The sequence below is a fragment of the Ammospiza nelsoni genome, chromosome 4, assembly GCF_027579445.1.
Source record: "Ammospiza nelsoni isolate bAmmNel1 chromosome 4, bAmmNel1.pri, whole genome shotgun sequence".
NCBI lineage: Eukaryota > Metazoa > Chordata > Aves > Passeriformes > Passerellidae > Ammospiza > Ammospiza nelsoni.
The window spans coordinates 72,974,332-73,551,047 of NC_080636.1; the positions used below are offsets into that span (position 1 = coordinate 72,974,332).

Below are 576,716 nucleotides of genomic sequence, written 5' to 3' on the forward strand. Positions count from 1 at the left end.
GACAAGGGCCATGCTTGGGGGGCTTCCCTGCCCCCGCTTTGTGGAGGGGGAACAAAGGTCGGGGGGGCATTTCCTGCCCCTGCCATTGGTGTCTGCATGTGGGACCAATATGGGCAATGCAAAGTTTAAACAGTTGCAAATGGGGGAGGGAACATCGGCGCTTGTTTTACATATGTTTTTTTCCTGGCCGGGCTGAATTTAAAGTGGAGCGGCCGCATTGTTCGAGAGGCTCCTCGCCCCTACGCATTGACAGGAGCTGCTGTTTACACGGGCTTTTCATTCCTGCGCTGTTTGCTTATGGAAAATAAGGGGGAGTGACAGCAAAAGGGAGAAGGGAAGGGAGGGAGGCCCGGAGCGCAGCGCAGCCCGGGAGCCTCGGTGGGGCCTGATCATTAACCCGCCAGGGCTGGGCCTGTCCCCGGCCTGTCACGGGCATGTGAGCGCTGCCGGCCCCTCACGGCCCCGCGGGCATTTCCTCGCCAGCGCTCACACTCACACACACTCACACACACTCACACACACACACATACACACACCTCCGCCGTGACTGCAGACATGAGGCTCCAGCTGCTGCTTTGGATCGTGGCGGTGCTCCTGGCGAGCCTCCTCCCAGCCAGCGGACAGCGGCCAGGTAGGCGATGCCTCAGCGTGATGCTTGTGCCGGGCAGGGCGCCGGGGCTTCGTGCCTGCCGCGGGCGCCTCCGGCGTGTCCGTCCGGCCGCGTCCCACATGCGGTTTGTGACCTCCGGGACGGGTTTGGACCTGGCGCATCCATCTGTGCGCTTCATCCCTACTTCTAGCGGCAGCGGGAGAGGATGCTTCGCCCATCCCAGGAGTCTGGCAACTTTGAGGGAGGCGGGGAGGTGCGGGGGAGGAACAGGGATAAGTAGGGACCCAAGGTGGCAACTGCTGCAGACTTGCTAGCGGGAACACCGGCGGCACGGGAGGGCACGGCCACGGGTACCGGGGAGCTCCGGGGAGCTCCGAGGAGCGCGGGGGCCGGCCCGTCCCGTCCCGGGGAGCGGCACTGCCGGCGGCCCCTCTCACGCCTCGCTTCCCTCCCTCCCTCTCTCTCTGTGTCCGCAGCCAGCCTGGCGCTGCGCAGGAAGCTGCACCGGCACGGCTGCTCGCACCGGCGCTGCGTGCCGCTCCACTCCAGGGTGCCCTTCCCCTGAGCGCCGCCAGGTAAGCCCGCGCGGGGAGGGAGCGCCTCTGGGAATGCGCTCCTGCCTTGGAGCAGCGTGCGAGGCGTGCCTGCACACGGGCTCCCCTCGCTTGCTTTGCGAACGGGGCTTTGGAGCTGCCCGGGTCGCTGTGCCGGGGCTGGGGCGCGCGTCCCGCCGGCCGCTGCCGCCTTGTCCCCCTCCCAGGCCATTCCCCCTGCCAAATGCCTTCTTCAGGCAGTGAAAAACATCTGATCCCGCTAATCGGGCCGAACGCTGCCCTCCGAGGCTGTTGGCAAAGCTGCGGGGCAGGATGTCACTGGTGCAAAGGCTGGGCAAAGCGGCTCTAGCAGAGGATGCTCCGGGCTGCGAGCGCTGACACTTCCCCCGTGCTGCATGCAGGGCAAAGCCACCTCACTCTGCCCGTCAGTAACATGAAGGTAGGAGCACTCAACCCACTTCAAAGGGAACTGTAATTCTTAATCATTGTCAGCAAAAGACTTTCAGCTCCTTGGATGAAAGGCTATACAAGTGCAAAACATTAATGCTTTATAGCTGATGAGGGCAGATACATTCAAATACTAAGTGACTGCAGAAGCACACAGGTAGCATATGCTAATAGGGTAGGCATCAAAAGGAAACCGGGCCCTCTTTACAATTTAAGAATGAATAAAACATGCAGCCAGTAGTTTTGCATCTTTGAAACTCATTATATATTAAAATAATGTTGTAGCCCCAGGCATGTCAGCATCCTAAACAAACGGTGGCAGAATCTGCACTCTGGAGCCAAGATGTTTCGATTTACTAAGTGGTTAACAGTGAAAAGGAGACTAAAGCAAAACTTAACATCTTGTCAATGCATAAACTGCCTTGGTGAAAAGAACCTACACCACTCCCAAAACAGCCATGCAAAAGGGTACCATTCCACTCTATAGGGCTGGCCCATAAACACATGGAATGTGCATATGGGATGCCAAACTGGCAAGTTTGTAAGGTTGAAAAAAAAGATTGCTGTATCTTAAAGTGAATCTCAGATGGGCTGCATACTGAGTGGCAGAATTAAGATGCGAGTAGAAAGGACATGCCAGAAGGATGCTTTACTACTGAATGCCATGTCTCCTCACAGCTACATTTAAACAAGAGACAGATTAAATGATACTCCATCATCAGTTTAAGCTTGAACCTAAAAAGATAAGCAATTGGATCAATTCACTCAGCAGGTAGAGACTGAATGGACAGAGGGACAGAGGAATATAGGCCCAGTTGCTTCAAGAATCAATTCAGAATGATTTGCTTCTGTTCCTAAGAAGAGTACATTTTCTCACATCCAACATCCATGTCTGGAAATTGTGTAGAAAGCACCTACACTTTCTGTAATGTGCTCTGAAGCCTCATATAATGAATGCATTTTGCTTTAGACTGCAGTAGCTGCATACACCCCTATATTCTGGGGAATTCCTTTCCTCACAGAATATGAAGATAAACGGTATTTTCAATGTTATCTTCTTTTCTTTGGGGAGCTGATTTCTTGTAACAAAAGTCAATGACCAAACAATACAGTGTACTTACTAATTCTCAATAAATTTTGTAGACATGTAGCTGAAGATCCTTCCACTTTATAAAGATGTTTAGAACTCAGTAAACCTCTGCCAGGGAGTAAAGGGAGACAGGCACCTGAACTAACTCTCTTTACTTCAGTCATTGTGGGTGCTATCCTTTATCTTAAGTAGGATTTACCACCTAAGTTTACATTCCCTTCCAGTTTTAGCCCAAATTCAGCAAATATTTACATGCCTAGGTTGCTTGACTCACATGAGTAATCCTATTGATCTCAGTGGAGTTGTACATATGGATAGAGCCATTTGCAGATGCAAACAGGATGCAGCCTTAAGCCTGAATTTCAACTAGTGGTTGGAAACTAAATGAGCATAGCAGCCTCTTGCAGCATTTGAAATTAGTAGATTGAATTTGATTTTTCATCAGTTCCATACACAAAGCACAGGACAAAAAAAGGAAGAAAATTTTATATTAGCAGCCTTCTTGCTTTTGTCTTTTTTTTTCTTCAACTTTGTACCTGAAATTTCCAAATTAAGAAATATTATTCCACATTTCATCCATGTGTTTCACAAATAATGTATTCTGCTTTGCATGAAACTTATTTAGACTACTAAATCTCTCATTAATATTTATTTCCTTTTTTCCCCCAGCAACTTCATATTGGACTTTCCAGTGTTTTAAAGGAGCAACAGTTAAACCAATAAGAGAAGTTTGCCAAAAGTGCAGATCAACAACAGCTGACCTGACAGCCACCACAGTGCCATCTTCAGCAGTCCTGTCTGTCACATTCCACTGGACCTGGACTAAAGGCCCCTGCTCACACCCTAAAAAGTGATGGAGGGGGGAAAAGTGTGGTGATGGGGGACGTACATGAACTTACCTGGTGGAATCATTCCCTGCAAATTATTTGGCTTTCACAATCACTAGTGAAAGTTAAAGATCAAATCAAATATTGGGTAGATTTTGATCTGAGCTAGATTTCCAGAGGCAGTAAGAAGGAAGGATCTGTCCAAGGCCACTCTTGGTGATACATATTATTCAGACTGAGTGAAATTGAAAGTGCAACATGTTGACTACTCAGTTCGGGCTGTGTTTAGGATGAAATAGTCTCAGACTCCAGTATGGAATTCTGAAAGTCCATTTTTTGTTTATACTTTTATATATTAATAATATATACATTTGTGTTTTAACATCTAACATTACATTTTTATGGAATTACCTTTATAATAACATAGAATGCATTACTGTAATAGCACCAAAGCCAGCACCACACCAGTGGTCCCACTGGCTTCATGTATAGAAAGCATAGTAAGAGTTTACAATATAAGAAAGCAAAGAGAGTGTTATCCCTTTCTATAGATAGAGAATTGAAGCACACAGAGATAAGAGATTAGCCAAGGGTCATGCAAAACTGATAACTCAGATCTCTCAAGCCAGGCCTTAAGGTCAAGCCCATCCTCCTGTCTAATGAGCTGTTACTACAAAGCCTATCATTTGTTTTCTTAAAGTGGGCTGCCAAACCAGACAGTTTAAACATGCTTGAAAATTCAGTACTACAGAGCTATTTGCTTAATAGTAGTTTTCCTAAAATACCAGCTACAGTATTATAAATAGAGCATAAAAATAGACCATTGAAAAGAATCCTTTGTTTGGCCAGCCCTAGTGTTGCATAGAACTCTATTCCTGTAATTTAAATGAATGGGATATTTGAACATAGCACTACAATAAATGAAGACTTCAAACAGAAAACAGGCTGTTCTTTTCAGCACTGGAGGTCAAGAATACATTGAGCTTTTAGTCTGAGTTTTGGTCTTAAAAATACATGCTTCACATACGCCTTCTGTATCAGCAGAAGGATATAAAGGATAACATGGTAGTCCTTTCATTAGCATAACTGAAAATACCCAGATTTTTAAGTCATTGCACTAGACTTGAAATGCCAACATTTTTTACAAAATATATAAAGATCATCAAAGATCAGAAGTGCTGTGGTTTAAATCTGGTATTACTATTTTTTTCTTACAACACATAGTTTCTAATAATTGAAAGAACAGCAATCAAAAAAACTGGATAGCTGAACCTTTCTAATCAGTGTGCATATGTAACCCCTTATCTCTAAGAACTTGAAACTCTACTTGAATTAATACTGGCAGAGTTTAACAGCAGTTACAAATTTCTCTCCATGAAAAAAAAAAAAATGTAACTTCAGACCCAGTTCTGGAGTTGTGTAAAACCATCATAACAAAGGTGGTCAAACTGCAGGTAAACCTTTGAAGTCTTGAAAAAAAAAAAAAAAAAAAAAAAACCACAGTTTCCCAAATAGGTATTCTACCACATATATAATTTTTAAATTATTTATTTACATTGGCTTTGATATGTATCCTTGGCTAACTCTGTTTAGAACTACCGGTAAAGAGTGTGGGAAAGCAAGTAAGGTGCAGAGCAGCTATTTCACAGTTATGTCTTATGAATGAGTATATGGATCTATTGTGGCACTGGATCTTTTCTATAACCACAATTATTCAATTAACTTTGATAAAATGGTAAAAAATAAATCATGTATCTATCAAAAAGCAATAAATGCATGATCCTTCACAGAAGTAAAAACAAAACAGCACCCAAGGATGCCTGCTGTCAGTCTACAAAATTATTCTATGTATCTGTTTTTTAAAGGCATTCTGATACCATCAAATCTGTTTTGAAAAATGCATTAATTGTGAGTTTCAGTAGATATATGTTTATCAACTAGCTGGTTGATTGTATATTTTGTAAAAAGATAGTATGCATTTCAAATAATATTTCAAATAAATTTTGTACACTCCTCAAAGTCTGTATTCTTCAGCTATCAAAAGGCAGTTCATCTAAAGAAAATTGAGAACTTGCCTATTTCCCCTGTGGATTCGTATAAGAATCAGTGTTTGACATTTTTTTACTCAATTTCTGACACAAATAAGTGATAGCTAATAATGGAAGAGTTTTTCTGACATCTTCTGTCTTTCTAAAAATGCAAAATTCTGATTCAAGTCAGATTTGCATTTGACTTTGTTGAGACTATCTGTTTTCATTTGATGTGCAAAACATGAGTCTTGTGGTAAGAATGGCTTTGCATGATAACAGTGGGATCACATCTATAAATTTGAATAATTTGGACACAGTCCAAATTATTTGCAACAGCCAAACTGACTGAGCTCTCCCTGTGCATGTACCAGTGTATGTTTGAAGGCAGCTTGCACAAGTACAAATTGCTGTCTACTCAAAGTCAGAACTGATGCTTGCATGGATGTAATCTAGCAAGACTTGACCCCAAGATAGATTAAGACCTCATATTCTGGAATGCAAAATGTGAGTTTCTAAAACATTGAATTAATTCCTTGTCTTGTAGATAGTTGTAATATGGGAAAAATGAAAACTTAATTTGAAAGTACATTTCATTAAGTCCTGTAACAGCAGGTCAGAGGAAACGGAGGTAAAGCAAGGCTTTGGTGAGAAACAACAGTTTAGCATGTTCCCAAAGGATAATAAACAATTCACCTCTTCCCTTTCCAGTATGGAAAAAAGGAAATTATAGGAGAATAAAGACTGGAAATATTTCCCTTACACCACATACACATGCTATAAATAACTCAGTGTCTACACAAAGCCAAATTTTGCTAAGGGTCACAAAATATTTAAATTGACATCTATCAGGAGAAATATTAATATGGCAAACAAGTTTCAAGTGTTGACTATCAGTACAATTAGCCCACTGATCTCTCACTACTTGCTCTTCTACTGGCCTTACTCTTCCTTGCTAGTGATCAGCTGCAAAATATTTGTGCAAAGCAGGAAACGCTCCAACAGCACAAACAGGGCAACACGGCTTTTAGAAAGAAAGCCTAGCTCATTCCAAGGGTGAAGCTGCTTTTCCATGTCTCGAGTTACCTGTTCAGACTGTTGTCTGCCCAAGTCTGCTCCTTGCTGCAACCTTGTTTTTTAGATTAAGGACTTCCCGTAGAGCAAGCCTGCATAACTCCATGTTAGTTACGCACACATTAGTGTAGAACCTTATAGCAGGAAAACCCCGTGAAGATCTTTAACAATCAGTGATTTCCTTCAAGGAGTGAAATACTGAAGTGCTTATATAGAATATCCACTATGAGCAATTCAGAAAGACAAACCAGAAATACCAACTGAGAGTCTGCCCTCATGTAAGATGTGCATTCACAAGAGACCATCATATCTTTTCTGTCATGTGTTCAGGATATTTAGCACAGTTCAGCGTTTCATCTAAAAATTGTTAAAACCCCACAATGTGAACATTTTTCAGGCAACCCAATATATTCCTTAGGTGGACAAAATACTTATTTTCTCAGACCTAAAAACCATATATATTGGTTTTCTACAGAAATAAAAAGTTACTGGGGTAGCACTGAGTAATAAAAAAGATTATAAAATAATGATACATTATTTTAATTCTCATTTTAGGGTACAGTTTTAGCATATATTAGGAAACATTCCTTTACTTTTGTTATCTTCCTACTGCCCTAGTTGCAATCAGGTAGCTCTTCCCAAAACCTGCAACCACCGATGGATTTCAGCAGCTGTAGTGACGTAAAGAGTATAATTTCAGCTGTTCAGAGTCACAGCTTTGTGGCTTTGCCACACCTCATCAGAGCAGGGCTGTGATGGTGGTTAGCAAAGCACTGCTTTGCAGCAGAGCACGTGCAAACCCCTGTGCTCACAGGGCAGCACATTTTGCCCCTCTGAAGCTTGGACCCAATGCTCCAGTGCTTGCTGCAGGCACAGCATACCGTGGATTTCACTTCAGACAGTACAATCCAGGCCAGGAGCAGGTGCTGGCACTGCAGGGACAGGCACCCAGGCTGCCACACTGGGCACGGACAGCACTGGCCACCCCAGCACCCAGCCTTGCAGCAGCAGAGAGGTGTCTGATAAACAGGACACAGCAGAACCAGCACAATTAGGAGTCATTGTTCAATTTAGCACTGTGGCACGTCAGACACAGCAAGGACACAGCTGAGCTTCATCTGCCTGGCCCAGCAGCAGCCATTCACCCCTTCCATGTGGCCTGTCAAGCAGCTGATGGCACACAGGCCCCCTGAGCACCTTCTGCAGAGCAGTGAGCTCGGCCAGGGGCAGGGTGGTGGCCAGGAGGAGGCAGGTGCCCACAGAACCAGAACACAGGTTTGGTGCCCAGGCCCACAGAACCCAGCCACAGCACGCCATGCACTGGGGCAGGCAGCACAGGGGAACCTGAGGGCTGGGGAATACTTCTGCCTCCAAACAAGGCTGGCCTTGGCCCATTGCTGCAGACAAGGGGCTTGGGGCTGCCACACACAGCAGCAGCTCCTACTTGACAATTCACTGTAGCTCTGCCAGGGCCAGAGGTTCAAGTGTTCAGGGTAAGTAGTAAAAATTACCAGATTCTGGCTGGAGCCCATACAAATGTGAAAAGCCTCCACCCTGCCCAAAGAAAAAGTTTAAAGATACTAAGAAAACAACATAGAGTTGGGAGTATGATAAATATATAAACTGGGGCAAGGGGTGGGTGGTTATCATTTGTTATCACTTGTGTACTTAGGAAAGATAACATTTAAAGGGCAGAAGATGTACACGTGTGTGCACAGCAAGCCATATTTGCCTTTTTTTCCAGCTACCATATTCCACAGAAAGCAACACTACCGGTTAATCCAAGGTTTACCTTGAGCAGTCAGAGAGAAGAGGATGGTTTGAATAATGACCTCAAAACAAAGGAAAGCTGTTCTGCCTCACTATGCAGCATCTTTCTCAATGTTGGAAAGAAACACAAGTGGCAGAGGAAGTCTGAAGCATGATAGAAAGAAACATTACTCAGAAAAGGGAATAAAACTAAACTTAAAGCTTCAAAACAAGTGTACAGCTTTCCTTGTTCGGCTAGTTTTAACTGCCCATACCACTGTGAGAACTTCAGCATAACAGAAAAATCTGCACAGATTGCCTGTTGGAACCAGATGTATAAGAGCTTGGAAATAACAGAATTCACACTCTTCCTTGGTTGCATTTATTGTGCATGAATTTCACAGTCACATTTTACTGCCTTTCATAGAAATGATATATATTGACATACAGAGTCACATCAAAACCTGAGTTCTAAAAACAAATAACTTTATTCCATATATGTATACTATAAAACTCTGGCTGCATTTTCAAGAAACAACAGCTAAGGAGAACAGTCTAGTGTTGGATAGCAGCAAAGCCTCCAATATTTGTTTTCCTTTGAATGAGACAACCCCCATATTTGTTGCACACTAAACTGTCCAGGTTCTTTTAAAGTTGTGCCCTAACACCAAAGTAGGATGAATTAATTTTCCTTTCTTATATTCGACTACAAGACCATTCCTCTTAAGAGTCTTCTTCCCAGTTTTGATTAGTGATTACCATATCCCCAGAGAGGCATTGGCTTCTAAAATAGTTCTTTGTCTTCACTGGTAGACAAAATAGTACCCTGAAAAAAATGTTTCTTTCACCAGCCTTAATTCACCATAATTTAAAACCAAGATTTCTTGTTTCTTCAACTTCTAAAAGACCTTTCTGTCTTCTGCTGCTTTCCACTTCCCTACATACACCACTTCAACTTTTGAATCGAGATGCTGACTTTCTTGAAGGGCCAAAGTGTAGAGCAAGTATGTAACAAGCATTTTTGACAGTATCTTTAAAAGCATTCAACACAAGTTAGTTACCAGATCAATGGAAAAGCTCGTGCTCAAATATTTTTGCTTTGTTAGTTCAGTTGGCAGAGTAGGAGTCGTGTTACTAACACAAACTCATGGTAATGGGGTAGTCACCAGCCCTGAGGATCCCTCTTAAGAGCTTTAAAGCCAGAATTCTGAACAATTTCTTATCACAGCATAGGTGTTGTACCAAAATCTTGTGAGATTTACAGTTTTAGGACACCCACCACTTTTTTATAATCCCAAGTGAGATGCCAAATTTCTCCACTTACCTGACAAAGGAGAAAAGGAGACATCTAGAAAACAAGTACCTGCATTGGATCACTGAAGTAATCCACCCCTATCCCTGGAAGTAAAGAGAATCAGTGACAGAACACACCTAGTCTCAGCTTCAGCAATAGAAACTGCATATACATCCCTTGGAAAGTCAGATTTTTCTAGAGAACAAATTTGTATTCCAGAAATATAAAATACTTTGGTAGCCTGAAGCTTAATGGTTACATAGCAGTACAAAATAATAGCAACAACTGGGCAAAGTTAAACCATTAACTCAGGTCCAACTTTAACTTATGAGGAATTAAAAATCCTTGAAGCTGCAGAACTTTTTTCCAGAACTGATGATTTGCAGAGAGCCAGAGTGTCCAGTTCTAATAGGTTTATAAGTATGCAGAGCTTATCCTTCCAGCTTAACTTGTACTTCAAAATGTGAAAGATTTTTGAAGAGCCACATCTGTACAACCCAGTCTGGATATTACATTAATTTTACATTCCCCTCCAGAGCTCCAGCAGGAATTTCCCAAATGCTGTTAAGTTTTGATTTGCTGCGATGTTAACGCCAACAGTCTCTTGCTGAGCAGTGCATTGTGTCGCTGAAGATACTCTATTACATCTCCTTGCTTCTCAACTATCTCTTCTAAACTGGAATTCTCCCTTGAAGTAACAAAAGTAAATATGGGTTTCAGTAAATGACAGCAGCCTTCTAATATATGAAATATCAGAGCTAATTAACACATACTTAACAAGTTGTTTCCTTTAGTTTCATTTTTGCTGGGATCAATTAATTTTTGCAGGAAGAGGCAATTTACAACACCTATATGTCTAACTCTATTTTGCATGAGAAGGTAGGAAGACAAAGTCTGGCTAAACTTCATGCCATTTATACACAACTGAGTTACATATTTCCTGCTAGACAGTTACAGAGTAAGGATCTTACTGTTTAAGGAACCAAGACAGACAATATGCTAGAATTGTAGTAAGGAATGTGGAACCTTTCCCACACACATTAGGAAGCTTGTTTTGACCAGGCATAATGTTGTAGCTCAGCTGTGGGAGATCAAAAGCTGTTTAAGATAGAAATTGATTAACCTGAAGTAGCATACATTTTATGCTACTATATACAGCAATATCTGTCACATACCATGACAGCATCAGTACCAAAAAAATTGTGCTACTTCAGATCCACAACCTCGTGTACAACTACCCTTCTCCCTTAAGATATATCCAGTTTTCAGATATCTCTCAATTTAACTCCAATAGAAACACAAACATTTAAATAAAGCTCACTTAATTGAGGGGGGAAAGTAGAGAATTTTGTCAAATCTAATTAGGAATTTTTAAGATACAGCAAGATAAAATACCAATGCCTGAGTGCAGCCTCCTCTTTCCGTACATATTATTTCTTCTCAGCTGACTTGGGAATCTGCCCTCCTAGTACACTTGTGAGCATCTTAGTGCTGAGTAAGTTGTTCCCCAGCCTTACAGCATTTTGTAGAGGAACACTGCCCATTTCATAGTTCTTAGAAAGTGTTGAGAAGGATATTGAGTGGAAAAAAGCTTAGATCCAATTAAAAGGCTACTGTAGATAAACTGGGCAAAGTAAAGAACACAAGTTTTGTAAACAAAAAACTTGCAACATTAACCAGTAACATGCACTGCCAACTGAAGGCTCCTGATCAGAAGCTTAGGTTGCAGAGGTCATGATATTCAAAAAACATTCTTATAACAAGGTCAACTGAAGGGCTGACAGGATTCACTTTTCAATAGATGTTAACCCCCAAGGGAAAGAGAGTCAGAGTTGTATAGAGCTAAATTAAAATAACGGTTTTGCAATCAGTTCTCACAGGAAGTTTGCACTCTTTAATCAAAAATGAGCACAGTCTTTTCCTCAGCTGGTCATTGTTGCAGACACATTCCCTGGGCATTTGAGAATTTCTCAGGGGAGAAGATGAATAAGAAAGAAATGAGGCCCACCATGCAATCACCATGGTTTTTATATCAAAATGGAAGTCAGACATGGTATCAAAATTCAAGACAATTCTAAATCCTTCCTGTATCCTGGACACCTACTTCCAACTTCCATAAAAGCATGTGCATGCTGCATTTGTGATACCAGGGAAAGTCCCAAAGTATTAGTCATCTCTCATTACTCAACCTTTCAGGAAGGCAGCACATATAGAAGCAAGTCATAGTATATTAGAAAATCTCCAATTCTTATACAGAAATCCATAATCTTTTCAATTACTAGTTTTTATTAAGTCATACCAGACTGATTTCAGCAACTGGAAAATGACTGAGCAGGTGGCAGGTACACAAAGAACAAATGAAAAATAAGTCTCAGTGCCTGGGACAGTCTCAGTTACTATTGGACAGCTTCTACTCTCACTGAGACCTTCTTTACTTCTTAAGTGCCTTCCACACCTTAAAAGTTCCTTCTGATACTCAAAATACATTCCAAATCCATTGCTAAAATCTCATGTCCAACTGCTGGCACAGAACAGAGCTGCTCAGTTTTCTTCTTTGTCTATCAACTGCCCACAATGTATCTCCTTCCTTAAAAAAAACTAGCTGAAGCAGCTAGGCTTCTGTAGGCCTGCTTTAAGTAACAGTGTAAGACAAGAGTATCTTTCCTTAAACCCCATATAAAATTAACTAAACTAGATTAAGCACAGCTATTTATAGTAAAGATTAATGTAACCAACCATAAATGGTCAAATCACCTCTATCCTTATGTTTGAGGATTTCTGTACCATAGTAAATTGTCATTTACTATGGAGGAAGTACAAGACTGCTGCATCTCATCTGTGCATCTTAAACGGGAGGCTTATGCATAGTTCCTTCAGAACTGTTATTCCCACCTCTGGTTTAACTGACAAGTTTAAGATTGCACGGAAGTCTGGAGGAAATTGTGCAATTCCATTCATGTTACCTATACACCACGGCTGAACACAGCACAACATGAATACAGAATTCTTACCTGAATCCAACTTCTGAGGTAATTTGACTAGGGTAGGCATACATCTTTTCTTCTTCAATTATGTCAGGTCTTGGCTTGGCACGATTGAAGTTGCTTATTTTCACTGCAAGAAAGCTTTATAAATTAGTTGGAAAGTGGGAAAAAAAAAAAAAAAAGAAGCTTTAACACCAGAGTCCAAGTTATAAAAATCTCTAACAGATGATCCTAAGATTACCTTAGGATAGGAGATGGAAAGACAATAATGGAATTTGAGAAATGGGAAAGCAAAAGCAGCCCTGAATGGGGAAGCTTGAGCATACTGCTTAACACCTGCAAAGTTTAATCTGCCACCTAAGAGAGGGTGAAACCTTAGTTGCCTTTTACAGGGTACCAAGATTCAGTCTCCAAGTTCAGGCAAAACTAGGTAACATGCCATAAAAAAATTGTAAGAAGTTTTGTACTGGTAGCTGATTCAGAACTTCCAGCTTAAGCTCTTCAATACATACTACTTTAACTAGACTAGCTGCAGTGAAGCAGCAGCTTGTTTGCCTGCTCAGACAAGGGCAGACTTGCTACAGAAAGCCATTGTGAACCAAGCAGCCTTGGCTATCAAACCCACAAGTCATTCCTGGGCACCTGTGAATAAAGTTTAAGGCTAAATTTAACAGATGTATGGGTGGGACAGGTGGGAAAAGTTATAGGCACCCTCTGCATTATTTCAAAAAGGAAGCTGAAAATATTTAAAGCCATTCAGTGTCAGATCCTGATTCAGAGAAAATATCAAAATATCCAGAGTATGCATTTGGGACTCTGCAGTTAGGGTTGCTTGTGAAACAATGCATCTAAAGCCACAAAAAAACATTACAGTGCAGCTCTGTGAGAAATCCACACTACTGTAACAGAGCAGTGTCCTTACAAGTCAGTACTAAGGTTTATTACAGGCCACCCTGCTAAAACAATGCTGAGACCCTCCAGAGGTTAACTACGAGTTAGGCTCAAAGGTTAGTTATTTCTATGACGGTATTTCTCTACAAATAAAACCACAAAGGAATGGACATGGAATTCTCAACATGTGTTGTTTGTGGGAATGTTGGTCTTGTATTCAAGTGATATTAGAAGTATGTGAGAAAGTAATTAAATACATATATTTAGTAAGTCATTTAAAGCTTTACTCCCTATCCTAGCAGTAAAAAACTTAGAATAGTAAGCTGACATTTAGAGCTGTCTGTATCGTACTTCATTCCATGCACTTTTACCTCACTTGAACGATTTATATATGTCAAGTCCATTATAGGTCAGTCACAGCAATTCCTTGTAGATTTCTGAATCTCTGCATCCTACAGCTATATATACACACACTGCTGCATGGAGATAATTTTAAGGAAGGCAGTAGTCGTTCACAGGACATTGTCTATCATATAATTCATAAACAGATCCGACAAGTAAGAGAAGTACCTAGAATTACAGTCATGTATTCCTGACTTGTGAGACAGAATTATTTAACAGAAAATAAGTCAGGTACATGAACCTTCTACAGATAAGCATTTATGTCTCATTCTTATAGCTAAATAATTACCTCACTGTGATGAAACAATATGTAAAATGGTTCTGCCTTCTCTCCAAAATTATACAAAACTAATACAAAAAAGGGTGGGCCAGTAGTTTTTAGTGTAAATTTACCTTAGTCTCCCCATTGTTGCTCAGCTGATACTATCTTAGCGGTATCTGCTAAGTGCTTGCCTTGAAGAGGGGAATTCTAAACCTCGGTGGAGCCTGCCCTTAAAACTATCCCATTAAAGAAGCATGGTGCTTCCACCCAGTCACATATTCTGCTCTAAGAGAAAAAACCCACCTGAATATCATTATTACTACAGATTCTCAGGGTATTTCCAAAATTGTCCAAATACATTTGTTTTGCCTCAGTACAGCCTTAACTTGATATTAAAATGTTGAAATTTTAAAAGTTGAAATTTTAAAAGTTGTTTAAATATTACCTTAAAACCCACCAGTACAGATAAGACAGACATGCAAGCACTCTCTCACCTTACCTCAACAAGCATTGGGATGGAAAACACAAAAACAAATTACACTGCTCTCTGGAAAAACAACTTAGGGTGACTGGAAGTCATCCTCATCTTGCAGCAGGTTAAAGTCACATAAAAATTAACCCTAGCTTTGTACAGCAAGCTTTAGAGAATGAATTTTACATTGACTTGGGGCTGCTCAAGAGATAAGGCAGCTGTTGGTAGAACACACTGCCTTACTCCTTCCCAGCAACTTAACTCTACCCCTTAGTATCAGGATTCACTGGACCCTTCTCCAAGCCTCTTTGAGCTGCAAAGCACAACACTGCACCCCTTCCTTACAACTTCCTTGTATCTACATTTATTTATTAACATGTTAGATAGTTTTGCAAAGTTTAAAGGCAAGTGTTTTATCAAATCGTTGTAAGTTACACCAAACCTAAAGCCGACAACCTTACAAACCAACAGTGATAGCACAAACATGGTTAATGAATTTGAAGGTCACAGGGACTGGCATAAGTACAAGTCAGGAAACAATACCCTTTTGGTGACAAAAAAGCAGAAAAATAGTTTGAGAGTTTTTACAGAAGCACAAGCTCAGACTTTACTACTATGCAGGTAATCTTTCTTGCACTTATCCTTTTTGGTCAAGGTGAGAGTCACACAATGCAGTTCCTTGAGCTCCAGGAGGCCTCAGGGCTAGGAATAGCATTTCTCTGGAATTCCTGACATCCTATTAAAGTTTTACAATTTATCTCTTATTTCCCGAGTTTCCCAGGAAAGTAAGTGTGCGTATGCAAAGAAGGGATGATCTCCAGCATTCTTGGAATAGTTTTACAGCACTGCCATGATTGCTTTCCCTCATCACTGCCTTTACTCTTCCAGAGGACAGTCAGTCTACTGGAGCCACACTGGGCCATTGAGGGGAAAGCCTGACAAGTCTGCAGCATTCAGGCTTCTGCACACTTGTAAGACAGATATATTTTAGTGCTGGGACCTGATTTCTTGGCACATTTTTGATGCTGTTGCAGGAGAGTCAGAATAGGTTTTATTTCCTAGATGAACAAGCTACTTGGCAGTATTTCTCTCTGTGCCATTGCATTACTATGAACACACCAAAGTTTTCTTTTAAGCATTTACTTATCAGCATTTTCGATAGCTTTGCAAAGTTTAAAGGCAAGCGTTGTATCAAGTCTTCATACGTTATACCAAACCTAAAGCAGACAATCTTACAAACCAACAGTGACAGCACAAAACAAAGCCTCAAAGTTTTATAAAGCACTACAGTGTTTTGATATGATCACAGCTTCCAAAACCCATGCATCTTTTATATATTCATTAGAAGGAATCTTCAATTTTAGTGTCAAAGAGAAACTGAAGCCTTTGGGGTGGGACCAGGGAAAGAGGAAGAGGCTGAAAAAGGCACAATCACACAATCAGCTATGAAAACCCCACATGTAAATCTCAGACACGGTTCTGACTAAGCCAGATAGCTCTTACTGCTTCACAGCTTGTGGTGCATGCATTTGAGAAACACTGATAAACAGACAAACCTGCTCACAGGACACTTTGAATCAATTAGGCATTTATTGCCACTTCACTGGATTAACAGCTTTGAGATAACATGGAGCTTTCATTTAGCAGCCCTTGGAACCAAATCAAGCCTGACAACCTTTCCCAATTTGTTTTGGATTTGCCTTAGTTCTCCTTCTACAAGCACAGAATCGTTTTGTATTTATAATGATAGTTAAATGCCTCGGGGTACCACAAGTGAACTACTGTGAGGGCAAACAAACAGCTGAGTACCAGCTCTAATGAATGTCACAAAGAAGGCTAAGCTTGCCTCTCTCACCTGTGTAAATCACTAAGCATGTCAGGGAACTAATCATCTCCAGGCTCAGGACTCCCAGGATAAGATACAGGTACACTTTGCTGTGATCAGGAAAGGAATGCTGCACTGACAGAATCAAGAGCAGGGCTGTATTACCTAGAAAACAAATGTTATATTTTAAAGATTTACTAATTTTATTAGCTATTGAAAATTAATTCATGCTTTCTCATGCCCAGTATCTGCATTAGGCTGCAACACTTCAGTAATGCTTTTCCATTTCACACCATGCCAGCCCCTTCAGCTAATTTCCTTAACGTGCAAGCTTATACCTGCTGGCAGCAAAATGAGGTCTCATTTCAGCACATGCTTGTCATGGTAGACAATTAGGAGTTTTCTTACAGATTCTTCTGACTTAAAAAACAAGAGTGGAAGAAACACACTAGAAATACCTAAAATAGGTACATGGGCTTAAAGTGTTTCTGACTTTGATGCTATTCATCTTACTCATTCTTTCAATTCTTAAGAGATCATGCAAGTCAGCTGAAAATGAGGGAGTATTTTCCTTCAAGTAGTGGATTTAAAATACATTTAAATTAGGCTAATAGAGCAAAAAAACCCAAAAACCTTAACACCTTCCTTTCAAAGCCAACTTACATATGCTTCCACTTGCTATTATCCTGATACTTTAACATAACTGAAAGTTTAATTGAAATTACTACAATTAGTCAAGGAGAAAAAATTATGAGTTACAGGTCTAAAAATCTTTTCTGATACTGAGTGTGAAGTGTTTTCTTCCTTCCTGTAAAAATGTGTCAGACCAGTGTCTGGATAAAGAACTAAATTTAAAAAGACCATTAATGTAACTGGGGAACTGTGCAGTTCTCTTTCCTGCTGTGTCAGTCAAGTGAAGGAAGTGGTATGAGCAGTCATTACCATGGCAGGAAGCTTGCAATAATGGAAGAACTACCTTCTGAACAACACATGATCAAAATTCTACAGCACACACCTGATTGCATCTGAACGTTCACAAATACCCGGAGTTTGTCTAGTAGGGAGAAGTGGGCTCCATCTAAGACTGAAAGCAGGGCAAAGCATTGCCAATTACTCTGCAACAGGCAGAAATAATCCTTTTACATCATTAAGCCTCCTGTAGCCTGCTTTTGTCACTGCACTCCAAACACTTCTACATCTTCAGAGCTCTATCTAGTGGCCAGAGCCTGAAGTGTTGCACATTTATCAAGATGACTAGCTCTTTTAGAGAGTGTGAGGAAAGAAAGCTAGATACCTATACAGAACAGGACCATTCACTTATTAATTCTGGTGAAAAAAAGATCTACTCCAGGGGGGAGGTGGGATTATAAGAGGCAAAAATACTGTAGAAGGCATTGTTCTGCCCTTTTTCCACTGCTATTTGTAGGGAAAAATCCCCTTAAGATAGATCTGAAAGTGATTTGTACAAAAGCTTCACCACTTCGGTGCACCAACACTTTACAGCTAAACTTGCCAGAGATGTAACTTAAAAATATAGTTAAATCTTCTACACACCACCTCTTGTCCATAGAAAGGAGAGAAAGGTAGTCAGATACGAAGCTGAATGTTACACATCCTCTGTGAAGGTCAGAATATGGGTTATTGCACTGAATTCAGAGAGCTGTTGGGCAACAAGCAATTCATCTGTTTCTATGTGGATTGCTGAGCTTGAAAAGAGAAGAGCAGCACACTTCCTGGAAGGACAAGCAGGCTTACCACATATCCAACCAGACAAATGGATATGCAAATCAAATCACTGAACTGAACACTCCCTGGCTGAAGACAAATGCTAATGGCTAAATGTTTTACTCAACCTCACAATGTGAGCGTTTTTGCACTACTAACAGTTCCTTACAACCTGCATCTGGCAGACCAGAAAGATCAGTACATGAGTTCATCTGACTAAAGGATAATTTTTAAGAGCTCATAGGCAGGTTCTTAAAAGTTCATAATACAGAATACACAATTATATATAACCTGCTCAGTCTTTTATTGTGCCAACAGTTTAAAGCTTTAGATAGAAAAAACCCCAAGTTCACTTCACCTGTGGCATGTATCAGCAGTGGAAGCCTTTTCAGATGCCTTGTTGATCGGTATATGGAGAAGTAACCTCTTCTTCTGACTCTGCTGTGGTGGTGCTGCACGAATCGTTCAAAACAGACATGCAGAACCCACAGAACCACTTTTGCAATTATTATGACAGTCTGCACTTTAAGTGGGTGAGTGTAGTTTCCAGGGCACTTATCTTGGTTTGGATTGGGGTAAGAACAAAACATAGCTGCTAAAAATGCTAGAACAACAAAAGCAACCTGGAAGAGAAAGGAAGAGAGAAAAATCTTTAAAGTCAACTTTAAAGAAAAATCTTTAAAATCAATTTAGCTATATACATGAAAAAAACCCTGAAACACAAAGCCAGGATTATGTAGTTAATTCATTATGCATTACTTTCTGAATTGATTTTATTAGAGTTGAGGTAACATATAAAACATTAGACACTTGCTACAACCACTTCATGTCACTCTGGGAATATACAGATGACTGAAATTGCTAAGCAGTAAGACTGAATTCCAACAGGGCAAGCAGTCTCCAGCAGAACAGAGCTGGTAATTGTCACCCTTCCAAGAATTTCAACTAAATCAATTTCACTCTTCCTTGAGTCTTCATAGTGAATTTATTTCATTTCTAGACCCTCCTTACTATGCCTTTTTACTTTAAAGAAAACTTGATTTATGCTCCTAGAAAAGAGAAATCACATCTTTTTAAGACCCATTCAATTACACTGAAGAGCCTGTCCCACAGAGCAGTATTATCTTATCAGTACACTCTATTTCCTGAAACTGACATCTCCTGAAATTGACATTTCCTAAGTGAAAATCAACACTTTCCCACAGCCACTGAAGATCATCTCCAGGTTGACTTTAGAAAAGTAAATCATCAGAATAACTTAAAGTGAATTATTAGCACTGGGTAGGCATCTTTGCCAACTCGTAATCATTCCTTAGTATAGTTACCATCATATTTTTCCATTTTACCTTTTTACTTATGTCAGAAAAACCAGACAGATTGTCAAGAGTGCATATATAGCCAGACTGTGTATATACTTATCCTTTCAGACTACTGCCATTATGCCATAACTTTTCCTGTCTTCTAGACTCCTCTCCAAATTTTCAGCATCAGCAGTGAACATTAGCAATGTTTTGGCCAATTAGAAAGCAAAGCTGAGGATGCATATTACCTGTAGTGTATGTATACACACAGGGCTTTCTTAATATTTATAGAGTTTTGTCACAGAAAATGTTTTCTCTACTGTGATCATTCAATGAACAAGAACAACATTATACTTTCTCATCCTGGTTCATTCTATAGAACAGGAATACTTTTAAAACAGAACTGTAAAGAAAAACAACTCCCACCAATACAGAAATAAATGGGGAGCTACTAATATACAAAACACAAAGAAATCAATTTATCTAAGGTCTATAAATGATTTCTAATACTCTTAGCTTAAAAAAAAGTGTCAGATGTTCTGCATGTCAAAACTGACAGAAGCAGCACATCAGAACTGAAAACAGATGAAAACACCCAATTTGTCTCCCTACTTAGTTCTATGAGTATTTAAGATCCCACTACTCCCTTTTCACCCTCTTGAACTTACAATTCCTATTTTTGTACTTTCCTCAAGCAACACTCTTCACAGAAATTAACTTTTCAGAACCATTTAATTACTCTTGAGACAAGCTGCCCTTAGCCTGCTCAGGTTGTGAGCAATTGGGAAGGGAGCAAGAAAGGGGAATAATTTTCACACAATTGTCAATACCTAAAAAAGACTTGACACAGGACAGATAGAATAGAAGGTGGAAGAAAAGAAACTCAAATCAAAATAGGAGTGTACCCTCCATTATCCCTAAGACCATTACTTCAAATACAAATTAAATACCATATTATCTTGAGATAGGCTAAGTCGCTAGATTAAGAAGTTAAATAAGAGGCAGGTTTATAATTTGTTTAATCTATTATTTTACCACCTTCTTCTCTTACAAAGTTAAGAATAATTCAGCTATTTTATTTGATCTGTTTGCTGTTTGGTTTGCCATTTTACAGTAGTGATACAATTAGTTCTACTTCTTCCAGGTGTTAGGAATACATTTCAGTAAAGAAAAAGGCTATATTAAACTGATGCAAGCAAGAATGACCTAGCATTGCATCTCTACTAAACTACTACAGCAGTGTATACAAGAGGAAACAGGAAGCTGGCATTTAGAGTGGTATTTATTAAATATGTTTTGCTTGCATTGTCAGGCAGTTTAATAATAGGTGTTTCACCCCACACATATTTTTACATAAAAAGTTATTCTTATAAAGAGTAGTATTTAAATTCCATTTTGTGTATGTGCACAGACAGAATAAAAGAAAGAAAAGATTAATATAAGGAAATTATTTCTAGCCAGTACACTTCACATTGCTCTCCAGCCTCCTGATGGGAAGCTTTCAGAAAAGCAAGGCTTGGCAAAAGGAAAGGCACTCAAAAACCCAGTCCTACCACAGCCCAGCACATCCTACCCACTTCCAGAACTGTATGTAACTAGGCAGCTGCATCACAGCAGCTATTTTGCTACCTAACTCCACTTCTTGGCACAGGAAAGTGGAGAAGAAATACTCCAAGTTACACACAAATTGCTTTAGAGATGTATTACAGCTCTCCCACATAATACCATGATGACTTAACTTCTCCAGGACTTTTACCCCTTTGGCAGGCTGTGCATCAGAAGCTACCCTGGCCACTCTCCACATTCCACAAGATTAATGCACAGGGGAAGGATATCCAATTGTTTTGCCCACACATCTTTGCAGTGAGAGAGCCAGTGCCACTCAAGGTAACAATTATAATGCTGTTTTGCCGACAGAAAAGGATACTTCTCCATTTTGCTCCAAAAACCAACTGGTCACTGAAGCAGGTTCAGCAACAAGACTTAACCTATGAAATGACATGTTGACAGATGCCACAGAAGTTTTCCCATTTCACCTAACCACCATTTGCAGGAGAGAGGAAAAAGTGGGAGGATAATAGGCAGCAGTTTCCTAGGATCTGGGTGACTGACATTTGGCTGCATTACTTATGGTAGTAGGAGGAACATTTCTTGATACTACTACAAGGCCCACAAAACAGCTACTCCTAAAATTAGAAGGCTAAAGCACATTGAACAACTGCCCAAAGAGAGACCTTAGAGGCTGGTATGTGCTTTTCAAGTCCTGGCAGAGACCATGTTTTCAAGAGCACTGGGCACTGCATTTTGTGTTTGAGATCTAATGAAGCCCTAAAACAGCTCGCATCCCTGGTACTACAGAATCACAGAATTTAGGTTGGAAAAGACCCTTAAGATCACCAAGTCCACCCTTTACTTAAAACTACCACATCCACCACTAATCCATGTCCCTAAAACACATGAAAGTGACATTTCAGCCGGATCTTAGGCTCTGAGCTCCTCAGCCTTCCTTCTTCATATCTGGTTGCCACACACTCACAAGCAACAACAAGCCTCTTCAGCTTATCAAGGAAAAACTCATTACTAGGCAGGACTCTGCTTCTGTCTACCAGCCTGCATAAATGCCTAGATACTGTTTAGTATTTATGCTTTTTGCTCTCAACCTCCAGAAGTGAGAGCAGGAAGTCATATTTGGATTACTTTCTTTCTCCATCCACTACTATGCAACACCCCTCAAGCAAGTCCAGCTTTAATTGTTTAGCTACCTTCTCTCTGAAATTAGGTTTGCTCTCAGAAGGCACAGCATGAAAATTATCTCAGCCCTCTATAACTAGCATAGCACTTCAATATATTATTTTTAAATAATATTATTTTTAAATCACAATAATGCTGTAATTTAATGCTATTTTTAAATTACAAAAGGCAATAACATAATTCTTAAATTACACTTCCAACAGCACAGAAGAGCTACTATTTAAAATGCTCTTCCTCCTAACAAGATGCATCACAGCACCAACAACAAGAAGGCAGAAAGTATTTGATAGCATACACACTATCAAAATTGATTGGCAAAGTGGACCTCACTGGTTTGGAAGAACAGCCAGTGTATGCAATTCACTGTCATATCATCCCAATTCTGTCACATGAACAGTGGATTCTGAAAGATTCAGAAGAGAGATAGCAAGTGTCTTAAGGAAATCATGCTTCTTAAACTTACATGTATTAGCAACAAGAAATTGCCAAGGAGAACTGCTGGGATAGCATGAAATCTTGGCCTCAGCTGGGAATGCAATGTATGAGATGAAATGAGTGGTCCATCCAGTAGAGGATCATCTTCCAAACTCTGGGTTATTTCCAAGGAGCCCTGGAACAGAAGGGGAAGGCAAACAATAGCAACAGGTAAGCTCTAAAAGTAAAGTACAAAGGTTCAGGAATTTCCTCTTAGCAAATCAAGCCTTGAGGGGGAAAACCCCCACTAGGTCAATATCTTGAAAAAGCTCTTAAACTCCAGGTAAACGCTCATCCCATCTTTATGTGAGAACTCACATCCCTGAGAAATCCAACACTAATCTACTTCCTAGAATCACACTGAGCCTTCAGGAACTTCAGTTTTTAAAGTGTAATACAAGTATCTGAGCTTCAACCCTGAGACGTCAGAAGCATCAGTATACTTATGGGGAAAAGTGATAAAGTCTTTCTCACATGCTTTATACAGGTACTGCAAAACTCTTTGTTGTTCTTACTTTTGTCTGACTACAGTTGGAGGCAACAACAAAGTTGCAGTGTAACAGTAACAATTTTGAGTATTCAGCCTCTGATACTACTGACATGTCAAAACACCTGCAGCAGTAACTAAAGCAGAACTCGGGCAGGAAAGAAGCACCAGCTCACAGAGGGAAGAAGGTGCTACCAAGTGGTGAGCAAGACATTCTTTGCCTAGACTACAGAGAATGCAGCCTGTCTGTGTCACGTTGGAGCCAAGCATTAGTTCTTGGACTTCACAATCAGCTCAAATATAGTTTTACCTTCTACTTAGTAAAGGACACTAAGTATGGGTGGAGGGAAAAGCTTTGGACAAGGAACTTGCCCCATACCTATGCATCCCTTCTCCTTTCAGGCCAGGACAAGGTCATTAAATACATAGTAAGTGGAACATACACGAGGTACTACAATGGCCAAAACTGCTAGAGTTTCTCCCTTAGCATCCTGTTACATCCCTTGCCTCAGAAGATGAAACAGCTCAAGATTTCCACTCAAGTTTTGACTGCTGATCTTCATGATACCAACCACAGCCCAGAACAAGAAGACAAGGGCAGACCCTATCCCACTCCAGACTTCTGATATGTCAGGTTTCACCAGGCCATTTGCTGATTTATAAACTCAGGACCCTCTGCCATGAGAAAAAGCAGCATAAGCCTCAAGACAAATGAAACATGCCATCCTTCTAGACACTAGCATGGGAAGAGAGGGATTACACCTAGGTTTATACCTCATGTCAATGAGGACAATGTGATTGTCTCCCCAGAGTTATTTCACCTGCAGACAGCTGCCTACAGTGAAGGAAATCGTCATCAAGAGTTATTTCAGTCAACAAGCAGTTATATTTTAGAACTGTGAACACTACATCTGCCCTGCCACACAGGAGTGTGAACAGAGCAGCCTCAGCTATTTGACAGCTTTTAATTAGCCCAGTCTTTGACTGAAAATGACCCCTACTGAAATACCTGCCTGGTAAAATTACCGTTTACTGCACACCTTAATGTCTACAAATGGCACTCCTCTTTTGGCACTGATATAAAATCTAGAAGCATGAGAGCAAAGATGCCTTCTAGCCCTCCTTTGCCCATTTTCACAGGCCAGGTGTAATTTTAAGCTCTGAGAGCAAGGACCAACACTCCATCAGCCAAGGCATCTCAACTAATTCTTTAGATTTCACATCAGTAAAAAAACAATTACTATGAAGCTGGAGAGACACTGGAACAGTTGCCTGGTGAAGCTACAGATGCCCCATACCTGGGAGTGTTCAAGGCCAAGTTGGGGCTTTGAACAAGCTAGCCTAGTGGAAAGTGTTCCTGCCCATGGCAGGGGGGGTTGGAAATAGATCTTTAAAGAACCTTCAACCATTTTATGATCACAGAATCAATAGTGGGGTTAACAGCTCACATCTCCCACAAACCCAGCAATTCTTCTTAGGACAATAACCTTTGTCTCATGGGAACAAACAATTCCCCATTTCTGCATTTCACCACTCCCTCATTTCCATGACGGATCAGGGCACTCCTTCACAGACGAAGCTTTATCAGAGCTTTGACCATGCTACTTTCTCACAAGACTGGCTACAGTCCATCTTTGTCTCCTAAAATACAGCTAGTATTAGGAAGCACTAGATTACATAATCTATTCAAAGAGATTTTATTACAGACAACATGGAGAGGAGGGGAATTAAACCATGGGACATGATGATCCCATGCAGTCAATCTGACATAAAGAAAACCCAGTAAGCGTCCTTCCTTACTGGAGCAAACACTGGTTTCATTTAACTAAGATGAGCCACAGCCACAGTTGGCAAAAGCCAAAAGGCCTTAAATCCAGACCTGCTTGGCACTGCTGCTGAGCACAGGTTAAAGCTTTGGCCTCCTGGCTCCCTGATCCAGCATGTGACCGCTGCCACAGCAGCCCAGCGCCTGCAGGAGGAGGAGGGCAGGCAGGAACAAGCCACAGCCAGCAAGCCTCGCCCACGCAGCCTTCCAGCTGGGGCGGGGAGACACATTCAAACAAACACAGAAACGCCGCGCTCATGCCAGCCAACAGCACGTAATCCAGAGATGGCAGAGACGGGATCCGCTTGTGGAAAAATAACCCAGAAAGCCTGAAGGAGCCACACGAGCAGCCCCGATTAGAGGTTAATAACCTCGACTAAAAACAAGCCCAGGCCCAAATGCCTCGGGGATATTTCAAGCCCGGCTGGGGAGGGGCAGCGCGGGGAGCGAGGGGCCGCGCCGGCCTCCGCCCTTCGCACAGGGCCACTGGGGACAAGCCTGGGCCGTCGGGCGCCCCCGGAAGAAGCAGATACAGCCTCGGGCTCCCGGACGGAACACAGCCAGGAGGGGGCGGAAGGAAAAGACGGCACGGAACACGAGGCGCTCGCCCGGCGGCGCCCACCCTCAGCGGCAGCCCGGCCGCTCACCCGGGCGGGGTCCCCGCGGCCGCGGCCCCGCTCCCGCCCGCCGCGCTCACGTTGTCCAGGTCCTGCCGCCGCCTCCCCGCCGTCAGCGCCATCGCCGCCTCCCACCACAGCCGCCCCGGCGGTGTTTAATGGGCGACCCCGGTGCGGCCCTGCCGCCACGGGCAGCGCCGCCGCCCCGCCCCGCCAGCAGCGCCCCCGGCCGCCATTGGGCCCGCGCCGCGCCAGCGCCGCCCCGGGGCGCGGCCCGGCCGGCGGAGGGGCCGGGGCGGGGACCGATTCTCGGTATCGGGCCGAGCTCCGGTCCCGCCGCCCCGGCACAGGTCCGTGCCCCCAGCCCGCCCTGGGGTGCCGCGCTGCCCCGTGGCCGTGCTCGGTGCAGTTGTCTCTCAGCCCGCGCCTGAATTCCAAACGGAGAGCGCTTAGAGCAGGCTCCGGACTGGCGTCCCTGCGGGGCCGCGGCTCGGGGGGCAGTGCTGGGAGGGGAAAGCGCCCCGGTAGCAGGTGGTTGGCCAAGGTGTGGGGTAAAGGCAGCGTGGTGCTGGTGCCAGCTTGCAGTGAAGAGTGTTTCCTCACCTCCGATTGGTCTTGCGGAAAGCATGGAGTCTATGCAGCTAGTTACTGTTTCCAGTGGATCTGGTAACCCCTTCAGATCAGAAAAAGTTTTAGCATTCATGAGGCACTTTATACATTTTCTAAGTTATTTTTGGCCCCTTTGTATATTTTGGGAAGAAACACGTTTTCTTTGAAACGTGTCCTTGGTAATTTCATTTTCTAACCCTTTGTGATCACACTGAGACAGACTGTGGCCACTGACAGTGTCCAGACTACTCCCTTATGGGTCTCTGTCTTATTGGCATTGACAGCCTTGTGTATTCTGCATACTCCTCAACCACTTAGTTGTGCTTAGTTATTATTTGGTAATTTTTGTTAGCCTCTCTGACATTTTTCAGCTATAACCTCTCTGAAATGAGAAGGATCAGAATGACACACTGTTCAAGCATGTGCAAAGTATGAATTTCCAAAGCATCATATTTGTTATCTGTTATGTACTCTCTTCCTCTGCTAATGTTTCTTAACCTTCTGTTTGTTCTTTATGAACGTCCCTTAAGCTTCAGTTAATGCTAGTGAGGCCTCTGAACAGGATCAAAGCTGTTAGAGGGGTCTGAAAGCCAAGTAAGATTGTATCCTCTCCAGGTTGTAATTGTTCTATGTGTACTATTCAAGAGAAGCCAGGACTGTCACCCTGAACAGCTGCAGTGGCTCTGTCTCTCTTGAAAGCATGTTGAAGTGCCAAGAGGTGAAAATGCTTTTGAGGTATGAGCTTCTTCAGAGAAGAAGTTCCAAGTTTTTTATCTCAGTTTCTGTGGCTTTTCCTGGCTATCTTTTACTAGAAAAATATTCTCAACTGAAACCTCCCACCCAGAGCATTTACATTCATCCCTTGCACTCATTTGTTCTTGTTTAATACAGATACACACATTTAATGAACAGGACAACTATCTTAAATTAAAAAGAAGCTTTAAACTTGCTGGTTTGACTCAGATAAAGTCCAGCTCCTGTGATAAGAGCATGCTCTGTTGCAGTTTATCAGCGTAAATGTTCCTTTTTCCTCCTCCTTATTGTGCTTCCTCTTTATTTTTTCATTCCTGACAAGAACACAGATCCTAGTGCTCAGCAAACAAAAGTTTTCAGTGACAGTGAAGTGAGGCCACAATTTGCACACATATATGTAGTGTGTGTAAGACATGTCATTAGACAAGTGTTTAAGATAAAATCAAAAGAACTAATTCTTCTAACTATTCTTCTAGCTGTAATTTTAAAATCCTAATGTCCCAATAAGTTTACATTTATTATCATTCATTTGAATAGCTATAACTTTATATATAATTGTAAACCTTGTTTTTTACTGAATGGGAAATGAAGAGTTCTCAAGAGACTATTGAAGAGCCAGTTAGGGAAAAAATTGCAAGTTTAAATATTTGAAGTGCATAAATACTTACTGCATATAACATCAGTTAACATATTCAGAAGTATGTGATTGCCAGTTTCAACTGGTTAATGTAAAACATGTATGTAATCTCTATAGTAGTAGTCTGCTCTTGTTCTTACTAGATCACTCAATCTTTGCTTTGGTTTTGATCTATCATTTTAATTACTAGATTCACAGTATTTTTTATAGTGAGAGGTTTCAGTGATGAAAATAGGTTCTAATAAAGTAACATTCTCTTCTACTCCATTCCATCTGTTCCATCTTCCTTCAGATTTTGCAGACATTGCAATTTAAGTGTATCCAAACTTGCAAGTCTGGCTCCTGAAGCATGATCTAATGCTGGGCGGTCTAAAACAGACAATGATATGGCCTGGTCCTAAATGATTTCCACTGCAATTCCCTCAGTAATGATGAAAGTATCTGCTAAGGGTAAGATAAAAAGATGTAGTATGGCCCAACAATGCTATGCTGCCCTTAGAGAAAGCTCTACTTAGGCATTAGATGCACAGGAGTAAATGCTCTACTTAGGCATTACCTTTGCCATATCAGTAATAATTACAATATTTGGGGACTAGCTGTCACAATTGTATCCTCACAAAGAGACGTAATATCTACTTTTCTTCTTCTCAGTTTCACATAAAATTTGGCATGAATGGAAACAGGATTGAGCTCACAAACTTCTTCACATTCAGCTATAAGATATAATTATCATTACTGTTTCTTTTTTCATACTACAAGTACAATTAGTACTTAAACTGCATTCAGTTCTATGTAAAGAACACAGTCTCTGCTTGGAGAATATGGGGTTGTGACAGATCCCAACATTACTTAAAATACAAATGGGAAGTGAAAAGGTAAAAATAATAGTAGAAAATTTTATTTGCATGAATTGGCTGTAATAATCCTGAAAGCCATACTGTAGTAAGTGCAGTCTATGTTCCAGCCTCATACTGCAGACACTTCAGAAGTACTCATTTTATTTCAATCTCCTGTAAATTTTTTAGATCCCCTGGAGGTTAAAAAAACAGTTCACTGCTGAATATGTTTAATACAAAGGAACCTTTCGCTCCTTGTACACTTTCAGATTTTCACATCATGTAAGTGATGTGAAAATCTGAAATCAACTTTTTGTGTTGAGCAGCACGGGGCTATTTGTGCATGGTAATCATGTAATCAAAAACTGCCATTTGCTATGCAGATTTTGCTTCCTGAGTAAAATGCCCATTAAAAAATCTGTGCCCTTTAAATGCAAGCTATTGAAAAGAGAAGAACGTTACACTGGTAGAAAGACTCTTTCAGTCTTTCACTGATTAATATACAAATTTGAATGCTGGAGGGTTAGTGTGCCCAGGGGTTACTTCAGCTAATCTGTTAGTACAAATGATTTTGTAAAATGATTCTGCAAAATGTCCATAATGAATTCCAGAGTTAGGACTGATGAAAAAGGGTAGATAATATGGCTGTAGAGAGAATTTGGACTGCTTTATGCAGATGAGACAGAGAGTGAAATAATAGCAAAGAGAAAAATTGTGAAAAACAGAATGGGCACTCTTGATTACTTAAAAAAAATTTACTGATTTCTTAGATATATTAAAAAGCAAATAAATTGGTGTTAAAGAAAGGATACAACTTTTCAATTTCATATCTACTTTTAAAATTACACACCAGAAGTATAAAAGTTCAGAATTAACTATCACAATGTATCTCACTTTGTGCTGAAGATCAGTTTGAGTTTTAAATTAGCACTTAAGCAAATGCCTAATTTGCAGGGTGAAAAGTACTCCCTCTGCAGAATTATTTTTTTTTCTTTTTTTTCTGATTTTTCAAAATCACATTTCTGTTTACATTCTGTTATAAAGCTATCACAATATGACAAGCATTTATTTGAACTATATAAAGGGAAACACAGAGCTTTTTCTAAAAATATTTCAGTTTAGATTATATGCTTTCTAGGGTGATTTTCTTAAAAATGAGGTATGTTTAGGATAATTACCTTGGGGAAACTACTGACAAAATTGAAATAAAGAAAGATGAAATTTCAAGGAAAAATCAGTTGATGTTTTTCCCCACAGTTTTTTTTCTCAGTTTTCTCTACAGTTTTTCTGAAAATCTTAAAATTAACTTGTCAAGAACTAGTTTGTGTAAACTAACTTTTTAGGCTGTATGGTTAAATATTAGCATTGCAACAAATATTCTTTTGAATATTTTAAGTTCTGAAGTTACCTAATTTTTTACCTCAGTATATTAATCCAGATCCCAATCTTCTTTTGCATAGAAATACTGGCAAGGGACTGTCCTTGATACCAGTGAAAATTCTACTCCAGAAACACCATAATAAGCTACTTATTCTGTGAGTACCTCCTTATACCAGAATTATTGGACTAAACATTTCCATATCTTTATCTTTGACTTAAATTTCCCCTTATTTTTTTTTCCAGTTTACTAGGAGTCCAATTTTAATAGACATTCTGTATAGCTACAAGTACTGATCCTGAGCTATTTTATTAAACAATGAGTATATGCTTATAAATTCTAGAAGTATAAATACTTCTAGTCTTTCTTACACAGAAAAGGTTACTCCAAATGAAGATAAACTAAATTTCTGGAACAGCAGCGTGATATGCTTTTCACTTTCTATGAACATCCTCTCTGAAAAATTATGTGCAGTAACTAGACCTATGTGATTGTAATTGGTATACCTCCTTGAATATAACATTTTAGTATTTTAATGGTTTTGTTTTCATTGCCTCTTTGTACAACAAAGAATCTGTACAATTTGTGAGATATATCCCACTTGCTTTTTCCCAGTCTACAGCATTTTTCATTTTCACTGAATGTCCCCTCAAGTGATGCACTCTGCAAATACTGCTCCTCCTGTCTTGTTTATATGCATATGAAAAAGTAAATAATCAGTTTGACTACTTTAGCATACTGTGCTGCTTTTCACAGTGTAAATTGCTCCCAATTACTGCTCTTAGGTAAGCTCACAATGAGCACGATTGGAGGAAATTGATGATTTTACTATTGGTTTGCAGTAGGCCAATCCTGGATACCCAGGAGAGTCCATCTCTCTGTCTCGTTGTGCATTCAGGAAGCACTAGATGGCAGTACATCAGTTGTTTAAATGTGATTTTAATTTATGAGCTGTAACTGTTTTCTTCTGAGAAAGGGGCGTGTTGGTTGATTGACCTGGTTAGCGCTATCTCACAACATTGCTGTTCGAGTGGGAACATGATGGAGGAGAAGTACACAGACTTTGATGGGCTTGCATGTAATAGGTACCTTACAGTTATTATCTGTGAAGAAAATGACTTTTGCTTCATTTTCAAGTAAACAACGTTTTGACGAGTTAAACAAGATGACAGAACACAACAATAAACAGAAATCTTTTCTACACTCGCATAAAGTAAAATCATCAGGGAAAAACTCCAATGACTGCTTATGATGCATTGTTCACTAAAAACTAAGTGTTGCAAATATTTTTTTTTCCTGGTGTAGGCTGTACTCAAAAATGGTGCATAACTTATTTCAGTAATGTATAATTCTGTGTTAAGGGTGAAACTCCTCATCAGCTTTGGTCCAACTTTTTCCAAAACATCCTTGCTGCAGGTTTCTGCTGCTACCTTTGCATCATGTCTAACTAGTAATGTGGCTACAAGGTGAAATCTGGTAATTATTGATGGGATTTCTTCTGATTTGGTGAATGGAACCCACTCAGTATAGAGACCTGACTGCATTATTCAGTATACAGGAAACAACATGAGTCTGCAGGTACAAGAACAGGAATTGCTCCATCTCTTTCACAGTTATCTCAGGAATACACTCATATGTGAAATATATATAACTTTGTAGCATTGGGCTTTAGATCCACTCAACAAGATATCTACTTGGAATCTTTGTAGTTTGCAGTACAAATATGAATCATGGCTATGACCTACATTTGCTTCCATTTGTAACTCTTATTTCAGCTAGGACTTTCTTTTGGAAGCTGTAATCTAGAAGGAACACAGCACTGACCAGAGGGACTTGGCTTCTCCATCAAGTAGAATTCAAAAGTGTCATATCATTTGCTTTTTTTGTGGCCTTATTTTCCAGAAATAGGATTAGATCTGTTTACTAGACTGTGTGTCATATCAAGTCCTTTTAGAAATTACACTGTATCTGGTCTTGAACACTGAAAAAACCAGTTCATAGTTACTCATTTTCATCATCATCATTATAAGGTCCATGAATTTTACAGAAAAAATCTTATTCCTTCACCTATTTTCATTAAGTATGTGTTATTCTTAGTGCTTCAGTAATTGTTCACATAGGAAAATAAATGCTAGAAAAGACAAAATATTTTAATCCATGCTTAATTGTATTTCACTGATTTTGGTCACAGTACAATTTCTCTTCGATAGCAGCTGCTTTGCTATTCCTTATTTCACAATCCCAATTTACATGTTTTATTTTTTCTCTCTCTGCCTACTCTCCAGTACATATTCTCTGCAATCTGGTCCCTTTCTCAGTCTGCTGCATGCACTTTCTTGCATTTCCTTTTCACATTACTTTTCAGTGTAATTCTTCTCAGCTGCATTGATGTCCTTAGCTCAATGGTTCTCTGAAACTTTAAATATTCCATGCTTCTGAAGCAAGAAAAAGGAATCTCTTCCACTAGAGTGAGGCCTTTTAAGATTAGGCAATGCTGGATTAATGCTGATATTAGTGCTGGTGTCTTAGACAAAAGAATGTAGTAGTAGCTGGTGTCTGTGTTGAACTCAAGTCCTGCTATGAATTCCACAAAAGTCCTTGTGGATTTGTTTAGATACAGGTGCCCAGATTGCATAAAGGTCAGCTGCTGGATGGTTGAGTTATTGAGGGTGAAATGCATGGGAAAAAAATGCATGTGTGCCCCCATGTATTTTGGATAAATGCATACTTATCTTTATATAGATTTTTGTACATAATTTACTCTCAACTCAATTCAGTAGGATACAAATATAATGGATAATCTAAAAGCTAACAAAATGAAGAAGCACATTATTTTTCTGTTTGAAGCAATAGGAGTACTGAGAGGTACTTAAGTATTCAATTGCAGAGCCCTTCCTTTCCTCTCCCTTGTTCATGAAAAGAATCCCAACCTCAGCAGCATGTCCTCATAAGCATTCTACCCAAATCTTTCAGGAATGATGACTTCTAACATCTTAAACAAGAGCAAATGTTCTTACGACCTTATATTCTGTCCTTTCTTGGAGATGTCTTCCTAGCCTATATTTGTCATTTAAAAATAAGTAAGAACTTATATCAGAGTCCTCTATGGCTAAACCTAAACCAGATTTCTTCTAAGGTGACCATGTCAGCATAGAGCATGATCTCTTAAACATGCTAATAAACCACCATGTATGTATGCAGTCACATTGACTTTTACCAGCATTAGTTATTCTGTTTGTAGGGCTGTGTAACTTGTGGGACTATCTTGTTAGCAAGCAGAGCTCTGCTAGCATAACTGCATTTTCACTGGATGCAATTCATTGATGGATAGTATTGGGGTTTCTGTACGAGTAAAGTATTTCTAGTGTCAATAGATCTGAAGAACCGTGTGATCCTAAGTAAGCATTGGCCACATTCTTTGTAACTCACTAAAACAAGTGGGAAAGTGCTAAGAATTATTACAGGAACAGCCTGAAACATGACAGGGAATTTTCTCAGTAAATGCAGTAATTTGAATTGCTGCAGCATATTACAGCGGCCTGAGTGGGTCGCTGCTGGTGAGAGAGAGACGGTGAATCTTGTATCTAGATCAGAAGGCTGAATTTATTAATATATGATATATAATACATTATTACTATACTAATAGAATATAGAGAGAGGTTTGCAGAGCTGCTAGCTAAGCTAAGAATAGATAGAAAAGAATCCACAACAAAGTTGTGTCCAGGGACTCAGTCCCCTGGCTTGCACTGATGATTGGCCCTTAATTATAAACATAGAAAATGAGCCAATCAAGGTGAATCCTATTGCATTCCACAGCAGCTGATAATAATTGTTTACCTTCTCTTCGGGGGCCTCTGGCTCCCGAAGACACAGAAATATGAAAGAAAAGGATTTCTGTGGAGAAATGTCTGCGACACTGCAGCATAAACAAAAATGACAGCTGTTTCATCATAGATAAGATACATAGCCCATTTCCTTTCAAATCTACATACATACACCCACAGACATATATAAATAAATTTTTTCTCTGAAAGTTCTTTTCTAAGAAGAGGTATTGGATCAAGCAAAATCCCATAAAAATCTAGGCATTGTATTTAAAGGATATGTTTTCTCATGGTTAGAGATACAGGTTGTTTTGCCATAACCACATAATGTATTTTGGATGAAGTAATTTTTGCTTCTATTCCTCTTGAAATTACCGAACTATAAAGATATAATTTTCAGGAAAAAAAATTGAACCTTGCCCTATTTGTTTCTTTCTCATGCTCTGCATCACAGAAATTAACTGAACTAATGTTGAACATTTGGCTCTGAAGCCAAAACAACACTGCAAGAAAATGAGAGAAGTCACAGGTTGGAAATGTTTGATGTTAAGAATAAATGTACTGGTTTTGGCTGGGGTAGAGTTAATTTTCTTCACAGTGACTGGCGTGGGTCTGTGTTTTAGATTTGTGCTGAACAGAGTTGATAACAGAGATGTTCTTGCTATCGCTGAGCAGGGATTGCTCAGAGCCAAGGCCATTTCTGCTGTCTATGGCCAGGCTGGTGGGGAATTTGAGCGTGCATGGGAGACTGGGAGGAGACAGAGCCAGGACAGGTGACCCCAGCTGACCACAGGGGACATCCCACACCATGTGACATCATGCTCAGCATATAAAGTGGGGAGAAGAAGGAGGAAGGGGAGGATATTTGGAGTGATGATGTTTGTTTGCCCAAGTAACCCTTACATGTGATGGGGCCCTGCTCTCCTGGATGGCCAAACTCCTGCCTGCCCATGGGAAGCAGTGAATTCATTCCTTGATTTGCTTTGCTTGTGTATGCAGCTTCTGCTTTCCCTGTTAAACTGCCTTAATCTCAACCCACAAGTTCTCTACCTTTTAGCCTTCTGATTTTGTTCCCAATCCTACTGTTGGGGGAGTGAGTGAGTGAGTGGCTGCCTGGGGTGTGGCTGCTGGCTGGGGTTAAACCACAACAGCAACATCACTGAACAGTTCTGCCGTGTTAGCATGGAGCAGGATCTGCAGCTGCCTACCTACTTGCAGGATCTATATGCAAAGAGTGTACAAAGCCCTTCAGCTTCCAGACCAGCTGACAAGTTCACAGTGGTCTCATGTGGACCCTTAAACACAACACAGTAGAGTTCACTTAGGTCTTACAGATCAGTAGAAGCTGGGATCCTTGTCTTACAAAGTGATGTGTCCAGGAGTTTAAATTATAGAAACCTGGAAGTGTGATGCGACAGACATCATCCACTCTCGGATCTACCCAGGCCATACCTGCTTATGAACTCAGACCTCGGACATGCTTTGTTATGTGGAGCCAGCTGAATTTTAAACCTCCATTTCAGACAGCATTATTTCTGGCTGGCTCCTTTGGAGCAGACTTCCCAGCAAGCAAGTTTTGGTATGTATTTAAATCTTTAGCAAGTACCTTGTCTTCTTCAACACAACCCAGAGGCAAATCTAGTTGTCTTTTGAGAAGAGACAAATTCTGTAGTTACAAAGCACAGACTTCATAAAAACAGGCACTGCCAATTGTGATTATTTAATTTAGAAAAACCTCCAGTGGTAACCCATTGAAAAAATTTTGAAGTGTTCCCAAATCAAACATCACTGTAGTGAAAGAGGATTGGTAAACTGAGAAAACTAAAATGACATTTTCCTAGGGAGGAGTATTACTGGAGATTGGCAAAAATGAAAATAACAGATTAAAATACATTTAGTTTTAATAGCCAGTGATTTTATTAGAAACACTGGTGAAGGCTTTCAGTATCCGTCTATAATAAGACTTCACCCAAAACACTCCTGCCATTTTGTTTTGTGTCTTACTTGAAATATGCTGCTCTCAAACTCTTCTCGCTCTTAGAAAAATAGTGTTGGTCAGTTATTAGTAGATTTATTTGTTTAGAGATACTACTACTATTTAAAATCTTTACTCCAGTGAAAAAGCATTTTAATTTTACAGACACAATCAGATTTAAATATCTGAATTGTGTCCAGCGTGCTAAATCCATTTTCCACTACACCATCTTCAAAATTTGGAAATAACTTACAGAGGTTTAAGTACAGTAAATTATTCCCTAGTGCCCCAAGTCAAAAGTTGCTAAATGTAGATTCTTGATTAGTGTTGTTTACAAAGACACATTTGAAATAGATGTCGGTTCGTTTTCCTTTTTGCCATTTTGTATCACAGAGGCTACTTCAGCAAACATTGAGCCACAATTCAAGTACTTAATGATCAACGTCAGCAATGTTTGCAAAACACAGGCCAGCTCTTTTGGGCGGCAGTGCTCCTGCTGGACTGATCAAATAAAAGTCGATGACACCCAGCAGGTCACAGGGAATTAGACCCTGTTCAACTCCTCCGTGCCGACGCCACTTCTGCTCTTCCCTTCGCCCCTGCTCGAGCAGAAACCACCTGCATGAGCTGGTGGTGCCGGGCCAGCTCCTTGGCTGGCCTGCCAAGAAGTTGCGATGTCCCTCACGGTGTGCACCTGCTGCTGGATTTTCTCACTGGCAGTCTCACTGAGGAGACCTGGAACCGCTTTCATTTTTAATTATTTTTTCCCCCGTGGGACAGAGCACCTGTGTGTCCCACGCGAGCACCCCAAGCCACCCTCGCTGGCGCTGAGGACACGCTGGCCCGGGCGCTCCGCGGGACGTGTGGCTGCGCAGGGCAGCTCCGGGTGTCGCTCTCCGGCCCGCCCCGAGCCGCCGCTTTCCTGGGAAACGGGAGACGCGCACTTGGGCGCTAGACCCCGGCTCATCCCGCTCGGAGGCCAGGCTTCTTTCAGCAAGGGCAGCGGCGCCTCAGCCTCCTCTTCCTAAAGCCCCTGGCCGAGGCTGTCCCACCTCCAGGGCGGAAGACTCCGGCGAGGCGCCCCTGTCCCACCGCGGGTACCGGAGCCCCGGCCACCACCGCAGGAGGCGCCGCACAGGCCGGGCCGGGTCCCGCCGCCGCCGCGCCTGCGCAGAGCGGCCCGTCCCCGCCGCGCCCTCCCGCGGGCGGGCACCCGGAAGCCGCAGCGCCGGCGGCTCCCGGCGGCGGCGGGGCTCGGCCGGGCGGGCGCAGCCGCTCCCCGCACCAGCGGCGGGGCAGCGCAGCTGGCATGGTGCTGGCGGCAGCTCGCCGCGCCCGCGTTGTACGGAGGAAGCCCGAGCGGAGCCGCGATGGAGATGCTGCTGCCGCCCGTGTGAGTGCGGCGGCGGCGGCGGCGGGGCGGGCGGGGAGGCAGCCGGGCGCCCGGAGCGCGCCGGATCGGCGGCGCGGAGCGGAGCGCTGAGCGGTCCGTGGGCTGGGGCGGCGGGGCGGGCCCGGCCGCGCTGCAGCGAGCGGAGGTGCCGCGGCTCTCCGCACCCGGCCCGCCCCGCCGGGCCCCTCGGCACCGGGGGAGCGGTGCCTGCGGACGGGGCACGCTCGGAAGCGGCCGCGGGGCAGCGCCGGCGGGAGGGTCGTGTCGGAGACCTGGTGGCGGAACGGGTGCCCGCCCGGCCGGCTCTCCTGCGGGCAGCGCGGCGCTCGGAGATGCCCGGTCGTGCCGCTGCGGGCACCGTGCGGCGGGGGCAGCGGGCGCGGGGCTCCCGCGGGCGGGCAGCGCTGCCGGCACCCCCGCCCCGCCGCCTTCCCGTGTGCCTTCCAGCCTGTGCGGACAGGCGGGCTTTTTCTCCCTCCTCCCCCTCACTCCTTCTGCTTTCTCCATATGTGGTCCCAAATTACTCCTTGTTTGACTCAGCAGTCGTGCTTATCTCACTCCCGGTTTTCTGGTTATTTAGTTAAGCATCTTTTTTAGTGGCAGTGCCCAGGCGATGCATTCCAGGCAACCATGTCCAGCTGCACCTCAGCTGGCCTCCTCAGTCCTTTCACGGGCTCCGGTTCCGTGCTACTTCATCCTATGCCTTCGGTAGGTAGATTTCAGGCGTGATGTGCGTGAGGTTCTTGAGAACAAACTGAAAGAAACCAGTTGCAGACAGCTCTGGCCCTGTGGGTGAAATGGTAAGAGAGACCTCAGTACTTCAGGCAGAGTGGCGCTTACCAAAACAGAAGGCGTATGACTGATGGTTTTGTAGGGTTCATTACCTTAAAACAAAGTCCCCCTTTGTGACAAACAAATGAAACTTCAGCAAATTAATTTCTGCTTCAAGTGAACTCCTCCATCTAATCCAGGTTGCTTGGCAGCTCTTTACGGACAACTCGATCACTTTTGTTTTCGTTGCATAGCTGTATTTGGTGTGTACACAGCCTGTATATATATGCAGATAAATAGATATCAGTATCTGATGCATTGCTTTGGGATGTTGCAATGAAAGTGTTCTATCTTGAACTTGATAGGTCAGTGGTATAATTAAAAGCTGGGTCTCTTGGTTATAGGTCTTTGGTGTTTTGAATGTTTTCTGCAGTCATTGATTTCTGTCTATAATTTTTTGGAATTCTGATCACAACATATGTCACGTAATGTAGAAAAGTAACCTTCAGTCTAAAGGAGTTTGCTAGATAGAAAGTATTTTTCTTTTACCTCTATGAACTAGCATATTTATGTGCTGAATAGCATGTAACTTGTTTGGGGTTTTTTTTGATTGATGCAGAATTTCTGTCATTTGTCCTTTTTCAGTAATGAATTGTATAATTTTCAAAATTGAACATGAAACTTTTAATTCGTATCAGTTTTGTGGTACACTGTAGTAAGTTGGTTGTAGTCAGAGTTCTGTGGATGGACGTTACTTGGTTAATTTTATGGAAACTTTTTACATTCCTTTGTTGCTTGATGCAATTTTGTACTGCTTTGCTCCAGAATTTTGTAGCCAGTGTTGGGATAATGAAAAACAGAGCCAGTTACTTGGCTTTGCACAATTGTAGTGCATAGAACTTAGAGTTCTAGGTTAAAATCTTAAATTATTGTTGGCTTTTTCTTTTAAATTCATTAGACATGCCCAATTAAAAAGTTTCAGGTATAGTAGAGGAGAGGTTGCAATTATGTGAGTCACTGAATATTCTCAGTTTGACTGTGCTTACCTAACGCTGGTAAGGCTGAATTTTCACTTGCAGTCAGATTGTTGATATTCCAGGGTTTGTGGCCCACCAAATGACTTCTCAGTGCCTTTGCTTATTTCCAGTTTAGAGGTTGAGGAATACAGTTGCAGTACTGTAGAATAAGGCATCACTGATGCTAAGCATTTTCTAAGTGCTACAGCAACACGGTTTGCTTTGTAAGAACAACGTTGTGACTGTAAACAGGAAACTCATTGATTTGGTTTGGCATGAGAAGTCTGCTTGCTGTTTGGACACTCCAAGTGACTGAGGAGTGTAGATCATGATTTTTCTACAGGAGTTAGTGTCTGTAGAACTTGGGTATGTCTTACAGAAAGAATTAATTTTAGCTAGAGGTCATGATTTTTCACACTGCCTAGTTCTTCTCTTGTTATTTGGAATGGGGTTTTGAGAGTAAAAATTAAAAGGCTGGTCACTTATGTGCATTATGGTTTTCAAAACATTGAGTGAATCTACAAAAGTACACAATTTTTCTGTCGCCCACTTCTTGTGCTGTGGCTGGGGAAAGCATGGATACTTGCAGTAAGAGGAGAACCAGGAGCTGTGTGAAACAGTAACTGAGGTCCTGGTAGAAGGGCAGAGAGGAGCTCTTACCTGACAGGCAGTGAAGGCAGTAAGAGACTGGGGTGATGGTTGCTGCATTCTGCCATTGATCTGTAGGGCACTAGGTGAAAAGTGCCCAAAACTCTGATTCTGCCCTCACTTCACAGCTTATTGGAAGTATTCTAGACTATTTCTCCACTAAATAAAATAATATTCACAAAACCAGAAAACATCCTTATGTTTTCTTTAATATATAGTTAGCCTCTGACAATGTCACTACTATTAGTCACCAACTTACTGCTTCCACTTCCATGGGAATTCTACCTACTCCCCTACACCCTTGGTAATAGGGAAACTAAAATTGCTTGGAGTAAAGGAGAAATTTCAAGTGCAAATCTTCTTCTCCCCGAGACGAAGGTGGCCGAAGTAAGAAGCAACAGCACTGGAGATTAGACAGAAGTATTAAGTTTATTTTTTTCCTCTTTCTTTCCAGATGTACCAAACTTTGCCATCAGAAGCCCTTGGATCTGAAAGATGATAACACTGAAATTCACTGTCCTATTACAGTAAATCCATGGCACATGAAGAAAGCTTTTAAAGTTATGAATGAATTAAGAAGGTATGACTTCACTGTATACACCTGCCTGGAGTCCAAAGTTCATTTTTGCTTTCATTTGCATTCGTTAAGTTAATAATAATAGTTTGTTTATTAAGAACATGGAATTTCAGAAGTGTAGCTGAGGAGAAGGATTAAATATACAATGAAGTGATAACTGAATGATAGCCATGTGATGATAACTGTAACATATGCAGTATGTTTGTGCACTTCATAAGTTGGTCAAAACTAGTTTTGTGAGACTTGAAAAATACTTACAGATTGTACTTAAGGAGTTACAGCTACTCATCTTCTCTTGTATGTATTTCATCTGTGACAAAAAGTGACTCTGGTTGAGCCTTTGGCTCTCTGTGTGCCCGTTGTTGATTTTTGTGGTAGGCTGTGAACCAGAAAAATATTAAAATTTTCTAGTCTGGAGACATAGGTCACCGTATAAACCACCTGACTGCACATTTTCTTAGTTATCTTTTGCTTGTGCCCTGGGAGAAATTGATGAACTCCCAAATCAAATATTGAAAGTAACTTTTCTCAATAAAGTTTTGTAAGACTTTGAGGGATAATACCATCAGTTTCAGTGAAACTGGGAGGCTGATGCTGATGATGTTCTTAGCATCCATATTGATTTATGTTTTACATATGAGTAGGTGAAGTGGTGTTGAAAACTGTGACAGCTGGTAATTAGAGCTCACAACTGAGCTCTGGAAATCAGGACTCACATCTATCAGTGATAGTAATTTAGTGCTACAACTTACAGCAACAATGGAGAAATTAAATAAATAAAAATACTTCTCTAGCAGAGACAGTAATGGAGGCTGTGAAAATCCTGTAGTTCTTTGTTATTTCCTATATAAAATTAAAAATTGGAGAGGCTTCACCAGAAAGAAACACAGCAACTGATACCCTTTAAAAGTATGCCTCTGCCTTTGGCTTTTGCTGTTCCGTATAGATAAATCTTTAAAAGTGTGTGCTGGATAGACTGGCACTTGTTGCTTCACCTAATTATGCCCTTGGCTTTTTCAAGTGTCCCAGTAACCAGATGCAGTGTCTCAAGGAGTGTAACAGAGCCTGGCTAGAGCCAGTAGCAATGACTTCCTAAGGATGAGCAAGAGTTTACATGGAGGAAGTTCCCCAGAATTAATCTTAACAATAGTTTTGGAAGTTAGAAACCTTACCTGCATTTTGCTTTGTTTTAAGTAAAAGATTCACAGTCTTCCAGCAGAGTGCATTTTTGAAGCCCATGGATTATTTTCAGAATATACTTTAGTTTCCATGGTTACCTAAATTCAAATTGCTGTAGAAGCAATTTGAGCAATTTTGCCTTGCATGTATAAATACTTAAAGTTTGAACAGGAGCTCTGCCATATAACCTCAACCAGTTGCCATTTAATAAGGTATACCAACAATATTTACAATTTAAGCTGAATACAGCTTTTAAGATGGTAAGTGGTAATTAAATAAAATTATAAACGTTTCTAGTTGCATTCATTTGTTTGAAATAATAAACAGAAAATCTTAAAAATGTTTCAGGCTTCATTGCTCTAAGCAAAGATCTAATATTAATCCAGTAAATTTTTTTTTATTTAGATTCAACTTTAAAAATATAGTGAATCTTAGTGCTTTTCATTAATGTAGCACAATACCCGAGTATACCTCGGGTATTTGCCCAAGGTATACTCTCCAGGAAGTGAATAGCTACTGAAAAAATAATTTGCTTAAGCATCTAAATACATTTGGTTTTGAATGCTTAAGTCTCTGTGCTTATGTTAAATTTTTGGCTGCTGTCAGGTTGTCTGGCTCTAGTAGCTTGTTAATGAGTTTTTATGTGCCTTCAAATTTTGACAAATTTTAGCAATTTTGTCCTTTGTATTTTTTGTCATTTCATTGCTCAGCATCACCTCAACACTGAATAGAAAGCTCATTAGGAAAACTAATTAGTTCTTGACATGTGACAAAATTACACTCTGATGCCTATCTTTTCACTTTATTATAATTTGCTTTTATCACAAAGGAATTTGATGTTACCTATATTTATCAAAATTCTCGTTCTTACAAACAAGACTTTACCAAAACCTTTTGAAGATGGGGGTAATGAAAACTTTCTCTGTATGAACCAGTGAAGAATAGCCCGCAAGCTGGTAAACAGTTGCTCAGTTATTCTTAAATGCATACTTGCTTAACCCCCTTTTTATCATTTTCCATACCCTGATGGTTTATCTCCCACAATTCTGTTCATTCAGTCACTCTATATAAGCAAATTGGTACAATACCACTTCAGAACACAGCCTTTTCTAAAATAAATTGATGGGCCCTCATGAAATGAAGGTGCTGAGTTGCTGTGGAAGCCACAAGATGCTTGCAGCAGAGTCCATGATTAAGTTTTTAAGCTCCTTTCTGCAGTAGTTTCTCTAGCTTGTCAGCTCTGTAGTAGCTCAGAGCATATTCATTCACCTGGTGCAGTTCCAGACTAGAGCTGTTACTCTGTCTGTGTATGTGCAATGTAATTAGTAACCCTAGTTGTGCATTGATGTAATCTGTTGCTTCTGGCTTCATTGTTACCTTTAGTATTTCTGTGCAACTAAGTATAAAACTTTTTGTTCCTGTTGTCAGGTTACGTGCAGGTGTCTGATAAAGCTGGGTATCTGATGCCCTTTTATGTGTAGCTTTCTGTTTCCATTTTTTTATAATAAATGTAATGGTTGTTTCAAGATCCTCTGAATTGTGTGTTTTGTCTGGTACAGTCATTACATTGTACATATTGTTTGATGATAACTATATTGCAAGCTAAATTTATGAGATTTACATAGTTGCTGTAGGTATTAGGAGTTGAAAGCAGAAAGATAATTGCCAGGATTGCAATATGGCCCCAAAGTTTACTTGTGGCCACCAAAAGTTTTGGTGAGTGACCTCTGCAAAGCCACCTTACTAGAGTCTGGGCTCATAAATTTGGATAATTGCAGAACTGAGAGATGACAGAGTTTTCTTTTGGACTGAGGTGAATATCTGAGCAGTTTGGCTGAGAGCTCTAGTTCTGCCCAAGCAAAATGCAGCTGCTCACCTGACTTTGCTACAACTCAGTGTGGTAGTTGCAAACTATCTAAAAATCTTCATTATGTATTCGGGAAGGGTAAAAAATTATCTTTTTGATGGGACTGAGAATAGAAATCACTAGATTGGTGTACAGCTCTAGGAATCCCTAAGGAATTCCACCCCTAAGGAATATGTTCTGTTAAGTCGTGCTTTTCCCTCTTCCCTCTGTTGCTATGGGTCTGAGTTTTGTGGATTCCATACTACCTTCACAGGGACAGTGCTAGCATGAACAGGAAAGAAGAGGTGACTGTAACCCTTAGTTAGAAGCTGTGAAGTGCAGCCTTTGTGTTGTGGTGTGTTTTTCTTTTTTTTTCCCCTCTCCTTTTTCAGTCTAGAAAATTGGATTATAAGGGTTTAAGTGGAAGAGGTATAGCCAATAGCTGTAAACTGTGTTAGAAACACCTGTGTTTCTAATGGTTATAAATGAGATGTTACTTTATTGCAACTGAACAGGGAGGAAATATGTTACAGTCACAAAGGACAAGAATACAAATGCATATATGAAGATACAAAGTCAAGATACGAAGTTAACCATAATAAATTCTAAATTGTTCAGACTGGAAAAAATAATTGCTATTGTGTGCATGGGCTGAATATGAAAAATGCTTGGAAAACAGTGAATATAGAGAAGATTGAGTAGTGGATTTGTACAATTAAGTAGGCATAAGTTTCCAATGTAATGTAATACAGGCACCTCAGTTGAAATTTGGATTCTTTGTTGTCTGCAAAGCCTTGTTTCTTATGTAATTTTTTTTTAGTGCTTGTATATATTAAATTCTGTTTTTTCTATCATAGTTGTTCAAAGGGGCCCAGACTTCCAGAGAGAATGTTTATAAATTGGGCTGATACAAATTATGGTTATTCAATGCAGAAAACTTCTGTGCAATGAATCACAATTCAGTTGTGTAACACATTTAAAAACAATGCTTCATCAACATTGTCTGCCTGCCTCTTTTGATGGCATGGGAAAAGAAATTGTGTATGATATAATATATACTTTTCTGTTGTAGTTCACTTATGTGAAATTGCCTTCTCTGATATTTCTAAATAGTCAAAACTTGCTGTGTGATGTGACGATAGTAGCTGAAGACATGGAAATTGCAGCGCATAGAGTTGTGTTAGCCGCCTGCAGCCCCTACTTCCATGCCATGTTTACAGGTACCAAATGTTTCAATACTTACTATGTTGCAATCCAGTCTAACTGTATAAAGAATAAATTTTCATGACTTTTGCTTTTTAGGATCTAATCTGATTTTTAGATAAGCCAATAGGAACATTTGGGATTCTTAATGATTTTTTTTTTGCGGTCTAAGGACATACTGTCAACTTAGCCTTTGTTAGCATGATGAATGCTTTAAAAAGTCTCCTTAATTAAAAAACAAATTAGATGTTAAGTTAGCCAGTGATAGTCAAGTTGTTATACCCTTTAAGCCTCTAGTAATCTCACTTGTCCAAAAGAAGGTTAAAATAACTTTCATGTGAATTTTGGAGTAAATTATGTCCTTTAAAAACTAGTGCTTCTACATTCTTCAGCCCATGAGCGCTCTAGGCTCTTAGTAGATATGAAATTTCTGTGGCTTTGGCAGCCTGTAGCTGGAGTGCATGTTTCAGTATTTTTAGGGTAATTCTCCATGACATATGTACTCTGCATCATTGCCACTACTTTTCTGTACAGGCTTGATTCGACTTCTGCTCACTCCATGCTGGCCAAGTTACTGCTTTACTGCTAGAGCGGGAATGCTGAAGGCTTGCAAGGCTAAGATAGGTTCAGGTTCATAGGAGCCTCCAGCTGAAATTCCTGTGCTGTGGGCTTAATTCCATCATGGTTACAAATCACATTGAAATAATGTGAAATTCCATGCCAAAGTAAGAGTGCTACTAAATGCATGTTAAAATTAACTTCTGAGGTTTTGTCTGTTCATCCTGAAATCTTGTGCCAGCTTTGTAGTTAATGTCAACTGTCTGAAATGAAAAGACTTCTCTGTAATCCATTGCTTCTGACCACCAGCTCAGATGGAGGTAGAAATGTGACTCTTGGCCTGCCCATATGCAAACAGATTGGTGTTTTAATAATTTTAATTGTTTGCAACAAGATGGATGAAATTTGAAATTCTCTTGTGTTCTAGTGAAGCAGCTGAGCATTCTTGATTTTATAGGCAAATATTTTGACATATTCAAGGCCAGAAGTGGAGTAACTTCTACAAGAATGCTTTAAAATTGCTTGTAAAATTAAATATCTCTTCCTCAAGCAGTTCTTTAAGTTTGCATTTGTGGTTGAGGCAAACATTGTGGGTGACTGATAAATTCTTTCTTCATTTTTACTGCTGTCTATAAAATTAGAATAAAAAAGGCTGCTTCTACAGTTCCTTTTTATCACCTTAGTAGCAGAGAAATGCAAGCCTCTTATGTTAGTTCTGTATTAAAGACTAGCTGTTGTTGACTATCACATTGCAAATACTCTTTGCTCAGCATATAGCTTTTTATTATATCTTCTGTGATTAAGACGTTTCTGCTTGCCCTGACTGCCCTTTCTGTGAAGAAGTTTATTACCCATTCAGAGTGCCAGTGCAGCAGTGTCTGTGGCTGCTCTCCAGATGGAATTACTAAAATCTTCCCTTTTAAGATTTTTAACTTGTTTTATGTTTTTAAATGTAGGCTTTCTTTAGCCCCAGTGGTGCAGGAGGTGGGAGCACTCACTTGAGTAATGGGTGTGAAGTGTTTAACTAATATATCTGTGGTGAGGTTTGTGTAGTTGGTGAACCAAATAGGTGGGAGCTTAAATAGAATTCAGCTGTGGCTTTAAGAGTTATCAGCAGATTTTTTACTAGGCTTATATGTTGCTTACAGCATGGCCCAGCTGTGGTGTTGGTGCATTTCAGCCATTCCCCACACAAAAATTCTTGAATTTCATTGTGATTGTTCTCTCCATGAAGCCTGGAATCCACACTTCCTAGGTGGATTTTTATTCTCATTCAGTAATCTGCAAGTTCAAATAAGCAAATTTGATCCCTTAACCAGCCACAACCAAAGGGAGAAGTATCTTCTATCCAGAATAAAACACTGACTGAAAAGACAGTGGTAAAAATTGCACTCTTATCTTTAGGGTTACTTCTTGAATAGAAATTAGAAGCTTATATTTAAACATGTGTTTGCAGGTTGATTCCATCATTCTCTGAGTCATTAAATATTACTGCAGTGCAGGCTGGGATATGGCATTAACTGGGTTCAAACTCTCTGCCTGTTAGTTTTTTTTTTTTCCTTTTCCTCATTTGTACCTGTAATGGTAGCCCTAATAATTATCAGGAAAGAAAAATTTACTGTCTTTTAAAGTTACAAAATGTAGTAAGTTAGTAACAATTATCCCATGAGGAGATGGGGAAGAGAGTCCCTGCTATTTAATCTGTGTTAATAGGAATACTTCTTTTGTCTTATACAGTGGAATTATTTAGAAATATAATTTAAATCTACTTAAATGTTTAGAGGAATTGAATATAAAGCATCAGAGAAGGGACTCTTCAGTGGCTATAGGGGCTGACTTCAGATAAGGGTGGCGATGGCAGTTATCCTTAGGGATTTACCTGCTCTCTTCACTTCCATTCTCCGTTTCTAAAATTCTTGGGTAAAAAAAAATAAAAAAGAAGAAAAAGGCCTTCTTTGCATTACTTTGTGAGGAACCATGTAAGCTTTTTAGATAGCCCCTTTGTATCTTTGTAGCCCCTTAGTATCTTCAACTCAGCTGTTGCTTTGCTGCTGCTGCTTGGGAGGTTGGATCAGCTCAGTGCTTTCTTTCAGTTCATGATATTCTTTCCTGTCACTAAGAACTCTGTGGAGTCATGGTGGTGCTGCTTCCCAGTCATAAACTGAGTTCTTCAGCAGGTTGAATTCTAGACTGAGCCTGCCTGCTGAGTGCATCTCTGGTTTCCTCTATATGATCTAGCAAACAGGTATGGGTTGATCTAGAATTGTAGTAGGATTGCACATGTGGTTCACATGAAAGTTGGAAGCAAGTATTTTTGGGATTATTTTGGTTGGATGTTTTTTTGTTGTTGTTGATTGGATGTGGGGGGTTTTGGTTTGGTTTGGTTTTCTTTTTCTTGTTCAGGGTTTTTTATTTTTATATTCTGGGCCTGGTTTTTAAATAGAGAAGGTGCCTATCCATGACTCTAAAAGCCTTGACACAAAATCTGAAAACAAATCTAATGTGCTTGCAGAATATCAAAATCTGCTCTCCCACACACACAATTTTCCCAGAGGACCACCTCCACAGCAGCTTGCATAATAAATAAGTTGCAGCTTACATGCTCTGAAGATCAATAGGTTTAATCTGTGTCAAACTAGAAGCAGGAACTTGGAATACAGGGCCCTGCAGGGTTCTGCAGTCATCCTTCAGATATGTAGGGGAATGTTTCAGAAGTGCAGGTGAAAGGAGATAGTTCTGTGGGAGCTGGATTTTGCTGGTTTTTATGTCTTTTGAACTTCCTGCCACTTAAAGTGTTGATTTGCAATGCCATTCTTTACTCTTCAGCTCAAAAAAAGGTATGGTACCATGAATAGTGGTGACAGATTTGTCAGTGATGAGCTCTTTGCTGAAAGCACTGGGTAAAATGCATTGTTTGACACTAACCCTGGAGACCAGAAGGTAACAAGCAATGAAAATGTGTATGACTTCATAAAAAAAAATCAGCCATGGTTAGCATGTTTTTGTTCACTTCTCCATCCTATCTGCTTTTCTTGTTGAATACATTAAATTTATTATATCACCAATACCCTTATCTCTAGATGTCTATGCCCAAGGGAAAGAAATTATATCCTATATAGAAGAATAAGAAACTCATATATTCAGAGATTGGGATATACTCTTCCAAAGTGAAATTTTATATATCTTCCAACATCACTTTTGTAGTTCATGTTTTGTTTCTCAGTGAAAGTCAGTGCAAGAAGGTTTAAAGATCTGAGATTACCTGATCTGGAAGTCATATAGAAGATTATAGTCATTACTTCAAAATATATATTTGGATCATTATTTCAGCCATAAAGAAAATATTGCACTTTGAGAAACATCATATTTTAGAAGGTGGAAGATATTTTGCAGGCCTTTCTATGAAGATGGGTTGTGGCATATGGCCAACATGTCAGCCTCCACAAAATGAGATCCAACAAGTTTTCCCTTGCTTACCATTTTATCTTAGCTTGAGCTGTTAAATTGGAGCTGCAAAAGAGGTGAAATCACCAAGGGAATAATAAGTAGGCAAGGAAAGAAATATGTATGTTAATTCTTCTGTGGGGATATAACTTTTCTTATTTAAATAAATTTACTCTGGACTGTGTTTGGTATGCTCCTTCAGTTAAGAAGTTAATAAAGCTAGAGTATTTTAATATCTTGCTTTCCCAGCAAAATGTTTTTGTATGCATTTGAAGTGTCATATTTAGGTCTGATAACAATATTTTCCTGATACTTTACACTGGAAAAAATAGGTCAACTGCCCTAAAAGTATTAACCCAGGTAGCATTTGCATGATGACAACAAAACCTTCCTTCCTCATTGGAGGAAGGAAGGAAAGGAAGAAATTAAATGATTAGTGTTGAAGTTTTTCTACTATCACAACTGTTCATACACAAAATTTCTGTTGCTGTTAAAACTTCTACATTCATGCTGTATTTCTATCTTATTTACTTGATTAATAAACTGTGTTTGTAGGTGAGATGAGTGAAAGCCGAGCAAAAAAAGTTCGAATAAAGGAAGTTGATGGCTGGACTCTAAGGATGCTTATTGATTATATTTACACTGCTGAAATTCAAGTTACAGAAGAAAATGTGCAGGTAAGAGCGAGAATATTTTCTGCAACAAATGAGATGCAACGTGCAGAGTCATTTATTTTGTCATTGTAGTTCAACTCCAACATGGGAAATCTCATCTGTAAACTGGAATATTTTCAGACCTAGTGCTTACATAGTAAGTAGTCATGCTGTTTAAATTCTGGCTCAAATTCAAAGACAATTCAAGTAAATTAAGAATTAGTTGACTTTAGTGGTCTTTGCAACCAAACTTTATGTAATGCAATAAAATAGATGGTCTACTCTGCCTAAAATTAATGCTGTCAGCCACCTCTGTACCACCTCTTCTCTAATATTTAAGTGAAATTTACATAAGCAAAGTAGATTTATTCCTTAATGTGAAACCGTGTTTTCCAATTAAGCTGTCCTGTTTATTTTTTTCACTGTTAGCCTGCACAATAAAGTACTTTTCCCTGTTCAATCTCTGTAACTTGCTAGTGACCAGCTGTGCAGAAATGTTTAGCTACTGATTTTTTTTTAAATTAAATCAGCTTATATCTATCATGAAGGTTTTGTCCATCCCACACAGAGGTAATAAGTTTTTCCAATTGGCTGTACCTGAAGAAATTAGAAAAAAACAAATACTAGCTTAGAAAACATAGCCTCCTGCATTTAATATTTTCTAAATGGAGGTGGACTTAAGATGGACAGAGTAGATTTTCCTTCCAGTATCTTTTGAGATTTTTTCTAGACATTTAATAAGTTTAAAACTAGTTGCATAAGGGATGATATATTTAATTCTCATGTTTTCCTTGTACTGCTATGCTCTTCTTTCTATTCTTGCCCAATGCCAAATAACTGGTTATTAGCAGTTATTTTGCTGCTTTAGCAGAGTGAAAAACCATGTTTCTGTGTTTGTCATTGAAAACTTCTGTTGCAATTATGTATTCTGAAATTAATTGCTTTTACTGGACATTAGGCTGAAATTAATAGCAATTATATTGGCTGCTGAATCCAATGGGGACACTGCTTGTTTTAGCCATGCTTGACTGAATACTTCCTGAAATGAGAAATGCTGCCAACAAAATATCTTGCTACTAAGACTTCCATATCTTAGGTCATAAGTCGTTTAATTCTGCAAGACTAATTTCTTGTCTTTCTTAATGACTTGTTTCTTAAGAATCTTCTTTTTTAAGGAATTGTTCTGGCCTGATGATGAATGTACACAGTGAAAAAAAAGGGCTGAAATTCTGTTGTATTTTACCAATCTGGTGGTTGCCCAAATCTCTGCTGTGGAAGACCTTGAGCAAATCCAGAGCTGTCAGAGATTCCCTAACAAACCTTTTGCTGCTTGATCATTCTGGCCTTTCATCCTTAAAGCAGAATATTCTGTCTTGCTGACAGAGCTTGATGGCCCTAATCTTGTACATTTGATTCATAATATTGGAGGAGACAACAGGTGTGCTACTGTATTTTTGCTGTAGGTGCTGTCTAGGAGGAGGCATTATCACCTGTCCTTGGCAATGCTTGACTCTTCCATGTTAATAGAAGGAAGGAAAAGCATTACATTTCTTCCTCATACAGAAGTCTTTGTAGGCCAGAAATCCATGGGTTTAACGCTTATGAGTGTGATCGGGCTTTAATTTTCATGGCTTCATGTTATCTGTCTAAAGATAGATATCTGATGATGCTGGGGATGTTAGTATAAATAATATGGCTTGGTGAGTGATATTACAAGTTTGTGGTTGCTTGAGTACTGAGAAGAAAGTCAGACTTCTAAGTGGGGTTTTGATTTTTTTCCAATATAGTTACACTTTATTGTTGATGGTGAATACACTTGTAATATGACTGTATTGTATGTAAACTTACTCTGTCACTTTCATCCTTTTTACATTATTATTACTAGATATGTAGAGTTTATTTGCATTACAGCAGAAATAAACGCTGTGGATAAAAATAAACATGCTGATGCAAATTCTTTTCCTTATGCTTGAAAGCCAAGATGGGGAAATTGTTGCTGTGACTTTCTGAAAACCTAGAAACCTAGTGCAGATTGTCAGGCCTTAGTTAAAAATGTGTTCTCTCCATAAGCGTGTTGCATGCTATTGAGATTAATTCTAGCTCTCAATTTCTTGTCTATATGACCTAGAATACATTGTGAAATTTTGGTAGTTAGGAATCTATTTTGTAGGAATACAGAAGTGTGAAAACCTAAGATGCAATTTTATGTTTGGATTAATGTGTTGAACTGGAGCATCAGCTTCTAGTTAGCTCCTTATGATTCTTATTCTGATACCCTTGATGGGATTTCAAGTGTATTATTCCATCTCTCCAGGTTATACATAGTAAAAATAGGTATTGAATTAATTTCTAATACGTGATACAATGTTTGAAGAGGGTGTGCAAGCTTCATGTTTAAGTAATGTAGAATTGCTAAGTAGCTCTTGGTACTAAAATAGCTGCATTGTATATTTATGAAAACTAATTATGAAGGAATACATAATCATAGCCCAGCTCATTGGCCTTTCTCAAGGGGCAGGTTAACTCTGAGCTTCTTTCCTTAGAATCTTACTTGATCTAGATGTGGACAGGAGAGTGCTTCCTGACTGTGCCTTTGCAGCTTGTCGGTGAGAGCTGTTCATTTTTCCTCCCCGCTGTCCTGTTCTAACTTATGTATGTTTTTGAGCAGGTGTGGAGTAGACAAATAAGGTGTAAGTCTGTGATTGAGGAGAAAACCGCATTCACTTACCCGTAAACTGTCAGCACGGGAGGCCCTCATCACTGGCTGTTATCGCTACATTAGTTAAACACAAAAGAACATTTGTTCTTTTCTTCAGTTCTTGGTTCAATAGGTTCCCCCCAGCCTGCAACAATGAGACAGCTGGTATATGAATGTGTACATTCTTTTAGTGTTTGTCCTTCATTTGGAACAAGTTATTTTATAATTCATCTCTAGTGGCACTAACTTTGCATAATGCCATACCAGTGTTTCTGCTGTATTTACATATCAAGTCATATTTTTCTGCATTCTTAACTCTTTGCTTTTCCCTTTTTTTTTTTTTTAAGGAATGAAATTAAATGTCAGACTTAGTGCAATATCTCATTCTTCATATTTTAAGAAGAGAATATCCGAGTTAATGTTTTCAGAAGGCAAATCAACTTTTTTCCATATCAATTTTTTTTGATATCCATATAGGTATTAACTACATGCAGTGCACAATGTGGGAGAGTTGGTTACTATAAGGAGCTCATGCATGAGTAACTCTCCCACACTATGTGAATGCACTGCATCCCCCTTTTAGTCAGCTGTGCACCTCGGGCCTCTCCTGAGCACAAATATATTGGAGGAGAAATTCCTGCAGTTGTTGGTGGGCTGTGGATTTGTTATGGGCTTTAGAGGCCAGCCTGATACAGGCTGAGTAGGATGTGATTTGAATAAACACAAGTTAGGTGATTTGGTTCCTTTCGATTCCCTGCTACAGGTCTCTGTTCCTTTAATTGTGCTTATACAACTATTTGCTGGACTGTTTTATAAAGCAGATCACTGAACTCAAAAAAACATGTGACAGCATAACACTCTGTGTCTCCACTTCCACCCCACATGGGTTTTTGGGGGACTTTTGGGTTATCCTTAACGTGGATCACAGCCCTGTCAGTTGTTTTCACCCAATTGGTGAAAGCAAGAATCCCAAATGGGATTACTGTATTAAAGTGTAGGAACAGACACCAGTGTTGGAAGTAGATGTTTCTCTGCAGCCTGGGTCAAGCATTACAGGTAGTTTCACTTTGCTGCTACTGCTGTCTTGCTTTTGGACAAGGTGAGTGCATGAGAGATAGAAGACAAAATCACAATAGAATTGTATTTTTACAATTGTATAACTCTATCCTGGTGTATTTTTTCCTTTTAAAATTTTTGTTAGGTACAACAAACATGAAGTCCAGAATCTTTAATGGGGTCATACAAGAAGTATAATTTTTTCTTCTGATTTTTTGAAATTATTCAAGGACAATGTTTGCATAGTAATAAGCATGTTATGAACACTAATATGTATGCATTTTTTCTTTGTAACTCTTACTGTTCACGCAGATTGCCATAAAAAGTACAACAGAGATGCTTCTATTTGTATGGTGTCATTGGGTGTGGGCATAAGAGTTGACAGCAGATTTGATTTAAGATGCTGTCAAAACAAGGTCCAAAAAAGCAGCTGATTTCCCCAAGAAATCCTCAAAAAAGAAGATCCTAATGTTGTCCCAGCTATTTACTAAGGTAGACATTCTACACTACCATGTTTGGTAATATGGGCTTTGACTATTCTTGCTACATATAATCACCTCTAGCTGATCAGTGTTGCAGGGTTGTTGAAACCCTGAAAAATTCTTAAGGTTGAAAATGAGCCTGTGCCTCCCACCAAAACCTAGAGAAGTTTAAGAAAACAGATGTGTTCTTTTTAAGATGGTCAGCTTCTGAATTATATTTGTGGCATGACCCACAAGCATTGGGTCATGCCATAAGTTGGACTGAGGGCATGTTAAAGGAGCACAAAGAAGGAATGTGATGTTACAGGGAATAGCATAAAAGGTAATTGCTGCTGAGCTCTGTGAAGTGAAACAGTGACTGAATGTATCGAGACTTGGCAGAACATATTCAATCTAACAATGGAAACTGGATAATAATCCTTAGGTGGTTTATTCCAGTTGATTTAATAGTTTTCCTAGTTCAAAAGGTAGGTAGTACCTGACTTAAATGTTCCTGGTCTGTATTAGATTAATAGTACTTCTTTCTGTCATCTTGTAAAGCAGCTTGTTGCTGTTTTGCTGCAGTAATCTCATGTACTGAATGACTGTTCTTATTCCTATACTTTAATTTTTTTCTTTAGACTAAACATCATAGACTGTTCTTTGGAGACAGTAGTTTCTAAATCTTTTACCATTCTTCTTGCTCTTTCTATTTTACCTATATCTACATATTTAACATGCATTGGGAAAATTGGTCCATTAAGGCCTTGTTACTACAGACGAGAGTGAAACTGTTATCTTATGAATAAAAATACAGTGTTTGATTCTTTATGTCATTGATTTTCTGATAACAAGACATTGATTCTAGTAGTCATTATATATTTGTGATGGTAGAGAGAGTAAGAATGAGAACATCAAAGTAGTCATACAGTGGGAGAAAGAAATTCTGGCCATTTTGAGGGATTTGTTGTTTTAAACATTTATGTTTATTAGCATAATATTTCTAATGAACCAAAACTGCAACCAGTGGAAGTCATTATCTGATTTAATAGTAGTAGCGTAAGTTCTTTCGGTAAGTTTAGTGGGCAAGACTTCAGGTTCACACCAGGAATTTCCTGTTAGGAAGAGATGCCAATTTGCAAGTCTGTTTCCAGAGTATAATCAAATGTTAAAATTGCTTTTAATACAAAAAAAGTAAAGAAATTAACTATTTTCATTTTGGTAAATGTTTAATTATATTTTAAAATTCACCAATAATAGAAAAAAATATGACTGAAAATCTTGTAAAATTATATCTGGTTTTGGGGTGGAAGGGCAGGAGAGAAGCAAGATGTGTACAAGTCATTTTAAAACTGAAAGAAAAATGTAGAAGAGAGCATTGCACAAAATAGAATGCAAAATAATGAACAGTACAGACTGGTATTTGTTGAGGAGGACAAAAGCCCCCAACAAATCAGCAAGGAGTAGATATTAATTTATATCTATCTATTATTATATATCTATTATTATTATTAATAAAAATGTAGTAGAACTATGTATGATCAATAAGATGAAGTTCATGCATAAGATCTGCGTTTACTGTGCCTAATGTTCACTGGATCCTAATTTAAAGACAAAAATAAAATTCTGTGCAGCATGAAACATTCCTTATTTGCTCTTCTGCTAAGCATTAGAATAAAATCAGATAAAAATATTCAGAATAAACTGTTGTATTGTACTTTGAATTGGTGTGCTTATGATGAACTTCATGCAGTTTTATGGGGGTAGGATGTGAAATAATCTGTTTGGGGCTACAAGTTTGTTCTGAAACTTGTATTACCAGAATGTCAGATTTAGTAATGGAGTTGTTCTTTTTCCCCACATCTGTGTCTCGTGATTGTCTCAGATTCTTTCCTTCAGTACCCTTTCTATTAAGAGTCAGGTACACCAGTTCACAGGAGTTTAATTAAAAAGAGAGTTCACATCAACTGAACAAACAGCAGCTAGTTGTGTGTGCTTTTAGAGGAAAATGCAGAATGGCTTAATAAAAGCCAGTTTATAAGACTGATCTCTTTACTTAATATTTGCCACAGTCTTTGAGCACATACATGATCAAATTAATAGAGTTTATATTCTGGTAATCTTAAGAGCCATACTAACTTAGTATCTCAGCTGAGAGTCAAAATGCTCCCAGTAACATTGTGGTACTTTTCAAGCTTTATCCTTGAAAAAAAGGTGTTTTGTGTATATGAACAGGTGACTAAACTGTCTTTATATGAGTTAACTCATATACTGTGATGTGTGAAGAGCATAAAGCATGTGTTTTGGAACTAGTTTCACTTTTCACTTTAGATATCTAACTTGGAATGTTTTTCAGGAGTTTGTGAGCCTGCCAATAAAGTATACCTTCAAACACTACAGAACTCCTCTTTTCCCTTATTGGATCAAAAGATGTCCCTCCCTTTCAAAGGGATCTATCCAAAGGGATATATTTTCTTTATGAATATTGGAAGTTTTCTGTGTTAATTGGGGTAGATTTTTCCTTTTTAGAATCCAAGGCTGACTTTGCAAAGGTTCTTTACAAATGTGTGATTAGGCATTGTAAGAGGAGGGAGTTGAATTCAGTGCTTGAACAGAGACATGCATTCTGTGTCCTGGAAGTGTTCCTGCTGCTGTGGAAGTGGGTGGAAGAGATAAAAGAAATATTTATTCAACTGAACTGAATCCTGTGAAGCTTTCACTGAATCTTATAATGCAGTAGGTTCTGTTTCAAATGTAAAATACATATTTTATGTAAGAAACTGGTTTGAGAGAAGGTAATGCTGAAATTGCTTCTATGGGAATTGGCTATTTTCCTTCAGAGAAGCTAAGAAATAGATGTGTGGAAAAAAATGCCACACTTAGAAACCTAAAAGGGGCAGGAAGGGAATGTCTGATCTTGATGCATTGACAGATGTGCCTCTAGCCACCTCTTCCTTAAAAAGCTTTTGATAATCAGGGAAAGTGAAACAGGTTAAACAGAAGTATATCTTGAGAAGAGTAGGTGCTGGCAGGCTGTATCTAGGCAATTACATCCCTACTGGTCATGATTAACACCTTGCATGTCACCAAGAGACCACTATTAAGTACAGGTCCTGTACATCTCCAGTTGTGCACTCTACTGAAATGCAGGGCTCCTAAAGAAGAGTTTTTTCTAAATTAGCAGCAATTTCAAATAGAGATGATGTTATAGACAGTGCAGTTTGGTGATGACAGCATGGGTCATGATGGCAGTTTTTCTAGCTAGAAGCAGACACAGCATTCTCACAGATGCAAGTAACTTACGAAAACTGTTGCTGCTGTACCACAGGCTAATGAGGTTGGCATCTCTGAAGTTTGCTGTCTGATTTCATAAAGGCCTTATATTTGCTTGCATTTGCCTCTATTTACTAACCACACTTTCCCGATAAAGCATTAAAAAAATCATCCCTATAGTATTTATTAATTGAATAGAATTTTGAGGCATGTTTTAAGCTAGTTGGTTGTCATTGTGGCTGTCCCTGTCCTGTCCCCACTGGACAAATCTGTTCTTTGTACAGATTTCCTCTTGCATCTCCACAGTCCCTAGACAGTCACTCCATCTTGGTTTAGCTTCCAAAGTCTTTCCTGCAGTACATGGCTGCTTACATCTTAGGGGCTGGACACAGGGTATTGGACCATGGGAGTGTTCTTCTGAGCTGATTTATTGCTAAAGTCTGCATGCTTCTAAAGAAGAATGCAGTTAGGTCAGATAATGCCAATCCTGTTGAAGTTAACAGCGATATTTTGTTGTGGTGGTTTTTTTTTTTTTTTTTCTTTCTAGAGATAATTTTTTGAAGTAAATGAGTGTAAGTTGTTTCTTTTACTGCTCCTAAAAAAGTGTATGGTGTCATTGGAAATCTTTGCACTGATTTCCCTGTCAATAGCCACGGTAGATTCTTTCAAAAAATGAAAATAGCTTTGACTTTACAATAAAGTTTGTTGATAGCATCTTTAAAGGTGAAATCTGTGAATTTGTTTCCTGTGACTTAAATTTAACTTGCCAGCAACTCTCAGCAAAATATCCTAGTGCAGCACATGTTCTTTTAGACAGACTGGTAGGCCAAATCTTCATTAAAACTGTACAGCTGTCTTTTAAGCTGTTCATATAGTTTTATTTTTCTGAGCTGATACTGAATTCTGATTCCCAAATAATCTCCTATAAAATTTTGGACAGATTTGGCTTCCTGCCTTCAATATATCATGAGTAAGGTGCTAATTATTGAGCCCTGAAGTGACAGGTTACAATCCTGCTTGTTTCTGAGATAATGAAAGTATTTGTCATGGGCTTTGGTTCTCTTTTCTTCCATACCCTGGCTTTTTCCAGACTCAGATTAATCTTGAAAACACCATATTTCCACCATCATATTTCATTTTACCATCACTTTTTGCTTTGCCTTCATGAAAACCGAAATTGTTCTGTCCATAAACTCGCTTCTTTCTTTCTTAAGAGGTTTCGAGCAACTGCACAAGTTCTTGAAAATATTTTCTTTTTCAAAGTATGTTTTATGTAATCGAGCTATTAGAGTGTCAAGAACTATTTGATGGTTGTTGGTCATATTTCCCTGACACAGATATTATTAAAGCTTTAGGAGGAGATAGAGTTCTTTATTGGATCATCTTATAGAGCCTTAAAAATAAACAAGCCTTTGGCCTTTCTGCTCATCTCCACTTTGGCTGCTGTGGCATAGATACTAAATTATGAAATCTTTGGCAAAGTCTGAAGTTGTATTCAGAGTTATTCAGGTTAAAATACTTTATGAAACTGGCTCATCCTAATGAGTTTATGATTAAAACAGGATTAGCTGATGTTTTTAAATTCTGATGTGTGTTGAAACTACGTGGTAATCCAAACCTTCACTTTTATTCTTTTATGACAGTACAGTTCTAATAATATTAGGGGCTTGCTGACACTACAGAGAGGTTCTTAAATCCAAGCTGACATGAGTTTCATTGCAAACCCTATTCATAGAAACATGTTTAGGTCTTACTGGGCAAGAACTTAATGCTGGACTAAACAGCCTTATAGTGTGCTCTTTGGTTGCGTGCTGAAAGACTACCACTGAGTTTTGCTATTGTATGTATTTTATACTTAAGGCTTCAAGCAACCGTCTGGTTGCCTCCTTTTGACCTGTTTTTGTATTTATGACAACAGCTTTGAGGATTTTAATAATATGAGGGCACAACTAATATGTGGCATAGCTGGAGGAGAGACAGTGGCACACTCCTTGAATTTATATGCATTGTAAGACACGTCAGGCAACAGTAAATTATCTCATTTTTTCCAGTGAAATAATCCTAGTTGGCATCCTTCATTTGCTTATATGTGCCTGCTTGTCAGGAGAATGAGTGTAGGAGGGAAGGCAAAAGAGGAGCGTGATCTCTTTACAAGCCTATTTTATTACAAATATAAGCTTCATTAATTTGCACTTTAAATGAATAAGCTTCACCTAAGAGCTGCTGACCAAAATACCAAGTAAACAGCTTTGCTGGAAAATTTAATATTTTGTTCTCTGACAATTTTTAAATGCATTTAAATTGTGTTTTTCTCTATTTTTTTCATAGCATATCTTTTGTGATTTTAGCTATTATATATGTGCAAAGTAGAACTGCCTGGTTTTGGGGGCACATTATTATTCTGTGCACTGCAGAATCACTGCAGTTGCTATATTGTCACTCCCCCATGTTTGTTTTTAACTGAGGAACTGGGTTTTTGATGTGGCTGAAGTTGTGTTCCAAAGCCTCACGCTTATTTGATAGATGTTTGATGCTCTCTTAAAGGATTTCCGTTTCTGATCTGGCTTGCTTGGTGGTATGTGACAGGAGGAAATCACACTGTGTGCTCAGTGTGAGGAAAGCATTAAGGGTTGCTGAAGCTGGCAGCCTGATAACAACTAGGTGGCTGCAGCTCTGTATCTGCAAGCTCCAGGCTGGCAGTGAGGCTGAGCATGCCTTTGCAGTAGGTGCGTGCTCAATCCCATGTGTACAGTGCACACTGCCAACCCCACAGGTCTGTGCAGGCAGAAACACTCACCTGCTGCCTCTGTTCTCTCTCGAGCTGGGCTGTCTTCCTAAAGAGTCTCTTGCACTTGTCTCTTCAATATCTTTTGTATTGTCAAGACAAACTGAATAAATACAATTCATACTTCATTTAGGGATAAATTCTTTCGCATGTCCTCCCCTGGGTTATAGAAGTTAGTGAAGATAATGAGGTAAGTAGCAAAAGGGGTCTGCAGAGAAAGCAATTGCTGTGTCTATACAGCCGTAGCTGTGGTCAAGGCAGAGGGAAAAATGGTGGCAGGACCACCAGAACCAGGAGAAGCAGATGTTGCACAGATATGGCAAATACTCTCTCCTGAGGTATTCACATTTTTATGTTCCTGCCTTTTTTTTCTTTCCCTTCTGCAGATATCTTACTGCTATTTCTCTCTGTCCTCCAAATGATGCTTTTTAATTTTTTTTTTTTTGCCATCTGAATGGGGATCCAAGAACTTTTTTCATAAAGCAAATTGAGTAGGCAGAAGGGTATGAGCCTTGTAAGAATGAAAAGATGAACCTGAATGGACATTTGAGCTGTTGTACACTGGCTTTGGTTGCCAGAGAGAAGTACATAAGGGAGAAACAGAACTAGGAATGAGCACCAGAAAGAAAATTAATCTAAAATGTGGATCAAAAGGTATGAGGAGTGAATTGAAATTGTCCCAAGACTGTAAAAGACTGTCTTGGACTATCAAGTGCCAGTGTGTGTAGGAGGCAGAGAGTCATGCTTTTTCCAGAGAGAGATTGTTGTCTTGCGGACTGAATCACAGATTTCCCCTGTCTCAAAATCTCTGTACCTTCAGAAGATGTTTGGGTGTTCTGTTTTTTTGTTTTGTTTTTTCGGTTTTTTTTTTTTTTTTTTTTTTTTTTTTTTTTTTTTTTTTTTTTTTGTGGGAGGGAGAATGTGGGTTGAGGTTTATGAAACCACTTGTTTCTGCTTATTTGGAAGAGACTTGTGGGCAAAGGCGGTGAAGAGGCTTGTAGCTTGGCTATGTCAGCATGGTCTAAGCAGGAGCCAAGGAATGAATCAGAAACTCTTGGAGGAGGTGATGGGGTGAGAGAGAAGTGGGGTTGAGGCAGGAGTGTGTTACAGAAGAGATACTGATCTGTAATCCTGCACTTCAGAAGCATGTGATTCTGATTACTGTGGGAGGTGAATGGGAAGTCACCGAGGGATTTAAACAGGCATGTTTAATTTAAATGATAAAAAGAATAAAACACTTTTACTCAGCACTTCAGCTCTAAATATAACATCTATTCATTTCCTGCATATTGTTTCTTAAATGAGTGATTTAGGAGAGCGTGTGGGCTGCCAGAGCCATGCACGAGAAAGGTGCCAAAAACTAATTAAGGTAGAAAGTCCCAGTTACGCCAACAGACTGTGCAAGGTGTGTCCTCTTACACATCAAGGATAGGCTTAGAGAGAGGGTCAAATGATGAAGTGCAAAACCAAATGAATAAAAACATCCAATCACTAGAGCAAATAGGATTTTATAGACATATTTGTAAAAATAATCCCTGCATACCCACAGAAAAGAAACTTTTGAAGAGAGGTGGCTGAGACTGTATGAAAATGTTATGGTCTGTAACTGGCTATTCCTTGGAATTTCAGCTCATGTTTTAGTAAATCACAATGTCATTAGTGATCCTGAGCCTTATAGAGATTATCAAGGATATGTTTTTTGTTAGTGGCAGGTGAGATAAGGAAAGTTCAAACTTCTCATATGTTTCAGAATTCTATTCATGAGTTGTGCATAGCTACTAAAAACCTTCTGTAATTCTTAGAGTGGTCCAGAAATAACCATATCAAAGGCTTTTGAGAGCCAAGTTAGTTATAGTCCCTCCTAAATTGTCACATGATGAGCAATAAATAGATCAAAAATTCCTAGGGAGGAAAGGAACAAATAGGAATAAATAGTCGGGTTTTGCTGTATCAAAGTGATTGTAATGTGTCACAGGCTTCCAAAAGACCTATTTCCTTTAGTCTTGGAAAGCAGGTAACAAAATCTGTAGGTAATGAACTGGTTTAAGTATTTTTTCAAGATCAGACAAAAATAGAAAATCTCACTGCTTTCTAGCTAAGCTAGATGTCAGGCTATCATGATCACAGACCAAAATTAATGTTGGAAAGTGTAAAGTAATGCATGGAGAGAAAAAAATTGAATTACTCCTACATATTGCTATGTTTTACATTAACATTAACAGCTTTTCCTAGTATAGAATAACATACTGAAGTCACCTTAGAAAAACTTCTGCTATTGTAAAATAGTGTCTTTAAATCTGAGCATAAAAAATGGCACATCTGTATGTCACTGTAGAAATCTGCATTATCACCTGGAACACTGTTGGATGGTCTAAAATATGACAGGAATAGCATGCTTTGGGGAAAGGCTTAAAGCCATTAAAGGCATGGAAAAGCTGTCATTTGAGAGAGGAAGGGAATTCGGGCCTTTTCTAGGTTGACTGTGAGTTGACTAAAATAGGACTCTTATTTTTCTTCCGATGTCTATTTGTTTCAAAGACTCTACGTACACTTGTAAAGGGTAAAAGGGTGAGTTACTAATTTATGCTGAAAGATAACAAGCTTTTCTTTAGAGTAACTAAAGAGAAGTGCACAAAAACATATATGTACATCCATGGAGTTGTTGGTATGTTTGAGGTGAGTGAGTGTCTAAATGAATAGAACATTGCTGCAATTGCATGAGTGCATTAGGGTACCAAGGTGAGCAGTGCTGCTTTCTATCTGTGCTGGTTGGTGTGAAAATAATTACCTGTGAAGCCTGGAAATGATACCTGTGTTACCATTAGATAGAAGGTGTTTCAAAGCATTATCAAAGCAAAGATTAGATAGTGTTTCAAAGCAGGTATTTTCACCTCTTAAGGTTTACCTCCCTAGTTAGGTGAGACTATATGAGGTCCAGATCTGGGTTGAGTTGACCTGTTCTAATCATCTCCATCCTAGGTTTCCTTTTCCTCAGAAGAGGGGAAGACAGGGGAAGGGATGGTGCTGGTGGAAGCAGAGCAGTGCTGTGAAGCTTCATTTCAGTAAATACCGGGTTTAACCACATACTGGGGAAGGATGGAGGACATAACAAATTCTGTCTCAAACCAGATGCAAAAATTGCTTCCAGTGTGACCCAGAGATGAGGAGATCCTTAGCTGGTTGTAGCAGAGCTAGACAAAGGCAAAAATGTTGCCATTTCCTTCTGTAGAAGGAAACTGAGATTTCTCTTTTCTCTCGTGCAGTTGATTAGGGAGAAGTGTTTTTTCTTTTTAGAAGGTCTGGATTTTACTTGTTATATAAATATTCTTCTGGAAAACTGTGAAGTTCTACACTAGCCTGGAAGATATTTTTAACTCCTTGTTTTATGGTCCACTTGGGATTGGGATTCCATTGAGCAGAATTACAGCAACAAGCTCTAAGTATGGTATGGCCTAAAAGAGTTTACAGACTTGAATAGACTCTTTGTCCAGAGAATTTTTGGCTGCCCCATCCCTGGAAGTGTTTAAGGCCGGGTTGGATGGGGCTCTGTGCAACTGGGTCTAATAGAAGGTGTCCCTGCCTGTAGCAGGGGTGTTGGAACTGGGTGATCTTAAAGGTCCCTCTCAACCCAGGCCATTCTATAATTTTTAAAAAAAGAAAAAAAAAAGGAAAAAAAAAAAGAGTATCAGATATGATGACCATTGGGTAAATCAGAAGTAATCAGTATTGACATCACAAGTTTTGTGATCCCAAAACCTGATGCCTTCATCTTTCCTTGCTAGGATGTGGTTGCCCTTTAGCTAAACATTAATAATGGAGGTGTATAAACTGCCTTCTCAGACTGACAGTTTGTACGACTTTTCTGTGTCTTGAAAATCATCCCACTGCTAGGCAATGCTAGAGGTGCTTCTAGTCAAGTTGGATGAAAGCAGCTACTTTTGTCTCAGCTACAACTTTTGCTGTAGGCATCAATGTCTCTATTTCTTTGTATGGCCATAAAGCTACCTGTGGCAAAACCTGAAAAGTAGCCTACGCCAACTTAAAGTGCAGAGGTCATTTGCTCAAATGAATGCATGTGTGCTTGTCCACCTCCTTGTAAAATTCAAGGTGCTTATTATGAGTAAATGAAGTCACTTAAAGAGACTGCACAGTTGACCGCTCTTACCTGCAGGTAGGTTCAGGACATGCTGCAACATGTAAGATGGAAGATGCATAAAGGCTTCCTTGAAAATGTTTCTGTTTTCTTGATATTGGTTGTGCTTCAAATGGTGAAATGTACATACTAAATGTGCATCTGCAAAGAAAAATCAAATGGGAAGCTGTAGATGCTATTTACTTTGGGAATTTTGGCTCTACATACCTGAATTTTTAAAGCACAACATCTAGATTAAAGCATTTATGAAATTTGTCACTAAGCCTAATGCTTTTTTTCCGAGGAAATCCTCTGTGACATTTCTAGAATGCAATTACGGTCTGTTGTTGGAAACTGAGTGATAAGTAAAAGATTATCTTAATAAACTACAAAAACATAATTATGGTAAAAGCTTGAAGTAATCAAATGTGTTTTGAGTCCATTTACTGCATATTAGATGTTAATCTTGACGTAATTTTTGTATTGAAGATAAGCACCATGCACAGAAATAATTTCTACTTCATGCTATTTCTGTTGTCCTTAGTTCTTGGTTTTGTATTACTTTAAGACTTGGTAGTATATATCTTCTGTACCAGAGAATGAAATAATAGAGCAAGCAAATATTCGCAATCTACTATCCCAGTTATGCTGCTGTTTGCTTCCTGCCCAGGTTTAGGATTTTGCAAATGGCTTTTCAAGCCCTCTCTTTTAAATTGTCAGAAAATGCTCAGTTATACTAGGGGAACAAATCTTGTTTGTCACAAGTCATTCTGTAACATACAAAAACCCCCAGCAAACCAACAATTCCTTCCTTCCCCTCTCCCACCTCATCAAATGTTTTTTGTATACTTCAGGAAACAGCAAATGAACAGTTTTAGTTTCTTGTCAACCCTTCGCATCTCCAGTTTCAGGCAATCCTTTGAAGACGTTTCTATCGTAGCAATATTTGGTACACCCCAAGTGTCAGTGGGGTGTGGGCTGAGGCTGGTGTGGTGCTGGAGGCTGAGCTGCTGCAGCTCAGTGCCGTGGCAGAAGCTCCCTGAAAGCTCCGAGCACCAGCTGATGCAGCGATTCTTTATGTGGGTCAGCCTTTACAGGAAGAAAGCAAACCATGCAGTGTGAGTTATGTTATCCTGCCTACTTAATCTTTTCAGCTTCTTCTAATCCTTCTGCAGGGTAGCTATGTATATGATTTGACTGCATAGCACTTCTGGTGCTGTAATTAAAGAACAAATTGTCCAGTTCCTGAATGACACAATATCAGAAGTAGCTTTGTTCAGACTTGACTTAGTCTAGTTTAAATTATGCTGTCCCTAAGAAAATACGATGGTGTTTTTATGCAGCTGTGTAATCTTCTAAACACTGAATTAATTAAAGTATGATGAAGGATTCTGAGCTTTCATTTTAGATTACTTACTATACACATATTTAAATTCAGTGGCCAAACTTCAAATCAAGAACTTTGTTCCTATAAAATCAAAATGTCTGCAATTTTTTTCACTGAAAGCAAAATGTAAAACTTTAAAATTTTTTTAGGTTCATTATGTTTTACTCCAAGTGAGAGAATGTTTCATTTCTATTACCAGTACACATACTGGTAATATGTGAGAAGAGAAGAAAAGGATATGAAAGGTGGAGCTTCTGCCTATTAACAAAAATAACCATCAGACTAGGAAATCAATCTGTCTCTTTTGTGTGAAAGCTTATGCCAAAATGTGCTTTCGTGTGGTGGTTAAAGCACTGTTCTGGAAGAGAAGATGTAGGAGAACCCTGAAGCCAAGCAAGACTGCATGATTCTCCCTTGTAGACTAGATGGATATCCCTCAGTATAGTGTATTACTTAAATAAGTGGCTCTTCTGTAATTTCTTTTGCTTCATAAATCTTGTTTCTGCACTTCAGCAACCACTAACTGGATCCTAAATCCCTCCCAAAACTTCCACAACTACCCCTTTCAAAAAAAACCCCAAGAAAACAACAGAAAATCCACCTCTGTGCTAATGTTTTTATTAATAACTAGTAGTTCATTCAGACTCATCTTTTAAGGTGCTGTCTCTTCAAAAGCTGCTTTTTGAGCAAATTACTTCCTATCAATTGCATGTCATTAACTGAAGTGGACTCTTAAGTACAGATTATGATGCAAGTTAAAAAGCAGATATGTAAAACACTTAGTTCTTCCTTATCCTTCATTTGAATCTGTCACAATGATTTCCAAGCTGGGAGCTGCTTAGTATTTTTTAGATCATGTCAATAATTTAAAATACTGTACTTTCATGATTATTCAATCATTTTCTACTGAAGTGGTGCTCTACCAATTTGTATCTAGTACAAGGGGAATGTGAGGGAATGGGACTGTTTTGGGATCTGATTCCCTCCTGTGATACTATGAAACTGCCACCTGCACCTGATTTTTATTTGCATAGGGCTCATTAAGCTAAAGGAAAAATTAATACATCCATGTCTTCATTGTGCAATAGCCTTGAGGATGTTAAGGTATCCAGAAGGTATACTTCATAGGCTTCATGATATCATGTTCTAAACTTGCAGCTCATGCATGTCTTTAATTCCAGTGCAACCTCTTATTTTAGTATTTTAACACTGGAACACTGTGCTTAACATGCACATGTTGTTCAGACAGAAATTCAAGCAGGGCTGAATTTTCCAAAATTGAAACTTCCACATTTTATCCCACAGATGCCTTAAAATATTTGTGTCTATTTTAGTGTTTTTGTATGCATACTCCCAAATAGCATAATTTCAATGCTGTGCTGAATGATTTCACTAGAATTTAGATTACACTTCAGTTACAAACCACAGTTTTAATTACAGCACAGATGCATGTAGATGAGAATAAAAAAATAAGATCATTTGGGTTATATTTAACCACTATGTTAATTTCCTTCTTCCCCGTGCTATGATAATGTAAACAGCAAATGAAGGAGCTTAGTATGCTGAAATGGTTATTTAAAACTTAAAAATAAATGTTAAACCTTAATCTGTTTCCTCAAGATTTCTTTATTACAGGCAATAACATAACTGCTGTTCTCTGAAATTTATTTAATTTTAATATTGTAACTGAAAATATTCAATATCTGTGATTAGCAGGGAGGTAACTTGCTCTTCTGTGAGCTTCTATGTTGTATTGTAGTGTGTTTGGATTCTCATGCATCTGCTTTCCTCGATTAGTGTCTTTCCTAATGTCTCAGATCTGTTTTCTTTCCTCTCCATGCAATAAAGTATGGAATTTTTCTATTTTAGACACCACATTATTCAATTCTCTTGGCATACACTGCTCTGATTTTTATTGGCTTATTTGCCTGAAAAGTGCTTCAGTGTTCTGAGAAATTTTAGGTTTGTTTATATTGTGGGATCTTGTTTTCAAAACCTGCAATGTGATCTGTCACTATTTTCCTATTGACATTATACTTATCTTAAACTGGTTTTGAATTTGAGCTAATATTCCTGGCAGAAATGTTAAGATGATTACAAGAAATTTGAAAGCAGTAAAGAAAATATTGTCTTAAGCATCTTCATGTCAGGTGTCACAACATGGTCTGTCTAGGAGAACCCCATGGTACAAAAAGGAATGCAGACAGGACAGCTTGGATTGATATAAAATTACTGGATCAAATTGATTTAAATTAAACGGCAGAAAGCTTTAATCAATTTAAATTTTACTTTTTATTGAGCTTTGTAAAAGCATGTTGAGAGGCCTGTTCCCTGAATTTTTAATATCTCCCGGGAAGGGAGATTCTGCAGCTGTTTGGTACAACCTGTTCTGGGGCTTAATCTGCCTCACTTTAGGAATACCCAGCAAAATGCAACACAAAACAGAAAAAGCAACCTAACTCCTTTTTTTTCCAGTCAGATTTTCCTATGTTCATACTTTTCCTTGTTTCCTTCTGTGGCTATGCATCTTCAAGAACACTCTGGCTCAATCTTCTATACCCTCACAATAAGTAGCTGTGGACTGTGATAAGGTCTCCCTTTTTTTCTTTTATGGCTGCACAAACTCAGTTTTCTTAGCTTTTCCTTGTAATACTACATGCTCCAGCCCTCTGATCATCCTGGTGGCTCCTTCCACTGGACTTGTTCCCCCATTCTCAACCAGCAGGGCAGCCACTGAAACCTTGTGTGTTGAAGGAGTGGTACCAGTCAAGGGGCCGTGCCTGTCAGGTCGTCTAGCAGCCCTCAGGTGGGATGAGCAGCCTTGTCTGGTATGGAGGCACTCCAGGGCAGCTGCTCTGACCAGCTTCTCCTGGATCGTCCTTGAGGGATATTTAATGATTGCCATGAAATTTGCTGTTTTGAAGATACTTGGTACTACATAGCGTTATGTTTTGATTTAGTAGAGACATCCTGCAATATGCTGAAATCACAACACAAGCATGACACAGCACTTGAAATATACATTTGGATCACTATGCAAAAGCGATTCCCATTTCTGATCTACATATGCCCACTGTCAGGATGAAGGGCGTCTCCAGTTCACCAGGAAGAAATATGTGGGCTAAAGCCTTCTCAAGCCTATGGCTCTCTTGAGAGCTCCTTCTGTTGCTTTTTAGATTTTACACTTTTCATGGGACTGAGCTGTGTCACATACGTACTTCTCCCCCTGCTGGCCTGGCTCTGCTGGGGGAGACCTTACCTGTAATTATTTTAGAAAAGGCTGTTTGCATAACCTCATTACTTACTGGTACAGCCATATACCTAAAGGAGAAGTCATCCTGCAGTCCCCTTTATGTGGAAATAAATTTGACTTTATGCCACTAGATGCTCATTCTTGTATTTCTTCCTTGAGTTCATCACCCGTGCCCATCTCCTCTGAGCCTTCTTTCCTTGTGGAGGTTTGCTCATCACTCAGGCAGTCTGTATCTCTTTGGGACTGTTGTAAATGTGTTCCTGGTGAGCTGGTGGGCCTGTGAGCACCTGGAGAGGTGCCTGCCTGTTCCAGCTGCTCCACACCTCCAAGCTCAACACAGGTTTCAGTCACGTGAGGTGAATGTGTCCAGCTGCACAAAGATGAACAGAGTTGTAATGCTGTCAGGAAAAAACTGGAGAGAGAAAAGCTGCAGGCATCATTAGTACCCTCAGCCCCTGACATACCCCTTGCAGGTATCTGAAGGACCACAAGAAAGGGCAGCAGCCTCATTTACAGCTTGTGATTTAATTGAGTTGTGAAGGGCTTGAATTTACTGCAGTGAAAACATGGACCCATGTTCCAGGCTTAAGTAGATCCCTCTTGACCCTGCAGGTGACATTGCAGGAGGATTTTAAAACAAATACTTGCACCTGGTCACAGTCCTTTTTTTCTCAGTGGGGTTGGAAAGATGTATTTGGCATGATGGGTGCTCAGAGCTTTGGGAATAGACATGTCGCTGCAGGAAGGAGAACCAAAAGGAAATAACCAGGCAAGAGTCTTCACAGGCTCGTAAGGGTTAAATCATTTGCTCTAGGAAATCTAGCAGTCATTCTGAGATTCATCACCACAATTTTGACACAAAGAAAGAGAATACCTAATTTCTAATTTGCCATTAGTAGTAATAATCTGTTCAGTTTTCTTTGATTATAAAAAAATTAGCCACATTGAGAATATATTTTCATAGAACATATTTTCAAGAAACCGGAGATTTTTTTTTCCCACCCCTGCATTTCTTGCAGTACAAAGCAGTATGCGCATTACAGTATTTTTGATCTTTAAAGGAAAGTTATGATACCCTCTGCTGGCTATTTTTGGAACAGATCTGAGCTATAACTGACCAGTTTAGAGTCAGCAGCAATTAAACTTAATCTGTACTGCAGTTTTAATGTAGTATTTTTTATTTTCTTTTTTTTTCTGATGGATTTGTGAGGAGTTTGGGCTGCTTTGGTATTTCTTCCCTCTTTAGTTCTGTCCCTGGCTTCAGCAGAGTAAATCTGACTGTGATGGAACTGTATTTTTGAATGCAGGTTGTTATGGCTTTCAGACCAACACTTCTATAGGTACAAATGAAAATAGCTAGATGTTATCACAGCTCTTGTTGCCTAGTAACCAAAGCCCAATGTGTAATTCAACGAGATAAATTTGATGCACTTTTCTTCTCTTTTCCTTTTTAGCAGCAGAATGTAAAATACATTTAGCCTTGAATGTTTTGTTTTGTGATAATTAAAATGTATTGAAATCTCTAAGTTTGCAAGCTCAGTTACAGTAATCTCAGAACTGAAGTAAATTTCCCATAATGAAGAATAATCTGGTTCTTGTAACATTCCTTTACTGTTCATATAGGTATGCCAGGGTAACTGTGAATACAAATATTAAATTATTTTCTCCATGCCATTCTCAAACTTTACATTTCCATTTTGTATTCTTATTTGATGATGGTTTTACAGAATTTTCTACTGGATCCATTTATGCAGTCAAGGAATGTTCTCAGAATTATTTTCTCAACTATACTGATAATGTGCCTAAAATTATCTAAGACTGTCCTTGAATTAGTTACTGAATTTGTGATCAGGTATGAAATGTTTGCTTCATTGGGGCAAACTGTGTAAATAAATACTTGTAGTAGATTTCTGGCATTGATTTTTTCTATGTAAGTTAATGATTATATCTTATCATAGAATTAACAGCAAATGAATTTATCTACTCACTGTTATAACTAATCATACTGTGTTCTGATAATATAAATTGTATTAGTGATATTATCTTAGCATTTATATAAACATATGCCAGAATAAAACTATTTCACTGTACTCTTTCAACCTTGTAATGAATAACCTTTAAGCTTACTAGAGTTGTTTGGAATTGTGTAACACTGACTTTTATCATTATTACATCTTTTCCACTTACTTTGTTAGACTTACTAAATATTTTCAAGAATTATCTAAGATTTAAACTAATTTTTAAGTATTTTGCTTAGTAATAGTCTATCTGAGTGCAATCACATTTGTGCCTTTTCTTAATTTCTCCTTCATTAACAGTTGATATTCAAACCAAACTCTTGTTAAATGTGTGATCCTTTATTTTTCCTGTCTATATTGATTGCCAGACAATCTTGAATTATTATTCTTCTAAGATGGTCAGAGACTTCTGGGGAAGTCTGAATTCTGTCCTTACTGGAATCTCTTGCATAAAGATGCTTATATTTGATGGTGACAAAAAAAAAAATTGTAGTGTCCACTGCTTGCATGCAAATAAGATTTACATATTCTGTCATGGTCTAGAAAACTTTCTTTTAAAAATATCCAACACTGAAGGCTTGGACTAGAAAACTTTCTTTTAAAAATACCCAACTGAATGCTTGGAAATGAGATGTAATTATGAAATGCTGGGAAATGCAGGAAGGGAACTTGTGAATGAATATTGGGAAGAGTTTAAATAAAGTGTGAGTTACAGTTTGTGGAACGAGTTCCCCAGTGAACACAGTGGTAGAGATGTTGCTTGTTATTCTAAATGGTATCTGTAGGGAGGTAAATCATGCTCCTGCTGAGTTTTAACTTCCTCAGTTGCAGAATGCTGAAATCTTCCTCTTTATTTTGGTCTTGGTTTTTTAATATTCACAATACTCTTGTATAACATCAGAATTGAATTGGGACATTAACCAGCTCTTGCTTCTCCTTTCAGGTACTGCTCCCAGCAGCTGGTCTCTTGCAACTGCAGGATGTGAAGAGGACTTGCTGTGAATTTTTGGAATCTCAGCTTCATCCTATCAACTGCCTGGGGATTCGTGCTTTTGCTGACATGCATGCATGCACAGATCTCCTGAGCAAGGCCAACACATATGCAGGCAAGTTCTCAATGCTGGAGCACACATTGATGTGTGTCAGTGTGGGTGGGCTCCAGAGGAACCTGAGTTTTATCCAGGGCATTGCAGACATGTATCTCCTGATGAAAACTGCATTTGATCTGAATGCCTTCAAGAGAAAGAAAGTGTGCTGGCTGGCCCACAGTTGTATTTAAGTTGAATGGGGCAGCATTTTCTCAGACTATTCTGACTCTGCAGGGTCCAAGCCATTTCTAATCCAGAAAGAATCTAGCTTCCTGTTTAAAATCCTGCAACGTCACTGAGGGGAGGAAATCGGGAAAGAAGAATTAAAATTCTGACAACTACCATAAGTCAAAGTATGTAGGAAGCACATGGGGGAAGAAATAAGAAAAAGGCATTGGGAAGAGGGGTAGCCCCTGCACTGCACTAGAGAAGAAGCAAGAAATGTAATGTTGGGTATTATGCAATCAACTTATCTTCTGAAAATCCTACTCATCTAGCCAAAGACCTGAAATTTCTTTCTCTAAAGGGTACCTATAGTCTCATCCACTTGAATCTTGTATTTCATCTGTCTCTCCAGCTCTCCTATTTTCATGCTTGGTACTAACCTTATCTTTCCTCTGTAACCAAACCACCTTCCAATTCTGTCAAATTCCCCCCAAAAGCTTTCCTTATTGTCATCATATTCTTGGAGTACTGCTGGCCTGTATGACAGGCTGCCAGCTCAACTCCTACTGTGTATTTGCTGTGTCTGTGGGGTGGATTTTAAAGCAATGCACAGTCTGTTCTTACTCTTGAGATAAATATGCTGTGTATAGTCAGAATGCATAGTCAGGTCCATTCTTTGCTCTGGTTTCTTCCTAGCACTGTCGGGCTTAGATCAAAAGCAATAGAAAAAAAAGAATTAAAAATTAAATGTCCTGATAAGGCTGTAGAAAAAAATACGTATGACTGCATTGCTTTTCATAACTTTCCTTAAATGCACAGTGACCAATTAGCATAATTAAAAATTAGTACAGAGTTAAAATTGAATATTTCCCTGAAATAGAGCACTAAGTGCTTCAACTCAGGTTGCAATAATAGGCTTTTTATTGCCTTGAATAAATTTAGAGCTCAGAAAGGCAAGGACTTTGATGAATGCTTTCAGTTGTCTTCATTCCTAGAAATGCTGATTTGTGGTATAGATTTTTTTAACTCACAGGAGATTATAGTATTTCTATCAAGAATGATTGATATATCAATTAAAAAAATTCAAAAGCTTTTCAGGTTGTTTTTGAAAGTACGAGCTTTTGTAATGCCTGCCTTACTTGTGAAGTTGTGGTGTGCACATGACTGAATGACTTTGTGGTTTTTCTATTTAGACATCTATGCAAAAGGTTTTAATTAAATCCTTTTGTCTTTGAGTAATACACTATTAAATCCAAAAAGCTATTACATGTTTTTGAAATAGGAAGCAAGACATGCATTTATTAACTAGAGTTAACGTTCAGATATTCAATATTTTAGGGAACACATTTTGATACAGCTGTTACTTAAGTTTGAGTTTTAAATTATTTTTTCTAGCTTCTGTTCTGACTGGCCCTTAGTTACTTCTAAACTAAACCTCTAAGCTACTTAAGTTACTTCTGAACAATCTTTGTTCTGTTTAGTAGTTGAAGCTAATATTTGTATAGATTACTTTCTAGAAATAAAGATTCTAAGACCCTGGCAAGACCTTGAGTGCAGTATTGGTTAAACGTGTTTTGAGAGCACAGGAATTGTGTCCACCTGTTAACTCTTCTTCCCTGGGTCACTTTGTTCAGGCATCCTTTGCTGTGCACAGAGACTGTCTGCAAGCAGAGCACAGACAAGTGAAAAGAGGAGGGAAGTTGGGACATGCAGGATACTAGACTGAGCACCAGAATGCTCAGTACTCCTGATAAAATAATCCAGGGAAGAAGCGTTGGCCTTCATTTCTCCTTGGAACTGGCTCATCATCAGTCTTGCTGAATTTCTGTCTGCTGGCTCCCTGATTTCATTTCATACAGTTCTACACCTTTTCAGGTCAATGTTTTTGCTCTTGAATTTTCAGGCTACTTACTGCCTTTATCTCAACCATCATAGCTTCTTTTTTCCCCTGTTCTTATCTCAAATGGCTCTTTGTACTTTGTCACAGCTTTCTTACATATGAAAAAAAAATTCTCAAAAGTCTGAGCCAAAAATACATGGCTGTGCCATTTCAGAGTTAAGCTTTGTATCACAGGCAGCTTAACTCCCAGAGCACGCATTTTGGGATTAAGACTCCAGAAATTAGAATGAGTACAGAAAAGGATTATTAGATTGAAAAAAGTAGTGAAAATATTTTTGTGCTAGTGAAAATGAAAAGTATTTTGTTTTGTAACTTCTCCCAGTCTTTATTTTGTTACACCTGCTATTTTAGATTTAGAAAAAGAGACAGTGAGATAGTTCTGCTAATAGACAATGATAATATAAAACCAAATGGATGCCAATGGATCAGAAGTTATTAGATAAGTGAAACTCTAGAACTTCCAGTTTTAACTTCCATTAAATTTGGAACTTTGTATTCCTGTGGTGGGTTGGTTCTTTGCAGCAGAGAGCAAGATCTCTAGGATAGTCATTTATATGCACCTGTGATCTGAAAATAGTGGACAATTGATACAGGTTACTTGGAATGAGCTTCTGTTGCAATTTAACTTGGAGATGGCACATGTCCTCATGATGTCCCAGCAAGCAGTTCTGCTCTGGGTCTTGTTACACTTGCACAGTCACAGACTGTATACAGCTGAGGCCTCTCCTCCTTTTTTGTGAGGATTCCTAGGAAGAGTATGTGGCATCAGCACTGCTAGTCTGTCCTCAGTTTGGGTCTGGGATATGTCTTATGTGGTGTTAAAGGATATTCACCAATTTACAATTTTTCCTGAGAAGGAGGTGCGTTATATAGGTGTTGTAATGTTATGTTTCAACCTGAAGATAAATCGGTAAAACCTTCTAATGCGAAGGGGCGCGCCGTCTTGGGCTAGAGAAACCACAGCTCAGTGCTTGTGTCCTGACACATTTGTTAGTTTGAACCAAAGAATAGCAATGTATTTCACCCACTGCATAGGGCAGCACAGGCATTGGGAGACCTGTGGCAGTGATGCCTTGGAGGCGTGGCACAGTGAACTTTTTGGCTTTTAACACTGAGATGTTTTGGCTTTTAGTGCTGAGATGTTAAAGATTTTTTTGTTAGGGAATCCTAGCGTGTTTTGTCATGCAGGGATTGCTGCATTGTATTTGGGATAACAGCATTCTTGATTCTGGTGCTCTTAGTCTGAAACTTGAGCCCTGGCAAGCCTTGGAAGCGTGCACGTCTTCTGTGGAGTGTTCTTGTGTACATCCGTATGCCTGGCATGCAAAGGATGGAGTTGTCAGAATCAGTCCTATGATTCTATTCTGAGTAGCAACGTCTGTTGCTATGCTGCTGTTGCCTTGGCTGTTGTGAATTTCATGATGTTCTAAAAAACAGTTATTTAAGTATAAAATTTGCAGATAAATCAGTTTCTTTGGAAAAAAATGTGATTCTGCAGTTTTAGCTTCTGCTGGTTCTCCAATTGGCAGAACTTGTGTCTATACCTCTGCAGCAAAGCTGGGGTTCCTGTTTGACCAGTACCTTAAAATAGGCCAATAGCAAAGGCCTTTTGTCCCAAGCCAAAAAATCTCAATGTGACATTGTGAATTAATGCATAAATGTTTAAAGTATAAAATGTCCTGTGCAGGTTTCAGATGTAGCTTTCCTTGCTATGTAGTTGAAAAATATAAAGTAAATGTCACTATCTGTATAGCCAGACTTGTGTGCCTTTTGGATAGGAGAGGTGTCAAGTGCTTTTTGCTGAATGTGCATGTATAGCTCCAGACCCAGAACAACAAATACCAAAAAGTAGTACATTTACAGCTCCTATTTTCTTTCTATGCTTTCCAGGCTGGCATTGTTTATTGTGCTTCCAGACATTTTTGTTACTAGCCCTTTTCCTGTTGTTAAAGACTTCTTTTTGTTTGTCCCACCCTACTGGCACAGGGCAGACAAGGACAGATCTTTAGCTATTCAGATAGAAACTGACTCAGTTGCAAAAATGTGAAAATCTGTTTTTCATATGCAATTGAAACAGATATTTTAGAAATGTCCTAAAATTGATTTTATTTATTTTTTTAAGTCAGAGATTAGTCTTGATAATAAAGAAGTAGGACTCTACTTTCTCAAGAAGTGGGAATTTAGAAGCCAAGCCTCTGCAGGTCCTAAGCCAGCTTGTTTTCAGGCTGCCAGACTCTAGAGCCAGCTGGCTTCAATTTCTGGGTAAAGAGGCAAGAAATGGGGCAGGATTCCAGTACAAATTTGTCAAAGTTGCATACTGTGTGGAAAATTCTGATTTGGGAACAAAATTATTTTGTTCTCTCATGGAAACTTCCATATGGGTAGTTCTCTTTTTGCTTCTCTAAGAGATGTTCATAAAGAAAGAAGTATGTTCTGTAATGCAATAAATAAAAACCATGATAATATGAGATTTTACAGGGAACAGTTACATGAAATATTTAATCATTTAAGCATAACTTTCATCATGTTTGATGTTAATGTCTTCAGATTATCAAAGCTCTCAGGATGGGAGCTGTAATATGAGATAATAAAAATCCTAACCCAGAAGGCAAAAAAAAACCCCACTCCTCCAGTACTATTTCTCATCGTTATTGGGAAAAGAAGATCCAAGTGTGATTTCTTGAAAATTTAGTACTGAGTCATGTTATTTCGAAGATGCTAATATCCTTCTTGCTAAAAGGATGCAAAAAGTTTGAATTTCATAAGTGTGATTTTTATATATATTGAAGCCTTCTGTCTTCAACGCTTGAACCAGCATAACATAAATTGTTACTGGTGGATTTAATTGATTTTTACATTTCCTTATTATTTTTCAGTTTTTAATTATATTAAATAATTCATGTAGCTGTAATTGCAACTGGCTTCTGCCAGATGTTATCTATCAATCAGTTATGATGGTCTGCTAGACAACAAGGGATCTGATTCTTACAAGACAAGTTATTTCACCTTACCTCTTTTTTCAATGACTAGAATTTATGTGGAAATCCCCTCTATTTCTCTTTTGTCCATAATTCATTCACCTGAGGATCTGTAGCTGTTGATTGAGTAGTTTGGTTTAGTATTTCTCCTTTTTTCACTCCTTCCCTTGACCATGTGCCATGCTTTATGCTTTAAGAGGCTGACATCCAGTAAAACAGTTTTTGTTCAAGCACTGGGGTTTTTTTTCTCTTCTGTCGTTCTTATGTCTAGCATGAAAACTGGAGACAGCCTCACATTCATTGTATTACTTGGAAAGTTCTCAACTTTCACCTCTCCTGGTTTAGAGGGTGGATCTCTTCCTACTTAATGCATGACATAAATCTAAATAAACTTTAAAAAAGCAAGGCTTTTGTATGTGAGTCTATGAAATCAACCAGGTATTTCTGATTTATGAAATATATCCTGTTGGATGTGTTCTACTGTTGCATTGTATTTCTCAAGAAAAGATGAACAGTGCTTCAGAACCTCAGATTTGTTTGAGATTTGGATGCATGTTGCTTTCCCTTTCTCTCTCCAAACTCAGCTTCTCAGTACAGTCAGGCATACTGGTTTGTGACACTGTCACCTAAAATTTGGAGTTTATTGTAAAAATAATCTATACAAATTTTCTTTCTCAATTTCTATTTGCAAACAATAAAACCCATCAGATACTTAGCTTGAGAAACTGCGTACTTTTCTGAAAAGCAAACAGATACAATTTGTAGAGTGGAAAAGTAATGGGGATGTTATAAAAATCAATAGTGTTTCTTTTCATCCTTTCTTTCCCATTGTCTGAAGTATTGCAGAAAATACTACCTGTCCATCACGAGAGAATGTTGCAGAATTAGAGGGGCTTGTACTAATGATCATTGGATTTAAAACAGCTGTTTTCTTGTACCCTGCAAAGTTGAACTGAAAAATTAGACTTCTTGACCTTAAGCATTCAGCATTCTTTAACTTTTTTAACATCTTAGACAACTTTCTCAAGTATGGAGCCTTAGTTACAGTAGTACTAATACAGTGATTGAAAAGGCTATAAAATGTTCTTTGGTTTGAGTATGTTTGCCGGCCTCTTTTTATTTATTCTAATTTTGAGAGAATTCTTAAGTTCTTAGTAACAGTTGTCCCTTCTGACTTCTGTTAATAGCAGAAGAAGGAGAAAAATAATTTAACTGAATGGAATGACTTTTTAAGCAAAATAATGCCATGAAAAGCAATTTTAAGGAAGGGAGGGGACAACTGAATAACTGAATGACAACATGGAAACTTGAATTTTTTCCAGTTTTATTTAAGGTGAGGTTTAAAAAAAGTTAGGAAAAACTACATACCTTCTGCACATTGTAGAGATTGCAATATGCAATATTTTATGACCTTGGAAAAGCTTTGAGAGATGCAACAGGACTTGTTGTATGACATTGTTGGTTGGTTCTAAAGAATCAACCATTGTTCATGTCAAACTACCAATTTAAAATATGCTTGTCAACAGCATACAGAGTATAAAGACTCTGGAGTCTTTTTTCTGTATTTTTGTATACAAATTTAGTCAAATGAGACTTAGGTAATTCTCAAGGACAAGTACTGAGATGAAGCAAGCATCTGAAAATTACTACAATACTTTTAGTATAATGTGCTTTAATATTTCAGTTAAAGAATGTTTAAATATAAAAGCTATTTGTGAGACCAAGCTTTAACCTATAGAAGAAGTTTTAAATCAATATATTGCTTCTAGACAAAGTAGAATAGCTTGCATATTGAATCATTTTCCTCTGTTTTCCCCTGCTGTGTTGATGCTTGTTAAACATGTGGAGACCTGTTGCTGTATGTTAGTTTATTTCTTTTCCCCCAAACAGAACAGCACTTTTCTGATGTTGTGCTTAGTGAAGAATACCTCAATCTTGGTGTAGAGCAGGTGTGCAGTCTGATATCCAGTGACAAACTCACAATTGCCTCAGAGGAGAAGGTAAGACAATCTGTATCCCATTATTTTTTTTATCCTTTCATGTGAAAGAGTGATCTTGTGCCCTTTTTCAGATGTGTTCTGTGTGTCCATGGCAAAATTAGGCAGGTATTGTGCTCAAGTTTAAAGGATGTTTCCCAAAAGTGTTGACAGTCTGATGCTGACAACTAGTCTCAACTCTTAAAAATCCTACAACTATGTTAAATCACATCACCTTATTTGGGAAAAAAACCCAATAACCAAAACTTCATTAAATAGAAATTCCTTCTCATCTTCAAGCAGAACAACCAGAACACATGCTGAGTCATATCCACAGGAGCTTGGTTTACCAAGGAATAAATAATTTCAAGTTTGAAGAGCTATTATATGTCATTTAGTAACTTTAACATCAGCAGTCCCACAAAGGTATTAAAGCTCTGTGTGTATAAGTGAGCACATGTGGTTTGCACAGGAGATGACATGGCAGCTTGGTATTACCAAACCAGAGTTTAATATGTGTTAGCTCACCTTTAGCCTAGATCTCAATCTTTTAAAGCCATTTTTGAAACAGTGCTCTTCAGTGAGCCCAGGGTGTCCCTGTAATCCTCTAATGATTTTCAGGATGTGGAAGTATTAATTTTGAGATTTTTAAATTCAGTTATGATCTATTTGAAATATGTTGGTTTTCTTTTTCCAAGAAGTTTATAGTTGTACTCAAATGAGGCTAAATTGTGTACAAAAGCATGTTTGAATACTCATTTATACAGTTAGGCAGTGTTTCATGTTTGAAACTTTGAATCTAAGAACTATCTCCTTAAACAGGAACTAGCAAAGCTATGTTGTTGTTCCTGTAATACCCTGAAGGTCTGGATCTATCACCTAAATACACGTGATGCTGCTTTCGTAGAGTATAACTAAGGTTTTAATGCTCTAGTGAATGATGAGCTACTGTGCAATGCAGGCAAAATCAGGCTTGGGATCACTTGTCCTGCTAAGACTCAGTGATGATAGGTCATTTGAACGGGGATGTGACAGGTCAGTTCTCCAAGAAAGGAAGAAAAATATGAGGACTGTAATATTCCTGCTGTTGTGTTGTTTGTTTGCCTAGTTTTCAGTTTCAGTGAAGCCACTGTGTGCATTTTGTCAATGTAGCACAGCTATCTTTGAAACCACAGTAGAGGATTAGATATAAAAAGAGACCAGATAATGCACCATCATAATTTTAGAGTTGATAAATATGGAAATAACAGGAGCTGTAACCACTGTCATCTGTTCTTAGGTTAGGAATTTTAGTATAAGCAAAACTATTTTTGGAGGCACACTAATGTTTTCATGCTTATGAACTTGTTAGTCAAAGAACTAAATTTGTTTGTTTTCTGGAAGGTATTTGAAGCAGTGATAGCCTGGGTAAACCATGACAAAGATGTAAGGCAGGAGCTAATGGCACGTCTGATGGAGCATGTTCGGCTGCCTTTGCTTTCCCGGGAGTATTTAGTTCAGGTAAGCAAAAAGGAAAACTAATTATTCTGCATGTGAATATTTCTGTTTGTTATTTGAATGCCAGGTAGATAACTTTAAATTTCAACAACAGTGCCATTAGGATGTTAGTGATAGAAAAAGTAAACAAACAGCCACTACCACATAGTCATGTGCACATCCAACCACTGAGGTGAGAGATTGCCACAAAGAGGATGATTTATGTAAGTAATTTATCTGTTTGGCTGAGGGCATGTCATACTACACCAGGAATCTGAACAATGTAATTTGCTGAGATCAGGTTAGGTTTCATTTGTAACGCCATCTTTTGATAAAGGTTTTTTTCTCATGAGTGAATTTTCCACTTCAGAATTATATCTGTTGTTTAAGCTGATTAGGAATTAATGACAAAGGAATCATTCTTTTACCTGGTTCAGATAAAATAAATTTTTTCAAATTTTATAAGCTCATTTGGATATTTTGGTGTCAAGTCAAATATTTAAGATTGACAATATGAGTTCAGTATTAACATTGGTTAGTAGGTATAAGTAGGTTGATAGGTGTTTATTTTTAAAATTCTGGTTTTGTGATACAAATCTCCAGTTTGTGTGGGTTGTTTTGGGTGGGATTTGGAGTTTTTTTGTTGTTGTGTTCTGTTGTGGTTTTTATTTTTTAGGGTGGCTTACTAGTTTGTTAAATCATTCTCCTCTATTCCCGTCTTAAAATATTCTGTACTGTCTGTATTTAAAAAATTTTAAAATGTGCCCAATTGTACGAAAAGTGATTTACCTTGCTTATCACTGTTTCTTCCACTTGCTAATTAACAATCAGCATATTTTGATTTATTTTTAGTGACTGCACATTTACAACACAAATTTGTGTCCTACTGGTAAAATTCCAATCTTAACAAGTATATTAATCTGCATTTGTGTGATAGATCATAGGCTTTAATACACTTTGTACTGTGATTTCTACTTTACTTCCTTAAAATGCTCAGACCTTGTTAAACTTCTATTAATAAACAGAGAGTTGAAGAGGAAATACTGGTTAAGAACAGCAGTGCTTGCAAAGATTACCTCATTGAAGCTATGAAGTATCACTTGCTACCAACTGAGCAACGGGCATTGATGAAAAGCACACGGACAAAACTGAGAACACCTGCCAGCCTCCCAAAGGTAAGGCCCTTGTTTTTCCAGTGTATATATTATTTCAAACTGCATTTTAAAAACTTTCATGAGAGCATGACTGTGTCTGCAGGTATTCCTGTAAAAAAATTGTACCAGAAATATTTATATTTATAAATAAATATTATAAATAAATATCATAAAGTGATTACCTTTACACTCCATGATATTTATGATGTTTTAGCCTCCCACCTACACAGAGAATCATCACTAACTGTCCTCCCAGAAAACATTTTTTAGTAAGTGCTTCAGCTATTTTGAGAAATATACAACTATGGAGAAGTAAGCTTGTTAAAAAAAAAAAAAAACAAACAAAAAACCATAACAAACAAACAAAAAAACCAAACCAAAAAACCCCAAACCAAAACAAAGAATGACTGAAGCTTCTGTATTGAGATTTTTTTATTCAATCTTTAATTTATTTTATCAAAAAACAAACATTAGATACTTTCTTCTTTACAATGAAGTAAAGAAGTTTTCTTGTGATACTGTTGTGAAAATGGTAATAATGGAATAGGAGATTCAATTCAGCAGATTTAACACATTTTTCTTAGAAGAACAAGGTAAGGCTGTTACATGAACGTCACAGATGGTGAATTCTCATACCTGAGATCACAGTAGGATGTGAAGATAAAGCAAGGTCTCCCTCTTTTGTGGGAGCTTTACAAAGATTCTGATTGCTTGCTGTTTTTCTACGCTTGGTATTTCCTCCGGACAAAATAACTACAAATTACATTTGTTTAAAAAAAACCACCTAGCAATTAATTTGGCTTGGTTCAAAAGACTCAAATTTCTATAGGAGAGCCATCCTTTAATTATTTCTTGTAGAGAAGCTTGCTTTATTTTTAAACACTTTTTTTATCTTTCAGGTGCTCTCATTTATGCAGATAACTAACAGTTATTATTACTATTATCTCCCTGTTAGTTGATGATGGTAGTTGGGGGACAGGCTCCAAAGGCAATTCGCAGTGTTGAATGCTATGATTTTAAAGAAGAGCGCTGGCATCAGGTGGCTGAATTGCCTTCCAGAAGATGTAGAGCAGGTAAGGAAGCCTAATTTTTTATTGTGGTTGGTAATGCTTCAGAATTTAGGCATTGTATGTTCTCTGGAACAGTACTTGAGATATTTATCTAAGAAGGCTAAACGTTGACTTCACTCATCATTGAATTACTTGCTAATCTGGAACAATACAACTTTGATCAATTGTGCTTAATTTGAGCTTCAGTTTGCAATCTGTGGGATAAACTTTATTACCTCCCACAGAAACAAGGGATAAATAAATCAAAATATTAATGCATTGTAATAATGACTAATTTTGCTATTAAAATGCCCTAATCTTATTAAATGTTATAAAGAATGTGAAGGCAGTGATAATCCACTACTGAAAACACGAACATGTGATCTTAAAGCAGCTGAGCAATTTCAGCAAGATGGTATTCAGGAACATGCATTGTTAGCAAAAAACGTTAGAAATTCTAGGGCCTAATCTGAATGAAGTGTGGTTCTAGGGGATTGTCAAAAGCACGACAAGTGTAGTGAATAATGTAGTTTGTGTCAAGTATCTGCATACTTAGGACGGTGCAGAACACAGTTACAGAATACAGTTAACTGGCAGAGAGACTGAAACACTCATCTTTCCTCCCATGTCCCTGCTCTAGGAATGGTGTACATGGGAGGCATGGTTTATGCTGTTGGTGGTTTCAATGGCTCTTTGAGAGTTCGTACAGTAGATTCCTATGACCCAGTGAAGGACCAGTGGACAAGTGTTGCTAACATGCAAGACAGGAGAAGCACGCTGGGAGCAGCTGTGTTAAACGGCCTTCTTTACGCTGTGGGAGGATTTGATGGGAGTACAGGTATGTGCCTGAGACACTTCTGAACAGCTTTGACTACTCTTAACATAATTGTTGCAAATTTGAATGGCTCTTTTTGCTGGTACTTGTGGTGAAACCAAGCATGAGGGTAGCCCAGCATCTTGTGGTGTGGAGTGTCCTTAAGTGGTCACATCCCCTTACCTAAAAAGTGGACTGTTTGCTCCTAAGTGTTCAGGCTTAAAGACTAGTGAACTTCTGGCAAGTTCCTTTCCAGTATTCCTTCTTTAGTCAGAGTCCTTAACTTGTGGAAGATATGAGACAAAAATTATCTAGTCTGTTTAAGTCCTCTTTGCATAGGAAATTGATTTCTGCATTTTCATGTAGTGTAAATAAGATTATAAACAGCTTTTTCTGACCTGTAAGAAAGCTTTAGACAAACACTGTTCATTCTCTACTTAGATGCATTAAACAACTAGTGCAGAAGTGATCTTTTTGCTGAATACCTATTATAGAAGCATATGTAGAAGAAAGCATGTAACTTAATTAAAAAGAAAGGAAATAATCCAGGGAGGAAGCTTTCACAGCTACACAAAAATGTTCAGTAATTTGCCCATTTTCAGACGTAAAGTTCGGTTGACTGTAATTACCTTCTAAAGGACAAAAGGTTGTGCTTTTTGTTCAGTATTTAACAATCCTTAAAATGCAATAATTTGAGTTTTCAGATATGAAGAATTTCCTGAAAGCTGGACAGTATGTTGCACCTAGGTTTATAGAGAAAATGTTATATTGTCTTCATAGGTTTGTCATCAGTCGAAGTTTACAACTTAAAGACTAACGAGTGGTTTCATGTAGCTCCAATGAACACAAGAAGAAGTAGTGTTGGTGTAGGTGTTGTTGGAGGTAAGTTAACAAATTATATTAAAAAAAACAGAGGGAAATGCAATCATTTACCCTACTAGTTTTTCTTGTTTCTGAAAACATACTTCAGATTTATGTTTTTGCTCAACCTTGTGATTGAAACAGTATGAACATTATGTAATCATTCTGCTTGGGTTTGACCAGTAGTAGTTTTAATTTTTTTTTTCAGAGCTTCAGCTGTGGCTGAGGCCAGCTGAGGGAAACCTTGCTAAGCTCTGTGTTATGTATGCCAACAAAGTCAGCTGACGTGATGACCTTATCATTTGGTCTTTAGTGATGCAGCACTGCTGTACTGTCAGCTCTGTTATCTGTGGCTGACCTTGCTGGCTGCACGCTGGGGACAATCCCAAGGGCAGTGTTGGGAAAACTGCTGACTTTTCAGTCAGCTTGGTGGTGAATAGTCTGGATGTCACTTGCACAATGGAGGCCTGGCCTGGCTCTTGGATCTTAAAACAGTTTTAGGGGTGGGTGTGTGCTTTAACTGCATAGGAACCACTGCTGTTTCTAATCTGAAAATGCAGACTGTGCAAGTGATTTTCAACTAAATTTCCAATATTCCGAGGAAGCCTATTTGTGAGCTTCTAGTATCAAACATACTTGAAATAGCTTGCTTTTGAGCAATGACTGATTAATGACTTACCTTTGTATTTCAGCTAGGCAATTTAAAATCTTTTGACTTGTATTGTTGTTGTTAAATACTGGGTGCCTTTTACATCCTAAAAGCGACAAGATCTGTGGCATGCTAACCTCAAGTGTTTACAGTATAGAATCTCAGTCAGTGATTGACAGGTGCTGATTAGTGGCTAATTGGAGAGCAATGCCTTCCTCTTTGTGGTGTGGCAGTCTCTGCATGTGCATTAGCAGCTGGCAGGCTCCTTTGGTCCCCCCAGGGAAGCTGTATGCTGTTGGTGGCTATGATGGAGCGTCACGGCAGTGCCTTAGTTCAGTGGAATGCTACGATGCCAATTCCAACGAGTGGAGCTACGTCGCAGAAATGAGCACGAGGCGGAGCGGAGCAGGTGAGTGGACAAGCATCAGCTGTCCTTGCAAAGATGAAAATTCGTGGGTTTAAAATGTATCTAAAACCATGAAAGGTAAGCTAAAGTCTGAATCTAATGGAATGTGCTAGTTCTAGATGCACAGCACAAGTGTTCCACTGAGTAAGATTCAGTCTGTTAAGAGTAAATATCCCTCTTTGTTTTTTCATACTTTCATATTCCTCCTCTTCTCACAACTTCTAAAGGTTTTTAACATACAGACTAATATTCGTGGATTGTAATAATCACTGTCACCTCAATTCTTAAGTATCAAAATCTATACAGCAAGAATGAAAAAATGTCTTTTCTACAGGGATCTCTTTGCCAGTTAGGGCTGATTATTCTAACAGCGTTTCCAGGTTGACTTTACGTGTGAACTGTGACTAGGTTTCCACCTCTTTGGAGGACTTGTTCTGCATTCTGATTCACTGCAGGAAATTTTGTCCTTGTTCATTCCTAAGTTTGTATTAATGGTTTCATCCTATTACTTCCACTTATGTACCCTTTATTTCACCTTCAGTAATTCTTCTCATCACCTGGTGTTTGCATCCCCTGTACATGTACAGCCTACTACATGTTATCCTTCCTTATTATTTAGCCAAGGTATATCCATTTATTTCTGTATAATCTTAAAAATCCCTTCTCTTTTTTTTTTTTTGTGGATTTCCTTTTTCCTTCTTGCAATTCTGAGTGTGTATATTTCTCTTTAAAGACATCTTTAAAAGTGCCTATGGTATTCCACTTTTGTTTAATGAAATGGTGCTTCCACAGCTCCAAATTGACTTTAGCATTTTCATTATCTATTAATATTATGGACTTGAATCTCATTTACTGTTCACTGTCCTCTATTTGTCTTTTGGTATTTCAGGTTTTTTCAACTCGCAGAAGTTGTTTTATTTCTCTAGATGCGTTCCCATGGACTTTTTCAAGTCAAATTCCATGATATTATTTTCTATATTTATTTTTCAGTAGTTAAGTCACTTTTTTTGCCAAGTACTTAACGGTGGTTTTTAGCAACACCCTTCAAATATCTACTGGTGATTGCAATAATGTGCTTCATAATGGGAAGAGATACTGCTACAAATAAATCTGAATGGACTTCTAGTATGCTCAGTATATGATTAGTAATTACCCCAACTTCTCATCTTACCTTCCATTATTCTTTGTTAACTCTGAACAGTTTTTACCTATGTAATAAATTAAGTTCAAATAATTTCAAATTAAATCTATCAAAGTACTAAATTTGTTATTAAATTAACATAGTCTGTGATACTTCCATCATATCCTTACGAGATCAGCAAGCTGATAACTCTTATTACTAGAAGTCACATTTCAATTTTATTTCTAAACTAAAACTTTGATGATAATGAAGGAAACATGATACAATATACCTCAAGAAAACAGAGTTCCCTTGTGAAACTTCTAGTAACTCAGTCTGTGCTTCTTGGAAGTAAATTCTGGATTAAAAACTGGACAGAGTTGCAGTAAGGGTACTGGAAAATGTTCCTTTCTAATATTGGCAAGTTTTGAGGAATATATTCATATAAATGGGCAACTTACAAGAATAATTTTAAAGACAAATAGTGTTGGTGGGTTGTGACAAAGTTTCATTTTGCAGTCTGCCTGCGCACACATTTTGTTTCAGCATTTGGGGTTTATTTTTTGATAAATCTGTTTTTGCAAACTGTTGTTGTGCATGTAGCCTATTTATATAGCAGATGTTTTCAGATTTTTTTTTAATGTTTAATTTCTTCTACAACTCCTTAAATATACTAACTACTGGGACCTTCCTGCCCCTCTCCTCTCTTCCCTTGTCCCTGTGTTTGCTTATTCAACTCTCTTCTGCCTTTTGCCTGGTCCACTGATAAAAAAAAAATGGAGAGGAAAACGAAATGTAGACAGTTATTCCAGTTTCATATAATTGAGTAAAATAATCAACAGCCACTGTTAAATACATGGAAAAATTATATTTTTGCATGGCAGAGGAGTGGGTGGTAATGTGAAAATCGTGACTGTTGATTGAGCTTGGCTGTAGAAGCCAAATAGCCAAACCCACCAGAACTGTTTCAACTGGAAATCAGTCCTGATGGTGTTATGGGGGCTAACTAAAGAAAATTTTGTTCCTGTATTCAACTTTTGGATGTCTGGTCATCTCAAAGAACTTAAGCTCATCTCTTCTGTTCCTACTGCTTCAGCTTCACTCAAAAGCAACTTTTCAGAGGTTAACCCTCAGTTACTCTTCTTTAGTACCCACTGCTTCTCAGTTGATCAATACGGGGACAGATCTGTTTCCAGCAACATATTGGGAGGAGGAACTTCAGATCCAGATATAGGCCATTTGGGAGGGCTGAGAGATATAAGACAGGGTCCTGAAAAATGGGCAGGAAAGAAAAATAACAAAGAAAGGAGAACTCAGAAGACGGCAACAAGAGGATACAGACGGAAGGAGCAAGAAATAAGGTAGGACCTGGAAACTGGGTGTGGGATTAAGGGAAAATGAAGCACCATGGAGGAAGGGAGGACATTATTAAAAATAAGGAGCTATGAAAGAAAAAAGTGGCAATGTGGCAGAGGGAAAGCTCTACACACTGAATAGGAAGGCCAGTAACTCCACTGAAGGCATGGGTGGGGGGATTTATGTCACATCCCATATTTAAACTGAAAATATTAGCCCTCCTTCTGTAATGTTTAATTCTACAAAAGATGAATGTTGTACTTTCCTTTCTAATAAAGTGTGATCAGAGTGGGAGAAAGAAAAGTTGTCATACTATACTGTGGCATGATAGCTAGAAATAATAGTAATAAAAGAGGAATTAAATTAACTGGGAAGGATATGGGGAAATGCTTGTAGTGAATATCACTGGTAAAGCCCTAAATAGCATGATTTAAAAGAGTGTCCTATCAAGAAGCTATTTTTCAGATTTACAGTACCAATTAGCTTCCATGTTTCTTTCCTCTCTTTTAGTTCTTAAAATTAGTCTCTTTAATAAGAAAATTTAGTCATTTCAGCAGGAGTCATTTCTCTTCACATTTAGAAATGGCTCTTAAATACAAAATTAGTGATATGTTTTTAAAGATATTTCAGCTCGTTATTAAGGTCTTGGGGTTCTCTTCTTTTTTTCTACTTTTCTACTTCCAATTTTTTTTTTCTTTGAGGGACTTACCTGATTTTTTGCATTCATATTTGTTGTTTCCCTTTAAAAAGATTTTAAATGGTTCCATGGAATACTTTATGAGCTATATTTGCAAATCTGTATCTCTGCTTTGAGTTTCATAGTCTTAAATGTGGCATTTATGAGATTTCCCGGTATACTTTCATAGAAGTGCTTTTTTAGTTGTCTTTATGGTCCATCACTCAGAAGTTTTAATGCAAAAAAACCCCCTACATTTCTGAAATTTATTGTTTTGGCTCTAATAATGCATTATAAAGGGAGTAATAAATAAACAGGCCTTTCTTTCTGCTTCCCCCATTTCCATCTTTTCAATATGTGCAACCCAAATAGCAAGTAGATAGATCTAGCTTTATTCACGCCTTCATTCTAAGCTCACAGATTGATAAACTTTTGTTGTAAAGTAAAGGAGACCTTAGGATTAAAGGACACCCTTTAATATCCTTTTGGATATTTTGATAACTGAAGCTTGGTTCAGAGAAGCTTGGTGTTCTTCAAATCCCAGAGAAGGTACTCACTGCTAACTGTTTAATTATGTTCCATCTGTTTACAAGGTATTCCAACACTTCAGTGGAAACATCCCTATTGTATAATGTCTATCCATTCAGCTTTTATCCTCTGTACTGCACAGCTTTTACTTTCTAAAAGTTCACTTACACTTTATCATCCTGTCAGATTTCTGTTATGCTGGCTGAGCACATTGTCTCATTTACTGTCACTTCTAATTAGTCCTAAATTTCAACAAGCCTCATTTTCCTGCACGTCATTTTTTGTCCAAAATTTTCTAAATCTTCTGTTGCAGAACAGCTCTGGTCTTTGTATGCTGCAATATGGTAGATGGGCATGCAAGGCATTTTATCAGTGTCTTGCTGTAGTTACTGTCTCTCTGCTTTAATGCATCCTGACCCAAATGTTTTCTGAAATAGTTTCCAACATTGACTTAACGGAGGATTTATGTTAGCTGACATATTTGTTGTTTCTCCTTTGTATCGTTCAAATAATTCTCTGGTTAATTCTGCATATTTTCATATGTTTGCAGGTGTTGGTGTGTTAAACAATTTATTGTATGCAGTAGGTGGTCATGATGGTCCTTTGGTAAGAAAAAGTGTGGAAGTGTTTGACCCCATTGCCAGTACCTGGAAGCAGGTTGCAGACATGAACATGTGCAGAAGGAATGCAGGTATGTGCAACAATGACTAAAATTGTGCCAGTGTCAATTATGGATGGCATGTACCTGGATTTCTGCTGCTTTCATAAAAAAACATGCTTTTGGGGGGGTGTGGAAGTCAATTACTAATTTTCATTCTGGTTTCCTGCCCCTTTTCAGGTGTTTGTGCTGTAAATGGTCTCTTGTATGTGGTTGGAGGAGATGACGGTTCCTGTAATTTATCAACAGTGGAGTATTATAATCCAACAACTGATAAATGGACAGTTGTGTCATCTTGTATGAGTACAGGGAGGAGCTATGCAGGTAAGCCATATAGATATTGTTAATACACTTTTTAAAGTATAACATTTGACAAAGCATCCAAACAGAGTCTTGTCTAAGGTAGAATCTAAGATAATAAAATGGGTAGGAAGAATCTGATGGTATATTTTGAATGATGACTTCAAATAATTACTCACTACAAGGAAAAAAAAGGGATTAAAGTGTAATCAAGAATGATTTAGCACATACACGGTGAGTCAGAAAGATGATTCTGGTATGACCAGTTTTTTTAACAAGAAATATGTGTCTCAATCTAAGGGACATAATTGGGAATCCAAATTCCAAAGTTCTTTGGGATTTGATATTTAGAAAATGAGCTGTTTCAGAAATCTTTTCCTTCAAAAACTCCAGTTTTTCAAATGAGTTATTTAAGTGAATGTTAAGGATGTATATCACTGATAGCAAAATTAAATTTGATTAGTCACAGAAACTTTCATAACTTGGCACTGATTCAGACAGCTTTGTGTCAAAGAGAAATTAGGGAAAAATATGTGCATTGTTGCTGGTGCACAGTTAAATGCTATTTGCAATGTATCATATTAATTTTTTTCTTGATTTCAAAAACAATACTGCCTAAATACTTATCCCTTTTTCTCTCCCTCCCTCTAGGTGTTACAGTTATTGACAAACCATTATGATCAGTAAAAGGATTTTCAACTTGATTATGCACTAGAAGCAGTCTTCAACAAGTGTATTTGAAGTGACTGAGTATCTAAGCACTTCTCTACTTGTAGCTGCACCTTGAGTCACAGTGGAAGATGTGACTGTCTACAATTACAGATGACAGATGATGAAGATTACTCTAGGTAGAAGCAATTTGTAGGATTATTCTGCAGTTGAGCAGAAGCTGATTGAACTTTTGAAGTCTGGTAGACCAATTTTTGTATTGCAAGGTCTTCAGAAAAAACCCAACACTCTTCTAAGGACCGGCTTCTGTCAGTCATGACTGAGAAATGGATTGTGAGTGAAGAATGGTGTGTATTCTGGTGAAAGTAAATTTTTGTCTTATTTTTTCCAGAGACTAATAAATATATTTAAGGAAATGAACTGTCAGTCTTCATTGTAGGTACTGAATCCCACCTCAGTAATTCAAACTGGCATGGGGTACATTTGCTTCCTTTTATAAAACTTTTGTTACGTAACTATACTACGTGCATATGTTTGTGTGAGCATAAGTTGCTCTCTATTGAAACTCTTCAAAACCTGATTTTACTATTTATAATTTGGCACAGTACTTTGAATATGTCAGTACTATGTTGTAAAACAGAGATGTATTTTTTGATATGTAACAATGCTTAAGACTAATTCCCGCTGAAGGAGATCAGAGATACGGTTTGACACTTCTTGAGCAGGTGTAATTTCAGTATCTTTTTAATAAAAATGTTGTCTGTACTTACAAGGTTTTTTTTTTCCTGTTCAATTTTGGTCACGTTTAGATGTTACTTCTTTTTTACCTTTTTATCCAAAAGGTGATTTGGCATGAAAATAACTGAAAATTTATAGTGAATGTATGCAATTGCATTGAACTTGCATGGTACAAAGGCCTATTTATGCGTGTAATCTCAGCTTCTATTAGCCAATATCTGAATACACTGTATATGGCCATGCTTATACAGCAGCACATTTTTATTTGTTCTTGGATGGCCTCCTTTTAACATGACCAAAGCTACTGTCATATTTGAGACATTTTCTTCAAATAAAAGTTTGTACATTGTTTCCTAATGCCAACAGGTCGCTTAAAACTTGTGTTTCTCAATGCAAGTCTCAAACCAAATAATCAGTGAAATAAACTGGGGGACTGGGGCAGGGGAGAAGGAGCGGGGAGACGCTGGAGCCTCAAAGGTCTGAATGCCACCTAACTGGGAGTCATTAAGGTTTAGGAGCCAGTCATGTGAACATCGCTGTATGCCGCAGGTCAGTTTCTGGAAGCTGTGGTTGTCCATGAGTGCAGGAATGGCCATCACTGGCTTCCCTGAGAGCGTCCGAGCTGTGGCACTGCAGGCGGCAGGGCTGGGAGTCACGGAGTGCCCCAATTCCGTGCGCGGTGCGGCGAGGCGGGGGCTGTGAACGGGCACCTTGTATGGAATTGTACACGTTCACACAGGGCACCTTGTATGGAATTGTACACGTTCACACAGGGCACCTTGTATGGAATTGTACACGTTCACACAGGGAACCTTGTATCGGAATTGTACACTTTCACCCAGGGAACCCTGTATCGGAATTGTACACCTTCACTCGCATGACACATCCCGGGAATGTTGTATCCGAATTGCACGCTCTCACCCGCATGACACAACCCGGGAACGCGGCGGGGGCCGCTGCTGCCATGACAACACCGCCGCCTGTGCACTTCCATCTTTTCATTAACGCGGAACGGAGAGCGGGCGCAGGCCCCCGCAGGGGTGACACCGCGTCCGTCCGCAGCCGCGGTGCTCCTGCAGGAGAGCGCGGCGGGAGGCGGTGGGTCCCGGTCCCGGTCCCGGTCATGGTCCCGGCCGCTGCACGGAGCCGCTCCCGCGGCCGCTCCCACAGCCGCTGCCGCGCCCGGACGAGCCCCGCCCTATGGCGTCGTGCGCGTCACCTGCTGTCCTCCCTCCCCATTGGCCACGCGCCGGAGTCTCACTATCCTCACTCCACCCCTCCAGCCAATGGCCGCGCGGGAGCCGCAGCCGCGGCCCCGCCCCCCGCCCGCCTGACCCTGCGCCGCTGCCGCCCGCCGGCCAATGGGGTAGCGGGGGCGGGGCCGCAGCGGCGGCCAATAGGCGGCGCGCGGTGGCGCGGGCGGCCCGGCGGGTGTTGTTGCGCACTCGGAGCCGCCGCCGCTGCCGCCGACAGGTGAGGGGCCGGGGCGGGCGGGGTCCGGCTTGGGGTGCGGGGCTGCGGGCTCCCCGCGGGATCCCGTCTCTCCTCGGCGCGCCCCGTGTGGGTGGTGTGTGCCGGTACGTGTCCGGACGGAGGAGTCCCGGTGCAGCCCGGCCGGTGGCGTGCTCGGGGGTGGCGGCCGTGGTTAAGTTGCTTTACGCGTCCGTCCGCCCGGGAGCTCGGGCTGTGCGCTGCCTGCTGCGATGCTTTTGCTGTCAGTAAGAAGTGGCAGCATCGCGGTGCTGTTGCTAAGGAAGGAAAACGATAACTGATGTTGTTGGATAGTGGCCTGGTATGCTGGTTGATGCGTGCGAGTTAATGACACGCTGGAATGGGCTGCCCAGGGAGGTGAGGGAGTCACCCTCCCCAGAGGTGCTAAAGGAAAGGCTGGATGGGGCACTTGGTGCCGTGCTCTGCTTGCTAGGGGGGCGATGGGTCAGGGGTTACAGGTGGGCCCTGGTTATGGGATCTCAGAGCTGTTTTTCAACCTGCAGCTATCTGATTTGTGTCGGATTGAGAAACGTGTTGAGGAACGACTGAGGAAGCTGAGGGTGTTTAGCCTGGAGAAAAGGAGACTCAGAGGCGACCTTATCACTCTCCACAACTTCCTGAAGGTGGAGTCAGCATCCCTGGGTGTGTTTAAAAAAAGACTGGATGTGGCACTGGGTGCCATGGTTTAGTTGAGGTGTTGGGGAGTGGGTTGGACTTGATGATCTTGAAGGTCTCTTCCAACCTTGTGATTCTGTGGATTTAGCCTAAGAGTACCAGATGGGGATGGAGCAGTGTCTTCTGGCCTGTGAGTTGCCAACCTGTGTGAGAGTGGAAGATGGAGTGTAAAGGGGTCCAGAGGAGGGCACTGGAAGTGGTCAGAGGGCACATCATCAGTGGGGAGAGGCTGCAAGAGTTGGGGTTGTGCAGCCTGGAGAAGAGAAGGTTCAAGGGACACCATCCTGTGGTACATAAAGGGGGCTTTCTGCTAAGGCTTGCAGTGACAAAGTACAGGGCAGTGTTGTTAAACTAAAAATGGCTAGGTTTAGATTTGGCGTAAGAATTATACTTTTTACAATGAGAGTGCTGAGACACTGGAACAGGTTGAGCAGAAAAGTTCTGTATGCCCTATACCTGGAAGTGTTTGAAGGCTGGGTGGGATGGTGCTTTGAGCCATTTGATGTCTTGAAAAATGTCCCTGCCCATCCCAGGAGGGTTGGACTGTAAATGATGTTTAAAGGTCCCTTCCAAGCCAAACCAGAAAGGAGCCTACTCTGTGGAAATGGCATGAGGTCAGGGCACCTGCAGAAATGCAGCTTCTGTGGTTTTGGGAGCTGTGAGGAAAAGTCCATTACTGAGGGAAAGGTGGGTTGCCTCAAGCCAGCTGGAGTGTTGATGTAATTTGCAGGAATTTTGGTTCACAGCCATGAGAAAAACAGGACTAGATAATCAAGAGATCACAACTAATTAAAAATTAAAACTAAATATTTTTTGAACCTTCCCGTTGCTCTTTTAGTACAGAATACAATTATCCTGCAAAAGCCTTGAAATAAAAATTTGGCTAGTAATTAATATTTCCTTATCCTTTTGCTCCCTTGACATAATCTCAAAACCTAGGAGCTGATTGCCTTTCAAATTGGCTTGCCTCTCAATCCAATCTAAAGGTTTGTTCTTTCAGGCTGTTCTGTATGAAGAGAATCTGTCTTTCCTGTCCTTTCTCAGCTTTTACTTTAAGACTAGGTAATGACTGTCATGTAATGTTTTTTGTTGTTTTTTTTTTTTTTTCTCTGAAGATTAACTTCTGTTTATTGTTTTTTTCTCATAATTTGCAGGTTACTTACAGACAACTACAGAAGAGCTTAATTGTGATGCTTTAAGATTGAACCATGGCCATGAATGACAGTGTTAATATCTTGAACTCTGCTTATCTGGCAGTGGAATATATAGACTCCTTCTTACCTGACAATCCCCTGCAGCAACCATTTAAAAATGCCTGGAATTACATGCTGGATAACTACACAAAGTTCCAGATTGCAACCTGGGGATCACTTCTAGTTCATGAAGTTTCATACTTTTTGCTCTGTGTACCTGGATTTATCTTTCAGTTTATACCATACATGCAAAAGTACAAAATTCAACAGGTAAGACAAAGTTGTGAAGCATACACTGACTTGTCTTTGAACCTGTCAGGCAGAGCATGCAATCACACTGTGTATCATCACAGTATCATCAATGTATATGGCTCCATTTCATCTGCCACTTGGACATCCTGAAAACAACAAAGTAAATTTACTCTGTGTATGAGGAGAGAAAGAGAAGTGGATTTTAGGGAAGAAAAGGAGTTGTTTTTTCTCCTGAGGAAGGGTTATGCTTTCCCCCATGGTGTTATAGAGAGGAAAGGGTATGTCAGTCTTACTGTTACTAAAATTTCATATACATAGTTCTTACATCACCAAGGGAAGGTGAATAGAATTCTGGCATCTGGTGTTATAGGTGTGTCTTAGTAGCATGAAATAATTACATGGTGTGCTTTTTTTAATGGCGGTGCTCTCCTTCAAAGTACCTCCATGCACATGCTCTTGAAAGGATTTTGAAATATTTTGACAATGAAGAAAGCCTGGGATGGATTGCATGCTCCTAATTGGAGGCAAAGGCATATCCAGTATATAAAGATAATTGGTTTCCCCATGTTCATTAGAATTTGAATTAGAAATTAATAACACCAGCTTCTGAAGTTATTGCATTAATTGATTGAATGTCTCCCTGCAAAACCTGAATGTTTTCAAGACAATTATTTCTTCAGAAGCTTGTCTCTTCAGCCGCTCTTTGTATTATTTTAGCAATGGAAATGGATTCTGTGGTGTGAAGAAGGAAAGAAAACTTGGATTGTGTTAAACTGTTGAGTATGAAATGTTCCTGCTAACTATAAGCACTGAAAAAACAAAAATAGTTAGTTTGGAGGTGTCTGACAAGACAGCTTATCTTAAAACACTAGCCTAGAAAAATGAGATTTTGATAAAACTGAATGTAATCCCGTGTTATTTGTGTTGCCTGAGTTAATCTGTATTACTGGAAGGCATCTGTTTTACAAGATGAAATTAAACTGACTCCAAATGAATTTTTGGAGCACTTCACTTGTGTACAACAGAAACACGTAATAAAATCAATTCTTTTTGCTTCATTTTAGGATAAACCAGAAACATGGGAAAAACAATGGAAGTGTTTCAAAACCCTCCTCTTCAATCACTTCTTCATTCAGCTGCCCCTGATTTGTGGTACCTATTACTTCACAGAGTATTTTAACATCCCATATGGGTGGGAAGAGATGCCGAGATGGTATGTAGATTTTTCTGGTGTGGTGATGCTGAGTTGCCTACAGCTGGGGGCAGAATATTTAACAATTAGTGTTGTCAACTCTAATAGGAAATAATTTTTTGGCAATGTAGGCTGTGCTTGTTAATCATCCTTTATTTGCTGCTTAGCTGCTGTAAGAGCTAATTAGAATTTTCCAAGTTTTTTTAAATGGCCGCAAGCTGTTCTAATCTTTGGGAGAGAAGGGGGATTAGGAGTGAGTTTATGGAAGCAAAGCAAGATTCCTGGCAGGGTGGGTTAAATGTTCGACTGTCTGGGGGTTTTATTTATCTAAAATTTTTTTGTTCCTCCTAAGTATCTCTGCCTTCCACCCTGTTTTGTATCATAGCAGAAGAGTGTTCCTCAAAGGAGAACGTACCACCTTCACAGTGTTCTTTTCTTGCACTGAGCTGATGGACTTTTGAACAAAACTGGATTAGCTATAAGTGCCCCCTTCTCCCCCACCCCAGCAACAGTAGTTTTTCATCACAGAAGGTCATCTTTCTTGGAGAGCTGTTTGCTCTCTGGTGTAGATGGCTGATGCAGCTCCAAGTTTTTTATCAAGGCCTCGCACACTCTGTGGTTGTTCTCTGTAGACTGCATTTGTAATATTGAAATGACAGCTTGTTACACTAACTGTGAGTTAACACTGGCTGAAGTGAGTTACCTTGTGCTAACTCACTTCAGCATATCAGCTGATGAGCTGATAAGCACCACAGCCTTTTTACCAAGTATTTAGTATTTTTTATGTTAAAAAAGTAGTGCACTGCTATTCAGTCAGTAATAGGTATAAACATTCCTGACCACTATTAGCATATAAACTGTATTCTCTTTAAGAAACAGATGTCTGCTAGTATTTTCTATAACTAATAGATCTTCTGCTTTTTAAAGGTATGTTCTGGTTGGCCAGTGTTTTGGATGTGCAGTGATTGAGGATGCCTGGCACTATTTTCTGCATAGATTGCTGCATCACAAGAGAATATACAAGTATATCCATAAGGTTCACCATGAGTTTGTTGTACGTATTACTTGATTTTTTTCTTTAAAAATAGCTTTTAGTATATGTTTCATAGAAGTTACTTAAGCATCTTATTTGAAAGACCTGAGAATTTTGCATTCCTTTGACAGTGTGGTTAGATGCCTTTTCTTGGGCACTCTGTCAAGAGCAGTCATCCATTTTGTTTCTGAAAACACCTCCTGTAATTTGATTTCATTTCAGAGAAATAAAAGATCGCACTCTTGCTAAGTTTGAAGGTGAAATGGACTTTTAAAAATGCACATATAGATCTCATTGCTAGGGGAAGGGAAACAGTAGATGTCTGGATTTGGTTGTTCATCAGTTCCCCACCACACGGGCCGTTGCCCAGAGCATATGAATGCCCAGAATGTGATCAGACAGGCAGCTCTTGCACAACCCCAGTGTGTGCATCGTGTACTTGGTTCAAGGAAAGGATTACAGCTCTGGATGAGGGCCTCTGGAATTAGCATAGCCCATTGTGCCATTCAAATACACAGATATATCAAGAGCATGCATTTTGGGTGGTTCTGTATTTAGTGGTGTTGGAGCTGGCACTGAGTGCCAGGCAATGAACCACACTTGGCTGGAGCCAGGTGGGATGCAGCAGTGCTTGCGCTCTGTAGATGGTGCTGCTGTGTTTAGGAGGCACTGCCTGTGGAGCCCAGGAGTCAGTGCTGTGTGTTTCTGTGCTGCTGTGTATAACCTAGGCTGTGCCAAAAGGAATCTGCAAGCTGCTGGGTCATGGGTGCCTTATGCATGCTGCCAGCAATAGAGGAGCCTGGTATGGATTGATGCATGCATATGTACAGGCATCTGCAGCAGCAGCTGCTCTCTTCCTCTTGCACTTGGCAGCCCCTCAGGTCTCTAGCTGGAGCAGCTTTTGGCCATTGTTCTTGAGAGTGGTTAGCAGTTCTCACAGAAGTGATCTGTAGCCTGTAATGGCTGTTTCACTAAAAACTTTTCCTGACAGTAAAAAGAGATTTTTTTTAAAGTATCCCTTAAGATAAAGTGGACTTATTTTTTTTCTGATGATCTTATTTATAACTTTCTGCCTTAGGTTAAAATTTTCTAAACTGTTCTCTGTGTATGGTGTTCTGTGATTGAAAACTCTTTAGAATGTCTTTTTTTGCTAAACCAAATGTAGGAATGACTGGGGTGTGTGTGTATATATATGTTCTATATCAATCTTAAAATCACTTTTGAGGGGTACAGATTTATTTTAAAAAGTGGTCAAAGATGAGGAATTTTTCATTTTTATTTTGATAAGAAATTTCTGAGTGAGTCTTGCTTCTGAGAATATTTTGGCTTCCTTCTTTCTTCTGCTTCCAAGCCTGGATGTATAGCAAAGCTGATAGGAGTTTGCCAAATATTTTAATACTCCTGAAATAATGCTTTGACCTGGGGTGATGGTAAGCCTAAACAAAAGTTTTCAATTTTTCAACTAGTAGTGTAGTGTTTGGAATCATTAATAGAGTGATAATCCTTATGACCTTGGGATACTGCTTTTCCAAAGAGGAGCTAAATATGTGTATTATGGCCCTTGCTCAGTCGTGCCATTCCCTTGGTCCACAGCATTGTTCCATTTGTCCTGCTGTAGTCTTGTGGGGTAATGGGAAAGGGAGAGCCTTGCAAAATGGTGCCTCTGGTTTGGGAGTACATGAAACTGAAAATGGTGACTGTTCCCTGTCTGTTATCTCTTTCTAGTCTCCATTTGGAATGCAAGCAGAATATGCACATCCTTTGGAAACACTCATCCTTGGAGCTGGCTTTTTTATTGGAATTGTTGTTTTCTGTAACCACGTGGTTCTTCTGTGGGCGTGGGTGATCTGTCGCTTGATGGAAACCATTGATGTACACAGGTGAGATGCTCATTGCTTCTTAAGAATTGTTTTTTCTCTTGTCCCTAAATCAACCTCACCTGTCTCTGTCACTGAGATGTACATTTTATTTTGCACTAAAATATGTTTCTGTGTCGTACAAAGAATGAGCCTACCTGGGGAGTTACCACACTTTTCTGTTCTGAGGCAGTGTTAGCAGCAGATCTTGCTGATTAGAGAAGTGTAGACAATCAGCTAGAGCATCTCAGAGGGTTAGAGAAGCTAGGCACCTGATTATGATGTCTGGCTATTGCTGTTTGGTGTGCAAGTGATCTTATGCATATTGGAATAGCAAAAATCAATTACCAAAGGTGATATTCCAGCCAAGAGTTCTTTCTGTTTAATATTTTGTCAGGCTGTTTTCTTGCTCAAGAGAAACTTCATGCTCTGTGACCAGTGACTCTCTTTAAAACAAATGCATACATTTCTTTTGTTTATTTAAAACAAATGCCTAGATTTCTTTTGTTTTTTTTTTTTTTATTTATTGTAAATAAAAAGGACAAGTCTTCTTGTCACTGTAGTAGAACTGACAAATTTGGCTCCAAAATCTTAGGGCAAATCCCAGTAGGCTTAGTTTAGTTCATCTATACTTGAATGAGATTTTCTTTCCTGTGTTCAAGAGGCAGGGGACCTTAATAGTTTATTTTTGAAATGATAGTATTAACACTTGACCTTGTATTTGTAAATATATTATGAAGCACATAGTGTCTTATTGCAAGTTGAGTATCAGGTGTTTCAATGGAACATAAGCTGCCAGTAAATTCATGGTATAAAGCATTCCAGGTTTAGTTGTGTTTTGCTTGTAGTTCTCAAAGTATATGTTGTGATATACCATAAATTAATTTAGAAAAAACATGAATTTCCTATTATAATTATCATTTCAGCTTGTTCTCCACATGAGGGGTTTATAATGAATTGCCTTGCACTCTCCCCACTAGGTGGTGGTAAGAGGCTTTCCAGCCCTATCAAGCAAAGGAGTTGAAATCCCTGTAGAGCACACTGTTCTGCTTTTAATCTTACTTTAATCAAATATTTGGATTTCAAATATTTGAAGAACTTGCAGTAAGGTGAAGATAAGAGTAGGCATACAGTGATTGTTTATTTGAGATGCTCTCTGATGAGCTGCTGTGCTGATGGCCATAGCTTGCACTTAATGTTACTTGTTGTTCCTCCTTCCAAAAGTCACTCTAAGTGAAAACTGCTAAGCCAGCAGGAGAGCAGCCACTGTGATTTTTTAAAGTTACCTGCTTAATTTTTTTTGTATTGCTTAGTAAACTGAGCTGAAAAACAAGTGCCAAAGCCATTGTGGGATAATTTACAGTCATTTTTGCTAGCAGTGGAGGGAACCCGTTTTCATGTTTAGCCAGTATCACAGTGATTACCTTAGGACCCAAGAATACTATAAAATATATTTCTTTCATAAAAATGACAGGTTAATGTCAGAATTTTGTCGTTTATGTTTCAGAAAAATTCTTACCCTTGTTGCTGTTCCTTTTTCCCTGCCCTGCAGTGGCTACGACGTGCCGCTGAACCCTCTCCATCTGGTGCCTTTCTACGCCGGGGCCCGGTTCCATGATTTCCACCACATGAACTTCATTGGCAACTACGCCTCGACCTTCACGTGGTGGGACAGACTCTTTGGCACAGATTCTCAGTTCATTGCCTATCAAGAAAAGGAGAAGAAGAAACAAAGCTTAACAAAGAAGAAGGCTAACTAAATTTCCAGTGTAAAAGTCATCTTTTGCTTTTCTGTAAAGCAAAATAGTGATTGGGTGTTTAGCATAAATCTTGTTCCCTGGCTACTAAGAGGTAGGGGAAAACAGCTAATTGAACTGCAGGATCTTTCTAATGGGAATGTTTTCTATTTTGTACATAAGTACTGCATATATTTTAACTACAGATTTAAAGATGATGGAAAAAACCAGAGATGACTTGTGTCTATCTTTTTTTTTTGACAAGAAAAAAATCAGTTTTATCTATAATGTTGCCCATTTTTGGATCTGGGTAGAATTATGTATGTACACTGAAGTTGGTCTTAGTTTTTTTAAATATATATTCTTGAATTTATAATATCAAATAGCAGAAGTTATTAACTAGCATCAGCACTGAATTATTTAAATATTGGGAAAAAATTGCTTAAAACCAAAACGTCTGTTACTAGGAAGCTTGGACAGGTCTTTTGCACACTGGATAATGTGAACTGCTAATAACAGAATACCTGGCTAAACATGAATTGTCAGAGACATTCCTGATCTAGATTTATTATGTTAATTTAGATTACAAAAGAGTAAGAAGAGTAGAAATTTTTATTTGAAGACACTGTTTTTTGCTGCTCTCTTGAAGTCGGTCTGTCAGTGTACTTAGCATTTACATTACATTCTTCTCTGTGTTGTAATTTGCTGATCTGACTTGTTGCTATATTTGCACTTGTGACTGATGAAATAAACGTGGTTTGGTTTGATGCATGTATTATACTTTTCATATGCTTTTAAACACAAGTTGAGATAAAAGCACGTAGGATACAGAGTCTTACACTTCATCTCTTTAATGAAGAAGCATTATTTGTTAGGATGGTTTGCGGCAATGCCATCTGCTAAACTACTCACAGAGGCAGCAGTGCAAAATGGAAACAGAACATGTAAATTCTGCTGGTTTTTGTTTTGAAGGGCTTGGATACATATCTGATCAATGTATCAGCATCTTTTGGGATGAGTGAATTCTCAGGCTGCAGCTTGATCACAAGCTAGAATCTCAAAATCTGCTGCTTGAGTTGCACTAATCACACAGGCAGTAGTCTAGTATTTTGGAATCTACTCTTAAGTGTTTATCTGTTGCACAGGAAATAACAGTGAAGTATTTCAGAAGGGCTTAAACCCTTAAAAGATCTACTTTGTACTGTCATATCAGCTGCTCTTCAGACTTCTAATACCACTTCATCTACTCAACATGTTGCTTACACGACTTTTCAGTATTTTGTTTACTCAAGAACACACCTGAATTTTAGTACTGCTTCACATGCAATCTGGTATAACTGTCTAAACAGACAATCCAGTGGAAGTGCAGATGAGATCAGGCTTCTAACAAAAAGTGGGGTGTTAATGACATGCAGAATGACTCAAATATTACTTGGGATGTGGAAGTAGTTCAGATTCCTTTTCTGTATGTATTTTTTAGGAGCTTTTACGTCTTTATGTGTATCCTTGTTGAAATTCAATATTCTTTCTCTTCCCTCTAAAAAGAAGTAAAACAAATATATTTGACTACAGGAGGTGAACAGAACTGAAATCCCTGCACTGTTCAGTTTTTAGCAGGAACTGGTACTTGGGCCTTGCTGAATCCATCTGCACTGCCTGCCTGAACTCTCCATGGTGGAAGCAGCCTCTTTAATCAGATTTCAAAGATGGCCATTATCCTCTGCTTTGTCAACTTCCACTCCCATCCTGCAGCTGCAGCTATACTTTGCTTTATTTGACTGAAGCATTAGCCTAAAAACAGAAGGAGCTTTCAGAGCTTTTCTCTGTGAACATCATTCCACTCATTTGTTCTCAGCCTGCTGGCTTATGCCTCCGCTCACACTGCCGCAAATTATGCACAACTGGGAGCGGCTTGATTAAATATTCCAGTAAAGGTATTTGTAAATGCTTGGTGTCTCCTCAGCTATTGGAAAGCTGAAGCAAAGTGCTAAAAACATGAGGGGATTGACTTACAAAGTTATAATGTATATTCCATTCTTCAAGAGGTTTAAAAATAAAGAATGCAGTTTAAACACGCATCTAGGGAAGTGTGCATGGGGCTTTTTTGGACCTTTTAAGATTAGTTGAACCCGTGTTTTTCTGACACCCACTGCCATTTTAGTTTTTTGAGTTATTTTATGTACATCCTTAGTGTACAGTGTGATCACATCATTGCTTCTGATCTTTCTTTAACAAATCCCTAGAGAATTATGCAAGCTGTGCTTTATAAATTTATTTTTTGTGGAACAAAAATGTGCCTGCTGGACCCCTCAACACAGGAACTTGCATTTGAAAACCACAGGCTTGTTTTCTTCAGGACTCAGATGGACCTGCATTTTACCTCCACCCCACTGCTTTTTCAAATGTAGGACCCTGTATTTATTGCTGAATGTGATGCTAGTGAGTAAATGGCCTACCTCATTACTTTGTGTCTTTTATGCAAATGAAGAATTGTGTGAGGAAATTACATTTTTTAGATTTTAGGCCCTTATTAAATCAGACTTTACTGATTTCCCCCCCATATTTTGTGAGAGAGTCTATAGAGTATGTGCAGATCTGAAAATAAAGAGGTTTTTGTGCAATAGTAAAAAATTATAAACATATGGAATAACAGTTTTGGGTCTTCACAATGCATAACAAAACCTTACACAATCAGTTGTCCTTTATCTTCTTCAACAAGGAGACAGATTTAAATAAGGTAGGACAGGGGAATTGGTGGGGGAGGAACATTTTCCACTACTTTATCTTTTCCTGAAAGTCTGGTTTAGTTTAATTAAAGCTCATCTGTGGGAAAATTAACAGTTTGTGCTCTGCCTTAGGATATGACAATAATTAAGTCCTATGTAAACCATGAATTAATTTCTTGGAGTTAATGTCAAAAAAACCCATGGAAACTGTAAAAGTATTATAAACTATAATGATTAGGATTGCAAAATAATCAACTGCTTTTGGCAGCTGATGTGAAATACAAAGTAAGGTGCTTTATTTTACACTACAGCACAGTATGCCAGAAAATTTTAATATTGATTTATATTATGATTATAAGATTATATTACTTCATTTATTTTCCTCACAGTGTTATATTGCATGTTTTATGATAATTTTTTTAAACTGTGATATGTTTCTATATTTTTAATGTTCATTTTTGTTGAAAAATTACCTTATTGAAACTTTCACTATGGCTACTGCTAGTTATTGTTAACCACAGTGTCTGGTTAATTGCCTCCAAATTTCTGCCCCAATTATGGCTGCCTCTCTTGCTCTGGCAGCTGCACCCCTCTGGCACATCTTGTTCATTGAATCCTGTAACTGGCAGGTCCAGGGACAAGGCAACTTTGTGCCATTAGTTCTTGCTATAATTTTCTGTCTGTGGAGTAGTAAACACAGTAGTCAAGTCACTTTTCAATTTATTTTTCACCATCTCACCGTGGATGATGGTATCATCCTCCAGGGTAAGGTATTCCCTCTGTTTCTCAAATCACTGCTGTGGCTTGTCTCTGAATTCTCAGTCTTGTTTCAGCTGTGGATATCAGAACTGTGTGTCCATGTTGTTCTCTCTAAGACCACCTTGTGATATAATCACTTACTCCCACTTAACCATTATCTTTCTGTCTAAGCATTGCACTGGAAAATACAGTCATCACCCAGCTTTAGTGATCTCTCAATGCTTCAGGCAATGCTGCTTGCCAGACTGTCATCTGTGTTTTTCATTTCTTGCTCTTAAGTGTAATTCACAATTTGCTGCTCTGAGATATTTAAATGTGATTGACTTACCAACTAAATCACATTCCAGAGCCGCTATATTCTTATTAATCACCATTCTCTGTCATCCACACATTTTAATCAGTTATGATTCACATTTATGTAATCACTGAATAAATTAACCCTTGGACTTGAAATACCAGTCCCTGGGGAAGACCAGAAGAATGCTCCTCTAAAATCATGATTCACACTTTTAAAAAGCCCTATCAGCCAGTTTTTCAAACCCTCACACTGATCCTGCATGGCAGTTTCTCTGTGTGAATACTTGGCACCATAGCCAGGCTGTAGCATCTCTCAGAAGCAGCATTCCAGTCCAATTTCCAGGACCTACCATCATCCCAGGAGCAGTTACTGCTCCTGCAAACTTGAACAAGAGGCAGCAATAAGTCGCTGCTATTTGTATAGGTGCAAATGTTAAATACATTTTGTATGAAATTGAAGTTGAAGCTTATGGAGTATCGATGCAGAATTGTTACATGTACAGGATGGTCACCACCCACCAAGGGAGCAGTTCTAAATACCTGATAGGGTTGGGTTTCAGTAACATGTGTGAGTAATCTAACAGCTGGAGGCAATAAAAGATTTGGTCTTGCAGTAAAAAATTTGGAAGACGAGTGGGTTTTTTCCCTCTGCTTTTCTGTAACCCCCTGCATAAGTGATTTATCTGTATTTTTATTAATAATTTTTTGTTTGTGGTGGTATTTCTTTTGCCCTACCTTACATTGATCACCTTCTCAAGGTACTGGAAAAGCCTCAGCTTCCTATATCTCAACCCTGTTTTGCAAGTCTATCCAAGAAATAGAGCCACTGAGTTATGAAAGACATTTTGAAGGTTGGAAATAGAAGATTCTGTCTTGAAGACACAGCTTCAAGTGACCGCAGCTGTCACAGGTGTCATAGGTGTAGTATATGGGAATATAATCAGCACTCTGGTAAGTTTTGTAAAATCATCTTACACTCACAGTTATCTCTATTTCCTTGCCTGGTTTGTTAAGGCTGAGATCAACTGTTCTCTCTTTTAAATTGATGGAGTAATTTTATTCCTAGCAGTAAAACTTCTTTCCAAATACAAACCAGAGAAGTTCAGTGTTTCCATGGTGTGCATATTAGCAGTAGTTTATTATTAATAATCTAAATATCTGCTCTCAATCATAGAGTGCTTTTAGGATTTGCTTTTTAGGATTTAGTTGTTTGTAATGGACATAGATTTAGGGTTATCTTTCTGAATAATAAAAGAAAATACTCACCTTAACCTTTTTGTCCTGTCACACAAATAAAATAAAAAAAAAATGTGCGAAGGCTTGTAAGTCTTGTAGGCAAAACTCTGTGAGTGAGTTTATTTTGGAAAATACATGCTTCCTGGTGAATAATAATTTGCTGAAAAAGACGGATTCAGGCAAGTCAAAAGTATTGGAAAATTTGATTCAGCAAATTCTATTTGGCCGAAGGAATGAAGTAATCTGTAAATTGTTCTATGTATGTGTGTTATATGTATGCTTTGTGTACATGTAGATTTGTCTATAAATAAGTACTTTTGTAAATGCTAATAAATTTCTTTTTGTAATTACCAAGTTATTTAGGCTGTGTCTGTTGGCACAATATAACTTATTATTTGCTGCACTGTATTCAGATGTAAGAGATGGGTAAAGCAGATTTTAAATTTGTTCATCAGTAGGTTTCCTGGAGTACTTGTGCTCTACTCACTTCTCTTGTTACTATCAGCTTACAAGGCCATGCTCAGGTGCCTGGTTATGCTTACAGGCTGGGAATGCCCTTGGGGTTGGAGCATTCCTCTGAGACTGAGGTAAGTGCCAAAACTTTTTACATATTACAAAGAAATTTGGCCTTTGAAGATAATCATCCCTGAACTAAGGAAAATAGGAGGAAGGATTAGATACAAAGGAAGACATCAATTTATTCCTCCTACTCAGTTCTGCTTATGTTCCTATGCTGTTTGAGAATTTAAACATTGCTTTTTAATCCCTTATTAAAAATAAATTAGTATGTGTGAGCTCAAATATTTGATAGTATATAAACCACCCTGCTTTACATAAGATACGTGTGTGTTTTTATACATACACATTGTCTTAAGTTTTTTAAGAGTGGGGGTGAATAAGTATGAAAACAGAAGTAAATCCATTCAGATCTAGGTGTGAGACTACTTTTATGTAGTGGAATAATAATTCACTGCTTGAGGAGATGAAAATAAATAGATGATTTCCCAGCCTACTTGCATATTTTAGTGATGTACTTTGGTCAATCAAACTAGAAGAGAAGCCAATGACAGTTGCTGCAAAGAACAAATGGGAGGCTTTTTGAATTAGAAAGTTCTCCCAGAAAATGATAATGTAACCAGCATCAGCAGATTTATTTGTATAAATAAATATTTGTATATTGAGAGCAAGGAAAAGTGATGAAGAAAACAAGGAATATTTAGCCTGTGATGAGTGTAGCTAATACTGCTAAAGAAGGTGAATCTTTTGAATGTTAGGTCAGCTACCATTACTTGCAGCTCCTGTTTGGAGCACTGAGAAGGCTGCACATGTTGTTGCACATTGTTCTAAAGCAGTGTGATGATATAAACAAAATTTTTTAATGTAGTCCAATTGATGCTGTTAGGAAGGGGAGAAGTCAGAGAGAGAGCCCTTTTGTCATCTTAAATTCAGTGACCTTGGTCAGAGAAAACACCATATCAAGGAGTCTCTCTACGTCCAAGTCTTGCAAAAGAGTGCAAATGAGTGTTGTGATAACCTCAGAGCTAGTGGGACATGCTATGACAGGCATCTCCAAAAGTTTTCTAGCAGTAAGAATGAAGAGTTGAAGGCTACAAAGAGTGCTCTTAAGGTGCCTTTGCATGTGGAATTAAACTGGGCAGGGCAGCTTCTGAACCCAGTTGGCTTTGAAAGATGGTGAGAAGCGGAAGGGCTGAACTTTGGTTCTTGCTATGAAGAAACGCATCAAATAATTCAGGACTGGCATTCAGGGCCCTGGAAGGTAACAAGTATAGATAATGAGTATAGCTAAATAGAGACAGATATTCAAGTATTTATGTTGTACATTCAAGCCTGTGTTTCTGATGTGGGATCACTTTCTGAGCTGGTACATCGCCAGAGGTCAGTGCAAACAATCTCTTAGAAGAGATTGTGTCCATTATCACCTTATTTGGAGTAGACACCCACAATTTAGGAAAATATCCATAATATCACCAAAGATTATTTAAAAAAATCTTCCTGAAAATTGATTCAGTATTAATTGGTGATAGAATGAGATGTTATACAGGCTCACCGTTATAAATTAGGAGATCAGAATAAACATACGTTATATTATTGTGGACAAAATTCGTTTTGTAGAAGGATGAATTAGATGTGCACTTTTCAAAATTTTGAACTTCAAAATATTCCAGCAAGTCCTTGTGTCCTTAAAAAAAAAGAAAAATAATCAATCAAGCAAAAAAAACCCCCAAAGCCCAAATCAACAACCCGATATGGAAGTTGCTCTTTAGCATTCAGCCTTTTGCTTTCAGAACTCGTCCTTTGCAGGCTGTTTCAACATAATATAAACAGATGTGCCTATGAAGAAAAGAACAAGGCTTCAGAAGTCCTGTAGTATCTGTGAGCTAGAAGAAACGGATTTATTAATATATGGTGAATGGTTCTTCACTTGAGCATTTGCTTTGAACAGACTGGAGCGTGCTCTCTAAGTACGGTCAGTATCAGAAAATAAGTCTTGCTTTATCCTCTCCTTTCTGTAATGCAGCCAAGACACCTTATAAATGGGGAGCAAAGCGACCCTGCGGATGGCGGTTTATAGTTTTCCCTGTCAATCAAATGCATTTGTGCTGCCCTGCGATAGCACTGAATCCTTCATGGAGCACTCTGTTACTTTGCGTGTGCGGCAGCGCGTTAACCCGCTGGGACCGCACAGACTGATGAGGCGGCGCGGAAAACACGCGCCCGGATTCTCGCAGCGTTTTTACCGCAGCAGCTGCATGACAGCAGCTGCATGACAGCAGCTCCATGACAGCAGCTCCATGACAGCAGCTCCATGACAGCAGCTCCATGACAGCAGCTTGAGCGGCTGTCGCCGCACCGCGCGGCCGCGGCGCCCGCCCGCCCTCCGCGGGAGCGCTCGGGCCGCGGATCGGGGCGGAGCTCCCGGTCCCGTCCCGTCCCGCCCCGCCCCGCTCGCCGCCCCCCGGCTCCCTCCCGCTCCCTCCCGCTCCCCGCTTCCCTCCCTCGCTCGCTGGGTGCCGCCGGCGCTGGCGGAGCAGCAGGCGGGCGGGATGGCGGCGCGGGTGCTGCTGCTGCTGGCGCTGTGCTGTGCGGTGCTCGCTGCCCGCGGGGCCGCGGCGGAGCCGGCGGCGGGGGCCGCCAGCCGGCGGCGGCGGCTGAGCGCCGAGGAGGGCATCTCCTTCGAGTACCACCGCTACGCCGAGCTGCGGGAGGCGCTGGTGGCCGTGTGGCTGCAGTGCCCCGCCATCAGCAGGATCTACACGGTGGGGCGCAGCGCCGAGGGCCGGGAGCTCCTGGTCATCGAGATCTCGGACCGCCCCGGCGAGCACGAGCCCGGTAAGGGGGGCGCGGCCGGTGCCGCCCGCACCTGTGCGCCCGTAACGGCGGCGGGCGCTGTCCCCGGAGCGCTCGCTGCGGCACCGGCACCGCTGTGAGCCGCAGCCGGCGCGGAGCGGCTTCGTGCCGCTGCCTTTAGCGCCCGTTGCGGCGAGAAACGCCCGGATTTCCCCAAATGCCCGGCGCGGGCTGGCCGGCAGGGCAGCGCTAGCCGCCCTTCCCCGCACGAACCGCAGCGCCCGGGGAGCGGCGGTGGCGGCCAGGCTGTCCCCGGGGATGGGTCACCCACCGCCGCACGCTGCGGGAGCCGGCACGCGTGCCTCGGCATTCGTGGGTGCGCGGACTTAGAGTCTGGGACGCCTCGATCAAAGGGAATGGGACCGATGCCGTGCGCTTGTGTTCCACCTACGACTGTGTCAATTTCATTGTTTCCGCTTTTAGAATCGATTGTGTCCTAATGTCAGTCTGTGACAGGGCTTATCCGTGAGGGCTGCTCGGTACCTTTGGCCCAGCCATCAGCCCTCTGCAGTCATGTCCTCACATTTCCCTCTCTGGGTTACAGCAGAGGTCTGGAAGTCCGTGACTTTTAGGCGGAGGTGTGGCTTCTGTGGCTCTCCAGGGATTTGGCCAATACAATTAGTGCTTAATATTCTGCTTTAATGCCTGAATATAACCTTGCTTTGTGTCCTCAAGAGACTTAATGTTAGAGCTATAGTTAGAGGTTATAGGATATTGGACATAAGCGGGTTGTAGGAGGAAGGCAGTGTAGGAAAGCATTGTCTTGGAATGAAAAATGTAGGGAATGCAGTGAAATTTGAAAAATTTCTTTGTGGTGCGTTGCCATCTTGATAAGAGGGTGTGAGGATCCCAAAGCTGAGAATGAATCTATTGCTGCTGTGTAATTTGTACACTAGAGTGATAACAATAATTCTGGGATTTTGCATTGCTGCCGGGGAACAGCAGCTATAGCTCATTTATGTGGCCGTTGTGTCAAGCCAGCTGAAAGGGACAAAAAGAGCAGCACACGGTGCAGCTGAGATGGGGCTGTGCCTCTTCCTGGAGACACACTTCTCTTGGTGTCAGTGATGTGAGAAAGGGCTTGTCATTGAGCCCAAGCTAAAGGGAATCCAGCAGTATATCTAGAACATACTGCAAAAATGAAAAATTCCTATGGACTGCATCCACATACAAGCTGTAGACAGTGTCAAACATTTCCTGGAACATGCTGGGCGCCTTACTAAAGGAGCCCTATAGACAAAAATGCCACATGTTGCAATGTCCAAATCACATGTCAGGGAATGTGATGAGGCCTGGCAGTCTTTAGTGGTGGATGCTGAAAATGCTGGTTTTTGAAGGGGATTAACTAGGGTTTGAACGACAGCAAATTCATTGTTTTATTTCCATCCTCACTTTCATTCTGTGAGGTTCTGAACATTTCTCAAAAAGTGGAGCACTACTTCTCTCTGCAATGCTGCTTGGGAGAAACTTGGGATCTTTTTGGGAAGGGCAGCAAGACAGACCTCATGCATAGTTACCCTTGCACTCCTTAGAAAGAATTGTAAAAGCATTGATACCATCCCTGCTGCTTTATTACAGAACCTAAGCACCTATATGTTGTGCCAATGGTTGCATTAGAGGTGTTTTCTTCTTAAAAATGTGCCCTTTCTTCTACTATGTGGTAAAAGGCAGCACTGTTTATTTTTCTATGGGAGCTTTTTTAAGCTGTGCAGTAAAAGAAGTGGAGCCTTGTACCAGCCTTGGCAGGAAATGTGAGACTGATTCTGCTCATACCTGAACGGGGGACCCTGCTCACTCTCAGCATCCATGCTTGATTCTCAGGGCAACAACCAGAGTAAGGATGTTTTGTGTGGCAAAGCTTGCAGGATCAGAATCTGATTTATTGTCATCTATTATTATTAAAAAATGACGGAATCAAAGACACACATATACATACCGATAGTTACTTTTCATTTTTCCCAGACAGCCAAAAAGTTCTGAACATAATCTATTCCTGCAGGGCATCCTGAGTGTCACAGGATTTATTTTTTAAATGTAGGGAAGTATGAACAAAATATATGCTGTGGTTCATAGGTTTATATTCTATAGAGAGCTCATGGTTCTGGAAGGCTGATGTGTTCACAGGGATGATACCTGAATCACCTAGTGAACAGCTGTGAAACAAAAAAAATGTTTGTGTTCACTTAGTGAGCAAGCTGATGACAAAATAGATCAGGAAAGTGTCAGCAGAGCATCAGTAAAGACTCTTTGTACTGAGTAAAGAGGCTTTGTACTGAGTAAATCAAATACTGCATATACATGCAACCATTGCATAATCACATGTATTGCATGGCTGTGTAGCCTTGTGTGAATGCATTTGATCATGTGCAAGCATATAAATCAACTTCCATTTTTGAGTATCAGCTATTTTTGAAAATTAATTTGTAATATATGTGCAATGTTTGAAAAAAATTGCTGGAGAGAAATAGGAAAACTTCAGAAATGTGCTTTAGACCTCCAAGGCAACTGGAAAAAATCCTCAGTGAATGAAGAAACTGGAACAAATCATAAAGGCCTCATTTTTTCCTGGGGTAAATATTCATTAGGAGGGTTTTTTTTAAAGTCCTGATACTGCATTGGAAGTCAGAATGACTTCATGTGAGCCAGTCTGGTTTCTTGCACAGTCATACCACTTGTCTTTGCAAATCTTGGGAACCTGAATTAGTCACTTGCAGACCGTGAGCTGAGCCTTTACTGAGCTCCTCCCAGGGACGCGATAAATGCCAGGAGCGTGAGGCTGCCTGAAGGTTCTGATGCTGCATTAAACACTGAGAGATTTAATGTGCTGCCTTTCTGCAAACTTGAGCACCACACCACCTGTGCTTCAACTGTGCTTCGTGCCAAACAGTGTTTGGACTAATATTTGTAATTTTGTGCATTTTGTGGGTTTTTTTTGTTGTTCGGTTTTTTATAAAATGTTTGTTTGGGCGTTTATTGTGGCAACGATTTCTTTAGGGTGATACTGCATTTGTATGGGAGATTAGAACCTGCAGTCAACTGATGGAAAAGAAGCCCTTGAAAAAGGAAAAGCACAACCCAGAGATGGAGGTGTTTGAACTTGATCAAGTTTTATACCAAGGCAGAAAACATCACTTTAAGTCACTGAGGTCAAGGCATGAAGGCAGAGAAGACTTTAATGAGTCTATGTCAGTGGTTATGTGTAGAAGGTGTTGCATGAACGTAGACTGGAAGGAATCAAAATATTTTGGAGTAGCTTTGATTGCATGAGAAAACACAGTTTCATCCCTGTGCCCACCAAAAATTGGCAAAGTTGACAGAAGCCTGTGGACAGCAAGGTCAGATAAAATGAGGAGAAAGAAATTGTGAGAAGTTGATGGTGGACCAGGGGAAAACAGGACATTTGATGGTAAAGCACAGATTTATTTTTGTTTTTTCTGGGACAATACTTTGCCTCAGTTCACATGCAGGAGAATACTCCTGAGAGAGGAAATAGGCTCTTGCTGTGGATGTCTGATGTTCTGTTGAACAGAATGTTAATGATTTTATTGTTCATCCTTTTCCCCACAAGCATCTTTAAAAATACTTCAAATGGAAGGAAATCACTACTAATTTGTAGTAGAGTGAGGCAACTGGTTTTCTAGAAAATGACATAGTTTGCAGTTTCAAGCAAGGCATCCTGAAGTGGTGAGGCAGGAGCACACGGTGTGTGAATTGAGCAGTGCAGCTGTGACTTGGAACGTTCACAGGGCCCTGTGGGTGTGACTTCAGTCAATTTTATGAGGTGCAACTCAGCTACAATAATTCTTGGACCCATCACTTTATCAAAGACTCCACTTGGCAGGGTGAGGAAATGAGCTGGGTTGGTCACTGCTGGCACTGAGCCTAAATAAGCTTCTAGACTTCCCAAATTGCAGCTCCTGTACTAGCCCCTCCAGATCCCCCAGATGTGAGGCTCTCAGTTTTCTCACACCCCAGCCATGCAGTGCTAGAACCATTTCCTCCTGCAAAAAAATAATTAGAGGGTGACTAAGAGAGAAGTGAAAATCATGGCTATATATTGATGAATAGAGAAATCCAAGATCTGTCTGCTAATACAAACAGGTTTTCATTCTGTCACTACAGTGCTCCTGTAGTCAGCTGTGGCACCAGCCATGCAATCTGGGGCTTTCAGTGGTAAGAAGTTACAAATTAAAGCTGATGAATTTACAGGGAGAAAAATTGTTTCTCATAATGCCTTTGTCACTGTTGCACAAAACCCATTTTACAGCCGTTGAAGAGAACCATGAGCAAGTGCTGCTCTTTTTCAAAAGAGAGAGCAGGGAGAAGAAGGAGCACACGTGTAGGAGGCTGTTGAGGTTTCAGGCCAGCATGGGCAGGAATCAGCTGTGCCATTGTAGGTGGCACCCGGAGTGGGGAGACCACGGGATGTCACCTGTGGGTATTATGGGCTGTCCTGCTTCAGAGTGGGTGCAATGCTGGGGTTGGTGGCAGGGTGTTGCATCCCTGGTGATGTCAGAAAGCACACGGCCTGTCTCTTGGTTATGGAGGTGTCATCAGACACAGCTGTCCTAACCTCATTAGCTACACTTAATTGCACTTGATTTTCTAAAGGTCTTTCTTTTCCTTGCGCCCCAAATCTGCACATAAAAATCTTATGAGGTCTTTGATTGGACCTGTTGATCTTTCCCATATTTGAAAAGCATTAATACAAATTGCACATGGCAAGAGCTTACTATTAAATCTCGATATGAGAGAGCCAGCCCAATTTGTGTGCTCGAGGTTTAAGCAAACACCAGTTTTTATCAAGGACCACTCTTGTAGTGTTTCCTTTTTGAAGGAAGATGTTACAGGGCTTGTTGCTGGTAAATGTGTGTGCACTATGCTCACACTCACCCGGCTGCACTGCAGAAAGGCAGGGGCTGTAAATAGGTCGGTGTCAGCAGAGCACTTTGTATCAGGAACACGGGAGATGCTGTGCTGACCGTGTTGTGCTTTCACCCTTTCTGTCAGCTGTGGTTGAGCTGCTCTCCTGGCTTAGGTTTGCAATCCTCTTTAGAAGTGAGCTGCTGCCTGGACACCTGCAGCCCCAAACGAGCGACAGCAGGGCAGCTGCTGGTGTCTGTAGGGATGGATAGAAAATGCAGAGTAAAACATGGTTGAACTTATTTCTCGTGTAGCTTTCTGCATTTGGAAAATTTCTTTCCTTTGAGCCTCAGGGAACAGATTTTCTTTCAGAGCTTGTGAGGATGTTCTGGCTTTCTCATCAAAAACTGTCAGGGATTTGCTACTGCCTCGCCTGCTGGGAGTGCGGATCTGGGGCGGGCTGTACCTCCTGCATTCTACAGAGGGCTGGGAAGCTGTAATTACCTTTCCAGCAAAATCTCTTGTGGGTTTTTGTGCCGGTTAGGGTATCCCTCTGAAGTCACCCAGCCAGGGTTTGGCCTGGGGTAGTTTCTGGCAGGACGATTTTAGTGCTGCCCGCACTCAGAGCGGGATGCTCCGTGTCCTTCACAGACTGTGCAGGTTGGGCAGGTCTCGGGAGGGCTGTGGAGCAGCACGAAGATGGCTGCATGTGCGTGCTGAGTGAATTCTTTAGACTTTTAGGTTCTTCTTCCTTAATTTTATCTTTCTTAAATAATATTTCCGATTTCATCCTGTCTCAGTCCTCGTGTTCAGCCAAAAATAGAGGTGTAGAATACAAAGCGAGAAAGGTCTCACAGAACTGGTGCAAATCAAGGCGAGGCAGACACATTTACAGCTCTCATTCGCAGCTCGTTGTTAATGCCATTCACGTTCCCATTGAATCAATGGAAATTCCCAGTGAGTGTGGCTAGGCAGCTGTGCTAGGCAGCCTGCAGTGTTCCCGACACATACAATGCTCTCACTCCAAATCGCTTCACTGACAGGTATTTAAAGGCTTCCCTTTTGTGTTAGAACATTTAAGAAAGGGTTAATAGCAGCTGTGTGCTACCTGCGGAAACACAGTGCATCCCAGCTACTGCGTCCCAGCAGTTATCTTGTATTTACGGGAATAACACAAATGGCAAACAAGCCGGGGTAAAAAGGTCTGTAATCATTAAGAATAAACATGGCTCTACAGAAGGCAGTTGTTCTACTTTTCAGACTTGAAATGAGTCTGAGTATGCAGACTATTCAAGGTTTGTTGGTCTGACCTCGACTGCTTTTGACAGTCCCACTCCTTTTGAAAGAGTTGATTACTTTAATTTCTTTCAAAGAGAGGAGTTGTCATCGCCTCCCACACCTTCAGATTGCCTTATCAGTTCCCAAAGAAAGCAGAAGGGGGCCTGTTTTGTTATTGTCTCGGCTTAAAGTGATGTTTTATTAGGGTGGCAATAATGTAAACTCCAGAAAATTCGTGAGAAGTCTATAAAGCATGGGTATTTCCCAAGATTTTGTGACGTGTATTGTCAAAGCCAGTAAGTTGGAGTTGTGTGATTTATCTAAAGTGTTCTCGTTATTAAAATATGTTAAAATTTTTTTTCAGGCAAAACTGTTTATTACTCTGTAATTTAGTAATCAATATCTCAAGACTTTAAATAACTTGGAGGGTGAAAAACAGAAGACAGGTGTTCTGATTTCAGAATAAACACAAATTTTTGGTTGTAACAGTGGAGTTACAAGACTCCATGATAATTATTATCAGCTAGACTCAGCTGATAATTTAGTATTCAAACTTGTTTGGAATGAGTTCTGTGCTCCTTACATCTAATTTCTGTTTTCAAAGATGGCATGTGATTTAGAAGCCTACATCCTGGGCATGCATATGCAGGCTGTAATTTCCCTTTTCCTGGTCGGCAGGAACACCTCTTGGCCAGGCTGCAGCCCCTCTGAAAGCATCTGTTTTCTCTACTGACTGTGAGAGGAGCTAACATTGGGTAGGATTCTGGCTTAGGAATGTGTGCAAGAGCTTATGGTTAAGTTCTGGTGAGTCCCAGCCTTCATGTATCATCTAATGTGCCTTGTTGTGCTTCATGTGCTATTTTTGCAAAACATACAGTGTATGAACCCTGTCTGAGCTTTTTTTCAGCAGATTTTTTTTAAAGTCCTCATATCTATTTTAATTCATGTTCCTCTTAAGGAAAAAAAAAAAAAAAAAAAACAAAAAAAACCAAAACATCACGTCACATAATTTTTTGATCTACACTTACTCTTTAAACAAAAGTCTCATGCATGTATTAGTATTACCATGGAGCCTTCCTGTTTTGGTTTCTTGGGGTTTTTTTCCCCCTCCAATTGGATAGGGAATTAAACTGTGAGGACTAGTAACTCAATTATCTTAAAATTTTGTGGAACTAAAAAAAGTGAAAACCACAGTATGTACTTCAAGGCTTCTGGGCAAGGTAATTGAAATGATTGCTGGGGTTACAAGGAGCAGAGTAAAGGATGTAAACATCATTTTGGAGTGAGGTGCACATCAAAAGCCAGCATTCAGTGAATTCAGTGCGAATGGGGTGTTATGTATTATTATTTTCTAGTGTGTTGGGGCTAAATGAAGACATCAAGGGTCTATTTAGTAAAAACGTTGGGAAAAAAATCCTTATCAGTAAAACAGAGTAGGCAGGTTTGATCTGCTGTGGGACAGGAAATGGAGCTCTTTAGTCTGCCATACGTCAGCTTGTATCATCTCAGGATAAGGGTGAAAGCTGGTGGTGTTCTGGGAGCTCTGCAGAACAACGGTGCTGGAACTGAGCTAGTCCCAGCTTCACATGCTGGGGTTTTGGGTTTGGGAACAGAAGTTCTGCCGCATTGTGAAGAAATGACAAGTGAAGTATGTGCCAAAGTGCAGTAGCTGCCCCTGGCATTAAAGTTTTTGGCTTTCTTGCTGCTTTCAGGGGCACTGCTGGGGGAAAGGACGCTGGACTAAAAGTGAGGTGTTGGTCCATGGTGCCCTTCCCTTTGAAATGGAGGTTTCCTGCAGGGTGCCAGCTCTCTGCTAGCTGAATTGGCACTGGTCACATCTTCCTGTCACAGCAGCAGGTATTGTCAAAGAGCTGTGAGGTTTGGGTCAATATGAAGCCATATGTTAGAGATGTGTCTATGCACTCTGTACAATGGCCAGGTAAGGGAGGATCTTGAGTCATAAACCTGTGGCTGGCAGTTCAAAGGCAGTAAACATTTGTTTTTAATTAATGTCCAAAGAGAGACATTTATAACTGCATAAGCTGGTAGCTGCTTCCTGGTAGCTGTTCACACTGAATTGTGAGGAGAACCTCACATCCTTGTTTGCTTGCAAGTGAAGTCCCATGGAGACAGGTGTTCTTTGCGTGGAGCTGCACGTGGCCTTGGAGTGTGAGCTGCCTGATTTATGATCAAAGATACTGTTCTGGCTGCAGAGCCTGCCCGAAGCAAGAACAACCTGGTATAAAATTTCTATAGCCGAACTGAATTTCATTTTTATATCTTTTATTTTAAAGCAAGCAAGCAGTGCTGGGTGGCTGGGGAGTCACTGCTCCACTCATGGCACACACCACTACAAGTTCACCAGAGCATATTTACTGTTTCTAAGCCTACAAAGCATTTTCCAGTGTGCTTGTGTTAGCCTGAATCAGCAAATATCAACAAGCTGGGATCAGCAATTTCATAATCTTTCCAGGTGGTCGTTGGCTTCCTGTCCCTCTTGTGGTCATCTGGAGGGAGGCCTTCCACAGGTGTCTGCTGTACCTTGAACAAGTTCATCAAGCTTTTTTATTACACATAGGCATTTTATTACACATTAGTTGCTTTGTTGCAATATCCCTTAGCTTTACCTCAACTTCCTCTATTTTATTCTAAGCATCAGTTGGTTTTGTCATCTCATCTCTTTTACTTTACTATACTTCTGCTTTTTTTATTCAAATCTTTATTTGGCAATTTGGTCAAAAAGTTTCAGAACTGTTATTTGTAGTTATCCCAGGGAACATATCCACTTTCAACACCGCAGATAGAAGCATTTGCTGGTGCCATTGCTGATTGACACGAATCACAAAAGCATTTTTCACACAACCTGAATGCCATTTTGAGTATTTATGCTTGGGGATGCACTTGCCTTAAAGCCAAATGAACAGAGTTGTTTGATCAGGGGAGACTGTCGGACTGGCCAAAGTTTATTGAACTGTTCTCTTGGCATCCTTGCTAGGCTAATGATCTGCTAGGTGTCTAGAAAGTATGGCATAGACATTTGCCATATTAGCTCTCCAAACAAAAGAGAAGACATATAGTACATTGCTATGAGAAATGCAGCTAAGGGTTCAAAGATACAAAGAAAGTGGAAGGAGAATGAGACATTTCAAAGGTTAAAACTTTCTGCATAGTTGTGTATCCTGTACCATCACATTAGAGATATCTGGATAATACATGTGTGAATTACCACATGCTCGCCTCCTGACATTTTTGGCTGCAAAACATTAATCTGAATTTTATTTTTGGGTCCCTCAAACTCAGCATCACTGTCCTTCAGTTGCACATTTTTGTCCTTCAGTATTATGAGTGGTGCATTCCTTGCACATTGATCATTCAAAATGAAACTTTTTTCCTGTGCTAAACCAAATACTTTGCTGTTTTGGCAGCATTTTGGCTTATTGCACAGAAACACAGTTCTAGAACTATAAGCAAAATTGGGGTGAGTCTAAGACATAAATAGACACTTTTTACCCACCTGAAAAATGGTGCTTCAAAGGAAGCCTTGTGACTATGGTAAGCTGACTCTCCATGTCAGATCTGCCCCCCATGCTTAAATTTTTCCTCCTACCCAGCTGCTGACCATCCATAAATCAAACTGAAGTCGGTGGGAGCTATTCATCTGAATTTAAGCAGGAGGCTTATAAATCCTGATAACAGTGAATCCTAAATGTTTAAGCCAACTTGCATGTGTATTCTAAAAAAAGAAAGCTAAATGTGACTCTAATTCTGTAATAGGCTGCACTTACGGAATGAGTGGTCCAAGTTTATGCTGCTCTTGATGAAATGTCTTCCTTCTCTTTGGTGACATCAGTACATAGAGGGATGGAGAGGAAAAAAAGCTGTGTGGTTGGGAGCTGGGCTTTCACATGCTTAAATTTTAAACATTGTAAGACGTTGTTTCACGGAGAGGAAAATCTGTTTTGTGGTAAAGGATGGCTGGCTGCTTTCCTGGCTCTGCTGGGAATTTTTTGTGGTTTTGGGTAAGAGCACCCTCTCCCTGTGACTCAGGTTCTCCTCTCCATGCCTGTGTTCTCAGCCTCCATGCTGGGTTTACGTGTGGCTGTGCAGTGTACCAGGTGTAGAGGTACTTGAGAGATAGCATGTGGCTCAGCGTTTGATCTGCCTTTAACAGGCAGTTCCTACCTGCTTCCTGTCAGACTTTTCCTAGTAGCAAGGAGCCCCAATATTTGTGTTGACTTAGCTATGCTAATGGACATATGGTGAGGAGTCTCTCCAAGAGCTTCTCTCCCTGTTTGCCCGCTGTAGATACACAGTTTTTTGTTTTGTTTAAAAATCTGCCTTCATATTAGATAAATATAAAGAAGGGAACAAATCCTTTTCTTCTGGTGCTGATAGGGAGAGTCACAACAGAGACATCAATATTTGCAGGGTTTCCACGTGTTGCAGATATGGGAAAAAATCCATAGTCAAAATAAATACTGCTAACCTTCAGTGGAAATCTTTCAGTACAAATCTGTAGTGGAAAAGCCTATAAATAAACAGAAACAGAGGAACATCTGTTCCTGATACTCCATGAAGCAGCTGATAAAAATAAAATCTGTATTATAACAGTAGCCAATACAAGATGAAAAAGTACCTGACAATGGCATACCTCCTGAATAGAGAAGTTTAGGAGCCAAGAAGCTCATCTGACTTGAAAATTGAAGAATTGTCTGAAATAGATGTTGCCATGGAGACAGATAGGATTAGCAGCCTGAGACTGATTTCATTGGTCTGCTGCTAGCACAAGTTGCTTGTTTGAGTAGCATTAATATGTTGTCTCATGCTGCTTTATATGCTGAGACCATCTGGCATTAGTGGTATTTAAAGGTGCAGTCCTGTTACGGAAGGAGTTGGCCAACACAGTTTGATTTATGTCTGTAAGACAAGCTAAAAGAGTTACAGGGACTTTGAAAAGCTGTCTTGTGCACAGAAATATTCTGAAAAATCACAGCTTGTGCAGAGATGAAGGGGGGCTTTGGGAAGCAGCACGAGGAATTTCAGAAGTCTGCTTTATACTCAGTCAGCACATATTTGAAATATTCTCTGCACAAATACACACTTCTGCATGTTTCTTCAGGTGTGAATGTGAAGGCAGCCACATGTTTTCAAAAATAAGCCTTTTCACTGCAAAGCTGCTCAGGAACTACAGCTCCACCACCTTGAACCAACACAAGATCATATTGTGTATTGAGGAAAAGTATGTTGTAATGTTGCAGTGTTAAATGAAGAAATTAAGGTCTAACCAAACAAGAGTTCCTTTAGCTTACTTCAGAGTCCATGATTTCAAGAAAAGCATATCTTCTTTTAGTTTGACTGTATACCTTAAAAACGTATTTTTTAGCAAAGGATTTGATAAGAAAGGCAGTTTGTAGAGACTAAGATAAACCTTATCTTTGATCTATTTATATCAATGAGTCTTCATCTGCTTTCCTTAATACCACTCTGGAGTGGGAGTTATCTTCCAAAGGAGCTTATATGTCACTGCTGACATTCCTCAGATGCTTATAAATTTTCACAATTTTTCTTTTATAATTATTATCTTGGTACTTAACTATTCTCAGGACTTTTCCCCCAGACAGAGATGAATGGTTAGAATGACCAAATAAGAGCCAGAAGATATTGCTGCCTGAGTTTCAAGTTCCAGTGTGGAGGTTTTTCTGGAGGCTGGGCATGGTAAGGAAAGTGGCTAGAAGGAAAACTAGCTGGAGGCTTTGTTCTCCTGGATCCCGACTTAAAACTGGATGGAATTTGAAGTCAAGTCTCAATAATTATCCCTAAGCTTGATAGGTGTTTTTACATTTACATTACGTTTTTAGAGCTTACTGATGTTCTGAAAGTACTGATGGGGAAGGCATTTATAGCAGTGCTCTGCAGCAGTGTAACATTTGTCCTAAGGTATTGATGTGATTGATATTTCTTGGATATTAATGTGAAGTGTGTAGTACAGTAATAAAATGAAACAAGGACATGGGGTCTGTTACACAAATCTTTAGGTTTTAAGCTTTTATTCTGGAGCTCTGACTTTGGTGCCAAAACAAATTCTTTATATAGTTTTGCTTCGAGTGCAGGACCCAAGAAATACATAGCTGTGAATGTCCTCACTCCTTCAAATAGCTTTAGAATGATTATGTTTGGTGCTTAATGTTTTTACAGCTTAGTTCTGTTTTAACAAAATGAATATAGGGCACAGGAAGAAAGCCAAATAACTTGTATTCCCAGCCTGCTCCCAACCCCCAATTCCTAGTTTTCAAATCAGTTTGCTCCCTGTTTTGTTTGCTTGTTTTTAATGCTGCCATTCAGTTCTGTGTGAAACAAAGCGCTTGGGTGCAGTTTTGGGTGTCAGTGCCCCCCAAGACCCCTCTCATGGTGATACAGATGTTGCTGCCACAGAGCTGTTTGCTGCTGTTACCCCTGAGCAGCCTTCCAGCATTACCTTGTCATGTCTTGTAGCCTCCCATGCATCTTCCTGTTCTCACGACACATCACACTTCCACGGTGTGCAAAAGAATTGAAGTCACCCTGAGAGGCTGGGATGCTACCCCTGCATGGTTGTGGGCCCTTTGGTTTAGATAAACCCACAAGTTAGTATTTCCTAAAGGCCCTGTGGGGCCAGGAGTACCCTCCTCCATCTGTGGGGGAGGATCAGGAGGGATCCTGGCCTGAGGAGCTGGGGTGTAACCGCCTACACTGCTTGGTCTTCTGGGTGCTTGTTGGTTTTCAGTTTTATTACTCGTACTTAAACACGTAATTTCTGAAGCTGCTGGTTTTGGCCAGATGCTACTTCATTCCTTCACATTATTTCATTTGTTTCAGTTCTCCAGATACTGACATTTGACATACCAGTATTTATAGTCTAGGAATGAACTTTTGTTTTTTCTCCATTCCATTCATTTTCAGGGATAGAATGCTGCGTCAGTTCTTGCTGCATTTCCATAGCATTTAAATGAGCTGACTGCAGCTGATCAAGCTATTTCAGTGTGAGAAAAGGTGATAGAATTGAGAAACAATAGCATCTGAAATAGCACCAGTTGTGCTACATAACATTCTGCTGAGTTGCAAAGTCTGGTGACTTGACTGTCTGAAATTGAAATAGTTGCAGTCAGGCTTTCTTGTCTGGAGTGTCCAACACAATTCTTTACGTTTACTATTAATGTGAAGTGGAATGAATACAGATTAATGTTTTTGTAAAGTCTGTGATATATTTTGCCAGTAGCCCTGAAAGCAAATGATATGGCAATGTCCTTTTGAAACAACCAGCCATAGATGGCTAATGACAATTGTTCTCAAAATACCACTGCAATAGCACTGTAGATACAGTAGATTTATTTTAACAATAGATTTTCTATATTCAGTGGATTACTAAAATATGATTCCATATGATGGGGGCAGTTTCAGAAACTTGTAGTTAAAAGCAGCTGAATCATCAGAACATGGAATGTGTCCTGTATGAAGAATCAACAAAAGGCTCCAAAAATGCTTTGTTTAAATATAAACAGAGCTGTTATTAGATTTATGCTTCTTAAGATTTGTCCCAGGAAAATTGCTCCTTTGGATATCATTCCAGGGCTGCTCCTGTAATCCCAGTGAAATCACAATATGAGGTCAGTCTGGAGTGCTCAGTTATTTGATGTGAAGGCCAGAAGAAGATTTGGTGCCCATGAATACCTCTGACTTCTCCTCAGAGCTGCAGAGTATTTATTGTGCCTGTGCTGCAGCTCACCCTCTGGGACCCTGCACAGCTTGAGGCAGCCTGTGGTAGGGAATCATTTGGTGTCTGAGATGGCCAGACACCACAGAAACTGGAGATACTGTCTGGTGCAGTCCAGTCCATTCTCCATTTTCTCTTTCCTAGGAGCTGAAAGGATTAGGATGAGCTAAACAAGAAAAAAGGGGTTCTTTAGTGTCCTCTCTAATGACTTAGGGGCATTTTCTGCTTAATACTCATCCACTCTGTACAGACTTGCTAGCACTGAATATAGTGTGTCTAGGAGTTCCTTATTCACTTGGTATCAACATTTAGTTTGTGTAGCTTTAAATATAAATTACAGATCTCATGTTGGTTTTATTATTTTTTTCTCCAGCATAAAACTCATTGATGTGAGGCAGGACATTGAGCATCATGCTACTAACTACAGTCAGGAAGAGTGCTGCATGTTGCAAGGGAAAAATGATCATCCACAGCTGAACAAATTAAAATTTACTTATTGTTAGTGCCTGCATCTAGGACCACTTCCCAGATTATTGGTATTAAATACATGAACATTGAGCTAGAGAGATTGTACCCTATTGCTGGTATAAAACATGTAGGTCAAAACCTCTGCAAGCTTCCAGTTGTGGTTCAGATTCATTGCACCCTAGAAAGTGGGGAATGGTATTATTTTTCTATACAAACATTAATTTAAAATGTTTTTCTTCCTTTCTCTTTGCTGATATTTCTATCCTTTTTACCCAGCTTTTTTTTAGTCACTGCAGTTGCCTTTTAAAAGCAGGCTCTCAAAAAACAGCAAGGGTGAAATAGAGGTGAGGAAACAGAGAAGACTAAAAAAATGTGGCTTTGCTGCAGATTATGTAGACTTTCTGTTTTCTCCAGCCTTAAAGGCTTCATTATAGGGTGTATCAAGATTGTACTGTCTAGAAGGAAGCTGTAGTTGTAATGTACAATAAGAGCATGGCACATTAGTCAGCAATCTGTTTATAGCATTGTGGTTTAGAGCAGAAACCCTTTCTGTAGGAGATTCTCCAGCAGAATCTCAGGAAAATTGAAGCAGCTGCAGCTGTAAAAGGAAATGTACATTAAAAAGGCCAGGGAGAAACCACAGATAGAGATCCTCCTCTGTTATTTATAGCTGTTTCATTAAATGCCCCTTTCAAAGCTTTGAACAGAGATAGAAATCACATTTACATTTAGATACATAAAAGGAATACACAAATGATGACATCAGTGGCTCAGCAGATGGCGAGATGATTGCTGCAGTCCCTTATGAACTGGGATCTGTCATTGCAGTTGTTGCCAAATGCAAACCTCTGAGCAAAAGAGCATGGGGTTACAAGAGATAGTAACTGTACAGGGTCTAATCTAGTGTCTAGGAATAGAAGCAAGCAAAAAGAATATTTTAATAATTTCACCATTCAAAAAACAGGACTGTGGATCAAACTCTTCCCTGTGATTGCTTTAGGCTAGAAATAAGTCCAATTCATTTCAGACATCCTGCTTTTCTCTTATTTTCCCTTTGGTTACCCTTATTACTCTTTGTTGTTTAAAAATACATTGAAATTAATGCAGAATAATTTCTCATTTTGTTTACTTGGCAGGTTGGGTAGCCTTTGTTTAATTTTTGAAGCAGTTTTACAAGACATGCATAAGCGCATTTCAAGAAATGTATGTCAGGAGTCGCTTCTTCCAGCTTTCCCATTAACTGCTTCACACTGTATCTTCCAGGGTAGCAGTCAAAATGATAAAGTGTGAAAATCTATGTGGGATTCAGTTCTGTATGCAGTGAAGTCAGTTGAAGCTTTGCCAGTGACATTATGGGATCCAGAGTTCGATATATTGCTTAAACTATTAAGTACTATAAAAGCAAGACTCAAGGGTGAGCTATATGTGTCTTCATAAGCCATTATTAATAATATGAAATAATATGAAATAACATACCATAAATTAGAATAATGTGATTGTGTGTACATGTTCATGTGTATGTGCACATTTTGTATCAGAAATCTTCTGGAAGGTCCTCATAGAATGGGAAAATCCAATCCCTCAACTATTGGCTGTAGAGAACCTGGTTTTTGGGCTCCGTAACAGAAATTTATCAATCTGGATGTGAAGATGCACCAATCTGTGGGGTAATTGCTCAGCTGATCTTTAAAGCTGCTTGAATACTCAGTAAGAAAACGTAAAATTTAAAGACTGGAAATACTTAACTCTAGTCCTTGTCTTAGATAGGAGGCTACATTAAACCAGATACCTGGTAAGCTTTCCAGCCCTTCATATTCATGCTGCAAATACCTTTTCATAAAGCAGTGATATGAAAATCTGAAAAGAAGCACAACACCAATGGCTGTGAGATTTTGTCAATTCTTCTGTTTGATAAGCAAATGAATCCCAGATCATCTGAATATTATATGGAGATAAAAATTAGCACATCATTATACCTGATGTGTTGGAAGCTGCTTGGTATTAAGTGAGCACAGTGAAAGCTTTAATGGCAGATACAGTATGTGAAGCCCATGCTTTTCCATTTCTAGTCATCCACAGGAAATTGTGACCATTGTAACATACACAATAAATTGGGACATTTTGCTTTTACTGGTGTTATTAGCAAAACTTTCATGATCTTCAGCGTGTGCGAAATCCATCTTTTGGTTGTTTTTCTTTCCTATTTGCTTGGCTATCACTAGCAGCAATTAAAATTTCAGACTACTTCAAAGACCAGGCTTTTTTGCTAAGCTCTTGGGGAAATCAAAAAAACCCCAACAACTGAAAACCAAACGCCAAAATCAAATGAGAAACTCTTTCGAAACTGCTTTTGATTTTTAATGCTTTGAAAAGCAGAAATATATTTTAAAAATTTATTTGGATATTGTTCTGTGTAAAATTACCAAAAGAGAAAAGATGAAAAATATCCATCTGAAAAACATTACAGTCTTGGTGGTTAAAAAAAAAAATTGACTTTTGAATTGTCGAAAATCAAAAGTCTGTTTGGATTCCTTGTTTTCCTGGTTCAGTCAAGATGCTGTGGAGTGGTCTTTCCCGCAATGGTCAGAATTCTCCAGTGGCAATATTTTACTTGAACAAAGATTTTTTTTTTTTCCCCTAATACAATTTGATTAAATAAGTTTTAATAAAAATGAATGAACTCATAAAATTACCCAATTATGAATCAGTTTGAAACGTGAAGGTATAGTTGAAAGTCAAGTTTCAGTTTGCCATTCTTACATGGTGCATTGAAATTCACCAATATTTTACTAAACCTTTTTTAGGTGATTTCCTGGCATAAATTGACCCATTTTTCAAAACATGAAGCATTATTACATGTTATAAAAAAAGATCTTTTGAAATTTTTATCAACTGTAAGAAATTTACAGTGCACTCAGGGAAGGTTTCTCAGGCCAGCCTGTTTGCTTGACTTGCCAGAGTGAGGTCAGTATCTGTAACACTGTGGACACAGTGATCCCGTCTCACCAGAGGATCAAGGCAAACCAGAATACCATTGGTAGGGGGCCAAATGAAAGATACCCCAGAAAACAGTGTTTCAAATGTTCACATTAGGCTCAAAAGCTTCAAAGGTCTGCTACGCTTAAACTGTGTTCAAGTCAAGAGCTTGCTTTGTCTGCAATTCAGTAATTTCAAAGGGGAAAAACATAAATAACTTTAAAAAGGAAGTGGTCTTAAAGAATGGGAACAAAAATACCAAAGGTAAACTTTCTAAAACTTTCTCATGTATTGAAGGGGTAAGAGCAGATAGGTTAGAAGGGATATGGTGCATCTTGAATAACTGTTTCATTTAGTTCTCTGCAAATAGAGAAAAGACATGAAAGAATCTAGCTAATGTTAAAGTCTGTGAAAGTTCTTTAGATAAAAAGAAACAGAATTCTCCCAAGAGTGCTGATGTGTTGCTATGTGAACAATTATAGTGTGGTAGCAGAAAATGTTTACTGAGTGCCCACTATTCTAGGAAGGATTTTCTGTAGGCTATATCAAAAGAGAAAGAAGTGTTTTGATGCCAGTTAAAAAGATCTGTCTGTTTTGAGATCTTTTCAGTTGTATTTACTCTGAAGAATCATGGCAAGCCTATTTACCAAGACTCAAACGGACTCTGAAATTGCACGAGAGTTAACAAGATGTTCAAGGAAAGTTTCGTTCTTTTAAGTTACTGATATGTGGGTTATTGTATCGGTGGAGGACAAAGTTATTCAGAAGAGAGAGGCACAAGCCCATCCCTTCATAGGATATCCACTAAATAACTAAAACTGCAGTTGTACCAGAAAGTAGAAATGAAAATATGTTACCAGAGGTCTGCCTCTCTGTTAAAAGAGCCTGAGGGTGTTGTAGCTGGAATTTTGTGGTGTTTATTTGTAGTGCTAGCCTGTGCTTAAACCTGCATCTTCATCACTGCTGTCACCCACTTAAGTAGTTGTACCCACTTGTCCATGCTGCTTTCACACTTCCATCAACAAGATTTTCTTGTGTAGTGGGACTCTTCAAATCAAAAGTTAAAGGAAGGTCCAGGATAAACAACCCACTCATTAAAGGAAACATCACAGAACTTTTAATGAAGATAGATACGAATTATATTTCCTAATAATCTGGAGGTTGGCACCCTCAGGAAGAAATGATTTTCAGCAGTGTGAGACATTAATTCCCAATGGGATTGGAGGTATTGTAATATCAGGTATTCTGTGAAAAGAGGCAAGGAAAGAAATTTATGTTGAGATGATTATGACATTATTATTAGGTTTTCCTTGGTATTTTTGTGAATAGTGTCTCTAGCTGATATCACAAAGATGAAGTTGATTGTTCTCATTCTTTTTGATACCACTGTGTTAATAAACTTCTAAAAATGGATTCTTTTTCTTCACATTTCCATAGCAAAATAAATATAATTTTTAAAAGTAGTCAAATTGAATAAAGTTATTACGATTTCTTTAAAAAAATTCTCTTTGAGGAACACTTTGGAAATTAGTTATAAAATTTAATTATGATTTTAAAATTCTTTCTCTGTTCTTTACTTCTTTACATTGTTTTTATGTTGTTTTGTTTTGTTTTGTTTTGTTTTAATCACAACTCTGGAGGGAAATTCCTGACCTTTTTGATTTTTCTCATGGAAATGCTGAATTGTGTTTGACAGGTCAACTCATAAAGTTGACATAATGTCATAATTATGGTTTCAGACCTGTGTCTCTGTGAAATTTCCTCAGGAACCATGAATCATAAGTAATGTTTGTAGAAAGACTCTGGAATTACATTTCACTGATAAGTGGAATGCAAACAATGAATTAAGAAGCATCCCTGGTTAATTATCAAGTGTTAACCATTTTTAGAATGATCAGAAGAGAAAGAACTGGGCAAAACTCTTCATAATTCTAGTAAGAGTAAAACCACAGTATATATAATTTTTGTATTAATTTGACTTTTGAGAATAATCTGTAGTTGAAATGTAATTTTGGTCCGTATCATGGACCAAAACATCACTGTTAAGGATACTTCTTACTTAAATTAAAGTTTATTTCACTTGCAAGAAAGATGAATGTTTTCTTCCTGGACAGCAAAGTCAGCACAGCAGTGGAAGCAATGAGCTGGCTTTTCTATGAGCAGTTACGCAGTGCACTGCTTTTCACTGATCTAAGTGAGGGTAGAAATTGGTCGCAAGATGTTTTCCAGAGGTAAGAATACTGTGACGATGGATATAATGGAAAAAAGTAAGAGAGGAAGGCTGAAAAATAGCTCAGAGAGAGCACCAAGTTTTGAAGCACTGAGCCTGTAGAGGCAGCAGCTAAAGTAATGTCACCTTTTGACACAAAAACTGGGACAGTGCATGTCCCAGCACTGTTCCAATGCGTGTGATGCTCCATCAGTTCCAGGCACTTGAATAAACAACCCCACTGTTATGGTGGGGGCTCTTGGAGGCCAAGCACTGGTTTTACTTGAGTGCTTGTCAAGGCCATCAAGAATATAAAAGCAAATACATTAATTTGGCAGTAGCCCAGGACACATAGGTGATGGTGCTGCTGCTTTGGGTGTCAAACAGGTCTCCAGTGAATTGATGCTGTTACTGTGCCAAATGGAATATTTTTCAGGATGGATGGACAGAAAGCAAAGGTTAAGGATTAAGCAGTGGTGAGGTCGCATATGGAAACACTATTCAGTGTGGAATACTTGATCAGAGATGTTATAAATGAACAAATCGATAGCCAAATTTATGAAAAATTTAACAACGATTTATTGGGTCAATTACAAAAAATAGAATTTTGAGCAACCACCACAGCCAAGACAGCGTCTGTCCCGGGAACAGGTGCTGGGTGAAACCAGAGGTTCATCTGACAGAGTGACGGCTTCCCCTCAAAGGTTCACCCTGAGTGTGTCCAGCGTCCAGCTTATATACAGTTTATTCTGCCTGAGGCAGAAGTGACTGCATAGTTCTTTTGTGTCCCTTTGCATGCAAAGTTGGATCCATACATGTGTAGAAACAGACAAAGAACTGTCCACAGCCTAGACGAATGTCTGATTGCTCAGGAAGAGGAGTCTTTTCAAATGTAGTAGATGATACCATCTTCTGAATGTCCAAGACTTGATTAGTCCAGGTGCAGGATCTCATGAGCTGCCTGGTGATGTCCCGGTGATCATCACTCAGGCAATTCCTGATGGTATCTTCAGGGGCTGGTGCCAGGAGAAACCCTCTCTGATGGCTCCAGCCTGTCTTCTTCATATGGTAACAGGTCTTGGTATTGTCCCAGAGTTGCTCCATTCACATGGAGAAAAGGTCTGGTTTTATCTCAACGCTGCCCGAAATTAGTTACAATTTGAATAGAATTCTGCTCCTGGCTGGGGAGGTTAAAACATAACTTCTACAATATTTTATACCTACACATATATCTACTTATACAGCATGAATTAACTCTATTGCATATCACAAGAGAGAAAGTAATTAATTGTTTAAACTTAGTAGTGAGGAGATGGTTTAAAAGAAAAAGGCAAATGAAGACATGAAGTAAGAAAACTGTCATATTAAAAAAAGAAAAAACAAAACCCACAGGAAAAAAAATCTAGTAGGATTGAAGCAAGAAAGTTAAATTAGGAAAAAAGTATGAGCAGTGTTCATTCTCTGCTTGTTCTTAGTCCAGTGCTAGGTGGTGTTGTCAGTGGCATGAGAAGTCAATGAAAATGTCCCACCTCCTCCCCTTTTTGTCCTTCTCTGCCAGTGTGGCAGCTCTTTGCAATTTTCAATGGTGTGAAAACAGCAGGATGCTGTGGCTGACTGGTCTGGGCTCTTGGTCTCGCAGGAGGCATGATGATGAAAAGCTGGTTGTTACCTTTGGCAAGGCCGTGGAAACATGAAGGTGGTGTCCCAGTGCTGCCTGTCTCTGTGTGGGTGTGAGCCCAGCACCTGGGGAGCTGGTCTGTGTTCCATCTCCAGGAGCACACAGCACTGAGCCACTGCCGGGCTGGGGGCTCCACATCTGGCACCTCTGTTTCTCAGGCTTCAGGGAATAGCACTGTTTGAGCTCAGGCTGCCAGTTTGCACCTTTTTCCTGTTGCCCTCTTTCTTTCTGGTCCCTTGTAATGAAAATTTCTTCTCCCTCACCCTTTACTTTAGAGGACCTTCAATTTCTTCAAAGTATTTCTCTGCTGTTCTCAAAAACATTACCTTGAATCATGGACTGTCCTTCTGGGCAAGTGACTTAATTTCCAAGTGCTGTTTCCCAGTCACTGCAATGCTGTGAGGCTGCTGCCTTAGTTCACTTACAAGCCTTGCAGCAGAACTGAGCTTGTTCCTTTCAGAGCCTGACATGGTGTGTTATTTCATATTTCATCTTATTGTCTGCTTAGAGTAGCTTACACTGGTCTTGTATTTTTCTCTATAATTGCCCTTATTGTTTGACCTCTTATGGCAGCTTAGCTCTTAACTCACCCTAAAATCCACAATGACTTTGGAAATATTTTGATTTGGTGGAAAACTCAAGAGTGATTATCTTCTGTATTGAATTTTAACCTCAGGAAATCCTGGCCTCCTGTTCCCCAGAATGAAAGATGTGTAAGTGCTACAGGAGCACAGCATCATTTGTATTTCCACGGTGATTTGCAGAGGAAATCTTAGCACATACTAAGTATTTTCTTCAATTTTTTTTAAAAAAAACTTCTCTTTAAGTAGTTTTAATAAACCTCTGTGTCTCCCATTTTTAACATTCTGTAAATGGTAAGGTAATTTAAAAATACACAAGTGTTTTGAAATGAAGATAAGTTCTAGGAAAAAGACACTTTGTCTTAATGCTATATTTTGTGTATAGGATATAGGTTTATGAAAATAATTACAATTCCATAACCTTAAAATTTTTAAAGGAGATAAAGTGTAGTTTTTTATCCCCTCTTCAAGCCTGTATGAAGAGAAATGAAGCTTTTGTGCACTGTGATGTAAAGTAGGATTTATAACTTTGCTATGTAGACATTGATTGGATGCTTTTGGCTTGCTTCATTGCTTTTTTGGATGATTTTTTAAATGTGCAGAAATCAAAATTCAAATCTCTAGTGGAGAGATTTGAACTTAGAAAGAAGTGGGGTTTAACTTGGTCTGCTACCCAGGATTGTGCTTCCAGAATAATTCTTTGAAATTACCTACATCAGAGTTTCTGTGAGAAAAAAGTAACACTAGGAATTTGTGCCAGCAAAATGTGTCAGGTTCAGTACCCAGTATCTCCAGGCAGAGAGTATTGATGCCAAAGTAAAATCTCAATTTCCTATATTTGGCAGAAAAAATACATCTAACAGAAAATGTGCTCTGGGGGGGATCTTTCATGTCTTTTCAGACCTCTGCAATGCACAGTGTCACTGAAAGCAGTGCATCTTCAGAGTGCATTATTCATGGAATGCACGTGTGTTTTACCTGGTGCTCATTAGAGCAGGTAGTGGGGCTGCTTCTGGGGTTTGCTGCCACCTAAACTTGGCTGTGCCCATCTCTTTACATCTGTTATTCCTTTAGAACTAATCACAGTCAAATCTAGGAGAGATAGAGCAATCCCATTCCACAGAACTGAATGAGGAAACCCACCAAACTAAACAGTAAGTCCAACACAGAATAATTTTAAAGACTAAAACTCTTTTTCTGTATGAAACAATATATATAGCTAGGATCATGTGTAATGGAAAATAAGAAACAATAAAAAACAGAAAATGTTACTTATCCAAATCTTAACACTTGTTTCTTTGAGATGTCCTTATGCTTTTGAAGTGTGGAGATTTTGCACTTTCAAACATCTGGGTTTTAACCTTTTATTAAAATGTGGTTACTGAAGTTAAAATAAATGGACAAATAAATAAATAAATCATGTTATGGATGGGTATGGTGATCTTTATGCCAGCTCTTCAAACTTACTTCAGGCTACTTTTCTGCTCATCAGTGACTTAAGTGCAGTATTGTAGTCTGATCACTTCAGACATTAATCCTTCTTCAACTGGTAGGCAATTTGGCACAGGATTTGGAGCAACGTGGTTTGACATTGTTTTGTCAAATCTCAGAAGGGCTACAATATTTCTGTATTCTGTAGAGCTTTGGATTTTTATGAATGAATATTTCCAGCCCTTCAAAAAAGCCAGCAGTGCTTTTTGAGTTTGCATGCTCACAGAGGAACCATAACACTCTGAGCTCTGTATCAATAAAGGTGAGAATCTGAACTGTCACAATACGTTTGAATATCTTTATTCCCTTACTGATGAATTTAACAGCCAGATTCACTTTAAAAATAAAATTATTGTGTCATGGGACCATTTCCTTTGACAGGTGCTTGGATGCTGGCTCTCCAGGATGCTTGCAGTTTCTTATATCATTCATTTGTGGGGAAAAAAAATAAAAATTGTCTAGTTCTGCTTCAGAGCAAAATCTTCTGGCAGAAGGAGGAGACAAAATTTCCATACAGACATTGTCAGCTTCTTTGTCTTTCTCACTTAACTGGTTAAAAAATAGCTGTCTTTCACTCTTGTAAATTGATTTAGAACATTCATGGGATTTAAATGGGCCTACACAGGAAGGGCACAATAAAAATGCTTCTCTAGTTTTGTGTAATTTACCTGAAAAACGTTATGTTCACCAGTTTTGACATCATTTTCACAAACCTTGTGTTCTTCTTTGTAGATGTATTTGTGTGACTGTAATCCCAATTCAGCAAGCCTAAAATAAAGCCATAAAATAGGACATTTCCTTCCTTCATGTAAATAGAATCATGCAGCTGTAAAGCCAAATGATAAGCAAATAGCAGCTGAACATCACATGTCATCCTGCTTTCCCTTGTGTGCCTCGATGTGATACCACAATTGCATCTGTTAGGATATTTCTGTAGCGAAAATCCATGAAGAAAAAGCTCTGCTGTACTGCTGCCTAGACTTTCAAAAATATCATAAGACTCTTATTTTGTTATTTTTTTTTAGTGGAACCATATTAACAATATACTCCAGAAAAATTTCAGTGTAGTGAGAAGCGAGTGCTGTGTATTTTTTTTCTCTGCCATTATTCATTTGCTTTTATACTAACTGTTCAGTGAAGTGATTTCATTTTGCTCACTCTTGCTTTTCTTACACCATCCTGTCTGCTTCTTCATTTTGTGCTGTTCCTATAAAAAAATTGCACTCATATTCAGTTGTCTGTTTGAGCTAATATTGCTTCTTCTGCCCGTTTTGGGAATTTCTCTGAGTCCAAAGGCTTGGAGTATAATTTAGGATTGGTACTTGATTTTGTTGCTATTGAAACATTGACAAAGTATTGATAGATGTTAAAACCTCAGTGTAAGGTAATACAATTAGTAGATGTTAAAACCTCAGTGTTAAAATATTAATTTGTACTTCTCATCTGTTAATGATCGCTTCTGTTGTCCACTGAGCAAATTTTCAAACCACCTTTCTTGCGTTCACTCTTGTGACAGGTAGCAAACAAATTCCCCCCAGCAGGGTCTGAGGCCATGCTTGATATTTCTCCTCAGATCTCTCCTCAGTGCTTACTTTTGTCACGGCAGTTCTTAAAGGTAAGGGAGGAAAAGGGGTTAATGAGGTCTGTGGTAAGATCACAGCCTGCCCTGTGCTGGCCATTTGGTTCTATTCTCTCTTTTTTGGTCTTTTTTTTGGCTCCATAGCAGATGCTCCCAGAGCCGGTACATTCATTGTTCAGTGGTGGCACAGTGGTGCCTGTCCTTCCTGGGAGTGGTACAGGCTTTGTGACAATGACATTAATCCTTGTTTGGCAAGTCTTGCTCTGCTGGAGTGGCAGCTTGGAGTGAACCATGGTTAAAATCCCAGAATGGCTTTCTGCACTATGACCACCCCTTATAATTATGCTTGTGTGCATAGGAGGCACTATCAGCTCTCACTGATATGTTGGTTGTTTTGGTGTGTGGTTTTGGGAAGGTTTTTTTTTTTTTTTTTTTAATGTCTATTGTTTAGTGATCAGCACAGTAAAGTGATTTTTTTGTATTTCTTTATCAGACTCAAGCCACTTTCCATTAACAAGCAATCTTAAATAGGAACCTTTCTTTTTCTGGGGAAAAACATAATTTTTGCCTATTTGAAAAAGCTGTAAGCTAAAGCATGAGATTCCCATAGAAGGTGTGTGCAATGCATAGGTCAGAAACCCTGATAAAGCCTGGCTTGCTATGTTACAGTGTTATCTTTTAGCTTGGTAGTTTGTAAGTTATGAAGCCGTGAAAAAACAACATTTCCTAGTCAGGAAACTCACAGTTCCTGAAATTATCTCTTGGACTCCTTTTTTTTTCCTTAGGTTTGCCCTCATATCCTGCTTCCTTTGACATGTTGAGTTGATTATTTGGATGTAATGGGGCCTTCTGAGTAGTGTAAGATGTGAAAGCAGCATTGTTCCCAGTGTGAAATCTTTTATGAGCAGACCTTGGTTTTGAGTTTGTCATTTTCATGGGGTTGCAGTACTGGCCTTCCAGGTCCATTGGGGGACAAAAAGCTTATCCTGGGATCCTGGAATGTATTTGGTCCCAGCATAGCCTGCTATGTGCTGCTTTGGTTTCCCTCTGTGAAAATAAGTGTAATTCTCTAACAGGGGAGAGTTTGAAGTAGTAGTCTTAGCATAGCAGTAGTGGAACATGGATGTGATTTTACCTTCTGTCTTCCTTTTTAAGCAAAATCAGGCAATTAGACATTGACACTCCAGTACACCTGTGTGCCCTTCTGTGCACTTTTTCTAGTAGCTTTTCAAATAGTGTCAAGATTCTAAATCTCATCTTCAACATGGTGTTGGTCAAGCTTTGTATAATCTTTTGGTTTCATACCTGGTTTGAAGAGAAGGTTTCGGTGAAAACAAGCCACCTGGAGAATTCTAGTGTAAAAAATTAATTTTTCTAGGTACATAACTGGAAAGAAAATGTCTTTGAAAACAAAAGAGTTGTTGAATTCGGCCTATATTTTTATACCCTCAGAGGACTTATAAATAGGTGAAAAGCTTTTGCTTAAAAAATTGTTAAATGTGGATAGAAAAATTGCATCTGGAGAGGAACTTTTCAGAAATAAAAACTTGATTGAGAATTCACAGGAGTCTGGAAAATCTTTTCTCAAAGTTGCTTTTGCTTGAGTCTAATACCTTGTTCTGTCAAACTCCTGAGTATATGCTTGACGTGACATTCCAGATGAACTCCTCCAGTGCTAATATGCTGAAGGTATGTGTATGCTTAATGGTTCAAGTCCTACATAAAGGGAAAAAAGACAAAACTGAGCTCTCAGTGCAATTTCAGTGGTAGCTTTGGCTACAGGTAAAAGGGAAAATGTCCTTGTTGGATACATAGAAGAACAATGTTTCTGTGGTTAGAATCAGGTCAAATATCACTTCGTTGTTTGGGGAGAAAAGCATAGTTCCTTCATGTAGGGTTAGTAGTTGTCTTAGTAAGTTATGGGTTGGCTGCTCTTTGCCAAATTTGTTGCCTTTTATTAGGTTCAGTTTTTAGTGGTCAGTGTGGTAATATTCAGTCCCTTTGCCTTCCTGTGTTCCTGAAATCTGAACACATTTTTTTAGATTACTTACATTTTGTAACTATTTCTTTTTTCTTTATGGTTTAGCAGACTGCTGGAAAAAAATATCCCGAAGCATGCTTTTGGCGGTCATCACACTGTGATCATGAAAGTGAAGACCAGGTTGAAAGAAAAATGACATACATATAAAAAAATAGTAGAAAATGTGTCAAATACTGGAAAGCTAATATTTTATGAAACAATCCAAACAACTTTTTCTTTTAGCACAAAAAAATAATCATTTCATTAAAAATATTTTCTTTCAGATTGTTTAGTTAAATAAGAATGATCTACTGAATCGTAAGGTGTAACAGGGTTAATAAAAACAGGGAATACTAGGTCGCTTCCCAAAAGGTTTTTTCCCTGTCTTGTAATCATGTGGTTTTGATTTTGTTTGTGAACTGTGCCAAATCTGTCTTTTCATATGATTTTGAGTACCTGCAAATGCAATTTCTTTAGTTAAAATTAGAAATGTGCTTTAGATCAAAGACAACGTTAGCGAAAAGAAACACGAAAATAATTTTCATGACCTGGGGATGACCTCCTTGTTGCTGGAGTCTCTCAGTGAGGGATGTTCCTGCTTTTTTGTGAGATGCATGTGTCCACAGATGAACACAAAGGTAGAGAAGTGCTTGTATAGCTAGAAAAGATTTTGCAGCCACACTACTCAGTACTGTTCCTCTGTTTGTTGTATCACTGTTCTTGAATTAAGAGCTTGATAGATGTGTTTTGGATCAGGCATCACATCATCTTCCTATTTGACTGGCATTATTATTTCCTAGGTTTTTTCTTCATTTAGAGAAGTCTTCCTTCTCAAAGTGCCCCAAATGCCTCAAGTGAGAATATTGCTCTAGGGCTTCTCAGGAAATGCTTTTTGGCTGTGTTATGCTCTCTTCCATGGGCTGGCTAACCATATTTCAGATATTATTCATGGCTAACTTGATGCCATGAATAATGGCAGTATGTGTGAGAAAAGTAGTTTCACAAATCTCAGATTATTCTGAATAAATGTACAAAATGTATGAATCCAGCTTTTAAACATGCCAGATTTAATTATGCCTCTCTGCTGTACTTTGCCAGCTTTCTACACCTGCATAAAATGGAAATAAAATGCAATAAATCTGAAAGGTAGGTCGTTATTTTCCTCTTGGTTTCAGTGCTTTAATATTGTTCTGAATCCCAGAAGCGTGGCAAAATCTCAGCTCCCAGTATTTTATTACACTTACTAAAAAATGTAAGCGACAACAGAGGAATTGTGGTGAAAGTGCTCAGACTGATGTCAGATACCACTGACAGAAGTAACAAAAGCCCTTGGACTTTTACTAGTGAACAAAATTGTCCTTGGATAAGATGTACTTTTTCACTAACATGATGTTTCCTCTGCATTGTCAAAAAAGAGCTTGTCTGATCTACTGCTAGTAACATGAAAGAGAAAGGAAGTTTCAAGTGAGATGAAAGGGACCACAAAAGATGGATTTTCTGTAGCTGCTTTGTATTGCTCAGAGGAAACAGTAATTGGACAGTGCTAGGAATTACTCCTTGGTCACTGACCTGCTGGTCATTGCCCTTTAGTGTCCTTGGCATATTGGGCATAATGGTAGAACATGGCTATTCTTTGCCCTTTTGAGAGGAACGTGCCTTGTTACTTTGAAGTAGCCCTTCTATGTGTAATTAGAATAAACCCTAAACCCTTCATTTTTTACCAAATCTCTCAGAGCTCCATTGCCATACATAGTGTTCATTATGAAGTAGGTGGGTGCTCAGCTGCTGAGTGACTTTCTGCACTTACAGAGTGCTCTTCAAGGTCAGGATTGCAATTTCTGTTGTTCTTGACTGAGACCATGTGCACAATGCATGTTGTAAATGTAAATGCAGAAATGTCTTACTGCTCTTTGGAGGGAAAACCCAGTGGAAGCTCTGACAAAAACTGAGAAAATAGAAAGCATTACATTTGTTCCCTATATGAGGAAAAACACCTGCTTTTAGGACACTGCAGTGTGTGCTCTGAGCAGACCTAAAAGCCATTACAGATTTTTTTTGTTAACCATTTCCACCTCAGGAGGACTATTCTGTGTCTCAGTTATACAGCTGTACTGTGCTTTGCAGTGTCAGGGTCAATGTCCATATGTGATTTTTTTTTGTCTGGAGCTCCCTTATTTAAAGGCAAAACATCTCCTGAAAGCCTTCTGGATCCACTCACATCTACTGTGGAGACATAGGATTTGTCTGGTTCAGTTATCTCCATCATTACTATTGAGTCATGAATCTGTTGTATGATTCACTTCTTCCTCTTACGCAGGAAGGTTGATTTTATTAGTCTCTGCACCGGTTTAGCTTCCTCTCCTTAAACTATTACACTGTCTTGCTAGGAGGAATAATAGCTTGTTTGCTTTGCTTTTTATTGTGTAAGATGATGTGAGGGGCATTTTTTAAAGAGTATCCATATTTCAAACATATGTGAGTGTGAACAGACAGACCTTCTCCAAGCATACAGGTCTGCATTTCTACCGACTGACTGTAAATAAATTATTAAAGTAAAGTACAATACCAATTTTTTCTTTAAAATTTTCACATAACATTGAAAATTTCTGGAGCCAGTATTGCAGTGTTTGGATATGTAGTGTTACTCTACCAGTGTTGATCACTCTCTACCCATTTAACCTTCATTTTCTTCTGCTTTATACTAACATGATTTAACCACTCCTGTCTGAAGCACAAGTACAATTGTGATTTACTGCTGGTTATCATACAGGCTTCTTACCTTAAATGCAGAAACTTGAGAGAGCATTAGCTGCTAAAATCAGACACTTTCCTAGCAGGGTTTCACAGAGTTTGCCAGGTTTTTAAGGTTACAATGCAGATGTATTTTTTCTGGAATCCACTCCCCCCCCCCCCCCCCCCCCCCTTCCCAGCATTTGAAACGACAGAACTCTGTTAGAAATTATTTATATCAAAAGCATGATAATAAAATCATTTTTAAGGCTAAAAGAAGCTACCTGGGTATCTATTGGTTTGTGAGAATATTGATATAAATCAGGTTGGCTGTGTTCTGGTGTAAATGATGTCCCTGTTAGTCAAAGACTTCTCACAAGTCAATTTTTCATTTTTTTCCCCCACAAAGGAGCAAATTAACAGCATAATTAAGTTCTGCACTTTGCCTCTGTCCTTCTGTCATTTTTATAAAAGGTCACTTTATAACACTTTCTGTAACTTCCATGGCCAATAATCAAAGAAGGTAAGATCAGTAAATATTCAGGCTCATCTGAACAAGGGAAGCTGAATAAATATGCCAGTGCAAAAGGAACTGTTATTTTGTAACGTGGTGTCTACACAAGAGACTTGTTGGAGGGGTACATTTTTGGGAAAATTTTATCCCTTTCCCTCTGTTAGCAATGACCAATGCACTTCAGCATCATCAGCCTGAATAACAGCTCTGCAGCCCACGGGTTTTTTCACACAGTGTCAGATTGTGACAAAATAGCAGTGAAACAAAAGAATGTTCCAGTTACCAATCAAGAAGGAACGTCCAGTACCAGGAGCCTTGGTGGAGTAACAAGTGCCACTGTGATGCCTCAGGAAGGCTCCTGGAAATCCAGGAAACAAGTCTGGAGGCTTGCCACTAGTTATTTCTTACTCCTCTCAAGCCGAGAAAATATATTTCCCAAGGACTCAGAACATCCTTGTGACAGAAATTGTGGTACTTTTCAGTCAGAAATAGCTCTCCTCTATGGAGAGAGCAATGCAGGGAGTTTTGCTGGGTGAAGATGAGCTCTGTGCTTCCCTCTCACATGCTGGTGCAGCCCAGGGCCCAAGGCAGTGCAGCCCTGAATGCTGCCCAAGCTTGCTTTCCTCCTGGAAAATGGCCTTGCAGTGAGTTCTGGGGAATGATGCTGCAGAGGAGGAGCCCTGGCCTGACTTTACTCCCTCAGCTCTTTTCAGATTTGCTGTATGCTCTGGGCACTGCTGGGAAAATCACAATGTTCTTCATTTCCAGCTTGGAAGTTGCTGCTGCACAAGCTCTTGGCTGCACTTCGGTGTTTTTGCCCACCTCTGTGGCAGGGGAATCACAGGATGGTTTAGGTTTCAAGGAGCCTTAAAGATCATCTAGTTCCAGCTCCCCTGATGTGGGCATGGATCCTTACACTGGACAGGTTGCTCACAGCTCCATCCAACCTGGCCTTGAGCACTTCCAGGGATTGGGCATCCCCAGCTTCTCTGGGCAACCTGTGCCAGTGCCTCACCATCCTCACAGAAAATAATTTCTTCTAATCTAAACCTACATAACAATGTTTAATTTGGCCTGTATAATTTACTGAAAAAGAATTATTGACATGTTTTCATTGACTTTTCCCCTGTTTGTTTCCATTAATAAGGGAGACCTTATTTTCATTATTTTGATTATTTGTCCAGCATTCGCGCCCAGCTCTTTAACTTGAGAGTCTGGAATCTAGATATAAATGTTGTGGGTTTTTTCTGATTTTTATTTCTTCTCTTTATTTCTCATGAAATGAGGATGAGGAAAAGCAGAGCCCAAATGTATCTCCTGCTGGAAGCAGGCATTTGAACTAGCTTAGCTTTGAAATTCCCCACATAGTTGTTACATGCAAAAGGAATGAGATAGTTGAGCTTGGTCCTTTTGAAGTGCTGTAATAACTGGCAAAGTACCTTTGTAGCTGAAGTGAAAAAGCTGATTCTAGAGTTTGCTGAAGAGAGAGAGCTTGTTAAAGTGAACTTGATGAGGAACCATCATGAATACATGTCTAAATTATGTGTCAACTTGCTCATAACTGGGTTTATTTCAATGATAAAATGATAGACTGAAAATAACAAAAATCTTTGCTCTGTCTGCCAACTAAAACTTGAGGGATATAGTGAGTGCTTTTGAAATGAAAATTCACTTGTTATAAATGGAAAATCCTCCTCTCCTACTGAGCACAATGGAAGAGATGAATCTGTTACATCCCAGAGGCAGCACCACTGCGGACAGTTACTCATGGCATCTTTGTAGTGCCAGTGTCCTTTACAAAGAATGCCAGGGTCTGTTTTGGTCTGTGTTTTTTCCTAGCAGTGAGAGCAGAAACTGGTAGGCAAAAACCCCTGTTTTGTGCTCTGCCACAGACTGGTAAGGATGGTTCACAGACTGGTAGGGGTGAAAACCAATTTCATGTTTGGTTTTTTAGGAGCTTTGTCTTCAGTGCTGAGCTAACAATACTTGCTGCTGTAACACTAAGGAATTCTGTAAATGCAAACTCTTATTTAGTTTTCTTAGGGCAGAAGAAATGCAATCTGTTATAAAACCAACTTGGTTAATCCAGATGTAGAAGGTTATTTATTGCTTCTAAAGTTCTGATGATTTTTAAAATCTGCTTTGAACTTGAGAGGCCTTTTTAACACATTTACATAAAATGAGGGGGTTTTGTATCTCACATTTCAGTGTTTCTTGCTAAGTTAAAAGTGTTTGATTAAATAAATAAACTTGTTTTCCTTTACAAGCTGTTTGTTATGATTTAAAGAATCATCCCCACCTGTATTGGATGGAACCATCAGTTTGTGAGCAGTAACACCAACCTAGTTGGCAAAAATTGTTGTATTCTGTGGTAAAGCAGGTGGGCTTTCCCCACAAGGCTGGATGCAGTGCTGCATTGTGCAACACTTGAGTGCAAGTGCAGCATATTGTGGAAAGATCACAGGGATGTGCCAGCAAAGAGCTGTAGGTGGGGACTGCAGGAGCTGAGCAGATGCTTTGCCCACTTTTTGTGGGAGGCTGTGCCAAGTCCTGTAGCTGCCAGGGTGAGAGTGGGATGTTGGAAACCTGGGGAAAGCACTGAGTCATCCAGAACTTTTGTGGTGGAAATAGCTGTCTTGGGCATGAGGTAATCTGTCTGGAGAATTTCATTTCCAATGCAAGGGCACGTAAGATCCTAGTTTGAAGCCCAGCTCACAAGCTTTGTACTCAGTAGAATGGAGATTGCATCTTAATTTTTATGTCAAGGCCAGCAGAAACAGCTGCAGCTTGTGAGCTTTCACTCAAAGTTTAATCTGTTGTACAGATTTTATTGTTAACTTTGATTTTAAGCAATAGTGTTCAAGTAATTATGAAAATTTCCAGAAAGAGCTTGAAACTGATTTTAAATCATAGCTGTTAAAAGTACATGTGTTTTTTTTAAAACAAGAGGTTGCCAAAAGATCCTTCTTTTCATCTTATTTTCTTCCAGTGTGTTTTCCAGCAGCTAGTGGCAAGACAGGGAAATATTATTTTTTTCGTAAAACTTTGGTGTTGACTGTTGACCTGTTTCTGCTTTCATGTAGTCCATCTGTGAAACTTCCAGTAGTTTCTTGTTCAGCAAGGTTAGGCTGATGCTACCATCTTAATAAATGTTGTCCTAAGTTTACATAAGGCCTATCCAGTGATTAGGAAACTAATACCGCATTGTGGCTCTGTCTTTCAATGCCATTTTCTCCACAAACTGGGGAGATCAACATTTACATTGAAATGCTGTTAGGAGGCAGATTGAAGACATTTATTTTACAGGGTATTCGAAATCTAAATTTTCTAATTTGTTCACTTTTCTATCTTGCATCTTCATTTATTTTACTCACTTTTTTCATATTTGAAGGAGAAACTCATTTTATAATCTTTGGTTTTCCATGTAGTTGATCTCCAGATAATTTCTTTCTCTTTAAAATGCTAATAAAAATTTGGAGTGTAAAAAAGTCTTCAATAACATTTAATGAATAAATTTCTTGCCAATGAGGTTCTGAGATTTCTTCTGCCAGTTATCTACAAGAGAAGTTTGCTGGTTGCCATATTAAAAATGACAAGCAACTGTAAGTAATCAGAAACACTAAATTTGTTATGTTAGGAATGTTTTTGGCTTTTCTGTAATAAATACAGGACAGCAGAAGGACTCAAATTTTTAAGGATATCTGAGGCTGGTTTGCAAAAGAGTTCCTTAAGCACTTAAACTTCCTGGGACTTAATTGTTTTTCTCCCATATGGCTTGCAGTTCCACAAGTGAAATACTGTACATTTTCAGGCTAACCGCTTGACATTAGACTGTGGCTGGTAGCATGACGTTGCCTTGACTCGTAGGGTATATAATTAGTAGGTGGCAAACTTTTTGTCCCTCTGTTTTAGAAAATTACTGTCTTTACTGTACAAATACAGCCTGACCTGAAAATGGCAGTGGTTAGTCACTGTTAATTGGATGACCTGTCTGGCATTAACGATGTACAAGCTGTTCCTAGGAAACTGTGGAAGACCTTTGCTGACAGTCACTGCAGAGGGGAATGGTGACATTCCCAATGTTTGCCAGGCACCAGAAAAGCATGACATTTTAAAATACTTTTTTCCTCAATTGTTCATTGGTTGTAATGAGTATACCACATATAGTCTAAGAAGGATGTAAAAGCCTTCTAAGAGCCATAATGGTGTGGTGCCTTAGGTTTCACCAGAATGACTAAGATATTTACAAACCTGATTGCTGCATTTCATTTCTTATGTTAGAATTCAGTCATTATCACAAATCTCTGTATCTGAAATTAGCTCTGAGCTGAAATGAGGTGTAAGCATTTATAAATGCCATACATTGTTTGCAAGACATACTTTTTCTGCTGGGAATGACAGGCTATCATTTGTCAAGATATATCGTCAGAAAATTAATAAAATTCATTAAAGAAGAATTTTAAATATTCGGACAATGTAAATGTTCCTTTGTGTTTATTTTATCTTAGACCCTGGGAATCCATGAAAACAATCTCTTTTCTGTGGGGGTCAAAGAAATGAGAAAAGGCAGCTATTATTTCTTCAAGCATCTTCTTTAAAGCCACTTCCAGTTCTGCAGTGGCAGAGAAGTTTTTCTACTGGTTGAAGACACCATTTAAAAGTTCTTCGTCAAATTGACACTTACAGAATCTTTTAATTTAAAAAAAAATCTTTGAGGCAATTGCAGTTATGGAACCTTACAAAGGGTGATTAAGGTCTGCATTAAATGGCTCATGAAGGATTAATGGCAAGAGCAGCTCTTCCTCTGGCTAAGCAGCGTGCTGGCAACAGGTGACCCAGAGGCTGTTTCCTTCATGGCCTGGGCTGTTCTCCAGAGAAGGCTGAACCTTGTGAAGTGGTGTGGCAGGACATATTCTATGACTGGACCAGGGAAACCATGAAGTGCTAAGGTTCAATGAGCTGATTGCTGGCACCCTTGGCTTTTGAGGGGTCTGTAAGCACATGCAGTGGAGGAGCAGCAGCAGCAGCTGGTTCTTTCTGGTGCAGTAGTGGGTGTGGAATGCTGGCTGCATTGCACTGATCAAATGAATGAGTTTTCCTAAGATTTTTGGATACAGTATGACATTCAGTACTTATATTGAGAAGAAACACAGTGTTTATTTGCTTGCTGTGCCTAGAATTAAGAAAGTGTTTGGGCTGGGGGCTAACCAAGGTGTGGACAGGTGTGGACCAGGCATCCTTGTCTTCTGCAGCCAGAGGATGGATGGGAGATGGGTTTCTTGGCTTCAAAGACTGGGATAAGAAAATGCCCAAGGGAGATAAAATATAAATACGGAATTTACATTTTGAAGCAGGGCTTCAAATGTTATTCAGTTTTCTGTTATCTTTTCCTTTTCATTCTTTTTACATTTGCTTTTCGATACTTTAATCTTTAACTCTTGATTTGCCAGCAAAACTTATGAATTGTGCTGACACCTCATTGCTAAGAGGATTCTTTGAATACTGGTTTCACATTTTGTGTTCTGAGTTGTGTAATTTTTCTTTATCACCCCAGAAGCTGTCATTGCTTCCTTTCACTGAAAATCAGTCCCCTGTTTGTGGTGTTGGGAAGTACTGTTCTCCTGACCAAGCCCTCTGTGACATGATGATTGGTATGTTTGACCTAAGGAAAATGGGGCTGATCTCTTCAATCACTTCTCATAGGAAACACTTTCTATATTTCCAGTGACTCAGTACATCTTCCTGGCTTATTTGGGATGGGTCATTACTACTGAAGATCCAAAGCTGTACTCTTGGCTCACTGTGGACCCCGTGTGACTGTTTCCATGAGCCCTTACAAACACTGTTGATGATTGCTTTGGGGGAAGGCCCAGTAATACCCTATGGGAAACATATGTTTCTCTACTCATTTGAACCAGGCCTGTAAAATTCAAGTGGGTGGGAAAGTGGGAGATTAATGCACAGGTCTGGGAATCAGAAGAAAAAGTTTCTCCTTCAGGCTTCCTTAGGTATGTCTTGGGGAAAAGCACAGGTGCAAAATGCAGCTGTGGTGGTATTTAGGGGAGTAACAATTTTGCCTGTTAACTTGTGAAGCATTTTCCCCATAAGTAACATGCCAGTGTACATGTGTGTGAGTATTCTGAGTTTGTGTGATGTGCAGTGTTGCATATTTCATTATACAGATCCATCTGTTTTATGGGATCAGGTTGATTGCATGGTCTGATTACTCTTGTTGATTAAAGCTCTTGCATTCCCTGGTATTAGCAGATAGAAAGAAACAGTAAATAGGATCTCAATGCAAAAAGAGGAAATGAAGGGGTTTAGTCACAGTAATGGTGTTCTGTCTGTCAGATAAAGTGAAACTGCTTCACACAAATTAGGAAACTTTTAAACCTGTCTAGCAAAACATTTCAGAGATGAATCCATATTTATAAAACCAATTTAGCTGGAAGGAAAGCTGTGGTATTAATAGCACTGTATGTGCTAGCATCTTATCACTGGATTAAGGTTAATGAACACAGACTGAAGGGTTGTAAGTAGATATGGCTGCATGCTTGATTAGCAATTACTTAGGTGTTGTTTGTGTAACATTTTTCCTGCCTTGAATTTGCCCCTTTAATAGTGCTAAAGGCTATCACAAAGTGTGGTTGAAGACTTTCCAGAGTCTACAGTTAACTGAATGTTTGATTAAAGCAGTTACAACAGAACTACATTTCCAAATGAAAAGTATAAGAGAAAAGGAGCTTCGACCTAGAAAACAGCATATTCCTCATTTTAGTTCCTCTTGATCTTGTTTATATGTACACATTTATATGTACACTAAAACCTCTCTGGAATGAGAGCCCAAAATGTAGTCTTTGAATAGGCAAGTTCTTCACTGCTCCAAAAGACATATGTTGTGTGGTTTTCATGTCCGTGGTCATAAGAATGATAATGTTTAGCAATTGGGAATATTGGATTTTTTTTTAATACAGAGAATATCTATTTGTTACACATTCTATATGTTCTACAACATATATATATATATATATATTACACATTTAATATGCGTATTGCATGGTTATGTAATATGTACAAAATTTACATTAAATATACACATAAGCATTAAATATAGGTTATTTGTATGGAATATTTAAGCATGGTATTTAATTCTGTTTATTAGAATGTTAAATGGAAATTGTTGATTTTATGAGTTAGGTTTTGCACTTGGCCCGTGAAGTCTGAGTGAATATTTAAAACACCTGCTGAGTAACATTTTTCAATCACTGCGATCAACAGCTGGTTGTGGCCTTGCTTTCATGAAAGAATTGCAGTTTAATGCATGTGTAGTAGAATAAGCTTTACCTAATCTTGGAGGGAACAGTTAAGGTAAGGAGCCCTGCTAGTGCCAGTTTATATATTTTAAAACTTAGTAATCAAGACACGCTTTTGTAGTATTGATGCATCAACTGCATTAGATCTCCACAGTAGCAGTGCTAATGTTGGTGCTTAGCATTTATTTTGGCACACTGTGTTGTCCTCTGTTGCTCTCACTCTGCCTTTGGCAAAGAGCTGAATATTAATTAGCATTTGTTAAGCCATGGTTTAGAAGGAGTTTTGAAGCTTCCTGGGGATGCCATGCCCAGCTGTAGTAATAGTCATACCCATATCTCAGGGGCGCTGCGTGATCCGGTCCGTGGGTGATTTTTATATGTTGCTCTAAGACATGTTCTTCTTTTTCTTGCAGGAGAGCCAGAATTTAAATATGTTGGGAATATGCATGGGAATGAAGCTGTTGGAAGGGAGTTGCTCATCTTCTTGGCGCAGTACCTGTGTAATGAATACCAGAAAGGAAACGATACTATTATCAACTTGATCCATAGCACACGTATCCATATCATGCCATCTTTGAACCCAGATGGCTTTGAGAAGGCAGCATCCCAGGTTTGTAAGGCTCTGTGTGTAAGAATACCTATCAGTGTCTGCCAGCTTTACCATAATGGCTCTTGGACTAACAGTTTTACAGATACATGGACTCCTGGTGGCAATTGTTGGATGGAACGACAAAACCAAAGTATTTCCGAATAGTACTGTAGGCTTGTTATGTTTAACAAGGAGGATTTATGCTTGACTTTTCAACAAGTAGCCTTCTCTCCTGTGATTTAAAAATATAATTATGCTTATGTTTCATGCATATTCTGTCACTAAGTTCACTGATTGAACTACTTCTAAAGACTTAACTTCCTAAATAATAAATAAATGATTCCTAGTAATAAATGATGTTTCAAAAGTTCTAGAAAAGTGCAAGTTTGTTTTCTTTTAGGAAACTCCCATGCAAATGCACCTAAAAAAATTATTCATGTTCACGAGCTTAGTCCCCAAACAACAAGCATTATGAGCCATCTTAATAACATTAATTACTTTTGATTCCTAATTTCATGCATGAAATACTTTAATTAAGGTATTAGTCAAGAAAATTTAGAATACATTTTAGGGCGATGACTCAGTCAAGAAACATATAATGTATTAATGCATAATTAGCAAATGAAAGTCAAATACTAACCCTGTTATACAGATTCTGGTCAAAATACAGATTCTGTATTTTGTTATAAACAAAAATAAGAATTTCCTTGCTTACAAGGTATATTTATTTTTTTAATTAATATTGAAATGTTGAAAGTTCTCAAGTTCTCTGTTTATGATTAAATAAGTCAAACCTTATTAAGATCTTTATTAAACTGATCCTCATGAAGTCTTTAAAAATATGCACAGACTCTTTATATTCGGTCGTACATCTCCCTCTCGTGGCAGTGAAGCAGAAGCTGTCTTCAGATTGATGTGGCATTTTACTACTTTGAAATCTCTCTCTCTCTAGAGGCTCATAATATTTTTTGAAACTTTTTCTCCTTAGCCAAAGTACACCTGCTTTTATATGGTTGCCTTAAAATTTAAACGATTAAAATTTAAATATTATAAGACTATATTTAGTACTGCTGTTCTAATTTAGAATATCTTGATCCTGTACACAGAGTATGACAGTATATTCAGTATACCCCAAATTAAAATCAGTAACCAAACTTAACCTACATTAAAGAGTACTGACAGCTTACAGAGAGAAGCTAGGAAAAACTATGCATTCTGAAAGCATTTCCTTAATGAAATCCAAAACTTGTTTTAGAGAATCAGTTTAAAGAAATAATTTTGCAAAAATTCTAATGGCTACCATTTCAGTGAACAAGGCTGCCAGACACAATAAAAGATTCAAGTAAAGCTTAAGATCCTTCTTTACTCTGGAAGTTATTTAGAGGAGCTTGAAACAAATGCAAACGTTCCTTTGGCTTCCAGATAAGCCTACAGGTGTTGTGACTCTCGCTACAATGAGATCTGTAATTCACAGTCAGGGCATGAGGCAATGGGGAAAAGCCAAATCTTGTGGGGAGACACCCCTGGCACTGAAAAATCTGATACTGCTGGTAATTTTACTCATCCTTAGTCCAAGTGTGCCATTCTCCTGTATCTACTCATCTCCCTTCTCTTTGTGTTACCTTTCCTCATTCAGCCTGGTGAGCTGAAAGACTGGTTTGTTGGTCGAAGCAATGCCCAGGGGATAGATCTGAACCGAAATTTCCCCGATCTTGATAGAATAGTTTACATTAACGAGAAAGAAGGTGGCCCTAACAACCATCTTCTGAAGAACATGAAAAAAGCTGTGGACCAGAATCCCAAGGTAAGTAGGGGCTGAATGTTGGGTCACTGACATGCCCATCTCTTCCTTTTATGTAAGCAAACAGTAGTGACCCCTAAGAGCTCTTTATTGTTCATGTTGTTCTGAATATTTTCTTCATTTTGTTAAATTTATCCATCTGATGCTTCTTGATTTGTTTCCTCAAAACGGATTGCTGTAGTATACTCTTTTGATCCGTCTTAATCCTTAGACAATTCCTCAGTCAAAAGGTATCTTATAATTTTTTTTGTATCGCCTTCTCTCTTGATTTTAAGCTGATTTTCCAAATATTCTGCATTTTTACTATTGCTAGAAATTCACTTGTGTATTGTGCTTAATTATATTGCTAGCCAGATAGCTATTCCCGCATATAACACATGCATTTTTGTTAAGTTTAGGCCTTGAATATGCAGCTGTATATCTGGAGGGAGTTTTATCTTCTTGTGTTTACCCCCAGAGGAAGTTCTAGAAAACTGACTGTTGTGACTGCAGAACCATAGGACTGTGGCCTTAATAGCTGTGTTCTGGCTTCAAATTCAAAATATTAATAAAGTAATTTTACCTTCCATGCAGAGAAAAAACTGCACCAACATTAAAAAAAAAATATTTTATATTCCTTTGTTTAAAATTGAGTAGGCTTTTTTATCCATAATAGGAAGAAGTAAAAGATTGAGATTGCTTTTTTTGTAGTCTCATTCTGAGATAGCTGACACCAGTTTTGGACTTATATTAATCCAATTAATATAATTATAAATCTAATGTAAGGACTGACTTATTTTTCTCTGGAGCCAGAATAAAATTGCTGTTCACCTAACTGTCTTGCAGAGTTTATGTGGTAATAATTAAGCCCACTGTATTTAATTGAATGTTTCTACATTGGATTATTGATTTGTAACTGCTGGTAATGCTATTCTGTTGTAGCTTGCTCCTGAAACAAAGGGTGTCATTCACTGGATTATGGATATTCCCTTTGTGCTCTCTGCCAATCTTCATGGAGGAGACCTTGTTGCAAACTATCCTTATGACGAGACTCGGAGTGGTATGTAAATAGAAGTTAGCAGGAAATAGTAGGAGATAGAAACTTCATTCTGTACTTATTTCACTTTATAAACCGTGCAAGAGAAACCATAAAACACTGCAAAACCATATAAAAATTGGAAAAAAAAAAAGTTATTTGTAGTCATTGCATTATGATGACTTATTTTATCATGCTAATCACGTGATTAAAGCTAGTCACTGTATGACCATATTTTCTAGTTTTGAAGATGATTGTTTCAGTACAAAAGTGATGTAACGCCTGAGGGAATAATAGTCCCTCAGATATACTAATCAAGGCAGCTTAGCTCTTAAATTAGCTGGGGTTGTTTGTACCCTGTTTAAAGGAAGTGAGAAAGATGTATCTAGGTTAAGGTTTCTTGCACCTGTAAAAAATGAATTTCTGAAAGCAGTAGTGTGCTGACAGAAACAGCTATCACTGTTTTCAGTATTGGTCCCTTATAAAAAGGATCACATTGTGGCATAGATGTAATCATAAAGTATACAGCAATATTAGTTTGGTTTTTTATGCTACTATGGGATGAACGCATGACCAAAGTTTCATGAAATTATATTGTTTGTGATTCTCTTCTTTCAGTTGACTTTATTGCGTTTTAATTGCAAATTCTTCTAATATCCAACTATAAAACTCTTTAGGGAGAAATCTGTGTTTTTGAACTATGTGTTCTTCTAAAAATATCTAAAGCCTAGAATAGCTTAGGTTTTGCAGTGCACTTTTAAAGTAGTATTTTCATAAATATTGAGACTCTTGTGATGAGCCACTTTAACAATAGGGCAATAATTGCTGAAGTAATGAGGAAATGTTAACATTAAAAAGATAATGCCATGTTTACTTGTGATGCTGTGGGACATTTCCCTGTGTACACAGAATTTTCAGGCACAGTTCTGCTGTGCAGTGCTGATGATCTAAATTGTGAGCCTAGTCACTATGACTGCCCTTTTAATAGTTCTTGTTCCTGGGATTTTTCTCCTCCCTAGGCAGTGCTCATGAGTACAGCTCCTGCCCTGATGATGCTATTTTTCAAAGCCTGGCTCGCAGTTATTCTTCCTTTAACCCTGCCATGTCTGACCCGAACCGACCACTGTGCCGTAAAAATGATGATGACAGCAGCTTTGTGGATGGGACAACTAATGGTGGTGCATGGTACAGCGTCCCAGGAGGTGAGCCCACCTACAGCAGTCCGTGTCACTGCTCATTCTGGCCTTGAGTTATGTTATCCACAACTTTTGGTCTGGTTGAGGCTAAATCAAAGGCTGATCACTCACCACATCTATAAAGTCTGATAAAGCTCTCAGTGATAACTATTAAAATACTCCTTTTTATGGCTTTTTCTACAGTGTTTCTTCAGGCTCCAGGTCATTGCAAATTTAATAGTTCTACAGTGGGCAAGTGATAGCTCTGCTGTCATGAAATATTAGGAGAGTTTTTTTTGGCGGGGAGGGGTTAAGAAGAAAAGAGTGAAAAATCCCCTGACAAATCCTCAATAGAGCAGGCTATTGGCTCATTTGAACCTCAACAATGATGGCATCCAAGCTGAAGGAAGCAGGGGAGCCTGGTTGCCTGATTTTGGAATGTCATAGGAAATGGGAGTTTGGCCGTGGATTTTAATGGCAACAAAACCAGCCATGAAGATGCTTGCATTTGCATCTCCATGCTTTGTGGGTTGGTTAGTGTCTGATTCCTGCCCAGGTGCTGTTTTCCAAGGCTTTGGTAGAGCCTTCTGTGCTCAGAGGAGCAGCAGGGCTACTGCAGGGATGTCCAGACTAATTTTCCAGAAGTCCAGAAGAGGAGCATGAAATGAGACATTTAATTCAAATGAAACATTTTATTCCTTTCTATTAAGAATTTTGATATATTTGTAAACTGAGCCAAATAGGTCTTGGGATATCTAAATCTTGGAGTGTTCTTCCTCTGCTCAACTTGGAATGAAAACTGAGCTGAAGATTTCTGAGCCAGCTTGTGTTGGAGTGATTTGCCTGTTATTTGGCTTTGTTGATTTATGCTGGATAACCTTGAACACACGTAACTGTTTAATTCTTTGCTTTTCTCTTGATATTCAATTACAGTCTCTGAATGAATTTTAAATTTTTACCTGAAGTGAATAGGAATCTCTCAAAGCATTAGACAGCCTAAGTGGTAGCCTAACTCTGCTTCTCTTACAGTAAGGTGGTACTAAAAGAAGAAAATATTTAAGCTCCTGTGAAGAAATTAGAAACAGAACAACTGCTAATGCTCACACAGCCAGTGATCATCAGGGGCTGAGTATGAAGTAAAATACTGACATTTCCGAATGCAACTAAAACCTCAAAATATCTCTTTGTGTGAGGCTTTTCAGACTTTGAATTGGAACCATTGAAATTCTTGAAAAAGTTCTTGGAACCATTAAAACTTGAAAACTGAAGTTTGCAAAAGCTGAAAAAATATTAATATAAACAGTTAAAATATAAAATATAAAAATAGTTAAAATTTGTTTAAATCAGTTTAAATTTAGCTTAATGAAATATTAAATATTATATATATAAATGTAGATATATTTAACTTCAGTGATTTTTCCTTAAGAAAATGCTATGAAAAGCAGTTTTTCCATTGTTTTGATGAAATACTTTGATTCTGATTAAACGGCATATGGCAAAGACACATTTTTCCATTGGAGAAAGTCTTTGGAAATTTCATTTCCTCTTTTTGGAACTTATTTTAAGCTAGATTGCTAATTTCCCAAGTGAGGCCTTTCTTTTTCTCATATTTGTTAATAGGCAGGAATGCTAGTGCTAAGCAGGATCTCTCATCCTAATACGATGCAACTAATAAAAAATAGAGAGACAACAACATACTTCGGACCATACAGATTGAATCTGTTATTGGTTTGGGTTTTTTTTTTCAAGTGCAGAAATCATCTGGCAAGCTGCGACTTTTGAACAAAACCTCTGTGGTGGTGTTTGCTGACTTAAAAAAACAAATATAATTCAGTGAGAACAGTTCTGCTCTTTCTATGGCTAGTGCTAAGGAAAATGACTAAACACTGCTCAGTTCAAGTGAAAATTTTCTGGGAAGTTTTAATACTAAAAGTTCCATCTAAAACACAAAATGTGGCAATTCAGTTATGGATGGTCTCCGTGCTCTTTTGCTGTCCATATGGCAATGAACTCAAAGTTAGCAGCAGCATAAACTGTTGAAAAGCCATTTATGTTGTTTTAGGGGAAGTATTCCACTGCACATCCTTACCAGAGTTAGGAATATATCAAAAGAAACTGTGAAGGCCTTGTCTCCATTGCATCGGCTCCTGTTGGAGCTAAGCTGGTGCTTCTCTACCTTTGCACCCTTGGGCTCCTTTGGGCTTTTGTACCCCACTTTCCCCTTTTCCCTTCCTTTCTCACTCTTCTACTGAAGATTCCTTTCTGCACCAAACACAGCTCCAGTATCCACTCCTGCCCATTTTCTGGCCCATCCCTGGCCATCTCCTAGGTTCTGCCTTTGACAGTAGGAAAGGATGATTTTTCATTTGAATTAATTACTATAGATGCTGTTGCCCTACAGAGCTCATTATGATGCCCCAGTTGTGCAACATCAATTCTTTGCCATATAATTGACCCTCATGGCCTTGTACCTTCTGTAAAAGACAGGTGGGCCAGCAGCCATCTCCACTGGTTCTTCAGTCTGCAGGGGTGGTGTGTGGATGGCTCTCATGTCACTGTGGCTTGCTTTTCATGGCTTTCTGAATACCTGCATTCTTTCAGTAGGAAGGCTGAACATCTGTGGCAGAGACATCTGGTGATAGTCCTTTGCTCTAACTGGAAGTAAGGAGGAGCCCTCCATTGCATTCATGCTCTGCCCTTCCCTTTTGTCTGACCTCAGGATTTCCTCACCAACCTCATGCAAGGTGGCAATTCCCCTTTCTGGCTTTTTGGGTGGAGAGGGTGGATGACGTAGAGGAATATTTGACTTTTTCTTCTCTCTCTTAATTACACTTTTTGTTAGGTTTTTCTCAACATTACTGTTTGGCAGTTACTTCTGTCTGCAGAGCAGGGGTACAGAGAAAATTTTCTCCCAAGAGCACCTTTGTGCCAGGGCTGAGGCCATGGTGCTGTTACACTTGTAGTAGTTGTCATCTGTAATCAGCTGATCCATGGAGGTTTTTCAGAGACAGCAAGCCAAGGCAAAGAGGTCATCTTCTGTGCTCAGGAATGGCTCTTTTAGCCATCAGACTCTGGGGAGAAAGAAGTTTGTACACAAAAACCACTATGTTTTTAATGGAGGCCTTCTCTGTATCAGCATGTAATTAATGATTTCACTCATGTGCAGGAAAGCCAAACTAAATTTACAGAAACAGCTTTAATTTTTGGCATTTTCTTAGCTGCTGACTGTATAACTTTTCAACATCCTTAATGACTTTTTAACGTATCCTTTGGGTAGACTACCTATCTGGAAGCAAAAATGAGAAGAACAAATAGTAATCAATTACTACCTAGCCACATGCCTGCTCTGCTTTTTCTGTCATTACAGAGTCACCTGAGTCTAATCAGATTCATGTCATTGCAAAAATAACTTTTCAAAGCAGCTTACTTTGCTGTACCATTAGGCTATTGTTTTAGTGTCTTTTTTTAATTTTCAGGTACTCTCAAATCACCCTTGGCACTCAACTAATTCCTAACTTGGATTACCAGTTTTGCCAGCAGTGTTAGGGATTTTTAGGATTTTGCTAAGCACTAATGTAGGAAGCATTCGTGTTCTCCCCACTCAAGTACATCCTGTCCTGCTAAAGGTCTTTTCTATGTGAAGAAGCTGATCTAACTTAGTGCTGTAGCTTGCAGCTCAAAGCCTTAAGTAATTTTGATGCCTGGATACCAGGGGCACACCCTGCATTCCACTTCATTTATGAAGCTTGGTGTTCCTTTATTAAAACCTGAAGAAATTAGGTTTTTTTCCTGTATTCTAAGCTTACTTTTGTAAGCAGTAACATAAAGACACTATAGTCTCTCAGCCACTGGAGCAGTGCAACAGAGAACTTTTTGTGTTCTCAGTTTCAAAGTCCTACTCATGGTCAGCAATAAAGGGCATTCATTGTTGAATCTCAGTTATATCTGATGTATCTAAGCCTCTCTGATCTTCAGAGGGCAGTTCCTGTTAAAGTGTGAGAAAGTCAGTGCTGCACTTGGTCACAGTGGGAGGCTTTGGGAGCGTGATGATGTACATGCATGTGATACATGCCATGGATAGGGCACTTCAGGGACTTGACCAGGGGCAGCAAAGCTGCTGCAATATTCGATAAATCTTTAGAAATGTTTTGGTTTCTTGTGTATTGCACCTAATCACCATTGTGAATAGGGAGGTAAAGAGTGCACAGCCCAATGCACTCCAGATTGCACATGTGATAGGCTGTAGTTGGGATCTTGGCCAGCTTCATCCCATTCTCTGTCTCAGAGATGCAAAGGATGAATTTTTTCAGGAGCAGCACATAAACCTTGGGCAAGGCCAGGCCCTGGGAAATAAACTATAGGATATGGACATTGTGTGCAAAACTGAAAAATATATTGCTTCTTTTTTCTGTTCTTGAGAAACTAGGGCATCCCTGAGTAATACTTTGGGAGGAAAGAGAAATTTTCTGAGAATTGGAACAGTAATGGTCCAGAATTACTGTCACTACAGTAAAATTACATTGTGCCCTTCGGCTCCCTGTTCTCCTCTTCATGCATTCTTTCTGTCTTTTAGAAGAAGTACAAAAATCAGCAAAAGCAGCATTATCTAGTGTCCAGAACAGATATATGATAGTCAGCCCTGCTGTCAGGATTTTACTCATGACTCCACTGCTCTCTTGCTGTGTATTGCTGAATGGACCATCTAAGAGTTCTGCCTGCTGGAACATCAGAGCCATCCCTCCATCCCTCCCAGAAGCCTTTGCCTTCAGTGTCCTCATTCTTCTAAAAAAAAAAAAAAAAAAGGGTTAGAAAGAAAAAGATTCTTTTAGCAGTCAGAAAAATCCCTGTGCCTGTCAGTAGTTGGGAGTCTTGTTGCCTGGTTGGCAGAAAAGAGTCTCTTCGCCTTAGTGTGCTGGCTAAATCCCGCCTGACTCAGTGTTTGCCATCCTTGGGGTTCTCTTTGGGATGTGACACCAGCTCTGGGCAGTTGTGGACCCATGAGCAGCTCTGGTGCTCAGTAAAGTGCCTCAGGTCTCATATGCAGCTTGCATGGGGGAACACAGAGCTGCATGAACAAGCTGTGCTAGGAACACTCCTGAATCCCTCAATGACCTCCATGGGGCTGCTCAAAAAGCTTGGTGGCTGCTTTCTTTTCAGGCCTCCATTTGAGAATCCACTGACATTACCGCGCCTGAGTGGGTCGCTGCTGGTGAGAGAGAGACGGTGAATCTTGTTTCTTGAATCAGAAGGCTGAATTTATTTATATATCATATAATACATTATAACTATACTAAATAGAATAAAGAAGAGAAGGTTTGCAGAGCTGCTAGGCTAGGCTCAGAACAGATAGAAAGAATTCCACAACAAAGTTGTGCCCAAGGACTGAGGCCCTGGCTTACACTTTGTGATTGGCCCTTAATTATTAACAAGAAGCATGAGCCAATCAAGGTGCATCCTATTACATTCCACAGCAGCTGATAATAATTGTTTACCTTCCCTTCTGAGGCCTCTGGCCTCCAGAAGACGCAGAAATCCGAAAGAAAGGATTTCTGTGAAGAAATGTCTGCGACAGACTGACGCTGTTAGCTAGACAGACTGGGGAGGGGAGGGATGGTCCTTCATCAGCTTCTGCAAAACATATATTTATCACCCTCCTGGGGATGGCCACTGTCCCTCTCCAGCTGGTTGATCCAGCTACAAAAACCTGGAAACCTCCTTCTGTTTTGGTTGACCAATTTAAGCAAAACTATTATTTAAAACTACTTATGTTTTAAAATTTCAATTATTAAAGTTGCATTTATAGTGATGCTTCTCCTCTCTTTCAAAAGCTAGCTAATATTGATTTTGCAGAGGCATTTAGTTGGAGAAACCCTATCCATAGAAAAATTTTAGTATAAATACATTTTATAGGAAGTTTTATTTTGTATTTTTTTGGTGGAGAATATTTGAAATCTATGCAGATGATTGAATCTATGCAGCAAATCTTGACAAGGAAATGTTTTCCATGTAAAATGTTATAATTTCAGAAAAAACTCAACACATTTTTGACCCATCTTTATAAATCTTTTTTTCAATGTCACTTTATTATGTTTAGTTTGCTTTATAATTAATTGTCATTCTTCTTGGCTTACAAGGTGAGCATCTTTTTTGGTTGTTTTTTTAATATGGAAATATTTTAGCCATAGTCTAAAATAATTTTCTTTCCCAAAGAGAAGAAATGTAATTTATATGTCGGCTATCCAAAAATGTGTGAGTTAATAGTATACTGGTCACGTACAGCATCAAGTAGAAGTATACAGCCTATTTATCAAGGCCTTTTTAAACTTTCCCTGGCAAGAAAATGTATTCTGGAATTATTTGTCCTATTGGTTTCTCTGATTTAAAGCTTCTGAATTCAAAATTAAACAGATGGATTGGAGCTGCATCAATTGTATTAATAACTGTTCTTTTCTTAGTAGTCCCAGCATTTCATGTGTCCCCCCTTACTTACTTCAGAGTAACACAAAATGCATCACTGCCTCTCTTTTCTGGCATTGCAGGAATGCAGGATTTCAATTACCTCAGCAGCAACTGCTTTGAAATCACAGTGGAGCTGAGCTGTGAAAAATTCCCACCTGAAGAAACTCTGAAGGGCTACTGGGAGGACAACAAGAACTCTCTTATAAATTACATTGAGCAGGTAACAGAGAAGAGGATGGCAAAACCAGCTATTGTGCATAAAGCTTCTAAACTTTGTGCTTTGTGAATATCTAATTCAAAATACCATATTAATCCAGATGTTGCTTTAATTCTTATTTGTCTCTGTGGTAATAAATCCTGTGTGATATTTCTATATAAGTGGAAGAAGAGTGGAAAAGATAGATGCATTTACAGTATGGAATCCTTCTCACCCTACTTAAACTGTTGCAGACATTTGACTTAAATTATTTGTGTTGGGTTCCTCAATGCAAAAAAAATACAAATCTCCATCATCTATGACTGACTGCCCCAGTGCTGGTGTGTGTGCTCAGAGAGATGGATTGCCCTCTGCAGATATTCCAGTGTGTTTGCTGATGTGGGAAGGATCATTCTGTGCATGTACAGGAACCTGGGCAGCTGGATTAGACCATAGAGAATTTCTGAAGTCTGAATATTGTAGTTAAAAATTACAAATAAATCTGATATCATTAGTGGTTGCACACCTGCGATTGTGAAATGAGGAACACACTTTATTAGCACAGCCCATCAATTAATACATTCATTTCTTTAAGGATTTAATTCAGAAATGCTTCAGTTAGCCAGAAACCTGAAATATTTGAATATTTTAAGTGTTATACTGTTCTGTTAAAACATTATCTGTAGGCTAAGGGAAAAGCTGTACTTGTCCTGCAGGTTTTTACCCATTCTTTATGGAATCCATCTAAACTTGTTCAGCTCCCCTGCCTAGGGGTTGATTTTCTCTGACTCATGGAAAGCTGTGTTATCACTGCATTTTCAAAATTGCTCATGTATAAGATACTATTTTGCCAACTTCCTTTGCTCCTGCAGAGCTACCAGCTTTATCCTTGAAGTTCAGATGATCTCTTTGGCATTGGTTTTTATCTTCTTGCAGGATAAGATGACCAGGTCTATGCTCCAGCTCCCCTGGGAGTGCTGGGGACAGTGCAAATATGTAATTTCTGCTTTTCTGAGGCTTCTCCCAGAGTGTGTTACAGGAATCTGAACTGAATCTGTCAGCTGAATTATGGTGCAGCTGAATGCACCATATAGGTTCATAAAGGGCAACATCAGTATCTCAAAATAAAACTTGGGATCTACAAGCCTTTTCAAAGGACATGGAATCAGAGAGAAGCCTGAACTTCACAGCACTTTGCTGCTTTGTTTCCAGGCTCACAGTGAGGTGCATCTCCACAGAGGTTCCCAACATCCCCTCATCCCCAGCACTGAGTTCCCTGTTTCTGGAGAAGAAAAGGCAGTTGATCCTCAGTCTCTTGCTTCTGAGGAGTTTGCTTTCAGGCTGTGCTTGAGATACACTGGTCCCTCTGCACACTGAGGTCATATTTTAATTTCATAAATAGTGGGAGCAGACGGATTAGCTGCTGCTGGGGCTGTTACCTGGAGCACGAAGGAGAAGGACATGACCCACCAGTGCCCTTCTCCCACAGCCCAGGAGGGAATGTTTGACTCTCTGTGGTCCCAGCTCACAGAACTGCATGTTTGGGGTGTGCAATAGAAAGCTCAAGCACCTCACAGAGGGATTGCCCGCTGAAGTGCAAGTGACTTCAAAGTGCATTTACTTTGCTAATGTTTCACCTTTAAGAAATAATGTCATTAGCTCTGCATTCTTACAGTTGATGAAACTTTAAAAAAAATGTTTCTGTAGGCTGCTCTTTCAAAGCTTTTCTGTGCATTCATTAATTCCCAATATGACAAAGATTTGCAAGTCAATGTTTACATGTATTATTACTTGCTGTGTATTTCTGAGAATTACTTGCATTGAATAGATATATTATTATAACTACTTGCTGAATTATTTTCCTCTTCATTCCCTTTTCCATTATGATATTTAGTATTTATCATTGATAGTGGTCAGCCTGTAGATTGTGGGATTCATACCATGCTTTGTTAGATATATCAATAGATATAATCCATTGCCAGAAAACACCATCTTTTCTTAAGAATTTTTTATTTACCATTTGTTGGTGACCTTATTTATTTTAGATTCATCGAGGAGTGAAGGGGTTTGTTAAAGATCTTCAGGGCAATCCAATTGCAAATGCTACAATTTCTGTGGAGGGGATAAGCCATGATATTACATCAGGTGAGTGTGGTACCTCAGCAGTGCTTCTCTTTGGCTTAGCAACCTGGAGCCATTTCACATCTTTTTAACTGCAGCTTTAAGGGAGCAAAAGTTTGAAACCAGGACGGTACGTTGTACCTCAAGAAGTGTGTTGCCCAGAAGATTTTACGAATCTTTCACTTGTATTTTGCTCTCAGAGTAGCTGAGACTGTTTTTTTTTTACTTCATGGGTCTCTAGTGTAAATTGGTTTGGGTGGCTCTTGGTCATTAATGCTCTAATCTGTCTTCTAATTTGTGAAGCAAATACTGTTTCACAGCTCTGATGGGATTTAAAGCTCTGTCAACAGTGCTGCCTTCAGTTTGAAGGCTAAATTTAAGTCCAAAAGTGTTATATTTTTCACAATGCAGTCATACCTTTTGGTATGTAAATTCTTGACAGATTTCCAATTTACATAACCTCCTTCAGCAAAGATAAATTCTCTCTGCTGTTTACAATTACGTGATGTTTTTTCAGAAGGGTGATTCTAAAAGATGAAAGCATTGTGTTGGTTGGTGTTGACAGAAAATGATGTGTCACCTCTTCAGTGATGATGTGCTTTGTTCTAGGAGTGAGTTCAGAAATAGCTTCTCAGTGTGCCAACTTTCAGCCTTCCCTTTACACCTGTGCTCTCCTATCCTGAGATTTGCAAAAGATACCAATTAGAGAAACAATAAGTAAATGTCACTGCTTTATGCATGAGCTTATTTTATGTTCATTTTCTCAATGATATGTCTCACTGTACTGTCACAGAAATGCAGAATATTATGGAACAGGATTGGTAGGATATTTAGTCACCTCTGATTTGTGTTGGTACATCACCTGCAAAGAGACCAGCAGCTCTTCTGCCCAGCAGGAGAACAGTCTGTGAAAACATGAGTTATCTTCTGTCACTGTAAACAAGGAGGCAAAATGTATAGAGACTGGAAATAAATTGTCAGGCATAATAAAAAGGGGATAAACTGTGCAAAGAGGTATTTGAGAGAGAGGAGCTCATGCTTCTATGACACAAAAATTGCATCTAATTATAAATCTTTTCACATCATTGTGTGTGTATAAGACTTAAAGTCATGTATGGTCAAAACAGGGATGAAAACAAGTACTTGAGTATTAGCACAGTCGAAATGAGGGAGAAATATTCTTTGGCTTTTCTCCTGCTCTTTATTCATGAGTTGAAATTCTGCTTTGTTGCAGTGACAGAAATTATAATAGATCATTGCTGTAGTTCTACAGCAATTTTTTTTCCATTCTGTTTTATGAAGAGAAAAATCTGGGAACAACTGGACTGCCTACTGACATTTTTTTTTGACCATGCAAATAGCAGATATTTAAGTAATTTTTTCCTTTGTACACTGTGTAGCTGCAGATGTGGTGAAAAAGCATTTAAAGTACAAAGAGCATGGCCAAATCTTCTAAATGGCACTGCTCTAAAGCTGAACTTTAGAATAGCTCTGCAATCTTTTCCGGAGGTCAAGAAATTCAAATTATTAGCCTGTGACAAATTAGATAATTGCCTACTGCTGGTGCAGGGAAGATCTGAGTCTGTGAAAATGCAATAGGGTCATTTCTAGAGAAGATGATGATGAGTTTTGATTCTGTGACTGGAAAACATAAACTGTAGCAACAGTGTGGGAGGAGCCTTTCTTTGACCTGAGTGGATCAAGCTTCCATTTCTTTGTTTCTCTGAGCCAAAGAAAAAACCCTTGACAATGCCTGGAAGCATGTAGATAGTGATGCTTCAAGGGTGATACACATATTCTAGGAAATTATGATTTGTAGCTTTTTCTGAAAGATGAGAAAGGTAGTCCCACTTATTTAAATTTGACGGGAATGAAATTTATTTACGCTTGGATTATCAGAATACCGAGGAACATTAAAAATCCCTATCACATGGCAAACAGAATCTCAGACATTTAGCAGGGACTTTACATTGGCTGGGCAGTGCTTCTGAAGTGGAGTAATGTCCCATAATGTCCTTTTCTTCAGTGTGATGGAGAGCCTTCAGCCTCAGCGGGCATAATATTTCATGGGGTCTCCAGCACAACTTCAAAATTAAAATGTTTTTGATTACCTGAAAGGAAGCAAATATGATACATACACACACACACACACACACATATATATATATATATATATATATGTACAGCCTTTCAGGCAGTCAAAAAGAAAGCACTGACAGGAATATAAAAGATTGACATATGAGCCTTGCTTCTTAGCTGTGTAATTAGTCTTATACATATTTATTTGGGTTCTTTTCTTCTTCTTTACAGCCAAGGATGGTGATTACTGGAGATTGCTTGTGCCTGGAAATTACAAAGTTACAGCCTCAGCACCAGGCTATCTAGCAATAACTAAAAAAGTGGCTGTGCCCTTCAGCCCTGCTGTTGTGGTAAGTGTTCACATGTGTTCATTTATCCTCTATTATACATTTAAAAGGTCCCTTTTTCCTTCGTGGTATGCTTCTAAGGAGGAGGTGATTTTTCAGAATATTCTAGAACATGTGAATTTAGAAAGTCTGGAAATTACTCTTCTAGCACTTGATGCACCAGCCACTGAGAGCAATCTCACTGTAAACTCATTTAATATCTTGGCGTTATTTATAACAAAAAGACACAGAGAAGGGAAATATTGCGATAACATGTTATTGGTACATGTTTGAATAGGATATTATGGAATATCTTTTAATAGCACAACATAAAAAGTAAGAGATGTTGAGGTTTTGATGTAGACATTTTTTAAATTTAATTTGTCAAATGAGTACCTGCTTAGGTTCGAACCAGTGGCCAGCTCTGTGCAGAAAGGTAGCAATGAGCTACTGCTTTCCATGGATATTCAGTGTGTGAAGTTGATAAGATCTAGACTCCATCTAAGGTTTCAGAAGCATTTTAAATTCACTGTCTGAACAGATGTGGAGGTATTTAAAATAAGTGCTATTTCAATAGTGTGAATCACATATTAAGATATACTAAAGGAAGAAGTTTTTTATGGAAAGGGTGATAAAGTTCTGGAATGGGCTGCACCATGTTTTAGTTGAGGTGTTAGGGCTGGGTTGGATTTGATGATCTTTAAGGTCTCTTCCAACCTAGCCATTCTGTGAATTCTGTGAAACTAGCACATGGTATCTACATTAATGAGCCATGTGTTAGGAAAAGCTCCCTGGATTTTTTTTGATGGCATAAAATTGAATACATGTTTTGAAATGCTGGGGGTCTGCAGTGCTCAGCTGGTGTTAGCTGAGATTAGCTCAGCTGGTTACACAGTGGAGCTCATAAGAGTTGGACTTGATGATCCTTGTGGGTCCCTTCCAACTCACAATATTCTGTGATCGGTGTTGGCAATATGCTGATGATACCTTTTATAATATGCCACATGATTTATGTGGCTGGCTGTTATTCAGTTTTAATTTCATTGGCCCATACTTTCTGAAATTTTTAGTCAAGTCAAATACAAGTGGACAGATGTCTGGTTCTTTAGGAAATTTTGCTCACCTGTGTGTATTTTTGGATAAGTTACTGTACTGATATACTAGTACTGCATGTATTTTAATCAGCTTTGAGACACTTTGGAATAAACCCAGCCTGAGCCAGAAGGTACCTCTCTAAGCCCTATGTTTGTGTTAAGCACCTTCTTTCAATAAATGACTCTTAAAAGCCTAACTATTCTCTATCTGTAAGTCTTACTGATGTTTCTGATTGTTTCTCTTAATCAGGTTGATTTTGAGCTGGAGTCATTGTCTGAAAGAAAAGAAGAGGAAAAAGAAGAGTTGATGGAGTGGTGGAAGATGATGTCAGAAACACTAAATTTTTAAATGATGATTTTGGCTTTACAGCTTTTAATCTATTATATGTTGACTTAGTATAATGTACTGTGGAAAATCCCTATATTCTAGATTTTGTGCACTTCACAATAATTAACTTTGAATTTTTCAGTCATCTTTTGATTAATATGATTACAAATAACTACTATCCTCCTAGATAGATAAATAAGTTATTAATTTTCTTTCATATTGTTATAGAAAATTTACTCTTCTATAAAAATCAGAAAAAATGAATGAATATGCAGCCTATATGACGGTAAAATCTGTTGTGTATTATTTGCAAGTTCAGAATATGTAGGTTAACACTTGATTTTAAAAAATAAATATGCTGTAGTTGATTACCGATACTGCCAGAAATATTTGACAGTGCATAGTAGTAGACAGTGCTCTTTACTTAATTCCATAATGGATGCTATTGAAAAGATTTATAATAACAGTGTGTGGTGAAATAATGTTTTGCAAGGATTAAAATTCAGTATAACACTTTGTATGTCTCTGGTGTTGGAGCTATTTAAACATGTAAGAAACACAAGCTGACTTCATTTTAGTAAGAAGAAAAAATCTGTGTAAACTCTTTAATAAAAGATGGCATGGAATGAATTCAGGAAAAAGCAGAGCTTTATTCCTTAAACAGTTGATAATATTTGGAGATCAGGTTTTAAGTACTTCTCATTAGTTGTTAAACAAATTAGAAATTCTGAGTGGAAGAAGAAGATCTAGTGCATCTCATTTATGAGATTGTGCATCTCTAGGCTGCTTGTGTTTGTTCAACGGCAAGAAAAAATAATTTCAGGTGTAGTCTGTTTTAATTAAATAATTACCTTTTCAAAAATCTTTACTTGTATCCATGATGTCTAGATAATCAGCTAAGAGTTCATCTTTTCAGTCAAGGCTATCAAAATATTACAGTTTAGACAATTAGCTGGAAATCTACTGAGAGTGTAATTTTAGTGTTGCAAGTCAATAATGGATTTGTGTCAAGCTCTGTTTCTTCTGCTGGCTAGTCTTACCTAAAACTAGAAACAAGACAGATACGTGAAATTTTTTTCAGTGTGGTGAAATTTTCAGAAAAATGTTGAAGTTGATACAAAAGCAACTTTGATTTAAAACCATTCTTTTTGGTCCCTTTTTGATTTTTTTTAAAACTTTAATTAACATGCTATAGTATTGTGGCCAAGATGAGTGAAATTTGCAGAGCCAGAGAATACACATGGACCACAGCAGGTGCAAGTTTGGTGTAATTCTTCGGAAGTGACTCCTGGTATGCTACTTGAGATAAGCTAAGCATCTTGTCTGTTTGAAAGCTTACATATATTGCTAGTCTATTTTAATTCAAGATCAGATATTTGATAGAGATTTCCTTCCTATGTTTCTTTTATACCACTCTCTGTGTTTTGATTAGCATATTATTTTAGCTGGTGCTTGTTTGGAACCAATCAAGAGCGGACTATCACACTCCTGCTGTAAGTGAAAAATCACGTATTCAGGTGCAGGATCCAAATTTACCTCCTTTGGGTATTAAAAAATTTACTGCAAGTACTGTTTTCTGAGAATTTTAAATTCTTTAATAAAAATAGGACTTGATCCTTTTAAGGAACACGCTTAAGGTTTGACATGCCATGGTAAACTGAACAGCAATAAAAAAGCATAAACTTTCTCTCTCTGATGAAGAGTTTGTGATGCAACCTGCAGCTCATTGGGGTTGTGGATGTTTAACTCCAAATTTCAGAGGAAATTTACTTACTCTAAGTCATTATATAGTGATGAGCTTTGGTTCTCCATTGCAATGAAAAACCCCAGTGGCAAATAAAGATTCTTATCTGAATGTGTCTTAATAACACCTTGTAGCTAGCTGTGCACAAAAGCATGCATAAAGGATGCCTGGTTACACCAACTTGGATGTCTATGACAATTTGAAAGGCCAAGATGTGGCACAGAACACATTCTATGTCTGTAAGTAATGACCTTGTTTTTAATTGAACCAGGTAAAATTGAAGCAAATGGTATAAAAATGAATTATCACAAGATGTTGCTGTCACATGGGCAAATGGCTACAGGAGTGTAAACTAATGTAATAAGGCAAGTGTATATTTGTACAGAACACCCTGGTCTGCCTCTTCCAAACCTAAGAATTTCAATCCAAATGACACTTCATGGTACAATGCCTGTCATGCATCCAGTCTTCCTGTGGCATAGTTAGTGCAGACATTGCATCAAAGTGATCTCGTAACAGGTTTCTAATCCACACCTGTGTGATGTGTGTGAGATCCCCTGGTCTACTGTTTCATACATTTGCAATTAAATGTGCTGTCCCTTAAGTGATCTGTTTGTTGTGCTCTAGGTGACTGCTTGCTATTACTGTGTTGAGAAAAGGTAAAAGTGATTAAATGTTTCAGCACCAGAACCACTGCCACTGTTCTTGCTCTAGGTAAACATCCTTAAGAACAGCGTAGCCAGGACTCTCAATAAATTAATTCATTTTGTAGCTTGCTGAGCTGAGCTGTGTTGTAGGACTGTGTATGTTTAATGGAAGATTAAAGTGTTATGTGATGCTAAGCTTTTGGTTAAAAAGGCACATGCTGTACTATTGTACAATAAATCTACAGTTTTATTTTAAATGTAAAATGTGTGAGTAATTTGCAGGTTCAAAATGTGACCTCTTTGGCCGTGCATGTCTGCAGAGTATGCCATAAACATCCTCAGTGTGTGCCAGTTAATTTGCTGCTTGAACAGAGAAAGGAGACCAGGATTTGTGCTGATATCTCTCTGAGAGCCATCCACAGCCCCTTAACTTTGTGCCAGAACATCCTCCTTTTGGAGTACGTGTCTTTCTGAGCACTTCTCCCATGGAGGCTTTCAAGTCAAGTAAGGGAGATGCATGAGATGCTCTGCTCCATGCAGGCTTGGTGGGGACAGGGCATGCACTTGTGTGTGTCTGCCTTACAGTGTTTCCGTATTGATCCTTAGGATTAGAAAGCACATTGTGCAGTGTGTTTGCAAATCTGTGGTGCTACACATTCCTTATAACTGCAGGGGTCAGGATTACAGAAAAACAGAAGTCAGTCAAATTAAGTCACTGCATCTGAATTGTGTTTGCCGGTTAGGTTGTGGTGTTCACATCCATATACGTGAATTCACATACAGCCTTGGCTAGTCCTGAGCTGCTAATGACATAATTAAAGTGTAAACTAAAACTGAGATGGTAGATTAGAAAGAATTGCTGCCAGATTTTTCTGCGTTTCTTTTTTCTAACAGCTATAACAGGTGTCTTAGGAACACTTAATAACTAGGCCATGAAACGAAGAGCTTTCAGAGAAGATAGGTTTAGAAGAGCTGGAATTTAAAATTAAAAGATGCTGTTCCAATGAGCTGATTTTCTCCCGTGTGTTTAATTTGACTCATGTTTGTGGAGGCTGTAGAATAGCAGCAGTTTAATGATGGCCTCTCTGAGTTAGAGCAGCTCTCTAGAGCTGCTTCCCAGTAAACCTGCTCCACTGGAGGAGTGCCTTGTTTCCTGCTTGTGGTTTGCTCTGGAAACGCAGGACTGAGAAATGCTATTGCAGTGCTTACTTTCTACCTTCCTGAATCTTGCAAAATACTTGTTCTGATCATCTCCTTGCAGGTATTTTATTCCCTGTGTATGTTTCTGTTTGTGTAGAGCTATGTCTGTTATGAATAATTTACTGCTTGTTAAGCTAGATCATAGGTTTGGCCATTGACACAGCCTCTCTTCCATTATTTCTGACTTAGATAATTAAACCCAGAAAACAAAAACACTCAGGAGATTTTCTGAAGTCCGTGGCATTAAAAACCCCAAAACAGTGGGTTTGTTTGCCTCTTAGCTTTGAGGGTTCCAAGTGAATTTGCTTCAAGTTTTTGTTCCTAAAGCCTGCTTTAGGGAGAGAAGTGGATGACAACAGAGAAGTTGATGTAATCCTACATATCCAGAGACCAAGGCTTTCAGCAGTATGGCAAGTACTGTAATCAGCAGCAGAAAAATGAGATATTTAGAAACAACTGCTGTTTGCTTTTATTAACTGTGATAATGGGAGTATATTAATTGAGTTAAATGGCCTCACAATGCTGATCTTTCTTCATCCCTCCTTATTTTACCTCTCTGCTGCAGGCACTCTGTTTCAGCAATGGCTTAAACACATCCATGGTTAGGCATCATTTATCACACTGCTACATTTTCCCTGAATTAATGGTTCATAATCCATGTTATTTCATCCTGGTTCTCCTTTCATATTCAGTTAGGCCACTACACATTTTTGTAATCACACATCCCTGTTCACAGCGGAAATTGTCAAAGAGAGAAGCTGAAGAATTTGGCTCCTGCATTGGGAATGTAGAGGGAGTTCGACATCTGGAAATGCATTGGAAGCAGTCCGGTGTTGAGAAATGAGTGGATTTTACTGACCTTTTTTCTAATTATTCTTTAGTAAAGGCTGGATAGGGTTGTGTGGCTGTGGGATTCTAGGAGTGCAGTATGTCCATGCCTTCAGTGTTAAGATAAAGCTACTCTGGAAAAGTTCCTTTTATTACAAGACCTTTAAGCCTGGAATCTGAGTAGTCAGACTATCTGCTGTCACGGCTGTTCATTCTGCATGAGCAGCATCTTTTCTGGGAGAAAGCTGCAAAATAATTAACAAGAAATGAAATCTACTTTCACAATGTGCAGAATTGGTTATGGAACTTAAGTTTCATTGCAAGACACAAAGTAGAAATCATGGAGGTGAGCTGGAGTAGTTGCAACCCACAGCTCACATAAGCCTTTGAACTGCTGCTCAGTGAAAGGTAAGGTAAATCTGGGTGCCATTTTTGTTACATTCACCCAATGAGAATGTGATCAGGGCCCTAATTTAGAGACAAAATACAGAGCTAGATGAACATCTCACCTGCCAGTAGCATGGCAGCAAAAGAGGGGTGCACAGTGTTGCAGGACTGTGCTGCAATGGGAGATTGCAGTTCATGAGCTTAGCAGAGCACCAGCTCTGCAGTGTGCTGTGGTGCACGTGCTGGTGTCCAAGGGTGTAGAAACAACATCCTTCCCCCGTACTGCAGCACCCCTTGCACAAAAGGTAAATTAAACACATTTCAGAAACTATGGACGGCACTCCAGAGAGGACTTGGCTGCCAAGAACAGTACAAAATTACAGTCTGACTTCCTTCAGCTCACTAAATATCCGCTCATGTGGCTTTTCTTTGCTGCTTCCAGTTTGCTCGCAGGGTGTGTCAAGAGCTAGCTCAGCCTGAGAAGCTCAAGGATCACTTGTTCCAAGACCCATCAGGAGTGGATTACAGGGCTTTTTGGGGTCTACAAAGAGTCCAAGTTTGCACTTAGAATTAGAGAATCACAGAATGGTTTGTGTTGGAAGGACCTCAAAGATCCTGTAATTCCAACCCCTCTGCAATGGGCAGGGAACCTTCCACTAGACCAGGTTGCTCCAAGCCACATCCAGCCTGGCTTTGAACACTTCCAGGGTTGAGGCTGTCAGAGCTTCCACACCATAATTGGCACAACTGTGAATTTGTTGGTGTTCTGCAGTGTCCTGTTCAGTCAGGTGCCCTGGCATGGCCTGAATGAAACTTGAATCTTCTGGTCTCCAGAACAGGGACCCCACCCGGAGCTTGCTTTCAGCCTGTGTGCTTGGGTTTCCTTCAGCAGAACACAGCTGCTGCAATTTCCTGATGGTATAGAAGGGATGAGCTGGCCTGTGCCTGTGACTCCACACCAGAGTGTGGGAGGCACACATTAAGACTTGGAAGCTGGGAGTTGTTCCTGGATTCCATAGGTTAGACATGATCGAGACATGGTTTCTGAGAAGTGACTGAAGAAACTCAAGTCTGTAGAGGAATATCAGCAAATGTGATATCACCTACTTTCCCCTCCAGATTCAGGTAATATATTTGAAGGTTTATCATGTTACTCGTATTTATCCTTGTATATGCATATATCAGCATATCTGCTTTGTTTCCTGTATGGGAGGGAATGCTTTTCAGTTTAAAGAAGTTTTGGATGAAATACAGAAGCAGCTTTGGGAGCAGGAGTACACTGAAAAACATCTGACTGGCTTGTGCTGCTCAGCATTTATTATTAATGTGTGGGAAAGGAGGGCATTCACTCCAGTCCCAGTGCTACTAGGTTTCAATAGACATAAATAAAAGTTTTGGAGGCCCATTTTTGCACACATTTAATGCAGAAAAATTTAGGACCCAGAAAAGTCTTAGTGCAAATAAAAGCAGTACGGCAACATTTATCTTTTGGATTCACTGTGTGCATACATACATAAGCATGTGTGCATACATACATAAGCATGTGTGGGAGCAAGGGAGCAGGGCAAGAACGTACGTCATCTTCCCTAGGCTATTTTAGTCATTTAACTGCCCAGAAATCCTCAAAGGCACCTACTCTGTTTGCCATGAAGGAAATGCAGGCTCCTTGTTTTATGAATGGCGTCTAAATTAGACTCCTATGGCAGGCAAGTGAACCCCACGCTGACCCTTGTGTTAGGGGCTGGATGCTCCCAGGGGGCCAAAAAGGTGCCCCTGACTGGGGAGAGCCAGGCAGGCACCTCCAGAAGGGGCTGTGCAAGCCTGGGATCCAGCTAGTGCTTACAGGAATGTTCTAAAATGCATATCATACAGCTCTGCTGTAGCTGTGACCGAGCCAAACTGTGTGGCTGCCCCGCATTGCCTCTCAGGCACCAGGTGCTCATCGTGCACTGTGCTGAACCCTTTGTAGATGTAGAGCTGAATCTTTTACTGCATTTTGACCTAAAGGTCTTACCAGATGTTTTAGCAGGGCTCTTTGCAAAAGAAACCTCTAAAGGGATTACTTTCTTATGCCTTCTTCTGGAAACTGAAAGACTAAATGAAGAGAAACTTCTTGTTATACCAGGACATGATAAATGCCCTTCCAAATAAATACAGATTCTGTCTTCAGCTTTCTATTTCCCCGTATGTCTGACAGGACTCAACATCAGATACTTGTTAACATATGTGGTAACATGCAAGATGTTAAACATCTGCAAAATCTTCTGATCATTTTTGTAATGTCTGAAAAGTTAGACATAGCTTGCAGGGAATTTCCACTGAAAAGAAACAAAATTTGGAGGACATCCCAAGTTAAGTCATTCAATATTTGTTTGCCAATGCGTTGGATGGTATTATAAGATGCCAAGATAAATTCAAATTAACATGAAAAATATGCAGTCATATTGGTTGTAGGTTTACATAAGTTGCTGGCACACTATGTCAAGAATTCTCAGATAAATAGTTGCCAGGAAAACAAAGTTCAAATGAAAAAATAATAATTATATATAATAGATTTGAACAAGTGGCACAGAAGAATGAAATTTTTATTCAGTGAGATTTTTCTTCAACAAAGCACTTAAATATGAAGATGTATTCACAGACTGTTTCCAAATTAATTTATCTCAAACCCCTTATTTAATATTTAAGGAAATTGGAGCCAAGATAAAAATAGAAAACCCTAGGAATTTCAAAACAAAACCAAAAATTTTTAAAAAGTAGAAAAATATTGCAATGAATATTTCTGTACCAAAATAATTCATTTATGATAAAGCTTCCTAGATGCCTTAGATGCCTTTGGAAACTGTGGGTTGAAAAATAATTTCTAAAAATAGCTATTGAAAGATAAAGAGTAAAATTTTGAAAAGCAAACTATTTTGCTTCAACTTGATTCTTTCATCCATAAAAATGAAAATTTAGATTTTTGATATTTTATAGTATAATGTTTACACTTAAAAGCATTTTTACTAGTTTTGTAGCTTTTATTAATGCAGCCACATAATTGAAACCACAGTCTAGCAAAGAAAGACTGAACAAGATCAAATAGTTGGCAGCTGGAACTAGGCAAACTTAGAAGCAGAACTAATGTTCAGTATTTTCTCAGTGAGGCTAATTTACCTTTGAGATAGTTCATGTAGCTGTGCAGTAGATTTTTCATCACAATAATTTTTTTGAAGTAAGTCTGTTGTCCTTTTTAAAAGCTGTTTAAATGCTTTTGTGTTCCTTGGTTGAGCTACTTTATTCTTCATGGGGTACGCCCTTACAGTTGATTGTCCCACCTGGTTTAATTGTTTCCTGAGATTTTAGATAATCACACATCCCTTTGAGCTTCTGCTTCATTAATCTAAGAGCATTTTTGGATTCACTAATTACAGGGTTCTGAAAATTTAGGCTTGGATTCCGTGGGCAGTATTTGTATGCTGTTAAAAATATCTGGGTATTGATTTTCCGTGCTTGCATTGGAGTTACTTCTCTTATTGTCTGTGATCTGAATGAAGCTAAGTGAGATTTTTTTAGCTTTGATTCTGAGCTGAATTTTCAAGCATTACAGAACCTGGTGAAGTGTTACAGAAATGCATTTGGTATTCAGATCAATTAAAATGCTCTGAAGGGCTTTCTTTCCTCCTTCAGTGTTACATGCTTCTTGGTTTTCTTGGAATTGTACTTTTCCTAGAATTTAGTAATTAAGACTGGCTTGCTTGCATGATATTTTTAATGTTAGCAGCTTCACTCGTATAATATCTAAGAAAATATTTTGTATTGCAAGTCTGCATTCCTCAGAAACACATCTACTTCCATGGGGAGAGATGAGATGTCAAAGCCATACATTTTTTCTTCCCCATTTCAGTATTTTCTAATTTTTCTTTCTCCATACCCTCATTTTTTCACTCTAAGACCCCCCGAGATGGATGCTAAAATACTGATAAGACCTGTGCACTGTAAAAGGTGCTGGTTTCCAAGTCAGTAAATGTGAAAGAGGTTGCAATATGATGATATCTATCACCTAAAAGGTGCTACTAAGCTGCTGGTAGCAATAGAAAGTCATAAAGTCACAGAGCATGCACAGCTTTATCATTTCTGTTGAACAACATCATTATTCTGGGCTTTTAGATAGAAATTGTTGAAGGCAATGAGTTCATGTTCTATCAGATTTTCACTCAGGAATTATCATTCTTGAAGATGGGGCTAGAAAGGTGTCATCATAGAATGTAGTTCAGTTCCTCTTATGGTTAAGTCTCTTATATTAGACCGAACTATTCCATGACAGCTTTTAGACAAATGGCTGCTTAGGTGGATACTGTGGAAAACATGAAAAAGCACTCACAAAATGAAAACAAAGGCTTCTAACAGGGTGCAAGGCCCAGCACTTTTCTTGGCATATTACAGTCAATTGAAGTTGATTCTCATGGTTTTATTCAATTTCTCATTTTGCCTTGCCAGGCATATTTTTCCTCCAAGACAGGATGACCCATGAAATGGTTTTGCTTGACCTACCCTAATCCCCACCACAACAATTTCAATACTTAATGAAGTTACTCCTCTAAATAGTTGGAACTGCTGCTTTATTGTTTTATAGTCTTGGATTACGACCTGGATAGTCTTAATCTTAGAATCAAAACCATGCTTGGTAATGAGAGGAAATATCAGGATAAGCTTAATTAACTGTAGGCGAGCAGCTAAGAACACAAACATCCAGGAGCACGTCCAGTGAAAAAACTCTTTCTTGCCTACAGCTGGAGTTAAGAACTGGAAGGCTGTGTGTTTTTGGAGACACTGAACATACAGTGAAGGAAAATAACAAAGTCACACCACACTTTATATTTTAAGCCACATAATTTTGTGTCCCTTCTCTGGGCGCAACTGTACTATGGATTGTCACACCTGACTAGTTAATTGGTGGGGAGGAGGGGAAGCTTAAAAAGGGGATTCTGTTTGATTTATTCTTCTTTACACTTCTCTGTAATCAAGTAAGTAACGACAACTCTTTAGTAATATTTCCTCTAATATCACAGTCACAACTTATGTTACTCAGATTCTGCCAATCTCAAGCATATATTTTCATTTTAAGTTTTCCAGATATTTCTTCTAGAAATGATGTTGAAACCTTAAAACTTGATTATGCATTGAAACTTTGGGGTACTGAGATTAGGCTGAAGGTCCACCATGGCCACCAGTGGCACTGCTGTGGGGATGGTAGCAGAGATGTTCCAATATGTACCAGATGGGAATCTGTGCTCTGTGCAGCCAGGCAGGAACTTGCTGGAATATTTTAAAGCAATACTTCAATTCATTTTGCTTATACCAATAGTATAATTTCTACCTCTGTGGAATGTATAATGATTTGTTTACAATGAGGGTACAAAGAGGCAACGTGAAGAGACACAATGGGAAATAATAGCTGTGTGGAGATGACAGGCCCTATCCATACAAACTTTCAGCTCTCATCTGTGTTCTAGTTCAAGGAATGTATCTCAATTACTTTCACATCATACTTTTCCAAAGAATGTTTTCCCTTTAGAAAGCTGCTGATCAAAATAACCAAAAGATAAAAATCAAGTTGTGCAATCATTTCCAGTTACAGCTTCTTTTGTTCCCTCAAAGTCTTTAATGTTTGAAAACCTCGCTTTAAAAAACTAAAAAGCAAATGAACAAAAGCTACAAAACCACTTGGAACTTGGATTATATGTATGTGGAATATCTAATCATAAAATTAAGAAATGTGCAAATCCCTACATATCTTTTAATTATTACTTGATGAACAAAATTAAAGAGGATCTGGATATCTATGCCATTATGTTTCCACCTTGAAATTCTGTGAAGGGAGAAATATGTTATGTCTTCTTGCTGGGCAGGATCCTGTGCTAGAGAGATAAAAATATAACTGGATGAGATGATTACCACCTGTATCACCCTAATCTAATGTTTTACAAGTCATCAAATCCAGGTATTTAAGCACCTGTTTGGCCCTTATCCGAGGTCTCCTTAGAGAGGACAAGAGACTAAATATGTGCTGAACTGGCTGCCTACCTCCCATTGTGATTAAAAAGACCTAACTGCCAGAGTCCATTTTCCACTCTGGTTTCAAAACCCATGAATTCAGTGGAATCACTCTGGATTATAAATGTCATCCTTGGGAGTAGAAAATGACCTTGTGTCCCTTTTCTTTCCACCACAAAGATCCTCTTTCCAGCTTTCCCATGTTGAGCAAGGACAGATTGGCACGTGCTACCACTGCACATTTCCCTCCCAATTACCCATTTCCTCTCCTCTGTGCATTTTTGGAACAATGTGTCATGTTCTGAAACCTCACATACCTGAAACATTTGGAAACACTGAGTTCTGGACACATCTGGTTATTAAATTTGAGATGGCTGCCTCTTCTGTAAGTAAAACCCTCACAACTGCCATCGGAAATTCCATTAAATTTTCCCCTCTGTGTTAAAATTTTGCCTCAAATATTTTACTGCTTTATTTATTAATAAATAAGTTTTATAGTAGCCATGAAAAACACTACAGAAACTTATATGAAAAATGTTATTTTTAGGACAAGGACGTAAAATCGTCTTCCAGGTGAGAACATATACCCCCACAGCTAAATTCAGTGGTAGAGTTTGCCATCCACTGTGGTGAATGCTCAGTGGCAGGTTATGGCCTTTGGGAAACAGAACTGTAGATGGATAGAAATAATGTTTTTCTGAATACTTTTACTGTGAAAATTTGTGTGTGGCCATATGATCAGCATACAGTTTCTTGTAAAGTTCTAGTGTGAACAGCTTGATAAACCTGTTGGTTGACTTCAGCCTACTGATGTTTGACATCAAACTGACATACAGAAGGGCTCTCAGTACAAGCTTCATCCTCTGTTCTTAGGAATTAGTAGAAGACTGTCTTTAGAAATGTCTTGACTCTCCTCTACTTGCTTGGAGTAACATTTTTCCTGTGCCAGCAGAGTGTAAATGAGAGGCTGGCTGCTAACTTAAATGCTGAGTAGCCTTGCTAGAGCTAGCAAAAAATAAATGAGGCTCATCAATTGTATGCCATTGAATTCTCTGTGTCTTCTATCACGAGGTGTTCTTTCTCCTCTGAATTTTAAGCATCATGCTATTTCCACTTTGGATAAAAAGCCCCACCCAACCCGTTAAAAGTTATTAGAAAATTATCAAGCATCCATTTGTATATAATCTCTTCCATTTATGATTTTTTTCCTTCAGTTAAGAAAAATTTATTTCTCTTTTTGAAAAATAAGGCAGATATTACAACTTTGTATAAATAGAATTACCTTCTTTTTACATCTTGCTCTCTGAAAAAAATTTCTGTTTACTTTATTAATTCATTAGGTAGTAAGCTGGGGATCAGGTAAGTGATAAGTAAGGTAATAATTTGTAAGTAAGTGCTTTTATTTCTGGTAAATGGGTGGGGAATTGATCTCCAGTTACAGCAATGGCAGCTTTTAGTAACTACAAGCTAAAAGGCTAAGGATATGTCTGAACTAACTTGGGTGGTGCTGTGCCTGCCTGTGACAAGTTGTGAATTTAGGGCTGAAATAAGTTTAAGGATGGTGGCAGAATGAAGAAAACAGTCCACAGGAGGGGATGGAAGAGATGTACTAGAATCTTTCACTACTTCTGTAGCTATAGATTATTACAAATTTAATATTAAAGACAACTGAGTTGCTGTTCTATTGAAGAGAATGGAAATATTTACACAGTTAGTGATTGTACTGTATCAGTATCTTGCTGAATTAGTGTTCAACATATTTAGGAAAAAAAAGGAATTATTATCACCCTGGAAGTCTATTTACACTTGCTACCTTTTCTCATGGCCTAATGCCCAACAGCTGCACTAACAAGAGACATTATCAGCCCTAATTGTCCTTCAGCTCCCTCCCTGCTGGAAGGGACCAATCTGCTGACAGAGCCAGTGTAGTGTTTCATTTTAAAGGGCATTGGTTAGCTCAAACAGAGGGGTTTTGCTAACTTGACTCTTTTAGACTGAAATTAATTAGGGTGCTTGCCAACCTTCACCCCTTAGGCCAGCTGCGTATGGGCTCCGTGTGTGTTCACATCCTGAAGCACAGTGTAAGTAATATCCGTGGGTCAATAGCAAACAAAACCTGAATTTGATAAAGGAAATAATTTGAATATTAATTATAGTAATAACAAATATAAGAGGTAACACAGTGGCAAAATAACAGGCTAGAGTCTATTAAATGCATTTTTTGTTGCTGTACATGGTGCAAAGTATCATGATAAGACCAGTAAAGTGAACAAATGTGTTAACAAGGAGATCCAGTAATTTAAGCCCAAACAGCTAGCAAAAAAGAAGCTAAAATCTACTTTATTCATGCATAAATTATCATGCATTAAAAGATCTTTATTTATGCGTAAAATTAGGCCCTTGCTATATTGTTAAAATAGCAAGATTCAGGAAAAAAACCAGCTGTAGCCAGTTCTTGTACAACTTGCTGTTTGTAACTGTTATTGGGGCTTAAAGGAGCTTCCTCAGTTCCATAATGTGGCAACTGGATTTTGAAAGTAGAGGACACTTCCTTTTCTGGTAATAGTAAGGATTTTTTTCCTTGTTCTTTCTTTCCAGTGAAGAGCCTGTTTCTCTCTCATGTGCACTGGCAGATGGGGTAAGTGTGAACACATTTATTTTTTTCTTTTGCACTCAGCATTCACTGCAGCATATGGGAGCCAGGAGAGGAATGAGTGGAAGGTGAGAGTGCTCAGTGACAGAGCGGCCTCCTGGAGAACCTGGTGGCCGGGGCCTCTCATGCACTGTGTCAGAGCAACGTGTTCCTTTGTAGCTTTCTCTGTCTTATAAGTCAACCTTTGCATTCTGGACCCGGGTCAGTTTGTGTCTTGAAAGAACTCCTCCAGAAAAGATAAATCTCACCATAAATACTGGGGAAATGTGCTTCAGAGGTCTAGGCCTGAGTGTAAAAGCTCAGATTCTTAAACTGGAGTGAGGCTGGAGTGTTCAAAGTGGTGGGGGATTGCTCAGCACTCAGTTGTTGCAAGACTTCGAGATGGCCAAGCTCCGCTTACAGAAGCACCTAAATGTCTCCCGTTCTTAATTTGGGTGTGCTGTGCCTCCAGCAGAGGTCACAGCTGGGGAATTCAGCAACCATTACCAAGTAATGCAGAAGGATAGGGTTCAAAGTGGGGATATGTAGCTGCTAGCAGCTCACACAGAGTGGTGAGCTGTGGGAAACACCAGTGTCCCAAACTTTCTCTCTTAGAACAGGATTGGGAATGTGCCATGTGCCTGCCTGGGACAGTGACTCATGGCTTGGGGTGCATGGTAGGAACACCCTGCAACTGTGGTGTGGAGCAGTCCTTAGCCTGCACAAAGTGGACTCTGCCTCCCTGCCATCCCAGGACTTGGCAGTGCAGTTTAGCTGCTCTCGCTTTCTCAATAACAGATTAATTAGTTACTGAAAGTGGCATCGGAAAGACTGGGATTGCTCTTCTCTCCTCCACCCAGTGTTGCTCCAGAGTGAGGTAGTGTTGCTGTCAGGGATGAGAGTTCACATTCCCTTCAGGGGATGACCATTGAATCCCAATCACCTGTTGCTGCATGAGAACAGTTCCAAATCCTAAAACTTTCAGCAGATGTACCTGCCCAAGACACTGAGAGTCAGCAAGTGGCTTCTTCTGGAATAGTGCTTTTTGAATGGTGCTGAATCTCTCATTGGCACCAGGTTCTTGGGATTGAGTAGCCTGGAGGAAATCTGTTCTGCTTCAAGAAAAAAAATGCATTGAGGAAAGCCAACTAAGGGGAAAATTCAGGTTCTTTAGACGGTGTAAGCCCCGGGAAATAGAATTACAATATATACTGCATACACTAGATGGCAATGTAATACCTGCATAACGAGGTTACCCCCACATTCAATAAAAAGTGTTGCCGGGTAGGTATTACGAGCTTTTTCAAAGTAATAGCTTTACATTAACTCTTTTACTGTGAGCAAATATTCTAACAAGGGGTGAAACACAGGACCAGTTTGGATCAGTAAAGGACCACTGAATTAGTGTTGTGCTTGTTCTCATTCATTTATTAATTTTCAGAAAAGTGTCTTTATTTGTCACAGAGCTTAATAATAATTTCAGAATGTAAACTCTGTTAGTATGTAGTTTGACCTTTGTTAGGTTTTGCATCTCCTATCCCGGTTTGACCCTAGCTCAAATAGCTTTGAAACATCCTTCCTGTATATTCCCTTTAGAATACTTCAGACACTGCAGATGTTCCCTTTTCATTTCCTCTTTTTTTTTTTTTTTTTTTTTGTCTGATGAGCAAAAGCCTGGGTAATAGCTTGGTAATGTTTCTGGGACATAAGGAAGCTTTGTTGCATGTATATATCAGACTCACCTCCACCTCAGACTTTGCTGTGCCTCTCTGGATTTAGCCCAGCTGTGGATAATCCTGTGATAGTATTTGATTTAACATATACTGTACTGTACTTTAGGTTTTCATATATTTAGGTGATTGCCTCATTCATCTAGAACCATGAATATTCAGTATGGCTTTGTACTATAATGACAAACTTTTTCTCAACTGTTTTGTGTTTTTTTTTTGTTTGGGGTAATTTTTTTTTCAGTTGTTACTATTTATTTGTGTCGTATACCATTTAAATAAAATTCAAGGGACACCTGCTCTCCTGAGCTCATAGCAGAAATTCTAATTGATTCTTTTGTAGCACTGCTATCACAAATAATCAAACAGGGAAATTGTGTTGCAGCTTTTGAATGCTAACAGAAAATTTAATATTGCAATTTGAACATGTTGACCTTTTAATCTAAATTTAGATTCAATTCATCCCCTTTGCAGCTAGTTTTGTTGTGCAATCATAACTAAATGCTTCTTAGTGAAGCTCTTGATGTTGTTTTCAGTCAATGAAAGATTAGTGGGACACTCCAGGTGGTTTTCTTCAGTATTTGTGGTGTCTGTGTTGAAGAGCTGCAGTAGCAGAAGGCAACCATCAGTAATCCCACATGACCCTCAAGAATCCACAATGTCAAATATCAGTCTATATTCCCAATAGCTGCTCAACTTTGTTTTTCAGGTTTTCATTTTCTATCTCCCAATTAATTCTTCTAGTATTGCCCCCCCTAAATCAGTCCCCTCTCTCTCTGCTTATTACTTCCATTTTATCCACCCATCTGCTTTTTTTAATTACCTTTTCCTTCCTCCTTTTTCACTGTATAGAACATACATGGAACAGGAATTTATATATTGGCTTAAAGGGACTTAACAAAAAATATTTAGATTTCTGTTTCCATCCTGGGATGGCTTTGGATGGATTACTATTTCTTTATATGCTTTGGCCCTGTCACATGTTCAATTGATCATTTGTTTTCTCAACAGGGCAGATGAATGTAAACATACACATGAAAACACAGAAACATGCAGCACTGCATTTCATGCAGGACTAATTGCTGTCTTGTATTTATCCTGACCGTAAAGGGCTTGGGTTGAAAAGGGCCTTAAAGGTCATCTTGTTCCAACCCCCCTGCCTTGGGCAGGGACCACTTCCACTGGACCAGGTTGCTTAAAGCCACATACAACCTGGCCTTGAATGCTTCCAGGGATGGGGCATCTTTCTTCTTGTGGTCTAATGTGATAAAAGCTCTCCTGCCATGCTGCCTTAGCCACTTTTCCAGCAAGGACCTGCTCTTGCAGTCAGAGTTGACAGTGGACCAATCCTTGAACAGGGACCTCTATTCCAAACCAGCATGAGTTTGTGTTGTGCTGCAGTATTTCTTGCCTCAGGGCTTTCTTTTAAGGTGAAGCAGAAAGTGAAATCTGAATTAATTCATTAATTTATGGAAAATGCCTTCCCTAGCTTGGTAGTATGGCCTTAGATAAAAGTCAGCTGAAAATTCTCTGTGAAATCCTTTTGGTGTTTTTGATTGCTGAAGGGACCACAGAATAATTTCCTCCCTTCCTAATGTTGTACATACCACTGGAAATCTTTCATTGGAGACATTTTATTACTGTCATATTTTAACAAGTTAAAAATACAATTTTTTAAAGCCTATTATGTATATATTAAAAATATCTCTTCTTTGACCACAACTGGTTAGAGAATGTATTTTAGCAATCTGTTATTTGATTTACCTTTTGATTTGACTCTGACAGAAAGTTGTTTGTCCTTTTGGTTTCTGAGTGAGAGATTATGTTAACAGCCTTGGGTAATAGATGTCTTCATACCTGCATACAGAGCCGAAGATGACTACATTAAAGGGATTAATTTTACACAATTAAGTTTTTCACACAACTGAACACCAGTCTTTGCCTGAGTGTAGAAAAACAAGGCAACCTATGAGAACTGATTGTTTCACACTATAATTTTGGAGCTATAATTTTATGTCATCATAATATTCTATTTCAGACCAATTTCCTTGCTTTATAAGCTACTGCACAGTTCCAGGTGGTGGAAAAGAGCAGAAGACATTCCATATGTTATTATATTTCAACATAAAAAGAATGTGTATTAGGTAAGGAGGGAAAGGTCAGTGTAATTGGTTTAGCCTCCAGACATAAGTCTTCTATATAACTAATTTTCACAGTTCTTACTAGAAAATTCTGCAAAGTGGTTTCCTTAAGGAAGAGGGGGAAAATTTTTTCCCTGGTAAACTGATTTGATTCCAGAATTACTGACTTATTGAGATAAAAATGAAAACTTGTGTGTGTCCCTCTTTGATCAAAAATTCCCAAGATAAATCAAAAGTAAGAACCATCTAATAAGCCATGGATTAATGAAATGCTAAAATAACTGTTTTGCAGTGGAATGTCAGCCCATCTCTGTGGCACTTATAAAAACTCAGCCCATTTAGTGCTTTACAATTTCCAGCTGAAATTTTGTTTTCATTCTGTTGTTATTTATGGTTCTTTATGTGAAACACAACAAATCTGATGTGAATTGTCTCTTTCTTTGTTGTAAGTTAGGTAGCCAGACTGTGTTGATGATTGCAGTAGTATGTATTTGTTTTCTGTTTAGGCTGGATTTACACCGGCCCATCAAGTGTTAGGGTTGGTTGTATTTTCCTTTCTTTAAATTCAAATTCTTTCCCCATGAAGGTTTTTATTTAATTATGAGGTTCTACTTCCTAAGATGAAAATAGTTGTAGAGATAGTTCCCACTGCAAATCTTCTGCATTTTTTGTCTAGTTACCATGTTCAGACTGGACAGCTTTCCTATCTGACTTTCTGTTCTCTAGATTAAAATGCATTAACTGTGAAAGTGAGTTAAAAAATGAATCTTGGCCAATTTAGCAAGAAATGCCCACAGTCCTTACTGTGCTTTGCAGAGCTCTTAAGCTGAGTGGATGAGGCAGCTGACTGAAATTCCCAGAGAGAAAAGCCATATGACCATTACCTCGAAAGCAAGTCGTGTCCGAAAAATCTAAGTGGCAATAATTGTCGTGTTCACATTTCCAATTATTTCACCTGTGTGTTTTGGAAAAAACTCTTGCAACCCTTTGTTGAGCAATTGTTTCTTTAAGCATTTGCGTTTGCCTCGACGTCTTGGCTTATTGGGGGAGCCTGCTTTGTGAAGGAGCTCATCAAAAGCCATGGTATCTGGAGGCCTGACTTCCATTAGATGTGCCTGAGGACACCGCCTGGGCTGTGCAGAACTATGGGGCGTTGTGAACCTTTCTCCAAAACGATTCTTAAAAACACCCAACCTGTTGAGCTGGTGGTGGTAATGGTTATGCTCTCAATGTGAAAGAGGCATTTAGGATTATCTTAAAAATCTCATTGACATTCTTTGATCTTTATGCCTTAAACACAAGAGAGAAAAGGATGAAACAAAAAAAAAAACCCTCCTGCCCACCAACACGGAGAAAATGTTTATTTTCCTTTGGCATACAAATATGTGGCTGTTTTCTAAAGTATAAAAATTCTTTAATTTTTTTGTGTATGTAGTACACTGATATATAGAAACTAAAGTTTATTGAAAGTACATCATGCCTATGATGCATGCTGAATTCCCTCTCCCTTACCCTAAGCAGTGGTTGTGTTTATGCTGCACAGAAAGCTAAACTGGCACAGTCAGCATGCTTGCTAATTCTGTCAGTGGAAGGAAATCAAAATGCAAAGAAAAAGAATTAGAGGTGGTAAAAGTAAACAATAAAATATTAAATTTTGCTCAAGTTGTGATATAATGTGGATGGATTAGGTGAAAAGAGCAATTTTTTCTTGCTTGCAATTTTTTCCTCTCTAAGAAACCATGTTTTGTGTCTGCTGGTAGCTGAAACATCTGTAGGATTATGAAAAATTTGATAAGAAGAGATAATTTGAGTATTTGTAAAGCTCTAGGTAATTAAATTACCTTGAGTCAGGTGAAGAAAGAGTAGTGAGTAAACAAACATTTCTCATTGCATTTCAGAACTATCTTCTGGTGTCTTGTGCAGATTCATTGCAATAATTAGATGAGAGAGAAGCAGTTGCTATTGCAGCCAGCTACTGTTGAGAAATGAAACAAAAATCTAGGGACGATGAAATAATGGAGGGCACCTGGGAAGGCAGCTTGGGGTTTAGGAAGGAGTTTCTGGTGAGTGATAAGGCAGCGATATTGCGAACTCAAGAAGGAAAAAAAAAATAAAAAGTGTGTTTAAATTGGCAATAGATTATCATATGAGAAGGATAAAGGTTAGGAGATATTTGAGAAGGGAACAGCAGAGGTAGTGAGTTTAGGGGTGGAGGAGGTACTAGCTAAGGAGGGAAAATGGAGAGCAGCTTTTCAAGGCAGAGAGAGAACTTGGGAACTTAGAACAACAACAAATTCAAGATGAGAGGCAGCAGTGTAAGCACAGCTCTGACAAGATGATGAAGGGAAGAAGGGGCAGCCTGTGCTCATTCTGGCATGTGCTGAGCTCTTCTGGCAGAACTGCCATGCTGGTTTGTGAAACAAAGCATGGTACAGCATCGAGGGCTTGGGGATGGGGAGGTGTCAGCTCCTGGTACCCTGATCCCCAAAGAACGCAGACACAATTTTAGCAAACAACTTGTGTGAAGGACTGTGGAGCAAACAAACCCGGGAGGAAGCCAGGGTAGGAAGCCCTCAGGTAGCAGAGTGCAGAGCTGCCTAACTCAAGCAAACACCTCTTCAGACAGATCTTGTTTGCACTTCAACTGGTTTCTGATGTTGCTCGAGGCTGTATCCTACTGAACTTGAATGGTGTAAGGCAAAGAAAAAAAAAGTGGAAAATCTCTAATTCAGAGTGCTGAGAGAGTGTTTACAGGAAGTGGTTAATGGGAGTGCAAGGTCTGGTGATTAAAAAGCTTGCTGCAGCCTCCTGTCTTTGATCTTACCACGGTGCTTGTCCCATCGATCATTCCAATTTATTGCCCTATCTATGCACATTTGCTCTTTGTGAGACTATTTACACAGTCCATCCTCATCAGATTATCAGGTGATTTACGCCCTGTCTACACAAAACCAACTCACAATGGGTGATCCCATTGATGTGCAAGTGGGTTTTATACAATTCAGTTGACACTGAAGTAAATTGCACTGCCATAAACTCACAGGTTTATAGTGTGTGTGTGCACAAATGTGGATTAAGGGGTTGGCAGAATATCAATTAGACTGATGTGGATTAATGTACAGAACAAACTTTCAAAATAGAAAGAAACTTAGGTAAGGAATATTCCAAGAACTATTTTGCAGCATGGTGATCCGGATTAAAACCCACCCTGAAGCAGATCATGTCATGGTTTAAAAAACATCTAAATCTGAATATTTTTGAATTGTTAAAAAAAGGGGGGAAAAAACCTAAGAAAGTTGTTTAACATTTGGGGTACTGACTTCTCCCAACCCCCCCACTTATAAATAGAGGGGAAATACTTGAAAATATTTTTCAATAAAAGAATCATTTAGATGAAACACTACAGTAAAAACATGGCTCCTACTCACTGCACCCATAAAATAACTTGAATACTACTAAGATACTTTTAAATTCCCCAAGAGCCTAAACTACTACTCAATTTTAAGCATATTGGTAAGTGAAAAGAGTCAAGCCTAAGAGAGAACTCAATAGAAGAATTACTGATAGAAGTAAGATAAGGAAATTAAAAAAAAAAAAAACACAGAATAACACATGTTGTCACATCAGGGCATCTGCAGTGAACTTTGCTCTTATCTGGATATTGGGGGATGAAGAGCAGCTCTGCAAGCCAGTGAGTGGTGATGGGAAGTGTGGAAGCAATACTATCTCTTTTCTGTCTCTGGTGTGCTTGTGCTGCTCAAGAGAAAATTTTCTTTTCTGCGTTTGAGGGAAGTGCTTCCATACTTAGTTTTTACATCTACCTGAAAATTGAAAATACTCTCTCTACCTGGTATTCTGTTTGCATGGGTACTGCTGTTTAAACCTTAGGCTCTGGTTTAAGTGTTTTAAAGCTACTTGATTGTTTTAATATTGAGTCTTATCTTCAAAAGAAGGAGCAATAATGATTAAAAATTAAGTATGGTATGCTGAAAGCAACAAGGTTGAAGTGTGATTTCTTTGACATCACATCAGTTCAGGTTACTTTACCAGACACCCCAGCAAACTGGTGCTGATGTTGGATTGGATTAAGCTGATTGATTCTCTATTTGGGAATTAATGATAAAGATGTAAACCTCAGCTCCAATGGTACTAAATATTCTATGTCATTGTCTCCCTTAGGCAGGGTTCTAACTTCCTATAAAAGCAGGGAGTGAGCTATAGGCATTTAGCAGTTGCACTCTGAAGTGTTTGTGTTTAGCTAGATTTTGAATGAATGTGCAATAATTTGCTCTTTACTTAGTACTCTAGCTGCTCATTTTTTCCCAATAAAAATATGGGAGGGCAATAAACCTGCATCTTATAAACTACCAGGAGCAGAAGCCCAGCTTTCACAGAGCAGTCTCCAGTAGGAGAAAATAAATTTTCTGATAATGGCATTGCACTTTGTTTCTGCAGACAGCAAATTCAAAGAACACTTAGAGTAAATATCGAGCCATACAATAAGTCTCTTGAGATAGACATTTATTTGAATCCTGAATGATGTATCACTCTAATAAAGTCAAAGTCAGACAGAACTGAATAAAGGATATCCTTCACCTGCTGCTTGGCCTGTCACACATTTTGGAGATGAAGTAGTGGGTTACATTCACACAGCTACTGAAAGGTCTTAACAAATGAGAGAATATGCTAAAGAGACAGGGCAGCAGGTCTTGCTTCAATAAGAAACCAACTGTTCCCAAAGTGCTCTTTTTCTTTTGGTCCCTTCCCCCCGTGATTAATCCGTATTTGAGACTGTTGACCCAAGTGATCGTTCCCAAATGATTGTCTTTGCTTCCGCTCTGCTTAGTCACTATTATTCCAAAGCTGAGGCTCTGTGCTTTCCTCAGACGGTTTCACTTGTTCTGCTTGTCTCTATAGGTGTTTTCAGAAGATGTGTCTTTAATTAAGCTCAAGAGGAGTTAAACTAAAAATTCCAGGAAGGGTTTTAACACAAAGAATGAAGAACTGCTAAAGTTTAAATGTTGAAACATTTTGGCAGAGATAATAAAGTATGTTCATTACATTTGCTAGGAAGGGGAGACTGGAATGCCACACTTGAACAATTGCAAAGATTTAACACTTGGGTATAAGAACATTTTAGAAATAAATGTATAAGGTGGTGATTTTCCAAGTGGGACTGAAAGTTAAATTAAAATCAGATCAAGATGCATGAAAGGGTATTGCATACCCTTTTAGACTGGTGTTCTGTGATATGCTGACATTATTTTGGCAATATCAAAAGTAGCACTTTTATAAGTGAGTTCACACTGCCCCAGTAATTTCAGCCACAGAGCTACAACAACATAACTGGTGAAGAAAGATGAATGTGATTGATTGGATAGAGTGCATGGATTAATAAGTGTCAGAGCAGAGAAAAAATGTGCAATGAAGAGAAACGGGGCATGGGAGGAGAAGGAAAACAGGTGTTGTGGCTTACTAGAAGGTTTATGGAATTTGGCACAGAGTATTATCCCATATTTAGTGAAGCTGATGGCAAAGCTCCCATTAACTTTAATCATCCAGAATCCAGACATTTCCCAGGGTATCCAGAAAAAAAAAAGATTGTAGAGGGGCAAAATAATAATGAAAATATGGGAACTTGGACAACAGCAACACTGAACAATACAATCTTGTCAGGAGCCAGCCAACAGAGAAAAGTGATTTGTTAATAATAATCTTATTCTATCTTATTGACCAACTGAATGCAACTACAAACAAAGGTAGAACTGCTTCGAAGAAATTTCTGTCTTCTACATCTACCTAAATAAATGTCTAAATGTTAACTGTTGTGAATTTCCATGGCTCAGAACAATGTCTGTTATTTGTTGGTTCATTGTGATGATTTATAGAAATCCTCAGTTATTCTGTTATATCTAAACAGGTTTGGTGGGGCTCACTACAAGATATCTATTTTGAATGCTACCCATTTCAGTAGGAGAATAACTTCAGTTTTCATGCTCAAACCACAGTTCTCTCAGTCTGGTCAGAGAATATGTCTTAAGCTGTTCAATTTGCCACATATTGGTGAAAATGTCTTCAAGATACTTTTAATTATGTCTGAGACTACCTGGCTGTAAATAAGCTATGTACAATATGCAGAAGGGAGGAAATCTCAAAAACAGGTTCAAAAGAAGCTAACCTGATTGGTACTTAAATTATCACTCTAATATTTTTTTTTCAGTAGAAAAATCTGGATCACAGAAAAAATGGAAATTAAAAGTGCTCTGATTAAGATATTATTAAACAAGTTGCTTGATGCTATCTTGAGATATGGGACCATTTAAAGGAAGGTTTTAGGAATAGCAGAGAAAGTGGTGTGGTCTTTATTGTTATTATGTGATATAGTCACATTCAGTGGTATATACCATTTTCTTTATTGGATTGCATGATTCTGGGTTCAGTGATCCATGACCAGAAAAGGTCTTGGATTAATTTACTTCTAAACTTCAATTGCCTGCAGTCACAGCACAATGAACTGTCTATAATTATGTTTGAGAAGTGCTTGGACATAGGAATAAGATGTTTTTAATGAATGGATTTTTAATTCTGAGCAGCAGTTCCCAGAGTTATTTTCATGGGCTATACCTAACAGTTTGGACTTAGAATAAGGGCCTTATAATAAAAATAATCTGTGCCATAGTAAGTTTTTGTTCCAAGTCAGTTACAGGATGTTTGTATGCAAGGGAGGATCCAGCAACTTTACTGAATGAATCATTGAGAGGGACAAATGCAGCTGAATTTTCTAACAGTCATTTCAGGCAATATAACTTTCTGTCTCTGGCACCTGGCTTTGCTCTCCATCAGAGAGCAGTTGGGGGATGCCAGGCCTACTCCATAAATCCTGTTTCAGAACGTACGTGGGAAGAACTTTGCTGTGCAGCTCAGTTGCTGTCACAGCCAAACTGGTTGTGTTGGGATGGTATCAGCAGCCCTGATATTGCTGTCTGGGATGGTATCAGCAGCCCTGGCCTCCCTCTGCTTTATCACAGAGATGGCCACTGGGCTTTCTTGACTGGCTGCTCTTGGTTTGCAGGTCGTGCATCAGGCAGAATCTCTGTTATCTCTGTTAGCAGCTCTGGGAAGCACTTGGTGGCTGCAGCAGCTGTGGTGATCAGCAGGTTCTGCTGAGATCCACCACAACTGAAAGGCTCATGTATAAACAGCATAACAAGAATTTGAAGGTCGCAGTTTTGGCAACCTTGGCATTTCAGCAGAGATTATTTGGTGTTAATTGTGATTTAATTTTTTTCTATCTTACAACTTGCAGTGTAGTAAAATCACTTGAGCCAGCTTAAGGAGCAAGAAAACTCGGTATTAATCATTACAAATGTGCATATATTTTGCATTTATGTGTTCAGCATCAATGATTATATATGCTTGTCTAATTATAAGAGTTACTATCCAGTTATTTCTCTGCATCTGAAAAACTGGTACCTTTTGACTCAGGTATTGAAACTCAAAGTTCTTCAGTTATCATCACCTTTAAAACATGTTAATTACATATATTTCTGTCTTGTTCTGCCCCTGGCTTTTACATCCCCATTCAAATAAATTCATATTGTCAAAATTCCCAATATTAGGCACAGGTTTTATAGGTTGTTTTCAAATAGGTTGATCATGTGTTTATGTAACCAAAGAGGAATGAAAAGCAAAGGACATGAGCAGTGCCTACATGAAGATTTTTGAAGCTGTATTTGCAAAGATAAAGAGCCCTGGGCATGAGAGGATCTGCTGGTAGCCAAGCAGAGCACTGAGTTTGTGAGAAATGGGCACTGGTGTAGAGTAATATCTTGAAGGACAAACCTGTTAACAGAGATAATTATTTTTACATTAATGAAAACCTTATTTGGTGTCCGCTTATTTTGCTAATTTCTCAACATTTTCCTCTTTTTCCAATTCAATATAAAATCTATAGATCTATAATTTAGATAGCTATAATTTAATAAATATATCCACCTTTAAATCTCCTTAAATGCTACTTTTCTATCTGTTACTTTTGTTAAGAACTTGACCCTTGACCTCAGTAATGCTGACAGAGACTTCAGCTAGCTGTGTGTATACCAGTACTGACAAGAGACTGATTATGGACTTTTCTGGGATTTGAGTGAGACCTAAATCATGGATCATAAAGGCATGGATCATATTGTCAATGTCTGAGATTGTGTCTGGATGTTGATTACAAAGCTGACTGTCCCCAGCATATTCTATGGTCTATCACTGGAAAGCTCAGCACGATGAATAAGACAGTTGCAAAATTCTGCAAAATCCAATCATGGATTATGAGTTTAATACCATGTTTCATTTTAACTGTGTCCAATTTAAATCTGTGAGTCTGTAGAACTTAAGTTATGAAAGGTCATGTGATGAAATATCATTAATCTCCAGCACTCAGAATAGGTATGTGAATATAGGTTTTAGTTTAGTGTTGGGAGCAAAAGTCTTTTGAATGTGGTGAAGCAATGACTTTCATGGGATTTTGAGTAACACTTTAAACTATTTCTGAATAACTTCTCAACAAAACTGACTAGAATGCTTCAGAAAGCTTGTCTCATTTGAAACTTCTAAAATGTCACAGGGGTATTGATGTCTATATCTATGGAACCAAAGTAGTTTCCTCTTTCTCTAGTAAATAAAAAGGTTAAACATTGACATGCCACTCATTAAAAAGTGGCTCAATTAAGGTGCTTCTGACATAAAGTGTGTAAGTAATTTGGGACAATGTACTATCTTCCCCTGCTCAGGAACACACTGGGAAATGTGCTGATGGCAGGTGTAACAGTCTGCTATTTAGAAAGTGCTGCTCAAACACTTTGTCTTATCCCTACTTCTCAATTTGGAAGTAAATGTGCTGCTCCTTCTCTGTCTGCCTCAGACCTTATTTCGCTGATCACAGTTGAAAAACAGCATCCAATACCCTAAAATGGCATTAAAGGGTGATACCTGTGCTTGGAAGTGGCAGCAATTGTACTTTGTATTCAAGATTTATGTCGGGGAAACCTGGATTTCAGGCAACTATTTAAATCTTTGGTATGAACGTGTATGATCCAAAATAATTTTTGCTTTATATTACCTACAATGCCTCATTCCATCCTGCTGTAAGGATCAACATGTAACATCTACATCCAGGGAATTATTTAATGATACTGCAGATAGCTCTGTATGGAATTAGCAGTGTTTGTATAAAAATGTTAAATATGAGTCCCTATATGTTGTAATTGTGCTCAACAGTGAGCTATTTTTCTTTTGCTGTACAATTAATCTACTAGCAAATGATAGATTTACAAACATGCCTCTTGTTAGAATTATGATTCTTAAAGTCTTCAGTTTAGAAGTAGGATCTCTTATTCTAGGAGAAGCCAGTATAGCAGAAAATGTAGTCTTAAAGGGAGGGAAATAGACAAGTCACAAAAAAGCAGAAGGGAGAAGGTAGTGTTATTCTAATCTCAGTATTAAGTACATAAAGAACCAATCTACTGAAACTGAATGACTTGCCTCAATGTAATCCAATTTTTTTTGTAGTAAAGCCAAGAAGATGATTTTGATTTCCGTAATGCTTAACCCCACCCTCCCTTCACAATATTCATTATTTTAAAGCAATCCCTAAATCCTGCTCCTATCAAGTGAGAGTAAAAGAAATCTTTGCATCTTGACAGAGATATGCCATTAATTTGCAAAGAATGCCCAAAGGTTTGACAGTATAAATCCTGCAATACCTGATGGCATATTGATGGGTTCCTTGTCCTCAGGGTCTTTGATGCGGGGATAAAGGTTTTTTTTAAAGTTCTTCTTTTACCTACATGTAGAATGCTATCTATATGTTAAAATCTTCAATCTGCTTACTCATTATTGGCAAGAGAAACAAATTTTGAAACTTCTTTGGCACATCTCCATCCCTAAATCTGCTGCATGTAGCTGTTCTAACGTTTCCTTTTTTTCCTCCAGAGTAGGCACAGTCACTCTTTGTCCTCTACAGAGCAGATCAGTGCACAGGGAAATCTCATCTCAGCCCCAGCACAACTTGACTCCTGTGGTGTTTCAGTACTTTATTCTGGCCATCTGTGTCTAACTGCTTCAGCAAGCTTCCTCTTAGTATTGTCATTAAGCATTTTCTGCACGCAGACTTTGCACTTGGAAATGAGCAATGTTGTGTTAATCTAATTCTAGTGAATCAGCTAGACTGTGTTAATTTGCAGGGACATGTTGTTTGGACCAGAATACATATTTCCTCTCCCCCCCCACCTCACCTCATATTTCCTATTTTCCTTTCTTATTTTTCTTCTTGCTACTAGTCTTCTATCCACTTTCTATTCAGATATCTGTCCTATTGCCCATTACTAGTTACTTTACTCTGAAAAGAAACCCTGACTTCCTCAGGAACATAGTGCCTCTTTATAACTGAAAATTATTCAGCTATAAAGGCCAGTTATCAGGCCTTCTAGATCCTAAAACATGATGCAAAGACATTTAGGCAAGAGGAAGGGTTCACAAAGCAGTTAAATTTTAGGTGTTGATCTTGTTTTCCTGTCACCTGCTGAATATTATATACATAATATCCAGTGGTGTAAGAATATAAATGTGCTTTTGAAGAAGGTAAAGAAACTTATTTTCTAGAGACTTTGCTACTGGCATTCTGCAAAGGTGTGCCGTTTTTCTCATTAGAGATCTTTAAAATAAAACACAAAAGCAGCACAAACAAACAAACAAAAAAAGCCAGCAACATATTTTCTATTAAAAATATATGAAAGAAAGGCAAAGCTTCATATTTCTAATTAATAGTGAGTAACAATCAGATGTCTGTTCATGATGGGATGCCTGTTTCATTAGCTATTCTTCACAGCAAACAGATGCTTCCTACCATAAAACATTTAACATCGAAATATATGATGAAAAATGAGCAGATATGCAGTCAGGAAACACAAAGAAACTTGTTGAGCTGCAGTAAAAGCAGGGAAAGATGGAAGTGAGTTGTTCAGTAAAGAAAGCTGACAGCTTCTGCAGAGACCAAAGTATCAACTGGATCAGGTTGACAAATGCAACAGAGAACAGAGAATTTTGGGCATAGTACCTTTACATTTGCAGCGCTACAGGATCTGGAAAGAGCTGGAAATAGCTCCAAGTGCAAGATACATCTAATTCTGGAAAGCCAGTGTTCCATCTTCTATGTATTGTACAATGTATTTTCCTCTTTTTGTTGGCTTTGAGTTCAACGGAGGGAGCCTTAACAATTCAGGAACCATAAATCCATCTCTTTTTGAGCTTGTGAAGCCTGGTCCAAGGAAAAACACCATAGTGAATGTGTTCACACGTTTTTTTCCCCTTGGCTCTGGAGCACACTGTATTTTGCAGGATGACTGCAGAAGTGCAGAACAAGTGGCCCACTGCCACTGCTGCAAGGACAAGTGGAGTCATCGCAGTGATGATGAAGATGGTTGCTGCCATACAGCCCTGATGGGTGTCACATGGATGTTCCCAGCAGCTGGCTGGGCTGGCAGCTGTAGTTTTGTGTCTTTTAATCACTATTACAGTCCCAGAAGCTTGTTTCCTGGTTACTTAAGGAAAAAAGTTTTGTTACTATCTGTTGTCTTTTCTTGCCTTACTGACAGCTTTCCACTGCTCAGTTGCATGAGTAGGTTGGTCAGCTGCACACTTTTTATTTGTCTACTTTTTGTGGACACGAGTTAATTCAAGTTAAATGTTCACTGGGATTTTTTGACTGACTGTGGTGCACAGATGCTGCCTATTTGTTGCTACCCTTTTGTAGCTGGGAGTGACAGAGACCCCTCTATATTAAGGAGCAAACAATTCTTAGCCTCATTTAATATCTCCAATGTAGAATAGGCTATATAGCCTTACTAAGGTGAAATAACTTGCCTAACAAAAATAAAGGGAAAGAAATGGCATCATGAGGAGGATGTTCATAATGACCTGCATGAGACTTGCACAGCAGTGATTTAATCTGAACAAGACTGTCCCTATTTAAAAAAAAATCCTCTTGGATGAGTGGAAGAATCCTCCCTGATCCCACTCCATGTTGGATGAGGATATTTGTAGATGAAACTATAAAGTTGTACCTTGAGCGTTCTTTGAATCTCCCAGAATAGGAACTGAATTTAATGATTTTTTTATTATCTTTCATGTCGTATGAATTTGCATATTTTTTTTTACTCTGAGAATGAACGTGTCAGAAAACTAAATTTGTGGTAATGGGTGCTCCACAGCAGCTGAAAGTCCTTGGGTGAAGGACTCCAACTGCTGGCTTGTGCTGTGGTCTGGCACCTGTGAGCCAAGTGTGGTGAGAGCCTTGGATAATGAGGGAGGTTGATGAATGTGGGATAGTTTGACATCTTTTTTTTTTTTTCATAACAGCACAGCAGTTCTGAAAATATACAAATGCATTCTAAAAGTTTGGCTCAGGTTGTCAGATTTATTATTCTTTTAGGGTATTGCAGATGGTAAATTCTTTTTGATCTTACTTTTTAGTGTTATGTACATTTGTTTGTAAATTCCTTTACTTAGGAACATCTGTATTTTGTTTTCTCTGGTATTATTAAAGTTGCATCATATTTGCACTCAGAATATCATTATGTGCAGCAGTGCCACCAGATTAAAGAGATTATTATGATTATGAACTCCCTGTGCATTTAGTTCTCAGTTCTGTGCCAGTCTGTGAGCTGCCTGAGTGGATCTGATTTGCAGCACGGCTGTTTTCTACAATATGCAGATGATTAAGGGCTATAATTAACTAATGATTTATACAGCAATTTGACAAAACCTTTTTACTCTCGTTGTCTACTCCCAACAGAAACCTTTCTGTACCTTCAGAAAAATTTCTGCTCCTGTATTCTCTAAACCTCAGCTATGAAACATCCTTTAATTTATAAAGCAACTTAGCGTTCCTTGTTGTAGTGGTGGAGATGGCTGTGCAAATTTCACAGCTTAGCATGGAGCAGGAGGGGAAACACAAACTTTAAAAGCCACTAGGTCAGAGAAGAGCTTTTTGCAGCTATCCTCCAAGTGCAGCCAGCAGCAGTGGCAGCCAGCCATCCTCTGCAGAGAGTAAAGCTATAAACATGGCTTTTGAGGGCAGAACAACCCATCATTTCTGAAGTAGCTGTACATGTAACATCTCCTTTAAGTGACAACCTGAAACAATAATAGTGTTTAGGAACAATGCCTTGTTAAGAGTAAGTGATGCTGGAACAAGGGGACCATAGCCGCCCTTGACTTTCTGACAGCCTGGGAGCCAGTGAGGAAGTGCAGATGGAGCCAGTCTGCATCAGCCTCTTCACACTCACTTCTTTGTCATTTCAAACAGCAGGAAAATATTGAGCAGTGCCAAAGTCCAAATGAGCCACTCTGCATACAACAGGAAAAATCATAGAGCACTGAAGACCACCTTAGATGTGAGTTCAAAAGAAAAATGTGTATGCACATCTTGCATGTATTGCTGATACTCTTCCTTTAAATCCCCACTATGAATTTCCAGGAAAACGTGGAACAAACAACAAAGAGAAAGTTCTCTGATTTATGTTCTCTTCTAGAATGGAAGAAGAGAATGTTGGAAAATATTCAGTGTTGTTTAGAAAATGAGGGCACATCTCAGAAAAGGGAATTTAGAGCCCTATCAGTCTCCTATTTAAATCAGTGGCAAACTTCCAAGTGGCTTCAGAGAAAGATTCAGCATTGAGAAAACAGACTATGAACATGTTTTTTAGCTTATTCTGTCCACCTTCCCTTTTAAATGACTGAAAATATAAACCACATTTAATGCAAATGGTTCTCACTGGTAATATGAAATGCATCCAGTTGTGTTGTAACTACTTTGACAATACCAGAAGCTGCAATACCACTCCACCCCCCCCAAAAATTGCAATAACTATGAGGAACCATTAGAAGTTTCAACCATTAGAAGTAAAAAAGAAAGCTTGTATCATCAGTTAGAGGAAAGGCTTGGAAGAAAAACTGATTATGGTGAAACAGTACAAAGGGTAAGAAAACTGAGGTTAAAACTAAAGACCATCTGTGAGAATGGAAAATACTTGAAGATCAAATTTCTTGGGACAAGTAAAATCTTTTAAATCAAAGGAGATGTGCTCATTGTTTTCAGTGGCTTTGAATTCAGGCTTTAAATTAGATTGAAATTGTTATGTCAGAACGCCTATAGCAGTCAAGGTCTAAAACTAGGTTTTTGCGAGCTGGTGGCCTGCTATGTGTAAGGAAGTCATGGGGCAAGTCAACAAATCAGGAGAAGGTTGTATTTATCCTGACTATTGAATTATATTTTATATTTTGGTCTTCAGACTGTTTTGTCACACCTTTGAACTCCCTCAGCATTAACTGAAAATATATTCATTGTTCTTAACAGTTGGGGGAAAATTGAATTCCATCTGTTTCTTCCATAGTAAGTAACAGGAATGAAGGTCTTAACAAAGAACTCCCCCTTGCTAAACACCACATCAATGCTATTTGTGGTGAAATTCTAGCTTAATGTATTTGGGCCCAGAAAAACTGCTTTCTTATGCAGAAGTCCATATGATGAGACAGCAGTGACAGCTGATCATCCAATCTGGTTGAAAATGCACAGGCATTTCTGCTGTGTAACAGCTTTTGGATTTTTTACTGGTATATCAAGGCAATTTCAGTAGGATAAGTTTTATATGGAAAGATGTATGAATGAGAATTCCAGATCTTTCTAATGAGCACTTTAATTGTGGCACAGTCATCCAGAAATCTCTATAGGTTTATTAAAATGTTTCTCATTCTTTCATAGATTAGACTCTTTCAGGTTTTTCTATCCAAACTTTTTTTATTGTTTTACATTGTACTTACTGCTGATCTGCAAGACAAGTAAAAAATGTTTTATGCAAGGACCTAAATGTTAGAATTTGGATGTTGAATCCTATCTGTCATCACAAACTCTATCTAATACAACAGTCAGTTCTATTACTTGGATATAGATAGCAGGGTAATAGAGAAAATAAACCCAGAGAAACTGTAGTCATAGGCATTGAATATCCACAGCTCTGGTGACCCCTGGGGCTGGGGAAGAAGTAGATCTGGGGTGCATCAGAGTGAACACAAAGGAATGGCTGGTGAATGTTGTACTAAAATATTTTTGTATGTCTGATATAGCTGGGGAGAATGTGAGGTGAATTTTAAATGATATTGCATTTCAGCCACCTTACATCTGCTTACTTGCCCAAGTTATTGAAGAATATTCCCTAACTTAGGAGGAAATTGGCGCAAATTCCCAGACAGTTTGTTCTGAGTGGCCCTAGAAATGGGTGCAGAGTGTGTAGGTGTCTGAAAGCAAGTGTTGGCTTCCCCTCTGGACACAGAACCCACCAGTGCAGCTCTTGTGTACCAGTCATTCCCAGAGATGTACAGCTATCTCTAGGAGCAAATAACTCCGCTGCTGGAAGAGATGCTTGTCATTACCACAGATAAAACAGAAACTTGAGCTGAATATAGTTGTTCCTGACCAAAGCAACTAAAAGGTGGAGTCCAGGAGCTCTACACTATGCTGTTTTATGCTTTTCCTGAGAAAATAATGGGTTGGAAATTATCATGTATTAATCGTTTTCATTGTATTTCCTTTCCATGTCCCTCTTATATGTCCTTTTTGCCCAGTTTATGACTTCACATGCAATTAGAGTCTCAAAGTGCAGGTCACCATGTTCAAAACGTTACACCCATTTCTGGCAGCATCCTCATGAATAGCCTGGAGCATATGCTTCCTGTGTCATCCCCCTCTCTTAGGGACAGAGGCTGTTGCTGCTGATAACAGATCAGCTCCTTGGTGATTCATGGGAATTAAAGGCCAAGACAACCTGAAACATTTCTATGTCCCCCAGCCTTACCACTTGATACTGTGTCCTTACTCAAGGCCTTCCTAGAATGGTGTGGTCACCACCTCCTGAGGCTCTTTGGCATGAGCAAAGTCTTCCATGCCCTTGGGTAAAATGACTTTACTCTTTGGAACAGGATTTTATTTTCTACATCAGTAGTTTTCACTGATTCCATGGAAACTAATTGCAGGACCTTGTCTGTTTTTCACTTGTATTTATGGGCAATTTGCCATTCAGCATTTGGATTATTTTTGCATTCAAATGGTTTTTTCCCTGTGACTGCGTAGAAGAAAAAAAATCATTAACAAACTGACTTCTAAAAGACAGAGAGGTGATTAAAAAATAGATTCTTCTCGAGACTTAGATCCTCTGCTACAGTCTGCTCCTTAGATAAATTGTTCTGCACATCAAGAGTAGTGAAGGAAAATGCTGAATTTAGAACATTTGAAGCTCATGGAACATGAAGGGCTCATTGGCTGAGCTAGGAAATGCTTTTTCAGACAGATTTCATCTATGTCAGTCCTGCATAGTGTGTCTTGTGGATCCTCCAAAGCTGGAACTGTGTTCAAAAATTTCTTTGAACTTTTGCCAGAATCTCTCATATTCAGGACAAGCAACCCTTTACAGCCATCTTTGTTACAACTAGAGCTTAAAAATGCAAAACAGACCAAATTTCAGCCTAAAGCATATTGCAGGTCTGTTTTTCACCTATAAAGCTGTATTGTTTAAAACTATGCCCTACATGCAAAAAAAAATATTATCTGAATGAGCAAGTGTGAGTTTGATCTTGAAAAGATACAGAAGAAAAAAACCTTAATTAACAAAAGTATAATCAGAAAATTATTCTAATACTGTGCTTGAAAACATTCTGTAAGTGCCTCCCCCTTTAGAGTCAACCTAGATGATATCCAGTTTGAGAATCTAATCTATCATTAATTATGGTTTTCAAGTAGAACTGGTGCTATATCCCTGCATTTCTCCATGATCAGCCTCACCTTCTGAAATCCTAGGATCATTTCACAGCATGTTGCCAGGATGGTTTCTATTTACAACTCTCTCACTCTCTCTCTGCACATATATATCTATTTATATGTATGTATGTATTTATATGTCTGTATGTATTTTAAAGCAAAGTAGACTGAAAAGTACAACTTCAGTGAAGGCAGTGTTTGAAGGGTCTGCATCTAGCTGTTCTGGAATTGCTTGAAGTCCACACTTTTTGTATGTGATTTGTCTGGGGTTTTCTCCCATTCTCACAAGCACATCTGTGTAGTTGTCTGCTTCCTCTGGATTTACAATAGCATGTATTGCAAACTCTAAAATAAATTTGTGGAAGGTGTGTAGTTTTTAAACAAAAATGTCAGGCCATCAGTAAATTTGCTGTATCTAACAAAATATCTGTGCCTGAGGCACAAATAAACTCCTTGCCATATCTTTCCATGTCTTATGGATTTAATTTTATTTAAAGATGATGTGGAATGGAAAAAAAATCAAAACCAAAACAACCCAGGAAACTCAGCAGTGAAGTCATTAAGGTTGTTGATAATTACTATCACATTCTCAGTGTTTTGCTGATTAATTAAAATACTTCAGTGTGTCCAATGACACCATGAATTTAGCAGATCTAGGAATGACTTTCTGAGCAGGATATGTGAATGTCAGGGTTATTTTCCACCTTTCTCTAGTAGTGATCCTACATGGTGCATTATTTTTAGAACGTAGTCTGTTAATAAAAAGCTCAGTAAGGATGGCCTTTATAGAAGCCAGGAATATTCTTTTCCCCTCACACAACAGACTCTGCCTTCCTTTCGAAATCCCAGCTCAAAGTAGGCATTCCTGGCCCTTGATGTTAAAGGGTGTTACTTCAAAAAGAGAGAAGTCACTATCTGACTCACAATGTTGTCATTTTTGGTTTCCTAAGGGTTATAGGAAATATTATATATATTTCTTTGTAGTGTTTTTTCCCACTGTCTTGTTTGTGCTACAGGTTTTTAGTTCTTTTCTGACGAGAAAGCTGATTTCCCCACATTGGTGCTTCTGGGGCAGGGAATAATAAGGCCTGGAGTGTCCTCCCAGCACTTAATTTAAAAGTAAGCTTTAAAGAAACAAAAATAACCAGCAGGCTTTCTGCAGTGCATTAGTGAGACTATTTGCTTGTTTTTTTCTGTCTATTTAAATACCTTTTCTGATAACCTGCAGTGGGAGGGATTTGAAGCCCTCCCTCAACACCTATTGGAGTACCTAATGGGACAAAGCAACCTTTTCCCTCCCTCTGTGCAGGGAGGAAGAGCAGTGCAGGTGTCTGGCTGTTGAGAAGGGCTGCTAATCCATGGGCTGCCAGACCAGCAGGGTGTAGCAGGCAGGAGGCACCGGCACAGCCCAAGGCTGCACTGCAACTCCGGGCAGGAGGGATCTGCTGTGGGGGGCTGCTGGGGTGAAATGGGCTCTGTGGAGCAGCCCTTCATAGGAGCCAAGGAGAGCAAGCTAGGAGGATTACTTGGCAAATGCCATTCAGTCTGATCCTGAAAGAATCTAATTATGCAAGTTCAAGCATTCCACAAGATGCATGAGCATTCAGCACCTCAACATGTCAGGACCAGAAATGGGGAGAAAAGGGAAATGACTGCTTTTCATGACTGCCAAATCTCTGTATTTGTACAAATCTAGCACTCAATAAATAGCAAGCTATGTCCTCGTAACAGTTAATAAACTATAAACATTCATTTCAATGTATTTTAATCTAAATGTGATGATTAGCTATTGGTTTGTGGTTTTTGTTTTTCTTTTGAAAAATGTAACACATATTCATTAGTTAAAATCTTGATGGAAGTAGAGAACTGTTTTTGCTTATGTCCTTAGGGAAATTGGCCCATCAATTTTCAGCTCCTATAAAAGGGGATAGAAGAGAGTTCCCAAGGACTAGACTTGAGCAGATTGTGAAGGTCCATCCCATCCTACTTAATGCAGTTCAGATGTAGGAGTTTCCACCTACTCCAAAAGATGATTAGTTTCTAGTGATTTTCCATCACTAGCATAATTTTTAACGCTGTGCAATGTCTGTCTGCAGTCCAATGATTCTGGTGAAAGCACCAACACAGACCGTATGTATCAGTGTATGTGTGCACCAGAAATTTGTTTCTGTCTCTGTCCTGACCTCCCTCCTCCAGAACTGAGATTCCAGACACACCCAAATGTATAGTGATCCTTAAAAAACCCAAGCAATTATATTTAAAGGAATATAGAAAAGTTGTTCTATTTTTATCTGACTCTTTGTCACAGACTGTGGGGGTATTGTAGACTTTGAGGAACTGTGGTGTGAGTCATTCCAGTAAGAAGATTTGTAATCACAGGCTGTGTATCTTGTTAGTTAATTTGGAGTACAGGAACAAAGCTTCATCAAAAGTTTGTAGCAGCAAAGGTTTTGTCTCCCTTAGGCACCCAGCTCAGGAGAATCTGAGATTGGAGAGAGTATAAAGTGCATCATCTGACAGCGCTCAAAGCATTTGTTTACCTCACTATGCTTACTATTTAAAGTCACCACAGTTTTTGTTACCTTAAATTGATTGTAAAATGTTGCTGTCACAGAGTTTTGGGATTTCTTTACAGTGCTTCCAATATGCTAGTTCATATGACTTTAATGCAATTTAATCTCCAGCTTCTTTGGATCTAATGATATGCCTGTGTTACATTTTTTGTTTGGATCAAACATATCCTCTCAAAGGGAATTTTCTGGTCATCCTCTCCTTTCACTGCATTTTGGTTTGTATTTGGGAGTATGTGAGTTAGGTCGTGTTGATTGGCCCCTGTAAGCACCCCAAAGCCCAGGGCATAGATCTCCTGTGCTGAATCAGGAGTTCACAACACTGGGCAGCATCCTGGGGCGGTGCTCTGCTCTCTGTAACCACTGAGGGCTCAGTCTGGCTGGCTGTGCACAGCTCCCAGTTCACTTAGAGCATGGCCCTTTGTGCAAGGATGGAAGAATGAGGAGTCAGGCTGTGAGCAAGCCATGCTGTGCAGCACACAGCGTGCTCTTCCCAGCCGGCTCCTCTGTGCACGGTGGCATGGTGACTGCTGCCGTGGAAACTGCTGCCATGGATGACCAGAGCCCCAGCTCCCTACCTCTGCAGCAAGCTATTCCACTTGCAGAGCACCCAGTCACAAATTCGCCTTAATGAGTAGGACCATGTGAGAAAAGTGAATTTGCTAAGTGAAGTTCTGTTGGTAAATGTGAATGCTTCTTCTTTCAGTGTACATTAGATCAATTTCACCATTTCTATCTTTTTATAATCTCCATAACACCCAGTTTTGCAAGTAGTCTCCCAACATCTATCTGAAAAGCTGCTGGCAATGCCCCCAAAGATTTCTCTCCTATCTCCTCTCTGAGTCCTCAGTATTGAATCTCAACATTGAAGGTGGTACAGATGAAAAATAGAGAAGGGAGAATGTGAATATGTAAGAATTGATAAAACAAGCATTGCCAAAGTCCTCTGCAGAATGACAAAGTGAAGAAGCTTGGTAGAAATGGACACTGTGAGGCTCCTTTTAGTTTTTCTCCTTTGTCATACTCCTGTTGGTGTCACTCTGAGATATGTTGGGGAATCTTCTGTGTAATTCAGGGCCAGGGAACTGACTGAGTGACCAGCCACTTTACTGGCTTGCTGTGTGATCTTTTATTGTTTTACTGCTGTGTCACAGTACTCTTCCCTCCCTAGAGATTGTTTAAAAATAAAATTTTAGTAAAGGATTCCTGAACTGTAGCTAACATTTGCAAAGGATTTTGCTTCACACAAAAAGGCAGTCTAAGAGCACCATGACATGACACTTATTACTTGGCTTTATGCATTTTTTATTTTTCCACAAATAGCTTTTTGGCTCAACCAAAAGGAGTGCTGGATGAAAAAATTCAGTGTCAGCAACTTCATATCCTCTCTATTGCTTTATTTACTTCTTTCTTGAAAAATCTCACTTGTGTTCTTAATTTTACTGGGCACTTGCTGATCAGTTTTCTCATCACAGCAAGACAAATTGCTCTCTGCAGACATTATTTTCACATTCGTTGGTGGCAGGGGAGGAACCATGTGGGTTTATCAGATTGGCAGATGTGATCTAGGAGAACTTCAGTTTAACTTCATAATCTCTGTTTTCCAATTACTCTTTTATGTTTTCTTAACTGGCCTTTTAAAGAGCTGGATTCTGTTTTGTCTTGTTTGTTTATAGAATAAGTAAAACTAAGAGAAAAATAATCTGGCATGAGACTCTGCTCTGTTTAGTGCTGCTGTATGGAGCAGCACTAGCAGTACAGTACTGCTAGATCACCTCACAGAGAGGATGCTGTATCCCATTGCCTCTGGGATACAGAGACACTCTACAAAAGTCATTGGATGATCTTCAAAGTATCAATAGCAAGGTCATTAAAGACCTGCCAAGTGCAATGTCTGTTGAACTCTAGAAAACAAAACACTATTTCAGGGCTAATGGAAATTTCCACAAAACAGGAGGGATGTGACAAAAAGCCCTGCACACACCCAACCCTTAAAAGCATTGCAGGTTATAAAGTAAATGTATTAGTAATGTTTTGTGGACCTATAGGAAACTTTCCACAAAAGGAGTATAAGGTGATGTCACAGTATGTGATGCCTGAAATATAGAAAAGTTGGGGTTTTTACCGCATAATTATATTTACATATGTATGTCAAGTTTTTATTGCATATCATATATCAAGTGAATTCCCTTTATTTAAGATATTGCTGCAGCAAATAAAAAAGTAAGAACAAACACAGGGCTTGGTTCTCCAGTAGAAAAAAAAGTTTTGTAAACCAGTAGTTGTCCTTTGCTTAATGAGAAGCTAAGCAGAGTACTTCTGTCAGCTCTGCTGGGGTAAGGGATTCAGAAGCAGTGTGTGGCCAAGGAACATAAGGAAGAATGACCTTGGTATCTTTAAATATTTCTTTGTTTTTCTTCTCTGTTTCAGTGAAGCTGTGCTAATTTGGGGAATCTGTCTTATTGTGATCCAAATGATAAATAATGTACTAGCAAAAGCTGCAAAACAGAAATGAAATACTTTTGAAGTTGTTCAAATTATTTTTAATACAGTTTGGAACATTTTTTAGTAGTTTTACCCTAAAGAATAAATCTTGAATATGATTAAGTTGAAGAAACACTTTAAATCCAGATTAAATAACAGTTTGTTTGTTCTACTGACTCTCATCTGTCTTTGTCTTTGGTTGGTTTTTTTTGATGTTGTTTGCTTTGGGTTTGTTGGGGGAATTTTTGCCTTTTTTAATGCTGATTTTTTTCCAGTTTTCTTCTTTTATCTTACAAATTAATTTCTCTTTTGCAACATGCTTTCTTTTCTTAATTTCATTTTACCTGGGATGTCCTAATACATAACTATTATCATTGTTTTACGTTTTAAACTCTCTTTAAAAATAAGTAGCTGTGTAGAATGTATAGAATTATGCCCATATATCTAATTCTGATTAAAGTGAAAAATTAAAAATTTCCTCTTTGACATGCTCTAACAGAACAGAAAGAGTTAATTGACATAGTGTAAGAGATTCGAGCAGAGGATTTGTAAATACTTGCAATTTGCCTAGCAGGAAAAACTGTGGTTGTGGTTTTTTTTTTTTTTTAATATCAGGATCATTGGATATTACTCCAGCAGGATCTCTCTTCTCTTGTGACCAGCAGCAGGAGTCTAGGAAATGGTGTGATGCTGAGTCAGGGGAGGTTTAGGTTAGATATCAGGAGAGGTTTTTCATGCAGAAGGTGGTTGGGCACTGGAACAGAATCCCCAGGGAAGTGGTCACAGTGCCAAGCCTGTCTGAGTTCAAGAGTGTTTGGCCCATGCTCTGTGTGACTCCTGGGGATGGTCCTGTGCAGTTGGACTCAATGATCCTGATATATCCCTTCCAACTCAGCATATTCTATGAAAATGATAAAGCTAGTGTCTCCCTTTAAATGGACTGAAAGAGAGTTATTATTGATGAGTCAGCTTTGCTTCAATCCATGGAAAAATACTGGAACTAAAAATTAAGCTAAGTATTTGTAGGTACTTTGAAAAAGAAGAGTAACAAGAGGAGGTAATATATATAGTCAATACAATAGATTTAATGTAAAAAAGACATTCAATCTAATTAATTTCCACTCAGGACTGGCTAATACCCCTTGTTAGTAGAGGAAAGGTATTACATATTGTTACAATAGGGCTGTAGATATTTTCATAAGCAGAGGAGACACAGTCTAGACACAAGATGAATCATTAGAGGATGAATTCAGACTCAAAGACTATACTCAGCAGTTTTGTGCAGTCCACTATCAACCCTTTTAATTATCTATCTGGATAGTAGGTTAGGGAGTGTTCTTATTATCTCTGCAGGCAGCATCCTCCTGGGAGAGCCAGCAGGCACTCTCAGGCCGGGCTGGACTTTGAGATAAGCACTGTCATGGGGGGAGAATCATGGTGCCCCTCAAGCACAGGACAGAACCTGTCTTTGGCAAGAGGTCAGTTTGGGCTGCAGTGACCACAGATGAGCCTGGTTCACACTGATGCCACACTGGGATCTGTCAGTGGGAGTGCTGGAGGTGTGACAGGGCGTGCAACAGCTTCCCCTCAGGGCTGGGAGAGCCTTGGAGCTGCTCTGTGGGGTCAGCCTTGGGACACTCCTCTTTCTGCAGGGATTGGCTCTTGGAGACAGTCAGTGGCTGGTTCTGAAATTATCAGAACCTGTGAAACTGGGAAAACATTGTTGAATCTAGGGGAGACAAGAAGGAGGCGCGTTAAGTCTTCAAATAAGTAAAATGTTTCCACTAAAGCCAGGTAACACAAGAAGAAATTAATTAATTAATTGTGTTGTGAAAGATTTCTGTTAGATTTTAGTAAAATGTGATGGCTACTCATAAGGTTAAATAACTGCTGGGATAGATTCTTGGAAAAGGCTTTCATTGCTAAGGGCCTGAATAGCCAAGGTAGAGAAGAGTCTATTTGCCATGAACATCTCACATGCACTTTGATCCTGCCTGGTGGAGATAGAGAGCGTAATGAACGACCTTTTAGCTTCCCTTCCAGCTTTATGTTTTAAGATTTTATGATAAGAATATAGATTCCAGAGCAAAAAGATAGCTTTATATTTCAGTCAGTGGAGAATGTTCTGAAGAGCCAAAATTCACATTTTGAAAGTAGGCACATGTGAAGTTTATTTGACAAGATCCAAGAAAATTGAAAGATGGGCCCATGCAACCTTCAGATGATCTCTATCTCCTTTTCTCTAATATGCTAGCAATTAGGCTGACTCTTCTTCTCCACAATACCATAGCTTTGTCTGATTTATGGACTGGCTGATGTTTTCCAAAGATCTTTCCCCCCCTCTTAATCTATAAAAATGGCTCCCCTGGAGGTTTTTGATTAACAGGCAACAAAGAATTATTATTTCACTTGTGAGGATTTTTTTGTGGTACTAGAAATTTTCTCAAGACTGTGAACTTTATGGGGAGTGTTTAACAACATAGATTCCACCTATTTTCCCACATTTGCTTTATAATATCGAGCCTGAGTTTAAAAAAAGCTTAAGCATTTCCACTGAACATTTTCTCTAGTAAAACCCTATTAAAACCATATTTCTGAAACAAAAATTACAGTATGACCAAAACAGTTGGAATGTTCCCACTAAGGCGTATCTGCAGTACTTGATAGTTATTGGCATTTCAGATTTATGAAGGGCCAGCTGCGAGACAGTCACAAAACAGAACTTTTGATTTATTTATTATTAATAACAAGCAGAAGTCTGCATTGAAAAACAAATTGCACAATGTGACAAGCTAAGGAAATCAGTAAATTGCTTGTGCCAAACATGTGATTGTGTATTTGCATAATGAATTCATTTTCTCATAAATGGTCAGAAAAAGGCCCATCCCCCACATACAAAATATTCCACACTTTGATTTTTTTTTAAGTTTGTATGATGAATAAACATAGTGAAATTGCATTTAAGCATATATCAGAAATTAGTTTTGTTGGTTGCTAGTAATCTGCTGTCAGAAAGCCATCAACTTATCTATGTGATCTTTAGCTTTGAAAAATGCATTATTTTTCTCTTTGTAGATATGCATGGCTAATTATTGTATAATTGTTTACAGAACTAGCAGGGGAACTACTGAAATTCATTCTGCCTTTCAAGACAGCTTGCCAGCTCATATACAGATATTGACACTCATCCAGTTTCCCACTCATAGGGAGTTTCCCTTCTATTTATCAGTGGTATTTGCTTCTACCAAATACCTACCTGACTCCTCCTTGAGATTTATCTAGAACTTTAGCAATACTATTTTGATTAAGTCATAATTTCAGTTTCTTTTTTAATACATCTGTGGTTAGGTTGAAAGGTTGTAGCATTTGATAATGTAATAGTCTATTTCTGTGCAAGGGAAGATGTTATTGCTGGCACTGTGATAAAACAAATAGTTTATTAAATATGTGTAAGTCCAGTTCATTTAGGAAGGAGCCATTTGGGAGACCAGAGCACTCACAGGTTTCTGGTTTTAGATTTATCTAAGTGTTCTTTTTTTATTGAAGGAGAAGCTATATCTGATCTAGTGCAATTCTACCAAACTGCCAGGGGCCCAAACTATATATTATGGCCCAAACCTAAAAAATAGAATCCATTGTTTGACTGTAGTTTAAATTCTGAGGCAATATGTAAAAAACTCATCAGCATGTTTACGTACCACAAGCTATATGAACAATAGAACTGGACTATATATTCAAATGTGCTAGTTTATTAGAACATGGTGTTTAAAATTGTGATATCACAGAATAATACTATCAATTTATGATTGCAAATTTGGTAATAAATAAAAAAAATTTGTAGATATGCAGTAGAATTTAAAATGGTACTATTTTCTGCAGGAACTTACTCCAAACTGTAGTAAGTCTGCTTCCTTACCATTGCTGTCCAATGACATTTTATGATTCTTTTGTTACCCTTCTGGTTGAATTTTAGATTAAAAAGTAGGATCCATGGTGATATTGCTTATGTTAATGACATGGCTCCCCGTGATGTCAATAAATCCATACCCCATTACACGTACCCTTCTCTTACATTTCCCATGGGTATGTATGATATTGCATAGGTAGTAATCTCACATAGCCCTGTGCTTGTTAATTATGGAAACGTAAATTTTGAGTATAAAATCGCTTTAGAGTATAAAAGTTTATTAAATAAAAAAATACCAATTTGAAAAAAATAAATTAGAACTATAATCTATAGGACCCTCTCTTCAAAATCGGTAATCTAATATGGCTTTCTACATTTGAAACTGCAACATCAGCAAAAGAATGAACCAGTGCTCATTCTGACTCAAGTCCAAAACCATTTCAGTGAATCAAATGCACCTGTTGAGATCAGTGACCTTTGGCTCACACTCTGCCTCATGCCTGTAGGGGCTGAGATATATAAAATAGGTGAATCTATACTTGATAGGCCATCACGTTAGAAAAACATCACCCTATATGGTTATCAACCAGCTATCAATTTCTCACTTATGTGGTCTTTAAGTCTCTAAAACCCTCATGGATGTGGCATGAAGGATGCAGAGCTTTCCTTTCTAAGTGTTTCAGCAAAATGCTTAAATTGGGTAAAGCTGCAAAATAGTATCTGACAGTTTTGAAGCCCATTTAAAAAATCTGTATGAGTTTTTATTCATTTGCATGACAGCAGTCAAGGCTGTTTACTATAACATGGACAGAAAAATCAAATTTCATTTAAAAATGAAAGCTGACTCTTCAATAAAGCAGGTAAAGAAGGAAATTCATCTCAACAGGAAACTTATAGTGAGAACTCCTGAAAGTTAAGTAAACAGAGCAGTCATAACTATCTAGTTTTGCCCGGTTTTCAAAATTCAATATCCCTCTCTTTTTGGGAAAATGTACCCATTTTCATACACCATAAATGTACCCATTTCACCTGAATACTCTGGTGAAATTCATGTTCCTATTTCAGGATTAATTTTTAATGTCTTTCTTACATGCTAAGTCCTTAATGTAAAGTGCTGATCGTGCTTTCTTTCATCTACCAAATCTCTGAACTCCTTTAGCTATGAACAAATCAAGATGTCATTTCTGATAGGACTGAGAATTTCCTGACAGCTCATTTGTCTGTCAATAATAACATCTGATCTTTCTAATACAGGCCAGATTCTACACTGTGGATCAAATAAAAATGAAAAGCATGTGATAATGCTGGCTTTTCAAAGATGAAATAGCAATTGAAATCCTGACAGATATTTATTATAATAAGCTTTCTTTTCTGGAGCAATATTAATAATTGCATGAATCAGAGTTATTTCTCTAAAGAAGGTTCTGGTCTACTTCCACCTCCCTTGAGATTTTGAGAAGTTAAACATGCCTCTCTCTTGCTATTTTTCTTCATTCCCTGTCTTGGAAGAAACTGCTTTCTAACAGGTCTGATTCTTTCTATGCCAGAAGAAAAAGAGTATACTGCGGAGCAGGGAGCATCTTGAGGTATTTGGAAACCTACCTTTGTAGACTCACTTCACTCTGGGTGAAAGTAGCTTGATGCAAACTACTTGTTACCTACCTATTAGGGTTACCTACCAAAAGATAAAATACATTAAAAATACAGTTCAAAAATTTTGTTCAGATAGGTAACAAATTGAAAGGAAATCTCACTGTTATGATCTACTTAGTGACAGATGAAACCAAAAAGGTGTCTCAGGAGGTCTGGTTCTCTGCTAGCAGCTTTCTGGCTGTTTAGGGTTGTAATTCTCTCTTATTCTGTGACTGATTTCCACAGAAGTATCCCACTCCCTGGGAAATGTGAAATGTGCTTCCTTTTATAGTCAGATTCTTTCTTGGAGCCTTCCAGGGATTCCATTCAGATCCAGATTTTCTTTCATGTTTAAATTTTTGGTGGACGGTTTTGAAATATTTCCCATTCAATTACTAGGAATCTGTCCTTCCTTTGTATGCAAAAGTCATGTTTGCATCCCATGTATCTGACTGGCTTGCAGATGACTGTGGGTGGAAGGAAGGCCTGATGATCTTGTCAGTGTCCAAGGTATCCTCTTTTTCAAGGAAACACTGATGTGAGAGGCTTTGCTTGGTTACTGGAATCATTCAGACAGGATTTTCACTTTGCTATCATCTCAGATGTGGTTACAGCTTTTTATGTGGATGTGTTATAAAACAGGTCCACAAAATAGTTCAGGTTAAGAGTAAGCTCCTCAAGGTCTTATTATTCAACAGTAGAATTTCTTTATAAAGTATGTTCAGTACAAAGGGAATCCATCCTCTGAAACTTGTAACTGAAAACCTATATATTATAAAAAATTCACATAGACATCTAGGTGAGGTTAATGTACACAACCACAATATGCTCTTAGCTGAGCCTACACATATCAGTAATTAAACACTGCAGTATTATAACATGTATGAGGCAACTACAGTTAAAACCTATATTGGAAAAAAACCATTATTGGAAAATATTCTGTATAAGTAAATTCTAACAGTGATTATTTCTGTACTGTAAATCTAAGACCTCTGAGTACACAAGAGACTGCATATCAAATAAATATGCATAAAATAGAAATAATATTAGGTTTTTATTTGTTTGGTTTTTTCTGTTTGTTTTTGAGCATCAATGGACCTTTCATTTGGATATATAAATAAGATGAAGAATGAAATCAATATGCTGATAAGAAATCCCCTATCAAATTGCTTTCAGAGTCTGGATAAGCTTTCTGCAGTGCATTGGTGTGGATGAGTAGTTTTTCAGTTTTTTTTTTTTCCTGGTACACCCACATATCTATTTCTGTCCAGCTTCCAAATCTTGTGCAGTCTCAGAATAACATCAAATCAATACACATCCAATACTCTTGCTTTTGCCTCAACAGTAAAGAGCTAATGGTGCTGACAGTCTTTGAAAAGCTTTCCAGTTGGCCCAATATGGAATAAATTATCCTGAAAAAGTAGAAGTCTTTTCCAGCTATGCTATTATTGTAGTATATTCCATCAACAGTATCTATAAGTGTTTAATAATACATTACAGCATTACAGGCTAATGGGCGATACTACCTTTAGTACAGAAAAACTGGTACATTTCATCTTTTTTTTTCCTAAGAAAATTACTCCTCAAAGCAGGAACTGTGGACTTTCTATTGCACCTTCAAACACTGAGTCTTTAAGAAATAAACAAATTTAATTTAAAATGCATGTGTAATTTCCTTAGGAAGCGATTTAGGGAAAAAAAAGGAGTGTAACATTTTGTTCCATTTTCTTAACACAGGTGCTAGCTGTGACTTTTTTCAGGAGGGCTCTTAAGCATGTGTCTCATTTTAATTCTGTAAATCTACAGATGCTGATATGACTTCTCATGTATGAGCATGACACACACATGTGATAAGGGATGCTCTTTTGCCATAAAAGGAGAAAAAAAAAATCTAATGGTGTGTCTTGTTTCTGCTTCCCTGTTCTATTTCTTTTTTGCAAATGTCCTTGCCTTTTTATCCTCCTCCCCCATAGATTTGATTTCTTATCCTCTGGCCTTCTGGTACTTATCTATCTATTTACTTCTCCAGACAGATCATCACACACATTTTGGTGATCAGAGACATCAGATGCAATAGGAGCTTGCCCAATATCCATTACCTCATTAATGTCCACAGCCCTCCTGTTCTGCTGCCTCTTCAGCAGTGCCGACACAGTTGTTTGTAGAGTTGTGTAGTGAAACACCTCGGGGTGAAAAAGATTTAATAGGTGTCATTAACAAATTCTGTTCTGAGGTTCCCCATCTGGCTCACATGCAGTCTCAGCTGTGGCTGGTGTGCAGTTAACTGCAGTTAAACACCACAGAGCAGGGGAAACAGAAGGGCAGTCATGGCAAGGGTCAGGGCTATCACAGGGCAGTGCCTAGCGTGGTGTTTCTGACAGTGCTTCCTATCTCAGATAAGGCCTGAGGACAACACTGCTTTGAGAAATGAACACAGCCTGATTTCCAGATGAGAAGTTGTAAAGTCTGTGGGATAACTAGTGATGTAACTGGGGACAGCTTGACCTCTTCTATTTAGGAGGAAACTGTCTGTACAGCAGTCAAAATTCAAAAGGTCGTGTGTACTGATGATCATAAATAGTTTAAAAATATTATTAAATTCATAGGAATGCAATCTATAAACAACTGGAGTTTGCTTGTTTATAATGTCTTTAAACTTTTGCCTATAAAAAGTTGAGATTCATACTGTACTTATAAACACTTTTTGAGATTCCATGTGAAGTCAAACCTTGATACTGTGATTCCAAGCTATTGAATTGCATTGAAAGATCTGGAGGGCTGTCATAGATATTGTAGATCTCACATAAGGGGGGCACTATCATGTTATGTCAATCTTTAAACATGCAGATTTTGTTCCTACTATTTTTGTACATTTTTTCTGATGATATAGTGAGGCCATCTGTGTGTGCCTAAAGAAATTCACCTGAAGCTTTTGCTAGCAGTACTATCTGCACTGGAGCAAGATGGAAATTTCCTAAGTCTAAGGTTTTAGAGTGAAACTCCCCAGATAGTTATATAAAAAAATATAAAAAAGGATTGTTACAGTTAAGAATCATAAACTTTTCCCACCAAATGTATGATAATTTTTTTTAACAGAAGAGGAATTTTATTATTTGTATGTTATCAACAAAACAATTATTTTCAAACTTGTATTTAGTTTGGATGTTTAGAAAGGAAAACAAACAGTCACTGGATCAAGTATTTATTCTGGCCAATTTTCAGCTAACTTTATTCTGTATAATTTTTTTAATAAGAGAAAGATTTTTGCAGATACACTGTTTTGTGGTTTTAAGTGCTCTTGGCAGGAAGGATAGGTATAGAAAGAACATTCTGTATGGAGCTGTTTGCTCTCAGATTTTACCATTTATTCTCAAGAGCTAGGTATACAGATTGGGAGTGCAAAAAGAATAGAAGTAAATCAACCAAAACCCCCAACAGACACACAACAGAAATGCCCTAACAAGATTGTTTGCGGGGATTGTAAATCACATGACTGACTGCAATTAACACAGGGCTATTGTTCTTTATCAGTTAGTGGATGGAAAACATCTAATTTCCACTTACCTAACATTGCTTTACTTTCGGTTTGCAACCAGGCCATGGCTATACCTGACAAGAATAAAACTCACCTGAGTAATTTCAGCCTATTAGCAAGGCTAAAAGGGCAATGAGAAGGAGAGTCAGAGAAATAAAAAGCATCACTGGTGCTTTAGTACCAAGAAGGGATGGGAAACTGCAATAAATTTACAGTGAAACTGGAGTATAGCCAGGAAGATGAGGGCAACATTCTTTCTCTTTTCCCTTATCTAGGATGAATACAATTATTTTTCCCATTATGGTTTTTTCTTCATTTTAGGAAATTCTTGTTCATTGCACAAATCTCCACAAATAGCATACCTTATACCAGCTAATCTAATTTCAAAGATATTACCCTCTATGATATTATACACTAGTATATGCCATACTCCTACATTGCAAGTAACTGGAACAACTAAGACCTCAGAGCAAGAGAAGTCAATAATTTTCCTAATCTCAAATATGAAAACCTTGCTTCTTTCATATTTTGGTAAAAGGGACTTCCTAGACCCTTTAGAGATTTTGATTGATTTGAACCTTCTTGCCTTTGAAACCCAGCCCTGGGAGTAACATCGAATTAGTAATGAGTAACTGTGATGGCTGGCATTAGTAGAAGAAAACATAAATGGGTAATGTGGAGGTACTTTTTGAGGTTCCCATTGCTATGGTTATATATTATTATCACATAAATAGAATCATGACATTAACGCTGAGCTTGCTTTGGTTCTGTGTTTCTGTTGCAGTTGGAGTCTATTGTTTGTAGATAAGTGACCCTAATAACTGTGAACACAGAGCAGATGCCCCAAGGTGCCCAGTGCTTTTGGCAAGCAGAAAAGATGTCTCCTCTAATCAGGGAGCTCTAATTATATCCAAGTGTTGGGGGGAAAAGACTGCTAGCTGAGATACATAGAGGTCCAAAGAATAGAAGATTTAAACTCTGTAATGAATCAATTTTAAAATTGCCATATTTGAGATTTTCAAGTTTGGAACTAAATTTTTGTCCTTTCTTTGGATTCATGAAGGGTTCTGTTTCTACCAAGTGTATCTGTATACTTTCTCCTGAAAACATAAGTTTAGTTCAATAAGCTAGCTATCTCTGAATAGCAAAATGTATCCGTTTCCCCACATCTTTTCTAATTTTTTCAATTATTCTAAAATTGCCACAAATTAGAATCCTCTTATAGGTGATGATATTAAGGACACAAAGTATTTCTGTAGTGTTGTGTTTTACTTATCCTTCCAACAGTTTCCATAGTTCAGGATTATACCACTTATTCTTCCTCATGGCAAATATATTCATTTATTATTATTTACTAGGGATGTGGTTTACAGCAAGGATGCATGAAATTGCAAAGATTGACATCTGAGGGAAGACTAGCTGTACCTATTTGACTATTAGCCTGGAAATGACTGAAGCTGTTTATAATTTGTTGAAATACTTGGAAAAATTTCTGTTCAACGTTTTTTATTTTGTTGAGAAAATGCATTGAACCAAACAAAACAAATTACTTTTGACTAGCAACAAAAAAATGGTGATGAATGAAAAATAGGAAAAGGAAAGGAAATATAACTGGAGAGCTGGAAGCAAAGAGCTGGAAAAGCTGGAACAGAAGCAGTTTCTGAATGTTCTTGTGAAATTCTCTCAGTTCCAAGGTTCCACCCAGATACTTAGCAGAAATGTGATCACATTGTATTTGCTAAGACATATGCTTGCTATTTTCCCTCATCCTTTTTATCTGCCTAACTGTTGATAGGAAGAACAACCTCTGTACTTGGTGCTAAAGTGAAGCTGCAGATCTAGCTGATGTTTGGTTTGGTGCTGATAGCTGCCTTCCATTTCCCCCAGTGAGAGTTCTCACTGCTCTGGTAAATTATAGTTGTTGCCAATGGACCTTTTCCTTCCCTTTCTTCAGCACTGCAATCCAGCTGTCTACTGAGTACAGGGAAAATAGCTGAGTGCCCAAGGTTAAAGCAAGGACTTTTTTCTCTTGCTGGAAAGCTGACAGTGAGCAGAGTAACTCTGCCTGAAGAAAAGGACTTATCCAAAAAGATCCTATTAAAAGATCTTTTCATTCCACTTGACATTCATGCATCTACTGGTGGTGGTCATTGAATAACTAAATCCAAGGCAACCATTTTAAATCAAATTAACTCTAGTGGAAACTCAAAATTTTCCAGACATTTTTGACATTGCTTTAAGGCATGTGCGTGCCTTTACTAGCAGCCTGTTAGACACCATTTTGTTTCAGGAAAGAAAGTTTCTGTTTAAGATGTGAATAATCAAATATCTTCTATATAATTTGTATGTCAACTTAAAGAAAAATCTGAGATTGATGCTGTTGAAATAATTCCAAAATTTGATTCCTAGCCTATCATCTAATCTGCACTCAGCTGGAAGATCTTGTTGTGAAAGGTCAAACCTCAGTGCACCAGAAATTCAGTTTAACAATGACTAGCAACACTATTAGATATGGAATTCTAAAACTTCAGTACTTCAAGATACTGTCAAGTATCTCGTGGTTGTAAGAAATACTGTAAAAATAATTATTTAAGTAGGAAAGAAAATTAAAGGGTGACTTTGTACTTGTCCAGTGTTATTTCTGTCAGTGAATTTTTCTGGATCCTAAGCACTTGCTATAGGTTTTTTCAGTCTTAGAGTTTTGTCAAGAAAGTGGTAAATATCCTTTAAATGTCAGAGCAATCAAGAGTCAAAGGAAAGACTCCAGCTGATTCCTCACAGAGCTGAAAGTAAGAATAGCCTCTCTTTGTGCTACTGGTTCACCTATACCCTGCTGCTGGTCATCTTAATGTAAGTTTGAGCTTCACTGATCTACAGTCAAAACTTTCTTCTGAAGATCAAGAGAGCCAAGAAAGATTAACTTTCCAACATTGTCATAAAGTTTTCCTGCACCAGACATATGGAAGCAAATTGCTTTAAAATTGTTAGCTCTGTTAAAGACCTTCCAATGAGTTTTTTGGTCTGAGATCTAAAAACATCTGCCAGAGCCCAACCACAAGTAATCCAAATCTCATACGACATTTTCAGTTCTTTTATTAAAAATGCCAAAATGAAATAGCATTTTAGCTTCACGAACATTTTAACATTTTAACTTCACTACTGTAATATGCAGAAAGCAGGTGTAAAGTTAATTCAAAAAGAGAAAAGTACAAATGTAAAGAAAAGACTTTTAGTATGGGGTTCAAGAGTATGTCATTAGTGAAAAAAGGTATTAATATAGAAACAAGGACAGAGCAATTTGTATTTTTTTGCAGTGGCTTAGCATGAGGTTGATTTAAAGACTAGCATCCACATCAGATTGAAATTTGACCATAAACTTATTATTGAACTGATGTGTGTGGTATTTACTTGCTAGTGCTAGACCTGAATTCAATTCCAAGTGACACAGCAGTTGTAAAGGCGGTCCTGCAAATACAGCATTTGAAAGGTATTTCACAAATTTAGAAAGTAAATCAAAATAGCAGATCGGTATAATTTTCTGTGTGATTGAATTTTTCTCAGACTGTACCTTACAGGAATTGAAGGACATTGAAGGTAATGATATAAGACTGGCTGCTGTTACCTTTACATTGAACAATAAATGTTTCTTTTACAGATTGAATTTCTAGTCCTATAGGACTTCAAATTCTTGCCAGAGGGTAAACCACTAACCTATGTGTCTCACGCAGAATTGACATTTATTCATATTTTTAAATCAAAGCTGATTGTTCAAAAATCTCTAAACAATGCTCTGTACACAGGGATCATGTTATGAGCAAGCTTTCTGCAAGAAAAGTATTGGTTTTTCTCGTGCTCTTGACATTATTTGGGACCGACTCTCCATTGGGGATATATTTCCCTAATCTCAGTTCAATTTCTATTAAGAATTAGAAAATTGTGAAGTTTCTTTATCCTCCAGTTTCAGTGAACAAATGGGCTAAGCACATACAGCTGTTACGCTTGCGTAGATGCTGCTGGATCATATTCAGGCTTTCTTCTGATTTTAAGTAGTAAATCCAGAAAATGTAACCCAGTAGAACCATTACAATTTAAAAGGAGTTCCTGTTGTATCTCATTATCATATATCTTGGTTGAGTTTTTAAAAGATAAGCCAGTTTAAGTCAGATGAGGTTAAAGACTGAACTCCTACATCAGAGGAGCTGTATGTGACTCCACAGTAGGATGCTCTCCTTTGCCCCATAGCTATCCATCTCCACTTAAATTACCTGCCGGCAAATACATGCAGTTCACATTTGTTACCATGAAAATGTGAATAAATATTAAATATTGCTTTATTTCCATCCCTTGCTTGAGGCTCAGCAAGCATATCACATTGCCACATGCCACTTTTCCTGAGCTTGTATCTTGGAGAACTTTGAACATCTTAATGGCTAAGCATGAATGATGCACAGCAAGAAAAAGTTGGTCAGTCAAGAATCAAATGCTTCTGAAAATGACACTGTTATGGACAGTGAATTATTTTCATTTAGTACCATTGCTATTGGTGTTCTGTAAACCACTGTTGGCAGTTTTACGTGATCAAACATTTCTGAGGAATAAGCATGCTAATGGAGTTGAGCACATAGCAAAATTACTAGGTATACCATATTTTAGAAATTTGATTATCACAAAATAATTATGATGAACCCTTATATCATGACAGAAGCATAAATACTAATGAGACTGGCTGCTTGCAGTGAGTTGTGACCCATGTATAGATAGATCTGGCCTTGAATGTGGGTAACTAACTTAAAACTTGAATTTTAGTTTAAGAATGTAAAAGTTCCGTAGGACATTTCTGTCTCCTAGAGAAACAGGACAAAACAGGAACACAAAGGACAAAATTTCTCATTGGTTTTCTACCTGTAAGAGATGAACTTTTTCCTCAAATGGGAAAAGCCCAGTGGAAAGGACATGTTGAAGTGATTATGGTTTTAGCCATTTCTCCCTGCAGCCTTCTAAAAAATTCAAGTGCTCAGTATGAGCACTATGAAGTAGTGTTGTTGTTATAAATATCTTCAGTACAGATTAGTACAGGATCATAGATTGGAAAAGACCACTATCATGGTCAAGTACAACAGTTAATTGATGTGAAGAGTAAATTTTTTACATTAAATTCTTCATGGTAGAAACCGTAAACATGTAAGGGTTATATAATACTAAAGTTCATAGTAGAAACAGTAAGTACATTCAAGAAACATTTATTTTTTTGTGCTCTGAATGTAAGTTAATACACAGAAAAATGCTACTAAAAGCCAGTATGATTTGTTCATCTAATTAATTTGGTATCTTATTAGAAAGATAAAATTCTGGATAAAGATATACTTTTGGTACCTTTTTATACCTTTATACTTTCATGTGAATTTCAGCGTATAAAGTTCCAAAAGAAACCCAGGAATGTAAAAGGGACCAGTTACTCAGTGGTGCATTTTTTGTATTTCTTCTTTTTATTCAGTACAAGACAATAAAAGGGCTTATGAAATGTCCTTCTTGTTTTTAAGTCTCAGACACTGTATAAAAAGTAGAACAATTGAACATGTTAGAACTTAGATTTTGACAAGTCAAAATCTAACTTTGATTTTTATTTGGAAAAAAATGCATTTCAATATGATCATATATGCTGATTTACTTAAAAATCGTGGCATTATTTATATACTTCATCACATAAAGAAATCTAGTATTATTAAACAGTAATCAATTAGCAGTTATATTAAGACTGTTCACAGAAAGCTCAAGTCAAAAATGTTAAATGAGTTCATGCTTCCTCTTCAAATACCTTTTCCAAAGCTTTTTGTGGTGTTCATGCAGCTTTACTCTGGACCTTAAGGCTGCTGCTCATGCCTTAGCTTTATTTAGCCTCTTCAAAGAAGTGAGGGGAGAAGGATCAGACTTCTCTGCTGAGAGTATAGGCTTTTTTCATCTTGCTGTACCTTTGACACAACTCACAGGAAGAGTCCAAGCTGGTGAGGGAAAAGTGCTTTTGAAATTTCTGGGTAACATCTCCTGTGCTGTCTATCTTGTTCTTTCATCCCAGGCACTTTTATTTTCAACATGAATAACTGCCACAATAAATAATCTTCACAAGTTTCAGAGAGCATTATTTGCTCGGTTGAATCTTCTCAATGATCTTGACTCAAATATCAAAAACTCTTCACAGAGGTGGGAAAACCTTTTCATTCCCAAACCAGGGAAACAATTTTGCTGGTATAGCGATCGAGCCAGCTCTGCTATAGAAAAGAATGCAGTTCTTCCATTGCTATGCTGGGAAAAAAAAAAAAAAAATCCCAAGTAATTGTTGTCGTTCTTGCGGCTGTGGTTTCTCTTCCATGGTTCTGTTTCAATCTCTGTGACCTTGCAGCTGCTGCAGCCATGTTGCTTTCTCTCAGCAATGAGGCTTTAGGATTTTTTTCCTTTATGCTGTGAAGACCGTGACCCATTGACTTGTTATGATTTTTTTAAAAGCTCTCCGTAGAATTTAATCCAGTTGTTCACATCTGGAAAGTAGAAACATAACTGCCTGAATATTTTTTTTTTCCATTGGGGGAAATGAGGAGGGGGGGAGAGGTAAAGGAAAGGATCAGGATTTGAATTTTAATTGCTTCTACTTCTTGCTGAACTAGTTTTATTGATTTGTAGGAATTGAATCTACACAGTTTTATTCTTCAGACAGTCAAAGTCTAACTTTTCTGTACAAAAATCTTAATAGAAACGTGCAATTATGTGGCTGCCAGCTAAAGAAAATACTTCCATGTTACAACATGCCTTCGTCTGGTTTAAATGCAGCCTTTTCTGGTTACTAGGGGTTTCTGTTGGTTGGAATAGGCTTTACAGGTTGTTGCATTCCAATCAGTCAGATTCTTCTATTTTATTCAGAATGAATTTGGACAGGTAACATTTAAAAAAGACCTTTTTGTGTGTGTGTGTGTTGCGGTTTTAAATTTTTAAAAAATATAATTCATTGATCTAGCACTTTTCCAACCTGTTCTCCAAGCCCAGCACACGTTTCTTGTGAGAGAATTAGCTGCAGTGGGAGCTAGTGACCTGAACAGCAAGAGCACATATTTTTACAATCTGGATGTTTTCATTGTGCTAATTTGAATATAAGACTTGTGAATGCATGATTGTTTATCTGTGTGTAGCAGTACATGACACCATGACATACTTCTCCAAGTATTACAAAAAACAAAAACGAGAAAAATTATTAACAAAGGAGTAATCTGTGTTTAGTAATGGGATCTATAAGCTGAAGCAACCTATAAATCTACGATGTTGACGAAGGTTTGTTTATTACTGGGCAGTCAGTGTAACTAGTAATGATCTGGGCAGTAGTTTTCTTACTGAGGCAGTAAGAAAATTAGGTGCTTTTACTGGCAAAAAACCTGGATCACTAGGGAATTATACAATGAGATCTGGGAAATTTAACATTTTCTTGGTAGTGTAGGGGTGGTGGGGTTAGTCTGATAAAATGCAAGTCAACATAAACTTTTCTAGTGAAAGAAAAATTTGTGATACAACATGGAGATTAGTGCTCATGTATGGCTGGAACTTTAACCTGTGATAAGAAGGAACAGGATTTATTTAGCGGCAATGATGGTATTCACTTCTCTATAATTAAATGTGATAATAGCTACATGAATCCATTTTGTTCTGAGCAGCAGGAAAGCAGAAGAATGCTGAAGAAATTCCTTAAGAAGTAAAGAGAATGGTCAAATCTAAGGGTATTTGTAGATACAGCTAGGTGTCAGATACAGTAAAATCCAGTACAGCTGCATGAAGAATGCCACAGCAAAAGAAAGAATAGTCTCTTCTATTATACTATTGAAATTTTTGTCAGCAGGTTCATTGTGAGTTTTCTTCATCCACCTAGTTCTCTGAAAGTGAATGAGTTGTAATATGTCTTAGCAATAATAAAGTGGCATAACTTAAAGAAGTGAAAATAAACTGAAGGAAAAAGACAATATTTTCAAAGGTTTTGGTAAATGAATAAATGCAGCCATTATAAGCATCTTTGAGCAACTGGATGTGCATTAAGCAAATCAGCCTTTTATACTTTGTATTTTGACAATTTATTAATTGTCATAATTCCACAAGTCAATCTTCTTGACTTTTTACACTTTTGAGGTAAGATTCCTCAATATGTTTTCCATTTGATGGTCTATACAAGTTCTGACCGTGAAATCTTCTACTTATTTTACATTTTACATTGCAGCCATACTAAAATGAATCATAATGAAATATAATGATTAAAAGTTGATGAATTTGTCATAATGGCTGATTCTAACTCTTTCTAGGAAACCAGTTCTACACATATTTCATTAATTCTTAATATTTTATCATCTGATTATTTCCAAGACTTGTCTCTTATTAATTAATTCGTTCTGAACATAAAAAAACTTATGGATAATTTGGAGTTGCTCTTTAGGGAAAAAGTACTATATAAAAACTATTTTCTAGTAGTTTTTATCAAAAAAACTATGGAGGTCCGACACCTTGATCTTATGCCGATTGTGCCTGAGCTATGAATAAGGAAATATGTAGGTTCACTGTTTATTCAGGAAATCGAAATATTATTATTATTATTATAAGAGGGGAATAGAAACAATTTTTGAAAAGACACATAAAGTAAATGGAAGGAAATTAAAAGCCAAAGGGGTTTTTTGTCGTTTTTTTTTTCTTTTGTTTTAGATAAATCTATTTTTTTGTTCTCTTGCTTGTGAAAATAAGTGCATAACTTTCATATGAAGCAATGTGCTCTACATGTTAACATTGCTAGGTAGTAATATACAATCTATTTGGACAAGAAAAGCTCAGAAATTATATTTCTAACCTGGCATTTCAAAATTGTTTAAGATTTTTAAAGATATTTTTGTTCTGGCACTGTTCACTTTTCCAGTAAACTGGACATCAAAAGTACTGTAGCTGCATAAACATGAGAAGTATGAGGAAAATATTTTAATTTCCTTTAAAAGGAATCAATAAAAAGTGGGTTATGGATATGTTTGAATATATCTTAGTGAGTTTCAATTACATTTGAGTATATCTTACTGGGAATATGGAATATAATTTGAGAGCACGGCATTTCCCAAGTGTATAATTTGTTATTTTTAGATTGTGCCTTTATTAATGGGAAATTTGCTGAGTGAAGATTTTTACCAGAGCTTATATAAAATGGTCAAAGGGTACCCCTTTTCATTTACCAGTGGTGTAAATAGCAGGTTTAGTTTTTTGGGATTGATTTCTTTTTGCTTTTTTTCCTTGACGGCTGGATCAACTCGTATTTGTGGTGCGTAGAGTAATGTTATAAAACTACAGGTGTGGTCAGAGGTGTCTCTGAAATGTCAGATGGTTTCATTCAGATAGGAATAAATTTCTACGTATTAAAGGTAGAAGCATTTCTCCTGGAACCAAGTTTGTGAATAGCCATTGTATCTTTAGTGGTTTGAATACTTGAAATTTTGAAGGAAATGAAAACTGTTACCAGAATTTGAAGTCTTGGTTTATCAGTACTTTTTCATAACAGCAAATTCAGATTTAGTAAACTGATTGTGCTTAATAATAGCATGGAAATCACCTACATAATTTCTGAGTCAGGAGGATAAGACTGAGCTGTGCTGCTCATTATAAAAGCTGTGAATTTGCTTTCTGTGCGTTTCCAGCACAAGCAACAAAAGTTTAGCATCATATCTGTGATATGATCCTGAGCAATTTTGCTTATTTCAGGTAATTCTAGGTTGTTCCTCTCTAAATAGAAAAGGGCATTGTAATTTCATTGGTACGGAGCTAGGGAATTTCATTGCCTGGGAAAGCATTTTGTGCTGCTTTTGGTTTTGCTCAAAAATAGGAGTGGCCAATTCTAAAGGGAAAGGGTGTGTATTCTTTTATCCTGGATGGTAATTTTTTAAACATGTTTTATAAAAGAGTAAGTTAATAAGTGTTTTATTCAATACACAATTGTAAAGTTAAAAATTAAATCCTAATCTAAAGTCTATAAAAGCAAGCACACATCAGAGATTCAGTCCTACAGATGAACACTCTTATCACTGAAATGAACAAAACTGAAATAATTGTTGCTAGTACTACAGCAGCTTTTTGCCCTTGTGAGGTTTCTAAAATAAAGACTTGTGCAAGAATTTTTGTATAAAAGTCTAACCACAATTTAAAAGATGTTCATGACTCACACCGACCTTTTCATCTCAAATGTGTTATGACTGTGGCTTAGATGAACAAACTCAGATGTAGTATCTGAGTGAATAACAGTGGAAGTGGCCAGAAAGGCAGGGGCTTGGACCATCAGTGGGAATTGTGTCTTTCTGTTGCTTCTCAAGGAAGATGGATTTTGATTTTGAACATATCACAGCCCCTTCAGAATGATCCAAGTTGCTTTAAAAACCAAAGAGCTTTACTGTAAAAGTATCATATTGTTTTACTGTTTCCTGCTTTTTTATCAGTTTTGTGGCTTTTAGATTTTTAACTATGAGGTTTAGGATTGGCAATGATTGAGGAGCAGTCAGTTTTGCTTTGTTTGTTTTCAAATAAAATCTCCTGGTTTGAATACTTAGTTCCTGAAGATTTCAAAATACTGGTCACTATTGCAGCGTGGCACCTAATAGAGGAAACACTGCTGTGAGGACCCTGCAGCCAGAGAAGGTGCTGAGCACTACCTAGAGCTCTTCTCTGGCTGGGAATGCAAGTGCTCCTGCAGCACAGAAACAGGGGGAATATGCCTTTTAATAAATGGAAGAACTTGCAGGAAACAAAATGTCATCTGCGTCTTTTCGGTACTGCTGTTGCATATACAGCAGTTGACAGTCCTCCAAAAAGTGTAGCAAATGTTTCGGAAGTCTCACTGTAAATTTTATCTGCTCATTTATGGATGGAACATGAATTAAATGAAGCGAGTCCTTCCAGTCTGCGGTTCTCCCATGACTAGATAAATAACAATAAAAGAATTAAAAACAGTGTTGCCCTGGGGACAGTAAGTCTCTCAAGATTACTAGTTTGTATTTTTACTGTGTCAGCAAGGATGTAGATTTGTAAATATCCCAGACTACCCAAAAGGGCAATAAGTTATTCCCCTTTTGTTGTTTTCTTACGTAATATACTTCCTTATTTTCATAGAGGAGGAAATATAATGCTGAGAACCAGTGCTAGAAGTTGCCTACTCAGAGTCTTTCTCATAAATATGAGTGAGTCAGAAGTTGCCAATTTGTTCAGGAAAAGCTATGTAAGACCAGCACAGAGAGATGAAAGAAATGTATTTTCTTAAGGATGCCTTGTAGTATCAGAGTTTTAAGGGCTGAATAATTATAAAGGTCAGAAGTTAATCTTTGTTTTCAGGATAAAAACTCTGCTTTGGGAAAAAACTTGAGTCATTTACTGTCAGTAGTGACAGCTTGGATTACATTCATTTATAGCTTGTATTCTGCCATACAATGTTGTGCTATTGTATTGAAATGACAGTGTCATAGGAAAGCATGTGTAACAAAGTCTGTGCTAAAGGATGTAGGTATCATTGAGGAGTCATTAAAGTCAAAAAGTGTTCTACTGTTAATCTCACTGAAGCTATCATTTCCACCCAGCCCATCTCTAGACCACTGCCAGTTTTAAAATGATGGATTGGGCTGGGGTTTCCAGTAAAACCTTTCTCAATTTGTAACTAAATTCCTTATTTGTGTGTCTTGTTTCTGCCATCATCTTAGCAGTTAGTGTCCAGGAAGCTTTTCAACCGACTGGCTGCTGAAATGCTTCTCTAGTGCCTCTTCTCTAGACTCTGTGGACTCAGTTTGGTTGCCTAAACTTCCCTATTTGGTGACATATGGACTGCTGTGATGTATGTAAAGCACTAGTGCAAAAGATATAGAAGGAAGATGAAAGAATTTATGAGAATTTAGTTCAGTGAGCTCTTGGTTACACTATGGCTAGTTTATAAGGATATTAAAACACCATCCCACAAAAAAAAAAAAAGCAGTTTCAGAAAAGCCTTTGTATTTTATTCTGTCATTTTCTGATTTAGCGTCTTTGAAGTATTTGTTTTGAAAGCATAATTTTGCTATTAAAATGAACACTAATTATTGCAAATAAAAATGGGGCTTAAATTCTATACATAATATTGAAATTATGGAAGACAAATTCTTTTCTTTTATGAACTTCAAAAAATATTTATTTTGTTTCAGTCTGACCACATCTCCTGCGTTGTGTTCATTAGTTCAAGACCTGAATTAATATAAATTCCGCCCTTTTCCAGCCCTTGACTTTCCCACAAAAATACTACTGCAGGATTTCTTTCAGAGTAATTCTCTTACAATTTCTTCCAGTCTGAATGACTGGTGGGGTTTAAAACACCCTGTTTTCCTTTGCATCTTGTCAAGTTTGGAGGCCATAGTTTGAGCCAGTGCCCCATGGTGTTGTCAGACCTCTTAATCCTACCCAGTCTTGTATTACTGATCTGGGCTCTGGCAAGGATGTGTGGATTCCAGGGCCTGCCAGGTAGTTGAATATTAAAACCAATTTCTCAAGAGGTATTGAAGCTCTTATCTTCAACATTATCTCCCACTCAGCTCTGAGTGCTTGGGCTTGAACTGGATGGGATGAATTCTCTTGTCAGGAAGCGAATGGCATACCAGAATAGTTCTGCTCTGGATAATGGCATTTTCTCACATTTTGTGGCCTTGGTCTGAAGTTCTGATGCCATTTAGTAATAATTTGCCTTCAACTGAGTTGGCTCTAGATTTGGTCTTATTTTTTTTTATTGGGACTGGAGCTATGTCAAGTTTTCTATATTTTTCATATAGAAACTTTGGTCAGTGCTTTGCCAAGATAAATAATTCTCTTAGGGAACATAAATTGAAATGTTTTCATCTCCTCTGACTCTAAACGATCTACTGATCTGTTTATCTAATCAGCCTGTTTTCTTTCTTATCTATTATGTTGACATCTGAATTTTCATCTGTTATGTGATAGATTAAAGTTAAACTACTGCCCTCTAGCACTTCAGTATTCTGTCAAACTTCCCTCTCTGTTTCTAACCTACAAGAGATGTTTCAACAGTGGACTTTGAAATGATCCCAGACTGACTTATATTATTTTTTGATTCAAACTTAAGTTTTCAAAACTAATGCCCATTTAGAGGGAATTATCTTTCTAGTAAGTATCTCTAAAAATCAAGTTACATTTAGGTCAGTGCTTTCAACTGGTGACACTATTCCGTAGAAGTGCCAGTGTTATTAAATATTGTATTCAGATTTTTGTATTTAAAATCAGTCTTCTTATCAATTTTATTTGCAAAATCAGAAGTAAAGCACTCAATTCAGTCTTGTGGGATGACACAAAGTTATAAATTCACACCAAAAAAACCCCAAAAACCAAAACAAAAGAAAAGCAGGACAGCAGAAACGTTTGCAGTGAAAATATTGCTTTCTCAGTGTAGTTTTACTACACATTAGCCATACTTTGTCATCTTAGTTAATAGGCATCAACTGACGGGACCTGGATTACTGTCCAATAGGTACAATCGCTCCTATTGCCCATTTCTTACAGTGTGTGGTGTTTTATTTGCTATGTTAGAACTGTAAGGTTCCTGCTTTCTGACTATTTTACTGTGCTCTGTTTGAGTAACCTGTAGGATTGTCCCCATTCAGGTTACTTACATAGGTAAGCACAGTTTAATCCTTCTGAAGCGCTAGAATCCCATTGTATTCAAAAGTTTTTTGACTTAGTGGGCTTTTTTCCCGATTTTATTTTTCCAAGGAAGTAAAATATCTTCATGAGAAAAGGATAATTCTGTGATTGAGGCAGTGTACTGCAAACCACGGTGATTGGTCTAACCTCTGTAATATCATCCTCAGCCAAATTTGTTTGGGTTGTTTGAGGATTTTTCGGTGTTTTTTTTTTTGTTGTTGTTTTTTTTTTTTTTTTTTTTATTAAGAAGAAAATATTCTGATTAGATAGAGAACAGGTAAGGGCTTTACATCCTTTTTTTCCCACAGTTTTCTATGACAGCTCTGTATGACTCTGTGTATCCTGCCTCCTAGTGCCTCAGAAAAGGGGGAATCAATTCACTGAGGCAGTGGTAGAAACTTCAAAGAATGAGTCCCCGGCACAATTGAACTGAGAAAACTTGAATCATGCTTGAAATAGTTCAGTCATGGCCTGGATACTGGCATCTGTATTTACTATTCTTAGTGTGCCTGCATATATTTTTTCTAAATAAAAGGGAATAAGTATTATGTGCAGGATTAATGTTAGTAAGAAATAATGAGATGAAAGATTCCACGGAGCTAAAAATTGTTTTGAGTATAGTTAAGTCCTGATTTTTATTTTTTTCCCCTTGGATATGACTGAATTTCCCTACTAGACTGAAACTAGGTCAATAAGCAGATAATTTATTCGCATAAGTATTTTTTAGGGTTGTTGGTTTCACTGTTTTTCTTGTTTGTCATGATATATATTAATGAGATTTTGATATGTTCAGCCAATTTCCATTGGCCACTAGATTTTCACAGTTATCTATTATGTGCGTAGTAAAGAAGGAGCAGGTCTTGCAAGGTACTGAATGGTGTAAAATTTCCCTGACACCAGTAAAGGTCAGCATTTTCATTGCCTCCCAGGATTGTAATGGAATATATGAAAATATTTTATTGCTCCATTTTAATATTTATGGTTTTGCCTTTCATGCGTGGGATTTGAAACCACACCACAAAGTGACAATGAAATGTGAAACTTTCTGGAGGTTGATTTTTGTGTTGAAGGCATTGTAGTGTTCCTGTTGAAAAAAAGTGGTAATGGACTCCAATTAGTATCTGGGCTGCAAAGAAACAGAATTATTCTTCTGAATCCAGATGGCTCATAAAAAATATACAGTCCAAACAGCTTTTATTGGTTGGTGGCCACAGAACCTAATTTTTCCCTGGATCAGATCTAGGCTGGCTTTTTGATGCTTTTTCTTAATACTCTTTAACAGTTCAGCGTAATCTAATTTTGATGCTTAATATTCCTTTGTTTAAACAGTATCTCATTTTAAGAAAAATATTTTAAAGGGCATAATTGCACTCTCAGGTTTACATTAACATTTTGTGAAATCAGATACATGTTAAATTAGTACTGGTCAGAAATTAACTATTACCATGAGGCCTCTGTGTTTCCTTATGTTTAAGCACTAAAATGGTGAAACTCAAGAAAATATCTAACTTCCACCTCTTCTAACAACACAGAAGTGTTGGCTGTGCTTTCAGCCAACCTTATGCTATTTAAAAAAACTGAAGAGAAATACTATGTTTACTGCAGTTAGTAGCAGATTGAAATAATTTCCTGTAGAAAAGCTACTCATGAAAGCAGACTACATCTTCAGAAGCACTGAATCAAATCCCCTCCTGTCCAGCTCATAGGATTTCTTCCTGGAATCTCACTGCACCCTATGATAAAAATCCAAAGACTGAGATATTATGTGAAGTTTTTTGCCTGGCCACTTTACTCGGGGGCCACTAAGTTATCCATCAGCTTATTTGTTACTGGCTACAAATTTACATTCAGAGCATAGAACAAAATCATAGAATAGTTTGCATTGGAAGGGACCTTTAAAGGTCCAAAACCCCTGCAGTGAGTAGGGCCATCTTCAACCACACCAGGTTGCTCAGAGCACTGTCCAGACTGACCCTGAATATTTCCAGGGATGGGCAACTACCACTTCTCTGGGCAACCTATTCCAGTGTTTCATCACACTCATTGTAGGAAAATGTATTCCTTATACCTGTTCTAAAGCAACCCATCTTCATTTGAAAATTATCCCTTGTCTTATTTTGGCAGACCTTGCCAAAAGTTTTGTCCCCTTAGTAATTTTGTTATTTTATCCAGCAGCTGACCAAACCTTACTGATTTTATAGTATTTTTATCCAGCAGCTGACCAAAACTTCTTGCCAAACCTGCTTTCTCTCCTTCCCCTTCTTCCCATCCCCTAAACTAGAGTAATGCTTTTCCAGGATGTTAGAAAATATTTCTATTATTGGAGGAGAGTTTTGGAGTTCAATCAAAACCAAATTGAAAATATTGAATCTACTTTAGCTATTTTCAACAGATGTTTCAATTTTTTACCTGAAATCACAAAGGAACTTAAGAGCCGTTCACATGGTGAGGCATAAGGCATAAGATGTGTTTATATCCTTTAAATTCTTAGGCAGTATACAGACCAAAGCAGATATCTAAATACAAGTGTGAGGAAGGTGTTCCAATTTCCAGAATTTAGAGTAATAAGACATTATTGTTTCTTCTATTAGCAGTAGTCCTCCACTATTCAGTGATTTAGAATTTGAATTTACTTTCTGAGAACATTATCTTTCAAAATGCTAACTGCTTCAATTCAAACCAGAGTTAATGATGAACTCTGTACCCTTTCCGCAGGCTGTGCTGCTAGAGAAAGAGATATTATCCTGCCCTCTATCCTCACCTGAATTTTTTGGGGAAGAGAATCATGCTAATGTTTCTTCGTATGTTGGCAGCAAAATAGAAAGAACATGCAATCTGGGATCTCTTTTGTATCTATGCTAAATACACTCAATATTTTCCTTATATATTGTGGGCAAAGTAGATGACTTACAAGGAAAATTTTTCCAATTTTCTATGAAATAAGTACTTTCAAATGAAGTTGTATTATTTTTTATCTCATGTACGTGATATTATGTTTTAAATCGGAGAAAGGTAATAGCAAACTCACTGTGTTATGCAAACCAGACCTTTTAAACATGCAGAATGATAGTAGAAGGATCCTCTGCTTTTTAATTGGGCTTATTGAAGAGGTCAGTATTTATAAAGTGGACTAAACTTTCCTCTGGCAAGGAATTAAATTTTCCCTTTATTTTTGGCTTCTCTTGTTTTGTTAACTGCTATCAATTCTTGAGGGTGCATCTTTAATAACTCTTCTCCACGTGCTCAGTGCAGATCACAAGCAATTTAGCACTGCAATATTTGAATGAGGGCTTCAATTGATGGGAATAATGTTCAAAGAGACCTGGCATAATCCTCAAGGAACTGTGTGTCATATATTTTGGTATGAGATGCAGGCCTCTCAGACCCAGCCCTGCTCCTTTGCCACAGATCAAGGAACAGACAAGAAGAGATTCAGGGTTAGGGTCTGTAGAACATAGAAGGTTATATGTCAGAGTAAAGTGTAATTTTTGTAGTTTTATAGGGGTGTCTTCAACACTTTGACTTATGGTATTAGCAGAGTAGAATTATTCAGTGTGACTAATATTTATATTTTAGTCTGCATTCTAATTTACGATGTCCTATCAGCCTCCTGACAAAGGGACGTTTCAAACTTATTTCTTTAGGTGAGAAGCATAAGGAGGTACTTAAATATTGTACTGACACAGAAATATGGAAGGGTATTAGTACTAATGTTTAAGAGATAAAAATCACTGAATTATTTCATCCCTATCTGATTTGCTCAATAGAATATGTCACACAGAACAAAATACTAATTTTCCATGTTACTTTTGCAAAGAAATTTCTCACTTTAAAAAAAACCCCAAACCCCACTGCTCTTGTTTTAAGTATTACTGGCTCAAACAAATGTATGAAAATGAAATTCTCATGAATACTCTCTTGCTAAACAGACTATGCTCTTTGTGAGTTCAAAGGCTAAACTATTGCCAGAATGAAATTTAAACTTGTCTCTGCTAAACATCTGTGCTCTCAGAGTTACCAGTGACACGTCCCTTTGACCTGTTTCATTTGAACTTTGCTGGAAATGAATTTCCAAACTACTAAATCTAACTTCAGGGTGTGAATCACTACTGGGTGATGATAGGTAATTGGATGGTGAACTCACAAGGGGCATGAGAGTACCGGAGCTCATATGTTCTCAAATGAAAGAACAAAAAAAGTTAGGGTTGCAAGTTAGGGGTGGGTGAGGGTGGAGTTTCTCTTCATTGTAAAGAAAGCAGATTTTTGCAGTGTGTTTGTTTTATGACAGTTAATTTTTATATCAACAGGTGAAGTTTTTTTATGCATCATGTATTAATATAAGTGATGATAACACAGAAACATGCTGGATGGATGAAACATTCTTATTTATAGCAGGCAAATACACCTCTCTAAGCAGATTTTTTGAGTGGAACAAGCATGAACCTATTCTGCTGTTGCAGTACTTGTAACACTCAAGAATCCTTAGGACTTCTGGATGGCCTGACCTGGAAGAGGGTAATCCTTGCCCACAGGCTACCAGGCAGCTCATCAGGTACTGTGTACTTAGTGCAGAAAATAGCAGAGTCTGGGATAGACTATGTGATTTACACATACTCATCTTGAAAACATGAACTCTACTCTAGTTCTGCTGCTTTTATTTCTATGTGAAAGAGGCAGGATTTGCCTCTGTGCTGATGAAATCTGCTTGTAAAATCATTCTTACTAGAACCATCCAGTGCTGCTAATGAAATAGGTTTTCCCTGTATTTTCTGAAACTTGGGAAAACTCATCAGGCTTGGGTTTCCCCAAGGTTATTGTAGTTGTGTCAAGTTTTCCTTTTGGTAGCAGTCCTACCTACACGACGGGTTTGCTGGTGTTTTGAAACAGAGAATCTATCTGCTATGTGTGTTTGCAATCTTGTTTCCATCTGAAATTACTTGTGTTAATGATTTTTTTTTTGCCTGATGCAATCGCCCGTCTTCTGCTGGGAATGCATGATCAGTGTGTTTCTGTGTAGATGTAGGTTCTTAAGCAAAGTGTGTATTGCTCCACAGGGAGCGAGACGGGTGAGAAGCGGGTGAGGTTTATTGTTGCAGTGAACTATACTAATGGGGATTCAAAACAGAGCGGAAAGGGACGCTTCGGGATTCATTCAACAACATGCATAACCTTGGCACAGATCCCAGTGTATCGGTGTTGAACTGAATAAAACAAATATTGGATTGCTGAACAGAGCTTTCTGAAGTGTCTTGCATGTGTTTCTGCTTTACATGGTAAATATTTGTAGATCTGTTTTTAGTTAATATTATTGACACAGATTAGGTGAGGAAAAGAGACCCAAACTCAAAAAACATTCAGAAGCTTGCTTAAACTATTAGTTTATCCCTTCTAATGCTCTGTGATACTACTTCAGTATGTATTTATTTCTGTGGAAATACCAGAGTGTCTGATATGTGTTTCCTAACTATACCATATTTAATAGCACTTCTGAGAGACAAGCTTACTGTATGATTGATATCATATTTTTTTTCTGAACACACAATGAAAAACAAGAAAGAAAAAGTATGAAAACTCTTAGTACAACTTTGAGACTTATTTCTTTTATGTTGTATTGCATGATTGGAAGAAAAGGAGGATGAGAAACTATGTCCTGTCTTCTAATTTTAAAAAAAAAAAAAAAATCTAAATATTCCACTGAAACTCCTTTTTAGAGCTCTTCTTCTTTCTCCCTGCCCCCCGAAGAAGCTCACTGCACTCTGGTCCCTAAATATTAAGGTCAGTGTAGGTTTTCCTATTAAGGAAGCCCATCTGTACAGATTTTTAATCAGTAACTGCTCTTTCCTAACTGAAAGGCAAAATGGCTTCAGCAGCACCTCCCTTTCTGTTACCTTCTCCCACACAGTCAGGCTGGGCTGCAATAGCATTTGGCACTTTTTTCAGATGTTTTTCTATAATTACTTGTGCCTGTTTTCTTTTTCATGTTAGCCTGTGTGAGAATGGCTTACAACTATGTTTATAGGAACAATGCTTTGTAGAAAAGACCCAAAAATAATGCAGATGTTATGCTACTAATTTATGAGCTGCTATTGTGAATTTGGAGGTACAGTTTTATTAAGAGCACTTGTGCAAATAGTCATGGTTGATACCATGAGGGCTGAAGCATGGTGTCTTCAAAGCCCCTAAATACAAATGGCACTGCTCGGCCTGTTGCTGCAGACTGACCTTGGGAGCTTTGGCAGCATATGGCTTTTAAAATTTCCTTATCATGGACGTTAAGCTGGAAAATTGAAACACTCCAGCTCTTCTGCAAGGGCAGAAGAAAATTACCTCAAGCTCTAAGCAGAGACCAACACTTAGTGTGTCCTGCCTGACTTTGCTCAGCAGCCTCTGCGCCGCTGTGTAAATAGCCCTGCTGGAGTGGTAGTGCTACCTGGACAGCAGTGCCAGTGAATAGTTCACAGGGAGCTCTTCAGAACACAGAAGCAGACACCCCTTCTCTGTCTCTGGGATTGCTCTGCAGCAGCTGTTGTTGATAAGAAACTCCTGTGTTCTTGGAGGTAGAGCAAGCATTACAGGTGGTGGATGGATCTCCCTTGAGGGATGTGCACAAGAGTGTGTTGAAACATGACCTGTCCATTGCAGTACCTCCTGTCTGAGAGTCTAAAAAAAATCCCTTTCCAATCCTATTTTCAAACATGCAGACAATGCATGAGCTGGCCAGTGAGCTGGCAGCCTATGATTCTCTTCAACTGGATCCTTACATCTACGAAAAAAAAAAATCAAACCCCATCTGATTTTATAAGAAATCAAAGCTATCTTTTTTTGAATACACTTCTTTCTCTACTGAGATTATCAGGACAAATATAAGGCAGACAGAAGCTATATTAAAAGGTGCTCATATAAGAGGAAATATTAAACATAAATCATATTTCCATTTCCATTTTTCTAAAATTGCTAATGAGAAATACCTGCTAAGCTGCCTTCATGTTATATTCAGATTTCCTTGTTCAATATCCATATTTCATAAATGTTGTGTTCTGAGGTTTAGAATCTAGAAACCTAGAGTCCTGGAAGAAGTGCAGGTTTCTGGGATGCAATAGTAAGCAATACATCACAGGAAAATGTGGCTATGGAGTAGAAGAAGATAGAGCTCATGAGGAGAAACAAACAAGGCAGGCATATGTGGCATCTATACACATTCACAACACCTGACCTTGTCAAACTCTGATCTCTTTAGTGAAAAACTTGCTGAAATTAAAACTAATTTTAAGTTTCAGTTAGATGTATGTAAGATTGCACCTTAAAAGATGAATATTTTCTGTTTTGTAAATTGATTAGTCTTTTAATGTGCATTCAGCACATCAGACAGGACATAGTAATGGTTTCTAGCCCTACTCAGGGTATTATTATTGGCATATTCTTTCACCAGTATGTAATCACTTTGGCAAACAGTGTGGCCAATAGTGATTCTGGCTGATGAGTGTAGGAAAAGTTCATTGGCTAGCTAAATCCTGTCAAAATTTCCCTTACACATAATTTGGCTGGTAGGGTTTTAAAAATTGCTCTGTAATAGATCCTTTTGCACCAAGCCATGCATGACTCTGTGTTATTTGCAATTAAAACCAAGTCATTTGGGATCTGAAATACCATTTCCTGATTCAACTTGTATTTGTACCTACACGTCTGATTATTATTGTTATTATTTAAACTTTATACATACAAGTTTTCATTTTGATTGAAATTTTATTGTCTAAAGCCCACTCCCAGGAAAAGGGAGAAATACTGATTTTCCTATTCTTTGTTATTTTTTTCTTTTCTTTAAAACAAAACTCAAAGTAGTTAAGATCAAATGGGAAACCTTAATAAATTTAGTTTCCAACTCAATGAGGAGGCCCCTCACAGAAAAGTGTTAGTAAAATGGAAGTTATGAGAGGAACAGTTTCTCGTTGTAGTACCTTCCCTCAAAAGGGACAACAGCACACAGTGAAAAGCAATATCCTTTTGTATGACAAGCAAGAAATGACAAGCAAGTTCCTGTGGTGCCAGAGCAGCAGTGGAGATCTTTATCTGCACCTCAGCTGGGCCAGGACTGAGCAGTGCTTGCCTTCAGTGGGCTGCCCAGGACAGGGAGGGCTCAAGGACGTGTTGGAGGTGTGCGTCCTGCTCCCTGCAGAGACTGACAAGGCTGTGGGAGAGCCCAGGGAGTCTCTCTGAAAGCCTCATTTTATAAGGATGGGATCCAGCCTTATTGACTCTGGTGCCTTTGGCCATCAGCTTTCTCATAAATTGTTTCAGAGGAGTGGAATGACAGGAAGGTGACTTTCTACCAATTGAAAAATGTATTTTCTGATTCAGTGGTGAAATACCCAGAGAGCTCTTTCTTCCAGGCCTTGATGTTGGCATGTGGACCTCTAGCCTCAACACAATTGTTCATAGATTATGACAAGCTACATCTCTACCACAGGAATTCTTGGAAATTTTCAGCTGTACCCCACTGGTAACTGATATCCCTTGGCCTCCATGTGGCTTTCAGCTTCAGACTCACACTGGTGCTGTTGAATGGTTTGTGCGTGCCAGCTCTGCTGATGTCTTCTCATTTTGCCACTTGGAAATGGTCCTAGAAGGAAACCTCTAGATGCAGGTAGGGCCTGTTGTGCAGATCTCTGATCTCTGTCAGCCATGACAGCAGAATGTGTGAGGGGAAGGAGCCTTGGTGGATGGCTCTTTTGGTTGTGTCCTGTGGCACTGGGACATGAAGGGCACAGCATGTTTTAACATACACTCACGTATTAATTTTGGGCAGGCTGTGCAAAAAAGAAATTGCAGCAGGTTGTGTTGACACCTTCTGTAGGTTTAGGACACCAGCACATCTTCTTAGCACCTGGTTTTCCTTAACATACTATGTCTGTATTTCCCCTTAGAGTGGAGTCCAGACAAAAAGGAACAGAAAAACTTTGGGTGGCTGTGGAGATGGGCAAGTGATACTCTACCATGGCAGTGTAAATGCAGCTCAAAGCTACTGCAGCAGTTCAACAAATGTAGGCACAGGCAGCAGCTGAACAGTGGTTGGAGGATTCTGCCTAGTTCTTCTTATTTTGCCTCAGATGCTTAGAAAAATTTCACAGTTATTAGGTTACTGAACTGATTTTCAGCTGCCATTTTGTCTTAAGTTGGAACAAATATCATGGAAATCAGCCTGACAGTAAGCATTTGGTCCCTCAGCAGAGCAGCTTAACAATGTCTGTGGACAGTCAGACAGAGATAGATGGCTGTTGTATGTGCCATGCAGGAGCACCAGAATACATCCCTGGTACCAAAATGGCTCAGAGAGTCTCCCATCATACAGCACTGTGCACTGCAGATACACCCAAAGTATCTAGGCCAGGGCAGGCAGTCCCTCTTCCAATGTTTAGTAAATCTGTCCCCCTGTGTTTTGACCAGTGCAGAAGTGTTTAAAATGCTGTAGTCTTTTGGGGTTTATTGAAGTATTTAATTTTATAAAGTGTGCTCATGGAAGGCAGGTTTTGCTGTCATCACTACAGATGCAGATCTCATCACTGCATCACTGAAGGTTGCTCTTGGGACTTGTACCAGAACACTTTGTCCTTGCATTCCTAAATAGAGATGCAGGAGGTTTCAAAACTCCTCATTCACATCTTAATGTATTTAAACTCCTTGCTACCATACTTTTAGTGATACCACATATGAAATGAATACTCCGGGACACTTTCTGTATTTATGTATTCCCAAGCTTTGAACATGCTTGGAGCTAACCTTGTACTTCAGCATCCAATCCATTTAAAATATATTTCACAGTCTTATTTTTCTTCATCAGAAGCATCTAGTTACTGCTTGAGGCATTTATAAATTATTCGTAGAAGCACATGCAAAAATTATATTGGATCAATATTCACAAACCAGCAAGGTTTCAAATAACATGTAGGCATTTTGCTCTAAGCTATTAAAGTCTGTTCCAGTTTTGAAGGAACTTTTACTTTTAAATCCTTATAAATCTGTGGGAAATGATAATATTGATCCTTTTATTTTTGTCTTGCTGCACATTTAATTAGTATCCTACAGAGTGCACTATATAACTTTTCCTAAAGTAAACAGGACAGGATCATCTATACAGAAAAGAGCTGTGATATATTGCATGTATAAAATAGCTTTATAGTTGAACAATGATTAAAAATAAAATGTGCATTGGACCAATCTCATATTTCTGTGTTCCTACACACTGTCAAGAATCCCTAAGAAATGAGCTTATCAAGAATTGACAGAGTATTATGCAAACATTGACTTTTTATTGTACCTTCAATCTGGATTTATGCCTGAAAACCTCTGCTATATTGTTATTTTGAGTAATGAGAGGCATTTATAGTGCACTGAAGCATGAACAAATTTTGAAGGCAACTGTTATATCTCTCTGAGGTCTTTAGCATGCTGAGAGCCTGCAGTTGAAGTCTTCCAGGCCCAAGGATTTCTACAACAGCTACATTTCAGATTTTTTAACATAAGAATTAGGGATTTTGTTTTTTACTCTATCGGGATATATTTTAAGCACTCTAGTCATTCTGAACTTGGCCTGGGATTTGAGCTTAATTCAGATCCAGATTCACAGTTTCCTGAATTATACACATATGCAGAAAAAAGTAAGGAGGTAATCTAGAAGGAAACCAGGTACATTTATGATCAGACCTGTTTTTCCCAGGAATTTTGTTGGAAAGACATATTCCTGGGAGGTAGTTAATTTTCAAGTAAGTAGCATTTTTGTTTAGGGCAACATTCTGTCAGAAAATGTAGAGCTGTCATCACCAGGTTTTGCTGCCGTGCTTAGAAATGGCTGGTGAAGGTCTCAACATTTCTGTGTAGAGAATGGCACTGTTTTCCTTTGCAGCATGAGTTAAGCACAGACAAAAGCTTCAGTCTCCTTTACAGCAGCCTGCTGGGACAGCTGAGTAGCCTCTCTAGCTCACACTCATGCATCTGGAAAACACAATTTTCCCCACATCTGCTACAGGGAAGACAAGCATCTTGTTAGGCATTTAGCTCATCATGTGATAAATGTCTGAGCAGAAGAGGGGGATAATGGCTTACTCTTCCTCTTCCAATCTGTATAAATAGTTTCAGAGATGATGATGGCTCTGTGACGTATATCAATAACTGTTTTTTAAATTTAAATCTAAGGGCAAGTGCTGTCCTCTTTTAATGCAGTTCTCATTTTTACTGACAGAATTCTGGACAGAAGGAAAAAGTAGTGTTGCTTTAATTTGGGCCTAGACTGGAAAGACAGAACAGTCTTTTACTTTTCTTGGTAATTCTATTATCAGCCCATATGATGACTCTAAATGCTTTTTTCCTCAACAGCTTTACGAATGCCCTGACAAATTGAAATGATTTACACCAAAAATTATCTATGTTACTAGACCTTTAGGGTAGGACATATGTAATTTTTTGTTTATACACACTTGGGTATTTGTGATGTTCAAACAAAAAATAATATATCTGTAATGGTTTGCAGTGACACATCTGTAAGAAGTGTCACAGCAGAGGAAGTGTCAAAATTCCCTGAGCTCTCTTTTGAACAAATCCCAGTATAAACCTTTCATTGAAGAGTAGACCAGTCACAAACTCAAGTTTTATATTGGATTCCTGTAAAAAAGGCATGATGGCTTTCTGCACTGGAAATTCAAATGCCTGGCAGATGGACTGTGCTCAATTTTCAAGCCAAAGAATGGGGACTTTCTTAATTGCCAGTAGTGCAACTGAGGCAAGTGCGTATAATTCAGGAAGAGTCATAAAGGTGCTGACCTTAGAATTAAAATAGAGAATATTTAATGTACAACTAGAAGGAAAAAAAATTTCTGTTGGAGTAAAGGAAACATTATTTGGTCTTCTTTTATCTTATCATTAGTTAAGCAAGTGAGAACTAAAATTCAAAGGGTGAAGGTGTCAAGCACTGTTTGATGAACTACCTGGACAGTATCTTCACAGATTAGTGCTGCATTTTCACATTGATACAGACATAATTTTCAATTTTGTTGGTGTATGTGTTTGAATTTCATAGCAGCTCAGGAGTATTTTGCCAATGAGAACAGATAAAGAATAATTTAGATGTAGTTGAAAAGGTAACTGCATTTTTTTCATGGAATAGTACAGGCTTATTTTTTGGAAATATCTTGATAAATACCACTTTTAATTATGTTTTTTAATGGGAAACTACAGTAGAATGTACATAATTTTTTTAAAGCTCTGTGTTTTCAGTTTTAACTTTTATTTTCCTTTTCTTCCCTCATTAAAAGATGAAGGAATTATGTCATCTGGGACTGTTGTGTATATATTGCCTTTTATTTGACTTTTCAAATCTTTACCAAGCTTAGAAAAATAATTATGGGAAAAAGTGGAAAAAACCCACTTTTGAAATTTTGCCATTGTGTACTGAAAGTATGGAGAGATTTTGAAAAGACAAATGGAAGGAGAAAACAGGAACATTATTCATTTTCTTGTAGCTAGTATCAAAGCAATGGGAGTACAACACAAATGTAAAAGTACAAAATATTTGTATTTCCAGTGTTTTGTAGTTTCGTGCAAACTGTTGTTTGAAAAACAGTACCCAGCTTTAAAATTTGCAAGTATTTTCTAAATAGTTTTGCAACAACTTAATGAGTTCTAGATGAACTGTTTTAAGGTCATAAGGTATGAGATGAACTTGGTCACCTTGTTGTTGTTGCCAGGTTCAATTCTTCAAAGACCACAAAGTACTCAGCAGTGACCACTGATTAAAGTAGCTCCTTTTTTATCAGTTAAGCTATAGAAATTTATCCCTGCTGCTGATCTGACCTACATTTAGTGCCTGTCACTAGCAGCTATGAACAGGTTTTATTTTCATTACTACTGAAGAACCTCACAATAAAATTAAATCTGTTGTAGCTTAGAACGCCCAAGAAATTAAATCACTCGTGATGGAAAACTTAGCTGAGTAATGGCTTATGAACTGTGAAATAAATTATATTTGGTTTCAGAGCAGGACAGAACAAAGTGATAAATAATTGAAATTTATTTCTGCCAGACAGTCTCAAAAATTTTGAAGACACTTTTGTTTCTGACGAGAGAAGACCACAAGGAACTGTGTAACTTGTCCATGTCTGTTTTAAGCAGCCTATTTATGTGGTGTACTGACAATTGATACAGCTTTTGAAATGGTGTTAGCTGCTTAGTTGAGATGAGAAAAGCTTTTTCAGTTTCTTATTTTGTTTCACAAAATGCAAATTATTTTCTCTGAGGAATCGGGGACATGTGTGTTTTGTTTATCATGGAGTTATTTTGCTCATTTAGCCTGATAGTTTTTTAGTTTCATTTCTAAAGCCACCTCAAACCTAGTCTTAGCAAAATTCTGTCCACAGTTAGGTGTTGCAATGTAGAGTATTAGAAATGTAGCATATTGTTAGGAACTTAAATAGAAAATGAATGTGCAGTGATCAATATTGACCACTTATGTTGTGCTTAGTTTTGACTGGAAAAATGTCTCCCTTAAGAGATTCAGAAATGGAAATGTTACTGACATTTTTGGCCTTTCCATCGGATTTTTAAGACATATGGATCAAAAGTTGAAGGCAGCCATAAAACTAACTCATGGAAAGTGGCAACATCTTTCACAGAATTTCAATACAAGTAAGCCTTATTTGTTCCTGCAAAATTCACCAGGGCTATCTTCCCATGCAGAGCTAGCTCCAGCACAGAGCAAAAGCTCTATTCTGTATACTTTAACTCCACCCCACACCGAAATCCCTGAGTACAGTATTCCTTGGCTGTCATTCAGTATCCAGAAGCCAAATCATCTGTGTTTGTGTAACTTGGTAAAAGAGAATTTTTAAAGTCTATTGAGTTTAAGGGAGCTTCTGCTTCTAGGTCAGACAGACAATAACTCTTCTCTTTACTATAAAGCCTTACATGCTGAATCAGTAATTCTAGGCCATCTGAACAATAATATCTGAACATTATGGTATCATTTATGTATTCCCAAGAAACTAAAATGATTGCTTGAAGAATGTTTTTCAGGCAGTTTTTCCCTGAATAATTCTCCCTTGAAAATTTGAGGCCACGTAAATGAATTGCACATGTAAAGTCTCAGATTCACATGTCGGCTTATCTGAGCAAGCACTTAAATCTCCGTTCATTCTCCAACAATCAATACGCAAATGTAAGAATTCATTTGTCAGGGCAGGTGTCTGAGGGAAAAGTGCCTACCTCTTTGAAATACTACACAACTATTTTTTGCACTAACTTTCTGTAAGGTGTATAGGTGATGTATTAGGTCCAGTATTGACTAGAAGCCTATTTTCTTTTGATATTCTCTAAATGTTGATATTCTGTAAATTGGTGTCCACACGGGTGCTACCAAATGCTTGACCCCACTCAGAAAGATGGAAAAGAGTTAATCACTGACTTAGAAGTAGCAGTCAGCCAGGTACTTGTGATCACATTTCATGCAGATCAGTTTATATATTTGCAATTTTAAAAGTAAGAGTTTACCAGAATTTTATGCCTTGCTGCTGTAAGTGACAATGACTAGGAATTCAAAAGAGAAAATATTCATGGAAACTGGTGTCCAATTAGACAACTCATTAGAAGCCCAAAAAGACATGAAGAAATTGTACTGGGCAGAAAATAGTCTAGTTGTAAAAAAATCTTAGAACAGTACTGCAAAACAGAACACAAAGCTAAACAAGTGTTCTGATGAATTTAAATAATTAGTGTCAATTACTATAACTTAGAAGTTTGAAAATGTGTCTGGCTAACAAGAAATTTAAACCCAGATTCATAGCAAGACTTAGCAGAAAATACTTAAATGACAAAGGAAAAAAAAACCCAGGAATTCAATTTCTAGATGCAAATGTTAAAATCAAGGATCATCAATCCAAAAACATAATCAATAGTTACTCCTATTCTGTATTTGGAACCAAGTTTCAGGTATGAAAAATTTATAGAATAGAACAGAGTAGAATTACATTTTAAAACAATTTTAAAGCTTACTTCCTGGGGGAAAGGGAAGAATAAAACAGTATCTGTTTCCGCCACCACCCTTCCCAACCCCCAATCAATAGCTGAGTAACTAACTCTCAAAAACATTAAAAGAGCTTTACAGAGTCATGTGAGAAATCAGTAATGTTTGTTGAGGGCTTGTTTTTGCAAGCCTTAAAATTAGTAGACTATTATATGGTTTATCCTTTAGTCTAGTGCCAGATTCTATGTATCTATTTCTTTTTTAGGAGAAGTTATTCTAAGGAAATTTTATTGAGAAAGACAAAACAGTTTTTTGTTATAGCTATCCCATCCATTGAGGGACATTGCTCCAAGTGGTTGAGGGACTGATAAGTTGGATAGGTCAGTTTAATGAGTTTTGCTGTTCTTGATAATATTTCAATAATTTTCATTTAAAGTTATTCTTCTGTTCTAGGAATATTTTAGGGGTAGGGAGTAGGGAAGTTTAATTTCTCTGGTCTGAAGCTGGAGAATTTCCTACATGGTTTCAGAACTGAGACATTGATTTCCATTGGGCAGCAGACTGTAACCAGTTGGCAGATGTCAGGTCACAAACCCCTAATAAAAGACGTGGAAGTGCTAAATTGGCCAAGATTGAGATGAAGTCACTGTATTTAATTGAAGCTTTGCCATAACATCCTTACAGTCCGTGATCAAACATATCCCAGTGCATTATACAGCTGCTCAAATATATCACTGCTTAGACAGCAGTATGTTTTTATTGGATTCAGCCCATGTGAATACCCTTTCTAGGGGTAGCATTTTACACAAATTATGTTAATTTCTTCCATGAGTTGTTAGGCTGAAAGTGAAATCTCCTGTAGGAGAAATAAATATGATCTAACATCACTGGTTCTATTTACTGCATCTCAGTCAGGTAAAAAAGCTAAAATATGTTTATTACATTACTGAATAAAACAAAACAACTTTAGAAATATCCATGCCACAGAAGTCTCCATTTTCTAGACATTTTAGACAGAAATATCCCTGCTATTTTTTGCTTAGGCCTGACCTTCCTATTTTTTATAATAAAAGTATGTTCTTGCCATTGATCCTCTATTCAGCATGAACTACTGCTAAACCTTATTTCTACTGTAAGAGGTTTCTTTTCATGCCTGCCTGCCATGTCTTTTTGAGCCACTGAAATGTACTCTGTAATCCCTCATGGCTCATGCTTTATCACCCGGAAAAAAATTGAAATAGCTCTTCACCTAATTTTGTCTGATGAATTTTTCTGTATTCTGCTGAGGTAAAGAAATGGCAAGTTTTAGGTGAAGACACTATATTGAGAAGCATAAGCTGGTAAAGCCATTTATATTCAGTTATTAAAAGATTATGAAGAGTTCTTTTCATGGTGACAATAAGAATGAAATTGGACAGTGGGAGTGTCGTGAGCTGGTAGGCAAAAGACCTCAAAGTTGCTGTCATGGAAGAGAATTCATATTCTCTTTAGAAGCAACCTAAAGAGAATATTCTACCTTGCTTGTAAATGTTCACTGGGGACAGTGACGCAATGCAGGCAGCTGTGTGCCATCCAGCTTTGGCTGGCTCTGTGCGGAGCCTGGGAGTGTGATGGATCCATGGCCACCAGTCTCTTACCTATATGGAGCTTTGTGTTTTGTGGGTGGCTTGAAAACTGATGCTTTCCCAGGTAGGATTTGTGATTGGCTATGACTTTGGAATGCTCCCAAGGTACCTTGCAGCTGCATTCACAGGTAATCATAATTTCTGTATTGTGCCAGTCACATGTTTTATACAGCGTGGTGTTACGTGCCACTGCTTCTTCAGAGGTAAGGTGTAGAAAGTTGTAGGGTAGAAGAAAATGAATATCTGAAGGAGATTTATTGGGTTTAACTTGGGAAATGCTTACAGGAATTCTGTTGCTGGAGGTGTCATATTGAGAAATATAAAATACTGAAATACAGGTGCAGGAGACTTGCCTGGGCATGGCCAGATTCCTAGGTCAGAAATTTACCTGTAAACAGGAACATTGCCAGCATGGATGTGGCCATGATCTGCACGTAGGGGTGGACTATGGGAAACTGAAGGCAGTAATGCCTTTTCCAACTGTAGGAGATGTGTTCTTCCACAAAAAACTACTGTAAAGCATTTTGCTGCAGATAGGAATCTTATCAAATGCTTACATAGGACTTCAGACATAACTCGCTTTCATAAAAGTAATTGTGCTCAAACAAATAAATATGATTTTTTTCAAGGCTGAAAGTACACTGACAAAAGAAAAAGTTTGGTTGGTTATTTAAGAAAGCAGTTATTTTTTTTATCTTAACTACCACTGTAGAACGTAGCAAGTGGTATGATTTAGCTGGTTTAATATTCCACTTGAAGAACTTTCCAACAGAGTCCCTTCCTGCCCAGCGCACTCTGCTGCGGTTCCCCTGGGTTGTTTGATTCATAGCTACGATTGCTTCTCTGACGTGCCTCACGTCCCTGGCCATAGGAACCTTTGGCACTAACAGGTACAATTCCTTCTGAAGCCCGTGAGATATGCACTCAAGCTGAGAGCTGGATTTTACTCCTGAACTGTAACAGAACAAAAAGTTCCTGCTACAGTGCGGCTGAGAACACATCACGTCTTGAATCTTGTAACTTTGCCTTATAACTAGAAATTGTATTTGCAGCTTGCTGTGGATTTGTTAATATGGCACAGACATATTATGGAATTGCAAAGACTGGGTGTTGTCTTCGCTGCTGCTTGGCTTTCATGGTTTTACAGACATTATTACTTTAACAATTTTATCTTGTGTATTTGCCCTTGAATTTGACGCTAATGTATACAACATTGTTGTGGCTTTTTGTCCCAGATGAGGAAAATTTTTGTTACAGAACAGGAAAAAACACCATAATTTCTTAAAAAAATATAACTTGGCTTTGATCCAGTCAAAAAAAAAAAAAAAAAACAACAACAAAAAGCTGCTGTCTTTATTAGCAAACCCAAGGGGATCATTAAATTGTCACTGATGCCCAGATGAAAACATTTGCTTTGCACTCAAGTTGTTATTTTAAATCAGTATAAAATTTAAATTTAAATAAGTTATGTCTGGAAAAAACTTGTTGAAATGATGTTTTATTTAGATGTTCCTTATCTCTTACTGAATAGAGATACTCCATATTAATGATACTTGTGGGAAATAGTTTATTTTGTCTCTGAGGTCTTTTGCATTTAGGACATAGAATAAAATCAGTAGCAGTTCTGCAAAATACCTGTTGCAACAGGACTGTGGTTTATTTTCTACCAGGCTACCAATCAGTACTTTCAGGATTTAAAAACATACTTCTAACTTTAAAAGGAGGTTTAAGCCATTATAAATAATTTCATGAAGTCATTAGTCTTTCCATTTAGCATTAAGAAGTCAACATTGTGCTTCTGAGAAAGTGACCTCAATATAAATTGGACCAGAAAGAGCTAGAAGGAGAAATTCTCTGGGAACAAAAGGCATAAAGTAGGGAACTTCTTTCTGGCAGAGCCAATTGCAACAAAGCTCCTAAAACAGGCTAATGAAGTCCACCAGATGAAAAAAATCCCAAACCAGAAAATCCCCCCAACCACTAAAATAACTAACCATTAAGCATAGAATACCTCTTATATTTTCAATACTAATTACTTGCCTCCTACCTGCAGAATATATTGCTTGTCCCTTTCTCCATTCTCTATCTAGAACATCTCAGTTTTTGCCTTTTTTCTATAAACTCTTCAGGCTGTTATTTGCACATAATAATTTTTAGAACGTGTTTGCTTCACTGGGCCGTTTCTCCCAATTGTGCTCTCCTGTCATTCTTATGGTCTCAAGGACTCTGTACACGTCCTCCTACCCAATAGAATCTTTTCCCTCAGAAATTTCTTTCAGCCTCTTATCATGATAAACTTAACTAGAAGGATGGGCAGGCAAAGGATTTTATCACTTTTTTAATGTCAATCAAACATCCAGTCTAGGCTATAGAAGATAAGACTATTTTTTTTCTTTCTCTATTTGCCTCTTGAAATTTGTAGGAAGGACTCTGCACTAGAATCCCAACATTGATCACAGATGTATTCAATAGCAGTCATGGGCAAGGCTGGTGAGTGGATGCCCATTGCAAAACTATTAGTGGGGATTTTCACCTTTTTGTGTTTCAGTACAGAAGCTGTCTCTGTGTTGTAACCAAAGATCAGCTAGGTAGAAGAGAGAGATTTTAAAACTGGCTGCAGAGAGATTGTGTCTAAAAGGTCTCAATGTTTTAGATGTTCAGCTCTTGTTTGATCTAATATCATATATACAGGTAATTCATGCAAGAGATGACAAATTTTAATTAAATTACAGCATATTCCTAAGTGGAAACCCATGGTTTTAAGTTGTTGTCCAAGTAAAACTGGTCCTTAGAATGTAAGTCAGAAAATACTAAGTTTTTCTCCTCTGATAGATTGATATGGAAGAGCAATTGGAACAGAAAGGTCCTGTCTTGCTCCCACCTCAGGGACTTATTCTTATCACCCTGCTTTGGAGATGGATGTGGTTAGGAATGTCCTGTTTTCTAACTCAGACCTTCTCTCAGTTTCAAGATACAATTAGTTATTATGAAAACTGGTAAATAATGCACATTGTTTTTCAACATGTAGAGCTCTACTGGAAAATAACTAGCTATCATAGTTAATTATTTTACGTGATGACACATTTCCAGGGATAATTCCATGATACTTGGTACATCTTAAGTGCTTGTGCTTGTAAGTGGAGAAGATATTTTAGACAGTACACATTATATGTGGTATTTCTTGGATAGCAAAATTAAATCTCCTTTGTTCTGGTTGAATCACCTCTTCCGAATTTCTAATAAGAGTTTTTGAGGAAAAGTCTCATTTGTAATTATCACTTAATGAATTAATTAATCTTGAGACAACATAGATAAATCCTGCCTTTTATTTTAAAAAAACTTATCTAGTGTGATTTTCCAGAGGAAACTAAACCCAGATGTAGAACATCCATGTTCTGCATGATTGTTTTTCATTATGGTCTTTGATGGCTAAATGGGATTTTTCTTTTGGTGATTACTACAGCCAACATTTGAAATTAATCTTTTCAAATAAACAAGTGGCTATTGTTATGTTCAAATTTTTGTGTGGTCAAACCCTTCTCCTGAATAAACTTTGTTTAAATTTCTGTCACTTTTTTATGTGCATTATGAGCATTGGATCTCTATAGGGCCATCTTTGATGAAAAACTAAAAACAACCCTTGGGTCTTATTTTTAATGATGGAACCACTTCACACATGAGTTAGATCTCTTTTTCAAAACAGAATGCTTGTTGTAGCAACTCTTGTGATTATAAATGTGTTTTAAGTAATTATACTTTCATTTGGGTAGAGTTAAATCACATTCTGTAAGTGGAAGAAACTTCTCCAGTAGCAAAGGCACAACATTCAGTTAGCAGAACTGGGCCTGAATAAGGCCAGTTGTGTCTTAATGTCTTTACAAGACACTGCTAAGTTAAGATACATTTCTCCTGTTTCCTCTGACCAATCCAGATCTGTGAGTAAAAATTTGTAGCTTAAATATTGGCTTGCATTAGTTCACACTGCATTGTTTTGCTACTGTGAAAAATTAATTATTTTGCAACACCTGACAGTTTCTTTACTTAGTCTAATCACATTTGTCAGAAGGTAGAGGTCTACCAGCAGTTTTCAAGACATACCTCTCAGCTGCACTATGACAATTTTTTTTTTTAACTGTTATCCAGTTATTTGGCTAAAACATAAAGACCTGGCTTATAAATAGTTTCTAATATATATTACAATTCTGTAACTCTTAGGCTTTTACATGTTTGTTTTGGGTTTTTTTTAAATTAATGGATTAAATTAATACTGATGTGAACACTAGCACTTTCATGGAAGGGTCCTTACACTGCAAAGGCTTTCAGAAGTTGTCCAGCTTGCAAGAGGGAGTTTACAGGGCACTTAGAAGAGAAGTTAGCAGGGTTGTTTGATGTTGTGTCAGAACATCTGGGTTTTGCACCAACATAACACATATGGAAGCAGTACATCTCCTTAAATGGGCTTTTGGCTTTGTTTTACAGAATGCTTGTTACAGAATTTATAGAGGATAGTAAACATAAAAGATCTTTACTCTGAAGCTTAGTATAAAAACTTCTGTATGGTTAATTTCACTGTGTAAATTTGTTTTCTTCTCAAATGCTTTTAAAGCAACAACATTGTGATTCTTTGCATTCAGACATAATTTAGAATTTTTAAAAATATCATTGACTATCAATGTAGATTGATCAAAGTTGTAGATTGTCCACTGAGTTTTTCTGTTTGTAATTAGAAGGTCTTAGGAGTGCGTTTTTTTTCAGAAATCATGCAAAATAGTCATCAGAGCATGGTCAGAAGATAAGTTTTCTCAGTGACCTGGACTTGCTGTCGCAGTAGGAGGAAACATTATATTGTAATCTAAGGCACATTGCCCAAGTCCAAATCTAAAGCCAGGCTACAAGGAACAAGTGAACAAAGAAATAATTAAGAAATCCTTAATGCAAGTTTGCTGGCAGATTTTTTTTCCTGAAATGTTAGAACTAATTGGCACTTTCTTACCTTGTCTCTTTTTTCATCGTTTTTCCTGCTGTATAACTATAATAAATAAATAAATAATGAACATGAATGAAAAAAATGTACTGATGTACTAATTCAGGTATACTGCCCCCTAGATAGTGTCATGTTTTTGAGGGCTTTCCCTGCAAGTGGGTAAGTTTGCTCTCTTTACATTTCTCTTGCTCACAGAAAATAATGAAATAAAATTTTTACTGTTCTTAATGAGCAACATAATATTTGGATAATCCCTATTTTAGAGGCAATCTGTATCAGTCTTGCAATATTGCTTGTGTATACGGGAAAGTGGACACTTAAAAGGCATTTGAGGCTGAAAATCAGAGTGCAGTATAACCAACCAGCGAAAGCGGCAAAACCTGACTTTCATTTAGACTAGGGAGAGGTTGTCCAGCTTCTTGATTTGGTTTATAGGCATCTGGTTTTCATCTTTCTATTTCTTCTTTTATTTTTAAAAGTAAGTTTTAAATGCCACCTTTGTTGTGTGTGGGTGGAAGGTTCTGGATTGCCCTTGTTAGGATCTTACACTATTTTTTGCCTGTCTGGGAAAAAGATTTTTTCTGTTTGTTTGTTAGTTTGTTTCAGGCTGACCCAGGATGTTTTCAGTTTTCTGCCCAAACACTAGAACAGAAGTCCTTTCCAGACCTGCCACACAGCCTGAGTCCTTTTGTGTAACTTTATACCAGAACAGAAGTGTAAGCCAGTTTGCTTGGACCATATTCCCATGGACAGCCTGCTATTTTTCAAGCATCTTCACATCAAACAAAACCAGTAACAAAAGAAAGATATTTTTTTCTATTTTAATTCCAACAAAGAGAGAAGAAGGGCAAATGAAATTCATGTGTGTTGAAGAGCAAAAACTGATGGGAAAGGTAAATAGTCCTCCAAGTTGGCATAGATTAGAAACAAGGTATTTTAACAAAATTATATATTTACCCATATAGTTCCTTGAAGCTTCTTGCAGACTTGAATTGCAGCTTCAGCAAGGCTCAAGAAATCTTGCTGAATAAATGTTTCTTTGTGTAGTCTGTGACAACAGAAAACAGCAGTATTAATGAAAAGGAATTATTATAGAGATAGCTCATCATTTTAAATGTTAGAGAGGAAGTAAATCATGGTCATATGTATAATTTGTCTTGCTTGAAATTATCTTTATCATGTTGGAAGTTTTTATTCGGAAGTCTGTGTTGACTCTCATGATTAGGGACAGGAATCCTACAGCTGACAGGAAAGTGACCTATAAATAATGGCCCATGATGGACTTGTCATATAGTCACTAAATGAAATATTCTAGTACCTGTTTCCTTTGTCTTGTTTCTCAGTTTCCGTCTTGTTTAAGGTTATTTCTCTTGACATATCCCACTAGCTAGAATAGGTAGGAGTGGGCTTGGGCTTTCTTTGTGTTGTAAATGTATTCCATTTTCATCAGAAAAGTATCACTGAACATATTACTGGAATTATTTTTTGTGAACAAGCACTTCACTTGAATATACAGTTGATAACAGATTTCCAAGTCAAAAATAAATTTTTTTTTTAAAGTTAAGGTTTATAATTACACAGATACCAATATTTTATAAAATAGGATTAGAAGGATTCTCTTACAAAGTATCAGGAATTGTGGTTTTTTGAGCAAATGAAAATGTTACCGTTTAATGACAATATAAATGTACAAGACCTCAGATACACTATAGTAATAATCTACATGCATTCCCTTACCACCACACAGTAGTAATAGCTGTAGAAAATCAGCAAGCTCATGATACCAGCCCATTTACACTCTCTGAGTCAATAAAAAATACCAATTTTCCACCAAGGAATAAATTATTTTATTTCATTCACTAATGATGAAAAGTGTGCATATGGGATGATAACCTCATGTAGCAGATGTGCTCTGACTTTGCATCATAATTTGTGTAGTCATGTCTCTAATGATAAGAACCTGATGCTTCTAATTGATAGTTACAAAAAGTATCTGTGCTAAATCTGTCCTCAGAAAGGGGACATTCCTGTTATTGAGGTGAAGAAAGATATTAGGAGAGAAGAATCCTGCCTCCACTCTAGCCCATGGGAATTTTACTTTTCAATTCACTGAGGCCAGGGTTTCACCCCAAACTTGTAGTTCAGATGTCCTTTATTTACTCATGAGTAAAGAGGCAAGCAGAACCAGCCATGCCAAATGTGCTTGGTTGGCTTTCAGCAAGCCTGCCAGGAGTGAACTCCCCTTGCAACACAGCTCAGTCAGCGTTGCACACATCACACTGGCAGCTGACACTGCTTAGAAGTCTACAATAGAACACTGCATGAAAGAATAACTATAAATCTGGGGTTTGGGCCACTTATATTTCTGCAAAACTTGCAGAAAATTTATGTTGGCAAAGAAATTACGCTGTGCTTAATAAAAAGTAGTAGCTCAGTTGTTTTGACCTTTGTTTTGGTTTATAAGATTATGACATCTACAAAAAAAATGATATGACAGCAAGACCCTCATTGTTGTGTCTCCCAGTCTCACCTTCCCTCCCTTTTGAAGTCAAGGTGATTTACTACAGGAACAGGAATAATAAATATGTCTAAGTGGCTTAGTGGACCAGATACTTCCGCTTGAGATTATGCTTGGTTGATGGAATAAATTACAGTACTTGGGGTTTTTTCCAGTTGAACCTAGAGGATAAATTTTATCTAATTTCTAATTGAGATCACTGTTTTTGAGTAACTCAGTACATTGCTTAGTCATACTGAATTCAAGCTTTTGAGTCTACATCATTTTCTAGAGTAGAAAACACGCTGTGGTCTGTGCCATGACCATTACTTGTAATGTCTGTGAGACAACTGGAGTGACTAACACAGTTCTTTGGAGACTACTCGTATATGCAAGATGTACTTATGATTTAATTTGCTTTATCAAGGTTGCACATCTGCTCATTAAAATGTCACATCTTGTCCAAGCTGGAAATGATGTTTTTCCACTGCAGAGCTGCAGTTCTTCTACTCATCTGCCTAGTCACACACTAACCACAAAAAAGAGGAATCACAGTTCATAACTGGAGATGGAGCTATTCCACTCCTATTTCTCTTTTGATTAATAAATTTCAACAATTGAGGAGATACAGCAATAGATGCTGAAAGGCATGCCTGCAACAGTGCTAATAGTAAAAGCCCTAAAAATACCAAAAATCAACTTGCTGTTTCTTTTCTTCTCCAATCAGCTCTACAAAACAGTCTCGGAGAAAGAGAAACAAAATACAGTAGTTGAAAGAAAGTTGATAGAAACACAAGGTAGCTGATACAAACAGAGTGGCCTTAAATGTGTAAAATAAGGAAAACAATGGTTTCATACTTATACTGCAAAAGTTTTTTTATTGGCCATAATTGTATTAGATGGAGTTGGATGCATGTCAGTCAAACTCTTCATTGTGGGCCCTATTTACATACTCATTTTCAGTAAAAAGAGTGTAGATTCCACATTATTATCTGAATGGCTGAATAACATATTGATATTGAAAAAAATTACTAATATTGAAATAAGCTATGATCACTCTGTGATGGCAAAAGATTGAAAGCACATCAATATTCCCAATGCACCAAGTGTGTCCTTTCAGATTGTTCAGGTATCAGCTGGGCAAAAAAAGTGCCCACTGCATTCATTGCCTGCTTTTTGTCCCCTCATCCTTGTGTAAAAGAAACCTCTTCACAACATGACAACCAGCTTGCTGTAGTGAAAGCATCCTAAATCTGTACCTTCTTATCCAGACAGCTAGGTAATACTGAGAGTATATAATAAAGATATAATTAATTATATATTATGAATTAAGAGCCTATAATGAAATGAATCATTGCATGCATAATTCAATCTGTAAAAATCCTCCCACCTAAACAAAAATAGGAAATAAGGTCTTTGGATTTATCACTATTTGCCTAGTTGAGAAGATTTAAATGTGTTGAAGCCTGGGCTCTTTAACTTTCAGGATAAGATCAAGCAATTAATTTTAATTTAGAATATTTCTATAAGCTCAGGATCTCAAAGTAATATAGGCATTGTATAGGCTTGTTGTCCATCTATTAGTAAATAGCACATTGTTTTCTTTTCCAAGTTATGGCTGGCTATTTATTTCCTCACTTGCTCATCTGCTTTTTAAACTTTTTATGACAGGATTCAAAAAATCCATTTTGTATGCTTAGTTAGGAAATCTGAGATCCTGAACCATTTCTCAGACTCCTTGAAATTCATTTAAAAACACATGTGTGGTAAACTGTTCAATGTGAGTAGCACACCAGGAACATGTAGATTTTCAATGATGCCAGAAATAGAGTTTTGATTTCTTGGTCTTAGCATTTCACAGTTTGTTTATATCAGCAGCAAACATTTGTTTGCAAAAAACCCTTTCTTTTGCAGATATGAATTTTAAGGTGGCATCAGTACAAAAGATTTGAAATGCTGCGCCTGTTTAGCGAGACAATTTTAAGGGATGATTTTCTGATGAACTTCCAGCACTTCCTTTTGCATAATTCTTCAGTTCTAATATACTTGAATGAATAGTAGCCTGTGGAGTAATGTCAAATAAACACATATTTCAAACAAGAGCAGGGGGAAGTGTAATTTTCTACACAGTAACAGGCTGACCATATATTCAGAAGAGGTATTTGGCAGGAGTGTGATTCAATAAGTTATGAATAGCCACTACCTGCTGTTTTACTACACCCCCTACACAGGGCTGCATTGAGGACCTGCAACGTCTACAATTGCAAACGGGACCTAAATTCCAGGGTGGTAGGAGTCCAATATTTGACCTCAGCAGGAGAACTACAAAGCTAGCAATGGCCAAGGAAGAAACAAAACTCTAATCAAGACTGAATTAATGTTGACATGATGATTTGAAACCCAACATGAAAAATAAAACAATAGCAGATCTGGCCCTATATGGTCTGATATTGCTACCCAGCCTGAATTGCTGTTGAGAGCTCATAATTTGTTATACCAGCATGCCTGATTGCTGTCATTGTGCCAGAGGTTTGATACTCCTGAAATCTGAATGTGGAAGGAGAGTAGATCATATCTGAAAATAAACCATCAAACAAAAATTTCTGTGGCAGAGGCTTGTTTACCATATCTTCAGATAAGCAGCTGGAGGTTGCTAAGTATGAATTTCATAAGGATCATATGGTGCTAATACTCAGAATTTTTTTCTGTAAATCTATACAATGAAACTGAGCATTTTTTCTCTACCTTAAGGCTTTAGAAACCAAACTGCACAAGTCTAGGGAGAGATTTTGCATGAAAAAGGAGCTTGAATTCCAATTCCCTCTTGTGGCAGAAACCCAACTCCACACAGGACTTGATCTAGAGAAAAACCAAAACAAAATAAAACCACTGGAAAATCTTCAATGGATTACAGTTGGATTTGAAACAGACAGCAAGTCCTCTGCATCGGAGAGGGATAAGAGAACCCTTTCTATGTCCTCAAGCTAATGGCCAAAGTAAAACAGTGCAGCAGTAACAGCTTCAGACAGCTATGATTTAAGTCAAAGGACTGATCTTCCATTGATTTTTGTCCTTTCCACACTCACTGAATCAGAATGGGTATGGTCGGAAGGGACCACAGTGGCTCATGTGGTCCGGCATCGCAGAGAATAAAGCAACATTACTGTGGGCCTGTAGGCTGATTGCACTGAAACAAACATCTCGTTAAAATTTGTATTGCCACTTGTTCTCCTTGTATGTCTCAGCAGCCAATGAGTCTGTCATTTTGGCTCTCGTCACTTGGCTCTCTAGCTCTCAGTGTAAGGACATCTCCAATCCTCAGGCACTGTTAGAAGTACTTTCCTTTAAAACAAACTTCCACAAAATCACTTCTGTGTCTACAGGTTCAAGAACCTCGACACTGTGTTGCTGACATTTTAGGTTTTGGCAATACAGTAAAACAATTACATTAGGTGGGGTTTCCCTTCTACTTTAGAGATCTTGAGCACAACTTCTTCCATCCTGACAGCAGCTACTTGACATTCAAAGCATACTAGGAGCAGATAATGTGCTAAGAACAATGACAAATTAATCCAAAAACATTTTGGAAACGCAATGAATAACAGGCTTTAATTTCTTCAACCATGTTGGTAAAAAAATTCCCTAAATCTACTAAATCTAGATTCAACCACGCCCTAGCCAGTTGTTTCAAGATTGCAGGACCAAGCCCATTAGTACTGAGTCCTCAATTTATATTTTTATGGTAGTACATGGTTCACTTCACATGTTAGTTTATTTATGTTCAAATATGTAATAGAATTCCAACTGACATGGCATACAGTCTGTTTAGATTTGAGTAAGCTATATTGAAATCATGGAGGCATTTGAGGTGCAACGTGCTATTTGGATAAGATAGAAGAGAAAGTCCAGCTAAAAAAATACTATGAAAAATGTTTCTGTCGCATTTATTTTCAAACTTTTTCTAATGGTTTGATGGCTTTGTCTCCCTTCACGGCTCATAAGAGTGACATCTGTTCTTACTGATAACCTGCAAACTGCACATCTGCTATCAGAATTTCATATCAGATACCTTCTGTCTTCATCGTGGCTTGCTTGTTTACATACTTTAAGTGCTATGTTTGGTACTGAATATATAAGCTCTTTGAAGCAGATATTTTTATAAGATCTTGAAGTGACCTGGCTCTGGACTTCAGGTCTCCTACTCTCTGTCTAATTATATCTCTATTAGTATGCGTGTGTGTTTGTAAATACATATAATAAATTTATAAGCAAGTTGCTGGAGCTGAGTTGTAAGAAAGTATAAGTGAAATTAATTTAAGTAAGTTTTGCATCCTTGAGTTGGTCTGACTTTGAGCAAACATGGGGCTTAAAGACTGTGTCCTGTTGAAATCTGACTGTTCTTCATCTACAGCAGGTGGTTCAAAGAAAAACAATCCTTAGTGTACTTTAGCTTTGGGCTGTCTATTTCCAGAGAGATCCATAAACTCTGCAAAACAGATGGCTATATTGACAGCTTGCCAGAAGCCTAGGGACCACACTTAGTCTAAATAGAAACATGAACAAAATCACTATTTATTTCTACTCATGACACGTCTAGTAACTGAATTAAATTGACCTGCTGCTGTTTAAACCTAACAGTGATGAATTTTATTGTAAAAAGCTGGGGGTCAGTGCTGATGACAGTCCTAGTTTAAGACCTTCTCAGGTAGTATCTTAGATAACTCTTTCTTGATAAATAAATAAAAAGGGACCTTAGTAGAAACCATTTAATCAAGCTTGCTGGCAATGCGTGCTTCGGTTCTCTGAAGGGAGGAAATGGGATTTCCTGGCGTGGTGTGCCAATGTGAAATGCATTACATGCTACTGAGGGAGCTCCTGGCCCACCCAGTGCCAGGAGGCTCATTTAACAGTTTTGCTAACGTGGTTTTCAGTGCAAGATACCCTGCTTCTCTAGCTCATTAACCTCTGCTGTGTTCTGAATACATGAGGTGCAGGCAAAAATAAGCTGCAAGCAGCAGTGTATATCAGTTATGTGTAAGATCAACAGCTTTTCCTTTATTCAGTGAGAGTCAAGCAAAAACCAGAGCATGCAGTCAGCAACCCTTGCTTTCTATAGCTTTCTGCTGACATTCAAATGTAGAAAGTTTTTTAAATTTTGTCTTCAAACTTTGGGCTCTCCATCCGACCTTGAATATCACCAGGAAGAAATGCCACCTAAGTCTGAGAGGAACATACAGCAGAACAGAACATATTGTAGCTGCAGTTCTTAGCAGGTTTTTGAGCAGCTGCTGAAACTGAAGGAATCAAATGTCTATCAAACAAATGCATCAACACAGACCAAAAAGTTTTGTGCTAGTAGGAGGCTGAGTACACTTTGTATCATACATTTTACTCCTTCTGCTTTCCCTCTTGTTCAAACAGCAGGACTTCAGGGCAAAGAGCCAAGATGGATTCAGCCCTTTGCCGAGGCTGATTCCTCAAGCCTGACATCCTTCCACAGGCACAAGAAAACAGAATACAGCTTGATTGACGCTTCAGTGTGATGACTCATAGAGTCATATTCAGATGCTATGTTTACCGGTTGCATGAAAAAATGAAGATTCCCTACTAGTGTCTTCTGAGCTGCGTGAAGCCTCAAGTGCAGCTTGACCCAGAGCTGACCTTAGGAGCTGGCAGTAAGGGTTTCTGGTTAGTTTATTAGGCAGCAAAGGGATCTGTCTGTAGGGTGAGGTTTGGGGCTCCTGTGCAAAGGACTGTTGGAGAAGGGGTCTTCACTGAGCTCTTTCTTTCACTTTAAAGTCCATGTGTAGAGATTTATCTTTTAATGACTGATGGGATTTGCAAGGAATCCCATTGCTATCATCCTGGACATATATGTAGTCCTGGCAGGATAAGTACTCTTGGCTGCATGGATGGAGCTCACGATAAGCACCTGCTTTTCCAGTATACCACACAGCTTAGAGAGCTGGTTTTTCCCTAAGTCTCAGTATTATGAATGGTCCTCCTGAAGATGAGATAAAGTATCTCTGAGCAGTCCTCTTATTAGGTGGGTGCCTGGGCCTGCATCAGAGGAGCCTTATTACTGTGTTGCCAAGAATTGATTGGGCTGGGAGTTATCTACCAGATTTTACAACTGCTATCTAGTAGATAATAATTCCTGTCACAAGTGCTGTGACCCCTTAGCTCCCACTGCCCTCTAAGCTCTATAAGTTTTATTGTTAAGGGATTTCCAGCCCATCCCTATTCATTACCCTGGAAACATAAACAGAAGCATTACTGAAAATGTCTAATAATGAATTTAGCCTAAGCACCCTGCTGGGAGGTAGAGGAACATTATTATCCCCATTTTACAGTTGAAGAATAAGTTGCAGAGTTCAAAGCTGTCCACCAGGTCTCCTTCTGCCAAGTCTGTTCTGCCTATATGACTAGGCTATTAACTTGAATTCCTCTTCTGACCACTAATACAACAGAATCAATTGCAAGATAGGTGGTCTCTCATGTAATCAGATTTGAAACCTTTGAGGCTTACTCCAAATTAAAAACAACAGTTTAAATCCTGCCCATAAACTTGCCAGCATTCACTACAGGTTTCTGCAGCATCACTTTAATAGACTCTCTCTGTAAAACACTGATTATTAGAAGGCAGAATGCAGCTGCTGGTGCTTAGTGAGTATATCATCTCTATGTGCAGCTTCCTTGAAAATCCCAGAGCAACAGTTTAACGTGACTGAGAGCCATGTTCTTCTCACTCTTTCACAACAGAGATGAAAAAGTCATGGGTATTTCATTTTTCCATGTAACTACAGCTATGCTTATTTTAAGCATTGAGAAATCAAGGCATTGGCTTTAAAATAATAAGATTTTAAACAGAGACAGTTCACTGAACCTCTCCCTATTTTGTGTGAGGGGGATTCATGTTTTTAAGTATTTCTTCATGAGCAAAACAACTTCAGGTTGGGTGGGGTTCTTCAATATAGGAGAAAATATTTGTATAATCTCTTGAATCCTATTGCGTGGATTTCAACAAACCAGCACAATTCTTGTAAAGTTGAAAGATATGGAAAAATCTCTCTTGCAAGTGTCTTAAACTCTGACGTGGTTGTCACAGAAAAGCAGATGTTGCCAGTGGCATAGAAATTAAGAAAATATCTCATGTGGGAGAATGGAACAAATAAAATCCCATTTTAGCTGAAACTTTTTGGTAAATTATAAGTCAAGTAAGGCAAGTTCAAAGAAATCTTGATTCTATGTGCTCAAGCAATGAATGCTACTCAGAAGGAAAATACTGAAGGAAATGTTATTTTTTACAGTTTTAGTCTATGTAATACTTGTCTGTTAACTCAGGCAGATAAAACAAACTGAAGTTATAATATTGTAATCTGGGTAAGGAAGCAATGTGGAATGCAGAAGAGACAGTTTGAGAGGATTGAAAGGAAAAATTCTATTTGGAGCCTGTGTCCATGTGAAAAGAACTAGCAAAGGCACTCAAAGCTGATCTATGTGGAGCCAGATTTCAGCATGGCAACCAACACCAGTTGTGCAAGTCAAAGATGTGCAAAAATAAATACACTGGATACAGTTTGTAAGTTTGGGTAATGTTCATCATGAACAAAAAGGACAATTGTGCCACTCAGATGAATGTTTTTTAGCTCCAAGTAGGTGCAGTTTCAGTGGAAGATGAGTAGGCTTTCCTATAAAATAGAGGCTTTAGTGTGACAGTGAAATACAAGAAAACCCTCAGAAGATACACAGGTAGATTAAAATTCAGGACACAAGTAGGAACACTGCCACTAGAAAAGTACATGAACCATTTATGCATAGTTATTTGCTTAGAAGACACACAGGAAGGTGCTAATGATGAGCATATCCAAGGTTGGATTAGAAGTCCATAAAACCTTTGATCTCATGGAAGGGGGGTGTGTATTAGAGTGGAAGACAAAGGTGGTGAGTGAAGAGCCTTTGATAGTGTTTTCTTGGAATGAGTAATAATCAAGAAGAGAACAGAAGTATTTAAGCTTTCAATGCATTAAGTTACTGGGGGAAAATGAATTATGAAAACATTCATAAAAAAGAGGAACATTTCTGAGAAGGAAGGGTGCTGAGGATAGGGCAAATGCCACTTAACTGTGTATGCTTGATAAACCTGCAGAATTCTGGTAGGTATTATTTGAAGAAAAAAGATCCATCCTTGTGCATGCATCATTTACTAGATTTTTTGGTTTTTCACTGTTGCTTGAACAACAAGGTGTTTCAAAAGGATTCACAGAAAAAAATAAAATTCAAGGCACTAGGAAAGCAGTTTCTCAGTGACAGGAAAACAAAGTAAAGTGGTATAAAGATGGATTATTTTGGAAGGAATTTGAGCTGCTGCATAAACAACAAATCCAGGGTGCACTTATAAGAAAAATTAAGACTGGGTTTTATGGTTAAGGCTGGCGAAAGGCAGGGATTCTGTGGCTATCTAAAAAGGTTCTGTGACAAGCTAGGCAAAAAAACCATGAAAAAAAGTACTTACTATGCTTGCTTAAAAAAGTACTTACTATGCTTGCTTAAAAAAGTAACCTGAATGTGCTATTTGGAATAGATATTCAGAGTACATGAGAAACAATTCTTAATAAACAGTTTGAGAGATGACAGTTAATTAGGCTGCAGCCAGGAAGGATGTGGAATAATGGCATAAGGAACCTTATTCCATTACACATGTGCTGTCAGCTAGGTCCAGGAAGAAGGCTTGGGAGGCACTGGAAAGCCTTAGGAAACACAAAACTTGTCCCAAACTATTCCTTGCTAAATCAATGGGTCTTGGTATTTGGATGCAAGTGTTAGGATAGCCTATTGCAGTTGTGGGTTTGACTGTGATAAACCACTAACCACTGGTTAGGCCAAGTATTTATTTGAACTGTGCTTCTTTAAAAATCTACTATGCTTGAGGGATTTGAACTCCTGATTAGGAGCAAGAGCGTAGGTGGAGTGGATGGGGCAAGACTGAAACTTTGGAACAATGAGACAGCTATTTTTTTTTTCTTTAGAGTAATTTACCAAATTCCTATACATTACAAGTGGGTCTGTATTTTTCTCCACTTTCTGGTGGCATTGCAGAAATGTGCCAGGATTTTGCTAGGTCTTGAATGGGACCTAGGAGCAGCTGGTCAATATTTGTAACCCTGGTCCACGGGCAAGCCCTGCCCAGGGGTAAAGGACTCCTTCTAGACAGGCACATCCCACCTAAAATATAAGCTTCTGCTGTTTCAACATTTTGGGGGCATAACTATTTCTAGTGTTACAGTTCTAAAGAGATATCCAGGAGAAATAAGGTGCTGAGCTAGAGATGTGTTGCTAGTTAGAAAAATCAAGGAACTGTTGTAATTTCCTGTGTTTACAGAGCAGTACACCTTATGTATAAATTCTACATTCATGGCATGAAATGTGAGGAAGTTGATGGCACTGGCTGGGAGCCAGAAGTGCTGTTCATGCTCCTCCATGGCAACAATTACAACAGCCCAGTGAATAAATGTTCATTAAAATATTAGAAACTTACCACAAGAACTCAGTGTCTCCAACACTTTATGCCAAATTCAGGGTAATAGTTGGTAGCAATGCCTTCCCCTAACTACCTGCTGCCAGGCTCTCTAGTGGGAGCTTTTCTCAGTTCCTGCAGCATGAGCTCTATAAATCTGCTTCAAAGCTATAAATACTAAGATATACATGTGGCCAGGTTGGATAGGGTACCTGTTTAAGTGCCTCACTAGATGGCCAGTCACTTGGACAAACAAGAGTGTTACCTTCTGTAAAGAACAAGGACAGCTGTCACCACTACTGTCACCAGCACAGGTCAAAGCAAGATCCTTTCCTCCAAAGGTGAACATTGAATCCTGATCATCACCCAGATTCAGAGTATTTATTTTGGCTTCTCTTATCAAATAGCTTATCCAATTTACTCTTTTCTGTTCCATAAATCTAGTTTCTGTAAAACTAAAGCTTTTCTGGCTGAAAATTTTCAGTATTTTAGATCCGAACTGATTAGTCATTTGGGATGAACAAAACCACACCTTCTTGGTAAATGGGTTGTTTTTCAAAGTTACCTGCCTAGATCTAGCTGTGAGCATCTTACTCATATTTTTATTGACAAAGGCAATAATCATGACCTCCACCACATTGCTCCTCGTGAGGTAAAGGCCCTTACCGTGTTGTGTGGCAATTACAGCATGTCTTTCAAAGCTATTTCCTTGAAAGCTGTGTCTGGCAAATCAGCTCCTTCAAGCATTTGCAATCTAAAAGGACAGACCAACCCCAAAACTGGAGGGTGCTAGTCTTTGCACTATTTGCACTCTACTGCAGAAGCTATAAGCCTCTGACTATAGCTATAAGCTGTTCACCTGTAAGCCTGCTGATAGCAGGGAGCTTGGTGCACTGTGGAAGCTGAACTCGGAGAAGTGACGATGCACGCTGGCAGATGATGCACAGCAAAAGGAATGGAAAGCTCAGGGGGGAAGTCATCACATATGGAGTCAAGAGCAGAGCTGAGAATCTGGCACTTGAGGAAAAGCCTAAATGAATTGTGCAAGTCTCCTACCGTAGAAGATGCAGCTGTCTTACGTGATCCACCTAATCTTCCATCTCCTGGAGCAAAAGATCCTAAATGAGTGATGCCAAATTTGTTCTCCTTGCATGTAGAACACAATATGTAGAACAACTCTCATAAAATGGAATCTATTCAATATTTCTCTTTCTGAATGTCCTATGTTAGTCTTCCTCAGACTTCCTTTGATCTTCCTCTGGAGAAAGTTGTCCATTTGCCAATGTCACCCTCACCAACAAAGTTATACACACAGGTTAGATCCACCAGTATCTCTTACAATTTTTAGATGGGAATTAAAAAAGTTCAAACTATTGATAATGCATATTCTGTCCTTCCTAATAGCTTCAAGATCTGTTTCCAAAACAGCAATACCAACTAAAACTGAATTTTGGATAAGTCATTAACAGGACTACAGTTGGGCCACATAAAAAATTCACCTCATTCATTTGATAGAGTGATTAAAGGAGAGTGATTTAAGATCATTTTCATGCAGGTGGAGATACTCTTCACAATATTGATTCAACTGCTTTATATGCTGGTAACTCTGGGTATTCCTGCTGTTGTCAAGACAGACATTTGCAGCAATGCAGATGGTATTCTAAAAATTAGCAGGTTATTAAACAGAGATAAATTACTGTCTGAAACTTATAAGAGAAATATACCCCGTGTTCATGTTAGTAAATATTATTCTGAATTATATCTAAACTCTTGGTTAGTGCTTGGCTCAAAATGGGGGGAGGATGATCTTAAATCTAAGTGCAAATAGAGTTGCCTACAGTAAGTGGCTTTATCTGAGCTTTGAAAATGAACCCCTTTCTTAAAAAAAAATTAAATAGGGAAAATGGACTCTCAACTGGGTTTGGATTTATTGAATGACTTATTCAGTGATGACATAACATACATTATTAATATAGATTTTAACTTTATGCATCTAATTTATTGCTGCTCAGTCTCCTCTCTCTTGACCATCCCCACACAGTTTAGATATATTGAGAGTATAAAAGTAAAAATGCTGTGCATCAGAGGCTGTCATCTCCTATTTGTTTCTTATGCAGATAAGTAGGTAGCAAATTTTGTAAGTAAATTGCAAATCAATTTATCATCTTTGGTACTTGGAAACCCCCACATAATACATATATTTGTCATTAGTGCCACTTTTCATTAAGACCCCCAGGGTCACAAAAGGCTGTGGAAACTCTGAACACTCATGATAGAACCTTTAAATGAACAGCAGAAAGAAAAACTCTATATACTTTCAATTCTTTTTACAAGTCTGCTTGTTTTAAGAGAAGGGTTGGCCAGAAAACAAGAATTCTATTTGCAAAACTATTTGAGGTTTAAAATATACAACAATGTTGCTGTGGAACATTCACATGACCTTTTAGAATTTCTTATAAGTATTGATTCATTCTGGCATAAATAATTTCTTGGGCAGATAACTTTTCTTAGACTGTAGGGGATTTTATACTCAAGGTTTCTTTCCTCTAGTGCATAGTGTTTTTTCTGTCTTAATATTGGTATTTAATGGAAAAATACATAAAATGGATAAGATAGTACAGCTCTTACAGACCAGAAAGCATTGAGCTGGGTAGAAGACAGAGTCTGAAGCCTGAGTCTTCCAGAATCCCTTCAAGTGGTCAGGCTCTTAATTACTTTGGTTTTGGCCAGCCAGGTCATTCTGGACTGCAAAAAAAATTACTAAAATAGCTAATGGTGCTGACATAGAAACCTGAATGATGATTTGATAAATTGTCAATACCCTAAGAATTTTTGATGCTCTTGCACAACCTGGAAGTGGTTGTCTTCTGAAATCACAGTTAAGCAAAATTGAAGAAATTGTTAGGGCTTGAATGATTTTTTTTTAAAAAAAGTATGTTTTCTTTCCTGTTTAATATGCCTTGAAAAATATAGAGGACAGAATTCTTGTCCAAGCACAAGACTTGTAACTACCACAATTCAAAATCATAAATTAGATTAAACTATGCTTCTAAAGTCAGCAAGAAAGTATATCGCCCAAGGCTTACAAAATCTTTCCCTTCCTTGCTACACTCAATAAGGATTTCTTTCTAATTATTGGCCGCTGTAAGTTAATTGCTGAGTGTGTGAGGAAAGAAAAGAACTACTTAGAAATTACAAACTGCATTAAGTTTATGGTTTATTAATCCTTTTAAACACACTGTAATCATTCAGTATCCAAAGTGCTGATGTGCTCTGGAAAATTCTCTCCCTCAAAGAAAAATAAAAAATACTATTAGTCCTTAATTGTGGGTGTGGAGTACTTTGCAGTTCTGGCTCTGACCTGAACTCCATTACACCTAGTGATATTCATGCACTGACATATGGATACACCCTCACATCAGCATCCTATTTCTATTTGGCCCAGTTAATTCTTAGAAAAACAAATATTTCTAAACCAGCATAATTTTCTTTGGTTCTGGCATGAAATAACTGAGGCACAGCATCTGATGATGTGGAAGTGCTGTGCTTTCCCTGCCTTGCCCATGTCAAGCGTCAGTCTCCCACATGTTTTCGTGACAGTCTTGTAGGAGTCAGCAGAGTGCTGTATAGACTTTGGCCCAAACAGCTGGATGACTGACTCGATCTGCTCACTGACTTCAAATCACATGTTATCAGTGAAACCTTTGCTGCTGTGTTTCCTTTCATTGTGTCCTTAAGCTGACCATTTCCTGTTCATGTCCTTTAAGCAGAGAATATGCAGAAGATCAGGGTCAGCCCCGACGCTGCAAATGCTTCACTTATGGTTTGGGAAGATAAAAGTGTTATTTTAATAGGGTTTGAACAAACATAAAAGTTGCCTACATTTCTTTTTTTCCTAATCAGTCACAAAGAACTGATCATAAAAATTGCCTAACTCATCAATTTTTAGCCAATATTGAACTGATTTTTTAAAGTACGGTGTGTAGTTGCAGCTGGATACATGCAAGCTATTGCAATCTGGTGGAGAAACCAGAGTGTTTTTAAATGACCCTACACTGTAACCTAAGCCAAGTAAATATAATGATTCACCCCGGGAAGATAAATTATTGCCTGGCAAAATGCCAAAGCATTTTAATTTGTAACTCCAACATGTCTCTCTTGGAACTCATTGTAGGGTGTCTGGGATACAAATTTATTTTCCAAATTGTTATATAACTTCATAATTAATTGTGAGGTTTTTTTCCCTTTCTCATCCAGCACACAGATACATATGCTTAATTTAGACAAAAAGTTTGCTTTAAATAGCCACCTGAAAATCTTCTGCTGTAACACCATGGGGGGAAAATTACTTTAGTTGTGATTATCAGTAACATTTGAGATTTCAAATTAGAGCTGCAGCAGGTGTCAGGGGGCTACTTGTCACCACAGCTTGGAAATCTGACAAATTGTCAGAGCTGGTTGGATGTCCTAGGCTGTTATTAGCCATCTGTTTGCAGCTCTGGGAGGGTCAGCTGCCTGGACTTGACCAATGTCACCCCTCAATTACAGAATTTACAGTTTCAGCCAATTTAGAGCTGATTTTGTTTACTGTTTATAAAAGAAAGATGCATCACATGGTGCTGGGCAGGCTTGTTTCTGGGATTTTATGGGAATTGTGGTGTACAATTTAGGATTCAACTGCCTGACTCTCCCCTGGGCACAAAGTGGGTGTGAGTCTGTGCCCTGCTTTGAGTACCTTCTCTTCTGAATGTCAAGACTTCCAGCTGGGAAGGAGAAGTTACTGTTTGCCTGTTTGTGTGCATTGTGTGCCATCCTTAGAGCAACCCAACTCAGGGTTACTCTTGTGAAGTCCCTTCTCAGCTCCCAGTGCTTTCAAGAGCTCATTTGTTCCTGCAATAGTTCCCAGAGAAGTCAGTCAGTCACTCCTCTGAAATTTAAAAGTTCAGTGGCTAAAAAAGGTTAAAATACTGTTGTGTCCCATTCCTTTAGCAGAATGCTAAAGTTTCATCATGGTCCTACCATTTCCAAGACCAAATTAATGCTTGAAAGCAGAATAGTAAGAACTGTATTTTGAAAGGTCTAGCAGGCTTTCCTTTTTTTTTTGCTCCAAAACATGTTTGAAAACACTCTATAGCTAATTGGGGTTACTACTGCAAGCCGAAGGAAGCTGTGATGAGGTTAACCAAAATGAAATTATTTTATTGCATTGTATACTTTGTTAACTGTCTAAAATATTTCATGATATTCATCTGAATAGAAGGATAATAATGATCCCACTTATATTTTTAAAAATTTCTTAGTGTACTAACATGTCTGAAGAAATGGTACACTTAAAACCCTGAAAAAAACCTATAAATTATATATTACTGTGCTGGAAGAGGAAAAAAAAGTTCAGTACATTTGGTTCTTGCTTTCTGTGTTATTAGCTTTTTACTTGGGAAGAAATATGGGCAATGAAAATGGTCTAATAAATTTTACGTTCTTCTACTGTTTATAACATAATTTGCTTGATAAATAATAAAAATGGACAGGAACATGTACTGTGTCTTGGAATGTTAGCATCTGACACTTCTTTGCCATAACTGGCCTGCACCACAGTTTAAAGTAGCTGTCATGAACTGAGTCTTTAGTATCACCTCCTCCTTCTGTAGTCATAGCCTTTAGAGTTCTGTCAGAGTTAATATGTATTGACATGTGCCCCACAGTTTTGTTGGAAGATCAGGCAAGAGAAACCCCTTCTGTTCAGCAATTGTATAGGACACATTTCTAGAACAAGCCTGGATCTCCTCTTCTACTTGTATTATAGTGCACCTCTGGACATCAGAGCCATAGAAGCCTTAGAAATCAATAAAATCACACTTTATGTGTTTTGTATATGATGTGTATCAAAATATAACATGGGCAATTCTGACTAGAGAGAGTTTAGTTCCACTGAGATTTTCTGCTAAGATCATGCTGTAAATCAAGAATGGCCTGCAGAGTTTAAAGAATATTAAGCTGGCATTCAAGATCCTTAACTGGTTACCAAGGTTTTACTTCAGCAGGGAATGGATTAGACCTATATTGTGTGTACATGTGTGCCTCTGCACATGTCCTACCTGTCTCTCAGTGCAATTCTTGGGTTTGTGAAACTATATGCAAGATCTGGTGATCCTTTCTTTAGGGCTTGAAACAAAGATTTCTTTAAAGTGGCATCTTTTTCCTCACTGAAGTAACTATTTTCCCATCTTTCCACCTTCTTCAGCACTTCACAGAAGCAGGTGTTAGGAAATTTCCATTAGCCTGCACTGTTTGTCTGTGGTAACAGAATATGACTGCTGTGTTATCACATATCAAGCCAACCAGGTTTTCCTTGGATGGTAAGGTGGGAAGATGCAGCTCAATGAAACTTTAGGAAAAATCAGTTGCCAAAAAAAGTTAGGGACAGGGTGAGGGGTAATAGTTGTAGACTGAAAGAGGGTAGATTTAAATTAGATGTAAGGAAGAAATTCTCTGTGAGAGTGGATAGGCACCAGGGCAGAAGAAGCTGTGGATGGCCCATCCCTGGCAGTGTTTAAGGCAGGGCTGGATGGGGCTCTGAGAAACTGATCTGCTGGGACATGTCCCTGGCCATGGCTGGGGGATTTGGAGCTAGATGATCTTTAAGGTCTCTTCCAACTCAAACCATTCTGAGATTTTATGATTCTAGGATAAGGTTCTCAACAAAATTCTATAATTTTGTAGTAATATGTTCTACAGCTTTTTACTAATATATGGAAGTGAATCACAGCTTATGCCTCAAATATATTGTTTTATCTCTTACTCTCCATCTATACTAAATAGCAATGGAGATGCATATAAAGCATATAGTATTCAGAGTTTGTCCCTATATATCTTGGCTTTTCCCAGGGAAAATAAGGAGGGAAGAATTTTATAGTAAGTGTCAAAGTATCAAAAGAAATAACAAATTAATTTTTACTTGTATGCCACTTGCTGAGAAGCTGGCATTGAATCAGTATACATAATCTGCCTGTATAATTCTCATATGCATTTAAAAACATTCCTTAAATTTTAGAAAATCTTCTTTCAGTGGAAAGGGCACAAGTAATGAGTGTGTCCCACAAAACAAGTAACTGTCTTGCCTCACTGGGTATTGTGGTATATGTATTTGTTGATTCATAGGGATTCATGGACATGCACTCACTTAAAATCAGTATGACTGATCAGAACTGCAATTGGATGGGTTTTTTTCCTTGATTTCTAAACTAAGAAAAAAATTCCAGGGAAAGAGAAAATTAATATATAATAATAGAGGTGGGAGAGAGGTTGATCTTACATGTGTGTGTGTATGCCTGTTAAACTCAGTGTCTTTCATTTAAAACTGAAAACTAAAGAAGTGGGTTTTTTTTGTTGTTGCTGTTATATAGTAAATAGAAGTTTTCCTGGTTTTAAAGATCTGGTTAGTAAAAGATTTTGACTTAACTGGAACAAGGAGTGTCCAAGTCGTCTTTTGTCTGTGGAAGGATAACTAATTTGTAATACACTCTCTCCTCAAAGGGAGCAGATTTATATTTCCTAGCAATAGTGGAATGTCTGGACCACAGAATGAGTCTTAAAAACCCTGTTTTGAAGAAATCTCTGCCAATACTGGATTATCACAGTAATGTTTCTTTTTCCTTCTGTTTTTCATGCATTATTTGGGAGGACCACACAGCATAGGGAGCAGTGGTGTACCATAACTGCCGCTGAAATAACTGCTGTCTGAGAAACTGTGAGCACAAGGAAATAGAAGATATTTGGAGCATATACTGAGGATTTATGCCCCAAAGGCTGCAGAAATGTTTATGTTTGTTTACATTTTAATAATAGTGGGTTTCCAGTTTCTGCTGTGATCAAGTATTTTAACTGCATGGATACTCATAGGATGCTACCAGTCACTGGCTATGCTTAAATGTTATCCAAACACAACCAATTGAGTACCTGTTACTGCTTGTTCCATTTTTTTTTGCAAAAAACATAGCTTGGTCTGCTAGGAGTCCATAAATATAAACAGCAGATTTTAAGGCTTTTACTCTGAGTTTGGAGTTTTTAGAGAGTAGAACAAATTTTGTTTTAAAACTTGGTAATACTGTTTCAAATCTAAGCGTGGGATACTTTTCTGGAGAACAGCTAAGTTTCATTATTATCAACAATAAAGACCCTGTCAATCAAATTCAGCATACTAGAAATCAATGAAGAACAAAACTATTAAAGCATCAGACTGTGCCAACAGTGTTAGGCACTAATTGGCCTAATTTCTATGTTATGACATTAATTACAACTTGACTGTATCTGCCAGGTTGGGCTGAACAAATACTACACATGGCATGACTGAAATATCTGCTACAAACTTATTTGGCTTTTTATTATTTTTAACTGTTAAGTTTACAGGAATATAAAAGTCAATAGTAGAAGCTCACATTTCATAGTTGCATTCTCTGTTTCAAGTAAGAGCCACGTTGAATGTTTCAAAGTTTATTAACATCTGTCAGTAATTTGTACTCTAAATTTTGACCATAGTGAAATAAATCAGTGAACAAAGTAAAGAAATATATGTCTCCATGTGGTGACTACGCTTAGAAGAATATTTACATATGAATAGGTCAATCTTTATGCAAAAACGTACCTTGAAGTGCACAAATTATTCACAAGTGCATCTTATTAATTGAACCTCATTACTCTAAATGATACTGACCCAAAGACACTTCACATTGAATTTTGCTCTCATACCCTTATATATACATATATTAAAAAATTGTTATATTTGGCAGTTTCATATGGCAATTAAGACTTTAAACATTGGCAGCCTTCAGGTCAATGCGTATTTCAGAGCTATGTGTGTTGTGCTGCTCTTACATGATGGGGAAGCAATTTCAGTGCTGGATGTCTGTCTCTTCATGAATTTGAGCTGAGGCATTCTCTTTATGCAAACGCACACTCTTTTATTCTCCTTTTGTAGCCTAATTACATACTGCAGTCTTCTCCCCAAATATCTAATTTCACTGAAATTGTTAGTAATTCTATCATGACATATGCAGATATATTGAGGAAAATACACTGAATGTTTGGAATGTCCTTGTTAGTGAACTGGAAAACTGATGTCAAATTTATCTTTTGAAAAGTGTGAATTGTGAGTTTAAAGTGTAAAAAGGATGGTTTAAACAGTCTAGTTAATTCAAGTCCCTTGAACCAGTTCCAGTCATCTTGTCATTTTTTAAATCTTTGCTAAGATTAAAAGGTTTTCATTAAGAAATGCACTGGGCAAATTTTGCTCAAACTGTCAATAGCAGCAGCTGCTTTTCCTTTATGAATTATCTGTAAAGACAGACACATTTGGGAGCTTTCAACAGAGGAGAAAACGTATTACTTGCTATAGTGGCAAGTTTTCCATTTCACTATGTAGCACCACTTAAGGGTCATCCTGTCCCCTTCCAGAGCCGTGTTTGCACAGGAATTGTTTAATGCGAAATAATGGGGCAGGGAATTCTGTATTCCTGCTTTGTCTGAGTGCAATGTAGCAGATGAAGTAGGAGTGTACTGGGTGACTAGATGACTCTCCCTGAAGACAGAAAGTAATCTCTGCACCAGTTATGGATTACAGGCCACAAGCTACTGAACAAAGGACGCATTTGAGCTGTTCATTTCAGCCAAGATTTAACATTTCTCTCTGTCTCAGCTAACTCGTGGCCACCTAATATTTGTGGTCAGTGACCATATGACTGAAGAAGGAAAATCAGAGGTTTGAGAAAGGCCTAATGAACATTCCTAGGCGTGAGCCTTTGTACAAGTACTCATGAGACTTCTTGTTTTCTTCAAGCATTTTGGCTAAAAAAATACTCACATGTTTTCTGAAAATAAATACAAAAGGTCATAAATACCACTGAGGTGAATTCATGGTTTTACTGTAATACATGTCTCTGAGTACTTACTTTTCAGTATTCACCCATGTCTGAGTAGTAGCAAGGGAACTCTTGGAATGCAAATGTTCTTTATCAGCTGGGAAACAAGGGGAAAAAAAATCTATGTTACACATAGCATCGTGCCTCTAGATCTGAATCTGCCACACATGCAAAAACACAGAATAAAAGTAAAATTGTGGAAGTAAAATTTCATTGTGCCTGGGAAAGGCTGAAGTAAAACATCATTAAAAGTAAATCACATTTAAACTGTGCAAAAAACGTGCTGTATAGACTGCTAAATGCTACTGAGGGACTCGATGTGTTACAGCTGCAGATGTTGATTTGTAATAATAGGCCATGCAAATGTTCTTCTAGGGACAAATACACTGTAGAAATAAAATGTGACTAAGTTTAAAAAAAAAAAGTACTATACATTTTCATTTCTCTTTTGAAAGAGGAAGAAAAGAATACTCATTTATAAATAAAATTATTTAAAGAATAATACATGAAATTATTAACAGCCTCTTATGAAATGTAAGTTGATTTTGAAAGTCCAGGCTTTCTGAAATTTCCATTTAATTTAATTTTTAGAAGCAGCTCAGCATTCTGTACAAAACATCTGACAGAATGAGGAAAAACTGGGTGTTCACTGTTTATGGTAAAAGTCTCAAATCTGCAAGGAAAATCATTAGAGAGTTATTCTTAACCTAACATTACTGATGTATGCGATCTTAGAAAATGATCTTCAGAAGTCTTAATTTTAATAGAACTACTGCTATTCACTAGTTCCTATGTATATTTTAAATGATTTATCACAGTCCTGCAAGCAGAGCAGGCAAATAGGAGCTCTGGGGACTCACTGGACCTCATTGACTGAACAGTGAACACCCAGTTTTTCCTCATTCTGTCAGATGTTTTGTACAGAATGCTGAGCTGCTTCTAAAAATTAAATTAAATGGAAATTTCAGAAAGCCTGGACTTTCAAAATCAACTTACATTTCATAAGAGGCTGTTAATAATTTTATGTATTATTCTTTAAATAATTTTATCTATAAATGAGTATTCTTTTCTTCCTCTTTCAAAAGAGAAATGAAAATGTAGCATTTGCTCAAAAGAACTGACTTGGTTTACAGATATCCAGAATGACAGCTGTTCTTTTACCCCTAATAAAAGAGAAGTTCATAAGATTCTTTTAAAGTAACTTTTATGAAAACAGAGTAAATTAATATCTGTAGAAAATATTTGACACGATGTACAAAATGGGCAATTCCGTAGCATGACATTAGAGAAAGCCTGCTATGCACAGAAATTCTTATTCTCAGAAAAAATCTGCTGTTGAATTTTTCAAAATCTGACCCGTTATGGCATTCTTTCCGCTATAGTAATATATTGGTCGTGGGTGCATTTTCTGAATCTTGCCTTAAAATTTCTGTTGAGTTGGAAAAACTGAAAGTTAAAATCATCAGGGTGACAGGGAGAAAATGATTTACACCTTCTATTCAGATAAGAACAAAATAACCATTTCCCTTTGACATTCTTGCCATTTTTTGTTACTTCACTTATGGCAAGGGGCATTCTTATTTGAACACCCTTTTAACACTATTTAGTATGTCCTTCAACACATGCACCATTGATATCAAAAGTTCATTGTTTTAGAAACTTTTACTAGGATTCATAGCCTTTGAACTTTGTATTGTTATCTGCCAAAACAAAATGACAATCAAATAATTCTGCCATCCCCTTTTTTTCTGTCCTTCCACTTTTTTTCAACTTCCTTGCTTTTCATTATTACTGTTACTCTGAAACTACATTATCACAGTGGAACATAAACAAAAGATTAGGTATCTCATCTGGATTAGCTTCACGGCCTCTCTCCTTTTCACCCCCAAAAGCTCGATGACCTGCTAAAATATGATATCAGCTGCGTTTTCTTTGGCCAGCTTGGTTCACTTGACTTGACACTAGCAAGATCAAACTACTGCAGACTGTCAGCATAAGGGATATCCTTTGAAAAACAGAAGTTTTTCTTCTATAGGGTCAGACTTTTTTCCTAGCTCCTTTCTCCTTTGTATTTTGGATTCCCCTTCCCATCTTCACAGAATGAAAATAGGTCATTGTATAGTGACAGTTGCCCTTGCAGTGTTGCTCTGTAAAACAGCAATTATATATTGAACATTCCAGCAGAAATTAAAAACTTATTACAAAGATAAAAAGCAAGTAATATTTTTCCTCTATCTTAGAATTCAGATCTCAAAATTAAGAAAATTTTGCTTTTCAGTTTGCAGATATTTAAGCGAAAGATAACTGAAGATAACTGAAAGATAACTCCTGAAAATTATGCTGGTTTTAGATTCTGATATTACCATTACTTTCTTCTAAACTCCATTGCAGAAAAGAAAGAACTAAATAGTTTTGAAATGCTACCCTACTAATAAAGCTAAAAATACAAGCATGGAAAAGCTCTTCTCAATGGAAGACAAGACTGTTCTTTAGTGGGTGAAAATGTGTAATTGCATGGTACTGTCTGTCTTTACATGCACATTCAGAAAAAAATTGTTTGCATGGTTAATGATTCCACTTGTTGTGATAATGACCAATGCAGTAAAGTTCTGTCCTTGCATCAAGGATACCATCTCCCCACCTTACAGACATGGGTCTCAATATTCCAATTGGTCCCGGGGGCATCATGAATTCTGAACAGGGTATGGTTTTCCATTTAGTTCATTCATTCTGCTGCTGCAATTGCTCTGATATCAAAGGATTTTAGGGAACAGCTTAGCTTATGAAAGCTGACTATGATGAATGTTTTCAAACCTCTAGCACAAGTCTTGTGGAAGGAGAGGAATTATGACCTAGTAATTTCTTTTTCTTAATTAATCTGGAAATGAAACTGTGTGTCTCAAGAGCTTGGAACTCTATAATGATAAAATATGAGACTTGATGAAATGAAGATAGCACTACAGTTCACAAATTCAGGGTTGAAAGAATCCAAATTAAAAATGGAGGCTGAATAGGAGGTTGAAGCAGATTTTGCTGCTTCAGGCAATTCATACAGATTTCATGCATCTGCATAGATTGAGTAGGAACCCAATGGCATTACTGAAAATTGACTATTTCTCATTGAGCTTTCCTGGATGAATGCAGAAACCCATTTCTATATAGTGCTATTTCCATTGTTGTTTTGAAAGATACACCAGCTTTATCAGTCTGCTTTGCTACTGTGTGGGAGACTGAGCTGGATACAAAAGGAAGATCTATATATAAACACATAGTCTGAGAAGCTCAGCAGGGTGTCAAAGAATAAGTTGACCCACTAATAAGTAAGGGATATGAATTTTATAGCTGTGATGTCTATCAAATCTCTTCAGTGAACTGTGTGTGTATGGCACTATTGTGTACTGGTTATGAAATATTCAAGTTCCAGCCTTTGGAAATATAGTTTACTGAAAAATAACTTCAAAATAGCAGTTATTTTAGATTAGTGCCTATTTTCCCCCTTGCCTGCCCTTGGGCTGTGCCCTTGACTCGCTCTTCTGGGGTACATGGATGTGCCCTTTCACCTCTGGCAGTAACCTTGCTTTGCCTTCTCCCTCAGCGTTTCAGCTCAGCTGTGGGTGCAGACGTGTCTGAGCCTTCAGTTACCTGTCAGCAGCCCATCCTTAGCCACCAGGCCTACCTGGCCATGTACTGCTGCAAAAAGCTCTGTCCTCTCCCTGAATGCCAAAACTAATCTTGAGCTCATGCCTCAGTGGCTCACTCTCACAATAAAAGAAGATTTTACACAGGTAACTGCAAAATCCCATGTGATGGTAGCCTCACAGAACAACTTTGCATTTATTTTTGTCAAAAAAACCAAACCAAACAAATGTGCTGTTTTTCATCATCAAAGTTGGTGCACAACAGCCTGGCTGCAGAAAGGAGCTGGAGTCAGACCTTCCACTCTGCTCAGCATGGAGAGTCCTCATGTTGCCCAGGCAGCTGGAATATGTGCTTCTCTGCACAATATGTCATTGTGAGCAGGAATTTCCATCATTATAAATGCAATTTAAAATGCATTTCCATATTAAATTCATTGCCAAAAGTTGTATTAGAGATGTTTGTTTCCCCTCATGCAGGCTTTCCAGACACAGCTTTCTCGTTCTGAGATAACCAATACTGGCTGTGAACTGCTAGTGTACAATGGACTTGCACTTTGCTTGTCATATCATTATAGCTAACACAATAAACATTGAAGTGGCTTGGACTGATTACAGTATGCTGCATGCACAAAACCCAACAGTTTCAGGGAATAATTTTAAGAGATTCAGGGAATCTCTTAAAATTCCCTTAAAAATTCAGGGAATATTTTTAAGAGATTCTGTCTATTCAGTGTATCCACTGAAGAGCCCACTGAGCCAACAACTGCTAACACAATGTACTTCTCAATTTTTATTTTTATGATATACTTTATTTTATGACCTAGTGAGCAGCATCCCTCTCCACAGGTGTGGAGGGTTGGAACTAGGTGATCTCTAAGGTCCCATCCAACTCAGGCCATTCTGTGATTCTATATGTTTATATGATTTTTTATTTTTATTCTCTATAAAGTTACAGCAAAGTGCAGAGAAGCAGAATGACTGGGAATAGGGATAGTAAATCTCCCTGTTGTAGGCTACTGCTTCTTAATCTGGTCCTGGAAATGAACTTCAAGAGGAGAAAATCCCTGCTGTGAGCCAGCAGCTGTGGTGTGAGTCACATATACCTTTCCAGGACAGTTGGACTTGTACCACAGTTGTAGAGGACCTAAAAAATGTAATATTTTAATTATTAACATGTTCATCTTGGAGATTTTAGAAGTCAACCAAAAGGAGAGTCACACATTCATTTCTGTTGCCCATATGAAATAATGGCCTGGCATAATTTGGTCAGCAGTTGCATTGTAGAGCAACTCAGTCAAAATATTGTTTTGAAGTCTTTATGAAGACTATTATGAAGTAGTTCAGATTTGGGGAAAATTTGTTCACTAAATTGCTTTTGGGTGGCAAAAGCTAGAGCTCTCACAATAAACACTCACAAAAATGGAGGTAAATTTCTCTTTGTTTTTTGATAAACTATTAAAGTTGAGATCTTAGCTTCAAGAAATTTTTGATTACAGATGATGCAGATGAGTGATCAGATACTCAACGTGTTTTTCAATGTGAAAATGCAGCCCATAATCTACATAACTTTTGAGATAACAGCATCTGTGGGAGAGTGATCCTCTACAGACTAAAAATAATACAACCTTTCTCGCTTATGGGGAAAATTGTAAACAGTGAGAGAAATTGACAGAGACATAAACATGGTTGGGGGTCTGATCTGTGGGGAGTACTCTAATACATGGAGCAGAGGCTATTCATAATATAATTGAAAAAGAAATATTGTATCTGTTGTGGACACATGATATTCTGTTCTCCCTTAAAACTTGATTAGAGCTGAGTTCTCACTTTCACTTGACTAGAAAAGATACTTTGATCAGAAAAAAATTTACTACTTCTTATATCCCTGGCATTCTCAGATACTTGGAGAATGAGCACAGTGGTCCACATGAAAGGCAGAAAAAGGAAATCGAGTTTTTGCTTTGTCTTTGATTTCTGTGGGACTGGGTCCTTAAAATAAGCCTCCTCACAGCTGTTCTTAGAGGAGGAGGAGGAGAAATAGTAACCATGCCCCATAGTTACTGGTGTCCTTCTAATTAAAAAGTATAGCAGGGGTCCCAAGTGGTTTGTTGATTGGCCTGGCTGCTGATCACCCTAGAGGTGATCAACCCATATCCTTCTCCCCTTTTCAGCCAAGTCTGTTATGGCCACAGAAAACAATGCTGAAGACACAACTTCTAAAAATATAATTCTGTCACAAAGGCAGATGTTTCATTTGTTCCATTCAGCAACTGTTAGCTTGATACATTTTATTTATTCTCTATTAAAAGAATGGAACATACAAAAGGAGTAGCTTCCTGGATGATAGTTATGCCAAGCTCTGATGAAGCCTCTTATTTTCCAAAAATAACTTACAGCTGAGCAGATTCTGAGGCTTTTAGATGAGTAAGACATATATATATTAAAGGTCAACTTCATTGAATTCATGGCATTTGGATAATATAAGTAGATAAAGGGAAGGAAGAGAATCCCATTTGAAGTAAAAGTACTTTTAATAAACACAATAGGGTCTAGAAATATTGTACTTACTAACCATGACATAATCAAAATGACAAATAGATATTTGGCATATTACTGATTTAATGCAGTTTAAGTTCTCAAATTTCATCTGCAAAACTGATATATCTGTAAAATATGTGGATAAGGAAGAGATATGTTTCTGATGCAAAGTGCTTTCAAGAATGACTATAAAAATTTTACTCAGGCAGTCATAAGAATAGTATCACAATTTATGCAGTAATTAGCACAAGTTTTAATAATATTACAAGTTTAATTGTATTCCAGATGCTTTTACTCACAGAGTGCTAGTATTGTCCAGTTACACGGACTTGTAAAATGACTTTTTTAAACTATAAAATGAAATAAGGCTCCTCATTTCTTGCTCTCCTTTACTATGCCCATAGGTGAAAGAGAATATGTATTTGTCATTATAATAATTTTCATTTCTTAGCTATATGGATGCTCCAGAGCCTTTATTGCAGACAGATCTGGCCTGTTGCTGCATGCTGGAGAGCCTCCTGTCTAAACCATTTTCCCCTTGAGCATACTGTTGTGTCAGCTGTTCAACTGTTCAAGACTGGCGCTTCACCTCAATGTGCTTCTTTTTCCTTCTGTGCCATTTTGAACATGTTCCTGAGGAAAACCCAGTTACCAGCAGTACAATTCTACTTGCACCATGCTACCAGATCTAATCCTGAATAGCTCACTTGCTAGTTTTGCCTGGAAGAAGCTGGTGGGGGGATACCAGTGGGTTGTAAAAAGCCAATTTTCTGCTGTTGGTGCTCTTGACAGTCTGACTCTGGTGTCCTGTGTCAGGCTGCACCCCTGCAGGCCCCCAGTGCATCCCTCACCAGGCAGTGCAGTGAAGGTGTTCATGTTACAGGGCTGTAAAAGTATTTATAGTCATAGTTACTGAACAGGTTTTCTGGTAAACCTTTTGCTGCATTTACAAAAGAGGATAGGAGAAGGCAAGTTTAACTTAGCTACAAGGAGCATATATTACCTGAGGATGCTTTCCTGTGCTGGTTTCTGATCATAAGGGAAAAGCCAAGGAGGACGAATACTTAGTTTTGAAAGAGCTGAAGAGTCGTTCTTGCCTTCAATTCTGCACTGTTTTCTAATGGTGCTTTTTTCTTTTTCATCTGTGTTACAGAACCTTTATAATTAGAAGCAATTTCTTAATGTTTAAAAGAAGTGGGAAAATAATGTTCAGAGGAAGAAGCAAGTATGTTTTAAGGCTCTCCTCTGGTGAAGGTAGGAAAATACAGGATCAGAATTTGGAAGTGTCAAACAAAATCTGTGCATGCAGGGCAAAATTTAAGCAGTATTATAAAATATTGGTTAGAGATTTTAAAGATTCCACTGTTCTGATACTGAACATGCGTGTATGCTTTGAAAGTAGGGATTCGTTACTTGTGAAATATTTTCTTTTCTTTTTCCTCAATATCACCCCCTCTAATACATATGCAAGAGATATCCTCAAGAACTTCCATTTTTAAATTACACATGGGGAAATAATCCTGCCAAGAACTTTTCCATCTCTAAGTGTTAGTGTCTCAACTGAAAGCATGGCCAGTCCCATTGTGGTCAGCCTTGTGGCCAGCCTTCTTTCTCTTTCTTCCCCCATTTCCTTTCTATTGTGGAAGAACACAATAGAAACTTCATGAAGAGGAAAATACTTGTAGTATTTAGGGTGGACCAAACACTAATACAAAGACCAAAGAGGACATTCATCCAAATAGCAATATATAAAAATTATGTCTTAACTAAAAATAACTATGCTTTGACTGGATGTACCATGTAGGCAGTCTGTGCTAATTCTTTTTCCCAAGTTAAGATATTTATCATAAATCATCACAGATATTCTAAAAATATTTGAAAAACTAGCAATGGGGCAGGCTGCTGTTTATGTTACTGTTTGAACTTCTACCTTTCTTTCCCCTTTTTTTCCGCTTTTCCTTTCCCTTTTTTATTACCTTCATCACAGATTGCACCCAGGCACCAAATACTGGAAAAATATTCTCCCAGAAGCAATAATGTAAGATGTGGGCTGAAAACCTCCTTTCCTCAGCAGCTTTGCTAATTGTTTTCCAGATGCCTTTGCTCAGTCCAATCAAGGTGTTTGGGTAATGTGGACACACTACAGTTTCATAGAGGTAGACAACTGCAACAACTGGCTAAAGATATTTTGCTAAACTGCTTAGTATTTTCAAGGTATTTAGTTCTTAAAACTAAAAACCATATTAATCAGGACAAAACCATGTTAATAAACTCCGGAATTAATTTGCTGATTCTAAAGAATGCGTGAGCATTGATCACTTTGATAAAGGGCACTTAGAGAAACCTCTTTTTGGACATGCTTTAGATTTTGGTACTACAGTGCTTTGCTCAGTCTTTACTCCTTATGTAAGTGTGCATGTTAGCCTCTAATGGAGTGTGAAATCCCACTGACTGTACAAGGAAGTAGTGAGGATTCCATCACCTGTGACAAAGGCAGGGCTCCTTGCAGCCAGGATATGTCATACAACAGCAGTGTAGGAAGGAGACATGGATATTATTTGGCACAGAGTCAGGGTAGCTGCAGGGAACTCTGAGCTATCTAGGTCATAAGAAGAACAATAGTATTTCTACAGGTAAACAAGACCTTCATCTCTTTCCAGCTAATGACAGAATTATTTTGTTTCACTGGCAATGCTTCTATGGGGAGATTATAACCACAGTCATTCTCACCTATTCATGTACACTCCTGTAAGTTTTGTTCATTTGTTGGTAAACAGCTGGTAAACAGATTGTCCCATTGTAGTTACCATTCTGTGAAAGAACATGTGTGAGTTAATTAAGACAAGCTTTGTAACCTCAGCTTCTATTGCTGTAATCCCAGCAGCAAAAATACTGGGTTTAGAAGTAATAGTGAGTCAACATTTCAATAGTTTATTTTGTCTTTCTTTTTCTTTTCCCTATAAAGAAGGTGTATATTTTTCTGGTTCCCTGTTCCTTCCAACAAGGATCTTAGTAAAAAAAAAAAAAAACAACTGTGTAAATAAATATCTTTTTAGAAGAAACCATAGGGAGTCCATCAACATATCCTTCACCACCCCAATGGCCATCAGATCTGCTTCCATCAGGAACTGATTTTCACTCCCTACTTCAAAACATTTTCACTATTTTTTTCCTTGTTTACAGAACACCCTAAACTTAATTTTGCTGCCTTTGCAAACCACTAAAAATTGAAAATAATTTTTTATATAACCTTGACTAGCACTAAAATATGCAAAACAGTGTCAAATTTTAAGATTATTGCATTGAAATAAAAGCTGAAACTTTCAGGAATTGAGTATTAACTAGGTATAAATTGCTTAGTGAAAAAGAAAAAGACTTCAGGAGAGCAGCTGGTTTTGGCCTGATGTCTACATATTTTTCATAGTTTGGAGGAAATATTTTATTTTTTTTTTTTTTTTGCTGTAACAATTTTGTAGGTGGACAGCTGACAAATGGATAGAGCAAAAGGACTCATGCAGTTTCAGAACTGAGCTTACTTGTCTGCTAAAGCACTATGAGCTCATTATATAGCACAGGCCAAAGCAGTGTCAAAGCTATGGTATAATTTAAGGACAAAAATGGAAGGAATATGTGAAATGCATAGAAAATTTAACACTGAAGTTATTAAAATAAATGATGAAAATTAATTGTCTTTTAATTAAAGACAGAGAATAAAATGTGCCAGAGATTTGACAAAATGTACAGCTGGAACAGCACTAAAATGAAAACAGTTTCTTTAGTATCTCAGGTTTAATACTTGGCATAGATTTTGCAAATTAACTTGACTTGCAAAAGTCAAAACTTCTAGATTAAATTTAAAAAAACCGTTTCTTTGGTGGGTGTAAATATATTAAGAGGGGTCAATAAACCTTTTTCTCATTGTGAGTGCATTATCAGGCAAACCTATATTGCCTCATGCTGTGATAGGAAAGCAGATAAGGCCTTTGCCATCTGTTCAGAAGGTCCTGAGTTTAATTCTCCATGGGAGTTAGTACATTATGCTGGTGGGGGAGAAGGTGTTCATTTGGGAAACTGTTTATCTTTCCCTTGGAGAAAAAACATTTTAAAAATAATATTATTTTAATCAGAAGAGATTTCAACTAATTTCTCTGCTTTTTTGAGGTTTACAGTGAACTTTAGGTAAACAATTCTTGTAGGAAATTAATGACTACAGGAGACAGGGATATTTATCAAAAATGGATATCTGTGGTTTAAAAGCAATATATAAATATACTGTTTGTATTATATCCATCTTCACAAATTTTGCATGGGTACTACTTTCTAGACCTTAGCGTTGTCATGATGATTAAACTTCATTCACACAAAATTAATAATATTCTGATGTCTGAAAGAGAGCAAATTGGTGATATACAGCAACTGGTCTCTTTTCTTTCATTTTCTTGTTTTATTTTTTCCCCAAGTAGCAAACAAGTTTTCAGCCTATTGGTCAGAAGCTGAGTTCTTTAGTTCTGGTACTTTTCTTCCAAATAACAAACAAATGCAGGACACTCTACTCATTGAGTGTTTTCTTTTTTATCCTTCCCTACCAAAGACGTTTTAAACAGATGATCATAGATGTCACTCACATAGAGCCACCACCTGCTGACCTCTGCAAGTCGTATGAGGGTTCACTTAAATCTATGCCAAAGACCCTGCTTTCTAATTGTATTTCCACCTTTACCATTGTGTGCACAGATGTATCTTTATGAAATAAATGCATGTGATAAAGATTTTGCACTCTGGTGCAAGGCATTGGCTCTGGCTGGATCTTTCAGAGGCTTTTTTACAACAATGTCCTTTCACAGCCAAAGTTAACACAGCCAGAACGCCTCATTAATATAAAGTGAGGCTGAGTTTGTAAGAACTGGTTCTCTCCACTGCTCTGCCTCAGAGTTTCATGACTTTTGCTTCTGGGATTGATTATGGGGGGAAGTGGTAATGGTATATGAGCTTATAAGTGATTCTGTCTCAAATATTGATCTTCTCTGACGAGACATGTTCACAAGAGAGACAGGAAAATGATGTGGATGTGCTCTTGGAGCAACAGGAGATGCAGTTGCAGAGCTACACAGCTGTTTTGTTCAAGCTGGGAATACAGAGATCAAAGGAGCTCTGCACTATTAAATGGGCTCTCTGGAGAGAGGGAAAGAGACAGTGAGGATAGAGGGATGCAAATAGGAATTATGGGTCTGCTGTTCTTGCTGACGAGGCAGATGTGAGAGATGGATGTAGTGCCCGGGGATGCAACATAAAGCAATTGCAGTGTTTCCCCAGCTTCTGGGGAATAGTAAGGCATAGGGAATGATAGAAAAAGGTGCTGGGCTGTTTCAAAATTCCTTTTTCTTGGAGACGCTTCTAATTATGCTTTGATACAAGGAGGCTGCCAGGTACCAATGGCACAGCTCCTAGAGGGAGCAGAAGCCATAAGCCACCACCACTGTTCCAGGTGGCAGAGGTGGGAGCTGTCTGCAGGTAAAGCTTTGCTTTAGGGTGGATTGACCCCACAATTACACCCCGAGGGAAGTGACAGCTCTGGTCATGAGGCAGGGAGAGTGAAGTTATTTGGCATTGTTCTCTAGTGGCACTTGAGAGCTTTTCTTTCAGGAGGCAGTGAGACAATATTGCCGAAGAAAGACCTAAAATGGGAGATTAAAAATCTCACATTGTGTGTACACAGGTAGCAATCTGCTTTCCTTTTACTACATTTTTCATTAAGAAATTCTGTCTATTTTCTATGTTTCATGTGTACAGAGTGGCTGAAAATCATTACTTTAACAAGACAATAAAAAAGCTCTTAGAATTACTTTTCCAGGTGTGTTTTGAATAAAACAACTTTTTATTATGATTTCTACTGGTTCTGATCATAAATAAGGTATAACAGTTTGGTGATTGTATTGGTATTCAGGTTCACAAATTTACACAAATGTTTTGCTTCCACCTTTGGAAAGGTATAGATCCTTACAGTTATAAGGCATAAATTGAAATAAAGGACCAGTGACCTTATGGTCTGACAGCAGGATCTGTTCTTGTAATCAGAAATTACTTTGAATTGAAAGACCTTTCAGAAGCCAAAAAACCATAAATGTTTTGGTTTCAGAAACCAAAAAACCATAAATGTTTTGGTTCCCATCTGGGTTTAAAGTCGTGGGATTTATAATTCTAACTTATTTAAGTGCTTATAAAAATGTTGCCCTTGTGTATTAAAAAACGCAACAACGGTCCAAATACACTCAAAGTTTAGATATGCCCCTAAGTTTCTTTGATTTCAAGGCAAATTGAGAGCCCAGAGGCTTATGAAAATTCATTTAAACACCTAGTTTAGCTCAAAAGCTGAAGCCCGACTTTCAGTCTTGTGACATAACTCTATATAGAATTAATGCAAACATAGTGGATCTGGACCTCTAGACAGTTTCACCTCTATAACATTAATTACTGGTCAATGTTAAATGTAGTTTATTTTGTGATGACACAACTATTAGTGCTACTGGGACTTTTTTTTTTCCTAGAAAATTTGCTTTTTACTTTTTCTCAGGGTAATTAAGTGATTCTTTAAAGTGAACCAGATAAGCAACACGATAGAATTACTTAAAATTACTTAAAAATATTTAAGTAATTTACAATTTTCTAAACATCTTCCATAATTGAGTTTTGAGCCTGGATCCTTTCTGCAATGTGCTCTGCCAGTATGGAACTTCCTGAATTAAATAAATGGCAGTAATTTAATATATATTTCAATATAGTAATTTAATATATATTTCAATATAGTATTACTGTAACATGAGATTGAAAAGCTGTAATGTAATTTGTGTAACTCAAGAAAAAAACAGTTACTTAAATTAGATTTAAGTAAGCACCTGTACTTACATTGCTTGTCTTTGCACAGCTAAGGAATGCAAAGAATAAGGCAGCAGGAGGAAACTGTGCTGGTGTGTGCAGTGTACCTGTGTGTGCACGCATTTGCAGACACGCTACTAAATGGATTTATTTATACTTTCTTCCATGGCTGGTGAGTGTGAAAGCAGGATGTGCTGTAAGTAAACAATACTACAGCTGCCTAAAGGTGAGATGAGCAGACCAACTGTGTAGCTTGGATGTGGAAGGACTCAGAAATTTTCATATTAAAATTTCCTTAGAAATTGCTTTGAATAAGAGAACACATAGTAATTGCAAGAACCTTTACTGATCAATTTTAGGGCAGGATTTTCTGAAATAGGTATTACCAGTTATTATTCTTATATCCAAACTCATAAATTGGATAATATTAATATATAAAAAAACATGGAAAATATTTTCAGTTATAATGAAATTTTCTGACACATCCAAATTGTTTTTACTGCACACATAGGAAAGCTGACTTGAGATAGTCAAGTAAGGGGTGGTTCTCCTGTATGCCTGAGTGCTAGCATGCCTACTTGGGGTACATGAAAAGAGCCCAGATTCCTCTCTCAGCCTGGTAAGAAGAAAGTTTTCCTACCTTCCAAGAAACTGGCTTAAGCCTGGGGCTGCCAGGCATTTTGAAATGGAGATCTCCTGGGAAGATATCAGGCTGATGGAAGCAATGATCCTATAGCTGTGTTACAGTATGAATAATACCTTATAAAAATGAAGCATCTTATCTGTTTCAGTTCTGTGTGTTTGGATTGACGTCAGACCATTTGTCCTTCTGTTCCCTAGCTCATCTTGCGTGACCTTTTGAATAACAGCAAAAGAATATTGGTACTGGTCCAGTTTTCTGACGTTGACTTAGTTATTAAAAAGTCTCAGAAAATAAAAACAATCAGTTGAAATCCTCTAAGATTCTCTTCTGGGAGTCCTACGTGGAATTTCAAAATATTTAACTCTAGATAGCATAAGGCTTTTCTACATATTCTGTAGTAACTAGCCTACTCTGAAAAAGTTCATTCTTCCTTAAGGATGGAGTATCTTATCCTTCTTTCCAGATAGAAAACAGCACTGCACAGAATAAGTCTTTCAACTACCTGCACTAGTAAACATTTTATTTTGGCTTTAGTTGTTGCCAAGTACATACACTTTCTTATCTTCTTGGTTTTCTTTATCAATTTTGCCTAGGTCATGAATTTTATGTGGTATATTTCTCTTGTAAATGTGGTACTTTCCATACCACAGTGGAGTAGTTGTGTGCAGAGGAATGGAAACTGCCTGATAACCTGATGGTTGCCATGTCCTACTGGGAGAGAGGGGCCTTTTTCCAAGTCAGTGTGAGCGAGCACGGGAGCCGTGAGCAACCTTTGGCTCTCAGACAGAGCCAGAGCCATTTCTGGACGCGCTGCTGAGCCTTCTCCCCGGCTAACCTCTGCCCAAGGCCCAGCATGGAGAGCAGAAGGCCCAACAGAGGGGTTTTGGCTGGCAAATCACTCTGATTTTTGAACTGGAAACCTACCTAGAAGCTGAGCCCTCCTGCCTTCTGATGGTCATTTGCAAGATGTTGCCTGACATGAATACTGGTGGAGTTGGGCTTTGGCCTTCCCAGATTCCCTCCCTCAGCCTGCCCTCCCCCTCAATCCTGTGCCCTTCTCATGCAAAGGCACCAATATGTTTATAGTTAACTTCCTCTGTGCTACCCTGTTGGATACAATAGGTCAGTGGGGAGTGTTGGATTTACTGGAAATAGTGCACACAATTCAGCATGCCATTAGCTGGAGAGGATGGCCAGCACATTCAGGTCTTCACCAATGCTCAAAACAAAGAGAGGAAAAAATCTCAGTTCACGTTTTCCTTGTGAGCTCTGGTTGCTATTGATTACTGTGCAGATGAAATGTATCCTGGTGTCAGCTTCTTTATCCAAATCACTTAATTTTTCTCACTCTTATGGCAACAGAATAAAACCAAGGCAGGAAATACCTGAAATAAGAGTGGAATGAGTGCATATCATACAAGACCCAAAAAAAGTATTGTAGTGTTTGCAGAGCTAACAGCAATTTTGATGGTCTTCTAGAAACAGGCATCAATAGTATATGATAAAGCCAGAGATAGGGTTTCCTTTGATTAGATCAGTAAGTGCTTTGAAAGCATGGGAGAGACATTAAATGAATGTAGTTCTATCATACAGCTGGCTTTATAAAATGGCTTTGTAGTTTATTGGTTTGTGACATGTGGCCCACTTCTGGCACTTTCTTTAGATATTCCAGGGATCTGTACTCCCTGATACTTATCAAGTATCCTCATGTATTAACAGCATTTTGTGTTGTTTTGGGATGGAGCAGATTGAGGAGAGGACCACAACACAGCTTGTGTTAAATAGGAGGAACAAGTCCAGAAAAAGATAGTTGTTGGATATGAAATAAAAGCCATCAAAAGAAACCTTACACAATAAGGTTTTAGAGATCCACAGTTAGAGACATAAATGGACAAGAATGCAAACTCTCTGGCCTTATCAATCAAAGAACGGTATTATGGAAGTTGTCTCAGCATATAGCTCTGCCAGAAAAAAAATGAACCCAAATCTACTATGTATTGTTGAGCTGTTTTATTTCCAGATTTGATGTTAGGATTCATTGCAAGTTTGGAATTTCATTATTCTCTTTTTATTGCTTGGTACAGTGAAGGGTCAAGGTGTTTGCACTGAAAAGTTCTGATGTCTAGTTGCTAGGATACTGCCTTTTTCAAGTCTTTTATCAAGTAAAACAGAATATAATGCTGTTTATTTTTTTTCTAACATAGATTCTGCATCAAAACACAGCCATGAAAACTGGTGAAGATTTGTTTAAATCCTGTTTTTTTATTGTCTTGCTAAAGCTCTCTTAGCTGTTGAAACAGCACCTGAACACAAAGCAATTGCTACATTTAAGTCAAAAGTCAGTGGTTTGTTGCTATTTATATTTGGCAGACTACATTTCAATATCTGAGACACAACTTCATCTATTCTGTTTGTACATACTAGAATTTTCTATGCACTGTATGTGTCCCAGAGTTACATTTCAAAATTTGCTAAATATTCACTGATCTCAGAAGAAGGAGCTTATAATTTGTGTACATTTAAAATATATTTATAATATTAAAGAAAATAGTTTAATTAATTTAAATGCAAAAGATGAGATGAAGTAGTGAATTAAATGTTTTTGTAATTATCAAAGTATTTGTAAACAAGCATGACCATACTATAAAATCTCATATACTTAAAGATAAGAGAGTAGAATCTGAAAATCACAGAATGATTGGGGTAGGAAGGGCCCTTAAAGATTACTTCATTTCAACACCCCCTGCCATGGACAGGAACACCTTCCACTATCCCAGGTCACTCAAAACCCCATCCAGCCTGGCCTTGGACACTTCTGGGAGTGGGGCATTCAGAACATCTTTGGGCAACCTGTTCCAGCGCCTCACCACCTCCACTGTAAAAAATGTCATGCTTATAACTGATCTAAATATACCTTCTTTCAGCTTAAAATTCTTGCCCCTTGTGCTGTCACCGCAGGCCCTGGTAAAAGTCACCATCTGTCACAAAATCTCCATGAACCTGTTCTTCTCCAGGTTAAGCAACTCCATCTCTCTCAGCTTTTCTTCACAGGACAGGTGTGTGCTCCAGTCCTCTAGTCATATTCATGGCCCTCCTCTGGAATTGCCACTAACAAGGGAATTTTACTTTCTTCCAAGCCCTCCACCCCATTTCATTCTGATTTATACATCACTAAAATATGTTCTCTGCTTTATGCACAATTAAATGTTTGAACAGTTTCCATGTTCTATTTAATTTGAGTTTGTGTGAGTGTTTTCTAACTAGAATTATAGTTCAGTTACATCAAAATTCTCCCAAGAACAGCCTCTGCACCAGCAAGAGGACCAGAAAAACAGCAGTTCTTCAGGCATTTTAGTCCTACTTTGTATCATCAGTAGAATCTTTTAGCAAAACATGCAGTGATGAAGCTCATAATTCGTGCTCTAGGCCAAATCTTGGCTGCTCCACATCTGCTGCACCACATTAATGAACTCACCTCACACGCTCAATGTTTTTGAGAAGTCTGTATAAAGGGTTCAGTTTAGCACTGGCCAAATGAATTACTAAATGCATATTTATGAATTTTGATCATCTTCTCACTTAGAAAGCCCAGAGTGCTTTGCTCTGTATCTTGGGCTTCAGTGAAAATATATAGAAATATGTCACTAGATTGGAAACAGTCCACTGGAATAATGAAGATATGTAAAAATGCTATGATAAGCATACTTATCTAACCAGCATAATTTATTTTATGTAAGCAGTCAAAGCCTGCATCTCTAACAGATTGCTTTAACATCTGAATTAAGGTTGGATTTTCTAGCGCTTGGATAGCTGTCCAAGTACAAGCACATAAGTCATGACACCACTTTGTTCACTCCATGGTCTGTAAAGCATTCAGACCATGTTAGCAGGGAACCGTGTCTAAGCTTGTAAATCCTGCTTGGATGTGCTTCATAGAGAGGTTGAGAGGGTCAGCTTCTGAATCTCTGAAGAATTTTGGGGCAATAAAATCTTGCGCAGTGCTTGGTCAGAGAGTGAGTGAACTAGCTCAGGACTGTCTGCATCCGACTGTACAGGGACAGATCAGCGAGGAACAGCAGGGGTGGAGTCAGCAGAGTGTCCCGGTGCTACGCCCGTTACTCTGAGATGATGTGTGTCAGCTGTGTTGCTGGGTGCAATTTCTTGTTGTCACAGGTAAACATAGATTTTTATGGTGTAACTGATTGTAACAATTTATCTGTACTGCTCTGAATGCTCAGTGCATCTGAAGTCCAGCATTGCATGGCATCAATAAACCCAGTGAAGTTCTTCCACACTGAGAGCTTCCTGTCTGCTCTGCCAACAGCTTTTGTTTCCTAAACAGGGGAAAGGATACAGAACATAACTGAGACTATGACCTGCTACCTTTTGTGTCAGAAATTATCCAGTATAGGATGGTGCTTTCTGGTGTGAAATCTCAAAACAAAGGTGCTCTGGCAAAACTCATGAAACAGCTCCCTAACATGCCCTAAAGTTCAAGTGATTATGGAATATTTTTTCACTATCAGTGCCACACTGCTTTATTGTGTTGCTGTGCTGCTCACCACTTGTTCTTCACCCTAGAAATGGTTCTTGGAACTGGAGCTCCAAGCATATGTGATGGAAAAAAATCCAGGAGTGAGGAACAAAAGGTTTACAGACTTTTTGCTTCATTAGCTCTTGTTCCCAACATTAATGAGTTCAACTAGAGTTGAGGAACTTTTCCCTACTGCAGTCTCCAGAAGTTTACATTTCAACAAACATATAATATGAACAAAGGAGACAAAAGGAACAGAGAAAGGAAGGATATGGATTCAAACAAATGAAGCCAATATAAGTCAAATATAGCTAAAGAAAGAGAGGAAGAGTAAATAATTTAAATAAGTGATATTAGCCACAAAGCCCCAAATGAATATGGGGAAAAAAAAAACAAATGGGAATTATTCATAGAAGCTCACACCCTCCTATGGAGCCTGGAAACTACTGAACATGCTGAGGCTCTGAAGCCCCTTCTACTCCGAGTTTAAACCCCAGCACTGAACATAACATTCCACATGCCCTGAGTGCACTAATAGGCATTAAGGTCCCTGAGCACGCTCACCTGGGACCCCCACCCACACCCCCTCTGCCTACAGGCTCTGGGGCTCCATAAAGATCAGACCTGAGACTCTCCTGTGCTGGGTCTATGTGTCTGTCTGTCCACCCCTGCTTGCCTTGCTGGACCCTAAATTGCATTGCAGGTAGCTTGTTGCTTATCTCTATCCCCTCTGCTTCCTGCTGCAGCCTTAACTCAAGCCTTGCTTCCATCTGCTCCCTGCTGGAGTGCCTGGATGGGCTCTGTGTCCAGTGCCTCCTCTGCCCATGGTGCTGGTGTGCTGTGGGGCTGTGCCAGGCCTGGGCTGGGCTTGTCCTGGGCCCCTGCTCCTGCAGAGCAGCCCTGCCTGTGCTGCTGCCTGGCACACCAAGCACTGCTGTGCTCAGACTGAAAATGTGACGCGTGAGTGTCTGAAATCTGCTTCTCTGCAGCTTCAAAACAAAGTGCTTTCCGGATCTAGAATTTCAGGGAGGAGGGATATTTTTTCAAAATAACCTCTCGCTGTGGGATCGCTGTCAGGTCTTGCAGAAGATCCAGCTCTCAGGAATGGTCAAAGAATAATGAATGGCTGAGTTTCAGGGTTTTAGCTTCCAAATGAGCTATACATGTACCAGAGACTTGTGCTGAGGGAGGGGAGAATGACATCCATTTTAGGAGAGATTCAGAAACTTGATGCCTTTAAATTAGAATTTCTACAAAAAGTTAAATGTCCTTCAGAATGGAATGACCATTCTGTGTCCAACTTGACAGAGTACTCAGAAGAGAACAAGGTCTGTAGGATCTCTGTGTTGGTCACCTAGGTCTGGGGAATATAAAGAGACTCATCAGCATCCCTCTGGAGTGAGCAAGCTTGTGACCTGGTGGGAATCAGCGCTTAAAAATAATTTAATCTGCCAGAATTACATTAAAATTGAAACAGCTCTGTTCATATAACATAACATTTATGCTTTATGAAAACATATTAACATTAATGGATAGGCAAATTGAGAATAGAATGTTCAACAAAAGGAGCAGTGTTGTTGTTTTCCACTCCAGCTGGATCCACTGATAATTCTCCTTGCATACCATAAAGCAGTAGTTAGTATGGTTCCATGTGGCTATTTTTTTTATTTGGAAGTTTTGGTTATTTTGAAGTGTCTTCACTCATAACTATTGATTTAGAAAACAAAAACCTCCTAATCACTCAAGAGTTAAGAAATAGAATTAAGACTGTTGAGGCCATTATAGTTCAATCCCTGTGTACATTATGAGATAGTCTTTAATTACATGATCTCATCCTTTGTTTTCCCACAGGAATGCCTCATTCACTGTGCAGGATGAACAGTGCTTGGAATGAATCAGCACAACACAGTGAAAGGGTCTGTTGTTTGCAAGACTCATCTCAGTTTTGTTGAGGAAGTTGGGATATGTGTTTCGAATGAGTTGGGATGTCAAGAAAAGAAAGGATGGTCTTGTAGCTGAGGAAACTGTGTGTTGCCCTGGAGAATGAGTTTCTGTCACTGTCTTTGCTAAAAAGATCCTGTGAGGTACTGTTTTGGGAGAGAAAAAGCAAAACACCTAATTTCCTGAGAAATCTGAGGGCATGGGTCCACATTCTGTGCTACCAATATGAAAAAAAAGTGTTGAATCCTGTGATTACTATTATTCTTGCACTTTGGGGAAAATGTAATGTGCAATCACATTACAAGTTGTTTTGCAAGGGACTTGTATAAATGTATCTTGTGCCTTCAGTACACCATATTCTACACTCTTTATAGCTATTTGAAGTATTAATAACAGTTATCTGTATACATATATCCAACATTTAGTCAACTGGTAAATAGAAAACTAGAAAAAGTTACTAGGAGTAAGTTAGTCTTTGGTATATGAGGATATGAAATAGTAGTGCAAACTACCAAACATTAATTACAGGTTTCTTAATTCATTATGACAATGTGCATTTATCTTTGATACTCAGATTTATATCCTACTAGAGTAGCTTCAAACTCTCTGTGAAGGATTTGCTTTCTTTTACAACGTTTTGAAATAATCTAGTTTCTTTTCATCATAAGGGATTCTTTTAAAATCACAACCAAAATGAAACTGGTGTATCAGCTTTCAAGAATTCAATTTGCATCTGGTCTGTTCTCCATGTACCTCACTGTGATTACCCTTTCCATTTCAACACCTACTTTTAGATATCAATTTAGCCAATGCTACAATGATGCAGTGAGAATTAATTTTTCCTCATTCTAGAACAAAGTAGAAGTAATCCAGCTGGCCTCTGTTCCTGTGTAACTAGGTTTTACTTAGGAATGGTTTAATCAATGAAGAGTAGGATCCACACTGCACTTAAAAGCTGCACTGCGGGCTCCAGTCTGCTCAGATGAACTATTACTAAAATGTGAATATGATTTTTCTTCAAATCACAGTATCATAAGATTAAAAAAAAATATTTTCCTCCTTATCTCTGACATCTTCAAACTCTGTCACTTTGAGCAATACAAACAGGATCTCTTTGTCATAGCTCATAAGGGGATTCCCACCTTTCTAAGATATTACTGGTTTCCAGTCCTCGTGCTTTGAAGTCACTCCACTGAAAAACACTTTATTGTTTTAGAGTGGAAAAACAATGCGAGTGGCCAACATTTTTATTCTTATTTTCTAAGTGATTAAATACTTAGCAAATATTCCCATTATCTCTTCATCTATTGCATGACAAAATGTAATGTAAATGGCAATACATTAGGAATCTAAAAATATTTCCTTGCATTGAGCATTTATCCAATTTGTCATAACTCTGCATTTTTAGCAGTTTGTTTTAAGGATTTGAATGTTTAAATCCTTTAAAAAATTTTAGTAAGAATTTGGATTTTGGATTGGCAGCAAACAATAAAGGAAAAGATTACAAAAAGCTACAAGATCAATCTGATGGCTCTGCTGAATTCTAATATATTTTAAAGTCATAAAAGGTTATCTTGCTTTTCAAGTAGTTATTCATAGAAGCTAGGCAAAATCATAAACTTGCATTGGATGTTTTTACTTAGGTTTTTAATTACAGCAATCGGCCTTTGCTGGGGATAATAAAGACTGATTTTATGAGAATATCGCAGGGCTGAGGAGGATGTGGCTGTGATGGTGAGCGTGGCAGAGTGTGTGCTCAGCACGGAGGGACAGGGCAATATCTCTGACACTGCAGCACAAGCAGCCTGAGCCACAGAGGACTCAATCCAGCTGAGTAAGTGAGGCTCCCAGCCAAGGGTATTCTCAACAAAGCAAAGCTCTGCTGGGTGCCACATTGTAAGATGTAGCTTAAATCAAACTTCTTCAAAACAAGCATATTGGATTTAGAGGGTAGAGAATGACTTAGAGAACACCAGTTAAGTCATCGAGCTTATTCTGTTTATTTTCTGCTTATGTACAAAAAGCTGTGCATCTTTCAATAGTCTTCTGAATCTTTTGTTAGAATCAAATTACAGCCTGGAAAAAAAAATGGGGGGGGGGGGGCATTTCTGCCTCATCTCTAGATTCTCTTATTAAGAGTAATAGCTATGGGCCATTTCCAAATGGTCAGAGCCATCTGTTTCCTTAAAACTTTCTTTGGATGAACTCTGAGAAGTGTTACTTTGATTTTTCCTATATCCTGTATCAACTATAGCAATCTGATGTAATTCAGGTGGAGGCCAGTATTTCTAAATCTGTCATGACATAGGGACTGTGTTGAGATAAATTAATTCAAAAATAATAATTAACCTTTTTGTCCCATTGTTATCCAGAGATGTACAAATGCAGATACTGTGACAGATCAGGTGACATCACCTTTTCCTTAACACTAATATTAGTACTTAGCCTGGGGATATAGAAAGTTCTGTGCAATTCACTGCCTTCTTTCTGAATGATCAAATCTCTTTGTATGAGAAGGGCTATAAATACTCTCTTTGTTTACTCTGCAGCCCAAGGGCAAATCTGTGATAGAGACAAGATTCTGCAGCCACAGAGTTATAGAGAACTCAGCATTCTGCTGTGCCATTAATAGGAGCTTCTAAGCACTTTTGAGATGACCTAAAAATAAGTCAGTATAGCTCTACAGTTTTATGGACAAATTTATTAGAGACATGGTGGGAGGGGCCCAGAGAAGACAAAAAATTTATATGTAAACAAATCTTTAGAAGCAATGCTTTCTAAAGCATGTGTGTTATGGAAATACATAGGCAAAACTTGCACTTAGGTAAATGCCCAATGTGAAATCCTCATGTAAATTAAATTCCCTAACTCAAAAATATTGGTTGTGAGCCAGCCAGTGCTGGGAATCAAGCAGCATCTAATCAAGGTGCTTTTCAATTGTAGTGAAGAAGGATAAATCCTGTCTAAATAGATTCTGAGATTACCACTGCAAAAAAACCCACAAACTCTCATCTGTTCCATTTCACTTAGACCAGCTGAGACTGCTCACAATCAATGGCTGCAAGTATTACTTGACTTTATCAATAGATAAAGGTACAGCAGCAGGTTCAAATCTGTAATGCAAATGAAATATTGGGCTACTCAGGCTTCACTAGGACACAGATTCCATCACATTCTTAGACCAAGCAGATAGGTCATATGTTCTCTCTTGAACTCTCTTTGAAAAGTAGATGGGATTTCTTCCTTTTGGGCAGTGGTGTCAGACTCTCTTTACCAGATTTAATGTTATTCTTAAGCAGTTTGTAGAATTTTTTTCCTTGTGTTTTTTCTTATGTAGTAATTTGTTTCCCACTACTCTTATAGGAAACTAAAATATCCCTTCAAATGATTTTGAAGTGCTCTCTTAATAGTTTCCTGAAAAAAGGCTCTCCATTCCTTTAATGAAAAGAATGGAATATATGCACAGTTTCAAGTAATGTTCATTGAGCTTGTAATAATGTCATTGATCTTTCTTTTTTTAATTGAAAATATCTTGCTTCACAGATGCTTGGATTGTGTTTCTCTTTCATGGGTATAGGAGGCTGATAAAAATTTTGTTTGACTATTTCATTAATATCATTCTTCAATCACTCTTTATGCCTGAGATCCCAGAAACAATGCTTGTTGTTATGCTTTATTTATGACCTTGTACTTCACACAATTCATTTTCATCCAATTACTATTACTTTAGCTTCCAAGGTCATTCACTTCTAGTATGGTAGTACAATTCTCTTCTGCGTGGATAATTCATCTCAATAATGTATTATCAGCAGATCTCAGCAGTAGATTTTCTTTTGTATGATGAGTTTATGAATGAAAGTATTAAATAAATTTTGCCCTATAGTGACTTTCTGAGAATTTCACTAGAAAATCAAAAGAACTTTTTTGCGTCCAGCTTACTGCCTGTGTAAAGAAGGAAGACTAACAATTTATTTAGCATTTATTTAACTGAATTGTTCCTCCTTGCAACATTTGAGAAACATTTGCAAAGCTTATATGAACTTTATGTTTGTATCTATACAGTTGATATTTATTTGAAAAATAACTACAATAGAAAAGTTTTAAAACTTCAAATGGTGTATAGGAAAACAATGTACGGTTTTGCTGTACATTTATTTTGGTAGTGAATCTTTTAGTCTGACTTGCATGGTAGAAAAACTGGCAGTGCAAAAGTTGTCTTTCATGTGGAAAATGGCAAGTCTGCATGTCTTCTTTCTCTGAGAAGAAAAAAAATACAGTTCTCTATAACAATATAAAGCAATGCTGACACCTACAGAGAATGTATGTAAATATCAACTTACAATTTGCATTTTTCGTAAGAATTTCCAGAATTATTTGGTTAAAGAACAAATTATTTATAAGAAGCTTTTATAGTGATTCTGAAAAAGTTAGATCTTTGTTTTCTGCTTAGATCAGTCTTCAGTAAATAAAATACACAAATCTGAACGTAAACTATATGCTTTAAAAATGATATCATTTACTTTCAGTAATGTACACTTCCAGTTGCATAAAAATATTTTTAAACAAATTGATTTGTGCAGCAGTGAAGGACCCAATAGCCTTGAACCAAGCCACCAGCCTGATGTACATTCCTGGACAGAATCAGGTTTACTGTTCCTGAGAGACTGCTTGCCTTCCCCTCTCTCAGTGTGACACAGCAGGATTATATTGCTATTTAGAGGGTTTGCAGCCTCTCTGCTCAGCCAAACACTTCTACAAAAACTCCTGGGTAGTAGGTTGCCCATATGTGGGACAAACTTAAAGAAAAATCAGCCCAGCAGATTGAGGAGAGATTTTGTAGAAGGGACATGGCTCTTTTACTGACAATTTCTTCACTCTGATGTACTATTATGGGTTATGCAAGCTGTGATATTCACCACACTGCTGCAGAAAGGTGAACTCCTTTCTCTCCTTTGAAGTGTAATAGATAGGTGTTTTAAATACATAAAAGAAGTATAACTAACAATGAATTCTCCACACTAGTCATTTTCTCAGAGGCAATATACATGTTTGACAGTATATTGCTTAAAGTGGTGATTTAGCAAAGTGAGCAATGGATAGGAGGCACTAAACCATGTAAAAGAAACTTTGGAAAAATAAGAGATGGCACTTGTAGGCTTGTCTAACATTCATATTATCCATGCTCCCATTATGCAAACTTCTGTGAAAAATTCAACTCTAAAAGAAAATCCTTTGAGTTAGTTCAATGTAGGCTTTTAAATCTGAACTGCTGAAGGCATTTAACTTTTAGTTTTGGTTGCAAGCAGATGAAAACTTCTGGGAAGACTGACTAGAAGGCTTGAATTTGAGCTTAGTGGGTTTTAGAAAGCTACGAATCAGAAGACAATTCTATTCATCAAAGGCAAGTCATAATTATTTTGATGTAAAACACTGAATAAACCCCCCTTATTCTAGGCCTCTACTGCTTCTTTAGAAATGAATATATTACAAGAGATTAATGTGTGTCTTTGAAAACCAGGTGCATTTCATACCCTGGAATCTTTTAATCTGACAGATAACAGTGCTTCTCCAGTAAGATAGTCAAGATCTTCCCACTGAAAAAGTGATATTATGTGTATTATAATTTCTATTGGATAATCACACTATTAAACTTCTCGCATGTTTATTTTTAGCATTAGGTAGAACTGTTTACATGTTTTATTTGTTAATTGTAGGCATTAAAACAGCAGACTCCCTCCTTTCCTACTGTAGCTGTGGCCCTACAAATGTGTGTGCAGTATGTCTCTGCACAAAACACAGTTTGATATTTACCATTGTCTGTATATTCAAACACACATTCTGATGCATGTATACCAACTTGATCTTAGCAGAAGGAACTGAACCAAGTTAAGAAATGCCCTTTCCTCTTCAATAATTGCATGTTTACATTTTCAGCTTTTAATTCATGTATGCGTTTAGAACAGATCATTGTTTTAAACTCCATTGTTCTGGGGGATCTGAGCATGATGACAGCAGAGTAAAGCTTAGCTTGCAAATTTGCAGGCTGTGAGACTGACTTCTCACCAGTGTTTTCGGAGCACCAGTGGGCAAACAGACACATTTCCCTCCTGGTCGTTGCTATTTGCAAAGGCTTAGGCCTTACATGCGGATAATTAAGTAGAAGCGGAGCCGGCAGTTTTCTTTCTGTCTGTCTTTCTTTCTTTCCAGGGGTGCTGTGTAGAAGATGAGTCCCGTCTCTCGCCTCTCCCTGCACTGCCTTGAGAGCTTCCAGCAGCGTTTTGTGAAGTTGCCACACAATCAAGGCATTGTTTCGAAGCAAGCAAAGGCAAGGCGTTATGATGTTTTTATAGTAGCTTCCAGTCAGTGTACGGGGGAAGCGGGAACCCCACGGGAGATGTTCTGCCCGCGACCTGGAAATGGCCGGTGCCGGCCGGGCCGGGGGCAGGGGCGGCCCCGGCTCTCACTAGGGGTCGCAGGATGCCAAAGAATCACCGCCTGTCGGAGGGCAGGGATGCCACCACACGTGTGCGCCTCGCCGCCAACGCCATCTCCTCCCAGCTGGGGCGATCCTTGGGAGAACACCCGCAGGCGTCGGGACGGTGTCGGGGCCGTGCGCCGCCTCTCTCCGGGCGCCCCGGCTGCTCGCTAAACCCGGGAGGGCTGGCTCTGGGGAGATGACCCATCTACTTACTATTAACTACAGGTGGTGGGTAATCTGTGAAAAAGGCCTGTCGCTGGGACAGGTGAGGTTATTTCTGTTGCAGACCTTAACCTGGACATTGACAGCAGACTTGGTAGGCACTGTTTTCTGTATTATGCTCATTAAGTGCTCACTGTTGAAAATTAATAATGAATGTTATTTATAAGTACCAATCTCTTTCACGCAGAATCCTTGCTTGTGGCGTTTTATCACTTCTCTGGCTAACTACCAGATTAATTCAATTATGTGTACACTGTCTGAAGAACTAGCATAGGCTGCTTCAACATGATTCCTTGTTAATGTTCTGATACTAAAATATAACCACAGATTGGGTTTCAGAAGAGAAACCCAACTTCCTTGTCTAGTTTGCTACTGCTTTTTAAACCAAACCTCAGACACGTTCCAATATCTTTATTTCCCCAACAAACAGATATTCTGTTCCTGTGGTGACACTGGCGATGAAAGTTACAGAAAGAAATGAAACAAGTGATAATAACCAAAGATCCATATTTACTGATGGAGACACCTGGCAAACTGATCTGTTCATTAAAGTGAATTGAACTTGGACAGGAGTAGAGAACTTGTTACAAATACATCAAACGGCTGTATTAAAATCAAATGAAATATGCAAATATAAAAAACTGTATTCAATTGTTTGACATTTGGCACCAAAGAAATAATTACTTATAAAGAGAAAAATGAACTGACAGTATCAATTTCTATAGAGAGCTGAGTGACAAAGTAATGGGTTTAAGCATATTTGTGATAGGTTACTCCTCTAACCATAATACAAAGAGAAGAAAACAGGTTTAAGAAGGAGGAAAAGTAGTAGTAGGAGAGTTTTGCACAAAATTAAGGCTGCTTGAATCATTTAGAAGTCATGATCTCTTGCTTTAATGTAGGTGAGTCTTAAAACAGGAATATTTCGGATTGTTTTCACTGCTAGCATTTTGTGCAAAGTTTATCTGCAATGTCTGTCCTGCAAACTGCTACTCATGTCACCCACTGCAAAAGAGGATCCCTGCAAATACAAATTTGGCCATGGTGTATGAAGGTAGGGAGCTTTTTAGATGTTGGAAATTAAGTGCAGTTTTTATATGGTAAGTGTAATTCTTTAACAAATAAAATGCACATGCACACACACACTTAAAAAATAAATCTTACCTGTTGTGCAGTTCTACATAATAATAAACAGGAATACAAATGTACACCTTGATTCTTATGCTTCGTACTCAAAGATTCTGAGTTGTTCATGTATTCAATGTTTTAAGCCTGAACTCAAAGTAAGGGCTTCAGTGACTAATTTGACAAGGGCATTTCTGCCAGCACATGGGAAACACAAACTTAGATGTCTGGAGAATGTATAATAAATCCAACTCTTCAGAAAATCCTCACTGCTTTTTCAGTGAGAATGGAATCTATTAAGTGCAACACAGAACTGTGCATGCACAAGTGGTGCCTGGGACCTCTTTCACCCTTTTCTTGGAAAGATAAAAATTTTATGTAAATGCTGGTTCCAGATTCTGGAATTAATTTTGGAAGTGCTTTGGTCTCAGTTTAGTTTGGGTGCTTTATATTGTGTTTTCACTGATATGTGCCCCCAACTGACAATAGCTATGTCTAGTCAGTCATCTGTGACATCTCTAGTATTGCAAATTATATAGCTTCGAGGTGGGGGAGGCAAAAAATGAATTGCAGGAGCTTAGTACATGCTGAAGGAAAATTATACTAAAATGGCTGCAAGTTAAGCTCAAATTGTAAAACATATGTGTATTCCATATATGTGTGTGTAATTACTGTGAAATATGTATTATTTACGGCAAATATTGATTGTGCCTGTACAAAACTATCACCTTAGTGAGTGAAAGAGCATTCAGCTTTAGAATACAATAAAATCCCTGAATTCTCCAGACAGAGGTTATTAATTATTGCTGCATGGTGCATCACTGCCTTCTTTCAAAAGAAGCTCTTGCTGGAAAATGTTCTTTTGTAGTAAAGAAGAATTGACAACAAGCAGAGTGCAAATAATTTTGGAGAGGGCTGGATAATGTGGATGCAATTACATTAGTTTTGTCATACACATTTATGATCTTATGATACTGAAGGTAAGAAAGAGGTGCCAAGTAAGACACCTTAGGTATATAAGGTGGTTTTTTTTTTTGATAGCTGCACCATAAAATTCACTAGGTATTTTACTACCACCAGTATTAATGAGAAATATGTGTTAGACATTGTTGAAAAAGGCAAAAGTTCTCTGCGGTTTAGAGAACTTTTATAAGTATTACCACAGCTAAAACAATGCTGATAACTACAGGACAATATTTCTGTCATTGATAGTGCTTGTACCGTAGTTTCATGCTGCTTCCTGTAAGACAATTACCATTCTTCTTCCTGGGTGCTGGTGATAGACCTTATTTATCTTCATTGAGCCAGAGTTAGAGGAATACTTGTGTTTACATAGACCCCCAATTAGGACAAGGTTCCTCTGTTTGCTTGGATTCCTTACCCCCAGTGTCACTGTTACGTGTTTTCTGCCATAAGTGCCAGAGATGTTATAAATGCTAAATTACAATGCAAACTAAACCAGAGCTTTTTCATCTGAGTGGCTCATGGCTCAAAACAGTGACTCCTGTTTGTCAAGGTGCTGAGGTGCTTTGTCTTCCAGAAATGAATGGAAGATCAAAATGCTCAGCAGTCACTCAAGATCAGGCTCATTAGAGGCTTTCTTCTGTCAGAAATCACCCACTGACTCCCAGCTATGTGACAGTGTGCTGAATACTGGAGGGTAAGATTAACCCTGTACACCTAGTCAGTCTAATAACAAATGTCACTTCTGAGTCTAACAGCAACATTTGTTCATACCAGAACAGGTCTGGGAGTAGTACTATCATTTTTATATTTTATTACACTATTATCATAGAATTGCCAAAGAAACTATGTTCACCAGTTACCGGTGTCCAGAGTGATGACTGATAAGTGACCCTGATCAGCTCTGATACACATCAAACGCAAATTTGCTGTCAACTTTGACAAGGAGCAGCACCTTACAAAGCTGAGAATTGGATCCTCAATGATTTATCAACTTGTAAACATAAACTGCAAACTTCAAACCAAACAGCTTTTAGCTATTGTTTTTGGGGAGTGGGGGGATGGTTTTTTGGGGGTGGGGTGTTGGGTTTTTCTTGGTTGGTTTTTGTTTGTTTGTTTGTTTTGTTAGACAATAAAATAAACAAAACAAAATCAAGTTAGCAAACATTTAGATGCCAGTTTTTTCATCTGGCAACCTCTATCTTCTGAAGAACTGCAAGCTAAGCTCTGCTAAACTCAAAACTCATAGACTTTGTTTTTTTAATTAAGAGAAGGTCAGGATGCTTCCTAATACTTGGAATGCAGCTGTTTTCAGACAAGTGAATATTTAATATGACCTCTTATACTAACCTCCTAGCTTTGAACATTGCTTTAACAATTAAGCTCTTCTGGCCCTATGTTTAAAAAGCTGTCCACAGCTACTGCAAATTGATTTATTGCTTGATGAGGATCAGGGATGCTGAGTAAACACAGAACAGTTTCTAATTTAAGTAGTGCACCAGTGGTTTTGTTGTTGCTGCTTGATTGCTTGTTTTAACATCAGTATATGTTCTCAATGTGGTTTTGCTTGCTGAAGCTTTTAGAGGATTAAAAGTGGGGGGAACATAACACAAATCATGTTATAAACACAGTCTGGTTGGGTATCTAATATTAAATTTTCTTGACAATCTCTGCTGGTAGATATTTTTTAAGTTGCTTATACACCTTTGCTTAATTGTGAACATTTGGCATAATATTTTCCATGTTAGTGTCAGCTATGAGCTGATTTTCAATTTTAATTTCTTCATCAATCTTTCTTTCAGAATGTTAGCTTAAACTATCAAGGTGTTTGAAAATGAAACATGGAAATAGATGAGATTGATCCTATTAAAAAATCACAGCAGTATTTTTGGAAGGGGTTCAGTATGCTCAGCCTGTGGGAAATATAAAAAATCTTGATCAGAATAGAAAGAAAGAGAATATCCATCCTTATGTAAAGAGATTTATAATTTTTTTCCCTGTTATCATTGGTATGGACTTACACATGGCCAGAGCCAGCCTTGAATAGATGCAGCTTTAACAGCTCCCTTACCTGAATGTGCCACCTGCACATCATCATTTTGAGCAGTGCCTTGCTTGGATCTGTAACTTAATTGAGAAGAAGCCATAATTCCAAATGCTTAATCCACCTCAGCCATACCTGTGGGATGGGGAGGGCAAGGTTGTCTCACTTGAATAGATGGGGAAGAAGAACTGATTTTGCAGCATGGTAGAGCCAGCACAAAGCTCCTGAGAAAGAATGTGGAGTGTGATCAGGAGAAGTCAGCAGTGGGAATGACAGACGTATTTTGGGACAACAAATTTTTCATGTAAGGAAACTGTGCCTGAGGAGTAACAGAGTGAAGAGATAGATGGAAGGTAGCAAACAAGCAAAAAAACTGCCTCAACAGCAATGTAAGGACTGGAGCGTGAGGACTTTCCCTCTGCAACTGGGAAATATGGTCAAGGAGCAAGAGCAGCTTTGTGGTGCACACCTGGAGTAAAGAACAGACAAGGAGGGTGGATGTCAACATAACTAAAAGTTAAATCAGGTGAGAAGACAGAAGAGAAAGATCAACTAGGTAAAGGGAGTGAAAACAAAACAACAGCAAAAACAACAACAGAAGAACCCTGCATAGCTAAAGATGAATCTGAGAGTGAGAAGTCCCAGAACGAGATTAAAGAAAAGTACAACTAGGGCAGCTGGAACTGGGATGAGAATCAAACTCTAGCATTAACTAGATAAGGAAAACAAAAGTGGGATCAGCCAAGACTGAAGAGAGAATGAAGACAGGTTTGAAATAACAAGCAAAGATAAGGCAAAGCATGGACATGAGAAGAAAGCAGATGGGCCATTTAAAAACACCCTCTCCCAGAGTTTGGAAAGGATCCCAAGATTCTCTCTTCTGCCATGAAATCCAGTGGTGAACAGGGAAACATCTTTTCGAATGCTGGGCCAAACACAGCATGACATATTCATGCTAACAGGTAATGTGTTGAGCAGCAGAAGATTCAAAGCAGTGGATGAATTATGTGGGTATTATTAATGACGGGGCTGTTGCTGGCAGGAGTCTGGCTGTGTTTACTCTATAAACTGAAGGAAGCATTGAAGAAAAAAAATTATTTGACACAAGTGGTGTCAAAAGTCTTGAGAGAGCTGAGCAGTTTGAAATTTGTGTCTTGGCTCTTGTCTCTGCCACAGAGTTCCTTGATAGAGTTGGTTCAAGGCTTTTAAATTATACTTCTTGATAATTTGCTTCTCATTTTCAGATGCTTGAAAACTCCAAAGTTTGATTAGGGGTAGTTAAGTCACTGACTAAAATTACTACAACTGAAAGCAGTGGGAACCAGGCCTTGAAGAAAGAACCTTTTCTACAGTGCCAAGTCCTGACAGGTCTACAAGATATCAAACCAGGTAATCTATAACTGTTTCTCAAAAGTAATATTCATATCCTGTCATAATATCCCCTCAACTGAGAGGTGTATTATAAAACTAAAATAGTTAATATTTTGAAGCCCATGAATACTGTAGCAACAAGCTCCAAAAAATGGCCATGAGGAAATTAATAACTCTGTATGCAGAACAGGATCAGAATAAATGCGTAATGAATAAAGCATGGGGCATGCTTTCAAAAGTAAAACAGAAAACATAACATTGAAGGGCTTTTTGTTAATTAAGCACAGAGGTTTGTAGGAAAAAATTATATGTGAACATGCAGTGAGCAACTTTCATAATATATGAGTACATGTAGGAGAGAAGGGAGAAGTATGGTTTCTCTGGTGAGCTCACTGTGATCATGAGTGCTTGATTTTTAACTTCAAAAGTTTAATTTTAGTTTATGTGGTTCACTCAGTATAATGTTACAATTGTGTACGTGCATGTTTGTTACTGTAGATACTTTATTTGTCACAATGTGCTTTCAGCTTCAGTATTTCCCTACAGAATGACCACTTGGGGAGTGGGAAAGTACTTAAACATAACTACAGCTGTCTCAGAAGTGCTCTAGGTACCTCAGAGTGAATATGTTTATCAGGAGATAAGGCAGGAAGGTAACCAGCTTCTGCAGAACTTCTCAGTTTCAGCCTCCTGAAAAGTCCCATGAGTGCTGGTCCCAAGGAGCTGACCCACCACGGTCTTCAGCCTTCAAAGCCTTAGGCATGTGCTGAGCTCGATGTTTGTGAATAAGCCCATTGTGTCCACCCACCTAAAACTCCACGCTAGATGGAGGCCTAAGCAGCAGACAGATAGCCAAAGAATGAGGAGGAGGTGTGAGCAACGATGTTTCATATGTATTTTTTTTTTCAGTTCTGTGATTGTGTTTGTCTTTCGTAGATGCTTGTCCTTTTTAAAAGTTTTTTTGGTTTTGGTTGTTTCTTTTTTGTGTAGGAAGAGCTGAAAAGCCTCCAGCTTTCTGGATTAGAAAAAAAATTAGTAATAAATAAATAAATATATATATAAATACCATCACCACTTTTAACATAACTACATTTACCATTATCTCTGTCCCTGTAATATACCCACAAACCAGGAAATTTAAAAGAAAAGGGAAAATGGCTTTGTTGTTGCTGTTGTTGTGTTCCTTTGGTTGGTTTCCTTCCAGCTTAAGCATTCTGTCTTCCTGGCTATGTATTCGTTTCTTTGGAAACGGCTGTAGGATGGATTTTTGATTGACTGTGTTGTCAGATGGATTATCAGAGTTGTGAGCTTTTTGGAATGGTAGACATGAATGTGTGATAAGGAAAAAATATTTTTTACTTAAAATGTTTCAAAAATTTGCATCATGAAAGGAGTTAGGTTGAATAATTAACAGGTTACTTAGGGAAAAAAGTTTTTTTTAATGTGGAACAGTTTGGTTACTAGGAAAAAAATTCTTTTAATATAAAGAAAGCTTTTTACTAATGTGACTGATGGGAATATTAATACCTAAGCAATGTTGAATAGTTTCTGCAGAGCTGCAATGCATATTTTAAAGAGTAATTCTAATGTGTAGCTGCTCTGGGTTACAAGCAGAAAACAGCTTTTACCCTGACATATACACACATTTGTTACAGCACTCATGTGCCCAGATTTCTGCATGACTCCCATGTAGCGTTTCTGGGTTTGTTTCCTGTCTTAGTCAGGGCTCTGCAAGGCCAGCTGTCCTCAAGGCTTGAGTGCTTGGTGCTGCTCTGCCTGTGCTGGGGATGCTGAGGTCGGGGCAGATTGAGGCTGAAGGTGACGTCAGTGCCTACCTTGCTGGGAGAGTTAATCTCTCGCTGCAGAGGCTCCAATAATCTCATCACTTGGGAGACTGGCATGCTGAGGATTGCATGTTGCACATTCCTCTTCTTGGGCTGTAAAGCAATCAGCAAAACCAGTGTTTCTAAATCTCTGTTGACAAACATGTGCTTGCTAGACAGAGATTGCTCCTTTTTTTGGGTGGAGGTGCAAAGGCACAGGAAAGAAAATTAACTTTTTAAAGGTGCGTATATACGAAGCAAAGGAACTAAACCAGGTTAGAGGGATCCCCTTTTTCAAATGAGCATGCAATTAACAACACTGCAAAATAAGCTGCCTCCTTTGCGGGCACAAAAAAATAACAGAAACCATATTTCAGATTGGATCAGGCTAGTTTCTTTAGGAAAACACAGCCTGCCAAACCATGACACTGCAAACAGAGGCTGTCATCAGCCCGGACACTGCTCTGAGAGACTGACAGAAAGGGTCTCTGATAACTTCCTTGGAGTCAGTTCCAAGTGTCTGTGATGGCTGGTCATAGAAAGTATATTGAGGAAGAGGGGAAAAGAGCAGGCCACAAGTTTCTCAGGCTTTTCTTTCATCTGGTATGTGGTGCTTTTTGAGAGCTTTATGAAACACAGCAAACTGAACTGCTGGGACAAATTGCCTAGTGAAGGCTGCACCTTTTCAGTGGCAGCTACCCATTCCTTGGCTTTCAAGTCTGCAGCAAAAAGACTGAGTTAGGAGCAATGTGGACACAACCTGCACGCCAAAAATATAAGGAAGCACATGGGTGCTTCAAAGACACATGCTTCAAAGACACTGACGCTACTCGGTGCCAGACTTCTTAATATTGTTAAACACCTATTAGTACTGTCTTAACAGACCCTTCCAGTTTTAATGTTATGACCTGCCGAGAGCGCCTATCTATAGCAGCACTAACCCTGCATTCGCCGGACGGCAGGGGCAGACGCACAGTGTCCGGGCAGGCACTGCTCGTCATTCGAAAGGAGGCTCTGCACCTTGCCCCCACCCGACCCCCGTATTTTGGGGGTCTTTACAAGTCTTGACAGCGGCGATAGGAAGTTGTGTCCCGTCCTTCCTTCCCCCGATAGCTGCGACAGCACAGCGTGCCCACCCGGAGTTTGCGTTCAGTGCTTTCGGGTGCCCGCGTCCCCCGGCACCTGGGGCGGCCCGCGGGGCCCAGGGGCGCTGCCTGCCCTCCGGGGGAAGGGACTGCCTCCGGATTTCCACCCCTGCACAGAGGGAAGGCTACCGGGAAGTGCTGCGGGGAGAGCGAGCCTGTGCGGGCTCGGACGTGAGAGAAAGCCGCAGCCGCTTCTTGGCGGCAGCTCTTTCAAAAGTCCGTGTTAAATGTGACACCCCGGCGAAATGGGAGCAGAAGAAACACCCCTCTACCCGCCCCTCGTCGTCCCCCCCGCCCTTTTCCATGGAAACTCGTAAAAGGAGGAGGAGTAGAGTTTGCTACGGAAAAGTCTCACCTTGGTCTGAAACAGTTTCAGGCGTTCCTGCGGGATCGGAGCTGCCCGTCTCGGGGGAGGGGAGGAGGCAGGCAGGGAGATCTCTAGCTGCCTATACGTGTATACATATTTTTTTCCCCCGCTTGATCTTATTTTATTCCAGCAGCACGTATCTCTGCCCCTCCTCCCCCTCCCTCTCCAGGTTGATCGGCTGAAATGAGGCTTTGCGCGCTGATCCCTTCTCGGGCTTTACCACAAAACCCGGCCCCGCGCAGCCGGCGGCAGCTCGGGGCGCCTCGGCGCTGAAGCGCGGCGGGGCCGGGCGAGGCCAGGCAGGACTCCGCGGAGCGGGGCGGTGGCTCCCGCGGAAACTTCGCTTGGAAAATAAACCTCCACCACTTTCCTGGAGATCCACGTGAGAGCAGGAAAGCCCGACTGCAAGATCTCTGCGCTGCTGCTGCTGCATGCTGCAATTTTACTTTTTGTTTGCCTTGATTAATTTTTTTTCTGTTTGTTTGTTTGTTCTTACTTTCATTTTGGAACCGGCTCCCAGCTGCTTGGCTGAACTTCTGGAGACCAGTGGACCTTTTATAATGCCTTCTTCTGTTTTAAACAAACTGTGGGCTCTTAAACTTTTCTCTTTCCCCCTCCCCCTCGCTCCTTAACCCCCACCCTTCAGCTCATGGGGCTAACACTGCAAAGCAGCAGCAGCAGAGGGGGAAATATACAGACACTGATTTATTTTCCTGTCTCCTAAATTGTAGTTAATTCTTCTTATCGTCCTCCTCAGCACCCATTTTCTCGCGCTTTTTCGGCTGCCAGGTGTTCGATCTATGCATTGTTTTATCTAATCTCGATCCTTTTGTTGTTGTTGTTTAAATGCCATGCACTGCTTATCTAGAGAGAAAGCTATATGGAGATAGAGGCGTATAGCGAATGCGCGTGTGTTTCCATAAGACACACTATCAAGGGAGCAGATCAGAAGCAGCCCGGATCCTGACCCTGACTGTATGAATAAGTAAGCAGGATGCTGACGACTGTGTGTTAGTTGCCTGTAAGGTTTTCGTAAGTTAAAGGGCGGCGGAGGAGGGGGGACAGGACAGAGACAGAGCTTAGAGTGTTTGTGCAGAGGGGGGCGAAACTCTGACACTTTGCTCCTTCCAGCATAGCTGCTGCCTCCCATCAGTAGAGCTCCGCGGTTTGCTGTAGTGCACCCCACCTCCCTCTCCCTCCTCCCCGCTCCCTTTTCTTCCCTTCCTTCTTTTTTTTTTTTTTTTTTTCTTTCTCTTTTCCCCCCTCTCCCCGAGGTAGTTTGCTGATGTGCAGCCCGGATCCATCTTCTGGCAGCACCAGCGGGACCGGGGTCGGCGGGCGCGCAGCGGGGCGCGGGCCGGGCGCGGAGCGGGACGCGGGCAGCAGCCGCCACCGCCGCCGCCTCCGCGGGAAGTTTGGCTGGGTTTTGACAGAGGCGAGGGGAAGCCCTGACAGACAGGATCTCCCGGACTGAGTCCACCCCCTGCGCCCACCCACACACCCAGCGACTTTTCCCCGGCGAGGGGACAGGGGGGGCAGCGACGCTCATGCTCCTCACTCTGTGTCGCACCCGTCTGACTGGGGCTACCTAGGGAGCACAGTCTCTTGGAAGAGCCTCCAGGTGGAGAAGGAAAAAAATACCATCCTCCCCCAAAACCTATGGTTTCTCCATCCCTTACCCTCCTTTCCCAAGCCGGCGTGGACAGCAGAGCCGGCCGCCTAGTTCACCCTCGCCCTGCTCGCCACCTCTCCGCCCGAGGGAGGATGAAGATGCTTTGCTGGAGGATGGCACTGTGGCTGGCCGGGTGGACTGTCTGCGGGAAGCCTTCTTCCTGCTCTGGCCTCGATTATGACTACACTTACGATTTCACTGAAGAGGATAAAGCCGAGGCGATAGATTATAAGGATCCTTGCAAAGCTGGTAAGTGACTTCCACGTCTAATGCAGCTCCCCGCCCCCTCCCCAGATGGTGACTTTGTCTGGCTTTATTTACGCGGGGTGCGTGTGGGGGGAGTCCCGGGCTCACCTGCTCCCTCCCAGGGCAGCGGCGGCGAGCGCAGCCGGAGCCCGGCATCCAGCCGCCTTGGCTGGGGCAGGTACCCGGGACCTGCTTTTCTGGGACTTCCCACTTAACTTCCCTACGGTCTCCGGCCGGGCTGGGAGAGGCGCGGCGGCGGGCACGGCTGGGGCGGCCGCCAGCGCTCCGCGGCCCGGGGGACGTCGTGCCGGCCGAGGGGCCATGCAAGTTGCAGAGAGATTTCGGCGGGGCCCGAAGGTGTCGAGGCGGGAGCGCGCCCCGCAGCACCAGCCGGGCACACGGAGCGGCCGGGCCGGGCTGGGCTCCGCCGGACGGTGGCGGCTTCTCCCGGGGCCCTCCCTGCCCGCCCCCGCGCCGGGAGCGGGTGCCGCCTCCGCCGCCCTCTCGCCTCCTTCCATCCCAACCTGTCGCTCCCTCCCGGCCGGGCGCCCCTTCCCGTGGGCCGGGGCGGGCCCTCGGCGCCGGCCGCCCCGTGGAGGTGGATGCGATAAGCGCGGCTCCCGAGCGGAGGGTTGCGCAGGGGCTGTGACTGTCTGTCTGTCTGTCTGTCTGTCTGTCTGCCGGGCTTTCAGCCCCCGCGTCCCGCCCCCAGAACCTGGCGCTGCGGGCCGGTGTGCCGCAGCCTGTGCCGTGGGGTGCTGCAGCCTGTGCCGTGGGGTGCCGCAGCCTGTGTCGTGGTGCCTCCCGCCTGCTCGGTGCCTGACAGATCCCTTTCCACGCTGTGCTGAGGTGCAGCCTCTTCTCGCTTTGTACGGTGGTTTTCTAGAACGTTTATCCTACTGATTTAGGACTGCAGCCTCTTTAATGCCAGATACAATTCTTCACCCATTGAAGTTATCAGTAACAAGAACTGACCTCAGGAACCGGGCTCGCTGGTATTTCAGTAGACGTGTGTATCTCGGTGATGCTTTTTTATCCTCCCCAAGGTGTTACCAGCACCAGCGGTTGTCCATTCCCAACAGCTCTATTGTTAAACAAGCGCTCAAGTTTTCTAGCAGCCTCCTTTGCATTAATTAGTTATTTTGTATACTGAAAACTAGTTCAGCCAAAGGTTGTGTTCTCTATATCTGTGTGGTTTTCTTTAATTTATTGAAGAGAATGTGTGGTGTACATATATGCCAAATATGCAGACACTCTGTTTTTCTAATCAAAAAAATATTTTGTTCCTAAGTGTGAATTGTTAGGTCTGACTTGCTTACAACTGAAGAATGTTCAAGTTCGAAAAGAACAGAAGCAACTGCAATCAAAACATTATTTTTTGCTCAATTAGCACTCACAAATAAGTCACTGGTCATTGTTAACCTTTTCTTCTGGTCTGTAATTATTTAAGAAGATTCATATGCATCATTTCATGTAATGAGAAATGCCTGTTTACTCTCAGTTTGCTGTGGGATTCTTGTTTCATAGTGGGAATAATTAGCAATTATAATTCATGATACTAAGTGTTTTGAGGTTATGCATGAGAGAAAGACAACAGTAGGAGACTGCAATTTGATCTGCATTGCCAATTCTCTGCCATCACTTTGTTTTGCCTGGAGAAAGAAGCATTTGTTTGGAAAATTTGGCCCATGGAAACATTTTACTGAAGTTCTTACTTGTGCTGCTTCACAAGTATAGGGAGCTTAGGTACTGCAGGGACAGGAGATAGGTAGGTAGCTGTATGAAGAGTTACCTGTGTGTAGGTCCTCTTAGTCTTAAAAGCTGTCACTTTGAGGATGTCTATCTAGTAAAAAAAACTATTTTTTAAATTTGCTTCTTAGAGTGTGGTAGTTCTTCAGAAATAAAAATGCGCCCCAATGCTGCACGCTGGGTGTGTACCATGTACCCATTATTTTTTAATAAAAAATTGAAAACTCTATATATCAATGAAACTAATCCTCCAAGAGTATTTCCCAATTTACTTTTCCTGCTAGACCTTCCTTAAAGGCTCCATTAATCTCAGCCTGTAAAGTGCCTGATCAAAGATGCTGGCAGCAGCGGGTGCTCAGCCTCTTTGAGCAGCACAGCCCAAGTGTGTGTTCTCCCCAGGTCAGCTCTTATCGTCTGGGGTGGGTTTTGGGCTCCCAGGAATAAATTTACTGATCTCTGCCATTAGGATGGGTTCCACAGTGAGGCCCTGTAGAAGGACAAAGCCAGGCTTAACACTCAGGGGTGTGAGACGTTCACATTCAAATTTGTGTGTCACTCTATGCGCAAGGAAACAGGATAAAATAAGAGAATTCTTGCTGAGATAAGGTATGCAAGCTTTGTAGGTATAATTAACACCTGCTTTTACTGCATCTTGAGGGCCTGCAGCTGAGCCTGTAAAAGTACTTTTTTTTTTTTAAGCTGTTCTGGCTGGTCAGTTGGGTCAGTGTTTTCTATTAGGAACCAGATAGAAGTGAGTTTCTGCAGCTTAGCAGGCACCCAAAGTCATTTATAGGTTTTACCTATTTCAAAAACTTTAGTGAAAATCTTTGACATGTTAGAATAATTTGACCTACCCCCAAATATTCTGATGCAAGATTGTTTCACCTGTATTTTAGAAGTTATTTGCATTCAAATTTTCTCTAGTGAGTGGTGTTTGCTGCTTAGTTTTTTACTGAATAGACTACGTTTGCAATCTTGTGACAGAAAGCACTGCACATGAGGCATGAGATCCATAGTTAGATGAAGTTATAATTCTATAGCTCCTTATAGATACCTGTTTCTGTTGAATAAATGTTCTCTTGGTAGGTCCTTTTCTCCATTTTATTGTGAAAAAATTGAAAGAATTTACCAGAAACACAACGTGGCAGCCTCTGAGGGGTTATTTATGGGTATTCTGTGGGGTTTTTTATGGGTGCTATATGTGTGTTTTAACTTTTTCACAAGGAAGGGATCATTTTAGTGGATGTGCCTAGAATCACACTGTTGCTTTGACTTAAAACTCCCAGGTGCACCACAGTGCGGGATGCTATAGAGCTGAAAACTACATTCTATTACAATATTTCAAACTTTGTGAAAAATCTACAGATAACAGATGTCTGTCAGATGCCCTGTAGAACTAGGAGGTGTTTCTGGAGCTGATGTTGCCATTTGCATCTAAAACAGCAGCTATTTTATGCAGCAACCCCAAAGTACAGTCTCAGTAGTAAAGCAAGCACATCGGGAGCCCCAGAGCTTCAGGGAACAGAAGGGCCTGGAGAAATGCTGTGGTGCTGTTGGGGAGACAACCATTGGAAGGAAGCTGTTGACCTTGTGCAGAAGAACTTGATGAGCTGTGTGCTTTCCCGTAGGTTTGTCTGCAGACCTTTAACCTGTGTGTGAATTTTGGGTCACGCTACTCCTCCTTCCAGCAAGATCCTGGCACACTGTAGCAGCGGGATGTGATGTAACGCAGTTTCTGGGCTTCTGATGTCTCGGGTGTTTCCTTGTGTCTCTCTGCAGGATATTGCCCTCAGTGTTTACCGTTGTGAGTTCAAGTGTAAGGCATTAGTTCATCCTCAAGATGTAATTTGTCAGAAGATGTGAAACTGGGAATGCCATAGTCTAAGGACATAGATCAGCATTTGTATAATCAGATATCATTCCAAATGAGAAAATGCTGGGTTAGATTTCAAGGGGCATCATCAGACTTTTCAGATTGCAGCATGCACCTTTATTTATTTGTGGATTCCTGAGGTTTTTCTCTTTGTTTCCATTCTTACCACAGTTTATGACTTATTCAGGATATCTGCTGAGAAACATAGAGAGTGAGATGGCTAGAAAAATGATTTCGCATCCTGTAATACTTGTTCATAGCCTGCACTTAGTTGATATTCAAGGTTTTTTGAAGGCTTTTGTTTTGTTCTCTCAACAACTTTGTTTTCCTAAAACAAAGTAAAGCAAATAAAAAAGGTGGGTGTACTCTGGTGTGGTCTTCCAATTAAAATACCATAAACTGTGGGAGATTAGGCAAGAAGTCTTAGTTCTGTTGTATAGCTACAGTGCTGAGGTCTGTTTCAGCCTCTGGACAGCTGACTGTCCTCAGATAAGTCTCTTTTAGCATTTCTTCTGTGAGGTATTTCACTTTGTAAAACAAATGTTAAAGGTTTGGGGAATAAGCTTGAAGTTGAGTTCCTTGGACTATTATTTTTCCCTTTTGTGGGTCTGTTTTTTTGCACTAGACATTTTGTCTTGTACTAGGAGAAACTTTCCCAAGGAGGACGTCACTGAAACTTTTACAGTTTTCACTGCCATTAGCTTGGATTACTCCCCCTGCCAAAACCCAGTTAATTGGGATTTTTTTCCTTTCAAATGATGCATGAGTTGCTCTTATGTTTTTTCCCCTCAGTGAAGCTAGATAAAAATGTCAAAAAAAGAATATTGTAAACAAGCAATTAAATTTAAAGCTTTATACCTTCAAAGTTGGTTAGCATGCAGTTATTTGGCTAAGAACAAATTCTGTGTGTATGCATGCCTGCCTGCTTGAGAATTAGAGAAAATTAAGACTGACTGTACCATCTCCATTTCTCCCTCCTTTGAGAATCTAAGGAACTACTTTGTTTACTTTGCACTTTTATAAATAATAATAAAAAAGTTTGGACTGTATGTAGCAGGAAAATTAGTATTTCCCACACCACTGAAGTATTTAACCTAATAATATATTTTATTGGTAAAATAGCTGAACAGGAAAGATTGATAGTAAATGTTGAGTACAATTATTATGCAGTGTCATCTGTAACTGCAGTCTAATTATTGTTTCCTGATGATGTAGCAGCAGCATTCTATACTGCTACATTTTTATTTTAGTTTCCCTCTTGTGCTCTGGGACATGTGTTCAGTTGTAAGCATTCTAATTGTGCATTCTGGTAATAGGAAAATTCCTAAAACCTCTGATTCTAAATTTTGAATCTGTTGCATGATTTAGGTAAAATATTTATAGTTTGGTCATGTAGTAGACTCTTAAAGCTATATTGTGCAGTTTGTACTAATATAGAGGTTGTGCTGCTAATATCACTTGCCAGACTGACAGAACTGTGACTGTTCATGTAGTAAATGCATAGTGTAGGCAGCTGAGAGAGAAACAAGCTTTTCTGAATAGTCTTCCCAACTGGTTTCCATCCTGCTGTGGATAAACTTATAGGGTAAATAAGACTACTGAGAAATGTAGCTTTTGCATATCCCCCCCAGAATTCTCCACCGTTATTTTATCTTTTATGCCCTTAAATGTAGTATCTCGACACCTTTGAAAGAGATTTGTGAGAACATAAGGTTCTTTTCCTCCTCAGCTTCATTGAAAAGATTAATTCAGTACGAAGCTCTGGGAAAACTACAATAAATGAATATGTTTTATGTTCTAACTTTGTGAATGTCCTTCCACACCAAAGGCTCAATTTCATGTCCAGAGCAGTTTCCATAGGCGTCTGTTTCTGAATACATATCCGGTGTGTCGAGCGAGTGACCTGCAAGGAGCAGTATTACATCACTGCAAAACAAGGCTAATTGACAAATCTAATTGAGCTTAGAATCATGTCCCCAAGGCAAACTCTGAAACACTCACCACACCTGGATATCTGCATTATGTCATTCTGATTGCCCCTCTGGACAATAGGGTTGATAGGCTTATGACATTATTTCATTCACTTCTTTTTGGAGAGAAAATCATGTCTGTGGTGCATGGTGGTGACAGATGGTCTGTAAAGTGGAAGAGCTGTAAGACTGGAGATTCAACTTCTGATTTTCACAAGCACAGGGGACCTTGTGGAGAGGAAGACTTCTTTTTTCCCTTCCTGGATGCATTATTGTAGTCTACATTTTATAACAGTGAATGAACAATGGAAGAAATCTCTAGTCTTTGTTTAGACAAGATGTGTTTATGCTTAAACTGAAATAGCTTTTTATAGTCTGGCTTTCAACCTAAGAAATATGTTCTAGTATTTATTTTTTGTTTCTACTATGTATCTGTAGAAAAGATAAATTCTAAGAGCAGTGTTACACAGAGCAAAACCAAGTTTTGGCCTTCCAAAGCTTTCAGTTGGATGAGCAACATTTCATAGGGTTTTTCAGAGTTTTCTCAGCCTCTTTAGGACCTTTCTAACCTCCTTGTTTCAGTCATTAGTGAATGCAGTCCATACCCCCCATTCTTAACCAGAAGCAACTTCTCTCCACCTCCCTACTACATCTCTTCAGAGTAACAGAACTGAAAGTGTGACTAGAGAAATCTTTGTGTATTTTTAGTTCTGTCTTGTCAGGATATTTTTCTTGGCTGAGAGCTAATGGCCAATCTGTTAATGTGTTTTAATGCATATTCATTCTTTGTGTCTGCTGTGTATCTTCTACTTCTTTTCCTATAATTTCTTTCATTGTTACTTTGGCAAGTTTCCTTGCTTCTGGATTCATTCCCCCTCCACTGAATGTACTTTTTACTTGTTTTTCAGCTTTTTCTTGTGCTGCCTGATTGGTCTTCTTCTCTTCTTCTTGATGCGTTATTCTCTTGCTTACAACTGTCAGTTTTTCCCTCCAAATAGAGCTTCTAGCTCATCATCAGGCTTTCTGTAAGAGTGTCCTCTATTGCTTTGATAGCTCTGTAGCAGAGAACTGGGCACCTGTGAGCACAGCTGGAAACGAGGAGGAGGAGGAAGATGAGTGGGCTGTGTGTGACCAGCATGTTCTCAGAGGCCTCGTGCTGGATGCTCAGTGGGCTGAAACGATCTGTGAGGCACTGCACAGCCAATCCTGAAATATCCATCTACAAATGTTTATGCAGAAAACATACATCCACCTTTTTTCTCTGCTGGGCTCCCGTACCTAAATATCACGATTTGATGTGAAGACAACCCCTTGCTGACCAACAGGAGCAAGAGTACTCTAAGTACTTGGAGTGTAAAGGTTTTTTGGTTTTACTTTTTTATAAATGAAAGGTTTTTTGTTTTTGCTTTTGTATAAATAGTAGCACAGCAGAACAGGTTGAGCTGGAAGTGTGAAGGTGGAGGCTGTGCTGGGGACATATGCAGAGAGTGCCGGTGTGTGACGCATGTGAGTGATTGCTCCTGCAGGCTGCTGCAGAGGCAGCTCCCACTCAAACAGACACTCCCAGGTGGCTTTTATTTTATTTTCTTTTACTTTTGGCTTTTTGGGGGGAATTTTGCCCGAGTAATGATCTGCAAAGGCAAATGTTGAGTGACTATGAGTATCAGGTGTTTGAAAATATTTGAGCACAATCAGATAGCTCTTACACAGCAATAATGCTCCAAAGTGTAGGTTTGTGGGTTTTCTCTTCAATATTACAGAACAGAGATTCTCAAGACCAAACTGACAAAAAATCAATGTTATTCTAAAATAACTCCTAATTTTTTTCTTGAGGCATGTGAAATACGATGCCTAATAGGATATGCAGTGTTTATTAAACCAGTTTCTTTGCTATATATACTCTAGTGATAAAAAGGTCCATCAATAATTGACTAGAATTGATTTGGAAGTTTTTTCCTTCATTTTGATGGTCATAAGTGACCCCTGATCAGGAAATAACCAGCAAAATTAGGACAGAAAGTTGCAAAGGAAGGATGTTTATTTTAAAATTAATTTTCAGTGCATTGACATCTGACTTTGGAAATTCTCTATCTTGCTGTCCTCGTGAATTTCATGTCTTTTCCTACAGAAACAGAATGACAGGGACACATTGCTGCATTTGAAAGATGCCAATACCTCTCCAGCCACATTGTGATTCCTGGTTTTTGTAAATTGTATGGTGGAACTTTCGTATCAGTTCTTGTAAGAAGTAAGGGGACAAGGACATCAGCTGGGGAGGTTGTATCAAAATAGTTGCACAGATGAATTACATTATTTTCATGCTGATAGCAGCAGTTAAATATATTCCTAATAACAAGTGTAATTGTTATCAAACAAAAATAAATCAATTTTATTGGTGTCTGATATTTTAATAGGTGCTAGTTAGGTGTGTTCTTGCTGTCATGGGCATTGCAGCACTTAAGACCTTCAACGCTTTTCCACTTTCCCCAAAGTGGATAAAGAATTTTGCTTTGGGCACAGTGATTGTCCAAAGAGTGGCCAAAAGGCAGAACTTCTGATGTTTCCAGATGATCTATTCAGATAAGCAAAGAAAATAATTTCAGATGGTTTTTATATAATATCAAGATTTATTTAAACAGTTTACTTGCAGAGTGAAGTATATTTGCTTTCATGAGGAGTAGTTTTAGAACAACTCTGCGGGTGTGAGAACATGACGATGAACTGCCCAATTTCTCCATCTGGTAAAATGTCCTTATATTTATAACAGATTTGCATACATCTTCTTTTTCTCTTGACTTGCTTTTTTCCCTTACTCAACATTACTCTTACAATTGTGCTCTTACTTCAGCTTTATTTGTAGGTAGGTTATGACACACTTTACAACTTTTTTACTTTACGGCTGTTTCCATACTTAAAATCCTGTATTTCATCCCTTGTATAAATGTATAGGCAAATGGATAAATCAGGTATCTTGTGTTCAGGCAACATGCTTAGCCCTTTTCTAATGAAGAGTGTAGTCCATGAAAAATTGCCATCACCATGTTGAAGGCATGTTACCCAGTTTTTATGATGTGCATTTTAGTACCAGGAACTCTCGTATGTCCGTCAGCCCATCCTTTTGCCATAATATAAACTGCTCAGTCTTTAACCATGGAACTCTTAAAGACTATTGATTCAGGGCTGAATTGTGGAATTCTTTTTCTGTTACTGATATGCCATAATTGCATTATGTTCTGATAACTTACAGAGATGAATCTTTTATGCTTGGAAAAGAAATTGTTAAAGAAAAACCCACAATAAACCTTTAGACAAAAAACATTAATTCAGCCTGTAAATAGCTAAGGAAGCAGGCTTGCATGGTTATTTAATTCCCCCAAGGTTGCATTATTGGAAAAACTGTTTAATGAAAAGAGGGTAAAAAGATGTTCATGTTAGCAAAGAGAAAATCAAAGAGAAAGAACATGATAAACATGAACAATTTCAGAAATTATACAAGAAGATATTTGTTTCTACTTCTGTTAGTCTGTTAAATTCTGAAGTGGAAAATTCAAAACAGAGACTAAGAGACATGGGGATTTTATGCAACTTTTTTTTTGATTGAAATCTGCTAAAGGATTCCATGGAGTCAGTGTTTGGATATATGATATGACATTTACATAGGTAGCAGGGGTATCTGGAGGGCTGGTATTTAGTAATGGTAACAATAATGATTTTCAAGTGTATATATACCTCAGGCTTCAGAGTTCAAGCCAATATTTAGTAGCTTGAAACAAGGATGAACCCCAATATGTGGCAAGATTATGCCTGTCTACCTAGTGCAAATTCTTGTTTCTCTCTGTGAAGCAGCTGGTGGTGACTGCTGTCAAAGACAGGACCTTGGATATGATCCAGTGTTGCAGTTCCTTTGTTCCTCAGCCCTCCGTAAGTGCTATTTCAAAAACTCATGTCTTGTAGTATGCCTAAAAGATAAATGCAATTTAGCTATTTTGGGATGTGAATGAATTTCAAAGCTCAACATCACTGAAAATACATTGACCAACTATAGCTGATGAAAATGAATGTATGCAGGCATACAAGAAGAAAGCTGCCTTTAGCTGTGTTTGTAGATTGTCAGTATGGGTCCAGTGAAGCACTTGTACACATTTATCTGTAAACCACATGTATGCACGCACTCACCTGACTACCTAAGGAGCTACCATGGAAGTAAAAGTGCCTGTAGAATATCTATAGAGGCTCTTTGAAGTCATGTGTACAGACTGAGTGGGTGCTGTTCTTCTTTTAGCTTTTCCCCCGCTTACAAATGCCAAGGTAACTTGTGTGTAAATCTGACCTAGAGGCCATTGGACTCAGTGTGTTTCCAGTTACTTTAGAGATAATGTTTATAGGTGAATAAGTAATAAGCAGAGCTGACTAATTCACTTCTGTGTACTTGTATGCATGTGCTCACATGCTTTGCAGGCACATCAATGAAGGCAGTTGGATTTTTGCCCCAGTTTCTGTAGTTGTCATCACTAACACAAGAGTATCATGAAATCTTGCATTCAGTGACCTTGTGATTACAGGTTCTTTCTTGCTGGACTGGGGTGTGAAAAAAATCCAGCAGCTTGAAGAGCATCTGATTTTCTCTTTTTTCCCTTTATGAGAAGCTGCAGGATAAGACTGGATTTTGATTACTGCAACAATTTCTCAACCTTTTGAGATAGGTTTCTTCTTGTCACAGCTGAATACTCTATTAATTGGGCAATCTGATAAATGGCTCAAGATGCTGATAAACGCGATGATTGCAGTTGCATATACAGTTCCTTATCTGTATAATTTCAAGAAATGCAAAGTCAAAGATAAGAAACCATTTGTTACAAAATACACCAGGCATGTGAAATTGGTGTCAATCATGTACCATTAGGTGAAGTTTGACAAGCCCTGAAATCTTCAATCACAATCAAAGCACTGAAATCTTCAGTGATTTGCAATATCCCCAAATTAACACATTTTCTAATCCAGAGGCTGCTAGGAGATGAAGAGATCTTGGGAAACTAGGAGGAACAGGTGTACTAGTGCTCCCATTTATTTATTAAATTGAAGAATTAGTTAATGGCAAAATAAGAAAGGAGCAGAAAGTACTTTTTTCCCCACAGCTGTGTGTAGTCTGGATGGATTGGAAAAGCTCTAAATTGCTGTATAGAACTAAGTAAACTTAGAACATAGCCTAATGTGCAAATCTTGCATTTGACCACACTGTTTGTTACTTTTGTGTTTGAAAATTTCTGTTTTCTTTCTTATGTTGTTTCTTCAGTGTGTTGAACTTAAATCACAGCCAGAGTGAGAAATGCAGGTGATAAATGAATTTAGATTTGACTGAGGATTCTTGTTGAAGAAAGTTCTTGGCTTTAGTTATGGAGTTTTGTGGAGTTACTTGGTAAGGAAAAGAAGTAAGCAAAAAAATCTCTCCCATTCATGAAAATATTAACTTTCTACAGCTTTTTGATCCTTTGATCACTAAATTGCAGGTGCAATAGAGAGCAGAGAGAAGAGGAGAGGGGTTTCCTGTTTTTTTTCCAGTTTATCTGCATTCTTGAGGATGAAACATTTTCACACATGAAATACAGGTGAAAATACAGAAATCTAGTCCAAGCTTTTGGATGTTTTCATTCATAATATCTTCAAAATTCATAATTTCGAAGAAGCTGAATTAAATATGAATTGTAGTGCTGATGGATCACAGTCAGTGTGTCTACACAAGTGAAGCATGAGTAAAGCGAATTTATAACATACGCTTCCCTTTGCATTATGGAAGAGAGCCAAACACAAAGATGCCTCCTAGATCAGTAATGTGTTTATGGATATATGCAGATCTTTTAGCTAAAGCTGAAATGTTAGAGACAAATGCAAGCTATTCTATGGTGCTTTAAATCAAAAATGTGGAAAGCCAGCTCAAGTCATGACAATCTTTATCAACTTGGACAAAATTAATTTTTCTTGGCTACTTTTTGAGATTTTTAATAACGTGTCTTAGATTTATTTGGTCTATGGTATAGCATTCCATCACGTATAATGCATTTTTACTGATTTATTGATCTAGACATTCTAGGTTCAAGTTTGTATAAGAAATTGAATAATTTCCTGGATTACTCATAATCAAATCTTTCTAAATATTTTGTCTTTCCTAATTTTGAGCAATGTCAGACTAAATAACAGCCACAAGGAAAAAAAAAACCAACAAAAATAAACATAAATAGTAATCCTTAATTCTAACTACATAATCTTATAGAAGAAGAAAAATTATTTGACCCTTGGTTTCTGCTCACATAATCTGGTTTGTCTTCCTTGAACTAAAGTATCCTAGGTTTTATCAGTGGAGAAATGTTTTTCTCCTTCCAACAAGCAGATGATTTGTCATCAAAATTAGCAAAGACCTAGATGACATTTTGGATGCACTTGCAAGTGCTACTGAGAAAAGTTAACATTCCCATTCTTTGTGTGATTCCTCAATTGTGATTCCTTTTATGCTGTGCTGATATGGAAATAAACCCTTTGTGCAGCTGGCTGTCCATTGGAAAGGACAATGTGCAAGATTTACTCCTGCACTTATGGAGCTGCAGGGATTCCTTGCCCCCCAGGGCACACACTGCAGCTTTCCTTCCTGCCCTCTGGAGAATCACTTCTGGATTTAGTTTCTCTCCCTGCTTGTTGCCTGAGGAGTCACAGGTATCAGTGTTTAAGGCTGGATAGGTGCTTAGAGAAATCATAGAGAATGGGTTATTTGCCAGGCAAAGCCAGGTAATCAGAGATGCAAATGATAGGTAAATTACCCTGTGCTGAGCCTTCTGTAGCCATAGATGATTTCCAGCAGAAATTTCTGTGAGGGCTTTTTTTCTGCAGATCAAACTGCTCTGTGTAGTTTGTCTGCTGCTAAAGTAGTGACTTTTAATTAATGATACACATATTGAAATTCCTAGTGGTATTTTGTTCCAACCTGTTGTTCAGTTAAGTATGGATAAATTTTTCTTGCTCAGATCTTTTGGTTTTGCTTTTGGACACTGTGGATTGTTCAGTAGCTCTTACATCTGGTAAAATGCCTTGCCTTATAAAGATTTTGTGTCAGGATTGTTTATTACACTTTTTCTTTCTGTGAGAGGTCCTAAGAAAAGGTAGCTACCTTCCTTGCAAACTTTGAATTTCATCTCTTTGGACTATCATAGCTAAAATAGCACTGCCTTGTATCCTGCTGTGGGATGCAGCAGATCCAGCAGGTGGGATGGGGAAGAACCTGCTGCAGTGATGTGTTACAGACCCTGGGTTGTGTTGGATAGACCATGATGTGGGCTGTACAGCAGGGAGCTGTGCTCTGGGCAGGAACCCACAGCAACCAATGAAAGTACTGTGTTTTGGGGTTTCTTTCCCTTTTTGATAAAGTAGTGTTTTCATTTTTTATCTGACTTTTGTGTCCTGGCACATTTATGTATGAATACTAAATGAATACAGAGAGGTCGTTCTTCCCCTGTACTCGGCACTGGTGAGGCCTCACTTGGAGTATTGCATCCAGTTCTGGGCCCCTCACTTTAGGAGGGACATCGAGTTACTTGAGCGTGTCCAGAGGAGGGCAACGAGACTAATAAGGGGCTTGGAGCACAAGCCATACGAAGAGCGACTGAGGGAGCTGGGGTTGTTCAGCCTGGAGAAAAGGAGACTCAGGGGCGACCTCATCGCTCTCTACAACTTCCTGAAGGGTGGCTGTGGTGAGCTGGGGGTCGGTCTCTTTCTCCGGGCAACAACAGATAGAACAAGAGGACACAGTCTCAACTTGCGTCAAGCAAGATGTAAGTTAGAATTAAGAAGCAAATATTTCACAGTAAGAGTGGTCAGATACTGGAATCATTTACCCAGTGAGGTGGTGGAGTCATCATCCCTTGAAGAATTCAAAAAAAGACTGGATGTGGCACTTGCTGCCATGATCTAGTGAACAGTTAGAACATCAACTGGACTTGATGATCTTATAGGTCTCTTCCAGTCTTGAACTTCTGTGATTCTGTGATTCTGTGAAATGCTTTATGTGCTGCAACCTTATAAGGCTGAATTCTTCACTCAGGCTGTACTTCCTCTTAGGATCTTTTGTTACTTCTAATGAGATGAATGGCATGGTGGCATTCACCTTAATGAAGTCAGAACTTAAGGCTGAAGAAAAATTGTATTTAGGGTCACTATACTGAAACTTACTGGAGGTGTATTTTTTCAACAATCCATTACAGTGAAGTCAAGAGATAACTGGGTAATTATGGTGGTAACTGTTAGTTTTGATATTTTGTTTTATATCTATATCTATATCATCTATATCTATATATATGTGCAGGCATTGCAATGGGAGGATCTTTTTAAAGTGAATTCCCAAGCATAATCACCTGTTTGAAAGCAAACAAATAATTGTTGTTAGTACACAGTAAGAAGCAGATAAACCGTGTAGTTTAGCAGGCTCTTTGAATTGGGTGCAAAGAAAAACTAATTTTAAAGGCTTTTGTTGTCGCTCCCCCTTTACAGTAGGAAATTATATGGAGAGATGTTGCAGCAAGGGGAGCATAGAGGAACTGTTCTGTGCTGTGAGCCAAAGGACATCATTAGGAACACTCCTATTATCTGGAAGCCTGACTTCCTGTCTCAGTTTCCTCGTGGGTCTCAATGAATGGCAGAAGAAATGGAACACTTTCCTGCTTGGCCAAAAACTCTGCTAAATTACTCCTTTGGCTGCATGCCACACCACGCTCCGGAATAAATCCTGCAGCTCCCCCCTGAGTCTGGAGGGTACTTGCTGTAGTTCCTTGGGGCTGGTGGAGTGAATTTTAGGAAGTCCAGGAATACTGTATTGCTTCAGGTGTCCTTTTGTACATCTTGAAAAAATCTTTTTGTGATAGAGACCAAGAGATGCACTGACTTTTTATTAATTTAAGCTTCCATGGGATGCTAAAGAACTGCAAGTGTTAGGATTTTCATATTTGGTAAATGATTTTATTACAGTGAAAACAGTGTTGCATGCCTTGTAAAATCTACCAGTAACATGTGTAAAATAAGACACACTTAGGCATGCATTCAACTAAATAACTAAACTTCTGGGTTTTTCCCCCCATAGTTTTGTTATGTGCCAAAATTATTTTATTACTTTTATTCCAAAGTATAAAAATAAGGTAGTAAAGATTTTTGTATATAGAATAAAACAAATTTCAGACATCTTATTAAGTGTGGTAGATGATGCATCTTCTATGCATAGAGGAATTTAAATAATTTTTTCTTTTTTGTTTTTTTTTTATTTCTGGTCTTTGGTGCATTTCTTTAACATGCATATTAGCCCCCAAAGCTTTCAGTATCTTCTCTTAGCTCTGATTTTAATTAAAGCTGCAGCACCAAAGTTTTTGATTCAGTTGTTACTGTCAGTTTCTATACTTTCTATTTTAACTACATTTGGCAAGTATGAACCTCGCAGCTGACTCAAAGGAAACTTGGCGAAATATACACCATTTCCCAATAGCCTTTCTCTATAACAGAAGATATATGGGACAGTGTTTAATAAATTTTGTCTTGTTTTGCATCCAAGAAGAAAAATATTCTTAATTCTCTGGAGCAGGGAAATGCTTACCATAGTTAGTGTTCTGTATCTGTCGTTTCTCAAGGGTGACAAGCAGCTGTCCAGCTGGAAATGTTGGGCATGCTTGGAAAAAAGTACAGAAAATGCTTAATGCCACTGGTATATTTCAACAAGAAAATAATGATCAGGTGCTGATTTGTTCAGCTTCTTTTGTTTTTTGTTTTGTTTTGTCTTGTTTTTTCCCCTCCCAGTTTGTCTCATAGTTTTTATTGTGTGTTCCTTGTTCAGGCTTTCCTGAATTTACTCTGCACAACTTTCATGGTATACTAGCACAGAGGGTGATGTGAAACAATGCTTCTGCCGCTGAAACAGCTGTCAGCTTCATCTGTGGGGATGTAATTGTGCCATACAGGCTTGATGCCGAGGTCACTGATTTTTTTTTTTTTTTCCAAGGGAGCAGAAGTGCTGGGTTATGCTCATCATGCCAACCCATCCTGCAGTCTGTCTTCAGACTCCTTTGTATAGGCAGCTAAATGCTTTCTGACATTTCTTTCTAATGCCCTTGGCTGACAATCAGTGCTCCTAGCCTTGATACCTGTGCATTCTGAGACTTGGCACTAGTGGAGGCATAGTGGATGGACTTTTCTATCTGTTGGCTGCAGGAGGAAAGCAGAGAGTTCCTTTTTTATGGCAGTTTATTGATATTAAGGTCATGATTTTGAAAGCTGAAAGTTGGGAGACCTCCTTTTTCCCATTGCTTCCCCTCCCTGAGCAGCAATACAACCCTGTTATTTCTGTTGAACCTAAGAGTTCTCTCCCAGATGTCCTTTTCCTATCTCCTCCTGATGCAGAAGGAGGAGAGACTTCTGTGCCTGTCCACAGTTTTCAGAGAGTCACTGGTAAGATGCCACCAAAAATTCCTCATCCTTTGCACTCATGGCACAAAATGTAAGACTTCAACTAACATAGTGCAGAAACGTTGATTTGTATTGTTAACATAGGTGTATTTCAGTGTCTGTAGTTAAAAATTTCTGATTATTTTAAAAAGGTGTCATATAGTTACACATGATAAAAGAAAAACAAAAAAACCCTCACCCTTCTTCATTAGAGGATTTTTTTGAGCTCCAAGGAGAGAGAGCATTAAAGGTGCAGAAGGCACTTTAAATACATATTTTTAATTTGTTTTGATTCTGTATTTGTGCAAGAGGAACTCCTCTCATCTTCTCTGGTCTAAATGAATTCCTATGGTTAAATGTAGATGTTCTTTCTGAGAAAAAGTTATAAGCTAGCAAATTCTGCTATTATCCTTCAAACAGGACAGAATTTGGCTGAACTATTTATATTATTTTCATCCTGACTTTTGAAGTAAGGATTTGGGTCCAGTGTTGAAAGTTTATCTTTTAAGGACTCAAGTGTATTCATGGTTTACCACTATTGCGTATCATCATATTATTTCGCTGTTTAATATCTCTATTCACAATTTAACATTTTTCTAAGGATTTCATATCACATGATTTACCCTGTGGAGTTTTGCTTTCCTGAGTTTCTTGTGTTATACTTTTTTTTTCCCCTCAAAGAGTTCTCTGAGATAAAGTTTGCACAGAGTTTCTTCCTGATGTTTTTCTGACACTAATGTGGAAGAAAGTAGGTCTTTAGTAGACAAAGGGTACTGCCAGTTTGTGTAAGGGAGTAGTATTTCTTTATGTAGACTGGCCTATAGATTGATTTGGTGTGGATACAGCTAGTAATAAAATGCAATATTGGTGCACCCAGTGACGTGATTGTGAGGAAAGGTTGCCAGGCTTGTAGGTATAAACTGAGTTAAAAATATTCCCAAAGAGGACTGCCTGAAGGAGATTGTTAAAGTTTGCCCTGACTAGATCTGTCAAGTTTCTGTTCAACAGCAGAGTTAGAAGAATAGCAAGAAACTGGATAATTCTCAAATTCTTATTCCAGTTGTTGCTTATATAAACGGTGTTTTGTTTAAATTCTTTTGTATTTGGGTAGCTGTGGCAGTTTGACTTTTTTTAGATCATCAGCTTCGACTTGAGATACTTATTGTACTAAACAGCAAGTCTTGGTTAGAAAATGTCTGCTTCATTTGTGTTGTCAAAATGAACATAATGTGGTTAAAAAGCAAGACTTCACTCTCGGTCAGCTCCATAAGGTCAATTAAACTGAGGGTGCTGGAACATCTAGCCACAGTATATGTTGACACGGAAACAGTTTGATAGATCAACTGTAACTTGAAGAAGTGCATGAACTTGGTTTTTAATTGTGAAGGTTTAATGTAATTTGGTAATGTAAATGAAAAATGGGAACTTGCTGTCATTATGTGTTCTAGGTAAAATCTTATGGAAGCATTTGCCAGCCACTTCACTGGTTTACAGAACAGACTAATATTAAATTTAGGGGAGTAAAATCTGTATGGGGGACACTTTGTATTTGAAGATGACTTGCTTTAAAAGCTTACTGATCTTTGCAGTATGCAGATTTTTCCTGGAAACAAAGTATGTCCTTGTTTCAAACCATTTACTGTACTCGCAGAAATATTTGTGGTGTAGGAGCTCGCGTTATTACAAAACAAGCCATTCCAGAGTGAACTGCAAGTACTAGTGAAAATGTTCATGAAGGTAGAAGGACATAAATTACTTGGTCATCTGAACACATTGTTTCAGTGTTCCAAGCAGCTGAGGTGGCTTGGTCTGTTCAGCCTGGAGGAGACGGAGGGGAGACCTCACTGCAGGCCCATCCCTCCGCATGAGGGGAAGGCCAGGCACTGGCCTCTGCTCTTGGTGACCAATGATAGAACCCAAGGGAATGGCCTGAAGTTGTGTCAGGGTAAGTTTAGGTTGGTTTAGGAAAAGCTTTCTCACCCAGGGGGTGGTTGGGCACTGGGACAGGCTCCCCAGGGAATGGTCAGAGCACCAAGCCTGGACAGTGGTCTCAGATACGTGGTGTGGTTCTTAGGGTGTTCCTGTGCAGCACCAGAGTTGGACTTGGTCTTTGTGGGTCCCTTCCAACTCTGATTCTGCAAAAAACCACTTCAGTTTAAGCAAAGTAACCAATGAAACAGCTGGCTGTTTCTGTGTCATATCTGTCATTTAGGGTCTTGCTCTCAGATCTAGCAGTGTGTCTTGGCTTTCAGCAGCAGCAAGCAACATGCCTGTGCTGCCTGCTGCCAGTGCCCCATGAAAATACTCTCTGGGGACTTCAGTTCCGTGATATACAGAGGTTAAGATGGAGTAAGAAGAAATCACCATAAATCTGAGGCTTTGTGGCACCTCTGAGGGTTTGGCGCTGTGGAAAGCAGTGGCCGTTGCTCAGCCTCTTAAAGCTGGAGCACAGAACAAGAGGTGTGGACTGAGTAACAGGCTGGGACGAGCTGTAGGAGGGTGAGAAGCTGGATAGCAGAGGGAAAATGAAATGATGCCTTTGCTGTGCAGTTGCTGGGTAATACCTAAAAAAGCTAGAATTTGTTATAGCCCAGTTAAATGGTTCCACACACTGCTGGTTACTCTTTTTACATGTCAGGGACAGGTTTTCGTACAAATGGCATATTCTAAAGCATACGGGTCCTGGTCTATGGTTTAATCACTTTTCCAGACAGTTTCATGTTCAAATTTGAGTGTTACAGGTCCTCAGTTTCAAAAGACATTTTTTCCTCCACACTGGTCCTCCTCCTTTTCCACTTAGGACAATATGTAGTTTTGTTGTTGACAAAAAATAAATATTTTATTTAAATTATTTTTAATTATTAAAGGCTCTTGTCTATGTACAGACCCTTTTTAGGTTTGTCTGTTAAAATCCTTAACAGAGGTATTTAGTGAATTCCAGGATTTCTGTCTCCTCATCTTTTAGGGAGATATTGCTCGAACACAATCTTTTAAATTTGCTTTTGGTGAATGAAAATTTGGACAGATCAATTTTGTATGTTTCTTTTCTAGTTAGACACACTCATTCCTGAGCAGTCTCTGAAAGCTTTTATTGCCCTCTCAGCCCATCACAGACATCCTTCCCAGGAGTGCACCTCATGGAGTCAGGCTGCTGTGCACCAGTAGTCTGGAACCAGGCATCACCTTTCAGTTTGCCCAAGATGCAGTTTTGTTAATGGAAACAGCAACAAATAAAATCTTGAACCCATACTTCTGAATAATCAGATAAAGTTTCTTTGGTGTAGGTCTGACCTTTGCCTTCCATCAGCACAAAAAAACACCCCAAAAAGCCATAACAGAAAAATAACTTTCATCTTACAAACCACATTCACTTTTGTGAAACAGAATTGCTGTGTATCTATCCAGCATTATTTTGTTTTCCAGTGGACTTCCCTTCTAGAGTTTGCAAGTTATAAGGTTGTCTCTGGTTTTGTTCAATATATTTAGAAAAGTGCCTGTTATGTTTTTCTTTTCTTTTATTGTTTATACTGGCTGGAAGAACAAAACTAAAACTTTAATCTCAGGTTGGAACATAATTTGGTGTGATTGCTCAGCTTCTGATCTCACTACCAAAAACGTCTTCTTTTAGGAGTTGATAAAAATATTTGGCTCTGTTTCACCTCAGTCACTCTTGGCAGTTTTTCATCTGCTGTTCTGGGGTTTCCATCTGCTCTTTTATGCTGCAGTTTCTTCTTCAAGCCCCAATTCAGCAGCAACAATTGCAAATAAGTGAAAACATCACTGATTTTTCTGAGGGTATGGGGTTGGATGCAGGTGCTGTTCTGCATCTCTGGCAGAATCTTCCAGGATTTTATCTCTCTGCTAAAAGGGAGAATATGGCAATTCCCTGAGGCTTTGAGTATTCCTTTGTTCTTCCTCCCTCACAGGTGTCCAAAGCTTTAACCTAGAGCTGTATACACTACTCTAACCTGAAACCAACAAATCTATGAAATTAAGCATGTTGCAAGGGCTACGGAAAATATTTTTTATCTAATGAACATTTCAAATTTAAGTCCTCTTAGTTACAGAAAAAGGTGTATGAATGCATGTGAAATTAGATTTATTAAAAAGCTTTTATTAAGTTTTTTCCCAGTAACTTATACTTGCTATGTTATTTGAACATTTTTAACTTAAAAAAATCACAACTCATAGTAGGGGTTATTGATGCTGAATAATCATTTGCTCTCAAGTGATTAAGCTGCTAACCAGCACTCTATATTAAAAAAAAATAAATCACACATATACATGACTGTCTGCTTACTTATGTATTTCACTTTCAAATGTGTTTGCCATTTCACAGCGTTTTTCACCTCTTATCCCTGGACTTTTTTTTTTTTTTTAACAGAAAGCACAATCAAAGTTTCCTTCATCATCTGGCTGGTGAAAATGTAATTGTAGTTGTGTAGTGCTGGTGTACCAAAAGGCATATCATTATAGCAAAACCCCTATATTCGTTACTCGTAGGAGACAGCTTGTCTGACTTAATGTAAAGCTTAATCAGAAGGTTTAGAAGGGGAAGTAACAGAAGAAAAAAGACCTTAGTAGTGAATACATGCATAATGAATTGATTCATTCAGTGCTTTCCTTGTATTTTTTTTTCATTTGCTCTTGCAATGTACATTTTGTCATACTGAGAATTTAATTAATGGTAGGGGAAAAAAAGGTAATAGCCCTCTGTCAGCCTAGCAATGACATTTATGACAGCCTCCTATTGAGTTAGCAGGGTTTTTTTTTCCTATAGAATGCTGAAACTTAACATGTAAAAGCTTTTTAATAACTTTAACAGTGAAAAAGATTATTGAACAAAAAAGTGGTTTAATAAAAATCTTTACATTATCCATTTACTGAAGCATGCCTTCTACACAAGCTCTTGTTTTCCTTTCTAACAACTATTTCATACATCTCACTAGTACTTTTTGCTGTCTCAGAGCTATTGTGTAAACTAGAGATATTTACAGCAGAAGTGTGCATGGCAGATTTTTTTTGTTTAAATATTATCTTGCTTTCACTTTCAAAAATAACCATGGATAGAAGTGTTTTCCTTTGACCACTAAAATAGTTAGAATGTAATATTCAGTATGGAGAGGAAGCTGAGGGAGCCTAAAATATCCTCTAAACTTAAAAAAAGAGTGAATTTACTAATGCATGTTGGCAAATCAGCTTTTTGTGGTGTTTCCAGGCACAGTGATGTGATCATGGCAGACAAAACCAGGAGGAGAAATGCTGCACTGATTGATCTTCCATTCCTTGCATCTTCCCAAGCCAGCTTTCAGTGTTTCCTATCAGCTCTGCCAGTTGAAGGCAGGTGGTTCTTTCTTTCCCCCTGTCCCTGGGGCAGCAGCTGGAAGAAGCAGGAGTGCAACAGGGAGCATTGCATCAGCACTCAACAGAGTTTGCAGACCTGGTGGCTGCTGCTGTGAGCCTCTTAGCCAGGGCAATCTCCTGTCTTTCCCTCTCCAGTGCACCTTGCTGACTAAGGACACTTTCTTCTATTCACTTTAGAGTGTAAGAAGGCACCTGGTATGTGGAGTCTGCCTGGGAAGCTGCCTCTGTTATTCTTTCCAAAAACAGAAGGGGAGAATTGATTCATCCTTTGTCACTTGTTCTCTGCTTTAAGCCCTGAGGGTTTAAATTAAACTTGGCAAGACTTGATGTGCCCTTAGTCACAAGAATCTGTTGGATAGCCCTACTACATCATCTTCTCTATTCAGAAGTGACCTGTTTTTCACACAGTTGGTTCTGCATGAACAGATTAATGCAGGCAGGTGCTTACTATTACTGCCCCGTTAAATCCTGAAAAACTCCTTCCTGCTGATGTCACCATCCCTAAGGGCTGCTGGATGATCTGTTGCCTGCATGGCCATGAGGAACTGCTGGCAGGTAGGAAAATTGTCATGGGGGACCTTTCCCATGATGGTGGCAGGGGAGAAGGAGTGAAACAAAAAAAGATTATTTTTCTTTCTTGTTTTTGGAGAGTCTATGGAAGTGATAGAATTTTGGAGCTCCTGAAGAGTCAAGATCCTGAAGAACTATTTGTGAGTCAGGAAGATGTTTCTGAGGAAGGCACTTGCATAAAGGCTGACTGGCTTGTATGAGGGTGAAACAATACAAGTAGTGTGGTGAGGCAGAAGCTCTGGTCAGATGTCCATTTACTGCTCCACTTTCAGTCTTAGCTTAAAAGCTTGGGAGAAATTTTACCACCGGCTTCTCTACAGGCAGTATTTGTCCTTTTGTTTTACTTGTAACTAAGGAATTGTCCTAAATAGTTTTGTTCTGACATAGTATAAAAATTTATGGTGATTGGCATCACTGTTTGTAACATACTGGGTGTCAGTGGATTGCAGTGTAATTCATTATAGGCATACATAGGTAATACTGTCTAAAATACATTGTGAGGCAGGTGGTAATGTGTGTCAGTGGAGTTGTTTGGGGTTTCTTTTGGTCATTTTAACTAACTTTGTGGTCAGACAGCTGCTACTTATAACTTCACAGTTAGGTCTGACTTGAGTCCAAGAAATTCAGTGTAGTGGATGAAAGAACAATTTTGAGAAGAAGATAATTGCTGAGATGAGATTAAAGGCTCAAAGGGAGAACAGCTTCCCTGTTTTTTGATGTGAAGTACATTGTCTACAATCTTATCCTAGTTATTTATTCTACCTTATTCATGTCGTTACAGGGATAAAAATAGGACCTTTTAAAAATGGTTTTGTTTCTATAGCACCTGAGGGCTTCAAATGAAATGTATCTTGCACTCCATCTGGAAAAATGACCTCTTGCAAATTCTGTCCAGGCAAATTCTATATTTGAATAGATGAATGTTTGGCCTGGATGATCATCTTTGGTGACTCAGTGCATATGCCAATATGTTGCTGTTGACAAAAATGGAAATTCTGGCTAGAATATTTCTTCCAGGGACTTTCTTAGGACTTGGTCTCATAAGCTCAAATTATATTTACCATTCTTGTGACAGTATTCCAACACTGGTTCTAGGTGGGAAACAAAACTTCCGTGAAAGATGTCAGGTATTGGATACTTTATTCCAGAAATTCCCAGTTCCACTGCTGTTTGAAAATAGAGGGTGATGCTCTCTGAGATGCTCAGGTCAGTGAAGTAGTGAGTTAATAGAACTGTTTTATAAGTCATGTTGGTCTTGTGGGCAGGTGTACTGGCTGCAAAACATAAAGGAAAAGACAGACAAGTTTCTCAGTAACAGTATGTTTCCATGAAACTGACATTAATAGTTTTTCCATTGGTTTAATGAATTAAATGGAGCTCACAAATGCTGTGGTTTTCTGCTTTTGTATGTTTGTCTCTTTAGAAAGATGCATTATGCAAGTTACAGTGTACGATTTGGATCCTTTACATCCTTCCATAAGTGGGAGATTTATCCAATATTCTTGAAATCACTGTGAGTTGTTCACTTATTTTCCTCCTAGTTTCCCAGAACTGCCTCTTCCCAGTCTTCCTTAGCTTGAGAACCAGCTTTTCACAATGAAGAAAACCCTTTTTAACTACACCGAAGACACAAGAGAAAACAAAAGAAAACAAAAAGCTACATATATGAAATCAAGTGTGAAAGCAAGGCAATCTCAACTGCCTATCCCCTTGGCCTGCTGAAGGCATAATGTGCTGTTCTTCTGTAGAGCACCTTGCCCATCTGTGGGATGTGGTCAGGTCAAATAAATAAGTAGTAGTCCAGATTCTTGAGTCTTTTACTCGGGCAGTAAATGAAATGAGAATTTGCTCATGTTAAAAGCTGAGTAAGTCAGAGCAATAATAAGGTGATGGAAAATACCCAAATATCTAGTACTGAAGAGAAACAGAAGATCAGTGCCAAACCCTGGACCAAACTGAATGCCCACAACCACAGCTGACACCAGAGGTGGGTGTGGAGCTCAGGGAAGAGCCAAAAATGAACTGGGATTTTTACCTCCACCAAAAGAACTGTAGTTTGCCCATGTGGAAATCACACAGGAGGCAATGAAACCTCTACTAGCTTTTTAAAAATCTTTTTGCAGAAGTTTGTTGATTTCCTCATGTGTAAGGGATAGTCTGCAGAAAGCAAGATGATTTCCCAGTCGCACCAGGAACGTATTGGTGGAATGGTATCTCTGACCTCTCTCAGCTGATGAAGGATAACTGGCAAAGTAGGAAAACCTGGAAAAAATTATGTCAAATCCTTTATTAATGCTGTCCATTGTCCCAGGGAGCTTCATTTTTGAGTTGGCTACAGCTTCCCCTCTTCTGATGTGGCTCTATTCTGGAAATGAAGACAAATGAGGCAGCCATCACACACAGAAAACACTTCACGTATTTCATGGATTAATACTTTAGAAAAAAGATGTGAGACTTTTGCCTAGGTTTTTTACAATACTCGGTTTCGATCTAGACCCAGGTAAAGTATGGCTCTCTACTAGAGGAAGCTGTCTTGCCTCTGAAAATCTGCTGGAAAGTGAAAGAGGCATATAAGGCGGGAATGTACTCTGATAATAATTGTCATGATCTGATACAGCAAGAAGAATTGGCATTTGTCCCCATTAACTTGGGCAGGAGCTAAACTGCATTTTATGTGTGTCCTTACACTTAAATCAATATATTGTCTCCTGTATGAAGAAAGGAGCTTCTGATCTGTTGTTAGGCAGTCTAGATGTTTTTTATTGATTACCAAGGAGGGTGAGGTGAAAGGGGAAAATGTAAAAGCATGAGAGAAAAATCTATGAGAAAACAGGAAGTTATAGGAAAAAAGGGAGAAAAAAATCTTACTTTTATCTTCATTGATCTGGATGTGAAAAGTCAAGCAAGTGAACAGAAGAGCTAGGGAGAAAACAACAGATTAACAAACCCATCTCTCATATTTTATACAAGTATAAAATCTGAAGAAGCTACTAAAGGAATTGGAAATGAGGTTATAGGGCAGCCTGAAAGCAAACCACTGTGAGATTCAAACGCCTAACAATCTTGAAAAGGAGGTGTCTATAGGGGTCTCTCCGAGCTGCCCTGGGTTATCCAGCGGCTGGTGAGAAAAGCCTTGCAGGAGGAGAGGGGAAGCCGCAGCTGCATGCCCTGGGCACAAGGACTGTCAGGCACCTGTCAGCGAAGGAAGCGAGGTGGGGCCCTGCCTCCCTGAATTATGGTTTTCTCCCAAGGCACTGTAGCAGGACCATGTGCACTGTCATCCTCACAGGCTTCTGTTATGCAGAAAAAGGCAAGTGCTGCTGGAGAAAAGTTCATTATGCAGATTGCTTGTATGTGAAATTTCCTTTCACAAAGATATTCTTTTGTTTTGCTTAGGCGCAGACTGTGGTAAATGAAATCCTTTTTGCTAAATGTAAAATATTTTCTGAGTAATGCCTTTATTTTCTTTTTCTGTTTGTGTTTATGTGGTGCTGCATAGATTTTGGAAAAAAATATTAGCCTATCTAGCCTTGGCCTGCCTGAGTTATAATGTTTTAGTTCAGTGTAGTGGTGTAATACACCACTACTTCTTCTACACACAGACTAGTTAAAAATCTCTTCTCCCTTGTCATGCAAATACAACTATCCTAAGAGCTGTTAGCAGAGGGCAAGCTGGTTAGGAGGGAGTAATCAAACAAAGCCTTGTGCACCTAATCTGCAGCTCGTTTTGGATTCCTGGTCCATCAAGCTTCTCTCAGTATCCTCGAAGCCCCTTTTCAAGGGGCTGCTGTAACACAAAGGCCTTGTGTACACAAGAAAAGTGTAGTGATTAAATCACTTAAGTTTAGAGATGAGTTTAAACAAGACATTGCCTTCTTTAGACATTCTTACTTCAATTTAAGAGCACCTCATGGTGATGTTTCCAAGTTAAATCAACAGAAAACATTCTTAAAGCAAAGAACTCCAGCAAACCTGGTGTGTAAACAACATTAATTAGTCTAATCAGTTGCTAAAACAATGTTCTCAGATACAATTGAAGGCTCTTCTATGAAGTTTCTTCTCCTTAATGCTTTATTGAAAACACAGTAGGAAATTATGGATTAAGACAGGTTTGTTAGCTTTACCTAGATAGAACAAGCAAGGATAGACCTGGCATGAAAGAGGAGTTGCCATCCCACCTCCCCCTTACCTGTCAGTGGTGCCAAGTGCTGAATCCCTCTTTGTGCATTTATGTACTGAGGGGCTCTGTAGAGGATGGTGGGAAGGCAAAGCATCTTAAAAGTTAATGGGAATGGTAATAAACTGGTTGCCACTTAATGGCTTTAGATGAGAGAAGTAGTAGTACATAATCAAATGTTATTTTAGTTTCTATAGTTTGGAAATTTATTATTTTTCCCTAATGTGAAGCACTAGGTCATTATAGTGAAATCACAATGCCATCATACATGGCTTATTTTCTGATGGGGAAGATTTTTCTGAAGTAGAATCTGTGAAGAAATATGTTTATTTTTGTCTACCCAGCTGAATTTAAAGGCGTCTCTTACCAAGTATGCATTTTTTTTAATGTCTAATTTACCACAAGCATTTAGTTTTATGAGTTTTTTCGATTTTAGAACATATGAGCAATAAAACACATATTGAAAATCCATGGGTGTGATTTGTGAGATACCATTCTCAGCTGGGCTTTATAGTATTTGGTTATATACCTGGTTACCATTTAGGACATTCAGAGGTTTTTTTTTTTTTGAGATAAGCCAAGAGAAAAGACTGACTGAATGTTACTGATTTGGCAGAGTAGAGAATAAGATAACATAGATAGTGATTCCACTGAAATTTAAATTAGTTTGGTTTAGGATTGAATTAAATGCTTTATAGAGAGTGCATCTCAGAATTGAGATATTTTGAAAGCATGCTGACTAAACACTGATCTGAGCTTCTGTTTAGGTGTCTGATTTCTATCAGCAGTGCTTCCATGTGTGGAATAAGAGGAAATCTGAATAAGAGTGTGTGAAAAGTTAACGAGGCTGAATTAGTTATACAAACTCAAAGAAAGATTGGAGAAAGCAGCTGAAATGTTTAAATATTGAAGAAATTAATTGTAAAAACTCTTAGGTATATGCTTTAAGTTAAATCTGTTATTCTGTAGGTATGAGAAAGAAGTCTAATTCTTTTGATTACATAGGTGCTTTCAGTAGGCCCTTTAATTTTACAGTGAAGACTTTGGTTTGTCAAACACTTTTTGATCCAGTTTAGCTGACAAAACAGTAGTTTTGCTGTGAATAAGGGCCTGGTGAGATAAGATGTTTCAAAGTCTCTGTTCCTAACCACTTTGAGTGAAGCTCATAGTTGCGTGTTTGCTAAGCTTGTGCTTTTCTCCCTCTTGCTCTGCAGCTGTAGTCAAATTATCTGAGCAGCTAAGGTGGGCCTGGTGAGTGCTTTTAAATTGAAGTGGTAGGCGTGGTCGGCTTCCTCTGACTTTCTAAGCGTGTTATCAATGAAGATAAGCAGATTTTTGTCTTGTGGGCACTTAGCTAAAGTCAATAAATAAAGCTTCTGTTGACATCCTTGGCCAGTTCCTTTGGATGCTCTTGTAACTAAATATTTGCAGGAGCACAGTTTATCTCAGTGCTTTAGTTGGATGTGCAGTGTTGGGTTCGAAGAGAGATTACACATCCCTCTCTGCATTGTGTTTCTCAAATCAGGCTTGAAGTCATCTTTGTTCCAGAGCCACTGATTAACAGCTTATGGAATAAATTTCTGCAGTTAGTGGTAATGTAAAGTAAATATTTACTTCACCAAATTTTTAATTTGAGCTTTGCAGGTGTAAAATTTGTGCTTTATAACTATACATAGACCTCAATCTATTTGCGTATTTAAAGGATAAAAGTAAAATCAGTTTATTTAATATGTGCAAATGTCACCCTTGTAATCCTGATTTTTTTTTTTTTCTTGGTTGGGTTTTTCTGGCTTTTTTTTTTGGTAGTACAAATTAGACAAAGTTGTTATTGTTAAATGGGTTGGAAGCTAACTACTAATCATAGAATCTTAGAATATATTGGGTTAGAAGGGACCTTAAATATCACAAAGTTTCAAAGTTTCCTGACTACATTCCTACTGTAGTCAGGAATGTCACCCATTAGTTCAAGTTGCTCAGGGACAAATACAACTAAATTAAAGGATGAATATTAAAATATGAAACTAGAAATGGTTGTAAAATTGTATGTATTTCAAATGTCTCTGAAAGTGCATCTCAGAAGGCATCTCTTGTGCATTACATCTGTATACCACTCTGATTACGCGTTCGGTGAGGAATACATTTGAAAGAATTCCTGGTAAATAGGCCAGTGGGTGAATTTTTTTCTCATGGAGGCACATGATGGATTTTGACACTGATAATCCACATGTAATTTCTAAGAATATTTTTCAGATTTAGAATTGCCATCAGGTGTGATACTGGAGGGTTTGCGTGTCTAAGAGGAGAAATTGTTTACGGTCAGGAAACTAAATACATTTTACCTTTTTGTGCATTTGGATACATGTATTCTGTAAATTATGTTTTGTTTTTCTTCACATAAAATTGTCTCCTAAATACCAGCTGGCAGAGAAGTTGCCTTTTGCAGAACAGATGATTTTTTCACAGCAGTTACTTGATTCATTCCATAGCTGTCATTTTTTTCAAGGAATGGATCACAGCAAGCATTCCTAAAAGTAAGGGTTTTCTTCTTGACCCTTATCATCACTGAGTTTGAAATGATGGAAACTTTCAGAGCTTTTTTGTTGTTTTCTTTGGATTTTTGTTTCTTGTGTTTTGGCAATTCTCATTTATTTATTTTAATTCTTTCACTCCTGGAGCAGTAAGGATGCTTTGTTGCTTTGAGCCACTAGAGATTATACCTAGCTTTCCTGATTTTGGTGTTACCTTTCTTTAAATGTTAGTCCCTTTGTCAATTATGCACCACTCTATTTGCTTTTCAACTTGGTTCTTTCTTTTCAGGGATTTGCAGTATTATTGAGTTAAGGATTCTCACAGTAGATGGTAATGGAGAAATACAGTTAAGTGAGTTTGTTTAAGGGTGCTGATTAAGTAAATGTTTCTGAGACTATTGCCTTAAGGCACTGTGTAAAGAGGCTTCATTTTACTTTTTTTAGCTGAAAATGTAGTTTTATTGAACTCTGTTTTTTGTTAAGCACTAGCTTTTTCCTACCTGATATGCTTAAGAAAAAAATGTAGTGATATCTTCATTGTTCTTAATAAAATGGATTTCTAAATTGTAAGAAGATTAAGGATTTTAGCTTCTGGCCTTTGCACTTAATTGCAGAATACCTTTCTGGAGAGAAAAAAAAAAGGCCAACAACCAGTGTTTTATGCTCTGGCTTGAAGAACTTCACTCCTGGAGATAGTTTCCAGGTAAATGAAGTGGTCTCACCTACAAGAATGTGTCATTTGAAAATCTGTCTTCCATTAGTGGGATAGTGAATGATTCTTCCTTGTAATTAGGCAAATTAGTAATTTAGTGGGTAGGTTAAGTTATTCTCTAAATTAAGGGAGGTGAAGTGTTGCCAATTAAGAGTTGCTGTGATATCAAAAATTACATGTAATCTTGCTTTTTGTCCAAGGACCTTAAAGACTTTTCTAAATGTTAATTAGGCTGAGCAGTGTTCCTTTGAAAACATGTAGCTTATTTTTTGGAAAAATAACGTCTAGTACCCAGAGATACCAAAGGATTCTATTAAGTCTTGTAAGAAATACTCTCGTCTCTGAAGCCCTGCTTAAACTTTGCCATAATGCTGCCATTCAGACTCTTTTTTAGATGTCTTGAGAAGAACTGAAGAAAACACAATTTTCATCATCTTTCAGCTTCATAATGAGTCCCAACATTGTTTTGGGGACAAACTGATGATTATGTGTACTCTTGTTGGCTCAAAGTATGAAAACAGGGCAGGGGCTGTGCTGTGTTCTGCTGATGTGATGGGTTTTTTAGCAGAGATGAAGGATGCATGTGGGCATTCTTTGCCTGCCATTGCAAATGTTCCCTGGAGTGAACATTTATGAGCATGCTTACATTTTGTCTGGAAAACAGCAAGTTGGAGCAATTGGAAGCAGTGAGGGAATGACAGGGAGAATGGATAATCACATGCCCCATGCTCGGATTTATTTGCTTTGGTCCCCTTTTTACTTAGCAATTCATGAGAGCCCTATTTCTTCATTGTCTCTGAAACTTCTGGAGTAATTGGTAAAACTCTTGACAGGCCCTTAGAACAAACTTTTCGAATGTACAAAGTTTTATGTGTGGCTTAAATAATTTCAGAATTAAATGAAGATATGGGCTTAAAATAAAAACTACGCTAAACTTGGCTTTACAGTAATTACAGAAATCAGAATAAAAGTAGTTAAATTAACTGTGATACTTTTTTAGACTCAGTATTTTTTCAAGTTTGTAATTGTTTGGTCTTTAACTTCTGTATAATTAATTTAAGAATCTACAGGGAAGATTCTATCCCATGTGGAACTTTAGCCAAAATTACTAATTACCTAAGTAAGTGGTAATTGCACAGTCTCCTGTGCAAATTACGTCTTAATCTTTTGATGGAGATTAAGACATAATTTTGGCAAACATGTTGGAGTATTCAGACTGCTGCATAGTAATAATAAATGAAGCTATTGATTTGTCTCCTCAGTTTAAGTGCACTGTTAGGTTAACATTTCAAATTCTAGAAACATCATTTAAATAGAAAAAACAGAGGTAAGTTGTATCTTGAAATGTGCAAAATTTTTTATAGGAACTTAATACAGTGATATTTTTTGAACTCAAACCCAGTATTTTAGGGTGTTTTATAACTTCATTTTAAAAATCACCTACTCATGTATATATAGCCTTGTATTTTCTGATTATCACACATGCCACACTTGCCTGAAGATCAGTTCCATTGCCTCTTGTGCTTTCATTGGAGAATGTAATTATGCTGCAAGAATAAATAAGGCACAACACTCTGCATCCATTTTCTCTATTGCATCTGAAAAATACTGGGGAGGAAGTGTGGTAAAGCATTATTAACACTCAAAGTAGAGTTTATCTCCCTTAAGGGCAGCCTTGTAAAAGGCAGGTGTTTAGTTTAATCTGGTCATCTCTCATCCTGCTCTGATGAGCTGAAGAGAGATGTGGCACAACAGACAGAGCAAGAGGACACAGTCTCAAGCTGTGCCAAGGGAGATACAGGCTAGAATTAAGGAGGAAGTATTTTACAGAAAGAGTAGTCAAATACTGGAATCATCTACCCAGGGAGGTGGTAGAGTCACCATCCCTCGAAGAGTTTAAAAAAAGACTGGATGTGGCACTTGGTGCCATGATCTAGTTGAGGTGTTAGAACATGGGTTGGACTTGATGATCTTAAAGGTCTCTTCCAACCTAGAATTTCTGTGATTCTGTGATTATCTGTCAGTTACTAGGTCTGCCTGTGTTAGACATCTGCATTAGACATGGGTGCATGGTCTGGGCCTGAAATGCCTGTTATTAACTTTCTTCTTGCTGGAAAAGTGGGTACAGATGTGTATGATCCAGTTAGATGTACTTTGGATCCTCTTGGGTTTGGAGGGAATAGCTAAGCTTTTCAAGTAAGTGATCAGATACTCTATTTCATTGAAATTGTCTGTTTACCTAGTGAATTCACATAACTGGTATTTGATTTAGTTCTACATAGACAGATACTTCTACTCTTTCTGAGTTTTCCTTGTAAAGGACAACAGTTTTGAAGCACAGTATCTGTGCACTGGATGTTTCTTCACTTTGCAGGCATGGTGACCGCCCCCCTTTTTTTTTTTCCTGATTTTCTCTTTTCCCTGTTTTTGCATGCTGGGTAGGCCTTGATATTTTTACATTGAAGAATGGGCTACAAGACATAAAAATGTTGTTGAAGCACTCTTTCCAAAGATTTCCTGGTCTGTAAAATGTCCATTTGAGAGACAAGTCTTTCATTAATGGTTGAGATGACCTGTTGTAAAACTGGAGGGTACTTTGAAGTTTTTCCAGTTACTGGAATTTACACAAATGGAGAGGAGATGTTCAGATAGGTCTTCTGAGGCATACCTGAATGTTCCCTTTTTCATCTACTTCCTGTTCAGTAGTTTAGCATTAGACTTAGAGACTTTCACAGGATATTCTTAAGTCAGTGGAAGTAAGTCCTGGCTCATGTGCTTCACAATCACACTCACTTATGAAAAATAAATAATATTACATTTTGGAAACAGATAATGCTGTTAAAGAAAAGAAAACATTGCAAATTTATTCCTCAATAGCTTTCCTTTGTATTATGTATTTCTTCCTGGCTCCAACACTAGCTTTGTCCTCATAGCAAAAGTAAACATATGGCAAAAGCTAAACACTTTTGCTTGCTTACAAAGAAGGAAAGCAAGCACTTCTTTTCATAAAAATAGCCAATGCTTTATTTTAAAGAAGAGATAACCCAAAACTTCAAAAAACGTAATGCCAACTCCTCATTCTGAGAAGCAGATGGGAAGCAAAGAGCTCTTTGAAACAGCTGATAGCATTTTAAAGGTGGTATGGCTGGTGGGGTGGGACTGTGGGATAGGGGAAGCAACAGCAGTATGGTAGTTCCAAAAACTGTTTCACTAAACCATAGAAAGCAAGTAATAGGCAAAACTGTATATTATTCATTTGTGGTTGGTGAATAATACTATTTTTGTGTAATAGGTAGTGACTACTGTTTTCCTTGATTTCAAATTTATTTTGGATTCAAGGAAGATGATAATTTGAATAACTAAATCAAATATGTATTTTAATGTTTTCAAATAATTCAAGAAACTGAGTATTCAGTCTCAAAATTTCAAAATAAAGAGTTGATGGAAGCACCAAACTGAGACACAAAGTTACAATTATGTAGAAAAAAAGTTTGCTCAAAACGAATGTTAGGACATAGTGAAAGCTGAGGAAAGGCTACATGTCAGTTGGATGTTCCTGCTTTCAGTCCTCTGGGCTTTCCTAGCCTCATGCCTGCCTGTCTGTTCTTCCATTCACCAGTTACTTGGAACACAAGCATCACTTTGGGCAACACAGACAAATCTGGAAAATGTGTATGAATCTACAAACACTGTGTAAATCACCAGCTGTACTTCCTAGTTAGCATTTAGAAGAGACTAAGCCAAGGACAGGAATTATGCTTACATCCATTTGTGGCCTAAATAAATGGCAATTTTTTTTTTACTTTGCTTAAAAAAGTTTCAAGTAGATATAATCCAATAAGTATGAATGAACCCACCCAACTTCCTCAGACTTTTGTACAAAAATTCTCATTGTTAAAAGCATTAATTACATGATAGTTCCAGACTACGTACACAAAAGGGACGGACAAATAAATTTCTCACTGCAGCTTTGTTTTTTCTTATCTTTATAGTTGTTAGGGAGTGATGCAGAGCATGAAGTGTCCTGCATGGCAATTCTAGGCTGTTGTGATGAAGATTCTTCTGAACCTGCCAAAAAAACTCCCAATTATTTATCGTGTTAACACGTGTACTGGTTAGTGCAGGCTGAGCCGCACAAATGCACTTCATGTAAGCTTCCTCATAGTTAAGCAGTAATGTCTGCTAATCATGACAGGTTTTAGACTGGATTTTAGCTACCAATTTCAGAACAAGGTTGGGCTTCGATGCTGAAGAGATCTCTCTTGAACTGTCACCTGCCTTAGTCTGTGTTTTGGCATTTGTCCATTTTGCCCTCTCTGCCTTATTACAGAGCTTAACAATGGGGGCCACAAACCTCAAGTGCAATTTCCTACAACTGCCATAATGTTATAATTGGAGAGGATTACTACACTCGTCTGTAGATTTGATATTGTCTTCGGTATTTTAAGATTATTTTGACTGTTGCTGGAGGATGGGATAGAGAAAAGCTATTACATTGCAAATCTTTGAAATTTGGAGGGGAAAAGACCCTGGAGCTAAAAACCCACTTTTTCATAATTCCCGTCCAATCTTATTCAGATTTAATTGAGTTTAAACAGTTCAGTTTAGACACCCAATTTCCCTTCGCTTGATTTTTTTTCTCAGGAAACTGGTTTCAGCCTGCCAAATCCGTGTCTGAATGTGGCTGTTCCAGGGAGAGGGTCCCAGGCTGCCACAAATGCTCTGGACTGCATTATGCTGGGAGCTGACAGAGCAAGATGATTTGGAGGGAAGCAAGTTAGTGAAGTCCTGCCTCCCATCCTTAGCTCCATCAGCCTCTCTAGAATACCTCCTGGGAGAAAAGGTTCTCACAATTGCTGGGAAACTTGGAGAAGCAGACAGCCTGAGCAGGCTATCTCCATTAAACCATAGTCTCTTTTCCCTCCTTTGGGGGCACAAATATGTGGCACAGATCCCACCTCCAGAGTGGGAGAAAAGAGTGGGATAAATGGAGCCCTGGCTCCCCTGACTGACGTAGGAGGTAGCACTCAGCTCCATGAGCCCTCTCCCTCTCTGGGATAAGGCCTTCCTCTGTTGCCAATTGAATTCCTGCATCTCAGCTGACAGAAGTCTCTGCTGTAGTTTCAGGCTGAAAACCGTGATGATGGGTGCATGGCCCTTGTTGCTGGCCCTGCTAGAAACTGACTTCCTACTTTTTAAAGAAAAAGCTAGGAAATGATTTTAAAATAGTTTTTACCTGTTTTGCAACTATACGTAATAGAAACATATTATGACATAATCCTCGATGTTGCAAATTATTTTGTTTTCAGAAATAATCCTACAATAGAAAAGAATTGAAAGATCTGTATATCTGTTATGTCTAAATTTAGGTTCTTTTGCTGTAAAAGTTTTTTCCCCCTAATCAAAGTGTATCATAATACAAGGTCCCAAAACAGGAAGCACAGTGCAGTACTTTATTTTACTTTTCTTTTAAGGGATTAATTTATGTGAAATATCATGGGAGAGATGGAAGAGTTTCAGCTCCTCCAAATGGTTTTTTTCAAACGTGCACTCTCAATGAAGTTTAGGTACAAAGAAAACTAAACATAACCATGAAGACTGCTGTATTTGCAAAACAGCCTTAGTATTATATCTGTTTCTTGAATTCATTAGTTAAGGACTTTCGGCAGAAAACTCTATGAGTTTTACTAGTGAGATAGTCTTACATTTTATAGTGGTGAAATGTATAACAATGGCTAGATACTTATCATCTTTACAGAAATTGTCTTAATGAGTTACACTATCGCTTTCTTTTCAGAAAGAGTAGTTTTTAAATTCATTTTTATCTAAATGAAAGGTCATCTGAGCATACAGTTCAGATTAATTTTTCTTCCAAACAAAATACCATTAAATTTTAGTATTGCCAGGTATTCCTGTCCATGTTATTGTGAGGAAAGACATGATGTGAATATTTGGCTGTCAGCTCATCTGATACTATCTTTTCTATTAAAGAGCAGAATGCACATTGCCAACCTTTTGTTATCTAGTTTCCCGACTGCAGCACAGCGTCGGGTTCTGCCAAACTGGCTTACGTTTGTTAAGTGCTCACCATGGACTTTAGTTATCTTTTCCTGGTAGTCTGCATCCTGCCACTTAGCTGTAAATGTCACACACTCTTCTTCATTCATGCTTCCTACTAGGAGGTAGTTTTATTGAAATTGTGTGCAGAAATATGCAAGTGGGCAGGAGAGAAATATTAAATTTATTCTAGCCATAGGTATTGCTGAAAAGACTTCTGTCGGGAAGAGGTTAAAAATCACAGTTGTTTCTCTAGATGGTTGGGCCCTGTCTGGTGAGTGGAAAAATGGGGAAAGACCCATAAAAAAAGTCCAAATGTAGAAAATTTAAAAAAATTATTCTGATACCTTAAAGCATAATTAGTGTGGACTAGTCTTTTTTTCTGTATTTACATAACATATATCTAAATTTAACTTTTATATTTTAGCTGCAGGTATTGATTTTTCAGATGTAATCTTTCCCTGTAATTAAAGAGAGGATAGAAATAATAGAAACACAACAGAAGTCAGTATATGAAATGCTAAAAATTTGTTACTATTTAACTGGTTGCAGGATATGGTCCTTTTAAGTATCTGATCTGCTGACCGATTGAAACTATACTGTAAAGTACACCATCAAACTAACTCCTTGGTACTTCTGAATAATACTTCACTATAAATCTCCAAGAAGTTTTGCTTTTTAGGACATTTTACTGCAAATAAAATCCTGTTATACATCCACACAGAAGATATTATGTAAGATTAGAAAAAAATGTTATTTTGTCTCAAACCAAGTGAAAGATAATTTTCAAAATATTTCCATAACAGGGAAGAAATTCCATGTACTCAGAGGGGGAGAAAAACCCAATCCAACAAAACTCCTAAAGCATCTTATTGTGAAAGCAAACTGCCTTTACATTATTCTGAAGAATGTAAAATATCATAATATTCAATAGCAGAGCATACCTTTGTGTGATAACAGTGTGCTTTTGACTGTTACAGAAGGAGGAGTGTAGGATGCAACTCTTGGAAAAGGTGTGTACACAGCTGCACACTAGTGTACTCTAACTGATATTTACTGGTAGGAAATCAAGCATTTCTTTCCAGTAGCTACCTATCCCTAAGTATTTGTTATGTTTTGAAACTTGTTCAACAATTTTTCTTTTGTCTGATTTTTTTTATGGTGACACAAATTTCTGTTAAGGATTTTCTTTTCTTTTTTCCCTCTAAACCTAAGCTACCTTCGCTTTCAAACTAATCAGACCAAAGGCTCAGTCTTTCTCTTTTTCCTGCCAAGTGCAGACATGAGAATATTGCTTTGTTTTAGTATTTCTCTGCTGAAGATGAGGGTGCTTCTGGGAGTTGCAATTTCAGTAAATATCTTCTTCAGTGGTGTGTTGTTAATGTTGCTTGTACAGCGCTCCATGTTATATTTCTCCTCATTGATTATCATAATACAGAATTGCCTCAGAAGTTTAGTTCTGCCCCAGTGGAAAATACCAAAGATTCCATTCCTGAAAGCTGCTTTTGCTTCACTGACTGATGACTTTGCTAGATCAAATAGGATGATAGGAAAAACACAGGATCAAAATGGTTCATTTATCTGTCCATCATGTATAGCCAAGAGATTTTTGCTTTTCAGATAACTTTACCACAAGTCAAATCTTGTTATATGTGGGTTTTTTTGTGATTACCTTAAACTCAAGGATCATGAGATTACTGCGAATCTTTACTGTCATTTCCTATGCCATTCAGAAAAATAACGTATATTTCTGTCAAGGCAACTTAAACCAGATGTTAAGAATTTGTCCTGTCTCTTCAATTCAGAATTTATATAGGTTTTCAAGGTATTTTGTAGATTCCTGGTAGAAAGTGATGGGAAGCATGCTGATCATAACATACAAAATTACTCCAGCTGGTACCAGTTGTGGTCTGAAGTGGCACAGCCACATCTTGGTGGCAGCAGCTTTTGTTGTCAGCTGTAGAATGCCCACTCACTATCTGCTTGCCACAAGTACCCTAAAAAGTTTTTGGGTGAAGTTGTTCTGCAAAGTATCAGGCATCAAGGACAGCCAAAAGAAGCCAGACCCATGAAACATAGGCTGTCTTGTTAATGTGTTTGTACTGACTTCTCACTGAGCAGTGAGAAGGAAAATGTTCTGTCAGTTTGTGTGTGTCAATTAAAGCATCATATGAAAACTGCCTTTTGTGACTGCTGGGTGCATTTTCTACATTTGTTAAACATCAAAAGATGTTTACAACAAGAAGTTTACTTATAAGGAATGGACAGTAGAGAGCAGGTTTCTAAAATCTCTGGAAAGTGTATATTTGACCTTAATAGATATATAAAAAAAGGTGTGAAATTTATCTTCTGAAAGAGATAAAAGAGATTCCACATGGTCTTCAGTGATGAAGCTTATTAGAGCTCTCTGTTATTTTGATTGCCCATGCCAGATGTTTTACATACAGCTATCTTGAAATTGAGATAATTTGTCATTCCAGAACTTGATAATGTTGGTGTTTTCTTTGCTCAAGAAACTACTTAACTTTTGTTGGCTGCTACTTCTGATAAACTCACATAAGAGTGATTTTGTTTTCTCATTGTCTCTTTTCCAGCCAACTGTGTCTTTTGTCCTGCCTCCAAGGGGAGGCTTTACGCTTCTGTGGGATCTGTAGAGCAACGACAGTTGTTTCTCTTACCTTTATGCTCAGGGATTGGAGTTCAGTAACCATAAAATGAGTATTTTGAATTGGTGATTCACTTATTGTTACCATCACATCAAGCACTTATACTTTTGACTGCCTACTGCAATTCTGTCCAGTCCCTTGCTTTCTATTATCTTAAGGTGGCAAAGGGTGTATTTGCAACTCACTTTTTTTGGGAGTGTGGAATATAGTCTCATTCTTGATGAGCTACAGATAAAAATTGGTGATGATTAATGATTAACAAAGCCAATGATCATTGCTACACTGTAGATGCCTTCCCAGCTCCAGCATGCCTTATTCCATTACAATGTCTTATGTCCAGTTTGATTGGCCCTGTTACCAATTTCTGTTTTCTTTGCCATTTGTCAGTGGAACTAAGAGAAGTCACACAGTGAACAAGCTTCTTCTCTTTACTATTTGAATGGTGATAAAATAATGTAACATTTTTTCTGTTACATTTTATATATAGTGACTTCCTCAGGTCTCTCATTGTACCTTGAAAAATCATTAGCCTGAGTCCCTTACGAACCTGTTCCAGCCTGTCATCATTCTGTTGAGAGCATACATGAAAGCTGAACTAACTGTTCTGCCAATGGCCTACTAAGTTTGTTTGCCAGGTGAAATATCTACTGTTCTTTTGTACCATTTGCCTGCTAAAACACCTTACGCTTCTGGGGCCGCAATATTGCCCTGAAAATCATGTTTGCTGTTTGCCTGGTTATTCACCATTCTGCTAATTCCATGTTGTATTCATAAGCGGGTCGTTAGCAATCCCTCTTGTTTCTGTCGAGCTGCATCCCCAGTGAACCCTGGCCTTTTTCCCAGCTCTCTCCCTTGTTGTTTTCTATTGCTTGCCAATTTGATAAGATACCAGGCAGGTTCTGTTTGATCCACGTACCTAATATTTCTCTGATGAGGTGGACAGAGGTATGAACAGTGATAATGTGGTCTCTCAGTTGTCAGTCAAGGCATGCTCTGCTTCTTGGCTGCTGTTGAACCAAACTGTTGATTTTTAGGCTGTATGTCATGCAAACTCACAATCCTTTTTGGGAGTTTGTTTTCTAGGATACATCTGCTTCCTATAATGTGATCTATATTCTTCACAGGTACACGCACCTGTGTGCCCCTGTTCTGAATGTAAAAATGAGTTTTCTAAAATGCACCCGAGTTAGCTGGGAACTCTTGTTTGGACAGTTGTGGTTTTCAGTTTAGCAAAAAGTCCAGGTCACTCTGCATTTAGGACTTGTGTCCCCATTGTAGTTAATGTGGCCCCATGCTAAATGCTGACTTTTTTCATAAATGTTTCTCTGTATTTTTCTACTTGAAAAATAGTTGTATAGCTTTAAGCAAAGAGATGACTTGCAAGAAAATAGATGATAATGAATGATAATTTTGCAAGAAAAAGAAGCAGATGAATGACAATTCTTTGTACCTATTTGTGCCTTCTTTTGTCCAAAGGCCATTTTAATCAATATAATATGAATGATTCTAACTAATGGTTGTAAAATGAAGATAACAGCTTCAGTTGTGTATGGAAGAAACATTTCGTTTCTGACATAAAAGTGTGATATAGCTACCAAATTAAAGACATAGTTAGTTCATCCCTCTCTCTTTTATTAATCTAGAGATTTAGAAGTATTAGAGTAATTATTTTTATCTTTGAGTGTAAAGTTTTTCTGATAAGTTGACTCCAGCTGGCATCATGCCTTTCTCTAAAAGTCCACTTATCTTCATTACTTTGCTAGTAATTTTAAGCTATCTATATCTTGCTGTACAGTACAACTTCAATTATTATTATTATTATGTAATCAGTTAAATGCTTATACAGAATTTTATTGCATGGTAGGAATTCCAGTGATACTATCACAAAATTTACTCTCTGGCTTGATGTATTTTAAACTCTTTAAGTAGGAATGGTCTCTACATTTGTATTTGTGGTATTGGTTTATGAAAATTGAGTGGTAGTGCTAACTTATATTTCAAAAGATAGGTCTAAAGCCAAGTAAGAAAGGTCAGCTTTAAATTGAAAGACTCACAGGAAAGGTTTTCAGTAGGAACAGTGAAAGAAATATACTGTTCTCAAAGTGGTTCTTGATAAGTTATGGGAAGCTTCATGCAATAAAGTTGGTGTGCCAGCAGGGATCTGAATTTAGTAGCTCAACCAGATGCATATTTCTGTTTACAGAACTTCAAAGTGAAATCTTGTTATTGTATTGATAAGTACTGTGTTGTTAAAACAGTGAACTTCTGGTTATTCCACATGAAAATTTTGATTGAATATATGGTTGAACTTTTATTTTGGACACTATTATACTAAGAAACTGAAAGTGACAAGGAAAAGAAAATAAAAAGTATAGTGTTCATGAGCTAGGTTATTGTGTTTTATAAGTTCATGGTTTATGTTTTGCAGTTTAAATAAAAGAAAATTCCAATAAGACAGACTAACCAAAAATAGCGACTTTGATTTTAATTCTGTTTTTGAAATACAGAGAATGAGAAAAATCCATGTACCAAATGTAAAACAGTGTATTCATTAGAAAGAAAGGTTATTTTCCCACTCCCATGCTGGAACTAACATTAGACTCCAAATTAAAAATACCATATTTGTTGATTTGGTGACAATAGTCAGGCAGATGATGTTTTTGTGGTGGCACATGAAGCTTTGCTGAGGCTGGGGGCTGTGGGTGCTCTTTAAAGAGCACCAGTGCAGTGCTTCAGGAGAGAGAGATGCTGTGCAACACCTGCCAGGTGGGGACAGGCTGGTTGTCACCATCAGCTCAGCCGTAGGTAGCACTGCTCTTTGTCAGCACAGGCTGGCAACCAGCAATGCCTCTTGCATTTTGCCTTTCAGGTTTTTTGTTAGTACTGAAGGATCCCTGTGCAGTTAGAAGAGTGCACTCTTTCCTTGAGGTTATTGTCTCATTTTATCAAGATAACTTATTTCAGTGCAAATCCAAGAAATACCTCTTGAGATATCACAGATTGATAAAAACAGGTGGGGTCAATCAAGTAACTCAGGCATAGGACTGGGAATAGAAGTATCAGTTTTGGTAGCTCGGAAGCTTTTTGGTATTTTCTTCCAAACTGACTGAAATGTTGCAGGTGGAGTAGCGCTGATATCCATTTTGTAAGTTTTTCTTTTAATCTCCTGAAACCCATACTCCACAGATCTTTCATTTCCTATATTTTCTCATGATTTCTAGGAACCTTGCAATCCTTTCTATGCAGTCTTGAGCTCTAAGGTTCTAGCTCACTTTCTCTTGGTCACAGAAATGTGAAGTACCCTTTGTCAAAGCCAAACAAGCATTCAGAAAAAAAATCCAATGCCCAAATCCCTCCTGCCAGTTTCAGCTCTGCTGCCTTAAGTTGCTCCAGAATGCTTTCCTGTCCTGACAGATGTTCCTCCCATGTTTTATGAAAACAAATGAAGTCATTTTAGCACATGAAGATGTCTTCTGTTCTCAACCTTTGTGTTAGGTCATTTACTGCTCTCTGAAGTGTCCCTTGTGCATTCAGGATTTTCTAACACATTCATCAAAGTTAAAAGCTATGCTTCTTACTTTTGTCTGCCATGGAAAAAACAATTAACTCCTGTAGCAAAGGATTTTTCTTTTTTCTTTTTTTCAACATTATGTCTTGTAGATTACATGACAATTTTCTTCTATCCCCATTCTGCCTTATATATTTTTTTGGTATTTGTTAGTTCTAAGATTAATCTGTCAGTCCTTCAGTTGAAAATGAACATGACATTTCTGAAAGATTCTGGTGATGTGTTTCTACTGATTGTACTAAAAAGCTGACTATCTTTAAATGTGGTTCTTTTTTTCCTGTTCAGGTATAGAAAGAAATGTACTTTAAGAGCAAGTGCAAGAATAATTTATAAATCATGCCACTCATTTTCACAGTAGTGAAGGTGCTTATAGATGACACTTGTATAGATTAGTTTTTATATGCCATTTGGATGACTTATCTACATGAATGTGTTTATACCAGTAATAGTCATGTTATGATTTTTTTTTTTTTAATTTTTGGGATCTGAGTTTTTGGGAATATCTAATAACTGAATAACTTACGTTTTTCACAAGAGGGCTGTGATATTACAGTTCTTTAATAAATGAAGCAGTATTCATGCTACCAATCCACAATCTGAACTCTTGTCTTCCTAAAAGAACTTCAAACAGATCAGTTTTTATAAAATGACAATCCGTGGATATTTTAGTTGTGAACAGAAAATTTAAAGCATTTGTTTCCAAACATAGGGAGTGACCCAGGATCATTCACCTGAAAATCTTATCTGTCCCAAAATACACTGTATTATTTGAGCACTCTCATATTCAAAGACCAGTGCCTTAAAGAGCTCTGCTTTAGAGGACTGGCTCAGCAAATCTTACTGTTTTGTTCTTTATTAGGAATTCTGTTTTCAGTTACTCTTATATTAACTTGGGGAAACACAACAAGTGTGTGTACACAGTTTGTACGTGAGGAACGTGGATTTGGAGGATTACAATTTACAGAGCAGAATTCATATGAGAAGAGATAGTGAGTAGAAGAAAGCATGTTTTGTATGTCTGGCTTTTTTTTCCTCCCATATGTGGAACACAAGTCTCTCAAATATTTACAGGAGAATGCTTTTTGATAATACAGGATTTGTCTCCAGCACCATGTCCAAGAGTTAAATGAAAATGGTTTTTAAGCACAGTAATAATACATATGGTCTGCTTAAGGGGTGAGTGATACAGTAGCACGTTTTCTGACTGCTCCTTACTTGGTCAAGTGCTTTTCCTTGGTTTTCTACATATTCATGTTTATTTCTGAACTGGTTGCTTTGAAAGCATAAAAGAATAAAGCAAGAAGATCACTTAGGAGTTAAAGAACCTACTACAGTTCTCCATTTCTAAAATGTTAATAGTGAAAGAAATTTGAAATATTAGATCCTTAGTGCCATAGGCTAAACAGTAATCCTCTGAAAAGGTTAATATTTAATTTGGCATATTTGCTCTGAATGTTAGCTATATTAAATATTTGTATTTTCTGTGAGCTTGAAAGGAGCTTAGTATTTTCAGCATCTTGTGTAATTCCTATTTCCAGAGATCTATTAAGAGGTTATTTAAGGTCACTACTGTGTTGCTGTCAAAAGACACAGCCCTCAAAGCCAGCAGAACATGCTAGCCCAGGGTGAGCTGGCTAGAAACATCATGTTTGGCTCATGTACTTTGTTTCAGCTGCTGAATTGTAAAAAGACATCTGAAAACCCTCTGAAAACAATTTAGGCAGTAACGTCTTTATTAATTAAGAAACAAATCCATTAAAAAAATTTAAATACTTAGTATCTTTCTTCTCTGTATTCGTGCAAACAGCAGCTGCAATTAAGGCTGCTGTAGCTGAGAGGGGAGAAGCCGTGTCTGCGAGTGGGATGGCAAATGGACCCTGGGACGCTGTTCCTGCTGACATATGGGCTGCTATTAGAAAGGAGCATGAGAAATCTGCTGGTGAGCAGTGCATGAAGAGCTGCAGTGCCTTAACGAAGGCAAGAAGAGAAGAATAATTGACATGGAGGGCAAGACAGGATCTGTTATTTGAATTGGCCCTTTGGTGTTCAGTTTGACAGGCAAGCTAAAATGCCCTATAAAATGAGGATCAACATGAGGCTGACTTTTTGGAAATAGCCTAACCAAGGTATAACTGTGTGCTTTCTTTTAAGATTTGTGAAATTTTTGAACCTTCACATAGCTACCATTTTACACCACAGAATCATCTGTATTTAGATTCATGGGACTCAGGTGTTTCTCACCAGAGGATTGATTTCATTTTGCTTGTGATGCATCAGCCTGATAATCAGCTACAAACAAGCAGGAAACTGTAAGTCCTTATGAAAATCCCACTGCAAATTTGCACAATTTAACCTAATCAATTTGTGGCAGCCTGGAGGTGGCAATAGTGGTTGCAGCCTCACAAGTCTGAGGATAAATACAGTCTTGCAAAGAAATTATAGGCACAGGAGAAAGCTGAAGTTGCGTGTTTTTTGTTGTCCTCTCCCCTGCCTCCCCCGCTTGAGTTCTGTGGATGACACTTGAATTACCACTGTGCCAAAAACTAGGAAATGAGTAAGTGTGGACTCAGTGCCATAATCCTCTTCAGAGTGGGGTGGGGATTCTGCTGGCTTGCAGCAGAGTACTTGCAGAAAGCTAATACTCTTTTCTGGTTAGAAACAAGGATTTTAAAAAGCTTTTAGTAGTTATGCTGGATAGTGCTTTTCAAGAGCAAACAAATAAATGCAAAGATGAAATGAGGTTTCATTGTTGCCATCAAGAGGCAAAATATTACAATGATGGAATAAGTTCTGTCTCAAGTGTTCTCATGGCTAAAATTGCTCAGAATAATAAGCTATGTAAGAATCCGATGTATCAAATATTAAATTTACTTAATAACTTGGTATTAGGCATTGGACAACATCAATACTTTTCCACTGTACATTTACTGTCACTTCACTAACTCTGAGGCTCATTTTTCACTTTCTCTTTTACTTGCTGTGTCCAAAAAATAATCAGCAGCTGTACAGAGTCTCCATGGGAAAATAAAACCCAACCACTTAAATTACAAAGGGGGGAGGGAGAGGGAGGAAACAGTATTCAGAGGCAAGCAAGGAAAATAGTTGTGATGCATGAGACTCATCATTTCTATATTAAACGATTACATGAATTGGATGATACAGTGTTAAGGAATCAGCCTTCAACTTTTTAGCTTTGTTGACTAAAATTTGTACTCTGGTAAGAAAAAAAATGTGGTAGGAAACAACTACTGAATATGAAGACAGAAATGTAGAATTGCCTTGGTCCAAGACCCAGAACTGACTGTATTAAGCACTGGATCACTGCCAAAAAAAGCAGCATTAAGAGCTATTTAGCTATTTCTTTCCTTGTCTTTTTTACAGAGCCAAGTCACAGAATGATGTGCTAAAATATGAGATGGAATGACTTAAGTGAGGTTCAGACAAAAATGATGGAAACAGGAAGCTGCAGCTGATAATGAAAATCACTTCTGAAACCTATAATAGGGGTTTATTTATATACAGTTTAATAATTCTCCATGTTTAAATATAAAATGATGCAAATGGAGCAATATTTATTTCATGTGGTATGTTGACAACCTTGATCCTAAATACCAGATAATCCCTTAGATATGCACTTTCCTTTCTGTGCCATTTGGCTTTCTGTATAAATCTTTGGTTGCATTGAATGATTATTCAGGATTTTCTGTTTTCAAGGTACTACTTTAGCCTACTTGGGGTTTTCTGTCTGTGAGAAAATGAACATTTTTTTCATTTCCCATAGATGAGGGGAAGGTGCAGAAGGGGAGGGTTTCCACATATATCAGTGCTGCTTTATTGTAACATTATTGTGACATGCTTCTTATGCTCTAATGCCAAGTTATAAAGAAAGTGTTGCTGTGGCTTCTTATTGTCATAGCAGAACAAAATTACTATGAGAGTTCTCTCCCTAATTCCTGAGTTCCTTATCCCCTTCTACTCCATAGTAATTACTTATAACACTAGAGGAAAGATGTTATGGTTGTGGAATTTCTTGAAGACTGGTATTGCTAGAGCCAGATAGCTTATCTAAGTAGTTATTCCTTTTTAAAAATTTTTTTTATTATGTTTCCTCTCCCTAGATCCTTGCTGCTGCTTCCCCGTCAGGGTTGCTGTGCAATGCTTGTGCTCTGCTGGTTTTGGCCATGATTGTGCTGTCCTTGTACCAGGATTCCTTCAGGGGGAACCATTCATATCTGACTTGCCTGGGTGTTGTGGATCAAGAAAGCCCCCAGGGAAATATACTTACAAAGGTGTATGGCCAGGAAGCCACTACTCTCCTGTAGTGTATAAAAATTTAATCCTTCGTCTTATCAGAAACAATAATTTTTTTTACTTAATTTTGTGATTACTGTCACTGAAATGCTGGGATGTTAAATTGAAGTTGAGATCAAACTGATTTGCCCATACCAGCAGTAGTCTATTAATGTATAAATGTTTTATTAATTTTGTTCTTCATCTTTGAAAGAGATTTTATTATCTGAAATCATTACAATTCAATAATACCTCAATTCCATGGAATGGTTTGGAAGCTACCTTTTTTCTTTTCTAAAGTCTTCAGGTTGGAAAAGCATATAAAAGATTTTACCTCTATCTTTTTAGCTACTTAACTATTCTTTTGACCTGTGCCATGCATTATCTGTTAGCTTGTAATTCACTTGGTTTGGTGCTGATATTCTGTTTTCTTGGTGTTTGAATGAAAATGTCTAAGACTTGCATCTTTGGGGAGGCCTTGTGCAGCTGCTGTGTCTGTCTCAGCCCTAACAGCTGTTTCATGTAGGTGGCACACTCAGACTGACAACTTTCTTTCCAACAAGGATTTTTCTCCATTCATCTATATATGGCTTATTTCTGAAGTTATCCATTTCCTTATTCTCTAAGTAACTGAAATAATTAAAATCTGTTCTTAATTTCAGAAGAAATTAGAATTTTTTCTTTCCAGTCTTAAATATTTATGAGTTTCCAATATTTTAAAAAAAGATTTCACTTTAATAATTTTGCCTCATCGAGTTTGTTTTTTTTTTTTTTTTTTTTTCTGTTGTAAGAAAGCATAGCCATATAATTAATTTTGTAGGTCTTTACCCTAAGGCTGTCCAAAGTAATGAAGTTTCAAAGTAAAATGAAGGTGAATGTTACAGCATCATAGTGGTCACACAGGACTATCTGGGGTAATCATGACTGTTGTGATAATACAATCTGAATTTGCCCCGGTATATTTTTCTAGCCTCCTTAAGAAAGCTAGCTATAGCAGAAGAACTCAGCATTTACAGGTGTCTGGGAACAGCAAAAACCCCTCATGACCTGTCAGCTTCTTTTCCTATGCCAGAACTCACAGAGAGTTATCACTAAATTGAAGTTCAGCTAATATTGCTGCAATGGTTTCTGCTACGGGTGATGAGCAACTTTCCCAGAAAGATGGAGAATTGTTTTCTCTGCTCTGCTGTTCAGTGGCAGAAGGAGTAACAGGGCCAGGAAATGATGGTTTTCTTGCATATGGTTTCACATAAAGCAATTCAGCCTTTGCTGTGGTAACAAACATTATCTGTGATTGCCCTATATTTTTGGCACTCATGGATCTTCCCAGGAGTCACTGGTTTCTTGCTATGGCTTTCCTTTCAAAGTGGTTAATAAAAACTCTGAAGAAAGCCTCATGTTTCAATTTATATTTTCTTAAGCTTCTAACTGTTTCTGCATACTAAAAACTTGAAATAGTAGAGAATTATAATAAGACATATTAATAGTAGGATGGATAAGTGGGTGTCCTTGAGATGATTTCTCTGTAGCTTTGTTTTGCCAATATCTGGCCAGAGGCAGTCATGAGTGGTGAATAAAGTTCTCTGTGTAGCTGCTTGTTTTGCCAGCAGTGTGCAGGCACCTTTACTGTTTGCTGAGCAGTGTCCTCTGCCTTCAGTTCAGTGGTTACCCCATTCTATGAGGAATCAATTTTATCAGCTACAAAGCACATGTGGTGTTGATGATGATCTCACACAAAAAAAGAAAATAGTTACTGAAAGTCAGGAAGCTTGCCAGGCTGAGCAGCTTAACCAAGAACAAAACCTTTCACAGAGTAGCTGTTGCAATATTGAAGAGCCTGTCCTCAAAACACACTGCAGTAAATTCAGGAGTAAAGCTTGTCCTTTTACCTAAGATTGCAACTTCTGTCAGAATTGTCTTTGCTTTTTTGAAGTTTTTATTTTTATTTTACTAACTTTAAAGAAATATGAAAATTGTCACTAAAAAAAAGGCAGAAGGAAAATGGATTTGAAAAAAATCACTATTTTGAAATTAAGAACTAAATAAAAACTGGAATTAGCTCAGAGTAAATGAATATCTGTAAATTGAGATTTATCTGTGCCGTGAAGACGCATATTTAACAAATTAGTGTCTCCTTTCAAAAAGATCAAGCTCTACAAGTGTCTCTTTTGGTAACTGAAGGTTCTACTTCACTTACCAAGAGAGAAGGGTGTCATAGTTATTCCATTTTCCTCATGAGTATTGCTTTATATCAGAGGTGTTTGCTGCTTTGAAGAATCAGCACGTGGCCCAGTGCTGCGTGCCGCTCACCCCGTGGCCCAGCCGCCTGTGAAGTGACTGCCGTGCTCCTGGAAGGGCTGTCTGGAACGAGTTCACTCTGTGACATGGTGGATGGCTTTCCAGCAATTATTTCTCTTCTCCTGCCTTTGGCTCTACAGCTGTTTTTGTGTCCCCAGTCAGGTTCTATCTGGCTATTTTTCTGTCCTAGTCAGGTCAGTTTGGCAGTGTGGAATGGCTGTACTGAAATGCTGCATACCTCAGATGGGGCTCCTAAGTGTAACTTGGGAGCAGGAATAGAGAGTTAGTTCTCTGTTAGTTGCCCTGTCTTGTTTTAATGATTTCTAAGAGAAGTATATTGTGCCTGAATATCCCAATAGGGAGGTTGTCTTGCCAATATCTTACTTATAAATCTGAACACATGGTCAAAGGAAGGAAGGAAGGAAGCCAGAAGTGTTGTCCATGGGGAGCACTGGGAAGATTTCTAGGGGTGGATGATGTGAGACATTGGTGAGTTGCAGGTAATGCTGTCAACATGGAAATGGTGCCATAAAAGATGCTAGTAAATTGCATTAAAATTCGTTATTCTGAGGCTACATCATTACCACATACAAGCTAGCTGATTTCTGGATAGCTTTTTGTGTCCGTGTGAGCTGTTGTCAAGGGATGCCACATTTAAAAGTATGCAGGAATAAATTTCCAACTGGTGTGCAGTCTGGAGATGTTTAAAGTATTCAATCATCATAATTTGGTTTTCTGATAGAAGTGGAAATGATACATTGCTTAGGGAAAATTGTTTTCTAATTGTGCGTTTGAAAAATAGAATTGGTTATGAGTGTTGATGAACTTTCTATTTTATGTAATTTATGTGGAAACAGGGAAGCAGCCTGTCAGAAGTGTTACATTCCTTTTCAGGTGTGCCTATGTGAAATTTTCAAGTATATAAGTTATTTCAGTATATATCTATTATTTCAGTGACAATTGCTTAGAGTTGTGTAGATTTGGAAATGCTGCATGCTGAAAATCACGAAATAGCTAATTTTTGATGTGTCTTTGAAAATAGGCTACCTTGGTCTTTTATTTTATGCTGTTAAAGTTTCACTTAACTTCCCTTCTCTGACATACTTTTGTCCAATAAAAGGGCAAATTGATTTGGATAATTATTTAACAATTGATTAAATTAACTTTCACTTGAAAGTTTTGTGGGCTCTGTATGGCAATGTGGAAATTTATTGCACAGTTACAGCTGAAGGTAGCACTTGTGATGAGCAATGAATGCACAGCACACAGTATGGTGTGCTGTGTTATGCTCATGGTTATGCACAAGATCTTTTGCTGTTTATTTGCCCTTTGTCTTGTTCTCAGTTAGATAATTTCTAAAAAAAGAAGTGTATTGCACCTGAAAATCTTGCAAATACTGAAATGATTTGAAGACAATGGTAATACAGAATAAAGTTAGTTACAGTAGTGTATGTTGCTGTCCTTGTAATGAGGTAAAATTGTCTTTACTTATTTAGCTTTAATCATTCAATTTTCTGTTCAGATTTAGAGGCAGTTATGTAAGTTGTGAACGGATTGTATGGAATAGTGACTCACCAAGACAGAACATAGTGCTCATAGCTGTGTCGGTACAGGGAAGTGCTCAATGACTCAGCTATAGAAGAGTCTGCTGATTAGAGCTGCTGTGCATGTGGATTTAGATGAATATCTGCCCTGAAGCTGTCCAGCACACTTTCTGACACCTCCTACTGCATGAATTACTGGGCAGACTTTTTGTGTTGGGCATATCACCTTTAAGGATGTTAAAGGAGCTCTTCAGATTTCCTTGTTATGCCTCGCAGTTTTCTGTTTATTTAATATTTTTGTTGTCCATTCTTGGCAGCTTCTGCAATGGGGATGAAACACAAACTCAATGTACTTTGCCTTCCCAGTAGCATACCAAAATTTGAGACTTTGCTTTTGAAATGTCTTCTAGTATTTCCTTAATCCTTTCATTGGTATCTTCTCGGTATAGGAGTAATCCCTCTGTCAAAATTCTGTCTACTCACAGGACAAGATCACAGTTTACATCTCAGTTTACATCTCAGTTTGGGAAGGTCTCAGTTGAGCATGTTTCTAGCCTGAGGAGTCATCAGAGCAAATCAGGCCCTGGGAATGGTTTTTGGGTGGTGTTGGTCTCTGCGGGCTAGCTGAGCGCTCCTGACCTACCCCAAGGTCAAGTTGGTTTTCTTTGACTGTGCTGCTGTGCTGTAGGGACAAACACCAGCAATCCCAACTTACTTGCATTTTATGTTGTTACTAATATTGGTATGAATGCTAGCAGGAATATATTTTATTAAAAAATGGCTGCTTATGACTTGAGTTTTAAAAAGCAAAACTGTAGAAGGAATTATGATGCTTAAAGTAGATAAATCTTTTATTGCAGTTATAAAGATCATACTCCTGTCTATATTTTGCAGACTTGCAGACATGTTAATTGATATTTCAATTCCTAGAATGAGCCATCCTACTACATATTGCAGCCCTATGGTATTTAGCAAATAATTTCTTTCTTCCAGACATCTTGAAAGTTGTGAAAGATGCTTTTATTGTCACTGTATGTGCTCATTGACTCATATCATGTGTGTACATCTATAAACATAATATAGTTCAACTCTCTTTTTGTGAAAATTGTACAACCTACTTCTTTTCCTGTTTGTTTTGTGCTGGTGAGCTAATTGGCTACAGGTTGCAAACTTGTCTGCTTTTGTGGCAGTGTTTTGTCTTTATAAGACCTTTTAGAAAGTGCTGTTTAACTGAGAGCTTTTGAGTTGTGTGAAAGCAGAGCAGAACTGCATCTGCTGGTTAAGTGTCTTCTCTATTTTAACAGCTCCACAAAAATCCTTCTCCCCTGTTGCAGGAAAACATGTATTTACTGCATAACCAGGTTTTGTCCACCTTTCAGAAACTGCTGTGTGTATTTTCGCTGTTCAATTTGTTTAGGTGCATCGTGTTGGGGCCATATAAAACATATGAAAATAGAAAACAAAACCAAAAACTACCTGGCATGATAGAGTATTGTCTTTATCAAGTGCTGGACAAAAAGGTCCATTTTCCTTTTTCTTAAGAACCTTTATATAATAAAAGCTATTTGGAATATTTTTTCTCTGCAATTAATACTGTCTCAGATATTCAACAGATATTTCTTAAGTTCATTGGTAGTTTTGCATTTTCAAAATAAACACAAAAGCCACCTGTAATATCAAGTTTTTGTGATCACTGGATAAATAGGTAGGATAAGAGATAATATTACATAGCCTTAAATAAGTAGAGGTACATTAAGTTCTGTTTGGATCACTTTAAAAGTTTTTCTATCCATTTGTTTCAGTTTTATTTCCTTGCTTAGTCAATTGATTATCAGATTCTTGTTAATTTTCCAGATGAAACATATTAATTAAATATGTGTGAAAAAGGACTGAACAGCTGAACTGATCAAGTCTGTCAGAAGTTCCTTAGAGGGAGCTACTAAAGCTCTTAATCCTAACATGCTCTTAGCAAAGCCTTTAACATCATGCCTTGCATACCCAAACAATCCTCTGCTTGCTTTCTGTAACGTTAACATCGGTTTGTGACATGATGAAGTATACAGAGTGACTTCTTCAGATGGTTTCAGGCCATAAAAGCTTTAAGGCAGGAGATAAAACTATGGTCTTCTCTTGTTACACAGTATTTTGACACTTAAACTGGCATTCCCAAAAATTAAAGGATATTTTTAATAGTTATGGGGGATAATTTTTAAACCTTTTTGATAATTCTGTTGGGGTTGTGCTTTAGGCTTTGAAGGGCAGAATTAATATTCAGTGCAGGCCTTTAGTTGGAAAAAAGGTGAAATTTTAAAAAACAATTAACAGCTCCCTTTTTGTTTCAGTTGATATTTGCTTGGACTACATTGAAATTAAATAACCTCCAGTAAACTGTTGTTTCTTTTGCTAGGTAAAGTTAAATTCATTTAGAAGATCAGAGGTGTAGTTCAGGAAAAATAAAGTGACACTTATTAAATTGTTGCTAAAGTCAAATGAGATCTTTTTATCAAGGTTTCTGTGTTTTGGCATGTTTATTGCCCTCTGCAAAACAGAATTGCCTTGAGTAAAATGAGCCAGTGGCCTGAAGAAAGTTCCAAACTTTCCATTGTATTTTAATCAAATAATCTTACCTATTTCTGATCTTAGTGGTTACTCATATTTCTTTAGTATGTGTCTGCTATTGGTCACATATTTGTTTGTGCTTACGTGACACTTGTATCAGGACTTATTATTCTATTACTGTGGTTATATTATTGGTAAACTCAACCTGGTCCTTGGTTACTAATAAAAAATACAATAATGCACCAGAAGCTTAACAAAAATAGCTTTCTTTTCCTTTCTAAGGCAACAAAGTTACTCCACACTGCCTGAACACTATATTTTACATATGTACACACAAATTCGATGATTTTATGTCAGGCAAATTCACATAAATTAGTATTTGTATTTGAGTTTTCATCTTTAAGTGAATGTTACCACAGTGAAGTGGTAAAAGTGATAAAGATGCATCACCAGGACAAGATCATCATCATCACCAGATGCATCTTTTTCTACTTTATTGTTAGTAGGAAGTTTGATTTGCCTTGGGTTTTCCTATTTATACATCAGTATTACACACAGAAACCAAAGTGATTTCTGCTAATGCATTTCTGTCAGCGGGCTATCTTTTGCATCATCCTTTGTTAATTTGGAATCTTCCTTTTGTTAACTCTCAATATCACCAGGAAAGAAAAGTGGCCTTGCTGCTAAGCTTTAGCACTTCATTGAGTTTGGTGTGGGCAATCTGTATGACTTCTGCTGGGGCACCTTGTGTCTCTGTAGACAGAAATGTTAATAGTTTCTTCTTTTTACAACTTTGTTCTGATTGTTCAAGTTTGCAATCTGTCCATGTGCTTATACAGAGGTCCTCATTATGAATGGCATTCAACAGAAAACTCCAGAAGATGTTTATAAAAGTAAATAATATTTAGCTCAAACAGATGGAGACTACTGACTTACTTCTTTCACCATTCAAAACCCTGATAACTTGAGATTTTTTTTCCAAGGAGCTTAAGGGAAAAGAGACACAAACATCTTGAGCTGTCACTGGCTTTGTGTCTTGATGGATGTGATGATAAAACCATCACTGGTGAGAACAAGTTAGCTAGAGGAAGGATGTCCCCAGTGTGTCCAACGTGAGCATGAGAACAGTGACCCTTGGAAGGACGGTGTTTCACAATGTGCTAGACTGAACAGTTTCAGTAATTGTCTCAAGTGCTTGTGGTTTCAAAGAACCATTATCTTGTGTAAAAAAATTATGTGTGTAGAAATATTAATATTTGGAGGAAACATAAAATGTTGGTTTTGCTGTGAATTGAAAGGTTCATTTTTAATTTCACTAATAATTTCATTATTAGCACTGTGCAGATGGTCTGGGGATGTTTTGTAGGCATTTTACAAGGCAAGGTAAAGTCAGTGAACATAATTTCTCATAGTTGCCTTTTGTTCAGGAAAAATCATGTAAACTGGAGGAGGCAACACAATACCTTGGACTTGTTTAAAATACCAATCTTTTTGCTTAAGTAAAAACTATTTTTTTAAAGTGGGTTTAATTCAACACCAATAAATGCGAGCATCTTATTCTGAGAAATGGGTAACTTTTGCAGCAATATGAAACTACTGTGATGAGAATATTGTCTGATGAGTGGTCTTTAAAGTGTGATATAAACAGCAAACAGGGAAGAAGAAGACATTTAACAGCAACGTTTAGGATCAGTGTGAATGGAGGAAGACTTGAGAGGTTGATTTGGTAATAGCTGGACTTTGGACTAGGGTTTATTTCGGTAGAAGCAAAGAAAGTTTTCTGTAGAACTGTGTAACAAACAACCAAGCAGTTACTGATGTCTCCCTCGATGGGGGAAAGAAGGAAAGGAGTTGAAGGTGAAACCGAGATTGAATCCAGGGGTTTGTGACTCTGAGGGAACAGGAAAAGGAGGAATTTGGATAAAGATGATAAACAACCACTTTTGTTAATTGCTACATGCTCTGTTGTCTTCATTCCCAGTAGTTGAGAATATGGCTGTTGAGTTCAGCTTTAATGCTAAGTTTAAATTGGCAGGGAGAACTCAGGATAAAATCTCTGCAGAAATAGGCAGAGATGAAAGTTTGAGGTTATAGATCCCGAATTCCTGGAAGTGGGATTGTATCATGGTCCACTGAGTTGTAGGGGCAACTTAGGGAAGATGAGTTACCTATGAAGAAGTGAAAAAGAAAAAACCTGAAAGAAAAAGAAAAGAGAGAAGAAGAAATCCACCAAAAAGGCCAAAGGAAAGTTAAAAAGAGACTGGAGCTTTGAAAAGTAAAGAATTTGAAAGCATCCTAATTGTGAGATTAACTACAAGAGGAAAACATACAAATAAATTGAGGGGAGAATAAAAAATAAAGGGTTTTAGGGTTTTTCTTTTCTCAGTTTAACAGAAAACATATTTAATGATCTGAGCAAAACATAATGTAATATAGAAAGCAATTTAAACATAATAAAAACTCCTTCCATAATCACTACTTTTAGAAAGATGTTAGGAAATGCAAAGGTTCTGTTTTGTCAGAAATTTATATATTTTACTTCATAGTTCAAATATTGACATCTCAGGGTCTTTTATGCTTTTTTGTACTTAGAGAAAACTACATGCTAAAAATTTATTTATAGAATGACTCTAGATTTGTTACTGCATTTAGGCAATGTACAATGAAACCAAATAGACAAAGATTCTGGAATAAGTTATTAGTCTTTTACTAGGTAGTTTTCTTATTTTCTCTGCATAAAACTGTAGATCAGTAAGGAAATATATGTGCTGTAAATATATATCTGTCATATACTTTCCCCCAAAAGTTATAAATATGGCATTATATTCTTCAGATTGACTTTATTGTCCAATAATTCTTTAATTAAATTGAGCTCTTTTTTATTTAAAGCTGTCTTTTGGGGAGATATTGCCTTAGATGATGAAGACTTAAAAATCTTTCAAATTGACAGGACGATTGACCTTACGCAGCACTCCAACGAAAGACTTGGCCATAACACAGGTATGCTATTTCAAACTTGTTTTAGTTTATTTTTCCTGTTAGTTAATTCTGAAGACAATTTGTGTTTTAAATGTGCAAAGTCAGTATAATGTCTTGGATAACTTTAGTTTACACTTAAAAAAGTTGTTAAACAAAAGCTATAGATTCACATTAGGGAAAAGAGAAGCAAAACATTTAATTTTATTCCAGCATTTCTGTTTAAAAATGTCTTGTTGAATTGAGGAACAGAAACTTGCAGGAAGATTAGAGTCTACTCTGCAGGTGGTCATGTGGGAAAGGAAATTGTACAAAGCTTTGATTTCATCACTGAAAGTTCCTGATAGCAGAGCCCAAACACACTATGGAGAACATATGTGGTATCCTGGAGGCAAAATTGGAAACCTAGCATTGCAACCTATCCTTTTGCTTTTTTTTACTGTTTCATCCATTTCTGTACCCAGACCTAGAGGAAACACTAGAATGTGTTCATCATCCTTGCTAGGCATGCAAAAAACTAAAAAACCAACTATCTATTTGACATTTTAATAATGTTTCTATGCTATTGTTAACATACAATGCATTAGCACCAGAAGCTGCAATCTGATTAACAGAGGCAGCTGGGTATTCAGACAGATAGATAAAGAGATTTTTTTAATGTGTAAATGTCTGTTTGCAAGAGAGAAAACATAATCCATGCCTAAATGGATGTCTGTCTAATGTCTAAAAATATTTATGCTTTCAGGCTGTGATTAGTAAATTGATAACTTAGATTTTGTAAACTTTCAGATACAAAAAAAGCCAACTTACTGAGAAAAAGTCTGGAAAAAATGTTATTAAAAATGTAAAAATTTATTACTGAAATTTGTTTTCTGTTAAGCATGTTTTATGTATGCTGGAACTGAGCTACCATAACTTATTCCTGATATGTGGAAAAAAATTTTTAGACCAAAGAATCAATTTTGAATTTAAGCTTTCAATATTGATATATTTAAAAATATTTTTATTCATTCTAGGTAGATACTGTGATTAGAGTATTTTTATGACAACTTGAAAATTTATCTCCTTTACATCTACTTGTTTTTCCAAAACAGGAAAACTTTGATCATCTAGATCTGGACTAGATCTTGAAATGCTAATAGAATTAGTGGTCTCTCTGCTCTCCTCCAACCAAATAGTTTTAATTGCCTTTGAAGATATCTCAGGCACTAGTTTTGTTGAAAAAATGCAGAACAACGTTGGTCATCTCCCCTTAAAGTGGGGCCAGTCAAGTGATTTCTTTGGCTTGCTGACTCCCACTTCTTTTTGCTTTTCTACTTTTGAACTGCAAAATTGTTATTTTTTAATTTCCACACAAATATACAAATTTCTAAGCATTTAAAAAATTATATTTAATTTTCTAATACTTAGTTTTTTTTCCTTTTTTACCTGTTTTGTGACATACACATTATGTTTTCTTGTGGATGGTATCCTATTCAGGATATTGAATCACCCTGTTAAGTATTGCTAATGCATTTGCACCAGTTGTTTCTACCTTTATCGCACAACAAGAGTCGATGCAATTGTGATGATCAGTGGGACTAAACTTTAGAGAACAAACTCTCCTAAGTTAATGACTTCATAACTGCTCTCAGCAAACCCTCATCATTCTTGATCTTTCCAAAAAGAGCATTAGAGAAGTCAATTTACATACACACTTCACGTATGTAATTTAGCAACTGGAAAAGGAATAAAAGCAATCCTAGGTATCTGTAATCTAGAATACAAAATTTGGTCTTTGTTACAGACACAATGGCAATGAATTGTAAGCTTGATTTCTGAGAAATTTCTATTGTAGATTTTCACAGACTAAAGGTGATATCAGGTAGAAGGATTAGATACTTGGTTGTAAACCATCAAGAGGAAGTAGTGGAGTCACAATTGTTATTGCAACTCCAATTAAAATCCTGAGCCTCACAGGCTGTGATTCACATTGTGTGACTGCTCCTTTTCGTGAGGATTATCTGCCTGGATTTGCAGGGTCAGATAATCTGTGAGCTTCTTGGAGTATGGCTCTGTCATTTAATTTTTCATTTTGTACAAGCAAAATGCATAATCACCGTAAACAGAAAAAAAAGAGTAAAGCTGATAACATTTGTCTATAGCTTTATAAGTCCGAACTGCCAAAAGTATCCTCCTTATCCTGCCTGAATTATGAGAAGATGCAGCAAATAGGAATTAAAACTTTTTTAGTCTATATGGCTTGGCAAGGTTGCATGAGAGACAGCTTAGTTAAGTGAGAGACTTTTTCTTTGGTTTTTCACTAAATGAAATATACAGACTGCAATAAGACAGAAGAGTGTTTTGGGGTTATTTTCCCCCTAAAAACATAGTATAACACTTCAGTAACTAATGGATTCTTTAGGCGTTTTATGTTTGACAGTTGATGCTTATAATGATTTTTTAAATATTTATTTGGAATGCTTGGCTATAAGCCTTATTTTATAAGATGAATGTGAACATGAGAGACAATTACATTAATGATGATCCATGTTCTATCCTCTGCACTTTATGTTATAGTTACCCTGTAACTTGTTGGAAAGGAATGTGTTGATCTATTACCTCATCTATTTAAAATGTTTTTAAAAATTTGGAAAATTTTTCCCAAGAGAGCCAGCAGCTATGTGACAGTGTAATGCAAATAATTAGGCACGTTGTTATTCACTGAGCAGCCACACACTCACTTGCCTTATAGGGAATTTTCTCATCTCTAATATGAATTCAAGTTGCTGCTTAAAAAATATTTTCTGCATAGATATTAAAATTTGTTATAGAAAGTTGGGAAATGCCTTTTTAGTGGTGCTGGAGGTTTCAGTGGTCTGGTTTTTTGTATATTTTTACCTTTTCAGTTGTTAAAGTAGTTTAGAAACTCTCTTGTCCTATAACAAGTACTGACTTGTAAAATACAGCTTGCTGCAAACCTCTAAAATCACAAAACTTTCAGAACAATTCTGCATTATTTAATTGACTCATGTAGTGTAGTCAGTGTTATTGCTTCTGCCTTACTGGTGTTTGAAAAGCCACTTGTAGCTGCAAAAGGTTTATGTGTGAAGGGAGGATGTAGCAGACTCAGATATAGTAAACCCAGAAATGTGTTTTATTTCTGTAAATGGCATGGTAAATGTTAAAATAAACTACTTCCTATCCTAGGCTTTCATTGACTGCTGTAATTACACAGACATATATGTGTGTATACCTGCCAGGTCTTACTACAGTATACACCGACATGTGATGTTTCAAGGCCTTAAAAGAGCATTGACATCTCTATTTGCATGCTAGCAAAGAAAAACAAATATTCCATGGCAAAATCAACCATATTAAGTTTTGCTGGGTTGGTTTGTTTGTTTGTTTTCTGATGGAACTTTGACTGTTTGCTTTTTCTCCTTCCCCTCCCTTGAAATGAGAAATTTATGGAATGCATTCAGGAAATTTCTTTGAGAGTAACCCTTTTAGCTGTCAATCAATATGGCTCTGAGGATGTCAAGGTCAGCAGGAAGAAAAAAAGCTCCAAATAATAATTAGATGATGTAATTGTCATGACTTGCCTGAATAACAAAGACATGTTGGCTTATATTCATGGAATGCATATTAGAAAAATTTTCAGCTAATCATGTGTTTTTATCACATTGTCAAGAGTACTTGAAATGTTTTTATGGAAATTATTGAAGTGTATGAAACTTCCTTTAGGATGCCTCTCTAGGCTGATATGGTTGCTGTGTGTGTAAAATTCCGCAGTTTTAACTTTTGGAAATTCCTTTCTTTTTTTTTTTCTTTTCTTTTTAAAGGTGGCTTTGGAGAGCATGGAATGTCAAAAAAACGCGGTGCCCTCTATCAGCTTATAGAGAGGATAAGAAGATTTGGCTCTGGTATTTTCACTGTTTAAATTAGCAAGTTGCCTGATGTGATAGTGTATCATGAACATTAATGATGATAGTAGTTTAACACTTTAAAGCCTTTCCGTATTGCTATTGGCATAAACAAATTAAAAAATTATTAGTGCAAGAATAGTAATGAAGAGATTAACTCTTTAGAGTTCTTCTCCCAGCATGAAATCTGAAAGCTAAAGCACATAGTTTTAAATGTTATGTTAAAAATTGCCTAACTTTGTTTTATGACTGTGTTCACAGTTATGGGCTTAACTAATGTCAGTACAGTGTCTTTTCACTGCAAGTAGACTATGCTGCAAAGCTGCTAATTTAGTTTGTTTCCTACTTTTTTCTGGCTCCAGGTGGGGCACTGTGATGATTCATACTGTAAAGCATTTGTGGTGTGTTGTGCTGAACAAGCATATTTTTATATTAATCATGCTCTTGTCAGTATGAATGTAGTTAAATTGAGCAGCACATAGAAGTGGAATCTCCCCTAACTCTGGCTGAGTTTACACTCTATATTTGATGCAAGAAGACATCACTTTAATGTTGTGTGAAACCTCACTTCAAAAGGGAAATTATATGCAACTCCATTGTAATTGAACCATGTTGTGTTACTCAGAGCATGGTAACTGCCTTTGCAGAGGTGCTTTGATATATAATCTTCATTCTTTAAAGGAGAATTAAAATTTTAATATTGCATAAGTTCTTGTCATCTTTTGGGTGCAGTTTGGAATAAATTTCTTGCTTAGACCTCTAAAGAGCACAGATAAAAATTATTTGGAATAGTAAAACATCTAAATAAGTGTATGATGTAGTTCAGTAATGACTGCATACTAAATGTAAAAATAGTTTTCCGTAAAGAGTCTGCCTATACTATAGACACTTTGTGTGTAATTTCTTGTGTAATTCTCATTTACACACTCATTTAATTACAAAGGTTAATCATTTGCTGTACCTATATATTTGGTTGGGTTTTTTTTTTAAACCCTGGAATTTTCTGTATAATTCCTGGTACGATTCCAGTTACATGTTGGCTGTCACAAAGGCAGGCTTTTCTTCCCAAGTATCAGAGCTTCCTCCCTGCCTTGTGCTGTAGCTTCTTCCTTGTCTTCCTGTTGCTGCTCTCTCAGCCTTGGGGCTGTGCCGACATTCCTTGCCATGACTCTGCCCTGGAATCCTCCCCGATTCTGACATGGTCATTAACACTCAAGTGCAGCTGGTACCACAGGGGATTCTCTCAGAGGGAAAATGTAATCTTCGACCAGGAATAAGAAAAAAGGCTTCAACGGCACTGAGTAGGATTTGTTAACCACTTTTTGAGGGATCCATTTTGATCAACTGGCCAGATCTCCAAACGAACTTAAAAATTGTTCAGAAACACCTGTTGTGGTGTCCAAATCCTTGTCTAACTACCTTTTTCCTTTCCTGTTCTCACAGTAGGTTTCAGCTGATTTAGAAAGATTTGCCTGTAATGGGATGAATCGTGGTGGTATCCTTGAAAATGGTAGACAATTTTTTTCTCTTGTAAAGAAATTCCAGCCATATGTAAAACCTACCCGTGGGGTTCCAAATGTTAGTGTATGAAAAATGTATGATTTCTTACTGCCCAGTGCTTTAAAGATGGTCATTGTACTTGCTTTTTCCAGATCATACAATAAAAATGAAAGGGATAGTGAATGTCTTGATTAGTTTGAGTCTGTCCAAACTCTGACGTTCTTTGCTGGAAAAATCCTCATTTATTTAAAAAAACCAGACCAAAACAAAAGCCAGAGGAAATTAAATGCAAAAAACACCACCACAACCACAGGGAGTGTGATTTCTTAAATATTTTTATAAAATGAGAAAATTTAGTTGCACTTACGCAATGTACATTCCAGTTGATAAACATATGTGCAAGATTGTTACTCTAGATATATTCCAAAAAAATAAAGGTTCAGACTTCATGTCTTTCTCAGAAAACTGTGTAATAATAGGCTGTCATGTAACAGCCATGTCCTGCTTTGAAAGGGTATAAAGAAATCTGAGTTTGGCCTGCTAGAAAAGCATTGCTCTCCTTTTTCACATGTGTGTGATCTCATTCAGTGTTTTAATTATCATTGCAGGTTTTGAGCAAAATAATACATCTAAAGGAAGAACTACTGTAAAATTCTCAGGGAAAAATGAGAAAAACCGATTTCCCAGAGCTGCTACATCACGAACAGAAAGAATATGGCCAGGTGGTGTCATTCCATATGTAATAGGAGGAAATTTCACTGGTAAGCTTTGTGCTTTGCGTGAAAAGAGGAAAGATAATTTTTTAAAAATTTCCTTCCTTTTTTTTTTTTTTTTTTTAATTTTTAGAAGTGAAGTCATACTGTGGAAGTCAGAAGAAGGGTTTCTGTTAGAACGGGCCTGAAGTACATCTGTTTTGAAAATATTAGTCATACTTAATTGTTTTCAAAGGCAAGCTGCATAATAAAAAATGTATAGCAACATTTTAGAGAGGGAAAGCTCTGTTTCTTTACCTAATATTTCTTGTTGCACATTTGTTTCCATGAGCCTAAGTAATCGAATGTCAAGAATTTTTTTTTTTTAATGCAGTATATTTAGCACAATAATATCTTCAGTTTAACCAGTGTGACATGTATTCTTCTAAACCGATTTCACTTAACAAACTGACTCAAATGTGTTTTGTCATTCCTCAATTTGGTTTTCAGATGGGTACACACAGACACTGTATATGACAGAAATAAAGACTGGATGCCCTACATATAAAATTCTTATCAGAAAACTATAGATAAACCTAAAACATTTGTTATCCTTGGAAAAGGTAAACAGGTCAATATCAATCTGGATGTAAGAGATAATTTAAAACAAAAATGGAGCAAGGAAAGCAAAGAGATAAGGGAAAATATATGAAACCGCATCTTCCCTGTATATGATAATACAGGGAACAAAAAGAAACGTGCAAATGCTCACACATTGTATATGTCATTCCTTTCAAACTGACAGCTACAGTCAGGCTTTCTATTTGGGTATTTACATAGTACTGTGCCAAATGTGACCTTTGCATTAGGATTAGTCTTCTGAAATAACTGTAGGAAACTAAATGAAAGCACCATATTAAAGATTTTGCCTTTTTCATCATAAAAGATAAATTCTAAAGCTTAGAAAAAATATCTTATAGATAAAAGAAAAGGGCAAGATGGGATGGAGTAACCTTTATTTTCTATTTTTTTTTTTTTTTAGAATCTGATGTGATTTGAACTTGTTCTTTATAAAGTTTCAGCTTTTGTCTGTAAATTTTAAAAAGGTTAGATATTTTGTTTGTTTAATTATCTTATGTTTTAACCTGCAAGGAGAATGTATTTCTGCTAGCATATTCTTGCCGGATAATACTCTTTGTGGATTTTCAGCTCAGAAGAAATACAGATATATTCTCACACGTTGCCTCTATGTCAGTAAGCTTTGTCTTTTGTCACACAATGAAATTACATTGCTCTGCTCTCTGAAGTTTTGTTTGGTGCTGAGAGTTGGCGTGGATGATTCTGCATCTAGGGGATAGTTCTGACCTTTTCTGAATGTATTTCTCATTTTAAAATCAAATATCTAGGTGTGCTTTTACCAAATTCTGAATTTCCCACTTTTGGTGGATCATTTGTTTTCTGAGAGATTTTGATGCAAAGAAGGGGAGACTGGTACCTGTTCACGACAGCCCCTTATTTTAAACAAATGTTTTTGTATGCCTATTGGCGTGGCTTAGATTTAGCTGGTGTCCAGACTTGAAGGCTGTAGGATTTTTTAAATTTTTTTTTTGTTTCTACTAGATGGATAGCTATGATGTAAAGTTCATCAGTGTTGCTTGTTATTTTACTTTCTGTTTTTATGGGCTTTTTTCCTCCCCCAGTGTGGTTCACTTGATAGGTTCATCTGGGAAATTGCTTAGTGAATGTTGTGCTGATGGAGGCACATAAGCAACGCTGTATTTCTTTGGCTGTCTTCCTCTGGTGTAACACAGTCGTGATCTTTATGGCAGGGTTTATATTTACTGGGGTGTGTCAGGCAGCGTGAGCCCCCTTGCAGGCACATGTTACGACGAACTGACGGCCTGAGTATCCCTTTGGCTGGAATCTTGCCATACACGGGACTGCTGGGACACACAGGGCTTTGTGATTCACTGACTACTTGCAGGCCCATATTCCTGGTACTGGTTGTGAGAAGGAAGGTGCAGCTGGGAGGCTGCCGTGGTTTCACCCGCTACCTTTGCCGTTGCAGGCACGCAGCGCGCCATGTTCAAGCAGGCCATGCGGCACTGGGAGAAGTACACCTGCGTCACCTTCATCGAGCGCAGCGACGAGGAGAGCTACATTGTCTTCACCTACAGGCCCTGTGGGTAAGTGTGCACCTGTGGGAACGCACAGTCCTGCTCTCAGCCTCTGGCTCTCGGCCACGTCTGTCAGCTTTGTACCCGTAAGGGAATATAAACTTCACAGGAAAATCAATAATTAATGCATTTCAATGATGCACGTGTTCTGCCTTTTAAGTTCATTAGAACAGGTATGTGTGGTAACTTTGTAAAGTTGCACCTCTTTGGTCTATTTCTAGATAATTTTATCTTAATATATACACATATAGATATGACTTATTTCTTGCTTTCTGTCACGTTTCCAATATTCATATGTGTTATTCTAAAGGTATTTCACTTTTATTATTTGTTTACTCTTAGCTTTCTCAATGTCACATATTTACTGCTGAATTAAATATGGACATCTACCCCACATCCCTTTTCCAGCTAAATTGTTGTTTGTTGTAATTTTTGCTCTCCTATTGCTAGACTATCCTTGCCCAGATTTGTTTAATCACCAAATTATGGCCATTTTGGAGATTCCTTTTTCTGGGTCACTGATGTGTAAAAGTGAACAGAACAGTTTTTATTACTCAGGAATGCAGCTTTCCATTAATCACCATGTTGCATCTTCAGATATTACTGCTCAAAAATGCCTCTGACAGCTATACTTGCTATTTATTCTGCTCAGAATTCTTAATTTTATATGGCGCTTAGTGAACTTTCTGAGTGCACTGTGTTCATTTCCCAAGAAGAGTGCACACTGCCTTACGGAAATTCTGTACCTCTGACAGTCACCTCCTGTTTGAGTTGTAGGCTCTGCAGTGAGCAGCTCTCTGTCTTACTGACTTCCTGATCATTGAGCCCTTTGCATGTATACTTTTGAATCATAACAGGATAGGGTAATGAAAAAAATTTTTGGGACCTCCTTGTGTTGTAGGAATGATCCTGGATGTATTTCATTTATAGTCTCTAAAATTACATGTAAAATTATCTGTTTGAAGCACCCATTGTATTTTTCTTGAGGTACAGGACAGCATGATAAAATTTACTCCTAGGCTACTTTTGAAAGTAAAAAAAGCATTGCCTTTGCCCCTCAAAGTCCCTGAGCCTCAGATCCTTGCAGCAGGGGAGCTTATTCTGTCATGTTCTTGTGCCACTGTAGGTTTGCTGTAGACTCTCCTTAGAAACAGTGCCAAATGAAATGGACTTTTGTTCTGAGCCAGCATGGGCATTATTTTAGTTAACGACTGCCCTGAGATGGGATTCACCCATTTAGTAAGATTCAGGGATACTGACACACAGTTGGAAGAAAAATGGAAAGCAGAGCATAATCATGATAGTTCCCTTGCACTCACAGAGGCAGAAAGCAATTTAAATGGAAGAGTGTGAAAAGTGTAAGTGTTTTTAGGCACTTTAGAGAGAGATCTATGGGGGTATCTGCCAAATGTAAATCCTACAACTTCAAAATACCCAAGGCCAAATGACAAAAAGATCTCTCCAGCCAAAGAACTGTTCCTTAGGCTGCTTGATATTTCATGGGATCAAATCACTTCAGGGGAAGGTGGGATTAAAACCAGCTTTAACCAGAAGGTTGGAATATACTCAGTATCCATCCCCAAAGTCCTAGATTGCTCTTTGTCATTAATGTTGCTTAATTGAAGGGTACTGTGCAAAATAGAGATAATTTACCAGGGCTGTAACAAGTTTAAAATAAAACCAAAGAAGAGAGTGGCTATGAAAAGTCCATCATTGATGAAATAAAGCCAGGCCAAACAGAAGGGACAGCTGAATGATTTTTCTGGGGGCCCACAAGTCATTTCAGGAAGACCCAGATAAATAGGGACATGCATTTTCTGGGTGAGCAGGAACTGTGCACTACCCACCAGCATCCAGTGCTGACGCAGGATTTTCCACGGAAAGAGCCCAGACTGAAGTGACACCAAACCAACTGCAAACGCTCTCTGCTGCATGGCCAGTCGCATTGAAACTGATCTTCAGCTCTTTCCCATGGCACCCTGCTGTGTTGGTTTGTTAGCACATTGTGTCAGTATTGTTTGTACTACCATGGCAGCTAACGTTCACAGATGGCGGAGACTTTATTGTACTTAGCACTGTTGAAATTAAAAGCTCAATGATAAACCCTGCCCCAAAGAGCACACAGTCAAAACATAACACATTAACTGAAACAAAGTGGATAGTCATATATGTGGAAATTCAGGTGGTAGTATCTACAAAAGTCTCATATGACAGCATTAGCACACTAGCAAGTGAAGTGTTACTGAGCCTTTGTAAACAATGAGGATATTTTGGAGTGTAATGCATCACATCTTGAAACAGTTCATGGGAAGATCATCCCAGAAGAGCAGTGATTAAAAAAGCATATTTGAAATATAGCAGCTGGTTATAAGAGATACACGACTTTCTTAAAGTTGAGAGGTTCCATATCAGCAAGGAACAAGAGATAAGTTTTGATTATCATAGACCCATAGGATTGCAAGGGATCTCAGAAAGATGTCTAATGTATTCTTAAGACAGAAACAGTTATTCCTATATCATTACTGATATATGTTTATCTAACTTGGTTCTAAAAACCTGCAGAAATGAATATTTCACAGCCTTCTAGGAATTGTATTGCTCAGCATCCTCAATATAAGAATTGTAGGAAGTTTGGACAGCATTTTTTTGGCATAGCTAAACAAGGTATTTTTTACTGCAATTAAAGGACATTAATTTTTTTTCCTTATGGTCATAGAAAAGAAATTCCTTTTACTTTTAGAAGAAATCAATTGTATAGTTTGAGACTGTTGTTAAATCTCCCGCTGTTCTATATTCTTGTGGGCTAGAAAACAATTCATTTAATCTTTCCTGGTAAATAATGTTTTCTAGGCCTTTAATCACACTGCTCTTTGAGATTCTTTTCAGCTAGTCCACATCATTCTTGAAATTGATAGCCCCAAATCTAGGGCATATTTGTCCACATAAGTTGTCAGTTCTGCTGAGCCAGTGCAAGAGATCATTCATATAATTTGTAGTCTCTCCTTCCTCTTAGGTACCTAAGCACAGTGCCTCCCCCTGTTTCTCATCAGCTGCCATGTTCAGCACATGGTTGGTTGGGATGTCTTTCCAAAAAAGTCAGAGGTCTTTCCACAACACAGACACCCCATCATTGGTTCCAGTCTTTACCAGGTTTTGCACATCTTAAGATGTCAAGTAATTCCATATTTCCCTATCCAGATCTCTTGTATAATTTCCTAAAGGTGCTTGTCTTCACAGTATTTAGCAGTGTCTTCTATGAGTGCAAGCTTAAAAAGTGTTTTCTCTGTCTAACTTCATGTAATACTCCAACCAGCTTTATATCCCCCTTGATATCAGCTTCTCTAGTTTGCTTACAGAGTTCAGAAAAATGTCAAAAGCTTTATGGCCACATCCCTTCTTGCCATGAGATTAATAAGTTGTAAGCTACAATTATTTTCCATCATGTCTGGTTTATTTAACCTGAGTTTGATAAAAGTTAATTATTAAAATATGGTTTAATAATACAGCTGAATCACTAACTCACTACTTTGAAATTTTCTAATTAGTGATAGTCTTTTATATCCATAAACTGCAGATATGAAAATAAGAATATAGTATTAAGATACTAGTGTTTGTGATTCTACTATCAAGCAGTGTACACTAGCATTAATACCAATTACAGCAAGTATTTATGCATCTAGTTGATTAAGGCAAAAAAAAACTCTACTTGGTAACAGACTCAAAACACTATTTGCTCACTACTGCTTCTCTATCCTTGTGTTTCTGCTTATCAAATTGGAAGGGCCCAAAGACTCGGTCAGTGCACTTTTCTGCATGCAAAGCCAAAAAAGGGATATTGGGATGGCATCTAGTCACTATGTGTTAATGAATATTATTGAGTACAAGATCAAGCTTCTTTTTATGTAGTAGAACAAAAAAGAAAGGAGCATTTATATTCTTCTAGTAACTCAGTATGCCTTTGATCTTGGTTTGTTCTCCATTAGAAGACTTATACCATTTTTATGATAAAATTCAGATGACTTATTGCAATCGCAATTTAAGTATTTGACAGATCCATTTGAGATACAGGAAAATAAAATCTCTTTCATATGCTTCTCCAAACATTGTAGAGTGAACAGATGAATATTTTAACCTCTCTGAACTTGCCAGTGTGTTAAAAAGGCATTGTAGGCAAGTTCTTAAAGTTGGTGAAACAGGTAAATTCATTGCCTGAGGTGCACTTTTGTAGCATGCTTCAGCTAAAGAACATGTTATAAAAGGTGCTCAATCACTCTTATAAAATGAGAAGAAAGCAGAGTTGTGCTAAATAGTCTGTGCATGGGGGGGAGGGCTGACTCACGCTCTCAGGAGTTAAATAACCCTGGCAGCTGGCACAGCTTCCCTGCTGGCTGTGCTGCGGCTCCTGTGTGCAGGAGGGGTGTGGTCAAGGCACAGGTTGGCACAGTCTAGAGCATGGTGTGCTGACACAAACGGTGAGGGGGGGTTTATATAAATACACTGGGATAGGCAGCTGTTAGCTGAGGAATGCTGGTTCTGGTATTGGGGTGGGCATCTCCACTGATCAGATAAAGATGCAGGAGACACTTCTGCTATCACAAGTCCTCTTGGGGCAGTGAATCAGGACATTTAGTAACCATGATTGTGTCTTGATTCCTGAGAAAAGGCAAATTCATCAAGCCAGTATCTTCTTTGTATAGGTGGAGTTATATCTGTGATTGAAAGAGGTGTTTTCACCAAGAACACTCTGCTTCCTGAGTGAGAATTTGTTTGGAAATTTTGTGAACCTCTTTTTCTTGCTTTGTGTAACATAAAGGTGATCATATACAATCCTAGTATGCTTATGAAATTCATTCTCGCCTTCATACAGTCAGTGCCATGACAAACTGATGTTGTGGTCTATGATTTTTATATTGTCACATTTTCAAGAGCGCAGATTTTTTTAAAAAGGACAACATTAACTCTACCTGAGTCTCTCTTCCTTTGTATCAAGAGTATTTTTTGATGGTAGTTGTGAAGTAGTATTACTTTAAAGAATGAGCTTATTGTTCCATTCATTTCACTTTCTCTATGTCATCTGTTTCTCATTGCTCACTGTCATTGATCAGCTAGACTGATTAAATGGAATTAGAGATTCATAAATAGTTACTGTCTCCAAATGCTGTCTGGTGCAATAAAGATTAAAGAGATGAGCTTTAAAACCTGCCAGTTGATTCAATATAAGGGGTGTGACAAGTGCTCATACAGCACAGAGATCTTGGTTTTTTTTTGTCAAACACTCCTGGGGTCAAACCCATAATATTACAAATTAATGTACTTCATAGACTTTTTAAATTTTAGTTTTCCTTATTCTTTGTCTCAGTGCAATTGTTGAAGTAAATTGTTGTAGCTTAGTTGGATGTATCTGGTGTGCTTGACAAGACATTCAACCTAGCAAATCCTAATGACCCTCTGTAAGTGTGAACTGCTGCTGTTATTTTAAGACTTGGTGTTAATTCTGTTTTCCTTGGCATGTAAAGAAACACTAAATAAATGTCTTTACATTTTCTAGGGAGTACTTGAAATCTGTCAAGTAACCAGTGTAAGGGAACTCTCACCCTCTGGCTGCTTACTTTTTAGGAGCAGGTTAGCATTAAAAAAATAATTCCCAATATGCTGGGGTTTAGATGCACAGCTTTAGACTACCTAGAGGAATATTATGTAAAAGATTGCAATTAACTTTTTTCTTCTAAAAAAAGCCTTCTTTAAGATCTGTCAGGTGAGGTGGCCTAAGTCATTAAAAACAAAAAACATTTGAGAATGCTCAATCCTTCTTTTTCATTATTATAAGAGTAAAATGTTAAATTATTTTGTCAGACACCTAAAAATCTATCTGATTTATGGAATACCACTAAAAGCTTTCAGAGGTGATCTAAAACACAGTCTTAAAAAGTTAGACCCTCATTTGGTCCAAAAGAAGTAAGAAGGACAGGAAGAGAAACTATAGTTAAAATCCTATTTTATTATTTTTCCTTTGTTATCAATAGTGTCAATAAAGGTAAAGCAGGTGCTAATTATAATAATTTATTTTTCAGTTTTTCCTTTATATCTGTTCATCTCCAAAATATCACTGTGAAAAAAACTATATTCAATATATAGAGAAAATTTTTGGTCCCCAAATAGATCTTTTCTAGCTGAAGCATGTAATGTACATGAAATCAATAAAATAGGCACGTTAAAACTATTGAAAATGTGTTAAATAGTCTACAATTTTAGGTCTCAATAACCTATTGATTTGCTTTAAGCCATAAATAATCATTAATGTTCTTTAGTTCTGCATTGCAATTTTTCTCCGTAGAGTTTCCATATAGTGGCCAACATGAAGGCTCTGCAGAAGTGTTTAAACTGTTTTAAACAAAAGGATTCTTTCTGCCATTTGACAATTATATGTCCTTATCCTGACTTTATTCTCATCAATCCCTTGCTCTGCCATCATGTGTTATATTAAGATCATGAAGATTTTTAACTACAAATTAAATCCCAGGACTTGTGTGATTAAGTGTATTGACTCTTCAAGGTGATTTGCAGGATTATAGGTGAATGGAAAACTAAATAGGTTAAAATTGGTTGCATGGTTGGGTTTGAAGGGTTGTGGTAAATAGATTGGACTCAAGCTGTGACTGAAAGTGCAGTATCATGGGCTTATCCTGTGACCTGGCATTATTAACATTACTGTCTGTGACCCACAAAGACATGGTGGTGCATGCTGCCATCAGAGCATTGCTTTTTATTATTTTGCTGAAAACAAGTTTCTGTGTGTTTCTATAGGATGACTGAATAGACTGTCATGACAGTGAGAATTCTGTTGATCAAAGCTGACATCTTTTAAGACATTGAATAATACCAAAAAATGCCCCACTCATGTGTATTTTGAATTATCAGCTGTTCTTGTAGAAGGTCTAGAGTCTGTGAAACATCTGAAATTACATTGTACATTTAACTGTTGAATCTTTATATAGGATTTTGTTAAGTTTTAACTGAATTTGCTATGTGGTTTGTAGACATATGTAAGAAATTGTTCATCTGTGTTTGTATTTCAATTACAGGTGCTGTTCTTATGTGGGTCGAAGGGGAAATGGTCCTCAGGCTATATCTATTGGCAAGAACTGTGATAAATTTGGCATAGTTGTCCATGAGTTGGGTCACGTGATAGGTTTTTGGCATGAACATACACGACCAGACCGTGACGACCATGTCAGCATCATTAGAGAGAACATCCAACCTGGTGAGATATTCTGACAATTATTTTGGAAAGCAAAGCTCATGTGTTTGTTTTTGATGTTTTCTTCACCTGCTCAACTCCATTGGAACTGAGTGCTGAATAGCTGAAATAGCAATTATACCTGCTATTCTTCTTCCCTTGACTGATCTCAAATTGATTGACAAATAAAATACTGAAATTATAGTATAATATTTTCCAAAGGTCTGGACAAGTAACAGGCCATTAATATAGAGGGCTAGAAGGAGCAAAATAACAATCATGCTCAAAAACTTTGAAAAAGCCACTGCTCTTAAGGCTCTTTACGAGTCCTATTTCTGTGCTTGAGGAAGGGCATTTCTCTTGTAGGCTTTAGTGAATGATAAGTAGAAATATGTCTGCAGCTGCTCAAGGGGCTTTGACCTGGGAGGGTAAGGTGAAGAATTTCAGTCTATGGCAGACAGGCACAGATCCTGCAGTTTACATTCTGTTCACCTCACTCTCTACAGAGCATGCAGCTTCAGTCAGTGACCTTGGTGTTGTTGAGATAAAGCATCTGAGGAACTTGAGAACTTAAAACTGTGACTGTCAGGTCTTTGCCATCCTAGCTGTTTGTGCCCTTGCTTGTGTTGGGTAGGCAAGATGGGAGGGAAGTAGGCTTGGAGTAGCTTAGAGTATTTGTCTGTTTCTTTAGAAAATATTTTAAAATATTTGAGATACAATGAGTTTTTGCCACTTCATCTAGGACTTGGAAGGAGACTGGCAGCTGATACACACTCCCTTAAGTCTCTAAAGTTCAGAAATGTCATGCATGTTTGAGCCTTCTTTCTTGTCTCACTGTATTATTGACTTGTGCAGATGCCATAAGAGCTCCTCCCCTTTTCTTTTACTATGATGAGAAAATCAGCTGGATCCATCCTCCAATCCATCCATGTTGCCATCCTCAGCAACATGCTCTCTCTTTCAGTTGTTTCTCTGGTTTCTGACTGAAACTACTTCTTGTGGTGTGGCATGTGCTTGAGGATCACTAAATGGGATCAGGAAGCCATGGCCACTGACACATTTGGTTTTTGTTATATTATGCAGCTTATGTTGGTTAAAATGTTAATGTCACTGCAGGGACTTTTTGCAAGACTCCAGTGGGAATATGAACTGGAGTAAGGAGTGCTTTGTATTGCTGATGTACTGATTAGGTCAAAGAACTTAGGGTATGGAATTATGAACTAAGTATAATTCCTTTTCTCCTGTTCTGCTCTTGTTAATTTGCAACAGCTGGATCTTGAAAATGTGACTTTGTAGTGTCTGCATTACATGAAGCCTCACAGAGAAAGCTTCAGACTTCGCTGAAGCCGAGTCTCCAGTAGTTTAGTGCTGGATTTAGTATCCAGTTAGACTGTTAGTATCCAGTCTAATGAGTGAGGAGGGTTCTTCTGGAGTCTTTGCTGTCAAAATGATTTCTTTTAGGAATTAAGAACCAAACCAGAAATTTGTATGGACTGTACATGAAGCACATCATGACGTGTGGGGCCTTAATGTGTTAGTTGCATGAAACTAGTCTTTCTAAATCCAAATATACAAATTTGATGTGTGTTTCAGAAGATGTCTGCCCTATCAGTTAAGGAGGCATAGTAAAGTTGCACACTTCCTCCCAAATTGCAAAGATTTATGAATGTCAGTGAGTAATTAGGTTAGGATCTTTGTTGGTTTTCTTTTCGTGTTTGGTTTTTATCTTTGCAGAAAAAGATATTAAAGAATCTATAATGATCAATCATTTGTAGGTCAGGAATACAACTTTTTGAAGATGGAGCCTGGAGAGGTGAACTCCCTGGGGGAACCATATGACTTTGACAGCATCATGCACTATGCCAGGAACACCTTCTCAAGGTTGGAGTCTCAGGTTATACCTTTTGGCTTTTAATTCTCTTCTTGTCTGTGAATGCTAAGAACTATGCTTTTTGAAGTATTTTTAAATCCCTTAAAATGTCCCTTGCGACATAATATTCCTACAGCAGTCAAAGCACAGCTTGTTTATTTTAAGTCAAAATAATTTAATTACATTTGAAAATGTGTTTCTTTTCTGTTCAGTTTCAAAGCAGCCTTTTGATCTTGCCTTAGTTCTTTAGATTTTCAGACAAGATAAACTGGAAACATCATTTTATATGATACTCACTTTCTTTTTGTGTCCACAAAAATTTGAATTCAGAAAAATCAAATGAGTGAAATGGCTAGGAATGCTATGTGTAACGTGATCTGTTTTCTAAAAGAAAAATACATCTTTGATGCATGGAGTTTCATAACCATGGATTATGCAGGTAGAGCACAGGTTATTTGGACATCTACCACACAAGCCACAGCCTTTGTTAAGGACTGCAGTCAAGCATTTATAACAGAGGCTGCAGCCTCCTCTCTTTATTTGTTTGACAGTATTGTTACTGTCATAAAAACCTTATAGTAAAGACTTCTGCTGGTTTTGCTCTGTCCTGTTGCAGGCTGATCCTTTGTCAGCTCCTTAGTGACTCAGTGGGGTTCTCTCTGAAAGGGCGCAGGGTTGTGGGGAGCTGTACAGTGAGCTGGACCCATAGGGCAGCCCTACCCTAGAGAAGAAGTGAAAGAGGCATTTATCCAGCCTCCTATTGCATTTCATCAGCTAATTATTCTCTAAAGGTACCAGGGTAATGTAAAATTTAAAGAAACCTCCCAAAAACACCCAAGAAAAAGTTGTAGTTTGGAAGGATATATTCTTGGGTGGGTGTTTAGGCTTTTTTTTTTTTTTTTTTTTTTTTTTTTTTTTTTTTTTGTTGGTTTGGTCTGGGTTGGGTTTGTTTTTTGTTTTTTTTGCTTTTTTTTCTTGTGTGTATGGGTCTTTTTTGTTGTTTTTTTGGGTTTTTTTTTTGAAAATATTTTTAAAATTCATGCATTTTAAGGTAAAAATACTTGACAATCTGACACTTTGAAGTAAACTGAGGGCCACTAAAACCTCACCAGCCTTTGCAAATTTGTTTGGCTTGTTCTCTCAATATAAATTCTATTATTATATAAAAATCCAACCAAAGGCCCTCTTACTCAGCATACACATAATTCACCCCTGGAAGAGCATGGGAATGAGCCACATGAGGTAGCTATTAGTCACATTGCTTAATCCAGTTACACATACCATTACCTTAAGGAAGAGATTATAAGAACCTGTATAAAATAGAGTAATTGAACAAGACAGAACCCCCCTGAGTCCTAGGGCCATGACAACATCAAGGTAATTTGATTTGTTGGCCCTGATTTCACCACTTTCCAAGCTGGCAAAAACTGATAGTGCCATGAATAGGCAAGCCCTGCCCCAAGGTACAAGGGCTTGTTACTTCATACTGTCTAAAAATATCCAGCAAAGCCCTGAGGTTGGGTATTGATTTGCACTAATTCATCCTGCAAGCATGAGTGATGCCCAGTGAGGCATATTGCCAGCTGTTTGTTAGACTTTGCTCACCCAGATAAGTAGTAGGAATCACAAAACATCCTAAAGTTCTTGTCGTGCACAATGATTTTTTTCATGCTGTATTTAAACTTACAGTATGTTCCTTTTTTAAAGTGCTAAGACATTCAAGAGAGAATTGTTTTCAAAGTTTTTGGATGTATGAAAAGCACCAGTTTGATGTTGTGCTGAAATTGAGTGGAAAATAGAATTATAATTTACAGATGCAATCGCTTTTTAAAGAGTAATGTGCCTTTGTTCTAGAAAATGATTAATGCCATATGTAGTTTATTTCAATGTTTAGGGTAACATCCTGAGATTATTCTGTCTTTACAAAATTTCTAGTGATGGCTCAAAAAATCTAACTGGATAAAGAGAGCAATATGTACTTGCAATACTCAAAATGGTTCATCAATTTTAATTTAAAAACCAGTATGGGTTTATAAATTGTATTCCTAACTACAAGGATCCTTACCATTTGTTAATTTTTGCATCCATGTTATGTCTGAAGGTACTCGTTTTGCTTTTCAATAAACCCCCTACAGGTATACAGGTGATTATAAATAATTCAATAAAAAGAGACTATAGAAACATATTCTTCTGTTAACTGCTGTTTTATGAGATTTGAAGGATTTAAAATTCTGCAATGTGATAATAGAATGTAGTTTTGTATCTTAGTCTATTAAAATTTATTTGAGAATAGCAAAATGTTTTAGATCATACTTAAAATCTGGGAAATTTTGAATAAATTGCACATTTGGAACAAGTGTTTTTCTCTGTGATGTCTTCTCATTTAAGGTTAATGTCACTAAAATCACATATGGTAAGCTGATATATTTTATTGCAAGGCAAGTAAAGGCTGGCAAGTAAGCATGTCTGTTTTGAAAGTGTCAGCAGTTAGAGTGGAGTTAAATGTCTTACAACACTTGACAGAATCATGATTGGCGAATGTCTTTGACTTTACCTGTTCTCACATGTAATTTAGACTGTAGGATTTCTTATAAAAACTTTGTTAAAAATAGGAGCTTTGTGATTAAGAATTTTGTGCTGGGGATTAACTTATGTATTTTAATGAAATTTTATATCTTTTTTGCCAATATAGCAATAGCTGAATGGCAGTGTCTTTTCCCTGTAAAGTCTTAATAGTAGTTAGGGATCTTCTTCCTCTTTTTTAGCAGAAATATAAAAGCTGATATGTTAATTGATGTACTGAGAGAAGATTCTTTTTTGGTAACTTTACATAAAGTTTGCCAGCCTGAGAAATTTTATGACACATTGTCTACATTTAATGTTCTGTATATTATCCTCTTATTTATGCCAAGTGTAAAAACCAGATTTACAAAACAGGTATACATTAATGGAACTCAGAAAGTTTTATGAGAGAAACCTGATAGGGTTTTTTGGGGTCTATTTTTATTTTTATTTTTTTTAGGGGCATGTTTCTGGATACCATTCTCCCTTCCCGTGATGACAATGGTATACGACCTGCCATTGGCCAGCGTACCCGTCTAAGTAAAGGAGATATTGCACAGGCAAGAAAGCTGTATAGATGTCCAGGTATTGCACCACAAACAAACCAAAAGCACATACTAGCAACTGTTTGACTTGTTGTTCGAGAGCAATGCTAAACTTTTTGAGTCAGCTGCTCAGTATTCTCTTTCTATGCTGGCAACTGACATAGGCTGCTGAGGAATCGAATCATAAAAAAAACCTTATGGATAAGGTCACTGGAATGCAAAGTACCTAAGGACAGATGAACTGTATGAAACTACATGACATTTCAATCTGCTTTTCTTTGCTGTTCAACAAGTAGAAAAATATGTTTAATATCACTTCTGGTTTGCATACTGGCTGGAGTCCTTTATTTGAATTCAAGCTGAGTGCAGAAGGAGCAAAATGAATTACTGCGCTTGGCTGTGAATCCATTATATTTTTTTAAAATGTGTCAATGAAAGAAGCGAGGACAACCAAATTGTAAACTCTTGTGTGGATGAGATGGTTAGATCTTTCTACAAAATTTCTATAGTTTTAACAGATACATTTAAAATTTAAGTATCTTCTGCCTAATTCCGTCATCCTATAATTCGAATGCATATTAATTTTTAATTTCAAAATAATGTGGTTGAGTCGCTATCTGTCTCAGAGACATCAGTGGCAAGCCTGAAGTAACCCAGAGTCAACGCTATGGTTCGTGTTGTTCTCTAGCGCTCTTTCTTCACTAAGTGCTGCCAGAATGGTGGAGATTTCAAAGGAAAAGTTTTAAATCTCATTGCTCTAGTTACTGCTGTTACCACTGTTAACCTTTGGTGCCAACCAAAGAAGTTCAGAAGTGCCTTCTCTCAGTCAGAATTTACCAGTAAGATCCTTGTGGTAGGCTGGACATCCCAGCTCTGAGCCACGTAGGCTTACAGCCATACTGCTCCTCATGGGAATGAATGACATCTCAGGAGCTGTTTCAACTTAGATACATTGCCACTTTTAACCAACTGATCAACACAAGAGGACTAAAGAAAGCAATCTTTCTGTTAAAGTAATGGAGTTGCTTCAAGTTTGTACCAGCAGCGATGAGATCTAATGAAGATTCACTGAAATGTGCTTTTCCTTTGTGCTGTAAGCACGCTGAATCAGACTCTTGTATATACTGAGAACAGGCACAGGGATTCTGGGCCTGCCAAAGCAGAAACCACTTAAACACCTTTTCTTTAACAACTGTTCCTTTGGGAACAATTTCTGCTCCTTCCTTTTGGTACAGAAAGTACTTTAATAATGACACACTTGGCAGCAGGATTTCTAATGAAAGCATACAGAGAGTAACAACTTCATGAACAAAAAGAATATGCATATATTTTGATAAAAGACAAGCTTTGGAGGAAAAAAGTACATAAAACTGCTGGGCAAGTAAGAGGTAGTATCTCATGATCATACTGACTTATGAAAGGAAAAGAAAGGAAAGAAATTATAAACTAGTCAGTTTAGTATGTATATAATACTCTAATATGCAGTTTCAAATGTACATTTAGAGCTAGTGTTCAAACAGCTGTTCAGAGAAAATATCCTTTTCATATATGTTATGAAAACGTACTGAGAGTTATAATTTCTTTCAATGGCATGAAAGTCTTGTTGAAAGTTCATTTCACAGTATTGTAAAACCACTGTGGTTGTTCAGTAGCAGTTTGCATTTGAAAAGTAAGATTTTTTTTGCAGCACCAGTGAACGTGGGTCACATGAACAATAAAAATGAATGGTGGTTGAAGGATTATGCTCCTGTTTTGTCACCTAGATTTGCAAAATTTGGGATAAAATGTATTGGCTTTCCAACCTTACTTAAATGAGCCACGCCATAAAAGAAAGAGAGTTTTAAGAGAGAGGAAAAGGCAGAAGTTTTTCCTACAAATATTAACTAGCATGCTATTTAAAATGCTATTTTTTTCAGTTAATATTTTTAATAGAAGCTGCATAGCTGAATAACGCAACCCAGACTGAATCCAATAAAGAAATCAAATCTCTGAAAATTATCTAGTACTTTTCTTCTAATAAATTTTGTAGCAAATACTGAAACTTAAAATTCAGACAGGCATAAAGCTTTTGTTTTTATGTAAAGAATCAAATCATCGTAGTACATAGCAATAAAATCCCCGTTACTGTGTTGCTTTCGGAGGTATGTTTTATTTCCTATTTCAGACAAAATTATTAATCATGATGCCTGCTTATTATAAAACAGCAATGAATATTTCAATCCTTAATAATATCTGCATTTTTTCATATGTTCATTTGTGCTGCCTTAAATGCAATGCAATGAAAATGCAGAAACCAATGACTTAATCAGCATTTTCCAGAGACCCACACTTCTATGATAAAGAATTTCGTAGTATTGTGTGTGTTTTGTTCAGAGTTCTAATTATTTCTGCAAACAATTGCAGGCCCAAGTCCTTTTTTGGGGCCGGTGAAGTTGAGCTCAGGGTTGCTGGAAAATACAGGTGATCCTCACAGCAGGGAAGAAGCTGAGCCTTCTTGGGTGTTTTAGATAGTCAGGATAGTCTAGTCTGATAGTATCATTATTCAGGAAGGGGCTTATTGACTAAGAAACAGTTCGGAGACTGGTGAAGCCAGAGTGAGATTTGATAACCTGCCTTTCAGCAGTGGGGTAAGTGCCAGGTCTCTAAAATGTAGCAACAGCAATTTTGGTTTGTTTTTAACTTTTCCTTAGGATTTTTGTAAAAGGAAAATGTAATTGCTGATAGGGATCTGTTACATTTTAAAACCAAATTATATTGTTATGTGATGGAATAATAAGGGGAAGGAAAACAACTAAGTTGAAGTCCTTCCTCTGCCAATCTAATTTTGAATTTTGATTGTCTTGGTATTGGAGAATAAAACTTGAAGTTCAAGGTTGGATGTATTACAGTTTTCAGACAGTCTAATTGAATAATAAAATGTGTTTTCTTCTAGCTGCTAAAATTTCAATGCTGGTCTGCCTCTATAGTTTTATATAGAAAGAAACTTTTATATGTTGTTTAATAGGAGCAGAAAAATAAGAAAGGAAAATGATGGAGAAAGATACTCAAAAAAAAGTGCATAAAGTGGGACTGCATAATGAATAGGAAAGTCTCAGAGTGGTGGCAGAAATTTGTTTAGAGGAAGAGAAGGTGGGTAGACGAAGTTCAGCAAATTTACAAACTGCCTGGGTTAGATTTGAAAAGAATGTTCACCATCAAAAGTCAGCCTTTGTTTACTGCATAAGGAGAATTAGGGTTTTTGGATTAAAACAGTTTCCTTATAACTATTATGAGGAATCGAGTCAATAGTAAGACCCTGAGTTGCAGTAAACTGATTTAAGTCTTTGATTTAACAAGAATATGATCAGCAGTACTTATTTTTAGGGCTCTATGGCAGCTTTCTATGCTATATATGTATAGTTGTACAGACTTGTGTCTAAGTGTTAAAAAACTTAAAGAAAAAGGGTAAAATCAAATTAGCCATAAGTGATGCTATGCATTTGCTAGTGCTATGTGCAAAGGAATGAGACTTGGTTCCCTAAGTGTCCTGGGGGATCTGGGCTTCATCATTTGCAGATTTCACAGTAATCCTTGATGGGACTTGGCCATGTGTGCAGGCCAGCCCAGAGAGGTGTCACACTCAGGCAGTGTAATTAAACACTGCTGCAGAGTACACTGGTGGGAATGGCTTTGTATAAGCACATAATCTACCTGCTGCCTACACCCAGTGCTAATCTTTACAAGGAGAAGCAAAAATAGTTTCCCTCTCCTAACCATGGAAAGTCTTATTAGATGTCTAACCTTCTCAAGCTGTAAAGCAGAGGTGAGTGGCTTTTATGGCTAGAGTATGTGTGTGGGGAAAGCTAAAGTGGCATTTCTGCAAGTGGCCGAGCCTAGTAAAATTGATGTAAGGCATAACATTTGAAAGGAGGGAAAAAGTATCACAGAAAACCTTGGGAAATGTTAATGATTAACAAAGGAATAAAAATGTACAAATGCTTTTTAAAGCATTGTAAAGCATTACTATTTAAAGCATATAAGATTTAAGTTGTGATTGATATCTTCTGACTTGAAATATACTAAAATAAGTATGAAATGAAATTTAAATAAGTGGCCCTTACCACTCATTTTCCTTCCACATTTCTCTCCCAAAGTGGATTTTGTTACTAGTGGATGATTATACAGTAAAAAAAAAATTGTAATATTCTGTCTTATAAACCTAGTCATGAATACTGCAGTTGCTACAGTCCAAATACAATCTCTGTATTCTCTAGTGATAGAACTTTAACTGTTCCCCATTGCCTAGAAATGTGCTTTTCAACAAGAAATTCCCAAATATCACCCTATCTACTGCAGCTTTGGAAGCCAGCCTAGAGCTCAAATCCCATAGAAAATTAATTCAGCTATTGATTGGTAGAAGCTGTTCCTGTTATAGCTCCCTTGAGTAATCGAGAATTTACAATTAAAAGATAAATATGGTAAAACACATGAAGCCCAAGTGTGTAGAAGGTAAATTTTCGTATTAAATAGCTTTATTCTGTAATTCCTGGAAAAAAAAAAGAGTTCCATGACTCCTTTTGCAATTTAAAAGCCATTGTTTTAGGTCTGTACACATCTTCTTTATATGGTGAATGGACTTCATGAAACCATGGATGAGAGGAAGAACAGAGGGCTCTAAAAGGGGTGAGAGGAGTACCTGGATTCTTGTCAATGTCTCATCTTTAGGCCCTACTGTCCTCCAACAATTTCACTGTTGGCTTTTTCTGATGTGCTTTACTTATGCACTGTAAGCTCTGGCACCGTTCACCAGCTCTGGGGTAACCCAGTACAGGACTCTGCAACTTAAATATCTTTGCATTCGTTGTTGCATTAAAAAGAAATTGACCGGTTAGCCCAGGTTAACGACAGATATAGCCTTTTCATTGAAGGGTCTTTGTGCAGAAATGTCACTTGCTGCAGTTGCCTGCAACTTTTTAAAGATAAAACTGCATTTTTTAAATGAAGAGAGGAAAATATTTTATTTTTGTGTTTAATTCCTAAAGGACACAGTGATGGTAGCTTCAGCTGTTACACTTCTTGAGAGCCATGCCACTCTTTCCTTTCTCTTATCATGATAATCATTTGAGTGTCAGAGAGCAAATTTAATGCCTTGAACATAATTTCCAGCTGATATAACAGTGTAGTTTTCCAATCACATCTTAGGTGCATTTTAACAAAACAGCTTTACAGCTGTGTTGTCTGTCTTTGTCATAGGCAATCCTTTCCTTTGTCCTTTTTTATTTAAGGATTTTCCAGAACATTTATACTTCATCGATATTTTGATGACACTGTTGTTCACCTGCTGGCAATGGTAATTTGAAAGCACTGCAGATCTGATTACACTGTCATGAGATAATATCAGATTCATATCTTCTGTCACACCTGCAAAATCAGTGGGAGAAAAAATTTGATTAAGGTCAAAAAAGATGCCTGACTAAGGTGAAACACCCTATCAAAGTCAGTTTTAATGTTGGAGAGTGGTAGTAACTTCCAATGTAGAATTTTACTGTGAAGATGATTTATTAGCCAGCATCTAGCAGCATGATTGACAGGTGAGAGAAGGGTGCTAAAAGCTTCAACAATAAAGAATATAAAAGCTCTTGGTATTTTAAGACGTTAAATTTGTTTTGCTTTTATTACTACAAATCACCCTTGCTAAGAGACTTTGTGGAATATAGGACTTAGTTTTCTATACCAACATAAATAAGCAAGTTTAAGTCAGATCAGTTTCTCATGTGGGTAAAGGACTAAATTAAATGAAACCACTGAAAAAATTCAGTGTGATGCAAATCATGTTGTGCTAGCATTTCTTTTAGCTCTTAAAGGCTGCCGTTTTTTTTAATTACCAAAAGAGTTCTATGTATAATATTGTAGGTGATTGACAGCAATGATATTTTTAAGGCTGCCATAATTTTGGTTATGTCAGCAGACAGCACACAAGTGAAATAGTTCATGGAACAAAAACATCCTGCATAAAATGGAATGAATGTCAAACTGGCTTAAATAAAAAGCTTTTAATAAATTGTAAACTAACCAGTTTATTTTCCATTCTGCATCTGCAGTGAGTTAAATGAATTCTGAGTAGATATTGGAAAGATGCATTTTTCTCCGTTAGACACATTACATTTTATATTTTTACTGTAATTTGTTTCTTTCAGCCTGTGGAGAAACACTGCAGGAATCTACAGGCAACTTTTCTTCTCCTGGGTTTCCAAATGGTTATCCTTCCTACACACACTGCATATGGAGAATCTCTGTGACCCCAGGAGAGAAGGTATTTTAATGATCCTTTAGCTAGACACAGATACTATTTTCAAAGTAAAATATTGGATTTTTTAGCTTTTTATTTAAGTTTAAAAGATGCATATTAATTGAAAATAATGGAGTGTCATAAAAATGGGACCGTGGGTTCTGTACTATTGTCTTTACTTTGATCTCTGGCATTAGAATTCATCATCAATTCAATGGATGTGCCTGTGAAATAAAGACATGATTTCAATTTGCAGTATAGTTGCACCATGCACTCCCTTTAAAACTGGCTTCTAGGTCAGTTTATGGTTCAATATAAAAGTAGAAGAGGTGATTCAGGCTCCTGAATGGTCCATTTCCCAGCATGGGCAAGCTGACTGAGCTGTATGGGGCTGATAGCTTGGGCTGTGATTAAGGAAGTTCTTAGTGTGTTCAATAAGATGCTTCTGAAATGGAACCATAATAACATGAGTAAAGAATGTGTCACTGTGGGTGTTCCCTGGAATTGGTTCTAGTGCATATAGTTTTAATTTCTGGGGATCAATTTTATGGGGAAAAAGGCGGGGCGGAAATGGGCTCGGTGAGAGCAGTTTGGAGAGAGAAGTGTGCCAGGCTAGTGAGAGCAAAACCTGTCCTTCTTGTGTACACTTTAAAAATGTGCTACTAAATCTCATTTTGAATTATTGGCTCAAATATCAGGCTGCTTCAAAACAAATAAGGATAGAGGGAGTGATAAAAAGCTTCATCTGAGACAAAATATGCAGGAAAAAGAATGTAAGTTTCCTCATGTGAAGCAGTGGCTAGTAGCAGGCAGTCAAGTGCTAAAGACTAAAATACAGAATCCAAAGACTGAAATATGGAATCTAACGGGTTCAGTACTGGCAAGTTCAAATAGGAAGACCCAGTACTTGCCCCCAGATAATTCAGTCATTTGTCTCAGAAATCTCCCACTATGTATGAATTGGACGTTCTTTTCTCCTGATTTTATTACTTTGTTCCGTGTTTCTTTCAGGTCAGGGTCCTGGTAGACACCAAGAATATATACTCTTGTTGCTCTAATAGGTCCTGAGGAGCTGTAAAGGCATTTGCTACTGTGGGGAATGAAAGAAAAGTCATTTGGAGAGTGTTTGCCCTCCTTTGGGCAAGAGCCAGAGCCAGGAAGAAAACTAAATACTATCTGCTGGGAGGAAAAGGGTGGCTCAGCATGTTGTCAGGGAAAAAATGAAGAGATGAATAAGAGAATGTTTGTGCAAAAGATGAAAATTACTCTAAATAGTAATTTTCTGTCCCCATTATTTGTTGCATTTTAGACATGATTGTGATAACAACAAAAATGGCTTAAGTTTTTTTCCACAGCTCCATTAAAAAAAAATAAAAAAGTGTGTTCATCTACAATTATTTGGTCTTGAAAAAAATTCTAATGTATGAGTCAATGTTGATGTTCAAGTATTTATATCATAGTTCAACTTTGTGTAAGCCTATCTATAGGCACTAATGTAATATGTCTTGAGTTTGTAACCACCACTGAAGCTGCATTATACTGGACAGAATATTAATGGGGGAAAGCCCCTGTGTTGAAGTCAGCAACGTGAGAGGACTGGCTCCTTTCCCAATTTATTCCTTTACCTTTTACTTTTGAGACTTAAGACTACATGGTAAAATGTAGCTGTAAAAGCTGTACTCAATATATCTATACACAGAAAAGTCTTGGAGGGAGGATGGTGTTATTAATGTTGTATGCCCCCAGCCAGGGAGAATCCTGCCTTCTGGTGTGTAGAAATTTTATTGGCGTAGGGAGAGTTGCAACTGTGCCAGTGTTTTATTTGAATCTGCCTTTTGAATAGATTACTTTTCAGTTTTCCTTAGTGTTTTACATGAAAGATGAAATAGGCCAGAAAAATCCTTGATTGATATGGGTAAAAAAATGCCACCTACAAAAACCTTGATTTGTATTACTGGTATTTGTTTTATATTTTGTCTTTTCTTATCTCAGGCAGTAGGAGGTATGATATATTCTCTTGGAAGCTGCAGTAGCACAATCCAATCTGCTGTGTAATCAATAATTCTTTAATTGTGCTGACAAATACCCATTGATTGCTTTTCCTGGGAAGCCTCTCAGCCATCCTGTCGCCTTGAACAAGCTCTGCCTTGTCTGTAGGTCTATTTAGTACTTTGCAGAATAGCAAATTGGAATTTTAAATATATTTAAGCTTGTTTGGTTCATGACCAGAAATCATGCTGCGACAGATTGGGGGTTCAGCCTATGTACAGCTAATGAATTCTGGTCAGTGTTAAGAAATTGCTGTATCATCAAATACCTTGGCATGCCAGAGTGAGAAAAGGCTGTGAAGGTTATTTCATGTAGTTTCAAAAGCAGGGGCCATTGAGGAGGCTCATTAAATTTTAACCATTTCCACTTAGATAGCAGCAGTTTGAGACATTGACATGATCACAGCTAAGTGCAACCATCCATTTCCCACCCCTATCCTGGCAACTAAGGTTTGGAAAAAGGTGAATTTCCAAACAAAAGCCAGAGAAGGAATCTGATGTTTCAGCTGTGTCATGGAAAAAAAGGAAGCTCGTGGTTAGAGTGGTGAGAGACCTCCAGGCTCTAAGGAGCTGAAGCGGTGGAGGAGGTACAGGTTGTGGCTTCAGTGGTTTGCTTCCAGCAGAGCCAGCTGGGTTTGTGTCAGCAGCTGTCTGCATCTCATCAGGGCAGAGAAAAGGGGCTCCCTCTTGTGCACCCCTCTGACTGCACAGATGGGGGGTGGAGTTGGCATGGCAGGGAAAGGACAGGACTGGTGAGGGCAGCAGGCTTTCCAAGCACTGTGGCTAAATGCAAACAGAGATACCTACTTACCTTTTGAGAAAAAAAGAAGGTAGGAGTTTAGAGGGAATCTGAACTGCAAAGTGAATGATTTGAGGAGAACAAAAGTTTTGTATGTTGGTGTGGTCTCTTTACTTGAAGGAGAAAAATTCTGCCAAGGACAGAGAATTTCTTGTGACTGAGAAAATGGTCTGTGCTATCTTCTGAAGTAGATTCTAATAGAAATTGGAAATGTATTAAAAAACTGAAGCAGAGTAAAGCAAATGAATGTTTTTACTTTTACCCAGCTCTTCATATTTCTCATGGTAAATAGGTGGTTTTGGAATTCTGGCAATATTTGTGCATTTATTTATTCAGTACATCTTCCTGAAGGACTGCCCCTGCCCGAGTAGTAAAGGCAAAACGTCCTGTGTGTTAAGTATCCATGAAAGGGTGCATAAAACCGAGAACTTTGAGATGAAACTAAACCATTTTATTTTATTTTATATTCCAGTTATGGTGTTAAAATTTTTACCTTGCATCTGGAATAATGGTAAATTCCTCTCCTTTTAACTGCCACTCACAGCTGCTTCATGGGCTGCCATGGAGATGTATTTTTGCAGTGTGAGGTACTTGCTCCTGTGCAGCAATTTGTGTTTGTTTTATAATAGGTTTCAATTGCAAATTTCTAGGATCAAAGCTAAGATAATTACAATTCTATGCTCAAATGTGAATGTAGAAGAATTTCAGTTAGAAATATTTATTTATGTACACTGAGGAACTGATTCTGAAGCAGATGAATTTTTTTTCCAAGTACACCTAAATCCAATTAAAAGGTATTAATTGGAAGTAATTTCAAAATACAGAATATGAATAACTTTTAGTCTGCTTGTTTGGATTTATCCCTGTAATTGCAGGACATGATCCTAAGACTATTCCAGTCAGTCAGGGTTTGAACTGTAGCTATTGTGTCAATGTGTGATCAGGAAAAATCCTATTCCTCTGTTGAAAGTGTAAGTTTATGGCAGTTTAGGATTAATATTTCTAAGAGGGATAATATAATTTAATATAAGGGTAGTCCATGTTGTAAGTATTGAAAATATGCTTGTTTACAGATACTCTCAATAATACTTGGAGTCCAAGTTCAAAAGTTCCAGAAATGTGCAGATTTCATATTTCTCTATAAAAAGCTTTATTATGGGTTCATTAAGAATCATTAAGGGTCTGTACAATGTTTCTTATTAGTGAAATTTTTTTCAGAATTACTGTCCAACATTGTCAACATTTATGTGTCTGAAAGTAAAATATCTTGTCAAAACAGTAGTAGGAAAAGCACAAACTAAAACAATTATTTAATTTTTTTTTTTATTTGCAGCTGATTATAGTCAGTGCTGGTTATAGTCAAAATGTAATGGAAGAGGAATTGGCATTAGAATTATCAAGTAACATATTTAAAATTATATTACTCTAATATTTTACCTAATTAGAATTCTGGAATTTTTATTTCTCAGTGAAAAACTCTCTGTGTAGTAGTTTGTCTTGAAATTGTGCAAATATATAAGATTAAATAAAATAAAGTTTTCATGTTCCCAAGAAACTTAGTAAAAGAAATAATTGAGGAGAGGATAATTAAATGTCTGAATGGTTGGAATTCCATTACAGGTGACCACTCTGGCTTCCGTTCTTCAGAATGTTGTCGAGATTGTTTTTCTCTTTTTTACCACACATGATTTATTTAGGTCTTCTCATCTGGTTGCAGATCGTTTTAAACTTTACCACCATGGACCTTTACAAGAGCAGTCTCTGTTGGTACGACTATATTGAAGTAAGAGATGGCTACTGGAGAAAATCCCCTCTGCTTGGTATGCAACTGTTAAACGCTGCACCGTCCGCTGCTCCCCACTCACTGGGCTCAGTGGACCTGCTGTTGAACCCACAGCAAACTTCTTGGGTTTCAGGTGTCTAGAATGGATCTAAACTTGGGGATGGGAAAAAAACCCTCTCAATGGCCTTCACTTCAAGCCTCAAGCCTTCCTTTCGCTGCAGCTTGCTATTATTCAGCTGCAAGTGTGGAAAGATGGCAACTATAAAATCTGCAAGATTTTGCTTTGCTTATGGATATTGAATTATGAAGCTGCCTTTTTATTTTTTTTTTTCCAGAGAAATAGGGAAGAAGTTTACAGACAAATCTATAGAGCATGTGATGGGAGATTCATAGGTCATGTGATGAGAACATGCATCTGCTGTAGAGCTGTTGTTACGAGCTCTGTGCCTGTACCTTTAAGATTTGGGGCAGATTGCTTCTCTTTGTTCCTTGTGTGTCCTTCCCTGCTCATGCAGAGAAGACAAATGCAAAGCAATAATGAGTTAAGTTTGAGTTGCAACTGAAATGTAAAAGCTGCAGTCATCCTATTTAATTCAGAAGATTGGTGGGAAGATTTCACCTCCCATAATGCTGGTACCCAGATACAGAAGACAGCTAACAGGAATGTCTACTTTCTTGGCCTTGAACCGAAAATAAAGAAACGGTTAAGATCAGATGGCAATTATCCTCTTCTCCTGTTCTCTATCAACTAGAAAAACAGAAATTTTACCTACCTAGGCAGACTTTAAGAGGGTAATGTAGAATAGGTCATATAGATGTTACTTTTTTAAATCTCTTTGGCCCTTAGGCACAATCAGTTGAATTACTGTGACCTACATTTGTTCCGTTTTTAAGATTAGTACTCACTTTCCCCTTCCAAAATGCCTGTGTTTGTATGTATATTAACAACCTCTAACAATATTTTTTTCATTAATTCCTCTAAGGTTTTATGCTTAGACTTGTGAGCCTGACTGCAATAAAAAGTTCTGAAAGCTTTATAATAAAATCTTTGTGTGTTAGGTCCTGCTCTGCAGAAACATGTGCTTAACCATAGGCATATGAATAGTTCCACTGAGCTGGTTCTGCTACTTCTGCCTATAATGTTAAACACTTGTATAAATGTTTGCAGCATTTGGCTTCAGAGGCGGCAGAAAATGCAATAACTGGTTGCATGTTTTTAGGCAGGTTTTGTGGTGACAAACTGCCAGAAGTGCTCACATCCACCGACAGCAGGATGTGGATTGAGTTCCGCAGCAGCAGCAACTGGGTTGGGAAGGGTTTTGCAGCTGTTTATGAAGGTAAGCCTCTTATAGATTAAAAATAATTTGGTTATGGAAGAATAATATTAACCAGATACCTTTTAAATTAACCATCCCCCACCAAAACTAACATATGAAATTAGTGTTTTATCATTAAGAGACAGTAGGTGCTAAATTACTAGACAGGGAATTTGAAACTCCTCACATGATCAGATTTCAGCCGCGCTCTTTTTCAGGGAAATCACTGATAATAATCATAAACGCTTTTTACTGGTCTTTAGTTTACTAAATATGCATGTTCTTGGGCTTAGTGTTTGCAAAGATTTCTGTTTGTACTTTCTGTTTATCCTTCAGAAAAAATCTGTCTTATATTTTCCATATACTCTGGAAATAGTTAACAAAGGCACCCATGCACATTGGGTATATTAGCAAGTCAACATTTACCTGTTTAAAATAGAACCTGTACTTTTCATGAAAATATTTTTTAAATTATATTAGCTGTTTCTTCGAACTGAATGCAAGCTTGAAGTGATAAACTGTAGGTTGAAATTCATAGATCATTATAAAATATGAGATTTTGCTTTCATTTTTCTCTTTCTAAAGGTTAGTAAATATCAATGAAGAATGTTTATTAAGTATATTTCAAGTGTGAACAAAAATTTAATTATTTTGACTCTTTAAATATATTCTGTAAAATGTATAGATTCAGATGATCCATAGTTACAAATTTATCCTCAACACTGTAGACATGTTTAGAGCTGTTAGAAATGCTGAATTATATTTGCTAACTAAAGTACATATAATGGTTTCAATCAATTGTGTTTTCAATAATTTATCTTTGGTAGATTTAAGTATTGTCCAGAACAATTTTATTACTAGTTTTGAAAATGGAAGCATATAATGTCACTTTGGGCATGGGGAAATTACAGAAAATGTAATTATTGACAGTAAAATGTTATGCCTTTATCAGCTATTTGTGGAGGTGAAATCCACAAAAATGAAGGTCAGATCCAGTCTCCCAATTATCCTGATGACTACAGACCAATGAAGGAATGTGTGTGGAAAATAACAGTGTCTGAAAGCTACAATGTAGGATTAACCTTTCAAGCATTTGAGGTAAAGCCTTTTAACTAATCTCAGACGAGCACCTAATGGCTAAGTGTCAGTGAAATTTAAAGGAATATTTATTAAACTGTGAATGAATTTGAGTTCTCTATGAAAAATTACCTCCATAATCTGTGAAAGTTTATCTTCCCCAGAAATTTTCAAAATATAGGTTTTTTATGTTATCTCTAATATTTTAATTAGAATGTTAAAATTACTGAAGACAGTCGCATTTTACCATGTACATCGTCTAGCTCAGCAAGCTCACTTCAATATTCTGTTAAATAACCAGGACTTTTTATTTTTTGCTAAATCTTATAGTCAAAAGTTAATGTGTGGCTGGAGAAAAAAACCACTGTGTTCTTTGGCCTCTGCTTTGAAAAGGAAAAAACCCTAAAACTAATATTCAGATCAAAAACTTATATTTAGTGAGGAAAGAATAAAAGATGTGGTGAGTCGTCATACCTGTATGTCTTTAGTGTCCATCATGCTGTGTATAACATTGCTACACTATGGTAAACTATTATATAAAAAAGAAAGAGTAATATTTCATGTCTGTTTTATTCCTACACAATACAATGGCTTCAACTTTGTAGATAAATTTAGGAGAATACTTTGAGTTAATTTGTTTTCTTTGAATATGTTTCAGTAGTAAGGGCATGAAGAACATTTTTTAAAAATCTAGACTTTTTGCCTTTATGTTGTACCTAGATCTAAATACAGGTAGAGTGAACAGAGCTGTAATTTCCAACCTGACACTTTAGGCAGACTTGCAGGCAGACTTCAGGGTTATGGCACATTTTTGTAATGATTGGTAGAAAGATTTGAGACAACAAGGGATTAGGACTTTATCAGCAATTATGAATATAAAATATCAAAGTTTTTTTATTATTATCATAGATTATACTTAATTTTTCTTTTTTTTTTTTTTTCAATCCTGAATTAATGTCAGTTCTAGTGCAGACAAGATCAGCTTCCCCTGATCTTCTGAGTCTGCATGATCTGGCTCAAGACTACTTACCATATAGTATGTTAGTCTCTTTATTTAAGCCCTGTTGAAAATGCATGTTTTGAGTACCTTTTATATAATTTGCTGACTAGATGTGGAGCTTTTCTAGTCTGCCATTGGTGCTCAGCATTTCTTAATGTGATGACAAGGGAAATGGCCCTATTCCTCTGCAAGAGAGACTTGCTGCAATATTTGGTCTGCATGCAGTTGATCAGCAATGGTTTGCATGTGCTTGAAGTGACCTCAGTTCAATATCATCGCTGGGAGAATCAAACATCTCTCCCTATCTTTCAGGACCTTTTTCTAATCACCAAGTTAGGGACTATTTACAAGTGTGAGGATGGCATGCTTCTGCCTCACCATGCAGGAAATAACCAGAAGCAATAGACCAGCAAACAACAGAACATTTTAGTAGACAAGATTAGGGCCTTAGGAAGAAGTGTCCAGTTTTTCCTCCAGACTGTTTAGTATTCTGGCACTCTCTACAGGTGAGACAAGTGGACTGACACCTCATAAGAAGAAAGAGGAAATTGAGCAGAAATATAGTCAGGGGCCAGTCTCAAATTGGGGCTTTGTGTGTTTTGAAAAGAAAAAAGAATTCCAACAATAGGGACTTGAAATGCTTTCCAGGGAGAGTCTGAGCTGTAATTCCAGAGTGGCAAGATGCCCTTGAGCACCAAATGAGGCACCCCAGGCAGGTACAAGACTGTTATATCTGTCTTTGTGGCACCTCTTACTGGCTCATCCACTGGGCTCCCTGCTGAGGATGGGAGTTGCTTTGGGAGCTGCTCTGGAGTGCCTGGACATTCAGCACTGATTTCCCTTTCTGCTCCCAGCTCTTGGAGGTAGGTGTTCTGGTTTTCGGTATTGAGTCCCACTCTGGACTGAATCCTTGATGCACTGCCCAGTAAAACAAAAAGTTGCTTAAAAATCACTGTTCTTAGTTCCAGCTGAGATAGAAAAAAGTAAATGTCAGGCCAGAGAGTTATTGCAGTGTGTTTGTGAGAAAATTACTTCTCTGTGTTCTGAAAGGTACAGTTAAGTAAGAGGAATTCTCATTATCCCTATGTAATACTAGGAAAAAAAAACCTGTATAAATAACCTTCATTCTGAAATGAAAGCACTAGGGAAACTGAGAATTTCAAGCTGTATCAATGAGTCATCTTGTTTTGCCTGCTGTGGGCAACACATTTTCCACTGAGTGCAGGATTACACTTTCTTATTTGGCTGCTATACTTTCCACTGTCTGTGTGAGAGAAGAGATGTTGGGACTGGGAACTCCATATTTTTCATTGTGACAGTCACATTTATAATATTGTTCTTTGAAAATTAACAGGGTTTTTTTGTTAGTTTGTTTGCTTTTGTATTTAAGAACCTTTTTTGGCATGCAGTCTCACCAGCTAAAAAAATCCAGAGGGTTTGTAGAGCAGATTCATATGAATCTTCCTCATTTGAGTGACCTTGTTAAACTCTGTGCAGATAGCTTGTTATAGCAGATAATTTAAATTATTTTTAAATAAATCAGGGAATAAAATTTCTCTGATCTACTGATTTCACTTGGCACATATTCCACCTTTTATGATGGAAGTAGGCAGATATGTTTACCTGTATTGCAGTTTGACTTTATGAACAAATTTAACAATGACAAAAAATAATGTAAAGATTTTTACTGTAATAGAATTGCTCCTAGATTTGCCCTTCATATCCTTTTTCTCTTTTTTTTGGGTTCAATTTTAGGGGATTTTTTTTTTGTTTATTTTAATTTTATTTTTTATCCTTTTTCCTGTTGGAGGAGTGCTAGAAGACAAAGATACTCTGGATGTGTATTTGTTTGGGTTTTTTGGTTTGGTTGGTTTGTTGTTGTTTTTCTAAACCTGAAACTACCTATGAGACATTTTTTTGAGATGAGATGTAGAGAATGTCTCTGGCTTACCATTTCTCTGGGAAGTTTCATAGTTTTCCTGCTCTTCTGTGCCTGCTTTAGTAATTTTTCTGATATTTTCTCAACTTAGTTCTCTGATGCCATTCAAATTCTATGTTTCTTCCAAGGCCTTCAGGAGCTGAGGTTATCTTTCAGTTTCCTATAGGAAATGCATTTTTCTGTAAAAAAATTTTAGATTTCTTTTTTAAAATTTGCTAATATTCTGTGTATTTCTTCTCATCAACATGTAATATCATGTGAATATCTTATGAAATTTTAGTGCTTCAGTAAACAAGATTTATGGGATCAGTCCAGTTACAGCCAAACTCACCAGGGGCCCTTTCATTAATTGGAAGAGATTTTCCTCGAGGAACAAATAGGAAGTAGGAAAAATAAGAAAAATAGGAAATATAGGAGGAAGCAGGAGGAATAAGAGACTATTGCAAGTGCAGTAGACCTTTGTATGGCAGTGTTCCCAGATGAGAGTACCACATAATCTTAAAATTTGAGGTACGGGAAAAAAACCCCACATTTTATAATTTCTTTCATTGATTACCAAGTACCATTTTTTTCTCAAAACCACAATAATTATCTGTTAGGTTATATATAGGTGTAACATTTCAATCCCTTAATATTGATAATGCTGGCATCACTTGCACTAGTAGTAAACTAAATATAAGTGAATATGGTAGAACAGCCACCTTTCAAATGGGTTTTTTTGAAACTCAGTCTTTTTTTTGAAACTTTGCAAGTTGGTTGATTCTTATAGTCTTAGCAAGTTAGAAACTTACTCCTATAAAAAATGTATTTTTAGCTGTTCTGCCCAAAATAAAGTGATCCTTAGAAAAGAAATTACTAATTCACCTCAATGGAAATTTGGCACATGTAACTCAGAGCTGCACTGGGCTGGTGGATAATCATAATTTCCATATTGCCCATAAAAAATGGAAAAATGGAAACATGGGAAAAACCGGATGTTAATTAAATGTTTTAAGTACTGAAATGACCACAGATGTGTGGGGAAAATGCACAATTCCTTCATTGATATGAGTGAGCTTTGGACCAGCTCATTTCTCGATTTTTACAGAGATAACAAGGCAGACTTTATTTCAAATTGGAATATGATGTCATGAATTTATTATTTAGGTTAATGAAAATTTGGAATTGGTATTGTCAAAAACTTACCAGTGCTCCTGTACTACGTTAGTTGCATACAATTGCCACTAAAATCAACAATAGGTGGTTGCATCCCAAATCTTCCTGGCTTTCCTCACTCATTCCCAAACTCTGTCCCAGAACAATTCCTGATCAAAAATCTAGGAAATTACAGTAAATGGCAATATGGTTTGTGACAGAGGAGTGGGTGGGAGAAAATTATGCATGTAAATGCCTGGAGAATGGGAAAGTTGGAAAGAAGACAAAGAAATGTTGCGTGGAAGTGCCATATTTTGATGCCACTAATATGGCACAAAATCAAACAGTTCCTTCCTCCCAAATTTTCCTTTTACATAAGAAATATTAATGTGCAAAATGGAAGTTCCTTAGTCTGTGATGATTACTGAGCTTCATGTTGGTCATGGTGCACAAACAGAGCAGAGAACCAGTGGCTACTTCTGCTTACTGTGAAGCTTAGGTGCAAGAAAAACTCTCTGGAGAGCAAATGTAGACTTTTCTGGGCTTAGTTTAGACTTCTTTATTGATTTAACAGAATATGGATGTACTGAATTGGATTTGAGGCTTTCTCCAACCCTTCTACTTGACTGTGATCCTGTTACCCTCCCCATCCTCTCCATCCCTAATCTTGCCTCTCCCAATTCAGCTAGTTAGTTTAATAAGAGTTTTTTTATAGGAATTATTTTTGAATGCTTGGATCTTGTTAATTCTTTTATTAAATAAGACTGAGCGATGTGAAATATTCCAGCAGTAAAATGACCCTGCTCAAGAGGGTTTTTAATTTTCTTGAGAAAGACACGCTCTCAATAAAGACAAGCATTGTAAATGATCTATCTTATGGACAAGGTCATATTTGGGCTGCTACTGCTTTCCTCTCTGGTGCAATTCCCATTCTGATGGACTCTGCAAATACTATGATGTAAGGAGCACAAGGCTCACTACTCAAGCAGACATGCACACATGCCCACTCACATATTAGTCTGTGTTTCAATGTCATCCAGCAGAAAGTTTAAATGGAAAGGGAAATTTTCAGTTGCTCTGGTTTCAGTAAGTTTCTCCATCAGTACAGCACAGATTCACTCATTGACCCAGAAAATCAAAAGAGGACACTTGAAGTCAGGAATTGTGCAAGAGAAACTGGACACATTGGCCACTGAAAAATTAGCTTCTTTTTGTCCTCTCTTCTGTTGACTACTTAAGAGCTGATCATTTTATATGTGTGTTTGGGTCTAATTTTTCAGATGTATCAAATTCCTTATGCACCGCAATTTTTTACCTTTATCCTGCAACATCAGTGAACAGTGACAAATGCAAAATTTTACTTTGTCTGGGGGATAAAAGGAGATTCCAAAAATCTTATCATATTGTTGAAATTTGAGCTTTTTAATATTGCTAAAACAGTGAATATTTCTGACCTGTTTAGTTTCTGAGCCATTAATCTTCTTTAGTTGAGTGTACATGACAAAAGAGGACTTGACTTGAGATGAAAGCAGAAGTTTAACAGAGCACTAGGAAGCTTAGAGGTGAGCATGTCTTTTTTAGGTTTTTTTCCCCAGTTAGACTGTTGTGTCCTTAGTAACATTTCAGTATTTTTTTTTGTGCAGAAAACAAGTACAGTTAAATCCATTCGATGATGTTCATTCATCTTCCTGCTGCTTGAACCCTAATCAGAGACCTGAACCTTAACTTTGAAAAAATTTAAATTATTATTATTATCTGCCTGATATTTGTGGTCAAGTTCAGGTAGGTAATTTTGAAAATTATGTTTTACAGATTGAAAGACATGACAACTGTGCGTATGACTACTTGGAAATCCGAGATGGAACAAATGAGAACAGTCCTTTGATTGGTCACTTTTGTGGCTATGACAAGCCAGAAGACATTAGATCTACCTCTAATACCCTGTGGATGAAGTTTGTTTCTGATGGAACTGTTAACAAAGCAGGGTTTGCAGCTAACTTTTTTAAAGGTAAGTGTTAAAATATATTTTGAGAGTTATGAACAGCTTATCACTTCTTATTGGATTAGAAAATTATGAAGGGATATTAAAAATATTTCTCAATCTTTTTTTTACTACTAGAATGAATAGAATAATTCTTCTGGGCATAAAATTTATTCAAAACAAAATAATAAATGTTTTTGAATCTCCTAGTAAAATGTGTCCAAAGACTGAAGAAACATATTCAGCACAACTTTCTACTGCCTTCAAGTTCAGTTAATCAACTTAGTTCTGAAACATACCTCATTTTGAAAAATGGCATATTTTTTACATTGTGTTATCAAATATAAAGTTAAACAATGTAATTGCAAATGGCTTTTTTTTCCTGTTTAAGATTTTTTCCCTTTTTTGTCTAAATCTTGTAATTTTTTTTCTGATCTATTTTCTGGGTTGGTCTGCTTTATTACTCTCTGTAAGGAGGGAAAAAAAACCAAAAAAGAGATCAGAAATCATATTGAGCAATAACCTCATAGTCTTATGTGAAGCTTAGGTGCAAGAAATGGTGTTTTTTGGGGAGAGGAGAGTGTCAAACAACTGCACAAATGCCTGAAGCGTTTGATACATGGAAAGTTTGTAATTTGCGCACAGCGCTGCTGGTGGCACAGTTAAAGCCACCAGCAGTGGTGTGGCCATGGTGACACCTGAAATACAGGTCATGCCACCAGTAAAACCTTTTTGTTCTTTTGTAAAGAAACCATGGCTTTTCCAATCCCAACTGATAGTTTTCATAGTAGGCAATTATAATTTTGAAGGCAATAGGCATGAGAGTAGGAGCTCTTATTTTTTTCCCTGAGAAATTACTTGTCCTGGTGTAAGAAAATAATATTCCAGCATCTTAGGAATACTTCAGTGATGAATCTCATGGGAATATTTCAGAGCTAGCCGAGAGAACACACAATTCCTTTCCCTCCCCCAACCCTGATTCATCTTGTTCCTTTTAATATCAGTAGAATAAAAACCTAGGATTTGAGGATTCTGTTAATCTGTTTTTGAGTATGAATTCAGGATAATGTACAGATTGATTCTGAGGGAGATAAAGTGCCCTTCAAGTGACCCTACTGTGGATTTTCAATCTTTCCTTCAATAATTTGTACAATCTTCAGATTATAGCTGCCTGAATTACTGTATGCTGCACACGAAGTACTTATAAATTAGTTCTGCAGCTGTTAGTAGACATTGATAAAAAAAAAAAAACAAACAAAACAACCCAACAAAAAAACCACACCCCACATAGGAAAATTTTTATTTTCTCTGTTGCAGGTCTCCTTAGCATTTGAAAATCCTCTAGTCAGCAACCACAGTGGTTTAAGTAGTGCATCTTATAATGGCATGCATATAGCTTTCTGGGTTAATATTGATCCAGCAGTTACAGCTGAGGAAGGTAATTATTTAACACATTTTTGCATTCTTGCCTGTCTTGGCAGAGGAAGATGAATGTGCCAAACCTGACAATGGGGGCTGTGAGCAGCGCTGTGTGAATACCCTGGGCAGTTACCAGTGCGCCTGCGATCCTGGCTACGAACTTGGTCCTGACAAGAAGAGTTGTGAAGGTACAGTGTGCTGCTGTCTTACGGGCTCTTAAAGCTCTCAGAGTGCTATGGCCTCAATGAAATGCTACACATCTCTTGGGCTCTGTCTGAACAGCATGAGATCTGTGGAACCCAACACAGAAAAGCAATGCTGTCCTTTTAGTAGTCATGCCAGAGCCATGTTTGTCCCGTGTCCATCAGCAATTTCCTTTTGCAGATTTTGCTGTTAGTCAATCAGGAATGGTGCAAAGCAGGGCTCAATACCACTTATTACACTATTCATACTCACTAAAGCAAAGTCTCTCAAGGAGACAATTACCAGCAGAGTATGTGCCACTTTCTCAGATTCAGTGTTTAACGACCCCTCTGGGCACCTCTGCCTGGGATGTGCCTGGAAAGCTGGCAGGTCTAGAAGAGCAAGGTCCTCTATTTTAGCTCAGAGGAATCCTCCCCACTCCTAGCCACACTGTGGACTTTTCTTAATTTTCAGGGTGAGCAAAGTGTGTTCAAATAATCATTTGGAGAAAAAAAAAGAGATAAGCGGAAGTCCGTGTAAACATAGGACTGAACTGAGATAAGATTTTGCGTTCTATTCATATTTCATATCAAAGGACAGAACCATAAGCTCTTGATCATTATGCACCAAGTGTTGTTTGATTTTTACTCATAGACACCAATAAATCAAAGGATAGCACAAATTTATTCTTAGCTCATCTGTTTGACTAGTGAATAGATTTTGAAAATTGGGGTGCTTGGAGTCCTGGTTTTCTTCTGATGCAATTCACTGGTCTCTCTTTTTTCTAATTTCCTCTCTTTAATTTATTATTTTTCACAGTTTGGGGTAATTTTGCCTAGTTTCTTTGCAATTCTTTCTTGTTATTTTGCTTTTGGATCTGCAGTGTTGGTTTTGGTTTTTTTGTTTGTTGTATGTTTGTGTGACCTGGTGGAAGTCCTAGATTAAAGGCATGTTAGATTGTGACTCTCATCAAGCTGGCTGGGGGTGTTTTTGGTTGTTTTTCCTCCCTCACCGACCTTCAGTGAAGAGAACATTGGAAAAGCAAGTTATTTGGATGTCTGCACATTAGATAGACAATAAGAAAATGAGTTCAGTCAAGGGGAGGGCCATGAAGACAAAGGTTTGATCTCTGGGCTTTTGATCATCAGCCCAAATTTACATAAGGAATTGAGTTTAGTCTGCTTGCTTATTCCAGTCAGAATACTAGAGAAGTCTTTGAGAAGGCTCTTCCCTCTGCCTCTGAAAAATAGAAGAGAGATTCATTCCTGGAGCCCAAACAGTAAAACAACTGTGTCAAAAGAAGTCACTCTAAGCACTGCAGTGCAGTTTAGAGCAAAAACCATGAGCTATCCCTGAAAGTGTGTATGTGTTTGTTCCAGCTGAGGTGGCACTCACTGCGTGTAGATAGTACTTGGAACTGCTGAATCAAATTACTGTGTAGTCACTGTGCGCATAACTTCCTCGTTATAGTTTGGCCTGTTTGTGTGAGCTAGCTCGATTAATTCACATGTGAGTAGAAGCCTCTAGTCAGAAACTTTGCCTTATACTTCACAGCAGTGTTGACATGCACAGAAATTTGCTTTATGATCTTCTAATCCAAGTCTCCCCCAATGGCAGCATATTAGAAAGGGTTAAGATTTTCTTTTTTCATTATTTCCACATTTTCCACCCTTGCCTCAAGGATCAGTAGAACAATGTTCAGAAGCAGAAATTGAAATCTGGCAGTAGTTTCTCTGACCCAGATTGGATCATTTGAGGGGACAGCTTGTGTCATCTGGATGCAGTCTTTAAACCTATGTCTGGTCTTTTTTGATACACTGAGGTGTGACCCAAGGTCTTAGTTCACCCATTCCCATCAGATTACTTTTACATGTTTACCAAGAAATGTGCTGCATGGAAAACTAGGGACCGGGAGAAACACTTGTGTGTGTCTGAGTTGACAAAATGAGCCTTGACATAGTAACTGGTGAATTCTCCCAGCTGTGTTAGATGGAGTAGATGCAGTATGTGAGATCATCAGCTAGACTGCTACAGCCAGTTTTTAAAGCATTCAGTGTTAGCAGAGAGCAGTTGAGAAGAGCTCCTTCCTTCAGCTCTTTAGAAAGAGATTTGTGGATGATTTCCAGTGCTGTCACAGTGCTGTAATGGTTATCAATGTAGCAGAGTGTGATTGAGAGCTTCTCTAAATCCCCTTACTTTCCTTAAAAAAAAAAAAAACCCAGATGGAAAAGATTAATGAGTTTATCCTTTGCTAGTTGAACTGCATTCAAGAACGTTGTACAGTATTTTTCCGTTTTATGGAGGTGATTATTTGGCATATACTTGGAAATAAGAGGCATTTTCTCTTTTAATTGAACATCCATGATTCAGCAAAAGTAATTGTGACTGAAGTGTATGTGACTGCTCTTCCAAAGAAGTGACCCTAGCTAGTGGGTTATGGGAGGTATATACAGCCATATGAGCTGAGACAGGTAGGGCTGATTCTGCATCAGTAATGAAGGAGAGAAGCACATCCTAAGTATCCCTCTGTCAGAAGAGGGGTGGTCAAGGTCTTGGGGAGGGCAGTGAGGTCAGAGGACTTGCATGGGAAAGGCTGTGAGAGAATAACCAGAGTCTCTGGAGGGAGGGGAAAAGAATGAATATGATAACGCCTTGTGTAGTCCTGAAACTTATCTCTGCCCACAAACCTGCAAGCTGTTCAAGATAGGGGCTGTCTCTTTCTCTTTGTTTGCACCAAGCATGATAAAGCAAGATTCTGATTAGTCTGTCTGGGCATTGCAGCATATAACTAATGAGAGAACTGACTCTTCTTAGCATGTTTCTGTTTATAGTAAAACACACTGTCAGTCAAGAAATGATGTTCTCTTTTAATTTTACAGCTGCTTGTGGAGGACTCCTGACAAAGCTAAATGGGACTATAACCACACCAGGGTGGCCAAAAGAGTATCCTCCAAACAAAAACTGTGTGTGGCAGGTGGTTGCCCCAACACAATACCGAATTTCAATGAAGTTTGAGTTTTTTGAGTTAGAAGGGAATGAAGTAAGTAACGAAGAGCTGCATAATTTCTTACACTCTAAGTGGTTTCACAAGCATTCAGAAATAGATATTGTCTTATAGAACCCTTGCTGACCTTTCATATGCTGACAATAAGCATGGGTATTCTTGTTTTCGTTTTGGGACAGTTTCTGGATTCTTTCAAAACAAACATGGAAAGAATAGCTCTCTTTTACATATCATCTAAATGTATATGTATTACAAGAAATTTTAAAAAGATGTTCTCTGCTGAGTCTCAGCTGACTTTTTTATCAACAAAATAAAACAGAGCAAATGGGGCTGAAGCATATTGGAAAGAATTCAAGAGAAGAAAATCTGGAGAAACCAAATCATCTTTACAGACTGTCTACAAAGAATACACATAAGCTGTGGTTAGTGATGGAGTGAGGGAGCATTTAAATCACAAGTATCTCACTGGGGGAATAGTTTGAAGTGAGCAGTACCAGAAATAAGTCACGATAGAACAGCAGCAGTTTTTTTATGAGCTGGGCAACCCCCAGAGGCATGGGGGATCTTCTGCCCAGGTAGGAGGAGGGACAGGGCAGAGCCCTCCATGTGCTGAAGAATACTCCTTACAGCTTTAAACAAAGTGGTGGGGGCTGCAGTGCTTTTGGGATGAGAAGCAGTAAAATGTGGGTTTCAACATCCTTTTCACTTTTTGTTCTGCTTCGTAGGCAATTCTCTGTCATATCATTGAATTCCCTCACCACACTCCAGCCATAACATGCTGTAACCACTGAGTTTAAATGCACATTTTTTACAGGCATTAAGAACACAAATCCCAGGATGTTATTTCTGACATTTCTATTTATTTCTAAATAAATTTGTAGCGATGTATTTAGTATAAAGATGGCCTACTTTTTAGGCAGAGGTATTTGAAGGTACAAAAGCCGGAGTTTGATTTATAACTAAGAACCAAACCAGCCATGACTTCTCTAAAATACCTCAGTATTATTTTCAGAGGCAAGAATGTCAAATTTTTTTTTTCCTCCATAAGTTTTTGAAGTGGGTTCTCAAGTCCATGAAATTCCGATTTTCAGTGATGTATACTTTGCACTTATGTCCTGTAATCATTGTGACTAGAAGTGCAAGAGATGTAAAAAAGCTTAAAAGTCCCAAAGAATTGAAATTTAATTAACATTTGAACAAGTCATAAAAACCTTTTTTGTGCACTTTCTTGATACATGGACAAGATTTGCAAGGAAAACACCTGGCATGTAATGAAGTGAAATCACTTCTCTAAGTTCATACAAGACATTCAATATAAACAGACAGAAAAATTCTGAATGTGTTTCAGCAATCAGAACTAGCATTTGATCATCTCATGTGCTACTAAATCTTGGCTTCATACTGTTAAATAGTAGCATTAAGGACAGATGCCTGTGAAAATGAGAAGAAACATAATATCTGGAAAATTCTAAGATATTGCCTGAGTGCAGACATGAAATCTCTGCGTGCAGAGATAAAATTTATCAAGTACTCTATTTTTTTTTATTTGTTATTGGAGGATTTATTTGTAGATTTATTTTATTTGTTGTAGGTCCTCCATTTATGACCAAATTTAGTATGTCTTTTACACTATTATAATTTTAATATTTTACATTGACGTTGTGCAGTTTAACTTGTAATTTTTTTTCAGGGCAGTGTAGTATAGAGGAAGTTAGATCTATTTGAAATTACATTTGATTTCTGATCTAAAGCTAGGTAACCATAAAAACTCACCACTATTACATTGCTGGAATTGGTGGGATTTATCAACGTAGTGAGCTATATTTGAAAATCACATGCACTATCAGAAATATGTCTTCCAATTAGTATAGATTAACATGTAGCAGTAACTCAAGAATCTTTGTGTTCTTTAACTTCACAAAAGGAGTTTTGACTGAATTAATCACTTTTCAACTCTGCCACATGTGAAAATTCTTCCAGTAACAATAAAAGTTTAATCTACATCTTCAGTGTATTATATTAAAACCAATTGGAAATTATGACAATTTTTCATAGAGAGAGAGAACAACAAAGGCCAAAACATCCTTTTCTATTGTTCTCTTCCAGCTCCCCTGACACTTTTTTTGACTAGAAATTGCAATTTTTCAAATACAATTTGGATTTAATGGACCAATATAACCTCTGTATGAATCCTCCTGGACAATAGTCTCTCTTAAGCTATTAATTGCAGACAACTGGTACATTTTTGATTAAATGATTGATAGTTGAGCCTAAGAAGCTTAGAAGTTTTTGGCTGGGTGGCTTTAAGTTGACCAAGGGATTATGTATTGAAAGTATTATCATTAGAACTAGACCTTGCATAAGGCTTTTTTTTATTACATTATATTACTTTATTTCTAACCTTTTAATAAAAATGGCATGCATCATGTTCCAAATTATAGCTATGCTACTGTTGGTGAAAGTTGCATGGCTTTAATAGTGGAAAGTTATATATTTGGAAATAAATGAATATATCTTAAATATGTAATGATGAAAACTTAGCTTGTAAGTTTCTAGGTGAAAATATTTAAAAACATCTTCAAGATGCAAGTAGTATAAGGTTTGTAGGTTTGGGGTATGTGGTTTATAGCACACAGATAGGTGTAATTTTTAGCATCAACATTTCTAGATTTTAGTTTGCTGTCACTGGAATATTTGCTTTTTAAATGAAGTGGAAATGCTTTAAGTATCTTGAAATTTAGATATTAAACATAAGTCAACATCTATAAAAATGTAATTTGGAACACAATTCATAGTATAGCTATGTGTTAGTGCCCTTAAAATGTTCTTACCTATAATTAGCAAATGTAACAATTTAAAATGCTTTCAAAATCAGGAGCAAGTGAAGATGGATATTGGTTATCTATTATTCAGCAGTAATATAAATACCCATCAGAATTCTGGCATTTGTAAACAGCTTCGTGCTTTTATTTTGATTAGCCAAATATTTTTTCTTTCATTCTTTTCTCAGGTTTGCAAGTATGATTACGTGGAGGTTCGCAGTGGCCTTTCTTCTGATTCCAAGCTGCACGGTAAATTCTGCGGTTCGGAAGTGCCTGAAGTTATCACCTCCCAGTACAACAACATGCGCATCGAGTTTCGCTCTGACAACACTGTCTCAAAAAAAGGCTTCAAGGCACACTTCTTCTCAGGTATGGAACAGTGCCCTCATGTACCTGTCAGTGCCTCTGGGTGTCCACTGACTAGGTGGAGTGACCACAATTTTGGTATGAAAATGAGTGGCTTCTTTGCTTATGGTTTTCCTGGTAGCTTTGAATTAGTTTTATTTACATAAACGTAAACATACACCACTTTCCTGTCCTAAAATATCATTCTGAATTATAATGTCTGTAGAAAATATATTGCACATATCTATATGTACTTAAGTAACAGCAGAAGCAAGAAAACTTTGTGAGATACAGAGGACAAAAGAAAATTTACTGTATTTCTATGTTTTATGAGATTTCTTTTATCCCAAGTTTTGTTGCTGTTTTTTTCAAATCCCAGTTGTGAAGTGATACGAATTGCACACTGTGTACTCTTGTATTTTTTCTACTCAAGTCTCTTAATATATTCCATTTGTTGGGAAATTACCACTTTGTGGTAAAACATTTGTTTAGCATTATGGCTACATCTGTGCCAAACTTTGCACTTCTTAATGTTTTGCAGAAGAACAGGGTTTAAGATCTTGATCTTGCAAAAAAATCCCGTGTCTTTTTATTTATGAGTGTAATTTTACTGAGGGAGATCGGAGCGGTGGGAGTTTATATCGTATGAGGACTTATACTGTTGAATAAAGTTACACATAAGTGAAGCTTAAGATGTGAGGAAATATTTGCTCAACAGTGGCCTCTGCAATTACCCATTGAGTGTGGAATATAGAAATCTGGCTCTGGCAGGAGACCACTCGGTGTTTGTAGCAAAAGTTTGCTTTGTGTTTTTCCTGCGTGTTTACACACACACATAGGGATAGGTAACTTACCTTGTGTAAAACAACACAAAACACCAGCTCCATCTGCCCACCTCCCTAAACCAGATGTCAAACAGAAGAATTTGGGAATTGAATTGTACTCCAGATTTTTTTGTAGCAGTGAAAATTCTGAACCTGGAGAATCCTGATTATTCTTTACTTAGCCTGTAGTAAAATATACTACCATTATTAGCATTTACTTGCTAAAATATTTTATTAAAACTGAAATGAAATGGTTTTTCATTGATGACTGCTGAGAATGACTAATGAGAATCTGTAGAATGTGTAAGGAATAAGGTTTGAAAAATGAAAAAATATCTACCAAGGCAAAAAGTTTAGGCTTTCAGTATTTTCTTATTATGACTATTTTGATGCTTTTATTAAGCAGCTATGAAATATGGAAAGAGGAGTTTTGTCTCATACAAAGACATAAAAAAGATTTGATCTCTTTTAAGTATATCTCTTTCCTAGTAACCACATTTCTCTGGTAATAATGTTCCAAAGATACATCTTTACTTTTAGTAACACTTTCTACTTTTGAATTTATGATTTACATTAGCAAGAAGCATTCAAGGCTTACTCATTATTTGTAGTAAATACATATGTGCACACAACAGAGCTTCCTCCTGGAAGCACACAACTAGTCATTTTCTGTTGGTCTAGTTGTGCCAGCAGGAATTGTCACATTGTCTTTTTACAGGGATATATATTGACATGTTCAAGTTCTAAAGACTGCAAATGAAGTTCGTTGAATCTTTTTAAGATCTTACAGATATTTCAGATAAGACTAGCAATGATAGTGCAGTAATTTATATAAGCTCCATGGTTCAGAAGTTGTGTTTCCTGGACATCCTGGTCACGCATACATCTATAGTTAGTTAAATTTTGGTTTTCATTAAAGTAATAGTTTATCTTCACATATGAAGATAAGCTTATTTCTTTTGCTCAAGTGACTTTCTTTAAATGAGTGGGTTCCACCAATACGGTATCTTGGGGAAAGACTAGACTGAAGGTCATGGATTACAAAGTGTCAGGTTGTAATTATTCAGAACTAATTTTCCCTTGTATATTTCAGTTCTGACAGAAATGTTCTAATCATTCCCTCACAAGGTAATTTCAAAAAGAAATTTTTAAGTGATGTCATTGATCACAGAATAATTCTTTAGTCAGGGATAAGTTTGAACTAATGTATTTTTCAATAAATAGAAATGTGTTATGTGTCCTAGATATTATATATATCTAATCCCATTAAAAAAATAGTTTGATATAAAAAGCCTTTGAATCTCTAAGTATGTCAATTTACTGAGTGCTTCATAACACATTCCTGGCAGCATTTCATATGATTTCAAATATCTGAATATAATATGAGTATTTTATTTTTATTTTTTCTGAACTGTCTTCCATTTGTTCAAATTTCTGGCAGATTCCATTCTTCTATGTCATCTGCCTTTCGTTGTTTGACTAGGTTTTCTGATTAAAACAGAAATTTTGTAATGCTTGAGAAAAATGAAACTTCTGAACTTAAAGTATCTAAAAAGAAGATGCCATCTCCAAATGATTAATCAGACATCTTAGGACTGTCAGAAAACACTGTTACTTTCTTGTCCCTGAATTCCTTTATATGGGCATAATATGCTATTCATCTGTCAATAAAGAACAGACTTGAGACTTCAAGTATTCTGACTTTTGGGAGTTGATGGCAGAATTTTTCAGCTGATGAAGTGCTGTTTTTTGCCTGTTTAAATGTATATTAAACTTCAGACTACAATAATTGTAGAATGATATCTGGGTAGAAATACTTTGACACTTGATTGCAGGCATTTACCATTTTTATTAATTGAATCACAATAGATGTGAAAGCACTTAGTTATAAAGACATAAATAATGACAAAAAATGTAATGAGTAAAACACTGCATCTTGCACTCTTTTCACCAGTAAAGGCAGGCCATATGCAATGCTTAGCAATATAGAAAGGTGGATCAGTTAAATTAATGTGAAGATTAGGAACTGAAAAATGTTCCCTAAGCACAGCCAAAGAACTACTCTTTTCTTCCTCAACTCTTGGTGGTGAATTCTGCGCCACAGCTAGAGATGAGGAAGCATGGCCTAGCTCCAGCTCAGATGACAGAAAGCAGTTTTTGGGTGGTTGAAACCTGCTGTGATAAACTGTGAAAGCAAACAGTGACATAGGGCAACAGATGACCTGCATTAGGAAGGTATTTATGTTGATACAAGACAACATGTAATTATATTTTTGGCTGTAAAATAGTGCTAACAGCCAGACAGGTGCTACTGGAAAGTGAGAATTTTTTTTTTTCAGCATTCTGTAAAATTTACATTTGATGGGACAGTTCTGAAGAAAGCTCAGTTAGGAGTCTCTGCAGGGATCTAGCTGAACTACGGAGAGTCTATTGTATATTTATAAAGTTTCTCAGATAAAGAGAGGAATCTGGGGGTCACTATATATTATTTAAAAGAAAAACTTTTAATAAAACTTCTTGGAATTGGATATTAGACTTCTAAATGAAAAACTTCCAACAAGTAGTTTTTTATTCTTCTCCCTCTGTCTTTCTTCTGTGCTCCTCTGTCTCCCGCTTTTGTTATAAGACCAAGGCCTTGGAGTAAGTCCCTGCAGGCAGGACTCAGCACACCCTACTGGGCCTGTAAGACTAGAGAAGTGTTAAATAATTTCAAAAATATAACAATTATATATATATGTATATATTTAAGTACCCTTTTTTTTCTGTGATCTTTCTGAAAAGATCACCTGAGGATTAGTCATAGTTTGTCATTAAACTGCTTCCATTTATCATAGGTTTCAGACTTACTTTAGTGTTTTAAGTAAACATGAGTGATTCTCTGCATAACATTCAAAATATACATGGGTTTTGATATAATGTAAAAATGAGGTTTGTTGGGACATCTCTTCTTGGTGGTGATTCATTGAGCAGTTAAAAAGAGAAAGCTAGAATGTTTCTAGCCTTGAACAAAAAGTCATCTCTGGTGCCATCCTGGTACATTTTTTTCCACAGACAAGAAAGCTGCCTGCAAAGAGAAAATTTTTGGTTTTGAATCTTGCAAGGACTTGGTACAGGTCCCTTCAGGCCGAGTACGTATTATTCACAGACTGGTGGCCTCTGAGGGTCTCAGAGGTATGACCGTTTGTCCTCAGAATGATTCAATCTATTATTTTCTTGAGAATGGATCTTTCCTTCTTCTGAGTACTGAAAAAAGAAAAGAAAAGAAAGTATCCATTTAAAATTGGGGGTACTCATTTCCATCTGTCAGCATAACAAATGGCTTTGTTTTTACATGGCAAAACATTTGTTCTCGTAACTAATACAGACTAATTGTTGGGGGTTTTTTTCACAAATTTTTAAACTGGGCAATCAATTTGACAGAAAGTCTGTTCTCAATTATGAAGTGTGAGGAAGGCTTGTTCAACAGTTGCATCCTTGATTAACTATGTACAAGTAATTATTGTAGCTCAAATGTGTTTCAAAACTTCTCCTTTGTACCTTCTGTCCATTATTTTATTTCTGAGGACATCCAAAGTGGGACTATTTGCTTATGCACTTGTCTCTTAAGAGATTATTTTGCAGTATATAAGCACATCCAACGTTAAAATACTTTTCAGTGTTTTCATAGAGTTTGGTGGGTGATGAAAATGGTCAGGGCTTTTATTTATTTAGAATTTGTGTACCTACTCTGTACTTGAAAGCCTAACTTGAATGCATTTTGAGCTTGCCTTCCTTTCTTTTTGTTATTCTGGTGGAAAATTACAAACTAATGCTTAGGAGGGAAATATTGAAGAATTTTGCTCATAATAGTTCTAATTTCTCAGTTGATTGCTACTGTTCTTCACTTGCAATGTGGAATAATTTATGATAGTGCTTGCTTTTGCAAAATTATGACTTTGGTTTGACATTGCATAGATTTACTACCTCAGTTAGGGACTTGCTTTGCAAGGTGCATAAACAGTGTATTGCAGAGCTTCTGTGCTTCCTTTCATCATCAAAATGACAAGTAGTATCTCTTTGAATGTATGGTTCCAAGAGGTATCTATGTTTTCAGCACTTTCTTAACCTTCAGATCTGTTCACGTTTGGAGAAAGCTTCCAACAACTTTCAGTGCAAACAGATTTGAGAGTTACAGTACAAAATGCAGTGGATGCTTGGGTTTGACTTGCAGAATTTACCTATAAATGCACATTATCATCTTGTATTATAAGTAGAAGCTGATTTTTACAGAAAGACCTGCAAGTCAACAGGTCAAGTGCTGAAAAACATTTCGGCAGAGGAAGATGACGTGTATGCAATTACAATGCAAACTTCCTTTGTTGTGTTACTGAGTATGAGCATCAGTAAGGGCACGGAAAAAAATGCATGAGTAAGACAATGAAAAGAGACTTAAATAATCTATGATGGCTTCTAGTCTATAGAAATTCTTGCCATACCTGGTAAAGTGTGAAATATCACATTGCCTTGTTTGGTCATAATGTTAACTGTTGCTTTCCAAGGTAAATAAGACTGTAGGGGTTAAATGGTCTGCATTCCAACCCACAACAACCAGACCTCTGGGATGACCAAAATTCTTTTGCTCTGTTTCCTCCTCTCTTTTGCATGTTGAAATGACACATTTAGTAAAATAAAGAGGGGATTTAATATGTCTGTGTTTATATACATATATATATATTTATATGCATATATTTTTATATCTAAGAATGTATACATATGTGTGTGTGTGTACATTTATAGTTATATAGATGTGCACACATATATGCATGTATGTGTATACACATCAGGAGCAGTCTGCCTCCTTTAAAGGGACCAGCCTCACCTAAAGCAAGAACAGCTGAATGACATAGAAGCATGGCAGCAGAGGCCTCTTGCTACTATGACAGCCTGTTAATCTAGTTTGGCTTTTTTCCATGCAATGAATTTGTAGCTGTTTAATGCAGGTCATATTTCCTCCACTACTCTCTGCTTTATTTCTAACACGCTAAAAGCTCTTTTGAAGGATTATATGTTAATAAACAGAACTGCGTGCTACATTGTAGCTCTTGAACTAACTAATGCCAAATTCTTTTTTTTTTCTTTCAATGAAATGTTTTTCTTTTTGTGATGGTCTATAATGTCCAGCTTCATTAAAAGTAAAGCACACTGTCACTCTGCTGGGGGAAAAAGCCCAACTTATTAGAAAAGCTTATGTGAAATCTTTCTCTTCTTACATGTTTAATGTGTAGAAGTTGAAGTGTTTTTGATCTATGTGTTCCTTTCAAGATATCACCGTTAAATTTGTGCAAATGGAATTTGCACAAAGCTGGAATAATATGTGTTGTCCATAAACTACACTACCATTGTTTACTAAGATAAAACTGGATATTTATGAAACTTTTGCCAGCTAGATCAGTTGACAGAGTAAAAGCTGGTAAATCTCTTACCTCCTTTGTTCTAGCTTGTTTTTTTACTAGTGTTCTTCTCCCTTAGGAGCTAATGCTCAATTCCTAGAGAGATGAGACAGACTCTTTGTGCCACAGTGCAAGGCTGCAGGCTGAGCAAAGAGTGACCTAAAACTACGGCACCACAAAAGTGCCTCACTGGGAAGAGTGACTGTGCTATAGCTTATCCTGCTCTGGCCCCAGGCTCCGTGCTCCTCTTGGTAGCAAGGTCTGCTGGGAGCCGTGTGCTCACCTGGGCTTGTTGTGTGTTTTGTAGACAAGGATGAGTGTTCCAAGGACAACGGGGGCTGCCAGCACGAGTGCATCAACACAGTGGGAAGCTACGTCTGCCAGTGCCGGAACGGATTCGTGCTACACGAAAATAAACATGACTGCAAGGAAGGTGAGCAGAAGGCAGTGGAGTGGTTGGTTACACAACTGTCTCACAGAAAGCTTTCTGCAGCTCTCCTTTCAAACAAAAGAAAGGAAAAGAAGTTCTTGCTAATGGGGTTTTAGACATTTGGTCTTAAACACAACAACATCCCTCCCCTTTCCCATCCCCTCCTTCCCAGTGTTTGTGTGGGCTGAGTTTGAGGTCCACAGGAATGAAGTTTGGAAAACTTGGGATCGTTGGCACAGAGTGCTACTTTCAATAGTTCTGTGAAGTGTAGAATATTTAAAGCTCTGATAAAGTATTTATCTAAGGCTGTATTAAATACAGGGGTAGAGTTTCTGGAGAGAAGCCTGGTAAAGTTTGTGATTAGCTGCTATCAGTAGCAGTTAGTTTCCTCACAGGCAGGTTGAAACCATATCTACTCTTTCTGGGTTTATTTTAGGCGACAGATACAGACAATCTACCTTCCAGCAAAGCCCTGAACATCTTTCTTCCTTTGTCTCTCTTGAGGTGGCTACCTTCAAGAAAACAATAGGCTTTGGGACTTAAGTAGAATTTAAATTCTCTGCAAATGAACCTCAAGTGTCCAATATAATGAGAGCTGCTGTAATGTCTCAATGTTTTCTAGCATGGATTTAATCTGAGAGCAAAGACATGCCCTTTGTGAATTATTTGCCTTTTCACTGGTTTTGGTTGCCTACTCTAAAAGGTTTTTTTTTGTTTTTCAAAGAATTCTCTGATATTTAGAAAGCAAATTGAGATTGCTAAAAGTAAATACAAAAATGCCTTCTTTTAGTTCTGGGTGCTAGTGGCTTAGTTGCAAATTCAGTGACTAAGCTGCTCTTTGTACATACTTAGAGTTTAGTCTTAGCTGTTCTCACATTGTGTATGTGTTTACCTAGGAGCTGTGGTTTACAAATCAAATTGATTGCTCTGTAGCTGCAGTGAAAATTACCAATAAGAGAAAAAAATAAATTGTTTGAGAAATTTCTTTTGAAGTTGGAGTAGTGAGATTTTCATATGGATTTACACACTTACTTGTATGTAGGGTGGGGGGAATGGGAAAGTACTTTATATTTATCTTATGTTTACTCCTAAATAAGACTTCTTCTGAAAAAAAGCCATCCATTGTAAACAGCAGCGTATGTTTCACAATAATCCATAAAGAAACATGCTGGGTTAATGCTCTAAAGCACTTGCCTGAGGGGAATAACATGACTGTATACTCTGAAAAGCATGCTTACCTATCTTCTTAGAAATCCTTTCCACTTGGTGGCTGCCCTGACAAAAAGTAGTGCTTTGTTGACTACTTCTGAATGCTGACCCCCAGACTAACTGCTGCTATCCCTATTGGCGCAGCTGAGTGTGAGCAGAAGATCCACAGTCCCAACGGCATCATCACGAGTCCCAACTGGCCTGACAAGTATCCCAGCAGGAAGGAGTGCACGTGGGAAATCAGTGCCACCCCTGGGCAGAGGGTCAAACTGGTGAGTCTCTGCTTTCCCTTCCTTTTCAGCTTTTCTTCCATCAAGTCAGCTTCTCAGATGACTGCTAAGTGATATGAAACTGTTACTAGACTTTACTGTCAGTTTGCATCCCAGAGGTAAACTATTTTAAAAACTTGCTGAATCCTGTCCATTTCTGGCCAACAGGGACTACTCAATATCATAGAGTTGTCATTTAAGTTTATAGTGATTGGAAATACTCTCTACAGCAAAGGCAGGAGGAACGCTTTCCTCCTGTCAGACTTTACTATATCATTGTTGCAACTCATAAAACTTGTGCAAAGTTTTGGCAAATATGGCAGAAGCCATTTACACAAATTCCAATATATAGAAAAAGCAAAATTTTGAGTTATGAGCAGTCCTCTACACACACCTTTTCCTGTTCTGGTTTTTTGAGAAGGAAAAAAGATACAAAATCCCTGAGAATCTGGATTTCTCATTTTAAAGTGGTTTCAAATTTTAACGTAAGTAGAAGAGCAGCCTGGAGTAGATTTGTGAATTTGGTGTCCAGCTGGCTGAGGGCAGTGCTGGTGTCCAAAGACAGGCCTAGGAGAGCTGAGATGGCTTTGCAGGTTTACTGAGGTTATGTGGCCTCTGTATGAGGCCAAAGGCACAGTCTTGCCAATAGGGTTTTTGCTTTGAGCTCAGCCCCAGTATGTCTTCTGCAGCTTACTTGCAGGACAGCCACAACAAAAGCTGACGTTACATATATTTAAACTTCTTAAATTGATTTTTCAACTGTTTTGGAGCACATAAAGTTAAGGAGAGAGATATCTCTGTTTCAGAGGTAGAAGCAATAGGCAGTACTTGTGCAGGGATGAAGGGTGTATTCCAATCTCATAACTGCTGACCTTAGCAAATCCTAACCCCTTGTCCTGGTTCTGGTTGGGGTAGAATTAATTTTGTTCACAGTGGCTGGTATGGGCCTGTGGTTTGGATTTGTGCTGAACAATGTTGATAATACAGAGATGTTTTTGCTGTTGCTAAGCAGGGCTTACACAGAACCAAGGCTTTTTCTGGTGGCAAGGAAGCTGGGGTTGCAGAGAAAGCTGGGGGGAGACACAGCCAGGACAGGTGGCCCAAACTGACCACAGGGATATTCCAGACCGTAGATGTCATGCTCAGGATATCAAACTGGGGGAAGAAGGAGGAAGGGGATGGTATTTGGAGTGGTGGTGGGGTGCTTGTGATGGCTGAACTCCTGCCTGCTCATGGGAAGCAGTGAATTCATTCCTTATTTTGCTTTACTTGTGTGAGCTGCTTTTGCTTTCCCTATTAAAATGTCTTCATCTCAGCCCACAAGTTTTCTGTCTTTTACATTTCCAATTCTCTCTCCAGTCCTACTGGTGGGGCAGTGAGCAAACAACTGTGTGGGGCTTGGCTGCTGCCTGGGATTAAACCACTCCTATTAACGGGGCTGATGTGGGATTGTGTATTGATCCCTGTTTGCCAAAAGTAGAACACTTGAACTGTACTGGAAGGCATGGTGGTGGTGGAGAATGAGTGGTGTGCATTCTCTGTCCATTCCAAGGGTTAAAAAATAGGTTTCTAAATCAAGCAGCCTTCTTACTGCTGCTTCTGAGCAAGTGTTCTTCGTACTGGCTGAATAAACTAAAGCCAGCCAGGTATAGGCATGTTACTGCAAAAGCTTTTCCAATACTTATACCCACAGCAGGCGAAATTCCAACATTCAGATATCTTCAGCCAAATATTGCATGGTCTACTTTAGAAAGAAAAGATATTTTAAATTTGCTTTTGCCAATGGAACTGAAAAAATATGCAGAATTTTACTAGATAGAATTTTCAACAATTACTCCATGATTTAGCATCTGAGATCTGCTCTTCTGTGCATACCAGTAGGGTCAGTTACTAAATTCTGTGTGTACAATATCTTTAAATTGTGCAGTACTGCAAAGTCCCATATCAATAATATTAACACCATAATTCCACATTGGATGATCAGTTTCTCTTTCACACAGTGTTTAAGTTTATTTTCATAGTTTTCTTGTTCAAATTGAAGAAGTGGATGCGTTACTTCGTGGTAACAAACCACAAGAATTGTGAGTCTGTGCTTTCTTTTTCAAGATGGGTGTGTGCACAGAAACTAATCTTTTGGTTTTTAATTGCCCTCACTCTGCTAACCATTGAAAAGTGTCTTCCTGAACGGGCTAAATTCAAGTATTTGGTGCAATTAAAAAGCCTATGAAAAAAAAGGATATGCACTTCAGAACTTTCAAATGAAGCATGTAGATAAAGATGGCTTTGAAAATGTACATAGCAGAGAGACTGATTTCCATGAGCTAATCAGCCGGATGTTTGTAAGAGACAGACTTAAGTGTCCCCTCCAGGCAGCTGTCCATAAGCGCCACCAACGTATCTACTTGGTTGAGTGCTGCAGATAGAAAGGGCTGGATGGTCAGAAACTATATGTAACATTTCTGAGTACCATTCCCACTAAGGAGACATATCACATGGAGTTAAAATAGTCATGGTGGGGTAGGAATTCAAAAGTATTTGTCCCAGGAAGAGAGGGTGTGATTTAATTATACTACAAACTTTATTAGACAATTTGTGAACTCTGTTGGCAGCAACTATTCAGTTATGGTTAAGGGAAGTTTATGTCAGTTCTCCTCTTTCAAACCTGCGAGGAACTGGCTGACCTTTAAAAAACTGAGACTGTCTTTGGGTATTTTAAAATATCAGACATTTTTTGATTTTAAAGGACTATGCACGTTCAGATCAGATTTTCCTTTAAAAAGCAAGTTTTCTTTGCATTCTCTTTGGAATTGCTAGAATAGATTGCTATACCCACAACAGATTCAGGACTTTTTCTGGTCATGTTTGAATGATTCAATACAACATGTATTGTGCTTCTGCAGGCTTGGGAATCCCAGTGAGAAGTCAAAGATTAAAAATAATAGGTGTGCCTTGCAGTTCCTAATGAGATAAGCTTCCTGGAGAGGGTTGGTTTTGTTGGGGGTTTTTTCATGCTGGTGAGAAGTGAACAAAACAGATCTAATTTTCCTCTAAAAAGATGAATTTCTGCAGGCTGCTCTTGGATCATGCCTATTGCTCCCATCGATTCCAAGTTGGCTTGACTCAACACTGTGTTTAAGTAACTCCCTTACCGAGACTTAGTCTCTCAGCTTTCTGGGGTTTTCTTAATCCATCAGATTTTATTTTGGTATGAATGACAACACATAGTTGGCATCATAAAAGTGTGAGGGCTGACCACAATTTAAGAGCAGCAGGAGTGACAGCTGTATGGCTGTTTTCATTGCCTCTGCAGTTTTAATCCCGTAATGTAAACCCCAAACTATGTCATGAAGTGAACCTGCATTCGCTGCATCACACAGCTCTTCACATTAAATAAGCACTATTCTGAGTATTGAAGGTCTCTGGGGAAAAAAAAAATTGTGTTATCTCTTTACGTCAGCTTTCAATATAAATTACCATTGCATTTCACACTCTCAGGGTTCCACAAGTGATTTGGTAGGTCAGATTTGTTTTGGTGTACCAGACAGAATGCTTAATTGTGATATTTGCTCAGTATTTGATAGTTCAGTTTTATTCCTTTTCTTAATCCTCTTCTGTTTGGGTTATAGGGTTTTGTTTGGGGCCTTCTGGGTTTTTTTTTTTCATAAACAGTCAGCTACATGACTACTCATGAAAGCATATGTACTTGGTGGTTTTATGCTGTTTTGTTGAACAAAATATATTTTGAATTCCACCTTAAATTGTCGCTTACTCTGTACAAAATTCACAAAGATGTATATTGCCTTCACAGTGTTTACATGAGGAGAAATTACCAGATATTAAGCTTCAGGGTTGTTGAAATTTAGCCCTGGTCAAAAAGTCTTATCTGAAAAATCCTAGATGTCCCCTTGAAATAACTATATCATTCTAGTCTTGGAAGATAGTCTTCCAGATCTGAAATGTGGGTATTAGTTGTATGTGTGTTAACAGTTTCTGTCAGGCATGACATACACTTTTTGGAAATGCCTGAAGTTTGTTCCAACAAACAATTAACCCAATTTTGTTGCTTCTCACAATGCTTTTGCTAGTAAAAATGTGACCTTAGCATGAAGGGTGAAGCCTGAAAAATCATTAAGTTGTAAGAATAGGAAAGCAAATTTTTAAATAATAGATTAGAAAATATAACTTTCATGCATAAAACTTCATATGGAAAAGTCATTCTCAGAGGCTTTAGTTGCAGTGTGATGTAGGTTTTAGAAAAGGGCAGGGGGGGAGCCATTATGCTTTGCAGATGTTTCAATCAATCCTCAACAATGCAAGGAATAGTAATTTCTGACTTTTCGCTGTTTTGAATGCTCTGTGAAATTTGGAATAATCCTAAAAACAGTGCAAATTTAGCAGAAAGGCAGTAGTATTCTAGATTTAATATTCTCTTATAGGTAGTAGTTGTTATAAAGATGCTAATGCCTTTCTGTATGAAGGATGATGCGCTCTTGAAGTTCAGCGTCTTAATTTTTATTCCAATAAAAGTTCAATAAGATCAATATGTTATTCAACTCTACAGGCTTGTAGAAGCAGTAATGTTAAATCTGTCATTTTAACTGCATCTTTGTATTCTACAACATGTTAACATATATATATGTATGTACAGTGTAAATACAGTCCCACAATGGGTAATTTTACTTTTCTTTCCCCTAGACATTCAATGAATTTGAAATAGAGCAACATCAAGAATGCGCTTATGACCACTTGGAAGTGTTTGATGGTGAAAGTGAAAAATCGCCAATCCTGGGACGCTTATGTGGCAATAAAATACCAGATCCTCTCATTGCTACTGGAAACAAAATGTTCCTCCGCTTTATTTCTGATGCTTCAGTTCAAAGAAAAGGCTTCCAAGCAACTCACTCTACAGGTCAGAGATCAGGGTGTGCTTTGTACTAATAACTTACCCATTGTTCTTTAGTGGTAGATATGCAGACTTTTTTTTTTTTTTGTAGGAGTGGGATGAGTTCGCAGATGTAACAGCTGTATCTACTGAGGCCTTAAACCCAGTAGGAAAAGTCTGAGATTGCAGAAAGTGTTCTCTAATATTTTAGATATTCCTTTCTCCCTGTCTCTCTTTCTCTCATAGGTGAGAAATTAAAAGGTGTTGAAACAGAGTCAAATAAGAGATGAGGTTCCTCAGGATTCATGACTTGAGATCATAAAAGATTGAATATCTTTTCACTGTATTTGTAATGACAACATTTAACTGGGACATGTGGTGCACCTCCATTACTTTCCTAACTTTCTCTGACTTAAACAAACCTCTGGGTTTCGTGTAAACAGATATTTCTTTCCTGTAATGCTTAAAAGGAAAGGTAAACCAAAGAAGAATAAGGAAAAAACAACAGTAAATACTTTTTAGGACCTTTAGAATATAATGTTCTTCATATTAACCATTCAATTTTCTTGTTTGGCAGAAGTCACTGAAGTTGGAGACAGTGGTTTGTAATTGTATTTATAGAGTTTTTGTGACATTTTCAGTGTAAAGATTTTTCCCCTGATGTTGCTTGGCTTACAGTGGCCTCTAGTGCTGAACCTCTGAACATCCAGTGCCTGCAGTAAAACAAGGGGATTTGGGGCTTTTTGACATTTATTTTAATCTTCAATTGTAATGTCTGTCTTTACTTTGCAGAGTTCATTCTTATTTATCCAGGAAATAAATAATTCAGAAAATATTTCATAAATATATCTTCTAGGAGATAAGTTTTAATGGCAGGCAATAGTTATGAATAGAATTATAAAGGTAGTGAGTTTTATTACATTGTAATAAAATGTAATAATATATAATGATACATATTATATAAATATAATATTATTTATTTTATCTAAATATAATTATATTAATAATATAGTATCTATATAATATATAATAACATATAATAATGTAATTGTAATATTACAAGATTAGTGACATATGATATTGCCCAAAATATCCATCAAGTTGATGTGTAATGCTCAGCTAAAAAATCCTCATATATATCCGTGCTGGCATTTTGTCTTTTTTTTTCCTTCTGATTTGTTCTAAATAATTAAAAATCTTTAGTAATTTAATTTCCCTTTCCAAGAAAGACAGTAGACAACAGTATATGAAATCTTTATGATCTGGGCCTTGAAAGTGAAAAGTTTAGCTACCTGTAACTCAGTTTGTTTTTCTTGTGGAAAATCCTGTTTTACAAGCATGCAATGTTTTGCTTTCCCTACTACAGTAACATTTTCCCTTAGATGAAAATTTCGATAGAAGTAGTAATTACCCATTTTTAATTACCTTAGGGTATATAATTAAAGGTCAGAAGTCTTGCTAGATCAGGTATGGTAAAACTGCTGTTTCATTTATTCACTTTCAGTTTGCAGAACTAAAGCAATCAGTATGTGAACAAAGTTCAGATGTACACTCCCTAAATTCTAAAGATTGCAAGTTTTGCTATGACCTGCCGAATTTTATGTGCCTTAAATATAAAAACATTTATAGCATGGACAAGCATGTGCTTTTCTGAGAAACTGAGAAAAATAAAACCTACACAGATTTTAAGAATGCCATAAAAAACTACAAAGTTTGCCTCCTTAAGAGAGGACATTTATTTCTGTTAGCTGCTGTTGCACAGACTGCTCCCTGAGATGAGCCCTCATCTCTGGCATGTACTTGGAGATAGTGTTTGAATGAGGAACAGCTCAGGTCTTACACTCTCTTCCTCCAACCTTGAGCCAAACATAGACTCTGTGAGAATTTTACCCCTGTGCTGTGGGCACATGTGAATGAGCAGATACCTAATAAGTGTATGGGCAGAGGATTGTATTCCTTTCGTTCATCGTTTCTGGGAAAAATGGTTGATGGTGTGCAATGGGAGCAGACAAGGTTGTGTTTGATTCTGTATATCTGTACAGACAGACAGGGAGTGCTGAGGAAGCTGCTCCCATCACTTCTAGCATGTTAGCAAAACTCACTCACTGAAAGGACTGCTGTAACACAACAGCAGTGAATGAGTAGCTGGATTCTGTGCCCAGAGCTGTCTCTACTGCTGCATTTCTGTCATCTTCATCATTTAATGGCCCCTTATTATTCCAGTGGATGCTGTCAATGATGATTTCCCTCCTATGACGCTTTTTGGCTTGAAGTGCTATCCGATTTCAAAATTTCCATTTAATATTTCAGAAAACAGGATTAAAATGTAGCAGCAAATACAGTAAAGCTTAAAAAATAAACTGGCTAGAAAGGCTTCCTCGGGTGGAGCAAAACTTATAAAATGCTGTTTTGAAAGTGCAACACAGTTTTAGAAGGAGATTCTATCATATTTTCCCCTTTCACAAAAAGCATAACCCATCCAAGAGGAATTCATAAAAATACTTCTGACAGAACATTAAACATCATTGCTCAGGGAGTGATCTGTCTGCCCTAACTCAGGCATCTAGTTCTCTTCTGGACAGCTTCATTTATGGTGCCTGGCTTCCAGCCACTGCTCTAGGAGGTTGCAGATCTACTGTAGGTCCTATTCATATCTGTCAATGCTGGGAGGATGTCTCAAACAAATTTGGATATCTCAGATATCACTCGGTTTAGATGCCTGTGTTGCTTCCAAAATAGCTATAATAATTCAGTATAGGAGTGTTGAATCAAATTTATAATCTTGTTTCATTAGTTCACATGGTGTGGGTTTATGCTTTTCTCAACTGTCCGGCTTGTTAAACGATCAGGAAACTACTGCTCAATTTGTTCTTAAGTTTGAAAGAAGCCTCAAAGTCCCCAGAAAGGTAATGAAGCATGAGAGGGTTTTTGTGCCTTTAGATGATCTAGAGAGAGTCTTTCACTGAAGGTACCAGATGACCATGGTTTTACAAGTTGGACATATTTCCCTGCAGTCAGGAGCAAACACCTGCCTACAGCAGAGCAGCTGTGCCTGCACAGTGGAAACCACAGTGGGTCAGCTCCAGTAGCAAGGCTAAGCAGGCAGTGCTGCACAGCTCTGCTCTGTGCCTGTCCCTGTGTCCCAGTGCAGAGCCTTGCTGGGCAGGCTAAGTGTAGGCTTCTGAAACTACAGCTTAAGAAACTTAAGAAACTGAAAATTTGGCTTGTAATTTCTATTCTAAAATATGAGGCTATAATCTGTGAGAGAAGAGCAGGGGAAGAGGAATTGCCATTTTCTGTGGCTGTATGGCTACAACTTTCCTTTAAGCTCCTGTCCTCTGTAGCAAGGAGAGGGAAAGAATGCAGACAGTTCATTAAATGTTGTCTTGTTTGCAGCTGTTTGGTGTCTGAGGCAGTGAGATGTTCCTAATGTTGGCAAGAGTCCAGTCAAACAAAAAATAAACCCAAAAAAACCCCTCTCCCCTCAACAAAAAAACCCCAACAATCCCCCAAAAAAACAACAAAAACCCCCAAATGAAATTCAGAATAGGGAGAAAAAATCAGTAAATTAGAATATCAATGAGAAATAACTGTTTGAAGTATCTTTCTTTCCAATGTTTTATCATGTGCTCTTATTTTTTCTTTAAGAGCAAAAAAAAAGAAATTTAATTATGATCTATTCATGCATAATGGATTACTTAAAAATTATATTTCCTGGTTTTATTCCTTCATTACTCTATTAAGAAAAAACCCACTCTTTTTAAAAAGTAAGGATTTGGTCATTACCGTTACTAACTCTTAGCTGAAATGTGACTCCTTGCAACATAATAGTGCAATTGGTCATGTTTAGTGTGGGTGGAGTCCGTGAAGTAAAATTCAAAGTGTCTCTTCACCAAAGCTTAGAAAGATTTGAATATTGCTCTTTGTTTCAGGTTACTCTAAAATGATCAATCAATAATATCTACACATTTTTAAATGCAGGTAAAATTATCTATTTATTTATATAAATTAAATCTAAACTTGTGATTCTCAGTATTTTGTTCAAGCTCATTTGCACTTGATATTTTTTATCAAGTGCTGTAAGAGATTGTTCTTGATGAGAAACAAACCCAAAATTATTCTGTTTGCATTGAAATCTTGTACATGTACTACATGTACTACCTGTAAAGTAACAAAGCCTGCACCCACCTTCTGGAAATATGATGCATATTGGAAACAATGCATTTTTTTCTTACGCACAATTTTCATCTGTTCTTCATTGAATTCTAATGACACTGTTACTTATTTGTTTTACACCTTATTCACCTTTACACTAGAGCTAATTCATATTTAAATTTTGAACTCTCTGAGCAGTTATAAACAAGTTCTAAGTCCTACATCCATTTTGCAACCGCGTACAAATAGAGATTTATGCTAAAATAATGGTTTTGACAAAAGGCATGGATCTCTTGCCAAAGGCTTGCCTCAAGAACAGGCTTTCAGATACAAGACTTTATCTGGTAGCAGCAGCTTTCTCCTGACCCACTCCTTTACAGAGAAAGGCCTGCTCATGAACTGCACAGCAAACAAGGCAGCAAGCTTTGCAGTGGTGTTTAATATTGAGCTCGCTCTCCAGGTGCCATGTTATGGTTAGAGCTGACACTACCGTGAAACAAAAAAGTTTTGCATTCAATCACTGAGTATGAGTGTGCTGGATCTGACCCTCCCCTATCACTTGCAAACAGTGTAATTAACTCCTATGGAAGCACCACCACTGAAATGTGGGTACCCTTACAGCAACTGTTTTGCTGGCCACAGGAATCTTTTCGGTGCCTACTCAAAGACTGTCATACTGCTTAAACCACATTCCTTTCGTGTTCCCTGTCTTTGTCTTTCGATTGAAAATTATGAACTATGTTCAAGTCTCTCTAGTTATAAAAGAGAATTTTTATAAGAAAACTCAGAATTATGGAGTTCTATTCATGCTGTGTACTACTCTCTCAGCTTGTTTGATTAACCTGCGACATTAAAATGCACACAGCCTGAATGTGACTGCGCATCTATGAAAAGAAAACAGAAATTTGCACTGAATAAACTTCTTCGTCTTTTTTTCCCCCCTCCATTTAGAGTGTGGTGGTCGTTTGAAAGCTGAACTGAAGCCCAAGGACCTGTACTCACATGCTCAGTTTGGTGATAACAACTACCCGGTGCAGGTCGACTGCGACTGGCTGCTGGTGGCCGAGCGCGGCGCCCGCGTCGAGTTGATGTTCCAGACTTTCGAGGTTGAGGAAGAGGCAGACTGTGGCTACGACTACGTGGAGCTTTTTGATGGTCATGATAAGACAGCAGTGAGACTTGGTCGATTTTGTGGATCTGGGGTAAGTAAATAGGTAGAAACTTTTTTTTATTTTTCATTTCTACAAAAAGAATAAGAAAGACAAGGCAGAGGAAGGTAAGGGTCATGAAATTCAGTTACAACACCTTATAGTAAAGGTACTAGATTATCTACCTCATATTTTAATGGATAAATTTGCAGGCTTGTAGTAGTAGTGAAATATTTTCATCAATAAATTCTCATGTATTTTTTGTCCAAAGTATTTTAATGTTAAGTTAACCTTTAAGGAGCTGGCAGTGGCATGTTTATCAGCACACAAAGAAAAGTTAGCAACTTTTTTTCTTTATATTAGAGGGAAATGCACCAGTGTTGAAAATTATTACATTAAAGTTCTTTGAATTGGAAAGAATACACATTTTAAAGTAGGAGGGGCAGCTGGGAAGTATTTATAGTATGCTCATTGACTTGTAAGTCTGATTTTAGGAAAAAAAATCTGCTCCTAACTTGGGTGATTATTATGGGCCTTAAGAAAGCCATGAAATCCTATATGCGTTCTGGCACATTTTATCTGTAAGACATGGAGGAAGTTGGCAAGAGGACACCCTGAAAATGCTGTATCCTATTTCTCATTTTAGACTTGCATTGGTCTGCTGGCTGGCTGCCTTGGAAAAACTGGTGCAATGATCCCACAAGTCCTCATCAATTCTTTATATGTGTGCCAGTGCAGGCACACTTTTGTGCATACACTCTTTGCCTAGATAAAAGGCTTCAAAGAGTACATAAGATGACAGGAGCTCTTAAGTAATTATGTGTCACTTTTTTCAGCCTCTGAGCTGGATCAAACATCTTAGTCATTCAGACAAGTTACCTGTAAACTGGCTTAAATCCTTTTAGTGCATTTTTGAAAACTAATTGATGATGCACAAAAGGTGCTTCCACTTGAGCTGTAGGGGATGTGTTCTAAGGGAAATGCTACAACTGAGTCTAAAATCTACTAATTAACACAAAACAATATTTTTCTTTGTTATTGTATTTTACAAGCAGAAGGGCAGCAAACCAGAAAATGGGCTGAATTATTTTCTTCTTTTAGGGGCTTGGGGTGGAATGGTTTTGCATTGGTGGTGGTTTGGTTCTGATAAGATGTAAATGAATGGTTTCAGATGCCACATAGGATAGATACAATTAAATAGAAAATCTATTGAAAATAAAATGCAAAATTATCCAAACTGGAATGGGAAAAATATATATGTTAGTACTTATTACCACCTTCTCAACTTTAGAAGAAGGATTTGGTAGTTCAGCTGATACTTCTGATAAATATGCTTCAGTAATAAAATAGGACATTGTGAAGGCTGTGAAGAATAAGATAGAAAACAGGTATTGGCCTCTGTTTTTTATCCAAATTTAGAATATTATATATGGTTCTGCCCAGTCACTTTCTTTCTCCAGCAGAACTAGAGAAAAACTAGGAGTTAGGGTATTTCCTCAGTCTGCCTCTAGCCTATAAGTAAGAGCACAATGGGATAGAACTGTTCTGTCTGATGATGTCAGATGGCATTGTATGAGACACAGTGGAATTACATGATGAAGTGTAGCAGGAAAAGAGAAATATTCGTAAGGAGAAAAATAGTGTATGAATACACAGAGTGGACAGATAATTTTTTTTTTCTTTTTATTTATTTATTTTAGCCACCAGAAGAAATTTATTCAGCAGGAGAATCTCTTTTACTTCATTTTCACACTGATGATACAATCAACAAGAAAGGATTTCATATACGATACAGAAGTATAAATTATCCAGATAGTGTGCACACAAAAAAATAACACAAGAACCTCCATGCCAGAAAAAAAGAGTGAGAAAGAAAGAACAGGCAGTGAAAGGAAGGAAGGCATGTCATTTTTTAAAAAAACTGAAGTTATTAGCACAAATGATTAATATAAGTTCAGTTGAAATGCTGACTTATAATACCAGAGACTGAAATAAAATAAAAGAAGAAAATCACCTATCCCAGTGGAATAGTCAAGAGGACGATGTGCAGGCTCCATACTTGACTGTCTCTGCAGAGCTTGTGAAAGGACTTGGCATGCAGGGAGAATAGAAAAGCTTTTGTTCATGGTCCAGTATTTGCTAGAACCCCGCGTGTGGATTCAATCAGTTTCATTCAGGGGAAGTGACCCTCTAGATCATTCTTCCCTCTGACTATTGTATGGTGTCTAGAAGGAAAAGAAGCTCTTTTAGGTCACACACTCAAATACTGTCCTTCTACCTAGTTGCTTTGACTTTGAATCCTGCGTACGGTGTGTACAAGGACTTGGAAGAAGATACAAAATGGGAAGGCCTTCCTGCATTGTTCTGTATTTTTTATAAATTCACCTGTCATATCAGGTTATCAGTGTTTTGAAACTGGAAAATCCTACTTCTGAAACATAACTGATCTATAGAGTATTTTGTTTAACTAATGACTGAGAAGTCTGAACTGTTACATCAGTCATCACTAGTGACCAATCACTAGCTGACTGAATTTTAATGGTATAAGCATCTGAAAATGTTTGGTTTACTGGTTAAGTAAGCTATCTCCGATGATGTGCTCTTATTTTGCACTGAATATAGAAAGAGACTGAAATGAAAACCTGTCCTGAATCAAAATCTGTATCCATGAAAAAGAGAAATGGTCAAGGATCATCTGAAACTCCTCCTACTGAATTTTTTTCAGCAGTACATTTGAAACCACTGCTAAGCTTTATTTCTTTGGACCTTTTTGTGAATGAGATATTTGCTGGATTCAGTTACTCAGAAATGAGGCTGCAGTAGTGTCCAAAAGACAAGTTTCCCAAAGAGGTTTTTGTTAGGTTTTTTTCCTAAGAGCAAGACTATCCATGATGGTGAAAAAAGCAGAATGAAACAACAGACCCAGGATCTTTTTGATATCAAGTGTGAATTTCTATGGTGCTATTCCATGAACATTAAAAAAAAAAACAAAACCAAGAAGTTTTAGACTTTTGAGCCAACAGTTTGCAGATCATGAATGTCTCACCATACCTGGCTGCATCTGGAGAAGGAAGGCTTTACTGCTCCGATGGAAAGTGGGTTGCAATGGCAGTGCTATTCCTGTGGAACAACTACTATTATTGCCTTAGAATCCTCGCACACAAACAGACAGATCTTCCTGTAGATACACTCCTAATTTGATAAATAATTTGACATCTTGAGCATCTTAGCATACACTAACAAAAGGATCTTCAAGCAAAAGCCCCATCTGCAGAGAGAGATCATCTGCTGTAAATACAGAGACCTGCTTTTGATGTAGAGATATGTTACATTTAGAACTGAGATATTCTATGTGCTTTAGGCCGTACATGGCTCTAGTCATAATGTATATGCATTATGTAAGTATTGTATGAATGAGCGCTCCAGGAGAGTGAGAGCTATTGTATGGGTGAATATGGAATTGTTTCTTTATGTGCCAAGTTCTATCAGGACCCTGTTTGACTGTAGCAACTTTTCTTTAAAGGCTTCATAGACAGATAACAAAGACTTCTAGTTTGCAAGAATCAAGTTTAAATGAAGTATTATGTTTCACTTACAAGAAATATTATTTTGATATCCTTTGATGTAAGTTGCTACTCAAATTAGCTTAGTTTATGTTTCCTTCTATGAACATACATTGGCACTAATAAATCTGACCTTTTTTTACAAAAATAAAAACTGAATGTCCGTATAGATCTCTTTGCTTGTTTTAACAGTCCTGTTATTACTCATATATATTTTTCTTTTTTGATAGCTGATGTGTGTGACGTACAAAAGCTTAATCATTTCTGTGTTTTTATAATGCTGCTCCACTGTCTTTTGGCTCATTTTTCAAGTTTTTCGATCAAGAAATGAACTACAAACATTTTCTCCAAGGTCTTTTACTACAAAGTTCAGGCAGAGATATTACTAAAGTTAAAAAAAATAAAATGTGTATTTTTGATTTTGTTACGTAATTTATCAGCTTGGTGGAATTCCAATGCTTGAATTTCTGAAAGAAAAGCAAGCAGAAGCAGTGTCTCCCTGGCATGATTAATCAAAAGGAACTGGGAAAGTCTGAGGGTGAAAGCAAACGCAAGTTTCCATGCTGTCTTATTTTCCACTTTTCTGTTTTCATCTCCTCATAATATTCTCTCTCTCCGTTTCCTAAATCCTTCCTTTTCTCTAAATTTGACTTTCTTATTCCCCTCAGGATTACTCTGATAACCACAGGGTTGAGCCAAGATCATTACATTTTGGAAAGGTTTCTTTTGTTGTTGTTGATTCATACAGGCCCCTGTATAAATCCTGCTGTCATGTATTAAATACTGCAGCAGAAATGGATGAAGAGGTTGGATTGGGGGCAAGACACTATGGTGTATTTCCAAAGCTCTGTGGAAGGTGATTGTCTGTGATCATGTCAAAGTATTGCTTTTGAGCACAGCATTGCTGGGATTTTTTCACATGGAATATGTGGAAGTCAGAAGAGAGCAGTTGCCATAACTTCAAATACAAAGTTTGATTTTACTGCTCTGGTTGCTTATTCCTCTGTAGATCTCATATACTTCAGAGTGGTGAAAATGCAGAAGGTGTTCTTAATGATGATCTTGCTGATAAATGGACCATATGGGTTCTATCTTCTCACTGGCCATAATCCTAGTCAGTCAGCCTCGTGGTGCTATCAGATGCTATAAAAAACACAGCTATTTACAAGTCCTAGGAGGTTTTTCCTGATGTAATGAAAAATGACATATGCAGTGAACTCCTCCCTTATAGGGGAAGTATGCCTTATAACTAGCCTAACAATAAGAAAATAATGAAAAAATAATTTATTTTTGTTTTTGAAATTGTGAAAAGCAGTGTGGGTTATCCACGTGTGCAGATCCAGATTTGAGATCTAGTTACAGTGCATTTATTGACAACATACCCATCAAGGTGAAGATGATACTCGTTCTGCTTCCTACTTGACACAAACTTTTTTTGACTGTGGCAATGTCACTGGATTTAAATTACGTTTCCTGGAGCATATCATAAAGTTTTCTTCTCAACTACCTAAAGAGCTTCTGATGTGCTGAATACTATTATTTAATGTTAAATTTAGCATAAAGTGTTATTTTGATGGAATGTACTTGTCTGCATGGCTGGCAGGCTCTTGGAGAATTTAAGTCTGTGGCCGACCAAATCCTGTGATCAATATCACATTCAGATAAGAGGGAAGGTAAGCTATGTTTGTGAGAAGCTTTCCTTGTGTCCTTAATAAAAACCCTAAACAAACAAAAGAGAGTAAAAGGTTAAAAAGAGTAAAAATCACCAGTGAAAGCGGTTAAAATGGTTGCCTTACATACAAGGCGTGGAGGTCAAGCTGAAGTGAATAAAGCAAGGTAGGTGCACACACAGCAGATTTTCTGTTCTTTGCTGACCTTTTGTTATAGTCTACAACATATTTGAGTAATATTGCCTTGCTGTGAGACCCATGAAATCGCGGGTTGACCTAAGCATGGGTGAGAGCCAAATCAGATCCTTAACACAATATTGCAGCGTTACTTTTTCATTTAAAGCAGATTGCTTTTGAACCACTGTAAAAATTAAATTCATTGGATGGAAGCTTTATCCACCTGGGGAATCAGTTCTGCACTTTTGCTGTGCTATTGGGGTACAAGTGGCACACCCAATTTGTTCTAACAGAGGAAATTGTTGTTGACCTCACAGGCTGTGTGTGTTTTGCACTGACTCTGTGCTGCACCACCACAGAGAGTGGTCACCGCCAAGGCTCACTGGAACTTTTATAATTAAATGGTTTTGTTCTGCCAAAATGTAGAGATCTCAGAGTTTAGAGACCTGATATGTGTATGCAATTTCAGGAAAGTATTCAATCTTAAAATAGATCTGGCCAGTAACTAGAGGAGAATTTTGCTTTGACTTCAGGTCTGAAGTTAGGTCCAAATGAATAATAGGAGGGGATGGTTTATATCACATTAACATACCTGATCATACAGATTGGCAGAACCTTACCAAAGGACTTGCTCTGATTTTGATTCTATAATTTCTGATTATGATTTATTAAGTGGTTAGTCAAAAAAAGAAAAAAAAGAAAAAGAAAGAGAAGCCAGAACAAAGAATAGAAAGCTATCACAGCTACAACTAAATTACATTGAAATAAAGGAGTCTCTAAAGTCAGCACTGTTGCTGATGTATTATTTTTTCAATGCATCCTTCATATTCTTTAAAAATGCTTTATGATATATTGGTTTCACCTACCTAGGTGAAAGCAGTATATCATATCGACCTAGGGAACAGTTAGATGACTAATTGCATCGATTAGTGAATTTTTCAAACAGAGAACTGAAGACAGCCTAAGAAATGGCTTGCTTTGGTTCATAATCACGTATATCTGGTGTGACTACCCATTTGTGAGAGAGGGTAACACTGGGCTTATAGCTCTTACAGGTTGGGATTTTTTTCCCCTCTAGCACTATCAAGTTTTTCTGCCCTAAATTGTATACTCAGGACAACATTTTAATGTTACTCTGCTTGATTTAATTTGATTAATCAAAACAATAAGCAGCTGCTTAAATATTGTGTCATAGAATTGGGATGAATGAAGTCTGATTAAAACAAAAAGAACAAAGGAAAACGCATTTTGAAAGTTAGAAAATGTTCTCATTTCCCCTGATATTTCATTCTGAGTTCACAAAGAAAACAAGCTATGGCAGTGGCAAAAAATATTTATGTGGTACAGTGGTATTGGGTGGACAACAAAAAGAAACATTAGCAAGGCTTGAGTCCCTCTATTTGGATCCCATTTCTGAAACTGTTTTCCCTGGTTTTTATTTGTAACCTATCAAATCTCATAATCCAAGATTAAGTGACATGACAGACAAAAAGACAGATGACGAGTTTTTTGTCTGTGTGAATGTCTTCAATGGCCTTCAGATGTAGTAATTCTTCCTGTGTTGTTACAACTACTGGAATTTATGAAATTTATGAAATCCCTGAATTTATGCATGTATGTTAGAGGATGTTTACTGTGTGATAGCAACATCTGAAGTACAAGGAATACTAATAATCATGAGGAATATAAAATCTTTCAGAGCATGCTCAATGACCTTTCTCTCCTTCCACAGTAATGTTTTCTAGGGACATGTCAGAGAAGTGTCCACAAAATGAAATGCAATGAAGGGAAGTTATAGTGAAAAAGGAAAGATGAAAAAGACATTTTGGCTTGAATATGCCTTGTCATTCATGGAGTAGAGTCAGATTTGTTAGAACATGCTGGAAGAATATATGTGGGAGTGAAAAAATGAATCTGAACGATACAATATTTTAGTTGAGTGTCAGGAGACCTCTTTAGTGTTAGAGAGAGAATAGTTTCCCAGGGACAATAGTCCCATTTCTCAAATATCAGGAGCCATGTCATACAGAATGTTGTCTAATGGAGAGAGAGAAATACCCAAAGGTGCCTTTTCAGTTATGAAAGTCTGCTCAAATTTGTGCAAAACATTTGCTATGTGTTCAATTAATTTAATAGTAATAGCAATACACTTTTGTAATTGAAAGAACTGTAGCTAGTGAAGACAAAAACACTTCTATTACAATAGATAGAATATAATAATGATTCACATCTGCAACCTGGACATCTTGAGTAACAATTTTAAGTAGAATATTAATATATAGCAGGTGTTGACTGTGGTTGAGATGCCTTTACAGAGCTGATGTTCTGAAGAGCTGCATGGACAAAAGCTGACTTTTTGAGACACATTTACTAATATGCTTGCCTTTTTTACATTGTTGCTATTTCTTCTGATGGTCGTGAGACAAACGGTTTTAATTACTGAAATCAAGAACCTTGACTATACTATAGAGGAAGACCATACAGAGCTGAAAATATTACTTCTTGACGTTTAATTAGTTGCTTAAAAATTCATATTGTTATTATGTCAGCAAAGGCAGTGTTATCATGCAGACATTGAATAAAATGTCTTTGGAATATTTCTAGGTAATCACAGTAGTAACTCAGTTTTTATCCAATTAATGTAAAACTTCCCTGTGATTGCTGCACCATTGACATAATACTTTTTAAAATTTGTATTTTAGAGCCGATAAATCCTGAATTTTCTTAGTCAGTTTGCCCTGATGTAAAATTACATTAGTGTTAATTTTAGTGTACAACTGTTTAAAGTATGGGCTGATTGATGATATCATTGGAAGGAGTTGTTTTGTTGGCTTTTTTTTTAATGCTACAAATGAGGTTCTTAACATTTGGGAAATTTAGTGAGGGATAAATGAATTTAATGTGTGGCAACCCACCATTATGCCTATTAATGGTGGGGGAAGGAGAGACACAAGCAGGGAGGGGCAGCTCTCAATGTTGTTTACACAAAATCTGGCTCTCAAATTCTCAACTGCAAAGGGCATATTATTGTTATGTTTATGTATAGCTACCATGGAAGTTCTGCTGAGAATTTTTCAAAGTACTTTTGTTTCAGGAAGCCTTGAGAAAATATTGATTCTAATTAAAATAGCTGTATGAATAAAAATCAGACTTTTATTATTTTATTTTTTTTAAATTTATTTTAGAGACATTGCTTCTAAGTCTTTCTTAGTGTTGGTTTGGCAGAACTAGAAATGAAAAGCTATTGGGTTTGCCCTTCTGAAAGGTCATTGGCCTGAGGATCTCCTTTCCTGAGGAGACAAACAGAGAAGATGGTTAGTTTTCCCTTGAAAAGACAGCAATCCATACAGTTGCTGGTTTTTACCCAAAAAAACTTGGATTGTTTGTTGGATTCAGCGTATCACACTGAAAACAATGGAAAAAATACTTAGAAATATAAATTGGATTAAATTTGTTTACTTTATACTGAGACTACTTAACCAAAGTCAACTGATAGCAAAGACATTTGTCAGAAGTAAGATGTGCAGTTGCCTCTCTTCTTTCCTTGAGAACAGCATATATCCTGTCTCTTCTGAGAAGCCACAAATTCACTGCTTTTATTTAAAATCTCAAATGACATTGCAAGAGCAAGTTGGAGAAAAAAGCGGTTTGAATCTCTAAGCTTCAATTGCTAAAAACAATTTGACATTGTCACAATGTGCCTTCATAAGGAGCTCCGGAATCTGAAAATAGGATTTGACTACAGTGTAGAATGACTGAGGAAGAACAGAAAACCTGAAATGTTGTGATAAAATACAGTGATGTTATTGCTTCTCTGCTTAAGGGAGGACCTTTATTTTTTTTTAATTTTTAATTTTGGTTATGATCTTCATAGAAGTTTGCATATGAATACAGAAAATACCCCAAATGTGTCCTTTAAAATCCCTTATTCTGTGTGAAGTTGTTGAATGAAGAACAGCTGTTTGCATCCTAAGTGAGATTGATTGTTTCAAGAGGAAAAAAAAAAGACTCTGGAAATAGTGTTCAAGTGAAAAATGTACACTATTGCCAACATCCCCAGTGCTTGATGTCCTTCCAAAAAGGAGGACTACAGTTGCCTGTTATGGCACTTCATTAAATACTGTGTTCTGATACAAGTCACCTGAGGAATACAAGTCAACTTCAGAATTTGTTGTTCTGTTTCCCACTTCATTTATTCAAAGTGTAAGAAACACAGTGGAAATCAGACATGAGCTTGTAGCAAAATTTATGGTAGAATAACATCAGGATTGCATTTTGAATTGGATCCCTGGCACGAACAGTAGAGTTCTGAAAGAGACCTACAGTCACCCCAGCCTACATTCACATCTTGCCTGTTTTGTATTTTGTCATATTTCTTCACTGAACTGAATTCCCACCCAGAAAATCATTTATCAAGATGCTTTTTAAAAGTTGGTTTCATCTTTCCCACTGGAAATTTCTTTTGAGGGAAATTGTCTCTTCTAGACAATCATAATTAACTGCTCTTTAATTAGGCATGAAGAAGGGAGAGACTTTGTTTATACTCATTTCAGCTAAATCTTAGTGGCTAACATGGCATAGTTTGTGACATTGTTTCTTTTGATTATTCCCTTATGGACTCTGAAATAAATTGTGAGTGCTTTGAAGAGGATATGTTGGATTGATTGAGTATGAGTGAGTTTTATGTTGGTTAGCTGGCTTCTCTTATTTTGTTAAAGTGCAGTAATTTCCATTCTATTGCTGCATGTCTCAAATATATTTCAGTACAAGAGTAGCTCACCAACTACTATTTCATTCTCGAGCATGCCCGTGGCTTGCACACAGCAGTGCAAATGGTAAATGGCCAGTTTCACTATCTTGTTTGTAAGATAAGGCTCTGATAAGCAGAGTCTTCAGTCACGAGACAGTCACTAAGAAGAAGCAAAAATTACATAAAGAACAGGATTTAAAATATACTATTTTAGCAGGTTTTTGTAAAAACAACTAAAAAAAGGCCAAATAAAGAAATGGAAAAATAATCCAGGAATGCGAGAAATCTAATGAATACAGGAGGAAAGTAGAAGACCTTCCTTTCTTGGTCCTTTTCTGTTCTAAAGAATATGTGAATGTAAGGACAAAACCAAGGCTAAGAAAAAATGTGAGGAAGTCTGTAGTGGGTTTAGCTATAATAGAGTTAATTTTCTTCAGGCTAGCTGTCTTTTGGGTTTGTTCTGGAAACAGTGTTGATGACACAGGGATGTTTTTGTTATTGCTAATCAGGACTTGCACAGAGTCAAGTCCTTTTCTGCTCCTCACCCCACCCAGCCAGTGAGGAGGCTGGGGGTGCACAGGAGTTGAGAGGGGACACAGCTGGCACAGCTGATCCCAGCTGAACAAGGGGATGTTCCATACTACAAGACCTCATACTCAGCAGTAAAAGCTGGGAGAAGAAGGAAGGGGAGGGCATTTGCAGTGATGGCTTTTAAATTCTCCACCAAGGGTGCATTTCATGGAAACTGGAGCTGGAAATAGTGGTTGTGGCCAGGCGCTCTACAAAAGCTTCTGTGACATTTATAGAGGTAAAAGCATTTCACTGAGGTTTCTTTAAATGTCAGTCATGTTGTTATTTTTCACATTTTTCTATTGATCATAATATATCACCTAACTGCATTTGGCACAGATTGGTGGTTGAATAGCAAACCTTTCCAGTTTTGAAACAAACCTTATTATCACTTTTTTTTTTTTTTGTTCTGTACAGAATGGTTTTGGTGCATTTAACCTTATTTTTATGAAATCTACAGACTAGAGCACTCTTCTCATGGCCTGTGCCAGGACCATGTGTCATTCATTTGGGATCACGTGGTCAACACAGGTAATGTCTAGTCTGATTTATAGAGCTGGTGATTGCTATTAATAAGCATCAGACTTCTTCAGTAACTTTATTGCTGTATACTATAGCAGGGCCTAATGGCCATATCCAGCCAATCTCTGTTTTTCATCCCACAACCCTATCCAGAATACCTGTATGTGACTCAAAAAAAGAGATAGTATCAAGTCATTAATTAAAACTTGTAAGAAAATTTGTTCCCACAACTAAAGTGATTTGAAAGAACTTTATTATATGCTGCAAAAACATAAATAACAAAGATATAACATTTTTTCCCTGAAATGCTATTAGCTTTTACTACTTTATGTTATGGATTTAACCCAAAATTATATGGAATTTTGAAATTTTTTGCTATTCCATCAGAAGGCATACTATGTCTAAGAATAGATAGACACACAAAAATGGAAAAATGTAGTTGTTGTGACATCTATGGAAATAAGAAATGCAACAACACCTTCCACTGGATTCCATATTTGTCATATCTATTATAAAATAAATCTCCAGCAGCTTTCCTCTGGAATTTTCTTTGAAAAATGCTGGACAGAAAAACACCTTGTGTGCTTTCTACCACTGCCCATTTGTCTTTGAAGCTGCTATCAGAAGGGAAATAATTTTTTGTTTGTATGTTGAGAAATGTAAATTAATAAATGTAAGTAAAAGTGGTCATGTGGGTTTGGGGGTTGTTGGATTTAAAAAATTTAGTTTCTTACCAGGCAAAATTTTACTACTACTTCCTTTAATTTTCTATGTTTCAGCCTATCAGTTCACTCTGCCTTTTTCCCAAAATGCAGTTTATCCATTTGTATCTCTAGAAGCAAAAACATTTTTCTTAGTGGAAGCCAGTCTGTCTTTCCTCCAATTTCACTTTCCTACAAGGAAGACATATTTTTATCTGAAGAGCAGTCTTTTCTAATCCAAATTTAGAGCACTTTATGATTCAGCAATTTGCTTTTCTCCTGTCTTAAATAAATATTTAATCTGAAGATTTATTAATGTTATGCCTTTTATTCTTAAGCCTGCACTTAACTTGGACTGCAAAAGGTCCTTCTGCTTTTCTCATTTCCTCTAAATTCAAAGATAGTCCATATTTCTTATAACTCTACTTCCTTATTTATCTGCCTGCCAATCATTATGTCTCTTGGGACCACTAGGAAATCAGGTCTTTTGAGCTCTCTGTATAGCTTAAGTAATGAAGTTCTGCTCTGGAGTTGTGCAGGTCAGATTTTGACCCTTGCAGTTTATCACCCAACATCCTTCCGGAATGAAAAGACTTTAGCACCATTTATCTACTTATTTTTAACACACAGATCAAAGTTAATATAAGGTATCTCTGAAATTTAGTGTAACCTTTAAGTCCTAAAGGAAAAAAGATGACAAGTCATTTGCAGAAGGCACTTATAAATGTATTAAGTAGACTCAAAGTAAAATACGTACTCGACTGAGACAATAATCTTCCTTTTGTTGGAAGGAACTCTTCACCTCCTGTATCCCATTCCCTTACAATTGCTTAAATAAATTTTTATAAAGTGCTTTGGCTGCATGTGGACAGGGCACTGGAGTGGTCTTGGAGGAACGAGGCTGAGGTTGGAAGGGTTGTTTGGGTTGTTTGAAGTCCACCATCATTAAAGCGAAGGTGAGAAGTTGTCATTACGCCCTTGCAATGGTTTGGACTTCTCATTCAAAAATCACCTTTGTTTATTGGCTATCCTGGCAGGGGGTTGGGAGAGAAAGAAGGAGAACAGTGCCTGTAATATGCTGGAGGCAAGAAGTGAATGGGATTGATGCAGCCTCTTTTCCTGCTGCACAGGGAGGGGATCATTCAAAGCAAAAAATGATGAAAAACTTCATGTGGTTTAGCAGTGAAGCATTGCCTCAGTTTCTTGCTGCCTTTCTTCATCTGGCACAAATGAAAAGTCATATACTCATAATACCATCCTTGGGCCTCAGAAGCCTGCAGGAAAGGGGCTAGAAGGTACAAACCCCTTCAATTTATATAAATCAACACCTTCAGCAGTGTATTTGGAAGAATGAACGAGAAATTTGCGTCCCAGGGAGGAAGGGATTTGAAGGGCTATATGGTAAGGATCCAAAGGGCTGTGCAGGTCGATCCATGTAGGGAATTTGCAACTTCATTCAAAATCCTTTGCCAAAATAAAGTAAAACAATGTTGACTTTTGTGGTTTAGGCCACTGACCAGAGTACTATGCTCCAAGGTAAGGAATTTTAATTTCTAGAGGTATTTGTGTTTGTATCTCATCTTTATTTGCTTTAACATTTTGGGAAAATGAATTTCTGAAAATTAACTGCAATTTGCTATCATTTAAATTAGTAGATAGGGTGAGTTATCCTCTGCTTTCTGCATGTTAGTCCAGCATCTAAATACACTCTTTTCTGTTTAGGATTACATTGTGGGTTTGGTGCCCAGCATGAAGATGAATTTTTGTCCCCACATTCCTGCTTAAAAGAAATTGCTCCCTTTTCTGCTGGTGAGGAAGGTGGTGAGATGTCAAGTGGACTAACCTTCATTTTAATGTCATTTCCACCTAGTCCTTTGGACTCTAATGACTACAGGAAGGGGTCCGCAACTCTGCTGGCCAGCGGCCTGTAGGGCTGCTTCTGCTGATGTATTTGGATAAATATGAAAGGAAGAGAGAGAGGGTATTATGAATCACATCCCCACAGGAAGAGGTAAATGAATTACAAGACTCAAGGACACCAGTTACTGAGTTAAACATCTGTTTACACTGACGCACAAAGGAGCAACCTTGGCTAGTGCTCATGTAGGGTCAGGGTGGGAAGACAGTTGGTTTTCTTCTGGAGCATGAGATGAGCAAATGAACACAACTAGTGTTCTTGGCTGGATGTTCTGTTTGGATATGCAATGAGAAAAGGGAAAAGTGTTGTCAGGAGAAAATAATGATATAAAGCAAGGATTAAGCTGTTCAAGAGTGTTCCTCATTTTTAAAGAATTGAGAATGTCAGCACAGATAAACCTTGTTGCACTGTTGCTGACTCCTTAGACAATGCCCTTTCTATTCTAGTGAAGTGCTCTCCACTCCTTCTGGTATCTTCTCTCCTTTGGTGTCTCAAAGCAACCTACACTGCCACTCATTAAAGGGAAATCCCTTTCAGAAATGGCTTTTGGATTTTGGCCTCAGTCCTAGGCAAGTGAAAATGAAAAAAAAAAAAAAGGATTTGTTTTTTATTAACCAATCGTATTTGTAAACAGGATGATTGAGATCTAATTGAGACTATTTTCCTTTGGAAGGTGTTGATGACCACAATTGCAGACCTGCCATAAAGAACAAGTATTAATACAGCAGTAGTTGTTGCTCTTATTTCAGCTGCAGATTGCCCTCAGAATATAAAAATTAAATCATTTACTTTTGAATAGCAGTCAAGTAACTTCTGTAATGACAGATTCTGAAAATGTCCCTACTTATGTGCTCTGGTAACAGGAATTGCTCCTTTGGCATGCCACCCTGAAAGCAAATACAAGTCTTCCTGTCACCTTCACCTTTTGTAGCACAGTGGCAGGCAATATTTCTGTTACACCTGCAGTATTGCCTGAGCATCTCAACACCATAAGCTGTATAAGACAAATAGATGAAGAAAGACCCACAACTGACTTACAGTCAAATTCCAAGAAATAATGAGTGCGTTTTTTTGATGTTCTTTTGATAGTAGATGTTTATTGTCTTATAAAATGGAGTTGCTGAAAGAGATAACCAGGCTTGCATAAATTGTTTTGTGGTGATCTGGGTTTTGCACATAAAGTCTAATCTAGACAATGACACAACTTTACTACTTGTTCTGTAGACACAAATTAGATCAGTGGGTCTCTCCCAGAAATCATCCATGAAGTTAGAGGAAAAGCCATCTGTAAATGATTCATTTCAGAATAGACAAATGCACTGCATTAATGTGGAGACTTTAGGTAGGATTTAGGTCACTACATGTAGCAACACTGGTTTCCTTTTTGTTCTCAGTGGAAGTAATATAAATTTTACCATTGAATCAGTGCAAAAGATTTAAGTCAACTTATGAATAAATGTGAGATCACTTTTGCAGGCATCTTCAGATGTGCAGTCTCTTAATGTTTTTCTTGTGTATTTGTAAACAGGTTAGTAGATTGAAGTGGAAGTTTATAAACCTTGGCCTGAGGTATGTAATTTTCTTTTTAAAAACATCTCTTTGGCTACTGAAGAAGAATATCCTAGGTAATTTTAACAGAAGGACTTGGAAATTTCTGTCCCTCCATCTGTTAACCATTTAACTCATAATCCTGTGTGTAATGCTATTACAAATGCATAAACAATCACTTCAGCCTTAAGCTGCATGCACTGCTTAAACAATTTAGGAATATATTACTTCCCTAGCAGTGACTATGGCTTACAAAACACATACAGAGCTGCAGCTTCCTATTTCTCTTCCTTACATATGCTGACAGCTTTCAGATAATAAATACTTTGTTGTCATCTCTGAAGCAGCCAGCATTAAAATGAATAGTGACTTCCCCCTTCTTCATGTGCTGCTGGATTGGACAAGCTCCAAACGGCCTGGATGCCCTGCTGCTCACGTCTGATTGTTTTCTGTGGGGAAAGCAGTTTACTGAGGGCATTTCAGGAAAGGGGAGCCAGCAGCCAGTGGCTCAATGACTTTTACGCTAGACAGCATGTAGATGAGCTAACAGTGTTGGCTGGGTTAAGAATTATTAAATATTGTGATCAGCTGCTGCAGGCATGAAAGGGATAGAAGGGCTATTGCAAATAAGATAAAAACATTATTTTGGATTAACTCCTCTCCCCTTCCTCTCCAAATCAAAAAGTGTTTCTGATATTTACCTAGGGTTTTTTTATCTCTTTGAAAATATGATGGTGATGGATTAGAAATAAAGCAGTGAATGTCTGTACTGAAATAATTTGATACGCATCAAGTATTTCAGTTGTGGTTTCAGTCTTACTTTGTGTCTCTTAGATAGGAGAAAGTAAACAATGTAATTTATTTTAAGCTTAAATTTGGTATTTCATTTGAGACTACATTTGGATAGAATTTACTCAGGAGATGAAAGTGCTTATGAGTTATATGGTGGTTTTATTAGTCATTTAAATCTACCTCAAATATTGCCAGTACTTGAGAGGAAGTTAAATTTTAAAATGTGATGCTATCTGCAATTAATTAACTGTTGGTTCTGGTTAGTACATACCTAACCTTTCAGAAGTACCAGACCTTATCAGCTATCACACCATTTTTATCCTACTATTCTATTGTCTTCTTCTGCATGAAGAAAACAACCCTTGCTCTTCTTTCAGCTCCTAGTTGGTTTTCAGCTTGAGCAAATGAGTTATTGAACTGTAATAACCAGATAGCAGAAGGAACTGCTGGGGCTAAAAGCTAGTTTAACACTTCAACAGCTTCTGCTTTAGGGTGATTAGTCAGTGTCTTCCTCCAACTGAGTGGCTCTGCTTCCCTAAAAGCAGTAGCAATGCACATGCAGATATATTTTTTTTTAATATGTAATAACAAACTTGGAATTTTATAAGATTTGCTAAGTTAATTTATTTTATGTTGTCTTCTGTATAGAAAATACAGGCATTAACCTGTCTCTCCTTTCTTTAACTTTAGAGCTTGTTGACTTTTAAGCACTGTAAAAGCTGTTGGTGTCCTTTGTTGGTAGTTTTTTATGGTCTAACAGGACACTGTTGCTAGCATGATGCTAGCTGGAAATCTTCAGTCTTGCTCTTCTGTTTTAAGAGGTGACCACAGTTTTGACTTAGGCTTGGCAAGATTTCTTATCATGAGGATGCTGCTTGGGTTGGTGTTCTAGAGAGGTGTCAGTGTTTGTATGCCTGGCAGAAAGCAGTGCTCTTTTGGTCAGTGCAGTGTTATGTGATTTCCCTCTCCAGTGATCAGAAGGTACATGCTGACCCAAACCTCCTGTGCATGTGACCCAAACCACCTCCACTGCAGCCCTGCACGAGCACTGGTCATGACCTGTCCTCTGATCCCCATGTTCACATTCCTCCCTTATCCTTGGCCATGCAGCATCCTGTGATTAATAAGTTGATCTCAATTACTTACTTCTGACAGGAGTGTGTACTTTGTAACATTCTCCTGACCTTGCTAGCACTTTGATCTTGTGTAAACAGTTTATCTATCAGTCACAGCTCTGTGCAGTCCCTTTTGGACAACACTTCAGGCAGAGGTTTTATTTGAGCAGCGGGTGGTCTGAGCTATGTTCCAATGAAACTGATACCAATGATACAGAAGTATGCACTAAAACAGGTGTTGTAATAATTTAGGATGGCATAACTTCAATTTAAAAATTAGTAAAATAATGATGGTATCCACAAAGTAATTGGGATGCATTCTTTTTATTAAAAGTAGAATGAAACTGATTTCCTTATGGTCTCTAGTTGATATAAAGAGAATGGCTCTTTTTGTTATGCCTATTAAAAGATTTCCTCATATACCTCCAAGTCTGAAAAGGCAGTGACCATATATATTCATCAGAAAATTTTGTGATAAGACAAATAACAAAAAAGTTCCAATATTGATAACTTACAAATTTTATTGGTGTTTAGAAGCTGGGTTGACTAAACACCTGAGACACGGTCTGAACTTGATTTTTGAGACAGAAAGGTAATTAAAAAATTCAACAGTTTCCTAAAATTTCCAGATAATTGTAAATATTTTTAGAAAATGTATATAGCATGCATATGTTTAAGTACATACTGTATGTATGTATATAACATACATGTTTAAGTACATGCATAAGATTTTAGTGGAAAAGTGTAATGGAAACCATCAGACTTGACTTTTGATTCAAAAACATTGAATTGCCACCTTCCCCCTTTCCATTTGCATGTGCTTTTGGTTAAACCTGTAATTACCATGATTACAGGTCCTTTCCTATGCGCTGCAAAGAACAGAAAGTGCTCACATGATGTGTGCGACTTTTTTGCTCCCCTGTGCAACCCAACACTTATTTCCTCTTCAGTTGGTCTCTGAAAAGATTTAACAGATTTCTTCATGATCTACGTTTTCCATTTCATCTTTTTTTTGTACTTGGGAAGACTTTTGAAAGGATGCCTTTCTTTTGAACACATCTTTCTTAGTGCATTCTCCTTTAACGGGAAACAAAACGTAGCTGTATAAGGGAAGTGAGAAGCTGTGGTGTGTGTGTGTCACACACTCCTGTCTCGAAGAATCATGCTTCTGTTAGTGATTAAAGATAACCAGCAGCCAGCCCTCCAGCAGTCCCAAACAGGCAGGGGTAGCAATTATACCCTCTTTATATTCTTCCTGGCCAGATGAGCAAGGGTAGGTGGTTGTGATGAGAAGCAGGAAAAACGGAAAGAGGTATTTTATTTTTCAGGGAGGGAAAGAGGCCATCAGGTAATTTCATGGTTTAGCAGCCTGCACTGAATGCAGTTGAAACCATTCAGATTTTTGCATTGTCTTGTGGTGTCATATAGGACTGGGGGCTGAATTCCTCTCTGTGTTTGAGACAACTGCTCCCTTTTTCTTTGGGTTTGGAGAATTAAAACATTGATCCCATGTTTACAACTCAGAGGCAATTCATAGTTTTGGGCTATGCGTGCTTTTCTTATGACCTGAGTTGCTTTAGATAATTTTAAATAAACCCCAGTAAAGAGCACTTAATGAAGGAAAGGGACCCCTTTTACAAGTATTACTTCTGTGAATACTGGAGTAAATATATTAAAAAAACAAACAAAAAAAAATTTTGATCCTTTCTGTGGTTTTTTTGCTCATTATTTATTTGTTTGGGAAGCAAGAGATTGCTCACATTTTTAATGTTGAGAGTGACCTTTGTGATTTGAGTTAAAAACAAATGGAGCAGAACAAATTACCAGGGCACCCAAGCATGTTCTCAGCTTTGCCACACTGAAACATTTATTTGTTCTGCAGGGGTTTGGGATGACAGCCCAAAGGCTTTGTGAGATTGAGGACCACAAAAGATGGAACAGGTGGGAATGCCTCATCTTTCCCTGTAGTAGCTCTTAATGTACCACTGCTGCATCTTGGAGCATTTTTGTGAAATATGTGCGTGCCAAACAAAAGAGAAGTGATGTAGACTGTATGTCAATGAGATGGCAATACAATTACTTGTTGTAGATGATGCTGAGCAGTACTGCATCCATCTGCTCCTATTAAGTGAAATGAGATGTACTCCATTCTCTTTATGGGTAGCTGACAACAGAGCGCAAAACCAGGCGTGTCAGAATTATTGGTTACCAGAGGCATTATTCAGATTATTTCATCTTTATTCTTCCACAACTCCATTCTTTTCTGGCTTTCTGTATACACATCATATCTCCTGAATTCTGCAGTCAAGAGCACATTGTTTTAAAATAGCCCTAGAATAAATGCCCATGGGCTTTCAGCAGCCATTTAGAAATATGAGGTTTTCTTAAAAAACATCTTTTAAATCCTTTGATATCACTTCAAGTGCAACAACTGGACCACAGAGAAAAGTAATATAAGAAATCTTTCAAAATGTTTTTTTATCTAAGCTAATCATCATAAATCTACAATGATAAAATTATTAATGTGGTTTTGGTACCTCTTTTGAATGAGGTCCCTCAGCTGTGTGCCATATAATATTTATTGCTTCTAGTTATTGTTAGGTTCTGATCACAGCAGCTTTAGTTACTGAAGCAACTAAAGATCTGTGGCCCTACCACCAATGTAAAATCACAAATGAATGTGCTCTGAAAACAGGGATGTGCCTCATTCTAAATTGATGTAGATTAGGTACACCTTCAAACCTTTTTTTTCATATAAACTTCCAATGGCATTTAAAACCAATCTTTAAACTTAAGAAGAACTAAGAACTGTATTAATTTTTTTCTGATTGCAGGTTGATTTACCACATGGCATTGGTTGGTGCTTTGAACATATATAGTGCTATGTCAAGGAGAACTGAGGTATGAGGTGCAAAATTGTTAATGAAAACCAATGTTATTCTTAATTGCTTCACCCATCCCTACATGCTTTTTTGGTCTTGTGATGTCTGTGAAATAGCACTTCTTTTTTTTCATGTGGCAGATTGAGAATGTAATAAATGAGCAAAATTCTTTGACTGGCCTGTGAAGTGCTGTGGAGATGGGACTGAAAGCACAAAGTCTGAAGAGTCACCTTACCTCACTTCAGTCTGCAAACTGTTAATGGAGATGATTCCTCAGTGGGGTTTGTAAGTATGAGCAGAAGATGAACCTGTTTTCTTTCCATTGGAAGAGACATTAATTTTCAATTTTTCAATTTCACTTTAAAATTTTCAATTTTCCAAAAACACCTGAATGTAAGTTATCAAAAATACATTCCAAAATTAAATATCTCCCATAGGGATTTGTGTTTAAAATCCCTATAAAAATTAAAATCTAAAATGAAGGGGAGAAGGTTTAAGCAAACTGTTTAGTTACTGCAAAGGGAGTTAGTTTAATCTGCTTCTGATCAATATAAATTGGATCTGCTTTTAATTCAATGTAAATTGAATTCCATATTACCAGACTTCTGTTGTTAACTACCCATTATGGAAAACTAGTTCCTTCTTTGGAGCCTTAAAAATTGTTAAATCTTACATTTTATGATGGGCTACCTCCAAAGTCATACTGGTGCGGGTGTGCTGAAGTAATTTTTTAGAACAGGAAGCATTAGAAAATCGTGGTCAAGAAAACAAAAAAGTCTGGATTTTTTTTAGCTGTTGTACATAAATGCTGTGAAAGCAGATTCATCTGTTCATCTGTCTACCACTTTTAGGTCTGAATTGTTCGTACTGAGTTCAGTTGTATCATTTATACTTTCTCGGTGGGTTTACTACAAATGTCTGTGTTCTCTGTTCCACTGCAGTGTACAAAATATAAATCTGCTATGCTTGTGACCTCTTTGTGGAGAGGCTGGAAAAGAAGGTAAATATAACATGCTGTGTATTTTACATACTTCCTTGCTGCAAATCCAAGGTCCCAGCTGAACTCCCTGTACTGAAAATCGTTTAAAAGACTTTATTAGAGCTCACAGTGGTGAGACTATTCAGACAACCATTTTCAATGACTGGTTGAATTTAGAGACAATTACTTACTGTAAATTATTGGTCTGTAAAACAGCCCTGAAAAAAAGGAAATTGTTTCAGAAACAGACAGCAGATGGAAGAACCAGGCGTCTGAAGCATCTGAAGACCTGTAACCCTTGTGTAATGAGAGGAAAAAAACTATATCTCTGAGATTTGGTACAGTATTTAAAGCCTTGGCTGGTAATTGTAGGCCAAGACAAAACATGGAACATGAACTACAAAATGCAGTTGCCCCTTCATATCTGAGAAATATTTTTCCCTATGAAAACAACTCCAGCTTCAGGTGAGACAGAGCATATTGCTGCCTCATATGCAAACCACCATTCACGTTGCCCTTGAGTAAGGCAAATAAGCCAGGTGCAGGCTGTTCAGAGTCATGCAGGAGAACCATGGGAAAATTATACTCTTTGAAAAATATTTTATGTCTTAGACAAACAAATGTGATACTGGCAATTGCCCCATGGCTGGCACTATTACATACTCTTCAGCTCCTTCATGGGGGGCAGAGTTTACATAGGAGTTTGTAGGAGGTGGACCTGCTGTTGCATCAAATCCCATAAAAACAGCTGGTCTTCTGTCAAGAGCCAATTCCCACAAAAGCCTCTCTTTCTTGACTGGCTCAGAAATGTGGCAAAACGCTCATAAAGGGTGTTGTAATCCCCTCCTGGATCATTCCAGCTAATTTCTGACTGCAGGTACAGAGAGTCCCAGTGAGGCCTGGTGTGGCTTCTGAGCACAGGAGGCTCCAGGGCACGCATTCTCCACAAAAGTGTGGTGAAAAGTGTAGTGAAACAAGCAAGTGTTATAAGAAAATACTGGATGGGAAGAGGAAGGTCAGAGAGTATCTGAGAAGATGAAGACAATCCGAAAATGGAAGATAACGTCAAAGAGTATGTGAGGATGAGAGGTACACAAGAAGTAAGAAAAATAAATCTGGTTCTAAGTGTAGTTAAAGAAGAAAACAAAAAGCAGCTCTTCAGATCTTTTTCAAAGATGTGAAGATAATGTTTTATTTGAATTAGGAGGTGAATCTGTGGACATACTGGCAATGCCAGGGTGATGATGAAGGAGGAGACTGAGTACAGTAACTTGCCCCTGGGTCCACAATGAGCTGATGAGGACTTGAGGCTGTAACTGCAACAGGAGATGAAGAAGATTTAGTGAGTGGATTTGTGCCAGGCAGAGAAATCTTGCACAGCCAGCTGAGAAATCAAACTATATGTAATATGACTATAGAAGTGGAAAGAAGAGATTGTGGCTGCATTCTAGGATCACCTTAGAGACAGAAAATTATGAGAAGAGCAACTTTTTCTGGTTTAAAGGCATTCAAATATGTAGCCTTAATCATTAACCAACATGATTCATGTTCAGCCATAACAGGACTCAAAAAATGAAGGCTTTAAAAAATCAGTTATATAAGCAAAAAACAAGTGAAAACTTCAAACTCAGAAAAAACTGAGGGGCCCATGCAAGGTTTCATGGTTCCTGCTGAGCATAGTTTTAATAAGTCATGAGCAGGGAAAGGCAGGCACAGTGGTGAATTCAGGGAGAGGAAACTTGTGTTTTAATTTAAAATTTCTTTTGAGGTGAAAGTCCTGGCTGAGGTGAGAGGTTCCTGCCCAGCTGGCAGCCACGTGTGGGCAGGATCTGCTGTCCATGGGGGTGAACATGTGTTGCAGGCCTCCTGCAACTGTGATTTACTGGCTCTTGCTCCATTGAAAACATGAGATCTGCTTTTGGTTTGGCTTGAGACACAGCATTTTAATAACTCCAGTGGCAAACTTGTCAAAGTGTAATATGATCCTTTCAGCCAAAAATCTGCTTGATTGTCTTTATCTTTGATTTTTAAGGCTGCGCTTGTTAATTTGGGTTTGCATTTGTGACAGCCCATTTGTACTCTGAGATGATGGGTAAGTATGTGATTCCTTTTTCCTATGTTATTGACATAGTTTTCTTTTCTTCTCTTTTAATTTCCTCTCTAAATTAAGTATTTCTAATCTTTTTTGACTACAAACCTCCAGATGCCACTGAATAATTTTGTGTTTGTCCCTTTGGCTGGTTTTGCTGCGTTTCCCTGGCATTTCTTGATGTCTGGAAGAAGAATCCTCACCTGAGACTGGCTCAGGAGAATGAAGCCAGCCTTCTTTGCTCCCCATAAAATCACCACCATTTTCATACAGGTCTTATAGGCTGCTTTGCTTTAAGTTATCAGATGGTCAGAAAGACAGTGGCAAATGAGAGATAAATCAGACTCTCCTGTCTTGATTCCAGGTTTGGAGGATTTTACCCCATGACTGAATAATAAATAGAACAGAATTCAAAACTGTTCAAAACAATTCAAAGCAATTAATTTCCTCACAATTCCTGACCATGACTCAGTCCTTTTGGAGTTACTGTATAGTAGCTGACAGAGCAATTGTGACTTTGGAAAGTCGGGAAATTTCCATGGCGTGCACACACAGAGTCAGCACCATAGTTCTGGAAAATGTTGGCTTTACTGTGCGCATATTACACAGTGTATTCACACACAAATGTCCTGAAGGTTTTGGATCTACTGCACACATGCGACGCTGTAGGTCATCATGTTCTCCATATTGGAGTTCCTTGAAATAAATAGAGCAGTTCTAATTTTCTTTTTCTAGATAGATAGCCTGTCTCCTCCTTTCTTGAGCCATAAGTATCCAAAAGTTTCTTCAGCAATCAAAACTGAGAGTAGAAGACAGCCAGGAATACTGCAAAAAAATGCAACTGTCTCTAGCATGAGTAAGGCACTTTGTGTAGGACTGTCTTCCTTGGCAAAGTGACCACTGTGTGAAGTGGTTAAGACACTGTAAAATCACAAGTGAGAGAAGGCAGCTATAGTATTTATTTCAGGGTAACAGGACAAGATCTATTTTGTGTACACCTTCACCCAAAGTTTTACTTGATTCATCTCAAGTTAAACTGATATTTAGCCAACAGAGGCTGAACAAATGTGATCAAAACATTTAATCCTCTGCTCTACCACTATTAAAATGTCTCAGCATTATCATCTTCATTCTTGTTCCTTTCATACCATTTTTACAGCAAATAACAGGACGATGTTGTCATTCTGTGCTTTCCTCATTCTAACAGAATGATTAAGTACAACTGAGCAAATGCCTCCTATTCAGACTCAGCAGCACAGTTTTAGTTTTTGTAATGCTGGTGGCAGATCATTCTGAAATTTCTGCTGGGTCTGAAACTAAGATACAATTAACTTTCTTCCACCCTTTTAAGCAGCATTATTCAATAAAATATGAGTTATGAACAATTGGTTATAAAAGCATAGGGTCCTATTTTTTGGTATGAAAAAAATTGAAATAGCACAATTTATTTGATTTCACTTCCGACATTTATTTCTTCTTCCTCCCCCCTCCATATTGTTAGACTTGGCATTTAAGGGGTTTTCCCCTGTACTAATATCAGATTACATGGTCATTCTCTTAATTTTCTTATCTTCTTCAGATGTCTTGTAATTGTTCTCCCTTTTTCTTTTCAAATATCTTATTTTCTCTTTTGCTTTGCTGAGTGATTCTTCAGGTAACCTTCTCTATTTTTTCCCTCCCAAGGCAATATTTTCATTCTCTCTTTAATCTACACAGATTTCTATTTAGCTTTCTCCTTTTCCTTTGCATAAGAGCACCTGAGGTCAGTAACCCTGGTACAAAACTGCCTGTCAGGACCTCATGGTCCCTCTTTCTTCAAGAGCACATGAGAACTAAACAAAAGTTGCATTTCTTCATTTACAATTTGTTTCTCTTCTATATCATAAGTATTTATCTTTTTTTGAAGAAGACTTCAGAATTTGACATCAGTCTGATAAAGTAAAGCATCAAAGTTCACGTAGTAAATTTAGTTTGCAGAAATTTTACTGGCAATGAATTTTGCCTCAGTATTTGAAAAATAAAAATAAGGTACCAAAGCAATTTCTGGGCCCTGCCATGCAACATAATTGCACTAGATGTCACTGTTATACTTCCTAGAATAATGGTGGTCATATAAATGCAATATAACCTCATGCTTAAAGGCTCTTAAAGTCTGCTGCCTATGAGAAGGTGTGACCAGGAAAGTATTCAATAGAATGTGCTTCCTGAAAGTACTGGTTTTTTCAATTTTTGTCTAAGCCACTGTTCCTGAATACCAAATGGAAAACATTTCTTCTCCTTACAGCCAAAGATACTCTAGCTGCTGTGGATGTGAATGCTCTTCAAACAATTTCAGTGCAAATGCTTTTTAGTCTACAAAAAGCTGATTTTTAGCAGTGAATGATACTGAGAAATAATATTGCAATTGCCATATAGACTAAGGAGAGTTGGAAGCTCATCTCTCTGCTTTTTAAAGGAAAATGCAAAAGAAATGCAAAGCCATTATACTGACTGAAACTAGTAAAATTCAAGCAGATGAATACTCATACCTGGCTTCCTCTTTGGCTTCTCTTCTATGTGAAGGAATAAAAACCTGGTAGATGTCAGTCCAGGATGAACATTACTTCCAATATCTGAGAAACATTATTAGATTTGTGTCACACACAGTAATTTAAGATATTAATTAGGTTTAAGGTTGAAGTGTCTTAGGGTTCAGAGAAAAAGAAAATTTCAAGGATGTAAGCAGAGCTGCCTTTGACTAATGTGTGCTCTCTTTGGGTTCTCCTCAGAAGGAGGAAAAGGCCACCATTTTAGAGTATTCAAAACCAATATAAACAGCCTCCTCTCTTTCTTCTTTTGCGGCCTGTTGGACAAGTAGACCAAATGGCATATCAGTTCTGTGAGTGGCTGCTGGACGATCTGTACTTCCCAACAGGCAGACATCAATTCATTTTGGCAAGCCAAAGGAGGTGAGATAAGCTAGGACTAGCTAGATGTTGCAAGAGAAAGCAGTTGCAGGCTGAATTTTGGATCTGCAAGTGGAGCTACATCAGACAGTCTTTGCTGCCTAAACTTTCTGACACTACAGCATGTATAGCAGGGCCACAGGCACTTGCCTCCCAGGATGCATGTCCAGAAATGAGCTTACCTTGCCTGTGCTGAGGGACAGCAGAGCATCTATCTCTGTGGGTGTATCCCACGTGTGAGAAAGTATTAATGAAAGTAAGATGTCAATTTTTCCAACAAGGTCTGAAACAGTATTTCGGTTTATCCTGCCTTTTCTGTTTATACAGTACACTGACAGAAAATCAGAGAGAACAAGTAGTTCACATGCTGTTTGGAGCAAAGTTTCCCCCAAACACCCATTTAGATTTCTTACATGCTTGAGTGCCTGCATATAAAAATTGTCATTGTCTTTGTATAAATGCCTTACGTGACAATCTCCATCTTTTCTGTCTGGTTCAAATTTACCTGAAGCTTTTGCATCTGCTACTTCATTTTCATTCATATGTGAACTGCATTTTTAATACACTGCTAGACTTTTCCCTTAAATTCCTTTTTCCTTCCTGGTTCAGCAGTTTACATGCCAAGAAAACTGATCTTTAGTGAGTGTTGTTAGGTAGATATCCAAAATAATAATTTAAAAAAAGAATACAATCCCATTGAATTATTTCATTAATACTTAATTAATTCTTCCTTTTTAAAGAAAATAAAGTAGTTTGTGCATAGAAGAAGTTAATAATGCAAGAAATATTTATTTGTTTGCCTGAACACTCAGGGAGTCTTGTCTTTTTTGTCATCTGAGCACAGGCATAAGCATTTTTATCTTTAAACTTTTCTTATTGAAAAATCACCTAGGAAAATATAAGGATATTATCTGTTCAACCAGTTGGATAACTGAATTTGTAATATCCTTGAATGTTATCACCAGGCAATGTAGGCTCTTCTTCAGCTAAAAAAAACCCCACTTATTATATAAAGCATTGATCTAAATTATAGAAAGTATTATACTTAATTATGCTTGACTTTGTTTAAATTGGAATGATTTCTACAGTTAAGGTTTCACAATATAAACTTTTAAGAACATTTTCCATCCTTATGTGCAATGTACAGCAGAGTAACTACATTCCTAGTGAGAAATACACACTTTTCCTACAGGTGTTGGGCCATCCTAGCAATTATCCTGAGCAAAAACAAACTGCAGAGTATTAAACTCTGTCTCCCCCTTATGTGAATTCTGAAATGCATGTCAGAACCATTAGAAAAAGGCAAATCTTTCCAGGCAGACAGTCTATTACTCAGCCAGCTGAGTGCACAGGCCAGAGCCAGAGGGCAAACTTTCACTTGACTAGGTCACTTATTTCATCTTTACCACATGCAGTGTTTACATAAGGAGGAGGATTTTTTAAAATGACTCACAAATTTCCTAGCTCAGTTGGTATGCAAGTGATTTCAATTCAAGCTGCTCCAGCAGTACGAAAATCCATAACTAACTGGAGCAAGTTTACAGCTCCAACCTTCTGTGAGAGAGGAAACCTTTCTTGTTGATGGCTTTGCCTCTGTGTTTAGACAGTTTGATTTTCTCACTTAAAATTTTTGCCTTTATAGACTGCTAAATCTATAAAATCTTGCAAATAGTGTAAATATATGCAGATTTAAATGTCTGGTTTTTACCCAAATACCATACTAGCTAGATGTCCTTCTTGATTAAGCCCTGTCTTGCCCCATATTTGCTGAGGGAAACAAGTGGATTGTCACTGGGAGTTGCTCATGCTGCTGTAGACTGTGTATGCCCTTGTATATGTTTATTCTTTCCCTATGCCCACACACCAGATGGCTCCTGCAACAAGCATTTGAAGGAGTTCAGTATTCTTGATCATATTTAAAACAAACCAAAGACCACAGCAAAATAAAGAACATCCTGCTGAATACTACGGATGAAGGCAAGTAAATGTGTAGTGCATTGCAGTAATTTCAAGATTGTAGTATGAAGGTGTCTGTCTCAAAAAATGTAAAATTTAAGTTGCCAAAACTCTAACTGAAATTCTCTATAAGAGAAGATAATAGTATTTTCCTGTCAGCTTACAGTATACTTGTAGTCCAGTCCATAATTTAAAATATGCCTAAGAAAACTGTTGGGAAAAAATATGCCTGCTATGAAGAAATGCCGACTAAACGAAATATGAACAAACATCTATCTATCTATCTGTCTATCTATCTGTACATTTTTGCCTTCAAGTAAATCTAAACTTCCATGTGAAGTATGAAAATTTTTTCCTTATCTTAGATGCAGTCTTATGGGGTTCTTAGGTTGGATGTTTTCAGACATAAGAATACAACAATCATTATGATTTATTAGAAGCTATGTCTGTGGGTATTCTTCATAAGATTGATAAAATAGTGGTGCCCCTACATGAAGAGAGATAACAGGACATAGGTGATTTTGTGGAGTTATGATTAATAGCAATCATCTTGCAATGATTCTTCAAAGACAACATATACAAATAGTATTTGTGTTTTCTTTTGTTGGTAGAAAGTAGCCACTGAGGAAGCCAGTGAAACCTAGGCATACAGTTAAACATATGCATAGAGATATGTATCTTGTCAAATAATAATTGTTAAGGTGTGCAGGTCCTGGCACATGGATTGGCTAGCTGATAGAACCACGAGAAACTGCTGGACATGACATGAGAAACTGCTGAGCATAAATAACAGAGCAAGAGACTCACAAAATTGCATCTAGGACCTTGAGGAAGGACAGGATTTCAGTTAAGTGGGAGTGGTATGAGAGACTGCCACAATCCACACACAATTTCAGAGGAGCACTGGGGGCATTTTGGAGAGTTCACTCTTGCAAGGCCAAACACAGCTAGGTGTGACTGCTTAAGTTAAGAGGAGATCTAGAGAGGGTTTAAGGTTGATGAGAGATGACCCAGCACCACAGAGCTGTGGAGAGACAGGTGGATAAAAGAAGCTACTCTCCTGCCAGTCAGACAAGTAGCATGCTCCCCAAGCTGAGCCAAATGCCTGACCACTGAGGGCTTTTCTTGCTATTGTTCTACTATTTTCCACTCTCTATACTTTCATGTGTAAGAAACATTGAGGAGATCCAAGTTCTAGAAAGCAGAAGAGGGACAAAAGGGGCCTTTAGACTCTGTGTGTGTGTGTGTGTATCTATGTGTGCTTGTTTTGGCTGGGGTAGAGTTAATTTTATTCACAGTGGAAGGCCTTTTCTGCTTCTCGTACGGCCACGCTGGTGAGGAAGGTGGGGGTGCATGGGAGGCTGGGAGCGGACACAGCCAGAACAGGTGATCCAAAATGACCACAGGGATATTTCAGACCAAATGACATCATACTCAGGATAGGAAGAGGGGGGAAGGGGAGGATATTTGGAGTGCTGCTGTTTGTCTTTTCAAGTAACCATTAAATGTGATGGGGCCCTGCTTTCCTGGGGGTGGCTGAGCAGCTGCCTGCCCATTGGAAGCAGTGAATTCGTCCCTTGTTTTGCTTTGCTTGAGTGCAGCTTTTGCTTTCCCTATTAAACTGTCTTAATCTCAGCCCATGAATTTTCTCCCTTTTACCCTTCAGTTCTCTCCCTGATCCCACTGGTGAAAGAGTGAGTGAGTGGCTGTGTGGGGCTTGGCTGCTGGCTGGGGTTAAAGCAGAGCACCCAGTGAAGGGCAGCCCTCTGCCTGTGTGTGTATTTATGTGTCATTTGCTAGGGAACTTCAGCCCTGACTTGGTGGGTGAGTAGAGGCAACCTGCACCTGGAAAATCCCAAGCTCTGGGTTAGTGACAAGGGAAGGGGCCCAGTGATTAGGCACGGATAAGGGGTTACATGAAAGCTAGAGGGGGACTCTTTGCAAGTGGTGGGACAAGGGGAAATGGTTTTAAACTGACAGAGGGTAGGTTTAAACTATATATTAGGAAGAAATTCTTGACTGTGAGGGTGGTGAGTCACCAGAACATGTTGCCCAGAGAAGGCCAGGTTGGATGGGGCTTTGAGCAACCTGTTCCTAGTGGAAGTTGTCCCTGCCTACGACAAGGGGGTTTGGATCTAGATGATCTTTAAGGTCCATTTCAAGCCAAAACATTATATAATTCTTTAATTTTATGATTGGAAGGAATTTAAGCCTTTACTATCCATAGAAAAAGTGGCAGTCTTATGAATCTAGAGAGTGAAGCTGGAGAGGTGATACAAGCCTTGGCTATCTGTGCTTACCTGTCTGTAAGACTGGGTTTTACGTGGATGCTGGAAAAGGCACTGTGTTAGCCATGTGAGAAAATAACAATATTGAGAGTGCTTGCATTTTGCTGCTTGGCCAGACCTGCCCGTGGGAAGAGCAGGAATTCCATCTGTCAGGCTGGGATGGGAGAAACCTCCTGGGTTTGACAGTACACAGGCCTTAGCTCTGGTGGGTTGGGAAGGAAGGATGCTTGAGCTCCTAAAGTGCATTTCATTTAGCCACTTCCTAGCAGTCATGAAGTTTAGCTTCAGACTGATGTTGAATACATCCTTACCAGGATTAGCAACAAGAGACAAATATCAAGAACCACTTGTCATATTTCTGAGGACTCAGTAGACGTGCCTGAAAAGATAGAGGTCTCTTCCTGCATACACAATGTTTTTGGTGCAGCTTTACAAGACTTTACCAACTCTAAAAAAGGCGTATTTTTTTTTCCATTTCATTCTGTAGGGAAGAGCTCTATGCTTAAATTGTCAGTCTAGCAGAAATGGGAGAAGTACAGCAACAAATGTTGCTGTTTCATACTATTTGCACAGCTTCTTTGGCACTTGATGATTTATATTTTGTTGTCTTGTTCTTTTTTATCTGGGTAACAAATATTTATTGTCTCTATCAGGATCCATCTGCACGAGGAAGAAAGATTATCAGTAAATGGCAGGAAGGAAGCCTACAGCTTTTAGATATGTTTGTCTGGGGATCTGAAATTTCCTTCAAAGAAAAGAAAAGGAAAATGGCATCCAGAAACATGTCAGGGCCCAGATTTCTCTTTGGTGATCCCTTTTTGCTCTTTTCCCATTATGCTTCACATCTTTCATTAAGGAATTTGTTGCAAACTCATGCCTATGGCAGAAGACAGGAGAAGAAAGGGGTCTTAAGTTACATGCCGAGTATATGAAAAATTGAAATTGTAAGGCAGCACATTTCTTGTAACTGATGTAGGTAAATGTGCAAGAAATGGACAATGCAGAGCAAACAGAATTTTTTTCTTTTTTTAAACCAAGATACCCCTTTTTTCCACTTTGCATATTTCATCTGTTGTATTGGGGTTTACATTTCAGGACAATGATGGGAAATTACTAGATGTAGGGAGGGAACAGAGTGCATAATAAGGGGATCTGGACAGGCTGAATCAATGAACAGTTGTATGAGGTTCAGCAACACCAGTGCCAGGACCTGCCCTTGGGTCACTAAAAAGCCAAGCAGTACTACAGGCTTGGAAAAGAGAGGCTGGAAAGCTGCCCAGCAGAAAAGGACCTGGGGGTGCTGGTGGACAGCAGCAGATGCCCCTGGCCTCCCAGCCCACCTGGGCACGCTGCCTGCTCACGCCCAGCTGGCTGCTGCCCAGCACCACGGGCCCCGTTCTGCTGAGAGCTCTCAGGCCGCCCCGCTCCCGGGCTGCAGCAGTGCAGGGGTTTTTGCCAAACAGCAACAATCCTTTCTTACGAGTGCTTCTTGCCTTCAGGAACTGCTTTTGAATGACAGTGTAACAAGCACACTGTGACACAAGTTCCAGGGATGTTTTCTTCATCTTCGTGCTTATCCATCCAGCAGCTCTGCTTCCCTTAGGTGCAGTGCGATGGTTTCCAGCAGAGTCACGAGAGATCCCATGACAAAAGGAATGAACTCAGCTCTGTCCTGGTAAGATTGGCCATTTCTATGTAGTTTTCCTGTGGATCCCCTGCAGTCTCTTATCTGTAAGAAGAAAAGCTGTGTGAATTCCCTGTATTGAGCACAAATTGGCTAAAATCTAAACACCACAGCTCAGTGGTCTGCTTTCCCAAGTAATCATTTATGTTCTGCAGTTAAAACAGCAAAAATCTTGCTAGCTCACAAGAACTTGAAGGCTCAGGGATTGCATCTATCTTTACCATGATAGCAGGAAATAGGCTTGTGAGGCCTCACAGAAACAGCTGTGTGCTAAATTAGAAAAATCAGTACCTACTTTGAATACACACCAACACCTAATCAGGCAGGAATTCATGAACTACCTGAAAGCTCTGCAAGTGTGAGCCTCTGTGCGGCAAATACATAAACAAGATCCAGGGTATCCTAACTTGAAGGCTACTTCTCCCTTAATATTGTCTCACAGGATGTACAACTGTATATATAAGGGTCTTTTACTGCTTGCCTAAGTTTTTTTACTGTATCTAATTCATATTTTAAATTCTAACCACCTGCCTTTAGGGTTCCCAAAGTGTTTTAATAATTCAGTGCTAAGCAGTGGGAAATAGAAAGATGTAATTGAAAGTTCTGAATCACCTGCTGCAGGAGGTGTAGGCCTTGTGCTTGGCTAATTGTCAAAGTGCTAATTGATAATGGTAATATTGTCTAAGCACAGTTCAGTTAGGGGGAGGAGGCAGGGGCTCAAAAGTGGAACTGTGTACTTTTTGCCTATTACACTGCTTAACTCTTTTTTAAGCTTGTGCATGGTGCAGAAGGAAGGAGGTGTCTCAGAGAAGAGACACAGCGTTTTCCTTAATAGGTATCCAAAGCAGGGAACTAAGAATTTGAGAACAACAAAATCCTGGGCTGTATTCTTTAAACTGGAAAAAGACTCTGCTCTCTGAAAATTACCCACATTGAAGATGAGCATGTTCTCTTTATGTATTGGTAACATGTAATATATGTAATTTTGAACGCAATCATGTAGCAAGTACATTTTGCTGAGTTAAGAAATTCTCTTGTTTATTTGTGGAAATAGCAATGACACTCAGCAAGGAGATAGATTTTCTAATGCAGATACTTTCTACCTTATGACATAAAATAGACTCACAAAGAAAATTATGTTTTCCTTGCAGCAGAAGCATTCAGTGAAAACAAGAGCTTTCTCTTTCATCAGTGTCAACCATATCGTAGCAACAGCCTTTACTCTCCACTTGTAAATTTTTTAAAAGCTACCCTTAAACCTTGACCTATGATATGTCTCCTGCTCTGGAGATGTGTCATAAACAGCCACAAAGCTGCTTCATTATAATCCTTAAAATTCCCCACTACTCACAGAAAACCTTGAACAAAACATCCTGATATAGGAGGATGACTGTTAATCCTGGTCAGTAGAATTCCATTTCTATCTAATCCAGGAATCATTTCTTTGTCTAACCAGGAAACACAGAGTTCTGTTTCTTTGAAATGTCCATTATTTTTCACAATATCCACCTGTTATCTATTGTCTATCTGATTGAGGAATCTTTGCCAGAGACTGTTTGTCTAAGTTGTGTTTGTACAGACTCTAGCACATTAGTGAGTTAGTTCTTGACAAAGGATTTTATTCATAGAGATAATATAAGTGAGAAATAACAAAATAATTATGTTGCTTTATTCTGCCATTCTCTATTAAGTCTTGTGACACATAGACTTTATGACTCTGTCTTCCATCTTAGGGCGCTGGGTACCCAAAGAACAACTGGTTTTGCTATTAAAGACTGAAGCAAAGAAAGCATTGAGTACCTCAGCCTTTTTCTCCTCTTCTGTCACTATGTTCCCTTGGCATCCAGTAAAGGATGGACTTTCTCCTTAGCCCTCTTTTAAGTTACTGATATATTCATGGAAACATTTTTTGTTGTTTTTCACAGCAGTAGCCACATAAATTTCTAGCTTCTCTTTGGCCCTTTTAATTTTTTAACCTGCATAACCTCACAAACATCCTTGATGTTCCAAGTTGCCTACCCCTTCTTCCAAAGGACATAAACTCTCTTTTTTTCCTGAAATCCAGCCAGTCCAGTCTTCTTGTCTGCCAGCTCATCTTTCAGCTGGGGGACACCCTTCTCATGGGGACATTCTTCTCCTGTGCCTTAAAGATTTTCTTGAACTATATCCAGCCTTCCTGGATTCCTCTGCCCTCAGGACTGCCTCTTAAGGAACTCTGCCAGCCATTCTTCCAAACAGAGTGAGGTATGCTCTCTGAAAGTCCCCAGCGGCTGCTCTACTGCCACAAAAATGGAATTCAAACTCTGGTTTTCTATGCTCTTGCATTAGCCTTTCCACCACAGTGCTATTCTAATACAGAGGACAAACTCATACAGCCTCCAACACAGATAAATTTTAGCAATTTTAATGCCCACAGAATGATTAAAAAATCTTTCAGTAAATGTGACTGAGCTAAAGGAGAATTCTTGAAAAGAAAACACAACTTATAAAGATGTTATCTAAACACATGGAAAAAAATAGAGGTAGGATAAGACAGGAGGTGAAGATGGAGAGCGGCAAAGGAAAATGTCCTGACATGAAAGCAGCTATGAAAGAAACCTGTAAATACATGAAGCCTTCAACTTCTTCAGTGAAGTAATTTTCTCTGTTGAAACAAAATTGCACTATATATAGTGGTGGTGCTTCCTTAAACTTGAAGTTTCAGAGAAAAATTTAAACATAAGTATATTGAGCTGCTTTTTGTACTTCTGTTTTACAAAAACTTAAAATGGATTTTATCAAATCCCTGGACTTATCCAGAAAACTAAAGAAGGTAAATATTGGGCAGACTATACTATCTTGCTGGTTTTCCCAGCATACTTGTGCTGTGTCACTGGTGAGAAAGATGCCAGGCAAAGATTCTCTTATCTTATTAGTGCTTTGTTGTTTGTACCATAATACAGCTTGTTCAGAAAAGTCATTCTATCCTGAAACAACTCATTCCTGAAGAAGGAATGCATTAATTTCCTTAAAAAATAATTTTAAATATTACTGCAGAGCCAGGAATGGGAGCTGAGCATTCAGACTGCATTATCCTTGTTACCTGTCTATCATGAGACATCACTAATCACCAAGTTACAGCAGCAAGAGGGAAGGTGCCCCATTGATGTGGCCCTACAATTTCCATTGTATCTATCTGAGAGCAGTGGCAAGTTCTAAATGGAGTTAAGCTAAAAGCAAAGTCACAACTGGGGGAGATGTACTGGGTTTGGGCTAGCAGAAGAAAGGAACATCACTCTTGCAGAGCTGCAGTGTTAAAGCTGATTCAGGTGAGCTCTCAGTGCAATGTCTATTCAGCTGTGTCAGGCAGAGCACAGGCAGTAACAGAAAAGCTCTGAAGTGTCAGCCTTTGATGTTCAGGAGACAGACTCCCCTTTCAAGCTGAAGTGCAGAACATAGGTTTGGTGGTAGAACATGCAAAACTTAGTAGTCTGAGAGTGGTGATGACAGGTATTAAGTGGCATGAGCATCGTTGAACAGAAAAATATCACTTAAACATTTTGGCTTTAAAAAAGTCTAAGAATGCAGAGTTGACATAGCATTGATATTTCTATTTCTATCTGTCAGAAGGAATTCTGTCCTGAATTATATCAAAAACCAAGACACAAATTAAACAATGTCTTGGTATTATATTATATATCTAGAGATCTATATGCATATATATATGTAAATTTTAATGGAATTTGCTATTTTATATAAGTGATGCATAGTTAGAATGTTTGCCCTAAGGAATTGCTTTTTTATTTCTAAAGATTTTTTTTTCAGGTGCACATAAATGTGAAGTAATGTTATGGTAATTTTAGACCATTGAAAGCTTAATTCTACAATACATGCTCCACAGAGATTAGTTGTGCTCTTTTATCAGGGTCACCCCATAATCTTGGATTGTTATATTAGTGTAGCTTTAAATGTAATTTTCCACTCACTGCTAGCATCAGTTTGTAAGATTCAGTCTTGTTTCTTTGTCTTATTATTTTATGAGCAGTTGAATGTCAAGTATCTCCTGGTGTCACTAACAGGAGCTGCTCCCTTAAGTTAGTGAGAAAAGTAATGACCCCGTAAATCAATTTATGTCTGAGTGTGTACTGCTGTGTATTCATGCTGCTACCTGATTGATTCTGGTTGTGAAAGTCACTGGAGAAAATACTTAGCTGGCATTACACATTGACAGGAACAATTTCCATAAACACAAACACCCCCAAAGCCCCCAGACAGTTTTCAGAAAGCTCCTCATCCTTTAAAGGTAAAGCATTGCATTTTTAATACTGCAACACATAAAAGCATGTCTTTTAAAACACTTCAAAGCAACCTTGTCTCCAAACTGACATGAAAGCAAGCACAGAGCGAATTTGTGTGTAGATATTTGATGGTTAAAAAGTATCACTTAGAAGAGCACATCAGCATTTTTCAGGAGCACTCTGCATCAACGTTCATAGGCCGTACAATGTTTCTATTTTTTAAAAAAAAACTATGAATTCAACATTTCTGACATTAAGAACAGCAGACAAGACATTCAGTAGAGGGCAAAAGGACAGAAAGTGTGCACAGTGTTTTCTTGAAGCAATGAAAACATAGATCACACAGGGGGCTGATAGGAGTCTGAATAGTGTGGTAAAAATCACGTTGATGACTGAAAGCCATGGCACAAATTACCTTGATTAAGAGATCATCAATGGCTTCAGCAGGGACATAAAGATGAGGAAAATTCTTGTGATGATATTAAGACTCTCAGCTGCTTGGGGAACTAGAAGACTACGGGAAAATAGTGCTTAATCTAGGAATGAAGAAAGAAGTTTTTATGCCAAACTACTGTTATGCCCTTTCATAATGTGGAATTGGAGGGAGAGACTGAAGAATATGTACAGCGGATGGATCTGTCTTCTGGGTGATGCACTAGGTAGGAGATGCCCAGAGACTTGCTGAGGGAAGGATCTGTAAGGGATAGAAAGACCTGAAGGAGAAGACAGGCCAGCACAAGTTGCTCTGCCTTTAATGATATGGTGGTCCCAGAACAGACACAGAAATATTCCTTGTTCCTGCATGCATCTGTAGGATGGGCTGGGGGAGCCAGCAGGACCTGGAACTGGTAATTGTTAATCTTTGCTCTAGAGGGCTGACAGTTCTGGTCACTTGAGTTTCCAAGACTTCCCTTCACTCCCCTGGTGCTGAAGGAGACCTTTTCCCAACAGGGCCTCCACAAGCCATAGCATCTGTTGATACAGAGGCAAAGCCTGCTTTTGGGCCACATAGAAAAAGTTTGGGCTGTTAGCTGTTTCTGGAGTTCAGCAGCATGAGTTTAAAAAGAGACTCTGAAATATACCCTGTAGATAGCTCATAACTATGTAGAATGGAAAGAAAGCAATCAGGTAGAAATTTTTGCTGTGGTGTAGTTGCCAGTTGTAGAGATGAAGAGGGGAAGGAGAAAACTTTCCCAAAAAGATATTTTTTTCCCTGTCATTTTGAAGTTAGTATTTTAAAATAAGCAGAGGTTTTTTTTGTTTTTTTTTTCTAGGAGGACAAGGAGGAAAAGAAGGGACTAGCACTAATCATCCAGATGTCTATTGCCACTGAAAAGCCACTTTATCTTTAGAAAAACCGTAATCCCAGAAGGATTCATGCAACAGAGAAAGGGTGAAAAGTAATGGAGAGTCTATACATTTGAATTTCTTCATACAGGGACCTCATTTGATGAATACTAAGGAGAGTAAATGAAAATTAAGATATTTATGAATTAAGACTGTTTCACGCCTTGCAACAAGAGTTACAATAAAATAAAGGCTTTAAAGATGTGAAATAATTTCTAATTCACTCATGCTAAGATACTGACATAAGCATCCTAAAAAGAAAGGCAGGAAGCTTAAAGTAACCAGAAGACTTTTTCCTCTGATTATAAGAATATGAATCCCAGCTGTCTTCAGAAAAAAAGTTGAAATTTTTCTTTGTATTGTTAGAATTCTTTCCAAAGCACACAGGAAGGCTTTGAGCTCTGAAGGATACTTGTGTTTAGAAGCTATAAACTCAGTGGGGTTGATTGTGGCATGCACTACCTACTTATGAAGAGATCTCTGGTGGTATTTGGTTCTCAATAGCAAATTACCTGGTTGAAATCTGCAGTTAAAGAAATTCAGATTCAAAAGAAGGTGCAGGTTGTCAATGGTAACGTTATTTTGTTTATCAACTTACCTAGAAAAGTATAATATCTTGGATTAGTGGAGTAAAAGAATACAGCTCAGGAGTGCTATAGCTCAGAACAGTATTCAAGAGTGTAGATCTCATTTGATTCTTGTTTGCTGTATTGCACATGAAGTGGGGATTAGATGAGACGGTTTTCATTCTCCTCCTCAGCTTTAACAATTCTGACTTTATAAAAGGTGGCCAGACTGGCAGCCCTGGAGCATGAGCATTTCTCTTTGTTTGCACTACAGGGACCACACAATGAGCTACAGTGCACACATCCTTCTTAATAACCCCAAAAAGTTCCTGTAGGGTCCAATTCTGTGGAAAAGAGGGTGATTTCTTGAGAAGTGTCCATTCTGCCAGGGGACAAAAAGGTGGAGGCATGCCAAACAAATCTGGAATACTGTCTCTCTGTGAAAGGGAATAATTTTTCTAGGATTTAGACAGAGGACTAATTCATATAGCCACTAATGGTCAACAGATGGTAATTACTACTGGCTACTAAAAGCTAGGTCAGATTTGAGCCCAATGGCCCAGAACTAAAAGGCTCCATATGCCATCACTGTGCTGTCTGGTATGCTCACTAGTTGTGACCCTCCCACTGAAATAAGGCCTTTCCCTTCGAGCAGGAAGCTTTCATGTTCTCAGTTAGAGGTAACAACTGCCTTGACATTTCTGCTGTGCCGTTGATTTGAGCTCTTGCTTCGTGCTGTTTATAACACTTTAGTATTAACCTTGGGGTGACCAGGGAAAACAAGACACTGTGAAAGAGAGGAAGTAATGGAAATAGTAAAGATCCTCTAAGAAGAGGACATCTCCCTAAATCCCTGGCAGCCCATGAACTAGAAATTAGGTTGAAGGGTTTTTTTCCTTCTCACTGTGCCCTTCAAGGCCTTTTCCAAGGCCTTGGGTGTTAACCAATTCTTAGCTGATATCAGTCATCTTGGGTGGTACATTTAATTACATATCTTTCAGTTAATTTAGACTGAAACTATCTGGATTTAATCAGTTAGGTATAGCCTGATCAAAATCTAGCTGGGAGTTGTTCATCAGCCATGTAGTGAAGAGCAAAACAGCTTGCTGTGTCTGGAAAAATATGAGTATTGCTTACTATTAGGACATGCAGGACACATAGCAAATTTGTACACCCAGTCTTTTATATGTTCCTCATCACTACAGCATCTTGTGTTTTATATGCATACATAAAAACTCACAGTGTTCTCAGGCATTAATTTTCTGCAGATTAAGAGTTTGAAGAGGGTGCTGTGTAGTAAGGATTGAAATGTTACTACTTCAAGTGACAGTTAATAGGGAGGGAGGTTTTCTGTGTGTAGGGGATGAACCATGCTGCCTCTGTTTTTAAGTTTCCTATCTAACAAAACACAGTCTCTGCTGCCTACTGGAACAGCCACAAAGTTTTTAGAAGTCCTGACCTAGGCTTAACAGTCCCTCTTAATTACACTACAGCACCAAAGTCACGCATTTATTAATGCATGGGTTCTTTTCAGTCTTCTCAGGAAATGGTCCTGAACTGTTATTGTATTTATGATATGTCATATACATGATTAAGAATTTCCCTGGTAGGAAGCCACATGTCTTTAGCTGCAGATACAGGATTTACTTGGAATCAGATCTGCTGAATGCAGGCTTTCTGAAAAATGTGTATTTTACCTTATATATAATTCTGTTTCTTCTAGATATTATTGTTAAGGAAATACCTGAAAATGCATATGGTGTCTTCCCCATATTGCTTCTTTCTTTGACTGCTGCAGGGTAAGTACTTCTATTTTCATTATTATGGCCTATTTCATTATAGTGTAAACCCCAACCTCTTAAAGAAAAACTTGTTAGCAATTAACATAACATAACATAACAACAGTGATGCTGTATTTTATTTTTCTAATTTAGCTATGTGTTAATGATTCCTTGTGTCTGTGTGGTAGCTAAATAGATGATTTTTTAATTTTATTTCTTTTTTCCTTATGAGGCTCATAAAATATCACCTAAAAGGTCAATATATGCATTAATACTAAAATAACATAATGCTGTATCAGCAGGTCTTATTTCATAAATTAAAACAAAGGAAACAATCCAAACAAAACTCTTGTAAAACCAAATCATTTTTAGATGCTAACACATGAGTTAGAGCAAGCAAACTGCAAAATCTGCAGTTTTATAAATGAAGAAGTCAGCAAAAGGATAATAAGCCACAGAAGTACCAAAAAATAAAAATAAAAAAAAAACCAAGAAGAAGAAAAAAGAAAACAATGAAAAACTCCTAAACATTTTTATAAGTATAAACTCTGAGTTCAAGAAGATGCATAAGAATTTAAAGTTTCCAGAAAAGTACCATACAGACATATTGGATGATAGACAAACCAGAAACCCTGGAGGCTGTTGAAATGCAGCTTACTTATTTACACCTTTCTTCTATTAGAATATTGAAGTATTATTCATATCAGTCACTAACCAGCTTCAGTATTCATGGGAGTAAGTGTTCCTCCTGCTATCTGTGGCATCACTGAGTATCTTGTTAGAAGGGATCTTGGGGCTGATGTCTCAAGCAAGGCAATTGTCAACAGGTACCATGAGCCAGAAAAAATCGAGAGCAGTAAAATAAAGGCTTTAATTCTTTGAAGGAAATTGAAACATGCAGTCACTCAGGAAAGAATAGAGTAATTAGAAAATGTTAAAAAAACCCTCACCACCCAACCCCACACATATGTCACTTCAAATGACACACGAAAGATTTTATTAAGAAGACTTTGCCTTTTCTGCCTTTTTTGCCTTTTTTTATTTCTTTTTACAAACCAACATTTTAAATAACATTAAATCAATTAATAGAAATGTCAAAGTAATATTTTTATATGTGCATACCAAACATCAACTGAATTCACAAAAGATTGGCTGTCAATCAGCACAGCTAAAACACTAATGGATATTTTAATGCATAGCATATTCTTCATGTGCTACAGCTGGTTCTTGTTCATGGGCACAAATTGATAGTTAAGTTAATGCTAGATTTCCATTCTTCCACTGATGTCTTAATTCCTCATGCAGACTGAGAGATAATTACTGTTTTGCACGTCAGCTCATTCCAAAGCTGCCCTGAATTCTGCGACTGGGCGAAACAGAGGGGGAAAAAGGAGAGGGGGTGGTGTGTGCTGTGGCTTCTCTCAAACTGCAAAGGTGCTGAGTTGAAATTGGGCATCCACAATGGAAAAAATATGAACAGAGAATAATTAAAGATGGCATTTTGGGGTTACAACTGTAGAGTGTCTGTTCTAACCAAAATAAAATTAAATTAAAGCTGAAAGAAACAGCTGCACATTAAGCCCTATTTAATATTGATGCTAACTGAAGTATGGATTTGAGTGAGTCCTTCCTCAAGGTCCTTGCCTTGTATCACTGCCTTATTGTATAATAAAAAGGATTCCTAATTAAAAAACCATCGTGATCACGCATGTATATGTCCTCACTGTACTTTGAGAAGGAAAAAACCTTTTTCCCATTGTAAGGCTCTTTCAATGATGCCAAAATAGAAAGGCTCAGTCAAAAATTAAAGCAAAGTCCCCATGAGCAAAATACCCTCTGTTTTTAAGTAGGAGAATGAATCTCTGTTATTTACTTAGATCTGATACTTTAAAAGTAGAGAATTCTGTTGAAAATCCTTTTCATCAAAGCTGTTTTCTCAGACATATTAATTTGCTGCACGTGTGTTAGCTTGTTTACAGAGATCCTGTTCTTTTTTATTTGGTTAGTTAATACACTTAGATGGTGAAGGATCTTGTCCTGACAGCTTTTCTTATTGAAAATCTAATATCCAGGTAGTCAAAAAAGAGCATCTTGTCCAGTAGTTACTTGGTACTGGGTGGTATGTATTTACATCAAAAGCCTTTGCTTTGCAGAGATATGTATGTACTCCCTAAAAGAAATAAAGCAGAAAACACATTGTGCTGAAAATAATAAGAGAACCTTCTTCCTTACAGAAACAATAGGAGAGGAATTTTTTTATTTAGATTTATTGATATTGGTGTTTTAGTTGGTATTTTCTATGGCTTTCCCATCCTCGCTGTGTTGGTCATCTGGTAAGATAGTGCTTTTCACAGCACAGTTTCAGGTGTGGCTTGGATTGCTCTTTTACTAGATTAGTTGTCTTTGTGATGATGGTGAAGAAACACTTAATTTCACCTGCTGTAGCAGTAGTGCTCACACTAGCATTGTGTTTTCAAACCTAGTCTCTTCTTCAGCCACACAACCCATGGCTTGTTTTTGCATCAGGGAAAGGTGATTGGCTGCATAAATCTGATCCCTTCAGAGGAAACTGTGCTTGAAATCCTGTAGGGCAAACCCAGCACTCTAACATTAGTGTTCAATCTGCAACACCAGCCTCAGCCCAAAGGTGGGTAGCCTAAGTGGTCATTAGCACCATCTCTGCTGTTCTTCAGATCCAGTTCTGATGAGCTGCAGCTCCTGTTAATGTGGTGTGGCTATTGCTGAATGTCAGCAGCCTATGCAGACCAGAGAAGAGTCACAAAATGAGAGACAGAAGGATGCCCTTGATCAGGGAACTGCTGATGAGTTATCTGGTATCACAAGGCGGGTGAAAAAGTCACCAATGTGCACATTTTTTCTCACAATATCAAAAGGAACAATAGTAAACCATTATTTCAAATTTAGCTTAAACATTATTTGATCAAGTTAGTGGAAGTCATAATGACAATGTTTTGGTTGGCATTAATGACAGGGCACATGTGGCCTTTGGATGATTTCAGGGAGGCCAAGTAGACTTTGGACTAAGGTTAGGAAATACTGCCCTTGAAAGTACTTCTGGACAACTGTCAGTCTCATCCTTCCCTGTTCAACGTGACTCTGAAATCACTCTGATGATTATTAAGGATGGCATTGGCTGAATTTATTGGGAGAGCAAGACAGTATTTGGATTAAAATAGACTCTGAGGGTTAACTGCCTTAGGCTCTACCCAAAGTACATTTCAGTACATTTGGTACATTGGAAAATGGAACATTAGAGATTTGTATTAGTTCTATGATTAAGAAAATGAACATATTATGGTGATACAGGTTCAGAGGATACAGTCACCACATGCCTGGCTGCAGCTAGAGAGGTACATGAATATATTCACAGCTGGCAAAAACAGTACAAATTTCCTATGCTAATTAGATAGGGGCAAATATTTCTGTCCTGGTAACTTCAGCAGAAGAATATACCTACTTACAGAAGGAATAGCCTGTCTCTAATGCTCACAGACAAATTTTTCTATCTAATCCTTCTGCCTCCTATACCTGTGCAATGCCAGGACTAAGAATTAATGATTTGATTTATTTTTTTTTAAGGAAGGAAATGTAATTAATAGATGTTAAAGTATTTAGTGCTACTGTGTCACCAAATACATTGTTTTAACTATTTTCTAAAATTTTCTGGTTTTGAGGGAAATTACTTTCTGCTTTCTGTATTATTTTCCAAGGTATCTAGATTCACATGTATTTAAAGACCTAATGAAGCTAAGAAAGAGATGAAGTAATGTGAGGTATTATTTTTTCTACTTTTGCCTTTTACTGTCTTTAAATTCCATTATTCCATTTCCTAGCAGTGTTCTGGATTTTTTTGCACTCTTATCAAAATTTTATTAATCAAAAAAATAACCCAATGAAACAATGAAAATTCTCAGTTATGGAACTAAGAGTAGTCTGTTGACATTAGAGGCTGGTAGGCTGTGTAAATTCATTTATTTTATATAGTAAATGGAATCTTGGTCCTCTCTGCTTGTCTGCCTGTCTCATATTGACATGTATCAAGGAATGCTTATAAGCATTTCCTCAAACATTTTAGGGAAAATAATCTGGGTTAGTATAAAATACTTATTTAAATTTTGAAGACTAGCCCAGCTGATTTTGGCTGAGGATATCCAAAACTATTGAAGTGAAGGGATGGAATGTTCAACAGCAGAGTGGTAGACAACTACTAGAGAGGGTTGCCAATAATTTATACACTGGGAATCATGGGGGATTTATATAGTAAGTAAAAGTTTCAATATTAGTGTTGAATTGTCGTAACACTGTTCTTTTATTATTTGTATTTTATTATTTTCTAACTTAACTCTGAGGGTGATTAGACTTAGGAGATATTTATTTTCATTGAAGGTGATCCAAATGTCCCAGTCCTCATGTTTCCTTTTCAGTCATCTTCCATTCGAAAAGTTATTTTCCTAAAGTATGTGCTCGCTGTTTGTAAAGCCTTTTAGAACACTTCAGACATCTGATGTTTTACAGAGCTCTCCATTCAGACACATCTTAAAAATGGTGTTGTGGTTTAGGTGCAACTTCCATTCGTGGGACACACAGGAGACACGTGTTAGTGAAAGGAGTCCAGGTGGATATCTGCACTTTAATGAGAGAAAGAGGGCTTTGCTATATAGGACACCTAAGAGCCTTGGACATCTATTATAAGAGCTTTCAACTTCCTCAGCCTCAAGCTGCCATTTTACAGGTAAATGTACTTCAAAGGCACAATGAGGTCAAACAAGTGCTGGAAGCTAAAAATCCCTCAGATGTGATTCTGCTGCTACTTGCAATTTTGCTGCGTGAAATTCAGTGAGTTGTTCGTCTGCACTTGAAATTATTCATCCTTACCACAGAGATAAGAAAACATACAACTTGCAGCTGATGGAAATATTCCAAGACTTAATTAATTGTGCAGTACTTAAATGAGAAAAATTGCCTTTGCATAAAACTCCAAGACCCTATCCCCACCTGGAATTAGTCAGAGATGTTTACAGGAATACTTTCAAGGTAAATCGAATTAAGTGTCAGATGCTTCCATTCTAAATAACTAAGCTTTGGACTATTTTTATGTACAGACAAGCAATATAAACATCAGTGTCCCATGATCTAATATTATCAAATGAGCTGCAATCAGCTATTTGTATTCAGAATTATATATATCATTGAGAAACAGGCTTTGAACAGTAATATTGTGAAATCATATTAAAGGTGTTCAATGAGATTCCTGCAATTATGAATATAATAATAGTAATAAGCTAAGCATAATGCAATCTTTTTTCAAAAACATTACCGAGCAGCAACTGAAGGGTCCTCTGGACATTTGTGTGTGTAACATACTTGTATACGCTGTGCTTTTAATTACAAAATATTTTAAACAAAAACTTGTTAGTCTGTCCTTAAGTATCTCTTTCAAAGTCCTATCCTGAGAAAGAGGTGCCAGCAGACTAACTATAACATTTTCCTCATTAAATAATCCAAACCAAAGTCAATCATTACATAGGATTCAGATTTCCTTCCTCTCCCTGAGTTTTAGAATAGTAATAAACTTTGGTAAGTGGTACAAAATATAAGGTATGGTCTGCCACTGTTGGTCTCCTGAAAGCCCTTTCTGTGATAAATTGAACATTGCATCATATCTCAGCAGAGTAAGTCTGTTTCACAATCAGCAATGCTTCAGTATATCATTTATCTATTTTTTACCATGGTGCTTTAGGTTCTAAGATATTCTGTGATTCTTTGTTAACATTAGTAAAGGGTATATTGAGCATTAATTCAAATGAACTCTCTCCCATATGCAAGTTTTGAGACATTGTAATTTCAAACTTGGAAGTTCCCAGAGTATGTCACACATTTTCTGCTTCTGCTCTCTCCACCTTTCAGAAAACTTCTTTTAGAAAACAGCTGTTTACCTGGAGTTTTAAATATATGAAAAAATACTTGCAAAGCTTTTTCTCTAGTTACCAGATTAATTTATTTTAAAAGTAGTAATGTTCTACAACAATGTTCTGAAACAGTTTGGGAATGGGAAAAATATTTTTTTTTTCCTTGACTGATTTGAACCCTGAGCTTTGAAATGCAAATCCGATTTTATATTTTAGGTGGTAGAAGCAAATTTAGGTTGTTTACAGTTTTTGTTGCACATGGGAACTCTTTCATGACGAGCCAGCATAACGATCGTATTTGGATGTAGCACAGCATAAATGAAACTGGGCTCCAGGGCAAGGAATGCAATGTTGTAATCTGTTCAAGAGGGCTTGATGCTGATCTTCTGCCACCTTCACAGTCTGGCAGCTGGCTCTGGCCTGTAAGACCTCAGACAGGAGTTGTATCACATATGAGAGGACTCATTTCTGTGGGCTAGTGTGTAGGGAGGGAAAGGTATAGGATGCGGAGGCAAGAGAAGGAAATCTTTGACTGGCATGAATTATTGTGGCTATAATGGTTGTTCTTCTCTGGTAAGAGTTTAGTGGTTGCAGCAAACACTGGGTTGCCACAGAACAAAGAAGAAGAGTGGTGCAAGAACACAAATGGCAGGGAGAAAACATAAAATACTTCTCAGAAAATAGCTGTGGATTCCTTTGTGACAATAGGTACATACTCAGACCAGTTTTATGCACTGTATTTTTGAGTCACTTATAATTTTTCTCTGCATGAGTCAGCCCTTGGTTCTTGGTGCTGTTAACAATTATGGTTACTTTTACAGCTACAACAAGAATTTTCAGTCACTATCAGATTAAATATTAGCATTCTCTTCGTCAGAGAGTTTATATTCACTTTTGATATCAAGACAAAGGCTATCACTGATCCATGATGTCTTTACAAAGACTCTGGTGGAGACTTTGACTGTCAGTAGACTACAGTGGGAGGGACTGTAAAGAATGCATAACACAGAGCCCTGACTGTTTTAGTTAATCTAAGGATGAACAGATGTTGCATTAACATATCAACAGATATGTTGCAGTAACATTGTATGTTTTTGCCTTTCTATCATTTGCAGTGTGGAAAAGGTAGGACTCAATATCTCATAAATATGTGAAAGTACAGCAAGGTTCAATCTCAGCAACAAAGCTGAATTGTCCAATTTCAGCGCTTACAAATGAAGGTATCTGCTTAGTATCATAAGGAGAATTGTCCTTTTGGTAGTGTGAGCAGAAAACAGGAACTCTGACAGTTTTGTTCACCAGCATTTGCCGGTGGGTAGTGATCAAAGGTGACTAAAATGCCAGAATGGATATTTTCTGCACCAATTTTTTGGGTTTTAGCACTTTGGACATTTTGGAATATTTCTTCAAATGTCCCGAAAACTGGATTTTCTGTTGCACTAAAGTGAACTCAGTGGTGCAGATGCTGAGGGGGTAAATATATATACTTCATGGTTGCTCTGAAGCTGATGAGAACATGCTATAAAGTTGAAGATAATAGATAATATTTCCAAGGGACTGTCAGCCTTGAATAAGCAGAACAAGGTATGCCCCAATCTCCTTACCTTCTAGCTAACATTTCTGTAGTTAACAACTTCATCACACAGAAATTGCTGTCTGGGAAATTTGGATCTACGAGGTGTCTCATTCTGTATCAGGGAAAGGAAATAAAAATCCTCCATTATCTCTTCTCTTCCTCTCTCCACACCGGCAAATATAAAAAAAGATCAAAGGAAGAAAAACACCATTAATTTCCTATGTTTTCTTTGGATCGCTTCTTTTCCCAGTCCCAGTCAGGTGTACAATAAAATAGAAGGATGTAGTGAAAGTTAGGTTAGGAGTTCCTGTCCTGGCATTAGTCATTATAGGGTGCAGGATAATTTCTCATTTCCAGGTCATAGTGATGCTGCCTGCTCAGCTGATGTGGTATAACATTCTGTTCCCCTTGGCTCTGGAGACCTTGCTGCAGAAAGTTGGCCACCCAACCAAAGTGTGCTTTAGGGTGGTGACATCTGTCTCTTTGTGCCAATTCTGCATATGAAAAGATATTTGCGGTGCCTATTTCAGAAATATGTCATTCCTCCTAACAAATCCAGCTGTATTTGTCATCATTTTGACAAAAAAGCTGAAATATTTGCCAAATGACATCTCAACATTGATGCTAATTAAAGGATGTTGAGAATATGATTGCAAATTCCCATTACTATTTTGTCTTATAACATCAAATCTTTGCATTAAGTTACCAAGGACGAATTTTTCCAAGGAAATAAAACTATTTGGAATGCAGGCATAATATTGCTAGGGTTCTTGATATCATCCAGGGAGCCTCCTGTGTAGACTAAAAGAGCACAACACATAGTAGAGAAAAAGTTTTCCCTGATAACCTCACTTGACCACTGCGTCTTCTCAATTGATCTTCAGTCTGGCTCTTGTGGCTTGATTAGAAGGGGCCATTTCTCAGTTTTGCATTGATTTATTCTGTCAGGAAACAAACAAAAAAATGCCTCTGGTCCCAGGAAAGTGAAATGAAACTTGAAGTATTTTGCTCTTCCCTTATATTATAAAATGTGAATCACCATCATTTTGCACAGCTATATTTTTTTTTCTGCGCAATTTGTTGGGGTTTTTTTCTGTTCCTTTAAAACAGTTTTGAAAACTGCTTTCATACCTAGGGTATGAAGGATCATAGGAAAACCTTTACTAAGGTTTTCTCTCTAGTGGTATAGAGAAAATTCTTGCCACATTCTTGTTGAATCATATTTAGGGGTTATAAATGTAGACAGAATTTCCATTTGAAAAAGTGGACAAATAGTCATGAGGTTTTATCATGAGTAATATTAATACTAGAAGTGGAGTTTTTTGTTATTCACAGAAAACAGAAATACTCCCTATTTGTCTGCTCAACCATGTTATGTTTGTTCCAGACAGCAAGTGTGCAGTTGTCTTCTCTCTTACATCTCCTGTGATATGTAGGATATGGGTTGTGAAAATATTAATGAGTGGAGGACCTTTATTTTGTATCTGCTATGACTTTTTGGGAGGCACTTAGCATCATGGAATATAAGATTAAACTTATCAGAAGAAAATAATTGAGTTCCAAATTAATATTTTTATAATGCCTATAATTTACCAAGATAGACCATCTGTGTTCACAAAATGAAACTCAGCACAGCAGTTAGCTCATGACCAACACAGATTCTATTACAAAGACCTGTGGAATCCATTGTTATAGTGAGATGCAGTTAACGAGTATAAATTACTTGTTTGCTAAAATAAGACAAATAGTATTTTCAGAAGGATTAATTTCTCAATCTCAGTGCAAATCTTGGTAAACCACTTAACCAGAGAACAGCAGTTTCAATCCATGACTGTTCTGGAAATACTCTGTAACTATGATGCACTATTTGTCTAGACATAGGGAGATTCTTATTGAGAAACTGTTACCATAGATATTCTGAATATTAGATACCAATTTTCTATTATTAAGGCAGTAATTTTATGTCTGTCTTAAAATTTCATTTCTGTATTGGTTTTCAGATAGAAATACATACAAGAATTTTATGAAAGTAATATATCTGAGACATAAAACTTCTCTGAAAAGTGCTTCAAAGATCTTTTACAGACTATATCATCCTGGCATTATTGAGCATTTCATCACATCTCTCTTTCAAACAAGGACTTGTGTTTTCAGCCTGTAACAGTAACCAATCAGTAAATAATGAAAAATAGAAAAGAAAGGAAAGTTTGATGTAGAAAGAGTTGTTGAAGGGTAAATTTGTTTTCAAATAGTGTTTATTGTTCTGTGAAAAGGGAAGTTTTCAACTTCTTTTACCAGATCCCTTATACTGTTCAAACTGTGATCTGGCTTTCCTGATTTTACCTGAGAGGCCAATTGTGTGTGGTGATTAAAGATGCACAATTACTTATTATTCCCCTAAGAAACAGGTTCCACACACTGAATATTGGCACTTTAAAAAGGTTTTCTATTTCCAGGCTTCTCTACCTTTCTGACGACTTTGGGTACTAAGACTTCTTGCAGTGCTGTTAGTGAATATGTAGAACCAGGTTTTAGCAAGCTGCACCTACCGCTTTGTCCAGGTACATTTTGGGTGTAACAACAAGCCAGAGTTACTTTCATGAAGTAAGGTGGCATAATAAAAAAATGAGTGAAAGTAAATAATATCTCACTATAAAGGGAAACGCATTTTATCATCAGAGATTAACTAATATTTGGCATAAATTTTCATGCCACTACCAAATTGCATGCTAACCACCATTAACCAGCAGTATGCTTCAACCTTTTCTTCATGATCAGACACAAATCTGCAGTTTTGTATCTACGTCAATATTTGTTTTTCTTATTTCTATTATTTGAAACTTTGCCTTACATGTTTTTGTATTCCTCATTTTGCACATGGATATGTTAAAAAACTACCAACTACTCAAGTTTTTAAAGTACTCATCATTTTTCTGACTGAAACATCATGACATTGAATTCTGACATTTGTGTTGTTAACTACTTTGACAATGAAAATGCAGCTCCTACCTTAGAAAGTAAGTGATCCTTTATTTCAGTATTTGTGTCAGACCTTTGAATCTTGCTTTAAACCAGACCAGCTGTAAATTATTGGATCATATCATTTTAGTTGAAATACAGTAGAGGAAAATGAACATATTTGCATGTCCCTTTTCAGATTAATATCTCAGCAATTTGCTCTATTTAGGTAGTAATTGTGATGAGAGTAGCAAGTTCTGAGTTGCATGTACTGCTAAACCAAATTCTTCAAGGAACAATTGGGGTGAACATTCTTTCAGAAGTAAATTACACAACTACTAAATTTGGTTATGATTGTTTTAAATATCAATACATTTAAATTTTTAATTACAGTTAAATTATGTTAGTGGAAAATAAGACTAGAGTTGTACTCACTATTCTACTTTGTACTGAATCTGGACATGCATTTTTTAACAAGAAGTATATATTCTTTTTCTCTAAGTAGGAAAATTACCAAATAGTCCAGAAATTCATACTTCAAGTTTTAGATAGCTCAGACAAAAGGCAAGAGCCCAGTGACCAAAATCTACCAAGCACAAAAACTGTGGTATTAGAAAACAGTTATATAATTATTTTCATTTGCTTCTGAATTTCCTATAACTTGGGAAATCTTCTAGAAGCTGACTTCTGGAAGCTTCTATTGCAGCTTATAAATTAGGCTTAACAGAATACCATTAATTCCTTCCAAAATGGATCATGTCCCTACTGTGTTCCTGTAAATAATAATAGGTTTTCAGATTAATCCTGTCAACACTGGGAGGGGCATTCCAGTAGTGTGTCAGGTTTATTATTTTGTACTGGCCATTATCCAGATTATTGGGGGTGGGGGGAGGCAGGGGATGGCAAAGGCAGTGATGGGGGACCCAGAGAGGAGTACGTTGCTAAACGCATATTTATGCCATTACAGGAAAGCTCTAATAAATTGGGATGGGTGCACTGATATGTAATGCAGAGAAGAAAGAAAATTATGGCAGCTTGAGTTACTAGTAATGTGAGTAAATCATACAGTGCATATATGTTTAGAAGCTAAGCCTAAAAGAAATATCAGAAAAGATAGGAGCTGTTTTAGGAAACCCTTTTCTAATTATTTCACTTTGTAGTCACATGGCCCTTATAAAATAATTGTAATATTTTCATCAAGTTTTAGCTGCTAGAACAAAGTTGCAGTCTGAATGTTTTTTCCATAACTTGGTACTTTATATTTTAGAAAATTTAGTTTACACCAGAGAACACAGAGCAAGCTTATATATAAACCTGTGTACGTTATTCACTTAATGTGGAACAGGCTTTCTGAATTGCATTCTTATGTTTGATGTTTATTCAATGAAATGTTTATTTTGCCAAAGCATGAGGTCTCTCTCTGACTCATAAAATCTTTTAGAGCACAAGATGTCAAAACATGCTTCTCTCTAGTTTTTCAGTAGCCATCATGACCTATGTGATCAAATGCAAGTACTTGAAAGGTTGTACAATAGAATAAAGGTGAGGATAATACCTAATGTAATCTGACTCCTCTCTTGAAGAGTCTGCATGGGATATTGGACAGTTGAAGCACAGAAAGCAGCACAGTAACATTCCATTGTGAACAGTTAGCCTTTCATTTCCAATTTTATTCCATTAAGTAGATTTTCATTATTGATCATCACCTAAATGTAGTCATATTAAGAGCCAGCTTAATTACACACACTGAGAAAGAACCTCAGAAAATAGTTCATATGTTCTCTCTTTCTGTGTGGCAAGGTAATTCTGTGTGTTTCAGAAAGCCAACTTTATCTCATGGATGGCTCTCTAAATAGGGAATATTAGCAAGTAAACCCACTAATAAAGCCATTGAACTTTGATGGGGAACCTATCTGAGATTTAGTGCTGTGCCCCATAATGTTGGTACTCTGATGTTTAGCTTAAAAAGTGAATAGGGTTTTTAGAAATGTCTGTGGAAAAGACCAAATCTTGATTTCAGTGATAGTGACATAGGTCATGATAGTTTTATGGCCAGAGAAATATGCATGTCTCAGAATTGCCCAGAACATTTTTATAAAACTCACAGGATTTGGAAAAGAGAAGTATCTTTTACTATCTTATATTTTGCTTGATATCCCTTTCCTAAATATTCTTTCTTCTGGCATTTGATTATCTCATCTGTTACTAGACAGAAAAAAATAAAAATATCATGGGTGATCTGTGTTAATTATCGCTTGATATCAGACATGTTTGTTGAACAGCACTAGTGCTCATTTAATGCTCACTTTTTACAAGCTTGCAATGTACAGATTTTACAGTGTAAGCTTTGATGCTTACATTTAACACCATTTTACTTCAGTGAAGCCCCCTAGCAATCATTTGCCATTCTGGACTTCAGGTAGCTTTTTCAAAATGTGGTTAATGTGCTGTAAAAATTGCAGAGATGTGGGGTTTTTTTAAGCTATTTCTGGTCAGTCTTGAAAGAGTTGCCATTAAAAGAAATATCTGTGAGGAAATCATAGTCATTGTATCATACTGTGTATGACATCAACAGTCTCTCATTAACAGCATATATGGAATCATAGAGATATCCATGCATATGTATTTTATTGCATGGAAGAAACCAGGTAATACTTAAATTAGTCATCCTTTCGTAATCATTCTTTATTGAAGATGTTTAATGAAAATTACCTGCACGATAAAGAGGTGCAGTGATGTATTGCTAGACCAGAATTTCTTCAGGGTACTGCCCAAGCACCCTGAAATACTTGGATGTGTTCACCACATGGAGAAGCAGACTAAGAATATCTATAACCATAAACATTAATATTTATTATTTGTATGCACAACTACTGTGATTTTTGTGTGATTTCTAAAATTACGTTTTCCAGCTAACTTCATTTTGTAGATAAGAAAAACCATAAAGTGATGTTAAACAGAATGTCACTGTCAATTATTTGTGTCAATCACATCTTCATGGAAGCCTAGAAGGAAGACTCAGGAGGGCAAATAACATTGTGTATCAGTTCTAACCGTTTCTAATTTTAATCCTTCCCCTCAAATTTGCATTGTAATTTGCATTCACTTTCAACTCAGAGGTTCCTTTTCCTTTTGAATAGATATCACTAAAAGGTAATAAAGAATATGTAAATCTGCTGTGCTATTTTGTCCTAGGTTCTTGGAGTGTAGAATAAATCTAATTGTTATTACTCTTATAGTTGTACTATAAACATTTGTAGTGTTTACTTTAGCTAAAGAAAGTTGACGTGACTTATGTAAATCAGTTAGGAGAATGTTCTGCACAGATCCTCTATAACATCTGTATTGCTACTTCCCCTCCTAGACCTCATTTTATGTGTATAAAATTTAATCAAAGTTCTGCAGATTAAAAATTAGGCATGGATGAATCTCTTCCAAATACAAGACTTTACAAGGTTTTTCTTAAAGTAATTCTCATTGAATTAAACCAATGTCCTTTTCTCATTCCTTTCTCTGGGAGTTTTTTTGCATTCCTCTCTAAATTGTCTAAATTGCCTTGAATTTTTCTTGCACTCATCACAAGCTCTTAGAATGAACAGGTTAAAAGATCTGTAAATGCTGGTCTATTCTCAGTTTTTGCAACTCCACTACTGAATCATTTAGAAAATATTGCGGCAAAGCTTCTAACATGGATGTAGATCTGATGTTAAAAAGAGGTTCATCTCAATGCAGCACATTAGATGAGCTCTAATTATGACCAACTTTGAAGGCAAATTTCTGAAGGCGGAAGACTTGTTTATTAACTGGATCTCTGCAGGTATGCTTCCAACTTTCAGCTATTTGTGGTGGTTGTATAATGTCCATGTAGCTGCTATGTTTAATATTCAGGTGCTGTTTCAGTGCTTAAGTTTCTGTCAGTAGATTCCTACTTGCTTTCTACTGGCTAGACCTTTACATGCCTGGAAATATTTAACTTTAGATGCTGTTGGGAATGTTGTACTACATCAATTAAGTGTTTTAGGAGCTTTGGGTTTTGACCCCAAGTAGTAAACCAGAAGCCAATGTTCTGTTTGTCCAGATGCTTGAACTGCCATTTTTCCCTTCTGCCCTGAGTTGCCCCAACTTGACTTCTGTTCATGATTAGCAAGCTAATGGCAATGCAGTATGCCCTGAAACTAAAATGCACTATCAGCAGGCTGCAGTGTGGGACACCTGCTGCAGATTCTCTTTGCCATAAAAGATGGGCGTGTTCCAATGTTCATCTCTCTTTCCCCTTCTTTTGCCTTCCCTTTCCCCTTCTAGCTCTTGGAGGATACAATACCCAGGCAAACCACTTTAGCTGTCTGCCATGAAACCCTTTGCAAAAGAGCAGTGAAATCCTTCTTATTGCAAAATACAGATATGGAAATGGAGCCATGATGACACTGACTAGCAAACTTTGGTCATGCCACTGCTCTAGAAAGCAGACGGGACTGTATTGAAGCACCTGCCATTCCAAAGTAAGTTTTCTGACAAAGTAATTAAACAGATGAGGGAAGCAGCTTTATGCTGAACCAGGGGCAAAAAGCACAGTTTGCAGAAATACAACATAACAGTAGAAAGTTGTTTAACTGTTTTTCAGTTTCTTCTTTTCCAGTTTTCCTCTGCTGTTTTCCATCTGAAGTACACTAGTTACTATGGAATAGTTGCTATGGAACAGTTACAGTGTCATTTACATGGGTCTAAGCATTCTGACGTCCACTGGTGCAGTAATAAGCCAATTTATTTAATGGTCAGGAGTATACAATATGTACTTGGGAAATTAGAGATGGTCGAATAAAATGCAAGGATGTAAAGGGTCCTACTCTTCACATTGTAAAGGAAAACAAGTAGTAATCAATTCATATTAGAAAAATTGCCTGAAATTAAATGTCAGGTGGAAATAAACAGGACAGTATTGCCCTGCTTCCACAGAAACAGTGCCAAGAACTTACTGACTTTGAGTTTTGATTTTCATAGTTCCCATAATTGTAGCTTACAGCAACAACTTCCAATGCACATATTTGCTCTGGGAAGGAGGTATTCTACTTCTGTGATCTTGCTGTGTCAAAATCCTTTGCATTTGGTAAGCTCCCACTGGCATGTTCTTCGCAGGAGCTTGCCTCATGGTGTTTAAACTTCTTCCACAGACAGGTCTACGCTGGTATGTGGCTTTCAGTTGGAGGCAGCCTTGGTATATTCTTGAGGCTATTTGGAAATATAAACAGTGGAAAACATAAAAGTTACTTCCTAATCATCTGTACAAGAATTCTACAAAGAATTCTTACTGGATTTGACTGCATAATTTGCCAGTTTAAGAATTTTCCTTTCTTTCATAAATCATAACATTCTGTTTATTGATAAACTCATAGGAATGATACTGAAATTTGAAGAGCCACTGACTCAAATGTCATGGTGGGTCACATAATAACTCTACCAGATCTGTGTATATACACCAGAACTTTAAAAAAAAATTAGTTTGACAGTGTGTGTAAGTAGGGTGTCTCAGTTACATCTTATGTATGTTTTTGCATGTAATCTTAATTTGAAAGTGTGGGCTGTTATTCAGGCTTATTTCTGCATGGGGTTTATTGTCCCCATTTTTTTGTTTCAACCCTCTTTTAACAACGAAATGGCTAACTTTTATTGAATCTTGAGTTGTCTAATAGGTCATGTACAAAAAAAGTTATGATTTCATTTCCAGCTTAAAAATGGCTAAGAATTAGAGGATAATAAATTTTCACCACAGTAAGTTATTAAAAAACAAATATGATTATAAATAGAGTTTTAAAATCTCTGAGCTAATCATTCAATATAAAAAGGCCAAGTAGAGGATAGCACCAAGTTCCACTGAAAAATTGATTTTTGAAGGAATTAATTGTAGATTCATAGGACATAAAATACCATACTTAATATCTAGGATGAGGTTTTTATTTGTGAAGGAACCTCCAGATGTAAACTCATTATGTCCTGTTAGGGAAAAATTGCAGGCCTTGTCATTTACATGATGAACTTTGACTTCATAAATGTTTTCAGAATTTGAGCAATTAACACACTGAACTTTAGTCCTTGCTTCAGTTGGATAAAATGCATTTGAATAGCAACTTATTTGCATTTCATTGGAAAGGTTACCATTTGACGACCCAGTAAATGACACAGGTCTGCTTTCCAAACTGTTGATCTCTTTCAAGTACATTAGCTTCAGATGTTCAACAATCTGTAGATTGTATTCAGCTTATTGACATGGCTGGTTTTATGTGAGGGAGGGTAAGAATATACGTGGTGCTATGCCATATGAGTTAGAAAAAATGCTAAAATAAAGAATGTTTTTAAGGAATTATTAAGCTTGATAATACTATAGAATATTAAAACCAATATAAACTCATAGATTGCATTTTAGACTACATATTTAATACAACAATTATTGCGCATACTTTGATCTGAAGTCACATCAAGTTTTGATTTCATTTAGTCCTCCATTTAGGGTACAGTAAGCTCTTTCTCTCTAAGCACATGTATTTAAAAAATTATTTTTCACTTTACTGGCTATGTCTCTGTCAGTTTTTTCTGGTTTTGTCAGTTGTCTTACCATAGCCACTACTTTGTCCTCTCTCATCTCTCAACATCTCACCATTTCCATATGCCTTAAATGGAATTTCCAATACCTTGTTTCTCCTGTGCCTGAATATGTTCTGAATTGTTATGAGTGAAGCCGAAGGCTGTTAATCTTCTCTCTCTGGAAAAACACCTTTAGGCAGAAAGACCAGCATCAATTCTAAACTTCTGGCCTACAATTATCAACATTTTCTCTAGAATACCTAAGGCTCATCAAACAGTTGGTAATCCCTCTCAGGCTGTTGCATTATTTAGAGAATAATTCTCTATTGGGACTGCATTAACAATTTTAGGCTGAAAAATCTTTACATTAGGACAATTTTCATTTACATCTTCTGTGGTACTGGACAGGTGGTCATTTAATAAATTATAAGGATGCAGGAGAAAACAGCAAATTTTTTTTGTAACCCAAGCTGGGTTCATGTAAAAATCTTCATGTAAAAAGTAGCTGCTCTGACTGCAGCAGGAAAAGAACATGAGATGCCCTTCAGTGCTCAAAGATCAACGAGAAAAATTACTTCAAATCTTAGCAGTGGAAGCCCAGGTAAGCAAATTCCAAGCAGAACAAGGATATTCTGTGACAGAACCTTGGGTTCAGAATGAATGAAAAGAAGGAAAAACCCAGTTTCTGCAACATATTGAACCACTCAGTAGACATTTGAAATAATTCATTTTATATGTCTCTTTACTTTGACTATTGAATGTTTTCCTTTCATATCCAATTTTCCAAATTTCTTAGATGCATGCCATACCATTAATGGATGCCAAAAACATTATTATTTTTTTACAACAATTGAGGTATGATTGTTGGAAAATACATGTTACCTTTTAAAGAAAATACATTTTGTGACTGATTTTTTTTTTTTTTTGAGGGAGGGGAAAAAGTAAAGTTGCAGGTGGTGTCATTCATTTTTAGGTGGAGTTTGAATGACTTTAGTCTTTAACAAATGTAGGGGCATGAAAAGTAATATGTATTTCAAAGTTAGTGAAGCAGAGTTCAGGTTTCAATTACCATCTGCATCTTTTCTTTGTTTCATGTCTCCCTCAGAGAATACACCCAGCTCCCTCAGCGTTCCTGCCCCCAAGATGCACAGACAGTTTCTCCCTGGTGAACTCCTTGAATAGCAAAAGGCATTCTTCTAGTATTTTGCATTTAGTTTTTTACTGTGCCAAATATTATGCTACTATTTTTATCAAATGCTCAGATTTCAGCTGCTGAGAGAGATTGTGCTAAGGTTACAATGCAATTGAAAAGCTGACAATTGATTAGGACATTTTGTAAAATCAACTCTTCTGCTGTGCTATACTGATATCAATCAGAATTTTATTTTGTTAGACTGGGATATTGTTAGACAAGAAAGTCTTCAACTAGTTTATTGATACTGAAGATTTCACACCTGCTACAGAATATTGCACCATCAATAGAACACATTCTTGCAACTATTAGCACTAAAAACCACTACTGTGTTCCTTATGTGGCAGCTCTTATCTGTGCCATGTCACAGATAACATGGCTTGTAATTCACTTTTATGGTGTGGCCCAGCAGTGCTTTACTGGAATCTCCTATGTTCTTCTGCAGAGCTTGAATTGCTTTTTAAATGTCAAGCACAGTGCAAATAAATACACATGTTTATTAGTGTGTAGAATTATTGTAAGTGACTATTAACTATGGCATATTAATTTATAGCTGTCAGTGTTTTCCTGTGCAAATTCCTTAGTCTTGCTGGATCAAGAGAAAGAGAATTCTTTTTAGCTGTAAAATCTGTACTCTACCAGTGACTCCATGTAGGAGGCTTTTATGCGTAATGCGTTGACAGAGAACAATCTGCTGCAAAACACAGCTGTGCTCATTAGTGATAATGTTTTCAAAACAATGTTCCAAATAACAAAGTTGCTCAACAGATCTGAGTTACAGATTACCAGAAACTCTACATTTAGCTTTAGTGTCCTTTCTTTCCTAGATCATTATTTTCTGCAAAGATGATGGGATTCATTCTCAAGGAAAACTCTTCACTCCATGTTTAATTACCTCCATCTGTAGTTTGATATTTAGGGCAATAGGCTTCAGCAATGCTTCTAGGAGTAAAGTATTGATCTAGATATAAAACCAAGGGGCAAGTTCTTTGGTTCCTAGGTTATTGCTAGAGTATTTCCATCTTCATCTGAAGCAAGAATCTGTTTCAAAGAGATTAGTACGCTACTCTTAAGGCCTTGATATCCATCTGTATATTATATGTCTAGATAAAGATATATATCAAAAGAGCAAGATTTACTACTAGTGCATTCCTGGTAAATCCAAAAGTGAATGGGGAAGGATGGCAAAAATGGGAAGAAAACGTGAAGATACTCTGAAAATGTTCATTTTGCTTGGATTCAAAACCTTTCTCTAAAATGATAGTACTGTTATTCAGTTTCTTTCTAGAGGCAATGTATGGGGACAAAGGGTAGATAGAGGTCCAATTGTGCCAGGAACCCACGTTTTAAAAAAGGAACCCACTTGCCACGGCAAAATGTCCAGATATGGACAACACTGGACAAACCAGACCAGTGAAGAGCCTTTTTTATTATTTGTACATCAGTCTCAAAACATTGCTATACAATGGAGACAGGATGTTAACAGCTCACTGATCCACAGGGAATGCCAGAGAAGGTGGGGAGATACAGAATGACATAAAACCATCTCAGTCTAGATTTCAGCCAATCATACATAGAACAACACATATTGACAAGCATTCTATGCAATCTTATAAAACACGTAATGGTAGTTAAAACAAAGACTGGTTCATAAGAGACAGAACAGAGCGCTATTCATACTAACCTTCTAAAGATATACATTGAATAACCTTTTTGCCATCCTAAAGCCAATTCTACAGAGGCCTATTGTTATTTTTCACGTATGCTCTATTGCTTGGGAAACTTTTCTGCTGTATCTGCAATGCTAACAAAACTTCAGTCTGAGGCCTATACTTTTTTAACCATTTCCTAAAAACTCTCTAACTTTATGGATTCCAAGAGGAATGGTGGGAGAGCAGCATATATTATAAAAATTATAAGCATGGGCAAATAGTACAAGCAAGCCTATATTAATAATCACAAGCATATACCATAATGCTGGAATGACCAAGACAAGAAAGAACATGAAGAGATTGTTAAAATAGGTCATGATTCACAAGATAAAAATTATTTTTAGCAATACATTAACTCCCTTTTTAATAAAGATTTCTTTTTCTGTGTTCGTTTATAAGATGTCTTTAAATGGAACAGAAACCAGGGTTGTTACAGAAGAACAATTTAGAGACTCAGACTTGTAAATTTCATTTAATATTGAATTCTGGACTTTCAAAGATATTTATACCTCAAAGATAGTATCTCTTCCTATTTCACCCTTTGGTCCTATCCAAAGTAATAAAAATGTAAATAAGTGCACAGTGCTATCATCATTTTCAGTTAGGTGCTTTGTAAGTCAAGAAAATCAACATTAGATTGAATAACTAGTTGAAATCTTTGAATCTTTCTGTCTCAACCACAAGGTAAAAACCACCAAAATATTAAGGTAGTTCCCACTTGTTTTTTTGTGCTCATGAATTATTCCTTTTTAATACTGAGTATGCAAAACCAAATGCATTCCTCAACTCGACACTTATTTGCTATATAAAGCTTCAGCAATAATGTGTTTTTCTCTTTCATTCTACTTGAGTTGATTGAAAAGTTTTACATATTTACCAAGCTCACACTTTGCCTGAGTTAATGAATTATGCAATTAACCATGAATGCAATTTCCTGCATTTTACAGTAATAGCTTTAATTGTGAAGTGTGATGCTATATAGAGAGAGCTCATTCATAAACTACAGAACACATTAGAAAAATTTCTTATGTCGTTGGGTATTCTTGGGCAAACATCTCAGATGAATATGATAATTTGTCTAATAAACTATTTCTAGTCAGTTTATATGCAAGGGTAGCATTCCTTAGCTACCATATTTTCAGATGCATTTTCATCAGGTTAAGTATGAGTAGGAAACCAATGCTATCTTCATATGTATATTGGAAATATTCTAGTAAATTCCTTTTTTCTTATGGTAGCTTTATAAATACACATGGACATGAAGAAAGTGCCAGAGTATCATATCAGTAGTTGTTTAGTCTTTATAATTCTGCTGTGAATATTTTAGTGTAGTTATCATCAATGATACTCAGATTATTATACTGACAGTACTAAATTCTTTGTGTTTTAAGCTAAGAACTTAATGAGAAGCAGGTCACAAAATTGTTTCTTTTGTTACTGAACAATTCTAATGCAGTAATACAATTACAAATCATTAGTATTTTAATTTGCATTACATTGAAATGAAACAAATCTGTGATCCCTAAAAAATTAATAGCTCTGAGCACATTGTTTACACCAAAGGAACAGAAAGACTCATGCAGAATTCAAGGGAGCAGGGAGCTAGGCCATCATGCAATACTATGGAAAATCTTATATTTAATGTCTTTTATTTTCTTTTTTGCAACATTTATAACAAAATGTTTCTGTGCTAATTTTGGCAAGCCAACTTTCTTATCTTTACTTGGCTTCCATTTAGTCAGAATCAGTGTAAAATTTACTGTTTAGACTTCAGTGGTTTACCTAATTTGCAAAGTTGCACTTGAGATTATTATCTACAGCAGGTTTCTCTTTGTATCAAAGTGCTCATATGCTCACCTCTTAGATTGTATTTTGACTGATCTAGTAGGTCTTTGTATGTTTTCTGTGATTAAGAATATTTGATTAGAAGTGGTTATAATAAATGCAGAAACATGGACACAGTTGTGTTGTGCTTGGAATGGCCAAACAGCCATTTCAGAAGTGTTCTTGACACTTGGCAATGTGTCAGGAGCACTTCCCAACACTGACAATGTTGGGAACTCAAAGCCATCTCAAAATGTCTTGTCTTTCATCATCTGGTGTCAGAACAGTCCAGCCTGCCATTCAGCTGCCTGGCTGTCTGATGTGCCCTGGGACCTCTTGCCTCACTGAGGAGCTGGGGACTGGATGACTGGATGCCCTTGGCACAGTTCAGAGGCCTAAACAGACATTTGGTGTCATTCGGGATGCTCAGCACAGCCAAGAAATCTGCATGGTAGTCAGGCAGGTGGGTAGTGGAGACCTGCACGGTTCCAGGTATCTCAGATGACCTTGCTGAGGTACCAGGGGATAGCCGAGACCAAACACCATCTCCGTGTGAAATACACAGTGGGAATTTGTGACACAGCGAATTAAATGGCAGCTGAAGGGACAAATTAGAAAGGAACTCTGCAAATTGGCACTTTTCTCAGACCTAGCAACCATGGATGTCCATTTGCAGGCTGCCTGCTGGTTACTTCATCCATATTGGAATCCCTGGTTATTTAGAAAGTTTTGCCAACTGAAATTTCTTTTCTTCAAGCCTTGTTTTAATATTGCCCATTATGTTTAAGTTCTTTTTCCTTTGTAGCATATGAATTGAGCTACAAGTACAAATTTGCATCGGAAAGAAATAAACTTTTCTTTATTATTTTTATGCAAGTAATTTATGAAAATTCCACCTTTTTTTGTTTGTTTGCTTGCTTGCTTTTAACAATATCTTGCTTTAACAATGAAGCAGCAACTTGCAGTGAATTTTCTGGTAATTTTTGGTTTATTATTTAGTGGCCTGAGGCAAGACTGAAGGTAGTAGACATTCTTCCAAAACAGGGAGGAGTAGCTGCAGTAATGATAAAATCTCTCTGGTATTATTGCTGTTATGAGCCATTTTCAAAAGTTTCTGATGCAGACATGGAAGCATGAAAGCACCCAGAAATGTTTAAAAGTAATTACACACACACACACACACACACACACACATATATATATATATGCATGCACACATATATATAAAAACTTTTTGTAAAATCCTAATGCTTTCCAGCCTACATCTGAAAACAATTGCCTAACTATTTAATATTTTTTTCAAATCTTAGAACATGCTTCCCTTCCTCAAGCATTAGGTGTTTCTCAAGCTCCAGATGAGTGTAGAAGAAGCCATTTTATTATTTTATCCTTTTACTTGAGGATGAATGCATGGTAAATATCCATCTTTGTTTTTCTGTAACCATTTCCATTGCTCCCTCTGTCCTCTAAAGTCTGTGTGAAATTGCCTAAAAACTTTCTCTATCACGGTAACTGCATTAAGTTTAGATTGAAGTGGTTTTTTGTGGAAACAGGAAAAGAGGCTGTTGAAAGAAAGAAAAAATTTCTGCAGCCTATATGGTCTTCAAGCTCTGAATAAACTAGCTTGCATGGTAACAGTCTGAATGATTTGTAAGGAGAAAAGTTCTGTTTAGCTTTAGAGCTTTTCTCTCTGTCTTTCAGACAGATGCATATCCACTTGCTCATTTGTGTGAAGTGTTCCTTGTGATCCACTGATCCAGCTCTACAATCTTTATTTTCGAAGTTATAGGCTGTACCACACAAAAAGACGGCTTTAGAGAGGAACACTTTTTTAATGCATTCTTTTAAATGTACTCCTTAGTGTATTCTTTTATTCTCAGAACTGTTCCTTGGTAGGAAGATCATGTCAGTTGCTAGACTAAAATTACAAACAGAACATATTTGAGCTTCATTAATTACAATAGGAAGTCAATGTTTAGCACAGGTAAAAAGCTGTGAATCTTAAGGTAAGACAAACAAATCCTTACTGAAACCAGGTCATGTTTTCTAAGTGGTAAGACTGGTTTGATCTGGTCTCGTATTTAGGCCCTCAGCCTAAGACATTCCAAATGCATGTTTTCAGGTATGTATCCTGTCTTGTGTTCCTAAATGAAGGGTATTTGTTACATTGGTCATATTTTTGGTTCTTCTGCCTACTTCCTTTTGTTAGTTACAAGAATATTGCCTGTGCAGCAATTCTGCCTCAATCTGTGTTTGCATATTCTGATTTCAAGATCTCAGCCTTAATGATGCTGTGAGGTCATTCTGAACCCAGATTTCTTCAGAATTCTCCTCCATTTTTGCCCATAGCAAATATAAAATGTCTTGGATTAAAGTACCTTTTCATCCTTTGCATCTCAGGGAAATCTTTCAGCAACAGGAATGCATTTACTAGTAAATGCAGTAGTCAGTAACTAGGAATTTATTCTGAGCTGAAAGAATCAGTACTATAGCTATGTTTGGCAAAAAAATTGTGTCTTCATTTAACTGTTTTTATTCCTTTGTCTATTTCCAATTTCCAGATGGTTTGTTTTAGTTCTTAACTTTTATGCATGCCTGACTGACTAAACATTGATTTCTGAAATGTTCAAACTTCCAAAATCTAAAAATACCACCATGCAGTGGACGATCATTCTTAGACATGCTCTTTTAGCTTGCTTGTCTTTGCAAATTCTCTTCTCTGTGCTTACATAATGTGGTTTTTAGCAATGTATCAGATCACTGTTATTAGAGAAAAAACAAGCACAGGTGAAACTGAAACTGCTGAAGACTTTAATGCTTCTAATATAGCTGATTTAACCTGTATTCATTCCTTGTTGAATTCTGATGGGACCCAATCTCTTAATACTAGCAGGTTTGAGCCTTATGAGTATTCAGTCAGTCTGGGCCATGCCTAATTTAGATTTAGATGATTGAGGAAAACAGCCTGCTGCTGGAAGTGATTTGAACACAGTGAGCAGGCTTGGTTGGTTACCTGTCCCCTCATGTTCTACTCAGACTTCCAGTAGTCTAAGGTTTTCCTGTAATTATTAGACTCCCAATAAACTTCCAACAAAGTACTGCAGGGAACAAGTTACCATGTGATGACATATCTTAATGCAACTGACTTTTATGATCATATATGATAGCTGAGTCACAGTTACTTTTTTAAAAGTAATTAAATAAGTCGATTAACAGGATGCTAATATTCAGTACTCTTGGGATAGAAAAAAATCTACTAAATTACTTGTAGATGAGTTACAATTTTTCTGTAACTGTCGTATTTGCTACAAGTTGTAATAAATTAAAGATAATTTTTTTCCAAAATATTGTAAGGGATGTATTTTAACAAGCCCCTCACATCTGCTGCCATGCAATGTTAATAGCAGCTATCAAGAGTAGTAAAATAAAACACTTGTTAAAGAGCAAGTGTGATCAAAGGAGATAGTTGAAGCAGTCAAACTTTTAACATAGTGAGAAAAGTAAGTCATTGTAGAGCAAAGATATTTTGGTGAAATAGTGGCATACTTATACAGATTCTACTATTCACCTATGTAACAATTTGTGACACATCTCTAAGCAGGATTCAGCGAGGCAGGTGACAGCACAGAGCAAAACATACTCAAAGATCAATGAGAAGAATGGATGTGCCTGAGAATGGATGCTCAAGAGTGGTGACAATTTTAAAACTTTGATAGCTTAGAAGGTTCATCCCTTAGAAGGAAACATCCACAGTTAATCTTGTATGCTCTGGGGGAAAAAAAGTCAGTATGCTCACAGAAGAGCAACCTAATATCAAAATAGCTAGCAGAAGCAGTGCTAGAAAGATCTACAGAGAAATTTTACCAGAGTCCTGGGTTCTCTGAGTCAAGAGGCAGAGTGATCTGAAAAAGGAGAAATAAGAAATTAAGCATTTTAAATGCAGGGGATGGAAAAGTAGAGCTCAATTGTATTTTCAATTGTAGTCTGACCCACACACCAATGCAGTGCATAGGGGGACGACAGCCTTGAATTCTGGAAGCTTATGGCAGTGTTAGTGAAGGACCTTGTAAGAGGTAATGATGACATTAACATCAGCTATGTGATAACTTGGTAGCCAAAAAAAAGTACATTGTTGTTCTCATCAAACATTAGGGAATTACATGTGAATGCCACAAAACTGTGAATCTAATTGGCAAAGGGGCTCAGCAAAAGTATGTGGAATGCTTGCATGTTATAAAAATACCCAACCAAACAGGTTGGAATGTTTCTATCTGAATTTTTGCTTTAATGATTATTTATGGTATTAATGTTTACTATGGATATTAATGATTAATGCAGTTTTTGGTAGGGAATAATGAGTTTATGCAAGATTTCATAGCATGAAAAATGGCTTCTGTAAAATAGATGGAAATCCGTCCTTTCTTTTTCCTCTGTACAATGGAAACCAATTCTGGGGATGTAAGAGAAGAGATTTGACTTTTAGACTGCACTGTCATAAAGAAGGCTACTCAATCCTGCATTCCAGCTTGTTTTAAGAGAAAAAAAAAAGAATTTTTGTTTTGATTGTATTGAAATTATTGTATGAGATTTGTTCCAGGCCAAAATTAAAAAAAAAATTAATTTTTACAAGTTGTTAGGGTATAGAAGAGTGATTTTGATTGTTGTTATTGCTGCAGTCATACACATGAGGACTCAAAGCAGCACAACTTGAAGTCGGGGTCTAGAGGGAATTTGTGTGTCTTACCTCTCTACAACTCCCTCTCCCTTGCTATGCTTTGGATGAGAACAGCTGAAATAGTTTGGATTCCTTCTAAAGCTGCAGCCACTGGGGACTGGGGACAGCCTGCTCTCAGAAAGCAGAAAATCAATTATGCTGTGCAGAAAACCTGTGCTCAGGAAGCCGTAGAAGTAAAAAGAAAAGTGAAATGCAGGAGGAAGACTGAGTTAGATAGCTAGTTTTCTAGCAAGGATGGTAGAAATCCTAAGATACTTTAAAGCAGTATAGAAACAAGTGCTGTAGATTCTGTGAAGCAGACTGGCGCTAGGTCCTTTAGCACTGCAACAGCTAACAGTGAGAAGAGCACTTAGGAATGAAAATCCAACCAAATGAACTTCCAGGAACTGATAGCAGTAAGATGCAGACAATAGTGCTCAGTAGCCTCATAATCTCTACACAGGCCTTTTACTGAAAGGGGCAGGAAAGCGTCAGTGGAATAACACACTGAAGTGGTGACACTTCAGCCATGATTTCTCCATTAGAATAATTCTTAGAAATAGGTCATGCATCAAATAGTACCATTTCCTTAAGCTTATGATTTCAATATTTATGAGCTGATTTGAATCCCAAATAAAAAAAAAAAAAAAAAAGAAGTGCAGTTGTGCAGCTGCAGCAAACAACTTATCTGATGCATAACTAATTGCCTGGAAAGGTTCAGCTGATTTCCTCACCTCTCCTTCCCCTTCCGCTTCATTCCCTATGCATATAAGTTGGAGCAAAGTTTCTAAAATATAAGCAAGTCTCATAAATTCTGCTAAATGCTCACAAATCAGTTTCACTTTGAAGAAACTATAAGATATGGAAAAACACAAGATCAGTGTGAGATAACTGCCTTTAAGCTCTTTTCTTGTTCCAAGAACCCTGACTTTGGTTTACATTCTGCAGCAGGTCATCTCAGGTCTTGTTCTTTTCTCGTTGTTTTTGGCCTTTTCAGTTCAGGAGGGACAAAGTTCTTGGCTCTGTTTCAGTTTTTTTGTTGTTTTTGCTTTTGGTTTTCCCTGTTATGCAGCTTTAGTTGGTCCTTCTATCTTTAAAATATTGCAATACTTCTTGTTATGTAATTTTCATCTTCTAGGTACATCTCTTAACTTTTAAATAACATGATTGTATCCTGGTGCAAAACACAAATTCTATTGTTGCTTAGTAAATGGAAACAGTTCTGCTGGAGATGGTGAAGAGGGAAAAATGGCAGCTCTAAATCACTCAATAATTTTTTTTATTTTAAAGAGTAGGATTTTAAATTCACATAGTTTAAAGTTATATATAGGATGATTTCCCCAGTATCCTTGGTAGTGAAGCTTCAAAGAAAAAAGTCACTGCAGTGATCTTCTTTTAACCAGAAATGTTTTGTTTCACCATGGAGTGAAAGACAAGAAAAGGTTTTATGGGGATATTGACTGCAATTCATGCCAATTTTCTCACCTTCTCTATTGAGGAAAAGAATTTATTTAAGATAATTGAATGAATGATTGACTAGTATTTCACTATATGAAATTTCTATAGATAAAATTGCTGTGACATTTTTGGAAGTTAAGTTTCTGTTTGTGGTTTAGTGTTGTTTGTTTGTTTTTTAATTTAAGGATTCAAATGCACTTCTATCAGTTTCAAACATCTTTAGGAAAGCATGACTGAAGAAAGAATAGAGGGAAAGGAAAATGTTTTAGTATATTTTGCTTTCTACCTCTTAGAGACTTTGAATTATGGAGGGAAAAGATGTTGCTGACCCTGAGGGAGCAGAAACCAAAATAGTCCTGTCACCCTGTAAGGAGAGCTAACCTGTCAAAACAGCAAAGAAGTGCCACCAAAACAGGCACACTTGATAGAAGTGTCAAAGAGTTATTAAGGGATAGTCAGTATTTTATGTAGGGTAGGTCTGACTGTGGGCAGAGAAATATCGTGATTGCCCAAGAAGTTCACATTCCTGGAGTTTGGGCTGCTTTGCTGAGGAAGGTATTTCTCACTTTCTCCTGGAGCATTTTCAATCCATGTTTACAGGTTGGTGCTAGACAAAAGACTGTTGCTATTTTTGTTTAATATCTTAGCACCCTGTATTCAGGCCTGAGTTGTTCTGCAACAACGCTTTTCAGACACTAAAGGAGCTGCCATGATTCCCATCCAACCAGATTATTGCACCACCCTGAAAGCTCTGCAGTCTTTCTGCAATTAAAGTTAAGTTTTTTGGAGCTTGATAAACTTATTCCTAAAATCCTGCTGATTATGTGAGAGATTCAGCACTTTGATTTATGCCTTGACATTTCAGTCAAAGCATACATCTTTAAACACAAAGCCAATTGTTATTCATTCATCCATTTAAGGTTATTTTTTTCCTTATAATTTCTTGGCAACTTTTAAAATAATAGCATTATTTAAACACTTAATAGTTATTTAGATCTGTAGGGAAATCTTCAATATACTTGAGTTTCTGACAGCATAATTGTTTCCATGACATCAGTGTTGTAATTCTAAAGTTTTACCTAGTGCTAGTGAGCTGGGTAGCTGGGGGGTTAATTAGATTTTGAGCATTAGTTGGAACCTGTTCTTATGCCAGAACAACCTCATGCCCATGTGCATTGTGACCATGGAAAAAATCTGTCTTTAAACTGTTATGTTTTAATTTAAACCATGTCTGTAGCTAGTACATAAACCCAAGGCAGTCACCCAGAAGTTTTTAGTTTTGACAGCCTTCTTTGTAATGTTTTTGCAGGTATTTCCTTGGAAGAAAATAGATCTATACTACCATGGATGTCTGAATTTCTGATGAATGTTGGCCAATAGTACATGTTAATAATATTGGCCAAAACAGCCAAAGATTAAATTAATTCTCTGCCATATAATCAAGCACTTAATTTTAGTTGCCTATCTTCAGAAAAACTACATTTCAAGGCACATGCATTTCAAAATCAGATAGACTCCAGTTTCATGGTAAAGGTTTTTTGTTTATTAGTTTTTAATAATGGGATTATAGTCATATCTATTGATCTAAGAAAGAATAAATCCTTTCCTAAATGTCCATCATTTCAATAATCACTCATGGTTTTATGTAATTGTTCATCATTGATAAAAATGGTATGGAGAAAGGAAGGTTGGGGGTTTTATTAGAAAACCATAAAAATGCTAAAATCCAGGCCTCTATTTGTAAAAATACTGCTTCTCAGTATTTTTGTTTTGGGGATTTTTATGTACTATTCTAAGGTGACCGGAACATAAGGGCACATAAGTGGTTTAGGTTTTTCAATGGTTATAAGTTTTCTTTATTGTGGTACTGGAATTCTTTGGAATGCTGTATTTCCAACAATTAGATTAGCAAAGATCACACTTATTGTCATGCAGAAGTGATATGTGTCAGATCAGTGAATTTGTGAACTAAAGCTACACCCTCTACTCTGAAAGTTCAGAAAAGAATTGGACCTTTTTTTCCCCATTATATTTAAATAGAAATATTAAATTTCAAAGTTGCATTCCTGCTGTCTTGGCAGAGAGTAGGGAAGGGACTCTGAGAAGGCTTAGTGTGCCAGAGACTCGACAAAGTGTTCGCAGCTTCTTTTTTCCAGAAACAAATTTCAAACCTTTATTTTGACCTTATGCTCCTCACAGATCTCTTGTATCTGCATATAAAAATCTTTTTGTTTTAAGACCTTTGACTCTCTTTAACTTGAAGGGATCATTACTTCTGCCTTTTGAAATTGCTTTCTGTGTTTGAGGCATTGGAAACTATATTTCACTAGACCACTTCATCCAGAAACAGGTAAATATAAATGTTTCTATTATAGTCCTAGGAGCAAACATTGTTTATTTAAATGACACCTTTCTTCTCTGAATATAAAACAGCCCTTTAATGTTAGCTCTTTTGCATCTCTCTTGAGCAAATCTGATTTAATTTATGCTAAACATAATGGGACACTTGTGTGTGCTGGATAAAAACTAAAGTATGTAATATTAGATGGAGAAATTTTCTATCCTAAGCACAGAAAACAAGCAGCAAAGATCTGGAATGTCTTTTAACCTTTTTGTTGTCATTTTGAAATTAAGAAATCTCTGAGAAGAAAAATTGGTAGGACAGTTTTAGCAGGTAATGGGTGACTAGTAAAGAAGTAAGAAGTATAAAGAAAAGAATTTTTATGCTGTTTTGCCAAAGCATGAGATAATTTTTTTAACCAGTTTCTCATGTGTAATGAAGTCCATCCCATGCAGTGAAACCTAATGGATAGACTGAAATATTAAGAATAAAGTAATTGACTTCTGATTACTTTGTCAATCTCACAAGCAGTAAATTGGAAATGCCTTAAAATGTTGCGCTGACTGTGTATCAAAGAAAGATTAGAATAGAACCAACTGACAGGTTTTAATTTTCCAATGAGAAAATATGTGGCTTTTTTAAGAGTACAATATTTGATATTTTAAAATTTCTTAATTTAGATGGAAGAAGGGATGAGTGTTAGATCTGCAAGTATGGAACCAGCTACAGGTTGTGCTAATAATGCAGTTGTTTGAAGAAAGACCTCAGTTTTAACTTCCATTTTTGTGAGTTTTTTAAGCCTCCCCTTTTTTTGGCTTTTTTGGTTGTAGTTGATGGGGTTTTGTTTGGTTGTTTGGTTTTTTGTTTGGTTGTCTGGTTGTTTTTTTCATTTTTGGGTCCATGATACTGTTGAAATTATATTCCTATATTATCTATACAGGGGAACCAGAATACACCTTAGGAGAATGATGTGTAAAAGAATGATGATGGGATAGAATTTCACAGAATATAAGATAAAGTATGACAATTTATTTGAGATGGGATTCCTCAACAAGAAAAAAGGCTGACTTTCCTAATGCATCTGGGAGTAAACAATTGGATCTAGGCTGAGAAAAATTAAATATGACCCTAAGACATATCACATGTCAAGTATCTCCACTGAAGATCAGGGACTACAGCCTTTATTAATTATGGAAATAATAATTTCCCTGTACTATTCATTTCTTAAGGAAAAAGAAAACAAAATAATCAGCCCGTCTTATAGGGTGAAATTTAAAGCAATATAGAACTGAGTTTGCAGAAGTATAAGGGAGGTATCATTGCTTCTGTAGCTACTACAAATGAATAAACATCATGAAGGGTAAACAGCTATTTAAGGTAAGGAACAAAGACTGCATCAAAGTAAACAAACATAATTATGTGAGGGCTGAAAACTGCAGAAAGTTTCTTCGCATCAGAGGGAGATGTTACAGCTACAAATAAGTGAAGTAAAAGCCAAAAATATTATTTGTTTTTAAGGGGGAGTTGAACAAATTTACAAAAGGCAGTATGAGACGCTGCCCATGAAGGAAGTTGTCTGAGCTCAATGCAAGGGAGCTGCTTTCTGATCCTGGAGCAGTGGATTGGTGTAATCCTCAAGGCTGCTGAGGATTTCTCAGAAAGAGGAACATCATAATAACATTTATGCAGTTACAGAGGCTTAAATGTGTCAGAAAAACAAATGTAAGATGTTTTAAAATGAAAATGTTTCTTGCAGATCATTTTCAGCAGAGGAAAAAGGCACTATGAGGAAAAGACTCAGCTTTTGCATGCTTATACTGTTAGCTGTCTCCATTTTTTCCTATTGTCACAACTCTTGGAGTCCTCTTGGTGGAGCTGGCTGTGGATGCAATTTGTATCTGTTGTTAGCGTGAGTATGCAGAACACTGTATGGGGGAGAAAACTGAATTTCACATAGGAAGAGGCTGTAATTGCATCTATCCCTACCCTCTCATCCAGAGCAAAGTTTTATTATCAGCTTCAATGAGAAACAGGTGGATACCAAGCTCATTAGAAGTGGGGCTGCAAACAGCTGCTTTGGAAAGGAAATAGAGAATATAAAAAAGAATAGTGTTGTAAACAACAAACTGAAATATTGTTTGAGCGGGATCAATACGGGCTGGATCCAGCAGAGGTAAGGCAAAACACAGATTTCACTTCATAAAGTTTATTAGTTCTTCACTCCTTTTTACTTCCTAGTAGTAAAGAACTGATCAGTTGCACTTGGAAAGATGGACAGAAACGAGCTGGCTTGCCCCAGCTACAGCTGTGGGTGGTTGCAGCAATGAGAGTAGGAATCTACTCCAGTTATGGTCTGGTCTCTCACCATCTGGCCTTTTGGCTCTGGAACGTGCTGACACTGCAGCATCTCTGTGAACCAGCTGGCAGACATTGCTTTGGCTTGCACCTTGCTCCCAGGAACAGAGCCTGTCAGTTTCCAGCAGTGACAGGAAAATGCAGAGCTACATTGTAAAACCATTAAGGTGTGCTAGGACAACTCAGTTCCTAACATACTTTCCATAGTTCTTGAGATGGGATGTTCTCATTCTACAGCTTCTCATGTATTTTTGGTGGATATATTAAAAGAATGTTTAAATGCAAAGCTGATGAATAAAGAAAAGGTAAGGTTTCATATTAAAGCACAAAGGTAAGGATGAACCTGGATTACGTGGAGTTTTGTGGGTTGGGGCATCTACAGTACTTTACATGAAGATGAGCAGTGTCGGTTTCTCGGCTGTTTAGGTGGCCTGGAAAGGCCCGAGGTGGCCTTGGACAGCCCGCGCTTCAAAGGATGAGAAGAGGCTTCAGGTCTGTTCTCAGTCTCGGTGTTTATTAATTGTTTATCTAAAAGATTTTCTCTCAGCCTGACAGAGGTCTGCTCAGCAGCCAGCCATGAGCACACACTGCGAGCCCCCGGGGCTGTCACCTATCTTTATACTCAAAGTTACGTATACAATATTTATCATTTTTCCCCAATGCCTTTTACCCTTATTAACCGGTGCACTTTTAGTAATAACCAATCCCAAAGTGCCAACATCACCACAGAAGATGGAGGCCAAGAAGAAGAAGAAGAACAGGACACGCCCCAATTCCTCCATCTTACTTCTTTAGACCCCCCTGTACAGAAATCCTAAACCCTGTGTTTTACACTCTAATTAACTTATCCCTTCACCATTTACCCCAGTGAAATCCTCCCATCCTCATACAGGTGTCGTCTCCCTTGTAGGATCAAAGTGCAGCCACCAGACACTTCTGGCAACATTCCAGGACTCCCGAGCCCCCCAAGGGTGTTCTCGGTCACTCTGCACATCAGTCCTGAGGTGCTGAGATCCCACAGAGCAGCACACTTACAATTCAATCAGTAATAAATATCTCATGGGAATATTTCAAAGCTTAGTTAGTTAAGAGTCAAATTGCCTTCTGTGCTTCCCCTTACTTCAAAGCAGTTTTACAATCTGTCAGGATATTCATACTTGAGAAAATATATATTACAGATAAAACTTTACCAGATGGCCTAGCTCAGAGTAAAGCTTGCTCCATCCTACCCATGAACAGGATCATTAGACAATGCTCAAGTTGTCTCCAACATGGAGCTGGTCTTTGAGATGCAGACAGGCTTACTTACAGCACACAGCACTGGACTCAAGTACTTCAGGATCAGAGGACTCTGTGCAATATTCAATGACTGTTGTTCTCATTTTACAACTGAGGAAAAAAAATTAACTAAATTGTCCAAATTAGGCAAGTATTTTTTTTTTAGACTAAGGACAATTCTCTTCAGCCTTACCCATGGTCTATGTACAAATCTTCCTAATCAAGAGTAGTTCTGGTTTTAAAGGGTTTTTCAGGACAAAACCAGTGTTAAAGTTTTACAAAGTTTCTTCTGATGGTTCTTCATTGTCAGTTCAGTTGACTGATGTCATTCACTCTGTATCCTTTGAATATATTGTTTATAATTAGAAAAAGTGTTTTCCTATTTCATGTTAGCTAGATACACGATGTAAATATAAATGTTTAAATCAAATTAATCTGAAGTCTTGGAACACCTTAATCTGGTTGCTTAAAAGCAGTGAGCACTTTAAGAGGCTGATATCATTCATTGGAATTTTACCCATTAGCATGAAGAAACTGAACAATATTAGAACTGATAGAAACTTCATTATACCAAAATCATAAGGATGATCCAAGGGCTGGAGCACTTCTCTCAAGGGCTGAGATTTGAAGTTGCTCAGCTTGGAGAAGAGGTGATCTCTAGGGAGACCTTACTGCAGCCTTCTATTACCTAAAGGAGGCTGCAAGAGCTGGAGAGGGCCTTCTCACAAGGGCGTGGAGTGATAGGACAAGAGGGGCAGCCTTAAGATGAAGGAGGCTAGGTTTAGATTGGACATTAGGAAGAAAACCTTTCCCGTGAGGGTGGCGAGGCACTGGAATGTGTTACCCTGAGAAGTGCTGGATGCCCCATCCCTGCAAGTGTTCAAGGCCAGGTTGGATGGGGCTTGAGCAATGTGGTCTAGTGGAAGCTGTCCCTGCCCGTGGTAGGGGAGGTGGAACGAGATAATCCTTTTGGTCCCTTCCAACGCAAATCATTCCGTGATTTTATGAAAATACTGATGCCTGTAATTCCCACTTAGAATCAAACTAAGATTTCTGTTGAACTTAGTGAATAAACCCTCTCTCTAGTCTTTTTTGTTGGGGATAATAAGGAATCTTATAGGCCCCGCAAATTGCATGCTCTAGTGGCTGATACACACTCAATATTTTGTGCTGTTACATGGGGGAAATACCTGTCTAAACAAAAACACACTCTGATATTCTGAAGAATGAGTGAAAGGACAAATGCAATGTGTTATGTTGGCCATAGAAAAAAGTGGTGTCTTAATTGATGTGTGTTATGTGAAGAGGATGTTAAGAAAAGAGTCCAGACTATACCACTTTTCAGTGGTACAGTTTATAATTCAGATAATATTGTAGACATAGTAAGAATATGAGTGCGTTTCATGGGAGAATAATGTGACTTTCTGCACAACTGTTTAAAAAGGATGTGGCATATTTATCAGAGGCCAATTCACACTAGTAAATATGATTACATTAGAACAAATCAAATGTATTTAAAAGAGAAGAGACCTTTTCCTGTAACTTTTCAAGAGAATCTATTTGTTATGTTGTAATGATTAACTACTGTGATGTCAAAAAATATAAAATAATGCCAAATTTTATCTGCATCTGGGCATGGATAACTACAAAACAAATCTCTAGAAGCACTGGAGAAAGCAATGAAGAAACTCATGAAAAAAAATACTTGTCATTCAAAATGTCTGCTCTCACTAATGACTAAGTAAATATGTTGTGACTGGAGAAACTATTGAAAAGTAGATGAGGTGGAGGTAATAATCCACAGCCACAGCAGGATGTATTGAGTTACTTATTATTGATCAAAACTAGCCACAAACAAAGTAATTATTTAATAATTTTACATTTAATTGATGAAGGGTGTTCTCTTCAAGTCTACTATCCTTTACCAATTTTTTTGCACAGAGTGGCAGCTCTGAATTCTTGTGGAACATTCTTACCATAAAGTCTTAAAAAACGTTAATCAACATTTTGCATAAATAATAATCAACATTTTGCATAAATCAATTACTGTAATGTATTCAGTTCCCTTTTTCCTTCTAGATTCTTCAGTTATTCAGAGATAAATGTTTCATGACAGCTTCTATTTCTTGAGTTCTGCTTTCTGTCTTTATATGATAATTGAGGCAGTTATGATACTATTTCTGTAGAAGACTCATTTGGGTTTATCTCTCCCTCTCTCTGTATAGTTTATGTATTTATGCTTTTCCTTGTTAGTATTGAAATTGGGCTAATCTGTATCTAGTGGAACTGTATACTTTATATGAGGAAATTCAGGCATTTTCAGATACATATCTACACCTGACAAAACTTTTCTGCAGCTTGTTTTGGCATTACCCTCCCCAAACCCAAGAGATTCTCTAGATTTTCTTGAACATGAAACTGTTTTGAAATCCCAAAAAACAAGAACATTTTTACTTATCTATACCTGGAATTTTGTGCATTATGCCCAGTGAGACCATTACCTGGAGCTCATTTATTTCTACTAAGATAAAAATAGAAAAACAACAACAAAAGAGTAAAGTCCACAGTGCTTTCCCAAAGTATTCTTAAAAGGAAAAATGAATGGTGACACATCTCACCAGAATCAAATCTATATCTCAGATTCTCCTCTTGCTAGTGAATTTATGAGAAATTTATATGGCTTGAGGGTCTCATGCTGATAAATTATAGATGGACAGAGCACAGAAAGAGCAGCAGATATTATGTTGAGAAATTGGTTTTGTTCTCAGTGTCAAGAGGCTGGGACTGGGGTGTTGTCTTGGGCTTTTGGAGGGGTCTATTTTGAATAGTACTGAGCTTTCAGTAGTTTCCTGTAATGTACAACCCTCCTCACCTTTTCATTAGATGCAATTATCAGATAGAAGTATGAGAAATTGTGCGATGTTGTGCGTTGCAGGAAGTGTACACAAAGGATGTAGCTACACAGAGAGTGGAGGGGAGTTTAGGGGAAGTAGGACAAGCATGTGCTGACAAACCACTTGAGAAGTGAGAGCATAGGAAGGAGATTTATTTGGCCCCCAGTCTCCAGTGTGCCCAGCATCCTGCATGGGACGTGCTGAGAAATGTAACTGGAGGGAGCCAAAAGAGGGATTTTTGTGCAGACTAAGCCCTTGCATTAAGACACCAGCCTTTCTAGGGCTCCTACATGGGAAGAGAGAGAGAGGAGCATTGAGAAAGTAAAAGAAGCAATTTTCTTCCAAAACGCAATTTACAGCAGGGGGGAAATATATTCCCTGCTGTACTGTAACTTGGGGCATAAAATAATCACAGAGTGTTTTGATGTGGCATTTTTGAAATTATGTAAAAGTTTTCAAGTGAGTTGCAACTAAAGATTTTCCTCTCAAAAAGTGATTCCTTCCCCTCACCTGTATATTTGATCACACATGTATTTCTCCTGAAATATCACTTTACACAACTGAAACTGTGTGTTGGTTCTTCATATGGGTATCCTCTGAATGTCAGAAAAATTGGTGACCAAACCTTGACAAATGCCATTGACAGTGTTTGTTGTGAGCAACATGCAGACACCCTTCTGATCCTAAAGGGGATGCTGCAGTCAACTGCTTTCTGTTGGCCTGAGAGGTACCCCATTATTGCAAGGAAAAGGCTTATGTGAAAAGTGTTACATGATTTAATGTCCCTAATTGCACATAAAATTCACTTTGAAATAATTGACAGGTTCCTAAGCCCAAGCCATAGGTCTGGCTCTCACCACTGGGCAGCTGCCCAGCAGAGCTGCTCACTGACACTCCCTAACTTTGACTTGGCCAGGGAAAAGGCACTTTGCAGGACAGAGACGAGAGAAAGGACATCTGAGAAACTATCCTGTAGCATTCTTGGAAATGGCCAGTTTGGTTATCTGGCCCAGCTACTGGCAATGTTTGTTCAAAACAGTGAAATATTTTATATCTCTTTTGCTGCTTCTGCACCGTGATTTCCCATGGCTTCTGCAGTTCAGCAGTTGTAAGAGGTGGTAAGAAATCCTTAGCATAATGTTTGATCTCTTTCCAGGTCATCCTGCTGTGATTTTTAGCAGAGCCTACTTTTCCTCTCAGATGAAGTTTGGAGATTGAAGGGAAATTAGAAGCACCTGGAAATGGATTGTCATGCTCTTCCATACACAGTAAGTTACCATTCATGAAGTCTGACAAATCACATATCTCTTATATTATTAGAACAGTGAGTTAAACATTATTTTCAAACTTGTTTTCAGTATGTTCCTACTACAAACATAAAAGAAAATGGGCTTGTGTTCTAGTAAGCATCTGGGAGAGAGAAACTCATATGCTCAGTGCACCTGAAAAAGCCATGCTGCTGCATCTGTTAAAAGAACGATGGGGAGAAGATATCATGTGCACATTTACCTTATATAGTTGCTATCAAAACTTATTTCTCTGTTTTTATTTAAGAGGCTTATTGAATAATCTTATACTACAATTATCTGTGTAGTATACCCTTCTTTTCAAAACTATTGCTTACTCTTTATAAAGGGACACTAAGACTGCAATCCTAAGTACTCACTGGAAAACCCAATAAAAGAAATATTTTGGCAATTATGCACCATATTTTTTTTTAAATTGCCATTTACTAAGTAACATCATGACAAGCTGTTAACAAACTGAATTAAAGACATATGGTAGCCTTGTCATATTTAACACAATCATCCATCATCACATTCTGCTATCATTTAATCCATTATGTCAGGTTCGTAAAGTCAGTAAAAAGTTTATATATATACACATGTAATTATAATTTTATAATTTGAAGGCTCTTTACTATCCAGAGTACATTGCCGTTATTAATACTTTTTTTGGTTCCTAAGCATTGCATGCTCTGTTACTGATAAAGAAGTCAGCATTTAATTTTTGGAAGTTCATGGTGTCCTTAATTTGTTTAACCAGTACTGCCAAAGCCTTGGAAGTACAAATGTTTGTTATACTTGCATAATGTGATAAAAGCAGTAACACTGAATACATTAATTGATAAAATTAGCCATGTTAGCCTCTTAAAATAAGCCAGAGGTAACTGTGCTTCTTAACACACAGTCCTTTTTTCCTCCAGTAGAAAAACAAGCCTAAAACCACTATTTACATGAACAGAAAAGTAAATTTAGTTCTTATTTATGGACATATTAACTAAAAAAAAAAAAATTAAGGCTAATGAAATTACCATTGAACATAAATTCTGACAAACTGATTTCTTAAATTTTCCACTTCTCACTTGTCTTCAATTTGGACTCAGTAGTATAGATTGTATTATCTACAGGAAAGCAAAACAGATATGCTGTAACTCTACTACTTCTCTTTGATTTCTGCCTTTGAATTACACAGATAGGAAATACAGTCTGGGGCCTGACATTGCAGGAAGGACACTGGGGGCCTGGAGCCTGTTCCAAGAAGGGCAAGAGAGCTGGTGAAGGCTCTGGAGCTGGGGTTTTATAAGGAGCAGCTGAGGAAGCTGGGGTTGTTCAGTCTGGAGGAAAGGAACCTCAGAGGAGACCCTGTGGTTTGGCTCTCTACAGCTGCCTGAAAGGAGGCTGCACCCAGGCAGGGGTCAGCTTCTTCTCCCAAGCAGCAAAATACAGTATAAGGGGAAATGGCCTCAAGTTGGGCCAGGGAAGATTTAGACTGGATATTAGGAAAAATTTCTTCACCAAAAAGAAGCATTGGAATAGGGAAGCTGTTGAGTCACTATCCCTGGAGATTTTTTTAAGATGTGTAAATATGTCACTTAGAGCCATGACTTAGTGGGGGACTTGGCAGTGGCATTTATCAGCTGACATGGTGATTTTGAAGGTATTTTCCAACATAACTATATGATTCTGTTCAGTGCAATTGATTCAGAACTGAAGTCAGGAATGGCAATAAAATTACTTTTGTTTTTCTCAATACAAAACAAAAGAGGTGGAAGTAATTGTAGTCTTATCATGGTACATATTCATTGCAAAAAACTCTATTAAGTCTTCAGATATAAACAATTTTGAACTGTAGAGTAAAAACAGTTCATGCCTCTTGCTCTGCAATTGTGCTTATTGGGTGGTATGACTTACACATGAATGCATGCCAACTTGTGCATTTCTGCCAACAGAGGAAAGACGAGAATTAGAGCACTCTCTCTCATCAAACAGGGGTGAGCATGCTCCCCTAGTCCTTTGGACTCAGGCTCTTAGTGTCAGGCTGAGTCAAATGTTTACCCACTGCCAAACTCAGTTTGAAGCACTACTGACACTTGAAAAAAATTAGCCACCATCTGTAGGTAAACAAAATATGAAGAATTACATTTAATTTCTTATTCTGTACTCACTGCACAAGATGTTTTAATGATAAATGCTCATGCATTTTTCTTGCACATAGTTTAAGAAACATAGAAGTCATGCAGCCTATTCCACTAGGTTTATTACTGTTATTCAAATTCCCTCTGGAAATTTCATACTGGAGTCCTCTAAAATCCTGACTTTCATTTTATCTTGTTCTAAGCAACTGCCCAGATGTTTAATATAAACATATATGTACACACACCTATATATTTCTATACATTCTATAAAGCTGTAACTATAACTAATTTTGGAAACAAATGCGTGACTCATTTCTGGTTTTCTCCCTCTAATTCTTTATCTATTTTCCATCAGGAAGCTGTTGGGTTTCATTACTGCATTTAGAGACAAATATACAGACATTTGATATGAAAAAGTAGAGGTAAATACCTCTTAGTTCTGTTCCCTGGGCTATTTCTGCCAGAAAACTGGTCAGCAGCACAGACATATCTGAGTCATCAGGGAAGAGTTTCTGTACAGTCATGGACAGCCACATGAGGGAGTCTGACCTGTATCATTCTATCTACTTCAGCACAAATCATGCATTCTTTATTCAACAGCATTTAAATAATGTAGGATACATCTCTCTTCTTGTACTTGCCGGGAAAACCTCCATTTAGCATCTCTCATTTAAAATGTAAGTAATAATCTGAACAGAAGCCAGAAAAACAGAAAACAGGAAAAGAAAAACAGAAAACAGAGCAAGGAATGGAAGCATGGTCATTATTTTTCCCAAATCCTCCTTCCTCCTTCAAGAGAGTGAAAAAAACCCCTATTATCTCTTTTGCTGACTGACCTCATATCTTGAATATCACACTCATATATTTTTCTTTCTCCAATATAGTAAAGTGAATTGATGTTCATTATAAACACAATAATAGATGTGCATGTAAATTATCTGAGTCCTGCAAACACTGTGATCTGCACTATTTCCAACCTCAGGCTTTTGCTCTGCCTGGGGACTAAAGTGTCTTGGTATCATAGATATGTGTGTAGAAAAGTAATTTTAGCAAGTTTCTGTAGTAATCGAGATCTCTGCAATTCCCACAGTAACTGGGATTTTCGGGCTGGTAATGCATTTACAGATAGAAAATAAGTAGGGCATAACTGGAAAAGGCTGTGAAAATTAATACAGTGCAGTAAAATGAAAAGTTTTTGCATACATCTCCTCAACTCTGCTTGCTTTGAAGATGTCAAAAGAATTTATCACTCTTTCCTCTGATCTTGTCATTCCTTCCCTTTGAATTCCCTTTACAGTACCATGTACCATGTTATCTCCTTGCTGTTTAATCTCAGTCCTCCTGATATTCACTAAGTTGCTAGCTAAGAACATGGTTCTTACATGCTTGATTGATACTTTTATTCTTTCTCCCATGCTGTCCTTTTGGAGCTGGGGGACCACTGTGATTATAAAATATAAGCCACTTGCTTTGTTCCTGCAAAAATGTTTCAAAATTCCTCTTATTTGCATTGCATCAAAAAACAAATAATGAGTAGACAGGTGGTGAAGAGAGCTACATGTAATTTTATGTATTTAATTAAACAATAAGGAAATTTATCTGAGGCAAAGTATAAATGATGAAGTTAAAAAGCTCCATGCGCTTCCTTGTGAAAACCTTCTTACATTTGGTTACTTCACTTCCTTCATGTTGATAGAATGTAACCAAGATTCCTATTTTTATGGATCCTTACAAAAAGAAAAAGCCCAGCAGGAAACCCTCAGCTTTAATTCGTCATGTGTGCCTTTGCAGGAAGCACCATTTTCTTGCACACCCTGTGTGCATCTACCCCTGCCTGACCTGACCACCACTGGCTGTGTGATGACACATCTTCCTTCCATTTCTGGTGGTGCAAATGCAGGCAGTGGAGCTGGAGTCACTGCTGGGAACCACTGGCTGTGTGATGACTACCTGTGTTATACAACAGGCTTTCTCCTGACATGCTGGTGAAAGCAAACAGGCTGCTTTTGGCCAAGGAAAAGGAAAGAAGGAAAGGACATCCTTCTCTTCCTAATTTGTCCATTTACTTTTCTTTTCCCCTTTTTTCCACTACAGACAGACTATATATATATATATATATATATATATATACTTTTTTTTTTTTAAAGCCCACTAGCGAGACACAGAAAAAAATATGCAAAGTGAATACCAATGGGAAAACATCAGTTCCTATATTTTTAACCACACAAGTTTAATGTTTGATCCCCCGTGGTGGCCAGGTCTGTCTGTTCTCTGGGAAGTTATTATCTTCTGCTGTTAAAATTTGTAGTCACATACTAAAGCAAAAAAAAGACAAACACTTCAGGCAAAGTCGTGTGTAAAGCCTATTATTTCTAAGTCTTTATTTTAATATTTCAAAGTTTTCACTTGTAATCACAGATTTTTTGAGAAGAAAATACATATTTGAGAAGAATACTTAATATGAATTGAATTCGTTATTCTTAATAAGAGTAGATGAATGCTAACTTATTGATATTTAAGAAGATCAAGAAAAGCAAAAAATTAAAAATCAAGAGATTAAGCTGATCTTGCCACAAAATGTTTGTTAATGATAAATACAATCTGCAGCTCACAAGCAAATGGAACAGCAAGTAATTTTGATGCTATTGCTAAAAAATATTTTTCACTGTAAAATTCTAACAGTTCATTTAAAATTGTGACAACTGTCTTGCAAAGGGAAGACTGAAGAGTATTGCTAGAAAAGATAATGTAGAATTGCAAAAAAAATAATTTTATATTAACAGGCTGGAAAAATACTGTAATGGTGGCTCTTATTTTTATTTTGCTTCTCATGAATCCCAGAGTAATATTTTAAGATATAATTATTTTTCCACAAATATCAATATATGTTTTGTTAATGATTTTAAGCAGAATCAAAGTTCTGTCATAAAATTGGTGATTCAATAGCATTTCTTTTGCTTCTCTGTTAGATCAGGCCCACCATGGGATTAAAGAAGACACCCCAAGGAGGAAGAGGCTGGTGGGTACCACACAGAGGGCTGTCAGTAATGAAGATCAGTGTTGGAAAAGGGCATAGGGTCTTATCTATTGCTGAGTGACATCCTGGTGGGTTCTTGGGTAGATCAGGATATTTGGCAACTATTCCTTATCAGCAATGTCAGGCCGGCATCTTACTGGGAACTGACATGGGAACAGACATGTTGCATCTTCTCATATCATGGCTCCCTGCGAGGAATCCTAAGGAGGATTTCCCTGTTCTACCTGGAAGGCAGAAGCTATTTCTGTGTTAAGAATGGACATCTGAGTGATAGGAAGGGTTTCCTGAAATTTATATAGTCATGTTCTACATGCAGACAGTGGATTGCACTTTGTGTTAGCTACCTAGGGAAACTGCTGGGAAGTCAGCAGGAATGAGATGCTGACTGCAGCCCATGGGTGCAGCAATCTAATCCCAGGGACACGTTCCTTTGCCATTCCACATCAGATTTTGTGATGCCAGAGGATGCACTCAAAAGCTATAGCAAAATATGGCCAGGGAATTTGGGCCCAGTCGTGCCCTTGGTGCTGCAGACTGGACCTGGGTAGGAGGGATCTGTGTCCTGATCCCCTTGGGACTGAGGTGGCTTTCACAGGGCCTTCAGGCAAACTCTTCATGGAGTTGCTTGGCCCTTGGATAAAGATTGCAGAATTTTCTTTGACACAATAACTGTGAGAAAAGAGTTTGTATTTTTTTAGGCAAAAGGGCTGCTTATTCCTTTAGGCCATGGCAAAACACAGAAATTTTTTTTCTGTTTACAGAGTATTTTCATGCATATGGTAATCACAGCCATTATATAGCACTCATGAAGTTTATCCTAGGAAGTGAGAGCAAGTTTTTATAATATTCCTCACTAATATACAGGAAATAGTCAAATTCACATCTCTGGAATAAGTTTTTGATAGTAAAATTATCTTTTTACTGAATCTTTTTTACTTGCCCTATAGTGTAATTTCATTCTAAAAAATAAGCCTTATTTTCTGCCTCAGTAGTCAAATTGCAGTAATATTCTGGATTTTCCCACAGGAGCATATTTTCTCATGTAGGAAGAGAACTAAACTGATCAATGCTTTCTGAAATAGTGAGAAGCTCACCCGAACTTACAGGTGAGGGACCATTCCCACAGGCTGGCACAAGCAGACTTTGCTGGTCAGCCAGCTCTAGGACTGCACAAGAAACCCTCAGAGCAGCAGAAGAATGCATGTGGAGTGAAGTCTTCTGGTTTTGGGGTAGCTGATGACAATGAATATCTTCATCTCTGCAGGTATTTTCAGCCGGGCTATGGGGCTAGCGGGGAAGCCAGGAACCTGAACAATCAGCTCACAACAGCCCCACCAGAACTAAAGACTGTTGTTAGTCCACCTTTTTGCCAAAAAGAGAATAACGCATTTGTCTCAGAAATAGCCTGAGTCAATACATTTCAACTCATATTCCTGAGACATAATTTTCTGAAGCTATGTTTGTTTTCCTATTGTGCATTACTCAGTTAGAGAAAAAAGTATTTCAGAAAAAAAACAGTTATTCCCTGTCTATCCCTCCCTACACAAAACTTTTATTTTAATTTGGTCTCTACTTTTAAAGATCTGTGCAAGGGTTAATTATAAGTATCTTGAGGTACATATATTGTCATTTGAAAATTCAATCTTTTTTTGGCACTCATTCCACTATCAAGGTATAAAATATTAACAGCATGAGCAGATTACTATTGCTTCCTTGGCTTCAAGAACATGTTTTTAATTTTTGAATAAGGAGAAGAAAACAAGTGCAAGCAAAGTTGAAGGTTTTTATCTTAAAAAAAAAAAAAAGAGAGAAAAAAGGTCAAGTAAGCCATAGGAGTATCCTCACATGATTATTCTGACATTTTCTGACTCATAATCTACTGGGTGTTCATTCACCTCTTGCAACTTGAAAGTGTCCTTGAGATCTGTAACTTCATCTACATGCCAGGCCGCCAATTCTATGCTCTTTAAAGGGGAATTTTCATTTATGCCGAGAGCTGAGCTGCATGGGGAGTAAAAGTCAGGAAATATCAGAACTTTAAAGGATATAAAAGAACAGAATTGCCTTTGATTTGACACTAGAAATTAGGACTTGATCTATGCATGATCTGGGATCCATGGTGGGGGTTTGGGCCATGGGGTTCAGGACATAAAAATAGAAGTAAGCTTTTTGTGCCTGAGAAAATGATGTAATAGAAAAGGAAAGTACTTGTTTGGATTGCTTTCAGCTTTCTGAGGGGTTCCAATCTGACTGAGCAGCAGTGGGAACCAGAGGGTTTAGAGCAGAGAGAGAGTCACAAACCAGCAAGAAGTGTGGCTGCGGGTTCCTGCTGACCTTCTGTAGCCTGAGGAAGGGGGGTTTTACAAAACCAAAAAACCATGATGGAGGTTTCATTTGTTCTCATCCCCTCCCTCGCAGTTTGCCTTTGGAAACATCTTCTTTCCTCATGTAGCTGACTTAGTTGAAAAATTGAATGGCCCTACATGTAGCTCTGATTGCTCATAGGCAAATTATAAACTTATCAACCCAAACACAGGCTGATTAATAAAATCATATTACTGCTACAGATCCTGTTTCCAGAACCTGAGCTGCATTAAAATTCAGAGGAGATGAATTAGGATTGATATCAATGGAATAAACTGCAATACTTCAGTGGAGGCAGTTTTCAGTCTTAAATTTACGATATTGTTCCACTTTTCTAAACTTCAGAAAAGTCAGTAATGAATCTGAAGTTATTGATTACACACTGCAATTCAACTCTTATGGCCCTCCTCCATTAAAACTTATCTTCTTCTTTACAAGGGTGTCTTGAAGATGCTTTCATTCTCACAGGCTTGTTGCAAAAATTGTGCTTACTGTCACTGACATAGACAGAAAGGTCAGTCAATGTTTGTAATGAAGATGTGCATTTATCAAAGCAGGTGACTTGCATCTTGTTTGCAGCAGGAAGGTAAGCACAGGTTTCAGACAGGCAAACATCACCACCCCCAGTGTCCCATCCCCAAACAATCAAGTCTAGATTGTAAAATATTTCTCTCTTTTGCAGTTGTCATCTGCTGGTCATAAGGAAAATTAACGTGGGAAATCCACTTATATTCAAACAGTATCTGGAACAGAAGGCAACTTTCTCAAACGTCAGTGATCTTAAAGGAGCCTTGCACAGAAGTAAATAAATGAAAGAGTTCAAATATATTAGTATGCTATATTTCATTTCAATAAACTTCTAAACTGCTGTCTTTACGACATTTAAATGCTAACCACTTCTCCTACTCAGCAGTGATAAATGAAAAGTTTAATGTAACTTTTAACATCCAAACATCTGTATGCACACAGTGATCAAGTGTCTGAGAAATCATTTGTTCCTACCACTTAGTAGAGAGGAATATTTAATTGAAAGATAGCATTACTTTGCACAAATAAGTGGAAGAATCAACTATAAATATCCATAAGGACAGTTTTAAAATAGCCTATTTTGAGGAGTGGGTTATGTACACACTATAGTGGTATTTAAAAGATAAGTGCATGTGGTACTCAGAGCTGTGGTTTAGTGGTGGATTTGGCAGTGTTAGGTGAATGGCTGGACTCAATAATCTTACAGGTCTTTTCCAACTTGAACATTTAAAAATATTCTGTGTGAAGATCATAGAAAAATATGTGTACAAATCACTGTCTTGCACATGATATGCAGCATTAAAATTTTATGGAGCTCTGTCTCAATATGTGACTGCCTGCCCTCACCCAAGTTTGGCCTCCTTCCTTTTTTGGTACCCTCTGACCCATCACTGCTTTACTTCTAACATTACACTGCTCAAATGAGCCTCACAAAAACATGTTTGAAGAGTGAAATTACACAACTACATAGAAAATCTGAGAAGTTTTTTTGGTTCATTTTCCACGTGCAGTTTTTCACTTCTGGTGTAAGTGGAAAGAAATATATGGTCTGTATCTTCAGTGTCTAGAAAGCTAAGAATAAATATATGTTGATTTTAGACTAGGGCATAATCTTTCTCTTGCCTTCTGTTGGAAAAAATATGCTATGAAAGAATTTAAAAGTTTCAGGTTCGCTGGAACATATTACCATTTACAATATATAGCTGAACAATAGTGATGAAGCCAAAAAACACCTAGCAGACCCAAAATGTCTTAATTTCCTTAATTTGAGAATTTTCTTCATTGATGTTTTACTTCAGTTCTAAAAAATTAACAGATGTAAACAAACCTCATAACTGATACAAAACCTTTGATTTTGATTTGCTTGAAACTGCATCGACTTGTTTCTATTTTTCTCTCTGTGGTCTTTGTCAGATTTTTTGACCTTAGTTTGTTTAACTCCTAATTACATAGATGATAAAAAATATTCCCTTGACAAAAATGCCTGAGTTGAATGAGCGCAGTATTATCTGTGAAAATCTGCAGAATGTAAATGATGGGGGACAAAAGGAGACAGTATCAGATTAAATGTAACTTTTTGTTGTGCTGTGTCACATGAACTCTACCAAATCAGCATTCCAGAGCAGAAAAGCAGAGGAGGCCGCAGTGCTATAATGCCTATTGACTGAAGGAAGAGACTAAAGTGAATTCTTTTGTCACTTTCACAGGGAAATGCTGAGTGATCTGGCTTGCACACCTGGGCCAGCATATTGCACATACGCAGTTACAAGGTGAGGGTAGACTGGCCCCTTATTCCTGTTTTTCTGCATACTACAAAGTTTTTTGAAATTGGGGAGCTTGCAAATAACCTTGACTGGTGCTGTCATACCCCAGTGTGACCTAGATCCTTTGTTGTCTTTGGTATTTGCATTCTGCTGAGTTTTTTTGCCCTTCCAGATCTTCACTAGCTGCAAATTTATATGACAGCCCTGTCTTGATCTGGATGGAGCTTCATAATTTACATCAACTGAGGATCTGATAGGTTCAGGTTGGACACTCTCATACTTCTGCTGTAAGTGTTAACACCAAGAGGACCATTTACATAAGGATGTAAGATATGCATCTCATATCACAGATTCCAGGGTAGGTGTAACCTCTGTGGTTTTGTTGAAATTATTTTGTCTTAAAAGTGTTATATATACATTGCTGAAAGAGTTTTTTTAAAGACTATAGTATAAATATTTAAATATTTATATAACCTCAGTCTTTTATCTCCTATGAGAGTTTTCAAGGGTCGCTACCAAAACTTGATGAGCAGGAGACTTGTGCACTCACTGCAGAGGGGTTGGTCTCTTCTCCCTGAGGTCTGGCTGCTGAAGAAGTGCAGTCAGTGTTGTAGCTCCACACCAAAGCAGCAGGGAGAGGGAAGCTCCATACTGGTTCATCTTTGCAAGGGCCATCTGATATTCCAAGGCTATTTTAAGGCCAGGGAAATAGAAGATAAAAGGCCAGAGGGGGTGTTCGTTTAAGGAGACAAACAGAGATCTCAGGGAATGCCATTTCACTTGCTTAATTCATCTTTTTGCTAAGACAAATGATTTGGAGAGAAACAGAGTAGAAAAGCAGATTGATCATGAGCAACTATTAGTATCCTTAACCTTGTCCTTACTCACATATTCTTCCTTTGATCTTTTTATCAGTGATACACCAAAGGCTGACTTCAATGCAAGAACTAGTGAGTATTCACAGAACAGTTCACTAGACATGTCAAGAGCCATCATAACAAAAATTTGAACAATGCCATAAGATGCTGCCTTAAAAAGAATATCTATGCTTGAAAGATTAGGCTGGAAACAGTGCTGATATTTGGTGACACTATAAGCAGGAGGCAGAGGCGTGAGAACTTTATCAGTGGGAGTGACAAAATATTTCAAATTTGTGTTACTTGTCTAGATGATTGTCCATTGACACAGCCTTCTATTTCTTAGACAATCTCGAAAATCAAGTGCTTCTCAGAAGCATAAGTGTTGTGTGGCAATGTAACGTCATTAATAATGAATGTCAATTATTTTTTATTTAGTTTGAAAGAGAAGAAAGTGATCATTCATTCAATCTGAACAACAATTAGAGATGGGCTGAAAAATCACATCTATTAACAGCAGCCTACCTATGGTTGTCGGGAGTTATTATTGCTGGCTTGTTTTCTCTCTTTTCTTTTGTCTTTGACTGTCTTAGCAGTTCTGTCCTCTAAATGCTATGAAACAAAAGGTATAATTTTCTTGTAACTCCATATTGCCCTTCAGTTCAAAATCTAACATAAAATCACAACTTTCCATGCCCAGTTTCAAAAAATTCCACTACTGTAATTAGTGTACTTGTGAAAAAGTTAAGAAAAGCTGGTGAAAACAGAAACAAAAAGTAGTATTTCTGAGACAATGGGATGGTATTGACTGATTTGTGCTACGTATTCATGTTCAGTGTGGTCTTGTTTCTCTGTTCATTTTTCTTCTCTATTGAAAAGATTTGCCTCTATGGTAAAACTAGTACATTTGGAGCATAATGAGAGGCAAAGTGACAACTGAAAGAGTAAAAAAGAAGATGCCTGTAAAAGGCTGTAATTTAGCACCTTCACATCCAAAGTTAAGGTTTGAAAATTCACAGGAAAATTATTTAGTCTTCTTCCACAAACCTTTAAGAGAACTTGAAAATTTTATATAAAGGATAAGGATATAGGATAAGGATAATTTTATATATAGGATAAGGATATATAATATTTTGAGTATTTTTATACATCAAAAACAGTTTGCAGGTCAACACTTGGGAAAGTAAACATTATCTTTTAAGCTTCTTCATATTTATCCCATAGTTTTATCTGAGTGGTTTTTTATGGTGCTAATGACTTTAATCATCTGAATTTAATATATGGGTTTAATGGGGAGAATAACCATATTAGCATAATTAAAGTATGTGTATAATGTAAGAGCTATAGTGATTGTGCAGTACCAGCCTGAGGCTAAATCTTTTTTTATAATACATGGTGTTCAAAAGGCCACAATACTTAGTTCACAGTATCTAATCCTCTGAAGCTATTACTGCATTTTATAGACAAACTCATTGATTGTTCACAAGTGCAATTCTTTTAAAAATTATTTATATGGCAGATTACAATATTCCTACATTATTTAAATGATTAAATTTATCCAAGTGTTTCTGGAATTATGCAGGTTGGGTATATTTCCTTCTTTTTTAAGGTGGAAATAGTTGCATAGCACAGTTCCAATGCCAACGGGATACTTATTGTTACTAGTGAAATCACCATACTGTCTTGCTTCAGGTACAGAGAACATACAATAACATGCATTGAGCAGGAAACAATAGTTGTTAAAATGTTAGCAGCAACAAAAAAATAATGCTCTCCCTCAGATTCTTCTAGAACCTTGTCATTTGACTTTCCGGTTTCATGACCAATATTTTCTGTCTGTCCCTGCTTAAAATAAAAAAGGGATGTAATGAGAACAATGAAAAACAAGTTATAAAAATTTATGTACTGATTAATATTAATAAAGTGCATAAAATCACCTAGAATTAAACAGTTTCTTGTGGTAAAGCTATTTTGCAGCACATGAGAAAGGCCAAGAAGCCAATGACTTAGAGGAACTGGCCTGCTTTGTAACACAAGAAGTAGTTGGACCAACAAATACTAAACATTCCTTATTCAAATGCATAACACTCTTTTCCTATCTAATCCAACCTGTAAGACTTTCCATTTTACCTACAAAACATTTGTCTACGCATTGGTTATGTCGTTTCAAACAGGGCAAGAGAATTGGCCTTCAAGCCAAAGCTTCAAGCCCAAATGTCACAGAAACTTCACAAAAACCAGTCTCACAAAGTTAGACAAAATGAAGTTCACAGTGTCATAAATTTCAGGATCTTTTTGGCACAAAAGACAAAGAAAAAAAAAATCCCAAACCTTCATTTTCAATACGGCATTCTGAGAAGCCAGAACGCTGGCAAAAATCTGGAAGGACACTTGGGCCTGGAAGATGGCAATGAAGATATAATCCACATCAGCCTTGGTAAGTGAAAGGAATGGGCACTCAGGGTTGATTATGGTGGTACTAAGCTGAAGGCTGAATTAGGTGATCATGAAGGTCTATTCAAACCTTGATGATTCTGTGATTTAAGCTATTTTACATCTTTGTACATCCTTACTTCAGTGTCTCTATTTCCCTATTGAGAGAAGCGAGTGTTTCATATTGTGTAGTTATCTCTATGCCTGCATAATTTCTTCTCCACTAAATATATTTGGAATTAAAAACAAATATTTGGCAATAAAAAGAGAAATCACGGGAGAAAATAAGTGCTTCTCTAGTATCTAGTAATGGAAAAAGAAATCAGTTTGCCATAGCTCAAATATAATAGTCTACAGTACTTATGTGTCAAAAAAGAATTATGCGTTAATTTCTCTTAGATTTTTCTTTACTATATTTTGGGGTTTTTTATTTACTTTTCTATACTTTGTTTAACAGTGGATTTCAGTCTTGTGTTATCTTTAATATGACAGAAAAATACTGAATCTAATAGGCTTGCCTAGAAAAGTGAGTGTTAATATCCAATACTGTCCAATTAAGGCTTGCAGAAAATTACTCCCTTTTAGAGAGATGATCTTATTTTTTATTACAGATTATTTTTTTTTAATTACAGAAACACTGAGATTTCCTTTGGAAGTCCTCCTTTTCTAAAGAAAAAAAAAAATAAGCTACAGACACTGTCTGTGGACAGAATATGTGCTAAACATCCAAGAAAGTAAAGTCAATGTGGATTAGTCTGAAATGCCTCTGGTAAGTGTGATTAAACAGAATACTTAAAAATAGAAAGAAAGTTTGATTTTTGGTAGAAAAACATTTAAAACACTGCACCAGCTGGCTTATGAATGTCCTAATCCCTATTCAGGGTTTTTAAAAAATTATCTTCATTTTAGTGGATTTTTTTCTGGCCATGACTTAGCTGCTGGAGATACTAATGGGGTGAAAAAGACTTTAGCTGGCTTTGAAAGATTCATCTGGACAAATCTTATCCTCTCCAAAATCAATTACTACATTCTCTATTGTCTACTGAATAATACATAAGTGCCTCAAATGTAATTCCATTGATGTCTGGTGATTTCTTCATTCCTGCAAAGGAGATTTTATTTTTCACTTTAACAGCTCATGATTTATATTAGTGAATAGATTGTTTCTTAGTCCCCAAAGAGTCTTTATAAACAACTCTGTCTTCTCTGACCACACAGTTCTATCCTTATCTATTGCTACAGCAGCACATTAACATGCTAAAACAATGGTTCATAGACACCAGTGTTGCAGCAGAAGTGCTTTTATGTGGTTTGGTTGAAAGCTTTTCTCTGAGGGATAATTATATTCCTAGGCATTAAGAAGAAAGAAAACGAAATTAAGTTCATTGCAGCTACATTGAGATACAAATGAAAAAAATTGGAAAGAGGGACTGCTCAATAGTAGTTTGCCTCCAATAAAATGTAAATTCTGCTTCACTAAACCCCACATTTTCCATAAATTACTGACCCATCCTATGTCAGAAGTAGAGCCTTCAGGTTTTTTGGTTTCTGGTTAACTCATTTGGTGTCATGGGAACTTCCAAGGATATTAAGTCTCTTTTTTTAGGAAGAAAAGCTCTGAATAATCAGAGTGTGCATATCCAACACTGAACAAAAGATTAATGCTTAGTCAGTTTTCAGACTAATCAGTAAACTGGAATCAGGTGTCACAATGTTGATGACACTGTGCTTGAACCACGTCCCAGATGATTTAATAATATCCAAGCTAGAAAACTCACTAACTGTGCAGTAACACCAAAGGACATCAAAACAATACTGAAAACAACATACCAATCAAAGGGGTAAGCTAGTTAAAGAAATTCAGTGAAGATGTGGGAGTGCCTTAAATCCCATCTTGCCCCAGAATTTCAGCATCTGCCTCTAGTCTGTGAGAGAACTGTACTTTCCTGCTGTGATGGTTTCACAAAATAATTATTACCTGTCATACAGGCAGTACTTGCTTAAACAGCTGGAGAGTAGGAAGACATTTTCTGTTTCTGTATATATTACCAACATAATCATGGCTGCAGCAAGGCCCATGGGGGTTTTCTCTCTTCACATAATTTTTCTGTATTAAGACTTATGATACTTATCAGATATATTGAAATGATAACCATTTAGAGCTTGTTAATAGCTCGCTAGAGTGATGTTCTGTAAGAATTTGGCAGAATTATTATTTGTTAAAGTGATGCAAAATCCTTGGTAATGCAATTTATAAAGTAGTCAAATCATTGTCTTTGAGTGGTGAGTGAAAAATACTGCCAGTAATTAAATTCGAAAGATGGCTATCGGAAAACTTAACAAGTTGGATAATTTGCAGCTCCTTGTTAAGTGAAACCCTTGATTAACATTTCCCAGTTAGCTGCCAAGAACATTTATAAGGTTCATTGGAAGAGGCCATTCAGAGTAAGAATACACTGAAAAACAAACTGGAGAGAATAGCATAGAAAATTTCAGTATTTATTTGCATAAAAAACAGATGCTAGCAACAATGCAGTACATTTCTGAAAAATTCCAGCAGGTATGGAATAGTTTCTCCCATCGACACATGCGTGTGAACACACACAGAGGAGATTATCTAGCTGTCTTTGTTGCTATAAAGTATGCCAACTTCAGTAATGGCTCACTGGAAAAGATTATACCCATGCTGTTGTGGACCCAGCAACATAAGAAAATAAGTAGTCTAACTTCTTGTGATTAGGTTTAGGAAGCTGATGTCCAACCTGATAATGCAATTTATGTATTATGTCCAGAATTTATCTGTCAGTGGATACATATTTCAATGTAACTAGTCTGGTTTTAAAATAAATGTTCATATAAAGCTAAGGGGAAATGTCCATTACCTCACCTCTCCCATTACTGCTTAATGTTATTAATTTCCCCTCTAACCAGATTTGCATTGATTTCATGAGGAAAACCAATATTATATCCTTCCTCTACATGTAGTTAAAAGAAAAGGATACAACTTTTTTCATCTTCAAATTGCAAAAAGATACTTTGATTTAGTTGCCTGTAGATAAACTATAGTGCATTTTGAACCTCCTCTGTGGATTATACTTTGCCTCTTTCACCTGTGCCAAAGATTTAATTTTAATGAAACAATATTCATTCACTATAGCAAAAATGTTGTTTCAGTGGCTTTCTTTGAACTAGAAATCATAACCTTTTTGCACTTTAGACAAATGTACAGTCATAGAGTGAATCGCTTATACGATAAGGAAATGTTTTTAGTCCAGAACCTGTCCAAAGAGAGACAAAAGAGAACAAGTTTTTATTCCAAAGCAAACCTAATGAAAAGAAACAAAAGGAAGATCTACTTTGCGATAGCTCCTTGGGATTTTTTAATGGACAAAAATAATTACTATAGAAAATAGTAATAGCATAAAACATAATTTTATGCTATTACTCTTCAATAGACTACTCTGTCTATTGAAGGAGTTGAATCCAAAAAAATGTTTGTTCATCACAGCCAAGTGCTTTATCCATGGATTTTCTGAATGAGTGTAGGGCTTTGGTCTAATGAGATACCAACTGAGGCTGAGCCTAACTCGCCAGAATGACACTGTTGCTGTCATATGACAAATTTTATTTAACTGGCCCAAGTGAAAGAGAGAGCTAAATAGGAAGCCTGTACATTTTTTGTAATCTTTTCTAGTTAAATTACATGAATCAAAAAGCAGAACTTTAATTAAAAAGTTAAGCAAAAAATTAAGGAATTTAGTAAGTGATCCCATAATGGTAATAGAAAATGATGTTTTTTCTGAAAGCATAGAACTATTTGCAGCCTTCAACAATGTTTTAACGCACCACATATGTGCAAGGGAAACGAGGCAGATTTAGGTTGAATTTAAATAGCATGTGGTTGATGGGGATCAGAAATTTGTACTGTGACCAGGCATGTGCTTCCTGTGCTCCACTAAAAATTGTATCTGACTGTGCAAAGTTTTTGGTATATTGTAGGGCCAATGTAAAACTGAAAAGCTGAGCTGACTGCTGAAAGGTGGCTTCAAAGGGTCTACCAGTCAGAGGTGGTTCAAGAAGCTGCTGCTCCCTCAATTGCTTGTCGCAAACTCTCAACTGCTTGACCAGAGTAGCTGGGATTAGCACGTACTGATAGTCCAGTGTGGATTCATGTCATGGAAAAAGCTGTGAGCGGTAGAAAACTCTCCCAGCACCATAGACAAGTTTTCAGGTTCAGCAAAGAAGGCCAGTACAAGACAAACACTCTGCTCCCCAGTGATAGCTGCTACAAAGAGGCATGGTTTTCACAACAGCTGTACACAAAAACACCAGATGAAGAAATGGGAAAAAAGTCTAAGTCATAAAAATCAGCATTTGAGGGCATAGGAGTGACACGTCATGGGAAAATTTTGGGTTTGATAAGGACAGGAGAACTGAAGACAATATCTCCAAGGGCATAATTAAGAGGTAGTGAACACGACTGAAAGTCTTGTAAAACACAGTCAGAGATCCAATTTGTGGATAATTGTCATCTCTGTGGAGAACGTATGAGGCAGCATGATTTATTTCATAAACAGAGCTTTTGCAAGGGTTGTTTGGCGCAGAAACTTCTCCCATCCCTACTGGAACAAGGGAAAAACACAGCTTTCTGTACTCAAAGCCATAAAGTACTGGTAAACAGCACTGTAATTATTTAGACAAGAGTTGAATCTTGACTGAAGAACCCTGCTCACCTTGGGGTGGAGGAGGAAAATTTTCTCAGGTATGGACTCATAAATCTTTCACATGTCTAAAGCTGATGGTTTGTGAGAAAGTCTGAAAGAGGCACTGTTTTGAGGCTGATAAAATGCAGTGATAAAGGCTTCACTTCCTATGTATCTAGGAGCTAAACCTGAAAAATAATTATTTCACAGTCTTGAAAGTATCTGGTGTACTGTCCAATAAAATATGATGAAATTCAAAGAGTGAAAAAATTCTTTTTTCATTTTACCGTAAGGGAGGAATCACTGGTAGATCAAATATGACAAAATGCAATGAATATATTTAGGAGTTGACTGAAATCTGGGAAGAGTATAATGAGAGAAAAAAAGTGAAAGAATTGATATAATCTCTCTGGATGCTGTTAATAAGTTGACTGGTTGACTTAGTGATTAAATACTGCTTTTGCATATTTCATTCATGGGCAGAAATTATATATTTCAGTATAGAAATAGAAACAAATAAATGTATAAATAATTGTATAAAAGAACTTAGATTTCAATAATTTTTATCAAGGCATTCTTTTATTTGGTTATTATTTTATTTTAATTTAAAACTAAATTCCAATATAAAAATATAAGACTCCCTGAGGAATTAATGTTATTTAAAGCAACTTCATTAAAAATGAAGATCTTCAGTACAATATGCATTATCAAGGCGTACTAATTGAGAAATGAATTATAGTTAGCTAAGTATGCTGAATCATATTCTAACATCAAACTGTCTTAAAGATATTCAGATAGTTTGATTCTACTGCTGACATTTTATGCCCTTTATAAGTTTGGTGAGATTTTATGTGCTTTCTAAGTTTGGTGGGGTTTTTCTAATGTGAAAACATACAGGCAATTTCATTTAGTTTCACTTTTTTATTCATTGAAAATTAGTTTGAAAAATTGCTTATAGAATAATGTATCTTTTCCTGAGGCTTAAAAAAATAGATATCAGAACTAATCTGGGTCCTATTTTCTCATCTATATCTGCATTTCCTTTCCATAGCCTTGGGGTTTTTCTAATGCTTTTGGGAATCAACTTTGACAGACTATTGCACCTCCTATAACCTTTTTGTAGTTTCTGTCAATACAGAATGAAAGACTGGAACTTGTATTAATTTGCACAATTGTAAAATTAGTATTTCAAAGTTAAAAACACGAGGGCAGTTGGTATTATAAAATAGAATCTACTTTTCCATTTCAATTACTAGCAGCTCTTTTGGAACGGGTTCATATAGTTTTCAGGGTATGGAGTAAACAGATCATTCTCTCTTTATGAACTTCTATGTACAGTCAGTTTTACCTTCAGTGTGAACAGTAAGATACAAATAATCTTCATTTATACTACTAGCAGGATGAAGAATGGCTTAGTGCTAGTGAGGATACCAAAATTAAGCCATAGACATGAACTGAAAATATTTATTCATGGTCAGAACCACTTTCATTCTTCATGTAATCAAACTGTGCTTGAAATAAACCTTCTGACTAGCAGAAATAACTAGTAAAAGCTCCTCATTAAAGAGTTGCTTATTTGCATCAGTTGCACTGAGGATGTTCTAAGGGGTTTTCTGTTATGTGAGACAAACTTGAAGCATGGAACAAGGGTCTAAGCATCTATTTAAAAGACAGTCATGTATTATTTATTGTGAACTGATATTAACTATGAAATTGAGCTGAAAATCTTTATATTGATATCTTACTACATTAGGAAATGAAGGATTTGGTTTTCACTACGTATTAGGAGAGACCTAAAAGTACTGAGATACTGTGGCAGGAGTTAACTGGAGCTTAGTCTGAGTGACGTTTGAGCTTCATTATCCTGCTGTAAAAAAGTATTTCAGTTTGAACTTCAGTATCCAGAAAACAGAGCTACATGTCTGTCTTCCCCATGTTATAAAAGATGGAGGAAAGACAGGCAGGCAGCATTCCTTTGAGGCTCCCTTTGGACATAAGCCAGGTACCTTGCTGCTCAGCACTCGAGACCAGTGTCTCAATATGGGAAAATCTGAAGTGGAAAAAAACTGCTTTACCATGGGAAGGTTAATGGCTGAAAATTTTGAGACTCAGTTTTGAATATGAGTAACCAAGATCCTAGTTAAATCACCTTTAAAATCATTTAAGAAGACAGAAAGTGGAAGATACCCCCAAATGGTGCAGAAATTAATGATTCTGGAAATGCTAGTATGCATGAATAACTGTGTAAATTGTCCTTAGAGAACAACAGAATTATGCTTGTGTAAAGATGCTTTATGCTTATGACCTTTGTATTATGATTTTAAGTAATCTTTAGATGAAGGTTTAACTTGGAAAAAAGAACACGTTTTCACCCAAGAGCTAACACATTCTTCGCTCAAAATGTTGTGTCAGATCAGATTTCACATTTCAGAGAGTTCGCATGCGACAGTTACTTTTATCACAAAATCTGTTTGTTTCCCTAAAATATTTTATTCTATTACCTTACAGACTATAAAAGCTTTAAGATTTACTGTGACACATCCTTCTACTTTCTTTATTCAGTTGTAATCATTGCTCTTTTGGCACTCAAGAAGAGAAGGATTTGCATTTGTTGTGTAATACTTGTGGTTTTGTTTTGCCAAGTGCCATAGAATAAAATCATCAGTTGCTCTGAGTTTAGGAGTTCATCCATCAGTAGTGATACAGCTATCACTGTAACAATAACACCATCAGTAATAAACCTTCACAGTAAAAAAACAGTATTTCATTGGCTTGGTTTAGAATATTCTTGTATATCTTTGCTGACAGTTTACTGGTAGTTGAGCTTCCCAAATTTCCATCTTTCTGGCCACTTTTGTTTCTTTTTCCAACTCCACCACAGTGTTCATGTTTTAAAAAAACCTAAAAAAAAAATTCTTTATAACATGTGTTTGTAATTAATCTGTTTGTCAGATTAGGCCTTTTTATATGTACATCTTAGTTTTCAAGCAGGTGTTTTCACCTTGAATTTACTCACCTATTTAAACATCAATTCTGTGTATATTTTACATTCCAATTTCATGTGTGATGATGTTTAGCATCCAGAATACTGTCTTCTAAATGGATTGTGCACATTGGTATTCTTTGAATTACACATAGCAGAAATGTAATTTCTTAATCTTTTCTGGCAGGGAGGTTTTTGCATGCTTTTATTTTTTTTTTTTTAATTTTTTCTCCACTCCCTGGTGTACCTCTCTCTGGTCAGATGTTCTGTGGGAAGGTAGTTTTAGTTGCTACACCAGATGTGATGTCAGTAAATTATGGAATTACAGCAAATTTACATATGAAGAGGAAGAACACAGCGTGCCTTCTTCCTGACAAATTTTCGTCTGCAAAAAAGAAGGTATGTATGTAATCTTGAAGTTGTACCCACCTGATGCAGGAAAAATTTTGTGGGAAAAGGAGAAAGAAATAGTTCTTTTAAATAGCAAAACTCTAGTTTTTTCAATCCTTTGTGTCTGAAAAAATATTTTATGGCCCATAAAAGAAATTATGCTCCTCTCTAAATAAATATGCTTTTTTTTTCTGACACTAAGGGATAAAATTAATTGTGAATTAAAAGATCCTTTAGCACAGGTACATTGTAGCTTGTTTTTATCTATGTTCATGTTAGCTGTTCCATCATGCATCTCTAACTATTGCATCTGACTTTTCTTAGTGTAAATCCTTATCTGGGGTTTATCACATTCACAGTGGTTGATATTTTACAAAGGCACTCCCTGGAGCTAAACACACCTCTGAAAATCATGAAGCCTTTGCCAGTTTTTTTTCCCAGCTACTTCTGAAGGAAAAAACACAAATGTTTTCTACATAGTTTAGCTAATTTTAAAATAGCAGTGTTATTTTTTTCTTCAGCTCACATGAACTTAAATGGCAATGTGCATTATGGATGCTGATTGCTGAATGAAAGCACATGTTCCAATGTCAAACAAAGTTCCTGTAAGAAGTCATATTCAGGCTTCCTGAAATTCAATTATGTTTTCATTTGATTTTAATTGTAAGCATTTTTTACTGTCTCTTCATGTGTGCAGTTTTTATTTTTGTTCAAGCTACTTTCCATTATGTTCACTTCTACTCTCATTGGTAAGCTTATGGAGAGATTGTAATTTTAATCAAATAACTGTAATTTGAATAACTAAAATATCGTGCATTAATTCCCCTGTCTTATGGAGTGAAATAGAAGGCTTAGCTTGAATCACATATACTCTGAATTTAACTAATTTAGGGCATCACCACTGTCCCACTGTGACCCCTGTCTTGTAGTTGGGTGTGAAAAGAGAAAGTCAGAAATATTATTCCCAATGTATTCCAGGACATTTACTCCTATGAGCTGCGAGAACAGGCTGAATGCCACTGGCAGTGGTCATCTCCAGAGTTTGCAACATTGAGCTTTTCTGAGGGAGTAAAACCACAACACTGGTTATGCCAGAGCAGGCCAAAGAATAAATCTTATTAGGGTGAGCATACCTATATTTTTTCATGAGTGATATGGTTATCTGACTCTCAGCATTAGCAGAATTATGTGTGACAGCACGATTATACTAAAGAGAGTCAATATTATTCCCAGTTAAAGAAAGGCACAGTGATGGCTACTCAATTATGCTGTTGTCTCTGGGCTTTACACAAAATATGTTTTCTGTGTTGGAAGGCTTGTACTTCATTAACATTTAGAATACAGACTTAACAAAGCCAACCAGTTGAATGAATATCAGAAAATGTGGGTATGTACTAAAGGGCTTATGTCTGTGTGTTTTGTCTCAATATTCATGTAAAGAGCTAGATGGTGCCAGGCAGGACTAGAAGTGACTGGCAGTCACACTGGCTCACTGCAGCTGAAGAACAGAGCAAAGTGACTTTCTGCCCTCCTTCACATCAGCACAAATATTCTCCCAAATTGCTAAAAGGACAGTCACCTGTATTTATGGCCCACCCCAATGACCATCCATTCATGGATTTTTAAGCTGGTAGGCAGCCAATATCCATCTTTCTTATTTCTGGACTGGAAATCTATCTAAATCAGCTAGCTGTGAATCAGATCTCTGATCTCAACCTCTAAATGTACTTGTCTCACCAGAACAAATCCAGCTGCTGATTCTGTCTCTGTACAAATCCAGTCTGTTACATAGATGCCTTGAAAGATGCAGGACTTTTAATATGGGAGACACAAGAGTTTCATTTCTTAAAGTGTGATTGAAAAATCAAAAGGCACAAAGCCTCAGGAAAAGGCTTTCACAGCTGGATGGATATCAGAGAAGGCATCTGTGAAAGGATGCAAAACTTGCAAAATTTGCTTGCAATCTCAACTGGTGATAGGACTCTTTCAAGAAAAGGAGTAACATTATCTGTCTTCATACTTAGCATCTTAGGCCTTTTCAAAACTGCACCACTTAGAGTAAACCTGAACTGAAATAAAAGTGCTTTTTGCTGAGACAGATTTTGGAGGATAGTTTGTAATATGCTGATTTGCAAGATATACTAAATATTGCAAGATAATTCTGAAGATTAAGTAACACTATTCTCATAAAAGAAGAAATATTAATCTGATCTATTCCTTGTGTTGTCTTTTCTTTCAGTTTAAATACCTGGGAGAGTATTCATGGAAATGTAGTGTAGTTGTAATGACCATTTGAGATTCTTAAATAGTTCAGCTGCATATTAACATATAACAAGCAACAAAAGCCATTTATTGTTGCTAATAATCTTGTGATAAAGCCTTTAACATTACTGTTAACAATTAGTTCTACAAGATTCATATCCCAACTTTGATTGTTCTCTTGCTATTCATACAAATCAGAGTTAAAACATGAAAATGTCTGTGTCCAGTGAAAGCCCAGGATGTTATTTTTGGGGTGGGGATATTTTTCCTCATTTACTTTATAGCTCGCATCTCTGTGGTTTCAAGACTGTAATTAGATGTTATCTGAGCAGGCTGGCATAGTACTGAAAATCTGATAAATATTCTCATTTAGGAAATCCAACATTAATGAAGTTAGAATTTTGTTACTGCTTTTAAGAAAGCCAAAACCTGTTAAAATTTGTAGAAGTAGCTGCTATTGCTGTTTGCTTTCCATGCTTCTGCCACTCACCTGCTATTAGAGGCAGATTATTTTATATTTTCTACATGTAGTTATAATTAAATCACTAATCGTTTAGCCCTCTTAGTAAGAATATTCTGTCTTAACACAGTACTAGCTTTTCATAAATAAATTTAGCTTTTTTATCTATGAAATACCTCTGGTTTTATTCAGGAGCTTGCATGTGAGACAGCAGTGTTGCTCCTGGGGCCTCCACTCTCCCCAGCGTGACATTTGAATAGATGGAGGCCTTTAGGATTTCCTTTCTCTGTCAGAGGTTTTATCCATTTTCTGTTAACTTTAATTTTAACACTATGGCCTTATGGCTATTCCTCAGTAAAACTCCAGTGCTTTTATCCTTCTAGTTTATTGGTGAGCACATCTTTCTCTTTGTCAGCTCAGCTTCCTGCATCTTCTCCATTGTGCTCTCCCATGAGCTTCACCTAAATCCCTTTGATGACACCAAGCACATATTGCCTTTGCCATTGTACTTCTTCCTTGCATTTCTATTGATGACCTTGACTTTTTCTCTATCTGACACATTTGGAAAGCTGTAATCACACACTCTGAGAAATGCTTTGTGATTGTTGTTGTGCAGCTGCTTCTTTTTCTTTTAGTTGTCTCCAAAATCCTGAGAGGACTTTGCTCTCAGAACATGTTCATTATTTTTTGCATTTTCACTGGAGAAAGGAACCTCAATTCAGTGCACCCGAGACGGCAAGCTGACAAAGCACTCTGTCACTCCACATGAAAATGGTACAGCTGTATTTGTGTGGGCTAATAGGGCTGCCCTGGGAAAGCACCCTTGGAACTGTTTCTGGCATAAGATAAGGCATAAATGGCACTGAATAATGTCAGATAAAATGTTAGTGCAATAGCTGTTCAGATTTGTGACCCCTTTTGTACCTGCAGTATAATCCTGTTTCTGCTGAAATTATTAATAAAATGCATGGAGTTCAATGAGGAAACAATTCATGTGGGTTTTTTCCTTTCTTCTCTTTTTCTCCCCCAATTATCTTTGTTTCTCATACAGTATTGTTTAATACTTCAGCTGAATTCAAAGACTAGGGGCCACATAAGTTCTTCAGAACAATATTACTTTCAGCAGACTGGAGGTTTGTAGACCAAATAATGGCTTGCAGAAAGTGTGTTTTGAGCAATAAAATCATGGACTTCATATTGCTTCTTCTGCATTTTCACTAAGGCTTGTAATGGCATGACCTATTAAGAAAGATGCATATTAAAATTTTAGGAAGTAGTTAAGTTTTTTGCCTTTATAGATATTGGGCTACATACAGGTAGATAAAAAGGTAGATAAAAGTTGAAATTTTAATCTCATAATGTGAAAGACTCAGTTTTTGTGATTTCATTTTACGTCACCAGCTGGAGCACACTTGATGGAAGTCACCAGAGGTGAGCTGCAGGTGAAGTGCAGATCCCAGCTGCACTCCACAAACAATGGTAAGAGTGGGCTGGTTTATACAATTCAGTCAAAGTCTTGTATGGGTTTTTATTTCTGTTTTTCCCTAGTGCTATGCTAGATTTCTCTGTTCACAGTGTGTAATACTTCCCACTGCAGAGCCTGTCAGATTTTGACAAAGTCTCTGTCAAGCTCTGTGTGGTTCATGTGACAGTAAACAGAATTCCTAGCTTTGATCATAGACTAGTGGGATATGATAGTCAACAGCTTAAATAAAGGGAAAATCCTGCCTTGAGGGAAAAACCCCAACACCTCACTGAAAAAAAATAGCATACTTGAATCTTCTCCTGGATGTGGATAGAGCTAAAATTTTTTTCCAAAGTGAATAAAGTGACAGTCTCTATGATGGCAGAGCTTGGTTGGGCTTTGTAGTGTCTGCATTTTGTGACAGTGGACTTATTGCTGAGTGAAATCTCTGCTCACAGTTGATGGATGGTTAATGTTCCTTTTGTTGACCAAGGCTGAGAGCTTCACCCATGGCATCCACCCCAAGGAGCCTGTTAATAAAGAGATTTTTTGTGAATTTTTTTGGACATGCACTAGGTGTAGAAAATGGAAGACAGTGGCTAGGCATCAACAGAAATGAAAGGGCACAGAAAGGTCATAGGATGCTGGGATGTACACGATGCTGAAATTAGATTAAATTAGATTATCTTTTAGGTCCTGTCTAACCCAAACCATCCTATGATTCTTTGAAAAACTCTGCTAATGACGAATAGAGTAGCAAAATAAGAGCTTCAGGCTCTTACAATACTGAAGGATGTGGCAAGTAAGTACAGAAATAGAATATGCACTCGTAAGGAAGGAGAGAAAGGCAGGTGATCCCATGGGGTAGAACAGACGCAGAAAAGAAAAAATCTGGAGAGAGATATGGCTGATAAATTCAGAGAAAAAATGTGGTTATTCTTTCAGTCCATGTGGCCTTAGACCACATGGTTGTAGCACCTTCCTGCACCGGTCTTCTTGAATGGTAGCGGCTGCTAACAGAGCTTGAATATAATTTCTCCCATTTTCTCATCTTCTCCTTTAGAGAAGTCTAGACTTCATTAGCATTCATAAGAAAGAAGAGTATTAGAGGTGCCCAGGAATGCCATCTAGAATGAGACAGGCAGGTGTTAAGCAGAAATGACTGACATTAAATCAGATGTAGGAAATTAATTGCCAGGAACAGATAGAAATGGGGAAGTGGGGGACTGAAAATTATATGGATGTGAGATGGAAACATATTTGTATGATATTTCAGGTGCTATAAGTATAGACAGGAAAATCAGGATAAGAAAAACTCTTAATAAAAACATTGTTGAAGCATATTTCTTTAAATATCAGAAGAAATTAAAATGTGTAATGCAAGTCAGAGTGCTTTGTGGAATACTTGCTGTGATAAACACATAAAATATGAGATTTGGACTGCATGTGGATGGTGGGTTCAGTTGTGGAAATACCTCTTCCAAATAAAGATAAGCATAAATTATGTGAAAAATTAAGAAATTTGTCACATAATAAAATGGAAAGGAAAAGTATCAAGAAAAGTAATAATATTCACAAAGAGTGGATATCACAAATCCACATTGACTTTAATAAACATTAATTAATCCTTTTCACATTTGTGAATAAACAAGAGATGATATAGCATTTTATTGAATCAATTATGTTCTTAATATATGGCATAACAGATTAATTTATAGAATTATAAATAACAGAAATTAATGTACGTGTGTTGCAGTGGAAAAAGAAGATGGAATATTTAAAGCTATCTTCTCAGAATTTGCTTAAAATTATATTCAATAAACCATCCCTAATAATTGCATGGCTGATCATAGAAAATGTTCATCATTCCAACATAGCTCAGGACTTAGAGTAGATTCAAAGATGCACTTTGTCACACACAGGTGATGGAACACAAAGTGATTAATTCTGAAACCCTGTTGTCAATATCACTCAGTGCATGGGGCTTTAGACTGAGGGGGGGGGCTACCTAAAATTAGAAAAATTTGGCTTTTTTAGGGCCCCTCAGCTAATGTCAGTCTGACTTTAAGTTGCTGCTTTCTAGGGTGGAGGTATGATTTCAAGACTGCCGTGAGGTTTTCCTAAAGCTGCTGATTTAGGGAGGCAAAAGTAACCTTTCCTTTAGAAACGGAAATAGAAGAGAAATAGACAAACTCCCTTGGGTCCTCAGCAAAGTATTTACTGCTCTGGGTTGCCTTATCAATTGCTCTTTTATAAAAATGTCAGCCACATCACTCTTCTTCGCAGAGTTCTACTGTTTATTCTGAAACTGGTCCTAAGAGAGGGGCTAGTGGTGTGCCTATCCCTCTTTTAAAATTGTGTCATTACAAATGAATAAATGGTGAGACTTACTGGGGCTGAAATTGAGTAACAATCAACATGGTTCTATAGCCAAGAAGCTAAAGGTGGGAATCAGATTCCAGTCTAATTCCACTTTTGCAGCTTTTCCAATGAGACTTGATTATATCTGTATCTACTTTTCCCACACTGAAAAAAAAATAATGGTGTGCCTCTATTTAAGAAAGTTTCAATTTTAAGCCAGTGAAAATTACTGTAATTCTGTGTTTCTTCACAGATGTAGCCCATGGTGCAAATCTGTGCTACAAACTTGGCCAATCTGTTGCAGATATGACAGATGGACTTTTCTGGCTTTGGACTCAACTCTGGCTCTGCCCCAAGCAAGGAACCGCTGCTTTGCTCCCCAGACAAAGGCTGCACCACGAAAGGTTAAGAATTCACAACCTGTGTTCTTTGCTGTGCTCCACTCCAAAGTAAGTGCTCATCACCAAACCAATATCTTTCTGGCTATTTTCACCTCCTACACATGGGCCACAGTTAAGGATTCCCCTGTGACTCTGCTTCTCCCATGGTGCTGCATGTTTGGTAGTTTGGCAGAGGAAGAAAGGAGTGAAAATATTGTCACTTTCCATATAAGCTGAAATCTCATGCCTAGATGAAATTACCTTTTAACCAATTTCTTGATGATATCTGAATAATTCAGTATGAAGGGCATTTCATTAGCTGTAAACAAAATAATTTTTTTGATGTTCCAGAGGATTTCAGTTTCAGTTCTTAAAGAATACTTCAGTTACATTGAATAAGACATGGAGGACTGTCTGCTATTAAAATCAGAAACTTTACATAAAATCTTGACTGCTTTTCAGATGTTGCCACAGATTTCTTGTTTTCCATCGGCAAACTATCTATTCTTGTTGTCTAGGAAGAATATTAGTGTAATTTTTCCTATGTAAAATACATTGCCATCTTTTTCTGGTGTTAATCACCTGATCAAATGATTGAACTTCACTGGTATGTTCCAGAGGTCTTTGGTTTTATGCCCTTGTATTTCAGTAAAAAAATTCTCTCCCCGCAACAGCCTCAGGCCCTATCCCCCAACTTGCCTTCAAAGATTTCCACAGAGGTAGGAAATTCAGAATTTCTCTTTAAATTGAACAGAAAAGTGCATCTTGGCCTTTTGCAGCCAAGCCACACTCACTGTTCACAGTCCAAGACATCAGGGAGTCATGCAAATGCAGATATTTTGGCATTGATCCTGTGCCAATGTGCCCTCCTTCTCAGTAGGCTTTTGGTCTTCTCTTGGTATACCAAGGAAAACTTACATCTGTTCAGATCATGGGTAGATCAAGTTCCTGTCCACCACCAACATACTAATGTATAATATCAGTAAAAAACACTCCAGAGCCTTGGTGGAATAAAAGTAGGAGGCATCCTTTTGTTCCAAAGCAAGGAATGCCATTTCTCCAAGAACTGCAGTAAGTTTTTATCTTGGATTCTAATCTAGAGAGTAGATTTATCTTTAGCATCCTCCTCGGCACAGTGCACCAGTGATAGTCAGGGCGCCTGGCAAGGTGTCATAGGGAAGATTCATGAATTCTCACAGTTTCTTACCCCGGTGTTTTTGAACATCTGTTATGACCTCTGCTGAAAACAGCATCTTTCATTAGACAGACCTTTTCCCTGACCTAGCATGTCAACTATTTTACAGTTGTAAGTAATTAAGACAATTCATTTTACCTCTTGGTGTACATTTAAACCCCCAGGTTCCCTGATGATGCTAATTTTTTCTGCTTGAATGAATTTACATACATTTCTCCAGAAATATCCTTAGTCTTTAGCAGTTTTCAGAATTTTTAAGAAAGGACCTTCAAAGCTTAGGGCTTATAATTTTGAAGTATCACAATTAAAAGTCACTGGTCTTTTCTGTTATTTCTTTCTTGACATAAGAAATTAACTGGGGAAGTTTGAGGAGTGAAAGGCAAAACAGAGAACTTTTACAGTGTGTCAATAGAAGACAGAGAATGGCTAGATTTGTACTTCAGGTTGTGAGGGAAATACATGCAATACAAAATTTATCTTTTCAATTCAGTAAATAACTTTTGCCTTTGGAATACAAGAGTGACTCTAAGCTGTCCCTAGCTGAAATGCAACATTGGATCCCACAGTAAAAACAATTCATTAATTAATACTGGCTACATAACTGCACAACCATTTAAACTCTAGATGCCTTGTTATACCTAAAAAGCACTCAATTAATCATGTACCTACATGTGAAGTATTAATGACTTAAGAAAGACAAATAAATATTTTTTTATACTTATCAGTATTGCATCAAGTAGTTGTCAAGCACTGTCTCTTTGTATTTTTAACGAAATACAAAATAAAACAAAAAAAGCTAATTTGTTTATGCCAAAAGCAAGTTTTTTATACCTGAAAACAGGTGTAATACACCTGTTGCCTGAAAAAAACCCAGGGCTATTACTCCAAAGAACAGACAAGCTTTAAAATGTGTTTGAAGTTACAAATGGCACACTTACAAATCAATGCTTTTCTTTGTTAAATGGTTAGTTTCTGAAATTCTACAGCTCTTCAAGTGTTTCTCTATAATTTTTAATTTCTCCTTGATACATTTTCAGAAGGTAATTAAATACATCTTGAATCAGGCAAGCTATGTACATGCATGCTTGACATGAAGAGACGGGCTTTGCAATAGAAGATTGAGACAGAATGAAATGTTCCTGTACATTATACCTGGCAGCTGCATTTTAGTGTTTGAATTTTCAGGCACAGGCTCATAATTCAGCAATCCCTAGGTTGTTGGCCCTTGTGGTTGTGTCTCCATTTACAAATGGTAATTTATTTTCTTAGCGTGATGCAGCTTTCCTTACAGCCCTTTTTGAGACTGTCAGACCCCACTGGTGAGTGTATAAAGCCCAGGGACACAGATTGCCACAACTCATGCAATATCACATTCACTGGCAAGCTCTCATAGTCACTAGTTTAAAAAGGAGCTTATTTCTCTTTCAGTTTATGATGATAACATAATAAAGATGAAACATAAAGAAACATAAAGATGGGGGGAATAAATGAGTTCCAAGTTAATATATTTTCCCTCAGATTTGTTCATTTAAACTGCATTGTAAAAAACTGCTCAGTGTGAAATTATTTTTCTTTCCTTGTTTCCAGCAGCAGTTTTTGCCTTTTCTATATGCATACAGTTAGGCAATTCTGAAATGTATGTGTATATCTATCTATGCACCTGCTAGTGCATAGCTGGAAAAATGGTGGGAGGAGGCTTTTCTTTCTTTGAATTTCTGTTCTTGTTTTTCTCTTTTGAAAACTCCTTGATAATTCTAATGTGCATGGTACATTGCAGGAAAATCAATTTTCTTCTGCTTTCTGAACTGTTACATTTATGTAAATAATAGCTCCAGTCTCTGTCAAAGGATCAAATGTTTCAGTTTATCAGGAACTGTACTTTATATATCCGTTGGAAGTAGTGAGATATAATAGCTCTTAGGCTAATGGTAGTTGCCAAGTGAATAATAGGTTTCTTTTTTACTTCATCTCCAGTTCAATTTAAAATACTGAAGAATATACTAGAAACTAGAATCAGAATATACTAAAAACAATCTGCACAAATGAAAGATGGGAAATAGTTTTTAGGACTTCTTAGAACTGATTTCTTTCCACCTATTTCTAAATTTCAATGTCATAAGCCTAAAAATTAAAGGAAATTTTGAAAAAGCAAGTTCCTTAATAATATGTGCTGAAATAATTCACCTGGAAACATTATTGCTCAATTTCTGATGCCACATTTATTTTTCCTTATGGATCCTGGGTCTATTTCCTCTAACAGTACTGGCCAAAGCAAAACTAGTTATTGCATGTCATAACTTCTTACATCTGCTCCTGGTGAAACTGCTCCTGGTGACCTCCGAGAATCAGCTGCTCCCAGGTTTCCAGGGACTTCAATAGATCGTGATACTGAAGATACCACTGGGTTGGCTTGTTGTTAAGGAGCCCAGAATGCCATCCTGTAGCCAGCATGACAATAAATTCTGTCCTTGGAGTAAGTTCATGCTTGGATTGAAGTGACCCAGCCACTGTCCTCACAGCATTGCAAAAATCCTGCAAGAGAACTGAGTCTCCGGTCTGAGCCTCAGCGTGAGAGAAAAATCCATTCCTGCATACAGTCAAGTACCTGAATGGCAGATATTGGACAGCTACAAGGATCTGACACCTCAATATGTGTGGGATTGGGAAAACCTGCCTGAAGCCCTCCAGTTACAGCAGGCAGGATGATTGATGCCTTTATACATCTACCTCCTGCCTTGTACCTCGGTGCTCATGCTTCAAAGGATGGATGCAGCACATGAATACTGGGACAGATTGAAGGATGTCACTACCTGTACAGACAAAATAATGCCTGTCTCAGGGCACCAAATAGTGGGTTTCCTACCCTGAAGGGTTTTGTCAGGAGGCAGAGCAGGCTGCTCTATTAGGAAGTGCAAGCCTGGAGCCAGTGGTGACAGCCAGGCTGGAAAGGCAGTGCCCTCACTCTCAGGCTGAAGTCTTTCTCACAGAACACTAAGAAAAGAGGAAAGAAAAGGGTTAAATGACCAGATTCAGCTAATAGCCCAGTGATGAAGGGGCAAATCTGTAATGAAGAGATCTGCCTGACGTCAGGCCAGAATGACAAGTCAGGAAGGCAAGGAAAAATGGAATGCCAGGCACAGCGCACCTTCACGATAACTCAGGCTAGAGCAAGAAACTGAGTGCAGTTGCAGCTCCTGAATTAATGCTCAGGAGGTTGCATGGGTTGGGGTCCCAGTTAAGACTGCCCACAACTTCACTGTTTCTATGGCACTCAGATCTAACCACACACTGTATCACTCTTGAACACAGCCAGGTAAGCATCCAGAAAAGGAGAGAAGAGGTAAAGGGGAGAATGACAGACAAAGAGTTATTAACTGGTATAGGACAGACTATGCCATTGAGAGAACTACAGCTAATGTGACTCCTTGTCTCTTGATTGCAGGTGGTGGCACTTTTCGTACCTTGCCAGGCTCAACCTGCAATGCATCTGTCAGTAGTGTTGGAGTTGTCACCACAGGAGTGCGGTGAAAACCTTTAAATGAGGTGTCCAAGGTAAGTAGTGGGAGAAGCTTCACGGGATAGGAGCTGAAGGAATTGATGTACCGAGGGCTTATGTGAGGTACAGAAGAATTTACACTACCCTGGGCAAGAGTACCTCTTCATGTGAGCTAAGATGCAGTTTGTAAACTTCCAGTGGACCTGGGGGTTTCTCCAATTTGATCAAAAGCACCGGTACTGGATGGCTTTTGGCCTCAAGGGTGTGCCCGAGGGCAACACAAGCATTGCCTCTCATTTGGTGCTGCATCTTGGATCCTGCCTGTTTGTGCAGAGTTTTCCTCTTCACTGAGCTAAGCATCCCAATGAAGTGTATCACTTGCCCCCTAGCCAGGAGCATAAAGTTCATCATTCCCACGTGATGATATACAGATTCAAGGAGAGCAAGAAGCCCTTTGGGGAAAACCCGTAGATTTGTAGCTCAGGAGTTTGTTTTGGGATAATACAGCACTGAACTGGTGTAAGTAGAGATGCCTCAGGGTTTTATTGTCTTGGAGTTAAATCACAGAGGCAGATGCCCAAAACTGATCCCAAAGAGCTCCAGGTTGGAGGGCAGAGCTGTTGAAGAACATTGTGTCTTTAATGCTGCTTTTTGTTATGGAGAGACAGAGCTGCAGTTTTCTGGGCTCTGGAGACATTGGGATGGTGTGAGGGGAGGAGTTTAGAAGTGAATAATGTGCACAGTCATTGTCACATTCCAAGTACATCTAAAACAGGGATGCTATGAAACAAAGAATGTAAGGAAAGAAAACACTGAGTGGAAAAAGGAGCAGATAAAACCAGTGGATAATGGGAAACCTGAGAAAGAAATAAAAGAAATGAAATGAAATCTGTATGAGAGAACATAAAAATAAGCGAAGATAGAGAAAGATAAACTGAAATTTAAAGATGATTAAGAGCTGCCTTTTCAATCAGCTTTTAAAATGTCTTTGAATTAATTAATGGCAAAATTATTTGCCACAGAGGGCTGTATAGGGAAATATGGTTAGTAGAACATTTACTAGTATTCATAATTTTGTACAACAGCCATATGAGTTCTTTCATTAATTAAATTACTGTGCATTTTAATGGCACAGTACCTTCTAAAATGAGGAGCAATGCCTAGTCCTGACGTGACATCTTGACACAGCTAACATTTTGGAAAATATTTTTAAAGACTGATTGAAATGTTCTCTGGATAAATCATATGAAGATATTATAGCAGGTCACACCTTTTAATACCTCCAATGTTTTTCAATACCTTTCCAAAAGTACATATTAAAAGATGGGTGTGCCTCTCCATATATGAAATTTGAAACTCACATATTTTGCTGGAGAATTAATTGTCAAATTTTTAATTGATCTGAAAGAATATTATTTTTAATCAATAAAGTAACTGAGGAAAGATCAGTTTTTGGCACTGGAGATCTCTAGTTTGTCAGTGGAAAAGGATTCGTAGTGAAGTATTACATCATATGTTACATCTATAAGTCAAAACAGCTATCTAATATTGCAGAGCTATGATCAATTCCTTAAAACAATAATGTGCTTAATTTTGTGTATGCAAATGAACCACTGGACTGGTTATTAGTAACATTATGCATGTGCATATGCGTTTGCAGATTTGGAGCTTAATTATTTCCCAATTTTTGTCTTTCAATTTAAGCTTGTTGTCTAGACAACATAGATTTTGAGAGTCCTAAACTAGTATAATCTTTCCTTTATTCAACAAATGTCTGAACCACTCTTAGGCAAATTTTAAAAACTCTTTCTTGAGACTTTGTACTTCCATGTACATCACCGATGTTTTAGCACAATGAAATAAGAAAAAGTGATGTCTCACATCTTCCATTTTAAAAACTCCACAAAATAAGATGTACATAATAATTTTGCAAATGCTAGCTTTCAGTTCTTCAACTTATTTATGCTTCTGTTGATCTCACACTTGTGAGTATTTGTATAGCTGCAGAACCAAGGTAATTGGTAAGAATTTAAACCTATTTGGTAACAGACTCTACTGTAGCTCTCACCACAAAGCAACTTCACTTTTTATGACATTTTCATAATGCCAGTACTGAAAGAGTTGTTTATTATGTTTTAAATGCTAAAACAGTCTAAAAGTTTTCAAAATACCTTGTTGACTGACAAGGAAAAATTATTTTCCATAATCCAGGTAGACTTAGTTGCCGGCATCAGATTGGCAATTCTTTAATATGTTTGTTTATAAAAACACGACCAAAAAAAACCAAGCAAAACCACAACAAAAAGCCACAAAAAAGGCCAGTTAAATGCATGGTGAGTTATTACAAACACTTCCAACAGGGTTGCAGAATACCTGTTTTAATAAATTGAGAAGTACTTCTCACCATACATACCATTGCATTAGGACTTTAAATGCCTAAAATAGCATTTTTCAACTCTTGGGCAAATCAGAAGAGTGGTTTTACAACTAAAGTGTGAAACTCCCACCTTGTTTCATACATGAAACTATTCTTTTGCCCACTAAAACAGCAGGGTAACCTGGGTGAAAAATAAATGTGACTTTTACATGGTTTTTGAAATGAAAATGTAGTCACATGTTATTGGATGGATAATTTTACATGTGTTCATTTAAGTAAGCTGGATAGTCAAAGTATTTTTAGTCTGTTTATGAGTCAAGCAGAAGCAGATACACGGAAGCAATTAATTTTGACAACAAACCTTAAGCTTTTTATCTCAGTATTCTGTAATGCTTTCCAAGTTCTAAACAGCTCAAACACAAAAATGTCAAGTAGTGAGTCTAGTTTGAAATGCAAACACAAAGTTTGACTTGCCTTAAGCAGTTCAGATGACATGATGTTCTGTTTCTCAGTAAGAAATGCATTCAAATGTGTTTAGCATCATGCACACAATGCTCTGCCATAGCAGTGAGTTTTGAAGGTATGCTCTGATTTTGCATGCCAGGGGACTGACACGTGGGCACCTTCCTCCTGTTCTTGGCTGAATGTCTGTAGATCTCAAATTCTGGCTCCAATGTTGTCAGATACCTTTACAGACATTCCAATAAAAAAAGTAGTTCACTTTTATGGTTGAAATGGGCATCGCTTTCGTGCCCATTCCTTACCAACATTTTAACCAGGTACTGAATTAACCTTGAATTTCTGTCTGCCGCTCTCTAGTTCCAGTTTAAAATGAAGAAACTTTTGGGATCTTTTCATTGTTTAAAAACATTTTGTCATTTCTACTTTGTAGGCAGCCGCAGGTTATTTTCATAGTTGTGATTTTTATACGTTTAATACTTTTCCATTGGTATTTTTCCCTTTGTGTGAAGTCTGTATGTTTCCTTGCTAAATACTTGCTCTTGAGCTTTGTGCAATCTTTAAAGCAGAGCTGTGGATCATTACAATTAGCAATGACTCGAGACTACTCAATGATGTAGATTCAAACTTAAATGGAGAAACCAGCAGCTTATTATTTTTTAATGCACCAGATCTTAGCAGGCAGCAAGCTTCTTTGTAGAGATGGTACCCTCAGACATAAGAAAGGAACCTGTTAAAGCAGCAGAGGTCCATAGCAAAGATAATTAGAAGCAATCATTGAACCCACTTGAGGCTCAAATCCTTTCTCTGTTTATCTTTTTTGCCTGCAATTGGCACAAGAATCACATAACCACATAACACGATCATAAATGGATTTATGCATCAATTGACCTTTCCTAGCTTTTAAATGAATAAGATACCTTTAATCAGGTTTCTTCCTTTAAAACCTTGACATTGGTGTAACTTTTTTTCTTCACTCATAAATTCATTCATGTCTTGTGGAATGAAGAATGTTTTGGGAAAATTGTGAAAACACATAGTGAAAGTAAACTTCTCTGGCTAAAGAAAAGGTACCAAAGAGGTACTAATTCAGCCTCATGTTGTGTCCCATAGTGGTTCAGGAGTATTTTTGTTCTTAAATTTGTTTTATGAAGCTGCACAGACACAGAAATTACAAAATCCACGTTTTGGGGGAAAAAAAGGGCACATTTTCTTCCACAATTCTGATGTTGCAGACGAATCCCTGAGTTGCCATGTCTCCCCAGAGACCTTAGAAGTTGCCTGGATGTTGCATGTTCAGGGACACCTACACTTGGTAGTCTTATCTACCAAATGTGTAAAATGTCAATATCCACAAGGAGTATTCCAGTCTCCAACAGAAAGCACTGCCAGGTAAAAAAGGTACTTTTCAGCATGAAAAGTATGATATGCATCTCTAGGAATAGTTCAGCTGTGAAGGTACTGAATTCTTTAGTTTTATTCAGCAGCCAACCAAGTTTACATCGTCATACAGGCTGTTCGCCTTCTTGACTGTCATATTTCTTAATTGCTTCATATTGAAAATGAGCCATGACCTTGCTATCATTTACATCCTTGATATTTTCTCATGATTTACTGACTTCAAATTAGAGCTGAAAGTTTTCAATGTACATGAAAAACTTGTAACCTTCAGCAAAATGCTTCAGCTATGAATTTGTCAAGTAAGAGAAAACAATTTTGACACGTTTAGACCCCTTGACCTTTTATGGATGAAAATGAACAAAACACTCAACAGTATGATGGAAAAGACTACAGAGGGGAACAATTGGTAGGTCTCAGTTGTCAGTTTACCCAATACATCTCCTTAAGTGAACAAGGGGAATGACAAAGCCATTTGTAGACATCTATAATTCCAGTTTCTATTAAAGGACATATATCAATTCTACAGATCAACTTGTGGTCATGGAAGGAAATAAGAATTCATGTTGGAATCTACTAAACAGGAATAAAACAAACAGCTTGGCCAGGCACGTAGGGTTGTAACAATCCATTCGGGATCACGTTAGTCTCAATAAATGAAAAATTAATTATGCACATGCATTCCACAAATACTTACCTGTACCTAATCAATACCAAAAAGTAGTTTGCAAAATTTCACTAGAATTAAGATAAAAAGTGTTGATTCAAAAAATTGTAATGGAATTTTGTTCATTGGGGTTGGTTTTTTCTGTTTTGGTTTGGTTTTGTTTGTTTATTTTCTTTTCTTTTTTGGTTGGGGTTTTTTTTTTGGTACAGATATGATAGTCATATTTATAGACTTAAATTTGCTACACAGCAAAACAAATATGAAATTCGTGGCAGAATTTACATCTGCCACAAGCAAATTTTAAGACCCCAACCCAGAAAGCCTCTAGTCCAGCAAATGAAGATTGATAGACATTTTATTCTCCGACCCCAAGTCAAGGAACCAATAACCTGGGATATGCTTTGCCATATATTCACCTCAGTTCAGATGTATTTAAACCACAGCAAGTAAATACATAATAACATCTGACTTTACAGACTTAGCTCAGTTTAAAATAGCTTTAATATTAGAGCTGGAGAAAATGTGTACCATGGTTACCGTGTTCAAATAGGGAACACTATGCAAAATAGTCACTACTTTTGACTGGTTTCACAGCAGAGAAAGATAATAGTGCTTAAAACAAAGCTGCCTTCCAGACAAAGGCCCGGGCATCAGGAAGCAATGAAGAAAAGAAAAAAAAGGTGAGAGTGGCTTCATTTAGGCAGAGAGTAAGGGGTTGAGATGGGAATAGTTCAAAAGAGAGAAGTGGAACAGGTGTGTGGTATACTAAAAGTGAGTTTGTACTGTACATTTGCAGATCTTGTGCTAAGTGCTTGTATTACTGATATGGAATGTAGTGTGGTGTAAATGCATGAGAAAGGAATCTGTTTAAAAATTTGGCTCCTAAAATGAAAGTCTCAGAGAGTCTCAGAGACCTCCCAGGGCATTTGGGCCACACAAAGCTGATGTTTCATACTTACATCACAGGCTGTTATGCCCTGAGAGCTTTCTATGTTGTTTTTAATGAAGAGAACAGACAAAGGCAGCACTGTAAGTCAAATTCCCCTAAAGACAATGTAACTAGGCCAGCTGACACACTGAGGCCTTGCTGAATAGAGACAAGTGCTGCTCATCCCCCCCTGCACATGAAAAGCTGTGTCAAATACCTAAAAGCTTCGTAATGCTCTTGCAGTCTTAATATTGCTCATGTCTGAGCATGCATTGTGTGCTTGTGCTTGATGAGATGGACCTTTCAGAACTTCAAGCTGCTGGAAGATGACATCTACTTTATTTGCAAATTGTGGTTAGGTTTCCCTGAAAGCTCAAAACTTCATGAAGTTTAGTGTACATTCAAAGAAAAAATGAGAACCACTTCCTCATAGAAAGTTGTCCTCCTGATCCTGCCTGCAAAATATCTAGTGCATGATCCGGATCCTAAAGCTGCTAGTCCCCTTCTAAGGGATTTGGGAGAAAACTGGGAGAAATGTTTGGGAGCTTGAGCAGCAGACTTAGGGATCTCCTCCGTGTGTGTGTGTGTCCATGTGTTGTGTGCATATGTGCATTTCTGTTTCAGCTGTTCTGAGCTGATTAATGAGTTTTCTCAGCTACCAGACAGAATTACTGCTCCAGGACTAAAGATGCTGGTTCAGTTCTGTAGGGAACAAAATGTGCCACTGGGACTTAGCAGAGTAAATGCAGGAGAGTGCAGCAAGAAGTGCACCCCACTGAGTTCACCCTCAGCATTTCCTAAAGAGCATGTATTGTAAAAGGAGAAATGTACTTTCAATCTCCTGGGTTCTGAAGGGTGGGAACTGTGCTCCCATACTGCTTGCAGTCAGCTTCTTCCAAGAACATACATTCAGAGCAGGAACTCTGAAATTAACTCCTTAATTCAAAGTGCTCTTACAGGGCTCATGGCAACACTCTGTACACCCTCAGCTGTACAACAAGATATGGCAACGAGCAAGGTGCTGATTTAAAATTCTATTATGACTTCTATGATTTCAATGTAATCCAAAATCCTGAACTGCAGTTTTCATGGTCTGACCTGTGCCACACCGTGGGATCACAAGTTCCTAGCTGACCCTAGATCTAAATGTACAACTTCTGCTGACAGCTGCAAAATCTGGTGTAACAAACAGTAGGACCAAAGAGGGAGGGTAGATTTAAACCAACAGAGGGTAGGTTAAGATTAGATGTTAGGAGGAACTTTCAACATATTCTATTATTCTATAAATGCCCTGGTTTGAGCATAAGCAGTAAAAGGTAGTGAGTGTAACCAATGCAACTGAAAAATCTGATTTGGTTCTGTGGCAGTGACCTAACAGAGTTGTACAGAAATGAATCAATACTAAAATTCTGTCTATTTATGTACGTAGTATTGTATAGAGGATATGCTTTACTAAAATTTTTGGCACAATGAGCTAATGAGATTTAAACTACAAAAGGGAACTATATATTCAATATAGATATAAAAAGAAATGGGAAACTTTCTATTAAGGGTGGAGGAACAGAGCTATAAATATGGATAACATCAGCAGGTTAGATGCATTTTAGAATCCATTTATTACTGTGCCATGACTTAAACAAGCAATTTTAAACAATGGCGTTCAGAATCATAGAGTCATTTGAGTTGGAAGAGATGGGAGTTTCGAAGTCTGGAGTTGTTGCTGTAATTAGAAATTACTTTTTAAAATTTTTGTTGTTGTTGTTCTTGTACATAAGTGGTCTATCAAGTTTGCTGGGTTTCACAAAGTACCCTAAAGCTCCACTTTTTAATGCCAGCTACTGTTATTTCCTTCTTCATCAAGGTCTATTTTACAATCTTTGCTAATAGTCTTACAATTTTCTTCACTACCAGACTCTGATATGACAGAATTTGTGTTCAAGTAAAGCAATTTAGAAGAGAGAAACAGCATTATTAACCTCTGACCAATGTGTAACATTAGAGTAACAAAGATATTTGTAGTTCTATTATCCTAATTGATTTCTACAGTAATGGAATTCTTAAATTTTCTCACTGACAGAGGGTAAGACCTATGCCAACATTTAGTCTGAGATTTTCATAAAAATGGAGGATAAATTTAGGCTTTGATGTATCTTATGACATTCCAATTCATACCCAATATTCACAGCAGTCAAAAATAGCTCCCTAGGAGTACAACAGGACAAGCTCCATAGCAGCTGTCAATATTGCATAGCCTAAATGGGCTTGGACAAGGTGACTGTTCATCACCTCCAGCTCTGCACATATTAAGGCTCCTGTCAGTGAAACACACTCAATTTCACTAGGTGACAGCATGCCTCTGGTATGTCAGCAGAAAAACATGAGTATGATGTAGAGACTTTTCTCAGATTGGCATGGATTATATTTTTCCTTAATAGGTAGCTCTTATTTTTAAAGAGATATATTGCTGGAAATCACTTGTCGCAAAACAGCTCAGAGCAGAAAAAAAATTGGAAAGGACAATAATTTGATCAACAAAAGAGAATTATTGAAATTGGGCATTTCCCTTTGACAGACCAATCTCTGGGGATATGGGATTAGAATAATGAGGCACAGCAGTGTGAACTATCCCGTCTTCAAACAATGTTGTGATACTTCCCCCCGTGACAGTTGAAGAGCACAAGCATAAAATCACTACTTGGTACTTATCAAGAGCACCCTGACAAAACAGTGTGATACCTCAAGGGCAATGCTCCAGGGGTACATAGAGGCTCAGGTTCTATTCAGAATACTGATACCTGCACGGCTTAATTTAGAGTCTACAACTATTTTAGCAGTCAGGAAGTTTGTCCTTGGAACAATATGAAATTCAGGAAGATTTGCCGAATTAAATGCTTGGATTAGGTTTCTCACCCTCAGAAAAACCAGCCGGTGAAGCAGTAGTACCACAGGAGAAAATTATAGTGGCAGATAAATAATTACCATCATTCAATAATGTAATATTATAGCACAGAAAGAAGATATTATTATAAAGTGTGCTAACAGAGTTGCCATATAAAATGTATGTCTGAAAATTTCAGAGACTGGAAAAAAATAACTTTTCTGTAACAACTCTGGCTTTGTTCAGTATTGCAATTGAAGAAGAGAGTCAGTCTTCTGTCCAGTGAAAATGTGTTCCCCTGTTGTACAAGTGAACAAACACTAAACTATATACTGAAATGTTATGGAAAAAGTTTACAGAAAAGTTAATCTGAAGATTTCCTAATGGGGAAATTTCTACTTTTTAGGATACAACCACAGGAGGTCCACTTCTTTGTAAGGACTGGGTGATATTTTTTATTCATGCAACAGCCCAATATTAATAGGACAAGCCACTCTGTATAATAAGGACTGAACTATAGCCCACAACAGTCACTTTCCCAGAGGGGCACGCAGCAGCAATTTTTTTTATACCATATAGATCATCATCACAATGCATTAAATAGCTAGTGACAGACTGTTTTGTCAATAGAGAGATTGTTTGTAAATAGGACAGCTGGAAGCTGACTGTTATTGAATCAGGAGTCACAGAAAACTTCATAGTGAAAGACAGAATTAGAGTCCCTGGCTCTTAATTTTGCCCTTATTCATGAATTGCATCCTAAATTGCCTTAAAAATTGAATTTAAAAATCAAATGTGACTGCTAATGGGTATCCCATTTCATGCTGCAAATAAACTACATGAGTGTAAAACAACAAGGTTGCAGTTTAGGTGAAAAACAGGCCATGATACAGAGAGGCTAAAGTTATCTCTAAATACATTCAGATGACACAGATTGTTAATTGAATGAGTGTTTTGCTGCACATGATTGACAGGACTTTTTCAGAATAATAAAAATAAAGCATTGGAGAGCTCCATAGAATGACCCCCTCTGGAGAACTGACCCAGCTTTTAAAAAATCTCTTTGGGGATTCTTGAAAATCACTGGAAATGGGACTGTAGGGACTAACTTCTCTCCTTTTAGCTACTGACAGTGTCAATGTCATGCATGCTTCAGTGACATGTACAGAGAGTTATGCAAGTGTCTGCCTTGCTTTTCTAATAGGAGCTAAGCACCTGGATGAGGATTGTTTTGCTTTCTCAGTCCCAGGGAGAGTAATTATTGCTCACTTGCTGATCAAAACACAATCTTAAATCTGACCTCCTGAAAGTAACACAGCCATTACAGCTGGCATCTCCATAAATGATGTTCAGACAAGGCTTCTTGTGAATCAGGTCAGTTTTCCTTCAGTAGACAGGTCAGCCCTCATGGCATATCTCCCATGTCACTGTGTACACAACTGTGTGTGAGCATTATTCAGTACCAGATAAACAAGATACTCACTAAAGTAAGGGGCAGTGATAAATGAATTAAGCCTGAGAGCCAGCTCTCCTCACCAGCTGTACTACAGGCGACGAAATAAAAAAAAAAAAAAAATCTTCCAAATATTCATCAAGAGTAGGTGAAAGTTTTCATTGTTTTGCTCATTTTGCATGCTGGTGGAAAGGAGAAGATCACTTCCTACGCAAGAGATTAGACAGACATCAAGTTTCTAACATGAAGTTTCCCTCTGCATTTAACAGGATTAGGAATCCCAGAGTCTCAGTGGATCTGCTCTATTTTGCGTGTGGCTGCAGTAAAGGATGATATGAAAAAAGACTCAAGAACTTTTGTGATACTTAAGGTAAATATAAAAACCAGTTTGGGGCTCCTCTCCTATTCTCATAGGCATGTCCACAGGTATAAGTTAGATGTTGTACTTATTTTCTGTACCCAAAAACAAGAGTACTCCTACTCCTGTAGAGTAGGTACTCTGCCTCATCTGAAAGGATGGCTCACAAGTTTTAAGGGCATTAATCCCTTAGGAGTATAAACTTCATAATACCTACAGGGGTTGTGCCAGAGATATGTGTATTTCTGTTATGAAGATAATGGTTTCTGTAGTGATTGTAAGTACCTAGTACAGCTGGAACAAGAAGTACCTAATTGAAAATACACTTCCTGATTAGAGATTTTCATTAGTACACAGGAATCTCAAGTGCAGTGTGTGTTGAAGCCAAGCAATGTAGTTGTGGGTTTCTTAAAAAAAAATCCAAAACCAATCTTTTGAATAGCTCAGCTGTCATAAGGTCTAGTTTCTCTGTGGTTTATGAACTGCATTTCTAAGCTCATTTTCACAACACTGCCCACGCTCATGCCAAACGGATCCTAAGTAATTGTGCTGTGTGTAACAGGCTGCACAGCTGAGGCTATTCCCACTGCAGCAGTCAGTCTACTGCATACAGGTATCACAAATTATTTCCTACTTTCTTCACAGTCAGAACGTTGTGTTCCACAGTACTGGATATTCTTTTAAAGCTACAGTTCATTAAGTGGTTAATAAGCTTTTAAAAACAAAACTGCTATCTTCACATCTGTAAGGACTGCAAAAGCAGTACCAGTCAGGAACTGCTGTAGGAACTAGGAGAAAGTACCAAAACCAAAACACAATACATTTATTTTCAATTTATTTGTTTTAAAGAACTGTACTGATGACACCTTTAAATAGAACATTACACACTCTAAAACCAAGTAAACTACATGCACCCAACAGGTGTCTGCAAGTTTGATGCAATGAAAGAATTAAGTCTGTATTTAGTTTGGAATAAATATAAAATGCTCATACATCCATTGATAACTCAAAGAGAATGGTGAGGCCCTTTTGCCATTCAAAAACACACAGTAATCAATGTTTGCAGATTTTCCAATTCCATATTCAGCTGTCTCATTAAAGAGGACATTTGTTTTCGCAAATTATATTTAACTCTGTGCCTGAACAGGTGGAAAGAAGAGTGACAGAGGGAGGGAGAGGAAAGTCGCTTTCTTTCCCTCACTCTTCCTTCCTTTCTCTCTCCTTCTCTCTCCTTTGTACTGCTTCCCAACATATCAGGATTAGCAGTGGTCTGATGGCAGTTCATACAGGTTGCCAAAGGCAAAGGAACGGAAAGGATAATAGGGCTTTAAAACTATGCTTACAATACACCGATAACTTCAAAAAAGTGGAAATGATGACTGGAGAAGGCAGCAGCCTTTAAATGGGATGTCTTGTCCATAACTTGTCCATGAACTACCAATTGGTATGACACACCTAATAAGATACTTATCATACACTGTCTTCCTCACACATTTATATTTAACGTATACAATTAGTTGTTTAAAATTTACACTTTTTCCTTAGTATAAGGCTCTACTGCTCAAAAAAGGTTCCTGGGAAGTTGCTTTGTTTCCAAAATCTTCATTTGCAACCTTTAAAAACATTTCATGGTGAAATAGTCTGCTGTCTCCCCATTATGTCTGCCTGCAGGGCTGGATGTCTTGTCAAGATTCTGCCCATCTCTCTCCCTGGTCAGGCTGTAGCTCTGTTCAGCCTTGCAACCTTTATATGTGCTGAGAACATCAAGTCACGAGCATTAGTGTAAAGGATATGTCTCCTAGTAGAAATTAGACTTGACTGAACACCTAATACTGATGGATAGTATGTTGTTCCATTGATGCGTAACCTTGCTGTGATTGTCTGTCTGCATTTTATTTCTAAAGTAGATTGGCCAGCTTTAGCTTCCTTCTGTTTTATCCCTTTACACTATTTGTGTCTTTATTTAAGTACAATAAACATCTATCAGCTATCTTCCCTTGTATGCACTGGTTCACTGTGTCCAAGTTATCACCTAAATATTTTATGGTAAATGAAATAAATGAAACTTAATTAGTATTTATGGCACATATCAATCAGCTGACCTCAGAATACTCTTCTGAATCATGCAAAATTTACCAATGTCCTCTTGAAACTGAAGACCTCAGAACCAGGTGCACAAATTCTTTCAGTGGTTTCTGAAACCTTCCCCAAGTGTAATGTCAGGGCTTCCTGATTAGGCGTCTAATGATCAAGATTGAATCCATAACTTGTCTGCATGTAGTTTCTTGGTTTATAGTCCAGGTCAGGCTTGTTTAGAGAACCAGACAGCTCTTCAATTTGATGTGACAATGTACACATGGCACAGACAGGGATAACTGAGCCAGTCTTAGTCTAGGCTGGGTAACAATGAAACTCTAAATAGAGTTGCTCTAACTAACCATACTTATCTGTCTTTTGAAACAATAATATGGCAACTTCACAGTTTTGATAACTGAGCTGGAAGAGCCAACATTTGGCTCTTCCAATCTGACTCAATTTTGAAATTTTACTGTTAGAAATAATACTACCACCACTAGTTTTTATGCACATTCAGTGAGGTGCAGAAATACTGTCCTAAATCATTGCAACTCTGTAATTTTGGGGTAGGCAGCTAAAGGATTGTAGAGATGTTTTACCTACACCTTAAAACAAGGCCAAAATGTCCATAAAACCTTAACACTACCTCTAAAAAAATCCCATTTCTCAATCACAAAATTTTAGTATGCATAAAGAAGTTCCCCGGAAAGAACTGAGTCTTTCACCAAAGCTTTGACAAAAGTAGTCACTAAAATCAATCAAGTAACTCAATCACCATGTGAATGGTATGATTAAAATAGAGAGATGTCATAGGAACTTGAGAAACTACAAATAAAGCCTTTCAGTGATTGCCTTTTTTTTTTTAAGTTCATTCCTTTTTGCCTTGTCTTCAATGGTTTCTTTGTTTTAGTGCCTCTTTGCAATGCACAGCTCTTTTGTGTTCAGTGTGAGAGATTTACAGCTGCTATATAAGATAGAAATGCTACAGCTGCACAATAAAGTTCATCGTTAGAAGAAATTTGGATTTGTATTCCAGAACTAAATCATCAGTGCAGAGGTAGGCATTAAGATCAATTATCTGATTCTATGTTGATTTTTTCATTAAATATTCAGCTCTGGCCATATCCCCTCTTGGACTCCTTCATTACACATTCTAATTAGTGAGAAATTTAATGGCCTAATGAGAAAGAGAATAACATTTGGTGATTGAGCTGTTGAGGGACTTATGCAATATTACCTGTCTAACAGGATTCATGATTTCCATCTTGAAATTCTCTCTCCTCCTCCCAACAGATCTTTGTCTTGGAAAGCTGAGGAGGGTCTCCATTCTTGACTGAGCTACTTAACTTAATGATGGTGTCCTGATTAAATCATTGCAGGATCTGCAAAATTTTGTTTGTGTTTGTATTATCATTTACAGTAAATCTTTTGCATTAAAACACCAAAACCAGACCTTTGAGTTGATGTGTGGGGGAACATCTGCGAGAAAGGAACTTAAGCTGGAGCAAGAATTGTGTACAAGTTTTATACATCTCAATGACCTTTCCATCCCAGGCTCAGCTGTTAATGTGATGAAATGTCCTTGCTGTGTTTTGAAAGGAAAGTGCCTCAGGTCGTTTTTTGGTTTTTAAAAATAACTTAGGTGTTCAGCTTTCAGACATAGGATGTTAGATATGAGGAGGAATGCCTCCCTCACATCCCTGCATAAGGCTTTAGGGTAAACCACTATACCTCTAATTTCCTAATTGCTTATATCCTGCTATAAATCCCTTCCTCAGGGACCTCATTTCAAGGCATAGTGGAATCATGGGAATGTGATTTAGTTTGAGAAACTGGACTGTGACTGACAGGCACCGGAGAAGTCTAAGTATGTAACAATGTGAAATTTGAGCAGCGAGTACTGAGCACCTTGCTTGACTCCAAGATTCATTTGTCCTTTTTTTAATGACTATGTAATTATTTATATACTGCTCAGCACAGTAATATAGTTTTTGTCCTTCATGGACTCACAGAAATTAAGGCTTTTTCTGTTCTATAAAATACTGGTTTGTGGAGCAGGCAAATTTTTTCCTATAGCTCTACTAAGTCTTCTTGTACACTTACAGATGATTCTGAAAAATAATGCTACTGAAAATACTCTATTCATTTTTACTGTATCATATATCGTATTCAAAGTTGAGAACAAATGAAAGTGAAATTAAAGTTTGTCCTTACTGCTGTGAAAAGGTAGATATATAATGTGTTATTAATTTTAGAGCAATAAATACACACAGTTTTCTTTTTTAAAAGGTAATTATTTTCTTGGTTACATAATTTTATCAATTTTTCAAGTTTTCTCTCTAATTTCTTCTGTTTCTAAAAAGCAGTTGAATCTTTAATTTGACAAATGTAACAACATTTCTTAAAATATTCTCCTTTTCTTATATACAGTGACCATCAAAGACTTCATAAATGTAATATCACTAAACATAATAAGTATACTAAGTATGCTTTTAATTTTATACTTAAGGAACTGCATAAGATAGTACTATTGCCACATACAGCTGACTTAATTTCAAATTATACTGACATTTAATTAACTCTAAATTATTCCTAGAATATGAAATAATTAGGTAGTTCAAAATACTTAATTTATATAGTATTTGAACAAAAAAACTCCTCCCCAGTACTGTTTAAATGAAGATGCTGAAAATAACAAAAAATCTGTAAAAAAATTCAGATATTAAAAGATCAAGTAAAATGAGATCAAAAGTTTTTTAAAAATTGAAAGGTAACAGTTTATAGAGCACTTAATATATTTCTCTTACTATACATATCAACAGGAATAAATAAAATTTTCAGAGCTACACATTATTTGCTACACAAGTGTAATGTGTCAGTCCTTAGAGATGAGTCCATCTAACTGACTCAACAAAGTTTTGGAATTTTATGACCAAAGGTTGGGGATTTTTTTGGAAGGAAAACTTTATTCTCATCTAAACAAGTGTCAGTAAATAAAGGTATTAATTTCTGATCTTATAATTTCCCTTTTTTTTCATGCACCATACTATCCAAGATGAAAACAGTTGACAAGAGTGTCATTTGTTGAGGGATTGCAGCAGATAGGTAAGAGCAAAGATTGAAAATTTTCATCAGCACTGCTGTCCATAATTTACTAAGTCACCAAGGACCAACACCAAACTGTGTTTAGGCTGTGCTCTGTTCAGAAGATAATGGAATAGGGACTTATAAAATGTACCTTAGGGCCAAGGTATTGCCTATGTTGATCAAATGGTGCACCAGAGGCACACCTGACCCACTCTTTCCTGTGCTCTAGAAGGAGATAGGTAACTCATGTTATGCTCTGAATTTGTGTATAATTTTCTTCAGATTTATGGTAACTGGTAGATATTTGTTAGATATCCCAGAAAAATCTTTTTCTTCCTTTTCTTTTCTGTAGGAAGAAAGACATTTTGTAAAAATTCAGTGTTTAGTCTTGAAAATTATGATAAGCCGTTTTGCAAGTACAGCATCATATAAGAACTACAGTTCACATAAGTAATTTTTATATGCCTCTTTTTATTTTCTGGAGTGAAAACTTATTTAAGTTAGTTCAGACTTGTTTCTTACCTTAGTAACAAACAAGACAGATTACTTTAAGTAAGGTGAGATAAGAAGCCTTCTCTACTTCAAATTAAAATAGCTCCATTTATAACGTTTCATATTTGTCTGCTGATAAATATAAAACACATTACATTTTGATGACATTCCTTTCAATATAACAACAACCTTTTGGCATGCAATTACTATTGCTGCAACTAGTAGATCATTAAAATACCTAGTGATTAAATTCTATTTCTTTTATTATTTATATTATATAGCTATATATAGATATTGTGCTATATTGTGTTATATGATGTTGTATTATAACATAATATATGTTATATTATATTAATTGTATTATATTAATTATATGATATTAATTATATGATATTAATTATATGATATTAATTATATTATATTATATTATATTATATTATATTATATTATATTATATTATATTAATTTCTCTTCCAGAGTACAAAATGTAGTAAGGTCACTGTCATGAACCAGGCATCATCTTATGTTTATGTAATTTAGCATTTTTTTGACTTGTTTGTACCTTCTTACTGTCAAAGTTTAAAGATGTTCTGCTAACTTTCTGTGGGTATTTCAAACTGAGGGATTCCAACACACTTCATCCAAACAAAAAGAGCCTGTGGACCCCTATAAGATCAACAGAGGAGATAGAATCCCCATGAAAGAAATTCTGTCTGAAAGCCTGACTTTTAACTTGGAGCAAAAGTCTTGCTTTTGCTCAGATTATGTGACATGCGTGGAATAATCCCTGTTTTTTGGAGCAATGTACAGTATGAATCTAAGAGAAAGTCAAATCATTCTGAGTTGGCTTATTTTGACTGCAGATCAATGAACAACTTAGTCATAAAAACATACAATGGATAACTTATTAATTTTAATAATTGACGACGTAAATGCAAAAATTTATTTTATTATTTTAAGAACACCTTCCATTGTTTTCAAATTAAAACACTGAAAAACCCCACAATGCTCTTATTTTATGAATATGCCAGGGAAAATTTGTAGCAGTAGATTTAATTAAACTATTTGGCTTGTCCTTTGGCCTGGGAGAAACAATGTGGCAGTAGTTTTCATAATGACTGTCCTTTTTTGAATTCACTAGTGTTTAAATGTGCCTCTGGGGCTCTGGAAACTGGATCAGTACTCAACCTAATGAAGTAACTGGACTCTGCACCTAGAATGAGATTTACCTCTAGAGTTGAAGAGCTGGCCAAAGGTCTCTACTGTTTAGATGGAACTAAGAGTTTATTCTGACCCTCTGCACTGCATTAATCTTACCTCAAAGAAAACCTCTCTGCAGTCTTCACATTTCACAAGGTATATATATTTTACTATGAAAGCCTCAGGTGAACTCTTAAGATTGTGTTTCAGGATTTTCATTTTATTTTCATATTAAAATAATTGATGGATTTAAATTTAAACAAACAGAATTTTAAATTAAATTTAAAAAAACAGAAAACTCTTTTCTGCCTTGCAAAATGTGCAGTTAAAATAGATCAAGATAACAATGAATCATGTTTTTTAACACCTAGTAGCAATATCTTGTCAATATCGGCTCCACTGAATGAGAGTTCAGTGCTAATCATACATAAGATTAAACAAATTACCACTAAATAGCAGATTATTTTCTCTCTTGAATGCCCAAAAAATGCTCAAAAAACCCAAAACACCTTCCATCATGGATATATCTTTCAGATGTCCTTTAAAATGCACCATAAGGAAAAAAACACCCCAACCAACAAATCAAGTCTGTAAACAGTGTTTCAAGTGATGGCTGCCTTCACTGTTAAAAGTGACAAGTGAAGGAATGGCAATGGGTATTAATTGTTTTTGTATTTTTTTGGTTTGTCTCAGTTTTCTGACACATGAGGGCCTTTGCTATTGTGTTGAGCAACCCACCAAAAGCTGTGGCACAGCTGCTCCAAAGTGCTGCAGAACTTTTCCTCTGCAGCCAAATGAAGGGCTCATCTTGGCTGTGGCCAATATCATGTTTGGCTGCTTGCTTGGCCCCTGGCTCAGGCATGCATTTCCCATTAAATTCCACTGATGGAAGTGAAGGCATACAACACTCCTTTTCCCTTCATCCACTGCAAACTAGCTGAGGGCAGGACTCTGCTCACTCAGCCATGTACACTCCAGCCTAGCATGGAATTGTCTCAGCTTGATGCCGTTGCTTTGCATGGGACAATAGAAAGTCATATTGAGTCTGTAATTTGAAAAACACAGTTGCATTTCTAGAAATACTTTTAAATCCAATGTAAACTGTATATTTTATTAGAACAGGCTTGTACAAAATTCTATAGCTGACAGAAGAGACAATCACTACAGGAAAAATACTGCATAGTTGCCTAAATAAAATTTTAATGGTTTTCAGCAGTATATTTACAGTGGCACTGTAATCTCAGAGTTGAAAGTAGGAGTAGCTTGGTCCAAACTAGCTTCAAAATAATGGACTGCAAAAGCCATGAGCCATTATATTATGCTTCATGTGGCCATGAGGAAACAGGGAAAAAAATAGAGAAGGAAAGGAAAATCTGGAAAAAAAATATTTCTGGAGTAAATGAGTCCTTTGCAAAGCAAATGCGGTTCCTGTTGAGGCAACAGGAACACTTGCATTCACTTTTTTTTATTTAATCAAGTTCTTCGTGGTAGGTGTCCTGAGAAGTAAAGAAATAAACCAAAACTGAATAAGAGGAGCATATGTTCTTTGTATCATGAGGGTATAATATTGAGGACATTGGAGTAAATAGGAAATAAGGACTTTGGAGTAGGTTTATTTAGCAAAAAAGAAGAAAAGTGAGTGTGCAAAAGAAATCGTGGCCTAAGGTTTTGTTACTCTTAAAGGTAACTTTAACACATGCTCACATGAGCATGAGAAAAAAGATAATAAGGAGGATTTCAAAGGGAACTTAAAGTGAACTGCAGTGGCTGAAAGCAAGCACAACTATAATGAAAATGTCGTTGGAGATTTCAAAGATAAGTATGAGAAAATCATGCATCTTGTTTTCTATGTACTGAAACATTTTGCCATGCAACAGATATGACAGGCATCTGATGTGACAAAGTGTTTGACAGCAGCTGAAAACAAGCTGACACTTGAACTGAAGGGCAAAATAATCACCTTATCTTGCTGTTTGAGCTCGTACAAGCTTTTTATTATGTTATGGACTGAAAATTCTTGTTTGCTTGCTTGTTTGTTTTCTCAGTGAGAAATAGAGTGTGAAAAAATAGGTTAGAAGCAATGCCAAGCGCACAGGCTGTTCAGTCCTTGCAGTCACATCTCATGTGGCTTTCAGGATTAGCTCTGCTTGCAGTGTATGAAAGACTGAGTGCCGCTATATCAGAGCACAACCCAGGCTGCCAGCCACCATAACCCAGTACAATGAAGTAGTACTATTTACTTGTCACACCATTTTTGGAGCAATTTCTTTAGAATTGGTAGAAAAACACTGCCTTTAATGGACCAAGATCAAATCTTGCTGCAGTGGTTTTCATGACTAACCGTGTGCATTTTGTATGTGAGAAGATGAGGGACATTGTGAAACACTGAGCTGATTTGGGTAGACAAGTGTCATGTCTGAGACCCGTCCAGTAAGTCATTCCCATGAAGCTCTTCCCCATTGAAATTCTCTAAGAATAAAATTCATATAATGATTTTAGCCCAATTTTCTGTTTAACATTGTGACACAGCAAGTGTCATTAAGGCAGAGGATAAACTAAGTATTACCACATCAAACTAAACAGACAAATAATGTCTGATTTTCCTTTTTTCACATGAAACTAATTGAAAAATGACACAGACACAAAAGCAATCATGGAAATGTAAAAGTTGTGTAAGGTAGAGCAGAATTAAAGCATTTAATTTTGATAGGGCACAGTTTTGTTATTTACCCAGTCTTGAAATTGAATGCACTGGCTGTGTAACCAAATAAAATTACACACTCCGCTCTCATTATTTTTGCTAGATTCTTACTGGATATTTGTCTTCCTGAAGTCTTGCTATGCCACCTGTTACCTGAATGTTCAAGTGCATCACATTTCTCATCCATGACAGCGGCTTGCAATCTGCTAAGAAGGTATAAGCAGTCTCAGTTTTCAAGAAGGTAGAATTATTGCACTTGGTTTCTAGAAAAGGTATGACAAGTGTATATTTCTGTCTTTCTCCTTTCTCCATTCAAGAAAAGGGAATAATCAAACTGCTAGGAATTTGCTCTGTGTTTTGCACATATTCCAAATGTTTTTTTCTTGTACCTATTGCTATCTAATAAAAAAAAATCTTTTATAAAAGATATAGCTACATATTCTGGATACAGTTTTTCAATCCAATTCCAAACTGCAAATGGACATTGTTCCCATTTCAGTTGCATAATTTCTTGCTATCACGAGTTCAGAGCTTTCATATGAAATACTTGCTCCATTATGTAGCTGTAAAAAAAATATTTGAGGATTGATCTGATTTAATAACAGTAAGAATAGCAGCTCTTGGACACTGTGTTTTCTCTGAGTGGAGGTAGTGGGGGTTTCTCAGCTCAGCGTTCTCCAGATGTTGATAAGGCAGTGTCACAGCCCTAACATGGGCTTCTGTAGCCTGAGCGTGCATGTAGGTGCTTCTCTTCTGCATGTGAGCCTGTAGGGGTGGGCTGTGAGGAAGTGATGATACTGAACTTAAAAAAAGATGATACTGAGCTTAAAAAAAGACTGAGCTTAAAAAAAAAGGATGTGGCACTTGGTGCCATGATCTAGTTGAGGTGTTAGAACATGGGTTGGACTCGATGATCTTAAAGGTCTCTTCCAACCTAGAATTTCTGTGATTCTGTGATTCTGTGAACTTATTGTTGGAAGGGCATCTCAGACACAAGGAGCCTGAACAATTTGCATTGTGCTTATCTGCTTTGTTTCTCTCAGGGAGATCCTAGTGAGAAATGATGGAAAAGGCAGAAGGAAGGCATTCACATAGTAAGGGTGGTCAGAAGGCTGAGGTACCTGTTACAAACAGAAAGGACACCAAATTGTTATGATAAATGCATAAGGGTAGGTAATAAAATAACAGATGTTTTGCTCAGTTTCTGCTGCATAAAAATCTGTTATAATTTCTTTCTGGACAATTGTCTATAAATTAAAAAGACATTATATTTATTTAACACAGGACAGGATAATGTTCTTGGGAGTTCTCAATCTGTAAGGTGACCCAGAATACATGGATCATCATTTCACTACCCCTTACTTCAGTAAGAGATCTATCATTTCTGAAAGGTCCTTATGCATGCCTCTAAGACATAAGCTTCATAGCCTTTCAGGGGAGAGACATAGCAATTCTCTAGGGGAAAATAAAATTAAAATTAACAAAATGTAGGCAGTTTTGATAGTGCTAGAAGTGAAATACTTTCCAGTCTCACACTATCATCATTCACTGGGATTTTCACCACATTTTACCACCAAAAAATAGTTACAGAAAGAATTTGGTAAAAATAATTGCCAAATAATATTTATCCATGGAGATGAGAAAGAGATTTTTCAAAGATGTGTTGGACTCCTAAATAATAACTAAGAACAGAAAACTTCACTTGTTGAACTTAAACGGAAATAAAAATGATGGGGAATTACTGCAGCCTTGTTTGCTTTAACAATTGAGTAGAATCAGAGGCTCATTTTCCTACATCTTCCTAAGATTGCCTTTAAAAATCTACAATAGAAAATAAAAAGTTGGGGCACAAGCTTTCTATTTTTATCTTATATCAGTTGCTTTACTAATTTCTGATATGATTTTTAATGACATTTCTAAGAGGCTGTTAAATGGTTGTTTTAATGACATTATTATATACATAGAGTTGAAGAATTAGAAATCATTAATAAGTATTTGGAACTATAGGAAACAGCATTATCCTGAGCAAAACATAATTCCTCATAATAAAATAGAATTTATTTAAATTATGACCTTGTTAGTTGACACCAGCAGTGAAAAAATATGATAGAACATTGTTAATAGCTATGTTTTTTTCCTCTTTACCAAAGATGCTAATAACACATTATCCACACTATTTCCATGGTTCAGATACAAAATGTTGTGGAATTTATAGGGCAGAAAATTATGCAGTAAAATGTTAGAATTGTTGTTTTCTGCCTCCTGTGCTCAAATCTGGTGCCAAGTTTTAGCTTTTAGTAATCAATTAGGCTTGAAAATGAGTTATTCATATTTCTCTGATTACCATGTAGTTGATTTCTACTAGTTAATTTTCAAATAAATACTGTTCTTGCATCTATTCTGTTTATTGTTTTTGTTGTGCTGTATTTTTATGGTTCCAGGTGTACCTGGAACCTTGATCACACTCCCAGGCTTTATTCTATGTTTGTGAGGTTTTTTCCTTTCAAAAAGTTCCAAACTGTAGACCGAAATGACCTTCTCTAACAGCAAAAATATTTTTTTTTCATTCTCATTCACTCCAAGTTGCCAGAAACACAATTTCTATCAAATACTTTCCTTCCAGTGTTTCCTTTTTTGTTTTGGCTTCTTTTCTGCCACTGATTTTTGAGAGAGAGGAGGAGATATATGAGAAATTGCCTTAATTATATAAGCATGCCATTTCCCCCAGCAGGACAATTTTGGCTCTGATGAAGATATATGTTTTATGAATAGTTAGTGAAAGAGCATTTGCTTCATAGTGTCTTTAAGCAGAAGTGGAACTGTACCAAATAAATCTAGAACAACCTGTAGACCCAACCCTTTTTCATGTCTATCTGAATAGCACCTGACAGGGAGCCAAGAATACAACAGGAGAAAATAATAATATCATTAAAAATGTGAATATTTCTTTCTTTCTTTCAATATTTCTTTGGTTAAAGAGTCTCTTCACAGTATACAAAAATAGCTTCTCACTGAATTTATAAAGTTCAAAATAAATGTTGAGCTGATTTCCTTATGGTCTTTTTTTGCTGCTCACAAAGACCTGGTGTCCTTAGGAACTGGGTTGGTTGGCAGAGCAGAAGAGCTAGAAGAACCACAACATGACAGCAGCATAAAAAGATCTCCTATCTATGGGACTCGCTGGTTGCTGGTGATGCTACAAAATGTACTTGGAAAAAGGCTGTAATCAATGACGTTGTAATTCCAGAGAATATGGCAAGGACATCTCCTACCTCCTAAGAACTGCTATGATGACCACTGTGAACAAGGCAACAAGAGTTGCAGCATCGTTTTGTGGGGAAAGAACAATTCTGTGTGGAAGCTGAATGGAAGTTTGGCTTTCAAGGCCATAAGTAATGCCATGCAGCTGAGAAAACAACTGCAATACCCCAACAAAGCAGAAATAGCAATTTTTGGTTTGGTCTATTCCCAGATGCCCAGTTGTACCAGAAGGTTTTTCTACATTTTAAGCTGCTCAGTCTGCAGCTTCATTATGGTTCAAATAAGGCAGAGCTGTAATTGTGGCAATGTCATATCAGAGATGTCATATTGGTTGCCCAAGAATGCAGGAATCCAATCTTGCCATTGCAGATTGCATTCTGCACTTATTGCAAGTAAATAATTGCTTCCTCTTCTGCACTCTGATTCTCTAAGGTCTGCTGGGACTCAGCCCTTTCTTGTAATTCTTTATTTCCCTCACTAAACGATTTTCAAATGTAGAGCAGTACAGCATGCAAATACATGGAAAAAGTTGTTGTCAAATGACTATATTCACCAAGAGAAAAAGTCCACCATAAAATTGCTCTGCAGGTTACTTTGTTTTTAATATTTCTCCCTGTAAATATAGTGCCCCAAGACACTGAAGCAGTTGGAAGTAATGAAATGTATTTTTCATACACTCACTTTTCATTTCAATGTATCAAGCAGCTCTTTAAACTGCTATTTTAAACTATTATGTCTTATTTTAGAAAGCCTTTATAATAATGGTGAATAATTAGAACTCAAAATGCTTGCTATTTGTAAATGAAAATAAATGCTTAGCCCTTCTTGGAGAAGCCATTTAAATAAATCTTTTTAAAAAGTCATCAATTTTGGTTTATACTACTGGTTTCTTTTATTTTGCTCAAAGTATATCCCGACAATTCAAAATGATGAATTATTCAAAGTTCTACTGTAGTAGAAGTGGTGTTATGCAAAGAGAATGTATGTATGAAAGAACAGGAATATAATTTTTCACCTGTATTTTATGCTTTCTTGCTAATGGATGAGCAGAGAAATGAAGGGCCTGATGCTTTTCCACCCTTAATCCCTATTCTCCATGTAATTTTGGGCATTTGTCGTATCTTGGGGTGTAAGAAGCGCCCAAATCTCATAGCCCAAAGTTTAAAAAAAAATTAAGAAAAACAATAAAGTGCTGAAGTGAAAATGGTCTTTAGGAGGAAGGTCACTGTGAGACAAATTATCCATTGGTAATTGAATAAATGTAGGGAGATAATAAAGAACTGATTTAAATGTGCCGTTGGCATAGCCTGCCAAATAGGAACAGACACTGTCACATTTAGTGGAAAATGGTTCAGATTCTGATCTGATGAATAAGTCAGTAATAACATACAAATCTTTCAGCAATATCTGCTGGACACAGCTGAAATCCTAGGACAGGCTCCATGCCCTTGGCCTCAGCGCTGTTAGTTCTGGAAGCAGGTTTTCCCACACACACAACCTGGAACCCTGTTGGAAGTAATTTTTTTATGAGACAGTCAGGCAACTGATATCATGACCAAACCTATTGATTTTATTATTATTATTTATTTTATTGAATATTTACTTCTGTCTGGGCAATTCCAGTGGCTTGTACTAGGACAGCGCTAACAACTCAGAGTTTCCACAAGAAACCTATGCATATCCAGGTATCAACACAGTCATTCAAAGGTGTATGGAAAGTAAACTAAATCATAGGTTATTAATTACTAAGGGAAGCCCCGGATAATTCCCTAAAATAACAAGGCATTCAACTAAATATGGCCCAACAAAAGGCAGAGTGATAATCAGAGATAGCAAGCTATGTAATATTTAGAGAAATGCACAAAATCCAATTTTTTTAAAACCTAAGAATAGTAAACGTTCTGAAATCTAGACTAAAAGCCATGGGAAAGCCAAAAATCTTCATTTGACCTTGCTCACATATTCCTTGTCTATAGGTATCTTGGTACCATGCAACAATTTATAAATATTCTAAAAATAAAAATCAATTTTGTGTTTAGAATGAAAGTTAAGATATCCACTGAAAAACCATAGTGTGGAATGACAGCATACACAATGTATATGATATTTGTAAGGAAAATGTAATGATATAGTTTTGCATTTTCCATGTCTCTTTTCTTTAAGAAGTTTGTAGTTAACAAATGAGCAGATCACTGCTGAAGCAGAAATTCTCTTCCAAGAACCAGTGTAAGAAACATTATGCTACAGGAAACTTATGAAGTAGTGTGGAAATGGTATAGTGGTAGAAATAAAGTTGTCACTGTAAGATTTATGGTTCTAATTCAGGAGAAGTTAAGGCTTGAAAACCCCAAATGAATATAAGCACCTGCGTCCAGTGCAGCATTAGACACCTAAGTTTTCCAAGCATTGAGATGTAATTCAGATTCCATCTTCACCAGCTGTTGTTTCAGGGCACCTTTCCCCTCAGCACATTGGCTTCTGTAAATCCATTCAGTTTTTCACTTTCCTTCATCATAGGAGCTCAAATGCCAAAAAATGGTTTGTGAATTGCTTGTGGGCATTTCCATGCCCATGGTTTGATGTGGCAGTGGCCAATATTACCATGCCTAAATTCAACTGGTGACTTAACATACAATATTATATGTAGATAATTTAGTCTTCAAAAATGCGTGGCTGTATAGGTAGGTTACCTTAGCTATACTACTATTTTCTTAAGAAGAATTCACTAGGTAAGTAGACAGGTTTCAAAGCGGGAAAAAAGGTAATTTGTAGCTTAATTCTGTACTCTTAGGATCTTAGGATGACAGTCTTTTCCTAATGCAGAACATGAAAGGGATTTTTTTCTCCAGATGTACCTTACTGAATAGAGCTCTGAGATAAAAAGATTTATTTTTATGGTGTGTCAAAGACACACTCTAGCTTTCCTAATGGTCCCACAGTACTTTAGCTAGACATTAAAAACACAGTTGTAGTAAGAAACTGCTTCACCTTTTATCATCTTAGTTATTGTATTTTTAAGAGACACAGTTTAGCTCTGCTAGTCTCCTTAAAGACAAGAAAAGAATATAAAATAATAATATAAAAACACAGCTGCATGAAAATACACAACAAAGCCAAAAATCAGAAATGCTAGAAATGTAATGCTAGAAAGTACGCCTAGAGACACTACCACCAGTCAATCCTACACAAAATAAGAGTGCACAGTTATTTCTCAGAAAGCTATTTTGACAGCATATTTCATCAATGGACATTTTAAAGGATTTGCAAGTTGTTAAAGATCATGAGTAACAGTCACAGTTAGAATGACTTGTGCATTTGCAGGTAATTTCTCTACGTCCTAAAATAGTTTCAATTCTCTCTAAGAATTGTCTTTTAACCAATTTTACACATTCATAGTAAGGCATGTGATGTAAAAGTTAAGAAAAAAAAATTAATAGTTCAATGCCCCCTGCCCAAAAATTATTGCCTTCTATATTTTCTATTAATGAAATTTAATGTGTGCAAACCATTGGATAATATTAATCTTAACTATTCTAATCTTGAAAGTTAGAAGACAATATAGCTTTAGAAGAGTGAGTACTACATAAATTGCATATAAATCTGGGTTGGTATTGAAGTGATAAAATTTTAATATTTTATTATTGATTTAGATAAGTTGATTTAAAACCCTTTTGTACAAATACCTAAAAGTATTTAAATATGATTTACACTTCATTCTGGGTTTTATTTTTACAAATGTTAAGAAACATTTAGAAATATCACTTATTTTTTTTTAATTAAATCAGTGCAAGGTTATCACAATGAGAATACTGAATCGAAATAAGTAGGATAAAAAGTAATTTCTTGTTTTTTCTTCTGCTATTACTTTTCTGCAGGAAGTTTTCTAAAAAGTGGCAGACTCAAGGTAACTTGGTAATGAATGTAGGCATGTAAATAAAAAACAAGACAAAAATATTCCATGACTGTTTATAAAACTTTAGAGGTTATGAAGCTTGGAAAGCATTTTAGAAGTCTAAAATTAATTATTTCTATATTTTCCTTAAGCTTAGACAAATTTTGACCCTTCTTATGAAATTATTTTTTCCCACATTCTTTGTGCAAGTGTTAATTAGACACTTATTCACAGTTTATTGTTATGGGGAAACGACAACCTAGCAGCTTCAGTGCTTCAGAAACTTTCAGCCAGTGACAATATTACACATAAAAACTCTACAGAGAGAACATGTTTAGGTGTTGTACAACTGGCATTAATAGTGCTTGTACCACTAGGAGCATCCAGTTCAATTCCCAAGACAGATCACATTACCATTTACTCCTCCATCGCAGATATATAGGCTAAGCCTAAGACTGACAAATCAAATAGTCTGTAATTTAATAAGACTTCCAGACCCAAGACCCATTAGGATTGTTAAAAATGGAAATGTCTCATAACCTTGCTGTGACATTGTAATGACTGAAGCAGCTACACATCATTGTAATCAAACATTTTAGGTGCCTTTTTCTTCTGTCATTGAATTTCCAGCTATCTAATTTCATTGGATGGGAGCTGCTGTAGCTGTGTCAAGAGATTTTGAATAATGTCCAAATGGTATAATTTAAATGTCAAGAAGTAGGATATTCACAACTAATGCTACTATTCCCCCAGACTTTTGCCAGCAAATGTCTTATGATAAATACATGACATTCTTCAAAAATCATTGAGGTAAAGAATAGGATGATCTAGTTTCCAAGTTTCTGAGATTTGGGTATATGTGTTAGGTGGGAAATTTCATTTTTCTGAAAACTTTCTGAATGTATGTGAAAAAGTGCATTAATGCTTTTCCTTTTTAATGGGAGATAAATTTGGTTTTCTCTAATCTGTAGATTGAGCAGATTATTGGCTCAGAGAATAAAATGGCTCTTTAAAAAGAAAATAAATTAATATAAAAATAATATCAATAAGAAATATAGGAAGAGTGAGTGATCACCTGCTTCATCACTGCAGGAAAAAAGACTTTCCACTACTGACAGGCTGTCCAATTATGCAAGTGTATTATTTTTATGAAAGACATTGCTTTTTGAAAGGTGCCAGCCGTGGCAGGATAATCACTTTAACAACATTCCATTTTAAGACTGGGAATATACAAGAAAATCGAATGTTCATTTTTTTAACATAATTTATAACTATAGCTAGGAGATCTATTTTCAGAGAACAGGTTTGACAGCCATTTCCCTTATTTTTATCTGCAGTTTGGTGCATCCACTTTGATTTATGGTTACTAGTCATCATTTTTGGAAGAGCATTGAAGTGTCATCATATTACTGGGAACACACTGCTTTAATTTTGTTTTCATCAAATGAACTAAATAATTTCTTAGTGTTATTTTGTGCAGAACAATAGCCAGAAATAAACCTGAAAATATAAATTTCATTCATGGGAGCTGAAATTAGAATGGCAGGATTTGGGTAGAGATTTAAGACAGCAGAAATTACACAAGAGAATCAAGACCAATTTCTCCAAAGTTCCCCTTGTTCATTCATCCTAATCAGAGAGGAAATATTGTAGCAAATTCTTTATCACCGATGACCTTTCATCCACTTCCAGCAAGAAGATGCATCAAAGAACAAAAAATACAGCAGTAGCCGAAACACAGATAATGTGATGGAAAAATGCAGGCAGAGTGTGCAGTTAAATACAAATGAATGAGGCAACTCTCTGCAGGACTGAGTAGCCAACAGAGTTATTTTATCCCACTAATGCTGCTGTACTGCAACACCTTTTTAGTCGAGTTTCTGTTCTGGGTTAGCACTGAAGCTGTGCACTTACTCTATAGCCTTGAAACAACTGGCTTTAACAATGGGCTTGGAACAGCCCCAGAGAATGATCAAATCCTTAAATTCTGAAAGAGGGCCAAAATGACTGTCTATTTACGGTCATAAGTGTCCACTGCTTGTTGTGAAGTTGGACTAGGGCTAGCACGAAATGAGAGGCCAAGGATACGTATGCCATGTTTAAATGTCTGAAATGAATGCAGGCAGGCACTGCAGTCCTTCCAGGCAACAACTTTGAGGGATCTCAGGAATTTCTGTGAAGTTAAAAGATCAGGGTTTCCCAGTGTATGGGGGAAAAGGCATCTAAAACTTCAGAGGTAGTGACATAGTGAAAAAGTCCTCTATCAACACCTGCTTGTCTGCCAGTTCAGAAAGGAAACTGAGCATACAGGGAGCCTATAGCATTTAGCCCAGGAAAGAGATGTCCCAAGAAATACTTTCCTTTCCTTTCTCCCATTCTTCTCACTCTCAGCCATACTCAGACCTTCACCCTCCTCCCTATTCATTCTCACAAAACTATATTATTTTGGGCCACTATAAAACAAAGCACGTAGCTGATCTAAATAAATAAATAGATTTTTGTTGTTGTTTTTAAGTAGGGATCATTTAAATTACACTTTATATCACAATCCCTGAAAAGTTGTATTAGTAAAATATACACAGGAATATAGTGAACAACAGCAGTTGAGAGGAGCAATGATGGAAGAGGTTGCCAAGAGGAGTGGTAGATGTTCCATCTCTGAAAACATTCCAGGCCAGGTTGGATGGAGCTTTGAATCACCCAATCCAGTTGATGTAGTTCCTTCTCATCACAGAAGGGTTGGACAAAATGATCTTTAAAGGCCCCTTTCAATCCAAACCATTCTGTAATTTTATTGCAAAAAGCAGAATAGGGAGGGCAGGAATTTTTCAAGCTATCTTCGTTGCTGAAGGTTAAAATGCTCAATTTTTAATGCTCTCTTATGTTATATGGCAGCTAGCAATAAAGTGGTAATATTTTAATAGCTTCCACTATGGAATATATATTACAATATGGAATATTTATTTGAGATGACTCTCAAATACTGAAGTATTATTCGCCCTGACATTAGAGCAAGAAAGAGTCTGGTATTCCAACACCCATGAATACCTGAGTATCAAACCTTTGAAAAAATTGGCCCAAATGAAGTATACCACAGCAGAGAAACATCAGTGCTGAAATGCATTGTGTTTTAACTTTTGTGCCAAATGGAGTACAGTTTGAGAATCCTTTTTCTTAATACCTGATACTGCACATAAATCACATATTTTGGAGTAGGTTACCAAAGTTAATCACTGTAATAGTAGAAATTACTAAGAAAAAATATTACATGCTCTCAGTTATTAATTTTAATTTACCTCCAATTAGTTTTTCTCTGGAACAAATTTTGATCATGTGAAATTGTAGTATGTTGGCATTTAACCACGTCTTTAACTGCAAATTTTATAAACATAAATCATATTATCCACTATTAAATCGGACAAATTTTCTTCCTGTCAAACACAGTGTTTACATGAATCTAACAAATTGTATTTGAATGGTTTTGATTTTACAGAATTTCACTGTACAATCAAGTTGAGCACATGAAATGAAAAATATATATTTTAAAATAGATGCTGCATTCATAGAACAATTTAATAATGTTTCCCAGTCATTCATGTAACCTGCCTAGGCAAATATTGTTTTAAATAAAAAATATATATTTATTTTAAAATTCATACTGAGAACTACAGCATGGATGCAAAATGTTGCAGGAAAGAATCCCTACATTTAATGGTAGTTATATGCAAGACAGTAAAACAAAAGTCTGGTATGAATAGTTATGATGAAATTTTTCCTGCCAAAATCCTGGGCTGTCTAGCATTAGTGCTTTAATAATTTCTGCTGTTCAAGCATGAGCAATAAAAGTGTGCATGAGCAGTGCAATGGGTGTGGGAGCAATGCAATTGGTGTTGACAACTTATGCCATGGCCACCAGTCTGTGCACAACTTCCCTTTAGTGTCTCCACGCAGAAAGTAAATGACGTGAGGGACTGAAGCTACCAAAGCTGCTTCTAGTTACATTTCATGCTTCACACTCAAAGGAGTACTTTCCTATGTATGTGCATTTTGTCCCTGACAGGTGCAAAAGAAATGAAAGTTCAATGTTCTACTTGCCCAGGCTTTTTGTTTCATTTGTTACTTCCTTCGAAAAAATACTGATAGAACCTAATGATCTTTAGAAAAGAAAAAAAAAAAAAAAGCTTTTCCTGTGACCCAAATAATTCTTCTTTCTATGATTACTGTATCACTGTTACCTCCAGTAAGGAAACCAGGCACTTGGACAGATTGTTCTGTAACATATTTACTTTAATTAAATACCATTTAAACAAACAAAAAGATTAAAAAGGTGATGGATGGATGCACACCTATTATATATAAATAATTCATCAGTTTCTAATATCTCATGAAGTGATGAAATGTTCTTACTGTGAGTGGCTGGTCCTTTTTATACTGAAATAAACCACAGTACTTGTATTTGGGTTTTCCATATATGTATTTAAGTCTGAAAGCACAGAAGGCAGTAATAGACAGGGCAGCAATCTCGTGATTTTTGACATCAGTGCCCTGCAGTCTGCCTTCTTTATGATTTTTTAAGCAAAAGAGTTCACTCATATGATTTTTGAGTCACTCTTCAATTCCAAAGCGTACTCCTAAGGGAAATATTTTCATGCTCCTCTATGAGTGAGCCTCAGTTTGCAGACTCCACATGAGAATAAGAGGAAAGACTGTTAATGTTGGATCTATTCTTTGTATATATATTATTCAGAACTGCATGGATGATTTAGCAGAACATCTGTAGTGTCACTAAAGCACACAGAATTCATTCAGATAGCAAAAATTTCAGTTCTTCATCACAGTCACAGTTCTGGATTCATCATTTGCACTCTGTGTACTGTTGCAGTTTCAAACCACAAATTTATGAGAGGGGTGGAACTCCTCTCCTGTAAGGAATGTCTAAGAGAGTTGGAATTGTTCAGCTTACAGAAGAGAGGGCTCCCAAGAGACCTCTTTATGGCCTTCCAGTATCTTGAAGGAACTTAAAGGCAGGGACAGACCTTTTAGTTATGCCTATAGCTGTAGGACGAGGGATTTTTACTTTATACTGAAAAAGGGTAGTTTCAGACTAGATATGAGGAAGAATTTTTTTACCATGTGGGTGGTAAAACACTAGGACAGGTTTTCAGGAGAGGCTGTAGATGTCCCATCCCGGGAAACAGCCCCTTGGGGACTTTTTTTTCAGCAAGAGTCATTTGAATGATATTTTTATATCACAATGCCCCAAACAGTTGCACTAGTTCAACATACACAACAATATCAATGAACAGCAGTAAAGAAACTATGGTTGCTCAGAAAGGTGGCAGATGCCCCACCCCTGAAAACATTCCTGGTCAGGTGGAACAGGGCTGTAAGCAAACTGATCTTTTTGAAGATATCCCTGCTTATTGCAGGGGGTTGAACTAGATGACCTTTAAAGATCACTTTCAACTCAAACTACTCTAGAATTCTATGCAGTTCAAATCAGTATGAGATGTGGTAAGATTTTGTTTGTGTCTCTCAATCTACATGTTGTGGTGTGAAAATTTTATTTAAGGAGAATTTGAGTAATTTTTTTTTTCTTTTTTAAATTGAGGATGACATCTTGTAGGTACAGGAAAAAGTAGGAAGAAAACTAGGAAAAATCACTTTGGAAGAAACAAGAACAGCATGTACATTGCAGACTGGGAGAAGAAGGCAGAGAGAGTGAAAAGGAGCACAAACTTCCAAAACCTTCCACCCACCCAAACAGCCTAATATGTATCTCACACCCTGACACCTTTTCTGAGGGATGCACAGTCAACTCAACCAACTCCTCCCAGGAATTAATTGAACCCACATGGTCTGCCTTTGAAGGCAGTGCACTAAAGGCTATGTGAAGAGTGGTAATCTAAAAACTAGTAATTACAGTTATACTAAATGTCCATTAACTCAGTATTATCAAAAGACTAAGTTCCCTTAAAGAACATGATGTCAGCTTTAGGGTCCTTGCCAGATTTAGCAGGAAAATTATCAAGGAGTAAGGCAGCACATTGGGTCAGTCTTGGATACATGGAAAATTACAGGTGTAGGCTTTCAGGGAACCGTGGAGCTGACCTAAATTCTGACTTGGGCATGCTGGACTCTCCAGTTTGATTTTGCAACTTATTGAGGCCCTCACAAGAATTTTTCAGCTTTATATGGCTGATGTCATCTGAACATCCTTAGGCCTCTCTATGGGGATGTGACAGCTTAAGAAAAACTGCCAGCTGTGTATGTATTTTCCATTAATCTCTGAATTTTTTAATCTCTCAATTACTTTCAAGACTTATCAGGAAAGAATTGGGTAAACCACTGGCATTCCTCCCTCCCATAAGAAAAGGCACAAAGATTCCCTGAGATTTTTTGTCTTGTGTTCAGTGGAAGCTAAAGGGTATTCAAGCATAGACTTCCTCAAGTTGGTATGACTAAAGCAGACCCACTTACCTCATGTCAGCAGCAGTTCTGAGACTTGTCTAGCATTGTGCCAAGAATGTGCTTAGCCATTGTAACCCCTTCAGGACTTTTGTGAGATTAGGCAAATCTGTTAATTTCTCCTTATTTCACCTCTGAGAGCACATATGGTGTCAAATCTGGGGGAAAGACCATTATTCCTGGGCAGAGAAAAGAGAAGCCTGCAACTGGAAAAGGGTTATAAAGTCTCACTGGCTATGAGTAAAGCATTTACCAAAGCAGTTTTCAGCAACTATACATTCCTTGAGCTCATAGATAACCTAACAGTTGATTTAAAATCAACTCAGAAGGAATTTATTTAGATTATGAAGTCTTAGCATATGTCTATAGCATTCTCAAGAGTAAAAGCTAGCATCCACTGTAAAAATCACACTAATGTCCTTCTTTAAATGAAACATTAAGATATTTCAGCATGTCATTTTCAACTTGGCTTCAAGAAAAATGGCCTTCACTGTAATCATCCTACTGGTTTAAATGACTTCACTAATGGAGACTTTTGTACACTGATGAATGACAGTGAGTATCAATTTTTCTAGGAGTCACTGACAATATTCAATGTGAATTAAGTTTTTGGAAGAATATTTCCTGAAAGTGTAAAGTCTACCGATTCTTGAACTTTTCAATTACCAGCACCTTTCCCTTGTCTAGTTTTTCTATTCTCTGAGTTCGAGGGCTGTCCAAAAATGGGGCATGTTCATACCAACTTTTATATTCATGTTCTACTTGTAAGAGGTGAAATATTTAAAATCGTTTAAAGCAGATATAAACTCTACTGCTAAAGCAAACATTGTGACCACTGGTTACAGGCACAGTTACTGCCTTAGTGCATACACTTATATGGGTGCTCCCACCAGGCAGTCCCAAATGCCTCTCTTGGAAGCTTCACATTGCAAAAAGATGTGTCATTTGATACACAGTCATTTCTTGAATGAGTAATTTCTGGCTTAGGTGTGATCATACTCACGTACCCACATAGAATCCCACTCTCAGATATTTATTCCTCTTCTTGTTCTACTGAGTCCCTGGATCATCCCTGCCTGGGAAACATATGTGTAGCTTGTGGGTGCAAAGCACTGAAGAATATGCATGGAATAGCTCAAATCTTGAAGGAAAAATATAGGTTTTCTAAAAAGTGATATATTTTTTAAAATTTCACACTATCAGAAACTATACCAGAGACTTTAACTTCAGCAGATGTTGTGGGCGATTGGGAAGAAAACTGTTTTCTGCCTTCATATTGTGATTTTCTGAGTAAAAGAATTCTTTCTATGATTCAGCTGGGTAGTGACAGAGATTTCCATCTTCAGAAACACTCTTGCCTCTCCATACTAAAACAGCATGTTGTAATAACCACAAACAATTCAATGTACATGGCTGATTCAGTTCATGTGGGTCTTGGTACCCGTGATGGTGTAACAACACAGGTTGCACAAACTCTTCCAAAATTGTAGGCCAGAACCTGGCACTATGGTTTAATGGGTATTTATTCTTTAGGAGCATAATAGTTACAGACAAGCAGGAACTGAGTTACAGGTGAGTAAGCCAATGAATTCATAGATGTTTCACAGATTGTCAAGAGGTAATGATTTGTCAATCTTTCTGTCTCACTTGAAATATTACAATAGTTGGTTAGCAACGAGTGCAGTCAGGAGAGTATTTTTAAAGAAAGTATTACTGTAGTTTGACTGTATTATAGATAGGGAAACTAGCTCTGCACTTCAGTGTACACTAAATTCAAATGCAATAAGCTAAAATCCAAAGCAACTTAGTGGGTATTAGGGAATGACCTGAAGATGGGTTGCCAGTAAAATAAAGGCAACCATATAGCCTGACTATGTAAACTAGAGATTTTTTCAGGTCTTCTAACAGAGAAGACAGAAGAGAAATTGTGAGAGACAAAATAACCCCATCATTTCTAGATGGGCACAGTCTCAATGCAGTCAGAGTTTTATGTGATCTTGTTGAGTACTTTTGAGTAATTTTCTCAGATGAAGCTCTACTTTTTTTACCATTACTCTTTAAATTCTGACTACATCTCTCCCAGTATTTATTTCACAGCTGAGGCAGTCTGCATGATTATATAATTTGATATTTCAGGAACTACGAAACAATTGTAATGTCTACCCTGACAGCCAAAGCCTGTCCTTATGCTGAAAGAAATTAGGATTTTTCTAAACCATCCTTTTCAAACCATCTTCATCAAAGTCATCCAAAACATTTTTCAAAGATGTAGCAGAAAATAATACACTCATAAAAAAACCTCACATCTTCATGCTTTAAAGCAGATTATAGATGATGACTAGAACATTAACAGTGTTGAAAGTATTAAGAAAAGGGTTTTTATGAAATAACAAAGTTTGATATATGTGTTCTTTGACACAAATGTAATGTACAAACAGAATACAGGCAGATATAAGTTGAGATAATTTACAACAAATGTTAACCCATGTATAGATGAAGCATTATCCCGAATACCAATCCACTTGCCTAGCATGTGCATTGAGTCTGCATTGATTCACAGTCACACTCAAACCATGTAGATTTTTTAAGTCATCATTGACTCATTGGCACATTATTAGATAGTGATTGCACTATCTCATTTATTAGTTCCAACTGCTGTGTTCAGCACTTTCAGTTCTATTTGGATCTTACGTACAACAGAGAACCACGACATTTTCTGAATGACTTAGAGGGAAAAAATATTTTCTCAGATTGCCAGAATGTTTTCCCTTATACTGATGACTATTTGAAATGACATTTTAATGTGAACTTTTTGCATCTCAAAGCCAAATAATCAATACGGGGAAAAACCATATGGAGTATTACTGAGATGAAAGGCTAAATGAACACTTTAGATTATTAAAATTGCTCTTTATAGTTTTAGATTTATATATAAATATATATTTAGGTCTGACATTAGGAAACACACTCTGAGCTGAGCTGCAGCCATAGCATCCTGCTGCTTCCTACCCAGTCTACACACCGGCCTCAGGAGAAAGGACAGTTGTCAGGGCTGTCCCAGCAAGGCTGCAGCTGCCTGGGCTGTGCTCACGTCTCCGGCTGTTGAGACACCGGCACTGAACGCAGTGCGTGGCGAGTCTGTGTGTGCCCTCCAGTACCCTGTGCCCTCTGTGTGTGCCCTCAGCCGTGCCTGAACCAGATTTAGGGTCAGTGCCTGGCTGAGAGCAACAGTCCAGCCATGGCAACACGAAGATTGGGACAGCTGTCATGGCAGTGTGGTCAGGGCAGGTAAGTTATTCATGCAGAGGTGTTAGAATAAAGTGAGATCTGTTTTTTCACATTCTTAGAATGCATTTTCTAATCTTCCTACTGTGATTTATATTTTCTGATGTAAGTAAGTTGTAAAGAGCAAAAGCAGGGGAACAATGAGTGTCTCTGAAGAAAAAAAAATTAGAATGAGAAACACCCTCTGAAAAGTAACTTGGGGGAAAGATTTGTGACTCAGCTATTGCTGTATACATTGAGGAAGATACATTCCTATACTAGTTTGAGTGGGGCATAAGAAATTATGCCTGACTTTTGTCACAAGACTATCCTATGCCCATAAAATATAATTTTTCATGTATGAAAATGAAATCTTTACATGGTTGTATAACATAGCTCACACTGACAGGCTAACATAGTCCTAAGAAACAGCCATGGCTGTCAGAAGGATGAGGGACAGCCTTCCCATTTATGGAGCCACACCCAGCTCTGCTACAGCTAAGTAAGCATTAGTTTCTCATGCTGTATTTTAAGCATTGTCTGTGACTCAGTTTTAACAGTATTGGTCTTCTCTACAGCACAGCATGGCTTCAAATCTCTTGTTGCATAGGACACCAGACAATTGAACATGATAAAAAATATTATAATAGAAGTTACCTCATTTTGCCTTTCCATGGTCCATCTGTCCAGCACCTGGTTGGGGTAGTCAGGAGTCATCTTTGGCATGAACACCATGTGTTCCTTACTGAACTAAAATTTCTGGAAACAAAACATAAATGCTTACATTAGAGAAATCCTTTTACTAATATAGTCTTTCATCTCCAAAATTTTACAACCATTCTCTTGATTCAGCAGCCATCTTCCAACTACTAACAGGATTGATAAAACCATTTACAGTTGGAACAAAACCACAAATTTTTACTTTCCTTGAAAAAATATGAAAATTAGGCAGTTATTTTTCAGCGATGTTAAAATTTGATAAATTGACCTTTCAATGTACACTTGAACACTAAATACCTGGCAAAAAGTAGGAAATGAGATAACTAAGCTCTTTTTCTAAGCACCTTGAGTATTTATGTATTTCATTTCCTACAGAAAACCTTAGTTATTGAGCTAGAGAACATTCAGAAATCTGTTCTTCAT

The 576,716-nt window shown here is 37.8% G+C and overlaps 6 protein-coding genes and 1 long non-coding RNA gene across 16 annotated transcripts; 6 read left to right on the forward strand and 1 right to left on the reverse strand.

Moving 5' to 3' along the window:
- The first annotated feature begins 342 nt into the window (after positions 1-342).
- Positions 343-5,040, forward strand: APELA (apelin receptor early endogenous ligand). The gene is made up of 3 exons (XM_059471442.1): positions 343-635; positions 1,091-1,185; positions 3,371-5,040. The coding sequence occupies exons 1-2, from the start codon at positions 556-558 to the stop codon at positions 1,173-1,175; spliced, it is 165 nt and encodes a 54-aa protein (XP_059327425.1). The 5' UTR covers positions 343-555; the 3' UTR covers positions 1,176-1,185; positions 3,371-5,040.
- A 3,697-nt stretch (positions 5,041-8,737) lies between these two features.
- Positions 8,738-25,888, reverse strand: TMEM192 (transmembrane protein 192). Of its 2 annotated transcripts, XM_059471141.1 has the most exons (6): positions 25,769-25,888; positions 22,749-22,895; positions 18,592-18,856; positions 16,539-16,673; positions 12,684-12,786; positions 8,738-10,360 (listed from the first exon to the last, which is right to left on the reverse strand). In XM_059471141.1, exons 1-6 carry the CDS (start codon positions 25,808-25,810, stop codon positions 10,237-10,239), a joined length of 816 nt encoding a protein of 271 aa, XP_059327124.1. In that variant the 5' UTR covers positions 25,811-25,888; the 3' UTR covers positions 8,738-10,236. The 2 variants fall into 2 exon arrangements, with proteins under 2 accessions (XP_059327124.1, XP_059327125.1); XM_059471142.1 differs by lacking the exon at positions 16,539-16,673.
- Positions 25,889-36,897: 11,009 nt separating this feature from the next.
- On the forward strand, positions 36,898-90,975 carry KLHL2 (kelch like family member 2). Of its 4 annotated transcripts, none has more exons than XR_009418278.1 (15): positions 36,898-37,093; positions 39,983-40,108; positions 44,244-44,350; positions 48,891-49,012; positions 70,995-71,157; positions 78,073-78,182; positions 79,542-79,658; positions 80,660-80,809; positions 81,744-81,861; positions 82,478-82,675; positions 83,432-83,533; positions 84,442-84,570; positions 86,836-87,048; positions 88,798-88,938; positions 89,086-89,178. XR_009418278.1 is itself a non-coding variant. In XM_059469876.1 (15 exons), exons 1-15 carry the CDS (start codon positions 37,071-37,073, stop codon positions 89,883-89,885), a joined length of 1,779 nt encoding a protein of 592 aa, XP_059325859.1. In that variant the 5' UTR covers positions 36,898-37,070; the 3' UTR covers positions 89,886-90,975. The 4 variants fall into 4 exon arrangements, 3 of the variants coding, with proteins under 3 accessions (XP_059325859.1, XP_059325860.1, XP_059325861.1); XM_059469876.1 differs by lacking the exon at positions 86,836-87,048 and adding an exon at positions 89,857-90,975 and having other exon boundaries at positions 89,086-89,229; XM_059469878.1 differs by lacking the exons at positions 44,244-44,350; positions 86,836-87,048 and adding an exon at positions 89,857-90,975 and having other exon boundaries at positions 36,990-37,093; positions 89,086-89,229.
- Positions 90,976-92,002: 1,027 nt separating this feature from the next.
- On the forward strand, positions 92,003-100,807 carry MSMO1 (methylsterol monooxygenase 1). 4 transcript variants are annotated; one of them, XM_059470509.1, is made up of 7 exons: positions 92,003-92,085; positions 92,607-92,745; positions 93,933-94,241; positions 95,288-95,436; positions 96,343-96,469; positions 98,174-98,328; positions 99,857-100,807. In XM_059470509.1, exons 3-7 carry the CDS (start codon positions 93,987-93,989, stop codon positions 100,062-100,064), a joined length of 894 nt encoding a protein of 297 aa, XP_059326492.1. In that variant the 5' UTR covers positions 92,003-92,085; positions 92,607-92,745; positions 93,933-93,986; the 3' UTR covers positions 100,065-100,807. The 4 variants fall into 4 exon arrangements, with proteins under 4 accessions (XP_059326492.1, XP_059326493.1, XP_059326494.1 ...); XM_059470511.1 differs by having other exon boundaries at positions 92,068-92,085; positions 92,607-92,726; XM_059470510.1 differs by lacking the exon at positions 92,607-92,745 and having other exon boundaries at positions 92,019-92,085.
- Positions 100,808-108,108: 7,301 nt separating this feature from the next.
- CPE (carboxypeptidase E) lies at positions 108,109-165,715 on the forward strand. Its single transcript, XM_059469948.1, has 9 exons — positions 108,109-108,409; positions 146,291-146,487; positions 148,103-148,270; positions 149,189-149,306; positions 150,302-150,484; positions 156,997-157,136; positions 159,158-159,257; positions 161,544-161,662; positions 162,983-165,715. The coding sequence occupies exons 1-9, from the start codon at positions 108,124-108,126 to the stop codon at positions 163,079-163,081; spliced, it is 1,410 nt and encodes a 469-aa protein (XP_059325931.1). The 5' UTR covers positions 108,109-108,123; the 3' UTR covers positions 163,082-165,715.
- Positions 165,716-175,881: 10,166 nt separating this feature from the next.
- On the forward strand, positions 175,882-251,709 carry LOC132071981 (uncharacterized). Its single transcript, XR_009418274.1, has 3 exons — positions 175,882-175,983; positions 176,501-176,540; positions 251,446-251,709. It is a non-coding gene; the product is annotated as an uncharacterized LOC132071981 (long non-coding RNA).
- A 53,551-nt stretch (positions 251,710-305,260) lies between these two features.
- Positions 305,261-431,417, forward strand: TLL1 (tolloid like 1). 3 transcript variants are annotated; one of them, XM_059471086.1, is made up of 22 exons: positions 305,261-305,338; positions 306,047-306,274; positions 361,553-361,663; positions 365,464-365,544; positions 367,653-367,805; positions 369,805-369,922; positions 376,996-377,174; positions 378,926-379,031; positions 382,043-382,167; positions 388,304-388,419; positions 392,960-393,062; positions 394,246-394,362; positions 395,294-395,439; positions 401,304-401,499; positions 402,954-403,079; positions 405,954-406,114; positions 409,089-409,269; positions 415,806-415,931; positions 417,282-417,409; positions 422,102-422,315; positions 427,395-427,645; positions 429,292-431,417. In XM_059471086.1, exons 2-22 carry the CDS (start codon positions 306,118-306,120, stop codon positions 429,424-429,426), a joined length of 3,030 nt encoding a protein of 1,009 aa, XP_059327069.1. In that variant the 5' UTR covers positions 305,261-305,338; positions 306,047-306,117; the 3' UTR covers positions 429,427-431,417. The 3 variants fall into 3 exon arrangements, 2 of the variants coding, with proteins under 2 accessions (XP_059327069.1, XP_059327067.1); XM_059471084.1 differs by lacking the exon at positions 305,261-305,338 and having other exon boundaries at positions 305,786-306,274; XR_009418361.1 differs by lacking the exons at positions 305,261-305,338; positions 401,304-401,499; positions 402,954-403,079; ... (5 more) ...; positions 427,395-427,645; positions 429,292-431,417 and having other exon boundaries at positions 305,786-306,274; positions 394,194-394,362; positions 395,294-395,417.
- Positions 431,418-576,716: the final 145,299 nt, after the last annotated feature.

What these genes read in the sequence shown, in the direction of transcription:
- MSMO1 (XM_059470509.1), top strand. Translation starts at nt 93,987, where the DNA reads ATGGCCATGAATGACAGTGTTAATATCTTGAACTCTGCTTATCTGGCA. An exon ending in AAAAGTACAAAATTCAACAG is followed by an intron (nt 94,242 to 95,287) that starts GTAAGACAAAGT and finishes GCTTCATTTTAG; the next exon opens with GATAAACCAGAAACATGGGA. An exon ending in TGGGAAGAGATGCCGAGATG is followed by an intron (nt 95,437 to 96,342) that starts GTATGTAGATTT and finishes TGCTTTTTAAAG; the next exon opens with GTATGTTCTGGTTGGCCAGT.
- KLHL2 (XM_059469876.1), top strand. Translation starts at nt 37,071, where the DNA reads ATGGAGATGCTGCTGCCGCCCGT. An exon ending in TGGTGTAGGTGTTGTTGGAG is followed by an intron (nt 83,534 to 84,441) that starts GTAAGTTAACAA and finishes TGGTCCCCCCAG; the next exon opens with GGAAGCTGTATGCTGTTGGT. An exon ending in CATGTGCAGAAGGAATGCAG is followed by an intron (nt 88,939 to 89,085) that starts GTATGTGCAACA and finishes GCCCCTTTTCAG; the next exon opens with GTGTTTGTGCTGTAAATGGT.
- TMEM192 (XM_059471141.1), bottom strand. Translation starts at nt 25,810, where the DNA reads ATGGCGCTGACGGCGGGGAGGCGGCGGCAGGACCTGGACAAC. An exon ending in GGCGGCAGGACCTGGACAAC is followed by an intron (nt 22,896 to 25,768) that starts GTGAGCGCGGCG and finishes CTTCTGTTCCAG; the next exon opens with GGCTCCTTGGAAATAACCCA. An exon ending in ATTTCTTGTTGCTAATACAT is followed by an intron (nt 18,857 to 22,748) that starts GTAAGTTTAAGA and finishes TTTCTCTTCCAG; the next exon opens with GTTGCTTTTGTTGTTCTAGC.
- TLL1 (XM_059471084.1), top strand. Translation starts at nt 306,013, where the DNA reads ATGGTTTCTCCATCCCTTACCCTCCTTTCCCAAGCCGGCGTGGACAGC. An exon ending in TAAGGATCCTTGCAAAGCTG is followed by an intron (nt 306,275 to 361,552) that starts GTAAGTGACTTC and finishes TTTTATTTAAAG; the next exon opens with CTGTCTTTTGGGGAGATATT. An exon ending in CTGTGACCCCAGGAGAGAAG is followed by an intron (nt 388,420 to 392,959) that starts GTATTTTAATGA and finishes ATCTGGTTGCAG; the next exon opens with ATCGTTTTAAACTTTACCAC.
- APELA (XM_059471442.1), top strand. Translation starts at nt 556, where the DNA reads ATGAGGCTCCAGCTGCTGCTTTGGATCGTGGCGGTGCTCCTGGCGAGC. An exon ending in AGCGGACAGCGGCCAGGTAG is followed by an intron (nt 636 to 1,090) that starts GCGATGCCTCAG and finishes GTCCGCAGCCAG; the next exon opens with CCTGGCGCTGCGCAGGAAGC.
- CPE (XM_059469948.1), top strand. Translation starts at nt 108,124, where the DNA reads ATGGCGGCGCGGGTGCTGCTGCTGCTGGCGCTGTGCTGTGCGGTGCTC. An exon ending in CTGTGGACCAGAATCCCAAG is followed by an intron (nt 148,271 to 149,188) that starts GTAAGTAGGGGC and finishes ATTCTGTTGTAG; the next exon opens with CTTGCTCCTGAAACAAAGGG. An exon ending in TTATAAATTACATTGAGCAG is followed by an intron (nt 157,137 to 159,157) that starts GTAACAGAGAAG and finishes TATTTATTTTAG; the next exon opens with ATTCATCGAGGAGTGAAGGG.